Genomic DNA, 576,716 nt, shown 5'->3' on the forward strand with positions numbered 1-576,716 from the left:
GTTGTGTTAGGTTATCTATTTTAAATAGAGCAGTGTGTACATGTCAATCCCAAACTCCCAATTTATCCCTCCCCCTCCCCTTCTACCCTGGTAAGCATAAGTTCATTCTCTAAGTCAGTGAGTCTGTTTCTATTTTGTAAATAAGTTTATTTGTATCATTTTTTTTAGATTCCACATATAAATGATATCATATGATATTTGTGTTTCTCTGTCTGACTTAATTACTTAGTATGATAATCTCCAGGTCCATCCATGTTGCAGCAAATGGCATTATTTCATTCTTTTAAATGTCTGAGTAATATTCCATTGTATATATGTACCACATCTTCTTTATCCATTCCTCTGTCGATAGCCATTTAGCTTGTTTCCATGTCTTGGCTATTGGAAACAGCGCTGCAATGAACACTGGGGTGCACGTATCTTTTTGAATTATGGTTTTCTCAGGGTATATGCCCAGGAGTGGAATTACTGTATCGTATGGTATCTCTATTTTTCATTTTTTAAGGAACCTCCATAGTAGTAATATCAATTTACATTACCACCAACAGTGAAGGAGGGTTCCCTTTTCTTCACAGCCTCTCCAGCATTTATTGTTTGTAGACTTTTTGATGATGGCAACTCTGATCATTGTGAGGTGATATCTCATTGTAGTTTTGATATGCATTTCTCTGATAATTAGTGATGTTAAGCATCTTTTCATGTGCCTCCTGGATATCTGTATGTCTTCTTTGGAGGAATGTCTATTTAGGTCTTCTGCCCATTTTTTTGATTGGGTTGTTTGTTTGTTTTGGGATTGAGCTGCATGAACTGTTTGTAAATTTTGGAGATTAATCTCTTGTCAGTTTCATCATTTGCAAACATTTTATCCCATTCTATGGCTTGTCTTTTCGTTTTGTATATGGTTTCCTTTGCTGTGCAAAAGCTTTTGAGTTTAATTAGGTCCCTTTTGTTATTTTTGTCTTTATTGCCGTTACTCTAGGAGGTGGGTCAAAAAAGATCTTGCTGAGATTTATGTCAGAGAGTGTTCTGCCTATGTTTTCCTCTAAGGGTTTTATAGTATCCAGTCTTAAATTTAGGTCTTTGATCCATTTTGAGTTTATTTTTGTGTATGGTGTTAGGGAGTGTTCTGATTTCATTCTTTTACATGTAGCTGTCTAGTTTTCCCAGCACCATTTACTGGAGAGACTATCTTTTCTCCATTGTATGCTCTTGCCTCCTTTGTCATACATTAGGTGACCATAGGTGCGTGAGTTTATCTCTGGACTTTCTACCCTGTTCCATTGATCTGTATTTCTGTTTTTGTGCCAGTACCGTACTTTTTTGATAACTGTAGCTTTGTAGTATAGTCTGAAGTCAGGGACCCTGATCCCTCCAGCTCCATTTTTCTTTCTCAAGAGTGCTTTGGCTATTCAGGGCCTTTTGTGTCTCTATACAAATTAAAAAATTTTTTGTTCTAGTTCTGTGAAAAATGCCATTGGTAATTTGATACGAATTGCATTGAATTTGTAGATTGCCTTGGGTAGTATAGTCATTTTCACAACATTGATTCTTCCAGTCCAAGAACATCGTATATGTTTCCATCTGCCTGTATCATCTTTGATTTCTTTCATCAGCATCTTATAGTTTTCATAGTAGAGATCTTTTGCCTCCTTAAGTAGGTTTATTCCTAGGTATTTTTATTCTTTTTGATGTGATGGTAAATGGGATTGTTTCTTTAATTTCTCTTTCTGATCTTTCATTGTTAGTGTATAGAAATGCAACAGATTTCTGTGTATTAATTTTGTATCCTGCCACTTTACCAAATTCATTGATGAGCTCTAGTAGCATCTTTAGGATTTTCTATGTATAGTATCATGTCATCTGCACTTACAACTTTACTTCTTCTTTTCCAATTTGGATTCCTATTATTTTTTTCCCCCTCTCTAATTTCCATGGCTAGGACTTCCAAAACTATGTTGAATAAAAGTGGTGAGAGTGGACATCCTCATCTTGTTCCTGATCTTAGATGGAATGCTTTCAGTTTTTCACCATTGAGTATGATGTTAGCTGTGAGTTTGTCATAAAAGGCCTTTATTATGTTGAGGTAGGTTCTCTCTATGCCTACTTTCTGGAGAGTTTTTATCATAAATTGTGTTGAGTTTTTTTGAAAGCTTTTTCTGCATCTATTGAGATGATCATAGGTTTTTATTCTTCAATTGATTGATGTGGTGTATCACATTGATTGATTTGCAGATACTGAAAACTCCTTGAAACCCTGGGATAAATCCCACTTGATCATGGTGTTGATCCTTTGAATGTATTGTTGGATTTGGATATTTTGCAGGTATTTGTTGGGGATTTTTGTGTCTATCTTCATCAGTGATACTAGCCTGTAATTTTCTTTTTTTGTGGTATCTTTGTCTATTTTTTTTTTTTATCAAGGTGATGGTAGTCTCATAGGATGAGTTTGGGGGTGTTCCTTCCTCTGCATTTTTTTGGGAATAATTTCAGAAGGATAGGTGTTAACTCTTCTCTAAATGTTTGATAGAATTCACCTGTGAAGCCATCTGGTCTTGGACTTTGTTGCAAATTTTAAAATCACAGGTTCAATTTCAATACTTGTGATTGGTCTGTTCATATTTTCTATTTCTCCTTGGTTTAGTCTTGGGAGACTGTACCTTTCTAAGAATTTGTCTATTTCTTGTAGATTGTCCATTTTATTGAAATATAATTGCTTATACTAGTCTCTTACGATCCTTTGTATTTCTGTGGTGTCCATTGTAATGTCTCCTTTTTCATTTCTAATTTTATTGTTTTGAGACCTCTCCCATTTTTTCTTGATGAGTCTGGCTAAAGGTTTATCAATTTTGTTTATCTTTTCAAAGAACCAGCTTTCAGTTTTATTGATCTTTTCTATTTTTTTCTGTCTCTGTCTCATTTATTTCTGCTCTGATCCTCATGACTTCTTTCCTTCTACTAATTTTGGGTTTTGTTTGTTTTTTCTCTAGTTGCTTTAGGTGTAAGATTAGGTTGTTTATTTGAGATTTTTCTTGTTTCCTGAGGTAAGATTATATTGCTATAAACTTCCATCTTAGAACTGCTTTTGCTGCATCCCATAAATTTTGGTTCATTGTGCTTTCATTTTCATTTTTCTCTAGGTATTTTCTTGATTTCCTCTTTGATTTCTTCAGTGATCCATTGGTTGTTTAGTAGCATATTGTTTAGCCTCCAAGTGTTTGTGTTTTTCACAGTTTTTTTCTTGTAGTTGATTTCTAATCTCATAGTATTGTGGTTGGAAAAGATGCTTGATATGATTTCAGTTTTCTTAAATTTACCAAGTCTCGCTTTATGGCCCAGCAGGTGATCAGTCCTGGAGAATGTTCCATGTGCACTTGAGAAGAATGTGTATTCTGCTGCTTTTGGATGGAATGCTCTATAAATATCAATTAAGTCCATCTGGTCTCATGTATCATTTAAGGCCTGTGTTTCCTTTTTGATTTTCTGTCTGGATGGTCTGTCCATTGATGAAAGTGGGGTGTTAAAGTCCCCCACTATTATTGTGTTACTTTCAATTTCTCCTTTTATGGTTGTTAGCTTTTGCCTTATATATTGAGGTGCTCCTATGTTGGGTGCATATATATTTACAGTTGTTGTATCTTCTTCTTGGATTGATCCCTTGATCATAATGTAGTGTCCTTCTTTGTCTCTTGTAACAGTCTTTATTTTAAAGTCTATTTTGTCTGATATGAATATTGCTAGTCCAGCTGTCTTTTCATTTCCATTAACATGGAATACCTTTTTCCATCCCCTTACTTTCAGTCTGTATGTGTCCCTAGATCTGAAGTGGATCTCTTCTAGGCAGCATATATACGCATCTGGTTTTTGTGTTCTTTCAGCCAGTCTATGTCTTTTGGGTGGAGCATTTAATCCATTCACATTTAAGGTAATTGTCGATATTTATGTTCTTACTGCCATTTCCTTAATTGTTTTGGATTTTGTTTGAAGATCTTTTGTATTCCCTTCTTCTTTTGTTTTCTTTTATTGTGATTTTATGACTATCTTTAGTGTTGTTTTTGGATTGCTTTTTCTGTTTTGTGTGTGTTTCTATTGTAGATTTTTGGTTTGCAGTTCCCATGAGGTTTTGATATGGCAGTTTATATATAAACAAAATTGTTTAAGTTGCTGGTCTTTTAATTTCAAATGGATTTCCAACATCCTGCATTTGTACTCACCTGTTCTCATGATTGCTGGTTTTGATATCATATTTATGTGTGGATGATTTCCTATCTTACTGTATTTTTGCCTTTACTGGTGAACTTTCCCATTCCTAATTTTCTTGTTTCTAGTTGTGGCCTTTTCTTTTCCACCTAGAGAAGTTCCTTAAGCGTTTGTTGTAAAGCTGGTTTTGTGGTGCTGAATTCTCTTAGCTTTTGCTTATCTGTAAAGCTTTGGATTTCTCCATTGAATCTGAATCAGAGACTTGCTGGGTAGAGTGTTCTTGGTTGTAGGTTTTCCCCTTTCATCACTTTAAATATGTTGTGCCACTCCCTTCTGCCCATCAGAGTTTCTGGTGAGAAATCAGCTGATAACATTATGGGTGTTCCCTTGTATGTTATTTGTTGCTTTTCTCTCGTTGCTTTTAATATTTTTTCTTTGTCTTTAATTTTTATTAATTTGATTATTATGTGTCTTGGTGTGTTCCTCCTTGGGTTTATCCTGCCTGGGACTCTCTGCGCTTCCTGGTCTTGGATGACTATTTCCTTTCCCATGTTAGGGAAGTTTTCGGTTACTACCTCTTCAAATATTTTCTCAGGTCCTTTCTCTCTCTCTTCTCCTTCTGGGACCCCTATAATGCAAATGTTGGTGTGTTTAATATTGTCCCAGAGGTCTCTGAGACTTTCTTCATTTCTTTTCTTTCTATTTTCTTTATTCTGTTCTGTGGCAGTGATTTCCACCATTCTGTCTTCCAGCTCACTCATCCGTTTTTCTGCCTTACTTATTCTGCTATTGATTCCTTCTAGTGAATTTAAAAATTTTAATTATTGTATTGTTCATCTCTGTTTGTTTGTTCTTTAGTTCTTCTAAGTCTTCGTTAAACATCTCTTGTATCTTCTCGATCCGTGCCACCATTTTTTACCAAGATCTTGGATCATCTTTACTATCATTACTTTGAATTTTTTTTCAGGTAGATTGCCTATCTCCACTTCATTTAGTTTTCCTTGTGAGTTTTTATCTTGTTCCTTTGTCTGGGACATATTCCTCTGCCATGTCATATTGTCTAACTTTCTGTGTTTTAGTCTCCGTTCTGTAGGCTGCATGATAGTAGCTCCTCCTTCTGGTGTCTGCCTCCTGGTGGGTGAGGTTGTTCCAGAGGCTTGTGCAGGCTTCCTGGTGGGAGGGACTGGTGTCTGCCCTCTGGTGGGTGGTGCTGGGTCTTGCTCTCTGCTGGGCATGGCCGTGTTAAGGTTTGTGTTTAGAGGTGGTTGTTGGCTCAGTATGGCTTTAGGCAGCCTGTCTGCTGATGAGCGGGGCTGTGTTCCTATCCTGCTGGTTGTTTCGCCTGAGGCGTTCCAGCACTAGAGCCTGTAGGCTGTTGGGTATGGCCAGGTCTTGATGCCAAAATGGCAACTTCCAGGAGAGTTCACACTGATCAATATTCTCTGGGGCCTCTGCCACCAGTGTCCTTGCCTCCTCAGTGAGCCACAGCTGACTCCTGCCTCCACAGGAGACCCTCCAAGACTCGTAGGTAGGCCCAGCCCAGGGTCCTATGGAGCTACTGCTTTATGCTGGGTCCCAGTGTACTTGAAACCTTGTGTATGTCTTCCAAGCGTGGAGTATCTGTTTCCCCTTGTCCTGTAGCGCTCCTGCACTCCAGCCCTGCTGGCCTTCAAGGGCAAATGCACTGGGGACTCCTCCTGATGCCAGACCCTCAGGCTGGGTAGCATGACGTGGGGCTCAGGAACCTCACTCTTGTTGGAGAACCTCTCTGATATAGTTATGTTCCAGTTTGTGTTTTGTCCCCCACCCCAGTGGGTATAAGATTTGATTATATCATGAAAGCACCCCTTCTATCATCTCGTTGTGGCTTTTTTGTCTTTGAATGTAAAATATATATATTTTTGGTAGGTTCCAGTCTTTTTTGTCAATGGTTGGTTGTTCAGCAGTTGGTTGTGAGTTTGGTGTTTTTGTGAGAGAAGGTGAACTCAAGTCCTTCTACTCCATCTTTTCTGGAATTGAGGGGCTGCTTTTAGTTTGGATGCTTGCTGTCTCTTTCCTCAGCATGTGCTGGCCCTTGTCCCCTTTATATTAGGTGTGCAGGTCAGTGGCCCTTGCACGCCCCTTGGATGGTGGGGGCAGGGCTTGATGCCTGCTTGCAGGTCTCGTATAGGTGACTGCTGTCCGTGCACTCCTGGGGCAGTGGGAGCAGTGCTTGTGACCTGTCCACGGGTCTCATAGTGGTGGCCCGTGCCCACCTCTGGAGCCCACAATGGTGGCGGCTACTTGCATCCACCCCTGGAGTTTCTGTAGGCAGTGTCCTGTTTTCTGGGAGCACTCATAGGGAAAGGAACACTTACGGTGGTCCCACCTCTCTCCTTGTGTGCCCCCCAACAAAGGTGCTTGCCTCTCTGGTGGGCCCAGGCTTGTTCTGAATGCACCCTCAGTTGCCACAGTCCAACCTCCTCAGGCTGTGTCTGTGCAGCCAACCCCAGTCTTCTCCCTGGGTCTGACCTCTGAAGCCTGTGCTTCAGCACCCAGCCCCCACCCACACTGACAGACAAGAGTCTCAGTCTGGGGAGCACAGGGCGGTGGTGCTGACCTTCTGTGCACATTACTGTCCATTTTGCCTTCTGCACACCAGTTGCTGTGCTCTCCTCCAAAGCTCTGAAACTCCCCCTCCATCCAGGCTGATCTCCACGACAGTGAGGAGACTTCCCAGGGTGTGAGAACCTTTCCTTCTTCACAGCTCTCTCCCTGGGGCACAGGCCCCATCTTAATTCCTTTTTTTTTTCTTTTTTCCTTTTGTCCTACCTGGTTACATGGGTGTTCTTGCCCTTTCGGGAGTCTGAGGTCTTCTGCCAGTGTTCAGTAGATGTTCTGTGTGAATTGTTCCACTTGTAGATGTATTTTAATGTTTTTGTGGGAGAAGGTGAGCTCCCCATCCTACTCTTTTGCCATCTCGATCCTGTCCTCACTGTTAATTGTTTAAACGATTTGGAAGGGGAAATGGGGAGAGTCCCTCCACTCAGCCCCAGGGCTGTTCTAATGTCAGGGCTTCACTGGTCACTTGGGGCTCGTCCACCTCCTCCTTGGTGTCCTGCCCTCAGCTGACCTGGAAGCAGATGTCTATATTTAAAAATTGAAGTATAGTTAATTTACAATGTTGTGTTAATTTTTGAATCACAGGAAAGTGATTCAGTTATACATATATATTCTTTTTCATATTCTTTTTCATTATGGTTTATTATAGGATATTGAATATAGTTCCCTATTGTTTATCCGGTCTATGTATAACAGTTTGCATCTGCTAATCCCAAACTCCCAATCCATCCCTCCCCTGCCTCCCCACCCCTTGGCAATCACAAGTCTGTTCTCTATGTTAATGACTGTATTTTTATACTAAGTCTTGTTATTTGATAGGGCAAGTCTCCTCAGCTTTTTCTTGTTTCTTAGCTATTTGTGGCCTTTCAAACTTCTATAAGTTTTAGAATTAGCTTGCCAAAATCACCTCTTGAATTTATGATTGAGATTGTTATTATTTTGTAAATCAGTTTGGGGAAAATTAACATCATTATATTATTAAATCTTCCAATCCATCAACATGGTATGGTTAAAGACATTGTCCTTTTAATGTCTTTAATGTATACACTTAGAGTTCTCTTCAGAGACAACTTATATACCTTTGCTGATTTTATTCCTCAGTACTCTTTTAATGTTATTGTAAATGGTATCTTTCAAAAGAATAAATTTTATTTTTATTGTTTGTGCTAGTATATAGAAATAGAATTGATTTTGTCATACTATTTTTTAAATCCAGTAAACTTACTCAACTCTCATTAATTTTAACAATGTATCTTGTATGTTCATTTTAATTTTCTACCTACACAATCATATAATCTTGTTTTTTTTTTTTTGTTTCAATCCCTTATACTTTTTGTTTCAATTTCTTGGTTTATTGATCTGGCTAGGACCACAGTGCACAGGGCTGAATTGAAGTGGCAATAAGTGGGATCTTTGTCTTGTTCCCTATCTGAAAAGGAGCACTTACAATATTTTACCGTAAAGAATGTTTGTTGTAGATTTTCATCTCTAATAATCAAGAAAGTTTTCTTCTATTTCTACTTTGCAAAGAGGACACCATGAAAGTGAATGAATCTAGAATTTTTTTTCAATGCTTTTTCTACATCTTCCCTGTGTTTTTCCTCCTTTAATCTGACAATGTTGTAAATACATCAATTATTATTTCCTGATGTTAAATCAAGTTTGCTTTTCTGGGATTAAATCAACTTGGTCATAATGCATTATCCTTTTTCTAAGTTGCTGGATTCAGTTTGCTGATATTTTATTTAGGATTTTGGTGTCTATTTTATGAGTAAAATAGGCTTGTAAGTTTTTCTGTCTTGAATTGATCTTGTTGGGTTTTGTTATAAAAGAGTTATTCTAATATCACAAAATAAATTGGGAATTTTAGTGCTTTCATTCTTTTCTCTGGAAGAGTTTGTGTAAAATTGTTATATCTTGCTTAATTGGCTGATAGAATTCATTGGTGACACTGTCTGGCCTGGAGGCTTTAAATTAAAAAAAATTTGAGATAATTGTAGATTCACATACAGTTGTGAGAAACAATACAGAGAGGTCCTATGTACCCTTTACCCAGTTTTCTCCAAAGGTAATATCTTGCAAAACCATAGTATTATCTCACAAACAGGATCTTGACATTGATACAATCAAGACAAAGAACATTTCCATAACCACAGGGATTTCCCATGTTGTCTTTCATAGCTACACGCAGTTTCCTCTCACTCTTGTACCATTTCTTAATCCCTGACAACCACTAATGTGTTCTCCATTTCTGTAATTCTGCCATTTCAGGAATGTAATATAAATGGAATCATGTATTCAGTATGCAGCCTTTTGTAATATGCCTTTTCAGTCAGCATAATTCTCTGGAGGTTCATTCAAGGCTGTTTCGTGTGTCAATAGTTTGCTCCTCTTTTTTCTCTGAGTAGTGTTTCATGGTGTGGATGTGCCACAGTTTTGTGTAATTATTCACCCACTGAATGAAGAACATCTCAGTTATTTCCAGTTTGGGGCTGTTATGAATAAACCTGTTATGAATATTTGTATGCTGTTTTTTTTTGTGTGTGTGTGAAGATAAATCTTCATTTCTGTGGGATAAATGCCCAGGAATGTAATTATTGGGTCATATAGGAGTTGAATGTTGATTTTTTTTTTTTTTAAACCTGCTCAACCGTCTTCCATTTTACATGCCCATCTGCAATGTATGAGTGATCCAGTTTTTCTTCATCTTCAGCAGCATTTGGTGTTGTCACTATTTTTTATTTTAGCTGAGTAATATTTAAGCAGTTCTGATAGTGATAACATCGTGATATTTCACTGTGGTTTCAATTTGCATGTCCCTAATGGCTAATGATGTTGAACATCTTTATTTTATTATATTTTATCTTAATTAATTAATTTTAATTGACATATAGTTGATTTACAATGTTGTGTTAGTTTCACGTGTACAGTAAAGTGATTCAGTTACACATGTATATGTGTGTGTGTGTGTATATATATATATATATATATATATATATACACACAAACACACACACACACACATTCTTTTTCAGATTCTTTTCCATTATAGATTATTACAAGATATTGAATATAGTTCCCTGTGCCATACAATAGGTCCTTGTTGTTTATCTATTTTATATATAGTAGTGTGTATCTTTTAATCCCAAACTCCTAATTTATCCCTCCCCCTCTTTACCCTTTGGTAACCATAAGTTTTTGAACATCTTTCCATGTGCTTATTTACTATCTATATAACCTCTTTGGTGAAATGTAGCCTTTAGAATTTTATAATTCATGTCCTTTGCCCATTTTCTAATTGGATTGCTTGCTATTTTAATGTTGATTTTGAGTGTTCTTTGTAATATGCAAAGTTACTAGTCCTTTGTTGGATAGGTGGTTTGCAAATATTTTATCCCAGTCTATAGCTTATGTTTTCATTCTTTTAACAGGATTTTCACAGAGTAAACATTTAAAATTTTGGTGAACTCTGATTTATCAGATTTCTCTTTATGGATCATGCTTTGGTGTCAAGCCTAAGAACTCTTTGCCTAGCTGTAGGTCCTGAGTATTTTCTACTATTTTTTTCTTCTTGAAGTTTTACAGTTTCATCTTTTACACTTAAGTTCATGATCTATTTTGAGTTAACTGTTTGATAAGATGCGTCATATAGGCTGAGGTTCTTTAGTTTTTTGCCTATGGATGTCTAACTGCTCCAGCAGCATTTTTTGAAAAGGCTCTTTCCTCCATTGAAATGCTTTTGCATCTTTGTCAAAAATCAGTGATGAGTGTGTTCCCAATTATATCAGTCAGAGTCCAATCAGGAGACCAAATCTATACCAATTTGAAGAATAGAAATTTATATAAAGAATTCTTAACTAGTAACAGGTGGTTAACTACTAAAAGAGATTTAAGGAGATTCTATGGTGTCCAAAAGTATGAAGTACCAAAAAGTTGCTTATATCCCTAGAAGACTGGACAATGAAAGAACTAGGACTTAGGAGGGAGGGCACATCCCATCCCTCCATGAAGGCTGAGATTCAAACCACATCAAAAAGGGCAATGGTACTATAGGAACACACAGACTGCTAGTGCTGAAAAAAATTGCTAGAGATAGTGAGCCACAGTTGGTTTGGCAGATGGGAAGATAGTTGCCTGAGGGTGTGGCTGGAGCTGTAGCAGAAGTGACTGCTAGGCTGTGATAGTGTGGTCTGAGGGCTCTGGCCAGACCGTCACAAAAGTGTATTCCAGGTGAGGAGAACATGGCTTGTGGCGGCCCTGAAAGTGCAGCTGGGCTCATGTGTCAGGGCTGCTGAGTTGAATACCAACAAGTTTTCCATACTAGTCCTCTGGCTCCTCAGCTTAATGGAAAGGAAGGAGAAATGGATTCCAAAAGTAAAGTACCTACTGATTCAGTGTCTCCCAGAGCCCTCTATAGAAAAGCAGAACACTGAGCCAGGTGGCACAGAGGAAATGTGTACAGAGTTCACAACGCAGGGGAAAGAAGAGTAGGTTGTTTGAAGTTGAGAAGTCATCAGTTGATAACTGGCATACCAACCTTGAGGCAAGGTGTATTAGGGTTCTCCAGAGAAACAGAACTAATGGAATGTACGTATGGATGTGGGTAGGTGTCTGTCTGTCTGTCTATCTGAAGGAATTGGCTCACGTGATTGTGGAGGCTTGGCAAGTCCAAAATCTGCAAGGTAGTTGTCAGCTGGAGACCCAGGGAAGGGTTTATGCTACCGTTTGGGTCCAAAGGCACTTTGCTAGCAGAATTCCTCTCCTTCCAGGGAGGTCAGTCTTTTTGTATTAAGGCCTTCAACTGATGGGATGAGGCTCACCCACACTATGGAGGGTAATCTGCTTTACTTAAAGTTTACTGATTTAAATGTTAATCTCACCAAAAACACCTTCATAGAAACATCTAGAATAATGTTTGACCAAATATTTGGGTACTGTGGCCTAAGCAAGTTGACACATAAAATTAATCATTACAAAAAGCATTCAGTCTTTCACCATTAAAGATGATGTTAGCTGTAAGTTTTTTGTAGGTGCCCTTTATCAGGTTGAGGAAGCTTCTTTCTGTTCCTGCTTTGCTGAGAGTTTTTTTTTTTTAATTATGATTAGGTAGGGATATTATCATATTATTTTTCTGCTTCTCTTAACATGATCACATGATTTCTCTATTTTCACTCTGTTTTTACAGTAAATTACATTGATTTTCAAATGTTAAGCAAATCTTGCATTTTGGGATAAATTCTACTTGGTCATGATGTATTATTTTATTTATATATTATTGGATTGGAATCATTTAAATGTTGTTAAGGAAATTTATATCTATGTTCTTGTTCTTGAGAGATGGTCTATTTTTTTTCTTTTGCCTCAAAGGATGAGTTGGGAAGTGTTCCCTCCTCTTGTGTTTTTCTGGGAAAATTTTTGTAGAATTGGTACTATTTCTTTCTTAAATATTTGGCAGAATGAACCAATGAAACCATCTGGCCTAAAGTTTTCTTTGCGGGAAGGTTTCCATTTATGAATTAATTTTCTTCAATAGATGTAGAGCTATGCAGATTATCTGTTTCTTCTTGAGTGAGCCTTAGTAATTTGTTCTTTTGGAATTTGAGTGACAGTTTGATTAGTGGAGACATAAATACAAATTTATATTGATATTTCCAATCCATATTTAATTGTAGGGCTTTTAATAAACTTTTCTTGAGTTTATGCTTGCATCTCTTTTCTTGTGTGATGACATAAATTTTCTGTAGTCTTTAATGTTGATTATTGATACTCTGTTTTCAGCTCTGCAGGGGCATGTAAAATTCTGAACTTCCTGGTCCTCTTGTGGTTGGATTTGCGCACATGACATAATTCTGGCCAATGAATTGTGAGGAGAAATAGAATTTTTGCACTTCCAAGCTAGAGAACTTAATTGCTCATTCTGGCTTCAATTCTCTTTTGCCCAGCCTCAGCAATTGTGGAAATGTGTTAAGAAGGAGTTTTTATCAGCCTGGGTCCTTGAGAAACTATAATGCACAGAGCATCCTGACAGCCTCTATTGGATATATGGCATGTGCAAGAAATAAATCTTTGTTGTTTCAGGCCACTGAGCTCTGAAGTTGATTATTATTACAGCAAAATCTCCTATCCAGATTGATATCATTTCTTATTTCCTTTACCCTGCTAAATAAGAAGATAGCTTAAAAAATAACAACACAAATAATATTAATCATAAAATATCATAGTATATACAGTATATGTACTATAATAATATTATTAGTGATAAGACTACTGAGTGAAGTTTAATATTTCTTTGGCAGTTTGTTTAGCTCTTAATATGACCTACTAAGGATGAGCAAACTACTATGTTCCAAAGTCTCTTGAAATTATTATTTTCTTTCTGTGATTGTGTTACCTAATTTTATATATTGCTGAGTCATCTTTAAACTAAATTTGAGGCTTAAGGTTTTTTGAATGTGGGTGATTTAGTTTGGTCTGCAGATGTGATTACAGCCCCAAAGGGACTTTCCCCCCCATCTCCTCAGCACTAAGGCAACTTTCCTTGATGTTCCCTGGGGCTGGGGTGGGGATGAGCTAATCAACTTCTAGTTCAACCTTAGCCTGAGAATATAGCCCTTTGAGGCCCCAGCTTTCTATGGGATATGGTGTCCTAGCAGACTCCCACCTCGAGTGGGTCCTGCTCATTTCCCTGTGAGGCTGTTGGAATGAAAGCCTGTTTACCTGGATAGACAAGTGCTCTCAGGAAAATAGCCTCACGGCCCTGCTTCTCTTTCTGGGTTCACATTTATTTTCTCATGCTCTTCTCGCCTCCTTGGTGTTTAAGAAGATGTTCTTCTTTAAGAATTTTTTATCCAGTATTGTTAATGGTAGAATTGTCTGAGTGATCGAATCTGCCATATGCTCAGGGAGGGAAGTCTGACTATTGGTTCTGAGGTAGAAATTAATGAGGTATTTATATGGTGGTGGCTGGACCATAGGAATGATTCCACTGTCTTTCCATTAACCCTCATCTGTTTTGTTTTTCTTCCTTCAGTTGCATGGGAAGGATAAGGCAGGTTCAGCTCTGTTGTCGTTGCTTCTACCTGGGAGATGATCATCTCCCCTCACAGTGCCCCCACGCATCAAAGATAGGAGTCCTTCTTGCCCTTGCCTGCCCCAAAGGGAGCAAGAGTAGATGGGAAAGTACTGCTCCCTGCCTTGCACCTGTGCGGCTCATGAGTGGGTGTCAATGTTAGATTTCTCTTCTTAGTACAAAAGTGGTACACATAGCTCCTTGTAGAAATTTTAGAAAATACAAATAAACATATAGAAGAAGGTTAAATCTGCTTATAATCCCAGAATTCAGTGATAAACATTTGGGCCCATTTGCCCCCTAGTATTCTTTTATCAAAATGAGAATATACAGCATGAGTTTTCTTATATCCTGAAGCAACAGTAGTGTGGTTACCTAGCAGTACATCAGGAAGTGCTGATTCAGACTGTCCTTGGATTTTCAGAACGCCTGATTAGTGTGAGCACAGGGCCATGGCTCCTTTTAGGGTTTCCTTGGGATATCTATGAGTCACATTCTCTTTCTTATCTCCCAGGGTTGTTGAAAGTCTCCCTGTTGTTGGTCTGTCTGGGGGTGCATTCTGCCCATTGTACACTGAGTGGGCCCTGTTGGTTGTCACTTGCCATCCTTTCTTCCTGGGCTGCTCACGACACTGCCTAGCAGTTCTTCTGGCCACTGCTGACCAATATCTCTTGTCTGGTAACTGGATTTCACGTCGGCAGGAAACTCTGTCTTGAAGGGATGAACTCCGATGGCCAGTGGACTTAGAGAAGTGGGAGCTAAGAAAACAAACTAATTCTCTGTGGACGTATAAAAATGGTACCTTTGTACACATAAAGGTGATACCCGTCTAGACTTGAATATGATATAATGTACTATTTATTGCATCCAATTTAGTTTTAAAAACTTTGATATTAATTTAATTTTTAAAATTGAAGTATAGTTGATTTACAGTGTTTCAGGTGTACAGCAAAATGATTCAGTTATATATATATATATACACACACGCATATATATGTATTCTTTTTCAGATTCTTTTCCATTATAGGTTATTACAAGATATTGAATATAGTTCCCTGTGCTATACAGTAGGTCCTCGTTTATCTATTTTATATACAGTAGTATGTATCTGTTAATCCCCAAACTCCTAATTTATCTCTCCCCCTCTTTCCCCTTTGGTAACCATAAGTTTGTTTTCTATGTCTGTGAGTCTGTTTCTGTTTTGTAAATAAGTTGATTTGTATTATATTTTTAGATTCCACATATAAGTGATATCATATGATATTTGTCTTTGTCTGATTTACTTCACTTAGTATAACGATCTCTAGGTCCATCCATGTTGCTGCAAAAGGCATTATTTCATTCATTTATTTCATATATATACCACGTCTTCTTAATCTTTTCATCTGTTGATGAACACGTTTAGGTTGCTTCCATGTCTTGCCTACTGTAAATAGTGCTGTTATGAACATTGGGGTTGAAATTAATTTTAATTCAGGCGTAGCCAGCCCTGGTTAATAGAGAATTATGGCTCTGGGACAGTCTTCTAGCCACCATCCAATCTTCATTTATGGCCCACTGGCCCCCTGCATATTGGGATATTTAGACCCTAGGCCTGTTAGTCTTCTCTTCTCACCCCCCACTCCCAGGGCCTGCATAACCCCTACTTCTTAGTTCTCTCTTTCCTATATTCTTCTCCCTCTCATATCTCATCTGGATATGCCCCCACCCCTCCCTGTGCAGCCCAAGCTTGTTTGGACACCCCTTGCCTACCTGGCTCCTGCCCCTGTAGCCCCTAATAGAACTCCTCTCTAGGCCTCAGAGTCCCAGGGTTCTGTGCTCATAGGAAAGGATCTGTGCAGGGCCATCTGTCAGCTTCTGCCTGCCTCCCCCAGGGGCATCTGCTTTCACTGTCTTTTCTCTGTCAGCCCTTTCTCACTCCCTGAAGACAAACCCCTCTTGAACAGAGTGATCCCAGGCTCTGGGCAGCTGGGTGCCCGAGCTGTGAGGAATCTGGGTCCTGGGTACAGGACAGTAGTCAGAGTTGCTGCTCTTTGCAGCACCTCTCTTTCTTCCACTTAGCCTGGACACTCTGTGCCCCCAGTGCCTGGCTGGGAAGATGCTCACCAGAGCCCAAAGGATGCTCTCTATCTTCACAACACCATGGCACCCCACCATGCAGCCATCAGCCTTGCTGTGTACAATGACCTCCCCTCACAAAGCTGGTGTGCCTGCGGTGCCATTGTTCTCCACTTCTCTCTTGTGTCAGCCCTTTGCCTTTGCTGTTCTTGTCTGCAGGTAGGCTCTCACCCCTGCTGTTCTTCACTCGGGCCTTCCTGTGACTTCCACAACACCTCTTCTAGAGAACCTTTCCTCACCAAGCCCCCCTGCAGGTCTCTTGGTGATCCTGTGTGCCACTGGTTCCTCTTGGGTCCATTTGACTCCTGCAGACTGTGGGCACCATGTGGGCAGGACCTGGGTACAGAGATGGTTTTTGGAAAATGATGGTTGAACAAGAGAGTAGATACATTGTGAAGGCTGTGAAGGTGGTCTAGCTGTGGGCAGGGCCCGTGAGTCTGTCCTCCTCCTCCATCTCCCAGACCTTTGCATGCAGGAGCCAGACCCGAGCACTTTGCCTCTCCCTGAGTGGCCTCCTTTCAGCCTGGTTAGAAGGGAATGGGTGGAACACCAAATAGGATAGAAGCTTCTGTCACCTGTTGGGGGCAGGTCTGGTGGTAGGCTGCAGCTTTGCTGCCCCACCCTACCCCAGTCTCGACACCTGACATCCTGGGGCTTGTGAGCCTAAAGGAAGAATCCAGGGCGTGTGCGGTGATGAGCCCAGCCTGTGTGGGCAGTGAGCAAACTGACTAGTGCTGTCTGCTTTCAACCAAAAGTTTTTGACTTCTAATCAGAAGCATTTCTTCTTGCCTAGGGGGATTGGCCAGACCCCACAACTTCAGGGCTAGTCTGGGCAGTTAACTTTCTTGAGCCCCTAGCATGTGTGGCCTGTGCCACCTGAGGTCTGCAAGGAGGTGAGGCTGGTGCAACTGGGATTCTGTGTTTTATCAAGGTGGGTACTGCAGGGAGCAGGTTTAGTGGTTAAGGGCATGTGTTTTGGCCCTTGTAGACTTGCATTTGAATCCTGGCTCCGTTGTTCTGAGCCTCACTCAGTTTCTTTTTCTATAAAGTGGAGATAATAACAATACCTCCTGCCTTGTTGGGGTAAGGTTTAAAACAAATGCTTATTAAGCGCTTATCACAGGGCCTGGCACAAAGCACTCTACTCCCCCAGGAGAGGAGGAGCAACATCTTGTTTGTGTCATCATGATAGTTAATTTTGTGTCAACATGGCCAGGCCATGGTACCCACACAGATAGTTGGTCACACACTATTCTAGATGTTTCTGTGGAAGTATTTTTTGTTAGTGAGATTAACTTTTATTTTTATTTATTTATTAAAAAAATTTTTATTTTATGTAGGAGTATAGTTGATTAACAATGTTGTTTTAGTTTCTGCTGTACAACAAAGTGAATCAGTTATACATATACATATATCTACTCTTTTAAAAATTCTTGTCTCATATAGGTCATTACAGAGTATTGAGAAGAGTTCCCTGTGCTTTACAGTAGGTCCTTATTAGTTATCTATTTTATATATAGTGTGTATATGTCAATCCCAATTTCCCAATTTATCCCTTCCCCCTCTTTCCCCCCCGGTAACCATAAGTTTGATTTCTACATCTGTGACTCTATTTCTGTTTTGTAAATAAGTTCATTTGTACCATTTTTTAAGATTCCACATATAAGCAATATCATATGATATTTGTTTTTCTCTGTCTGAATTACTTCACTCAGTGTGACAATCTTTAGCTCCATCCATGTTGCTGCAAATGGCATTGTTTTGTTCTCTCTTTTTTTTTTTAATTTTTATTTATTTATATTTATTTTTGGCCGTGTTGGGTCTTCGTTTCTGTGTGAGGGCTTTCTCTAGTTGAGGCAAGCGGGGGTCACTCTTCATCGTGGTGTGCGGGCCTCTCTTGTTGTGGAGCACAAACTCCAGATGCGCAGGCTCAGTAGTTGTGGCTCACGGGCCTAGTTGCTCCGCGGCATGTGGGATCTTCCCAGACCAGGGCTCGAACCCGTGTCCCTTGCATTGGCAGGCAGACTCAACCACTGCGCCACCAGGGAAGCCCCTGTTTTGTTCTTTTTTATGGCTCAGTAATACTCCATTGTATATATGTACCACTTCTTCTTTATCCATTCCTGTGCCAACGGACATTTAGGTTGCTTCCATGTCTTGGCTATTGTAAATAGTGGTGCAATGAACATTAGGGTGCATAAATCTTTTCAAATTATGGTTTTCTCCAGGTATATGCCCAGGAGTGGGATTACAGGACCATATGGTAGCTCTATTTGTAGTTTTTTAAGGAACCTCCATACTGTTCTCTATAGTGGCTGCACCAATTTACATTCCCACCAACAGTGTAGGAAGGTTACCTTTTCTCCACACCCTCTCCAGCATTTATTGTTTGTAGATTTTTTTTTTTTAAACATCTTTATTGAAGTATAATTGCTTTACAATGGTGTATTAGCTTCTGCTTTATAACAAAGTGAATCAGTTATACATATACATATGTTCCCATATCTCTTCCCTCTTGCATCTCCCTCCCTCCCACCCTCCCTATCCCAACCCTCTAGGTGGTCACAAAGCACCAAGCTGATCTCCCTGTGCTATGCGGCTGCTTCCCACTAGCTATCTATTTTACATTTGGTAGTGTATATATGTCCATGACACTCTCTCACCCTGTCACATCTCACCCCTTCCCCTCCCCATATCCTCAAGTCCATTCTCTAGTAGGTCTGTGTCTTTATTCCCATCTTGCCACTAGGTTCTTCATGACCTTTTTTTTCCCCCTTAGATTCCATATATATGTGTTAGCATACTGTATTTCTTTTTCTCTTTCTGACTTACTTCACTCTGTATGACAGACTCTAACTCCATCCACCTCATTACAAACACCTCCATTTCATTTCTTTTTAGGGCTGAGTAATATTCCATTGTCTATATGTGCCACATCTTCTTTATCCATTCATCCGATGATGGACACCTAGGTTGCTTCCATGTCCTGGCTATTGTAAACAGAGCTGCAATGGATATTTTGGTACATGACTCTTTCTGAATTATGGTTTTCTCAGGGTATATGCCCAGTAGTGGGATTGCTGGGTCGTATGGTAGTTCTATTTGTAGTTTTTTAAGGAACCTCCATACTGTTCTCCATAGTGGCTGTATCAATTTACATTCCCACCAACAGTGCAAGAGTGTTCCCTTTTCTCCACACCCTCTCCAGCATTTATTGTTTCTAGATTTTTTGATGATGGCCATTCTGACCGGTGTGAGATGATACCTCATTGTAGTTTTGATTTGCATTTCTCTAATGATTAATGATGTTGAGCATTCTTTCATGTGTCTGTTGGCAATCTGTATATCTTCTTTGGAGAAATGTCTATTTAGGTCTTCTGCCCATTTTTGGATTGGGTTGTTTGTTTTTTTGTTATTGAGCTGCATGAGCTGCTTGTAAATCTTGGAGATTAATCCTTTGTCAGTTGCTTCATTTGCAAATATTTTCTCCCATTCTGAGGGTTGTCTTTTGGTCTTGTTTATGGTTTCCTTTGCTGTGCAAAAGCTTTGAAGTTTCATTAGGTCCCATTTGTTTATTTGTGTTTTTATTTCCATTTCTCTAGGAGCTGGGTCAAAAAGGATCTTGCTGTGATTTATGTCATAGAGTGTTCTGCCTATGTTTTCCTCTAAGAGTTTGATAGTGTCTGGCCTTACACTTAGGTCTTTAATCCATTTTGAGTTTATTTTTGTGTATGGTGTCAGGGAGTGTTCTAATTTCATACTTTTACATGTACCTGTCCAATTTTCCCAGTACCACTTATTGAAGAGGCTGTCTTTTCTCCACTGTATATGCTTGCCTCCTTTATCAAAGATAAGGTGACCATATGTGCGTGGGCTTATCTCTGGGCTTTCTATCCTGTTCCATTGATCTATATTTCTGTTTTTGTGCCAGTACCAAACTGTCTTGATTACTGTAGCTTTGTAATATAGTCTGAAGTCAGGGAGCCTGATTCCTCCAGCTCCATTTTTCGTTCTCAAGATTGCTTTGGCTATTCGGGGTCTTTTGTGTTTCCATACAAATTGTGAAATTTTTTGTTCTAGTTCTGTGAAAAATGCCAGTGGTAGTTTGATAGGGATTGCATTGAATCTGTAGATTGCTTTGGGTAGCAGAGTCATTTTCACAATGTTCATTCTTCCAATCCAAGAACATGGTATATCTCTCCATCTATTTGTATCATCTTTAATTTCTTTCATCAGTGTCCTATAATTTTCTGCATACAGGTCTTTTGTCTCCTTAGGTAGGTTTATTCCTAGATATTTTATTCTTTTTGTTGCAATGGTAAACAGGAGTGTTTTCTTAATTTCACTTTCAGATTTTTCATCATTAGTATACAGGAATGCAAGAGATTTCTGTGCATTAATTTTGTATACTGCTACTTTACCAAATTCATTGATTAGCTCTAGTAGTTTTCTGGTAGCATCTTTTGGATTCTCTATGTATAGTATCATGTCATCTGCAAACAGTGACAACTTTACTTCTTCTTTTCCGATTTGGATTCCTTTTATTTCTTTTTCTTCTCTGATTGCTGTGGCTAACACTTCCAAAACTGTGTTGAATAATAGTGGTGAGAGTGGGCAACCTTGTCATGTTCCTGATCTTAGTGGAAATGGTTTCAGTTTTTCACCATTGAGGACAATGTTGGCTGTGGGTTTGTCATATACGGCCTTTATTATGTTGAGGAAAGTTCCCTCTATGCCTACTTTCTGCAGGGCTTTTATCATAAATGGGTTTTGAATTTTGTCGAAAGCTTTCTCTGCATCTATTGAGATGATCATATGGTTTTTCTCCTTCAATTTGTTAATATGATGTATCACGTTGATTGATTTGCGTATATTGAAGAATCCTTGCATTCCTGGAATAAACCCCACTTGATCATGGTGTATAATCCTTTTAATGTGCTGTTGGATTCTGTTTGCTAGTATTTTGTTGAGGCTTTTTGCATCTATGTTCATCAGTGATATTGGCCTGTAGTTTTCTTTCTTTGTGACATCTTTGTCTGGTTTTGGTATCAGGGTGATGGTGGCCTCGTAGAATGAGTTTGGGAGTGTTCCTCCCTCTGCAATATTTTGGAAGAGTTTGAGAAGGATAGGTGTTAGCTCTTCTCTAAATGTTTGATAGAATTCGCCTGTGAAGCCATCTGGTCCTGGGCTTTTGTGTGTTGGAAGATTTTTAATCACAGTTTCAATTTCAGTGCTTGTAATTTGTCTGTTCATATTTTCTATTTCTTCCTGGTTCACTCTTGGCAGGTTGTGCATTTCTAAGAATCTGTCCATTTCTTCCAGGTTGTCCATTTTATTGGCATAGAGTTGCTTGTAGTAATCTCTCATGATCGTTTGTATTTCTGCAGTGTCAGTGGTTACTTCTCCTTTTTCATTTCTAATTCTATTAATTTGAGTCTTCTCCCTTTTTCTCTTGATGAGTCTGGCTAATGGTTTATCAATTTTGTTTATCTTCTCAAAGAACCAGCTTTTAGTTTCATTGATTTTTGCTATTGTTTCCTTCATTTCTTTTTCATTTATTTCTGATCTGATCTTTATGATTTCTTTCCTTCTGCTAGCTTTGGGGTTTTTTTGTTCTTTCTCTAATTGCTTTAGGTGCAAGGTTAGGTTGTTTATTCGAGATGTTTCCTGTTTCTTGATGTAGGCTTGTATTGCTATAAACTTCCCTCTGAGAACTGCTTTTGCTGCATCCCATAGGTTTTGGATCGTCGTGTCTCCATTGTCATTTGTTTCTAGGTATTTTTTGATTTCCCCTTTGATTTCTTCAGTGATCACTTCGTTATTAAGTAGTGTATTGTTTAGCCTCCATGTGTTTGTATTTTTTACAGATCTTTTCCTGTAATTGATATCTAGTCTCATAGCGTTGTGGTCGGAAAAGATACTTGATACGATTTCAATTTTTTAAAATTTACCAAGGCTTGATTTGTGACCCAAGATATGATCTATCCTGGAGAATGTTCCATGAGCACTTGAGAAAAATGTGTATTCTGTTGTTTTTGGGTGGAATGTCCTATAAATATCAATTAAGTCCATCTTGTTTAATGTATCATTTAAAGCTTGTGTTTCCTTATTTATTTTCATTTTGGATGATCTGTCCATTGGTGAAAGTGGGGTGTTAAAGTCCCCTACTATGATTGTGTTGCTGTCGATTTCCCCTTTTATGGCTGTTAGTGTTTGCCTTATGTATTGAGGTGCTCCTATGTTGGGTGCATAAATATTTACAATTGTTATACCTTCCTCTTGGATCGATCCCTTGATCATTATATAGTGTCCTTCTTTGTCTCTTGTAATAGTCTTTATTTTAAAGTCTATTTTGTCTGATATGAGAATTGCTACTCCAGCTTTCTTTTGATTTGCATTTGCATGGAATATCTTTTTCCATCCCCTCACTTTCAGTCTGTATGTGTCTCTAGGTCTGAAGTGGGTCTCTTGCAGACAGCATATATATGGGTCTTGTTTTTGTATCCATTCAGCCAGTCTGTGTCTTTTGGTGGGAGCATTTAATCCATTTACATTTAAGGTAATTATCGATATGTATGTTCCTATTCCCATTTTCTTAAATGTTTTGGGTTTGTTATTGTAGGTGTGTTCCTTCTCTTGTGTTTCTTGCCTAGAGAAGTTCCTTTAGCATTTGTTGTAAAGCTGGTTTGGTGGTGCTGAACTCTCTCAGCTTTTGCTTGTCTGTAAAGGTTTTAATTTCTCCATCAAATCTGAATGAGATCCTTGCTGGGTAGAGTAATCTTGGTTGTAGGTTTTTCTCCTTCATCACTTTAAGTATATCCTGCCCCTCCTTTCTGGCTTGCAGAGTTTCTGCTGAAAGATCAGCTGTTAACCTTATGGGGATGCCCTTGTGTGTTATTTGTTGTTTTTCCCTTGCTGCTTTTAATATGTTTTCTTTATATTTAATTTTTGATAGTTTGATTAATATGTGTCTTGGTGTGTTTCTCCTTGGATTTATCCTGTATGGGACTCTCTGTGCTTCCAGGACTTGATTAACTATTTCCTTTCCCATATTAGGGAAGTTTTCAACTATAATCTCTTCAAATATTTTCTCAGTCCCTTTCTTTTTCTCTTCTTCTTCTGGGACCCCTATAATTCGAATGTTGGTGCGTTTAATGTTGTCCCAGAGGTCTCTGAGACTGTCCTCAGTTCTTTTCATTCTTTTTTCTTTATCCTGCTCTGCAGTAGTTATTTCCACCATTTTATCTTCCAGGTCACTTATCCGTTCTTCTGCCTCAGTTATTCTGCTATTGATCCCATCTAGAGTATTTTTAATTTCATTTATTGTGCTTTTCATCATTGCTTGGTTCCTCTTTAGTTCTTCTACGTCCTTGTTCAATGTTTCTTGCATTTTGTCTATTCTATTTCCAAGATTTTGGATCATCCTTACTATCATTATTCTGAATTCTTTTTCAGGTAGACTACCTATTTCCTCTTCATTTGTTAGGTCTGGTGTGTTTTGACCCTGTTCCTTCATCTGCTGTGTGTTTTTCTGTCATCTCATTTTGCTTATCTTACTGTGTTTGGGGTCTCCTTTTCACAGGCTGCAGGTTCGTAGTTCCCGTTGTTTTTGGTATCTGTCCCCAGTGGCTAAGGTTGGTTCAGTGGGTTGTGTAGGTTTCCTGGTGGAGGGAACTAGTGCCTGTGTTCTGGTGGATGAGGCTGGATCTTGTCTTTCTGGTGGCCCCGTCCACGTCTGGTGGTGTGTTTTGGGGTGTCTGTGGCCTTATTATGATTTTAGGCAGCCTCTCTGTTAATGGATGGGGTTGTGTTCCTGTCTTGCTAGTTGTTTGGCATAGGGTGTCCAGCCCTGTAGCTTGCTGGTCGTTGAGTGAAGCTGGGTCTTGATGTTGAGATGGAGATCTCTGAGAGATTTTCGCCGTTTGGTATTACGTGGAGCTGGGAGGTCTCTTGTGGACCAGTGTCCTGAAGTTGGCTCTCCCACCTCAGAGGCACAGCCCTGATGCCTGGCTGGAGCACCAAGAGCGTTTCATCCACATGGCTCAGAGTAAAAGGGAGAAAAAATAGAAAGAAAGAAAGAAAGAGGATAAAATATAGTGAAGTAAAATAAAGCTATTATAAAGCAAAGCTATACAGACAAAATCTCACCAGAAGCATATACATATACACTCACAAAAAAAGGAAAAGGGGAAAAATTAATATATCCTGCTCCCAAAGTCCACCTCCTGAATTTGGGATGATTCGTTGTCTCTTCAGGTACTCAACAGATGCAGGCACATCAAGTTGTTTGTGGAGTTTTAATCCGCTGCTTCTGAGGCTGCTGGGAGAGATTTCCCTTTCTCTTCTTTGTTCGCACAGCTCCCGGGGTTCAGCTTTGGATTTGGACCCGCCTCTGCGTGTAGGTCGCCTGAGGGCATCTGTTCCCCGCCCAGACAGAACGGGGTTAAAGGAGCAGCTGTTTCGGGGTCTCTGGCTCACTCAGGCTGGGGGGAGGGAGGGATACGGATGCGGGGTGAGCGTGCGGCGGCAGAGGCCGGCGTGACGTTGCACCAGCCCGAGGTGCGCCGTGCATTCTCCCGGGGAAGTTGTCCCCGGATCACGGGAGCCTGGCCGTGGCGGGCTGCACCGGCTTCCGGGAGGGGCGGTGTGGAGAGTGACCTGTGCTCGCACACAGGCTTTTTGGTGGCGGCAGCAGCAGCCTTAGCGTCTCATGCCCGTCTCTGGGGTCCGCGCTGATCGCCGCGGCTCGCTCCCGTCTCTGGAGTTCGTTTAGGCGGCCCTCTGAATCCCCTCTCCTTGCGCGCCACGAAACAAAGAGGCAAGAAAAAGTACCTTGCCTCTTCGGCAGCTGCAGACTTTTTCCCGGACTCCCTCCCGGCTAGCTGTGGTGCGCTAACCCCTTCCGGCTGTGTTCACGCCGCCAACCCCAGTTCTCTCCCTGCGATCCGACCGAAGCCCGAGCCTCAGCTCCCAGCCGCCGCCCGCCCCAGCGGGTGAGCAGACAAGCCTCTCGGGCTGGTGAGTGCTGCTCGGCGCCGAGCCTCTGTGCGGGAGTCTCTCCGCTTTGGCCTCCGCACGCCTGTGGCTGCGCTCTCCTCCGTGGCTCCGAAGCTTCCCCCCTCTGCCACCCGCAGTGTCTGCCCGCGAAGGGGCTTCCTAGTGCGTGGAAACCTTTCCTCCTTCACGGCTCCCTCCCACTGGTGCAGGTCCCGTCCCTATTCTTTTGTCTCTGTTATTTCTTTTTTCTTTTGCCCTACCCAAGTACGTGGGGAGTTTCTTGCCTTTTGGGAGGTCTGACGTTTTCTGCCAGCGTTCAGTGGGTGTTCTGTAGGAGCAGTTCCACGTGTAGATGTATTTCTGATGTATCTGTGGGAAGGAAGGTGATCTCCGCGTCTTACTCTTCCGCCACCTTCTTCTCTCTCGAGGACCTTATTTATTTTCATTTTGGAGGATCTGTCCATTGGTGTAAGTGAGGTGTTAAAGTGCCCCACTTTTATTGTGTTACTGTCGATTTCCTCTTTTATAGCTGTTAGCAGTTGCCTTATGTATTGAGGTGCTCCTGTGTTGGGTGCATATGTATTTATAATTGTTATATCTTCTTCTTGGATTGATCCTTTGATCATTATGGAGTGTCCTTCCTTGTCTCTTGTAACATTCTTTATTTTAAAGTCTATTTTATGTGATATGAGTATTGCTACTCCAGCTTTCTTTCGATTTCCATTTGCATGGAATATCTTTTTCCATCCCCTCACACTCAGTCTGAATGTGTCCCTAGGTCTGAAGTGGGTCTCTTGTAGACAGCACATATATGGGTCTTGTTTTTGTATCCATTCAGCAAGCCTGTGTCTTTTGGTTGGAGCATTTAATCCTTTCACGTTTAAGGTAATTATCAATATGTATGTTCCTATGACCATTTTCTTAATTGTTTTGGGTTTGTTTTTGTAGGTCGTTTTCTTCTCTTGTGTTTCCCACTTAGAGAAGTTCCTTTAGCATTTGTTGTAGAGCTGGTTTGGTGGTGCTGAATTCTCTTAGCTTTTGCTTGTCTGTAAAGCTTTTGATTTCTCCATCAAATCTGAATGAGATGCTTGCTGGGTAGAGTAATCTTGGTTGTAGGTTCTTCCCTTTCATCACTTTAAGTATATCATGCCAGTCCCTTCTGGCTTGTAGAGTTTCTGCTGAGAAATCAGCTGTTAACCTTATGGGAGTTCCCTTGTATGTTAGTTTTCATTTTTCCCTTGCTGCTTTCAATAATTTTTTTTTGTCTTTAATTTTTGCCCATTTGATTACTATGTGTCTTGGTGTGTTTCTCCTTGGGTTATCCTGTATGGGACTCACTGCGCTTCCTGGACTTGTGTGGCTATTTCCTTTCCCATGTTAGGGAGATTTTCTACTATAATCTCTTCAAATATTTTCTCTGGTCCTTTCTCTCTCTCTCTTCTTCTTGGGGACCCCTATAATGTGAATGTTGTTGTGTTTAAAGTTGTCCCAGAGTTCTCTTAGGCTGTCTTCATTTCTTTTCATTATTTTTTCTTTATTCTGTTCTGTGGCAGTGAATTCCACCATTCTGTCTTCCAGGTCACTTATCCGTTTTTCTGCCTCAGTTATTCTGCTGTTGATTCCTTCTAGTGTAGTTTTCATTTCAGTTATTGTATTGTTCATCTGTGTTTTTTTGTTCTTTAATTCTTCTAGGTCTTTGTTAAACATTTCTTGCATCTTCTCGATCTTTGCCTCCATTCTTTTTCCGTGGTCCTGGATCATCTTCACTATCATTTTCTGAATTCTTTTTCTGGAAGATTGCCTATCTCCACTTCATTTAGTTGTTTTTCTGGGGTTTGATCTTGTTCCTTCATCTGGTACATAGCCCTCTACCTTTTCATCTTGTCTGTCTTTCTGTGTATGTGGTTTTTGTTCCACAGGCTGCAGTATTGTAGTTCTTCTTGCTTCTGCTGTCTGCCCTCTGGTGGATGAGGCTATATAAGAGGCTTGTGTAAGTTTCCTGATTGGAGGGACTGGTGGTGGGTAGAGCTGACTGTTGTTCTGGTGGGCAGAGCTCAATAAAACTTTAATCCACTTGACTTTTGATGGGTGGGGCTGGGTTCCCTCCCTGTTGGTTGTTTGGCCTGAGGCAACCCAATACTGGAGCCTACCTGGGCTCTTTGGTGGGGCCAATGACAGACTCTGGGAGGGCTCATGCAAGGAGCACCCCCCAGAACCTCCGCTGCCAGTGTCCTCGTCTCCTCGTTGAGCCACAGCCACCCCCCGCCTCCACAGGAGACCCTCCAACACTAGCAGGTAGGTCTGGCTCAGTCTCACCTGGGGTCACTGCTCCTTCCCCTGGGTCCTGATGCACACACTACTTTGTGTGTGCCCTCCAAGAGTGGAGCCTGTTTCCCCCAGTCCTGTCGAAGTTCTGGAATCAAATCCCACTAGGCTTCAAAGTCTGATTCTCTAGGAATTCCTCCTCCCGTTGCCAGACACCCAGGTTGGGAAGCCTCACATGGGGCTCAGAACCTTCACTCCAGTCAGTGGACTTCTGTGGTATAAGTGTTCTCCAGTCTGTGTGTCACCCACCCAGCAGTTATGGGATTTGATTTTACTGTGATTGCACCCCTCCTACCGTCTCATTGTGGCTTCTCCTTTGTCTTTGGTTGTGGGGTACCCTTTCTGGTGAGCTCCAGTGTCCTCATGTCGATGATTGTCCAGCAGCTAGCCGTGACTCTGGCGTTCTCACAAGAGGGAGTGAGAGCACCTCCTTCTACTCCACCATCTTGTTTCCTTCTCGATCATATCTTTTTTATTTTTCAGTTTGTTAATGTGGTGTATCCCATTGGCTAATTTGCATATATTGAAGAATCCTTGGAATTCTCTCCTTCTACTAACTTTGGGTTTTGTTTGTTCTTCTTTCTCTTGCATACCTGGGATAAATCCCACTTGATTATGGTGTATGATCCTTTGAATGTGTTGGTTTTGGTTTGCTAGTATTTTGTTGAGGATTTTTGGGTCTATGTTCATCAGTGCTATTGGCCTGTAATTTTCTTTTTTTGAGTTGTCTTTGTCTGGTTTTGGTATCAGGGTGATGGTGATCTCATAGAATGAGCTTGGGAGTGTTTCTTCCTTGAAATTTTTTGGAAGAGTTTGAGAAGGATAGGTGTTAACTCTTCTCTAAATGTTTGATAGAATTCACCTGTGAAGCCATCTGGTCCTGGACTTTTGTTTGTTGGAAGTTTTAAAATCACAGTTTCAATTTTAGTAGTTATGATTGGTTTGTTCATATTTTCTACAATATTTCTTCTTGGTTTAGTCTTGGAAGGTTGTACCTTTCTAAGAATACATCCATTTCTTCTAGGTTGTCCATTTTATTGGCATAGAGTTGCTTGTAGTAGTCTCTTAGGATGGTTTGTATTTCTGCGGTGTCTGTTGTAACTTCTCCTTTTTCATTTCTAATTTTATTGATTTGAGTCCTCTCCCTTTTTTTCTTGATGAGTCTGGCTAAAGGTTTATCAATTTTATTTATCTTCTCAAAGAGCCAGCTTTTAGTTTCATTGATCTTTTCTATTGTTCTCTTTGTCTCTATATCATTTATTACTGCTCTGATTTTTATTTCTTTCCTTCTACTAACTTTGGGTTTTGTTTGTTCTTCTTTCTCTAGGTGCTTTAGGTGTACGGTTAGGTTGTTTATTTGAAATCTTTCTTATTTCCTGAGGTAAGATTGTGTTGCTATAAACTTCCCTCTTAGAACTGCTTTTGCTCTGTCTCATAGGTTTTGGATTGTCGTGTTTTCATTGTCATTTGTCTCTAGGTATTTTTTTATTTCACCTTTAATTTCTTCAGTGATCCATTAGTAGTTTAGTAATATATTGTTTAGCTTCCATGTGTTTGTGGTTTTCTTTTTTTACAGTTTTTCCTTGTAGTTGATTTCTAATCTCATAGCATTGTGGTTGGAAAATATGCTTGATAGGATTTTAATTTTCTGAAACTTACTGAGGCTTGATTTGTGACCCAAGATGTGATTTATCCTGGAGAATGTTCTCTGTGCACTTGAGAAGATAGTGTATTCTGCTGCTTTCAGATTGGATGTCCTACAGATATCAGTTATGTCTATCTGGCCTAATGTGTCATTTAAGGCTTGTGTTTTCTTTTTTCTTTTTTTAACATCTTTATTGGAGTATAATTGCCTTACAGTGTTGTGTTAGTGTTCTGCCTATGTTTTCCTCTGTTGTGTTAGTTTCTGTTTTATAACAAAGTGAATCAGCTATACGTATACATATATCCCCATATCCCCTCCCTTTTGCGCCTCCCTCCCACCCTCCCTATCCGACCGCTCTAGGTGGTCACAGAGCACTAAGCTGACCTCCCTGTGCTATGCAGCTGCTTCCCACTAGGTATCTATTTTACATTTGGTAGTGTATATATGTCAATGCTACTCTCTCACTTTGTCCCAGCTTACCCTTGCCCCTCTCTGTGTCCTCATGTCCATTCTCTACGTCTGTGTCTTTATTCCTGTCCTGCCCATAGGTTCATCAGCACCTTTTTTTTTTAGATTCCATATATATGTGTTAGCATATGGTATTTTTTTTCCTCTTTCTGACTTACTTCACTCTGTATGACAGACTCTAGGTTCATCCATCTCACTGCAAATAACTCAGTTTAATTTCTTCTTATGGCTGAGTAATATTCCATTGTATATATGTGCCACATCTTCTTTATCCATTCCTCTGTCAATGGACACTTAGATTGCTTCCATGTCCTGGCTATTGTAAATAGAGTTGCAATGAACATTGTGGTACATGACTTTTTTGTTTTTAATGTTTTTTATTTTTGTTTTTATTATATTTTAAATTCACTTATTTCATTTATTTATTTTTGGCTGTGTTGGGTCTTCATTACTGTGCATGGGCTTTCTCTAGTTGCTGCGAGTGAGGGCTACTATTCATTGCGGTGTGCGGGCTTCTCATTGCGGTGGCTTCTCTTGTTGAGGAGCAAAGGATCTAGGTGCGTGGGCTTCAGTAGTTGTGGCACACAGGCTCAGTAGTTGTGGCCTGCGGGCTCTAGAATGCAGGCTCAGTAGCCGTGGTGCATGGGCTTTGTTGCTCTGCGGCATATGAGATCTTCCCGGACCAGGGCTCGATCCCATGTCACCTGCATTGGCAGGCGGATTCTTAACCACTGCGCCACACTGCTCAGGGTATATGCCCAGTAGTGGGATTGCTTGGTCATATGGTAGTTCTATTTTTAGTTTTTAAAGGAACTTCCATACTGATCTCCATGGTGGCTTTATCAATTTACATTCCCACCAACAGTTCAGGAGGGTTCCCTTTTCTCCACACCCTCTCCAGCATTTATTGTTTGTAGATTTTTTGATGATGGCCATTCTGACTGGTGTGAGGTGATACCTCATTGTAGTTTTGATTTGCATTTCTCTAATGATTAGTGATGTTGAGCATCCTTTCATGTGTTTGTTGACTATCTGTATGTCTTCTTTGGAGAAATGTCTATTTAGGAATTCCACCCATTTTTGGATTAAGTTGTTTGTTTTTTTGATATTGAACTGATTAGCTGCTTGTATATTTTGGAGATTAATCCTTTGTCAGTTGCTTCATTTGAAAATATTTTCTCCCATTCTGAGGGTTGTCTTTTTGTCTTGTTTATGGTTTCCTTTGTTGTGCAAAAGCTTTGAAGTTTCATTAGGTCCCATTTGTTTATTTTTGTTTCTATTTCCATTTCTCTCAGAGGTGGGTCAAAAAGGACCTTGCTGTGATTTATGTCATAGAGTATCCTCCCTATGTTTTTCTCTAAGAGTTGTTTTAGTATCTGGCCTTACATTTAGGTCTTTAATGCATTTTGAGTTTATTTTTGTGTATGGTGTTAGGAAGTGTTCTAATTTCATTCTTTTACATGTAGCTGTCCAGTTTTTCCAGCACCAGTTATTGAAGAGGCTGTCCTTTCTCCATTGTATATTCTTGCATCCTTTATCAAAGGTAAGTTGACCATATGTGTGTGGGTTGATTTCTGGGCTTTCTATCCTGTTCCATTGATCTATATTTCTGTTTTTGTGCCAGTTCCATAGTTTCTTGATTACTGTAGTTTTGTAGTATAGTCTGAAGTCAGGGAGCCTGATTCCTCCAGCCCTGTTTTTCTTTCTCACCATTGCTTTGGCTATTCGGGGTCTTTTGTGTTTCTACACAAATTGTAAAATTTTTTGTTCTAGTTCTGTGAAAAATGCCATTGTTAGTTCGATAGGGAATGCATTGAATCTGTAGATTGATTTGGGTAGTACAGTCATTTTCACAGTGTTGATACTTCTAATCCAAGAACATGGTATATCTCTCCATCTGTTTGTATTGTCTTCAATTTCTTTCATCAGTGTCATATTGTTTTCTGCATACAGGTCTTTTGTTTCCTTAGGTTGGTTTATTCCTAGGTATTTTTTTCTATTTGTTGCCATGGTAAATGGGAGTGTTTCCTTAATTTGTTTTTCAGATTTTTTGTCATTAGTGTATAGGTATGCAAGAGATTTCTGTGCATAATTTTGTATCCTGCTACTTTACCAAATTCACTGATTAGCTCTAGTAGTTTTCTGGTAGCATCTTTAGGATTTTCTATGCATTGTATCATGTCGCCTGCAAACAGTGGCAGTTTTACTACTTCTTTTCTGATTTGTATCCCTTTTATTTCTTTTTCTTCTATGATTGCCATGGCTAAAACTTCCAAAACTATGTTGATTAATAGTGGTGTGAGTGGGCAACCTTGTCTTGTTCCTGATCTTAGAGGAAATGGTTTCAGTTTTTCACCACTGAGAACGATGTTGGCTGTGGTTTGTCATATATGGCCTTTATTATGTTGAGGTAGGTTTCCTCTATGCCTAGTTTCTGGAGAGTTTTTATCATAAATGGTGTTGAATTTTGTCAAAAGCTTTTTCTGTATCTTTTGAGATGATCATGTGGTTTTTAGTCTTTAATTTGTTGATGTGGTGTATCACACTAATATGTGGATATTGAAAAAGCCTGGCATCCCTGTGATAAAACCCACTTGATCATGGTATATGATCTTTTTAATGTATTGTTGCATTCAGATTGCTAGTATTTTGTTGAGGATTTTTGTGTCTATGTTGATCAGAGATATTGGCCTGTGATTTTCTTTTTTTGGTATCTTTGGTTTTGGTAACAGGGTTATGGTGGCCTCATAGAAGGAGTTTGGGAGTGTTCCTTCCTCTGCAATTTTTTGGAATAATTTCAGAAAATAAGTGTTAACTCTTCTCTAAATGTTTGATAGATTTCGCCTGTGAAACCATCTGGTCCTGGACTTTTGTTTGTTGGGAGTTTTTTAATCACAGTTTCAATTTCAGTACGTGTGATTGGTCTGTTCATATTTTCTATTTCTTCCTGGTTCAGTCTTGGGAGATTGTACCTTTCTAAGAATTTGTTCATTTCTTCCTTAATATTTCTGTGGTGTCCACAGTAGCTTCTCCCTTTTCATTTCTAATTTTATTGATTTGAGCCCTCTCCCTGTTTTTCTTGATGAGTCTGGCTAAAGGTTTACCAGTGTGGTTTATCTTTTCAAAGAACCAGCTTTTAGTTTCATTGATCTTTTCTATTGTTTTCTTTGCCTTTGTTTCATTTATTTCTACCATGAGCTTTATGATTTTTTTTTCCTTCTACTAACTTTGGGTTTTGTTTGTTGTTCTTTCTCTAGTTGCTTTAGGTGTAAGGTTAGGTTGTTTATTTGGGATTTTTCTTGTTTCCTGTGGTAAGATTGCATTGCTATAAACTTCAGTCTTAGAACTGCTTTTGCTGCAACCCATAGGGTTTGGATCATTGTGCTTTCATTTTCATTTGTCTCTAGGTATTTTTTAGTTTCCTCTTTGATTTCTTCAGTGATCCATTGGTTGGTTAGTAACATTGTTTAGCTTCCACGTGTTTGTGTCTCTTAATTTTTTTTTTCTTATAGTTGATTTCTAATTTCATACCTGTGGTTGGAATAGATGCTTGATATAATTTCAGTTTTCTTAAATTTAGTGAGGCTTGCTTTGTGGCCAAGCATGTGATCAATCCTGGAGAATGTTCCCTGTGCTCTTCAAAAGAATGTGTATTGTGCTGCTTTTGGATGGAATGCTCTGTAAAACTCAATTAAGTCCATCTGTTCTAATGTGTCATTTAAGGCCTGTGTTTCCTCATTGATCTTCTGTCTGGATGATCTGTCCATTGATGAAAGTGGGGTGTTAAAGTCCCCCACTATTATTGTGTTACTGTCAATTTCTTCTTTTATGACTGTTAGTATTTGCCTTATATATTGGGGTGCTCCTTGTTGGCTACATATATATTTACAATTGTTGTATATCCTTCTTGAATTGATCTCGCGATCATTATGTAGTGTCCTTCTTTGTCTCTTGTAACAGTCTTTATTTTAAAATCCATTTTGTCTGATATGAGTATTGGTACTTCAGCTTTCTTTTGATTTCCATTTGCATGGAATACGTTTTTCCATCCCCTCACTTTCAGTTTGTACGTGTCCCTAGATCTGAAGTGGGTCTCTCATAGATAGCAATATATACGGGCCTTGTTTTTGTATCCATTTAACCTGTCTTTGTCTTTTGGTTGGAGCATTTAATCCATTTACATTTAAGGAAATTATTGATATATATGCTCTTAGAGCCATTTTGTTAATTGTTTTGGATTTCTTTTTTTTTAAGTTTTTTAAAAATTAATTAATTAATTAATTTTTTTGGGGGGTCTGTTGGGTCCTCGTTGCTGCACACGGGCTTTCTCTAGTTGCGGCAAGCGGGGGCTACTCTTCATTGTGGTGCATGGGCTTCTCATTGCGGTGGCTTCTCTTGTTGAGGAGCACAGGCTCTAGGTGTGTGATCTTTAGTAGTTGTGGCATGCAGGCTCTAGAGAACAGGCTCAGTAATTGTGGCACCCGGGCTTAGTTGCTCTGCGTCATGTGGGATCTTCCCAGACCAGGCCTTGAACCCATGTCCCCTGCAATGGCAGGCAGATTCTTAACCACTGCACCACCAGGGAAGTCCCCTGGATTTCTTTTTGAAGGACTTTTTATTCCCTTCCTCTTTTGTTCTCTTCTGTTTTGATTCGAAGACTATCTTTAGTGTTGTGTTTGGACTGCTTTTTCTTCTTTTTTGTATGTATCTATTGTAGATTTTTGGTCTGTGGTTCCCATAAGGTTTTGTTGTAGCAGTCTGTATATGTACAAGATTGTTTTAAGTTGCCAGTCTCTTAATTTCAAATGCAATTCCTATATCCTGCATTTGTACTTTCCTCATGGCTACTGGTTTTGATATCATATTTGTGTGTGGGCGATTTACTACATTTACTGTATTTTTGCCTTTACCAGTGAGCTTTCCCATTTGTGATTTTCTTGTTTCTAGTTGTGGCGTCTTTTTTTTTTCTTCTCCTGCCTAGAGAAGTTTCTTTAGGATTTGTTGTAAAGCTGGTTTGGTGGTGCTGAATTCTCTTAGCTTTTCCGTGTCTGTAAAGTTTTTAATTTCTATGTTGAATCTGAATGAGAGCTTTGTTGGTTAGATTATTCTTGGCTGTAGGTTTTTCCCTTTCATCACTTTAAATATATCATGCCACTCCCTTCTGGCCTGTAGAGTTTCTGCTGAAAAATCAGCTGATAACCTTATGGGGAGTCCCTTGTATATTATTTGTTGCTTTTCCCTTGTTGTTTTAATATATTTTCTTTGTCTTTAATTTTTGTCAGTTTGATTAATATGTTTCTCGATGTGTTGCTCCTGGGTTTATCCTGTATAGGACTCTCTGTAGTTCCTGGACTTGGGTGACTATTTCTTTCCCATGTTAGGGAAGTTTTTGACTAAAATCTCTTCAAATATTTCCTCAGGCCCTTTCTCTTTCTCTTCTTCTTCTTGGACCCCTATAATGTGAATGTTGGTGCATTTAATGGTGCCCCAGTAGCCTCTGAGACTGTCCTCATTTCTTTCTATCCTTTTTTTCCCTTTATTCTGTTCTGTGGCAGTGATTTCCACCACTCTGTCTTCCAGCTCACTTATTCGTTTTTCTGCCTCAGTTGTACTAGTATCAATTCTTTCTAGTGTATTTTTCATTTCAGTTATTGTGTTGTTCATCTGTGTTTGTTTGTTCTTTAAATCTTCTAACTCTTTGTTAAGCATTTCTTGTATCTTCTCGGTCTGTGCCTCCATCCTTTTTCCAAGATCTTGGATCATCCTTACTCTCATTACTCTAAATTGTTTTTCAGGTAGATTGCCTATCTCCTATTCATTTAGTTGTTCTTGTAGGTTTTTATCTTACTTCTTTGTCTGCAACATATTTCTCTGTCATCTCATTTTGTCTAACTTACTGTGTTTGTGGTATCCTTTCCACATGCTGCAGAATCGTAGTTCCTCTTGCTTTTGGTGTGTGCCCCCTAGTGGGTGAGTTTGGTCCAGGGCCTTTTGCAGGCTTCCTCATTGGGGGGACTGGTGCCTGCCCTCTGGTGGGTGGATTTGGGTCTTGTCCCTCTGGTGGGCAGGGCTGTGTCAATTGGTGTGTTTTGTTGTGTCTGTGAGCTTAGTATGACTTTAGGCAGCCTGTCTGCTGATGGGTACAGCTGTGTTCCTGTCTTGCTGGTTGTTTGGCCTGAGGCATTTCAGCACTGGAGCCTGCAGGCTGTTGGGTGGGGTTGAGTCTTGCCGCTGAAATGGGGACCTCCTGTAGAGCTCATGCTGATTAATATTCCCTGGGGCCTCTGCTACCAGTGCTGTTGCCTCCACAGTGAACTACAGCCAAGCGCTGCTTCCCCAGGAGACCCTCCAAGACCCCTGGGTAGGTCTAGCCCAGGTTCCTATGGAGTTACTGCTTTGTGCTGGGTCCAAGTGCTCGTGGTACCTTGTGTGCACCCTCCAAGAGTGGAGTCTCTCTTTCCCCCAGCCCTGTGGGGCTCCTGCCCTCAAGACCCACTGGCCTTCAAGGCTAAACGCTCTGGGGGTTCTTCCTCCAGATGCCAGACACTCAGACTGTCTTGGAGGGTTATTTTTATGTGGGAATGTCCCTGTGTAGCCTGCATGGGTTTGAATTTTTTTTTTTTTTTGGTTGCAATGTTTGTTTTCAGTATGGATGTCTGCCACCTCTTTCTTCAGTGTATGTTAGCTGTTATCCCCCTGATAGGGTATTTGACTGGTGTTTTGGTGACCAAGGCCTGCCCTGGGTATTGAGTGGAGCCTCCCCTTTGCTCTGTGGTTGTCACTGCTCTGTCAGGGGTGGGGTCTGCTCCCTAGGTATTGGAGTAGAGGCCCCCAGATCTGTTTCTTAGCTGTGTTTCTGATCTGCAGTGCAAGGGAGGTGGTATTGGAGCAGTCCCAATAAGAGAGAAGCCACTGAGTATTCCTCCTCTGGCGCTATTCACCTATGAGCATGCTCTGTTGTGTCACCTTTTACCCATTGTTTGAACTCACAAGTTACTCTATTGTCGGCACTGCTCTCAGCCCCACCTTAACCATTGGTAGGCCGGCAATTGGCCTTGGTGTCTCTCAGGCATTGTTTTCACCAGGCCACTAGTGCAGATCCACTGATGTCAGGTCCCAGGAGATTGCAGTAATCATGGATCTGGACCTGCTGTGGGTACTATGGGGGTGGCTCAGACTCTGGCCTGGCCCATCCCCCACATGTATATGCTCACAAAGTCCACAGCTGCTAAAGCTAGACCCGTCTCAGCTGCAGGAGCATTTGTTGACTGTTGAGATGTTCTTCAGGTGCTGAGTTTACAAAGCCAATTGTGGGGGTATAATTCTGCCATTTGCGCAGCTGTGAGGAGAGATTTCAGCTCTTCTTTCATAGTTGCACAGTCCCTGGGGCTCAGCTGTGGTTTCAGCTCCACCTCTGTGTGTGGGCCACCCACAGGCATCTACTCCCAAGGCTGCCCTGGAGCACAAGAGCCCAGCCCTGTGGGGATGGGTCACACGACAGAGCCAGAGGCCGTGGGTGCAAGAAAGCTGGCTCTGGAGAGGACAGGGTGCGTGGGGGAGCGAGCCAGTGGCCATAGGTGTGAGAGAGTCAGCCCTGGCGGGAGCCCTTCCTAATGCTCATGGAGGCAGGGGCTGGTGCATGGGCAGAGAGGCTTCAATGGCGACCCCGCCCTTTGTGTGTCCCTCAACAATGGCGCTTTGCTTCTATGGCGATCCCGGCTTCTTCCAGGAGGATTCCTGGTTGAGGAGCTCCTCTCTCCCATCCCTTCAGGCTGTCTCCTCGCAGAGAACAGCAGTTCTCTCCCTGGGTCTGCTCTCTAAACCCCACGTTCCAGCACCCAGCCCCTGGGCACGTGTCTCAGTCTGGGATATGCAGGGCTGCGGCTTGGACCCTCTGTGTAGGTCTCACTCTGCCCTGCCTGCCACAGACCGGTTGCTGCACTCTCCTCTGAGCCCCCAAAGCTCCCCTTCTGTCCCAGATGATCTCCTGTCAGTGGGGGGCCTTCCCCGGATGTGGGAACCTGTCCTCACTTTCAGCTCCCCCCAGGGGCGTAGGTCCCATCCTGCTTCCTCTCCTCTTCCTTTTTCCTTCTTTCTTTCATCCTACCCAGTTATGCGAGAATCTTTCTTGTGCTTTTAGGTGTCCGAGGTCCTCTGCTAGTGTTCGGTAGGTGCTCTGTGAGAATTTTTCCATTTATAGATGTATTCTTGATGCATTTGTGGGGAGAGATGAACTTCACATTCTCCTACTCCTCCGCCATCTTGACTCCTCTCTAACAAATCAGTGGACTTTGAGTAAAGCAGATTACCCACCATAGTGTGGGTGGGCCTCATCCAATCAGTTGAAGGCCTTAAAATCAAAATACTGAGCTCCCCTGAAGAAGAGGGAATTCAGCCAACAAACTGCCTTAGGAGTTGAACTGCAACTCTTCTCTGGGTCTCCAGCTGCCCACCTGCCCTACAGATTTGGACTTTCCAGCCTCCACAACTGCATGAGCCAATTCCTTAAACTATATCTCCCTTTCCCTACACACACATACACACACACACACACACACGCACGCACACACACGCACACACATACACACACAGAGTGTGTGCGTTTCTTTGTAGAACCTGCACTACTGGTCATGGCACAGTGGACTTGAAACTCACTAAGGGCAGGGACTGTGTCTCCTTTGTGCGGCCCTGGGTCCCCCTCCCTAGTGCCATGCTGGCACATAGCAGGTGCTCCATCCACATGGCAGCTTGGTGATTACCAAGCACTTTATACATTCTGCATCCTAGCTGGAAAGTCTGCCCCAGTAAGAATCAAGAGTGACTGGAGTCAAGAAATGGGTAAGAGTCTGGGGGCTGGGGTGGATTTTAAGGGCCTGCTGGGCAGGGCAGATGACGAGAAGTTTTGAGCCAGATGTTAGTTGTGCATTTTGGGACCTGAAACTTCAACATGGGGAAGAGAGACTTCTGGGGTCAGATGCCTGCCTTTGTCCAGGCTCTCTTTGGACTGGGCCAGAGCAGGGTCCATTTTGCTTTGACCATGATGGACCTATAATGGCGATGGAGAAGGGGGAGAAGGCCCCCGAGTAATCCTGCCTTAAACAGTTCTCACTTTAGCAAGTGCATACAGACTGGCACCAAAAAAGGTAACTTTTGTCACGTTTTATTGTAAAGTCCTCAGAAAAAGAGCATTTACAATGACAATACTTTATGATAATCTGTGAATCGTCTTTATATCAAGTGGTACTGCAAATACATGGTGTGTCCAATACTGTGCAATACATCAAAGTAAACACAAACTTATCTCCAATGCCACATACAGTTGCTGTGTTGGTACAAACTTCTACTAAAGTTGATGTATTAAAAATAATTTATATATATTTTATAAATAAGGAAAAATTCACATGTATAGTAATTACAGGTGGCCTTTTGAGAAATACCAGTGATTAAAGAAAATATATTTTGGAGTCTACACAACTGCTCAAAATAATGTAATCTGCCTCGACATAAGAGATCTGGAAGTTTTCTGAGGTGGGGGAGGATGAGAATCCTAACGGGACAAATTGTGTGTGTGTGACTGCATATCTCGAGGGTCGTTCACTACACTATAGCATGAACACAGCGTGTGTGACTACAGCAGCAAAACTCCATGCCTAGTCTGCTTTTAGATCATCTCACACGGCCTTCAGGAAGCATGAGCAGCGGGGGAGGGGGAGATGGGGTGTGAAGGGGCAGGGCCAGGAACGGAGAGGGGGCTGGCCAGCCGCCGGAGCCGGGCAGTCAGGGCGTGGGTCGGGGGCACCACAGAAGGCTGCGTTGTGGGTCTGGGGTGGGGGACTTGCAGACCACTGTCCCTCACCTCTCTGAAGCAGCTGAAGTAGCAAGGGACAAACAATTCTTAAAGCTATGGCCGATGTCACGCTGGGCAGTGCATGAAGGTTTAGGTTTAGGAAATTTTCTCATTTGAGAGCTCTTGGGCCCCATATCCAGCCAATAATGGTTGCCATTCCTCAGAAATGATCTTGAAGACAGTGCCCCCACTGGGCAGCATTGTCTGATCCCGCCTTGGTGACGTGTGGAGAGCTGCGTGTCACTGGACTGGGGGTAGGGTTGAGTCGACAGTTATTGCTTTGTGGCATGCAGATTGAGCCCTCTACAGCCCTCCAGGGCATGGCCTGCTCCCTGGGGCCACGGCAGAAAGGGATGGTCCCATGCGAGTCAAGGTGAGCTTGGAAAGAGGATGTGAATTGCGGTTTGTCCAAAAACCACGCACATGCCCAACACTCTTGTGCTGGCTAAAGAAGCCTTGCTGTGAATTTTGGAGGTCAGTTCCTGCTCTCCCCCTATCTTCCATAATTTCACACATTGTGTTTGGTTTAATTCCCAATGCTGCTCACAGGTCCAAAGGATGGGTGAAACTGTGCTTGCTGGGCTCCAGGTGTCGGCTGGGTGGCTGGTGCCTAAACCCTGAAGGCCCAGATAAGATGCTCAAATCCTCAAGTGGCTTGGCAGGTAACCTGGTGTAGACAAAAGCAAGAAGTGGGTTGCATTCCACCAGGTATTTGGGGTCTTGCAGTCACACCTTGAGTGTAAGCACTGTATATATCCCCCTTGAACTTTTTTAAGCCCCTCTGTTCTATGATCTCTTGATTTTGGAGAGAAATCAAGGCAGTTAGTGACTTTCTTGAACAAAACTGCTTTACCTATGTGCCAATCTGGGAGCAAATAGTAACATCTGGCCCTATGAGTGACTTTTCACTTGTACCCAAAGCAAGGAAGCAGCATGCAAAGGCCACTGGGGGCTGGTGTGGTGGTCAGGTGAGTTGCCCCTTGAATTGTAGTAGTGGCTCATGAGCAGGAGGCCCCAGGCGTAGGAAGGGAGCGGGAAAGGCAGAGAACAAAGTGAGGATGGAGGGAGGTGTAGCTCAGTCCTCTAAGGGCTTGGCTGAGATGTTATGGTCTCTATTCCCGTCTGACAGTTTCTGTCTGATAATAGCCAACTTCCCTGACAGTTCTGAGTTCTCGCTTGTCTTGGTCACCTAACTCCAAAGGGCTGTGAGCTAGGGTTTGGGGGGTGTGATTCTGGGTAGCAAGCGGCTGTATCCCAGTGGGTTCTGATAGCACTTGCAGTGGGATCTGGAGTCCTGGGTGGGGGAGGATGGCAAAGAACTTTGCCATCGATGTCGGCATCGTTGTCATCCTACATCACCTGTCTGGCCTCCTGGCTCAGAGGTGCCAGGTGCAAGGAGGAGGTGCCGGGTGCAAGAAGGAGGATGTGAGGTAGATTGGTGGATGTGTAGGAGGGCGTTGGGAGCAGTATCATTGCTCCTGGAGGCTGGCTTCTGAAGAGGAGGATGGGAGAGCAAGCTGTGGGATTTGGTAATGAAACGGTGCAGTGTCCGTGGTATCTGAATGAAACACATTGTGAAAAATGAATGGATTACTATTTAAGCCCCTTGTAGAAAAATATATCCATCATGAAGCTGTTTCACATCTCAGTTCTGAAATCTCCTTTAGTTCACAGGTTATTTGGTCAGCAGAAAATAAGTGGGGGCCCCACGAAGCCAACTCCAGGCTGCTTTCCTCAATGAAGACTCAGCAGTTACAATTCCCTAGGGCAGCAGGTAGTTCTTGGCTTTATTTGGGCTGGAGTGCTGTCCTCCAGGGCACTTACCTGGATCTGGGAGGCTGAGATGGGGTGGGGGGGGGATTGCAGGGACTGAGCTTCTGTCTCCTGTGATGCTATCTCTAGGTCACAGAATATGAAGCTTGGTATGAGTGTGGCCCCAGCCTAGACTTTACAGGGCTCTTCCAGCTACTTCCGGGGGCTTGGGGAAAGTAGCAGGACCCTCAAATGACTTGGAGCCTTAAAAAAGGAGCCTGGGCCAGCCCCAGGCAGGGTTCGCTGGCTAAGTGTTACTGGGGCTGCGATGATGGCATTTGCCTCACTGTGTGTGGTTCACAGCCAAGCTTACTTGCGCAGAAAGTCCATGCAGGCGTCTAGAAGCAGACAAATCTCTCTTCCCACTATCAATCCGTGGGTGGCTGCGTGGGCTTTTGGACCGAGAACCTCCATGTGGGGTCTTGCTCACTTGGGCAGAAGGAGAATGAAGGCTTCCATTTCAAATCTTTAATGTCACCGTAGGTGTTGATTACTTCCGTTTGTTAGTCTGAAAAAAAATCTACGTTGAATTTTTGTGAAATGAATTTTATTTCAAAATCCAGTAATTTTGAAATAGTTCATCACGTAAGTGGCTTTGGGGGTGATTCTTTTGGTAAAATGAATACTCCTTTAATGTGAAATATTAGTAGATAGCTGATGATTTGTGTTCATCAGAAGGATCGCTGGCTGTTGTGATGACTTCGTACCCCAGTGGCTTTCAAACTGTGTTCCATGAGCCTCTGCTGGGGCTAATGTGTGGGAGAAAGGGGCAGCTGGAGTCCTGGCCAGCCCTTCAGTCGGTTGCACTGCTGAAAAAACATTGACTTTCCTGCCTTTGTGAATTTGCAAATTTCACAGTTTTCAGGGCTGTGATTCCCCGCTCCTATTTAATTGTGTCTGAAATGCTGGCAGCAAGACCTAAACTGGCCATCTCCAGCTTTGCAACTTCACAGTTACGACGAGAGGCAGAGAAGCTTTCCAGACACACTTAGAAGCGGAAGGAATTGTGGAAAAGGAACAGGTGCCGCTGAAGTCACTCCCAGTTGAAAAGGCCAGTTGGGACTGGATTGGTCTTTTACTCAGCAATCCTGCAGTCCAGAGGGGCCAGTGTTCTGGCCTGGCAGTTGGTGGGCTCTTCCTCATGTAGGCTCAGAGACTTTCTTTTTCTTCCAGGGGCTGCCACAATTCAGAAGATGTTTTCCAAAGGAAGAAGCTCACGAAAGTTGGAGAATTTCAGGGATAGAAGTGGGACTTTGGAAGAAAATGTGTCAAGACATTGAGGCAGGAATAAAAAAAGGTGAGATGTGTTTTCCATCCATCCCAGTTATTGTGAAACTAAATATTAGGCTTTTGAGGTCAGTTTCTTCAACCTGTATCTACATATTGTATCTTAAAAAAAAAATCTATGAATGTATTTGTCTAGGCACACCCTGGGAGTTGTTGGGGACAAGAGGAGTTTGGTGGACTGAGATGCATGAAACACACTAGAGGATTGGCCAATGTCAGGAACTCTGTGGCGGGCAGATGGGTTGGGCAGTTAGGTGGGAGTGAGAAGCTCTGTTTCCAGTGAGGCAAGGCCTATCTCTTCTTTTCTCTGAAAGGGGCCATTCCTCAGCAGCCCAGGAAACTCATGGCCATGTTGGCAGGTGAAGGCATCTAACCTAATGTGTCTGTGATGGGACCACCTCTTCCAACTTCAGGTGGCTTGAAAAATGACCATTCAAGCCAGAAAGCATACAAGTGCAATTTGGCCACTGATGTGCATGAGAAGGAAAGGGGTGTTTTGAGAGCCCAAGGGGGCCTCTTCCTCGCCGAGATTCTCTGATACGGGCTGTCTTCATGGGGCTGTTGTGTTGTACTTCTTTGATGCCCACTGGAGAGACTACCACAGCCTGAGACATTTGGGAATAATGCAGCAGTGCCAGCCCGTATCCTTGTGTATTATTGGGGAGAGAGGGACCCATGTGTAAGAAACACTTACTGAAATGTGCTGTCTGTGCTATGATGATGCAGGGACTGGGGTGCCAGAGCTGAGTGCGAGGGCCACAGGGAGAAGAGAAATGGGGTTTTAAAAGGGATAGCCTAAGGAACCCGCCTGAACCCCACTTGTATCCTTCGGGTTTCTGCATTGAGCCTGGAGGCCGCTGTTCTGCAGGCCTCACACACCTTTCCAGGCAAGCCTGGTCTGCCCTGAATCTGGGGTACTGGGCTGGCTAATAAATGTCCCCCTTCAGTAGTGAAAAGCAGGCACGCAGGGTTTGTCTTGGTCTCTTGGGGTCCCAACCCAGAACGGAGCCTTTACCAATGTGGTGGCCTGATCTGCACTTGGGGGTGTCCCTGGTGCAGAGGACCATGATCGCTTGATGGCCATTGTCTTCTTTCTGGATGTGGGGTGGTGACTCTCAGAGCCATGGCCTAAGGCAGGGAGGGATACAGCTGAACCTCGGCGAGCGTCTTTCTGCTTACTAGCATTTGAGATTATAAAAAATTATTTTTTAATCAAAAATTCCAAAATAAAGTGAGTGATTTCCCCATCCCCCAAGATGCAATAAGTCTTGTTGGCTCTCCCTCAGGCTTACAACAAGTCAAATGGAAAGAAAAGCAAGAAGCAACTGCGAAGGAGAAAATGAGGTCCAGAGCGAGGGTGATGTGGCTCTCACACCAGGAGGGAGAGCCCTGCCCCGGGGAGCCTGTGTCATCAGGCCACACCATCAGGGTGAAGTCTGGCCGGACCCTGGAGAATGACTAGGCGAAGGCAACCGACGGAAGCATCCGCCTGGAAGGCAGGAGCTCCTGGTTCCATGGCGGCCCAGGTAACGTGGCGTGTAGCCGGGCGCAGAAATGATTCCTTTACACGGCAGCATATTCTCATCGTAGCTCAAGGCAGAAATCATACGTCCTAACGAAAAACCCCCATCTCGTTAGCAGTGCATACCTTATACTAGGAAACTTGCAAGGAGACCAGTGTTGAACCACAAAGCGAATACAGGTTTTTGCTTTTGTCTGTAAAAATGTACAGGGTGCCTGCTTGGGGCTGCGGTGTCAGTACCAGGCGGCGCTTGTGGCTGCTTCATACCTCGCCCACCCACACCACTGTGGTCCCCCCCTTTACTCCCGCCACCTCACACCGCGGCGCGTTTTGTCTCGCGTTGATGAGAAACAGTGACTCTCGGGCCGGCGTGAGGAGGTACTGCCCGAACAGCCCGCTGTCCCTCACGATCCTGCGGGGCCCGGCCCAGGCTCGGGCTGGCCCCGTGGGCACGGGCGGCTCCTTCAAGCCCTTCAGCACGCCCGTCTTCCCCGTGGACAGCTCCAGGAAGAGCAGGTCCGGCTCTGTCTCCAGCGTGGCGTAGACGTAGTACTGGTCGCCCTGGGTGAAGGAGGGCTGGAAGGCCACGTCTGAGACGCCCTGGCTCACTTTCAGGTCATAGAGGGTCTGGATCTCCCCCTGCAGCGTGATCTCCTGCACGTGAAGCTGGGGGCTGCTGGAGGCAGCGCTGACTAGGAAGCGCCCATCGGGGGACGTGTGTGGGGTGCCGGTAACGTGGCCGTTGGGGCCGACCACGGCGTCCGTGACACTGTCGAGCAGCAGCTGCGGGGCGGCTGGAGAGGAGCTGTGCTGTCGGCACTGGATGAAGAAGTAGCCGCCCAGGTGGGTGTGGGCCATGGCCTGCGGCAGGCAGCCGTGGCTCTGCAGCCCGATGGTCTTGAGGAGCATCAGTGTTTCCAGGTCGACTTTGTGGACTGCAGGGTCAGACTTGTTGAAGATGAAGCCGAACCTGGGAGGAGACGCAAACTGAGGTCAGAGGTCAGGAGGACTTTTTGGGTAGGGGATAGGTCATTAGTCTCAAACGATGGCATCCTTTCTCTTTTCCTTTATCATAACCCTTTGGTGATCTACCAGCCTATTAATAAGATCTACCATTCTGCAGGAGATGGCTTCATAAGCGATGCATCTATGATCTCAAACCAAATGCAGTTGAGTTACAAAATGTTCCTGGATTTATGCTCTCGTAATATGTACGCATCTTTAGAAATGGTAAAGGAAGAGCATGGTTGTGCCTCAGCAGCTTCTCCCTCGGGGATGCCTTTGATTCAGCTTCCCAGAGGCCTTGTGGCATCTGGGAAGTGGCGGGCCCGTGGCTGGAGGGAAGGGACAAGAGGTGTCTGTCCTGACTCTGCCTGCTAGGAGGACAGGATAGGTGAGTCTATATCTGAGGTGGTTTTTGGACTACCGGCTGGGTCAGAACTTGGGGATGCAGATGCAAGAGAACAAGGACAGATGTCCTATCCATGCTCCCTTACCCTTGGAGAGGAACGTGGGTAAGGGTTGAGGGCAGCCTCTTCCCTGGCCACGTTGATGATGCTGGTCACAGGAAGCCCCTTTGGGCTGGGGCTAAGGACAGCTTTTACCTTTACAGCCAGGTGGCCTGGCGCTGCTGCGGTGCCCTGCTAGCTGCAGAGCCTGGGGCAAGTTGCTTGCCTCTTCAAGCCCCTGCAAATATAAAGAGGGTAGTTCCTTCCAAGGGCTGTTGGGAGGATTAAATCTAAGAGGGAGCTTTAGTGGAAGAGGTCAGTAGGTGGAAGCTGCCACATCTGGACTTTGTGAAATTCCTCTTTGGAGGCTGGTTGTGAGCTGCAAAAGGGCCTGATTCCAGGCAGGACTTCCCTCTGATTGTGAGAGCCTCTGCCTAAACCCCTCACTTGCAGAGGCCTTTGGGTGCTGTGTACACCTACAGGAGTAGAGAAAAATCTCTTCCACAGTTTTCTCTTGAATAACAAGCTGTGCCTCAGAGTTGGGAAAATGCCCACTTTACAGCATCTTTAAAGCATCCTTAAAGAGCTAGAGCATGGAAAGAGCAGGAAAGAAAAGCCCATGCTTATAAGAAACTGTAAAGTAAAAGTCACACACAGGCTCTGCAGAGCCTGAGTTTGCATGACTCCTGGCTGAATTCAGCTTCTTTGAGGGGGTTTACCATTTACAACCATTTTAGAGGCTCTGCCCCAGGTATTCTCTGCAGTGAGGTAGGGAGGTCATAAAGTGGTTATTTTCTCCCTTGGGCAAGGATGAATGGGAGAGCCCTATTTTTACAAGTCCAGCTTCAGCTTGCAAAAATGAGTCATTTCTTCCTGGAAAAAGGTGCTGGATGTCAGAGTAAAGGAAGGCATAAACACTGCCACAAGACATTTGGGTCTTGGTGACTTTATAAAAGGGCATGCTCAGTCTTCTGGCAGTGGTGCCTTGACAGAAAATGTCAGGGGTTCTCTGAAATGAATAGGGAAGGGGAGTGGCCAGGCTGGGATGAGGCTTGCAGTCGAGGCCATGGCTGTTATTATTAAGCTGTTCTTTTGGATGGTGGCAAACCAGGCACCCCGGAGGCCTTGTTTCCTTGCAGGCCCCTGCATGGCTGCTCTGGGGACTCCTAGAGGAGCCACAGGTGTGGCTAGCAGAGAATGAGGCCAAATGGGGCACTGAAAGGAGACCCAGCTTTGCATTTAGTCTGACTCTGCCAGTTCCTGGCTGTGTGACTTTGGCCAGTGTCTTAACTTCTCTGGGCCTAAGTTTCCTCATCTATAAAACAGATTCGAGACCGCCTCTACTAGTTTCTTGCGTCTAGCAAGGAGAGGGTACTCAATTAACCACGGTTGTTTCCCTCTTTCCTCTGCTGTCCTCACCCAAGGATGAGACTTCCTGACCTCACTGGGCCCCTGAGGGCATTAGGAGCTGGGTGCCTTCCTTAACTTTAACAATTAAGCACTGGGGATGGGGCCATTTCTCCGTCCGTTCCTGATGGGGTCCAAGGCCAGCCCAGGAGGAGTAGGGGAGAAAGAGAAAGGAGCAGGGCCACCTCGGGCGAAGCTGCCCCGTGCAGGGCTGAGCTGGGGCACGGAGTAGGTTAGGGCATTGTGGGCCGGTCTCACCTGATGTGGTTGATGATGAGGTTTGTTGGAGGAATGAAGAAATCGTCCACTCCTGCAAAGGGTGTGCGGATCAGGTGCTGGCCCTGACTGGTGCTGGCCTCTGTGATCACCTGCAACACAGAGCGGAGGTCCTTGTGAGGGCCCATCCCAGCGGGGCTTGGAAACCTGCAGACACATGCATGCTCGGGTGGAGACCCCAGCAGACAGGCTGCTTGAGAGAGAGATGATGGGCAAGTCACCGTCTCGGGGGGGGGCCAGGAGCAGAGCGGGAGCTGCTTGGGAATGGCGTAGGCAGGGACCCATCCTTCCAGGGAGGGGAAGTGGGGAGACAGGAGTGAACGCCTGGATCGCTCCCTCCTGCTCGGTCAGGCCTGCCCCTGACTGACTGTGGTGCATGTTGTCAGCCGCCGTGATGTGACAGCGGAGTGAGGACTTGGAGGGACTGTGTTGGGGCTTCTGAGGGAGGGTCCTCGGAACCTAAGCATCCCTGCTCAGAGACAGCCTCCCCCACGACAGGGAGTCCCACCTTCTCAACACCTAGGCCACCCTGGGAAAGGCGGCGAGGTTTTAAATAACGAAAATGCTAAACGCTGGAATCGTTGACTGGCTCCGTATTTTCCCTTGATGCCAGGCACCTGGGCTGGTTTGTTGAGAGTCTCTGTCATATGCGCCTCACAGAGGCGCTATCTGAGAACTGTGACTCCGTAATTTATTAGAGAAAGCAGGCATCCTGGCAGAGGTGCTGGCCGTGTCATTTATTTTATTTTTTATTTTTATTTTTATTTATTTATTTACTTATTTATTTTAACATCTTTATTGGAGTATAATTGCTTTACAATGGTGTGTTAGTTTCTGCTTTATAACAAAGTGAATCAGTTATACATATACATATACCCCCATATCTCCTCCCTCTTGCGTCTCCCTCCCACCCCCCCATCCCACCCCTCTAGGTGGTCACAAAGCACTGAGCTGATCTCCCTGTGCTATGCGGCTGCTTCCCACTAGCTATTTTACATTTGGTAGTGTATATATGTCCATGCCACTCTCTCACTTTATCACATCTTACCCTTCCCCCTCCCCATATCCTCAAGTCCATTCTCTAGTAGGTCTGTGTCTTTATTCCCGTCCTGCCCCTAGGTTCTTCATGAACTTTTTTTTTTCTTAGATTCCATATATATGTGTTAGCATACAGTATTTGTTTTTCTCTTTCTGACTTACTTCACTCTGTATGACAAACTCTAGGTCCATCCACCTCACTACAAATAACTCCATTTCGTTTCTTTTATGGCTGAGTAATATTCCATTGTATATATGTGCCACATCTTCTTTATCCATTCATCTGTCAGTGGACACTTAGGTTGCTTCCATGTCCTGGCTATTGTAAATAGAGCTGCAATGAACATTGTGGTACATGACTCTTTTTGAATTATGGTTTTCTCAGGGTATATGCCCAGAAGTAGGATGGCTGGGTCGTATGGTAGTTCTAGTTTTAGTATTTTAAGGAACCTCCATACTATTCTCCATAGTGGCTGTATCAATTTACATTCCCACCAACAGTGCAGGAGGGTTCCCTTTTCTCCACACCCTCTCCAGCATTTATTGTTTGTAGATATTTTGATGATGGCCATTCTGACTGGTGTGAGATACCTCATTGTAGTTTTGATTTGCATTTCTCTAATGATTAGTGATGTTGAGCATCCTTTCATGTGTTTGTTGGCAATCTGTATATCTTCTTTGGAGAAATGCCTATTTAGGTCTTCTGCCCATTTTTGGATTGGGATGTTTGTTTTTTTGATATTGAGCTGCATGAGTTGCTTGTAAATTTTGGAGATTGATCCTTTGTCAGTTGCTTCATTTGCAAATATTTCCTCCCATTCTGAGGGTTGTCTTTACATCTTGTTTATAGTTTCCTTTGTTGTGCAAAAGCTTTTGCGTTTCATTAGCTCCCATTTGTTTATTTTTGCTTTTCTTTCCCTTTCTCTAGGAGGTGGGTCAAAAAGGATCTTGCTGTGATTTATGTCATAGAGTGTTCTGCCTATGTTTTCCTCTAAGAGTTTGATAGTGTCTTGGCCATGTCATTTAGATGCCTGTGATTAGGATGCCGGGGAGGGTTCCAGTTTCACAAAGGGGACTTGCTGTGAGAAGTGAAGAATTAGGCCCTGTGTTTTGTACAAATTGGTAGTGACAGAGCATGCTGCCTCTGTTCCCCTGGAGGTACCACTTTCTCCCCTGCGTACTTGGCAGGAAGCGACTTGAGCCGTTCCTTGGTGTGTGTCCCTGCTGTGTCTGTATCAGGGAAGGGCACGGTGGCAGCACAGAACAGAGCCAAGTGATGTCTGGGGTTAGACAGGATGAGAGCATGGTTTGGAGGCCCTGCCAGAAAGCCCCCTGTGGTCAGGCTGGGCTTTTGTCCATCAGCTACTGAGGCCTTGGGCACAGGCAGGCTGGAGACACTGAGCCAGCCTGCCTGTGTCCTCTTGCCTTCTCTGCATGTGCTCTTCAGCCTCCAAGTTCTAGGTGATTGCCCAGAAAGTTGGCAGACCTGCAGCCAGATGAGGGGCTTGGCCAGCTTGTGGGCAATTTTGGCTGGAGGACCCCAAGGACAAGCTCAGACCCTCTTAGCAGGACAGGAGGCAGATGCTAGACTCTGACCAGGGAGGGGAGACACTTTTCCTGATCTTCATGTTGTGGCCATTTATACAGAAGGAAGGATTCAGATTTTTGCAGCCTGAGGCTGAGGACAGTTTGTGATGGGGCTTTGTGACTCACATGGCTTAGAGCTCTGGATGCTTTTACCTTTTAAGAGTGGGGCTGCCTTCTGCCTCTTACTTTAATCACAAGACAAACAGCACCTGCCCTGCTTCCTCAGGCAGGTTTGAGGCTTGAGTTTTTTGGATCATGCTTCCCTTGAGGGGTCAGCAGGCAGAATGCCGGATTAGAATGATGAGAGCTGTGATTTTCAGTCTTGTGCAGCTCTAAAGTTAGGTTATTTTCCTGTGATTTAAAAAAAAAAAGGCCAAATGACACTTCCATGGCAAGTCCATGGGAAAAGCTTAGAACTAGGCATTAAGAAAATATCAATATTAGGAAACTGGATCTTAGAGAGTCCAGGTGAAAATGCCAGAGAATTCCAAGAAGCCATGCAATCGTTGCTTGATATAAGGTCTGTCATTTTACCTTATAATAGAGATGGAAAATTACAGGCTGTCAGCAGTCAGTGTCATTCATGCTTCACCACCCTGACACCCTATATTCAGAGGTTACTTCATCAAAACCCGGTGTCATGGGCCACTGAACTGACATGGGCTAGTCAGCCTCATTTCTCCAATGAGTCATGAGTTCCTTCTTGGCCTGCATCCCAGCGCATGGCTGGGCACATTTGTGACCAAAAGATAATTGTTGAGCTTCTCAAATTTGCTGGCTCTAGGGGCTTGGTTCAGGAGATGCACATAGTTGGCTGGGTATCAGGAGATGTAAGTTAGTAATGAGTGTGGGGTAGGGAAGTCTGAGCATCTGCTTCAGAGGAGTGGACAAAGCCAGGTGAGAGGTGACAGCTGGGGAAGGACAGGGTGCAAGATATCGAGTGGGATGGGCGGAGAGGCAGCTGAAAGCTGGGAGTGGGTAGGCGAGAGCATGATGGGCAGGATTCGAGATGGTGCCAAAGGTTCAAACACTGGCTCCTGGGGCAGGGCCTTGGTGGAATAAGCCTCATTTATAGAACCACCTTCATTTAGTCATAGCAAAGTTTGTTTAACCAATTCCTTAGTGTTGGATATTTAGAAACATTAAGATGGTATTTTCAATGTTTTGCAAATATAAACATTGCAGTAACACATAATGTTGTAGCTAAATCTTTGTGCCCATCCCTGATCCTGGTCTTTGGATAAGTTCTGAGAGGTCAAGTTGCTGGATTGAAAGCAATGTTCTGAGGCTTTTGGTTCACATTTCCAAATTGCTCACCACAAAGGCTCTGCCCACTGACATTTCCAGGAGCAGTTTTTGCAAGCAGTGGTTTCCTGAACCCTAGTCCACAGAGATGAAGGTAGGTTTATTCAATTTATTTCATTTTCTTGTCATAGTGCATTTCTAAGACTTTCCAATTATGGTGATGGTGGGCATAATGGTCTAATTCCTGCTATTAATTAAAATGCTTTTAGTGTTTTGTCATTTAGGCAAAATTTCCTCTTGGTTTCTGGGAAATAGTCTTCATTATGTTTATGTCTTCTATTCCTCTTTTTAGTTTTTTAAAAAAAATTAAGAATGTCTGCGTATTTAGTTAAATGCCTTTCCAGCATTTATTGAAAATATTATAGCTTTTTTTCTGTTTTGTGTTATGAGTAATGTTGACTGATTTCCTGAGAGTGAACCATTACTGCATCCCGGGAATTTGTTCCCTGCTCGAGCAGTTAGATGCATTGTTGGACTCTATTTTTAATACCATGTTTAGAATTTTGCTTTTGTATTCATAAGTGAGATTAGTTGATAGTTTTATTTTTTAATTTTTTTTTGAATTTTTAAATTTTATTTTGTTTTTATACAGCAGGTTCTTATTAGTTATCCTTTTTATACATATTAATGTATATATGTCAATCCCAATCTCCCAATTCATCCCACCACCACCACCCCGCACGCACTTTCCCCCCTTGGTGTCCATACGTTTGCTCTCTACATCTATGTCTCTATTTCTGCCCTGCAAACCAGTTCATCTGTACCATTTTTCTAGGTTCCACATATATGCGTTAATATACGATATTTGTTTTTCTCTTTCTGACTTACTTCACTCTGTATGACTGTCTCTAGGTCCATCCACGTCTCTACAAATGACCCAATTTCGTTCCTTTTCATGGCTGAGTAATAGTCCATCGTATATATGTACCACATCTTCTTTATCCATTTGTCTGTTGATGGGCATTTAGATTGTTTCCATGACCTGGCTATTGTGAATAGTGCTGCAATGAACATTGGGGTGCATGTGTCTTTTTGAATTATGGTTTTCTCTGGGTATATGCCCAGTAGTGGGATTGCTGGGTCATATGGTAATTCTATTTTTAGTTTTTTGAGGAACCTCCATACTGTTCTCGATAGTGGCTGTATCAATTTACATGCTCACCAACAGTGCAAGAGGGTTCCCTTTTCTCCACACCCTCTCCAGCATTTGTTGTTTGTAGATTTTCTGATGATGCCCATTCTAACTGGTGATAGTTTTATTTTTTAATACTAAGGAGTTGCACATTTTTTTCCATACGGTCTGGGATAGTTCAAATGATATTAATATTATCTACATTTGAAAGGTTTGATAAAACTTGGCTGTACATTTTTCTATGGTAGATCTTTGATCTTTAAAAAAACCTCTTCTCTGGTAATTGTTCTATTTCAAGTTTTCCTTTTCTTAGGTCAGTTTTTTTTTCCTCCTTCTTAATTTTTTTTTTATTGAAGTATAGTTGATTTACAATGTGTTAATTTCTGCTGTACAGCAAAGTGACTCAGTTATACATATATATTTTAAAATTTATATAAATATTACATAACTATTATATTTATATCTTTTCCATTATGGTTCATCCCAGGACATTGAATATACTTCCATGTGCTATAGAGTGGGACCTTGTTGTCCATCCATTCTATATGTAATAGTTTGCATCTACTAACCCCAAACTCCCCATCCATCCCTCCCCCACACCCTTCCCCCTTGGCAACCACAAGTCTGTTCTCTATGTCTGTGAGTCTGTTTCTGCTTGGTAGATAGATTCATTTGTGTCATATTTTAGATTTCATATATAAGTGATATCATATGGTACTTGTCTTTCTCTTTCTGACTAGGTCAGTTTGTTTTTTTCTTCTGCATTTTGCAAACAATCATCCATTTCTTCTAGGTCTTAAAATTTGCCACCCCAGAGTTGCAGTGTAGTATTAGTTTATAATTATTTTCATCTTCCTTTATCTGCAGTAATATGTCTTTCCTCATTTCTCATTTTGTTTATATTCTTTTTTCTTTGTCAGGTTTGTGAAGGATTTACTGGTTTTTGTTTGTCCTTTTTTAATTTCTACTAATTTTAGTCTTTTAAATAATTCCTTCCTGCCAGTTACTTTGTTCTTTTTCTTAATACAAATACATTCTCTGCAGGCTTTTAAGACACAAATATTCCTCATGTACAGCTTTCTCTGTATCCTGTAGGTTTTGATGAGAAGTAGTCTCTTTTTCATTGCTTTTGAGACAGTTTGTAATTTCTCCTTTTAATTTCCTCTTTGATGCAGTAGTGATCTAGGAGTGTTTCTTTATTAGGTAGGTCACATTTTAATTGTTTCTAATTATCAGATAATGTAGCCTGTAACACTGACTTTTACAAAATTTGCTAAATTTTTATTTGTGATTACTGACACATATATGTGGACATGTGAAAAATTTCTATTTGGCAGAGGAAAGGTTTTCTATATATTTATTAAACCAAGTTCCTTATTCATATTATTCATTTTCCCCATGTCATTATTTTGTCTCTTTGGAATGTACAATTTAAGTGCATTGTAAATCAAGTTCTTGTATTTTTAATCACTCTTGTATTATGTATTTAGTTATGTTGTTTGCTATCTGTTGGCTGTTTGTCTTCACATAATGCTTCTCCTATGCTGTTTAGTGCTTTTAACCTTAAATTTGACCTTGTCTGATATTAATATTACACTCATACATCTTTTTGTCCACCTACCATCACTATTTCCACCCCTTTCAATTCAACCTTTTATTATCACTTTATGGGTTTCTTGTAAACAAGTTACAGCTAGTTTTCTCTCCCTCCCTTCCAAACCCAATCTCATCATCTCTGCTTTTAATAGGAGAAATCAGTTTGTCACATTTGGAATAATTAGACAGTTAACTATCTCAACTATTAATTTCAAAGAACATTCTCTATATCCTCTCTTATCCCTGTAAGATGACATTTTTGAGTATTTTTACTCTCTTTCCTCCACTCCCTACCCTTACTTTTACAGAAATAATTTATCATCTTTAGTTAGAGCCTGGTATCAGAATTTCTCTTTCAGTGCATTGCTCCTAATTCAAATGCCCTTATTTAGCACTTATTAATACATTTCCAGGTAGTTTCTCTTCATCCATCTTATTTTATTTTTGGACCTTCCTCTCTAGGTTTCTTACTTAGGGCTGTTGTTTCCTCTTTATCTTTCGCCATCTCGATGTCTCTGATCTGGTTCACCTACTGTTTTCCTGTTATATTTCATGATCTGCTCTCTGAATTCTTGCATATCCTTAGGTCTTTCTTTTGTCCTGACAGGTATATGATACCTTGGATATCAGCCCTTTTATCTTAATAGCATGTAGATGTGATGCCATGGTCTTCCAGCAGCTGTTGCAGGTGAGAAGTCCAGTGCCAACCTAATTGTTCTTTTACAGGTGACTTTTCTTTCTGCCTTGTAGCTTGTAATATTTTTCCTTTATTCTTGGAAGTCCAGAGTTTTACCAAGAGCAGAGATGTGTTATTTCTCATCAAGTTAGCCTGGAACTTACAGATCCCTTTTAATCTACATGATTTACTTTTTCAACTTGGAAATTTTCTTCCAAATTTATTTAATGTTTGACTCCATTCCAACTATTACCTTTTCTCTTTCTAAACTTCTTTTGACTTTGAAACATCTTTTGAGATTTCATATCTTAATCTTTTCTTATATTCTGTGATTTGAGGATTTTTCTTGTTCTTTATCTTTCAGGCTACTATTTTGAGTCTCAGTAGAAATCATGCATTTTCAGCTCATCTATCTACTGCAGTTTTAAATTAGAAAATCATTTTTTGTTAAATTTTAGTTTTAGAAAAATATTTTTTGGTGGCCCCTCCCCTTGAATTTCCTTACATGCTTTCTTAGAGCTGCCAGAGGAACCAATTTTCTGGGCTTATACTCTGTTTTGAGTGACCTTTATTCTGGCTCCCAGGTCCTCTAATGAGTTGTTATTATTTGTCATCAGCTCACTGGGGCCCAGGATGTGTTGATGGTGTTCACTGAGGGACAATAGTCTTGTTTTGTAGGAGGTGAAGTAGTGTCCTTCACCTGGCCCAGCAGCACAGAGGTAGGTAAGGCAGGTGGCCAGTCCCCAGGAGGAAGCTTCTGTAGACTGGGTATCCCTGGCCTCTTACCAGTCTTGGGAACAGTGTGAACTTGGCTCCATCTGCAGCCCTTCTCAGCTGGGGTTCTGAGAGAGAATAAAACCCTAATATCCCGAGGAATCCACTGTATGCAGTGAATTCTCTTCTGTGCATCTAGAATGGTTCTATGCACCATCATTGGGAGAATCGAGGGAACAGGCATTCAAATCACCTTTTGTAGGGCTTAATCCTCTCATGTACCCCTAATGAGAAAGGCTGAGCCAGACACACTCAACACAGGGTTGGTGTTGACCTTCCCTCACTGGTGGAGGAAGGGATCCCACAGATGTCCTGGGTGGGGCCCAAGAGCCACATTCTGGTTGTCATGACATTAGAATCTTATTCATCATCAGTGTTATTGTCTTTAATAGCAGGCCTGGCAGAAGATACCCTGTTCATTGCCTATAAGGGGCATTATCCTGAGGATGTTTCCTACTGTCTCCATAGCCTTCATGGACATACTTTGGCTAAATGTGATTAGCCACCTAGGGAAGCAGGAGACATTTATTAGCTAGGGAGAGAGCCCTTTCCTGCAGGTGGGTGTTGTCTTCCATGTACTCAACATACCTGGAGGCTTGGTTGGGACTTATGCACGTTCCCCCAGCTCAGGACCCACACTTGGTCATGTGATTTGTCATAGGCCAACTTAGCCGGCAGAGGGTCGACACCTATGGACTTGAAAAAAAATAGCGACAAGTTGGTCATTGTTGTTGTTGTAAAAGCTGATTCATTTCTAGGCCATTCTTGGGTGAGTGGAAAGCCAGCCTAGCAGCCTTGACAATGAGCCAGTTTGGGAACCCAGGGTAGAAACATCCCTTCTGGGTTTGTCTTCAGAGGCATAAAATTGGTTATCAGTAATGTTCTTCCTTTTAAAAATTTCTTGCAGGGACTTCCCTGGTGGTGCAGTGGTTAAGAATCTGCCTGCCAGTGCCAGGGACATGGGTTCGAGCCCTGGTCCGGGAAGATCCCACATGCTGTAGAGCAACTAAGCCCATGTGCCACAACTACTGAGCCCATGCTCTGCAACAAGAGAAGCCACTGCAATGAGAAGCCTGCACACTGCAATGAAGAGTAGGCCCCGCTTGCCGCAACTAGAGAGAGCCTGCGTGCAGCAACGAAGACCCAACACAGCCCAAAATTAAATAAATAAATTTATTAAAAAAAAAATTCTTGCATGTCTTACTTAAAGAAGGGTACCCAGACCATCTTGGCAAAAGCCTAAACACAGAGGTTTTTTTTTTTTTTTTCAGTTTTCCACTCAAGAATCAGCTTCAGGACCCTCCCATCACTTCTCCTGTAAGCCTTTGGGGCCTCTTGAACCCTCAGCATCCTTCTCTAGCTCTTCTTCCTGGGTCATCTGAGACTGACTTTGAACTCACTCACTCATCCATTATCAATCAATCAATCAATCACCTGTCTGTCTCTTAACTTTGTGCAGACTCTATCTGGTACATCATTCACCTGGAGCCTCTGGGACTCAGACTGTAGCATCAGGCAGAGTCTTTTTCTACTGCTGTAACTGAAACTCTGCTATTTTCTGAGGACAGAGTTTCCCCAGTGGCCCTGTCAAATGGTGACTTTTCTACTTCTCAGAATGTAGTTTTATAAGTTCCAAAACTCTGTTTTGTTATGCCACTATGACCCCTGCTCTTCTTGGCATTGGCCAAAGTTCTAGTCACTCCCTTTGTTCACTAAAGATGCTCTGTTTTCTCTGTCACTCCCTGAGTGAGTCCCCAACTTTGGTGCCTTCATTCAAAGCCCTGCTTTCTCAGTTCCTTCTTGGTTTCAGTGATCTTTTCCTCTTCCCCACTGCAGCCACCATAACTTAAACCTTGTCAACAAATTTCTGAAATTTCAGTCCACCATATTCTAGCCTTTCTGATCTTGGGGGAAAACCATCTTTGTCCCCACTGGTTAAAACGTCTCTAAAGAAATGTCTGTCTACGGAGTCCCTGAAACCACTTCCTCTTAACTGTTTGTCTTCACCACTCCACTGAACTGCTCTAGAGCTTCATGTCAAATTCAGAGAGCACTATGTGATCCTCCTCTAACTTGACATTTCAGCAAGATTCCACATGGTTAACCATTCCATTCTGTAAACATTTTCTTCACTCAGCTTCCCACCTCCCTGGCTTCTCTTCCTCATCCTGACTTCTAAATGGTGGCATGTCCCCCGTCTTCATCTTTGACCTTGTTTCTGTCTATATCCTTTCCCTGGGTGAGCTCATTCAATACATGGCTTCAAGTAACCCATTATACTCTGATGACTTTAGAATTCATTCCTCTGTTGATGACCACAACTTTATACAAATCTGAACTCTTGATTTTGCCTATCCCTGCTGAAATATATTTCTTCTCCAGTTATCACCATCTTTGAAGTCTCCTTGTACTTTCTTGCTCTAATTAAAACTTCCTCTGCCCTGAAGCCTCAAGTAGAGGCTGTTTCTATTTTCCTACACTTCACATACCCCAGGTCCTTTGTTCATGCCTCCAGCTACTCTTCCTTGATCTTCTCTTCCTGGCTGCTTCATTTACCAAAGGCTTTAGGATCTGGCACTGTCTTCCTCTACCCAGAGCTTCTTTTCTCACCAGTAATGATACCATCCTGACACTATCTCTAGTTTCTTGTATTTTCTCTCTCACTCTTTTAAAAACCCTCTTGATTACACATTCTCCTCCAGCTATCCCATTTGTCTGCCCTCTTCACAAACTTCCCCAAAGTTTAGACTGCAGGCATTATCTCTCCTTTCTGCTTAACTTTCTCTAATCATTTTTCATATTCTCATTCTGACTGAGGTGGTATGGAGTAGGAGACTGAAAACCTAAACCAAAAATCTCTTACATTCAGAACAGAGCTTTCCACAGTCTCAATATGCTAAGGAGCAAAGACATGGAAGGGAAAAGGTCCTGAAGAACACACCAGACTCTCAGTTTAAAGACCTGAAGGGCTACCTACTAGGAGTGAATCAGAGACTGACTAAGCCTTATGAAAGCTGCAACTCAGCCTTGATTCAACTTAGTACTTGATTAAAGTGATTCATTCGCTACTGTCTTTCTTCCTAGCAGAGAAAAGGGTAAACCCTCTTCAGTGGATGACAGCCATTTAAAGTCTCTACAATGTAATATGGAATGTTTGACATTCAGAAAAAATTACTAGGCACTCCAAGATACAGCTTATGTAACTGAAAACAACATAAAAAAGACAATAGAAACAGACTCACGGGTGATCCATTAAAAAATAATTTAAAAATTGTACATATAAAAGGAATTAAGCAGAAATTCTAAAAGTGAAAAAATGCAACACCTGAAATTAAGATCTCAATAAATAGGTTTTGTTATATATACCTCAGACACAGTGGAAGATACGATTATTGAACTGAAAGACAAGTTGATAGCATACGCCCAAACTGAACCACAAAGAGACAAAAAGGATGGAAAATAGAGTGAAAGAGATGTGTGGGACACAATAGAAAGGTCTAACTTTTTTTCTCTCAGAGTTCCCAAGGAAGAGGTGAGAGAGAATGAGGCAGCAGAATATTTGAAGAAATAATGGTTGAGAATTTTCCAGTCTGATTAAAGATATTAATCCACACATTTAAGAACCTCTGAAAACCCCAAATCAGAATAAATACAAAGAACACCATACCTGGGCATGTACAACTGCTAAAGACCAAAGAGAAAATCTAGAAAGTAGCCAGAGAGAAGAAACGAGATACATTATCTTCAAAAGAGAGACAATAAGACTGACAGTTGATCTATTAACAAAAACAATGAAAGATAATGAAACGGCATCTTAAAATGCAGAAAGAATTTAACTGCCTATGTAGCACTCTATATCCAGTGCAAATATCCTTTACAAATAAAGGGCAAATTTTCAAACAAACAAAAACTATGAGAATCTGTTACCAGCAGACCTGCACTAAAAGAACTATTAAAGAAACTTGTTCAGTCAGAATGAAAATGATACCAGACAGAACTATGTACTTCAGGAAAGAATAAAGAGCAATGGAAAAGGTAAATATGTGGGTGAAGGTAAATGACTATCAACTGTACAAAATAATAATAATAGTCATGTCTTGTGGGGTTAAATTACATGTAGAATTAAAATTCATTCCCACAATAGTGCCAAAGGCAGGAGGAAGGTTAAAGGAGTTAAAGTGTTCTAAGCTTCTATCATTATTGGGCAAGTGAAGCAATAATTTGTATGAGACTGTATTGAGGCAAGGATGCATGTTGTAATCTCTATGGTGGTAATAATAACAACAATGATAAAAGTATGCACGGACAACAAACTAATAGAGGGAGAAATAGAAGAACAAAAATGTTTGACTAATCCAAAAGAAAGCTAAAAGAAGAAAAAAGCAACATAAAGAGGTAGGTCAAATGAAAAAACAGTAAGATGGTAGACATAACCATATAATTACATCAAAAATACATGGATCAAATAATCCAAGTAAAAGATCAAGATTATTAAACTAGATAAAAGCCAAAATCCAAATACATGTGGCTTTATAAGAGATCACTTTTTAAATATATGAGAAAGATTGAAAGTGAAAGAATGGAAAAATTATACCATGGTAACACTAATCAAAATAAATCTGATTTAGCTATATTAATATTAGACAGAATGGACTTTCAGGCAAGAAGCTTTGCCAGAGATAAAGAGGGATATTTTGTAAGAAGAAAGAAGTCTTCCCCCCAGGAAGATACTATAATTTTAAAGCAAAAATGGATGGAACTTGATAAATCTACAATCACAGTGGGAGACTTCAACATGCCTCTCAGCAGCTGGTAGACTAAGTGGACAAAAAAATCACTTAGAATATCTGAACAATGCAATAAACCAACTTGACATAATTGACATGTATGTAAAATCTACCTAAAACATTAGAATTCACATTCTTCTAAAGTGCACATAGAACATTTATGAAAGTTGATAAGCTGAGTTATAAAGCAAGCTTCAATAAATTTCAAAGGATTGAAATTATTCAGAGTACTTTCTCTGGCCAGGGAAATCAATAACAGAAAGATAGCTGGAAAGTCTCCTATCATATTTTTCAGGAGAAACCACAACCACAACCCTGGTTTTTATACAACTTTCTCCCAACAATGATCCTGCAACTGGGCAGCCGTGCATTCCTGGGAAAAAAGATACAACCCTCCTCACTGGTCTGACTTTACATTTTCACCCCTTATCCTTAAGTGGGCCTTCACTATTGCCCTGCAGTCCTATCACATTTCCCTGGTCAGTTCAATCTCACATCCAACTTTTACCTCTTTCCTTAGACCTCAAGCCTTGGTGATAATTTTCCTTCTCATTTCACTGAGAAAATAAAGGCAACCAGAAGAGAAGGTCATCCAGCTATCACCAATTGTATCACCTATTTGCACCTGTGCCTGAATACTTTCTATTTCTTCCTGTTATGATGAAAGAATGTGCTTTTATCTTAGGCTAGCATATCTACTTGTATGTCCTGGATTCCACTGACTACTGCCTACTTCGATGATACAAAAGAAAGGGAACAACTGTGGGAGAAGTTTTTCCCATTAGCATACAAATGCTGTAATATCACCTATTCTAAAAGTTTCTTCAGCATCCTCTTCCAGCTACTGCCTCATTTGTCTACTTTTTCTCATATTTATAGCAAAACCCCTCAAAATAGTTGTCTATATTCACCATCTCTACTCCCTCTGATTCTAAATTGAATCCACCCCCTCAGGCTTGCATTCTGCCATTATAGTCCTACCTGTTCTTGCCAAGGTGATCCATGTGGTACCAAATCCAATGGTTAGTTCTCAGTCTTCATAACATACAAATGCTTTCAGCAACCTTTGACACCACTGGCCACTAACTCTCCCTTAAAAAGCTCTTTTCTTGGCTTGTGGAACACCACCCTCTCCTCATTTTCTTCCCACCTTTCAGGCTACTCCTTCTTGGTCTCCTTTGTTGGCTTCCTCTCTCATTCCTGATCTTTAAGTGTTGGAATACTTCAAGGCTCCAACCTTGACCTCTTTTCTATCTGTACTTCCCTCCATGATTTCCTCCAGTTAACTGGATTTAACACAGTTCACATGGGGATGATGCCCACATTCATATCTCCAGCCTAGACCTCTCCTTTGACTCCAGACCTATTTATCCAATTGCATATATATATATATATGTATATATTTAAAATGGCAGCTCAAGCTTAACAAATCTAAAGCTGAATTACTAATTTCCCCCTGTATCTGCTTCATGACCTGTATCCCCTGCCTTGCTCAAAGCCTCTATCAGAGTGTATTAGTTTCCTAATGCTGCAGTAACATTGCCACAAACTTGGTGGCTTAAAACAACACAAACTTATTCTCTTACAGTTCTGAAGGACAGAAGTCCAAAATTAATCTCACTGGCAGAATAAATATGTATGCAAGGTAGTTCTCCCTCTAGAGGCTCTAAGGGAGAATGCATTTCCTTGCTTTTTCCAGCCTCTAGAGCTGCATTCCTTGGCTTATGGGCTCTCCCTCCAATCTTCAAAGCCAGCAGTGTAGCAAACCTGCTTTAGTCCTTAAACTGCCTCCTCCTTCTATGTTGTCACATTTTTTCCTGCCTCCCTCTTATGAGGATACTTGTGCTTGCAGTTAGGGCTCGCCCAGATAATCCAGGATAACTCCCCATTTAAAAATCCTTAATTTGAACAAAAATGTTTACAATTTGCATGGAAACTCAAAAGACCCCAAATAGGCAAAGCAATCTTGAGAAAGAAAAACGGAGCTGGAAGAATCAGACTCCCTGACTTCAGACCATACTACAAAGCTACAGTCATCAAAACAGTATGGTATTGGCACAAAACTAGAAATATAGATCAATGGAACAGGATAGAAAGTCCAGAGATAAACCCACACACCTATGGCCACCTAATCTATGACAAAGGAGGCAAGAATATACAATGGAGAAAAGACAGTCTCTTCAAAAGTGGTGCTGGGAAAACAGGACAGCTACATGTAAAAGAATGAAATTAGAACATTCTCTAACACCATACACAACAGTGAACTCAAAATGTATTAAAGACCTAAATGTAAGGCCAGAGACTAAAACTGTCAGAGGAAAACACAGGCAGAACGCTTTTTGACATAAACCACAGCAAGATCTTTTTTGATCCACCTCCGAGAGTAATGAAAATAAAAACAAAAATAAACAAATGGGACCTAATGAAACTCTAAAGCTTTTGCACAGCAAAGGAAACCATAAACAAAACAAAAAGACAACCCACAGAATGGGAGAAAATATTTGCAAACGAAGCGACTGACAAGGGATCAATCTCCAAAGTATACAAACAGCTCATGCAGCTCAATATCAGACAAACAAACAACCCAATCAAAAACGGGGCAGAAGACCTGAATAGACATTTCTCCAAAGAAGACATACAGATGGCCAAAAAGCACGTGAAAAGCTGCTCAACATCACTAATTATTAGAGAAGTGCAAATCAAAACTACAATGAGGTATCACCTCACACCGGTCAGAATGGCCATCATCAAAAAGTCTACCAACAATATATGCTGGAGAGGGTGTGGCGAAAAGGGAGCCCTCCTACACTGTTGGTAGGAATGTAAATTGGTACAGCCATTATGGAGAACAGTATGGAGTTTCCTTAAAAAACTAAAAACAGAGTTACCATATGATCCAGCAATCCCACTCCTAAGCATATATCTGGAGAAAACCATAATCTGAAAAGATCCATGCACCCTAATGTTCATTGTAACATTATTTACTATAGCCAAGACATGGAAGCAGCCTAAATGTCCATCAAAAGAGGAGTGGATAAAGAAGATGTGATACATACACACACACACACACACACACACATACATATGCAATGGAATATTACTCAGCCATAAAAAAGAATGAAATAATGCCATTTGCAGCAACATGAATGGACCTAGAGATTCTCATACTGAGTGAAGTAAGTCAGACAAAGACAAATATCATATGATATCACTTACATGTGGAATCTAAAAAAATGATACAAATGAACTTATTACAAAATAGAAATAGAGTCACAGATGTAGAAAACAAACTTACAATTAACCAGGGGGAAAGAGCGGGGGAGGGATAAATTGGGAGATTGGGAATGACATATACACATTACTATATATAAAATAGACAACTAATACGGACCTATTGTACAGGACAGGGAACTCTACTCAGTATTCTGTAATGACCTATATGGGAAAAGAATCTAAGAAAAAAAGTGGATATATGTATATGTATAACTGATTCACTTTGCTGTACAGCAGAAACGAACACAACATTGTAAATCAACTATACGCCAATAAAAAAAAGTAAAAAAAATCTTAATCATACCTGCAAAGTCCCTTTTGCCATATAAGGTGACTGACATTCATAGGTTCTGGGGATTAGGATGTGGACATCTTGGGGGCCATTATTCATCCCACCACACATAGTAAATGGCATCACCATTCTACAGTTGCTTAAATTATTATTATTATTAAAATTATTATTATTCCTTTCTCTCAAACCTTACATTTAATCGAGCAGAAAATCTTTTGGGGTCTACATTTAAAATGTAGCAAGACTTTGATAGCTTCTTACCACCTCCACTGCTGTCATCATCTTGCCCAGATTATTTCAGTGACCAATATCTCTGTTCTATCTTCCAGTCTGCTCTTAACTGAGTGGCAGATTGACTCTTTAAAAATGTCAGATTATGTCACTCCCCTGATTAAAACACCTGAATGTCTGGCTATCTCACTGGCCTTTGTTTACCCCTGACTTCGCCACATCCTACTCTCCCCTTCCTGGCTGTGCTCCAGTCCCACTGGCCTTCCCTCTGCTCCCAGAGCGGATGTCCCACCGGGCATTCAGATCTCAGATTCTGTTCACTTCCAGAGTGAGGCCCACTTAAAAATAGTCTTCCAGTTCCTCTGTCCCTTTCAACCTGTAAATAGCTCTTACCATCTATAGCTTCCTAAAATTCTGATTTATGGTCTGTCTCCCCAGCTAGAATATAATTTCTAGGACTTGTTCATTCATGGCTGTTTTCCAAGCACCTAGACCAAAGTTTGGCACATAGTAGGCGATAAATACTTGATGAAAAATGCACATGAATCTTCTTTGCTCCCTCCCACTTCTGACCACCTCTCCTAGGAGCTGGGGAGTGTGCGGAAAACAAAGAAGGATGTGGCCGGCTGTGCCCCAGAACTGGAAGCTCCCCCCTCCCTCAGAGAGATGTACCTGGAGGACTTTCTGGGCCTGCACGTCGACCACGAGGACTCTGCTCAGCGCGGGCTGGGCCACGTAGATGTAGCGGTCCCTGACATTCACTGCTGACGCCCACTGGCAGGGCTGGGTGGCGCCTCCTTCCCTTTGAGGACAGATTTCTTCCTGTAAAGGAGACAGGTTGCCATATGTCTTCTTAATTTCCTGTTCCCCCATCATCGCTGGGTTCCCTCTCCCCGACCCTGCTCTGTCCCTTTCTTCCTCTCCCAGAATTCTTCACATCCAAAGAGCACGGCACGTGCGCCCTCCTGCATCCACGTTCCGTTCATCTTTCACCTCCTCCTGCTCCTACTGAGGCTGTCACTCCCTTTGCCGGCCTCTCAGCAGCTGCGTGGTCCGTGTTCTTCCACTCTTGTGAGCTACCTTCTCCCTTTCCTCATCCCTATCCATCGTATAAACAACTTCTGTCAATGACCAGACTCCTGAAGGAGTTACCTGCGCACTCTCGGCTTCCTCACCTCTCACAAGCTCCTTAATCCTCTGGCTCTAGTCCTCAGCACAGAGCTGGTGGTGTTCTCACCGAGCTCCAGGCTGACTTCTCAGTTATTACATTCAAGCTCTTCCATCATCTTATTTGAACTTGGGGCATCATCTGACAGCGTCTTGACTACTTGGTTCTTTTCCCTCCATCCTCCCCAGTGGCTGATCCTTCTCCGTTGCTCAGTCCTACTCTGTTTGCTGATCTCTAGACGCCGGGATGCTCAGAGGTCGCTCCTGGACGACTTCTCTAAAATCCACTCCCTTTGCTAATCTTTGTTAATCCACGCCTATGACTTTAGACACAATCTACGTGCTTACAACTCCCAAATTCATATCTTTAGCTCAGTCCTCTTCTCGGAACTCCAGACTTAGCCACTTCCTAGGTCTACTTGGTTATTTAATTTACACCTCAAATGTAAAAATCCAAAATCAACTCTCAATTTTGCCTCCCAATCCTGCTCATTCCACTCAAATAAATGGCAGCTCCCTTGTTTTAATTCCTTAGACCAAACCTTTCCGGTCATCTTTGACTGCTTTCTCTCCCCATGCCCTCAGCCTTCATCCAATGCATCAAAAATCATTTCAGTTTTACCTTCAAGAATATATTCAGAATTAAACTTTCCGACCACTTCCACCTCTGTCACCTTGGCTCAAGCCACATCTGTCCCTTGAGTAACTGCTACAGCATTCAGACTGTGCTCCTTGATTCCACCCTGGCCTCCTGCTAGCTGTTCCTGACACAGAAACCACAGGGATCACTGTGAAATACAAGTCAGCTCAACTCCCTCCACCACAGTAACATTCTTTCTTGCTCAGAGCAGGGTCCAAGTCTTCCCTGAAGCCAACGAGGCCCTGAACACTCTGGCTCCTCTGCCCATCTCTGCCTTTTTTCTCCTTTTCCCATCCATCCTGGCACACGGCATGCTTACTCTTCTGTACTCACGCCGCCCTCCTGCACCAGGGCCTGTGCAGCTGGCTGTTCGTCAGATGTCTACCTGGTTTATTTCCTCATGTCCTTTGGGTGTCAGCTTACGTGTCGTCTTCTTGAGACACCCTCTCTGGTCTCACCTAGCTTAGTGCCCCGGCATCCTCACTGCCTCACCTTGCCGCATTTCTCATCTACCACTTGACCTTCTGCGTTTGTTTGTCTACCTATGTTTAGTCTTTCTTTTTTCACTAGATAGTAAGCGCCTTGAGAGCAGGCTCTTTGTTGGGCTCACTGCCATACTCGTAGCACCTAGTAAAGTGCCTGACACAGAATTGGTGCCTAAAATATATTTGTTGAATGAATAAATGAGAGAAAGGGGGACGTTCTTTTCCCTTAGTCTTCCATGATACACATTCTCATGTTTCTCCTCATGACTCTTGTCCAACACTGTCTCAACCTTTGTGGTTCCTCTTGGTGCATCTGCCCCTTAACTGCTGATGCCCCCCAGGGTTCTGTGCTAGGCACCCGACTCAAATCACTCACATGCACCCTTGGCGATCGGGTCTCCCATCCGGACTTTCGTCAGTACTCTCATGCTGATGGCTCCCAGATCTCTGTCTTTAGCTCAGAACCACCTTCCCCAGTTCCCAAGTGGTTCCCCTACAGTCACCTCATACACAACCATCCACATCTGAACCGGTCCTCGCCTCCATCCCTTCTCTTCCTCTGGGTCCTCATCAGCATCTGGTCAGCCAAGTCCAAAGCAGGAACAGCATCTTTGATTCTTCCTTCTCCCACACAAGTCACTGTGAATTAGTCATCGAGGACTACAGAGATTGCCTCCTAAATCTTGGAGTTCTTCTACTTTCCATCTCCAGCCCCGTTTCTTTCCTAAATGGCTGCAATAGCTTTGAAACAGGTCTTTCTCCTTTTACACTTGCCACTCTCTGTCATCACATTTAACCCTCACAATAACCCCAATTTGCCTGTGAGAAAACGGAGGCTTAGAGGGGTTAAGTAACTTTTCTAAAGCCACTTAGCCTGCTGAGTGACAAAGGTGGGACCTGAACCCACCTGTACAGATCCTGTTCTAAAGCCTGTGCCCTTACCTATTAATCCTGCCACTTCCTTCTGGGCAAAGTGAACATCTCATCCAGCAGAGGGGCCGGAGATGAGATGCCAACCTCCTACTCACTCAGCACTTGAGAAAGAGGGTCAGCTCATTGTAACCCTCCTGTGAGGTTCTAGGCATTTTTTAGATGAGGAAAATGTTATTTGGGACTGTTCCATAGCTCACGGAGGTCTTGTGTTGCCTGAAACGCTTACAAGACCTCTCTTACTGTGTCTTGTTCTAGTTTCTTCGGAAAACGGAGCCCTGGTTAGGATTTGAGAGATGTCCCCTACAAGCTACAGGTTAGGTTATTGCAAATATATGAGAAATTAGTGCCAGTGTGATGGGTTACAATTATTCAAACTTAACTGCTGGAAATTAACTAGGACCACTCTTTCTCGATGGTTTTGTGGCTATCACGTGGAGGGAAGACTTATCAGAGGTAATACTTTAAAACATGATTAATTCAAATGAAATAGCCTGGAAAACAGGTTCTCCCAAGCTGCAAATGTGAGAAATGCGACGCTCTGAGGTACAGCACCAGTCAGGACAGCAATGCAACACACTCGGTTCCGGAACTTGTCTGGGCCAGGCCCACTTGCTCCATTAGCTCCAAGCCCGTTACTGTGCCCCAGTTTATCCACTGTCTGCCTTCAAGGAGAGGGCACGTGGGGGCTTTTAGATGACTCTTGGATTAATGCCATACTTCTACCCTCAAGTCGCTAGGGATTAGTAGAAGAGGTCAGACCTCGAGCAAGAAACCACCAACACAACACCACGTGGGATACCAGTGGGAGGGGCAGAGCCGTGGGGTGGGGAAGCACAGCTCTGGAGGACGCCTCCTGAGAGTTGGGTCTTGAGGGCTGGAAGGGTTTTTCTGGACCTGCTACCCGCAATCATCTCTTTTGCCTCTGCCCACTGCATGTCACGTTGCCACTTTCTACCTGGCCTCTTATTTGTTCACAGCAGCTCTGATGCGTGGGCCATTCACACATTTCAAGCTCTCTCCCCTGTTCCCTGGAGGCCACTGAGGACCTCCAAGCTCTAAAATCTACTCAGTGCTTCCCATTCCCACCACCACTGGCTTAACCCAGGTCACCACCCTCACCTGGGTGATCACAACAGCCTCTTCACCCCCTTCTGTGTTTCTAGTGCAACCCTTCTGATCATTACCCGCCGTGAGGCCCTGCACAGGTCCCAAAGCACCCTGATCGTGGCCATCCTTCACTTGAAGTTCTTCAGTGCTTCCCATGAGAACTCCTCAGCTTTGACCCTTACCTACTGTCATCCTAAATCTGAGGCCCTTCCCACATCCACTCGTCCCTCCAGGCATATTTGCGGTTCCCTGAATGTGACCTGATGTTTTATGCCTCTGTGCTCCATATTCATGACGTTTCCTCTCGAAACCCATCACCAATTCCCACCTGTTCTTCACAGCTGAGCCCCGGCATCACCTGCCCCAGGAGCCTTCTCTGACTTTGTCCCCCAAGGTCTGGAGAGGCCTCTCTCCTCAATGTTCCAGTGCACCTTACACATCCTTCTAGCAGCACTTGTTTGGAAGCTGTCTGTTCACACTTCTGTTTCCGTCATTTGACTGTGAACTCGCAGAGGCCAGGAACCCATCTGTCCGCCCTGGGCCTCCCCTCAGGCTCAGTGCATGGAAGTGGCCGCTGGAGGAAGGAATGTGAGTTTAAGCCTCACGTGCTCCTTCCTTAGACTTGAACCACACCTGGAGCCACACCACATGTAGCAAATGGAATTTAAGAAATCAAGTGGCACACGTGACAGGCTGCCTCTCAGGATGCTGTGCGTGAGATGGACGGGCCCCAGGCACAGACACTTACGTAGCTCATGAAGATCTTCTCCGTGGGTTTGAGGTGCCTCTGGATCTCACAGTCCACTGGGTGCAGGACGATTATGCCATCGTCGGAGAAGATGTAGAACATGTTTCCCACACTGAGGCCTGCGAGGAGCAAGCACAGCCATACTTAGGCCCTTCCTAGCAGTTGGTCCCCAGGCAGGGTCACATGCCACATCAGGCACAGATGAAACCTACAGTTTGGCTGCGTCTGCTACAGGCACAGAGTGCAAGGCCTGGTCGAGGTGGGGTGAGGAGAGACGAGCAGGCGGTGTGTGGGGAGCGAGTGCCCGAGGGCTGCGAATCAATATGTACACCAAGGGCTCTGCAATCCCCAGGCTGTCCTCCCAGACACGCATACCTGCGCCAGGTCATCCAGGGCTGGCCGCCAACCCAAGTTTCCAAGTAAGTGATAGCCTTGGCTTTGACATACATTTGACCTTTCCTATTTTGAAAGGCAAAGTCTCCCGTGGTCCTTGTCAACCAGTCAAATCAGAATGGATCAGGTGATGCCAAAAAAGCAAAGGCTTTTATTTTTTTTAAACACATTTATGTACAGTGCTGCTACCTGGGATGTGAGGGCCTAAGAAAGCTGTGGCTGATATTCCTTTGTCCAAACCGGGCCTGTCTGTGCACGTGAGCCCTTCCTTCAAGACAGTTTGCTCCAACATCTGCCCTACCAGTTTCCCTACAGCAGCCCCATGCCAGGCGACAGAGCCCACAGCCTGGTTAGGCCACCTGCCTGCACCCCCATCCCAGCCCAGGGCTGTCTGGGGAGAAATCTCCTTAGACCAGCAGAGAAGGGGCCTTGGGGACCAGTTAGTTCAGCCTCCTTATTTTAAAGACAAAGAACCTGAGGTCCAAGATGGGGAGGGGCTTGGTTGAGGCCATGTGCCTTCATGCCCAAGTGGGGGTTAGACCCCGAGCCCCAGCCCTGGGCTCTGTCCCCTCACCCTGCTCTCCATAAAAGGTCAACATGGCACAAGGGTGGGTAAGGTCTAGAGTTCTCCCTCTTTCTCCACTCCCCTTCCTCCCACCCTTCATTTCGTTTGAAGGTAAAACATTGAAAAGATTGCTATGAATTCTAAGAGAATTAGCTATGTGGAAAATTCTCTCTTTCCAGTCATGCTGAGAAAACCAGTGTACTGAATTAACTGACTAGCTGGGTAAGTTTTTAGTGAGTTAGAAAACAATAAAACAGTCAAATAGGAATCACCGTTCCACTTGCTTTCAGGGGCTCTGCAGGTCATTTTCACCAGTGCCTATGGCTTCTAATGTGGACAGAGGTCCCTGACTGTGTGACACAGCCTCATCTGCCTCTGGTTCTGTGCTGAGAGGGGCTTCGGGCAGGAGGGCTCCTGCCACTAAAGACAGCTAGACGCCAGCCTCTCAGAAGCTGGGAGCACCTAGGAGCACTGCATAGGTCCCAGTGGGAATCCTGGGGTGCTGGGAAGCCTGTCCTGAGAGCCAGATGAAGCAGGCCAGCGCCTCCTACATGGCGGCCCAGTGTTTGGAGCGGGCTAGGTAGCACACATTTGCTCTGACCCCAATCTATCCTGCCTCCAGGAGGACTTTCTCTTCTGTACACTCTCACCTGGCACGCTTCTCTCACTCAAACCTGTAGGGGCCAGAGGGGGTCAAAGTCCCTGCAAGACCACAGACCCCGCAGTAGCCTCCCAAGGTTTTTGGAAAATCAGTAGCTGGAAGAACCCACATGAGATGGAAAGCTTAGTAGAGCCCACGTGGGCTTTGCAGCTGTGGCTACACTGCAGGCTGAGCTCCGGGCCTTGCCACAGTCGACAGTGCAATGTGAGGCTCAACAAGGCCTTGCTCCACAAATAACTGACTTCACAGGAGAGCTGGCCTCACGAGCCAGCCCCTGGAAGGTTCTGCCTGTGATTAGCTTGACCAAGGGGGCACACAGGAGCTTTCCCTGCTTCTGCGCGCCCATCATTTCACTGCTCCTATTGAGAACTGAGAGCGCCCTGGGGCCCTGCCGGCTTCTTTGCTTTTGCTTCTGTATTTCCCTATCTCCAGGCCTGGAGTTTGAGCAGGGAGGGGTGTGAGCAGCTAGCTGTCCAGGCGTGATGGAGTTTGTTCGCTGCTGGGTTGTCCAATATTAGCGCAGCACCAGCCAGCCTAAAGGCCCGAGGCAGCTGTGGGTCTTAAGTTGGCCTTTGGGCCTCCAGAGCTGCATTTAACACTTTCCAGGGCCTCCTGCATTCTCTGCAGGTCTCCACTTTTGAAATTTGGAAACACCCCTTAGAAACCACCTTTTAAAGACACAGAGCCAAAGCTCTCTGTGTGCACTGTGGCCTAGGGACTAAGTTCAGGCGGCGTCAAGGGACCACCGTCCATGATTAGCGACTGCTGTTCTGACTTTCCTTCTGAGGATTCCTAAAGCCCATTGGCAGCAATCCCTCATTTTCCGGGCTCTGCCTTTGTTTTGCTCCCAGACTTACTGTGTGAGCATTAGTGCCTGACATTCAGGAAATTACTCTGAGTGTGTGTATGTGTGCACATGTTAGACTGTAGGTAACATGGAAATTCTTAAGGAAAAAATATGAGGAAACATGACGGTTTTTAAAGGAGGAAATTGAGTGCTTAGCCCCAAAATTGCATGGTGCTCTCTGCTGCTTCTCATACTGTCCCTCTGTCCACCTAGCTGGAGAATAAGTTACCTCAGGGGATTTGGACTCTCTGGTGCAGGGGTTCATAGGTAGGGTTGGGGTCCACGAATGCACGTACACCCCACAGAGTGACTCAGGCTCTTTAACCCATCGCCCACATGTGCCCGCTATTTTTGGAGCCATGTTATTAGACCATTTCTGATATACAAAAATGGCAATTTTGTATGGCCCAACCTAATATCTACAGATTGTTAGATAGATACAAATTTTAAAAACCCATTCATTTAGAAATATACATGTAAACATACATTTACAGAAATCATGGTAGCTTTTTTGTTCAGCATTTCCTCAAAGTATACACTAAACCCCAACACCAGTATCAGTTACTGGAAGAAAAGTTTAAGGCCCAGCTCTGACCAGGACCCCTGCCAAGAAGCTGGCTTCAGTGGAGGTTTCAAAATTGCTTTAAATGGAAACTTTCATTTTAAAAATTCTAATCATCTAATGTCCGTTAAAGACGCTAGTAAGTTTAAATCTGCCTCAAGTGTGCCACTTGATTTTGACATGGACTTCCCCTTTCCCATCTGATTTGGCCCGTGGACCCCACTTGTGGGGACTGCTTGATGTCTGGAAAAGCTGTTGGTGGCTTATGGAAAGATGGCCTGTTATGGAACCATGAACACACGTGATCACAGGCACGACACAGAACAAGAAAGCTTGGTACCTTCTTCTCGCCATAGAATGTTTGCAACTGCAGCATCAGAGAATGGTGAAAGCAGGAACGTGATGGAGGGAAGGAAAAAAAAGAAGAAAGCAACTTCAGAACCTTCCTTGTAGTGATTCAGTTCATGAACATACTGGTATCTAGTCCATCATGTATAGAACCTGCACCACTCATGGCCCCAGCAATACTGAGGGGGACGCTGGACGTGGACAAATGCTTCCAGGGCTCAGGACCCTTTTGGTTCCTAATGAATCAGGTTCCAGGATCACAGAAGCGAATGGGACTCTCCTCTTCTGTGGATGATAAAGAGCAAGCAACGTCTCTCCCAGACCTCCTGGACTACTTCCAGGAGCAAGCTGGTTTTCTGCTAGGCTTCGCCTTAGGAAGACCATCTGCAATACTTCTGAGTTTCTCCCTTGATGATAAAGACTCAGCTTAGAGCCTTTGATCAAGGGAAAGAGACCATGTCCAACACCCATATCCATGAAATCAACCTTGCAGGGTCTCTTGGGGAGCAGGAGCTACGAGGGAGAGCCTGCTTAGCACCCCCAGTGGGCAACAATCCCTGGAGTAAAGGCAGGCGTGTGCGCGTGCACAGGCCAGTTCCTGGGCTGTGGATGGGCAGCAACCGCTGGTGCGTGGTTAGCATGAGCACTTCTGTGGATGAGGGACAGAGCAAGTAGGAGGCAGAACTGGGGATATGATATGAGAGCTTCCTTGTGGTCCTGGGTTCTGTCTTCTGTCCAGAGAGTTTCCCTGTCTATGCCTCCAGAGTTGTCTAGGTTTACAGGGAAGGTCTACCCACCTCTGGCCACCCCCTGTCCCCAGCTTTGAGCACAGAAGGATATGAGGTTTACCCCTGTCTCCAGGGGCTCATGATTGGTGGCTGTGGCCCTTGCCACCCAACATCCCCCAACCAGCTCAGTGAGGAGCTCAAAGGCAAGCGTGGACTCACGGGTCTTTCTAGCCGAGTCTTCGATGAAGAGGGAGGAAATATCTTCATCCACGCCCACTTCATTTTTGGCAATGCAGGTATACGCCCCTGTGTCTTCATACCGAACACTGCCGATGTGGAGTTCGCTCCCATTGGCTGTAGAAGGGACAGTGCTCAGGGTGGCCTGTTCAGCTGGGACCTCCATCCTTCCTCCCTTCTCCCTTCCATTGAGAGTGTTGAGGTTAAAAGCACAGCCCCTCGGCAGGGCTGAGGGCATCCAGTACCCTGATATACGCCCAGGAAGGGCTGGAACAGCAGAAATGAACTGCAGGTGACCTGGGACCTGATTGACAGCATCTCATCATTGTGCTCAGAAAGATCTGTGTGAGTCCAGAGGGCAGGGAAACTGGGGGAGATATCTGTTTGTTCCCCAAACGTCTGACTTAGAAACAAATCACTCCTCTCATTTCCATTCCTGGGGAGAGCGTCAGCTTGAACTTGATGGGAATAATGGCACAGAGACACCGAGCGGAGCTCTTACCTAAAAGGGAAAGCTGTTTCGACATCTGGGTTGAGACATCCATGCCATTTTTTAGCCAAGTGATTCTGGGCATAGGAATGCCCTCTGCGTGACATCTCAGGCTAGCTGCCACTCCGGGTTCCTGTGCCTGGGTCTCTGGATAGACACGGATGACGGGTGGCACTGTGGGTGAGAGTTAGTGCTGGTGAGAAAAGGCCTTCACCTGACTCAGGCCTGTGGTCCAACTCTGAGACCCTGCCCAGAGGGCTGAACCAAGAGGCAACGCTGGAGTTCTCTTTGTAACCAGCTTGCAGTCATCCTGCAGCAACTCAAGCCCTAAAAGAAAGGGCTATAAAATGGATTGCCGACAATAAACATGTCAGGCTTTGTACGCTGTAATTCATGGCATTCATCATTATTCTAAATATGATCAGAGAGACATCCAAATATTTAAGGCTGCTCAGCTGCTACACGTAAAGAGCAACAACTGCCAAAATTTATTTCTGAATGAATAAAATTCAGATATATAATTTCTCTTATCGGAAAGCCATTGGACAGGGGCTTAATTTCTTGCAGGAAGTGCTTCACAAAGTACTTATGGGCATTGACTGGCAGGGCTCCTAATTACATCACTGCTCTAGGGAAGACCATTGGTTTTCCAGTGGGTCATTTTTATTTTTCCACTTCTCACCCCCTGGAACATGGGTGAAAGGCAAGTGTGCCCTCCTTGGCTCCTGACTCACCCATGGGTCCTGGCAGTCAAGTTCAGGGCTGGGGATGTGACCAGGTCCACTCATCAGATGAGCAGGGGTAGGCAAGGCATCAGTACCCTCTACCCTCTGGCCTTTCCTACATGGGCTGTCTGTGGGGCAGGAAGGAGTGAGGACTGTCTGGAGGATCTTCCCTCTTACCCCTAGCTCTGGGCCCAGGAAATAAAATAATTATCATTTTCAGTGGAATTGGGGGCTCTTACTTATTCATGCATTTTTCTCTACATACTTCCAAAAAGGGTTTATGAGAGCTTATGTAAAGGCACCTGGATATTAAACTAAACAACAACAATAACAAAAACCACATCATACACCTTTTGGAAAGTTGGGAGATGCATTCTTTGTCTTGAAGCCGACAACTACATTTTCCCAGAGTTATCTGGACACTCCTATTGTCCAATAAAAGAAAGTGACCCAGGGTAACTTCCCTGGTGGTCCAGTGGGTAAAACTCGGCGCTCCCAATGCAGGGGGTCTGGGTTCGATCCCTGGTCGGGGAACTAGATTCCGCACGCATGCTGCAACTAAGAGTTTGCATGCCGCAACTAATAAGTCCACATGCCGCAACTGAGTCCGCGTGCTGCAACTGAAAGATCCCGCATGCCACGACGCAGATCCCGCGTGCTGCAGTGAAGACCCAGCACAGCCTAAATAAATAAATATTTTAAAAAAATAACTTAAAAAAAAAAAAAGAAAGTGACCCAGTATGTTAGGAGAGAGATTTTTCTTGGGACTAGAGGTGGAACAAATTGACGCATATATAGAAGGAAGTGATAATGTTGATCCTAGAATGTGAAGATTTCTAGTGATCTGTGCTTGGGTAGGCTGAGGACAAAAGAAAAATTCTATTACCTTATTGTGAGAAACAGATGCTGTAGGTCCTGTCAAAACCCAGGAGGCTGGTAATAATCTGATCAACTTAGCCTGAGTTTCAAGTCTTTCCTCTGGTTGACCTATGGGGCAAAGTAGGGGGCCGAGGACAAAGCCAAATGGATAGCTGGCAAAGGGCACAAACCCACCTTCAGAGTGGCCAGAGCTGTTTCCATAACATGAGCTCAGAGGCACCCATGACTAACCACACACAGACCAAACAATAATAAAATCTGAGTCATTTCCTTGGTTTCTCTTTGTTTGCAGTTCTGGGGGACAGTCCCAGGGTGTGGGAGAAGGTCCTTGTCACGGGTCTGGCCACTTGGGATGGATGAAGTAAAAGGGGCTCTAGCTAGGGTGTATCTGCAGGACTGCTTAGAACACAGAAGTGGATCTCTCTTCTCTGATTCCCCTTGGTTCAAAGAGGGAAGAAATAGTAATTTATCTAGGAAAACTTCCTGTACCCTGGATTTGGTAAAGAGAGGAATGGGGTTCAAGTTGAAGAGACAGCAGAGTTTTGTTCAAGAGGCTATGATTCAAAAGCACAGAGATAGAGCTGGGGGGCCTAGGAACACTGGACTGGTGGGGAGTTGGAGAAGGAGGTAGAGCAGCCTGGGTTCTAGAATGTGGGAGGCCAGGACCTGGGAGTGAATAACCTTGGGCTCCTGCTAGATCACCATTTATTTATATAAGCCTGCCAAGCAACCACATAGTAAACTTAAAGAAGGTGAGGGAAGAATCAATAGAGATAGAAGCAGAAAGGAATGAATCAATTTGCCAAAAAAGAGTGGAACTGATAAATCTGAGACCTGGATGTTCGTGAAAATGAATAAAACAGCCAAATTTCTGGCAAGTTTGTTTAGTGAAAAAAATAAAGAACACAGAGGAGATTAAAAAATATGGAAATACTTTGTTCAATTATAGGTAATAAACATGAAACTTTCAATGAAATGAATCACTTAAAAGGAAACTTAAAGTATTGACATGGAATCAAGAAGAGAGCATTTAAAACATTTTAAAGCACTACTTTTCAGTTATGCAGTGAATAAGTTCTAGAGATCTGTTATACAATATAGGGCCTATAATCAGCAATATTATGTTGTGCACTTAAACATCTATTAAGAGAGTAGATCTCATGTTAAGTGTTCTCACCACAAAAATGAACAAAAAAGAAAAACAAAGGGACACAAGGAAATTTGTGGAGGTGATGGGTATGTCTGTTACCTTGATTGTGGTGGTGGTATCCTAGGCGTATACATGTACAAATTCATCAAATTGTATAGATTAAATATGTGCAGTTTTTTTGTATATAAATTATACCTCTATAAAGCTGTTTTCTTTTTCTGCTGTCTCAATTATCTTTTATTTGTCGTTTACCTTGAATTACTCTGGTAACCTATTCAGGTTTTTTTTTTTTCTTCAATTCACGGTGTCTCGGCACACCTACGTCACCGGCTCCTTTACAAAGAAAGTCCATGAAGCTGTTTTTAAAAAGGCACTACTAACCCCCAAAGAACCCTGATTAGTTTCATAGGGAAGTTCTTTTGTACATTTCAGGAACAGATAATTCCTAGAGCATACAGCAGAGATGTCCCAAATTTTATCATGAAGCTGTATAACCCGGACACGGAAACCTGCCAAAGAAAGCACAAAATAGATGATTACAGACCTAACTCACTCAGCACTAGATATACCGAAATCCTAAGTAAAATATTAGCAAATCAGGATTCTGGACAAGATGGTGGAGTAGAAGGACTTATGCTCACCTCCTCTCACAAAAACACCAAAATCACAACTAACTGTTGAACATCCATCGACAAAAAAGACTGGAACCTACCAAAAAAGATATTTTACATCCAAAGACAAAGAAGAAGCCACAAAGAGACAGTAGGAAGGGAGCTTTTGTGATATAATCAAATCCCATACCTGCCGGTGGGTGACACACAAACTGGAAAATAATTATATCACAGAGGTTCCCCCACAGGAGTGAGAGTTCTGAGCCCCATGTTAGGCTCCCCATCCTGAGGGTCTGGCATCGGGAGGAGGAACCCCCAGAGCATTTGACTTTGAAGGCCAGTAGGGCTTGAGTGCAGGAGCTCCACAGGACTGGGGGAAACAAAGACTCCACTCTTGGAGGATGCACACAAGATTTCACATGCACTGGGACCCAGCACAAAGCAGTGACTCCATAGGAGCCTGGGCTAGACCTACCTGAGGGTCTTGGAGGGTCCCATGGGGAGGCAGGGGTTGGCTATGGCTCACTGTGGGGGAAAGGACACTGGTGGTGGAGGGCTCAGAATACTGATCAGTGTGAGCTCTCCATTTTGGCAATGAGACCTGGCCCCATCCCACAGCCTACAGACTCCACTGTGGGATGCTTCTGGCCAAACAACCGGCAGGGTGGGAATACAGCCCCACCCATCAGCAGACAGGCTTCCTAAAGTTGTACTGAGCTTACAGCTGCCTCTAAACACAACACTTGACACGGCCCTGCCCAAGAGAGGGAAAAAACCCAGCTCCATCCACCAGAGGGCAGGCAACAGTCCTTCCCACCAGGAAGCCTGCACAAGCAGCAGGACCAAGCTCACCTACCAGGGGGCAGACATCAGAAGCAAGAAGAACTATGATCCTGCAGCCTGTGGAAAGGAGACCACAAACATAGAAATTTAGACAAAATGAGATGGCAGAGGAATATGTCCCAGACAAAGGAACAAGATAAAAACCCAGAAGAACAACTAAGTGAAGTGGAGATAGGCAATCTACCTGAAAAAAAGAATTCAGAGTAATAACAGTAAAGATGATCTAAGATCTCAGAAAAAGAATGGAGGCACAGACTGAGAAGATACAAGAAATGTTTAACAAAGACCTAGAAGAACTAAAGAACAAACAAACAGAGATGAACAATACAATAACTGAAATGAAAAATACACTAGAAGGAATCAATAGCAGAGTAAATAAGGCAGAAGAACGGTAAGTGAGCAGGAAGACAGAATGGTGGAAATCATTACTGTGGGACAGAATAAAGAAAAAAGAATGAAAAGAAATGAGGACAATCTAAGAGACCTCTGGGACAACATTAAATGCACCAACATTCACATTATAGAGGTCCCAGAAGGAGAAGAGAGAGAGAAAGGACCTGAGAAAATATTTGAAGAGATAATAGCTGAAAACATCCCTAACATGGGAAAGGAAACAGTCATCCAAGTCCAGGAAGTGCAGAGAGTCCCAGGCAGGATAAAACCAAGGAATAACACACCAAGACACATAGTAATAAAATTGACAAAAATTAAAGACAAAGAAAAAATATTAAAATCAACGAGGAAAAAGCAACAAATAACATACAAGGGAATTCCCACAAGGTTATCAGCTGATTTTTCAGCAGAAACTCTGCAGGCCAGAAGGGAGTGGCATGATATATTTAAAATGATGAAAGGGAAAAACTTATAGCCAAGAATACTCTACCCAGAAAGGCTCTCATTCAAATTCGACAGAGAAATGAAAACCTATACAAATAAGCAATAGCTAAGAGAATTCAGCACCACCAGCCCAGCTTTGCAACAAATGCTAAAGGAACTTCTGTAGGCTGAAAAGAAAAGGACACACTAGAAACAAGAAATGAGAAAGCTCACCAGTAAAGGCAAACATATAGTAAAGGAAGGAAATCATCTGCACACTAATATGATATCAAAACCAGCAATTGTGAGAAAAGGAGAGTACAAATGCAAGATATTGCAAATGCATTGGAAATTAAGAGACCAACAACTTAAAATAATCTTGTATATGTATAGACTGCTATATCAAAACCTTATGGGAACCACAAACCAAAAATCTACATTAGGTACGTACGAAAAAAAACAAAAAGTAGTCCAAACACAACACTAAAGATAGTCGTCAAATCCCAAGAGAAGAGAACAAAGAGGAAGGGAAGAAAAAAGTCCTTCAAAAAGAAATCCAAAACAATTAACAAAATGGCTCTAAGAACATATATATCGATGATCACCTTAAACATAAATGGATTAAATGCTCTAACCAAAAGACACAGACTGGTTAAATGGATACAAAAACAAGGCCCGTATATATTGCTGCCTACAAAAGACCCACTTCAGATTTAGGGACACATACAAACTGAAAGTGAGGGGATGGAAAAACGTATTCCATGTAAATGGAAAGCAAAAGAAAGCTGGAGTAGCAATACTCATATCAGACAAAATAGACTTTAAAATAAAGACTGTTACAAGAGACAAAGAAGGACACTACATAATGATCGCAAGATCAATTCAAGAAGAATATATAACAATTGTAAATATATATGTACCCAAGAAGGAGCACCCCAATATATAAGGCAAATACTAACAGCCATAAAAGAAGAAATTGACAGTAACACAATAGTAGTGGGGGACTTTAACACCCCACTTTCATCAATGGACAGATCATCCAGACAGAAGATCAATGAGGAAACACAGGCCTTAAATGACACATTAGAACAGATGGACTTAATTGATTTTTACAGAGCATTCCATCCAAAAGCAGCAGAATACACGTTCTTCTCAAGTGCACATGGAACATTCTCCAGGATTGATCACATGCTGGGCCAAGAAGCAAGCCTCAGTAAATTTAAGAAAATTGAAATTATATCAAGCGTCTTTTCCGACCACAATGCTATGAAATTAGAAATCAACTATAAGAAAAAAAACAAAACAAAACAAAGAAACATAAACATGTGGAAGCTAAACAATATGTTACTAAACAATAAACAACCAATGGATCACTGAAGAAATCAAAGAGGAAATAAAAAAATACCTAGAGGCAAATGAAAATGAAAGCACGATGATCCAAAACCTATGGGACATGGCAAAAGCAGTTCCAAGACTGAAGTTTATAGCAATGCAATCTTACCTCAGGAAACAAGAAAAATCCCAATAAACAACCTAACCTTACACCTAAAGCAACTAGAGAAAGAAGAACAAACAAAACCCAAAGTTAGTAGAAGGAAAAAAGTCATAAACATCACAGTAGAAATAAATGAAACAGAGGCAAGGAAAACAATAGAAAAGATCAATGAAACTAAAAGCTGGTTCTTTGAAAAGATAAACAAAACTGATAAACCTTTAGCCAGACTCATCAAGAAAAACAGGGAGAGGGCTCAAATCAATAAAATTAGAAATGAAAAAGGAGAAGTTACAATGGACACAACAGAAATACTAAGGAAGAAATGGACAAATTCTTAGAAAGGTACAATCTCCCAAGACTGAACCAGGAAGAAATAGAAAATATGAACAGACCAATCACAAGTACTGAAATTGAAACTGTGATTAAAAAACTCCCAACAAACAAATGTCCAGGACCAGATGGTTTCACAGGCGAATTCTATCAAACTCTTTAGAGAAGAGTTAACACTTATCTTTCTGAAACTATTCCAAAAAATCACAGAGGAAGGAACACTCCCAAACTCATTCTATGAGGTCACCATCACCCTGTTACCAAAACCAGACAAAGACACCAGAAAACAAAAATTACGGGCCAATATCACTGATCAACATAGACACAAAAATCCTCAACAGAATACTAGCAATCCAAATCCAACAATACATTAAAAGGATCATATACCATGATCAAGTGGGTTTTATCACAGGGATGCAAGGATTTTTCAATGTCCACAAATCAGTATGATACACCACATCAACAAATTAAAGAATAAAAACCACATGATTGTCTCAAGAGATGCAGAAAAAGCTTTTGACAAAATTCAACACCCATTTATGATAAAAACTCTCCATAAAGTGTGCATAGAGGGAGCACACTTCAGCATAATAAAGGCCATATATGACAAACCCACAGCTAACATCATTCTCATCAGTGAAAAGCTAAAAGCATTTCCTCTAAGACCAGGAACATGGGCTTCCCTGGTGGTGCAGTGGTTGAGAATCCGCCTGCCAATGCAGGGGACACGTGTTCGAGCCCTGGTCTGGGAAGATCCCACATGCTGTGGAGCAACTGGGCCCGTGAGCCACAACTACTGAACCTGCGGGTCTGGAGTCTGTGCTCCGCAACAAGAGAGGCTGCGATAGTGAGAGGCCCGCGCACCATGATGAAGTGGCCCCCGTTCGCCGCAACTAGAGAAAGCCCTCGCACAGAAACGAAGGCCCAACACAGCCAAAAATAAATAAATAAATAAATTTATTAAAAAAAAAAAAAGATCAGGAACAGACAAGGATGTCCACTGTCACCACTTTTATTCAACATAGGTGTTGAAGTCCTGGCACGGCAATCAGAGAAGAAAAAGAAATAAAAGGAATTCAAATTAGAAAAGAAGAAGTAAAACTCTCACTGCAGGGACTTCCCTGGTGGTGCAGTGGTTAAGAATCTGCCTGCCAATGCAGGGGACACGGGTTCGAGCCCTGGTCTGGGAAGATCCCACATGCCGCAGAGCAACTAAGCCCGTGCACCACAGCTACTGAGCCTGCGCTCTAGAGCCTGCGAGCCACAACCACTGAAGCCCATGTGCCTAGAGGCCGTGCTCTGCAGCAAGAGAAGCCACCGCAATGAGAAGCCCGCACACCGCAACTAGAGAAAGCCTGCGCGCAGCAACAAAAACCCAACCTAACCAAAAATAAATAAATAAAAACCAGGTCTCTTCTGTCCTGGTTCAGCATTAAAAAAAAAAAAAAAAAAAAAAACTCTCACTGCAGATGACATGATACGATACATACAAAATCCTAAGGATGCTACCAGAAAACTACTAGAGCTCATCAATGAATTTGATAAAGTTGCAGGATGCAAAATTAATACAAAGAAATCTCTTGCATTCCTATAAACGAACAATGAAAGATCAGAAAGAGAAATTAAAGAAACAATCCCATTTACCATTGCATCAAAAAGAATAAAATACCTAGGAATAAACCTACCTAAGGTGACAAAAGACCTGTACTCTGAAAACTATAAGATGCTGATGAAAGAAATCGAAGATGACACAAACAGGTGGAGAGATATACCATGTTCTTGGATTAGAAGAGTCAGTATTGTCAAAATGACTATACTAACCAAGGCAATCTACAGATTCAATGCAATCCCTATCAAATAACCAATGGCATTTTTCACAGAATTAGAACAAAAAAATCTTAAAATTAGTATGGAGACACTAAAGATCCCGAATAGCCAAAGCAATCTTGAGAAAGAAAAATGGAGCTGGAGGAATAAGGCTCCTTGACTTCAGACTACACTACAAAGTTACAGTCATCAAAATAATATGGTACTGGCACAAAAACAGAAGTACAGATCAATGGAACAGGACAGAAAGCCCAGAAATAAACCCATGCACCTATGGTCAATTAGTCTATGACAAAGAAGGAAATACTCTACAATGGAGGAAAGACTGTCTCTTCAATAAATGGTGCTGGGAAAACTAGATAGCTACATATAAAAAGATGAAATTAGAACATTCTTTAACACCATACACAAAAATAAACTCAAAATGGATTAAAGACCTAAATGTAAGACCGGACACTATAAAACTCCTAGAGAAAACATAGGCAGAACACTCTTTGACATAAATTGCAGCCATATCGTTTTCAAGCTGTCTCCTGGAGTAATGGAAATAAAAACAGAAATAAACAAGTGGGACCTAATTAAACTCAAAAGCTTTTGCACAGCAAAGGAAACTATAAACAAAATGAAAAGACAACCCACAGAATGGGAGAAAATATTTGCAAATGACATGATTAACAAGGGATTAATATCCGAAAGTTGCAAACAGCTCATGCAGCTCAATATAAAAAAAACAAACGACCCAATCAAAAATTGGGCAGAAAACCTAAAGACATTTCTCCAAAGAAAAGATACAGATGGCCAAGAGGCACATGAAAAGATGTTCAACATTGTTAATTATTAGAGAAATGCAAACCAAAACTACAATGATATATCACCTCACACCAGTCAGAATGGCCATCATAACAAAGTCTACAAACAATAAATGCTAGAGAGGGTGTGGAGAAAAGGGAACCCTCCTCTACACTGTTGGTGGGAATGTAAATTGGTACAACCACTATAGATAACAGTATGGAGGTTCCTTAAAAAACTAAAAATAGAGCTACCATATGATCCAGCCATCTCACTCCTGGGCATATACCCAGAGAAAAACATGATTTGGAAGGATATGTGCACCCTGATGTTCACTGCAGTGCTGTTTACAATAGCCAAGACATGTAAGCAATGTAAATGTCCATTGACAGATGAATGGTTAAAGAAGATGTGGTACATTTATATAATGGAATATTACTCAGCCATTAAAAAGAATGAAATAATGCCATTTGCAGCAACATGAATGGACCTGGAGATTATCATACTAAGTGAAGCAAGTGAGACAGAGAAAGACAAATATCATATAATATCACTTAAATGAGGAATCTATAAAAATGATACAAATGAACTTATTTACAAAATAGAAACAGTCTCACAGACTTAGAAAACAAATTTATGGTTACCAAAGGGTAAAGGTTGGGGGGAGGGATAAATTGGGAGTCTGGGATTGACATATACGCACTACTATGTATAAAACAGATAATCAACAAGGACCTACTGTATAGCACAGGGAACTCTACACAATTTTCTGTAATAACCTAAATGGGAAAATAATTTGAAAAAGAATAGATACATGTATATGTATAACTGAATCACTTTGCTGTACACCTGAAACTAACACAACACTGTTAATCAAGTATACTCCAATATAAGATAAAAATTAAGAAAAAATTGATGGACCTAGAGATCATCATGCTAAGCGAATAAGTCAGACAGAGAAAGACAAATATCATATGATATCACTTATATGTGGAATCTAAAAAAAAGATACAGATGAACTTATTTGCAAAACAGAAACAGACTCACAGACTTCGAAATGTGGAATCCAAAAGAAAATGATACAAATGAACTTATTTGCAAAACAGAAACAGACTCACAGACTTTGAAAGCAGACCTGTGGTTGCCGGCAGGAGGAAATGTGGGGGGGGGGGAGGAATAAATTAGGAGTTTGGGATTAACATGTACACACTACTATATGTAAAATAGATAATCAACAGGGACCTACTGTATAGCAAGCACAGGGAACTCTACTCCATTTCTGTAATAACCTATATGGGAAAAGAATCTGAAAAAGAATGGATATATGTATATGTGTAACTGAATCACTTAGCTGTACAGCTGAAACTAACACAACATTGTAAATCAACTATACTCCAATATAAAATAAAAATTAAATTAAAAAAACACAAAAAACAAATACCCACATAAAAATATTAGCAAATCAAACCTAGCATGGTATTATTGGGTTGGCCCAAAAGGTTGTTCAGGTTTTTCCATAATATGTTAAAACTGACCGAACTTTTTGGCCAACCCAATAAAAATAAAAAAAACACACAAAAAACAAATACACACATAAAAATATTAGCAAATCAAACCTAGCATGGTATTATTGGGTAAGATGTATTACTTTCCATAAGATGTTACAGAAAAACCTCACGACCTTTTTGGCCAACCCAATAAAAGAACATACTGTGACCAAGTATAATACGTTTCAATGACTAACTATTAGGAAATCTATAATTAATCATATGCAAGTCAAAGGCAGTCAAAAAAGAAAACCCATTTGATTCTCTTGCTAGACACTAAAAGGCCTTTGAAAAAAATTCAAAATCCATTTCTTGAGGGAAAAACCTCAATAAAATAGGAACAGAATAATATTTTCTTTCTACAATGAAGAATATCTCTATAAAAAGTGGGACCAGCACCATTCTTTTCAGAATGGTGAAACATCAAGTGGAGATAAAACAAAAAGGAAAGAGGAAAGGAGGCAATATCAGACTCTCAACATTTTGCTGGATGTTACTGTCAATAGAAGGCAAGAAATGAGAGGGATAAATATTAAAGAGGTGGAGAAAAATGATACTTTACCTGGATATGCTCCAGATAACGAACCAAAAGTGTAAGGTTTAATAAGCGAGTACCATAAGGGGCCAGTACGCAGACAGACAAAATTAATAGCTCACTTATGTACCAGTAGCGACCAGATAGAAAACACAGTGGACCGAAATGAATGAAACTATAACATCTGAAGACGTATAAAAAGACTAGAAAAATTAGAGAGAGATGATCTTGGATAGGAAGACTTACTGTTGTAAAGAAACAAGATTCTCCAAATTATGCCAAACATTTAATCTCATTTCAGTTAAAATCAATTGGTGGGGTCTTGACAAAATAATTCTCAAATTTAGCTAGAAGAAAGAATGTGAAAGAACAGCAGAAGAAATTTTGAAAAACAAGAGTGATGACTGTCATTTTTCCATACCAGATATTACGAAGTATTTCAAGTATTACAATAGCAAATAGGGGGAGGGGGAGAGGCAGGGGGAGAGGGAAAGGCAGTGTGGGGAGGAGAGGGGAGGGCTGAGGCACTTCCCATCTTTGAGTCCAGCAGCACATTAATGGTCTTTATTGAGTTTACAAAGTTCTGTCAACTCAATACTGTGCAGTCAACATTTATTACATCCCAACCAAGTGTCAGGCATTACACACAGAGCAGTGAATAAGATCGACCCAGTCCCTGGCCTCATGAAGCTTTCTGTCAGGGGGAAGATGAGTAACATAACTGCAAGTGTGGTGAGGATTACCAGAAGGGAGCTTTGGGGACATAGGGACACGGGTCTGGGAAGACTTATCAGAATAGAGCGCTTGGATCCACTCCCTCCACCTCACAAAGGAAATACCGACCTTCCTTATGCCTGTGGGGCCTGCCCCTTTATTGATAGTAGGTTTGCCCAGTGAACTGGTGGTTTGGGCACCGGTCTCCTCAGTGAGGTGCCCAGTGGCCAGCACCAGCCTTGAAGACTGGCCTTTGCCTCTGCCCTGCCCTTTGATGGGAATCTGTGGACCCAGGAACCTGTCACACTTGAGTGTGTATCTGCATCCCCTGGCTGGAGCGGGGGCTCTTGTTAAAACAATGCTGGGCCCACCCCACAGTGTCTGATTCCGGAGGTCTTGGTTGGGGCTGGGGGATTTGCTTCTACCTGTCAGGTTCCAGGTGAGATCCTGGGTCAGCCCTGACTTGGAAGCTCTTGCAGACCGATTGAACTGAAATAGGTGGCACTGTTCTACAACAAGACGAAAGCTGACTGAAAGTCAAGGGAGTGGAACCATCCATTCACTTAAAAACAAAGGACTATCTGCTGGGCAAAGACACCTGGGCCTCCAGTGGCAGGGGTTAGAAGACAGCTCACGTATGCTGAGAGAGAGGAAACCCTGGCTGGCCTGGAGGTCTCCAGGAGCCGAAGTCATCCTGGGGGCTACAACCACTCCTCCTCGGACCCCCATCCCTCCATCAGCAGGACTAAAGATGGGCCTCAGAACCCCGCGTCCTCCACCTCCCAGTGGCCCCTGTCCCCAGTCTCCTCGTCTCCAACTGAGGACCATCAGGACCCTTTCGCTCATGCCCTTGATTTGGGATCCTGTCAGTCTTCACAAGAGCCTAAGCCGCTGGGGCATCCATCATCCCCAAAACCTTCTGTTGTGCCTTCTAGAACTCATGTTCTGCCATCAGCAAAATGTCCTCTATCCTTAAACTCCTCTGTGAGTGTTCCTCACCTTCTTGCTCACATGGAAACCTGGTGACACTCCTTCTCTTGCAGCCTTTTAAGTGCATGTGGCTCTCTCTCCCCACACTCCTCCCCCCGCCCCGTCCCCTACCCCACAGGCTGGGAGGTGGGGCAGGTGTTGTCACCGCCAGACCATCCTCCTTCCATTCTCCAGAAAAGGACCCAGTTTTGAGTTTCCTGTCCCGCGAGCCTCATTCCTAGATTCCATCCCCTCACGTCCTGTCCAGGACGTCGCTCTAGCACTTCTCTGTCCCTCCTGCATCAGTCTTCCCCTTTCTACTGGATCTTTCCTATTAGTCCATAAAACGCTTTTAATTTCCATCTTGGAAAAAAAACCCCAAACCTCTTTACCCCAGCTTCTCTCCCCAACTCTGCCCCTTTTTCTTCTTGGAAACACCCTGGAGAGTTGTCCATACTTGGTGGCTCTCACATCTCCTCCCCATCCCCCCGGAGCCAGCTCCACGCAGACCTTTCCCCACCACGTGTGGAAATGGCTCTGCTCTGGACCACAGTGCCCCGCCCCCCCTACACTGACCCTGACCCAATGGCCAGTTTTCTTTCCTCACCTTCCCTGACCTGCCGGTGGCATTCACCACAGCTGATCACTCCTCCTCCTTGGCCCCAGACACCACTTGGCCCCAGACACCATACTCCTAGTTTTCCTGTCTCTGTGGCTTCTTCTCTGCCTTCCTTGCTGCTTTTTCTCATCCCCCAGGCTCTCAGTGCTGTCGTGCTCGGCTGCTGGACATTCTCTATCTGCACTCTTTCAGCATCTACCCTGGTCTATTGACTTTAAATACCAGCCACCCTGTGAGGCATTGGAAATTTATACCTCCAGTCAAACCTCTTCCTTCAACTCCAGACTTAGATACCCCATGGGCTGCACGACATCACACGTTTGTCATGTCCCCACGAGCTCCTGATCTTTCTTCTCCCAGCCTGCTCCTCCACGATCTTCTCCTCTCAGTGAATGGCCTCTACTTTTCCAGGTGCTCAGACCAAGATCCTTTGGAGGCATATTTGACTTTCCCACCAAGTGGACACAAATGTCATCTTTTCAGTACGGCCTTTACTTGCCATCATACCTAAAGCTTCCACCTTTTATCTGAGTCTCCTTATCCCCTCCTGTTTTAAAATTTTCCTCTTTAGTATTTTCCACCCTTTGAATTGCTCCATGAGGACGGGGATTTTGGTCTGTCCACTGCTATGTTTTCAGTGCTCAGCCTGGTGAGTGGCACGGAGAGAACCTCAGTAAATGCTTATTGAATGAATGATGACGACAGTGAAGGATGAGGTGGTGTTGGCAGCAAGGCAGGGCAGAGCGGGGAGAGGGGGTTGGGAGGGAGGATTCTTAGCCAAGGGAACAATCAGTGCAGGGCAGTGGAGTCAAGAAGGCAGGGCGGGCACGGCAGAGGGAGAGAAGTTCACCGGGCAGGGGCATGTGGGAGGGGTGGGGCAGGGCCTGGGTCCCGGTGTGTGTGCGTGTGTGCGTCTGTGAGCGTGCACGGTGGACTCCTGGGCATGGAAGCTGCCGCTGCCCCTCTGTGAACCAGTGGCTTGGGCCTCCCCTCCTATGGTTCCTGGCCAGTCAAGAGATGTCTGCCCTCTGGCCTCTGGGCGTGGAGGAGGCCAAAGAAGCACAGCCCAGTCAGCAGCAATGGGAGGGGGCCCTGCAGACAGGCCCAGATCCCTGGCTAGATCGGGGCCAGTAGCCTCCTGGATCTTCCCAGCTCCATGCCTGGCACGAGCGGGCCTGTGACATGGAAGGCAAACCCCGGAGTACCAAGGAGCTCCACCGAGAAGCCCATTTTGCCCTGACCTGATCTTTGCTAAGTTGAAAACTGGCAATAGGATGTTAGAGGGAAAAAATAACCATCCCATCATTTGGGTAGAAGCTCAGCCACTGCCTCCAGGACCCAACTGTCCTCCTCGCGTGTGATGAGGCATCGCTAAGACTGCAGCTGGTGTGGAACAGGCCCCGGGCTCTGAGAGAGCACTGCAGCCAGAGCCCTGATCCAGCCTCCTGCCAGGACAGGGAGGGCCTAAGGAGAACCCTGGGCAGGGAGGCATCAAAGACCTTAGTACCCTTGGCCCCTGCTTGGTCAGGGTCCTGTCAGAAAAAGTCCTGCACTTTCTTTGTGAGAAACTACCCTTCCCAGGGTAGGGATCAGGTGGAGACACAGCTTTCTGCCAGCAGCAAGGCAAAGGCCCAACTGCTTTCCTTTGGCCCTGATCTCCCCTCTTCCTTTGTGTTAATTCACACACTAAAAAGCATTCGAATTAATGTATCTGGGATAAACACATTCGTTTTCTTTTAAATTTGCAAAACCTTCCCATGAAAATATTTGAATACATAACACAAAGGTACATTTTCTTTGGGAAACATCAATCATTTCCAAGGTGAAAGGCAGCATAAATATGTCTTAAGTAAGAGGCACATTCACAAAAGTACCAAGCTGGAGTAATAAACAGATTTGGGAGATTCCTGTTGTGTTTTGGGAATGAAGCGTTTCTTGTCTGAACTGTGGGGAGGTTGAGGGTGTTTTTAATTTAATGGATTAATCATTTATTTCTGAAGTTTTTGTTCCTCCTATGGAAGCAATGTGGGAAGTTTGCATGAAGTTATAAATCATGTCAGTGTTTGGGCCTCATCTCCGGGAGGTCTGGTCTATGGGGAAGTTATACTAATAATTTGAGAAAGGAAATAGTTGCCTGGAAGGGTTTCCTTTAGCAAACCAGGTCAAGGCAGAGTCCTGGATGGAGAAGAAGCTCCAGAAGATGGTGACCCAGCCTGTATATGGAGCCCTGCCCCTGCCACCAGGGAGTGAGGCAGCTCCAGGGAGAAGTCTATATTTTATTCCTGGCTTGGCAACTTTCTCTGGGTCTTGATTTTCCCATCTGTATAATGAGTTGGAAGGTCTCTGAGGGGCTACCAGCTCAGACCATCTGTGTCCACCAACTACAGTTAAATATGGCTTGAGACAAAACAAAATCTCCCCCATATCTGTCCCATCTTGGACTTTGAATTATATCTGGCCAGGCATTTCCCAAGCATTTGACACATATCCTATCTCATCAGGCCTATAAGGGAGGAGGCACTATTGTTATTCCCATTTTACAGGTGAGTTTACTCACCAAAGATGTATGTCAAGGAAGTACCAGCACTTGGATAGGTACTAGGCTTGAATCCAGGTCTCTCTGGCTCAGAGTTCATGTCTTGACCCCATGACAGAGGTGTCTCCAGCTCGGGTCTGCGCCGTGCCTTGGGTGGAACAGCGCCACCCAGCTCCTGTTCGTGTGAGCGGTATCCCTGTCTCTTGGGCCCACTGGCCACACATTGCCTCCCCAGCACACCTGCCATTTACATGGAGTCTCCTGAGCCCTCAGAGAGGCAGGGAGCTGGCAGGGCCTCCTCTCCCCACTTCATCTTCCTCCCCTTCTTGTCCTCCCTCTGACTGAGGAGAAGCAAGGAGAAGGAACCGACAGACCATTGTTCCCTGTCTGTGTGTCCTGGGCACCGCCTCGGCTCAGTAAGCCACAGGCCATCTGCCAGGCCAAGAGAGGACCAAATCCCACCACCCACAGCACAGCTGGGCGACCCCACCAATTCTACTCAAGCTGCTCTGGGACATCTTTCATGCTTTTGACTCACGCTTGGGATGACTGACGAAAAGGAACAAATCCCGCAGATGAATCTGTTATAGCTTTCTCACATCTTCTCCACGAGATGCCTCAGCAAAGCAGTGCTCCTTCTGTCCTGAGCACAGACGGTGCCTTCTCACCTTCCCAGTCCTCCTGCCCGGAAGGCCCCCGTGCCCACCGCCTCGGTGAGCCTTCCGCAGCAGCCCAGCCCTCCTGGGCCTCCCCCTGGGAACCTGAGCAGCATCGGGCATCGGCACAGTGATCTGCCAAGCCCACCTGGAGCTGGACGACCAAGCCGTGCAGGTCATCAACTTCAGTCCTGCTGCGGGCAGGGGCTGCCCTTATATCTACGCTGTGGGTCCTTTGTTGGATGCTCGCTAAGCCAGCTGTTTCTGACTAGCGTGAGCTCAGCACCAGGGGCAGGGATAAACGAGGCAGGGTTCCTATCCCCGGATCCCTCACAGTGTGCCCCCCGACAGCAGATCAACACCGACCTGCTGAACGACCACGTCTGGATTCGCCAACAGCAACAGTGCAATGTCCCAAAGGGGAGGATGGGGCAGAGAAGGCATCAAGAGTCTAGGCTTTGGTGTCAAGATCCATTTTGCAGTTATATACTAATTGTAGGGCTGGGGTTCCTAGGAAAATCACTTAATCTCTCTGAGCCCTAGTTTCCTCATCTGTGAAACAGAGATGGTGCCCAGTAATTATTCAGTAAATGTTCCTACTGTAATTGTGTCTTTCGTACCATTTTACTTTCAACGACATCTTCCCACCTTCACACACAGATAGGGAGGTTTCCCTCTCAGTCAACACAGCACGCTTCATTTCTGGAATACTCTGAAAACCTCGTGTCTTGTTCCCTGGTCAGCAGGCAACGGACTCATGTCCTTGGAAGGCAACACCAGATCTACCTTAGTACGGTGCTCCCATGAGGGAGCTGCTTAATGGACCCAAATGCCGCCCCCAAGTGCCTGGGGGTCAGCCCAGCCCAGGGACCTTGTGGGCTCCTGGAGTGAGGCCCACCTAATGGCCCAGCCCAGCCGTCATGGAACTGAGTGAAGTGAGCCATGGAATGAGGTGGAAAGCCCACCGCAAAATACAGAGGTCCCAGCATGCTGCCGCTGACTCTAGTACTTCGGCTGGAAGAGAAGCCTTAAATCTCTCAGCAGTTAGGAAATGGATCTCAGGTGGCCTCTCTCTGGATCTCAGTGGGGAGGTTTTGCTATTTAGACTCCCCTAGGTCCCAAGCAGCCTCTTTAGCAATTGCTGGGGTGGTGGGTGGGTGGGAGTGGAGTGGCTGGGGAGGCTCGAACAGAACTCTCCAGTGTCAGCTGCAGAGTCCACTCCCCACTCGGGTAGCAACAGGAAGCAGCCTAGTCTCTACTTTCAGCCCGGCAACACATGGTGTCCGTGTGCCTGGGCCTTGCTCCCGGATTCAGCACCAGGAGGGAGGAAATGGTTCATTCCCATCATGAGCTCTGTCTCAGAATTCTGGGGGAACAGGAGGCAGAAGGGCCCTCCCAGCACCGTGGACCTGCCATTCATGTATTAAAGGTGTTTAAGACCACAGAGTCTCCTGCAGGCGCCTGTACACCCCGATTCAAGCCAACAAACACAGCCACAAAGCCCCAAAGGATTAAATATGTCCCAGCTCAAGGGAAATACTAATAAAATATGGCTTTGGCACATATGAACATAAAAATCCCTAAAACATCCTATAGGACAAATGTAGAGGCAAGCTGAGCTCACTCTGTTGTCCTTAAATGGCTTGTCACCCAGGATCCCAGAGGTAAGTGACATTGAACCTCATGATGTAATTATTCTCAACACCACGTACACTTTATCTCAGAGCGGAAGCCCTGGACACAGCTGGCACAAAGGATCTGGGGCTGACTTGGAGCTTTCACATTATTCTCTGGTGCACAGACGCCCTGCTCAGGCCTGCTTGGTGAAAGCAGTGATGTCCAGCTGGGCGTGGCCGGACACGTCTAATTTCCCTGGAGTGCTGATCTGCCACGGCACTGTGATAGCTTGTTTGTTGTGATGGCTGGAGTGGCCAGCAGTGTGACAGAGGGCAGAGCACAAGCCCTGGGTCTAGAATGACACCTACCAGTGGTGTGACCCCAGGAAAGTGACCTTACCTAGAAACTCATCCATAAAGTGGGTTAAAATATACTGACTGGGAGAGTCCATGTGAATGTGTTAGCCTAGGGACTGGCCAGAGAAAGTCTCAGAAAACACTGGCTATTGTAATTGCTGATGTGGTCATCAGCAGGGGTTAATTCTTCTCAGTTTCTGGGAGTCCTGGCAACACAGGGGCCTGTGAGAAGCAAAGAAAACCTGCCGAGCCTGCTGAGGTTCTGCTTGGCTGGGCCCAAGCTGAGGCTCGTGAAGCCTCTGGGGGAGGGAGGTGGGAACCAGCCCCTTTTGCAGAAAGTAAGGCCTCCCAACTGGATAAGTGATTTGGGTCCACAGTACCTGGAGGAGGAGTGGCGTGTTCTAGACAGTGTCTGCTTCTCACTGGATCAAGACCACAATAGCTTGCCATCTCCATGTCACTGTAGCCGAGCAGGACCCTATGGGGCCTTCCCGGGACAGACTCCCTCCCCAACCCCCATGTCCTCCACCTGCCTCTTGTCTATAGAAAACCTTTAGACTCCCAGGCCTGCCCTGAGTGCCAAAGAATAAATTTAATCAGACAAGTGAGAAAATGCAGAAAGGAAAACAGTCAAGCAAGACAAAATAATAATAGTTTAGCCATTAAACAAAGTCAAGGACCTTTAGTTCCTCCTCAAGGGCTATAGATAATATTCGGAGCCATGCCCTTTGAGCTGTTTTGCAGATGCTGAAACCCCCACCAGGTGGAAGAAGTTAACTCTATGCTGGCCACAAGTACGTAGAACCCAGACCGGTTGGAACCAGAAGGTTGACGGTATTGACTCCCGATTACCCCACCACCAACCAATCAAAAGAATGTCCGCGAGCTGATCACGTGCCCCACAGCACCCTCCCCCCCAAACCCCCCGTCTTTAAAACCTCTCCCTGAAAGCCTTCGGGAGTTGGGTCCTTTTGAGCACTAGCTGCCTGGACTCCTTGCTTGGCACCCTCCAACAAACACTGTGCTTTCCTTCACCACAACCCAGTGTCAGTAGACTGGCTTTACCTTGAGCAGGCGGGTGGACCCAAGTTCGGTTTGGTAACATCACCTACAGGGCACACTCCACATTCTACAGGGGCGTACTGGAGATGCTGGGTGTGACCTGCCTAAGTGACTCACCCCCTCCCACCTTAACTCACTTCATCAGAGGAGGCTTTGGGGAAAGCCAGACCAGGAAATGAGTTGGCAGACTCTGCCCCTGCCTGCCCGCCCCCCTCCCCAGCCCCTCTTTACTTACAGGAAAGATGGGACATTTTGGGGTCACGTATTTCTTTAAGAAGACAGAATGCAGGAGGGGAGGAGGGTTGTTCTGAGCAGCGTTTGGGAACACTCTGGGGGGACAACATGCATGGAGCCATTTACTAACCATTCACCTGCAGGACGTGGGTCTGGAACAGCTGCTCGTAGCCAGAGGCATGGCAGGTGTAATTGCCCATGTGGATGGTGGTCACCTTGGTGATGTAGAGGGAGTCGTCCTCTCCAAAGTCCTGCTTGGGCAAGGAAGACAACAAGATTGGCTTCTCTGTTGAGTAGCCTGGGAAGGATAGCCAGGTCTCCGGTTTTGCAGGAAAATAGAAACCCTGTAGCTGCGAGAGACTTCCTTTCTGCCTGGCCCCCTTACTCAGCCAGAGCTCCCTGCAGGGCTGGGCAGCAGGACCTCCATGTCTCTTCTGTGTTGCTTGCCCAGACCCTGTACATCCTTTTAAGATCTTGTTCACCTTCTCTGTGAGGTCTGGCTTGAACACCTTCCCCAGCACCCTCCCTCACCTGCCCTTCCTGTGCTGCTGCTTGGCTGGTTTCCTGGGCTCTTGTCCACCTGTTGAGAAGCTCTGGAGGGCGGCCTCCTTTAGGGTCAGCCATCTTTTTCTTAAAGGGCCAGATAGCAAACGTTTTTGGCTTTCTGGGCCATAGGGTTTCTGTCAACTACTCAGCCCTGCCTTGTAGCATGAAAATAGCCATACCAATGCCTAAATTAATGAGTATCACTATGTTCCAATGAAATTTTATTTAAAAAAAAATGTGGTGGGCTGCCTTTGGCCCATGGGCTATAGTTTGCCTACCACTGGTTTAGATCTCACCTCCATCTCCAAATAATTTCAGGCAGCTTACAGAGATCTGGGTAACCTAAGAGAAGGGAAATTGAACTCTGAGGAAAATGAGGGCAAACAAAAAACAAGGGCAGGGATGTACTAGAGAGCAAAAGGGTCTGATGCCAGGGGTTCCATGAGAAATGGCTCAGTAAGCCTTGTCCCTGTGACCTCTGCAGCCTCACAGAGTGGGATCCTATTTGGCCAGCACGTGGGGAGGGATGGGCAGGAGGGGGCTTTGAGCTGGTCAGAGTCCCCTGGTGAGCGCTGGGCATGCTGCACTCCCCCAGGGCCTTTCCAGTCAGCTGCCTTGTCTCCTGCAGAACAATGCACAATGCTGGCCCTGTCCAGGCACCAACCACAGACATGCTGGGGAATGGAATTACCGGTGTTTCAGGGAGACCTTTCATCAGGTTTGGCTTTAGCTACCAAACATCTCCGAGGTGTGGTGCTCAGAGCTGATGGGACAGAGGAGGTCCTGGCTCCCTGATGAGCAACAGGGCTGGGCAGTACTAGCTGTGAGGAGTGATGGGGGAAGCCCAGTGCTGGCACTCAAGATACTCAGGTTTTAGCTTGAACTCTGGCACTGATCAATGTTCCCTCATCCCTCTGGGCACTGGCTTCCCCACCTGTAAGTTGTGGACAATTTATATGCCCTATCTGCCTCCTGGGGTGATGGGGAGATCTGGCAAGAGAATGCCCACGAGTACATTTTCCAATGTGGGAAGTGTGACATACATGGGGGCTGCTACTTTTCTTATTATTAACAGAAGATGCAAAACTCCTCTTGACCCCCTGGAGACAACACCAAACCATCCCTCCCGTCATTCTCCCTGTCCTTCCTGAGCTTCCTTTTTCCACAGAAGCAATCTCGTGGCAGGGACGGAAGGCCACCAGTCAGTGTGGCACAAGGATTGTCCAAGGGCCCGGCCACAGCCATCATGAGTCCTTTAAAGATGCTTTCTGGCTAATTAACCCAATGAAGGGTGCAGGCCCAAGAGAGGTTTGGGTTAAGGCACAGGTTGGAAGGTGGAGAGTGGATGCATGCAGCCTGCTTTCAGTATCAAGGAAAAAAATACTCAGAAGTGCTCCCAGTGGAGTGAAATATTGGAGAAGGCTGCTGTAAGAAACCCTTAGAGTTTTCTCTGAAACATTGCTCTGCTGTAAAAAGCCCCATTCCTATCATGCAGTGGAAGCTTCCCTAATAAAAATAAAACACCAGATAGCTTATTTGTCCTGTGGCAATAACAGAGTCATAAAGGGTTCATACCTGAGTTGCTTATGAAAAGTTAATGGTTAGTCAGTTCTGGGGTTGACATATTTCTAATCTAAGCTGTTTCCTGTGTCAAAACCTAAGTCTGCAGGAAAATACATTTTGCTTGGAGTCTCAGTGGTGGAATGGCATCTCGAAAGAGGGCTGGGGAGCTGGGTGCGGCCCCACCTTGGGGAACCTCAGTACCTCACTTGGTTGGTTCCTGGACAGACTCCATCCCAAAGGGCAACACCAGAGCTGTTTGTAAGGGGTTTGGTGCTGGGGATCCCCCGGCATTTCCCTCTGTGCTGCCTTCTTGAGCCTTCATACCCACAGCCCTGCCTCACAGGAGGGCCCTTGTAGTCAGTCTCAGGTTCTGGCACCCCCTGCTCTTCTTGCCACCTCATTGGGGTTGGGTGGTCATGGGACCACAGGCTGAGAAGAGCCCCCAGGCTGAGGTTCCCACAGATCAACTGCAGAGTGGTGCCCAGTAATAACACCAGCTCACAGTCTCCACGAGCTAACCGTGTGCTGGGAATCTTGACATACGTCGCTTTGTTTAAGCCTCAGAAAAAACCCTGAAAACCATGAAGCAAAACAAATGCCCAGTCCCCATGGGGTGAGAAAGTAGAGCTCTCCTGCGCAATATATTCAGAGTCTGACCTTCTCTCACCACCTCCACTGCTACTGCCGTGGGCCAGACGAACGGCCCTCCGCCGCTGCCCCTCTGCGCCGCATCCAGACCACGCCCCCCTCACTCAGAGTCCCAGCCCTAGAGGGTCTGCAGGGATGACCTGCCGTCCCCTCTCCACCCCATCTCCTTCCACGCTCCCTTGCCCATTCCTCTCCAGCACTGTGGCCCCTTGCTGTTGCTCCAACATGCCTGGCATCCTGCCCCCTCAGGAACTTTCTCCTTCTTGTCCCACTGCCCCAGGACTATCAGTCTGGCTTGCTCTACCTCCTTCAAGTCCGCTCATATGTTATCTGCCGGCCCTATCTGTAACCCCCACGGAGCACCTGGCACGCACTTACTCCCATTTAGCATACTGTTTGCCACGTGTCTCCCCAGCTAGAATGTGAGCTCCACCCTCGTGCCTGCTGCTCTCTGCTGTGTCCCCAGTGCCTAGCGGGGCCCGACACAGAGTGAGCCCTCAGTGGATATTCGCTGAGCAGACTGTACAAGGCGCTGAGCTAGGCTCTCTGCAGGGGCTGTGCCCTGGTTCCGGTTCTTTGGGTTCGACAATGGAGGCGCCCACCTCCTGCCTTCCTGTGCCCTCAAATGTTACCAATCACACGGGGTCCAAAGCAAGTGGCTGGTGGGGAGGCAGAGAGCTGGTCTCAAGTCTTGTCCCTGCTTTCCCACCCTGCCCCCTTCTCCACGCTGCATCCTCAGGCCTGGGCACACTGGGAGGGCTCAACTCAGTGCAGCAGGCAGAGCCCATGCGTGTAGTCCCAGACTGGGCTGATGGCTTCTGGGAGCCCCTAACAGAGTTGCTTAACCTCTCCGTCTGTTTTCCCTCACTGCTCCTGGGAGCAGAGGCATATCCCTTGGGTGATCGCTCAGGTGTGGAGGTGTGTGGGTTGCCGGATGTGTTATGGCTCTACTTCGAGCACCTAACTCATTACCAGCCTGTGAGTTAGGCTCTGGGGAGAACCTGACTCTGTACTAAATAAAATAATGGCTCTGGGCTGAAACAATAGGCATCACATAATTACAGGAAAAAAGTGCATATTATTTTCTGGAGCATGAATACTGGCTACAGAAATCAAATTTACCTCATTGGATGTAAGGAAATTACTTTAAAAATTGATTTATAAGAAGTTACATAAAACTAAACCTGCAATCCTTCTCCTCCTGAAGGTTTTCTGAGGTGTGTCTGAATGCTGCTATCAGTGCTTGATTGCATCTCTGTAACTGTCTTTTTATGGATGGCTTTTTTTTCTTTTGCTCTGATGCATAGAAATGTATTAGCAAACTCAAGGTTCCTTCCAGAAATAAACAGATGCCAGATTAGACCATTCTTTGTATTGATGCACACCTGTCTTTGGAAAAGAGACAGTTTTACTTAAAGGTACGTATTTTTTGCCTTTTAAAAAGCTATTTTCTAAGTATCTGCCCTTAATAAAGTAATTAAATGAAACTTCAGTATTAAACAATATTTAAGCAGAGGCAAGATGGGGGATGTTGTCATAGTGATACATGTGAGTCAGGTCTAAGTAATATGAAAATGAGCCATCAGTGCTGATTATTTAGTGACTAAACGTTAGACACAAGGACTCCAGAGTGATTTCAGAGGTTAGGTTAATGGTACTGTCAGTGCTACAAAGTTTAGAAACATTTATTCAGAGCTTTTCTAGCTCTGCCCTTCTCAGGAGCACTCTTGGCTCTCTTTGGAGAGGATGGAGTAAAGGAGAGGGTCTTTTCCCCCAGGCTGGTTTGACTCTGGCCCCCAGAATTTCACTAACCCTAGCATCCCACCTGCACAAATGCACCCAAACACTGAGCGATGCAGCGCCTTGGTGATAGCCGGTCCTCAGAGATGTCTGCACTCACATGAACACACACGTCCATTATCCAGACCCAGCAAAGACCAGATGCATCATTGGTGGGCACAGACAAACATCTTTGTGAACACATGCAGTAAACATGAGCATGTGTGTACACACATGTTCCAAACCACTGCTCTCTCTACACAGCTGACCCCTCGGACTCACACTGGGGTTCCCGTGTTGGTCACCTCCTTCTAGCCCCTCAGAGGGCAGATCTGTCACTCTGCGAGGGTCTGCAGAAGCAGTCCTATCAAAGTCCTCTTAAAAGAGAAGTCCCTGCAACTTGAAGCAATGCCTAAGTGGCCACTGAGCCCCCAGGGGAAGGCTGCTGTGGACAGTCACGTTCGGTGTGAGCAGCCTGGAGTGGGTCTGTCCTCCTGCCCACTCCCAGGCCTGGCCCAGGACAGGGAGCCACAGGTGTGGGAGAAGGCTCTGTGGGCAGGCTCCGGGCTTCCCCAGGACTGTGGGGAGTGTGCAGTCACTTGCTGCCTGGGGTTTATGTGGTCAGTGCCAAAGGGGAGGCACCTCATCTCTCTGTGCACCCCTGTCCTGTGCCCATGTGTGGCATGGTGCCTGGTGCATAACGGGAGCTCATTTAGTGTTTGCTGAATGAATGGAGGTGTGTCAGCCTAGAGTGCTGGCTCGTGGGGAGCCATAGGAAGTGAAGTGAAGAAGTAACGTTATCCAGAGAGAAGTCTGGCCTTTGCCCTCAGCTCTTGGGAGGTGAACTCTAGGCCTTGGGATGTGCCTTTGTTTGCTTGAGCAAACCAGAGCATCTAACAATGTGATTTATGATGGGAGCCCTGCACCACATGGTACCAGCTCTGCCTCCTGTCTCCTGGCTGGATACTAGGGGTCAGCCATGCAGGCAGTATGGGATCGAGTGCTAGTGAAGGCTCTGGACACAGACTTGGGTGAGCTTCCCTGGTAGGTATGTTGTTAGACGTCTATGCTGGGAACCATGACCGCGCCAGGAGACAATGGAAGCTCTGCACTTGGACCCTCCTGGACTCTGTCCTGTGGGCTTCTTCTCCTGGCTGATTTTAATCGGTACTCCTTCCTGATGATAAACCATAACTGTGAGTATAACAGCTCTCAGTGAGCTCTGTGAGTCCTTCTAGTTAAATTATTAAACCTAAAGGTAGCTTGGGGAACTCCCCAAACTTGAAATTGATGTCAGAGTGAGGCCATTCTTGTATGAACTGCTGTCTCTAACTTTGTAATTGGTTCCAGAACTCAAATGGGGGAGATTCTGACCCAGTTGTGTGGATGCTAAGCATTTGCCCTGGGGACAACCTTGAGTGTCTGAGTGCACACAGGGGCCTGGGTACCTGTACGAGAAGGCTCATGCCAGAGACATTGCTTTGAGTACCAGCTCGTCCATCCCCAGAGGCCAGAGGGCAGACACCTCTTGACTGGCCAGGACTCCAGAGTATATCACGTGGATGAGTGGCAGCTCCTGGGGTCTTCCGGGGAGTTGCAGGCCTGAGCCCCTGAATGGGGCTTCGGATCCTTAACTGATCAGCCCTGTGTGCCCAGCCTGGGTGGGAAGGGACTCAGGCGCTAGACTGCACTGCAGGGTCAACTGAAGTTCCACACCATCTCGAACCTGCTGCCTTCATCTGGGAACCCTGCAACCCTCCCCCCAGGGTCACTTGCATCACGAGTCCCCAGGCCTAGAGGGCCTTACCAGCTCCTCTAACCTGGATCACACTCCCAGCCAAGACAGCTGATAGGCATTCTTGCTGTTCCGGAAACACCCCAGGGAGGATTTGATTAAATTTCCTTCCATGGCTCATTTCAGGGACCAACAAGGCTTGCAATCAGGAATTTTCTCCTGCTATGGTGTTTAAAAATCTTATACACCATTTGAGGGAGTATAAACTGGTGCAACCTTTTTGGAGGGAGATTTGGCAATATCCATCAAAACTGAAAACATGTCCACTCTTGGATACAGTTATTCCACTTCTAAGAACTTATCTTACAGGGCTGCTTACACAAATGTGCAAAGAGGTATGTATAAGGATGTTCACCACAGTATCGTTTTCATTAGATAAAGCCTGAAAACAGCCTGAATGTGAGCCCCCCTGCGTAGGGCTTGGGCTCTGCATTCAGGGTCCAGAAGCTGGATCAGAACCTTCCTGAGGGACTCTGTACCTTTGAGACGGGGCCAGAAGAAGTCTCTGAGCACAAGTAAAGCCTTGAAGCTAGTACTATTGAGACAGGTTGGGACCTGGGCCCCCTTGCTGCAGTGCTGCAGTGCTTGCACCTGGACACACCTCTCCTCGAGCAACAGAATACAAAGACACTGTATGGGACTAAAAATAACTGCGTGCATGCGCAGTTGGGGCAAATTCCGGACGAAAGATACAAAGAGACCAAAAAACCCAACCGCCACTTTTGAAGAGCCTGGAGCAAAACCAAGGGGTCGGGAGCAAAAGCAGGGTACTGCGCATGCCCCCTGCACACAACACCACCGAAGGGGTGGGCAAACCACCGTAAGCTGGCCCTCCAGCCCGACCCCCCTGGACACACCCCTACTCTCACCGCATATAAAGAACAAGCTCGCCGGTTCCACCCCGCTCAGCTAGTGAGCCAGCAAGGGATCGTGTTGTTTGTTCTCGCTCCCCGCTGCTGCAGCAGGGGCCCCAGTAAAGCCTTGCCTGAATTTCTTGTCTGGCCTCTGATCAATTTCTGTTGATTAAAGAGGCCAAGAACCCTGGTCGGTAACACTATGGGGAAAGAGGGGTGATCCTGAGGAGGCCACTGAGAAAGCCAAGGCCAGTGGAGGTATTTGGGAGGGCAGAGAACCCCGTGAGTTCCACAGGCTGATGTACCATGGACCCGGGCCCTGTCTCTTGGAGAGCTCTGGCCAATTCTCCTTGTGGTTTGAGCTCATCCAAAGCTCAAAAGAACCGGTTGTTCATCTGTAACCAGGGTTTTTGACACGAGCTGGCCAAAGGCTTTGAGTGCTTCAAGTATACTGTTTTCCAAGATTTTAAAACAAAATGTACCCAAGCATTTAATGAGATTATTTTAATGCAGAACCTACAACCACTGTCTAGCATGTTGCAAACAGCTCTCCATGCTAATCAAACGCCTCTCATCTTTTTACAATAGATTCATGACTGGTTCATACAAAGACAATAAAAATTAAATGAGTCATGAGCTCTTAAATCATTCTCAAATTTTGGTCTTTTTAATAACTCACTTCCAAAGAAGAGCTGGGCTGAGAGCATATGCTTCATTAGAGTTACTTGTTCATGGTTTTACACCATATAGGCATGGGGAAAAAGTGAATCTTTTAACACATCCTTCAAACACTGCCACAAATAATTTCTTTTAATGGGTTTTGTTTTTCTGCTTTTGTCACTATACTCTGCCTGCCGACATCTGAAAGCCCCCAATAGGGAGATTTGGTGAAAGAAAAAAAACAGCAAAAAAGAGTGGCTTTTTCAAGTCATCTGCAATATATGGCGTTTGTTATAAGCCTTTTTTTTTTTTAAAGAAGAATACAATAGAAAAATGTATCCTCTCCCTGAGAATATCTCGGCCAAACAATTCCACGTGCTGGTCTCAGAGCCTTCTGCCTTCTCTTTGCTGTGGCAGAGGCTGGTGGCTAACGAGACCTGGAGCACCAGACACACGGGCTGCACCAGGAGGGGACACATCCACTGGGGCTCGGACACTGCAGCGGTTACTGTTGAAGCAGGAGGCAGGCCCAGCTGCCCCAGGGCGAGGCCTTGGCAATGCTTGGTGCTAGGTGCTGTGTCCTAAGAGCAAGGAACCTGGGGAGCTCTGGCTGGGGTGTGCAGGCTGGCTGCAGGCCCTGGCAAGTTCCTGGACCCTCTGACTAACAGAACCCCACTTGCCTCACAGGGCTGCGATGAGGATTAAATGCTTGTGAGCGGACTAGCATGGAAACTGGCTCCTGGACACAGCAGTGGCTTAGTACCGATGGTAGAAACACCAGCATTAACGCTAGCAAGGATTCAGGAGTCAGCTATTTTCTGGGACTTTGGGGATGTCTTCTCCCTGCTTCTCCTCCCCTGATGGGCAGCCCCTGTCCTTGGGGATATAAGGGACAGTGAGGAAGACAGTTACGAGGGGAGGGCAGGTGACATTGTGGGGGCAGGGCGTGAAGACTGGGTTTGGGGATGGTCACTTTACTTCCTGAGTAGCTACTGTGTGGTCTGGGCAGGGCGCTGCAGCCAGGGATGGGTTCCACTTCTGCAGAAAGTGAGGCAGCCTCCCCCTCACCTCAAGGACACCTAGTGTGGAGGCCAGGGTAGGGCGAGAAGTGTATGGATCTGCCTCAGAGATGGGCCCCCACCCCAGCCCCGATGCCTGTCTCAGGGGACAGGCCTCGGGAGACAGGAAAGATGGAGGCTCTGTGGTCCAGGTGAAAAAGCAAGGTTCCTGGCTCCTGTGCAGGGCTCTCATGTCCCACACGTCCCTGCTTCCCACACAATTTCCTTATCACAGCACTGTATGACCCCAGAGTCCAGAGAGCCCTCAGGGGGCACCTGGCTGGTCCCCTTTCCGCTTGGGTACTGGTGGTGAGAGGCATCTCCCTGCCTCCTAAGGCAGAGTCCTTCCTAAGGGTAAACTTCCCCCACGGACTCTGGTTGTGGCCCTCCAGCGTGACGGGCTGCCCTCCCCCACGTGGCACAGGGCTGTCTGAGCAGAGCAGGGCCCTAGGCTGGGCATGCTGACCACAGGCGCACAGTGCATGGCCTGCGGGGTGCGGGCTCGCGCAGGCACGCCGGCATGGGTGCTCTCCTGGCCGGCAGCCTGGCCTAAGATCAGGGCAGGTGGTGCTCAGGGAGCTGCTGTGCCTGTGCCTGTCCCCTGCCCTCGGCTTCTGAGCTGGAGCAGTGGCCGTGGGTCCTTGAGGGCTGAGGTGGGGGCCACAGGGCCAGGTCTGAAGCCACCAGACCCACCACTGCTTCTGTAAAGAGCCCAGCAGCTGGCCAGGAAGTCAACAAATTACAGGCCGCCCTTTGTGAGCTCTGGGGAACGTGCATGAGCAGAAACTATTGATTTCTTATCACGCAAACAGAAGGAGGTATCATAATCCAGGGACCTGCTGCCGGGAGGTGAGGCAGAATCCCGCCCCTCCTGGGGACCACCTGTCTTGGGGGCCTTTGCACTCCTGGTACCTAGTGCTGCCCTCTGCTTGGGGGGTTTGTTTTCCCGGGTGGGGCTGAGGCAGGGCCCCTCATGGTCTGTGCTGCAGTGAGGCTGAGGCATCCTGCAGAGGGGGGCTCAGGCATCCCGGGGGCGGGGCACAACAGGTCTGTGCTACCTTGCCCCCTCGAGGCTGGGGAGAATGTCTTTGCTCTACGCTCTGGCACAGGGCTTGCCACTCGCAGGCACTTATTAAGTGAATCCAGAGGATGGCTCCCCACGTAGGCCATCTGGACGGCCGTGTACACATTGGTGACTCCTGACTGCTCCTGACAGCGACATTGCTCACTGGGGAATCCAAGTGGCTCCTTCTTGCTTGGCTCCGGGCTAGAAGGGTACATTTACTTTCTGATCAAATATTATTCTGATGCTTGAGGCATCCTTGATGTTTGCAAGTCAGAAAAGTTTAATTACATGTGTCATTAGCATGGCATTCTGTAATAGCTCTGTGACTGAATTCATTAACAGAATTCTTAACAGATAAGACAAGACAAATTAATATTTTGTTGCCCATGAAAGCCTCTCATTAAGAGAGTAGTGAAAAAGTGATTAATATTTTGTTGCCAGTCAAGATGTCTCATACAAATGACAAAGAAAGGAGGCCCACACCTCTCGGTGCTCTCTAATCTGCCCGCCTTGGGTTTTGTAAGCTGATCAGCTTCCCCTGTTTGTGGAGCATTTGGGAGCCAGTCACTCATTACAAGGCCCGTGATCATGTTTCATCTCTGACTGTGGCAGGTGGGGGAGGGCGCTGAGATGCCACAGGCTGGGGGGCTCTACGAACCCCTCGATCCCCGATCTTTGCTCGACCAGGGTAGCCCCCCCGGGCTTTTCTCCTCTGACCAATCTTGCTTCAGAAATGCCCTGTGACTCCTGATGACCCAGCTCCACCTATCTCCAGCCTGATGTCCTCCTGGGGCTGCTCTTCTCACCGTCCTCGGACACGCTCAGCCTGAAAATGCCCACGCGAGGAGGAGAGCCTCATCCCCGTTTCCCCGCAGGCTCAGAGAAGGTGGCGGCCCTGGACTTGTCGGAGGTGGCTGGTCAGTGTCGCCCTCCGGATGAATCAAGGCTGACCTGAATCGAGGCGACTATAGGCAGCAGGGGCACCCCAGGGTCACACCTGCCTGACGGGGAGCCTCACCAGACTGCGCTGGCTGCTGTTTGGGGACTCAGGCTGCAAGGGGTTGAGAGTGTTGTCTGGTGGGAGCAGTAATAATAATAATAATAATAATAATTAGTAATATTATGAAAATGAGAGTGATAATAGTTAGCATGGAACATTATATGCTAAGAATTTCATGTGTCTCTTAATCCTCATTATAACCCTATGAGGCAGGATCTATTATTTATCCCTTTTCCACAGAGGAGGAAACTGAGGCCTAGAGAAGTCAAGTGCCATTTCCAAGGTCACTCAGCTAGTAAGTGGCAGAGCTGAGACTTAAAGCCAGGTCCTTTTGACCCCAGAGCCTGGCCCTTCATGAGTAGGCTGTGCTGCGTCCCTCCCCTCTTAAAGGCAGGTGCGTGTGTGTGTTTGTGTGTGCACGCGCGTGTTGTGTGTGTTGTGTTGTGTTGTGTGTGTGTGTGCTTGCATGCATCAGGCAAGTACCCCTGCGGGGCTGGCGCTGCCCTGCACCCTCAGGCGGGGGTTTCTGAGAAGCACAGGCCCCTGCCTGCTTGTGGGCTGCTGACTTGCCCAGAGCAGCAAGTGTTTCCTGGGAGGTAACAAGAGGCCATTAATCTCCAGTTGCACCCACAATTACCCAAATTGCTAACCTCACTGTGAAAAGTAGAAATTCAATTGAGCTGGTGCTGGAGGCATGTTCGAGGGAGGGGAAAGACACTCAGAGTAATTTAATTAACCATTGGCAAGTGCATTAAGAGGAGTTCTGCCTCTGCCTTTATTTCTAATGTCTTTAAATAGAGCATCAAGCAATGCACATGGATGTTCAGACAGACACAGGAGGACCTGACCTAGTTCTGAATTAATCACTACTGGCCAAACATAGTTAAAAGCTGACAACCCACCTTGAGAGATATGCACACACAAATGTGCACCCCAGCACACACATGTGCATATGCACACATACACATACACCCTAGTCTTTACAAACACGCCAGTGCCTTCCCTTGCTAAGATCGCAGACAAGCCCTGGGCACCTTAGGCTCAGAAGATGAAGAACTCTGCCCACCCAGCATCTGACCATCAAGCAGCCACCAGGCTTGTGCTGGTACTGACATTCAGAGATGGGTGGGATATAGGCTATGCTCACTATAGTGGGGAAATTGCAAGGAAACCATCCTGCCTGGTGTGACAAAGGTGGGGGAAGGGCACTTCTGCCCAGCTCTGCCCAGGGTGGGACTCTAGAGTGACCCCCTCTTCCCATCTGCTTCCCCCATGTTCTCCAGGGCACATCCAAAGGGGCCTAGAGAGTAGCAGAGTTCCAACTTTGTGGTTCCTGCAGGATTAAACGCTGGACCTCTCTCCCCACAAAGCAGTCTCAGAGTTGGAAGGGATCTTCAAGGTCATGGGGTTTAGCTGCCCTCTTGTGGCTAGCAGCATTGTTTACCATGATCCTGCTTGAGCTTGTATGCCTCTAGGGATGGGGAGCTCACTGCCTCCTGTGATGCTCACTCCATTGTGGGGCAGGGCTGATGGCTGGAATGGTGTTGCATCTAAGCAAACCAATTGGTCTCTTTTTGGTCCCTTGCCCTTTGTGCTAGTCCAACTCATGGGTCACACAGCCCAGGCCAGCTCCCTCTGCCCCAGCACCTCCCTCACCACCTCACAGCGGCTACAGGAACTGACCACTCATCCCACAGGTCTTCCTTCTTGGGGCCAAGCAGCCCATTCTGGGTTGGCCTGTCCTGAGCCAAGGAGACCAGGGCTGCCCCTTTTCTGCCTGAAACTTGTATTCCTGTCACAGTAGCTCAAGACCTGTCAGCCATCCTGGCAGCGCCCTATGTGGGTGGCATCACTCCATCTTCTCACATGAACTCCCAGGAAGCCACCTCATCCTGTGCCAAACCAGGGCCAGTGCATATTCTTGACTCAATCCCTTTATTCCTCAAGTCCAGTAGAAGGCAGGCACCGATAATGTTGCTCTTCTAATAGATTAATTCACTGAGGATCAGTTTAAGAAATTGTCCAGTCCTAAAGGCAGAGTGGGGTGATGCTGGGACCCCAGTGCGGGGTGCCTGGGCCCTCGGAACCCAGGAGACCCCCGTTGCTCATGTTAGGCTGTGAGAGCTCTGGAGCTCTCTTCTTCTGCTCAACTCATCACATCCATACTCCCTCTCCCAGCAAACAAGGCCCCTGGGCAGGCCCCTCTGGCCTGATCTTGTTTCCTTTCACCACCCCGCTGCCCCTGCCCTCCAGCCGACCCAGCCCAGAGGCTCACCTCTGCCCTCCACAGGGAATACCCCCTCCTCGGCATCCAGCTGTCTGTATCCTCCCCAGCTTCAGGGTCCAGAGTCTCTCCTGGGGGGCACCCAGCCAGATGCTCTCCCCTGCCCAGGAACCTCCTGCCCTGCCCACCGTGCCTCCCCTGTTCACCTTATTCTGGGGCTGGCTAGCAGCTTGCAGCCACCATCCATCCTATTCTCTGCACGAGGTGGGACTGATACCTCCAGACACCAGACAACAGGCTGAATGGCACCAACGTGGGATGTGAAAAGAAAGCCCTCTGGCCCTGCAGCTACCACATGGCATCTCGGCATCTTGCACAGTTGGCTTCCCCGGGAGGTGCGTCTGAGCTCAGAGTCAGAGCCAGGTGACTTACATTGATGTCTTCCAAATCCAGGAAGTTCAGGGCCAGCCCGTTGCGCTTCCAGACGATGGGTGGCCGCAGGTCTCCGTGGACAGCGCAGGTCAGCACTGTGCTCAGGCCCACGGTCACTGTGGCCACACTGACCCTCTCCTCAGGGGCGAGGCTGAGCTGTACCACCTCTGCAGGGAAAGGAGAAGCCGTCAGCTGGAGGCCCAGGGGATGGAGCCTATACCTGAAGGGATACAGCCACAGGGGTCTACTGCAGGTCACGGGCCTCGGGCAAATTCCGGGAGCAGGAACACTGTCCACGATGTGCTGACTAGATGTACAGATGGACACACCTCCTGGGAGAGGGGCCACAACTTATGTTAAATGCTCAAAGGGCTGTTTGAGGCAAATCAGGTCAGGAACCACAGCTAGCGTAGGGGAAGCATCTGGGCTGTGGATCTGTGAGTCAAGCTAAGAGTGTGGGCTGCCCCTCCGAAACCAGGGAGCCAGGTGTGCTGGCCCTGCCCTGTGCCCTCCAGGCCCCCTGGAGTCGGGGCCTTGCCAAGTGCTGTCAAGGTCTGCTGGCTGGGCCGACAGGTTTCTCATCCACCTGGGGGCAAATTAAAGGTTGCACTGTCTGAAGCCTGGGGAATGAACTGGCTGACCTTTGAAGGTTTGTTTCTGTCTAAGGATTCTCTGAACTTGGATTTGGATTTCTGCTCAGCCACCGTGCACTGTAGCCTTTAATTTTTTGAAGTGTACTTTGGGCTGTACAAATGATTAATCCTTGCCATTTTATACTCGATAACTGGCATTAAGACTGATCATCCGTCAGGCAAAGAGGAAGGGTCTAAAATATCTCCCTGCAATCACAGGCCTTTTGAAATTCTCAGGATTAAAGAAAAGAATCAAACTCAGGGTATTCAAATGCCAAAATGGGATGAGGCTCGGAAGGGGCGTCACTAGCTCACTGACTGGACTGCGCCTCCACTGTTCTGCCCCCAAATCTACTTGGGGAGCTTGGGGAGGAGACATGAGTGGAGGGAGGGGGCTGGCTCTGGGGGCCTGTGTTATTCTGGGATGCCAGCAAAGACGCTGGGACCTGGGGGCCTGACAGGTGTGGAGCAAGGCACAGAGTTGGGACCTGAGCTCTGTGACTCAGCGGGACACTTTTGAGCTGCGACCAGGCAGCACACCTGTGCTCACACCCTCTTGCCAGTGTGTGTGGGAAAGGCGGAGGGGAAGGGGAGCAAAAACAGCTGTAGGTGCCGTGCACCGCAAAGCAGGTGTGGTGAAAGCAGGTGCACTAAGGTCTGATCCTGAGCCCCAAAGCCCTTTCCCTTCTGCAAACATTCAGTGGCCTGGCCCTGGGCCCACAAAGAGGAACAAGATATACACTAGGTGCTTAATCAGTGCTTGTTGGATGGATGGGTGAAAAATGGAGAAAATGGAAATAAAGAAGGAAAAAAAAGCCAACAGGCCAGTGGAGAGGGGACAATCACACACAGGAAAAATGTGACTCCCGCTGAAGGAGCCACACGAGGAAAGATGAGCACTGAGTGACTGATGCAGACGCAACCGGCGTAATATTTCACAAACATTAAAGTGATGCATTTCAAGTTCCCTCTTAAATCATGTTCTGCTTGCTGCCCTCCCACCTCTGAGTCATGAGGCTTATTGCTCAGGGCAGAGAAGCCACTAACCCTCTGTAGCAAGACCCAGGCTCTGGAGATTCAGAGGGGTAGAGAGAGGGAGAGAAGAATTTGCTAAAATAGTTTAGCGCCCACTGTGCCCAAGTGCAGAGGAGACAACTCTTCCTCCTCAGAAGAGCCACAAGGCTCCGTGCTCTGTGGAAGTGGGAGGGGGTGTGGAAGGCCCCCCTCGTCCCGGGCTTGTGGGAATAAGGAGGGAGACAGCGGGAAGGGCAGAGAGCATGCCTGTTGGTGTGTGGGTGAGGGGAACCACGGGGGGCTCCAGGAGGAGGCTGAACCCTCCCTCAAGCGGCCTGCACCCCACCACCTCGGGCGACCACAAAGATGCGGCAGAGAGCCAGGGCCTGCGCTCGTCTGCCGGAGCCCCCTCGGTCCCTCGCGGCATGGAGGGGCCCAGAGGTTCCTGGCTGGGTCAGGGTGTGCTCTGGGCCTCTGTACCTGAGGACTGCATTGGACTCTCAGACCTGGGCCTGACGGAACGGCCTCCAGACCTCGAGGGCGCATCATGCCAGTGGGGACTCTGGACTCCACTAGGTTGAGAGTGTCCAGACCAAGAGCACAGCAGGGCTGACCTCTGCTGTGGGTGCCCGTGGACAGCGCGACCAGGGGTCCTCACGGTGGGGACCAGAGGTGGCAGTGGACAGCTGCATGCTTCCCTCTACACTCAGAAACCAGCTTGGGGAGCTGGGAATTGGAGACACAAAGCATTTTTATCAGCTAGGGCATTACTTACGTGGACCGTTAAAATGATCAGCTAGGACTAAGCTTTACAATGGACTGAACATTTAGGGACATTTTTCTCCCAGTGGCTGGTGGGTGGGGTGTGTGAAGAGGTCAGTTATGTTTCAAAAGGAACCTATGTTTTCTTTGCACGTATGAGCACCAGTGAGAGTAAAAGTAAAAGGCCAAATGGGAAGTCAGGGAGGGGCCCTCAGAGGAAGCAGGACCTCCCCTGGGCTCCAGAACTCTGCTTCTCCAGGTACGGTCCCTCCCGCCACCTGCATCTCATCTCTGGGGCAACTGATCAAAACGCAGACTCCTGCCCCTCAAGCCCAGGCTGGTACAGACTGTCTGGCGGCAGGATGGGCATCAGGTTTTAACAAGCACCCAGGGGCTTCTGTGGTACCTGAGGCCTGAGAGCCACTGCCTTAAAAGATTGGGGTGTGGCGGGAATGGGGAGATGGAAAGGGAGAATGTGGGTGCGGGTGGGGAGGAGAGGCAGTGTGGTCGGTGGGGTCCCGGGGGCCTTAATTACCAGTCTAGGAGCATGGGAATGTAAGATTACGTGCAATGTAGGAGCCCCTTCCTCCATGTGGCCCCAAAGTCTTGCATTTTAAACAGTTGTAGAAAAAATGGCTGGAGGAGCCTATAGCACAGGGCTAAAAACAAACAAACAAACAAACCCGAGTGGTAAGCCTGTGTGGCTCGCCATCCGCCGCTGGGATAGCTGGTTCCCGCATCTTTCCTGAGCGCACCCTCGAGCATTTGTATGTCTGAAGATGTGTGATTTTCATGGGAAAGACGCATGCAAAATTAGAATGCACGAATACTGACAAAACCATCATAATTCTGCTCCTGTCAGCTACACAAATATTAACCAAACAGCAAATATTTGGGTCATTTAAAGTTTAATTAAATGAATGTTTTATTAGATTTAGTCCATGTCAATATTCCCCAGATCCTTTTAAAATTCTGGAGATATTTATGGCAAATGAGCTGCTCCTCACTCGCGGTTGTTTATTGTTCAACGCGTCTTCCCCGGCAGGCCCCGTCTCCCAGGGTGATTTCCCAGTGAGGGAAAAACGAGGCAGCATCACGGCCTGGGGCTCGAGCGAACTGGGCAGATGCCTGGCTATGGCTCTGGACACCTGGCCGCCAGGCCTGGCTCTGCTGGTGACACCCGAGTGGCCTCGGGCAGGTCCCCTCCTGTCCCTGGGCCTCAGTTTAGACATCCATATAATGAGGGATTGGGCTAGGAGGGCTCTGGGGGCCCGGCTGGCTTTCAGGCTCTAGGACTCGGAGCGCACGGTTCTGAGCAGACGTCCCTGCTCACTCTCCCCGGTCCTGCCGGGAGCTGCCCGGCTGCTGGTCCCTCAACGCCACCTGCCTCTGTTCCGTGCCCACTTGCCGTGATGGCACAAGTGATGCCTCGAGTGGCAGCATGAACAGTTGCCAAGCCCACAGGGGCTCCCCTCCTCATATCCCCTGAACCCTCCCCTCCCTCTCCAGCCAGGTCCTCAACAGCCTCCTGTGTGGTCACCCCTCCAGTTTGCCCCTTCTGCCCGTGAGTGTCCTGGTCACCACCTGGAGTACAAGATGTATCACAGCCCTGCTCAAAAGCTACTAGTGGCTCCCCATCACCCACAGGTTCACCGTGAATTGAGAACAGTCCCTGACCTTGCCCCACATTCTCCTCCCAGGTGACTCAACATGGTACCCACTGGTCCCCACCCCATTGTGGTTTGGGGCCTAAGCTTGTGCCTACTTGGCACCTTCTACTTGTCTATTCTGAGACTCTCACACTCTTGGTCCCCATCTCCAGGATGACCTCATGGGATGCTTCTGGGACTCTGAAGTCTTCACATAAGGAGACACTTGGACAGACATTGGGTGAAAATTGAAAGAAATCATCCTGATGAACTTATCATGATCTTTTCAGGCTTAAGTAACAGAAACTCTCAGAAATGCTCAACTAGCCTAGGAAAAAAAAAAAGAAAAAACAAGAACGGGATGATCTTAATGCCTGTAATTGGGAAATCTAAGGGGGTGGAGGAGGCTGCAAGCATCCAGGGCCCTCAACTGCGTGGCTGCAAGATGTCCAGGGGTGGCCCCACCCTCACATTGTTCCTGTACATGGGATCCAGGAGAAAGGGCCCAAATCCTTCCTGAGAGCCCTGCAAAAAAGCACGGGGGGGAATCTAATTGCCCAGACTCATCTCCTGCGTTCTTCCCTGAAGCAATCAACCAGGCCAGGTGGATGGAGTACTCTGCAGTCGCAGTACTGACTGACCCACAGGCCTGGGCCATGTGGTCACCTCTGGGCCGGGTGCTGGGTGGTTGGGGGTGGGGTCAGATGTCACGACAGAAAGGGTGTGCTGGGCAGATCAACACCCTATGACCCCCACAGAGACACAGAGAGGGCCCCTTCGGTCCCCTCCATTCCTTCACAGCCCCGTCTGGAAGCCTCTACATGGTGCAAGATGATGATGGGAAGGTGGCTGGAGCCATGTTGTGAAGACAACGAGAGTCATCAGAAGGAAACCTGATTTCAGTTACCACCGTCTGCCCCCCACCTGCCCCCTCTTTGGAGAGTGATCTGGAAGGGCTTTGTGGTGGTGGTGTGGCAGAGCTGAGGGGACCCCACAGTCCTCTCGAGCCTCCCATGGTGACGGGGGCAGGAGGAGGGCCAGGCAGCCTGGGATTTGCGTAGATGGCCCTCTTATGTGTTCAGTGAACACACTGACTGAACTTCTACTGTGGGCTGAACCCCACCCCTGCCCAGGCACGTCTGTAGAGCAGGGGACTCAGATATGTCTGCGCCTGGACTCTGCTCTGGTGGGGCCCAGTGTCACGGGAGAGGGAGGTGGAGAAGCCACACTGTAGCCCTCCAGGGAGCAGCCTGCGGAAGGGCCGACAAGGGATCCTTCCAGCTCTTGGCTGGGGCTCTGCTTCTCCCATGGTGCTGACCATCTGTGGTCCCATAGGCCACTCTGTGGGAAGCGGCCCTAGGTTTCTGGGGGACCAAGCAACAAGATATGCCTTGTGCCCAGAGGATGGTGGGGGAGGTGACAGAGGGCTGGGCTGGGGGCTCCTGTCAGGTCTGGGGTGACAATGCATCTGTAGGAAGAGGCTGGTGTCCCTGGAAAGGGAGGGCCAGGGTGGGGAGCTTGTCTGGCACTGCTAGGCAGAGATGGACACAAAGAGACGATGTCCTCACTATAAGAACCAGTACTGGAAGGCTGCCTGGTGTGTAGGCAATTCAAGGAGGGCAAGGGAGATGGGGGTTCCTCACAGCTGGGGACATCTGTCTCCCTATGGGCCAGGCCTTCAGACATCAGTCAGCTTTTCTTTATTCCTCCTGGGATGAAGAGGCTCAGGTAGCGTTGCCACGATTGTCAAAGTCAGAGTGGGTTGCTCAGCACAAGAGAGACCTTCCTGCTTCACTTGAGGCAGGAGATAGATGGGCCCCAGGCTGAGCAGCTGGAATCCATCCCCTGTGGACAGATACTCCAAGATAAAGATAATGGCAGGAGCAAGGAGGAGCTGAGTCCTGCTTGGATGAAAAATAAGCAGACTACATATTTCTCATTCTTGAGGTCAAGGAGATTGCCCAAACTACACATGCACAGAAAGGTTCCTCAGAGATCAGAGGAGGGAGGGGGCGCCAGACCATAATATGTTCTGTCAACTTCTCAGAAACCCTTGCGCTGGAATCCATCTTGGCTAAGAGATGCACACGCACACAGGGGAGGGCCCTGAGTCAGACCAAATATGGACTCAGAGCCAGGCAAAGCAAGATGATTGGCCAGAGGAAACCCAGAAGAACTGTCCCCATATAAGTGATTTAAACTACCCCAAAGGTGCAACTCTTTCTCTGAGCCCACCTGTGTGAGTCTATCCACACATACTTTTTTCCTCCTAATAAACACTTTACTTGTTTCACTACTTTCCATCTCTTTGTTGAAATTCCTTTCTCCAAAGCTGACCTTGTCACTAACCACTGGCCCTGGTGGTCTAGTGGCTAGGATTTGGTGCTCTCGCTGCCGCGGCCTGGCTTCAGTCTCTAGTCGGGGAACTGAGATCCTGCTTTGAGCCGCTGCAGGCCAAGGCCACCTGAGATCACACTCACCAGGCTGCATGTCGGCAGGGGGTCCCAGCAGGGCTGTTTGGCCCTCCTGTATCTAGTACAGTGCCTGGCACACGGCAGGTGGGCTTCAGGCCCAGTCCAGGGAGACACCTCCCTGGCTCTCTAGGCCCTTCAAACCACAGTGGGAACACCCTTGGTTTTCCAGACACAGCCCTCACTCTCCTCCCCACACATGCGCTCTCCCTGCTCCTTGGAGCTTGGAGAGAAGGGGCAGCATGGGGGATTAATGGGCCCACCATGAGCAAGCGAACAAGCACCCTGCCTAGAAGCAGGAGGCCATAAAACTTGAATTGTGGGAGAACTGGGTTTTAGTTCCTATTACAGCTTTCCCTTAATCTCAGGCGCTATTTCGCACACTGACTTGAACTTGATGAGACACTCATAAACCCATCAACACCCTCTCAAGCAGGCTTCTGGTGCTTCACAGCAATAGAAATTAAATTCCTTAAATTCCTGTCAAGTTGGCATTAGTTTTCTTATGCTAGAAATGCACTAATGGAACACATTCCTACCTGGACATTTGCGGTTTTTCAAATGATGCTCTTGGTGGAAAGACTCTGTTCAAACCTCAGTCTACGGGCCCCCACATCCCTGTGTTGACTGAGCTAGGCTCAGGGCAAACCTGGGCTCAGGGGCCGGCTGGAAATGAGGGAGACCTGGAGAGACACCGCAGGCCAGGCGCTTAGAGAGCTCTCTGCGGTGGTGGCCTCTTTTCCCACTGTTCTCCTCCTGCAGTAATGTGCTTCCCCCGTGCCCTGGGGAACACCCCCTCCCCGGGTGGCCTGGGAGTTGCGGAAGGGGGTGTGGCCCTGTGTGACAGACTCTATTCATCTGGTCTTGTTCCTGTGACCAGGGCCACACTGTGAAATCGGTGAGTGGAACAGAAACCAGGGTAGAGTGTGCATGCCTAAGGTCACCTGACCACGTAGGGGACAGGCAACATCTAACATCCCCTGGGCCTGATGGCTTCCCCTGGCATTTACAGGGTGGGGCTGCTTTGGCTCGCCCCATGAGGAGGTGATGGGGGTGCTTCATGCCTCCCCTGTTCCCCTCTACCAGAGCCTGCCTCTCTGGGCTCCCTTCAAATGTCTGCCGAGACTGTGTGGGTGGGAGGCTGGGAACAGGTGGTCTTGGGGCCTTTCATCTTGACACGCATGTTTTGAACACTGAGGTGTGTCCAGCCTGGGCAGGTGGCTCTGGACCAGCCAGACTTGCACTCATCCAAAATTTCCTGTTTCTTTATGCATAATCAGATTTAATTTTTGTGCCACTGTCATATTCCCTCTTGCTTGCTTCATTTTGGGGATGGTAATAAACGTACTAGTTAATTACCTCCAGGGAATTCCTTGGAGGTCCAGTGGTTAGGACTCCATGCTTTCACTGCCAAGGACCCAGGTTTGATCCCTGGTTGGGGAACTAGGATCCCACAAGCCGAGTGGTGTGGCAAAAAAGAAGAAAAAAAAAAAAATTACCTCCAGATCTGGGGGTAATTTCCTTTCTCAGTTGACTTATGTTGTTTGGGGTTGCTTCAGCCATTTTTGCAGTTCAGTTATTAAGTTCTACTCTCTGAGGTAAACAGACACCCTTATAAGCTACATGAAGACAGAGACCATATGTCTTTTATTTCTTTTGTATCCCAGCACCTAATACAATTCCTAGCACACAAAAAGGCTTAATAAGTAGTTTTAAGCAAGTGAGTGATTAGGGCAGTGTTCATTCAACAATTATATACTGAGCACTTGCCAGGATACAGTGGGTATATGCTAGCAAGCAGAACAGGCCCAGAGCCTGCTAACCTGCGACTCCTGGCTCAGCAGGCGGACAAGTGCCATTTGGAGGGAGAGCAGGCCCCTGAGCCTGTCCACAGACCCTGGTGCAGAGCCCTTGGCTCCTGCAGAGCCTGACTGCCCTCTTTTGGTAGAGCTCCCTGTTTGCCCAGTGGTGGGCCCTGCAGGGGTGGATGCAGAAGGTAGACCCATGTTCTGCTCCCAAAGAGCCCCGGTCTGGTGTAGCCTTCTCTATGTTTGCAGGAGAGGCCTGTGCGGGGCCACGTCAGCCGGGCATCCTCTGAGTTCTAGGGCTCTGTTTTGCCTCCTCTGGCCAATGAACCCTTTCGGCTGTGGGAAAACTAAACCACACTGTGACTACTGTGGGCAGATGAGGGGAGGTTAGAGGTGAGCTCAGCACCCAGAGACTGCGACACCACTGTCTCAGGGTGCCCTGGGGTGCCACGGGTGTGGCAGGCAGCAGACGCATCAGTGGAAGCATGGGGTCAGCGCCAAGGTTCAAAGCCCAGGGCCTCCTGGTCAGCAGGGTGCGTGGCCTCCATGGTGCCTCCCTAGCTGGTCTTTGTGGCCTGGGGGAGCCTCGGCCAGGCCAGCCAGTCTATGTATTTCCCACACCCTGCCAAGTCGGCTCCCAAAGGGGATGGAAGCACCTCTGCTCAAGATATTTGCAAAAGGAAAGTATTTTTACCTAAGTTGTCTTTTGGTGACTGTAGGGAAAAGAATGTATTGTCTTAGGTAATTGTATACTAGTTACGCGGAATTTGCAAAAATTCATACAGATGTCAAAGACTGGATCTAGAATCTCCTGGACAAGCTGTTGGTGGAGATGAGCAGACAGCTTTTATCTAACCAGCACGAGGGTGCCATGCTATGTGTTCCCAGATGCTGGTTCATTTTCCAATCTCTGAGCACTCACTAAGACTATTTCCCAGCCCCTCTTAGAGCCAGGATGCAGTGAGATGACTGGTTCTGACCAAAAGAATCTGAACATGCCTGGCTACATAAGCAGTCATTATGATGGTTAATTTTATATATCAACTTAACTAGGCCATGGGGTGCACAGAGAGTTGGTTAAACATTATTCTGGTGTATCTATGAGACTGTTTCTGGATGAGATGAACATTTGAATCAGTAGACTGAGTAAAGCAGATTGCCCTCCCTAATGTCCATGGGCCTCATCCAGTCAACTGAAGACCTGAATAAGACAAAAAGTCTGAGTAAGAGAGAGTTTCTTTTCCCTGACTGCCTTCAAGAGGGGACATAGGTCTTTTCTTCTCTTCAGACTTGAACCAAGACAACATCTCTTCCTGGGTCTTGAGGTTGCTGGCTTTCAGACTGGAACTTACACCACTGGCTCTCCTAGGCCTCCTGCTTACTGACTGCAGATCTTGGGACTTCTCAGCCTCTATAATCATGTGAGCCAATTCCTAAAAATAAATCACTCTCCATCCAGCCATCCATCCATCCAACCATCCATCAATCCATCCATCCACCCTACTGGTTCTGGTACTCTGGAGAACCCTAACTTATGCAGTTATCATCCACACTCTCGTTTCCTTCCATGGAGACTGTATGGCGAAGCATTTTGTGAGAGCAAAGAACAAAGTAGTCTCCTAGTTGCTGCTTGAGGAGAGCTGCCTGACCCTATCAGACCTGATGAGGGTGAGAAGTCAGTCTTTACTGCATTATGCCGCTGAGATTTTAGGGTTTCTATAGCACCTGGTGTTGATTACCTAATACATAACACCGCCCCTCCCCCCACCCCCCACTAAGAGGAAGAAATATAAGTTAATTTACTTCCACTGAAGAAATTGTAATGAGATGTGGAAGGGACCGTTGGGAGGGCAAGGCATTCAGGTCAGGAAGCCTCTGAGAATCCTCTGACAAGAGGAGATCTAACTTCTGTTCCAATCCCCAGAACATCTGTCCAGGGATCTCAGTCCCTTATCCCATAGCTATTACTACTGCTTTCACTATTAGTGTTCAAACTCTGTGCCCAAGGGAGGGGGCATCTAAGGGTGGTGGGATGGGAGAGAATGTGTAAATAAATTACACAGTATAATATGCTCTACAGGTAGAAGGAACAAGATGCCAGGAGAGAATATCAGGGGAGCCCTATCAAGATGCAAGTGGAGACATTCAGGATCAAGATGGTGGAGTAGTAGGACATGAAGCTCAACTTCTCCCACAAATACATAAAAAAATACATGTACATTTGGAACGATTCTCACAGAATATCTACTGAACGCCGGCAGAAGACCTCAGACTGTTGAAAGGGCAAAAAAATGTCCATGTAACTGGTAGGAAAAGAGAGAGAAAAAAAAAAAGAAAGCGAGAAAGGAATAGGGATGGGACCTGCATCCCTGGGAGGGAGCTGTGGAAGAGGAAAGGTTCCTGCACCCTGGGAAGCCCCCTCATCCAGCAGGGAGATTGGCTGGGACAGAAGGGGAGCTTCAGAGCCTCAGAGGAGAACTCAGCAGCCAGTCGGTGGCAGCCAGAGCAGAGGGAGAACTACACAGATGGTCAGTGCCGCTGCCCTGCACTCTCCAGCCTAAGAGATGCAACCGCCCATGCGGGCAGGGGCTGGAGGCTGGAACTCGGGCTTCAGAGATCAGAACCAGGGAGAGGACTGAGGTTGGCTGTGTGGAAACAGCCTGGGGTGGCTGGAATACTATGTGACCTCAGCTGAGGGTGTACGCAGAGGAAGTCTGGGCTGCCTTAGAGGCCAGTCGCCATTGTTTGGGGGGTGCCCAAGGGGAGAGGTGGGACCCAGATTGTAGCCCTTTTCCCTTTGTGCACACTTGCAGAGAGCAAGACACTGCCTGCACAGGCTTCAGGGGCAGTTGTGAACCATCATTGCTGCTCATCCAAACACCAGGAGGGGTCATGAGCCTCTGCCACTGCCCTCGCAGACTCCAGGAGTGGTTAGGAGCCACATCCACTTCCATCATGTGCTCTGGGGATGCGCCTGAGCCGCCACTGCTGTTGAGAACCCCAGGACTGGGAACCAGATGCCACATCTGTACACTCCCTATCAAGGGGATAATGACCAGCACTCCTTGAGGAAAGAGGCGACAGGCATCCATACTAAAAACAGCCCTCGCACCAAATATATTAAACCCACACAAGCTACACAGGGGCACCCTCACATATAAATAGTCCTCCAAGACCACAGTAGACAATTGTTTCTCCTAAACTCACAGATAAGACAAATATAAATAAAATGAAGAAGCAGAGGAACCACTCCCAGTTAAAAGACAAAGAGAATTTCTCTGAAGGAACAAATAATGAAACAGACTTCTTCAGTCTAATAGACACTGATTTCAAAAAGGAGATAATGAAAATATTAAAGGAATTAAGAAAAGCTATTGACAGAAATGCAGAGTACTGTAAAAAGGAACTAGAAACTATAAAGAGGAATCAAGAAAAATTAGAAAACTCATTTTCAGAGATGAAAGCTGAGCTAATGGCAATGAATAGTAGAATGAATAATGCAGAAGAACAAATAAGTGACCTGGAAGACAGAATAACAGAAACCACCCAATCAGGCCTGCAGACAGAAAGCCAAACAAACAAACAAAAAAGAAAGCAATATGAGACCTATGGGATAATATAAAGCATGCCAATCTACACATAATAGGGTTTCCAGAAGGGGGAGGAAGAGAAAAGGGTATAAAAAATCTATTTGAAGAAATTATGGCTGAAAACTTCCCAAACCTAAAGAAGGAAACAGATATGCAGGTATAGGAAGCACAGAGGGTCCCAAATAAGATATACACAAACAGACCTACACCAAGACATATTATAATAAAAAATAGCAAAAGTTAAAGATAAAGAGAGGATTATAAAGGCAGCAAGAGAAAAACAAAGAGTTAATTACAAGGAACCCCCATAAAGCTATCAGCTGATTTCTCTACAGAAACGCTGCAGGCCAGAAGGGAGTGGCAAAATATTCAAAGCCCTGAAAGGGAAAAATCTGCAACCTAGGATACTCTACCCAGTAAGATTATCATTTAGAATAGAAGGAGAGATAAAGAATTTCTCAGAGAAGCAAAAACTAAAAGAATACAGCAATATTAAACTTATCCTAAAGGAAATATTGAAAGGTCTTCTCTAAATAGAAAAGAAGAATCTATAGGAAAGAGAAAATCACAGTTGGAAAGTAAATCACTTAAATAAGCCAGTACACAGATTAAGAAAAAAATAAAAAAATTTCTGTGAAAGTGAAAATAACCACAATTAACAGCAAAAGGATGAACATGAAGATGTAAAAGAGGCCATCAAAATCATAAAATGTGGGGGAGCAAGAAAATGTAGATTTTTTTTTTCCCCTAGAATGTGTTTGAGCCTATATGACCACCAGTCTAAGTCAAGTAGATAAAGGAAGGGGTTAACATACTTGAAAAACAGGGTAACCGCATATCAAAAACATACAGCAGATTCACAAAAACCAAAAAGAAGAGAGCGTAATTATAATACAAAAGAAAATCATCAAACCACAAAAGGAAAAACAAAAAGGACAAAGAAGAAATATAAAATCAATGGGAAAACAAGGTTTAAAATGGCAATAAATACATATCTATCAATAATTACCTTAAATGTCAATGGACTAAATGCTCCAATCAAAACACACAGAGTGGCAGATTGTACAAAAAAACAAGAGCTTACCATATGCTGCCTACAAGAGACCCACTTTAGGGTAAAGGACACACATAGATTGAAAGTGAGGGAATGGAAAAAGATATTTCACACAAACAGAAATGACAAGAAAGCAGGGGTTGCAATACTCATATCGGACAAAATAACTTTAAAACAAAGCCTATAAGGAAAGATAAAGAAGGACACTATATAATGATGAAAGGATCAATACAAGAAGATGATTTTACACTCATCAACATATATGCACCTAATACAGGAGCACCCAAATACATAAAACAAATACTAACAGACATAAAGGAAGAAATTGACAGGAATACAATAATAGTTGGAGACTTTAACACCCCACTCACATCAATGGACAGATCTAGACAGAGAATCAATAAGGCAACAGAGGTCGTAAGTGAAACAATAGAACAGTTAGACTTATTGATATTTTCAGGACATTACATCCAAAAAAAGGAGAATACACATTCTGCTTTTGCACACGTGCACATGGAACATGCACATGGAACATTCTCTAGGATTGACCACATACTATGGCACCAAACAAGCCTCAACAAATTTAAGAGTATAGAAATTATCTCAGGCATCTTTTTTGACCACAACAACATGAAACTGGAAATCATCCACAGAAAAAGAAACAAGAAAAAACAATTACACGGAGATAAATAACATGCTACTAAAAAACCAATGGGTCAACGATGAAATCAAAGAAGAAATTTAAAAATATCTTGAGACAAATGACAATGAAAACACAACCATACAAAATATATGGGATCCAGCAAAAGCAGTTCTTAGAGCGAAGTTCATAGCGATACAGACCTTATTTAAGAAACAAGAAAAATCTCACATAAACAACCTAACCCACCACCTAAAAGAATTAGAAAAAGAAGAACAAATAAAACCTAAAGTCAGCAGAAGGAAGGAGATAATAAAGGTCAGAGAGGAAATAAAGTAGAGATTAAAAAACAAGCAAAAAAAAAAATCAATAAAACCAAGAGCTGGTTCTTTGAAAGGATAAACAAGATTGACAAACCTCTGGCCAGGCTCACCAAGAAGAAAAGTGAGAGAACCCAAATAAACAAAATAAGAAATGAAAAAGGAGACATAGCAACTGATACTGCAGAGATACAAAAAAAACATAAGGAAATACCATGGAAAATTATTTGCCAACAAATTTGACAACCTAGAAGAAATGGACAAGTTTCTAGAAACATACAGCTCACCAAAACTGAATCAAAAAGAAATAGATAATTTGAACAGACTGCTCACTAGAAGTGAAACAGAATCTGTAATTAAAAAACTCCCTATGAACAAAAGTCCAGGACCAGATGGCTTCACAGGTAAATTCTACCAAACATACAAAGAAGAACATATACTGATCCTTTTCAAGCTCTTATACAAAATTGAAGAGGAGGGAACACTCTCAAAAACATTCTATGAAGCCACATGACCCTGATACTAAAACCAGACAAAGATACTACCGAAAAAGAAAATTATAGGACAATATCTTTGATGAATATAGATGCAAAAATTCTCAACAGATATTAGCAAACGGAATCCAACAACACATAAAAAAGATCATACACCATGACCAAGTGGGATTCTTCCCAAGGTCACAAGGATGGTTCAACATATCCAGACCAATTAAAGTGATACACCACACAAACAAAAGAAAAGACAAAAACCACATGATCATCTCAATAGATGCAGAAAAACCATTTGACAAAATTCAACATCCATTCATGATAAAAACTCTTACAAAAGTGGGTATAGAGAGAATGTATCTCAATAAAATAAAAACTATTTATGACAAACCTACAGTCAATATAATACTCAATGATGAAAAGCTGAAAGCCTTCCCGCTAAAAGCTGGAACAAGTCAAGGATGCTCACTGTCACCTCTTCATTCAACACAGTATTGGAAGTCCTAGCCACAGCAATCAGATAAGAAAAGAAGTAAAATGTATCCAAATTGGAAGGGAAGAAGTAAAATTGTCATCATAGCAGATGATATGATACTATATACAGAAAACCTTAAAGACTCCACACAAAAACTACTAGAACTGATAAACAAATTCAGCAGGGTAGCACGATACAAGATTAACATACAGAAATCTGTTGCATTTCTTTATACCAGCAATGAAATATCAGAAAAAGAATGTTGAAAAACAATACCTTTAAAATAGCACCCCGCAAAATAAAATACTTAGGAATAAACCTGACCAAGGAGGTGAAAGACTTATACACTGAGAACTATAAAATATTAATAAGGAAATTGAAGATGATTCAAAGAAATGGAAAGATGTCCCATGCTCTTGGATTGGAAGAATTAATAATGTTAAAATGGCCATACTACCCAAAGCAACTACAAATTTAATGTGATCCCTACCAAATTATCCATGACATTTTTCACAGAAGTAGAATAAATAATCCTAAAATTTATATGGAACCATAAAAGACACAGAATGAATTGCCAAAGCAATCCTGAAGAAAAAGAACAAAGCAGGATGCATAACCCTCCCAGACTTCAGACAATACTACAAAGCTACAGTAATCAAAACAGCGACATATGGATCAATGGAACAGAATGGAGAGCCCAGAAATAAACCCACACACCTATGGTCAGTTAATCTTCGACGAAGGAGGCAAGAAAATACAATGGGAAAATGACAGGCTCTTCAGCAAGTGGTGTTGGGAAAGTTGGACAGCCGCATGTAAATCAATGGAGTTAGAAAACACCCTCTCACCGTACACAAAAATAAACTCAAAATGTCTTAAAGACTTAGAAGACATGACGCCATAAAACTCCTAGAAGAGAACACAGGCAAAACATTCTCTGACATAAATCATACCAATGTTTTCTTAGGTCAGTTTCCCAAGGCAATAGTAATAAAAACAAAAGTAAACAAATGGGACCTAGTCAAACTTATAAGCTTTTGCACAGCAAAGGAAACCATAAACAAAATGAAAAAATAACCTACAGAATGGGAGAAAATATTTGCAAATGATGCAACTGAGAAGAGCTTAATATACAAGCAGCTTATACAACTCAATAACAAAAAACCAAACAACCCAAACGAAAAATGGGCAGAAGACCTAAATAGACATTTCTCCAAAGAAGAAATACAAACAGCCAATAGGCACATAAAAAGATGCTCAACGTCACTAATTATTAGACAAATGCAAATCAAAACTACAATGAGGTACCACCTTATACCGGTCAGAACGGCCATTATTAAAAAAGTCTACGAATAACAAATGCTGGAGAGGATGTGGAGAAAAGGGAACCCTCCTACACTGTTGGTAGGAACATAAGTTGGTGCAACCACTGTGGAAAACAATACGGTGGTTCCCTAGAAAACTAAAAATAGAATTACCCTATGATCCAGCAATCCCATTCCTGGGCATATAACCAGAAAAAACTACAATTCAAAAAGGTACATGCACCCCAGTGTTCACAGCAGCGCTATTCACAACAGCCAAGACATGGAAACAACCTAAATGTCCATTGACGGATGAATGGTTAAAGAAGATGTGGTACATATATACAATGGAATACTGCTCAGCCATAAAAAAGAATGAAATAATGCCATTTGCAGTAACATGGATGCAACTAGAGATTATCATACTAAGTAAGTCAGAAAGAGAAAGACAAATACCATATGATATCACTTATATATGGAATCTAAAATACGACACAAATGAACCTATCTATGAAACAGAAACAGAATCATGGACATAAAGAACAGACTGGTGGTTGCCAAGGGGGAGGGGGGTGGGGGAGGGATGGAGTGGGAGGTTAGGGTTAGCAGATGTAAACTTTTATATATAGAATGGATAAACAACATGGTCCTGCTGTATAGCACAGAGAATTATATTCAATATCCTATGATAAACCATAACTGAAAAGAATATAAAAAAGTATATATATATGTATAACTGAATCAATTTGCTGTACAGCAGAAATTAACACAACATTGTAAATCAACTATATTTCAATTAAAAATGTATATATATTGATTAAAAAAAGATGCAAGTGGCGAGCAGTGGTGGAAGACTTCTGAGTAGGAGATATTTAAGTAGAGATCTGTAAGAAGAGAAGAAACTAGCCAGGCCAAGAATGGGTTGAAAGACATTCTAGTCAGAGAAACAGCTCGTGCAAAGGCCCTGAGGTAGGATGGGGCTTAGAGTGCTCTGGGAACTGAAGAAGGCCAGTGTGGCTGAAGCACAGGGAATAGTGCAGGTGTGTGTGGCACAGATGTAGTCAGAGAGGCGAAATGCAGCCAGGTGGAACAGGCAGAGCCATGGTTCCTTAAAGGGAAGACGTAACAGTTTTAATTTAAGGCAATGGAAAGTGATGGGAAGGATTTTAAGTCAAGAAGGGCTGTGATCTGATTTGCATGCTAAAAGGATCACTTTGGCTATTGTGGGAATAATGGACCATTAGGGGAGAGGAGAGGATGTGGGGAGACCATCCAGGAGGCTTGAGGCAGTGGTTCAGGGGAGACAGGTGGTGACTGTGGAGATGGGGAGAAGAGGAAGGTTTGGAAATAATGTGGATGAGGGGGCAAGGGAAAGGGGTTTCAGGATGACTCCCTCCTGCATTTCTGGCTTGATCCTCTTGCATAATACAGTGGCATTCCCTAAGGTGAGGCAAGCTGGGAGTGGAGGTCCAGAGACCCACACACAGCCTTGAGGTGCCACCTCTGTCTTGACTGATAGCCGCTAAACCTTCCCAAGGCGTGTGATCTGAAATGTAGATTACAAGCACATCCTTGTTCTCTTTAGTGAATAAGAGGTGAAGAGGATTTCTAAACTGTGGCACTCTTGTTACTACACAGCCTCAGCTGAGGAAGAGGAACAAACACAATCCTCTATTGTCCAGGGGCTGGGGTGTGACCAAGCAGCAGAAGCCAGACAGGGAGCCTGTCCCTGATGCGTCCCCTCAACTCCACCTCTGCCCTGCAGCACGGGCTGGGCCCTCTCTGAGCAGAGGCCATGCTTCATGCATGCAAAGGGGAGAAGCCATCGGGCCTTGAAAGAACATGAATAATATAGCTTGTTTTCTGTTTAATTATCCAGTCTCCTGAGGACGCTAAGTCACGGCTGCATTTTGTGAACAGGCATCAGCAGGCCATTTTGGAAACAGCTTACATCAGTGTATTTGTTTTTGTCTTAATTCCAACTTCCGGAGTGCACCACAGCTCCGATGAACTCCTGATGAGGGGTTCCTGAGCCTGGCGGTGGGCTCTGCTTCTCCCAGGGCCCATGGAGCTCCTGCCAACTTCTGTCTTAAAGGAAACATTGCTCATGGCCTCCGTCCTTTCCAACATGGCCCCCAAGGACCTTGGCCCACCACCTCCAGGTCCAGGGTGAGCCATGTTCAGACTGCGTCCTCCCACTGTGCCCCCCCTCTGCTCCCATAACTTTGGTCACTGAGTATTTATCAACGGGGCAGGGAGCTCAGCTGAGTCCAACTGTTGGAAGGAGAGGAGGTCAGTGTGGGGCGTTGGCCCTGACAGCCTGGTTTGGGTCTTGGCAGAGGGGGTTCAGGGTTGAATTTGGAGGAGCCTTTCCCTCACCAGAGTGTGATGCTATGAGCACAAGCAGGGAAAGGGCAGCACGGAGTTAGGGAGGAGGCCTCCGGGGGCAGTGGTCAGAGGTGAGGCTGGAGATGTGGTCAAGAGCTGAGCTGGAGGGGCCCCATGACGACGGTGAGGAGTTTGGGTTTTATTCCACGAGAAGCCAATGGAGGATTTTAAGCAGGAGAGTAAAATGGTCTGATTTACACTTTTAAAGACCTTGTGCATCGGTTGAGACTTTTTCAGCTGCACTAACAGAAAACCCCGACTGGGAATGGCGCTGCCTAGTAAGGAAAAGCTATTATCGACATAGCGAGAAGGCCCTGGTAGGTTCATCCTGTGGTCCCAAGATGGCTCGCAGGCCCTCCGCTTCCTGCCCTGCAGCCCTCAGAGCGCGGCTGTGCGGCACAGCTTTAGGCGTTGCACCGGAGGGTGAGAGGAGGGACTCTCCCTTGAGCGTGAACTGTGGGGACAAGGAAGCCTCTCCCAGAGGCCCTCACGCCCCGACTTCCCCTCAGGTTTCCTTGGCCAGATTTGTGTCATGGGCTCACCCCAAAGCAACCACTGGAGAGAACCACCATGACTGGCTTGGGAGGCATGCAAATGTGGGAGGAGGTGGGCTGACCAAGGCTCTGTCTGAAAGAGGTGCACGGTGATGGGGCGGCCTGCTGGGGGTTGCGTGGTGGGTGGACAGAGCGGGCAACAGAGGAGGGAGACCTGTTAGGTGCCAGACTGTTCTGGGACAACTGTTAGAGGCAGGGCCAACAGATGTGTTGATTGACTGAATGGCGGGATTGAGAGAAAGGAAAGGATCAAGCACGAATATTAGAACTTTGGCCAGAAAAATTGCGTGGGGTTTGGTTCCATTTACTGAAAGGATAAGGAAGAAAGAGCAGATATTTTGGGTGAAATCCACATTCTGTTTTTCCCACAGTAGGTGGATTGAGGGGTAGGCAGTTGGCTATTTGGGTCTGGGGCTCAGGAGCGTGGTCCATGCCAGGGATACTGCTTTAGAATTCATCAATGCTAAGTGATATTTAAAACCATGGGACCCAATGAGATCACCAGGGAGTGTGTGAAGAGAGGGGAGACATCTGAGAACTAAGTACTGGTCCCCACTGAGGTTTAGAGGTGGCAGGATGAGGAGAAGTCACAATGAGCCTGGGCAGGAGCGTGAGGGAGGGCGGGGGTCACCTGTGTCCAGTGCTGCCAACAGCTCCAGTCATGCCGGGACTGAGATCATGGGCTTGGTAGCATGGAAGGTACTCAGGAACTAAATGTTTGGAACCTCTAGTGTTTCATTAGAGCACTGGGGAGTGAAGTCATCTTTGGAATAGGCTGAGAGAGGACAGGAGGTGCAGAGGAGGAGTTCATTAGAAGAGTTTTGTCAGGAAGGGGAGCGGAGAAATGCGATGGTGGGTGGAAGGCCAAGGAAAGCCTGGCTTGCAAACACAACAGCTTAAAAAACAAACCTGTGGGAACGATCGAATAGAGAGGGTGAACTTCATGATGCAAAAAAGAGAAGAGGTGATTCTAGAAGAAAAGCTTCCGAGTGGGTGAAGGTGGAGGGCTCCCAGAGAATAAGTGGAGGCCTAGCCAGGGTTGAGACTCTGTGCTTCATGACAGAGCGTGGGCAGAGCCTGGGTGCAGGTGGAGATGTGGTAAAGTGCACCCAATGGTGAGAGACGGGGAAAGGCCTGTTTGGTGTATATTAGTGCTTCACAACCTGGGGTGATTCTGCCCCCCAGGAGACATTTGGTAATTTCTGGAGATGGCTTTAGTTGTCACATCTTGGGGAGGGAGTGTTTTCCTACTGGCATCTAGTGGGTGCAGGTCAGGGATGCTGCTAAACATACTACAAAGCACTTAAGAGTCCCCACAACAAAGAATGATCTAGTCCCAAATGTCAGCAGTGGCACCACGGAGAACCGTGGTTTACATTAATAACCACAATTAACAGTAATAATGTGACTTGTACAGCCCTCAAAGAAATACTGATCCTTAATCCTTGAAAGTAAAAGCCCTCTCTCTCACAAAATTTAAGAAAATTCAAGCATCTTTTCTGACCACAGTGCTATGAGATTAGAAATCAATTACAGGGAAAAAGGCTGTAAAAAACACAAACACATGGAGGCTAAGCAATATGTTACTAAAGAACCAATGGATTGCTGAAGAAATCAGAGGAAATAAAAAAATACCTAGAGACAAATGACAATGAAGACACAACAATCCAAAACCTATGGGATACAGCAAAAGCAGTTTCAAGAGGGAAGGTTATAACAAGACAATCTTACCTCAGGAAACAAGAAAAATCTCCAGTAAACAACCTAACCTTACACCTAAAGAAACTAGAGAAAGAAGAATAAACAAAACCTAAAGTTAGAAGAAACAGCCATAAAAAGGGAAATCGACAGTAACACAATAATAGTGGGGGACTTTAACACTCCACTTACACCAACGGATAGATCATCCAGACAGAAAGTTAATGAGGAAACACAAGCCTAAATGACACATTAGACTAGATAGACTTAACTGATATTTATAGGACATTCCATCTGAAAGCAGCAGAATACACATTCTTCTCAAGTGCACATGGAACACTCTCCAGGATAGATCACATCTTGGGTCACAAATCAAGCCTCGGTAAATTTAAGAAAACTGAAATCATATCAAGCACTTTTCTGACCACAACACTATGAGATTAGATATCAATTATTGGAAAACATCTGTAAAGAACACAAACACATGGCAGCTAAACAATATGCTACTAAACAACCAAGAGATCATTGAAGAAATCAAAGAGGAAATTAAAAAATACCTAGAGACAAATGACAACGAAAACATGATGACCCAAAACCTATGGGATGTAGCAAAAGCAGTTCTAAGAGGGAAGTTTATAGCAACACAATCCTATCTCAAAAAACAAGAAAAACCTCAAATAAACAACCTAACCTTACACCTAAAGCAACTAGAGAAAGAAGAACAAAAACCCCCAAAGTTAGTAGAAGGAAAGAAATCATAAAGATCAGAACAGAAATAAATGAAATAGAAATGGAAAAAAATAGCAAAGATCAATGAAACTAAAAGTTGGTTCTTTGAGAAGATAAACAAAATTGATAAACCTGTAGCCAGACTCATCAAGAAAAAAAGGGAGAGGACTCAAATCAATAAAATTAGAAATGGGGCTTCCCTGGTGGTGCAGTGGTTAAGAATCTGCCTGTCAATGCAAGGGACACGGGTTCGAGCCCTGGTCCAGGAAGACCCCACATGCCACGGAGCAACTAAGCCCGTGCGCCACAACTACTGAGCCTGAGCTCTAGAGCCCACAAGCCACAACTACTGAGCCCATGTGCCACAACTACTGAAGCCTGCATGCCTACAGCCCGTGCTCCACAACAAGAGAAGCCATGACAATGAGAAGCCCACAAACCACAACAAAGGGTAGCCCCAGCTCACCGCAACTAGAGAAAGCCTGCGCACAGCAACAAAGACCCAACACAGCGAAAAATAAATAAATAAATAAATAAATAATAAAATAAGATAAACTTAGAAATGATAAAGGAGAAGTTACAACTGATACCACAGAAATACAAAGGATCATAAGAGACTACTACAAGCAATTACACGCCAATAAAATGGACAACCTAGAAGAAATGAACAAATTCTTAGAAAGGTACAATCTTCCGAGACTGGACCAGGTAGAAATAGAAAATATGAAGAGACCAATCACCAGTACTGAAATTGGAACTGTGACTGAAAAACTTCCAACAAACAGAAGTCCAGGACCAGATGGCTTCACAGGTGAATTCTACCAAACATTTAGAGAAGAGCTAACACCTATCCTTCTCAAACTATTCCAAAAATTTGCAGAGGAAGGAACACTCCCAAGCTCATTCTACAAGGCCACCATCACCCTGATACCAAAACCAGACAGACGTCACAAAAAAAGAAAATTATAGGCCAATATCACTGATCAACATAGATGCAAAAATCCTCAACAAAATACTAGCAAATTGAATCCAACAATACGTTACAAGGATCATACACCATGATCAAGTGGAATTTATCCCAGGGATGCAAGGAGTCTTCAGTATACATAAATCAATCAATGTGATATACCACATTACCAAACTGAAGAATAAAACCATATGATCATCTCAGTAGATGCAGAAAAACTTTTGACAAAACTCAACATCCATTTATGATAAAAACTCTCCAGGAAGTGGGCATAGAAAACATACCCCAACATCATAAAGGCCATATACAACAAACCCCCAGCAAACATTATTCTCAAGGGTGAAAAACTGAAAGCATTTCCTCTAAGATGAGGAACAAGATAAGGATGTCCAGTCTCACCATTTTTTTTCAACATAGTTTTGGAAGTCTTAGTCACAGCAATCTGAGAAGAAAAAGAAATAAAAGGAATCCAAATTGGAAAACAAGAAGTAAAACTGTCACTGTTTTCAGATGATAATATATGTACAGAGAAAATCCTAAAAGATGCTACCAGAACACTACTAGAGCTCATCAATGAATCTGGTAAAGTTGCAGGTTATGAAATTAATACACAGAAATCTGTTGCATTTCTATACACTAACAATGAAAGATCAGAAAGAGAAATCAAAGAAACAATCCCATTTACCATCGTATCAAAAAGAGTAAAATACCTTGGAATAAACCTACTTAAGGAGACAAAAGACCTGTCCTCTGAAAACTATAAGATACTGATGAAAGAAATAAAAGATGACACAAACAGATGGAGAGATATACCATGTTCCTGGATTGGAAGAATCAATATTGTGAAAATGACTATACTACCTAAAGCAATCTACAGATTCAATGCAATCCCTATCAAATTACCAAGAGCATTTTTTTCACAGAATTAGAACAAAAAATTTTACGATTTGTATGGAAACACAAAAGAGCCTGAATAGCCAAAGCAATCTTGAAGGGGGAAAAAACCCAAAAAACAAAACAAACAAAAAAAAAGGGAGCTGGAGGAATCAGGCTCCTGACTTCAGACTAAACTACGAAGCTACAGTCATCAAAACAGTATGGTACTAGCAAAAAAACAGAAATATAGATCAATGGAACAGGATAGAAAGCCCAGAAATAAACCCATGTATCTATGGTCAATTAATCTACAACAAAGGAGGCAAGACTATACAATGGAGGAAATACAGTCTCTTCAATAAGTGGTGCCGGGAAAACTGGACAGCTACATGTAAAAAAATGAAATTAGAACATTCCCTAACACCATACACAAAAATAAACTCAAAATGGATTAAAGACCTAATGTAAGGCCAGACACTATAAAACCCTTAGAGGAAAACATAGGCAGAACACTCTCTGACACAAATTGCAGCTAGATCTTTTTCAAGTGGTCTCCTAGAGTAATGGAAATAAAGACAAAAATAAACAAATGGGACCTAATTAAACTCAAAACCTTTTGCACAGCAAAGGAAACCATGAACAAAATGAAAAGACAACTCACAGAATGGGAGAAAATATTTGCAAACGATGTGACCGACACAGGATTAATCTCCAAAATATACAAACAGCTCATGCAGCTCCATATAAAAAAAAACAAAAACAAACCAAACAACCCAATCAAAAACTGGGTGGAAGATCTAAGTAGACATTTCTCCAAAGAAGACATACAGATGGCCAAGAGGCACATGAAAAGATGTTTAACGTAGCTAATTATTAGAAAAATGCAAATCAAAACTACAATGAGATATCACCTCACACCAGTCAGAATGGCCATCATCAACATCTACAAGCAATAAATGCTGGAGAGGGTGTGGAAAAAAGGGAACCCTCCTACACTGTTGGTGGGAATGTAAATTGGTGCAGCCACTATGGAAAACAGTATGGAGGTTCCTTAAGAAACTAAAAATAGAGCTACCATATGATCCAGCAATCCCACTCCTGGGCATGTATATAGAGAAAACCATGGTTCGAAAGGATACATCCACCCCAATGTTCACTGCAGCACTATTTACAATAGCCAAGACATGGAAGCAACCAAAATGTCTATGGACAGATGAATGGATCAAGAAGATGTGGTACATATATGCAATGGAATATTACTCAGCCATAAAAAGAACGAAATAATGCCATTTGAAGCGACATGGATGGAACTAGAGATTGTCAGACCGAGTGAAGTTAAGTCAGACAGAGAAAGACAAATATCATATGATATCATTTATATGTAGAATCTAAAAAAATGGTACAAATGAACCTATTTACAAAAAAGAAATAGAGTCACAGATGTAGAAAATGAACTTATGGTTACCAAGGAGGAAAGTGGGGGAGAGGGATAAATTGGGGGATTGGGACTGACATATACACACTACTATGTATAAAATAGATAACTAATAAGGACCTACTGTACAGCACAAGGAACTCTACTCAGTACTCTGTAATGACCTATATGGGAAAAGAATCTAAAAAAGAGTGGATATAGGTGTATGTATAACTGATTCACTTTGCTGCACAGCAGAAACTAACACAACATTGTAAATCAACTATACTCCAATAAAAATTAATTAAAAAAGAAAAAAGACTATAAATAGCACTACAAAAAAGAAGAGTCCCCACAACAAAAATGATCTGGTCCCAAATGTCAGTAGTGGCACCATGGAGAACTGCCGTTTACATTAATAACCACAAATAACAGTAATAATGTGACTTGTAGAGCGCTCTAAGAAACACTTATCCTTAACCCTTGAAAGTGAAGGTCCTTTCTCTCACTGCCCTTCCCTAGGCAGGGCCGGCTTGCACATGTGGACAAAGCCCCGTGTAGACCAACCTAGGTCCTGGCAGTTACACTGTGGGGGCTAGAGAAGGCCCTTCGTTCCTCCCCGCGGCTGGACAAGGCCAATCCTTACTCCGGGGCTCGGCCATCATGCTTTGATTGATGGACCCCCTGTTGCTCCTGGGGTGGCAGGGTCTCCATGCAGGGAGGTGACTGGGGAGGGGGGACCTCAGAAGATTGGGTGTTATGATCATCGTAGTTGTGACATTACAAACCAACTCAGTTGCCTTTGCTGAAACCTTCCTTGTGTTGGGCAAGACACATGGCACCAAAATATTGGGATGTGAGAAATCTCTTTTCCCTCTATGGGATATTCCTCTCTCTCTTTTGTCTTGGGTAGGTTCTTTAAATTATCTCTCGGAGAGAACGCTATAATGTATGCTTTGTCCAAAGACAGATCTTGGTAAGAAAAATGCCTCCCGTTTCCTCTCCAAAGACTCCACTGCCATCTGTCAGTCTGGAAATCTCCACATCTTGACCCACAGCAAGTTGCTTCTGGCTGCATCTGACAACGTAGTTCCTGCCCTGCGAGGCACACGCAGAGGCTGTAGGCTGGCTGAGTGAATGGTCCATTTTAGGGATGAATGAGCCAAAAATCTCACCTACCTCTCCCCATCTTTACAACTATAGCCAAACTGCCCTTGCGCCCCTCTGAGTTCACCCCTTTCTCTTCATCTCCTCCAAGGTTGCTCCGGTCAGGACCTCATTACTGGCCGGAACAGCAGCCTCTTCTCTGGGAATGTCGCCACCAACAGGCAGCTTGCCTCCAGGCCACCTCCCTGTTCACTGTCTCTGGAGGGAGCCCAACTCCTCTGCCTGGTGTTTAAGGCCCGCGAGCACCTATTTCCAGCTGCATCCCCACAGCTCCTGCTTAGCCTGAGCCGAACTGAACACACTCTCCACATGTGTCTTGCCCCGGACCCAGAGAGAGTACTCAGGGCATACATGCTCAAAAACAGAGAAATTCCAATGATCACAAGAGTAGAGGTGAAACTAAAACATCCTCTACAACTTGACACGTGCAGCATTTAGTGGGTTGAATTTTGGAGAACTGACCTCCAGACCAAATGCAGGGGAGTCATCCCCTTACCAGGGACTCACAGGCTGGCAGGAGGTGCCCGACAGGCAGGCCGCCCAGCATCCCTGTTGGGCTGGCCATCCGGGGTCTCATGCAATTGACAGGCCTGTCCCCACGTGGAGGAACGGGAAAAGCGAGGCACAGAGAGTTACAGTGGCAGGACCAACACCCTGCAGTTCCGAACACTGCTGTGTACTTCTTAGCACCCCATTTCAATAGGGTCAGAGGGAGAGGGGGCAATGATAAATTCCAGAAGAGAATCTGGGTCTCAACCTCAAGAGAGGAAGGTAACTGAAGAGTTAAACACAGTGCCTCCGCACCCTCCCTCACAGTCTCTCTGCCAGGCTGGGGGAGGGGGCAGGGGAAGCCTAAGGATGCAGCAATGGCACCCTGTCCCTGGCAATGGGGACCAATTTATCTTGATCTCATGTGTTTTGCTTATGGTTGTGGCACTGAATGACTTTACAGCTGTCTAACTGAAAAGTCTCATAGAGGCCGGGCCACCGCAGGGGTCCCAGTGCCCCGGGTGGAAGGGGACACACGCATAGCCTGAGCAGAGGTCAGCGTGTGACAAATGGCTCTCTCATGGGGAGGCCTGCACATGGTGTGTGGGGACGTGTTTGGGCCTCACCTGGGATGCAGCCCATTTCAGGAAGCTGTGCTGGGCCCAGGCCCAGTTTCTCTTTGGCTCATTGTACAAACAGGCTCAGGTTCAAGTTCAAAGGCATCAGAATTCTTTGGAATAAAACAATCATCTGGGTTCTATAAACACCCCGCATATAAACAAATTGCACAGATACCCCAGGACCCTGTCCTGACTTCTCCATCCATGGAGACCCCAGTTTCATACCTCCCACCTGCTTGCTTTATACTGACATCTGGCTGTCTGGAGCAGCCTCGGGAGGCCATCCTTCCTGCCCACTGTAACCCCATCTGTGCCAAGATGACCCTTCCCAGCCTCACCTCTGTCTCCACTCTGGCCCATCAGGAAGGAAAGGGTTCTGAGAAACTAGTTCCTGCTGAGGAGCCGACAACAGCCAAATGTGTGACCCTCCTAGGTCCTGGCCGGGTTGCTTCTGATCTCACCTCACCTCTCCACACCTGAGCCCTCATCTGCAGGCATCTTGGAAAGGCTGGGGTTGGAGAAATGACCCTGATACCAGGAGGCCTGCCACCTGCCCTCAGCTCCATGGACGCCACACACCATGGTCCCCCGACAGACCATGGGCCGGCCCAGCAGTCCTCGGGGAGAACTGGGAGTCACTGGCCACAGCCTCCTTCTGTTAAACCCACGGTGCTTCAGGAGAGTGGAGTTAAGGTCTTGGAACTCAGCCGAGCCTCCCTCCTTAAGCCAGTGTGGCATGGTTGGAAGCGATCACCAACATGAAAATCCATCTGTCCGTTCACAGTCACTCACACCACACCCCATGGGCCGAGTGCCTGCGGGAGCCAGGCCCTGTGTGCCCGGAGCTATCAGACTCCTGGCACTCCTGGCTGGGCCGCCCTGAGCTCTTGTGGAACTGGTGCTCTGACATCCACAGGACCTCTACCCTAGGCAGCCTGGCCTTCTCCTCCCCTCGTCTTCCCCGGCCCGTCCCCCTTCCCGGGCCCTGCCCCGCCGTCCTTTCTCATTCCTTCCGCCTCTCGCCCCCACGGTCCCAGGACTGGTCCCCTCCTCCTTCCCGAGCCTTTCAGCTCGGCCTGTCCTCCACTTCCATAACCACAGGCCAGAGCCTCCTGCCTCCTGCCCCACGTCCTGGACAGCCACCCTGATGCCTGGGGAAAGCCTGGAGCCTCGTGAGAGCTGGTGCAGCCCGTCATTTCCTGTTCCACCCACTGCACCCTCCTGAGGCTTCCAGCCCAGGCTGCCCTGCGGCCACATCTGCCTCTTGCACTTAATGTCGGAAGCACGGCCTTCTCAGGGTGCCCTATATCACGTTTGGTGAGCGGTAGGCAGGGTTAGGGGCGGCAGGAACTCTCTGCCTGGTTTTCAGCTGCCCCCTCAGCACCTTGCACGGGACCTGGCACTCAGCCGATACTAATAAACGCCAACTGAATCAAGGAAAAATAAGCTTACCGATTGAAGAGGGAGCAAACAGGCAGCCGAGGCACCGAGGGACAGAAGGGCGGGAGCAGCCAGGAACTGGAAGTGCCTGGGCAGTGGAAGGAGGTAGGGAACGGCGGGGCGAGGATCATGGCAGCCCTGGTTTCCAAGCCCGCTGTGCGCAGGCGCCACGGGAGTTACTCCACACCACGGCCACCTGGCTGGGTGGTGCCTTATCCCTGCGGCTCAGAGAGGAGAAGGGATGGCGCAGGGCTGCACAGCTGAGAAGCCTTGAGGCTGAAGCTGAGCTCAGGTTTAGCCACTGAGTGAGCATGCTGCGCCCAGCAGTGAGGCTGGGATACACAGCGAGGGCCTTATTTTGCCTCCCATCCTTCCCCTTCACGCCCACCACGTGATAGGGATTGATTGATTGATGGCTCCAACCAGAAGGTACTCTCTCTGAAGGCAGGCAGTAGCCCTGTGAGTCCCAGTCATGTTGCCCCCGCACCCCAGGCCCACAATGGGGCGCTCGGTAAGGGTGAGGGCACAGTGACTACCCAGCAGGGTGGCCCCGGGGCTGCCAAGTTCAAGGGCCCCACTACCGGTGACCACAGCGCTCCCGTCAGCTCCTGGCTGGGTGTCGTGAGCCCAGCAAGTACTGGCCAGGATGCTGAGCATGTACCCAGCATAGGGGCCTCTGTGTGCAAACATGGGGTACACAGACCACAGCACGTGCAGCCAATGTGGCGGCTGAATGCCGTTTCCCCGGCACTGACCTTGGGAGCTGAAATGAGTTTCCTTTCTCCTGGCGGCTCTACAGACAGGCCAGCAAGTCGTGGGCAGAAAGGCTTCCTGCTGACCTGAAACAACGCTGCTTTAATGAGCTCCTGCAGACGTGGGGCAATCGCCAGTGAAAGGTGTCCATTGAAATGTATGTGGCTCAGGAGGCCTGGCCCTCTCCCGGCTGAGGAGCAGCTGAGGGTAGGCGCCTGGTGAGCCGTGCGCCTGCCTAGCTTGGACAGGGTCCGCTTAGCAGCCCCAGCCTCACCATCCGCCCCCAGAGACACCCTCCACACTGGCTCCTGACCTTGGAGAGAAGATGGTGAGCCAAGAATGGCGTGGAACAAATGACTGGGTGTGAGCGGAGCCTGGGAAATGCGGGAGGGCCAGGGCTTCCGGGTTTCTCTGTCCTTCCACGAGAAGGGAGTGGGGCAGCTGCCTGCCTCTGCCCACTCCTTCACTGACTAAGACGCTGGGGGTCCTTGGCAGCAGAGAGCAAAGGATACCATCCACCCCTGCCTCCTGGGAGCTGGGCATGTCCCCTTGTGGAGTAGGTGTGGTCGGCCTGCAGCAGCTGCAGCCGTGGGCGTCGCCGGCCCAGAGCAGTGAGCAGGCTTCCCCTTTGGTCCTGGGTCCCCCTGGGCGTCCTCAGCCTTTAGAACGGTTATGACCCTGTTCACGCCCATAGGCACCAGAGAGGGGCAAGCATGCCCCTATCTCCCCCCATGCCCTCGGAGAGCACCGAAGTCCCCACAAGTCACAAAGGTGGAGGGTCTGGCCTTCTGGCTGGGCAGGATGGACCCCGTCTTTGCATTTCCTCTCCCCCTGGAGTCTCTGTGACCCCATTTCTCAGGACCACTCTCCTGGGAGGTGGAAAAGTAGCAGTAGGAAAAAGCTGGGTGATTTTGATGTGATAGGTCCTGTTGGGGAGGGGGAGGGAAGGAGTGAAAGACAAGAGACCAGGGGAGGGGGAGGAGCACAGAGCTGGCTCAGGCACCCTACAGTCTAACAAGATTCTGGGGGCCGGGTTCGGAGGTGGCCACGGGGCAAGCACGGAATCGGAATCGACAGGTGCCGAAGGAGGTGGGTGTTAACTGTCAGAAGGTTGCAGACCCACCGCCTGTCAAAGACCAGCATGTCTGCAGTGGCTGCGAGGGCCTCTCCCTGAGCCCAGGCCCAAGAGGCCCACAGGGTGGGTGAGAGGGCATCCTGGGGCTGCGGTTAACCGGGCAGTGGCAGAAAGGACACCACTTCATCACAAAACACTTGTACATCCAGGGTCACATCACCCCGTGGGGAGGCCCGGGAGGGGAGCATTTGCCCATCTCACAGATGAGGACGCCGCGGGCAAATGAGGCGAAGCAACAGGCCCAGGGTCTCGGTGGGGGGGGGGTCCTCTCCCTGACACCCTGGATGGTCAGAGCGTGTGTCCTTTGGAGGAAGACACTGAGGGCACAGTGAGGCCTCAGTGCCTGGGGTGGGGAAGGACTCAGTGTTGCCCTCCTGCCAATGGATACATGGGTCCATCACTGAAGGGTCATTTTGCAGTTGAAACTCACCTGGAAAAACAGTGCCTATCACAGCTATTAGTCATTAACACTGAGGAGACAGCTAGATCTTTCCAGCTGTGGGGGAATTTGGTTTGCTAGGGGCAAAGGAGGGGTCCAGAGATCAGAATGGGAGCTTCCAGGAATAAGGTCATTAGACACAGGAGGCAAACTTCCCCAAGCTCCACATTTCAGTGGCCTGGCTGGGGTGTGAAGGGCCAAGGGCTCCTTCTGGCAAGCAGCTTCCCTTTCCACTCCTGAAGGATGCTTTCCCGGGGAGTACAGCTAAAACCCACACTTCAACTCACGTGCACCTCAGTGCTGTGTGCTAAGGATTCCCAGGCTGTGTCACCCCACACTTGGCTCCAAACAGTATCAGAGCTGCTGTTTGGCTTCCTAGATTGCATCACAGGCTCTGGAAGCTTCACCTGTATTTTCAAAAGCCATTTTTGTTTTCCAACTATCTGTAAACCAACAGGTTAAATGCTAGCATTCAATCAAATGATGCTCTAACCCTCCAGGTAACACTTGCATCCCTCCTTTGTGCTTGTCTCAGGATCCAGGAGCTCTCATGACAGATGAAAGGTCACGGTGCCAGGTCCTTCTAACTCACTGATTGGCCCACCCGCTCCCTCGGCGGCCGCCTGCCCCCATGCACTGCTCCCAAGCTGATGAGGACTGACATGGCTGAGAAGCCAGGCGTGTGCAGCACGAAAGCAGGCTGGCTGGGAGGGGAGAGACCCTCCCCTGCACCAGCCAAACCAGCGGAGGGAGATGTCAGGCCCAACCCGGGTGGGGTGATGCTGTGAGGGCCCAGTGCCAGCGCCTGCACAGAGCTGCGAAGTCCACCTGGCATCCAGATGTTTTCCTCCAGATGTGGCACCAGATCAAACTCCGGTCCGAGAGCCAGTGCTGTCCTGTGGAAGACGTCTTCTCTGGAGGGCGGTGAGGAGTGAGTGTGTGAGTGAGTGAGTGAGTGTGTGTGTGTGTGTGTGTGTGTGTGTGTGTGATGTTCTTGCTGTTACTATGAGGCTGCCAGTAGCCCTTCCTTTAGTCTGAAATTATTTCCTTTCTGACTTACACCCTTTTTTTATGATGCTGTGGTAATTGTAGAAGCTACGAGTCATTACTTGGCCAAATGAAAATTTGGCAGCCCTAAATTAGTCCTCTAAGTTTTTGTTTTTAATTAAAAAATTAAATTAAATGTAAAAAAACTTTAAAAAATTAAACAAAGTAAGTGTGTGTAATCTGGGCACCACAGGTGTTGGTGTGACGTTGGGACACCAGCTTTCACCTCTCACTTCTTGGTCAGCCTCTTGTGCCTGTGGCAGCAGGGGTGGTGGGTGGTTCAGTGTCTGCACCAGATCTAATTGGTCGCGTTGAGAAGGAGTCTGGGCTACATCCAGGCTCAGCAGGAAAGAACAATATCATTGATGTGCCGTGTCTGCCAGCAACTTGGGGAGGAATTTGCTTTCACTAGCACCAGCCCTTGGGTTGAAAGTGAGCAATTTCGCATTTAAAGAAAAAAAGGCAAAACCAGTTCAATGGGCTTAAATAAAATTGTAGCCAATATGCAGTAATTTCTGAAAAGTCCAGATAATCATAACTCAAGCTTTAAAGAGGGCTTCACTTTGGAAACCTAGATGTCAGAGACATCTGGGTTGGTAATCAGAACATAAGGATAACTCAGGATAAATCCACTCAACAGGCCTTAGAAGGAGCACTGCTCACCAAGAACAGAGGCTGGATTCACTCCTCCTCGGAGCTTCATCTGCTGTGGTCTGAGCTCTGAGGTCACCAGGCTACAGTGCAGAAGACTTTGGGTTTTTAAACACAGATCTGGTCAAAGTTGTGCTTTTCACTGGTGGATAGTTTCATGGCAACACCCAGAGCTCCATCTACCCCACTTTCTGTGCTGTTGCTTTTTGGGGGGCAGGAGTCTGTAAGCCACCACTGCCTGCCACGGGAGTTGGCTTGAGAAGCTGGGCTGATGCATATGAGTTCCTGGATGACTGAAGAGACCCAGGGACTTCTGAGGCCTCTGTAGGTCAATCTGGAGGCGGTGGAGGCATGGTTTATTTATCTTTGTAGCCCAGCTTCTCAGGAGCAAATTCTAAGTGCAAATCCCAGTTGCCTCCCTCCTCATTCCAAGATAGGGAGGAGAGAGTGGGCTGTTTAGTCTTTTCCTAACTTTGGAAACCATAAGATACAGAGACGAGAGCCTGTCACTTTTGGAGGAGCTGGCAGGCATCTGCAAAGTCAGGTCCCTCCAGAAGCCTCTGTGAATTTATTTGATGGTGTATTTATGTGCAAAGATGTCTTTGACCAGTGATGCTGATTGCAGTATTGTTTGTGATAATGAAAAACTAAGAACAACCTGATGCCCATCACCAGGGGATTGGCTAAATACACTGTTTCCGCCCCAAATAGAATATTATACAGCTATTGGAAGGATCCGGGTACTGTTTGTACTGACTTGATGTGGTTTTAAGTGAGAAAAGCAAGTTGTAAAACAATGTGTAGATTCTGATCCTAGGTCACAAAAATACCTCTGCGGGTGTTTGTACATGCAGGAAGGAAAGCCTGGATGGGTCCCACCAATTTGTCAATGGAGGTTGTCCCTAAAGCACAGAACTGGGGGTCAGTGGGTTTGGGGAGGGGTTATCCTTCAACTTAATATGCAATTGTGTAAAGTTAGCATATACTACTTTGAAACAAAAAAGACATTGCAAAAAGAAAATGAAAGAAAGCCCTTGGGAGCATCACTGTTCCAGGGTCTCACGATGACTGGACGGGAGGAGTTGGATTTGAGGGATGAGTTCTTAGGAATTCATGCTGTGGGAGTTTTCAATCAGCCTGATGCTCTGGTCCAAGCTCTCACCAGAGGTGAGGCCTTTGCTCTGCTCCATCTAAGATTTTCTGGACCTGTTAATGTGTTTGCCATTGAGCTGACTTTGGGATCTACAGATTTCTACAAGGCACGGTAATGTGTCCTCTCTCATCTTGTTGGGTTATGGGCCACAGAGTTGACTGCTGCTTGAACTTTTATGATAATTGGTTTGGTGAACACCATGCTTGTAAAGCTGATGAAGAGAGGAGGCTGCATTTGATGCCATCAGTCCCTCATTACCAATTTCTGGCTGGAAACCTAAATGCCCACATACCTGGCTGTCTTCTCTCTCTCCATCCCTCTCCAAGTCTTGAATTCAGGTCAGACTTCCCTGGTAGCCCCTAACTCAATAGAGTGTGGGTGCCTAACATGGCCCTTCCTGTAGGGTTCCCCTTCATTATCTCCCTAATCCAACATGGAGACGGGGAAGATGAGCACAGCCACTCTCTGAGTGATTTAACAGGATGCTTTCATGATGTACTGAAAATGAACATTGACCCCAGGTAAGAGGGGCTAAACTGATACTTTCAAAGCATACCATCCATTTCGCTCTGATGGACTCTCCTCCTTAAATCACTGTGTTGTCACTTTTACGATGCCAATCTAGCTATTGAGGCTACAGGACTGTGAAATGTCATATAAAAAAGCCAATAAGAAAAAAATAAAATTAAGTTGCGGGGAGCATGCATTAGCATTTCAAAAATGTTCTGTTGCAGTATGCTATTATTCTCTCTCTGTCAAGGGGCACCGGGATCCCGTCCTCCCCATAAAGAGACTATGCCACAGAATGTATTAGCGCTCCATTCCAGAAACGACGTGGCAGCTGAAGGGCATAGTTACGATAATGGTGAAATACATTTTGAACTAAACTTGATAGGACACTGGGGCCGTCTGCCTCCTCTGATGACAAAGTCTTGATTGCTTTTCTCCTTGTTGGCTCAAGCCTGTGGCTTTCAGAGTTTTGACAAATTAGTGTTTTTGGCATTTCAGCCCTGGAGAAAAGTAAGGAGTGACATCTGCTGAGGTGAGGGTCTGACTCTGTGCTGCAGGTGACAACATAGGGGCTGGGATTCCATGAGGCACAGGCCACCGCCACCCTGCACTTCCCTGCCTGGCAGCACGTAAAATACCCCAAATTACCCAAAGCCCAGTCCGCTTGAATTGCTGGATCTAGGGTTGAGTAGGCATGGTCCATCTGGAAAGGGCAAGTTTAATAATCCATAGTGGGCCTGGGCCAGCAGGACCGGTCACCTCAGGGAAAATTTACTCCCGTCCTTGGAGTTCAACCCCTTGGCTCTCTGAGGGGCGTCTTACATTCTAAATGGAGTAGCAAGTGCTTCTTCATGTGCTGGGCTTCCAGGCCTGAGCTGGGCCAGAGGGAGGGACAGTGTCTGCAGAGGGGAGGAGAGCCTGCCAACCCCTGCCTTGAGGAGCCTCTGGTCTCCCTGTTAATTACGGGAATGTGATTCCTTCCTATGGCTCTGAATTTGGGGAAAGATAAATTGGGGAAGGTGAATCCAGCGCTCTTGGTAGTCAATTACACTAAACCACTGAGACAACTGCAATGCTTTATCTGGAACCTTCAGAAAGCTGACTTGTTCCTTAGGAGCCATCGGCTTAATGGAATTCCACTGTATTATTTTCCAATGTGATGTGCTGCAAAACTGGGTGGGTCAGCACTTTGGTTTGGGAAATATATTTTCATTTGAGAAGATGCCTCTGCTGGGCTTCTTGCAGCATTGGTTTAGGAAGCACGAGGCTCTTAGCTCCGCTGAAGGAAGGGGTCCTGGGGAGGCCATCATGGCAGTGCAGGGAAGGGGGGAGCACAGACCTGCCAGCAGTGGCTGGGGCTATTTTTATTTTTTAAAAATATATTCAGCATCACGTCCAGCGTGTGAGGTTCTCCGCTGAATTGAATGTTACTCTTAATGAGACACCATGTCCCTTCTGTTTTCTGTAACAGAGACCTTGAGAGCTTTTATTAGCGAGCGAAACCACTTTTCACTGTTTTCATGTTTCCTAATAACAGCCTGAGTCGTAACCTGAATTTTTATGCAACTAATTATGAGCGCGACTTGGGCATGAAAGATTTATACAATCAGATATTACCTGTGTTATCTCTGGGCAGGTGGGGGATGAGCCAAGAAAGGAAGTTAATCAGTTTTCTAGGTCACACAAAAGGCACCTGTGAGGTGCTGGCTGAGAGGTGGGGTGGATGCAGGGAGGCGGGAGATGCCCTCCTGGGACACGCCCCACCCGGGAGCTGCTTGCTTCTCCTCCACCCCAGGCCAGCCAGCATTGGCCATGGAGCCCTGGGAATCAGCACTTTTTCCTAGTGTGACATTTCCACCCTCTGCTTCCTAAGACCAACATAGCCAACTAACAGTCCTGAGGAAATGACCTCAAGCACATGGAGGTGACAGGGTTAACGGGAAACAGAGACATCTCAGAAAGGGTCAATTCCCAGGAACAGAATAGAAGCCAGAATTCTAATAAATTTTGCCACTTTAAGTTTCATTTTAGGGACTTCCCTGGTGGTACAGCGGTTAAGAATCCGCCTGCCAGTGCAGGGGACACGGGTTCGAGCCCTGGTCCGGGAAGATCCCACGTGCCTTGGAGCAACTAAGCCCGTGTGCCACATCTACTGAAGCCCACGCGCCTAGAGCCCGTGCTCTGCAACAAGAGAAGCCACCCAATGAGAAGCCCGCAAACCGCAATGAAGAGTAGCCCCCGCTCGCCGCAACTAGAGAAAAGCCCGCACGCGGCAACAAAGACCCAAGGCAGCCAAAAATAAAAATAAATAAATAAATTTTAAAAATTTATTATAAAAAAAAAAAGTTTCATTTTAGTTAAAAACAAAGACAGAAAATGAACTACGTGGCCGTTCCTCGAAGCCCGCAACTGAAGGAATGCGTGTCTGCCAAGACGCAATAGCTCTTGCCGCCAATCACACTCACTAAATGACTAGCGTATTGTTTATCTGTGGAAAAAGCTTGCCCAGGGTGGCGGTAAGGAGTGCGTGATGGAGAGCTGGCCTGGAGAGCGTGGGTACTCATGCGTGTTGAGAGCCGTAATGAGATTTAGTTACACGGCCATTTGCTGAGGCCCACAACTGATTAATATACACAGGCTTGTTCATTTACTCAGCATTATGTTTAATCATTTAATTTCACAAGAGTTTTCAGATCTTTTAATCATCCTAATATTCTTATTGCAACATATTACTAAGCTGTTAGTTCAATTCAATTAAAAAGTGTCATCTAAAAGTAATTTATTCCATGTGCGTCGTTAAGTGGATACCCCAGATATGCTTGCATTTTAAAGGAATAATAACTCTTCCAATTTATTAGTCTGCAAACGACTGCACTGCGTTAGCACTAAAGACGATACCACGAGTGGTGAACGTCTGTGGGCACTAATGTGGCAGCAGATCTGTGACTGTTTCTCCAGGTTTTGCTCTAAGACTCAGAAGAGAATATGAAAACTTGGACCACCTGTTAGTACTCAGGTGGCCCCTGAAAACCTAGTGTGACTTTCTGGCCCTGATCATATTTGTAATAGCACAGCCTCTGGTTTCCCCCTTTGGGGACCTCTTGGCCAGAGTTCCCACCAGCACGTCCTCACTTCAGGAGCAGGTGCAGGAGGCCTTCGAGGGCCAGGGTTCGGGAAATTGCCTGCTGTGGGTCTGTTGGGGAGACATCTTCCCTTGTCAGAATTCTGACCTTCCTGGTTGACTTTTTAGATATTTCCCCTGTCCTCTCTAGAGCAGTGCTGTCTAGTGGGAATGTAATGCAATGCAAACCACCTAGCAGATTTAAATGTTCTAGCAGCCACATAAAGTAAAAAGAAACAGGGGCTACTAATTCCGCTAATATACCTTATTTAACTCAATATATCTAAAATATCATTTCAACATGTAATCAATACAAAAGTCAGATAGGAGAATGTAATGAGATATTTTACTTTCTCTTCCCATATAAAGCTTCAAACTCTGGTGTGCACATCTCACTCTGGACAAGCCTCATTTCAGGGGCTTGGTGTCCACATGGAGCTAGTGGCTACCATACTGGACAGCACAGCTCCAGAGTCCTCAGGCAGGGGGCCCTGTGCAGCCCAGCTGTGGCTTCCCTGTGCCTGTGGCTCCCCCGGATTGAGGTGGTGAGACAGGCTGGAACCTGGGACCCTTTGCTGCAGTGTTGCAAGGGAACCTGTTGTTTGTTCTCGCTCCCCCACTGCTGCAGCAGGGGCCCCGGTAAAGCCTTGTTTGAATTTCTTGTGTGGCCTCTAGTCAATTTCTATTGATTGGGGAAGGCCAAGAACCCTGCTCGGTATCAGTGGGGGCTGCTCGGGGCCCTGGAGGATCTGCCTGCAGGAATTGGTGACACTCCCACAGGTGTACAGAACAGGGCACGCTGGCCACTGATGACCCCTGAGGCTCGTCTGACCCTGAGGTTGCAGGAATCCAGCAGGCCTGGGAAGGGATGGCTTGTTGGAAAAAACAGCTGCAAAGATGCCCCTCGCTGTCTTTCCTTGTCCCTACGCCTTTGGGGAGCCAAAGGGAAACCCAGGTTTCAGGTGGTGGAAGGAGGAAAACCACTCCAGTGCTAACAGGGGACACCGATGGGAGGGTCCGCATCCGCTCCTCAGTCCCATTCCTGCCCCGTCAAGCATGACGCTGGGCATATATGGGATGTGCCAACTGATGAACAGGTCTCTTTTGCCTCTCCACCAGGAGACTAGCCCCGAGGCCTGATTATCAATCTCAGGGAGTAAACTTAGTCCTTAGCCTGCTGTGTCTTCCAAGGAAAGATTGACTTTCCTTGGGGAACAAAGTCCTCCATGATGAGGGCACGTGGAATATTAATGCCTGCACTTTGAGGCCTAAGTGTTCCTTTTCCTTTGGCAGACCAAAGGTCAGTGGCCAGGGCCTGATGGAGGGTTGTTGCAGAGATGTGCTCTGGGCAGGCAGGGATGTTACTTGAGTCTGGTGACAGCAGCTAAGTGCCATTTCAACATCCTAGAACTTGGAACACTTAGTCCCCTGGGTCTGTCCCCTATCTGGGCCAGCTGAGAGCCTCAAGAAATCAGGGACAAAGAGAGAAATCTTCATGCCCTTTCCTGGTCTTGCAGAATGCCCTGATTATTAATATCTCGCTCTAGGAAAGGGCTATTTGTGCTGTTTTTTAGGAGGACAGCAATAAAAAAGGGAAATTAAATTAGCAACTCTGTGTGAGCTTCTAATCCATTAGAGTGTCTTCAACTCCATAACCTGCTATCTTAAACTCTGGTCACCTACTTAAGAGGTTTCAAGAAAATAGCAGTATTCCGCCTGGCCCCATTTTGTACCAGTTACAATAAAAGTGATTGAATGTCAGCAGAGTCTGGTGGTCTGGTCCTGAGTGAGAGGGCTCTGGACAGGTCACTGTGCTCAGCCTGCCCTTGTGATCACAGATGCTAACCCCTCCGTCAAGAGACCCATGTCCTCGCCCCAGAGCACACACCCAACTCCGAGAATTAGTCAAATACAATTACCCACATGAGGTGGCCTCTCCAACCGCTACTAAATAACGGGAAGATAAAACTGTCTTCAGAGGAAAACATCACAAAGGAATTGCATTTAATAACAAGAACAGGGTGCCAGCAAGAGCAGCTAACTATTACTGAGTGCCAACGGCGTGCCTGGCTCTGTGCTGTGCAGAGAACTGGCTACATAATTTGTGGGGCCCAGTACAAAATGAAAATGCAGGGCCTTTGTTCAAAAAAGTAACAAGAATTTCAAGATGGAGATGGCAGAGCATTGAACCAAGCGCGGGGCCTTCTGAGAACGGAGGCCTGTGTGGCTGCAGAGGTCGCCCGCCCATGGCCAGCCTGGCTCTGTGCTGTAGATGCATCAACTGGCTTAATTCTCACAACAAATCCTATTACTGTCTCCATTGTACAGATGAGCAAACAGAGGCTCAGAGAGGTCCAGAGACTGCTGGGATGAAGGTTTTGAAGTGGTCTGAATGGAGAAAAGTGGTGGGAGGGCTGAGTCATCCCCCAGCATACGGTGAAGTTGCAGAAAACCTCACAGAACTGCAGCAGCCTGCCCCAGAATCATGCTGCGAGCGCTGATTTAGTTTCAGGAAAACAATATCATTTGTTCCATTAAATTAATGTTGTTAATTTGAAGTTTATTGGTTTTGCAGTTTGTTTTTATTTCATTTATAAATTTGTTTTAGTTTTATGGTTGTAAAAGAGCTCTTACTCATAAGGAATGTGTACCTAGTTTTATGTTTGTACATATTTGACTAACGTTATACTAAACATAATTCAAGTCAACAGAGAGAAACCACTTTAAGTGGGGTCTGCATATTACTCCAGGAGGGAAATGCATCTCTTGTCCCCCAAGGTGGGAGCCACAGGGGGTGCTTGCAGTCCCGCCCCTTGGCTGGCTGCCAGCAGGGGCCATGCTGGCTGGATGCTGGACCCCGATGGAGGGGAGGGGAGAGGAGGGGAGGAAGTGAGGGGGAGGGAAGGGAGGGAGAGGGAAGGGAAGGCAGGTGGCTCCTCTGGGCAGGTGGCTGTCTAAAGAATCCCTGAAGGTCTGTCTGGCCCTGGCTCCTCTCCTGGCTGCTGCTTCACATCCCTTTGCCTTGGCCCAGGGAGCCCTCAGTCTATGATCCAGATTCCTGGAGAGTGGCCCAGGCCCAAAGGCAGGGAGTGGCCTGCAGGAACACCCAGGGGCTCAAGACTGTGGCGGGGGAGCAGTTATGACCTCTCAAGGGCATGTCACTAGCTGACCCTGAACAGGTGCCTTTGCAGAATGCCCTGATTATTAATATCTCGCTCTAGGAAAGGGCTATTTGTGCTGTTTTTTAGGAGAAAAAAAAGGAGAACAGGCTAAAGGCCATTCCCCACCTCCCCACCATGGTCTAAGTCCCCAGTCTCACAATAGGAGCATGTTTAAAACCAGCAGACAATACCTTGTTACTCCTGACTGGCAATGGCACTGCCAAGATATATTTCCCACAGAAATGCATGTCAAAGACTTGCACAAGAATGTTCATAGGAACATAATTTATAATTGCCCCCAAACAGAAACAAGCCAGGTACATCAACTGTGTTATAATCTTACAATGGAATATTATATACCAATGAAAAGGAACAAACTTCTGCTACAGATGAAATTCAATAGATGAGTCTCACAAACACAGTTTTGAGGAAGCAGCCAGACACAAAAGGGTCATATTATAGGATTCCACTGATATAAAGTGCAAAAACAGGCAAAATGACTCTATGGTATTAGAAAGGCAGGATAATAGTTACACTTGGGAGGAGGGTGGGCATCTGGGTGCTGGACCACGGGGCCCTCAAACAGGAGGAAGGCATGCCTACTTCAGAGATGGGACAGCTCTTCCCAGGAACCTTAAGAGGTTTGCATGGGCATCTCCAGGGTTGCCCCCAGCATATCCGTGGGGACCTGGTCTCATGGCCTATGCAAAGCGTCGCTGGGCTGATGCAATAGTGCAGTGATGTTCAGAAGCACTGAGAGGTTTCACAACTGCGAGCTAAAAAGTGCCAGTTCATGGGAGGCCCAGGTGCCCACACCCTGTCCAAAAGCCTGCCTCCCCTGCAGCTCCTGGGTCTGATATGGCACGTGTGTTTGGAGCAAAAGGGATCTTGAAAGACCTTGCGTAACTCTTGCAGAGGCTCCTGCCCTCCTTGGCTCACCACGACTTCTGCCATGCCTCGGCTGCAGTCTTGACTCTTAGCCCCACACCTCACCTGCCTGCCGGCCACATGGACAGCCTTTCTGTTCTCAAGCATTCCAGGAGGGCTCTGCCTCTGCTGGATCTTTCTTTCCCACATTCCCTCAAGGCTAACACCAGCTTACGCTTTCTGTTCTGTCATGACTCAGATGGGGTTCAATGATGACTTTCCCCCGCCACAGTCTAAGGGAGCCAGGGTCCGTTCCCCTGCCTGCCCTGGGAGGCCATCCCAGAAGAGGTGCCTCGGGAACCCCTTGGGGAACATCAGAGGTGGGAGGAAGTTCACAGCAGAAGACTGGGCACCAGGTGCTGGGCTCAGAGGGACATGCTGGAGGTGGGTAGCCCTCTCTGGAAGGGGCTTGTGACAGGCCTGCACATCACTCTCACCTCAAAGATTCCAGCCACTCCCAGACAGCTGGGCAGGGGCATGCCTGTGCTTCCCGCTCAGGACATCACGGAGGGAAGGGCCCTTGAAGACCATCTGGTTCCCCGCTCCTCCTGTGGACAAGTAAACCAAGGGAGCCTCGGGTACACAGGGCGCTGATGGCCTTGCTGGGTCTGAAACTCAGGCCCCCGGACTCCCAGACCAGGGTGGGGGTGACGGGTATCATCTCCGGAAGACGCAGCTGCACACCTGTCAAACCCTCATGCAGAGGGAGGTCCCAGCCTCTCCCCAGTCTTGGCCAACCTGCTCATCCTGTGTGGCTGTAATTCAAGTGTGGCTATGATGCTGGGGGTTTGTGTAGAAGAAGGTCAGTTTCTGTAGAGAAGTTCTTTAGAGCTGATTGTGTGTTCTCTGGACTTCCAGTGGCCTAGACTGTAGCCAAACTTGGGTTCCAGGAGTCTGGGAGGAGGTGCAGGCTGAGCCTGGGCTGGCCAGTGCACATGTATCCTGGAAAGTTCAGGGGTTCCTTGAGTGGACCCAAGGGAATGTAAGAACATGGTGACAACGGGAGTCACAGAGCATAGAGTGGCTGGGACGTGGAGGTGCCACAGGGCAAGCACCTGTGAGGGCCAAGACAGCACACAGCAGGCACCCCACGCCAACTCCCTGCCAGGCCCACCTCCTTATGGGCTATAGTGGGTTGAACAGTGTCCCCCTCAAATTCAGGTCCATCAGAACCTCGGAATATAACCTTATCTAAAGGTAGGATCTTTGCAGATGTAATTATTTAGAGGTCTCAGGATAAAATCATCCTAGTTGTAGGGTGGGCTCTAAATCCAATGACTTAGAAGAAAAGACAGAGAGAAAGAAGAGAAGGCCGCGTGAAGATGAAGGCAGAGACAGGAGCTGTGCTGCTATCAGCCATGGATCGCCGGGAGCCACCAGAAGTTGGAAGAGGCCAGGAAGCATCCTGTCCTAGAACCTTTAGAGGGAGCATGGCCCGGCCAACACCTTGATTTCAGACTTCTGGCCTCCTGAGCTATGAGAGAATAACTTTACATTGTTTCGAGCCACCTTGCTGCACTTTGCTATGGCCGTCCAAGGAAATGTACACAGGGGACTCCCTTGAGTTCAGGAGGTCGAATCAACCTGCAGCACCTTCTAGGCCTACATTTGGCTACCCGCTCTGACCCTGGCCAACCATTTCAGTGCCCTCTGGCTTCCGGAAGCCACATTGCTTAAGCTGGCTCCGGTGGAAAGTGGCAGGAGGAAGGGCTTGAAGTCTCAAGCCATAGGCTCAGTCCCGCCCACTCACCCAGCTGCAGTTAGCTCAGAGCTCTCTACCTTGAGCCCAGGCATGAATATTCATGAGCCAAGTTACTGCAAGTATCTCAAACTCCCAGCCAAGGTCCATGCCACGAGGGAGGTGGACTGGGCCAGGTGGGTGAAAATGAGGCATAAAACTCATCCCCTACCTGCTCTGAAAATTCCTCCTGAAACGTGGCTGCACCAAGGCCCCAGCACCGAAGGACTCCAAGACACTTCCTATCAGGCGGGGGCTCCCCAGGGGCAGGGACCGAGACTGCCTGGCCTCACAGGGCCCAGCGCAGAGCCTGGCACCCCATGCCCCCAAACCAAGTCCTACCCAGGGCCACAGAGATCTTTAATAAGCAGCTCTCCACCGCACACTGTGTAAAATCCACCCTCCTTCCTTTTGAGAGCTGCCCGCTGACAGCTTCCCTGCACCACTACATCCCAGCCATGCAGCCTGCCTCCTGTTCCTGGGACACAGTGAGCCTATTCCGCTCCAGGTCTTCGCATAGGCTGTGTCCTTGGCCTGGACTTCAGCTGGCTCCTTCTCATCCTTTAGGTCTCTTCCTTTACTGTATCTCTCTGTGGGGCACCTCACCCTGTAACTACCCTATCTAGAGGGAGTAGCCACTGTTTTTCTGCCTCTCTCCCCAAAGACTATAAGCTCTCCGAGAGCAGGAACCACATCTAGTTTTGCTCACCACTGAATCCCAGTGGCCTGCCCAGTGCCTGGCATGTGCAACACAGGTAAACATTTGGTAGCGGGCAGAGAGGCCCGCACACTGTTTCCCTGGGTCTGGGACACACTGGGATGCTCTGATTTGGGGGGGGGTGTCCACCTGATTCCTGCCTCTTCCACCAGCCACGCCTCCAGAGCCCTAAGCCAGCTAGCTCTCCTATTTGCCTGGTGTTTGTGATCTGCATTAATGGCCCTGAGGGCCACTTGAAGGTCATGAATTCAGAGTCCCCAAAAGACCCCTGCTGGCTGTTGCCTGGAACCTTCTTTCTAGGAAATGCTCCCAAATAGATTGGATTTAGGAGGCCAATAATAGTGATAATAAAAATAATGAGCATCCCTGCCTTGCACTTGGCTGAGTCCTATAAACAATACTCACTGAACCCTCAGAACAACCCTATGAAACAGGTACTCTTTTGACTCCCATTGTACAGATGAGAAAACTGAGACTCAGAGAAGTGAAGCAACTCAGCTCTTCAGGACTCCCCACCTGAGCTCCCTAAAGGCTGCCGCAGTCCTGGTCCAGGTCTCTCCTGAGATTTGAGCTGAATAACTGGAACGAGAGACTAAAAGTGGAAGAGTGTGATGGGACTGGAGACTGAGGAAAGTGGCCAGGGAGTTTTCTCTTTTCATGAGTTACCAGTTCAGGGTCAGCACTGGGCAGGCCCCCCGCCCTGGTATTTGGTTTTTCAGGAATGGGTTGGGTCTCAAGGGAGCCAGTCAGAGGCAGGTGTGGCCGTAGGGTTTTATCAGGACTTCTGGCCCCAACAGTGGCCAGGATTTCACTACATGAGTGGCTGGCAAACCTGGGTCTGGGGTTAGGTTTCGTGGCTCTAAGACTGCAGGTCAGGCCAAGGCCTGGCCTTTCAGGTGCTGGAGCTGGTTGGGAAGGTCAGTGCCTATTTTTTCCCTGCAGCCTGAATTCATGGAGCACCCACTACATGCCAGGCCCCGCATGGCTTGGGGAATGGGAGATGAGTAAGTCCAGGAGAGGGAGCTGAGGACAGACTTGGGCGGTGAGGAAAGGCTTGGGGGGCATCTGTTCTGTGTCCTTGGAGGTCACCCTGAGCAGGGGACACTTAAGCTGAGCCTCGAAGGAGTTTAACCTTCGACGGGGAAGGGTGGACGGGGAAGGGTGGGACCTAGGAAGGGGGTTCCAAGCAGAGGAAACAGCATGTGCAAAGGCACGTACTGCTATGGGGACAGATGAGCAGTGGCAGGAGCACCAGGCCACGTGCTGAGGGCTGAGAGCACGGCGGACATTCCTTAAACGTTTGGGGCCCGGAGGAGTCCTGGTGCATCCTTGTGTGCTCTGGGGTGGGGAACCTGTGGCTATCTGGGGGAGAAGCTGTCAGTTCTGGTTTCCTGCCAGCTCACAGTTGCACTGTTCCAGTTAACATTCACAGAGTAACTGAAATATGCGATTGGAAAACTCAAAATGTATTTTAATCCCATTGGCAGTAGGATTGTTTTCTCCCCATAGGACTCCCCTTGTGAGAGGAGATGAAGGCACAGCAGTGGCTCCTGGGGGCGGAGTCGAGGCCTTCTGTCCCAGAAGATGTCCCTTCTTCACGCCCCAGGCTAGGGCTGCCCCCGGGGTTCTCTGAGCAGACGCCTGGGTCACTTTGGCCGTGGGTGCAGCCAGCTGATTCTGCCTGGTCAGCAGGACCTGCCATGAACCTTGACCTGGGCTCAGCTCCATCGAACCAGGGGTTTGTCACATTCACTCTAGTCCTCTGAGCCCCGGGACTCTGCTCTGGAAGGGTCTGTACTGATCTTTTCCCACAAGGAACAAACAGCCCCTTTAACCGGGAAGGCTGTTTTCTCTAAACAAACACCACAGTCTCACAAGGCTCATCTGACATTTACCTCTTTGCCAAGACACAGCTGTTGACACTCATCAAGTTCTGAGAAATAATTTGGGAGCAGAGGGGCACGAAATGCCTGTTAGCATAAGGTGAGGGACCCAGGCAGGAGGAGGTGCCCCCATCCCAGCAGACATGCCATGGTTTTGTCACCAGGTCACAGAGGAACCTGCTGCCTGCCTCTGAGGACTGGTCACCAGTGACAGAGTTTGGTGGAGGGATTAAGGGCCCCTAACCATTTTCCCCCTAAAGGTGTGTTCCAGGAGCCCTTCCTGGGGCCTTTGGGCCCTGAGCCCAGCGTGTGGTGTCTTCAAGGCTGTAATGGGGCCAGGCCGTGCCTTGAGGACCCAGCTCTGGGGCTGGCCCTTGGCTGTCCAGATGGTAGACAGTGACTCGGGCCCTGTCTTAGAAAGCTGTGTCCATTGGGAAATGAGAAATAAAGCCAAACAAGGCAAGTCACCAAGGCACAACTTGTGAGCACTCTGTTGGAGGTCCAGATCCAGGGGGGCAGCCTACCCTCTTGCTCAAACCAATCATGTCAGACACCCCAGCTTTCCTCCCCACGGAGACCCCAGGTGGCAGATCACCAGGCGAGCAAATTCTGGGAGCTGCTGGGGGGGAATTGAGAACAGGCCCTGAAGATGTTTGGCCTGCGGGTGAAGAGGGAGCTGGCGGATTCTCACGGAAACCGTGCTGGCGACTGTGAGCAGGAGACCCACGTGCGAGGTGAAGTCTGATCTGCACAGAGGTAGGCGGGGGTCCTACCCTGACCCGGCCGCACCCTGGGAGAGACCATTTGCACATCTGGAACTCCGAGCACATCATAAGGAGCAAACCTCACAAGTCTGTGCCCCCAGGTCAGACTGCTGCTAATCAAAGTGTTGTTTTCTTGACTTAGAACTGGGTCATGTCATTAAAAACACCATCTTTCTATTGTTGAAGTGTGACATTCTTTCTTGATCCTAAGACATGTGTCGCTTGGGGCAGAAACTGGGGGAAGGATGTCAACATCTTTGGTATTCGCAGCTGAGGCCCCTGCAGATGTGAGCAGTCGCCCGCCAGTTAAGCGCCCCCTTCTAGGTACCCCCTCCCCCCGAATCCCCCCCATTGTGCTCTTCCTTCTCCTCCCCCTCCCCCCCCCCCCAACTGTGCAGACATAGTACCTGGCACAGCTCTGCCCAGCGCATGTGGCTCTATAGCCGCTCTGGGCCCTGACTCTGCTTTGGGCACTTGATCTTTCTCTTAAGTCCCTAGCCAACCCTGTTGGAGAAGACTCAGGCATCCAAGACCTGGATAAAGCCCCCATCTGCCAACCTCCTTCCCACTTCCTGCTTCAAAATGGTTAGTAAACTAACACTCTAAAATCTGAGAGGATGTCCAGTGTCAGATGCTGGAGAGACAGGTGAATCAGACATAGTCCCTGCCCTCCTTGAACAAATGACCTTTTTTTGGGGGTGGGGTGGGAGGGGAAGTGCTGGGGAAATGCAAATAGACCCAGGGAAGAGTCAGGCTGGGTAGGGCATAGGGGCACTGTGAACGGGGTTGGCTGGGGCATGAGTCCTAGGGAGCAGGCAGAGGTGTTGAGACTCAGTGAGGCAGGAAATAGGAAGCCATCGAAGGCTCTGGAACAGGTGAGTACAAGGTGATGGGTGATCTTTGGGAGCCCTGCCAGGCAGCCTTGCGAGTGGTCAGAGCACGGCACTGAGTCAGCCTTGGCACTCTTGATGCTGCCCCCACTACGCCTGGCTAGTTCATGGGGGACAGGGAGGTCGGCACACGTTCCTGTGCCCTTTTACTGTAAATAGGCAGAGCTCTGACTGAGAGAAGACAGAGAAGGAAAGAAATATTTATGAACAATGAAAAGAGAAATGAAAAGACAGAGGGAAATCATGATGGAGAGGGAATTGCTAAAACCCTGTAACAGGAATGATATTTTGGTTTTGCACAGTGCCTCGGCAAAATGAGGGGAACAGATAAAGTTCCAGTAAGGTCCAGCCAGGTGCCAGCCCGGCTGGGATCCCAGCCTTTTCTCCGCAGGCTGCCTCTGGCACCAAAGGCTCTCTCAGACCTGCAGCAGGGACCTGCCCACTCCCTTGGTCCTGACACCTCACCCTTAAAGGCACCATGGAGTAGGATCTGAACTCTCGCATTTTCGTCTCCACAGTTCCGAAGGAATCATCTCCCAGTGTCCTTCAAGTTCCAAGGGTTCAAACACTGCCACCCCAGGGAGCCTCCCTGAACCTCCAGCTCACCTCATCTTTCTCCCCAGAAGAGGCCTTCGAGGCCCTGGCCAGATGGAGTTAGGCACCACCAGACACAGCTTGGGGCTGGGATGTTCCAGCAGCAGCGGAAGCAGGCGTTGGCATCTAGCTTTCTGCAGACCCCAGGATAGGCCCTCGGGCTCGACCACAGCCAGGCACAGACTCTGTCAAGACCTGCCTTGTGGGTTCTCAGCACCCTCAGGGTCGACCACAGTCCTGGGCACGGGGTCCTAGGAAGGGAGCGGGTCAGTGGCCCCATCACCAGGGCATCAATAGCTCATCTCTGCACCAAGCCCTGTTTTGGGTGCCAGAGCACAGCAGAATCTGCCCCGGCCTGCCTTCATGGAGCTTGCAGCCGGGGTGCGTGTGTGACACGGTCATAACATGGGGCCAGATTGCTGAGTGTCTCGGAGTATGAGGTCAAGCAGTGCTTGGGAGCCTCGGTTCTAATCCCAGCTCTACCGGTTACTGACTGTGCCACTTGGGCAAATTCCTTTACCTCTCTGGGCCTTGCTTTCCTCTTCTATAGCATGGTAATCATTATAGGGTGTGCCTCCCAGACTTTCCATGAGGATTTAATATGTGAAAAATATTTAGCATTGTGCCAGCTCATGGTAAGTATCTGTCCACTTGTATTACCACCAGAGAGGAACACCAGACTCCAGGGCTTTGGGAGACCTGCCCAGACCTCCAAACTCATGTACCTAAAAACACTTGGACCCAGTTTTTTCCCAAAGAGCTCTTGTTTCTATGGAGCACATTTTAGATACACATCCACCCACTACAAATTAATCATCTCTTTAGTCTTGACAAAAACTTTTCTCGCCCACAAGCCACGGTTCAAAAGAGCTTTTTAGCTTTTAAATATTTTAAAAAACATCACCTCAGAGAAGCTGTTGTGTGAGGAGGGAGAAGCACAGCCTGGGGAGGGGTGGGGGCCTGACCAGTCACTGGAGACCCTGCCCCAGCTCACAGACACATCCCGGCATCAGGGACCCTCCCCACACATCCCAAGCAAGCAAGGGCCAGAGAGAAGGGGCCCGGGGACAGTTTCCTGGCAGAAGGGACATTTGAACTGGTCAATAATGACTGGAAAGATCCTGACAAGCCAGCGGGCCTTCCTAGCTGCTTTGTGGAAATGATTTTGGTGGTCTTTGTTTTTACTCAAAGCGTGTGTGAGCGTCTGGAAGTTATGAGACACACTAATCACCTCGATGCTGCCCCCAGACATATGCCTCCTCTGGGCTTGAGTGAAGCGTTTTTAATTCCATAAAAGGAAAACCTAATTCAAGAAGTATTGATTTTAAATTTCTTTCCATCTCTTTCACTTAAAAACAAACCCTCAACTGCGGGCGGGTTGTGTGGACTGGTGATCTCACCTTTACATGCACAGGCCAAATGCCAGTGCTTCTCAGCCAGAAAGCCTCAGCTCTAAACGCATCAAAGCTTTACAGAGTCACTATTTTGCAGAGGAATGGAGCACAGCTGCTGGGAGTTTATGAGTCACAGTCTTTGTTAAGTCAGCGTTGGTTTGGGGATGCTACCTAGGCTCAGGCTTGTGACAGAGGCAGCAGTTGGGTCATTTCCTTTTGTAAGATGCAGGCATGGGAGTCCCACCCAGTTCAGCCCTGGCCCTGCCTCTCCTCTGCCCAGAGCTTTGGATGGCTGTCCCTGGCCTGGCCTTGGAGGCCTGTGTGTTCTGGGTGACCTCACCACTCTGGTTCCCACTGTCCTCTACTGCCTGCACCCCGTGCTCTGGGATACAGCAGTGCCCTCTTTGCTGAATGTATTCTGTGCCCTCCAGTTTCCACGTCTTTCCTCACACTGTTCTTCCTGCCATTTGGTTCAATCACACATATTCTTCTGGATGCCATTCAAATGCCAAGTGCCACCTCCTCCAAGGAGCCTTCCGTGACCGCCATACCACAAGCACCCTGCATCCTTCTCTTACCCTCCCTTTCTTCTGGGAAGCAGAATAGTGCATTGGACAAGCTGTGGGTTTAGGAGTTGGACTTGCCTGCGTTTAATCCCAGCTCTGCTCTTGCCTGACCTCAGTCACCTTATCTGTAAAAGGGGGTTAATAATAGTACCTGCGGACTGAAAACATAAAATATATAAACTAGTTAGCAGAGTACCTGGCACAGAGTAACGGCTCAGTAAAGAATAGTTATTGCCCTTTTAACAAAAGTCATTGACTTTTTAAGTATCCCAGCTCTACCTCTCACTGGGTGGGTAGCCCTGAGAGCAACTGACTTATCTCCCTGAGGCTGCGGTCTTGTGGAGTCCGTGGACCTTAGATGAGGGTCTTGGGGATGGGCCAGGCTGGGGGGAGCCGCTGCCCGCCCCTCCCAGCCTCCATCCGGCGCACGCACTGTGCAGAGCTGTCTGCGGCGGGGCTGCTGCTCACGTGGAAACAGCGTCACCTTCAGTACTCACGACATGGAGCACAGGACCTGCCCAGCCATGAGCGGCTTCAAGCATGGCGCAGTCACAGTGCTCAGAGCCCTGCAGGGAGAAACTCACCAAAACAAAGCACCAAACTTTTAACAAGCCCCGACCCCGTCCCTCTTAGCCCTGGACGCTGGGACAGGACCTTCTTAGGGGGGGCCCTTTGTTCTGGAATCGCTGAGCTGCACCCAAGGCCTGGGGGTACCTGTGAAAGGCTGTGGTCCAGCTCTATTGACCTACCCAAGTGGCAGCCCTGTCAGGACAGCTGGACAGCACTGAAGGCGGCACCTGGGGACGAAGGGGTACCCCGTCTCTCTGAGTCTCATGCCACCTCGCTAATTGTTCCTGGGTCACAGGAACAACTTCTTGCCCTCCCTCCAAAGACAAGTGTCAGAGTCCATCAGTGGCTGCTCTCCACACCCCAGAGGTGGCGCTGTGCCCTCCCCTCCTGTCCCTGCAGCCTGGGCTCAGGGAAGCACAGCCCTGTAAGAGGGCCTTTGGGCAAGGGAGCTCCAGGAACAGCCCCTCTCTGATGGGGCACTCACCAGGAGCAAGACAGCTCAGTGACACTGGCTTCCCAGCTGCTCTGTCAACATTTCAATGGTGCCAGAAATCCCAGGGGAACCCAGGCGTGGGACACCCAGGTCCCTCCCTGCCCATGGGGTGAGCACAACCCCTACTACCCTGGAGGCTGGGATAACAGTGAGGACCTCGGAGGCTGCCAGGTCTGGAGCCCCAGGGCCAAGCAGGACAGAGCTGGAGGTCACATGTCTCAGCATGGCCTGGAGGCTCAGTTGCGACTGTCCCACCACTGATCTGTCCAACTTCAGTCCTCCAGTCATGCAGACTAGGAATACAGCAGGTACTTAACCAGTGTTGGATGAAGGTAAATTCTTGAACCTTCTCTCCTAATCCCTCCTCTGAACCTTTGTCTCACCACAAGGTAGAGCCCTTTCCTTTTTTCTCTGTCTATCCATGTCTACCCCATCCCCATTCTTCAAGCCCATCTCAAGTCCATCTTCTTCCAGGAAAGCTGCTGACCTTCACCATAGTTCCACAGCACCTAGCACACAGCCCCTGTGGTTTAGTATTCCATATTCACGCACTGCCTTCTGCCCATGGGCCTCATTTCCCTAGATGGGTCGGGAGCTACAGAGTGCACAGCCTGGGCCACCACTTCCTCCCCCTCCCCAGTGAATGAATGGGCATGTCTTTCTTCCCCAGAATCTTTGCTGATAAAGAAGCCTTCTAAGACAGTGTTTCAGACCCCAGGAATGAGTGAGGGACCACAGCGTGGCGGGACAGGTGTCTTGCAGTTGGGGTCACCTGTCTCCTGGCTCATCTGACTCCTGGGTGGTCCAGCAGCCAGTCCTGGCACAAAACTAGCCCCAAGCCTGCCGTTCTGCCTCCAGAGCTGCCCGAAGCCAGGTATCAGCCCTTGGCTGGTAAAGTAATCTGAGAGCTCCACGTGGCAGTAAGAGGTGGGGGATTTAGTTCACCTGACACAGCCAGGCACACAGTTGTTTATTTCCACTCTCCTTGGCCATCAGTTCACTTGATGAGAACCAGAAGTGGAGCAATGGCTTCGGAAACAAAAAGAATTTTGTCTCAATTGCATTTGCATCCAAATGGGCAAAATAAATTCCAGCGCCTTCCTGAGTGTGCCAAGAGCATGGTCTGGGTACCAGGGGGTTGCTGACAGCTTTCCACCCCTGAGGGAGAGAGACAAGGATGAAAAAGAAGGCCACAGAGCAAAGCTTCGCAGTCAATCTGTTAGCGGTGGCGCAGGCGCAGCACCAGGAGGTGTGTCCTCCAGGCGGGGTGTGCCTCTCGCCCCTCCCAAAGGAAGCTCGGTGATTAATTATCGCCTAGGTGGCGCGGGAGCAGCAATAATTATCGCCTAGGTGGCCCAGGACGGCAAGGAGGAGAGTGAATGAGTAAGATGGAATTTTATCTCTGCATGCGCTGGTTGGGAAGCATGTGAGACTGTTTGCTTCTCTAAATGAACAGAAGGTTTAGAGCCGCAACAATCAGCAGGCACATTCGGCATCCGCACCCGCCGCTTAACCCCTCCGCGCCAGCGCCAGACCCTCAACCCTCAACCCACAACCGAGCTGGGGGGCAGGGCCCCTGCAAGACCATGGCGAAGCCTGCCAGCTTCCTCCACGTGGAGACAAGATATAGCCCGAACCTGAGTCTTCCCTCTCGGTCCAGAGCCCTGCTTCCTGGCATGTCAGCAGCCCTCGGGGAGGTGGTCCCACGAGGGCAACAGGGGGACCCTCATGGAGTTATACTTTCTGCAGGGTCTGTGGATCTTGACATGGATGTCTGAAGCCCCTGAATTTTAGCTGCCCTTCACCTGTGGTCTCTTGCCTGCACCTGGCAAATCCATCCACAGACTCCTTTTCTTTCAACATAACTCTGTGGGGCCCTGTTGGAATGCCAAGACGCTGGTTTGTTGGCCAGCCAGCCCGTCGGCAGGCAGCGACCCAGGCCCAGCAAGCCCTCAAGGGCGGCTTCCTACTCTGGTGCTGCAGTCTCTCCACGGGGCCCTCAGAGACCCAACCACTCGCTTGGAGGCACTTAGCAATCTGATTACAGATGAAGTACCTTGAAGGGAAGAGGTGAAAGTACATTGGTGAGATAGGAGATGCAGAGGACAGCGGGGCTTGGGGGAGGATGGGGAGTACGGTCACCTTAGTGTGTGGAGCCCACAGTGATGACCGAGGGGACACCAGGGGGCTGGTGAAGACCTGCAGCTGGAAACTTGGTGTCTGGAGGTGTGGGTGGGGCAAGACCCCCCTGAGGAGAGAAGCTTGCCTAAGTGTCTCAGGAAGGCCCTCTGCCTGCTGTTGTAAATAGAGTTTTCCTGGAACGCAGCCGCACTCATTGGTCTTATGGCTGCTTTTGTGTCACGATGTCAGAGTACTTGCCACCTGGCCATCTATGGAAAAAGTTTAAGAGGCTGGCAAAGGAGAGGAGCTCACTCACAAAGGAGGTGGAGAAGAGGTGGAAGGCAAATGGGCGTCTCAAGGAGAGGGATCAGTAGGGCCTGCAGAGGTCAAATCCGCTAGAGGCTGAGGTGTGTCCGTGGATATGCCAACTGTAGGTCCCCAGTGACCTCTGTGGGCCTCAGTTTCCTCATCTGTACGAGGGTGTGGTGGAGATGGCTGCAGAGGGAAGAGCCAGGAGTGAGGGGTAGGGTCACGGCGTCCAGGCGCACAGATGAGCCCTTGGTAGGATGCTTGGCTGTTTCAGCGAGGAGCGGGGGCTGCAGGTATTAGGGTGTAAAGGGCAACCGGCAAACCCTTCTATATCAGATGCAAGCCTTGAAAATATTTCTGAAATATCTGAGTCTGCTTTCCTACCTTGGTTACAATTGTCCAGTCAGTTTCACAGACTCGGCCTTGTCAGGCCTCGAGTCTCCACAGGGGTCTGCGGAAATGGGAGCTGGAGTGTAGAGAGGGGAGCCGCAGACCCAGGGCCAAACCTCGTGGGTCATGTTACCCTGGTGCTGGCCCTTGTCGGGGTCAACTCACCAGTTCTTTCCCATCTCTTACCCTCTTTCCACACCAGAGCCCAGAAAATGTCTACTTAGTCTGCTGAGTTGAGGCTTTGCCATGCAGGCTCCATCCCTTCCTCCTGGAGCTGCACTGGCCCCTGGGTTCTCTGTGTGACCCGAGAAAGAGCTCAGCCTGCCAGGCCTGGCCCCAGTTCTCCTGCCTCTAAGTGCTCCTCCCAAGACTGTACCTCCCTGCACCATGGAGGTGGGCTTTGGGGTCTCCGTCCCACCTTGCACAGCCCCGACCCAGTGGCCCACTCCAGGAGGGGTCTGGGCAGCCCCCCCGCCCCACCCTGGCCTCCTAGAGCATGTTGTCTTGATTCCTCCCAGTGGTGCCACAGCTAGACCTGCAGGCCAGCCCTTGAATCCAAAAAAAAAAAAGTGTGAAGTTAGGTAGCAAACTCATCATTTGAAAATCTCACATTTCCTGAAATGACTCCCATTAACAAAACACCTTCATTTTCAGAAAATCCATGTTCACAGCTTGCTCTGTAGAGCCTGCCCCCACAAGTTATGATTTATATTTTATTACAAGGTGAAAAGAGACAAAAAAAAAAGAAAGCCTCACAAGGAAAAAAACACAAAAGCCCACTGACTCTTTATAGCAACTCTCAGGGCATTTGATTTAAAGGGACATTGTCATCTTTAATGTTTTCATCCAGAGGAATTAGAGAGCGCCACCACGATAATTTAGAAGCCCCTGATTTAAGGGGCAGCCTCCGTGGTCTGGCTTCACTGTATTTCCCTTTTTATGGTTCCAGAGAGTATTTTCTGAGCAATAATAATGTTGGGTGATATTTCTCCTTTGTCATGTGGAGGCCCAAGAAGAAAATTAAAATAGGTCCTTTCTTCCTCCCTCTCTGATGGCCAGGCTGTGGATTGAGGAGGACTGTCATGGGCCATCTGCAGCCGCTTCATTTTCCCAAGGCCTGAGCCTGTCTCTTGGTGCTCCCACTGCAGAGATGGGGAGGTGGGCGGCCATCTTGGCCCCACGGGAAGCAACTCCTGCCCCAGCCACTGATCGCAAGGGCCTCTCAATATCATCTCTTTCTGTGGCCCTTTCTGCTCCCACTCCTGCCTCCATGTTCAGGTCTCCATCACCTCCCGAGTTCTCCAGCCCGTCATCTCCCCTGTGGTTATCTCCGGGTCAGTCCTTCGCAAGCTGGCTTTGATCATGTCTCTTCCTGCTTCCCTGGTCTCCCTGACTTCCTTGATAAGCCCAAACCCCGTGGCCTGATCTGGGGGCCTACGGCAGAGACTGCCATGTGTTCATCTAACCTGCTTCCTTTCCCTCCTGTGGACACAGCTGGACTACATTTCCCAGCTGCCCCTGCAGTCAGGCGTGGCCATATGACTGACTTCTGGCCAATGGAGTATGTCAGGAGGGATGCACATAAGTCCTAGCTGGGCTCCCCCCAAATCTCCTGCAAGATCTTCTACTCTCTCTTTCCCTCTCCATATACTGGCCAGGTGCAGGGCATCTGGTAAAGGAATCTGAGGCCCTATGAGATGGTAGAGCCACAAAAATGAAGATGCATGGGTCCCTGTGTCATCATGTGGCCGTGAACTGAACCACAGCATTGAACTGTTACATGAGGGAGAAATAAATCTGTATTGTGTTAAGTCTCTGAGACTTGGGGGTATTTGTGCCTGCGTTTAGCCTCCTGACTAACACAAGCCCTTGCCGCTCTGGTTCTAATCTTTCCCTCCAGCATCACCTTCTGCTTCTCTCTTACTTATCCATGACACAAGGGATACACTGGCCATGCAGGATGGTCCTGGGCCTTCCCACATCTGGACTTTTGCTTGGGCTGTTCCCTCTGACTGGGATGCCTTTCCCTACTCCCATATTTGCCTATGAAATGCCAGCCATCCTTCTCTGAAGACTTCTGGCATCTCTTTGATTGGAGGTGTTACACCCTCCTCAGTTTCCAGGGCATTCTGTAGGCAACCATCTCACAGCCTTTTTGCCTTATCTCTGCACATGTACTGACGTCCCACAGGAGAGTGAACTCCTTGGGGAACCTCGTAGCCTTTGGCTGACCATAGTCTCTCTGATGCTCCTCCTGTGTTTACATCCACTGGGTGATATAAACATCCAAGTGGATTACCCTGCCAACCCTCCACTTTACAGCCCTCACTCCCATGACTGTATCCCGGAGCCTAGAGATCATCATTATAAATAATGGCAGCCTGAAAAGGCTTATCTTCAGGCATCCTCCTCTCTGATCACTGCCCTCCCACCCCCCATCTCTTCTGGTTTATTCCCTCTGGTATCCAGACTCCGAAAACTCTTCAGCTCCACTGGGACCCACGATCTACTGACCTACCATCTAATTTTCCATCAACCCCTTTATGATGTCACTTCCTTCTCCCCCAGCTTCAGCTCCATGGAATTTAAGTCACTGGAATCATACATTGCACACGCCCTCAATTCTCTGCCCTTCTCGGCCCTACTCCAGCCCTGGTTAACCCTGTCTGTGTGCTCTGTGCTTACATCTGAGTAGCTGAACATGGCTGGGGACGGCACACCACCCTGCTGACTGGGGTCCCTGTGAGTCCATGACTCTGCGCTTCAAATGAGCCCTTCATGCTGCCTGGTGACCATGTCACCTCCTCTCCATCTGGCCACCCTCCCGCTCTCCTGGACGATCGTTCCAGACCTTCTCTCTCCTCAAGCCTCCGCATTTCCTTCCCCATCCTCATTCTCAGCCATGACCTTGCTTCCTGACTCACTGAGAAAACAGACATCTACACATGCTCCCACCACACCTTTCCACCTACCTGCGCCTGTGCTCACACCGCGGGCTTCTCTCCTGTTGCTATGGATCTACCAGCCTCGCCCTGGGGCAGCCCCTCCACCCCGGCACTGGATTCCAACTGCCCTCACCTGCTCAAAGAAGTCACTCCAGGTGTGTCACTGCTTCCTACCACAGCATCAAGTTTCCCCTGTCACTTGATGATTTCCATCACCATGCAGACATGCTCTTACTACCCCTCCCGACTGTCCCTCCAGCTACTGCCCCATTCCTCTACTCCTCACAACAGAACTCCTCAGAAGAGCTCTGTATACCTCGTTCCTCCAGTTCCTCTCTTGCCACTCGCTTTTGCCCCCGCTCCCCTGCCATCCCGTGGAAACTGCTCTTCGAGGTCACTAAAGACCCTGCAACTCACAAGCCAGTGCTCTTTTCTCTGTCTTCATTTTAACTGACTTCTCAGTTGCATTTGCAGAACTCACCACTTCTGGCACATTCTTCTCTTGGCTTCTGGGACATCGCGCTTGCCTGGTTTCCCTCCCACCTCTTTGGCATCTTCTTGCTCTCTTTTGCTACCTCCGCCCACCCCGATCTCCTGATCTCTTCACGTCGGACACTCGTTGGACTCAGTCTTGGTTACTGACTGAGAGTCTCCATCTACTCTCACCCTCTCAGTGATCTCATCCAACCTCATTGCTTCACACACTGTCAATATGCTAAGGACTGGCACATTCCATCTCCAGGCTGGACCTTGCCCTAACTCAGTCTCGTATACCCAGCTGCCTGTTCTGCATTGCCACTTGGATGTCTGATAGGCACCTCAAACTCAATATGCCCCCAAAGTAACAGCGATCTTCCCTCCCAAACCTACTCCACCCACAGTCTTCTCCATCGCAGTAAAGGGCAGCTCCGTCCTTCCAGTCCTCATGCGGAAAACCTCAGAGTCATTCTGGACCCATCTCTTCTCTCATAACCACACCCAACCCATCGGCAAATCTCCTTGGTGCTACCCTTCAAACTAAACCCATAACTGACCACTTCTCACCACAGTCATGCCTGTCACTTTGGTCTTTGCCACCATTATCTCTCACGCGGATTATTGTAAATGCCTCCTGACTTGTCTGCTTGCTTCCACCCTTGGCCTGCAACAGTCTATTCTCACAACAGAAGCTAGAGTGATTCCTTTAGAATATAAAGTCAGATCATGTCACTCCTCAACTCAAAACCCTCTGAAGACTTGCCGTTTCACTCAATGTAAAAACAAGTCCTCATGCTGGCATCCAGGGCCTTGCAGGACCTCTGACCTCACCCCCTCCTTCCCACGCCAATCCAGCCACTGGATGGACCTATTCTCACCTGAGGGCCTGGGATGTGTCTTCCCCAGGTGACCTTGTGGCTAGTGCCCCTCGCCCACCCCAACACCCGGCTCAGACAGCCCCTGCTTGGTGAGGCCTTCCCTGGAGTTCGGTGTTTAAATTCTGCCACCCACCGGCCGCTGCCTGTCCCCTGCCCTGCCCGCCCTCGTCCTCTGGGTTGTTCTCAGAATCACTTCTTGTCTTCTAATCTATGTTTCTCTTGTTGTTTATCTCTGTCTCCTCACTGGAATGCAAGTTCCATGAGACTGAGAATCTGTGTCTGTTTTGAAACCTGCTGAATGCCACTGCCTAGGACAGTGCTGCCAGGAGGTGTTTGTTGTGTGAGTGACTGCACCCTGCTTCCAAGGTGAAGACCAACCTCGGGGGGCTGGGGGCTGGTGGGAGCCTCGTGGAGGCTCGGGTGTAGGTTCTGCAAGGGCACCTCTGAGGCCACGCGGGCAGGACGCACCGGCCTATCTCAACTGCATCAGGAGGCCCTCCAGAATCAGTAATTGCACCCTTTGATGCAAAACATTTTGAAAAAAGGCCAGAAGCCAAGAGGACCATTTTTCATACCAAATAGCATCACCCAAAACTGTTTTGCACTAATGTGTCCTGTCTCACGTGCGAGATCTCAAAGCATTTTGCAAACGTGTATTAATTGATTTTTACAACATCCCTGCCAGACAGAGGAGGAATCAGTCCCCCAATTAAAGAAAATTCAGTTTCATGATTGAATCAGGCACAACGATGGAGTGTGGGGAGCCCCAGTGTGCCAGGGGCGGAGGAGAAACTCCTATCTGCCCTCAAGCCAAGGCTTAAATGTGGTCACAAGTGGCCTCATCACAGATGTGCTGGAGGGTGCAGCAGCCACAGTGCCTGGGTTCAAATCCTCTGTCTTCTGGGTCCAAGCTGGATGACCGTGGGCAAATTACTTAATCTTTCAGTGCCTCGATTTCCTCAACTCTAAAATGAGGATAAACGATATCCTTTTCATAAGGATTGTTGTTACTAGATAAGATAATGCAAAACTGGCTAACACTCAACAAATGTGATTAGTGGTAACAAATGCCACAGTCCCTGCTGCCCGTCTCCTCCATCTGAGTACTTGTGTGCCTGACTGGCCCCAGCTCCCTGTCACTCACAGCCCACAGAAGCCCCAGGCTGGACACAGGAGCCTCTGGAAGTGCTTGCCAGATCGGTCCTGGCCAACTGGGAGGAGGGCCCCTGCAGCGGTCCTTCACAGGCCTGTGGGTAGGACAGACTCTAGAAGCAGGGGTGCTTCCGGTGCAGCGGCCTTTGTGGGCCAGGATGCAGGGGGTGGGAGTGGGTGGGACTGGGCCAGCTGTGCCCCCTCCTCTGGATACACTCCGTCCCCACCAGCCACCGACATCCATGAGGCTAACACCTGACAAACTTGAGGTACCACAGGGGCCCTGCTGAAACACTCTGGGCATCACAGCATCTAGAATTCCTTGAGTGGCAGTATAGCCTAGCTTGGCCTCTGAAGCCAGACTTCTGGGTTCAAATCCTGACCTGCAACTCCAGCTCTGAGACGCAGCAAGTTACTCTAGTGCTTGGTGCTTCTGGGCTTTTTCTGCAGAAAGGGGCTAATGACCGTCCCTCCCTCACAGACTGTCGCAAGGACTAATGGATTCACTTAGAACAGTGCCAAGGCACGTGCTAAGCACTCAGTAAGCATCGGCTCTTAACGCTGTTATCATTCCCCAAGATTCATTATATGTCTTCAGAAGCAAGCTCTGCAACGCATCACGGGCCCTGTAGCTGCTCTGCCCCAGAGCCCTGGGGCCTCTGCACCGTGTGTTGGGTGCTGGGTCAGCTCACACAGGAAATACCCCATCATGGGAGGGCTTCCCTGTGTGGGCCCCAAACCATTTCCTCAGCAAGCAACTTGTAGACAGGGTGACAGGGCCAGGCCTGCTGTGGTCACCACTATGTTCCCAGGGCCCAGGCTGGCACTTGCTAAGCATGAATGCAAACCGGAGAGCAAATATTTACCTGTTGCTTCCATTTGGAAGCGTTTCCTTAAACTTGTGTTTACTCAGAGCTTCCTAACCTGATGGTTTTGTGACTTCATAGACCATGGCTGTCACATGGAAACCTCCTCCAGTAAACTAAGCCATGGTGCTGAGCCATCTGACACTTGCCGGGGGTGTCTTGGTCTCTCTGGAAGCTTGCTGTCCTCTGCAGAGACCGCAGGGGCAGCTGCTGGTCAGGCCACTCACCCTGGAAGCAACCATACATCACAGTGTCCCCATCTGAGGGTTAGGAACAGGGATTAGGGTCGGGAGGCCATCCCTGTACATTTGGGGAGACCCTCTGGCTGTGTCATTATAAGGACCATCTGCACTCCTGTGATGAAGGCCACCTCCCACACCCTGGGCATCTTGGCAGATGTTCTGTTTGCAGGTGTTACAGAGCCTGCAGGGCCTCAGCCTTCTGAGCCACGGCTCTTCAAAGAAGCAGGCTTGGTCTAGTCCAACACAGGCATTCTAAAGTTGAGCTGCCTAGACTCTGGGCCTGTGAATATTTCATCTACCCAGCTGCCCAGCTAGGGCTGCTCACAGAGGGGCTGTGGCCTGCAGCCTCGTGGCCACGGATCACGGGCTTGGGCTGGGTATGTGCCCTTCACTCCAAGCAAGATCAATAACCTCTCCTGAGGCTCAGGTGGGGCCCACATGGACAGATAACCCCAGTTCTTCCTCCTGTGTCCATTTAACCCTGGTTCTGCCCTCCTCTCCAAAACCACTGCTGCCCAGAGACATTAATCAGCAGCCCATCTAGCTGCTTAGAGTTTTCCCTCCTCCTGTCTCTGCTTCCCCTTCACAAGAGCTGCTTTCAAACTCTAATGAGGCAGTAGCTGGTAGGCAGGGAGGCAGGGAGGCAAGGAGGCAGGGAGGCTGGGAGGCTTGGGAGAATCTGGGCATGAATAATCCAAAGTGAACAATCAGCCTCTGAATGATGGAGGGCTGACTCTAGGGGACCGGGAGCCCTGCTCAGCCCATGTTAATTTAGAGAATGCAAGGAAAACATTCAAAGTGGAAGCACACTGGCATTCCTCTTTGATTAGATGCAGCTACCGACTGCTTCTCCATCCAGCACACGCCACTGCTCCCTTAGAAGCTACAGAAGCAGCACTTAGAAGGTCTCCCACCACCTCCCCTCCTGTCTGGTAAGGGGTGTGTGTGTCCCTGGCTGGAAGCAAGGGGGGCGGTGAGGTGCTCTGTAATGATGGGGCTGCGGACAGTGAGACCCCAGGAAAAACTAGTAGAACTTCTAACTGTGTGGGGCACAGTCAGTTAGAGAATCCATGGGGCAGACTGGACCTTTGCGTTTAGGGTAAGATATGCCAGGTTGCCTCCAAGCCTCCCTGTAGGTGTGACACCTGCTACTCTCTTTCCAAATCCCCTGCTTTCCTCACAGCCAACGCCTTGCCTGTGAACATTCCACATTTTCTGTTTCTTCCCAAACCTGAAGCCCTGAGCTTCATCAGGAAGTGCTTCATTGACTGCTCACCAGTTCACAGGATGGTAATTCTGTACGTGATCTAACCCTCAGGCCACCAGGGTCCCCAGGGAGGACAGGGCTGCACCACTGGTCATGACATAGCAGGACCCCCGATTCAGTCCTCACTTTGCACCTACCCCGTGCCTCCAGGACGGGGGATGTGGTCCAGGAGACATGACCACCACTGTCTCCACGGAAAGAGAGAGCCTGAGTGTCACTTGTCCACTCAGCACCCCCAGGTGTCAGGGCTGGCTGGGCCCTGGGCAGCCTCAAGAGCTTTGTCGATGCTCTTATTTGCCCTCTAGTCCTTTTCAACCCAGCTCCCAGCCCACCGTCTGTCCTGTCTGAGCCAGCCATGGGTGGCCTCCACTGACCCTTAGATCCCGCACCGTGCCCTGTGCCCTGGGTGCTGGGCGATGGCAGCCCCACAGGTGGTCGGATGCAGCTGCCGCCTGGACAGCACTAGGCCTGGTGAGCTCCTCCTTGGCTGTCAGCCTGCACCGAGGTGTCAGCAGGGGGACCTCAGGGGAAGGGTGGTCTGAACACCCATGAACAGCAGTGTTGTTCCCAAGCCGTCCTGCTGTCAAGCACCAGCACTTTTCTAAGTACCGCTGCACAGAGGTGGGCTTTTGAAGACTGGGACCAACACCAGGGCTGGACAGGCCCAGGAAGAGGAGTCTCTGGATGTGCTTTCACCTGTGGGAGCTGAGGAGCGGTTGCTATTTGACGGGTTCTGGGTCTGAGAGGAGAGCATCTCTTCATGGGGGACCTGATCCCTCAGGGAGCATGGGGACGCCTGTTCTGAGTGACAGGTCTGCTCCCTGGGACCCCACCTTCCCCTGGGCTGAAGCCCTCCGGTGCTAAGGGGCTCTTTCCATGGTGTCATGGGAAGGGGACCTGGTAAACGTGTCTGAAAGCACGTGCAGCACACGGACGTCGGGACCCAGAAAGAGCACACAGTGAGGGGCGCTGTTCTGCAGCAGCATGTGGTGAACGGCCCTCAGCGAGGATTTGGCCTCACTGACCCCTCCCTCTGCCCCATCCCAGAGTCACAGATCGTGGGGATCTTTTCGGATCTCGGCCTCTGGGGGAAGAACTGGAAACTCCAAAGGGTCCCGTCTAGAGCAGGGTGTGTAGCCAGTGCCTAAGTGCGCAGGTGTGACTCTGCAGACCTGGCTTTGTGTTGGCGTCTGTATTAGCAGCTGTGGGCACCTCACAGGCCCCCAGCCTCCCCGGCCTCAGTTTCCTTATCCTCAGAACTCAGGGTCGGGAGGAAGGCCCTGCCAGGCGTGGGGGTAGCGTCTGGCACGCGGCGTTGTGTGCTCTGGAGAGCCGTCAGCGCCGCGCCAGTGGGGCTGCGTCTGGGGAGGCTCAAGAGCATTTGGGAAGATGAGTGAACCGGAGGAGGCCCTCAGAGGGGCCGCCCGCCCATCTCACTGCCCCTCCTGCCACCTGTGGAAGGCAGAGTCCTTTGGGCCCCATTTCTACTCCCACCTGGATTCGATCTGCAGTCCTGACAAGTGTACCAACAGTTGTGCCTGAAGCGCCTGAAGACAAACGCCCATGCCGTCTAGAGCAGAACGGCTCTCCAAGGCTCAGCTCACGGGTGCCTGGGGCGGCTCACGCACAGCCTCCCTCCCACCTCACCTGGGCAGACCGTACTGTGGAGGATCCAGGAACGGGACCGCGCCAGGGGACTTGGAATCCTGGCCAAAGCCCCAAATGGAAAACCACTGCCAAGTAGCCCCATGTTTAAAGAGCACCAGAAGGCCACTTAGTGCTGGTGGCGCAGCCGGTCAGGGGTCCTCAGCTCATCCTGCCCCTCAGCTCACAGGCAGGAGGAGCCTCAGGATTCACTGGAAAGTCTGCACAGAGGAGAATGAAACTGCTTTCCTGCCTGGACCTCTGCTGAGTCCTCCCGCAGTTCAACAGACGGGTAATGCACATTGTTTGTCCTAGGCTCAGCCTGGATCCCACGGGTCCAAGAACAACAGCAGAGTCCAGAAGTGGAGGCAAAGGTCTGAGGCCCTCAGAACCCCACCAAATCCTGTGTGAGCTGAGGCAGGAACTCAGGGCTTGGAGCACACGGCCGTGAGTAGCTTGCCTCCTACCCAGAATCGGAACATGTTCTCCTCCGTCAGTGGGGACACCTCCCAAGTCCCCATTTTACTGCGAAGGGCATTTGAATCCCAGTTCCCTCCCTGGCCTGGGGCCTCCTCCTTACAGCGTCCAGCCTGGAGCATCCAGGCGGCATTTGGTAAGGACTTGTCAGATGCCGTAGTTATAAGGGGATCTACAGGTGGCTTTGCACTCTCCCTCAGAGGGCCAGCTTTTGGGGAAAAACAAGTCCCACCAGGAGAGGGGTGAGTGAAGTACAGCAGGGGTGGGAGCTGTCTCGGCAGAGGGCACCTCTCTGCCAACCCAGTGATCCAGATAACCTGACATCCCTGAGGAACAACAGTGGGCAGCTGACCCCGGCCAGTGCCACGCGTGGGCAGTAGGATGACCTCCACCACCAGAGAACCACCTGACTATTCTGCATTCTCTCTGGGAATCGCTACAACTTCCTTGAACCTTTTTGCTTTGCTGCGATTTAGAAAAATCCATCGTGGTCGTTAATCCTTTCAACAAGTGTTTTTCAAGCACCTACTATATACCAGGCTGAATAGCCACCTTGTGGAAAGCTCTAGGCTTCTGTCTCTCTCTCCTGCTCCCTTGTCCTCCAGCTGGAACAAAATGCTTCAGGCAATAACAACCTTGCCTGCTCTCAGACGCAGTCCCTACCTTCCTTCGCCCTCTTGCCTCCTGGGTTCGCTTCTGCTTCGTCCCTTCTGCTGCTTCCTGTGTTCAGGTACTCTTGGTCACGTGGGCTCCGCCCATACATCCACCACCTACCATCTTCCCTCCCCTCAGTCCCAGGCCCAGCAGGAGGGCCTGGGCCCTGGGCCAGTGGGAGGCACCCTCAGCCTTTGGGGCTGGAGAGTTGCTGAGTACTAGTCATGATAAGGTGAGGACCTGTGAGCCAGCAAGTGTGGCCGGTGCAGAGGACACCTGGATGGGTCACCAGGGTCTCCGACCAGCCCCTCATGTGCCGCCCGAATGCCTGTTTCAGGCAGGCAGCAGCAGCTTGGGCATTCCTTGCCCTTCCCTTCTCCTCTCCCAGGAGAAGACAACTCCCTCCACCTATCCAGGTCCGGTCTGCGCCCAGAGCCCGGCTCTCCAGCCACTCCTACTGGGGGCCACCCTGGTGCTGGGGCTTGCGAGTGCCCCCAGCCCCAAGAGTGGCCCATATGCTGCCCACCCTGTTGGTTGCTGTGCCCATGTAAGCAGAGCCCTCACCCCGTCGCTCCCCAGCACTCTGTTCCTTGCCCGGCCCACAAGCTGGGCCTGCAGAGTGGTAATGGCCGGGGAGGTCTTGCGGGGTGCTGTCACAGAGCCTGAAAGGAGGTGGCTAGAGATGAAGGAAAGACCACAAGGCACAGGACAGTGATTTATGCTCCAAGTATCCTCCCCAGGGACGCACAGCCCTGGGAGGGCTCACCTCTCAGGCACATACCAGGCAGGCCTTCTCCACACCTCAGACCACGGGGGTCTCAGGTGCCACACAGCCCACACCACCCCCAAGCCACATCCACACTGACACGCGGGTGTTGCCGGTAGGACAAGGAGGCAGCCAGCTGGGGGGCACCCTGCCTTGCTTTCTGGGCTCTCGCCTGGAGCCTGAGAGGCAGCCTCGGCATCTGAGGAGCCCCTTGGAGATCTGGGCTCTGGACAGCTCACCCATTCACATCCCAAGCCTTCCCAGCACCTTAAACCCAGGGAGCAAGCTTGGAAATCAGTAATGTGACCTTCAGTGCTTAACTGCACGTTTAGGTCCTTGAAGTCCTCACAGAAGTTTTGCAAAAACAGTGAAATTGAGGAGGGAGGGGCAAGATGGCGGAAGAGTAAGACGCGGAGATCACCTTCCTTCCCACAGATACATCAGAAATACATCTACACGTGGAACTGCTCCTACAGAACACCCACTGAACGCTGGCAGAAGACGTCAGACCTCCCAAAAGGCAAGAAAATCCCCATGTACTTGGGTAGGGCAAAAGAAAAGAGAAATAACAGAGACAAAAGAATAGGGACGGGACCTGCACCGGTGGGAGGGAGCTGTGAAGGAGGAAAGGTTTCCACACACTAGGAAGCCCCTTCGTGGGCAGAGACTGCGGGTGGCAGAGGGGGGAAGCTTCGGAGTCACGGAGGAGAGCGCAGCCACAGTGGTGCGGAGGGCAAAGCGGAGAGATTCCCGCACAGAGGAGCGGTGCCAACCAGCACTCACCAGCCCGAGAGGCTTGTCTACTCAGCCGCCGGGGCGGGCGGGGGCTGGGAGCTGAGGCTCGGGCTTCGCTGCTAGCCGGGAGGGAGTCCGGGAAAAAGACTGCAGCTGCCGAAGAGGCAAGAGACTTTTTCTTGCCTCTTTGTTTCGCGGCGCGCAAGGAGAGGGGATTCAGAGCGCCGCCTAAACGAGCTCCAGAGATGGGCGCGAGCCGCGGCTATCAGCGCGGATCCCACAGCAACAGGGACGCAGAGGGAAAAACGGAGAGATTCCCGCACAGAGGCTCGGCGCCGAGCAGCACTCACCAGCCCGAGAGGCTTGTCTGCTCCCCCGCCGGGGCGGGCGGGGGCTGGGAGCTGAGGCGCGGGCTTCGGTCGGATCCCAGGGAGAGGACTGGGGTTGGCTGCGTGAACACAGCCTGAAGGGGCTAGCGCACCACAGCTAGCCGGGAGGGAGCCCGAGAAAAAGTCTGCAGCTGCTGAAGAGGCAAGAGACTTTTTCTTGCCTCTTTGTTTCGCGGCGTGCAAGGAGAGGGGATTCAGAGCGCCGCTTAAACGAACTCCAGAGACGGGCGCGAGCCGCGGTTATCAGCGCGGACCCCGGAGACGGGCGTGGGATGCTAGGGCTGCTGCTGCCGCCACCAGGGGGCCTGTGGGCGAGCACAGGTCATTCTCCACACCGCCCCTCCCGGGAGCCTGTGCAGCCCGCCACGGCCAGGCTCCCGTAATCCGGGGACAACTTCCCCGGGAGAGCGCACGGCGCGCCTCAGGCTGCTGCAACGTCACGCCGGCTTCTGCCGCCGCAGGCTCGCCCCGCCTCCTCCGTACCGCTCCCTCCCCCCCGGCCTGACTGAGCCAGAGCCCCCAAATCAGCTGCTCCTTTAACCCCGTTCTGTCTGGGCGGGGAACAGACGCCCTCAGGCGACCTACATGCAGAGGCGGGTCCAAATCCAAAGCTGAAGCCCGGGAGCTGTACGAACAAAGAAGAGAAAGGGAAATCTCTCCCAGCAGCCTCAGAAGCAGCGGATTAAAGCTCCACAAACAACTTGATGTGCCTGCATCTGGTGAATACCTGAATAGACAACGAATCATCCCAAATTTAGGAGGTGGACTTTGGGAGCAGGACATATTAACTTTTCCCCTTTTCCTTTTTTTGTGAGTGTATATGTGTATGCTTCTGGGTGAGATTTTGTCTGTATAGCTTTGCTCTCACCGTTAGTCCTAGGGTTAGGTCCGTCCGTTTTTTGTTTTTTTTACTTAAAAAAAATTTTTTTCCCTAATAAATGTTTTCTTAATAATTTTTTCCTTATTTTCTATTTTTAAAAAATTTTAAAAACACATTTTTTAAAATAAGTTTTTTCATATTTTTTATTAAAAAATTTTTTTCTTAATAAATTTTTTCTTAATAATTTTTTTCTTATTTTTAGTATAAAAAATTAATAAATCTATTTTTAAAAAATTAAAAAAAATTTTTTTCTTAATAAATCTATTCTTAATAATTTTTTTCTTATTTTTTATTATAATTGCTTTATTTTTTTTTTATTTTATTTTATTTTATTTTTTCTTATGTAATCATGTAATCTTATACATTGAGTCATATTTACAGTATTCTATGTATCAGAAGCAAGTCACCGGTTTTGACCATATTCAAGGGGATTGTGATTAATATCAGGATGTAGAGATCATGGGGGGCACATTAAGATTATGTCCACCATAGTTGATTTAACACCTGAAAAATCAATTAATGTAATACCCCATACTAATAGATTAATATACCCAGATCAGTTGTATTCCTATATCCTTCAATGAACAATCCAAAATTAAAATTAAGCAGAAAATTCCATCCATTATAGTGTCAAAGAGAAAAAAAATTCTTAAAAATAAATTTAACAAATATAAGTACAAGGCATGTACGCTGTAAACTACAAAATATTGTTGATGGAAATTAAAGATCCAATTAAACGAAGAAGCATTCCATTTTTATGGATTGGAGAACTAAATATTGTTAAGATGGCAATTTTTCTCAAATTAATTTTTAGATTCTGAGAAACAAATTTGAAAAACAGTACCTGAAATAAATATCCTCTTTCTTTCTTTCTTTCCATTTTTTCTCCCTTTTATTCTGAGCCGTGTGGATGAAAGGCTCTTGGTGCTCCAGCCAGGCATCAGGGCTGTGCCTCTGAGGTGGGAGAGCCAACTTCAGGACACTGGTCCACAAGAGACCTCCCAGCTCCACATAACACCAAACGGCGAAAATCTCTCAGAGATCTTCATCTCAACATCAAGACCCAGCTTCACTCAACGACCAGCAAGCTACAGGGCTGGACACCCTATGCCAAACAACTAGCAAGACAGGAACACAACCCCATCCATTAACAGAGAGGCTGCCTAAAATCATAATAAGGCCACAGACACCCCAAAACACACCACCAGACGTGGACGGGGCCACCAGAAAGACAAGATCCAGCCTCATCCACCAGAACACAGGCACTAGTTCCCTCCACCAGGAAACCTACACAACCCACTGAACCAACCTTAGCCACTGGGGACAGATACCAAAAACAACGGGAACTACGAACCTGCAGCCTGTGAAAAGGAGACCCCAAACACAGTAAGATAAGCAAAATGAGATGACAGAAAAACACACAGCAGATGAAGGAACAGGGTCAAAACACACCAGACCTAACAAATGAAGAGGAAATAGGTAGTCTACCTGAAAAAGAATTCAGAATAATGATAGTAAGGATGATCCAAAATCTTGGAAATAGAATAGACAAAATGCAAGAAACATTGAACAAGGACGTAGAAGAACTAAAGAGGAACCAAGCAATGATGAAAAGCACAATAAATGAAATTAAAAATACTCTAGATGGGATCAATAGCAGAATAACTGAGGCAGAAGAACGGATAAGTGACCTGGAAGATAAAATGGTGGAAATAACTACTGCAGAGCAGGATAAAGAAAAAAGAATGAAAAGAACTGAGGACAGTCTCAGAGACCTCTGGGACAACATTAAACGCACCAACATTCGAATTATAGGGGTCCCAGAAGAAGAAGAGAAAAAGAAAGGGACTGAGAAAATATTTGAAGAGATTATAGTTGAAAACTTCCCTAATATGGGAAAGGAAATAGTTAATCAAGTCCTGGAAGCACAGAGAGTCCCATACAGGATAAATCCAAGGAGAAACACACCAAGACACATATTAATCAAACTATCAAAAATTAAATATAAAGAAAACATATTAAAAGCAGCAAGGGAAAAACAACAAATAACACACAAGGGCATCCCCATAAGGTTAACAGCTGATCTTTCAGCAGAAACTCTGCAAGCCAGAAAGGAGGGGCAGGATATACTTAAAGTGATGAAGGAGAAAAACCTACAACCAAGATTACTCTACCCAGCAAGGATCTCATTCAGATTTGATGGAGAAATTAAAACCTTTACAGACAAGCAAAAGCTGAGAGAGTTCAGCACCACCAAACCAGCTTTACAACAAATGCTAAAGGAACTTCTCTAGGCAAGAAACACAAGAGAAGGAACACACCTACAATAACAAACCCAAAACATTTAAGAAAATGGGAATAGGAACATACATATCGATAATTACCTTAAATGTAAATGGATTAAATGCTCCCACCAAAAGACACAGACTGGCTGAATGGATACAAAAACAAGACCCATATATATGCTGTCTGCAAGAGACCCACTTCAGACCTAGAGACACATACAGACTGAAAGTGAGGGGATGGAAAAAGATATTCCATGCAAATGCAAATCAAAAGAAAGCTGGAGTAGCAATTCTCATATCAGACAAAATAGACTTTAAAATAAAGACTATTACAAGAGACAAAGAAGGACACTATATAATGATCAAGGGATCGATCCAAGAGGAAGGTATAACAATTGTAAATATTTATGCACCCAACATAGGAGCACCTCAATACATAAGGCAAACACTAACAGCCATAAAAGGGGAAATCGACAGCAACACAATCATAGTAGGGGACTTTAACACCCCACTTTCACCAATGGACAGATCATCCAAAATGAAAATAAATAAGGAAACACAAGCTTTAAATGATACATTAAACAAGATGGACTTAATTGATATTTATAGGACATTCCACCCAAAAACAACAGAATACACATTTTTCTCAAGTGCTCATGGAACATTCTCCAGGATAGATCATATCTTGGGTCACAAATCAAGCCTTGGTAAATTTAAAAAAATTGAAATCGTATCAAGTATCTTTTCCGACCACAACGCTATGAGACTAGATATCAATTACAGGAAAAGATCTGTAAAAAATACAAACACATGGAGGCTAAACAATACACTACTTAATAACCAAGTGATCACTGAAGAAATCAAAGGGGAAATCAAAAAATACCTAGAAACAAATGACAATGGAGACACGACGATCCAAAACCTATGGGATGCAGCAAAAGCAGTTCTCAGAGGGAAGTTTATAGCAATACAAGCCTACATTAAGAAACAGGAAACATCTCGAATAAACAACCTAACCTTGCACCTAAAGCAATTAGAGAAAGAACAAAAAAACCCCAAAGCTAGCAGAAGGAAAGAAATCATAAAGATCAGATCAGAAATAAATGAAAAAGAAATGAAGGAAACAATAGCAAAAATCAATGAAACTAAAAGCTGGTTCTTTGAGAAGATAAACAAAATTGATAAACCATTAGCCAGACTCATCAAGAGAAAAAGGGAGAAGACTCAAATTAATAGAATTAGAAATGAAAAAGGAGAAGTAACCACTGACACTGCAGAAATACAAAGGATCATGAGAGATTACTACAAGCAACTCTATGCCAATAAAATGGACAACCTGGAAGAAATGGACAGATTCTTAGAAGTGCACAACCTGCCAAGACTGAACCAGGAAGAAATAGAAAATATGAACAGACCAATCACAAGCACTGAAATTGAAACTGTGATTAAAAATCTTCCAACACACAAAAGCCCAGGACCACATGGCTTCACAGGCGAATTCTACCAAACATTTAGAGAAGAGCTAACACCTATCCTTCTCAAACTCTTCCAAAATATTGCAGAGGGAGGAATACTCCCCAACTCATTCTACGAGGCCACCATCACCCTGATACCAAAACCAGACAAAGATGTCACAAAGAAAGAAAACTACAGGCCAATATCACTGATGAACATAGATGCAAAAAGCCTCAACAAAATACTAGCAAACAGAATCCAACAGCACATTAAAAGGATTATACACCATGATCAAGTGGGGTTTATTCCAGGAATGCAAGGATTCTTCAATATACGCAAATCAATCAACGTGATACATCATATTAACAAATTGAAGGAGAAAAACCATATGATCATCTCAATAGATGCAGAGAAAGCTTTCAACAAAATTCAACACCCATTTATGATAAAAGCCCTGCAGAAAGTAGGCATAGAGGGAACTTTCCTCAACATAATAAAGGCCGTGTATGACAAACCCACAGCCAACATTGTCCTCAATGGTGAAAAACTGAAACCATTTCCACTAAGATCAGGAACAAGACAAGGTTCCCCACTCTCACCACTATTATTCAACATAGTTTTGGAAGTGTTAGCCACAGCAATCAGAGAAGAAAAAGAAATAAAAGGAATCCAAATCGGAAAAGAAGAAGTAAAGCTGTCACTGTTTGCAGATGACATGATACTATACATAGAGAATCCAAAAGATGCTACCAGAAAACTACTAGAGCTAATCAATGAATTTGGTAAAGTAGCAGGATACAAAATTAATGCACAGAAATCTCTTGCATTCCTGTATACTAATGATGAAAAATCTGAAAGTGAAATTAAGAAAACACTCCCATTTACCATTGCAACAAAAAGAATAAAATATCTAGGAATAAACCTACCTAAGGAGACAAAAGACCTGTATGCAGAAAATTATAGGACACTGATGAAAGAAATTAAAGATGATACAAATAGATGGAGAGATATACCATGTTCTTGGATTGGAAGAATCAACATTGTGAAAATGACTCTGCTACCCAAAGCAATCTACAGATTCAATGCAATCCCTATCAAACTACCACTGGCATTTTTCACAGAACTAGAACAAAAAATTTCACAATTTGTATGGAAACACAAAAGACCCCGAATAGCCAAAGCAATCTTGAGAACGAAAAATGGAGCTGGAGGAATCAGGCTCCCTGACTTCAGACTATATTACAAAGCTACAGTAATCAAGACAGTTTGGTACTGGCACAAAAACAGAAATATAGGTCAATGGAACAGGATAGAAAGCCCAGAGATAAGCCCACGCACATATGGTCACCTTATCTTTGATAAAGGAGGCAAGCATATACAGTGGAGAAAAGACAGCCTCTTCAATAAGTGGTGCTGGGAAAATTGGACAGGTACATGTAAAAGTATGAAATTAGAACACTCCCTGACACCATACACAAAAATAAACTCAAAATGGATTAAAGACCTAAGTGTAAGGCCAGACACTATCAAACTCTTAGAGGAAAACATAGGCAGAACACTCTATGACATAAATCACAGCAAGATTCTTTTTGACCCAGCTCCTAGAGAAATGGAAATAAAAACACAAATAAACAAATGGGACGTAATGAAACTTAAAAGCTTTTGCACAGCAAAGGAAACCATAAACAAGACCAAAAGACAACCCTCAGAATGGGAGAAAATATTTGCAAATGAAGCAACTGACAAAGGATTAATCTCCAAGATTTACAAGCAGCTCATGCAGCTCAATAACAAAAAAACGAACAACCCAATCCAAAAATGGGCAGAAGACCTAAATAGACATTTCTCCAAAGAAGATATACAGATTGCCAACAGACACATGAAAGAATGCTCAACATTATTAATCATTAGAGAAATGCAAATCAAAACTACAATGAGGTATCATCTCACACCGGTCAGAATGGCCATCATCAAAAAATCTAGAAACAATAAATGCTGGAGAGGGTGTGGAGAAAAGGGAACACTCTTGCACTGTTGGTGGGAATGTAAATTGATACAGCCACTATGGAGAACAGTATGGAGGTTCCTTAAAAAACTACAAATAGAACTACCATACGACCCAGCAATCCCACTACTGGGCATATACCCTGAGAAAACCATAATTCAGAAAGAGTCATGTACCAAAATATTCATTGCAGCTCTGTTTACAATAGCCAGGACATGGAAGCAACCTAGGTGTCCATCATCGGATGAATGGATAAAGAAGATGTGGCACATATATACAATGGAATATTACTCAGCCATAAAAAGAAATGAAATGGAGGTATTTGTAATGAGGTGGATGGAGTTAGAGTCTGTCATACAGAGTGAAGTAAGTCAGAAAGAGAAAAACAAATACAGTATGCTAACACATATATATGGAATCTAAGGGAAAAAAAAGGTCATGAAGAACCTAGTGGCAAGATGGGAATAAAGACACAGACCTACTAGAGAATGGACTTGAGGATATGGGGAGGGGGAGGGGTGAGATGTGACAGGGTGAGAGAGTGTCATGGACATATATACACTACCAAATGTAAAATAGATAGCTAGTGGGAAGCAGCCGCATAGCACAGGGAGATCAGCTCGGTGCTTTGTGACCACCTAGAGGGGTGGGATAGGGAGGGTGGGAGGGAGGGAGATGCAAGAGGGAAGAGATATGGGAACATATGTATATGTATAACTGATTCACTTTGTTATAAAGCAGAAGCTAACACACCATTGTAAAGCAATTATACTTCAATAAAGATGTTTAAAAAAAAAACAGTGAAATTTATGAGGACAATAAGGTACTATCCTGGTAAAAAGTTGACATTTAAATTGTTCTCATTTTATATCTTTGTAATGAAATTTTTTGTTTCCTCTGCAGCCATTTCTGAGTATTTACTAACATTTCTGTTCTATGCGAAACTTCAAGTCAGGCTGGCTGGGTGGCACATGAGCATAAGATCCACAGCCTGGCCTGGAGTCCCACCGGGAGTTCTTACCTCTGAACAGGGAGAAACAAGGTATCCAGCCACCCTGCCCCTGCCTCTCCCTCGAAGAGGAGGGTTTTTAAAAAAAAAATCACCAAAGCATCATATTTTAATGAGTTTTCTTTGCAATTTGTATATAATAGATTTTCAGTAACAACCTGTAACAAGTTCATTTTCTACTATTCAATTGCTCTGCACTGAGGCCATTGACAGCCTCCAGCTGGGATCTTTAAAAATGGAAAGTGCTTGAAAACTCAGCTCCAGACAATGCTAGAAAGTGGGACCAAGAGTGCAGCTGTTAGCAGCAAACCACTGGAGATGAGAAAGAGGCCGTCTGGGTTTGAAAATTCCAAGGAGAAACTAGCAGAGGGCAAGGTGGCTGGTGAGTAGCAGTTCTGGCTCAGAACTGACCCTTCCATGGTGTGATGCCGGGCGACACTGTTTCACCCCAGAGCCCTGATACATGCATGGGGGGCCCCATTTTACCACCCTGGCTCCCCATGGGGGTAAGGCACTCATTGAACACTGCCCCTCCTCCCCACCCCATCACGGGCTGCCAATGGCCTTTCCTGCCCAGCTGGGGCTGTTGGAGGGGCGAGCACGCCCTCGGCTGCGTTTCCACTTTCACAGAGAAGGGAGAGCCTGGAAAGACAGAGTTCAGGCACTGGAGCATCAGTTCCTTGGGACCTTAGACAACAGCCCTGCTCACTTTATCATCCTGACAGTCATCACTGGAGATCTGAAGCTAACAGGGCTTCCAAGGCGAAGTCTGGCTTTCCAGGTGATGCTCAGTGCTCTCTCCAGCACCTTATGGGGTATGGGGTATGGGGGGGGTGCGGGGGGAGGCAGGATGCGCACCCGCAGTGAAGGGGCCTCACCACTCCCCAGCAGCTCCTGCCAGGCCCGCCGGCCGGCTGGGGTAGGCCCCCGCAGAGCCAAGCGAAGTCGGCCTTCTCCTGGCCCGGCCCCTCTGTCCGAGATCTGCCCTCTAGGGCCCCACTGGTCAGCCATCGCTCTTCGTGACAGCCTCCTGACTCACTCCAAGTCCTTTGCCCCTTTGGGACCACACCCTCCCCGCATCTGTTCAGGACCCTTTCTCCTCCCCCTTTGCCTGATTATCCCCAGTTCTGTGTGCAGGCCTCCCTGCCAAGCCTGCACCCAGTTATTCTCTGTCCCAGCTCCTACTGTATTTGGTGGTTGCTCTGTTTCCCAACTACTACAAGCTCCCTGCAGGCAGGGCTTGGGGGTCTTGCTCATGCTGTGTCCCCTGCCTGGTGCTTGGGCTCTGGGAGTGTTGGCTGACCTAATGTTTTCCTCCTTCTAAGCTTCCTCATCGGTGTCTGCACCTTTCCTCATGCGTGCTCTCCCTGCCCTGGCCAGGCTCCCCTAAATTGTTCTGGTCGCCTGCCCGGCCCCTCAGTGGACCCTGCACTCCACGTGTACCTGTGTGGAGAGAATGGGCCAGAGGCTCCCTCCTTTCAGAGCCTGGCCCACACCAGCACCAGGGCAGATGCGCCCAGTCTTCCTACGGTGCTCCAGTAACAGTGCTGCTGCCTTTTCTGGTGCTGGCCTGAGTCAGGGAGCTGGAGTCTCTGTGCTCAGTGGTTGTGATCCAGAGGCTGGTCCTCCCAGCCTGCCAGGGCCCAGCTTGCGGGTCTCAAGCTGCCAGGGGCTCCAGTTTCCAGCAGGGCATGCTGTGTCCTCCTCTGTGGGTGCTGGCTTTGTGATGTGGCCTTAGGTGGGAGGGAGATGGCCGTGGGGCCCGGCAGGGGCCTGTGCCAGAGTCTAGGAGGAAGTGCAAACCCACATTCCATGCTAGTGAATTATTTTCCAAGGTGCACAGATTTGCACCAAGATGGCAAAGCTGACCTCCTGGTGTGGGAGCAGGGCAGGAGCCGTGGGGCTGAGCCTGGACCGCTCATAGCCAGGGTCTGCTGCCTCTACTGGGCATGTGGCTATGGGCTGAGGAGCGGCTCTGAGCATGATCCCTTGTCTGCACACATAGTTGTCGGGAGTGGGGATAATTAAGCAGCGGGCAGGTGACCTAACAGGCTAACAGAACACGTGTCCTGAGGAGGCTGAACGGTCGGTCAGCGGCCCTGGGAGCAGGACGAGAGCTTTATGGGACAAGCAGCTTCTGTCTTCATTAAGGGAGCATTAGGCCCATGTGGGCATCAGGGGCTCACCTCACACCCCAGTCACTCATCCAGCAGATCAGTGGTGTCTGCGGAGGTGCCCTCTGGCCTGGTCTGGCCTGGCTGGTGCTCCCCCACCAGTGATCCCACCTGTGAGGCCCCAGCAAGCTGCTTCCTCTGCCCCCCCAGAGACATGCTAAGGCCCTCCGTGACCCTTGGTGACACTGTGCTTGGATGCCTCTGCTTGCCATGAGCACATGGTGAGCAAAACAGCCCCTGGCCTCATGGAGCCTATGGACTAATACGGGCCAGATGACAATAGTGTGGCACAGAGTGACAGGGGCTGGGAGGGAGGGGCTGGGAACACACAGAAATCTTCATCATCACCATCATCACCTCCATCATTGACCTACCTGGCTAATGATTACTTAGCACTTGTCATATACAAGGTATCATTCTAATCACTTTACATGTATTATCATTTAGTGCTGAGTAACACTATGTGGTGGTTAGTATACCCATTTTATAGTTAAGGCGCTTGAAGCTCAGCTTAACCTCTGGTAAAGACCTGTCCAAGGTCACACAGCTAGTAAGTGGAAGAACAAGGATTTGAACAAGGTCTGACTCAGTCCACACTCAACCACCAGGCCACAGTCTTATTACTGTGTAGAGATGAACCCAGGGCTATTGGCACACAGAGGAAAGCGTGTGGGGCTTGGTAGAGGAGAGAAATTAAGGAAGACTTCCTGGAGGACGAGACCATTGAGCTGGGACTTGAAATTCAGGGAAACCCACGGTGGGGACAGTGAGATTCTCCTTAATGGAGAATGCTGATGAGTTGCAACCTGTGTTTAAATGCATGAAATGTTTCTGGAACCAGGCATTTGGGTTCTTCTACCTGCTGGCTGTGTGACTTTGGGTTAGCTACTTAACTTCTCTGAGTTTCAGTTTTTTCATCTGTAGAATTGGGACACAATCATAGTGCTGACACATGATAAATGTTAGGTATCATTTTATATGACTCAAGTAGTAAGAGCTCATTACTAACTAAAGCAATATTAACAAGCAAAAAAGCATTCAGATGGCACACCGACATCGGCTTCAGGGGCACTGAAGCTCACATGGAAACTTCTTTGGAGCCCCTCTCTCTACTGGAGGTGAGGAGAAAGTCCTTGGCAGGGGGTGGTGAGACTCATAGCACCTTCTGATACCAGTTTCCAGTTCCTCCAGTGAGCACTCCAATTTAGCTGTTTTATGCCCTTGAGCAAATGAGGGACCAAGGGCAGTAAATCCATTTTTTTGCCCCTTGATTTGCAAGTCCTGCATGAGGCATCACACATGTTGGGGTTGGGGAGTCATCACACTAATGGTCTTAGCATCCGCCAACACCGACACCAGCGCGCAGGTTACTCCTGCTCTCCAAACTCAAGAGCCAAATAGACTCAGATAAAATTTTTGATAAACCCCATGCTATCTGAAATTTTGCTATTCACTATCCCAAACTAAGGAAATGAACAGAGTAGGATAAAGCGGTATTCTTACCAGCTGAATTTCCTGTCTGAACTCATGCTACATGGATAAAGAGCCGGATAGACTTGGGGGAGGGATGCTTGCCATTGTTTTACCATCACAGGGTGGCTGTGAGGGCTGACTAAGATAACGTGTCTGGCACGGCGTCTGGCCTGGGCGGGCATTATTCATTCCAGAGGATAACGACGTGCGAGGTGAAGCCGTAACCATCCTTTCATTATGCAGAAACAATGGCAGAAAAACAGCTGGAAATTCGCCAAGTGACCACCTCCTCTGTTTCACAGAGTTGCCCTGGATACAGAGGTATTGCAATAATCAGATTAAATCACTGTTTTCCTTCCTGCTTGCCTGGAGCTGAGGGAGGGCACCTGACTCTCACACAATCAGCTCCCTGCGGTCCCCCTGACACGGGTACTTCTCCTGGACACTGTGCACCTGTGAGCCCGGGACGTTAACACAGGAAGCCCTTGATCCTGCACCGCGAGCTGCGCAAACCCTTCCTTTGCATGCAGTGCGTTGCTCTCATAGGATTAATGAAAAGGACAAGTATCTTTCTAAAAAGCAGAAGGAACTTGTAATGAATTCAAAGTGAGAGAAAAATCCTCGTTTAAAGCAACACGTTTTGCCCATGATCCCAACCCAAGCATTCAGAAAAGTGCAAAAACATGCATTATGAGAAAGATTTTTAAGCGAGCAACTTTTAGATTTCTTTATCGAGATGAACAGACAGGCTGGCATGCACCACGCTTACCAGCAACCCTGGGGCCTGGGTCTCTGCCTCATAGCAGGGACGGGAGGTTCTGGGGCTTGTTAGGGACGGGGAGGGAGGAGTGGGGAGGAAGGGTGGGGGACACGTGCTGAGGGGACACTGTGTCTTTAGTTCCGAGATCAGCCTGTGATTTGGAAAGCCAAAAGCAACCTGCAGAGAATGTTTGGGTGATAAATAGAGGAAGAGAGGGAGGCCACCCTCCTATTTCACTGCCATCACCGTACAGAGGCCGGTGATTTGCAGCCTTCCCACCTTCTGACAGAAAGAGGCTGACCTGACTTCCACGGCTAAGGGATCTGTCCTCTGCCCTCCTCAGGGGGAGGGTCACCTGTTCTGCAAAGCCAGGAGGAAGGTGCAGCCCCATCACGAACCAGCTCAACTGAGCGCGGCAGCCACCAGCCCTAGGATTCCTGGCATTGCCCTCAGCCATCCATAGACAATGGCAAACACCGGCCCAGCCTGGGCTACGCCAGCTGCATGAGAAGACGAGATTTAGGAGATCCACCCGCAACACCAAAAACTCATGAATACAACCCACTTCTCCAGGGAAAAGTCCCCTAGACCCATCCTTTAATAGAGCGGCCGAGTCGGTGCCAGGAGTCACCCCACAGACCCTGCCCTGCCTGGTACCCAAGGATCCTGGCAAAATAGAGACTAAAAAATACAATTTTAAAGCCTCAACTTTTGCCAGCCTGTCAGCTGCAGTTTTGAAAATTAAACCCAAGATGTTGTTGCTGAAATGTTTCAGATATTACTTTCTGAGTTTTAGGGAGATTTCTTTAATGCCCATTGATTTCTGGTTAATAAGTTGTACCTATATGTCTCATTTCAATTTCCTATTTAACATTCACTGAACCATAAATCCATCCCCAGAGCAATGGGAATTTAGAGTTCTTGTGACTTTGAAAGACCACTGATCCTGTGTGCTCCGAGTGGCCGAGTGAGGGGCGTCTATGGCAGGGTTAACTCATGCTGCAGCTTCCTTAACGGCTGCAAGTTTACGTTTTATTGCATATCTATTATTTGGGTTGGGCTGTGATGAATGGTTTAGCTGCCAGGTTCAAAACAAGTCCAAGGTGACAGCAGAATCTAATTTGCTTTAAAAACGGTGATTATAAAGCTTTTCAAATAATAATCCAGGAATGAGGGAGACAGCACATTGCTGTGCATGGGACATACGGGTGGAGGTGAAGCAAGGACTTCCCTCCTTTTCCACGGGCAGCCCCTGCTCATAATGACCTTCACTAGGGAGGCCAGGGAGGGCTTCTCTTTCATCAGGGGTAACAGGGATGCTGCCATTTCCTTGAAAGTAGAGCCATTAGCTCCTATTTGGTCCCAGACCAATTCCCACGGAGCCGGCTCATGCGCTAGAGGCTTCTGTGGCACCAGGTACCAGGACAGTACCTAAGCAGTGCCATTCTGTGCCTAATGATGCCATCGTGGGACATCTGAGTGCGATGCTCAGTGTATCCCCCGAGTCCTTGAAGTCCAGCCTTGGCCCCCAGCTCTTAAAAGGCACTGATCTTTTTCGTTACAGTTCCTTTTTCAGAGGGGCTTGTGCGCACAAAGCACTGTCTCAGAACTGCCCCCAGAGAGCATGCCGCTGCTTCCCTGATGTGGAGGGCGGCTCACCCTGTCATCTGCCCCGACATCTACTCTCTTTTTGTTCACGTCCTGCGGGAATAGCATCATCAAGAGGGCTCCGTTTGGGGAAGCTGGATGGAGAGGAGCTTGCGGGAGGTGATGCTGAGGACAGGAGAGGAGGGAGGGTCTCGTCCAGCGTGTGCAGGTCAGTGCCTAACAATGAGCTCTCCAGAGGGAGAAGAGCGCCCTCGCCCTTTTGTAGCATTTGTGTAGTGTAGATTTCTGTGTTGTAAACACTCCTACTATGGCTGATTTAAAGCTACCAACCATTTCACTGTTTGCCTTGCAAAAGTCCTGAAAATCTAAGAATCGTCTCATGAGCTAGGTCTCTGGAGTTGCTGATACTTCCATACATTCTAAAATTTAGAGATTTATTTCATGGAATAAACTCCTCAGTCCACAAAGCAAATCCCTCCCACAGCAGATTGAGCCTGTAGTCATTCACACCGTATTATGAACCACCAGACGTAGATATGGGTTTTAACCGTGGGCAGGAAGGAGGAGGCTGGGGAGCCACACCTAGGCACCGTATATCAAGCAGAGCCCGGGAACTGGGGGTTGGACTTCGGGCCTTGGTAACAGGGACGTCGTGGACTGGAAAGGCACGGCCTGCAACAAGCTCATGGACATTTCCCACAGGGAAGAATCACACTCATTTTTCTCCTCTTAGGTCACATGAGTACCTCTTCTATCTGCCACAAGAGCTCTTCTTGCCAACAAATCACAAGGATTCTCAGGCCTTGTGAATGTTCGGAATAACAACAGCACGCAGAGATGTCGACACGAAGCAGGAATACCTTCCTGGAAAATGGAATTCCAGGTACAGGCTGGGGCCGGGGCCGAGGATGCCAGGACCTGTGGCTCAGAGTACTCAGGGCACCCTGGGGATCTCATCCCTGCTTCCCCAGTTCTAGGGCCTGCAGTTAGGAGCTGTGAGCTTGCAGGTCACGTCCAAGGGCGCCTCGCACAGGGCACACACATTACCTGCTTTAAGCAGAGCCTGAATGCTGTCTGTCATAAAGGGGCTTCACCTCTTTGGGGCCAAGAATGTCCCCTCTTGTCTCGAGTTAGGGCCCCCGTATCACCCTTCCCTCTCCTCTCCTAGTGAGCTTGTCTGGAATTACCTGGGGCTCCTTCCTGCATGTCGCATCTCTTGGAAGCCCTGTTCCAGCCCCAGCTATGGTTGGCGTGAGGTCATGTCTTGGGGCAGCACCTCAGGGAGAAGACCTGCGTCCTTCAGCTGCCCTACCCACTCGCCGTATGTACCAGCGACCGCACAGAGGGTCCATTCCGGGCACCTCTGCTGTTTTCAGGTAGAGCACCCCCTGTCTCCTCTTCTCCAGGGATTCCCCTGCCTCTCATTAGCCAGGACCCTTGCTCTTCATCATCCTTCACAGTGACTGCTCCCTCTCCTGCCTGGCCAAGCCTCCAGCACCCTCCTGCAGGATTTACCCCCAGGTAGGGTTCCCTGACGGGGCCAGGCCACCGCCTGGGGAGAACCCTAACATCTGCTCCTGCCACGTGCAGTCACAGAATCCCCTAGCGATGTGAGGCAGTGCCCTCCTACCCGTGCTCACGTCGCAGTCCCGGGTCCCTCCAACAATAGCAACAGCGCGAAGAAACTTTATCCAAAAGGAGCAGAGCGAGTCCCCCCCAACCCCTACCCTCCTTACTCTTCCCTTGAAGCTCAGGCTTGTTGCAAAACAAATTCAACTGCTTTCACCTATAGGAGAAGCCAATCTTGGAAACAACCAAGGACAGACTCCAGGCCCCTGACACCATCTTGGTGCAGGAATGTCTGTCTGCCCACTGCGAGCCCCGACTGGGGCCTGACTTACGGAAGGCTGTGTAGAACTCATGGAGGGTCAGGAAGCCGTCACTGTTGTAGTCATCAAATCGGAGGAGGTCGCCTGGTGAGCACCCCAGGAAGTCCTCTTCCAGGGCCTGCTCCTTCAGCACGTGCTGCAGGTGAGAAAGGGGGCGAGGCTAGAACCGGGAGTGAGTTCAGAGCTGTGGGCACTGCTGGAAAATGGCTCAGGCCAAGTGCGTGGGGCTGTGCTCACCGGCCTGGGTGGGTGGGTGGGTGTGTGTGTGTGTGTGTGTGTGTTCGTGTGGGGACTCCAGCGACAGCTCGGTGGGCCATGAGGATCTTTGGTATTGTCTTGTTTGATCGTCTCATTTTATACATGAGAAAACTGAGGCTCAGAGAGGGAAGGGACTTGCCCAAGGTCACACAGTGATTGGGGCCGACTCAGGATTAGCATTCAGGTCTGTCTTCTCCCTGCCTGGGCAAACAGACCCCAGACAGTCTGAGGTGGGAAGGATCCTGTGGTCACCTGATCTACCCCTTCATGTTGTAGATGGGGAAACAGGGAAGAGAAGGGGCCTGATCAGATAAGCCCAGCAAACAGTGGCCGAACTCAGTGGCTCCCAGCTCTACATAGCTCTACATAGAAGGTCACTGCTCCATCAGTGTTCCCCTCCCTGCCTCCACCAGCCCACTCCAATCTCAGGGCAGCACGTCCTAGCCACAGCACTCCCCCCGGGAAGGGGAAACTGCCATTCTACTGACCTAGGCTTGGGCCCCCGTCTCTGCCTGTCCTGTCCTGCCAGGAACACAAACCACTACCCTTAGGATTCTGTCGCGGGGACGACGGGGTGGGGGGGGGGCCCTGTGAACTCCTCTCTGGATGTGACCTGGGCCACAGGGCAGAGGTCTCCCCAGCATGACCAGTCACCTTTTGGCATGTGTGTCTGGAACTAGAGTCTTGCAAGGAAAATGCTCAGAAGGAAATCTCAGAAGAAAGAAAATGATTTTATTTTTGCGGGGAGAGGGGAACAGAGGCATTTCCTCTTTATTTAACAGTCTCAGCTGGGCCTGCTATGTTAAAGGCAATTTAATGTGATAACGTTAAAAAAATGACCCTTCACCCAGCAAGTAAGAGTGTTCGATAAAAGGGTGATCAACCGTCACGCCCGAAATCAATCTTCCAAAGATGGAAATTTCCCTTTGCCTATTTCTGTATTGGAAATTGATTAACTTTTCATAGGACTGACAAGTTTTTCCCTGACGCCTCTGATTCAGTGTCAAGGAAAGGCCCATTTTAGCTGGCCCCTGCTCGGCAGATTTATGAAATGGACTTTAAACACATTAAATTTTAAAGAGGAAATCATAGTCCAATTACCATGCTTGTTAATGGCTTCAGGTGCCTCGGGGCATGTCTCTGCCAGGTTAGAGCAATGCGCCCAGGAAGGTTCTGTTTACCTGGCAGCTACCGGGAGCCACGTCGGCCTGGGGCACCAAGAGCCCACAGCTGCCTCTGTTAAATAAGGAGAAAACGCCTGCCCTCCGGGCTCCCCGCACAGCCTGTGTTGCGGGGAATCGAATCGCCAGATGGCTCTTCTCACAGGTAACCGTAACTAACAGGACCTGGGCTCTCCCCAGAGCGGCGTGGGTCACCTGTGGGTCCCTGGCCCTGCCCCTTGGGCTCTTAGCCATAGCTGGGGGCTGAGTGTTGCTGGAAGTGGTGACATGCAGGCTGGCATGTGCCTGGGAGGCCTCCCGGGGTGCGGGCCGTGGATGGACTTGCGCATGCTGCCAGGTATGGGTGAGCGGGGCGGGATCTGCAAACGCCTTAGGATCTGTGTTTCCCAACACACTCCCCGGAAGCAGGCTCTGGACTGGCTGGACTTGAGAAGGGGACCCTGCGTGGGGAAGCGTCTGGATAACTGCTCTGTACTCAGATTTTATGGGCACCCGTCATCCCCACAGACTTGGAGAGGATCAGGTGGAGCCTGTGGTGGAAGCCCTCCTCCCAGGGAGCCCCCTGTACCGTGAGGAGAGCAGGTCCACTCACCTCCCCCCCCCCCACCCCCGGCCCCCGGGTTTCGTCTTAGTTTACCATGTTCTAGGTAGTACACACTCTGCAGGCAAGTCTTTTAATTTCTTGGAGCTGCTTCCTCATCTAAAAATACTTGGGAAGTGAGGATAACACTAGCACCTACCACACAGCAAAGGGTGGCTGAAAGGTTTAAGGAGGAAATAATAACAACAATAAAGGTGATGATGACGAAGTGATGCTGACGGCTGTCACTTACTGAGAATGTGCCGTGTGCTGGGCACTAGGCTGAGAACTTCACATGTCTTAGCTCATCTAACCCTCCTGATGACCCTGCAACAGTCACAGACGAGAAACGAGGCACGGAGAGGGGAAGTTGTCTGCCTAGACCCACTAGGTCCCTGTAAATGCTGGAGCTGTACCTGAACTCAGGCAGTCTGACCGTGAAGTCTGCGTTCGTAGCTATTCTACCTCCGAGTGAGGAACACATCTGTATTAGGTACATCACAAGTAAAGGGCCTTGCTTAGTGCCGAGCCCACAGTGGGTGTTCCGTAAATGTCAGGACCCTCCCTAGCCTGGTCCTTCCTGGTGACCTGGTCACAGCTTTGATGAGGTCATTGCTGTGCCTTGTGAAGGATTTCTTTAAAGAAGCATCAAAGGTGGGGACTCATCCTATCACCTGTCCTCTGGTGGGGGGCCCTCTGTGGTCTCTGGGGCAGAGCTGCTAGGCCCTCCCACCCTTCCTGACCTCATCCTCCCTCCATATCTTTGCCCCTGGTGTGGCTCCAGGGCCCCAGGCCCTCAGAGGCAAACCAGCAGAGTAGGAGCAGGCACTCAGGCCCTCGGGCCCACCCAGCCTGCCTTTCTGCCACCAGCACCCAACAGGCCCACCCTGCAGCTGGCCTGCCTGGTGCCCTAGGTTGCTCCTTCCTCGCTTCTTTTTGCTGCAGATGCTCCAGGCCCTTGTACCACCTTGTAGCTGGACAAAGGGACACGTGTGCTGTGTCTGGGAGGGAGGCCCCGTCCGAGTGTTTTCTCAAAGGGAAGAGCAGTGTTTGCGGGTGGCCACAGGGCTTCCTGCAAGCCAGCAGGCTGGGGTGCGGGCTACTGATTCCTGGATACTGCAAAGGGCGAGGTCCTAGTGGAGAGGACGTGGGGACACCCAGGTTACAGCTCCAAAAGTGTCTGGGGGGAACCAAACCTGCTTCCTTTGAACCTTCCTGCTGAGGAAAGCAAAGGACTCAGGAAGAAAAGACTTATTTCCTAATGAAAACCTCAGAGCCCAGCCGGTGTGCAGTGTGTGTTTCGCCAGCTAGCTGAGAGGGCCTCAGAGCTTGTTTGTAAATATTGGCTGAAGGTGGTTGGTGGGAAGGAGACACTGACATCGTTCTGTTTGTCAGATATTCTCAAGAGGTGTTAAACACAAGCTCTCCGACTCCCAGGAGATGGCTTTCTCTTGCAGGAGCAAGGCCTCCTCGGCATCCCATTACAGAGACGGTTACAAATGACTCTCCCCACGTGGATCTCCCGGTTCTCTTCCTTCACACGCGGAATGGAAAACTGGATTCCTCCGTAATGCAATTTCACCAAATGCCATACCCACCTGGGTCAGTTCAGAGCGGCTGAGGTGGCCATCCCCGTCTACATCCAAGTCCTTAAACAGAGATTCCACCAGGAGCCGCTTCTGGGAAACAGGGTCTTGTCTGCTGTCCCCTTCAAGTTGTGGCTGCAGGCGGGTCTGCAGCGCCAGAAGGGCCTTCTTCAGGCGGGCGTAGTCGGCCATGGTGCATGGGTTACCTGGAAGAGAAGACGGGGTTATTGCAGCCAGACTCCTCCCCCGGTCTCGAGAAGACCCCCATCCACCCCACCCATCGGCAGTTACTGGGCATTCACTATGTGCAGTGCAGGGTGTTACCGGAGTACATGAGACCTATTCGTCCGTCTGTCCACCAGTCCATCCCATAAATATTTATTGAGCACTGGATACATGCTACACATGATGCAAACGCTGGAAGGAGCCTGTTTGTTCATCTCGCAAATGTTTATTGAGCACCTACTACAGCCAGACACAGAGTGACTGCCAGACGGAATGGGGAGATTCGTCCAGGGGAAGTCCCAGCACAGCCCCACAGCGGCTTTAGGAAAGCCGCCCCGATTCCATTTTGTAATAGCTCATCTTTGCCTTAATCCTATCTTAAAGGCTGCTTTGGAATCCTTGGCCTTATAGATAAGCGAGTTCCAGTTAACAGGACTAATACGCCCTGCTTAAGTTAATTAGGTACACTCCCAGAGCTGGATTACTTCAAAATGAACATGAGTACACAGGTCTACGACCAAGAAACAAAAGGCAGCTTTTACAAAATTAAAACCAAAGCGCACAGCCCATTGCTCTTAGGCCTTTTATCATGGCCATGCTTGGTCCACAGCATCCGAACCACACGGTGTTTTGGCAAATGAGGCCTGTGATGCACTGTGACATGACATAGTTTATCTCGCTGGCAACAGGCCATGAGGATGCTCCCCGCACAGGGCTGCACCGTGAGTGGAGGCTGCTGGGCTGTTAGCGAGCGGGAGAGCCTCTCTGGCCCCACTTCCCCACCTCCCGGGATGGAATATGTACTCCAGCACCTGGCTCTGCTGAGCCCTGGAACATGGGTGTGCGTTCCTCCTCATCCAGTCCAGGTTGAAGCCAGTGCCCTGCTGGGAAGGGAGTGTCTGGGGCCTGGGGCTCTTCCCCTTAATCCCAAGGCCAGTTTAGGGCACCAGGTCCTAGCTCAGGGCTGCTGGAGAGCACTGGATCTGGAGTCCACCGGGTTTGAGTCCCAGCTCTGTGGCTGCCTGAGTGTGTACCTTGCACAAGGTGCCTCAGTGATTTCATCTGTGAAGTGGGGAGAGCAGTGCCTCCCACATAGGGCTGTTAGCAGGGTTAAATAAGATACGCACATAAAAGGCACAGCAGTGGCTTGGCACCAAGTAAGGGCTCATAAAATGATAGCTACTCTCCCCCTTGTCATTACTGGAACCGCATTCGCTGAAGAGCAACAAACAGGGGAAGGGCTTGGTGGGGAGAGTGCTGGTGGGGAAGTCTGTCTGTTTCTCTCCCTGCCTCCCTAGACAAGCCTGGACGGTCCAATCACTTTCTCTTGTGCTTGTTTGTGTTTCTAGATTTTCTTCCAATTTGGGGTCAATTGATTCTTGCCAGAAACAGACGCCTGTTACCATCTCCTCCTGCATGTTTATTTAGAAAAAAATCAATTGCTGTGTTCAATATAATCAAATCTATTTGCTCTCTGGGAGTTTCTATGCTCTGACAAGAACAGCTTACCCACCCCTCTTTGGCCTTGTAGGGTATCCATTCCTGGGAGCTCGTAGGGCCCCTGGTTGGCAAACCCGATTCTCAAGTCTGTACGGCGTTGCAAATTGTGGCCGTGTCCCATGACCACACACTCCCGCCCAGGGGAAGACGTGGCGGCCTGCTGGGCTCTGCTTCCTGAGCCTGGACAAAGGTCAGTCTGGGGAAAGTAGAGGAAGAGCTTTGCCCAAATCCTGGCCTCCAGCCTCCAGGAGGGTGAAACTAGTCCTGGCAAATGGATGGAAGCTGGATGCGGTATCTGAGTGGAGAGAGAAGCTTTGGTGGAGATGGCAGTGGAAGTCTCTGTGGGGGGATCTGCAGGAACCTGCACCGGAGGGCCTGTCAGGCTTTCCTGTGGACAGGCATTCATGCCCAGATGCTGGGAAGCTAGTGTACACAGCAGATGGATATGGGGTTGATAGGAGGCTCGACTCAGAAATGCTAGCGTACAGTTAGTCTCCTAAAAAAACACACTACAGCAGGGCCACCTGAAGGATGGGCCAGGCCAGGTCAGATGGGCAGAGATGTCTCATCCTTGCAGGTCCTCCCAACCCTCCAATCTTCCTCACAGACCCTGGTGGGGCACAGATCTCCTCTGAGCTGCCTGCTGCCCTAGGCCAGGGGTCCGAAGCTAGACAGCACCTCCCACTCTGGCCGGCCAGGGAAACCTTCAAGGTGGGTTCTGTCAGGTGGGCTGCAGCAACCTCCCCAGGCTCTTACCCTCTTATCACATCCCTACGGTTCACTGTGAGTTCACAGTGGCTTCCCCACCCTGGCAGCTGCCCAGCACTTGACTCCTGGTCAGGGAGGTATGTACGTGTCTAGAAATCAACTTGGGGGAAAGAGGTGGTTGCCCCCAGTCTCCAGGGCCAGCTCCCTGAGCTCCTGGTCTGGCCTCCTGCTAGGGCTCATGCCAGCCATGCCCTTCCCATCCTTTTACCAGCATTTACTCACAAACTCTGTGCCCGAAGCTGGGCGGCACTTTGAGGATACGATGGAGCTTCCCATCCTGGGCATCAAGGGTGCCTATGGAGGGAGAGCTAACGAGGCCGGGGTGAAGGAAGTCTCCCTAAGGACGGGACCTGCAGGGTGAGGGATCTGTGGGCAAAGGAGGCAGAGGGAAGGTAATGCCAGGTCACAGGGATTGCAGGTGCAGGAGCTGGCGGCACAGTGTGTCCGGAGCCCAGAGGAAGCTGGTGTGGCTGAGCGGGAGTGAGGCAGGGATGGGGGCACAGACAAGGCTGGAGGGAAGTGTGGAGCTGGCATAGGATGCCAAGCCCTGCAGATTACACTTTGCCAAACTTCCCGTGTCCTTCTTGCCTTTACTGAGGGCCTCATTGTGCCTGGCTGCTGCTGGGCATGGGGGTCCTGAGATAAATTGAGCTGCTCCTGGAAGACGATTTGAAGTCCCAGGAGCAGTTGCACTTTACATGAGTTTCAACCTGGAATAATTCAATCACTGGCCCAATGTTCCTGAGCTCCTCTAATATCCCTATAGCTCTGGGGGACCATGAGCATCAGAGGAAAGACATCCTAATGGTGTCACTTCAGATTCCAAAATTCAACCTCTTTCAAGACTTCTGACGCTTCATCTCCAGCAAGGACTGCCCTCTCAAAAGCCTTCCCTTTTGGTTTCCAGGATGAGTTTACCAAGTCCCAGGTTTATTTCTTTCATTCACAGCCCCCCTGGTCACACTGTGGGGTCAGACGGGACAGCTCACCAAGGTGGAGCGCGGGTGTCTGTGAATCTGCCAGACCTGATCTTTAGCTAAAGGTTCCCACCCTGCTGCCAGCTTTAAACCTTTGTCTTATTGTAAAAGAAACACACGTCCATCAAAACAACAACAACAAAACACTTGGAAAGTGCAGATGAGTATAAAGAAAGAAAATAAGTTACGCATAATCCCCTTCCCAGAGGCTGGCCAGAGGTGAAGCCAGGCCCTCTGCACAGGTGACCCTGACTGTGAGCCAAACTAGTGGAGCCCTGGCTGGCCTTGTGTGTTGCACGGGGCCCGAGGCCCGGCCCACAGAGCCTCTGTTTTCAGATCTTCCTCTTCCCTTACTCAATTTGGGCAAGAGCTTCAATACCCAAGGGTTGGGTCTTTCTCAGTATCATGCGGGTCATCGCTGCCCGCCCACCAGGCAAGTCCACCGGGGACTTGAAGAGGTAGGGGTGTGGAGGGAGAAACAATCTTAATAGCACCTGCCACACGAATGTGCTGCTTGGAGTTGGTGTTTACTGCTCCCTCCAATGTTCTTTTATTTTTCTTTATACAGCAGGTTTTTGTTAGTTATCTATTTTATACACATCAGTGTATACATGTCAATCCCAATCGCCCAATTCATCACACCACCACCCACCCACCCCCCGCCACTTTCCCCCCTTGGTGTCCATACGTTTGTTCTCTACATCTGTGTCTCTATTTCTGCCCTGCAAACCGGTTCATCTGTACCATTTTTCTAGGTTCCACATACATGCGTGAATATACGATATTTGTTTTTCTCTTTCTGACTTACTTCACTCTGTATGAGTCTCTAGGTCCATCCATGTCTCAGAAAATCTACAAACAATAAATGCTGGAGAGGGTGTGGAGAAAAGGGAACCCTCCTGCACTGTTGGTGGGAATGTTAATTGACACAGCCACTACGGAGAACAGTACGGAGTTTCCTTAAAAAATGAAATATAGAATTACCATATGACCCAGCAATCCCACTACTGGGCATATACCCTGAGAAAACTATAATTCCAAAAGACACATGCACCCCAATGTTCATTGCAGTACTATTTACAATAGCCAGGTCATGGAAGCAACCTAAGTGCCCATTGACAGACGAATGGATAAAGAAGATGTGGTACATACATACAATGGGATATTCCTCCAATGTTCTTTACCCAAACCTCTGCCCGGCTTACTCTTCACTGTATATTGGCCACTGCAGAAACATCACCCAATCTAAAGTAGCACCCCCAGCTTCGTAATTCTCTGTGCCCCTCATGTCTGGGGTGGGCCTGGGTCCCAGGGACAGACCCTGCCCCTTTGGAGGGAAGGTCCCTGGAGGGGATACAGCAGAGGCTTGGGGACCACAAAACCCCTCCCTGGTGCCCCCGCGGGGGCTGACCGTGATGATGGTGAGAATGGCCATGCCCAGCCTGTCCTGGGAACCCTGAGCCTGGGCCTCTGTGGCCTAGCCTGCAGTACGGTCAACTTCCTCACTATTGATCCAGGGAGGGTGGGACTTCCAGAGAGGACTCTGGAGAGGAGGATGTTTGTATATGATGTTGAGGTCTGTGCCTTGAATGAGCTCACCTGGAGCTGCCCAGCTGGGACCTTAGGGGACCTGCTTCATGAGTAGGCAGACTAACATAATTTGTACATGCTTGGAAAGTCATTTAAGTGTTTCCTCTGTGTCTTGGTGTTTTCAAGGAAAAGAAAAATTTGTGTCATTATAATACGGGGATTTTGGGGTCTCTTTGGTGACTTAGGCTAGGTCAAAGCCTTTTAGTGAGGCTTGGAGAGTCCCAGGGAAGACCCCTCCAGACCCATAAGCTCACTGTGCCTGATCGCAGCCGATGTTGGCCTACTGGGTGCCTTCTTGCGTGCTTTCTCCTCTCCTCTCCATTTCTCTGCATGAAATGGGCTCAATGCCCTATGTGAGCTGGGGCCTGGTGCATTTGTCTTTGTCCCCTTCACTGATGCCCAGCGCCTGGCACAGGTGGCCACAAAATCAGTGAAGATTTCTTCCCTCCCTTCCCCTCCCCATGAACATTTCTGCTCTAGGGCCTTTCAGGGAGGGAGGCTTGTGTCCCGGCCAGCCTGGCAGTGATGAGAATCCCCAACAGGCCCTTGGAAGGGCCCAGCCATCCTCCGCTGGCTGGGGTGCCCCCTGTGCCACAGCGCTGGCCCCTCTCAGCCAGCCCCCAGCACTGGCCTCGGGCTTCCTGCCAGCATGTGTGCGCGGGGCCCCTCCTGCTCACAGATCGGGCCTGTTTTGGCAGATAAAATATTGATCAGCCTGCTGAGGAGCCCAGAGTGTGATCCTATTTTCATGTCAGAACTTGGTAATGAAGTACATTTATCAAGCCCGTTCTCCACGAGAAAGGTCAGCCGCAGATCTGGCTAAGTTGTTATGACACCTCATTAATCTAGTTCCCTCAATAATTGTCCCTCTTGGAAGATTCTAATGTTCTCCCATTCCAGTCACAGTCCTTCCACTCCGAGGGCGATTATTATAGCAGGAGCACAGGCACGTCCGCATTTAATGTTTTGAGCAAAGAGAGATAGGAAGCAGGTAGCAGCTTCTGGAATTAAACGTCTATCAAAGGCACGCTTTCTATTGCAAAACAAAGGGAAGCAAGGGAGACACTGAGAATATTGTATCGGCCACATGCGCCCCTGCCAGCCTGGGCCTCAAAGGGGCGGTCTTCACTCTGCGGTAGGCAAAGCTTCCGGTCCCCAGTGTGGGAGGGGCTGGTGGCTCCCGAGATGAGGAAGGGGGGCTGCACAGGGTGGGCGAGGTGGGAGGCAACAGCCAGGCGGCAGGACGCTCTGATTCTAACCGAGAAGGAGACAGGCCACGTGGGCGAGGCCCCAGACAGGCCCAGGTCCCAGATGCCGGGGTGGCCTGGAGCAGGAGACGGGGTGGGCTGGAGACCCGTGGCACCAGGAAGGGAGGTGGTGCGGGAGACTGGAGAGGGGCCGTTTCTGCCTGCCACCCTCTCCGACATCAGCCCCGCCCCCCGTCTGCTCTGTCGTTGCCCTTTCCCCAGGCTTCACTCTCTGTTATTCATACACTGTTGGTGTCAGGCTGCCCCGGCAGATGGGAGCCCCTGGAGGCCAGGGCCCTGCCTTGTTGCAGGTGTGACGCCAGCACCTGGCCCACGCGCCTGCCTGCAGAAGGTGCTCATTAAATGCCTGCTGACTGGGCGAAGGTGGAATCTTGGTGGAGAGCCGCTACAGCCCTGCCCTGAGGAGGGCACGATCCCGGCCACCCTGAGCCAGAGTGACTGAGGTCTGCAACTCCGGAGAGGGCTGGGGGCCATGTCATCACCCATCATATCCGTTCCTGGTTGGAGGGGGGCGTGAGATGCACTTGTGGTACGTGTAGCTGTGCTCACTGCCGGGGGCATGGGCCCTACCTCGCTAGTAGGGGCACCCCAAAACGTGTGACAGGGCCCCACAGAGTTGAGCATGGCCGGGCTGGGAGTGGTGGTGGTGAGCCACAGAGGGGATGCTGCCCTGCTGGACACTGGGTCACATGGAAGATGTCTCCTCTGAGCCCCTGTGGGGACACACATGGCTCTTTGGGACCTGCCTCTGGAGAGAAGGAGGATGAGAGGGTCTGTCCTCTGGTTCTGCCACCGCTGGTCAGGACACCCTGGGCAGCCCTGTGAAAAGGCCAGGCGGGGAGGAGGGGGCTAGGCTTGGAGCAGCAACCCAGGTGGGGAGGCCTGAGGGTGAATTTGGCCACCGCACAACTTCAGGAAAGGCCTGGTCTCATACCAGGGCTCTAATCAGTAACTGTGCACAAAGCTGACCCTGGGGACCCTCCGAGCTCCCAGGGAGAGCTTTATACACAGGCAGAATTGGGGGGTCGGGGTGAGGGGGATCCTGAGGTCCCTGTGAAGACCCCAGCCCCCAGCGGCCTCCAGGGTGCTGGCTCTTCTCTCACCAGGGCAGCCCTGCACTTCAGAAGTCCCCTGCAAACCCCAAATTTATGAGAGAGGGAACTGCAGGACAGAGGTTACTTGATATCATGAAGAACTCCTCTGCCGTTAGCAGAAGCCATCCCATTTGGGCATGGGTGTGAGCTAAGGAGCAGGAGGATGGGAGGGAAGGAAGCGCTGGGTGGGGGCCGGTGGCTCGTGCTCTGAGATGCCCACTTGTAGGGGGAGGGCAGCTCCCTTCCCGAGCCGCACACAGGCCATCCCTCCAGAAGCCACACAGCAGCCAGCCATGCCCTCGAGCCACACCCTCTGAACTCCAGTCGTCCTCGACCTGGCAGGGTGGCCCAGCCCCTAGGCTCAGATCCAGAGACCCTCACCTGGGCGAACCCCCAGAAGGGTCCAGGGGAGAGACTGGATGTGGCCACAACCTCTTGGCGGCTGTTGGGTCCGCTCATGGGTAGGCTCTGCCCCGAGCCCCACCCAAACACCAGCAGGTTCTCACATTGTCCCCAGATGGCCTGATAAGTAATGTCACTGCTGCAGGCAAAGCTGGGATCTTCACCACCAAAGCAAAAACTCAGCTTAATCGTCTGGCACCAACATCACAGCTGAACATGGTTGTGTTACATGGGCCTCCGTTGCAATGTGTCATTCGGAAGTCTATTTTGAAACCGCTAAGCTGTGCAAAGAGCAAGAAGCATTTTACTTCCTGGTCTAATTTATGAGCCGCCATAACTTTACTGGAGTTTAGTTTAAGAGGAACAGATGTTTAACTTGATGTAAATGCATGAACGTTAACAATCTTTCTGCTGCCATTTCTGGGACAATTCAATTAACAATAAATGTCAAAACCAATGGGTTTATCTTTAGGATATGTTTTCACTAATACGATGTACTTTTACTGATGGTGTTGACCAAGCCACAAAAGTCTGAAAATTGCTGGAGCTTGTTAAGCACACACGATACGGCCTCCTCACAATCCCCAAACAGACACAAACAGTTGTACTCAAAGTCACTCCACCTGGTGACTCCCTGCTGGCTGTCCCCTGGGGCCCGTAACTTCTGCGCAGATGGGTCACTACTGCCACACTCAGGCCCCCTGTGGAGGTGTTTGCGCCGTGGCCTGAGCTGCGATTCCTGGCTACGCCCACTACCTGCCAGAAAGCGGCCTGCAGATTTGCTTCCAGGTGCCCCTTCCTGGAAGGCCCTCTCTTCAGATCTGACTTTTCTCCCAAGGCCCGGCTCTAAGGAGATGCTCTGTCTGCTCCAAGCCACACACTCTCTTCCTGTCTTCGTCTCTGCCCGTCTCCTCCGAGACTGTGCTCCAACACCTTTGCATCTCCTGCGTGAGTGTCTTCAGTCTCTTAGAGAACCGGCCGTGGCGACTGCAGTGGACGCTGTCACGGGCCACGAGGGCGCCGGCGAGTTGCTGCCTGCCCTTGGTTCGGGGTGCTCGGCCAGCCTCCCACCATACCATCACTCTGGGCTCCAGCTGGCTCCCCTCCTCACGCACTAGTCTCAACCCCAGAACCAACGGCAGGCCCACCACTCATTCATTAGCAGCCCCTCATCGGCCCAGACCCCAAAGAGGGCCTAGCCTCAGGCTGGCCAACTGCCCTTCCTCAGCATCCTCTGCTTTTTTCCCTGGACTGTGCTATTTGTCACCCCAGCTTCTTTGGAATGTTCTGGGTAGAAGGTACAGGACCCACTTTGGGCCCACAACAGGACCTGCACATCTAAGGCTCCACGTGGCCTCCTGCCCTGCTTGGCCCAACACACATGCCACGCAGACCACGCACCTTCTTCCCCAGCTGCTGCACCAGAGCTGGTCAAGGCTGCTCGGATGCTGGGTGGAAGTAAACACCTCCACTGGCACCTGAGTTTGCGGACAAAACCTCATCTCAGTTTTCGCCCCAGTATCAGGTAATTTAAATTAACAAAACCACCCAGAGCTTTGCTGGACAAATGGTACATTTGCTCATCAGTGCCTGGTTCAATTGATGTTCCCATACAATCTGCTCTTTGACATTTACAGTCCTCTCTTCTATTCCTATTAGAGAAAGCAAAATTTGTTGGATTCCTAGGAGAGGGAGCCACATACACTTTTTATGGTTGATTGACACGTCTATCAGGTGGGCCCAGAGTGAAAGAGTAATGTTTGAAAACATGAATAAATGCTAAAGCCCTCCTGGCATTAAGAACTTTAGTTTTTACTCTTGTGTTCGTGGGAACCTCACACAACTAGGTTCCCTACCAAGTGAGTCATTCTTTCTAGAAGGAGGGCACTGACTCCTTACAGACTCCACTCCCCCACTTTCCAGCCTGGAAGCTCAGGCCCCTGCCTGATCCCAACCTGCCCTCACCCACATCAAGAGGAGAAGCAGTAGTGCCGGACCAGAGGACGGCCAGCAGTGGGGAAGCTGGAGTGCGTGACGGGGAAGAGAGCGGGCATCAGCCCACTTACTGTGATTCCATCAATTTTGTTCCTGAGAATTGCTGGGAGGCTTCCCAAACACCTAACCAAAGGGCAGGGTCCTGCTACTGAGGCTGCAAAAGTTTAGTTCCTCAGGGGTCAGATTGTCCAGAAAATGTTACTGCTTTGAGCTTACGGCCGCCGTGTTTTTTTAAATTTTTTTTTAACATTTTTATTGGAGTATAATTGCTTTACAATGGTGTGTTAGTTTCTGCTTTATAACAAAGCAGTTATACATATACATATATCCCCATATCTCTTCCCTCTTGCGTCTCCCTCCCTCCCACCCTCCCTATCCCACCCCTCTAGGTGGTCACAAAGCACCAAGTTGATCTCCCTGTGCTATGCGGCTGCTTCCCACTAGCTATCAATTTTACATTTGGTAGTGTATATATGTCCATATATACACTACCACTCTCTCACTTTGTCCCAGCTTACCCTTCCCACTCCCCGTGTCCTCAAGTCCATTCTCTAGTAGGTCTGTGTCTTTATTCCCGTCTTGCCCCTAGGTTCTTCATGACCATTTTTTTTTTTTTTTTAGATTCCGTATATACGTGTTAGCATACGGTATTTGTTTTTCTCTTTCTGACTTACTTCACTCTGTATGACAGACTCTAGGTCCATCCACCTCACTACACATAACTCAATTTCGTTTCTTTTTATGGCTGAGTAATATTCCACTGTATATATGTGCCACATCTTCTTTATCCATTCATCTGTTGATGGACACTTAGGTTGCTTCCATGTCCTGGCTATATTGTAAATAGAGCTGCAATGAACATTGTGGTACATGACTCTTTTTGAATTATGGTTTTCTCAGGGTATATGCCCAGTAGTGGGATTGCTGGGTCATATGGTAGTTCTATTTTTAGTTTTTTAAGGAACCTCCATACTGTTCTCCATAGTGGCTGTATCAATTTACATTCCCACCTACAGCGTAGGAGGGTTCCCTTTTCGCCACATCCTCTCCAGCATTTATTGTTTGTAGATTTTAATGATGGCCATTCTGACTGGGGTGAGATGATATCGCATTGTAGTTTTGATCTGCATTTCTCTATGCCGTGGTCTCTGAGTGGCCACTGAGCTGAGGGGGACCTCGCCCAGAGACGTGGTAGGGTCTGAGGCTGCCGTGGGCTCAGTGAGTGGCGGGGACAAGGGCTCCTGGTGCCAGAGTGAGGCTTACATCCAGGCAAAGTGCACACTTTGCTCCGTGTGGAGTCACAACACGGGAGAGGCACTCTATACACGATCTCAAGAAGGGCAGTGCTGTTCCCAGGATGCATTTTGGAATTCCATGTGGGTGTTTCTGGTTATCACGATGATTGGTGGGGGCCCTAGTAGCACTTAATGGGGGGGCAGGGACCTTAGGGATCCTGCTCTCTGTAGCACAGTCCTGCCCAACAAACATTTGCTGGGCTGGCATCTTGTACAATTTTTCAAATGTCACAGTGGACAGTCATGGAGTGAAAGATCCAGTTACTATTCTCCGATTACTAGTACCTAACACCTAACATGGTGTTACACAAAAAGTATTCCCCCCCGCCAGGGTTTGGCAAGGATTTTCCAAGGAGGCACCTATGCTGTACATTGTAAATTTGGTTTACAACTTTATCACAGATTGTCCACTATTTTGGAGAATCACCCCTCTACACACAATGTCACTTGAGTACTCAAACTGTCAACCTAACACGCCCGTCACAGGCTCCATCTGCAGCCGTGGTGTTCGCAGGAGCCACGTGCCAGGGCTGATGTCTGACCACTGTGAGTTGGTGTGTGTAGCTGGTGTCCAGTTACATACTGAAAGGCATGTTGTATGCCCACGACTTTTCTTGTATTTCTCCTTTATATCCCAGGTTTGGTTAAGACACACATTCATTCAAGATAATACAGGGATGTTACAGAATACTTGCTGTGAAAAGGTGGCTTTGGGTCTGACAGGGTTAAAGGCAAGTCATCTATGTGAACACCTAAAATCTGATTTTTTCCCCCAACTTTTTTATTGTGGTAAGACACACATAGTATAAAATTTACCATTTTAACCATTTTTAAGTGTACAGCTCGGTGATATTCAGAATATTGTGCGACTCTCACCACCACCCATCCCCAAAACTCTTTCTATATGTAAAACTGAAACTTTGTTCCCATTAAACAACAGTCTCCCATTCCTCCTCCCTCAGCCCCTGCAACCACCATTCTTTTTTCTGTCTCTATGACTTCGACTCCTCTGAGTATCTCAAATAAGTGGAATCATACAGTACTTGTCTTTTTGTGACTGGCTTCTTTCACTTCACGTAATGTCCTCAAGATTCATCCATGTTGTAGCATGTGTCAGAATTTCCTTCCTTTTAAGGCTGAATATATTCCATTGTACGTATACACCACATTTTGCTTATCCATTCATTGGTTGATGGACACTGACTTGCTTCCCGGTTTTAGCTACTGCGAATAATGCTGCTATGAACATGGGTGTATAAATGTCTCTTCAAGACCCTGCTTTCAATTCTTTTGCATAAACACTCAGAAGTGGAATTTGGATATGATTCCAGAAGTAGAATTGCTGGATCATATGGTAGTTGTATTTTAAATTTTTTGAGGGACCTCCATACTGTTTTCCACAGCAGCTGCACCATTTGACATTCCCACTACCAGTTCCCAAGGGTTCTAATTTCTCCACATCCTTGCGAACATTTATTATTTTCTGTTTTACTGTTAGTAGCCATCCTAATGGCTGTGAGGTAGTGGCCTTACTTCTTTTGACACTCCTTGGTTCTGGGATTTTAAAGGACAGTGGGAACAGTGCAGGAGTGTACCTGAGTGTGTGCGTGCAGCCCCATGGCTATGCCGTGTACACGTGTACCTGTGTGCAAGCCCAGCCTGCAAAGGCCAAGCACAGGGAGGCAGAGGGTGCAGGGCCACACCTTGGGCTGTGGAGCTGTCTGGCCCTAGGAAGGAGGCTAGCAGCAGCCCCCAAGGACCGGGCTTCATCTCTGTGCCCACCCCGCCGGGGACGAGGGGCCCCGCATGGGCACCACCAGGGGGCAGGGACCTGCCTCCCTCCCCCTTTCTCCAGAACTGGGCTCTTTCCTGGCTCTTTTCTTCTGGGACGCCCCCTGGGCAGGGACTGTGCACTCTGGGCCCACAGGTGAAGAGACCGGGATGGGGAGTATTCTGAGCCCATGTCTCACACGCCTGGCGTGGCCCGTGGTGTTTTTCTCTCCTCCGTGTTGTCTGGGGGTGTTTGCTCAGATGCAGTAATCCTCAGCTTCTGAGTAAGCCAGAGAGCCACTGGCTTTTAAGACAGCAAGCAGAGACGCTCCTTCTCTGGCATGCGGGGTGCGTGGACTCAAATCAATGCCATTGAACTAGGGTCTCCAGGAAAGAACTGCCCAGACGGGATGGGGTCCCCCTTTCCCCCAGCAGAAGCTTAGCTGGGCTCGTGGGGACATTTACTTTAGAAGGAAAAGTATTAGAGGAAAACTGCCTGAGAATGTTCTCAGAAGCCAGGGTCTGCTCTAAGCTGGGGATTCATGTCTTTATGTGCCCTTGGCAGGAAATGGCATTTCAGACAGAATTACCTGAACAGAGGTTTTTAGACCCGAGATGACTTGGAGAAGTTTCTTGAGGTTTGAAGATTTATCTGAACCTCTCTGACTTGTATGATGGACAGTAAATCCCAGGTCAAAACAAAGGAAAACAAAACTCCATAACAACTCTGAGAGAGAACAACAGCTTTTCGGGGATAGCTTTGGAGTATTTCCCGTGCTTGAGCTGCCGGAGAAGAAATAGAAGTCTCTCCCTCTATGCATCTACACCTCTGTTCTGGGGATTATCCACACTGGAAACCTAACAAAATGCAGGCAGCCTGCGGAGAGAGCCCCAGAAACTCTTGTCTCCGTGAAAGTCAGCTCCAGGCCGGATGTGTCTGAGCTGACGGGCTGGCCACAGCGGTCCTGGCTCCGTGTCCAGACCCAGAGCCTGGCAACAAGGAGCGGGGGGCTGACAGTGAAGGAGGGGGGCAGTGGGACTGAAGAGGAGGTCGGGGTACGGCTCCTCTGCTGCTCAGAAAGCCCCTCCCCTCCAGCAAATTGAGTTATTCCAGACACAGCTCAGCCGCATCACCGTCTGCTCTGTTCGCTTCCCAAACACCGCTGTGGGATTTGCCGATGCGCTGACTCTCATTAGATTCACACGCTGGGAAATTGCTTGGCCTGTCCCTCGCTCTCCTTAATCATAAGGTCTCCCGTCCCAAGAATGGCCTCCTCGTTGCCTTATCTGGGACGAAAATGGATTCAGGAGTTTTAAGAGGGCTCAGCACCCACAGGAGATGGGCGTGACAGGGCCCCTCCAGGATTCTCCCAAGGACGGTGTATACAGCCCGGCGCACACCTGGGGGTGGACCAAGGGGGGGCCAGTGCCCCACAGCTCAATGCTCTTCACACCTGAGGTTGTGGCAGGTGCCCTGTGTGCATCCCTGCGGATGGGGTGCAGCCTGCATGTGACACAGGACTAGCGCGCTGTGCCTCAGCCTCAGGGGATGCTCACCTGCCTTCTTTTGAGTTGGGCTTTGAAAAAGGTGGGTAAAAATTTCACAAAGAACTTTCCATGGAGAAGGGCAAATCTGAGAAACCACCTGCTGAGGCTCAAAACCCACCACTTAATGATGCTAATGGCCCCTAGTAAAAATGGGAGCCATCGATCAAATAAGCTTATCCTACTCTTGCCTTGATTTGTGTTTTTCCCGCTAATGGTGCTGTTTAATGAGTATAGTGTCCTGGTGAGATTTTCAAGAGCGTGGGGATGAGACGCTCTTTCATTTTTTTGTAGGCCCTCAGCATGCCACCCAGGGCCAGGTGCACAGAGGACACTGGATAAAAAGTCCTTATACGTGTAGACAGACACACATGCACACACACAGCTGCAGATTCAGGGGCGCAGCCCACTGACACTGATCCTGTACCAGCGACTCAGCCCCAGCCTCGTCCCCCAGCCCTGTTCGCCTTTTAGAGACCCCTACGCAGGCTGCCCAGCACAAATCATAGGCCGCAGATCCTAAGAGCAGAGGGTAAAGGCCTTGGCATGACGTAGTCCAGACTCCTCATTGTATTGACATGGAAACAGAGGCCAAGGAACACTAAGGGGTCTGTCTTGGGGCCCAGGGTGTTGGTGATGGAGCTGGGCTATTGCCTGCCTGGCATTTTGTGCCCACACCCTTGGGAGCCTTTCCTGCCCCAGCCTGACCTCCCTTCTCTTCTAACTTCAGCCTTCTGGCTCTTGCAAAGAAACCCCACGAGACATAAATAAACCTGTGGGGAAGGATGAAGGAGACTGTGATGGAGAGAGAATGGGATTTTCTGTAGCATGAGGAGGATGTAGAAACCTTGCCCAGACGTGAGGGCCTCTTCCTGGGCAAATCTTATTATCACCAACACACTGGCAGGTCTGGCCTTTTTCTGCCAGCAGCCTTGGCTCAGAGCTGCTCTTGGGAAGGGTGGAGTGAACTGGACCCGGCCTGACCTGGGAGGGGCCTTCAATGCCCTGTGTCGGACCTCTGGGTCATTAGAAGGTCCAGGCCCCACCCAGGTCCCAGGGCATCAGCAGTGGCAGGAAGAGCCAACAGATCTCTATTTTCTACTCCACTAAGACTTTTTACTGCTTCCCTTCAATAGTCTCTCCTCCTTTGGGTGTAGAGCCTGGAAAGGGCCCGAGTTTGGAATTGATATTGTAACCCATACTAGTAAATTCCTAGGCCATTGTTTTGTGTTCTAAGTGCAATGACACGTCACAGTCGGCCTGCGCCTGCCAAACTCACTGGATCACTTTCTTCCACACTCCCATGAAGCTTTTCTTAACCCTCTGGCCTGTGATTTCTTTCTCGGTATACCCTCTCTTCCTGGGACCTCCTCTAAGTGACAGTGTTGGCTTTTGTCCCTGATCTGGTTTGTCATCTTTTCGTCTTTCAAAAGGCAACCTGAATAGGGTGACACTTGGACGGGGACTTGAATGGAGCATAGTGGGGCACTTCCGGGTGCTGGTCAGGAGATGTGTTCTTTGTGAAAATTCATTGAGCTGTACACTTCTGATTTATTCATTTTCTGTATGTGTTATACTGCAATATGCTTATTTAAAAGAGGCAACCTGATGGTTCTCAACATCAGTTGCCTTGGGTAGGGTCTTTGTCCTTGGTCAGGCACTGGCCTGGGTACGCAGACCGGAGGCGGGGCTTCACAGGAGGGGGTCTGTGATGTGGAGTAGCAGCCGCCTGCCTGGTCCCTCAGGCTCTGTCTGCGGGCATGGCTCCGGCCCACACACCAGCCTGAGCGCCGGGATGCCCACCTTCCCTGGAGGTGTTCCCTGTTAGGGTCTCAGGCCTGGGTCTCTGCGGAGGGGGTGGGAGAGGGGTGGGGTTTGCAGAGGAGCCTTAGGAGAAGGAATGGAGGAGGCCGAGGTCAGGATCCCCACTGTCTGGGGCGTCCCGGCCTCACCCCCGCACTCTGTTCCAACCTCAGCCCAGCAGCTGGACAACCCCTCATGGGCTCTGTGGGCAAGGCTCCGAGGCACCCTCCTGTGGAGCTCTGGCTCACGTCACGGGCCCGGCTGGCAGTGGGCGGCTCTTGACTCAGAGGTATTGCTTCGGAGTCGGGCTATTCTCAGTGAGCGCCCTGAGCGCACAGGGCTTGGGGAAGGCCTGGGAAACCTCTCACAGAACTGGCTCCCGTGTTGGTGAGGACTGAAATGAGGACTCAGGCCCAGCTAGGACTGACCTCCACGGCCCTGCTGTTTGGCTCATGCGGCCCAGAAATGGGCATCAAGGGTCCCCTGCTCAGAGGGGATGGAGATGGACCCTTCTGCAACCTCACCTCATGGTCCAATTGTGCCCGACTCGCTTTCCATGACGATGGCACAGCGGGCCCAGCTGCACCCTCCTCTTCCTACGCTCCTCCCGCCAAGGCCCTGGCCTGCCCTGCTGGGCACAGCTCAAGTCTCCTCCTGGAAAGCTGTCCCTGGCCAGCTCCCCTCCCCTTTTCTGTGGCAACCAAGGTCCAGACCCTGCACCTGACTTCCAGCATTCACTCGTTTTCCAGTGGATGGTGCACGTCTGCCAAGCAGATGGCCTGATGTGCCACAGTGGCAGCCACAGGGGTGGGAAGGGTGTGAGCCCTCTCTGCACTTCTGGCACCCACCACGCCCATGCGGGATGCTCCATCCCTGGGGACGGACTAATTGGTCCTAAGCAACATGACGTTCAGATAATTTACACCAGGGGATCGGAGGGCAGTTCACTCCACAGTGGGAGATAGTTTACAACCATTCTGGACATCTGGCTTGGCAGGTGGGCAACCTCGTCACTCACCCCCGATCTGAATTCACGAGCACATGTATTACCGCCGGGCTTACCATAACTCTACATCTCAGCACGAATGTAGGCCAAAGGGGCACTGGGTGAAGAGCTCTGAATCCAAAAACCCAGGTGGCAGCCCATCCTCCCCAGTGAAGCTGTCTAGCTGGGGAGGAGGGAGGGGTGTGGGTGTGGGGAAAGAGCACAGCCAGCCCTGAACAGCTCTTAGGTTCTGTCCGCATGCATTCAATAGACATGCACTGACTCCTTGCTGCACTTGGGGTGTAGGTGTGCCAGCGCTGGGCCAGGCAGTGGAGCAGAGAGGGGACAAGGCACAGGCCCTGCTCTCCAGGAGGCCAAGCCCTAGGACGTGGAAAGCTGAGCAGCACGACTGTGCTGCATCCTTCCGTCCTGCGCTGGGGCAGGTCTCACTCAGGGCGGCGGGGTGAGGGGCTGCAGGCCTGGTGCTCAACTCCGGGCAGCGTCCTCCCGGCAAGGCCCAGAGCCTCCCGCCTGCCCTTCCAGGAGCGCAGCGCTGGGATGGGCACGCCCAGCCCCACCTCCGGACGAGCTGCACCAGCTCAGCACACAAGCCGCCCACCCAGGGAAATCATGCTTGCATTCTGGGTGGGCACTTCTCTCCCTGTGACCCAAATGACAGAGCCAAAGGTACATTTTCCAACTAAGAAGAGAGCTGTAAAGAATCCTGTGCAACCAATTTGTGCACACATTTTACCTGTCTTTAAAACGAGATGAGGGGAGGAGCCTCAAGATGGTGGAAGAGTAAGACGCGGAGATCACCTTCCTCCCCACAAATACATCAGAAATACATCTACATGGGGAACAACTCCTACAGAACACCTACTGAATGCTGGCAGAAGACCTCAGACCTCCCAAAAGGCAAGAAGCTCCCCACGTACCTGGGTAGGGCAAAAGAAAAAAGAAAAAAACAGAGACAAAAGAATAGGGACGGGACCTGCACCAGTGGGAGGGAGCTGTGAAGGAGGAAAGGTTTCCACACACTAGGAAGCCCCTTCGTGCGCGGAGACTGCGGGTGGCGGAGGGGGGAGCTTCGGAGCCACGGAGGAAAGCGCAGCCACAGGGGTGCGGAGGGCAAAGCGGAGAGATTCCCGCACAGAGGATCAGTGCCGACCAGCACTCACCAGCCCGAGAGGCTTGTCTGCTCACCCGCCGGGGTGGGCGGGGGCTGGGAGCTGAGGCTCGGGCTTTGGTCGGATCGCAGGGAGAGGACTGGGGTTGGCTACGTGAACACAGCCTGAAGGGGGCTAGTGTGCCACAGCTAGCCGGGAGGGAGTCCGGGAAAAAGTCTGGAGCTGCCGAAGAGACAAGAGACTTTTTCTTCCCTCTTTGTTTCCTGGTGCGCGAGGAGGGGATTCAGAGCGCAGCCTAAACGAGCTCCAGAGACGGGCGCGAGCCGCGGCTATCAGCGCGGACCCCAGAGACGGGCATGAGACGCTAAGGCTGCTGCTGCCGCCACCAAGAAGCCTGTGTGCAAGCACAGGTCACTCTCCACACCTCCCCTCCCAGGAGCCTGTGCAGCCCGCCACTGCCAGAGTCCCGTGATCCAGGGACAACTTCCCTGGGAGAACGCACGGCGCGCCTCAGGCTGTTGCAATGCGATGTTGGCCTCTGCCACCGAAGGCTCGCCCCGCATCCGTACCCTTCCCTCCCCCGTCCCCCCGCCTGAGTGAGCCAGAGCCCCCGAAGCAGCTGCTCCTTTAACCCCGTCCTGTCTGAGCGAAGAACAGATGCCCTCAGGCAACCTACACACAGAGGCGGGGCCCAATCCAAAGCTGAACCCCAGGACCTGTGCGAACAGAGAAGAGAAAAGGAAATTTCTCCCAGCAGCCTCAGGAGCAGCGGATTAAAGCTCCACAATCAACTTGATGTACCTGCATCTGTGGAATACCTGAATAGACAACGAATCATCCCAAATTCAGGAAGTGGACTTTGGGAGCAACGATATATATATATATATTTTTCCCTTTTTCTCCTTTTGTGAGTGTGTATGTGTACGCTTCTGTGTGTGATTTTGTCTGTATAGCTTTGCTTTTACCATTTGTCCTAGGGTTCTGTCTGTCGGTTTTTGTTTTTTTTTTTTTTTTTAGTATAGTTTTTAGCACTTGTTATCATTGGTGGATTTGTTTTTTGGTTTGGTTGCTCTCTTCTCTCTTTCTTTCTTTTTTTAAAATTACTTAAAAATTTTTAAAAATAATAATTATTTTTTATTTTAATAACTTTATTTTATTTTATTTTACCTTATTTCTTTCTTTCTTTTTTTTCCTCCCTTTTATTCTGAGTCGTGTGGTTGACAGGCTCTTGGTGCTCCAGCCAGACATCAGAGCTGTGCCTCTGAGGTGGGAGAGCCAAGTTCAGGACACTGGTCCACAAGAGACCTCCCAGCTCCATGTAATATCAAATGGCGAAAATCTCCCAGAGATCTCCATCTCAACGCCAAGACCCAGCTCCACTCAATGACCAGCAAGCTACAGTGCTGGACACCCTATGCCAAACAACTAGCAAGACAGGAACACAACCCCATCCATTAACAGAGAGGCTGCCTAAAATCATAATAAGGCCACAGACACCCCAAAACACACCACCAGACGTGGACCTGCCCACCAGAAAGACAAGATCCAGCCTCATTCACCAGAACACAGGCACTAGTCCCCTCCACCAGGAAGCCTACACAACCCACTGAATCAACCTTAGCCACTGGGGACAGACACCAAAAACAATGGGAAATATGAACCTGCAGCCTGCGAAAAGGAGACCCCAAACACAGTAAGTTAAGCAAAATGAGAAGACAGAGAAACACACAGCAGATGAAGGAGCAAGGCAAAAACCCACCAGACCTAATAAATGAAGAGGAAATAGGCAGTCTACCTGAAAAAGAATTCAGAATAATGATAGTAAAGATGATCCAAAATCTTGGAAATAGAATGGAGAAAATACAAGAAACGTTTAACAAGGACCTAGAAGAACTAAAGAGCAAACAAACAGTGATGAACAATATGATAAATGAAATTAAAAATTCTCTAGAAGGGATCAAAAGCAGAATAACTGAGGCAGAAGAAAGGATAAGTGACCTGGAAGATAAAATAGTGGAAATAACTCTTGCAGAGCAGAATGAAGAAAAAAGAATGAAAAGAATTGAGGACAGTCTCAGAGACCTCTGGGACAACATTAAATGCACCAACATTCGAATTATAGGGGTCCCAGAAGAAGAAGAGAAAAAGAAAGGGACTGAGAAAATATTTGAAGAGATTATAGTTGAAAACTGCCCTAATATGGGAAAGGAAATAGTTAATCAAGTCCTGGAAGCACAGAGAGTCCTATAAAGGATAAATCCAAGGAGAAACATGCCAAGACACATATTAATCAAACTGTCAAAAATAAATACAAAGAAAAAATATTAAAAGTAGCAAGGGAAAAACAACAAGTAACACACAAGGGAACCCCCATAAGGTTAACAGCTGATCTTTCAGCAGCAACTCTGCAAGCCAGAAGGGAGTGGCAGGAAATATTTAAAATGATGAAGGACAAAAACCTACAACCAAGATTACTCTACCCAGCAAGGATCTCATTCAGATTTGGCGGAGAAATTAAAACCTTTACAGACAAGCAAAAGCTAAGAGAATTCAGCACCACCAAACCAGCTTTACAACAAATGCTAAAGGAACTTCTCTAGGCAGGAAACACAAGAGAAGGAAAAGACCTAAAATAACAAACCCAAAACAATTAAGAAAATGGTAATAGGAACATACATATCGATAATTACCTTAAATGTAAATGGATTAAATGCTCCCACCAAAAGACACAGACTGGCTGAATGGATACAAAAACAAGACCCATATATATGCTGTCTACAAGAGACCCACTTCAGACCTAGGGACACATACAGACTGAAAGTGAGGGGATGGAAAAAGATATTCCATGCAAATGGAAATCAAAAGAAAGCTGGAGTAGCAATTCTCATATCAGACAAAATTGACTTTAAAACAAAGACTATTACAAGAGACAAAGAAGGACACTACATAATGATCAACGGATGAATCCAAGAAGAAGATATAACAATTATACAAATTTGCACCCAACATAGGAGCACCTCAATACATAAAGCAAATACTAACAACCATAAAAGGGGAAATCGACAGTAACACAATCATAGTAGGGGACGTTAACACCCCATTTTCACCAATGGACAGATCATCCAAAATGAAAATAAATAAGGAAACACAAGCTTTAAATGATACATTAAACAAGGTGGACTTAATTGATATTTAAGGGACATTCCATCCAAAAACAACAGAATACACATTCTTCTCAAGTGCTCATAGAACATTCTCCAGGATGGATCATATCTTGGGTCACAAATCAAGCCTTGGTAAATTTAAGAAAATTGAAATCGTATCAAGTATCTTTTCCGACCACAACGCTATGAGACTAGATATCAATTACAGGAAAAAATCTGTAAAAATTACAAACACATGGAGGCTAAACAATACACTACTTAATAACCAAGAGATCACTGAAGAAATCAAAGAGGAAATCAAAAAATACCTAGAAACAAATAACAATGAAAACACGATGACCCAAAACCTATGGGATGCAGCAAAAGCGGTTCTAAGAGGGAAGTTTATAGCAATACAATCCTACCTTAAGAAACAAGAAACATCTCAAATAAACAACCTAACTTTACACCTAAAGCAATTAGAGAAAGAAGAACAAAAAACCCCCAAAGTTAGGTGAAGGAAAGAAATCATAAAGATCAGATCAGAAATAAATGAAAAAGAAATGAAGGAAACGATAGCAAAGATCAATAAAACTAAAAGCTGGTTCTTTGGTAAGATAAACAAAATTGATAAACCATTAGCCAGACTCATCAAGAAAAAAACGGAGAAGACTCAAATCAATAGAATTAGAAATGAAAAAGGAGAAGTAACAACTGACACTGCAGAAATACAAAGGATCATGAGAGATTAGTATAAGCAACTCTATGCCAATAAAATGGACAACCTGGAAGAAATGGACAGATTCTTAGAAATGCACAACCTGCCGAGACTGAACCAGGAAGAAATAGAAAATATGAACAGACCAATCACAAGCACTGAAATTGAAACTGTGATTAAAAATCTTCCAACAAACAAAAGCCCAGGACCAGATGGCTTCACAGGCGAATTCTATCAAACATTTAGAGAAGAGCTAACACCTATCCTTCTCAAACTCTTCCAAAATATTGCAGAGGGAGGAACACTCCCAAACTCATTCTACGAGGCCACCATCACCCTGATACCAAAACCAGACAAAGATGTCACAAAGAAAGAAAACTACAGGCCAATATCACTGATGAACATAGATGCAAAAATCCTCAACAAAATACTAGCAAACAGAATCCAACAGCACATTAAAAAAATCATACACCATGATCAAGTGGGGTTTATTCCAGGAATGCAAGGATTCTTCAATATACGCCAATCAATCAACGTGATACACCATATTAACAAATTGAAGGAGAAAAACCATATGATCATCTCAGTAGATGCAGAGAAAGCTTTCGACAAAATTCAACACCCATTTATGATAAAAACCTTCCAGAAAGTAGGTGTAGAGGGAACTTTCCTCAACATAATAAAGGCCATATATGACAAACCCACAGCCAACATCGTCCTCAATGGTGAAAAACTGAAACCATTTCCACTAAGATCAGGAACAAGACAAGGCTGCCCACTCTCACCACTATTATTTAACATAGTTTTGGAAGTTTTAGCCACAGCAATCAGAGAAGAAAAAGAAATAAAAGGAATCCAAATCGGAAAAGAAGAAGTAAAGCTGTCACTGTTTGCAGATGACATGATACTATACATAGAGAATCCTAAAGATGCTACCAGAAAACTACTAGAGCTAATCAATGAATGTGGTAAAGTAGCAGAATATAAAATTAATGCACAGAAATCTCTTGCATTCCTATACACTAATGATGAAAAATCTGAAAGTGAAATTAAGAAAACACTCCCATTTACCATTGCAACAAAAAGAATAAAATATCTAGAAATAAACCTACCTAAGGAGACAAAAGACCTGTATGTAGAAAATTATAAGACACTGATGAAAGAAACTAAAGATGATACAAATAGATGGAGAGATATACCATGTTCTTGGATTGGAAGAATCAACACTGTGAAAATGACTCTACTACTCAAAGCAATCTACAGATTAAATGCAATCCCTATCAAACTACCACTGGCATTTTTCGCAGAACTAGAACAAAGAATTTCACAATTTGTATGGAAACACAAAAGACCCCAAATAGCCAAAGCAATCTTGAGAAAGAAAAACAGAGCCGGGGGAATCAGGCTCCCTGACTTCAGACTATACTACAAAGCTACAGTAATCAAGACAGTATGGTACTGGCACAAAAACAGGAATATTGATCAATGGAACAGGATAGAAAGCCCAGAGATAAACCCACGCACATATGGTCACCTTATCTTTGATAAAGGAGGCAAGAATATACAGTGGAGAAAAGACAGCCTCTTCAATAAGTGGTGCTGGGAAAACTGGAGAGCTACATGTAAAAGAATGAAATTAGAACACTCCCTAACACCATACACAAAAATAAACTCAAAATGGATTAAAGACCTAAATGTAAGGCCAGACACTATCAAACTTTTAGAGGAAAACATAGGCCGAACACTCTGTGACCTAAATCACAGCAAGATCCTTTTTGACCCACCTCCTAGAGAAAGGGAAATAAAAACAAAAACAAACAAATGGGACCTAACGAAACTTAAAAGCTTTTGCACAGCAAAGGAAACCATAAACAAGACCAAAAGACAACCCTCAGAATGGGAGAAAATATTTGCAAATGAAGCGACTGACAAAGGATTAATCTCCAAAATTTACAAGTAGCTCATGCAGCTCAATATCAAAAAAAGAAACAACCCAATCCAAAAATGGGCAGAAGGCCTAAATAGACATTTCTCCAAAGACGATATACAGATTGCCAACAAACACATGAAAGGATGCTCAACATCACTAATCATTAGAGAAATGCAAATCAAAACTACAATGAGATATCATCTCACACCAGTCAGATTGGCCATTATCAAAAAATCTACAAACAAAAAATGCTGGAGAGGGTGTGGAGAAAAGGGAACGCTCTTGCAGTCTTGGTGGGAATGTAAATTGATACAGTCACTATGGAGAACAGTATGGAGGTTCCTTAAAAAACTAAAAATAGAACTACCATATGACCCAGCAATCCCACTACTGGGCATATACCCTGAGAAAACCATAATTCAAAAAGAGTCATGTAACACAATGTTCATTGCAGCTCTGCTTACAATAGCCAGGACATGGAAGCAACCTAAGTGTCCATCAACAGATGAATGGACAAAGAAGAGATGGCATATATATACAATGGAATATTACTCAGCCATAAAAAGAAATGAAACTGAGTTATTTGTAGTGAGGTGGAAAGACCTAGAGTCTGTCATACAGAGTGAAGTAAGTCAGAAAGAGAAAAACAAATACCGTATGCTAACACATATATATGGACTCTAAAAAAAAATGTTCTGAAGAACCTAGGGGCAGGACAGGAATAAAGACGCAGACGTAGAGAATGGACTTGAGGACACGGGGAGGGGGAAGGGTAAGCTGGGACGAAGTGAGAGAGTGGCATGGACATATATACACTACCAAACGAAAGATAGATAGCTAGTGGGAAGCAGTCGCATAGCACAGGGAGATCAGCTCGGTGCTTTGTGACCACCTAGAGGGGTGGGATAGGGAGGGTGGGAGGGAGGGAGACGCAAGAGGGAAGAGATATGGGGACATACGTATATGTATAACTGATTCACTTTGTTATAAAGCAGAAACTAACACACCATTGTAAAGCAATTATACTCCAATAAAGATGTTAAAAAAAAAAAAAAGGAGATGAGGTAAACTGGCGGTGGCCGGCTCTGCCTGCTAATTTGGGGTGCTTTAGTGCGGAACTGGAGCCTAGGGCATCTTCAAGGAGGAGATCTGGATCCCCTTATCTGGATCACATCCACCTGAGCAAATGGCCATGACCCTAGCTTTTAAATGACTTAGTAGAACTAATGGATCACAGGAAAGAGTGTGGGACTAAAAGTAAATATGAAAGGAGGAGTCTGTCGGCTTGAAAGCTGGGGCTGCGGCGTCGGAACACCAGCGATAATTACATTTAAAATGCCGCCCCTGTCTTGGGAGATTCTTCTCCCGGCTCATGTCTCCAAGTTTCAGGCTGCATGTTAGAGCTGTACCCCTCTCAGAGCTTTAAAGATGCACCAGGGTGTGAAGGATCATCATCCTATTCATCAGAAAGCAAACCTAAGAGCTGGAGAAGCATTCTTCCCAAGGTCAGCTAGCTCAGTGGAGTTGATTTAGCTTTTAAGTGATATGTAGTGAGCATCCTTGGGGACACTGCTTGCAGAAATGGAGATTTAGTATTGAAAACAGTCATGCCTCTCGCCCATAAGTTACTTGTACCTGTGTGGCTCCAGATGACGGTGTTGCGATGGTTCGTATGTGTGTGGAGGGCACCTGGCAGTGGACTGCTGGGAGTGTTGTGTATCACAGGTATGTACAAGTGTGAGGCTGGGTCTCTGTGTGTATTTCTCTCCTGGCTCACCCAGGAGGTGAGCTTGGGAGAGGGGGCTGGATGCAGCCGGTCACCTCCTTGGGCAGGTCATGAGCGAGTACTGGTTGAGTCATGTCTCTGGAGGGGCCTGGTTTATCCTTACTACCTCTGCTCTGGCCCAGACCACCCTGTGCGTGCTGGAAGCCGCTATCTGCACAGGGATGGGGCAGCTTGGGCCATTCACTGGCCCTGCCCACATCACACTCGGCTCTTGGAGGCCCCAGTGGGGTGTGCTGACCTGCCCATGCCAGTGCCCCTCTCTGGACCAGCTCCTCTGAGCAGGGCGTGAGCGTGGCCCCCGGGTCTGGCCTCTCTCCATGCTCCATCTTCCCGCCCTGGTCTCTGCAGGCCCTTCCACACCTGATCATCGCTGGGGTATTTTGACTGTTTCTCCTGCTCCAGTGCCTTCCAGGTTTCCAGAAGCTTTGGTTCTTCGGGGACTGGAGTGACATGAGCTGGGGGGAGCCTCTGGCTGCTCCCCAGTAGACGCTCAGTCTCTTTGATCAAGGGCTGGAGCTGGGGAAGGCTGGAGAGGTCTCCACTCACTGTCCTGCCCAGACCCTCTCCTGAGCTCCAGACCTCACACCCCACTGCTGGCCTGACATCTCTCCATGTTGTCCCGCAGGCTCCTGCCTCATCACGGCCCAAAGTGAACTTGCCATCGAGACTGCTCCTTCTTTTACCTTCTAACCCCAGCCAGTGGCCCCTCCACCAAAGCCCTCAGCTGCCCAACCACACGCCTGAGGTTGCCCTCGACACCCCGCCATCCCCAGCCCATCAGTCCTGGCTCAGGCCACTCCTGCCTCCTAAGAGCTTCTTCACGGTGCCAGTTTTCCCCACTCTTAAAGCCTCCACTCTAGTTCAAGGAAACCACTAACATGACTTGGATGACCCCTCCGCCCTGGTTAGCCCATGGCTCCAATCTCGCTCCCACTGACCCCATCCACTCAGCGGCTGGAGGAATCTGTGGGGGGCACCCCACCGTCCTCAGGGTAGAGCCAAGCTGCTCCCCTTGGCCTGAAACACCTTCTCCAGCTGGCCTGGCCCCTTCTCCAGGCTCACCTCTTCCCACTGTGCACACTCACCCCAGGGAACCTGAGCCGCCTCCAGTACCGCAGACCAGCCTGGCGTCACCCGTGGGCCATGGCACCATCGCCACACTGTGCCCGTCTTAGCAGACCCCTCACCATCTCTGGGTCTTAGCTGGCACACAGCTTCCCCTGCGTATCACTGCCCTGAGCGCCCTGGCTGGGTTCACACTCCCCCTGTGTGTCCTCAGAGTGCCCTGGGCACCCCCTTCAGAGCATTTATTCTCTCTGCTTCCTCGGCTTGTCCATCACGCCCCTCCCGTCATGGCCTGAGAGCCAGTGGGGGTCCTGGCACGTGATTAGTGTTCAGCAAGCACATGCCAAAGAAACGAAGGAGTGACCAAATGAACAGGCAAATGACTTCTGTCCAGAGTCCCTTCTACTGAGACGCACACGGCCTCTAAGTTTCCTTCTGACTCAGGATGCCATAGAAGAGCCGTTGGGTTAGCTAAACATGGATATTCCATGCCCACAGGCCTTCCTTCCACCTCCACCTGGAACCTTCCTCTAGTCAAACCACCTCCTTCACATGAGTCAGGGCAGGAGAAGAGGAACGGTGGCAAGTAGGCCCGAGTGAGCATGAGGTGCTCTGGCCGCAAGCCCTGCCTGTGTCCAGGAGCTGGCCTGGGCCATCTGGGGTCTGCTGTCCCTTTCACTGATGGCAGAGGGAGCTCTGCTCACTGCATGAACATACGGGGACTGGGGTCAGAGTGTCTTGACAGTCCTTCCTTCCAGCTCTCTCTTTTACTTTATTTTCCCTCACGTGTATTCACAGGACAGGCTGGAGGGCTGGGTGTGCCCTCATCTCTGTGTGCTCCTTCTCTGGGTATGTGTGTGAGCCGAGCAGCGCCTGCTTGCTAGAAACTTAGATCTTCTCTCCCTGAGCCGTGTTTCCTCTTGTGCACGAGGGGGCTGACCACCTGTGTCCCCCGGGGCTGTCTGAGTCAGTGCCCTGGACGACCCCTCGCCTGGAACAGAGGAAGAGGACTCTGGATGGCCGGGAAATCCTTTCTGCATTTAGTGGGTCAGATTGCCAAGACCTCTGGGTTTGGGGGGAGTGTGGGCTCTAGGGAAGTTACTGGGAGTTCAATCTCTTTCCAGAGGAAACACCTCCAGGGCCTTGATCCCAGGGAGGCCCCAGGGCCCAGGATGGACACCCCTCTCTCTGGTGGTACTGGTAGTCGAGGGGGGAGGGCACCCAAGAAATGACTGTAATGGAAATACAAATTATCCTACTTCAAAGCAGGCACTTGACTATTTCGTAATGACCATTATAAACCTGTTCTCTGCACACTGCTAATAAATATCTCAGCCCCACACCACATTTTCAGGTATCTCTAAGGACACAAGGAGAAGGCAGGGGAGCCATAAAAGAAACATAAAAATACAGTTGCAGATGAGCTAAAAACTCATTTTGTTGAAGCTTAATTGATGGGGCCAGTTCTTTCTGGCCCCAGAGAACTTAAAGGTCCATCATGCAGATATTTGATTAAGCATCCCCATAGCATAGACCACACTAAACTGGAAATCATTATGCAGTAATTGCAGATACATTAATAAAATGATGATGTGGGCTTGTTCGGGACATAAAACAGGAATAAAATAATTCATTCAGATAACTCAACGAAAATGTACAGAATGCCCCTGAGCAAGGGTTGTTTGGGTCTCAGTCTTACCAGCCCTCTTGGGATGTAGCCCAGGCCTCTGTTTTCAAAAGCTCTTGGGGTAGATGGAAGCATGGCCAGGCTTCAGAACCACTGACTGAGTCCAGGTATGTGACCCCCAAAGGTCCTCTGAAGTTTCTGTCCAGGGAACCACCAGCCCACTTACATTCCTTCCACCCAGCCAGGGAGAGACAGCCCTGCTCTGATGACAGCGTCTTTAACTATCATCTCTCTCCTAAACCACTAAAGAGGAACATAGAAAATATGTGCAGGAACTCAATCACATTTGCATTAACCACCTAAGATCTCAGCCAAGGCCAGGATGACTATCCCTAACCATAAGCTGGCTTCCTACTGGACATTAGGCAGGCTCTGCCACTGACTCCTGGACCCCAGAACACAGCCAAAGAAAGTTCACCAGCCTCTTCTGGTGGTCCCAGGACTCTCTGCCAAGCTGCTATGTGTAAGTGTGTGCATGTGTGTGTGTAGGAGAAGGGAGGGGGTAAGAGAAGTGTCATGAAGTCCTTTCAGGGAGGAAAACTTCTTCCTTTCTTCCCTGTTCTCATCTACCAATGGAGCACATCCAGCCACCAACACCTTTGTACAAACTTCAGACCCTGTCACTCTGTACCACTGCCCCCATGCCCTGCTCATATCCCATCTGCCTTTCCAGGCCCATCCTGAAGCAGTCTTCCTCTAGGAAACCCTAGGTATGGACACTGGATATGCCACTTACAAGCTATGTGACCTCAGGTAAGTCACTTCACCTCTCTAAATCCTATTCACAAAGCAAGAACTGTATGAGTACCTACCTTATTGACATGTATGAGGCCACCACTACATTGTCGTCTACGCCCCCCGCCCCCAGGCCCACAAGAGTGTGGGTATCTGCCCCAGGTGCGTGAGAGTGCCTGGTACCTGCTCTAGCACTGCCTCTCAGGCGCCCACGGCTTCCTCAGGGCCCGAGTCACCTCACCTCTGGCTCTGGCAGCTCACATAGTGCTCTCACAGAGGGGGCTTGTCAGAGAGCTGGGACCAGATGATAAGTGGATAGGAAGGAGAGCTGGGAAGGACCGGCCCAGGGGAAGGTGGGGCTGGAGAGCCTGAGGCAGCATCACTCGAAGCTCAGGCAATGGCAGGTGTGGGACCAGAAGGGGAAAAGGTGTTGGACCCTCAGGTGGCCAGAGAGGGGCAGGAGGAGGCGTGTGAGGAGAGGCCGTGAGGGTCAGGGGGGATGCACAGGGGAGGGGCAGGAGCAAAGACAGCTCAGAACCAGAGAAAACAAAACCGTGTCTTCGTTAGAGCAAGGTACACTGGCAAGATGAAAGTGGAAACCTTGTGTAATTCATCCCTGAACGAGTAGCATTGTTCGTCTTCCACTTACCCATACTTTAGTGAGGAGGCAAGCTGTTGACTTGCTCATTTGCTACATTTTTACCCCAAATGGCAGAGGAAGGACCAACATTTGGAGATGGTTTCTGTCTATTGGCTCTGGCAGGGGCCATGCATCTCAGTGGGTCCAGGTGCACAGGAAATGCACGGATCTTTAGTGAGGGCTGCTCTGGACGCCTGGGTGAGCCGCGGGCACACGGGGCGGGGCCTCTGCACTTCCACAACACGTGCATGCGCACACGCCCAGGATGAGAGGATGCAGTGATACAGAGATGACATGTGTGCACCCTGGTCAGGCGGGGTGGGGAGAGGATGGGTGTTTTTCCGGCAGCCTCGACACTAGGAGGAGGTGGACAAATGGGACGTTAGGCAGGGCTGCTCTGGGGCAGGGACTGGGGCAGCTGATGGGGCCCCAAGGCTGCCTAGACTTGTTACTTTATGGGTACCCACCTGAGTAGATCTTTGGAGACTTGCATGTGTGTCTGATTTCAGCCCCCTCCTGAACTGAAGGTATCCCTGGGAGAGCTCCATCTCTGACACAGAAAAGTGTTCTTTTCTCTGAGCCTGGATCTTTTGGTAGTCGGGGTGTTCTCCCCTCGCTGACAACAGGAGAGAGAAGGAGGGGGGTGAGACCCAGGCAGTGTGGCTGAGTCTCAAGCCTACACCCTCATCCCTATGCTGTACTGTGGCTCACTTGTTCGTAAAATTATGAAGAGCCCAAGGCACTGGGCAAACTTCTGTTCAATGCAAATAACTAAGTGGTAGCCCTACAAGTTCCCCTTTCAAGGGGATTATGAGAAAATTTTGAAAAAGGAAAAAATAAGCGCCAGTGATTCTTGAACCTCTAACAGCAAGGCCACCTCTATTTCTGCATGGTCCCTTTTGCTGTTTGCCTTCATGCTGCAGATGTTTGCATTATGGCAATGACAACACTCGTGGCACCCAGAGTTCTGCCTTTGTAACCATCTCTGGGAAGACTCTTGTTTCCACTTGCTCACGGATCTTTTCACTGCAAGGGGAGCCACTTCCTGCCATCCCTGGAACACCCCAGTGCTTATCAAAGTGACTGTAGGCCCTGGGGCATTCCTTTCCTTCTGAGGAGAAGCAGGCCTAGGAGCACCCCTGCTAGCTCATCAGGATGAAAGATGCTCCTGTCATGTGTGTTATTATTATGCATTATAATGAGGACCCACCTGCCCTGGACAAATCCATTTTATTTTAATTAGCAAGAAGTAAAGCAGGACATAGATTTCCTTAGCAGCTCTGGAAAAAGGTTTCTGGACCCATCCTCTGAGCCCTCCGCGAGGAGGACAGAGAGAGGGCCGAGGCTGGCTCTGATATGGAAGTTCTCCCGTGGGCCGCCGGCTGTGTCAACAGAGGCCTGGATGCTCAGCACAGACCCAGAGACAGCCCACAGCCAGCCGCATCTGGGCTCCCTGGGAGGTCGGCCCAGGGCTACCTCTCTGTCCTGGAAACATCTGAGCAGCCCTGGAGCTTCACAAGGGAATACAGGGAACTTTTCAAAACACTGTGTCATCCTTCTGAACCCTGGGATTTGAGAATCTCAGATCTAAAATCACACGAGTCAAAAATACACTTTTTGCTCAAGTTGCTTAGCACATCTGAAAGAGGACTCTGACCCTACACTTGTGACATAAAGTTTTCATGACTAGGGGCTGCATTTGCTGATATTTGCTTTGTTGTGTTCAAAGCACTAGGAGACATTTTTATTAACAGCACAGTTCCCATCACTGGGTTTCTATTTACTCTGCGAGACCTAATTCTGTATCGTCATTCCTAGAGCAGCGCCACTGGAATCCAATCACTAGATTGTAAATTTCCTCAAGCAGCTTCTATTTAGTCAAGGCCAGGATCTCAGTGCGTCGTAATAAATACCGAAGTACAGGATGGTTGAGGAAGCAAAGTAAAAAGCCCAAATCAAATATGATTATTGATCAACACTGAACTGCCTTAATCAACTCTATGCTAATCCCAGATATATACATACATAGTGGTGCTTTCATTGCGTAACTACACTGACATTTTTAGCTGAGAAAATATATTGAGCAATTCAAAATGGCAGTCTTTGGAGAACAGCAAATAAATAAAAATACAGTAAAAGGCATAGAATAGAAAATGCAGGGAACTCTTATAAGCATGAGATAGCCTGTGACAATGAGTTGGGTAGAAGCTCTTCAAATATTCAATATGGTGACACTTTTTAAAACATTTTGAAAGGGAAATACGCACACCATAAAAACAAAACCCTAAACTTTAACACATTAAGATCAGTTAGGCAGTCTTTCTTGCCCCTTACCTTGTTACACTCTGTAACTGTATGTAATAAGTGCCAGTTTCTATTCATTGAAGCTAAAAGTGAAAATGAATAAAGAGCATTACGAACATTCTGGTCCATCATCCTCAGCAGAAAGACACGGTGACCCTCCCTTCGGGGAAGGAGGTGGCAGCTCCACTGACTCACCTGTGCTGTTTCAGGCCTCAGTCAAATAGTTCTGTTTCTTCACCTTCCTTCAGTTACTCAAATATGTGACATATTTGAGTTTGCTTAATATGGGACCATGTGTTTCTTGTTCAGTAATTTGTTTTTCCCAGAATTTTTAACTGCCTTAAAAAGGTATTACAAGATTTCTTTCTTTCTTTATCACTGAGGTTTAGAGCTTCTTAATCTTATTTTTGTGAAATGGAATCTGCTTTGTTCTTGAGGACTTTCTTCTCAGAACCTTCTGACTTCCTCTTCTAACCTGACTGGATCATCTCCCAGGTTCCCAGGTGGTCCCACCTGTCATGCTGGGATCCCCTTCATTACATGCCTGGGTTAGTTCTGCTGTTTCTTGGACCAGCTCTTCTTATTAAATACCTTTCCTGCTTTACTGGATTATACCACCCTTCCCACCCACCCCCACCCTTTTTTTTTAAATTAAGAAAGAAGGTAATTTTCTGTGTCCTTGCATGTCTGAAAATGTCTTTATTTGGTATAGGATTCTAGGTAAAAATTGTTTTCCCTCAGACATTTGAAGGTAACCGCTCCACTGCTTTCCAGTGGTGATAACTCCTATCTGATAACAATGATCTCCTGACTCTTTGTTGAGGACACGTCTTTTCTCTCTGCAAGCTTTTACAATCTTCTCTTTGTCCTTGGTGTTCTGAAATCTCAAAGGGATATGCAGCTGTGGATCTTTTTCATTTCCCCCTTCTCAGTTCTAATCTGGTCTTTCCACCTGAAGGTCTGTATCTTAGTTCAGCTCTGAGGAGTGTTCTTCTGTTCCTCTCTTGATAATTTCCTCCTCTCAGATTTCTTGGTTGTAAGTCAACTCATCTGAGTAGACGGATGTTCGTTCCCCTAGATTGATCGCCCATATCTCTCAGTTTTTCTCTCACCTTTTCCATCTCTTCAGTTTTTAATCTATATTATAGGATAATTCCTTAACTCTTTCTTTGACTCCTACTGAATAACTTTAGCAACTATATTTTTAATTTCCAAGAAATATTTCTTGCTCTACTCTTCTTTCTCATAACAGCGCTTTCTGATTATATGAAAACATATTCTCAAGTCTCTCTAAGGGTTTTTATTAGATTAAAAAAATTTCTTTTGTTTCATAGCCTCCAGGGTTAGTTGTGGGTTTTTCTGTTGTTGTTCATCTTGAATCTTCTCTTTTATGCTGTTGATTTTCTTCAAATGTCTCATGACTCCTGTTTGTCCAATCTATCTGTATGTTTAGTGCACTCAGCTGACACTAGTTTCCTCTGTGGCTGTATAGGTGTCTTGCCCTGGGAGGGCTGGCTGTGAATTCTGTGCACAATGGGGTGCGTGTGTGTGTGTGTGTGTGTGTGTGTGTGTGTGTGTGGGAGAGAGAGAGAGAGAGAGAGAGAGAGAGAGAGGAGAGAGGCACCCAGCGGCTCACTTCAGGACGCACAGACAAGCTACCCTGCCCAATCCTCCAGGACTTCCAAATCCTTAAGGTCAGATCTGCCCCATGTAGTTTCCTCTTCTTAGCCCTCAAGAAGACTTTGAACAAGACAATTATTAACTAATAAAAACAAAAACAAACAAAAAAGTTCTTACTGTTCATTAAGGGCCTACTCTGAGCCAGGTGTTTTATAGCTGCTTTATATCCATTTATCTTATTTAATTCCCCAAACCACCCTATTTTTCCATTTTGGAGGCGAGGAAAAAGACTCAAGGAGTGTAGGACACCTGCTCAAGTTCACACACGTGGGAAGTGGCCGAGCCAGAAGAGCAAGGTTCTCAGTGACCCCAGAGCCTTGCTCTTTCCAGCACTGCTTCCACATTTGTTTGAGGCCAACAGACCAACCATTATAACTTCCAGAAATCTACGGTCACTACAAATGGCCCTCACCTTGTCACCTCCATGTTGTGTGCTTTATAAATTCATGGTGTAGGGAATTATATTCAATATAATCTCCAGGTCTGAGCTTGAGCAGATGTGCAGTCATGTAACAAAGCCTCCATTATAACACGGCCAGGGAGGTAGGTGTTCTGGTTAGTAAAGCGCTCCCAGGAAAGACTTATTAGAAAGTACTGAGACCCCTCCCGTGAGCCACTCATAAACAGGACTCCAGCTTCAGAGTCGGGCCTTATCTACCCCATGGGGACTTCTGGTTCTCCAAACGCAAGAGGGCAAAAATACACACTGCACAGTAAACACAGCTGGGCTTGCTCTGATGACCCAGGTCAGAGCTTTCACTAAAGTCGGCAGCAGCACTGTCACCAGCAGTCGTCCTGGCTCAGAGAGGCTGGTCTCAGGTGGGCTGCGCACCAGCCTCCTAGAGCACCAAGCCTGATTCGGCCCTTTGCTCAAAGGCCCTGGAGCTCCTGGAGAAAACCAGCCATCAAGAGGCCAAAACACATCCAGAGCAGTCATTCCCAACTCTCCTAGGGACAAACCCTGTAGACCCCATCTCTGTTGTGAAACTTCCGAGCCACAGTTCCAGGGACTTCCTGCCCAGCAACAAGCAGCAAGTTGTGGACCTAAGAGTTAATGCAGGAAACAAAAGAGGGCTTGGAGGGCTTTATCATGGACTTGGAGCTATTGAAAATAACCCCTGTCGTCATGTGAATACCGTAAAATCAGTTCATGCATTGACATACTGAGAATCACAGCAGCCTTGGGAGGCAAGCAGAGCGTGGGGCATTACCCCCATCTTACAGATAGGCAAACTGAGGCTTGGCAGAGTATATTAGTCAAATTCCTCTAAGGGCATAAAAGAATAGCTTAGGCAATTAATTTTCTCCACTAATTCAAATTTAATTTAAGTTAATTTTTAAATTAAAATTACACTTTGATCCAGAACGTTGCCCTATGTGCCCCCAGAAGTGTAATGGTTGTTTGACAGAGAAAACCTTGTTCCAGAAGGATCTAAGGTGGCTTCAACTCCCTCAAAGCGTGCTGGGGCTTGAGTTGAGCCTGGTCAAGCTTCAAGCTTGCCAGTTCCTCTTTGCTGGTCTCAAATCTTCCCTATCCCTCCTCAGGGGCTGAGGAGGCCCAACTCCAGCTGCACCAGCATTCCGGGCCTCTTCCCAACATGTCCTGCTCACAGGACCTGGAACCCTTCAGAAGACCTGTCCCCTACCAGGCCTGGAAACAGAGGACACACCAAGACAGGCAGAGGAGGGCAGAAGTGCAGACCCGCGTTCAGCTGCAAAGCTCGCTTTGCTTTCAAATCTCTGCAAACTGGGGCAAAAGCCCTGCAGGGTCTGAGGATTTCCCCAGGAGAAAGCAGACAAGGGCAGCCCCTGGTGCTAGGCAGTGGGAGCTGATGGGAAGTGCCCCATAATTGAATCCCCACTCAGCAGTGTGGCACCTGTGGTTCTCCTGCCCAGTGGCACTCTCCCCATGCCCACCCCACTGTCCCGTCCCCTCCCCTTCACCCTGCTTCCCACACTTACTCCACAGTCCACTCTATTTTATGAATGCGTGGAATGTGAAATCACCCAGTCGGAAGATGGAAGATGGAATGTGTTAGCTGCAGCCAGAGACAGCAATGAATTTTACAAATAGCTTTCTAGAAGCCCTCATTGAAGTTCACAAATCAGGCCCATAACAACCCCAATTCTACATCCCTGCAGATGGAGATGGCCAGCTTCTCATTTCTGGCGAGACCATTTGTCTTGGGCCTAATCTTGTTCATGCAGTGTGGAAGGCTCAGACTGATCCTGAATTTCCCCAATTGCCTCAAATTGCAGAGGAGAGAGACCTTTCCTCGCCCATGTCCATTTTGAATGGGTCCCAGCTATCCTGCTGGAATGCAGGAATCATGGGTCGTCACAGCCAGTAAGGATGGAGAGAGAGCAAGTTCAACTCCTCCCTCAAAAGACAAGGAACCCAAGGCTGGGTGTTACCCAAAGCCAAAGTCAGGGGAGCAGGACAGTCTTTCAAAATGATAGCTGGTGGTTTTTCATTTTCAGCAAATTATTTTTTCTCCTACGTCCTTTCACCATTAAAACTAGACCCAAGGCTAAGCATTATGGCCTCAGGGGAGGGTATGGTGCACAGAACACAAAGGTGTCAAATTCTTGGCTCTTGAAACTCATAGCAGAGACGATTTTCTGGAAACATGGCTTTCAATTTGCAGAAGACAGGGTTTTTGAAAAATAATTTATTTCTTAAGCTCTAAAAGCTTGGCTTTTAATATCAAGAACTAAAGCGATGGAGTCCATAAAATGCAGAGCATACGCAGCTGAGTTGGGGAGAATGTGTGGGAATTTAAGAGCTTGTTTTCTCTCCCAGTAGGAGATCAAGTTACTGGGCTGGGAGAGGAGGGGAGAGGGGCTGGGCGATGAGATCAGTAAAGGTCATCCCTGGTGTCCCTCTTCTAGAGGGGGGCTTTATGGCCCCTTTCCTTGGAGGAGATGATCAAAATTCCATAAAAGCTGGTGGGGGTCCCAGGAGAGAGGAGGCCTGTGCCGTGAGGGCCTGTGAGCCTGCCAGATTAGACAGGCCCGGAGTCTAGCCAGGCGTGGGAGCTGGAGGGCAGAAGGGCTGCGGGTTGTCCCTCAGGCTGAGTCCCTGGGCAGGAGCAGGACCCTCTCAGCTGGTTGTCCCTACCTCGCCTCCCATGACTTTCAAGTCCAACAGACCTGAACTCACCCGTGGTCTGCGTCCTCCACCTCCTTATGGAGGGGCTAGTAGCTGGTCAGTGTCCTCATCGGAAAAGTGGGGACAGTAACGGGGCTGACCTCACTGGGGAGTCGTGAGGATTGAGATGATGCATGCAAAGTCCCTAGCACGGAGCCTGCCGCAGAGAAAGTACCCGCAAAACGCGGCTCTTATTATCATGGCTAACAACGACATGCTAGCTTTGAAATCAGCTCACTTAAACAAGCAGAACCAGGGAACTCCCGCAAGCAGGCTAATTAAAACATCTAAGTCATCATCATCTCTTCAATAACTGCCAGTAAGAGTCAGGCCGCAAGGGCTTCTGGGGTCTGTAATCACATTCAGTGGAAACTCAGAATAGTTCTCTCAAGTTCACAGGCCAAAAATGAAACACATCTTGTGACAACTTCACTCCTCTTTGCAGAAGAGAGGCTGGGGTGTAGACCCTGCCTCTGTGTGAGAATCATGAACCCAGAGAGGAGCACTGGGCGGTCCCGAGGGGAAAAGAAACAGTGCTCTCTTCTAATTGCTAGAAAACTGAGCGCTCCTCCTCTTGGAAGCCAACGTGCACGTGTATGTGCACGTGTGTGTGCGTGTGGGTGTGTGCGCGCACACGTGCACATGGGTTTCCCTGTGTGTCCTCCTCCTCCCTGTGGCCCCGGCTCTCTGAGGAGCTCCAAATAGTACAGAAACCACTGACCGACAGGACCCAACCCCACTGCACCAAAGAATCTAAGAGCCCAGCCAGCACAGCTCAGCACTTGGAAATTTGTTAAGTCTGCGATGCCAGCTGTGAGTGGGCATACCATAAAGGACCCACTTTATGGGGTGGGCTGTAGTTTTGTTCATCCTTGGAGAAAGTGTCGTACATCTCCCAAGGGTGACAGTTATTGGAAGCACTGAAGTAGGACCCTTGGGGGCCAGCACAGCTGTGCGGGAGCTATAGTCAGCCTCTCTTGGCCTCCTGCCCGGTGAGGACTCGCTGTTGCAGGAAGGGCCCATGCTCTGTGAACACAGGAGGGTCTTCCCTCCAGGCCCAGGCTCTCAGGCTTGACCACCTCCCTTGGTTTCCCCCGCACCTCTCCTTCTCAAGGTTTATCCCAAGGTTTGGGTCCCTGTTTTAGTTTCTGCTGTCAAAAGCTTTTCAGCATCAGTTAAGATTAAATTTGCTACAGCGGAAATTAACACAACATTGTAAATCAATTATACTTCAATAACATTTTTTAAAAAAGATTAAATTTGCTGTAACGGGAATCCCCAAAGGGTGACTTAAACATGTTATAAGTTTGTCATCTTTTTCATGTAAATAAAAGAATCCAGAGGCAGGAAATTCAGAGCTGGGGTGGTGTATCCACTAGCTTGTCATAGACCTGGAGTCATCCCAGTTCACCCTCCTCTATCCTTTTGGTGTGGCCCTTGGCTTCATGGTCCCAGATCGAGCTAGAGCCTCAGCCAGAATTCCTCCTTCCCGGCAGCAATATGGGGGAAGGGAAGGGGAGGGCATGCCCCCTCTACTGTAAAGCAACTTTCTGGAAATCTCACATAGCACTTTTGCTTCATCCCATTGGGCAGAACTTATTTGCAAGGTCAACTGAGTGATGAGGAAGGCTAGGAACATAGTCTTTTGTCTGAATGGAAATGTGTCCAGGTAACTTTGAGATTTTATTACTGAAGAGGGAGGTGAGGAGAGGATATTGGAAGGCAACTAGCAGTACCTGCCCTATATAAATTTTTTATTTTGACGAGCAAAGGGAACTGGGCGCAGATCTCCCCACTGCCTCCACACTGCATTTCCACTCCCTATCTCCGAGGCCACCTTGCCGTTCCTAGTATTACTTCATTGTGTTCTAGCACCTATTGTTGTTGTCTTCTGCCAGTCTAAGCATTTCCCCTTTGTAGGTAATACATTTTTTTTTTATCTCTGGTTGCTCTTAAACTTTTCTCATTGTCTCTGGTGATCTACAATTTTACCATTATTTGTTTAATTTTGGATCTGCTTTTATTATCTTGTCCGGAACTTGCTGTACTTTCTCAATCTGAAGATTAAAGTATTTCTTCAATCCTGGAAAATTCCCAGCCATTATCTTCAAACATTGCTTCTCTTTCATTCTCGTTATTTTCACCTTCTATAACTCTTACTAGATGTGTGTTGGACCTTCTTATTCTGTCATCCATATTTTAGCCGCTGTTTTCTATTTCCCTTCTCTTTATCTCTCAATGTTGCATTCTGGGTTATTTCTTCAGCTGTCTTCCAAATCATTAATTCTCTCTTCAGCTGTCTAAACTATATTTTAAATCCTTAGTCATAACGGTAATTAAAAGATTTTTCCTACAAGTTCCATTTGGCTCTTTTTTTAGAGTATTTAGTTCTCTCAGGATGATCTAATCTTTCTGATATCTTAAAAAATTAATATACTTTAAAAAGTTATATTTTAAACATGTTACATAAGCCCATAATTTAAAGAGCCCAATAGTTACTTAAGGCTTTTTATGAAAAACAGCAAGCCTTTGTCCCTTCCTTCCATTTCCCTTTCCTAAAGGCAATCCCTTTCAGCATTTTTACTTGGTTATTTTAGAATTAACCTAAACAACACTCAACTTCTTTTTTTTTTTTTTTTTTTTTTTTAGTGTTAGGCATTATCCATTAACTTCCCAGTATGGAAGATGAGAATTTAGCTACCTGTTGCATAATTCTTCTCCCCATCCCCACTAGAAACAGGCACCCTCCTGTCTACCCTTCCTCCCAGTAGAAATATGCTCTATTTCAGTTAGCTCAATGTTTGGTGTTTATGTTACTAGGCTTTATAATGGCTATTCACAGCCGAGCCGTGAAGTGCACTATGATGGCACCCTGATCTATGGGAGGAGGTACTGGGAACTTTTCTTGAGCTTTTTTTTACTCTGGAGATAATTTTTGGTGACAAACAAACAACCCCTCTGCAGAGGAGGAAACAAAGGTCTGCAGGTGGGCTGGAACCAGACTGCGCCCCCAGGCAGAAGGGTGCACGAGGGGTCCCTTCCACACCCCCGAAGAGGTAAGGGTGTGCTCCGGCCTCCCTGGGGTTTGGTGGGAGGGTGTGTGGGGCGTCCTTTCTCAGATGGCAACAGTGTGGAGGGAGAATGGGAGTGCTGCACAGATACCTTCAGGGGTCAATAGCTGATGGGGGGTGGGGCGGGGGCAGCGGGAGCCACGAAACCACAGGTTAACACTTTCTGAAAGGCTTTCTTTAGAAAGCTGCTTCCTGACAGTGTTACAGCGGAGACTGTGAGGACCCGTATGCGTGTACACGCACCCCTGAAATAACAACTTCAGAAGCAGGAAGGAAGCATGCTGCCTGCCAGGACTTTGTTGGCCTCAGGTGTACACCACATTCCTAGAGTTCGGTTCTTTCCAGTGGCAGCAGTAACCCCAAACACGCTGGGCAGTGCAGGGGGCACTGTCCCCCTTGTCACCTCCCCTGCTGAGGATGAGTCAGGGCCAGAGCTATGACCAACAGGGGCAAAGGAACAAGGCGGGGGCGGGGGGGCTTTAGAAAACAGGTGGCCCCGCCGCTCTGCACTGTGTGCGGGCTCAGGGGGCTGGTCTGGTCTGGACTTTGCTCCTGCTGGGTGGCCTCAGGCAGCTCCTGCAAAATCACCCCAGTTATGCAGGACTCTCCTAAGGATTGAGAGAAATGATATCGGCAAAACAAAGCAAAGCAAAGCATGGAAAGTTTGTAATGCCACGCTGGAGTGATGGGCAGCTCTTACCAGGGTGGAAAGAGAGAAGGAGCTAGAACAACGCACGATAAGCCGGCCCCAACTGGCCTTGGAACAAAGGAGGGCAACATCCCTGCTGTTGAAACGGGAACGCGATCAGAGGTTCCTGAAAAGGGTCCCCGTGAATGTGTTTGGAGCGGGATGGAGATTGTGGAGTAGCTGTGGGGGTCTCCCAGCTCAGCCCTCCTGGCTGAGTGAGCGTGGAAGCTGTGAGATGGAGAGGACGTCATGGAGCGCCTTGGTGACCCAGGCCCAGGTCTCTCTGCCTTCTGCTCCCAGCAGCCCTGTGGTCACCCAGCCTCTGGCCATGCCCATTACCACTGGGTATGGATTCACTGTTACCTTCGCAGTGAGACCACATAAACTCCTTGTGCACAGAGACTGGACTCATCCCTGCTATGGCCTAAGATGGAGCTGCAGAGAGTGGTACAGCTAACGGCTGGGCACTGGGCAGGTAATCAATGAGACCACCCACAGCTATTAGTATAACTAAGTGGGCATGGCACCAGCCCTCTAGTTGATGGCTTTGTCACAATCTTATAATCCAAAGGTCGTGTCTGTGCCCATGCAGATCTCATGTGCCTTACATCAAACCTACAGCCCCAGGAACACTATTTTTTCCACCAAATGAACAGACTGATGGCAGCAATGGGTGTGCGTGCACAGGTGTGGGAAAATGTCACTGCCCACGCTGGTGTGAGCTTCATGCCTGCTCCGTGCCTGCTGGCTCCTGTCACACGGGCGTGGACTCTGTCCTCTGCTAATTGAATTTAGGAAGCCCCACTGTTAGCAGCAGTCAGGCTCCAGCTGTGGTATAGACTTCACTGGTCCTGAGCAGCTGTTAGTAAGTAGTTTGCATGTGAAAAGACAGGAAATACAGAATACTAGTCACAGGTGGCAGCAGCCTGTGCTAGACGTTTAACCAGAATAGTTGAGGGAACAGTGTTCTAGATGCCTGAGCAGTCTAGTTCACAGTTATTCCCAGATGGCTCATCAAGTTTCGAAGAGAGAAAACAGATAAGCAATACGTAGCGTGGAATTAAACTGAATCTGACTGAATCTTTCTTCGGGCTCAGGAGACATGCCAAGCTCTAGTGGAAACTGAGAACCAGCATTAACAATGCCAAACTCAGTAGTAAAAGAAGATCAAAATCAAATTCTTCAGCTATTTTAGGTTTTAATGGCCAAGAAGCGGTTTCTAATCCTTTATTTCAGACTCAGCATTCCCTTTCTAGTGCTGGTCTGAGATCCCCTTTGCACTCCTGGGGACTTGAAGCCAACACCAGTGGCTGCAGCCTGGTCTGTGGGAGGAGGCATCGGCTGATGCTCAGTGAGGGCGGGTGTCTAGGCCTCCTGAGCAGCCCAGTCGGTGGTGTTGTATCTTCTAAGAGGCAGACTCTCAAGGCCTTTCACAGAGGCATGGGGCTTGGGTCCCGAGGGGCCCTCAGGGATATGGAGGCCAGGTATGACTCACTACCCAAATCCTCTCTCCAGCCGAGAGCCGAGGGGGTCCTGCTATAAGAACTCTTTTTTTTTTTTTGAACATTCTTTTTTTAAAAAATTAATTAATTAATTAATTTTTGGCTGTGTTGGGTCTTCGTTTCTGTGTGAGGGCTTTCTCTAGTTGTGGCAAGCGGGGGCCACTCTTCATCGCGGTGCGCGGGCCTCTCACTATCGCGGCCTCTCTTGCTGCGGAGCACGGGCTCCAGACGCGCAGGCTCAGTAATTGTGGCTCACGGGCCCAGTTGCTCCGTGGCATGTGGGATCCTCCCAGACCAGGGCTCGAACCCGTGTCCCCTGCATTGGCAGGCAGACTCTCAACCACTGCGCCACCAGGGAAGCCAAGAACTCTTCATGATTAAAAGACAGTCTTTTATCCTCCTCCTCCCACAAAGCAGAAACATTGGGGTGCATTATTTACATTGCAAAGTAATTCTTATTTACCAAAGATGCAATCACAAACACGTACTTCGTGTCTATTTTGTGCTAGACCCCAGGGACACAGCTGGGGCACCGCCAGCCTCGGCCCCTCTGGGCACTTTGGGTATTCCCAGGTGGGGGCTGAACCTGGTTTTGGGGATGGGGTCTGGAGGGCCATGTGGAGGAGGTACCTGGAGGGTGCACTGAGAGAAAGAAGCATGTCACGGCAAGCCTGGGTGGCCAAGGCCAGGCCCCTGACCCGAGGTCTGGCCACGTCCAGTGGGGAGGCGGCAGGCCAGAGAGGACAGGTTGGAGGCCCCTCAGCAAATTTCAGGGGACTCTCCAACCTTCTCCAGGTGGGAACAGGTGCCAGAGTGGCCAATAGGGCATCTGCTGGTGGGTAAATGGTGGCAACTGGGCAGCAGGAGACCAGAAACCACTTTGAGGGTGGCAATTGCAGGGGACGCCGTGAGACTAGAAACTTAAACCGAAAAAGGAGTGAAGAGCCCACCGTCTTGGTTCCAGGCATGGCTGCCCTAGGTCTGCCTTCTGGCCTGCCTTGCAGGGAACCTCGGGCCTATGCAGTCTTTTCAAAAACGGGCCTCCTGAAGCTTCCTCTGGGACTTTAATGAGGATACTGGGCATGCACGTGAGACCCTCTAGGCCACATCACACAGCCTCTGGTCTGGAACAGTTCGTCCCAAAGTGCACTTACTCACAGCTGAGTGAATAAAGGGGCACTTCCCCCTGCCCGTTTTAAATTTGAGGTAAGTTTTATGATCCAGGGCCAGAAGGGGTGCAGAGCCCAGTTAAAGCTGCATCAGCCCTGGAGTCCGAGAGCCCGGGGGGCCCGAGTGTGGAGCTGGGGCACATGGAGACCAGTAGGCACCCTTCGGGCAGGAGCTGGCATGCTGCTGGTCAGCAGGGCCAGATCAGACCGCTGGCAGGTAGTGGAGGAAAGAGAGCATTTGAGATGGCCACTGTAGCCTCAGACCAGGGCTAAGAAGAGCACGTGTGATGGTTTGGGTAGTTTTTCACTTCCTTCCTGTCTGTGCTCTCCTGGATCCCCGCCCCTCCCCTGTCAGAAATCCCTGTCTCCTCCAGACTGGGCTCTCTCCCCTCTCTCCTGGCTGGATCCTCAGTGCCCGCTCCCAGGATATGCCAGTGAGTAATCATACAAATAACCAACTGGCAGGAAGTAAAAAAGGCACGTGGACCGGGTTGGAAGCCAGGGAACCAATTTCTAGCTGGATTTGGGCTTTCGCCATTTTATAGAATGCAGTTTAGAAGGTGCTGATTTCAGCGAAGCCTTCAGGCTCTGTCTGACATCATCCCTTGTTAAGCAAAAGTGAATTCTTCCTTTGGACGCTGCCTCCCCACATGACCTAACCATAAGAAGTGCACCGCTGCACCCCAAGCTACAGTGCCCTCTCGCTGCCTCATTGCTTCCTCCAGGCTTCACAGACTCAGCTGCCTTCACAGGGTTTCCTGCCCGAAGATTTGCCTCCTTCAGGCTCACTCTCTATAATCCCCTTCCCCAGAATGAGGCAGGAGCAGGTGACTTGGGCTCTGAGACACGCACACTGAGGCCCCCAAAGGAAAAGTGTGCTGGGGCCAACCTCGCCCCAGGCCCTTCCCGAGAATGCTCCCACCTTGTCTTCTCCGGCCCTCCCCACTGCTGGCTGCGTGCGGTGGAGCAGCCCAGGCGGGGCCAGCTCCGCTCAGGATGACCAGTCAGCGGTCATGGTGCCAGCTCAGCGTGGCGAAGTGTGCAGCTGGCCTGTACCCACCTGCATCTGCAGGGCCTGCCCGCACCTCCCCTGGTGCACGGCCTCACCCACTGCTCTCCCTTGGTCCTTCTCTCTCAGGGCAACTGTTGGCCTGGAGTCATCTCCTGTGGCTGCCTGGACAGACTGCCACGGACTTAGTGACTTAAACCAACACAGATTTGTTATCGTATAGATCTGGAGGTTGGAAATCCAAAATGGGTCTCAGTGGGCTAAAATTAAGGTGTCGGCACTTCCGCCTTCCTCTTTTGTTTGCAAGGACCCTTGTGATGACTTTGGGCTTACCTGGAGAGCCTCCCCATCTCAAAGGCCTTAATTTAATCCCACCTGCAAAGTTCCCTTTGCCATGTGAGGAACAGAGTCACAGACTTCGGGATTAGGGTGTGGGTACCTTTGGGAACGGGCATCACTCTGCCTACCACACTGCCCAACTCAACCCGTCAGCTCCAACACTAACCAATAAAATTGCATTACAGAAATTAGGCTTCACATGTCTCTTTCCCAAAGGATCAAACAGCAGGGCCTGGACTCTGACAGCAGAGGAGGCCCGCCAATGGAGGGGCACTGTGGGGATGATGAGGGGGCCCAGGCCCTCCCCCGATGACCCCTGAGGCCGTGCCCGGACACCCTGGGTTCACTTGGGCGACGGTGCCTGTCCAGCTGGGGTTTCGTCCCTTCTCAGGATTTGGTCTGACCTGGCTCCTCTTCTCTGAGGACAAACTTGCAGCAGGTGATGGATTTGCAAATGCTTTCAAGGGCCTTTTTTTCATAAAAAAAGAATTTTCCTGGGATCATTCTTTTTAATGAAATATTACAAAATAACACACATTCCCTCAAGACAAGTTGGAATGTAAAGAAAGGCACCAAAAAGGAAATAAGTCTCCTGTGCTCCCAACACCCGGAATGAGCGTCTAGGTACAGTTACATATAAGGAAATTCTTACGGGGGGGGGAGCAACCATACACGCTGTTCTGTAACCTTTTTGCTCTTAACCTGTTGTCAACATTTTCTGGTGTCACTGGATGTTCTCTGAGCTAGAACATGATCTGTGACAACACAGTCGGACTCTGCCCTTCCCTCTACCAGAGAATACTTAGTCCCTGGTGGCCATTCTGTAAGCTTTCCTCACTATTGTAAGCAGTGCTGCCATCTAAGCCTTTTGCACTGTTCTGATGGTTTGGGAAACACCCCTGGCCATGGAAAAGCTGGATCCGAAGGTGCAGAGTAAACTCTAAGAACTCTGGTACCATGACTATCTTTTCCATGGTGTGTCCACAGTGTGAAATCTATGGATATTTAATGACTGACTGCGGCACTGATGAATAAATGTGATGAATCTCAAAACTATTCAACTGAGCAAAAGAAGCCGGACGCCAGAGAGTACATACTATATGATTACTCTTAGTAGACATTTTAGAACAGGCAAAATTAATCTATAATGATAGAAATCAGGCAATTGCCCTGGTGGGTGAGGCGACAGACTGAGAAAGGACCACGAGGGAAATTTTTGGGGTGATGGTAACGTTCTATATCTTCATTGGCTTAGTAGTTATGCAGGTGTGATGCGTTTGTCAAAATTCCTGAGTTTAGCCCCTTATTAAGAGTAATATTAGTGTTTTGTTCTTATAGATTTAGAGTGTGTTTTAATTAACTAATGTCCACCCTCTCTTCTGTTTTTAACAGCATTTCTTTAGTATTCTTTGGCTTGATGGAAACTCTTATCCGGAACCCTCTCTCTCTGTTCCTCTGCTGACTGTGGCCTCAGAATCCCTCATGGGAGCATTCCGGAAGAACCAGAGAGGGTGGGGCAGGTGTAGAAGCACTCTCCCTGACCCTCTGCACTGCTGGGTCTTAGATTCAAAACCGCCCTGACAGAGCAGAGCCAGGTGTCCAGAGCTCCAGCCTGCCTGCAGGCTCCTATGCCTTCTACTTTCTAAACCCCACAAGGTGGGTTCCAAGCAGAGCAGAGTTGCTACAGTGCTCCTGGGAAACAACAGTCCCAACGGGGGCTCGGGGCTTCCTCCTCTACCACGTGCAGGCGCTTGGGGGCAACACACCCCCACTCCTCTCCACCGCCAATCATTTAGCTGCATTACACAGTCCAAGTACAATTTTCTCCTAAATTTTTTTTCAAACTGTGAAGGAGGACTTTGGGTGACTTCCCCCCTACATGCACCTAGCTGTTCTCTGACCCTTTAAAACCTCTTTTATGGTGAGAAAGGAAGAACCCATTGTTTAATGCAAAGCTGGCTCCATGATCTGACCTTAACGCATGGAAATGTGTTGTGGTCCAATGATCATTTTGTAGAATCTAAATCTGAAAATATTCTCACTTCCAATCTGAAGTTAAAAAACATAAACATTAGTGTCTCTTAGAGTTTGTTTTTCAGGTAATGAAAACTTTTTGCAATAAACCAGCTTTCATTCTTCGTGAACAATCTTTAAACTCACTAAGTTTGATAGGCTGGAAAAGGAAACTAGACAAGGCAACAAAATCCCCACAGGAAAGTTCCTATTGATGTGATTACAGCTTGAGGGAAATAAGAGATGACACACTTAAAAAGGAAACTTCTCTTCACATCATCCAATTATGCTCAGGAAAAATAAAAATACGCTCAAAGAAGAGGCTATGTTTTCAAAATTCAGGCAGTTAAGAGCAGCAATGCATTTACCCTTCAAAAATAATAAATAAAGTTCCAGAGTAATTGCAAAGACTCTTCATCACTTCTGAGATGGCATGTCCCATTTTCTGTCATGTTTCCCAGTTATCACTGTAATACTCCCTCACACAGGGAGTTTAATTGCCATCTTACCATGTGTAGCATTTATTTTTTTTTCCTAAAGCAAAATTTAGGGAATTAAATCTTTGAGAATAAAATGGTTCAATCACAATAACTCAACTGTGTATTAACTTTCTCTTCTCCTTGGAGTTTATAAACCTCAAAATTCTGCTCTGAGCAAGAAGCCAATTTTAGAAGTGAGTTATATGACCCAGAGCAAGAAGAATATCCGATTACCTTTTTTTCTGGGCCCTTCCAGCTGAGACTGAGTCTGAAACACGACTCCTGACTTCTTCTTGCTCTAATAAATTTTCCAAGGAGGGGTTCACATTCCAACTGTGCAGTGTTGGCTTCTTTCCAGAGCTTTCTAATAACTAGATGAAAAGCATTGTGTCTAGATGAACACCATGCCAGGAATGGGAGCCCCTTACCTCTGACTCTTTATCTGTTATCTTGAGATGCTATAGTCAATTACAATAATTCTTTTTTTTTTTCTTTTACAATAATTCTTTATATATACTTACTACTCTAATTGAGAAGCATCCTCTCTTCCGTCAGCTGCTGTTCCTTCGACAACAAGCAGCAGGCTCTCTAGTGGGTCCTTCGGCCCTGCTTGAGCTCACACCTCTCCTTTTCTCCAGCAGTTGTCTTCTGTCTCCATGAGACCCATTTCACTGTTCCCTGCCTGAGAATCTACAGAGCTCCCCACAGCATCACACTCATTCACCTTGGCCAAAGCTCAAAGGCCTCTCTTGCAGGGTTTCCTGCTCTTATTCCTAAATATCTTCTTTTGCAAAAAAAAAAAGTTCCTTGCCATTTCTGAGGCTTGGAATGTGTACCCAGATAGCCATGAGGAGGTCCAAGGGGCTGTCAAATGCTTTTTTTTTCTTCTAATTTTTAAATTTTTATTGGAGTATAGTTCACTTACAATGCTGTGTTAGTTTCAGGTATACGGCAAAGTGAATCAATTACACATATACATATATCCACTCTTTTTTAAGATTCTTTTCCCATATAGGCCATTACAGCGTATTGAGTCCCCTGTGCTATACAGTAGGTTCTTATTAGTTATCTATTTTATATATAGTAGTGTGTATATGTCAATCCCAATCTCCCAATCTACAGATTCAATGCAATCCCTATCAAATTACCGATGGCACTTTTCACAGAACTAGAACAAAAAATTTTACAATTTGTTTGTAAACACAAAAGACCCCGAATAGCCAAAGCAATCTTGAGGAAGAAAAACGGAGCTGGAGGAGTCAGGCCCCCTGACTTCAGACTATACTACAAAGATACAGTCATCAAAACAGTATGGTACTGGCACAAAAACAGAACTAGAGATCAGTGGAACAGGATAGATAGTCCAAAGATAAACACACCCACTTATGGTCAATTAATCTATGACAAAGGAGGCAAGAATATACAATGGAGAAAAGACAGTCTCTTCAATAAGTGGTGCTGGGAAAACTGGACAGCTACATGTAAAAGAATGAAATTAGAATACTCCCTAACACTATACACAAGAATAAACTCAAAATGGATTAAAGACCTAAATGTAAGGCCAGACACTATAAAACTCTTAGAGAAAAACAGAGTCAGAACACTGTTTGACATAAATTGCAGCAAGATCTTTTTTGATCCACCTCCTAGAGTAGTGAAAATAAAACAAAAATAAACAAATGGGACCTAGTTAAACTTAAAAGCTTTTGCACAGCAAAGGAAACCATAAACAAAACAAAAAGCAACCCTCAGAATGGGAGAAAATATTTGCAAACGAAGCAACCAACAAGGGATTAATCTTCAGAATATACAAACAACTCATGCAGCTCAATATCAAAACACCAAACAACCCAATCAAAAAACGGGCGGAAGATCAAATGCTTTCTTGATCAGCCATGTTTCCCCCTCTAAGACGCTCGTTCTAAGTCAGGCAGAACTGCCTCCCAGCAGCTTTTCTGGATATCACTGGAGCATTTTGGACTGTTACAATGACTGGGGGTGTGGTTGGTGGGGGAGGGTTGCTGTTAGTATCGAATGGAAAAGGACCAGGGATGCCAGCCATCCTGCATTGCACAGGATTATTCTTCACAACAATGAATTGTCACATGTCCCCATTTTGGGGGAATGTCTCATTGGGTATTCGTGTAGGTGAAAACAATGATTTAAGCCTAAAACCTAACTCTGATTATACATAAACACAAGGTATCTTGTGCATGGTTTTAATATATTTGGAATTTTCCTGGGATACAACTGCTATGAAAACCAAGGGAAGAGCATACATTGTTTTGTTCAGAACTTTATCAAATGCTCTTCACTATGACCTCATTGCCTATGAAAATGCATTGTTCGTGGTATGAGCTGCCAACTCCATACACCTGAATCAGCTGCATTTATGCAGGTTGCTTTCATGCCAACATCTGGCTTCCTCATTAGGAATTCTGTTGTGCTCTCACATGAGCACCCACATATTGAAATACATAGTATTTCACTACAAATTACCTTCTTTGTATTTTTCATTTATATTTCAATCAGGGCATCCTCCTTTGAAATTACATGTGTAAGTACATTATATTATCTATATTTTTCATTTTGGGGTAATAAAGAAGGCATTACAAATAATTTGTTATAAAAAGCGGGTACTAGGTCTGATAGAGTTGAGAACCAGGACTTGAAGATTTAGCTGTGGAACCCAGCCGCCCCTCCCCAGAGAGGGCAGGGGAAGCCTTTTTTTGCGCATTTGCTTGTGTATTGGTTTCTTAGTTCTCACTCCCCAGCCTTCTAGGGGGCCATGAGGGGCTTGCTACCTGCACACTCAGGGTTTCTCTGATGGGTCCAGGCCCTGAGGCCTCTGGGCCTGCTTGTGTGTAAAGGAAGGACAGCCCTCTCCCACTCAAACTGAAAAATGCTGTCCCTCTGGCCTGGGAAGAAAGGACGAGGGCTGGGGGCTGTGAGCAGGAGGTGTCAGGGTTGCGCCAGCTCTGGGACCTTCCCCTCAGGCTCACCTGCCTGGACACCTCCCGCCGCCTCTGCTTCTCTTTTGCTCGGCAGCTATTTCCTCACCCTAGTTACCTTATATATATATATATATATATATATTTTTTTTTAATTAATTTATTTATTTTTGGCTGCATTGGGTCTTCACTGTTGCACGCAGGCTTTCTCTAGTTGTGGCGAGCAGGGGCTACTCTTTGTTGTGGTGCACAGGCTTCTCATTGCGGTGGCTTCTCTTGTTGAGGAGCATGGGCTCTAGGCGCACGGGCTTCAGTAGCTGTGGCACATAGGCTCAGTAGCTGTGGGTCATGGGCTCCAGAGCTCAGGCTCAGTAGTTGTGGCGCACAGGCTCCATTGTTCTCCGGCATGTGGGATCTTCCCGGACCAGGGCTTGAACCCATGTCCCCTGCATTGGCAGGCGGATTCTTAACCACTGCACCACCAGGGAAGCCCTACCTTTTATTTTAACACTCTACTTCCTACTTTTATTTGATCTTCACTTAATTCCTATGTTTTTAACCTATCTCCTTTTTAATACTTAATTTCAAAATTCATTCTGTTTTTTTATAACTTTCTTTTCTATTTTATCTCAAGGTTAATATCTGGGATTTCAATTCTAGTCTTCTAATTCCTTTTCTCCTGTCTCGTGTAGCTGTCAGCTTTCCAAACCTCTTGTTTTAAACTTCATCTGTTTTATTGATTCTCCTCTCTTCTAACTTATGCCTGGTTTATTTCCATTTTGGGGTTTTATGTCTGCTCTATCATCCTTGAAGAAAAAAATAACCTCTTTTTATTTTTTTCTCTTTGCAAATAATCTGGATGATCCACAGAGGGAAAAACCAGGTGTAGAGATAAACTCATGGTGCAGTGCTGGTGGGGACACAGCTGGCAGTGACAGCCAGGCGCCAGTCTCTCACAGGAGGAGGTCTCCTGTGCTTCCATGGGTGGGGTGTCATACAGGGTGGGGGTGTGCTGGGAGGTCCCTGACCTCCAGCTCCAGCCCTGCAGTGGGGATCATCTACTGCAGCCCCCATCAACCCTTGCTTTTCCCCAGGAATCCTGGAAATTCCCACCCAAGATGACTTCCCTTTTTCTTCCTATCTGCAACCTTGCCTTCCCCAGAGCTCAGCCCCCAGGGGAAGTCCTCTCTGACCGCTGAAGCCTGCAGGAACCTGGCAGCTCTGAATGCCTATCACCAGCCACAACTCAAGTCTTTAACTCTATCAGCTACCTTTTCATTTTGCCTCCTTTGCTCTTTCTTTTAAAAACAACAGCATGTAGCCTCGATGTAGGAGGCCAAGCAAGGTTGTTCTTGAACCTACAGGCAGTACACTTGGTGCTATAGGATGATACTTGGGCTGTAGGGTGAGGGGCATCTCAGAGCTGGGAGGCTGGAGACCCGAGGAACCAGATCCCACTCACTCGCTTGATCTGCTGCAATTCCCCACACCAAGGGTTGCGTAAAATGAAGGCTGCCCACACCCTGCTCCATGTCCTGTCCTTCCGTCAGTGTTAAAGCTGTGTGCAGGCCTCTCGGCACTGAGAACACCTCACACTGAGCTAACGATGGTTTTCTGTGGCTGGGTTAATTCAGAGGTGGTGGTACAGAGGGCATTAAATTATGAACACTTGCCACTTTGCAATAACCCACCAGCCTTCTTGCTGATTACAGCCCACCTCTGGGCCTTAAATGTGCTGCCAGGAACAGATCTTTAAATAACCCCTTCCTACTGAACACACTGGCTAAGGCGGCACATACTGAATTCCAGCATCAGCAGGCAGATTGACAGCTCAGAAACACAGGACCAAGTGTGCCCGTGGGGTGGACGGTTCCAATCATTGCCCAGCAGGGACATGTTCAAAGCACATCTTGAGCTAGGCTCTATTTCTGAGAGACTCCAGACCACTCTCAAGCTCTAAAGCCGGGTTCTGTCACAGGGGGCGAGGGTGGGCCTGCTGTCCCCAGGCCTGTGTCTCCAGAGAAAGCGCCATAATGCTTCCAGGGGACCAGGAGCCTTCGGCCCCAGGAGGCAGGGGGGCTGTGAAGGGGAAAATCAGCGGGCTTGCCTTGTGCCAGGTGCCTCCTGCTTCTGTTGAGTCCTGATTTAAGGCCCCATAACCAAGACGCCTTGGCCCTCCTGCACAAGCCATCCCTCCCAACGCACATTAGCAAACAGCATTTGGGAAATTGTGCAGTTATGAGGCAGGCGCCGAAATGAATCCTGAAGGAGATGGTACATTTTTTTAGTCACTTAATTGAATCTGTGGCAGTAAATCTTTTAGTCTTCTCTTAGCATTTAGAATTTCAATTTACTCCATGGATTTCTGTGCTCAACCCCCAGTGAAAATGAGCATTTGTGCCGAAAAGCTTTTAATCAACTGTTCTGAAAATGTCAGTCCCCCTTATCTCCAAAGCCCACTGAAATCTTTGTGCCTTTGGTTTAAAAATATATTCTGTGTATCCTGTTTCTCCCTTTCAGTTTCTAGCATCCTTTATCGTGGTTTAATCAGAGTCATTTTTGATGTTCATCCCTCTGTTAATCTTCTTAGATTTCTTTTTAAGGTGAGCTTTCCACTTCAATCCGGCTTCGCCGATCTATTAAGATTCTCTGCAGCTGCTGCCTCATAGATGAAGACACGCTTCTGTGGAAAGCCCTCACAAAGCCCTCTGTTTTAGTACGCAGAAGGTTAATTGCCCAGTCTTTAATTAAATCAGTCATTTTTCTTGAACGTTGTTTGTGGAACTCCATAATAAATGAAGCCATAAACCTATACTCATTTTATGAGGAGTCTGAGTTTTGACTGTTCTTGCTCATTCTTTTTCCAAAGGCTGTTCATGGCAAAAGCTAATTTCTAAAAAACCTTAGTAGAAAAAAAAATTTACAACTTTAGGGATTTTAATGGCAAGTGTTTTATTTAGCCATGGTTTAGGGAAAGGTGTTTTTTTAATACTTCTGTGGTAAAACAGAAAAGGCTAAACCACTGGCCTGGCAGGACCCCTAGACAGGGCCTCTCCCCTCAGGCAGGACCTGGACCTGGACCAGGCTCCCCTGGGCCCTCCAGCTCACCTCCAGACGCTGCTGTTATTTGAGCAGCCACCAGGGGGCAGCATGCACACCATCTGCTGATCTGCTAACCAGCACTGTGCTGCCCCGACTCCCTGCATGGGGCAGCGATGTTCTCCCATCGATTTCTCCCTGGCCCTCTGATTTCCAACGAGCCTAATCAGCTGTGCAGCTCAGTCCTTGCTCCTTGATTTGTCAGGAGAATGAGTTATTTGAGCAGACACTCTCTGTGATTTGTAGGTTGGAGGACTCAGCTGTACTGCTATGACCTTTTTAATATTCTGTTATTAGATGGGCTGGCCATTTCAACTTCCTCCTGAACAAAGTGTCTTCCATGTGTGCTGAAGTGGGAGGATGGCCAGTTAATCAGAACACCCAATGCTGAAAAGGTCGGACCAGGACCAAGGGTATTAACACTCACCATCTGCATTAGCATCCCGCAGCCTGCAAATCTCACATCCCAAGGTCTCTGGTGGGACCAGACAAAGGGATGAGGTTCAGCCTGCAGATCCTCTCCTAACTCTAGCAGACAGATCTACAAGGCTCCCTCTGCCTGGGTTTCTGGCTCCTTCCCTGACCTTGTCTCCTACCAGCCTTCACTTCACTTTTGATGCTCCAGCCACAGTGACCTTTCTGTGCCTTGAGCAGCCCTAGCTCCCTCCAGCCTCAGGGCCTTTGCATGGGCTGAGCCTCAGCTTGGATCTCTCTTTTCCCAGATTTTTGCATGGCAGCCTCCTCCTGAACATTCAGCTCTCAACTCAAGTGTCACCTCACACAGGTCTTCCTGACAGAGACCCTAGCTATGAAACTCCCCATTGAAACATCACCCTATTTACTTCTTTTCAGAGTCATTTATCACACTCATCTGTTCATGTGTTTATTCTCTGTCTCACTCTACTTGAATGTAGGCAGCTCAAGGGCAAGGATGCTGTCTGTCATGGTCACCACCATATCCCCAGTGCTTGGCATAATCACAAGGATACAGCAGGTCCTCAATAAATGATTACTGACTGTTATGGACTGAATGTTTGTGTCCCCCCACATTTCATATGTTGAAATCCTAACCCCCCTAATGTGACAGTATCTAGAAGTGGGGGTCTTTGGGAGATAATTAGGTTATGAGGGTGGAGCCCTTGTGAATGAGATTAGTGCCTTTACAAGCAGAGTCAGGAGATAGTGCTTCTCCCTCTGCTCTCCACCACGTGAGGACACAATGAGAAGGCAGTCATCTATAAACCAGGAAGCAGGCCTTCACCAGACACCAGATCTGCTGACACCTTGATCTCGGACTTCCCAGACACTAGAACTGTGAGAAATAAATGTTTGTTGTTTAAGCCACCTAATCTATGGTAATTTGTTATAGCAGCCTAAAGGAAGACAGAATGAAAGCAACAGTAGTTTACTAAAACAGAATCCCGTAATTCAGACTCCACAATGGCCACTGAAAGCTTTCTTCCACCTGCTTCCCTGTGCCCCTTTCTCACCCCTTCTTGGGAGGTTCCAAAGCACATGTTCCCGTGACACCGAGGCCAGGTGAAACCCAGTACCCAGGATTTTAACTCACTGCAGTTACTCGCTCAAAAAATCAGCAAGTGATAGATCTAAAATAGAAGTTTCTTATACAAGCACAAAGCAGCAGTATCATTTGCATCATTTGCAGCAATGAAACCATTTTCAAAATCGAAGGTTTGAAATTAGGCCTACTTAAAGCACTCACCCTAGCTTGAGAAGGCAAAAAAAAAGAAAAACCTTTTGCTTAATTTTTTGGTGCAGGGCACTTTAATGCTGACCAATGATCCATCTAAACTTGGATTTGTATTGAATGTTGAAGCTAAACAGTATCCACTCTGTGAGATGATAGGGATCCACTCCTGTGATTCAACGCCCTCCCCTTGAAGGTCTGTCCTGAGAGTGACTCTGTTATAGCATCTTTGGAGCAGATGTAGGTGGAGGACAGCAGTCCTTCTTTCCTGGGAGAGCTCAGCTCAGGGCTGGTGAGGGATGAGCAGACCTGACTGCATACCTGCTTAAGGCAGCACAGAGGGGTGGATACTAAGACACCCAGTATCACTTGCCCTACAGTGAGTGAAGCCTCCATTCAGCCAGCAATGCCAATTCCTAAGGCCTGAGATATGTGTTTCACATCGCCACAAAGTGGGGGCCACTATTTTTAGCATGATCTAAAAATGTGTGGGGTTGGAAATATTGTCTCTGAAACAATGTGGAAGATTCTGGCCCAGAATGTCTCCCTTCAGCCCTAAGGTAAACAAAGAAGCAGCCATATGGCATACTTGATTCTTAGAAGTTTTTTAGGAATCCAACCAAGGCATCACAGAAAGGCCTGTGCTGCTTTAATTCCATTCGAGGCAGCCCCCAGGGGTTTAGGATCATGATGCGAAGAGGCCTCAGCGCCATGGCATGGGCATTTTTCTGTGAGCACTTTCACACCAGATGCCTGTCCACGGAACAGCCTTGGCTTAGCCACGCTTCCTCCCCTCAGCCCTTCCTCACCTTGAGGATGAAAGACGTTCAGAAGTGCAAGGAAGCAGGTTTGCCTGCCACTGTGGGGTTTTCTGCAGTAGGCCACACCAGGAGTTTGGATTCAAAGATCAGGAGAGTAGAAAATTAAAGCTAATGGTTTTAAAGGGTCTGCCAGCTATGATCTTTGGGGGAGAACAAATCAAACGCAATTCCACAGGTAATATGGGATGTACCTGAACAGAAATCTAACAGTTTCTCATTGCATTTGGCTGGTTGGCTGGAACTTTGTTCTCCATGCTCTGCTGTTGATAAACCCAGGCCCAAGAGGCAGGATCAAGACCCCAGAGCCTGAGACCTTGAAGAAGCCAGGAGACCAGGCTCTTATCTGACCCCTTCATTGTGTGCGGATGGAAACTGCAGTGAAGGATTAACCTTGTCCAGGGAGAGTCTGGCCTCTGCCCCCTGGCTCCTGGGAGGTGATCGCTAAGCCCTTGGAATGTCTGGCCTGATAGATGTCTTTGTTGACCTGTGAGCTTTGGGCTGCATCAGACAGTCTATGCTATCTACCTATCTATCTACTTATTTATTTATGCAGCATTGGGTCTTTGTTGCTGCTTTCTCTAAGTTGCAGCGGGCGGGTGGGGGCTACTCTTCGTTGTGGTGCACGGGCTTCTCATTGCGGTGGCTTCTCTTGCTGCGGAGCACGGGCTCTAGGTGCGCAGGCTTCAGTAGTTGCAGCACGCGGGCTCACTAGTTGTGGCATGTGGTCCCTAAAGTGTACGGGCTTCAGTAGTTGCGGTGCGTGGGCATGGTAGTTGTGGCTCGTGGGCTCTAGAGCACAGGCTCGGTATTTGCGGCTCATGGGCTTATTTGCTGCGCGGCATGTGGGATCTTCCTGCACCAGGGCTCAAACCCGTGTCCCCCGCATTGGCAGGCGGATTCCCAACCACTGCACCACCAAGGAAGTCCCAACAATGCAATTTATGATGGGGGCCAAGGTCCACATGGTGTCAGCTCCACCTCTGCAAGGGTTGGAGACTAATCGGCCACGTGGGCAGTCAGCCATCTCTATGGGACTGAGTCCCAATGAAATCTTTGGACACCAAGGCTCAGGTGAGTGTCCTCTGTTGGCGTTACTCCGTGTGTTGTCACACGTCATTGCTGGGAGAAACAAGCATGTATGCACAACTGCTGGGGGAGGACCATTGGGAGCTCTGTACTTGGAGCCTCCTGGACCCTGCCCTACGTGGCTCTTCTTTCTGCTGTTTTTAATCTGTATCCTTTTACTGTAATAAACCGTAACAACTAGTATACTGGCTTTTCTGAGTTCTGTGAGCCCTTGTAGCAAATTATCAAACATGAGGGTGGTGTTGGGGACTCCTAAACTTGCAGTTGGTATATGAAATTAGGGAGGTCTTGGGGCCTATCCAACTCTGTAGAGATTGAGGTCCAGAGAGGAGGAGGGAGACCCAGAAGAGAACTCAGGCCTCCTGATGGCCAGTACAGATCCCTAGCACCACAGGGGAATGGCACGCAGATGTCCTGAGCTAGGAAACAGACATGTGCTAGAACAGAACTATACGCGGGGACCCTGCAATCTGGTCCCACAGGCACCTGTGCTCTTGGCCTTGCTGTCAGATGCACCTGGATCCTTCAAGCCAAAGTCTACTAGGTCCTTTCCTGGTGCCCTAACTGTGGACACGTTGCTGGCTTGTCATCTGGCCCAACTAATCACCAAATGAAGATCAGCTAGCAGGCCAGGATTTTTCTCCTAATGCCAACTGGCTTTTCCTGCAAAAGATTTTCTGGCCAACAGCACTTCAGTGGGAAAAGCCAGTCTTGAGCCAAATATAGGTGACCCTCCCAATAGGCAGAGAAGCCTTCCCAGTAGATGGAAAAGCAGCAGACGCCAGCTTCCAGGTCTACTTGGGATCCACACGGGGTCTGTCAGGCACGCCTGCATGGGGCCTGCTGAAAGCCACCAGCCTCCAAGCCACCCAAGTCTGCCTTTTCCTTGATAATGTTAATCTCTTTATATCTTTCAAAGCTCAGTGCCCATCTGGCACTTGAGAATTGGTTGAAGAGAATCATGCCTCTTAAAACAAGAAGCCAATTATGCAAGTTGTTGCATTTGACAATTGGCATCTAGCTAATGCACGGCAAGCGCCGTCCCTCCGTCAGTCGCCTCCCTGGGGCTCCTCGCTCCTGTGGGTCCTCAGCAGGACCTGGGCTGAGCCCCCCACTGAGACATGTAACACAGCTCACGGAGGAGTCATGGAATATCATGGCGGGAAGGTGAGAGAGAATCAGACCAACCCCTCATTGTACAGAAGCAGAAAGTGAGGCCACCTGCCAGGAGGCAGGGCGGGGACCAGGTTTGTTCAAAGTCACGACCCCAGGAGGTTGAAATGCCAGGCCAGCCCAGCACACCCCAGCCTAGCGTGGGTCTTGTTCCCTCCACCCTGGTGCCTGCTTTCTCATTCTACGCAAAAGCTCAGCTTAGGCAGGCCCCATTCTGACAGGTGGGTGTCTCCTACGTGGTGACACTCTGGAGACTCCAACTGGCATGTAGAGCCTGAAATAACATTGTTAAATGGCACTCGTGTCATTTTATTTCCTGGGTGGACTCCTAGTCACCCGGTCACCTGTCATCAGCAGGACCCCATGAACTCACTCGACTCCCCTCCCCCCTTCCAAAGCCCCAGAGCCTCAGAGCTGAGGGCAGAGCCCTGGGTGGCAAGGACACAGGACAGAGGTGGACGAGTGGCACTTGTCTGCCAGGTGACAGTGAGGGCCTGCTGGTCAGTGCCCTTTGCTGAGGCTGCTCCCTCTCTGACCCAAGACCATCGTGCTGGATTCCAATCCCACCTCCTCCAGGAAGGTCCCCCAGTTCCCCCAGTGCTCACGGGTCCCTCTCCTCTGAAGTCTTGCCATGTGTGTGTGAGTGCCCCATACCGTCTCCTGGCGAGCATCCTCTTGAATCATGTCCTAATTATTTTCAGTCTGTCCTTATGCGACTCTGAGCTCTCCAGGGCAGAGGAGAGAACTGGTTGCCTCCAAGAGTGCTCAGCTCATGGTCAAGGGAATGACAAGGTGACTTGGATACTGCAGCCATGGTTGGCAGGCTGGGCAGTGGGCAGCCAGACAGGGGCTGAGACAGACTGCCCCAGCCCTGCTTCTTTGCCAGAGATGGTTCCATCATTGGCATCTGACCCTGAGGGCAATCCCACTAGCGTGAATCATCTCAATCATTTAAGGAGTCTATCCTTGGGGCAGTTTTAATTTTTAAAAACATTAGCCATGGGCCCTGCAGGAAGCCTAGCAGAGGATACCTAAAGGAAGAGATGGAGGGCCTGTCCCAGCCCGGAAGAGAGACATGACTGGGATGTGTCCAGGGCAAGCCAGGGTGGTGAGGGACCTGAGGACGGGTTGGGGAGAGAGCCGCATGGGCCTAGGAAGCCTGGTATACAGGGGGCATCAGGGTTTGGACTCCATAGTTTCACCCGCTCGAGGTGAAGGATGGGAGATGAAGCGGTGCTGGGGGAGAGAGGAAAGAAGGCCAGAGAGTTCAGAGGGGGACCCGTCCAAGTCCGAGGTGACTGGCTCCATGGAGTGACAGGGGCAGGTCAGTGGTGGCTGAGGGGAGGCTGGGTGCTGAGTCGACCTGGGGTTAAGAGGCCACTCTGTCTCAGAGGAGATGACTGGGTGCAACCTGGGCCCCAGCACAGCCGTGGGCTTATACATCAGGCCTGCAATTAGAGAGACTTCGGCTGCTTCCCCTCCCAGCTCCAGGCCTGGCTCTTGGGCAGTCTCAGGTAACGTTGGCAAGATGGGCCCATGGAGGAAGGGGCACAGCGGCCCGAGTGCCCCAAGGCACTGAGAAGGGGGCCGCTCCCAGGCCATCAGTAGAAGACAGCCTTGGGGGACTGAGTGAGATGAGCCTCCCAGCCTGCACCTCGGCTTCCACGGACTGGGTAAGCTCTGCCCGCATTTTGGGGTTGCCCGGAAGCCGGCTCTGCTCTCTCACACCCCACAGCAGGTGACGTTCCTGACGCTGAACACACCTGCTCCTGAAGCCTTTCTCCAATGTGGGTCTCATGGAATTTCAAGCTGGAGCTGGTCAGTGTCCCCAAGGCCCCCGTGAGTGAAAAAGCAGCATGACTGAAGAGGTCTGGGGAGAGCGTGGGATGCCTGGTGGCAGGCTGAGGCCTGTCTGGGGGGCGAGAAGCTGCCTCGGTGTCCCTAAGGCAGGGCTGCCACTTGCCTGTTCAACCCAAGAATTCTCGGAGTGGGGAGAAGCCTCCTCTCCGTTTGAAGAGCCTGCAGAATAATACAGAAAGTGGCAGCTGATTCATGTGCATAAACATCCACTGGAAGACAAGGAAGTGTCATCTTCTCCTTTGTTCCCAGACCCCTTTGAAGTGCGATGGAAAAAGATGGTCACACTGATCATTGCGCGCTGTTTGTTATGGGAGCATCATTTAAATAAACTGATTTGGGCTTGAAAAATACTGCTAAGGTCCAGCAGTGTCTACTGGAGTGGACACCTCCGGGCTTGAGGGCCCTCTGGGTGACCGTCCCTCCCAGGGCAGGAAGTTCTCCCTCTCTTCCACCAGCTTCCACTGCTGCATCCCAGGATGGGAGGCCCCATATTCTGTTGCACATAAAAAGCCCCAGCTGTTGGAAGGCTCACCATGTTATGGTAGAGGCTGCTTCCAGAGGGGAGGAGATGAGATTCACGATACTGACAAGCAGACTTTGAAATCTGCCTCCTACCCACAGGCCCAACGTCCACCTGCCATGGGGCCCAAACAACCCACATCAAACTCCCAGGTGAAGGCCCTTCACACTTGGAGAGAGTCCTCTTGTTTCTCTTACTAGGGAGACAGTGCTTTAGGCTGAGATTTTGGGGACAGTTGGGGAAAACCTACAGTGCTGTTTTTACTGTCCTGTGGGATGAAATGTCTAGACTGAGTGCTACTGAGTCTTCCCTCCTTGGAGGCCACCTACTTGTCAGAATCCCCTTCAACACGCAAAGCCAAGGAGAGAACATGCAACACAGCCTGGTCCAGCCAGGGCTCAGTGGGGTATCCTTTCCCCGCCTCGAGGTCCCTGTGAGGACTGGGTCATTGCTCAGGCCTCCTGGTCGCCGTCCAGCCAGAGAGTCCAACAACCACTCCTGGAGCCAGCAGGAACCCCACCTCCAGGCTTCCATGGAGGGACTTATAAGGTGGGAAAAAGCCAATGAGGGCAATTAGAGATGCTGCTTCACTTTGGACCAGTTCCAAGTGACACTTGCAGTGAGAATAATAAGACAGAATGAAAGTCAGGTGTTGTAGTATAAACACCACGTACCTGGGGCAGATGGGGACACTCTCTCTAGACCTCTGGAGGGTGCCAGGAATCTGCATTTCAAATGTGGCATGTTATGGTGGAAACTGGGCTTCCAGGGGGAGAAGTAGAAATTCATGACACTGACCAGGAGGGCACTGCCTCTAATTGTGCCCAGAGGAAGGGCAGCTCCTTGTGCCAGGCTCTCCTACCAGCTGCCCCCTGGTGGGAACTGTGTGGCCAACCTTCCACACTGAGGAAGAGGCTGGGGCTCTGAGGCCAGCAACCTCCCTGTTGCATTTATGGGGACCCTGTAGGGGGCTGTCTGCACCTTAAATCCCAGGCCTCGAGAAGTGTTGGGGATTGGGAGGGTTTGTTCCAGTGTGTAACTCCTCCTTGAAACACATCTCAAGAGTGATAATGTGAAATCCACGGGCAACAGCACGGGAGGGCTGTGTAACGAGGTGTCTACAGAAGAAGAGATGCACTGTGTGCACGTGAGAGGGAACCGGTGTCAACACGCAGCAGCACCAGCGTGAGAACGTGTGAGCTGGAATATTCTGCTTCTGGGGCCAAAAGCCAGTCTACTCAGTAACAGCCCACTGGACTGGCTTCCCCGCTGGTCTCCACAGAGGCGGCTGAGTGTTACGGGGGGACAAATATCCCCTGGCCTTAACGACTTGGCACAGTCCTTAAGCAGGTTGGCTGTGAGTCTGGGATGCTGGCCCCGCGCTGAGTGACCATCTGGGGCAGATCCCACAACTCCCACACTCTCTGCATGGGAAGCCCCGACCGCAACCTAGGCCATGCAGTCTGGGATGGGGCCACAGTGCCCCTTGGTCCCCCTGGGTGGGGTACTGACGTGAGTGGCTGTGGATAGTCCTCTAAATTTCAGCATGAAGCATCATCTGGCATGCAGTGTGACGCTCTTCTCCATGCTGGCTTAAATGGCGCTTCACAGTTATCCACCCCCCACCCTTTGGGAAGCGCAGGAAGTTTCTCCCCTAAAGCTCTACCTCCCTCCTGATCAGCACAGGTAGAAGAGCCAAGTCACTTGCCTCCGCCGGACCTGAAATGGAGGCCGTCGGGTAAGGGAGCCCTGAGCCCACCCCAGGTGGTAATTCACGGTGATTTCACAGGCTCTGGGGAGGTCCTCCTGCCCACCGCTACCCCACTTGCCCCACACTCAGGCTTACTGCCCTGGGCACAAGGGAGTTTATTTTATAATTAAAGGCAGTTGTACAAATTTCTCCTATCCAGTCACTATGGAGACAAGTTTGTTCACACTAAGGTCCTTTCAGGGGAGGGTTCATGTCAGTGGCAGAGCTGAAGGGAGAAGGGCAGGGTCTCAGCAAGGGGCCTGAGCCCAGGGCACACAGACACTTCACCAGAGACAAGCTCTGAAACACCGTCTCTTCTCTGTACAAGTAAGTTGTGCAGATGGAACGACCTTGTAACATTTCCCTTCTAGATGGAAATAGGGACGGCACTACATGCTGGTTAAATACGGACTCTTCCAATCATGTTCTTGGTGAAAAGCCAGACAAAACATCGTCATGGCAACCATTCAGCCCTGTGACAGGGAGACCTTGCAATCTCAACATTTTGGAGTTGGAAGGAACCTAAAGGTCGTGAGAATTGTAAGTTAACCATCTAAAAATGAGTGGGCTGAGCACCATGAGTGAGCTGACACATAACCTAACCAAGTACATGATTTTAAAAATGTTTATATGATGCAGAACTGCAGGGGCTGTTTCAATTTGGACACTTCTGCCTCTCCTGAAGGAATTCTCTGCCCACTTAACCTGCAATGCATCTCTGCATCCCCACCACCTGCCCTGCCTGGGTTGGAGGCCCTTCTCCCAAGAGAGTGATGGCTCGACTTACAATAACACTTAAAGTGTTATTTTGGGAAAAAAAAAGGTGTGCACATGGGTGCATATACACACATAAAGAAAAAAATTCTAAAGTTATATGCCAAAATATTATCCACGGTTCTCTCTGATGGCAAATACATTTTATTTTTCTCTTTTGTGCTTTCCTGTACTTCCTAAATTTTCTGCAAATAATACATAATACCTTTGTAATCAGAAAAACAACAATAAAAAGAAAGCAACAGTGGTTACTTTAAAAAACCCCAATCAAGGTTTTGCTGCCTTGATTGAAGTAGCAGAGCCTCACGCTAGTTCCCCATTGTCAGAAAATGGCTGGAATGTTGGTGAAAGCATGAAAGGAAACAAACTGGTTAGTTAAAAGTTGTGGAGGAGCTTCAAAGTAGGTGCTACTTTGAAATGTACTTTCCTCTATTCTTGCTCCCATTGGGTATAGTTGATCCATTAGAGGCAGCTCCCTAAATATCTACCTGTCTGGAAATCTGGCTTTCTGTCACATCTGGATCAGTAATAAACTCTAAGGTTAATTTGTTTCTCTCCCACTGACACAATTTAAAGTGAGATCAACCCTTGTGACAAAGCAGTGGAGACAGGAGAAAATGTTACAAGTCACTGAAAGATCCATGGCCTGGAGAGCAAACATACTACTTGTATCAGTTGATATTCAGACCTAAACAAATGGAGGGATATGGTACGTTTGGGGATTAAAAGATACAGTTGTCTAAATATGTCAAATCTCCCGAACTGACCCAGAGATTCAATTCAATACAAATTAAATTTCCAACAGGGTATGTGCACACACGCATGTGTGCATGTGTACATGGGTGCGTGCACTGAACAAGCTTCTTCTACAATTTATTGATAGGTATAAAGGACCAAGGACAGCTGCAGTGCTCCCAAAGAAGAACAACAAGGGCCTGCCCTATGAGATATCAAAACTTATTATAAAACTCTACTAATTGAGACAGTGTGGTATTGGTGTAGGAATAGATCAAATGAATAGAAGAAAGGGTTCCACAATAGGCCCCTGAAAATATAAGCATTTGCTATAGGACAGAGATCTTATTGTAGATCTCCAGGGGAACAGATGGACCTCTTAAGAAATGATGCAAGCACAATGTGGGAAAAATGGCTTCTGTTTAACACTATTCGTAAAAAATTACTTCCATGTGGAAGAAAAAATAAATATGAGATTCTACTTCTGGAATGATGGCATAAGGAGCTCTGGAGACATGCTTCCCAGAGAAACAACCATAACTGGTAAAATGATTTTTAAAACCATTTTTTAAAGTGTCTGGAAATTGTCTTAAGGGCATACGACACATGAAGAAACTTTTTAAAAAAGAAAACCCAATAACTCTCAGTAAGAACAGTGAGAGTCTTACTTGAGCCATGACCTGCTTACTTTCCCCTCTGTACTCTGGATGGGAGTGGCCCAGGAGATAGAGCTCCTTCTCTTCCAGCTCTCAGTCAAGGCCTATAGTACCTTCCTGGGAGGGCAGGACACCAGCATTTCTCATCCTTCCTTCCTCCATTTTGCACAAGCTAAATTCAAGTCAAGTGCAGCTGAGGGATATGGGGTTCGCTTCTTATATCCAGCCCTGACTCATAGGATGGAAATTCTACTGCTGGCAAGGCAGGCCAAGGGTACTGAGGCCCCAACTGCTCTCACCCCAGCTCACTCACAGGACACAGGTCCCATGATGGGAGAGGCAAGCCGAGAAGACCAGAGGCTACAATCGCCACCTAGCTAGCACCTCAAACCTAAACCAGGGGTGTCACTCTGAGAGAATCGGGCCACTACCCCTGCCTCAAGCTCTGGAGCACTGGCTTGGAGATTTTGCCCAAGGGGAGAGGCAGGCCACAAAAAAATGGAGAGCTGTGACTAAGAGGAAGTGACTTTATTTGGAACAGAGTATGGAGAAGTTCAAGCCTAAGAGTGTTCTTATAACAAGGAGATTTTGGTGGTAAGCAATTAAGAGGAGGCTGTTAGCTCTACAAACTAGACTATAGGCTGGCCAATTTACCAGGGAAGGAAATAAACAAAACAAAAATGAACAAAGCTTCAAAGACATATGGCATACCATTAAGCACACCAACATATGTATAATGGGAGTACCAGAAGGAGGGGAGAGAGAAGAAGATGCAGAAAAAATATTTAAAGGACTAATGGCTGAAAACTTCCCAAATTAGAGGAAAAACATTAATCTATACATCCAAGAAACTCAACAAATTCCAAGTAGGAGAAACACAAAAAGATCCACACTCGGCCATATAGTAAAGATGTTGAAAGACAAAGAGAAAAATTTGAAAGCAGCAGGCAAAACAAACAACCAAAAAAACAACTCATCAGGTACAAAGGAACCTTCAGTATAGTTAACAACTGACTTCTTATCAGAAACAATGGAGGCCAGAAGGCAGTGGGATGCTAAAAGAAAAAATAAACTGACAGCAATGAATGTTATTGCCAACAAAACTGCTTTTCAAAAATGCAGGGAAAATAAGGACATTCCCAGGCAAACAAAAACTTAGATAATTTGTTGCTAGCATATCCACCTTACAAGAAATACTAAGGAAGCTCTTCAGGCTGAAAGCAAGTGACCCCAGATGGTAATTCAAACCCACACACACAAAAAAACAAAGAACACTGGTGAAAGTAATTATTCAAGACAATATAAATATATTTTTCGTCTTCTTTCTTGTCTTAGCTAATTTAAAAAGCAACTGTATAAAACAATATGTAAATAATTGTATTGTTGTACCTATAACATATAGAAATGTAATATATTTGAGAATAACAGCACAAGGGGGGCGAGTGGATGCAAAATTGTATTGGAGTAAGGAAATGATACCAAATGGCAACTTGAATCCCCAGAAACACTGAAGAGAACCAGAAATAGTAAATAAGGTTAATATAACAAATTCTATAAATTTATACTTGCTCTCCTTTTTCCTCTCATCTTCTTTAAATGACATAAAATTACATAAAGTAATAATTATAACAATGTATTGTTGGGTTTGTAACATATATAGATGTAATATGTATAACCATAATAGCAGAAAAACGGGAAGAGGAAATACAGGTATATAGGAGTAACATTTCTATATCTCACTGGAATTTGGTATGAATCTGAAGGAGATTCTGATAAATTAAGATGTATATGATTAGGCTTAGAGCAATCACTAAGAAAACAACTACAAAAATATAGTGAAATTGCCTTAAAAGACTTAAAATATTACACTAGAAAACATTCATCTAATGCAAAAGAAACCAATAAAGGAAGAATAGAGGAACAAAGTGATGTAAGACATATAGAAAACAAAGTAAAATATCAAATGTGAAAACAACTATGTCAGTAATAATATTCAATGTAAAAGGATTAAGCAATCTAACCAAAAGACAGTGATTGTCTGGATGTATAAAAAAACAAGATCCAGATATATGCTGTCTATAGGAGATATACTTCAGAATTAAAGATGTAAACAGGTTAAAAGAAAAAGGATGGAAAAAGGAACTATAGAAAGCTAAAGTGATTATACTAATATCAGACAAAATAAACTTTAAAACAAAAAAATGTTACTAGAGATAGAGAGGAATATTTTATAATGATAAAAGGATCAATTCATCTGAAATATTTAACAATTATAAACACATATGCAACTAACAACAGAACCCAAAAATACATGAAACAAAAACATGATAGAATTTAAGGGAGAAATAGACAATTCAATAATAATGGTTGGAGGATTCAATACCCACTTTTAATACTGGAGAAAGCAACTAGGCAGAAGATAAACAAGGAAATAGAAGACCTGGACAACACCATAAACCAACTAGACCTAATAGACCTTTATAGAATTCTCCATCCAACAAGAGTAGAATACACATTTTTCTCAAGTGTACACGGAACATTCTCTAGGATAGACCATATTCTATACCATAAAACAAGGCTTAATACACTTAAAAGGACTGAAATAATATAAAATATGTTCTCCTACCACAATAGAATGAAATTAGAAATCAATATCAAAAATAAAATTTGGGAAGTTCACAGATATGTGGAAATTAAACAACATACTCCTAAATAACCACTCAATCACAGAAGAAATAACAAGGCAAATTAGAAAATGTTTTGAGATGGATGAAAATGAAGATGCAATATAACAAAACTTAAGGTATGCAGCTAAAGGAGTGCTTAGAGGGGAATGAATTTATAGCTGTAAATTCCTCGTTAAAAGAAAAACAAATCTCAAATCAATAACCTAACCGTCTACCTTAACACACTAGAAAAGTAGAGCAACCTAAACCTAAAGTAAGTAGGGGATAGAAATAGTAAAGATTAGAGTAGAAATTAGTGAAATAAAGAAAAGAAAAATAAAATCAACAGAACCAAAAGTTGTCTCCTTAAAAAAAACAAAAAACAAAACTGACAAAATTTTAGCTAGACTGAAAAAAAAAAAAATACAGAAGGCTCAAATTCCTAAAAACAGGAATGAAAGAGGGTATATTACTACTGATTTTACAGAATAAAAAGGATAAGGTAGTAACATGAACTACTGTATACCAACAAACTAGATAACTTTGATGAACTGGATAAATTTGTAGAAACACACAAACTACTGAAATTGACTCAAGAAGAAACAGAAAATCTATACAAGTAAAGATATTTAATTAACTATTTAAAAATTTACCACAAAGAAGTGCAGGACCAGATGGATTTATTGGTGAAGTCTACCAAACATTTAAAAAGATTTAATACCAATTCTTCATAAAGTCATCCATAAAATAGAAGGGATGGGAACACTTCTCAACTCATTCTATGAGGCCAGTATCACACTGATACTAAAGCTAGACAAGGCATTACAGGGAAAATAAAACTACTGACCAACATCTTTTATGATTATAGGTACAAAAAAAAATCCTCCTCAACAAAATACTAACAAACCAAATCCAGCAACACATAAAAAGGATTATATACCATGGCCAAATGGGATTTATCCAAGTAATGTAAGGTTGGCTTAGCATATGAAATCAATCTATGTAATATACAATATAAATAGAAAAAAGAACAAAACCACATGATCATCTCAAGGGTTGCAGAAAAAAAATGATAAAGTATAAAATTCCTTTTTTGATTAAAAAAACACTCAACAAAGTAGGAATAGAAGGGAGCTTCTCAACGTGATAATGAACATCTATGGAAAACCCACAGTTAATATCATACTTAATAGCGAAAGACTGAATGCTTTCCTCTAAGATCAGGAACAAGACAAAGATGTCTGCTTTTGCCACTCCTATTCAGCACTGCACTGGGGGTTCTACCTATGGCAATTAGGCAAGAAAATGAAATATAAGGCACCCAGATTAGAAAGGAAGAAGTAAAACTATATTTATGCTCACATTATCTTATATATAGATAATTCTAAGTCATACCAAAAAAAGCCTATTAAAACTACTAAATGAATTTGGCAAGTTTACAGGGTACAAGACCAATACACAAAAAATCAGTTGTATTTCTATATATGAACAATAAGCACTCCGAAAATGAAAATATGAAAACAATTCTATTTACAGCAGATTCAAACAGAATAAAATACTTAGGAATAAATTTAACAAAAGAAGTGTAAAAGTTTTACTACAGAACTGCAAAAAAATGTTGAAAGAAACAAAAGAAGACCAAAATAAATGGAAAGACATCCCGTGGTCATGGATCAGAAGCCTTAATACTGTTAAGACAGCAACACTTCCCAAACTGATTGACTCATTCAATACAACACCTATTAGAATCTCAGCTGACTTTGCAGAAATTAACAAGCTGATCCAAAAATTCATGTGGAAATGCAAAGGACCCAGAATAGCCAAAATGATCTTACAAAAGAATAACGAAGTCAGAGGATTCACATTTCCTGATTTCAAAACTTACTACAAGGCTGCAGTAATCAAGACAATGTGGTACCAGCCTAAGGATAGACATACAGATCAATGGAATGGACTTAAGAGTCTAGAAATAAACTGTTACAATTACGGTTAACTGATTTTCAATAAGAGTCCCAAGACAATTCAAAGGGAAAGAGTACTCTTTAAAACAAATGGTGCTGGGACAACTGGATATCCACATGTAAAAATGTGACACTGGACCCTTGTATCACAATGTATGCAAAAATTAACTCAAAATGGACTTAAGGCCTTAATATAAGATCTAAATGTAAATGCTAAAATGTAAGATGTAAATGTTACAACTGTAAGACTCAGAAAAAAAAACTATAGTAAATCTTTGTAATCTTGGGTTAGGCAAAGCTATCTTAAATATGACACCAAAAGTACAACTGACAAGATAATAAATAGGTAAATTGAACTTCATCAAAATTAATAACTTTCATTCTTCAAAGGATAACATAAAGAAAGTGAAAAGAAGAATCTATAGAATAAGAGAATATTTGCAAAGCATATATACTATTAGAGACATGTATCAGGAATACATAAAGAACTCTTGTAACTCGATAAGAAAAAGACAAATTGTCCAATTAAAAATGGGTAAAGCATTGCAACAAAAAGAATAAAATATCTAGGAATAAACCTACCTAAGGAGACAAAAGACCTGTATGCAGAAAATTATAGGACACTGATGAAAGAAATTAAAGATGATACAAATAGATGGAGAGATATACCATGTTCTTGGATTGGAAGAATCAACATTGTGAAAATGACTCTGCTACCCAAAGCAATCTACAGATTCAATGCAATCCCTATCAAACTACCACTGGCATTTTTCACAGAACTAGAACAAAAAATTTCACAATTTGTATGGAAACACAAAAGACCCCGAATAGCCAAAGCAATCTTGAGAATGAAAAATGGAGCTGGAGGAATCAGGCTCCCTGACTTCAGACTATATTACAAAGCTACAGTAATCAAGACAGTTTGGTACTGGCACAAAAACAGAAATATAGATCAATGGAACAGGATAGAAAGCCCAGAGATAAGCCCACGCACATATGGTCACCTTATCTTTGATAAAGGAGGCAAGCATATACAGTGGAGAAAAGACAGCCTCTTCAATAAGTGGTGCTGGGAAAATTGGACAGGTACATGTAAAAGTATGAAATTAGAACACTCCCTGACACCATACACAAAAATAAACTCAAAACGGATTAAAGACCTAAGTGTAAGGCCAGACACTATCAAACTCTTAGAGAAAAACATAGGCAGAACACTCTATGACATAAATCACAGCAAGATCCTTTCTGACCCAGCTCCTAGAGAAATGGAAATAAAAACACAAATAAACAAATGGGACCTAATGAAACTTCAAAGCTTTTGCACAGCAAAGGAAACCATAAACAAGACCAAAAGACAACCCTCAGAATGGGAGAAAATATTTGCAAATGAAGCAACTGACAAAGGATTAATCTCCAAGATTTACAAGCAGCTCATGCAGCTCAATAACAAAAAAACAAACAACCCAATCCAAAAATGGGCAGAAGACCTAAATAGACATTTCTCCAAAGAAGATATACAGATTGCCAACAGACACATGAAAGAATGCTCAACATCATTAATCATTAGAGAAATGCAAATCAAAACTACAATGAGGTATCATCTCACACCGGTCAGAATGGCCATCATCAAAAAATCTAGAAACAATAAATGCTGGAGAGGGTGTGGAGAAAAGGGAACACTCTTGCACTGTTGGTGGGAATGTAAATTGATACAGCCACTATGGAGAACAGTATGGAGGTTCCTTAAAAAACTAAAAATAGAACTACCATACGACCCAGCAATCCCACTACTGGGCATATACCCTGAGAAAACCATAATTCAGAAAGAGTCATGTACCAAAATATTCATTGCAGCTCTGTTTACAATAGCCAGGACATGGAAGCAACCTAGGTGTCCATCATCGGATGAATGGATAAAGAAGATGTGGCACATATATACAATGGAATATTACTCAGCCATAAAAAGAAATGAAATGGAGGTATTTGTAATGAGGTGGATGGAGTTAGAGTCTGTCATACAGAGTGAAGTAAGTCAGAAAGAGAAAAACAAATACAGTATGCTAACACATATATATGGAATCTAAGGGAAAAAAAAAAAAAGGTCATGAAGAACCTAGTGGCAAGACGGGAATAAAGACACAGACCTACTAGAGAATGGACTTGAGGATATGGGGAGGGGGAGGGGTGAGATGTGACAGGGTGAGAGAGTGTCATGGACATATATACACTACCAAATGTAAAATAGATAGCTAGTGGGAAGCAGCCGCATAGCACAGGGAGATCAGTTCGGTGCTTTGTGACCACCTAGAGGGGTGGGATAGGGAGGGTGGGAGGGAGGGAGATGCAAGAGGGAAGAGATATGGGAACATAGGTATATGTATAACTGATTCACTTTGTTATAAAGCAGAAACTAACACACCATTGTAAAGCAATTATACTTCAATAAAGATGTTTAAAAAAAATGGGTAAAGGATATAAATAGACAGTTTTCCAAAGAAGATATACAGATAACCAATAATCACATGAAAAGATGCTCAAAATCATTACCCATCAAGGAAATGCAAATCAAAACACATGAGATACCACTTCACACCTGCTTGGAAGACTGTAATTAAAAAGACAGATAATAACAAGCATTGGCAAAGATATGGAGAAATTGGAACCCTCATGCACTGCTGTTGGGAATGTAACATGGTGCAGTCACTTTGGAAAACATTTTGGCAGTTCCTCAAAAGGTTGAACACAGAATTCAGATATGACCCAGCAACTCTACTCCTATGTAAATACCCAATAGAAATGATAACATATATATATCCACACAAAAACTTGTACACAAATCTTTATAGCAGCATATTTATAAGAGCCCCAAAGGGGAAATGACCCAAATGTTTCTCAACTGATAAATGAATAAAATTTAGTGTATCCATGCAATGGAATTTTATTTGGCAATAAAAAGGAATGAGGTACTTATATATGCTACAACGTAGGTGAATCTTGAAAACACGATACTAAGTGAAAGAAGCCAATCATGAAAGACCATATATTCCCTCAAATGTCTAGAATAGGCAAGTATGTAGAGGCGGAAGGTAGATTACCATGTTTGCTTGGGCTGGGAGGGTTACAGGTGGGATGGGAGAAATGAGGACTGACTGCTAGTGGTTCAGGGTTTCTTTTTGGAGGGGAGGAAGATGTTTTAAAATTGTTTATAGTGATGTTTGCATAACTCTTGGGATATTTTAAAAATTATTGAATTGTATACTTTATATAAGTGAATTGAATGGTATGTGAATTATATCTCAATAAAACTATTATATTAAAAAAACTAAATGTAAAAAGCAACACTATAATAATGATATAGAATAATGTAGGGGGGCAGGGAAGGATTTATTTAAAAAAGCATAAAATCCACTAACCATGATGGAAAAGTTTTTTTTTTAATTGAGATATAATTGACATATAACATCGTATATGTTTAAATGGTACATGTTGACTTGATACATTTATATATTGCAATATGAAGGAAAAGTTTCATAAATTCAACTATATTAACATGAAGAACTTCCATTCTTAAAAAGAAAACAAGACAGAGTGAAAAGTCAAGCCACCACTGGAAGAATATGTTTGTAATAAACATAATCAACAAAGAATAAGTATCCAGAGTATAGGAAGAACTCTTACAAATCAATTAAAAAAAAAGACAAACAACTGAATGGAAAAATGAACAGAAAACTTGGGCAGGTCCTTGAGAGAAGAGGAAATCAAAATGGATAATAAACAAATGAAATGATGCTTAGTCTTATTGGTGATTAGAAAAAAGTCTCAGTTAAAATCACAATGAGATAGCATTTCATACCCCCCAGACTAGCAAAATTTAAACATGTTTAGCTGTCACAAGTGTCAGTGGGAAGGGCAGGAGCTCTCATACCCTGCTGTTTTCAGGGTAAACTGGTCAACAATTTTGGAAGACAGTATGACAATATCTAGTAAGGCTAAAGAAGCATACTGCCCAGGGATATACACTAGAGAAGCTCTTGCATGTGCACAGTGGAAGACATTTATGAGAATGATTCCAGTGGCATTGCCTAGAATAGCCCCGAGTGGGAACTGATGCTGGCTGTCAGCAGTAGGACGGATAAATGGTGATACGTTCATATAAGGGGTTTTCAGCAACACAAACAAACAAGCTACAGCTGTACTCAACATGGATGAGTCTTACAGATAACGATGTCATGTGAGGGCAGCAAATCAAAACAGAACATCTACAACGCAGTTCCGTTTATATGAGGTTCAAAACTGGGAAAAAGCAAACCATGTCTCAACACATATTTAGGTGAGACAACTATAAAGAAAAGCCAGAACATGATGATCACAGAAGGCAGAGAGGATAGCACACACCTCTAGGGCAGGGAGGAAGATGTGAGTTTGGTGGGGGGCAGGAGAGAGGGGGTGTTTCTAAAGCACAGCCTAATTCCTAAAACATGGCTCTTCTCAAGGTTTTTTAAAATTGCAAATATACATTTTGTATCCTCTTCTGTCTGCATGTCATATTTCATCATAAAAAATGAAGAAAACCATTCCGTTTTCAACAAGTGGCTTCCCTTCCACTCCTTTGAATGTGCCGGCAGATCAGCACTGCACATGGGCACATCTACGTGCAGGGGATCGCCAAGGCTCATGGAGCCCGACCCTGGAGGAAGAGGTGTGCCTGTGGGAGTGGGCATGGCCTTGGAACACTTCTCTGGCCTGAGCACATCCTGCTGTAGGTGACACTGCCATGTGAGTAACAGACTGAGTGCTGGTCATTGAGGTTTCCTCTGTCCTTCTCAGCTTTGCAATCATCAACTGTTTGCTGTTCTACTGACCAAGGTGAAAACCAGTCTTGCTTCCGTCCAGTCCCTCCCCTGCTTTCCCTCCCTCTCCTGAGCATGTGTTTATGGCATGCTTAGTCCATGCCAGGTGTCCAGGATACAGCACTGAGCAAGGCGCATCTGGTCTCTACAGTTCAGCGGAGGGATGATGTTACCTATTATCTCCTAATTAATTGATCACTATCGTGCCAAGGGCTAAAGAGGAACATTTAGGCTTCATACACTCACGCTTGTTAAACCAGGCCCAGGGCAGAAACCCTGGAAGACATTGTGAAGTCTTTTAGTCCTGTCCCTAAAATGTTAATTTTGTGGATATTCTTAAACACTTGAAGGTTTCAGGGATGTAAAATTTGGTCACTAGGAAGCAATTTGTGTATGATTAATGTAATTGCTTTTGTTATGCTAAAAGTTTCAAACTGCTCTGACACGAAACGTAAAAGAACAGCTTCTTTTCGTGGCTTCATCATTTCTGTTTGCGTATGTAGGATACCTGGTGGGCAAAAGTGAAACCTAGATATAATAACCGGGAGGTACTGAAATGACGTGTAAGGAGATTGTTTCCTTCCGAAGCTACGGAGAGATGAATTTTAGCCTTACACCCATTAGCCCTTATGTTCTGTTTTCAGGATTTACAGCCACCATTGGATTTTCCCTAGTAGTAGAGTGGGACCGAGACGTGAAGGGGAACGCTGTTTAATTTTCTCCAACGCACTCCCATCTGCGAACGCGTTCTCATGGAAGGATACATGTCCGCTTGTAGATGTGGTCTCACACACGATTTCAACTGACCTGTGAGTGAGAGGACTCCAGAGAACAGCCCAGCCAGAGTTGTGCTCACTCACCATACCCCCTTCCCCATCAGCGATGATGGGGGCGCCGGTGCTGCGGGGGGTCCGTGTGACTTGCTGTGCTGACTGGCTGTGGGGTGCGGTGCGAAGTACACCTCGGAGCCTTGGTCTCCGCTTCACAAGCGGGAATAATTCCCACCCACCAGCCTGACTGTTAGTTCCCATCATCCCCTCCTCCTCCCTCTTTAAACTGGAGGCAAGAACCCTGAGAAATTACTCACTCGATTGTTGAGTTAGTCACTTATTTATAATCTAGACTGTGATGGAAAAGCTGGAGAGAAGGATTCCTCTAACAAAAGACAACCTTGCTGGCTCATATGGAGTCGCCGCTATTCACACACCAGGAGAATCAGACGGAAGGGGTCCCATCCCCTACCCCACGCTGGGTGATGATGTCCAGGGGAGGGTGGACAATTCCGTATTTCAACTGTGTCTAAACGCCAGTGAAACTGCTTAAGTCATTACAACTACTGGTGACACCCAGTTCACTGAGAAACAGGTAATTTTCCAGCTGCTTGTTTTAGGTATGTGTGGGCACACTCAAGCCAGACTTCCTGGGGAGAGGGGCGGAGAGGGAAAGCAGAAAGGGGGAGGTGAGAAGATGGGGGAGGGGGCAGTGGGGAGGAGAGAGAGAAGGGGGGACTGCGCCTGCCTGGGGGATGTGCAGTCAGCTTCCCCCCCCCCCCCTTAACTGGCCTCCGACTTCAGCTGGCGGGGGCCCGTGTGCCCACGGGGCCGTTACTGAAATCTACTCCTCGGCCCACTCGGGAGTCAGCCTCTCCCTCAGCATGACCAACTCCTCCCCATCAGAGCGAGCCTAGCCCACCCTGACTTTGCCCCCCCCTGAGCTTCCAACGTCCTGCGTCCCAGCCTCTCCCGTGGCCCACATCCTGCACCCCTTCCTGGTCATCCCGGGATCCCAGACCCCAGTGGGGTCCTGGCAGGGGCTCTCCAGACTCGGCCTGGACAGGGGAGGAGAGCTACCCTCTCACGGACCACGGACCAGGTGCACCGGGCACCTCTACTGCAAAATTCTCCTGGCTTCCCAGATTCGCAGCCTTGCTCTCTGGCTCTGTGATCCCCTGGTGAGAAACCCAACCACACAGTCTCCATGGTGGTGGGTGGTAGGGATGGGGAGCCTATCTGAAGGACATGTCTTGTTCCAGGTCAGGCAAAGATACTTGTCAAAAACAAACTTCGGTCCCGATAAGTGACAAGCCAGTGCTCACTTCCCTGGAAGGAGTTTTTCTCCAATTAACTTAAGTCATGTACCTGCCTGTCTGACTGACTGGCCCCCAGGGGGCTCTGGGAGAAGAAAAGGCATCCCATCACTCGGCAGGGACACCTCAAACATTTGCTCTGTTAATTGGTCACTGTCTTATTAAGAGGCGGGTCTCCTGCTGCCGCCTTCATATCCAGGAGGTACTGCACCTCCCTGTTCTCCCCGCAACGCTACCGTCAACCAAGGCAGCTGATTAAATACTTTGATTCCTGTTTCTCTGAACCTGGCAGCTTGCTGGCTGAGGTGTGCGGTTCCAGACAAAGGTATCCTTGGAATGGAGCCACGTTAGGATTTAATCAGCAGCCTTTGTGCCCTGCCACCATCTCCCGCCACGTGTACATCTTCCTTGTGTTCCGAGAAATTTGACACCTTTGTTCCCCTTTGATTTTTCTCCTCTCAAGTTTGTATCTTATATCATTTGAGTGTTTAAGTATAATTTCAGACAGCTATTGTTTAAACTATCAAGCTTGTGGGAGAGAAGAACTTTACTAGGAAAACAGCCATTGGCAGAAAGCACCTCTAAGGTTGGTGGGTGCAGGAGGGTGGGGTCTTCTGGGGTGAGTGCCACACCCCCCTTCGGTGGATCTCCTGGGTGCTGGGTGGGGGTGAGGGCTGGGCTGCAATTCAGGGGAAGCAGGTGCAATGACCCCGAGAGTGAACACTCCATCTGCAGCCCAGGGTCAGGGACTGAGCCCCAGGGTGGGGGAAGCACACCTCTCATTGGACATCTAAGCAGTGCCTCCTTCCTGACTCACGTCCTGCTCTCTAGATGGAGTGGCAATGGGGTGCGCCCCTGACAAAGGGCCAGCATGTCCGCATGGCTGTTCAGGGCCTGGTCCAGATGGGATGCTTCGTTCCTGTGGATCGAAGAACCTCATGCAGACCTACCCAGCGATGGCCTATACTTACAGTTAGACGAGGACTGGCTAAGGTCTGACGAAGGCAGTTAGAACAACCCTGGGGTGAGTAGATAGTGCTTAGTTTTATGTGTCAACTTGGCTGGGCAACAGCACCCTGATAGGTGATCAAACATTATTCTGGGTATTTCTGTAAGGGTGTTCTGGATGTGATTAAAATTTAAACCAGTGAACTGAGCAAAGCAGATGGCCTTCCACAATGTGGGTGGGCCTCATCCAATCAGTTGAAGGCCTGAATAGAACAAAAGACCAACTCTCCCTCAAGTAAGACAGAATTCTCCAGCAGATGACCTTCAGATTCGCAATGGAACGCTGGCTCCTTCTGGGTTTCCAGCCTGCTGGCCCATCCTGCAGATTTGGGACTTCTCAGCCTCCATAACCACATGAGCTAAGTCCGTATAAAAAATCTCTTTCTCTCTCTAAACACATCCTACTGGTTCTGTGTCTCTGGAGAGCCCTGACTAATGCAGTAAGGGTAGGAGGCAGGGCTGACTCTGCCATCCCCAAAATGTTTGAAAGCTTCTTTAGGAAGGAATGGCTGAAGTCTAGAGGGCAGACTTTTATAGAAACTGAGTCCCTCTTCCCCCAGCCTTCCTGCAGGGCCTTAGACTCCCCACATCCACAGCAGACGGGGTGAGTTTACCACTCACAAAGCTTCCGCTCCTGTGTCCCCATCCTGGTGGAAAAGGCATGCGCTCCATCCAGGCCACGAGCCTCAACGTCGCTCCCACCTCCTTCTCCCAGGGTGTTCAACCAGTCCCTGGTCCTGACAAACTGATTTTTCCTGAAGAGTTCCCCAGTCTGTCCACTCCCTTAACTCAGGCTCCCACATCTCTCTGCTGCATGCGTCAAATGCCTCCTCGCTGGGCTCTGCCCCAAGCTGCTCCCCATGGCAATGCTGGGTGATCTTTCTAAACACCAGCCAGACTGTTTAAAACCCCCAAATCCTGCCTGCAAAAGAAAGCCCCCATCCCCTTAACCTGAAGTTCAAGGTCTAGCCCAGAATTGGCCAAAGCCCCTCCCCAGATTCAGCTCTTGCCACTTTCTCCCACCTTGAACTTCATATTTGGAGAAACAGCAGGTGGCTTGTGGCTCCCCATACTGGCTTCACACCCCAACCCTTGGCCTAAAAGGCCCTTTCCCTTCCTCTTTGACTAACCTACTTCTACCCATCGTTCAGTACTCAGCCCAGATGGCACCTCCTCCAGGAGGCCTCCCGGTTCCTTCCATAAGAGGCTGGAGGTGCTCCACCATGGTGCTCCCCACCCTGGTTTACATGCATCTCCACTAGGAGCTCCCCACAGGCAGGGGCCACTTCACACTCCTCCTGAGTCCCCAGCCCCTAAACTGGGCCTGGCCCACAGTGCTTGTGAAATAAATGAAACGCTGAGTTGTTGAGACCTGCCAAGTCATGAATGGCCAGATATAAGAACCACAGATTTTTTTTAAACACTCCTGAAGCCTAAGAGTGAACCTTGGTCCACGTAATGTTGAAAACAGGCCACTGCTTTACTTGCCCCAGGAACGAGAGCAAACAGGTGGAATGAAGTCAGGGCACACCTTGGTGCTGCTTGTAAATCCTGTGTGATGCTGCGCTTTCCCTGATCACACCCGCTCTGATCCCCTTCTCCATGGACACCATCTCGGGCCATCCCACAGGTTCCTGGTCCTCCCAGGACCCCGCCTGGGGCCGCAGTGGGAGGCCGAGTCAGCAGGCCTGGTCGGCAGCTTGGCCCCAAGCCCACTCTGTCCACTGGCACCTCCGAGGAGAACACATGCGGTTCCCAGCTCATCCTGACCCACGGTTAGACTGGGTGGGGCTCATGGCAAAGTCTCTGTCCTTTTTTATTTATAAAAATCAGCACATATGCAGAAGGCATAGGAGAAGGAGCAAAGACTACAAAGGAAGAAACGTTTAAAAAAAAAATCACCATTTCTTTGTTGAGACAAGAGTGGCTAACAGCAAGGTGCCCGTCAGCTGCATGTGTGAAAAATCCCTCCTTCAGAACAGAACGTGGACACAGGCACCATCTGCCATGATGGTGAGCAACAGTCACTGAGTGCTTTAAAAGTCCAATGATTTCCGGAGCTTATTTCCTTTTGTTAATTGTAAAAATCACTATAGGTATAAGAGATGCAGTACAGCAGTAGGTGCTAAGACAATATGTAACATTTAAAATCAAAAAGTCAGAGACGTGACTCTGAAGTGCAGCTCTCCCCCTCACCAGCTGGCTGGTCTTGGGCAAGTCACTAAACCTCTCTGAGCCTCGGTTTCCTCATCTGCCGAGTAGGAATACTAATAGTCCGTATCCGGGAGGGCCGTGTGGGGTTGATGAGAAAGAGTGAATAAAGTACCCAGCCTTGGGCCCGGCACACTGCATGAGCTTCTTGCATTAGCTATTACCCTGCCTTCCATTCCAAGCCAAATCTCTGATCTCTTCAAAAGGGTGAGAAGCGTAAAATCACAATAATTTGCTGCAAATTTTGATGATTGTAATCGCAGCCAACTGAGTCCCTGTGGAGCTGCACCCAAAGGAAGGCCGGCGGAGCCTTCACTTCGAGTTACTTCTTCCCCAGCCTTCTAGACAGGCACGTTCAAGGGTGCATCTTGTTTCCCACCAACTGTTTCTCTAAATGAGTACATGGGCTCCTGTCGGCGTTTCTCACGGGAGAGAAACCACATTTCCCAGCAGCGGACTCTGCCTTCTTTCTCTACAGATGCCCGTTCTCATTAGGTCTTCCTGATACCCACAACTGTTTGCCTTGAGAGCCACAAAACTTTTTAAAATGCAAAGTTTGTTCCTTTAAAACCGTGAGCAGACAGACACAGAAAACAAATTTATGGTTAACCAAAGTGGAGAGGGGGGAGGAATATATTGGGAGTGTGGGATTAATAGATGCACACTTCCATATATAAAATAGATAAACTATGATTTACTGAGTTACTGTATAGCACAGGGAACTATCTTCAGTATCTTGTAATAACCTATAATGGAAAAGAACTAAAAACAGAACACACACACTTACATATATATCTGAATCACTTTGCTGTACACCTGAAACTAACACAACATCGTAAATCAACTATACTTCAATTAAAGAAAAACAAACCTGTGAGTAGAGTGTTTCCTGAGAGAAGCCTGGCATGTAAACAAGACCTTCACGCTGCTATAGTTTGGCAGGGGTGGGGTGTGGTGGGGGTGAGCAGGCGCACAGGTGAGGGGGAGATGCGGGGAGGCACGGGAGACACGAGCGTCCCCTTCTCCTGTTGAGCAGAGCCCGCGGTGGCTCCGTGGCAGGGAGCGGGATTTCCTTTCTGTGCAGCGTGCTCACCTCACTGGTCATGGCACACATCCACGTGGAGACAGACGTGGGTGTAAAACAGAGTGTGTGTGAATGTGCCAACCTCTCTTTCACGTTCAAACAGGTCTGTGCAGGCTTCACTGCCGTTGACTCGCATCCCGGCCCTGGCGAGATGGTCCAGACTGTGGAATTACGGCTACCTGCATGTCACTGCCACTAAATACCACTGAAGGGTTGAAACTTCACTGTAACCAACACTTGTGGCCACACAGTTGAGAGACACCCTTGAAAATCTGGTTTTGTTCATGGGGGGAAAGGAGAACTCACAAGCTCACTCTCTAAATAATTGGGACGATGCGTCACTGACCCTTCCTGCCACCACCTCCACTGCTATCCTGGTGTCCCTGGGTGTCCCACTTTGAAATGCCTTCCTCACTCTGGGGTTTTCTTCCTTCTGCAGCTTGGCAAAGAGCTCATCCTCAGTCCCTCTTTCCTGCCCATTACCCCCTCCCAGGAAAAGCTTCTGCTATCAGACCCATCAACCTCTGGGTTCCTGAAATCACTGGACAGGCTCAGGTGGGGGAGAAATTTACAACCTCAGCTACGAGGGCCCATGCAGAGCTGGGTGTGCACAAGCTCCACCTGACTGGGTGAAGTGAAGGTCTCTGCAAAGCCCATAAAAAAGACCTTGAACTTGCTATATTTTAATGGAAACAGGAATGATTAAGTGAGCTACACACACAAGAGACAGGGAGAGAGAGAGGTATGGGTAGAGGATCAGAGAACTCAGCCAGGCACAATGAAAGGGGCATGTGGGGCTCACAGAGGCATTTGCTGGTCCACCGGAGACAGGCCTGTGGGCCACACCTCAGCTGACCAAAGTGGGCAGGAGAGGACTAAGGGACAGACAGTGGAACACAATTCCCTAAGGAAGACAAGTAAACACACATGTCTGCCAGGTCACTGGATGAGCTCTTTCCTCCCGCTGCAGAGAGAAACACACAACACACACACCCTGCTTATAACAAGTGGACAGAGTTCACTGCATCTGGTGATTTTAATTACCTGCAAGCAGAGTGATTCTACTACTTTCATTTAGGGGAGCTTTCTGAGTGTAGATTCACTCTGCTTACCTTCATTAATGAGGGATCGGAACACATCAAAGCAGAAGTGAGCACAAGAAGAATCAAGGCAGAGGGCAGGGCTCGCGGGGACCAGGTGCCCAAGTCTGGGAGTCACTGTGAAGCTCTGCTCTCATTAGCTTCAAGAACACCCCATGTTCTGGGCCCTGCTCTTCCATGGCATGTGGCACAGGGCCAGGCACAAGTCCACCCACAATAGGAAAACGGGTGGTTCCTGAGCCCCAGGATGCTGCAGAGGGCTGGGCCCCAGCGTTCTGTAGCTCTGCCCCTTGGCTGTCCCAGGTGGGGACTCACCTCCACAGGCTGAGAGTTGCATCTCCTTATTCATGCATTTGATGAGCCTGCTCTGCTGGGGGAGATTAGCCATCACCTACCTCTCCCTGGGTCACTCTGTGGGTCTGTTCCACCTCCAAACTTCCCTGCTTTATTTCAGTTAATTTGGCACAGTGATAAGTGTACCTCCCTCTCCTTGCAGAAAAAGATGGCCCAAACTGGTACATTGCTTCCCTGTCCAGAAAAGCAGGCAGAGAGTCTGGGCACCCATGCCAGCCACAAGGGGTGCAGGTGAGTCAGGGGGTTGAGAACCAAGAACTGCAGGCTGACCTGCAGGCCTTGCTGGACTCATGTACCCACTGTCTTCCCAGCCACTGGCCCCTTTAACACCTTATGTCATCAGGGAACAGAAGAACCTGAAAGGGACTCCCAGTGCACAGAAGAGCGAGAAAGCCCTTGCCTTCAGCCTGTCAGTAAGCAGGAAACGCTTTCAGGCAGGGACCCAGAGTCAACATATTTGAGTTGTGGCTGGCCTGACAGCTGCTGAGTTTGTCACACAGATAATTAAATAAACTGCTTGAGCACAGAGATTCAATATGTGGTGTCATTTAGCGGCTGCTACACGGGGGCCTTGATCTTAATTGAAGGTGCAATAGGGGAGAACCTTAAAGAAGTCCCAAATCAACTTCTTGCTCTAGTAACTAAACATTTGACTCCTGATCATCATCCAAAGCCTCCCAAGTTTTGGCGTTAGTTCCATTAAATGGTGCTAAGCAGCCTGAACCAAGGGTCTCCCTCCTCTCCACGCAGGGCCTTCCTTGAGCAGCCTCCTGCAGGGAAGCTTGGGGGGCAGAAGGCTCCATGTCACCCCCTCACCCCACCTCCTTCTCCTTCCCTCCTTCCTCATGCTCCCTCAACACCCACAGATGTGCTCCCCCCACTCCCCCTTTGAGCAGGGTCCTACTTATGAATCTATCACCTCCTTTGCTGGGACCCTGTGATTTGTGTTGCATGGTGGGCCTCCAGCTAGGGCTTCCCATCCTCTCATGTGGGGCCCTCTATGGGACTATGTGAGCCCTATAACACATAATCATCAATTTGTGCATTCATCTAAGAAATGAATGGAACATCTCCAATAAGCAAAGAATAGAAAGACAAATCACATTTCCCCACTCATAAGGACATCCAAGATAGTGGGAGGACACGCAAGCTAACAAGAAGTTGTAACAGAGGGAGGACGCTGCTCTTGCTAGAAGTTCTGATGGCACCTTGGGCAGCTTGGGGCTTATGCAGGAAATCCCCTGGGCCCTATAGGTTTATCTCAGTTAAAGCGTGAACCTAGAAATCCTTGGTTATGAGCTTCTGGACAAGTCGTCTTTTCCAGCCCACAGCACACCCCTCAAGCTTTCTGGGGTGGTGATGAAGAGGGAGGTCCCCTCAAGGCCATCCCTGGGTGAGGGTGGTGGAAATTAGAAAGAAAACATAGCACAGTGGCTAAGAGTTTGGGCTTTCAGTGCTGACAAGGCCCTACCTGGATGATCTGTCCCTTCACCTCTTGGATGTCTCTCCCTTTCTGCACTCTGCCCCAGCAACCCTGGTCCCCTTTTTGATCTCCAAAAGTGCCAGGAGACTTCTCACACCAGGGTCTTTGCATCTGCTATTTCTTCCGCTGGGATGCTCTTGCCCCGGATATTCAAATGCCTCCCTCCCTGACCTCCCAGCCTCCTTCAGGCCTTTGCTCAAAAGTCACTTCTCATGTTAGATGTTCTCACTAACTTCTTTCCCTGTCTTCCTCTTCTCTGGCACTTGTCACCACCTAAGACACCTCATCTCCTGTTTACTGTCTCCCCCATAAGACTGTATGCTCCACGAGGGCAGGAACCCTGTCTGTTTGTGCACTGCTGTATCCCCAGTGCCCAGAGTAGACCCGACTCATAGGAAGTGTATGTTCTTTGGATGAATGGATGAAAGGGTTCAAGCAGGAGAGCACATGGTCAGAGTTACCTCTTGGAGGGTTCACTCTTAAAGCCACATGGAAGGTGGGTTTGAAGAAATATCTGACCAGGAGCTGGGAGAACAACTAGGGGGCCTGGGAAGAGTCAGAGGGGCAGGGGCTGGACCAGGAAGACTGATGGACACCCATGTAGGATGGATGTAGTAAGACCAGACCTGGAAAGTGCCACCTGGACTTGGCATTTACAAGGATACGGTGTTCTTAATGGGGACAAGAGCCAGGCGCAGACCTTGGTGGGCAGAGCGCCAGGGAGCTGGGAAAGCGGAGGCGGCCAGCGCAGGCAAGGCTTCAGGTGCCTGGGAGAGAAGGAGGGGAGAGGTGAAATGGTGCCTTGAGGGATGCTGGGATGAAGCTGGCTCTTTAGGCTGTAGGGTGAAAGAGTGTGAGCCTGTCAGTGGACACAGAGAAGGAGGGGCTGGAATAAGAGGGAGTGGGTGCTGGGAAAGAACAGGGAACATTGTGGGGGGCCTCGGAGACTGCAACCTGTTTCCATAAGTGAAATCAGTGCAGTGCGAGACTTTCTCAGCTCAATAACTTATTAGCAATTTTTAATTACTGGAATGTATTTAAAGTGTGGTGGTTCTGTGAAGCACACCACACGTGCTGAACTGACAGCATTCTTGCATACTTGCAGGGTGCTCATGTCAGGACATTGTCTTGCATAAAACCTAGAGGAAATATCCAGAGGGGACACATGTTTAAGTCATGTTTCTTGATCCTGGAAGCAGATACTATAAATGGGATGACTGCGACCCGAGGGCCACTGTGCTGGAAGGCTGTTGGTGATGCACTGATGCCGGCAGAACCTACGGAGGAGGCTGCAAGAAGGAGACGGTCCATGAAGACTCCCGTTGGTCCTTGAGATCTTGGGGTGTCTCTGGCTAGAGCAGCCCCACACAGTGGCCCAGAGAGTGGGGGTGCTGGGGACTAGACCCCGACCTGTTTTTGGCTGTTAATTCCATGATGTCAGGCCTGGCATCCTGATCATACTGGTACCCTCAGGTCCTGCACAGCCTTGGCACCCAGTGGACATTCAACAATGTCTCTATCTCTTCAGCAAGTGGTGTTGGGAAAGCTGGACAGCTGCATGTAAATCAATGAAGCTAGAACACACCCTCACATCATACATAAAAATAAACTCAAAATGGCTTAAAGACTGAAATACAAGACATGACACCATAAAGCTCCCAGAAGAGAACACAGGCAAAACATTCTCTGACATAAATTGCACCAATGTTTTCTTTGGTCAGTCTCCCAAGGCAATAGAAATAAAAACAAAAATAAACAAATGGGACCTAATCAAACTTATAAGCTTTTGCACAGCAAAGGAAACCATAAACAAAATGAAAAGACAACCTATGGACTGGGAGGAAATATTTGCAAATGATGTGACTGACAAGGGTTTAATTTCCAAAATATACAAACAGCTCCTACAATTCAATAACGAAAAAACAAACAACCCAATCAAAAAATGGGCAGAAGACCTAAATAGACATTTCTCCAAAGACGTTCAATAGGCACATGAAACGATGCTCATCATCTCTAATTATTAGAGAAATGCAGATCAAAACAACAATGAGGTGCCACCTCACACAAGTCAGAATGGCCATCATTAAAAAGTCTACAAATAATAAATGCTGGAGGGGGTGTGGAGAAAAGGGAACCCTCCTACACTGTTGGTGGGAATGTAAATTGGTGTAGCCACTATGGAGAACAGTATGGAGATTCCTAAAAAACTGAAAATAGAATTGCCATATGATCCAGCAATCCCATTCCTGGGCATGTATCCAGGCAAAACTATAATTCAAAAAGATACATGTACCCCTATGTTCATAGCAGCACTATTTACAATAGCCAAGACATGGAAACAGCCTAAATGTCCATTGACAGATGAATGGATAAAGAAGATGTGGTACATATATACAATGGAATACTACTCAGCCATAAAAAAGAATGAAATAATGCCATTTGCAGCAACATGGATGCAACTAGAGATTATCATACTAAGTGAAGTAAGTCAGAAAGAGAAAGACAAATACCATATATCACTTTTATGTGGAATCTAAAATATTACACAAATGAATATCTATGAAACAAAAACAGACCCACAAATATAGAGAACAGACTTGTGGTTGCCAAGGGGGAGGGGGAGGGGGGTGGGGGAGGGAAGGACTGGGAGTTTGGGATGAGCAGATGCAAACTAGTATATACAGGATGGATGAACAACAAGGTCCTACTGTATAGCACAGGGAACTATATTAAATATCCTGTGATAAACCATAATGGAAAAGAATATGAAAAAGAATATACAGATGTATAACTGAGTCACTTTGCTGTACACATAACATTGTAAATCAACTAAACTTCAATAAAATAAAAAAAAAAATACCAATATCTCTAAAGCGAGACAGCTTGGTGGCAAATGGCCACATCCCTCTGTGTGGAGCTCAAAGTGAAGGACAGGAAGGGTACAGAGAGATTCCTTTGCAAGGGCTGGGGAAGCAGCAGCTGCCTCTGGACAGAATGCAGGTGGGGCCCGGAGTGGAAGGACAATTGGAAGAAACTGGAAACAGGTGGGGGGCTGGAGAGAAAGTAGAGGCCAGTGCCCAGAGGCCAGAGCAAGCTAACAGTGGGCATGCCCCAGAGGCTCTGCAGCTTCGTCTCCAGGCTCCTCTGGCAGCTCTGGGAGATGCTGAGTTTCCCACTCCTTCCTTAGGGGAGAGGAAGTGGTCTGGTGCTCTGGTGTGCAGAGGCCCTGTGGGTTCGGGATGACTGAGCCAGCTCTCCTGGAGAACCTCCCAGCTGGGCCTCTTGCTGACCTGCACAGCACGGAGGCCCGGCCCAGCAGCAGAGGCCTTTCCCACTGACCATGGCTCCTGAGTCCTCCCTCCACAAAGTCTCCTGGGGGAAAAGGATAAAGCAGTCGCATCTGCTGTGAACATGCCTTGCTGGGACCAAATTAAAAAGAGCCCCGAAGTTGGGGGTGATTATGAAGGGTGGGCTGTAGCGGCAGAGCCTGTGGAACTTGGGGCAGGTACTTGCCCTCTCCGGGCCTCCGGGTTCCCATCTGGGAAACGGGAAAGCTGGACTATCTTATCTGACACTCAGCCAGCTTGAGTTCAAATTACCTAGGTTGGCACACAGGCCTCACTCTTACCCACTTGTCTGCATTCACCCGTAGTCTCCGTCACCATCCCCCCCCACCGCCCCCGCCCCCAGGACTTGCATCTGAATCACCTGCTCTGTCCCGTCTGCACCCTAGGATGCCCTTACTCACCTTTCAAGATTCACCTCAAATGTCTCTTCTCCAGCTCCCTCCCCAGACATTCCCCTTCTCATCCTCTGGTGGACCAATCCCTCCCTCAGGCTCAACTGACAGTTCCTGAGAGCCCTCCATGCATTCCAGAAACTTCCTCTAGGCCTGGAATCAGCTCCTGGAATCAGGAGCTCTTGGTTCTTCTCTTCCATCTCTAATAGCTCACGGGGTGAACTTGGATGACTCACTGCATCTCTTTTCAAAAAGCAAGGCCGACTTATAGGGCAGGAATAGAGACGCAGATGTAGAGAACAGGTATGTGGACACAGGGTGGGAAGGGGAGGGTGGGATGAACTGGGAGATTAGGTTTGACATAAATACACTACCATGTGTAAAATAGATTACTAGTGCGAACCTGCTGTATAGCTCAGGGAGCTCAGCTCGGTGCTCTGGGATGACCTAGATGGCGGCGGGGGGGGGGGGGAAGCGGGGGAGGGAGGTTGAAGAGGGAGGGGATGTAGGTATGCATATAGCTGGTTTACCTCATTGTACAGCAGAAAGTAACACAACACTGTAAAGCAATTTTACTCTAATTAAAAAAAAAAAAAAGACAGTTGGAGAAGGTGATAGAAGTTTGATCATTTGGAGGTCAAATCCAGTCCTTAGTTAAATACACATGGAGGACAGATGTTCTTCTCTCCCCTTGTTCACAGAACATCCACACCCCTGACCTCTAAGCCCATATCCAGCGTGGTCACATGTGGGCAGGGTTCTTACAGCCTCCTGTGTCTGCCTCTCGACTGTGCCCTGATGTTTGCAATGACAACACCATCCTCTGGAGTGCTGCTGACACTGCTTAGAGAAGAGCGCTCACGATGTGACTGGCACTGCTCATTTTATGCTCGCGACACCATGAGGTAGGCGCTATCATCATTCCCATCTTACAGACGCAGTAAGTGAGACAGAGCTTATGTGCCTTCTCCAAGGCGGTGTGGAATGGCCCCAAGGCTGACCTAAGGCCGGTGCCTTTGGTCCTGTGCCACCTGCTCCCTCAGCATGGGCCTCTCCGCAGGCCCCAGCACCTCCCTGCTGTAGGGACTGCTCCAGCAGGGTGAAGCCAAATCCCCTAGGATGCCTGCCACCACCAACACGGCCCTGCGCCCGCTGCTCCCACACCGTGGGATGCCGAGTCTCTCTGGGGCTGGGCCGATACAGCTGGGAATGTGAGTAGCTCTCCCTGGCAGGGCAGAGGAGACTTGTTGAAGTGTGGAAATGCCCTGGAGGCATGGGACTCAATTTATGTTTCTGAAGCAGTAAGATGCGAAGTAACAACAACAACTAAATAAATACCCAAAAGAAGAAAAGAAGTCTTTGGCAGCAAGATCTATCTGCTCTGCTAACTTGTAACAGAAGTTTGGGTTTTTATTCCTGTGTTTAGTAACACTTAAGAAAAAAAGGTTTATTAGTGAGCCTATAGTATGTTTAATTTTTAAAATAAAAAGTGGCAATTATTTCCTCTGATTTCATAAGCCTGGGAATTCCCCTCTGAAGCACCAAAGCGTACCTACAAATTCCATGCAGGATGAGGAAGCTTAATGGTCTGTTTAGAACTGAAACCCTAACAAGCTTCTTTCTTCCATAATTTCATGGTTTGTTTGGAAAACTGCCCAACTACGACACTATCATCTGGGATAATACAAGCCAGACGTGGTGAGTGATAGCTGAGTGGCAAGCTTGTCTTTTCCAACAGTGTAGGAAATAAAGCGTGAATTCAGAACTGAGTCAGAAAAATCATTTAAAAAGTGCCAGCTAGTACACAAATAGGAATGCCATGTCACAAGATAACTTTTAAGACACAAACTCTAGAAGAAGTTAAAGGTACAGAGAAATCCGCCTACTATCTTGGTGTTCATTGGTAATATTTGGTACCGAGGACAAATGTGACTCTAATTTTGCCCCAAGGAGAAGGAGAGACCGTATCCCACCTCCCTTGTCCCCCTGACTTTCAGCAAGTGAGACCCTGCTTGGGACGTCAGGACTGCTGGTATGGAAGCTGCCAACACCCGCTGAAGCAAGGCTGCTGAGTTTAGTTTTGATTTTCTCACCGGCTAATGATCCCTAAATGATGTTGTATTTCATTCTGTATTCACAGTATCCCATTGCCATAGCAAAAGGAATGTGATACCACAAGTTTTCTTGCACATGGGCTTCGAATGCTGCCTCTCCTCCCTGGCAGAGGGGTTAGTGTCATGTCCCGAGGCGGTACCCCTGAGAACCCCCTCCGCACCCCAGTGAGGGCTCAGGGGCTCTGGTGGCAGAGCGAGTGCTCTGAACTGCGGTGGCCTCGCCTAGGAACCCACCACCACGTCCCCGTCCCCCTCGCTCTACGTGCTCCAACCCCATAAGGACAGTCCTAATATAGTGACTTCTGGGGGCAGAGAAAGCCCCAGAGAGTGAAGTCATAACTTCTCTTTGTAAAGCTGGTAGGAAAAGACAGTGAAACATTATGATTTTAGAATTTTTGTTTGCATGGGAAAAAGGTGTTTTTAAGTTTCCTGGATCAACAACTCCCTGGAAATTTGGGATGAAAGACAAATCGTCATCAATGGAGCTCAAGATGGCATTAAATACTCTGCTGCCATCTTGGGGTGAGGACTGAAGGAAGCTGTCCTTATACCCACCAGCCTTTTTCCTAAGAATCCCATCCTGCTTGCCCCCCAGCCCTCTGTCAATCCATTACTGCCCGCTCCTCGCTGGAGCCATGGTTCTGGCGAAGATGGAGAAGTGCGCTCCCAAAGCACCCTCCTAGGCCTGGCTGCCTCCGCGCCCTCCAAGGCCCTGGGACCAGTGAACAGGTCTCTACTGCTTGCTGGGCATTCCCTATGGAAACGCTAGAGAAGGAGAGGCTGGCTGGCCTGCCTAGGAACTGGAGCTGATACTGAACCAGAGGCAGTGAAGGCTTCTCTGTGGGGTCCAGTCGGGGCCAGGGTTTGCAGACGGGGGAGCCATAGCCCCTGGTGGGCATCTCCAGGATAGCCTGAGGGCCTGACTCTCAGCACCTTCCTCTCCCACTCTCCATCTACCTGCAAGCCATCCGGGCCCAAGACCTGCTGGTCAGAACCCTTGTTCCTGCCTCTGCATTCCCCTCACAGCTTGTGCACCTCTCTGCTCCAGGCCTGAGGCCACACTGAATTAGATAAATGATGACAACAGGTGTCATTAATACCCAACACGTGTAACATACCCGGCCCACGCTAAGTGGTCTCTGTGCTGCATCTCCTTTATTTTTCTCCACGGAGCAGGTGGGAACTGCCAATAGCCCCTTTTACAGCTGAGGAAAAGGCCCAGAGAGGCGGAGTCATGAACCCAAGGTCACAGAGCTGGGCTGCAAACCCAGGTCCCTCTGGGACTTTGCAGGTACCCCTTTCCACCGAAAAGGGATCTTTTGCAGAGCGGCTCTGTCTGCCACTCAAGTGGGTGGGAATTCACAAAATCGGTGAAAAACCCAACGAATCAGAAGGACTTAGTGGATAAATTCAATCAGCACGAAGCAGAACCAAGACCTAATCTGCCTGCCCCTCCCGCACGCTCTCCAGCTCTCCCCCGGCACCCTTCACCGCGGCAGGTTTTGTGGTGGGTGATTTTCCCTCACGTGATGTAAGAAATGCTGTTTGAATAACCGATGGTGAGGGAGGCCGTGCACACTCTGATGCAGAAATAAAAACCTTTAGAAAGATGCAAGTTGGGGGATACTGGAAACCGGACAATGGAACGTCAGTCTATAAAATTCAACATGGCCAATAAGGCTGGAGCAAGTGGTCAAGTGTTTTAGTGCTCACGGCTGCTGAGGCATCGGCAGGCCTGGGCTGGGCAGGGCTTCCAGGCCTCGGACATTTTTCCTGGGCTCATTTTGTCTTGATTCCACATTGGGCCTCATGACTTCTAAAGCACGTCAGCATTCGTGTCATAAGCATGGCCATGAAAGGTTCCAAGACTCTTCCCATCACAAGATAAACTCAACTTTCTGGAGACCCGCCTGCTCCAGGACCCCGCTGCCAGGGCCCGTGGATGAGGTGGGAAAGCTGCCCTTTCTCGGGGTGCAGAAGGCCCACAGACCTGGACTCCTCCACCGTGAATCCTCCTGCCACATGGTCCTGGCGCCGGTGCAAGTGAGACCAGAGCTCTGCCCTTCCCTCTGGGCGCCCAGGCTCCCAGCTGTGACCACACAGAAGACCTTTTCTGTCAGTGTCACCAGCACTCTGCAGCGGGGCTCCATCCAGGCTTTCTCCTCCCCTCCCGGCCCTGCCCCACAGCAGGTCTCAGACCTCATGCAGCCCCACGTGGGCTCCCCACCTCCAGCATCCCCCGGCTCGGGCCAGTGGGCCTGTTCCCACCTGCCCAAGTGCTGCTTCTGCCATCTCACATCGTCTAATTTATTCACGTGTGGCCATTTGGGTTCAGCATCACAAATATTTCTACAGGCTGTGGCATGCACTATTCATCGGGGCCGCATGGACATGGGAATTTGTGGTCTAGCTCTCATATTCTTGAGCATCTGTGAGTTGTTGACGTCTTGGTGCAAGGCCCTGAGCCACGTGCTGAGACTATATTCGTGCACCAAGAGCCACGGGCTCTGCCCTTGAGACTCTTACCATCCACTGGGAGCTGGCACTGGCCCTCTCACTCAAGCCCAGCAGAGGGTATGAACCCTTTGGCCCCAACTCCACGGACACGTTCTGAAGTCCTTGCAGGGCCTTCCTCATCTCGCTCAGAGGTGTTCTGGACAGGCCAGGTGACCGCTCTAGGCCAGAGCTGGAGTGCCCACCATACTGGGAACCACTGGACTGCGGGGTCCATCTGGCCACATTCTACACACAGCATGGTCTCCTGATTCACGAGACACTGTCCAGAGGGGCCAATGTGCTCTCTACGCACAGCATGGTCTCCTGATTCACGAGACACTGTCCAGAGGGGCCAACGTGCTCTCTGCCGCCACCTGGCAGGGCCCACCCTGCGCAAGAGACCTGGGCAGTGCCTTTCAGCCTGGTTCCTACTGGACACATGCTCTGCACCAGCCCAGGGCTTCGTGGGCCTCCCTGGCTTCTGCTCTCCCAGGGCCTTCCTCTAAGGGCAGGGGCCTCTGGAGGTGGACACAAACGAACACGCATCACTGAAACGCTGCTGCTGCTATGCTGTTAAGGCTCTTTCCTCTTTCTCTTTTTTTAAAAACACATTTAACCTGTAAGACGCAGCACCCAGGTCATTTGTCAGAAGGGCATTAGAAAATCCATGACAAAACCCACGAGCATAGAGGCAGGGAGCCGTCTTCCTACCTTTAAGGAAACAGTCCTTGCTGCGAACGATGACAATCTTCTTCCCCAGCAGGCAAGCAGCACGGTGGAGCTCACAGTGGTTTTCGTAAACCCTCCCGTCGGAGCCACACACGGGCACGTAGCTGGGACTGCAGGCCTCCAGGCACCGGCACTCGGGCTCCCCCGTCTCCCTGCTGAGCGTGCACCTGCTCCCGCGGCTGCAGAACTTCTTCCTGCAGGAGGCCGGCAGCCCACGGTGGCCGGAAAGCCCTGCCAGGCACACAAACACAGAAGGTCAGCCGTGAGCACTCAGGGGTGTGTGGCACGGGCCACCTGTGTAGCTCTTTCAGGTTGTGGTGAGCAGAGGCTGTGAAGCTGAGGCCCGGGGGCTCGGGCGCCCCATGGAGCCCCTGCCCCTCTGGCGGGGGTGCTGTGAGCAGTGCCCTGCCGTGTAGAGCCCAGGTTTTTTGTCTGGCTCTCGCCAAACATCTCAGACACAACCCCTGCCCATCCTGGAAGGGAGGAGTAAACAGAGGGCCACACGGAGCTGGCAAAGTACCAATGGACCCTGCTGACTGAGTGGAGGAGGGCTTTCCAAGGGACAGAGGGCTTGAGCCAAGGCTCCCATAACCACAGCACAGGGAGCATTTGCCTGTCTCTGGGAGGAGACGGTGTGGGTTGGGGGAATATGGGTTGGGGGGATAAGGGTAGCAAGGCGTGGTTCTGCCTTATAGACTCAGACAGCCAAGCAGAGGCATTTTGGTCTGATATGTTAGGCACTGGGGAGCCGTGGTGGGGTCTAGGGAGTAAGTGTGGAGTAAGGAGAAAATGGTACTCTGAAGTGTTCAGGATCGGGGGGCAGCCAAGGCAGGGAGGCCAGAAGTTGACCTATTCCTCTGAGGAGAATACAGTTCTCTAGGACACAACAGCAGTGGTGGCACCAGCAGCCTTTGTCCACTGCTTAGTCCTTTCTAGCACAATACTGCAGCCTGCAGCCGTGGGCAAGAAGGCTGAGACCATGGAAACAGCAGTTGCTCTGTTCCTTTGGGTCTCACACTTGCCATGTTGTTGTGTGTCTCCTGCACCCAACACATGCCCATAAGGATCTCAGGCAGTGGTGTCCAGAGCTCACACACCAAAGCAGCAGGACAGCTGGTAGAGTGGCTTATTGCCGAAAAGGTACACTTACATGGAGGGCCAAAAAAGCATCTACCACCAACGTGACACTCCTCCAAAGAGTCCAGAAAACTGGATGATTGCCACGTGGCATTAATGGCAACAGATAGGAAATTGAGAATTATAAAGGGATATCAAAACGCAAATAATTAAAACATGAATGCAGACTTTATGGCCACAGAAGTCTTTGCTTTTAAGTTTTAATTAAATCTTCTTCAAAATATTGGCAAGACAGAATGGCCTGGGCCGTCAAGACTGAACTTTCAGCCTCAACTCCTACCCCATGGGATTAAAATGCCTAAGGAAAAAAAAACTTGTTTTTGGTTGAGTCTGTTTTTCATCATTATAGATTTGAAAAGAAAAAGAAAAGTCAGTTATCGGTAGATTAACTACTTGATTCAATAACTCATTTAAATTCCTCCAGCCTTGGCAAGCTGAGAAATATTGACTTTTTCTTGAATCATAATAAACTAGAAGGTCAAAATATCTCTGAGCAGTATAAAAGTGCAGATTGTAAGTGGGCGTGGGAATCTCCTTTATCCACTTTGCTAACTGTTGGCGTGTCACGGAGAAGGCTAGGTGGCATTCACTGGCCCCAGCATGCACCCTCCTGTCAAGGCTGACAGGCGGTGGGGAGCCAAGGCACTCGGCAGTGGGAGGCTCTGGGCTGGAGGCCCTTCACCCACAGTGTTTACGGCTGCTTTGCCACGGAGTGTGTTTGATTAGTATGATTCTCCTGGGTTATTGGAAAATGGGTTATCCTGGAAAGCACCGGAGGCTACTGGAAGAAACTAACCAGCTCTAAAAATATCAGCCTTTGTTTCTTTCCCAAGTCAATGCCAGGACACAAAGTGATGCCATTGTATCACTATTTTAATAAACTTCCCTGTGGGATGAGAATGATACCCACTAGCCACCCCATTTTGAAGAAACAAAGCCCAACTTTCCGAGCCTCTGGTCTTTCAGTTCCTGCTTTGGTGCTTTTGCCCCGGCTGTGCTACCTGCCCAGACTGGGCTCTCTCTGGGAACATCAGCTCCAATGCACCCATGGGGTCCACTTCCTCCACAGGTGCCTGCTGCCACCTCCAGTCCGAGGGCCCCTCTCTGAACCCCCTGACCCTGAGAGGGTCTGCTCCACTCTCTGGCCTCAGGACGCCCCACGGGTACAGGGCCTTTGTCTTCTTGAGCCTGCCCCTCACTCAGGATTTAAGAAACACAATAGTTTTCAAAGCTGTTCTCCCAACTCTGTTTCAGTGCTTAATCCCCAGGCTAGAAGCTGGGATGGGAAGGTGGAAAGGGCCCCGCACGCAGTGACTGTTCAGGGGTGTACCTCCCTTGCCACCTCCACGTGGGGAGCTGGAGGGATGGAGGCATGAGGGGAGGCAACTGTCCGTAGAGGTGGGCCTTCTCTGGGGTAAAGGGGCCTAGAACCAGGAGTGGCAGTGCAGCGAGGCCCTTCAGAGACCACCTAATCCAGTGCAGGCCTCAAAGGAAGGCCAGTGAGCTGTGGACGGGGGTGGGGAGAATCCTCTCTACCTGATCCTATCCCCTCTGCGACGCCCACATGCCCAGGCTGCACCCAACACCTCTGAGGACCAGCGCTGCACGTGGCGCTTCCGACGCCCAGGTTTGATCATGCTGCAGGTGTGGCTCTGAGGGCCTCCCCCAGGCTGTGCTCCGAGGGGTCAGTGTTGAGAAAACAGTTGTGCCAACCCCGTGCTCATCCAAGTGGCCCTGAGCACTCAGGCTCTCACTGACATGGAAATGGGCTGTTGGCAAATATTTGATTCCTAATTATTGGCAATTAAGACAAAAGTAGCTTGAAAGCCCTGCACCTGCCCTTCCCAGTCTGTGGCCAGTGGGCCCCCGGACAAGTGGGGAATGCCGTGCATGGGGGCGGCCTGGGGTCCCGACCCCGGCCTCCGAGACGCCGGCCAAGCGTGGTTTCATTAAATGAGCCCCTTGTCACCACTTCCTCCTTGTTATGAAAACAGAATGAATTCCCCCCTCCTACCAGGACGATGATAAAACGGTAATGGGAAAGGTAACCAAGTGAGACTGCCAGCAACTGCCTACAGTATTTATGAGGACGACCATGATGCCTGAAAAAGATATAATGTGCTTAATTTATAGTCATAAAGAAAGTCATTTACCCAGGTTAGAAACTGATCATCTCACCAAATAAGCTGCTTTTCAACACTAATTAAATGTACCGAACATGGTCAGACATGGGAATTGTTACATGAAAGTGATGGTGGCAGAAGAAACAAGTCCATTTGTACCAGTCGGTGCTAAAGCCTCCCTCTGCAATTCAAATAAGGATTCTCGATTTGACCGCCACAGACCAGGGATCTGCAGGTGGTGGAGGTTCGCCGCGGTCGAGTCAGGCCCGCCCGACCCCGGGGGAGGGATCAGAGGGAGAGAGCCTTCCTCCTTCCTTGGTTTCTCACCTCTGACCACAGCACAGAGCACAGACAGTTCAGCTGTTTTGCCCCCAAACTCTGACTCAGTCTCTGAAACTGGTTCTTCACACAGAGTAAACCAGTGAGCTCTCCCCTCTCAGGGATCGTGCCCTGAATGGCACACAAGGGGAAACCCCTTTGAGTTCCACTTTGGGATGCTAATTCCACTTCGGGCATGTTTGCCCAGTGCAGCATTTCACCTGAGAACTTGCCCTTGGCTTGCCTACTAGGGGAGCCCCTCCCTTTTCCCGGCCTGCGGAGGTCATTCTAGGTCTCTGTGGGCGGTGCTGCCTAGGCCCCCTCCAGTCGGCCTCAGTGTCCCAGCAAAGGGCTGGGGCTGAAACGCCCACTACCTCGCCCCACCCTTCCACAAAGCCACAGTGAGGCGATGGCTTGACTCTAGGGTGGCTACACACTCTGCAGGGCCCAAGGCCAAGAAGAGTGGGACGTGGACGCGGAAGACGAGAGGCGACAGGTGCAGCCCCAAGTATCGGCCGCCCTGCACGCTGATGGCCTGCCTGCCGTGAACCCCTGTCTGGCACCGTAGCGGTCTCCAGCTTCTGCAGACAGAAGGTATTTGTACAGGAATGAGGGGTCCACCTGTCAGCAGACATAGCCCCTTACACACAGATTACATGCTTTATTTTCTGTGCATTGATATGGATCCACCGGAGAGCTGCAGCCCATATCCTGTGTCATGGTCAGGTTCTTTAAAGACCTAGAGTGAAGAGTGGTGTGTGTACAGAGGTGTAGCTATGTGGGCTGTATCAGCCAGGGGCTGAAGGTGATGGCCCCAGTACGTGTCCCTACCTCACAGCCCCAGACATGCCCAAGGTGGTCTGGAGACAGAGCGTCTGGTAAACTTTGACTCTGTTTAGCAGAGACCATGCAAGTGCCTTGGAAGTGGCTGCAGAATTTGGGTTTGTGCGAGAGCCAGGCAGAGACCCAGGTCTGCAGCCAGTGCAGTTTCTACACACCAGATGGGGTGGGCGGTAACAATGGGGTGCTTCAGGAGTGCCTGCCGGCCACCTCTCCAACCACCTATTCATCCGACAAATACTTACGGAGCACCTCCCATGGGCCAGACCCTATTCTAGGTGCTGGGGACACAAGGCAGACTGGGACATTGTCCTCAGGGCACTGATAGTACAGTGCAGGAAGACACACGAGAGCGTGAACAGGCAAACACACACACAAGACAAATGTGGGCTGGGGAAAAGGCCAGGAAGGAGTTAAAAAGGGCGCTGCAGTGGGCCAGCTTTCATCTGAGTCAGGGAAGCCTTCTTTTTTTTTGGCGGGGGGGGGGGCCTTTCACTTTACTTTATTTATTTATTTATATTTTTTAACATCTTTACTGGAGTATAATTGCTTTACAATGGTGTGTTAGTTTCTGCTTTATAACAAAGTGAATCAGCTATACATACGTATATATCCCCATATCCCCTCCCTCTTGCATATCCCTCCCTCCCACCCTCCCTATCCCACCCCTCTAGGGGGACACAAAGCACAGAGCTGATCTCCCTGTGCTATGTGGCTGCTTCCCACTAGCTATCTATTTTACATTTGGTAGTGTATATATGTCCATGACACTCTCTCACTTTGTCCCAGCTTACCCTTCCTCCTCCCTGTGTCCTCAAGTCCATTCTCTACATATGCATCTTTATTCCTGTCCTGCCCCTAGGTTCTTCAGAACCATTTTTTTTTTTTTTTTTAGATTCTATATATATGTGTTAGCATACGGTATTTGTTTTTCTCTTTCTGACTTACTTCACTCTGTATGACAGTCTCTAGGTCCATCCACCTCACTACAAATAACTCAATTTCATTTCTTTTTATGGCTGAGTAATATTCCATTGTATATATGTGCCACATCTTCTTTATCCATTCATCTGTTGATGGACACTTAGGTTGCTTCCATATCCTGGCTATTGTAAATAGAGCTGCAATGAACATTGTGGTATATGTATCTTTTTGAATTATGGTTTTCTCAGGGTATATGCCCAGTAGTGGGATTGCTGGGTCGTATGGTAGTTCTATTTTTAGTTTTTTAAGGACCCTCCATACTGTTCTCCATAGTGGCTGTATCAATTTACATTCCCACCAACAGTGTAGGAGGGTTTCCTTTTCTCCACACCCTCTCCAGCATTTATTTGTAGATTTTTTGATGATGGCCATTCTGACTGGTGTGAGGTGATACCTCATTGTAGTTTTGATTTGCATTTCTCTAATGGTTAGTGATGTTGAGTATCCTTTCATGTGTTTGTTGGCAATCTGTATATCTTCTTTGGAGAAATGTCTATTTAGGTCTTCTGCCTTGAGAACGTGAGATTTGACCTGAGACCTGAAAGTCAGGGGGCAGAGTCCCGGGCCGGGGAGAGAACAGCAGCCTGGGGGCCCGGAGCCCTGTGTACAGAGCAAGGGGGCGGCACAGGGAGAGGCCTGGATTGCTCCCAGGCAGACCTCACTGGGGCAGAACCAGTCTGTAGAGTCAAATTTGCCGCCTTGCCCAGCTGTACCCCCGTGGAAGTGGGGTGACTCTGGTTCCCTGGAAGCCTGCAGTCAGCTCTTGGGAACTGAGTGTTGGAGGGAGGCCCCATCTCCTGGCGTTCAGCACTCCTAGCTCCACGCCTGGTTGAAAGGGCCCATCCTCAAACACTCCCACAGGCCACAAGGCTCTTAGCACCTCACAGGCTGCTGGTGGGGACGAGAAAAGCTCTCCTGGTCTCTCAGCACTGGCCCCCTTGGTGGCAACCTCCATACTCTCTGGGTGACCTGAGTACTGCGGCTGCCCTGGGTCCACCTCTGCCCTGCAAAGTCTCATTCACACTCAAGGGTTGGAAAGAGAATCTGCAATTCCTCCCAGGGAGATGTGCATTTCCAGTAGTACCCAGCCAGGGGGGCTGTTGCTTAAAGTAACTCCTAGTTACTGAGTAAACGGTAAACTCCTGTTTACTGAGGCGTGCCAATGGCCAGGCACCATGCCTAACACTTACATGAGCTCATCTAATCCTCATTTCATCCTCGTAACAGCCCTGTGAAGTAGACACACAGGCCTCACTCTGAATGTATTTGTGGCATGTGTATGTGCCCATTTTACAGACTGAGAAATACGAGTCAAGCAGTGACATGCCTATGATCAGACAGCAAGTAGGTTGTAGGTGGTTCAGCCTAGATTTGAATGAGTCTCACCCCAAATCCCTCGGACTTAGGATAATGTGCTCAGTCAGGAATACGATCCCTGCCTCAAGGAAGTCAGGCCAGGAGGGTTCAGATGTCCATAGTCTGAGCTTCTCCAACATCAGGACACATACAAATGTCAGTAGCCCTGGCCGGTAGGCTCTCTGCTGCTCACACACCCCAAGAATATGCAGCTAGGAGGCCAATTTAGCAAATTCTCTGAGGGCTGGAGGTTTACAGAGTCACAGGAGGAAGTGCTGCTTGGATCTTCGAACATCGAATCCCAAACCCACTCCTCAAGCATGGCCACCAGGTCCACGACCCCCTCCCTCCATTATGATGTCTCTCAGCTTCAGTGGCCCCCTGCCCCCCTCCTCTGGGCTTTTTCCCTGAAATTGTTCAGGTGACTAGTGGGCAGACGTGATGTTCTCTCAGTGACCACACAGCACAGCCTAAGCCGAGACCACTGTGTGCTTCATGAAAATGGAAGTTTGACCAGCTCGGAAACACGTGATCAATTTTCCAGCTCCCAAAGCTTAACAGAAACATATGGTTACCCATCGCTGGAAGATAACTTAACCTGTTCTGTGTATGGCTCACAGATACTAAATTAAGGTCTGACAAATTGGCTTCAAAACACACCACTAAGTCAAAGCCAGAAATGCCTGGCACACGGAGAGAGGAAGGAGGACCTTTAACCCTCAGTGGGCTCTCAGTTCTGCCTGAGGAATTTGATTCTAACCAATTCTGCATCAAACCAAAGCACAGACTAGGATGCTACACACTGTCCAATGTCCCTGGGCAGGGCTTCTGGAGGCAGTTATTTCCAGTCAGGGATGAAGAACATAATTGCCAAAGTATACTTTCCAAAAACTTGAAAACAGGACTCTGATGAGAATACAAAATGAGCAAGTGTTAAAGATTTATTCAACTCAGTAATGAGGGACCTGCAGGAGGGTGAAGCTGGTTCAAAGAAGAGTTGGAGGAGGTATACAGGCATTGGAGAGGGAAAGTGGGATGAGATAGCCAGGAGAGGCACACCACCAGGTAATGACCTACAGGGCAAGAACACCATACCGTTTGGGGGTTATTTTTTCCACCAGAAAGAAATAGTTTGCATCTTTACTGGAAACAAATCTGTAAGTTAACATGTAACTGCATAGTCTGGGCCTTTAATTCACACAAAATAGTGAGTTGAACAAAGATACAACTCCCTAGCATGGATCAGTATATCATTTTTATACTGCTAAAACATGTTCCCATATGACACGGGGAGAACTTGCCACCCTCCCTTGTCCTTATTCCCAAGCTCTGGATAATTTTCCCAATGCCACAAAGTGCCTACAGATGTCATCTGAGTTGGCTGCCAGGACTTTCACCCTTGCCTCCTACCTGGGGCAGCTCCTTCCTCTGGAGCCCCCAGCCTCACAAAAGACCCCAGAGGGAGGAAATGAGACCCCAAACCACTGAGCTCAGCTCTGCTGAACTCTCACGTGCCGAAAGGCACCTGGTGTGGGAGGGTGAGAACAAGCTGGAGCCGGTCGGGTGCGAGTGAACCCGCCCTAGTGCTCACGTGAACCCTGAACCGCATCTGGGTTTCAAGCAACCCATGGTTAAACCTCACACTGACCCAGCCCTGGGCTCCTGGTCTTGTTAGCCGTGTGATTCCAGGCAAGTTCCCCACCCTCTTTTCCCTCTAATTTAAAAATGAGGATAACAATGGTTTGCCCTTCACAGGATTTTTTTTTTTGAGGATTAAATGAGCTGATTCATGTGAAGGGCTTGGCACATAGTAAGTGCTCAATTCAGACATTTGGAATTACTGACAGGTTGAATAAATACGACTGAAAAATAAGAAGCCATTTGGTTTTACTGATATAAGTGTATACAAGCGTGGGCTAGTTACAGTCTTCAGGAGGCCTGCCTTAATGAAAAGGGGACCATATTTATATTGAAAGTATTGCCTGGTTTTAAAAGGCAGACTCGCAATAGCATGCTTCATAATATCTCGAGGAAATGCTTCCCTTGCAGTTTCCCTTACATTGGGAGTTTGCTTGACCCAAGTGAAGTCTGCCCAGCTTCTGAGGGAGTCTGAAGTCACACATTCTCAGGGCACAGTGACCAGCACTGGCCTGCAGCCCAAACGCAGCAGGCTCCACTCCACACCTCAGGGTCCCTGCCAGCCGAGCCCAGAGCTCAGTTTCAAAGGCAGCCATGGCACGGGCCCTGGTCCTGTGAACACCGCAGGCCCACTTACCTCAGTCAGTCCTGGTGTATCTCTCCCCTCTGGGAGCCCTTTGCACTGTTATGCCATCTCTCCCTCTATATTGTATGATGATAGTAAAGCTACCTGACTCACGATTTCTAAGAGCTTTCTCCCTGGGGCCTCCCACGGGCATACTCCACTTAAAACGGGCTCCCAGAGTGCCGGCCTGGAGCTTTTTCTAGCTGTTTGCCGGCACTCAGCACTTCTCACCCTCTGCTCCTGTGGCTCCCCAGACAGAAGAGCAGGCCCTGGGGCAGGGCCTCCGCAGCCGGACCTCACAGTCACCCAGAGCTCCAGGGCGGGCATGCGGTGGTCCCTGTGGTTTCAGGGCAAAGACCAGGTTCTACTTCTGCTGTTCAGAGCTCGGCACAGGGCCTGGCACAGAGTAGGCTGCGCAAAACGCCAGGTGAAAGACAGAATCTGATTAGGACACTACAGGGACCCAAGATGGCTTGCTAGAGATCTGAGTAATCAGAAATCAATGGTTCCAAAGAAACAGACATGGCGACACCATGAGTAATAGAAGGAGTGGAGACTGTGGACAGCATTTGGGTGGGAGACTAGAGACCTGGGTTCTGTCTGGGTTCTACCAAAGCAAGTCTCTTTCACACCTGAGCCGCAGTTTCCTTATCGGTAACATGAGGCAGTGTCTAGAAATTCCTTGAGACTGAATTTAGGGTGTCTATAAAAGCCTGTGTTCTAACTTGCACATCTTTTGGCTGTAATAAAACTACAATAATCCCTTCTTTTTCTTTTTGCCTCTATTTGCCCTATCAAGTTATTTCAACTGGCCTCTGAAGGGTTATTTCAGAGACGAACTTGGGAAGAAAAGCTGCATAAAAATGTGAAGCACCATAGGATTTTTGCCCTTGGGAGAGTTTCTTTTACAAAATGGTTTTGTTTTAGAGTACTTCCTCTAAATATATTCCTATCCCAAAGTTCCTGTTCCTCTCCAGTTCACATCTGTCTTATTCTCCGTCACCAGGGCCCTCATTTTTCCACCTGGTACCGAGCTCCCCTGTCACTTTCTCTAGCTCCTCGGGGCTCCCCGGTTCTTCCAGCTGAGGCGGCCAGTTGTGGCTGCTCTCAGTGGGTCTTCACTCTCTCCATGATGCCTCATTACGTGGGTTCGTTCCTGCTTCTCCACCAACTAATGATTCAAGGCCATGACACCTCGGACTGCCTCCAATTATTTCAAGGATTATTGTGAAGACACTCAGCGTGAGCCACCAGGATGCTCCCCAACACTTTAGACCTATGACCGCAGAGGGGATGCTAAATCCTTCTAGGGCCCTTTACCTGCTGTACAAGTGCTGCCCCCAGGTCAACACATTATCTTGGTAGATCACTGGTCTTTGATGTATCTTATAAACAGAGAGAATAATATGTACTTCTTGACCATCCTTTTAAAGGAAAAAATGAAGCACAATGAAAATATCTAATATTAGCACAGAAGAATTTAGTACTTTCAATCAGAAGGGTATCAGTTTCACCTCTCAAAGATCTGCCCTTTTCTCTCATTGGGATTAGTAGCCATAAAAATATTTGCTGGGTAATATCAAAATAAAGCTTAGTAATAGTATCAAATAGGCAATTCCATTTCTCCTCTGGTTTGCCTGAACCAAGTGGCTGCTGAGGCCTCTGGCAGGTGGGCCTAAGGGCTCAGGGAGGCTGGCTATCCTGGCTGAATGGGTCTCCCCCCCCCGAGACCAGGAGAGCACATGCTGACCAGAGAGCAGGAGGCTTCTTCCAGGTGTCTCCGCAGGGGCTCGACAACCTGTCTACTCCCACATACAGGCCCTCAGGACCAGCCACCCCCTATCAGGGCCTATCTGGGAGACCACTACTGCATTAGAGTCCTTCCGCGTCTGAACTTGAGCTCCAGCGAGCAGGCAGTGGACAATCACCATGCACACTAGGGGGTCCAGCCTCCAGGGGGAGGAAGAAGAAGCAGAACCAGAGCTGCTGGAGAAGGATAACAACTTCAACAGAGACAGCAAACCATCAAAACTCCAGGAGAAGTGACTACAGCCCAGAGAAGGTTTTCAAGAGAGTTGTGATTTTTGAACCAAAAAGAAAGAGGAATTTAAAAAGAGAATGGTCAGTATTGGGACTCAAATGAGTGGCCTCCAAGATCCAGTAGAGTACATATCTCAAAGCCCAGAGCAAAAATAGAAAAAAAGTTCTAAAATACAGTAGCCATTCTAAATAAAAACTTTAAGGAAAAAAGGGCACAGAGGACAACTTCCAAATACGTCCTTTTAAACGACCAACCACTGTTTCAATTAAAAATCAGGAGCCAGACAGGGATACTTGTCATCACCATTTTTATTCATAAAGGAAGTGTAGTAAGACAAGAAAATGAAATATTAGTAAAAATTTGGAAAAGACAACTAACAATTATCTCTTTTTGCTGATTGTATATCTATATACTCAGAAAACCAAGGGGCTCTAATGCAAAGATATGAAAATTTTAAGAGAATTATTATGAGGTGGTTGGACAGATGATAAATATGCCAAAATTAACCATTCTTTTCTTCACTAGCAATATAATTAGAAATGGGAAAGGGAAAATAGTCCACTCATAATAATGATAAGACTATAAAAGATAAGACTATATTGGCCCCAGATAACCAAGAAAAATAAGAAAAAGAATAATGAAGGGGGATGTGCCTTTCCGGATATCAGAACATCAAACCAGAAAGCTGCTATGATCAAATCAATACGATAACGACTGAGGAATAGACAGATCAATGACTGTAGTTGTGACAATAAAATAGAAGAGGGGATCCAGAAATAAATCCCTGTGTATCTGAAAATTCGATGTATGACAAGAGTGGCTACTGCATGGGGTACATGATAGTCATTTGATAAATGATGTTGGGGTACCTAGCTATCCACCTGGAATAAAATAACATCTGAACCCTATTTCACACCACATAAAAGTCAAATTCAAGTATCTGTAAATGTTTAAGTTATTCTTATTAAATAATGAGTGGATATAAAAGAACGGTTACACACTTTGTGGACAGCATAAGCGTTGCAGCACGATGAACAACTATGTACTCATCGACCCATTTAAAGAAAAAGAACAGTTTGATTAGTTTTGAGTTCCTCCGATACTATACCCTCATTTCCACTCAGAGGTAAACATTATCTGGATTTTTTTGTTTATTATTATTTTGCTTTTCTTTGTAGTTTGATCTCATCTTTGTATTTCTGTGCAATATACGTCCTTTTTTTTTTTTTTTTTACATGTTTCTGAACTTTACAGAAATGAATCACATTGTATTTATTTACTTGAGAAGTTACCTCTTTGCTCTTGCACTGTTTTGTTTCATCCACATCGTTGCATATACCTGTAATTCATTTTCACTTATGTTGCCCATTGTACACACACGTAATTATTCATTTATATAGTCTCTTTAGGTTGTTGATTGCCTTTTCCCATGGTCCTCTTTCTCTCTTTTGTTTCTTTATTTTGGATTGAATACTTCACCTTTCATTCTTTTTCTTCTAGTCATAAAAATTGAACATACTCTTTTTATTCTTCTACTCTTTACTCCATAAATTTAAAAATGTATAAATTAACCCAAGTCTAAAGTTAACCAATAACTTTACCCTCCACATGAAGAAGAGCATATGAACTACAATCATTCCTTTCCTGACCTAAATATATGATAATAGTATATATTAATTCTATCTTTATTCCTCAAATTTTCTTAGTTGTGTTTGTCTAAAATATCCATTTTATCCTTGTTTTAAAGAGTCATTTATGCTGCGCAATTAATTCTATGTTCACAGATTTTTCCTCTCAACTCAGTAAACATTTTATTCCCCTGCTCCTTGGCTTCCACTGTTGTTGAGATGTCAGCTGACGGCCTTTTCATTCTTTTGTAGGTAATCCATCTTTTCTCTTTGGATCATTTTAAGATCTTCCCTTTGGTTTTCTGCAGTTTCTCTATGATGTAAGTATGCATATTTCTTTGCTTTTGTTCTGCCTATAATTCATTGGGTTTCCTGGAAGTGAGGATTCATGTCTTTCATCAATTCGTGGAACTCACAGCCATCTTCCTTTAGATACTGTCTCTGCTCCATTATTTCTCTCCTTTTTCAGGCATTCTGATTAGACACGTGTTACAAGTTCTCATTCTTTCTCAATATCTCTTATCTCTTTCACATTTCCCATATTTGGTTTCTCTGTGCTGCATTCTGTGTAATTTTTTCAAATTCATCTTCTAGCTCCTGAATTCCCTCTTCTGCTTTTTCTAGTCTACTCTTACATTCTCCCATTGAGTGTTTAACTTTGAATTTTTATTTCTAGAAGTTCTATTTAGTTCTTCATGAAGATGAATGGTCATCTGTAGAAGCTCTTGATTTTCAACCACATTCCAATCTTCAAAAAATATTAAACATACATATTTTATTTTCTGTGTCACTTTGCTATTTATGCTGGTTGTTACATGGTGCTTCCCCCCATGGTGTTTTAAGATTTTTTTTTTAAAAGAATGAGCTCACATTTCCTGGAAGTTGATCTGTGAAAATTCAGGATGCACAGTTTGAAGATGGGCTCATCTTGATTGTGCCATGCATTCAAGGACTCCATCATTCTGGGTTAAACTCAATTTTATGTTTGAGATTTTACAGACTACCTAGATAGTTTGCATCTGAGCTACAATTTCTTGTGGCGATCAGCATATGGTTATATGTTATCATGGGACGTTTTCCCTCTCTGCTCTTTAATTTTGTGCCAAGATTTGAGACAAGCACATTTTCTTGCACTTGCTTGGGACAGGGTGTGTTTCTTTCTTGTTTAACCCTCCACTGTGGATGTAACCCTTTGGAGTTTCAGATTTATAATGGGAAGGGGGAAATTTTTCCAAATATGTCCACCTTGGAAGGACCCTGGGATTTGTCCTTGCTGCCCTGAATTATGCTGGGTGTGCAAACCAAAGCTATGGTTCACCCAGTTTGGCAAAAGCCCTCCAGGTAAAGCCAGCTTCATAGCTACATTACCTCTCTAGGTTTCTGATTTCACTCGCTTTTTTAACATCTAAGTATTCCTTACATTCTTACCAGCACATCAAAGCTTAAAAGAATTTAAAAATATATTTCTCTGCCCATTGCCAGAGGCAGAAGTTAGATGATGACTTTAAAAAATTTTACATAACAATTTAAAAAACTGAGGTAAATACAGGGGTATGACATTCAACACAGCACTAGTTAGCTCTTTGGAAAGTGGCTGAGAACTGTTCCAGCCACAGAAGAGACTCAGGAAAGGCTGGGTCATTGCCAGATAGCCTACTGTAATTTTCCTGAGTCCACCTGCATGTTTAAAGCAAATTTAAGCCCTTCCATCACCAGAAAGTTAAAAATTAAAGAGAAGTCTATGAATGGGGTGCAGTGGAAAAAAAAAGACACAGTTGTCCCCAATAACCTATGTCCCTATCTGCCACCTCGAAGCCCAGAGCAGGTCCTCTCAGGAGCAGTATTTTTCTCAGTATACAGATGTGGCTGGTGACAAATACAAGGAGAGTGACTGGCCGCTTTTGGACCACTTGTGATAAAAGAAATAAAAAGATTGAGTTGAGTTTGAAGTATCTTCTGAACAAACAATGCCTTTAGGCACCGTGTGGGTCTCCGACCTTTAATGTCCTCTGATCTCTAGTTTATATTGACCAAAGCAAACCTGCTTTCGATTGGTGCTGCTCTCCGGAGGCAGCAGCATCAGAGTGAGGGCTTGACTCTCATTGACATATTTCTACCTAAAGCCTGGGCAGAAGTCACTCCATAATAGGTGTTGGCTCAACCTTATTTATAGTGGCAAAATGGAACAATATTAAAAATCAAAATATCCTTCTAAGCAGGTCTTATTAGCCAAAACAAAATTATTTTTGATTTGTGACAACGAGCATACTTATCATCTCAACTCTAAACATGTCAGAATGACTTTTGCTTTTTTAACTGAAGGAGAGAAAATTCTAATGATATTTTAACTTCAAAAATTCATAGTTAAGAGGTAGGCAGCAGAGCATAGTGGTGGCCCGGTGGGGGGGTGGGGCACCACAAGGAAGGGGACCAAAGGATGATGGCCAAGTTGGTTCTGGTAGGCAGCTGCACTGGGCAGTGGCAAGGTGGGATAAGGACCCACAGAGGCAGGTGGGGTCAGGACATTATTTTATATACAGAGGGACGTAGTAATGGATGAATACCTTGAGGATAATGGGAGCCAGGTTTCTCATTGAAGAAGAGAGTTATAAATATGAAAAGAGGGAAGCTAGCAGGAACCCTATAGAATGAACCCTGTATATATATGTGTGTGTGTGTGTGTATGTGTGTATTTCCTGTATCTCTTTTCTGAGAGGGTCCAGGAGCAGCAAAACTCCAGTGGCAAGGAGCACATTTTACTCTCATGTCTTGGTTTCTAAATGCAATTCACCACTAATGGGAATCAAAGCTCTTTGAAGAAATGGCTTATTCCAGAGAAGGGGCAGGGAAAGTATAAGAAGAGCCCAGAATAGCTTGTTGTGCCAGAAAGTAAGGAAAAACTTTCTTACATATCAAAAGACGGGACATATCAAAAGACACAGAAACCAGTTTGAAGAAGCTCCCACTGGCCAAATCTGGGATATTTTGGGCATGAAAATAAATAATGATAGCAGCAGATAATGTCCCATTGAATAAACAGAAATCTACAAATCCACACTGATTTTTAAAAAGTGAGCAAATAAATGGGGAAACACAGAAAATTCTTCCTTACAGTAGAATTTCAATTAATAAAAGTAGAAGAAATCAAGGAATTAGAAAATTTTCATTTGGCAATGATAGTACTAATTATTTCAGGCCAAAAAAAAATCAATAAATGCTAAAACTAGTGGGTGAAAGAGGAATAACAGGATATTTACATAGTTTCAAAATAGCTCATCAGAAAACATTTATTAGTTTTAAAGGAAAACTGAGCAACTTTACAGTGGAGAAAGCTGGCAGATATCACCTTATTCAAGTGATCAAAGTTAACATCACCAGTGATGGGCGAAGTTGACATCAATTCTTAATTGCTGGGATGCAGGGGAAGAGCTCATCATAACTTCACTTATATCCTTGCCAAAAATTCATAACCTCAATGTAGTCACAAGGAAACATCAGAAAAACCCAAATTGAGAGACACTATTAAAATAACTGGCCTATAATTTTAAAAAATGTTAAGGATATGAAGGTCAAGGAACGATTGAAGAACTGTTCTGAATTGAAGCAGGCTGAAGATAGATGACAGCTAAATGTAATGGGTGATCTGGTGTGAATTCTCTTACTAAAAAGGATGTTGTTAGGACAGTCGGCAAAAGTTGAATGGGGTCTTTTGTGAAGTATATATGAGAGTTCTTTGTACTGTTCTTACAATTTTCCAGTAATATGGAAAATATTTTTAAAAATAGGGCATCTTAAATTTCAGACAGAATTATACTTCTGTATAGGACAGAGAAATTTCCAAAAGACTGTTGTCCCCATTATAACAACAAAAAAACCCAGAAGGACTAAAATTCATATCTTTCTTAAAGTCATATGACAGTAATGATGGAATATATGTCTAAGTGAACCAAATTCAGAGAAGAACAAGCCTTTAATAGAACTGAATATACAATATATGAAATAAAGGATTTACTAACTGGACTTTAATAAGAATAAGCTGACTGGACACAGCAGATAATGAGATCAGCAAATTCCTAGATAAGTCAGTAATAAAAATGACTGAAGCACAGAGAAGAAAAATAGTGAAAAAAAATTGAACAGATCACCAGAGAGCTGGGGGATAATCTGAATAGGACTAACATACATGTAACTGGAGTTTTAGGAGAGGAGAGAGAGAATAGGGCAAAAGGAATATTTCAAAAGATATTGAATAAAATTTTAAAAACTGACTCAATCCATGACACGGGAGGTAAGACTATTCAAGGGAGAAAAGACAGTCTCTTCAATAAGTGGTGCTGGGAAAACTGGACAGCTACATGTAAAAGAATGAAATTAGAACACTCCCTAACACCATACACAAAAATAAACTCAAAATGGATTAAAGATCTAAATGTAAGGCCGGATACTATATAACTCTTGGAGGAAAACATAGGCAGAACACTCTCTGACATAAATCGAAGCAAGATCTTTTATGATCCACCTCCTAGAGTGATGAAAACAAAAACAAAAATAAACAAATGGGACCTAATTAAGCTTAAAAGCTTTTGCACAGCAAAGGAAACCATAAACAAAATGAAAAGACAACTCACAGAATGGGAGAAGATATTTGCAAATGAAGGGACTGACAAGGGATTAATCTCCAAAATATACAAAGAGCTCATGCAGCTCAATATCAAAAAAAAACCCACAAACAACCCAATCAAAAAATGGGCAGAAGATCTAAATAGACATTTCTCCAAAGAAGACAGACAGATGGCCAAAAGCACATGAAAAGATGCTCAATATCACTAATTATTAGAGAAATGCAAATAAAAACTATGGTGAGGTACCACCTCACACTGGTCAGAATGGCCATCATCAAAAAATCTACAAAAAATAAATGTTGGAGAGGGTGTGGAGAAAAGGGAACCCTTCTACACTGTTGGTGGGAATGTAAACTGGTACAACCATTATGGAGAACAGTATGGAGGTTCCTTAAAAAACTGAAAATAGAGCTACCATATGATCCAGCAATTCCACTCCTGGGCATAGGAGAAAACCATAATTCAAAAAGATACAGGCACCTCAATGTTCATTGCAGCACTATTTACAATAGTCAGGACATGGAAGCAACTTAAATGTCCATCGACAGAAGAATGGATAAAGAAGATGTGGTACATATATATAATGGAATATTACTCAGCCATAAGAAAGAATGAAATAATGCCATTTGCAGCAACATGGATGGACCTAGAGATTGTCATACTGAGTGAAGTAAGTCAGACAGAGAAGGGCAAATATTGTATGATATCGCTTATATGTGGAATCTAAAAAAACCGGCACAAATGAACTTATCTACAAAACAGAAATAGTCACAGATGTAGAAAACAATCTTATGGTTACCGGGAGGAAAAGGGGGAAGGATATATTGGGAGATTGGGATTGACATATACATCCTACTGTATATAAAACAGATAACTAATAAGGACCTACCGTGTAACACAGGGAACTCTACTCAATACTCTGTAATGACCTATATGGGAAAAGAATCTAAAAAAAGAGTTGATATATGTATTCAATATAACTGATTCACTTTGCTGTACAGCAGAAAGTAACACAACATTGTAAATCAACTGTACTCCAATAAAAATTAAAACAAACACAAAAAACAAAACAAACAAATGAAAAACCTGAAAGACATCAACCAAATATCCAAGCAGGTACGTGAACCAAAGCAAAAGGAACTCCAGCAAAGAAAACCACAATGAAAACCATCATCAAACTACTGAAAACCAAATATAACAAGAAAATGTAAAAAGCGGCCAGAAGAAAAAATGTATACCACCTTCAAGAGAATAAGAAGACTGATGGTGGGACTTCCCTGGTGGCGCAGTGGTTAAGAATCTGCCTGCCAATGCAGGGGACACAGGTTCAAGCCCTGGTCTGGGAAGACCCCACATGCTGCAGAGCAACTAAACCTGTGTGCCACAACTACTGAAGTCCGCACGCCTAGAGCCTGTCTCCACAACAAGAGAAGCCACTGCAAAGAGAAGCCCACGCACCGCAACGAAGAGTAGCCCCTGCTCTCCGCAACTAGAGAAAGCCCACGCGCAGCAACGAAGACCCAGTGCGGCCAAAAACAAATAAATTAATTAATTTAAAAAAAAAAAAGAAGAACTATGTTTCATTTCTCATCAGAAACAATGGAAGTCAAAAGACAATGAACAAAGCTTCCACTACAAGAAGAAGGAAAAAGAAGAAAGAATACCGAAAGGAAGTAGAAGGAAGAAAAATAAAGGTAATAAAATAAAGAATGGAATAAAGAAAAAGAAATCACCAAAATAGAAAACATTCCCACCAGCAGTATATGAGTGTTCTGGTTCTCCCATATGCTTGCCAACACTTGCTATGGTCAGTCTTTCAAACTTTAGAAATTCTAATAATATCCTTGTAGTTTTAATCTGTATTTCCTAATGACTGATGATGTTGAGCATCTTTTTATGTGTTTGTGTGCCATCCATAAGTATTTATCCAAGAGAAATGAAAGCCTATGTCCACAAAGGACATGTACAAAAATATTCATAGGAGCTTTATTTATAATAGTCCCCAAACGGAAACAAACCTAATGTGCTTCAATAGGAATGACTAAGCAAACTGTGATGTGGTCATTCAATGAAATACTATTTAGCAATACAAAGGAACGAACTGATTTACCAACAACATGGAGAAAACTCAAGAACGTGATGCTGAGTGAAAGAAGCCAGACACCAAAGATTCCCTACTGTATAGCTCCACCTAATGAAGTTCAAGAATAGCTAAGCTAATCTATGGTGACCAGAACTGGAATAGTGGTTGCCTCTGCATGTGGGAGGGTTGACTGGAAAGGGACGTGAGATCACTTTCCAGGGTGATAGAAATGTTTAAAGTTTTGATTTGAGTAATGGTATATACATTTGTCACAAATTATTGACAAAGACCTATGCATTTCATTGCACATAAATTATACGTCAGTTAAGAGAGAATCCACATTCAGGTTTTACTTTTTTCAAGATAACACTTAAGATTAAATGATCACAAATGGAAATTTAAGAAATCTTTTCTATTGCTCCCAAATCTTACGCAGCAATGCCGGGAGCCAGCAGGGCCGTGCTGGAGCCTTGACTGCAACCCAAGTGTGACGACAAGCCGCTGGGGGATTTGAGCAGGAGGGTGATTCGATATGATTAATGCTTTTAAAATGGATTCTCTCTGTGGGGGAGGGGGAGGGTTGACTGAAATGGTGGCCGAAAGAGAAGCAGAGGGACCAGTTTAGGAGGCTGCTGGAGTTGCCAGAGCATCAGATGCCGTGGCCTGGACTAGGGGGTGGGACTGGGGGAGGAGCGGAGGGGCTTCTGTGCTGTTTTAGGCAGGGCTTGCTGATACAGCAGGTGATGCTGTGAGTGAAGGAGAGCATCAGGCTTCTTGCCAGATAACCAGGTGAATGCTGCTTACTATCCACTGAGATGGGGAGAATGGGGGATGATCAGGTTTGGTCATAACATCAAGAGATTTGTTCCAATTGCACTAAGACTGAGGTGTCTATTAAATGTCCCAGCACAGAAAAATCAAGGGGCAGTTGGCTTTGTGAGCCTGGAGTCCAGGAAATAAGTGTGAGTGGAGACAGAGATTTGGAAGATTTTAAAATCATGGGACTAGATGACATCACCCAGGGAAACAGTGTAGATAAAGAAGAAAAGAGGGTTAGCCTGAAAAAGTTATTCTTAGACAATTCTCAAGTGTGGAAATTTGTGAAATTTAACAATTCCACCTCTGCGTTAGGAAATTTGTGTTTAATTTGAAAACGATGTGTTTAATTAGGTTATTCAGGCTACCTTAAAAGAAACTCTTGCCAAAATTATTTTATTTTTCCTTTACGGGTACAAGTTGTTCCAGCTTAGAAACAACACCGGAGGTCCTCGGGACTTGGTTATTGTTCTAACGACCGAGGCTCCTGGTCTGGTGCTCTGAGAGCCTGAGGCCAAATGAACAGCGAACAGACTGGAGCTGCATGGCCCCCCGGCAGCCGAGCTCCAGGTGTGGCATTTCCTGTGCACAGTTTCTGTACGAGGACCATAAAGGTGAAAGATCCCCTGGTATTTCTGAAACATGTTGGAGCCGGCGCACTGGCTTCGTCCTCGGACTGCACACAGTAACTTGTTTCTCGGCCGGTGTCTCTGACTCCCGTTTGACTATGCAGCACTGCTCACCTTGATGGAGGCGGCGCCCGGACATGCATTCGTTTACATCAGCAGAAGCTTCAGTCCTCAGCCCATTCAGGCGGCACCCCAGCTGTCCCATTTGCACTTTAGGAGCTGGAGTGCGCACATCTTCCTCCCTGGGGGAGGCCCCCGCCTTGCTCCCTCACGTAGCCCAGTGCCCCTGCCGAGGGACTGCACACCAGGGCTCCCCGCAGAGGAGATGCTCCACACATCTGTCCCAAACCTGAGGCCGGGGTGCTGCCTGATTCTGCTACAACACAAGGAAATAATGCCCTGCCACATGCAAATAGGAGCTTCCAAACAGCTGTGTGCTGGGGAGGGGGTGGCGATGGTGGGGAGACAGAGAGGTGGAAGGAGACTCCGAATGGGGACCAGAGTGGGGACATGGGGTGGGTGGGGGCAGTGACAGCGCTGAAGGTGAGGGTGGCTGAGTAGCGGTGGGATGACTGTGGAGATGAAGGGGTGGTGGTCCACAGTGGTGAGGGAGAGGACGGTGGTGATGATGATAAAGGGGGTGAGAAACACAGACCATTTTCTTCCCCTCTGAGAATGAGTCCCCTAAATGACGCATGAGAGAGGCCAGGGGACCTGCACAGGGCAGGAAAAAGACGGATACGATCGAGTATGAACCTTTTCACAAGAGAACACGCGATAGGTCCACGAAGGCTGGGGGCCCACAGGCTAGGACGAGAGGCTCCCCGCGCACACGGCCCACGTGCTGAGGCCGAGCGGGGAGGTGGGGGACAGCGCTGCGGTTCCAGCGGGTGACCAACCCACCCCACGTCACCGCTTGCTCCAGGGCCAAGGGCACTCGCAGATAAGCAAGGCCACGCCTGCCTCTGTGAAACCAGGATGGGCTGCCCACCAGAAAGGGCATTCTGTGTGACACCACTAGAAGGAGTGCCTGTACCTGGGTTTCAGGGACCCCAGGACCTGAGGCAGCCAGCCATTCCTGGGCACGGGGTGCCCCTGAACTTTCTAGCAGTTCAAAAAAGTCAGTGCAGAAGGATTCCACTCACTGGTTACTAGTGGAGACCTGTGGGCAGTGCAGGAGGCTATGTCCAGAAAACCTATGAAATAATCATATCAGAATGATGAAAACATTCTCCTGGGACCAGCTGACAACACAGGAAGTTCACAGAAAATTTGAGAAATATACAACCTGACGGAAATGTTTTCAAGATGGGGAATAAAAGATATTTTTATTCAACACATTAGAGACAAGGAAATAGCATATTTTGAAGCACTCTGAGTTTGCAGCCACTCAGTTTTGATATTTAGACCGTCCGGGGCACCTGGGTCCCCTCGGTTTGCTGGCCCACACTGCCTCCCTGTTGGTGATGCTGCAATACTGACAGGTTAGATGACAGTGCCCTCTGAAAGGCACCACTGCCCATCCCAGGCCAAAGGAAGGCTGGACTGGACAGGGAAGGTGGCAGTGCCCTGACCATGTGGTCACATGGGCCATTTTGGCGGAGTTCACTATGGACAGTTCCCATTTCTGGGCTCATTTCTAAACACTAGAGAAGGGAAAGAATGCTGGCTTTGGGGTCCAACAATCTTGAGCTCCTCATCTGGAAAACGGGAGAACAAACCTTACCCGGAGGTCAGCAGAGAAGAATACAATGAACATAAAACACCTGGCCCAACTGCCAGCATGCCCCAGAAACATGCTAGATCTTTCTCCGTTCCCAATAAAAAGAGATTCCATTGAAAGGAAACATATAAAAACAAATCTATAGATCCTTTACATGAAATTTCTCATCTATATCAGATTGTGCTGAAATTTTAGCCTGTGAATTAACCTATTTCAAGTGAACACTGATAGAAAAGATTGATGGGCTCACATTTATTGAGCATTTACTATGCTCCAGACACTAGAAGTGCTTGATATAGATTTTCTTCATAGGTGATCGTGTTACCAATTTTTAAAAACACTTTACTACAAAGGTTTTAGTTTGTGCATCTTCTTAATATTAAAATTTCGTTCAAGTGACAAAAATGAATGAGCTTTAGCTAAAGCCCAAGATTTGTTCCAGAAGCTGTTCTCAAGCTATTCAGATGGCCTGTCCCAACTGGTCTTGCCCTTTATCAGGAGACCCAGAGCAAGGCATCTTGACTGGCACACATAAGACAAGGCCCATCCCAGTCGGCAAAGCTGTTAAACTGCCAGGCCTGAGGTTTAACAACTGTCCATAGCAGGAGCTGTGTTGAGATATTAAGAAAGAGACATAAGGGAAAACTATTTTGAATGTGAGTTTAGATTGTTCAGAAGAAAACCTGGCAAAGTAATTAGCAGACTCCTGTGAGGAAAGATTTAAGGCCCAACTGACTCCTAAGACTTCCATGACATCTGAATCTCCACTGCTGGAGATTCATTTCTTGGAATAGCCCTTCTGGGTTCCTCTCTGAAAGTATCAATTTGAACTTTAAGTTAAAGCATTCATTCATTCATTCATTCATTCACTTATTGAATAATTTTGTGTTCCTACATGGGCTAGGCACTACGTCCTGGGAATACAGCAGAGAACAGGACACACATGGACCCTGCCCTCAAAGCTTATGGCTACCACATACAGCTATGCAGTTTGTGCAATGCACAATACGTCCAGTGGGGGATGAAATCTAGTCTAGTTCATAGTCTATGTTTCCTGGCATTGGGTTGAATTTGTCTGGATGAAGGGACACTATTTTCTCTGCACAGAGATGTCCTCTACTTGCCAAGCCAAGAACTGACAGCGCTCTGTTTGCCCACTGGGGGCACTTTTATTCTGATGTATGCAAAGGCTGTGGAGGAGACGGTCCTGAACACATGGTCACAGGGCCGTGACGGTCTCACGGATGTCTCCACAGCCTGTTGGTCTGGGCAGAGGTCTCCCCCTGGCCCACAGCCAGGCCTCAATGGGAGGACAGAGACATGAAAAAGAGAGTCTGTGTTTGAAGTTGGGGTGAGGGGAAGGGAAGCAGGACCACTTGGGTGGGCTCCAGTCCTCCTGTCCAGTGTTGTGGACCTCACTGGGCAAGACCCTCCTCTCCCTGGCCTCGGCCCCCTGCTCTTCGGTTTAGGGGTAGGTGGAACTGGACTATTTGTAACTTCCCTTGCAGTTCTCATCTGCCCTTATTGGCCCACCGTCCCTGAGGGTAGGCCTCTGATCTCAAAAGAAACCATCCCTCCCAGGTAGGAATTCTTAAAACACAGAACGTGCTAACGGAATACTGAGTGTAGCCCTTTATGCCTGACCACAGGGAGGTCTTCCCCACCAAGGGAGTGAGCACAGAGCAGCTGGGAGCCTGAGGATGCAAGGAGGAGACCGGCCTCCCGCCCCTCTGTGGGGCTGTGCTGACTGACAGGACCAGTGGACTTGGGGCTCCAGTATAACAAGCCACTGTCACTGCGTGGTGGCTCTGGGCAGATGGGCTGCGCTGCCCTGCTGGCTTGGAAGCTCCCTAATTGGAGAACAACCCGAAGGTGGTCTCCTGACAGAGATCATTAGGGGAGAGACTAACAATTCTGATTACTCATAACACAGCTCCCACGGCCAATTAACAGCAGAGGAGGCTGAACTGTATCATGGGCTGGGGGGATGATCTCTACGGCTTTGTGCCTTCTGACGGGGTAAGACAGTGGGCAGCTGCAGAGCAGAGGAAGTGGTGGCAGAAGGGGTGGCGGAGGCAGGGCTGGGGGAGGAATAATCTGGGAGCATCTGTCCTGCTGCGCCCCAACCTGCAGGCGGACAACCTGCCAATCCCTGATTGAATGACACATGGATAGAACCTCCAAGTCCCTTCGTCAGCTTAACAAACTCCACTGCCACCACAAGGTGAGAACCCAAACCCCGGATAAAATGTCTCTTCCTTCCAAGAGTCAGCATGGGTTTTGGAAGGAGCAAGCCAGCGTTTCAGGATCTAAAACCAGCTCAGTCTCAGCATGTCTTGTCACATTCTTGGCATTTGACTTCTGAGCTCAAAGGCTCAGGGGACATTTGGTTTTATTGAATCAGAAAATACACCAATGTTCCTTCTTATAGGCTGGCTCACATCGTCTCCTCCAGAAGGTCCCAGCAGTGTCACCAGAAGAGAGTCAGCCAGCCCTGGTTTACAACCTGCTTCTGCTTTTACCAGCTGCGTGGCCTTGGACCAGTCACACCTCTCTGGGCCTCAGTTTCTACAGCTGAAGAGCTAACAACCAGTACCTCGCCTAAGGGTAAGAGAGGCCTCACTCACAGCACTCAGGACAACATGGGGCCGCTAGAAGGTTCTCAGTACTTGGAAGGGCTCCTTGTTCTATCAGTTTCTTCAGCCAAACCCTATTCTAAAGGAATGAACCCAGAAGCCTGAGAAGACGGAGCCCCCCCCGGGAGAAGCTGTAACTGTCCAGCTCAGGGGCTTGCCTTTCCCCACTGGCAGGGCTGCCGCCTTCTCTAGGGCTCCCCAAGCCCTGAGACATGGACTCCTTTTGGTGGCAGGGTGGGAGGGGGAGGGCTATACAGGAACACTCCTCACCAGTGCTTCCTGCCAGGAGTGCACATAACTGGGGGGGTCAGTGATGGGGGGGTGTTCAAGGTGAAAATGCAGATTCCTAGACTCCATGTGTGGAGATTCTGATTCAGCAGTTCTGGGGCTGGGGCAGGTCCTGGGAGTGTGTGCCTTTTTAACAAGTGCCCTGGCTGAAGTTAGGTCGCAAAGCTGTGGACCACGCGCAGAGAAGCCCCGCAGGGCTCCAGTTCCTGCAGTCGGGACACACAAGGCTTTGAGTTCCAGTGGGTCCCGGCCTCTCCCCTGACCTGGGCGGCGGCCCTGCTTGGGCCGAGGGCAACACACCGGCTCAGAGGTTTCACCTGGCCACACGGCACCAGAGAAGTGTGGGCCTCTGGGTCTCTCAGGGGAGGTGCAGAGGACATCTGCTTTCCATTATGGATCTTTCTGGAAAGTCAGGTGTACACAGAGGGTAAGAGAGAGAGAGCTGGGAAGGTGGTTATTTCAAGGACTCTGCTGAGGCCCCTAATGGGAGAAGAATCACCCTCTAAAACCAGATGTCACCTTCCGTTAGTTGCAAGGTTGCAAGTAATGTGTGACTAACAATGCCTGAGGTGTGCCAAATTGGGAATGAGTTAGTTTTCAGAGAATGAATTTTGAGTGGATTTAAATTTACCCTGACAAAACTCTCATTCTCACACACTTGTGCTCTGAAAAACTGTGGCGTATGTATGAGGAACTGCAGCCAACGTGTGTGGCATCGGGCAGGGCTTCTGGTCTTTGGTACCTGGGTATGCGAGACAGATGATGTAACCCGTCACACATGTCACGGCGGGAGACAGACCTGCTGCGCCACCTGGGCTGTGATCTATGGCTCTTGTCTTGCCCCAGGGCCCCTGAGCCTGCGCCTTGCTGGCCTCACCCTGCTGCCACCTCTGACTGGAACTGTGAGGGCCTCTGGAGAGGCCTGTGGGGATGCCCTGCCCGGAGCCGACCAAACGGGAGAGACAGAGGGCGAGGGTGGAGGGGAGGGCTGGGGCAGGCCCGTTGCAGGTTCCAGCGGGTGGTCCACAGGGAAGCCCAGACATTCCTCCCATCAGAGACGCGCGAATGGCAGATGCTGTGCCGGTGCTCAGCTTGGCAGCAGTCGCCCGGCCCTGAGCACCGGGCAGCCCCATGCAAACAGGAAGCGACCGCCCAGGTGCCGGCGTGCCACGGGCAGGGGTGCTCGTCACCACGCGCTGCAGACCAGCCCCGCCCGTGACTGCAAACACGCACGCGGGCACTCCAACTCGGGATGCCCCTTTCTCTTTGGCCATTAACCTTAATGCGACTCCTTAAAAGGATTTTTTCTGGGGACTTTCCACAGTGCCCAGCCCAGGGCCGGCACACAGTGAGCTATGCCCTGCCCGCCGACTGGCTTCACTGTTAAGGGAGTAACTGTGATACATGAGCAGCGCTAGCTCTGTTACCACGTTAAATGCAAACATCATCATTCTAAGTTGCCTCCTTAAGTCCCAGCGGCATTTTTCAGAAATGAGTGAGGGCCTCCTTGTCCACAGGCAGGGATTTTAGTTTTCTCTTTCCTGCCTTAGAGATGGGCTCCTAAGGATACCACAAATGGGAAGAAATCAAACACTAAAGATTCCATAAAGAGTAATCTTGTGGAAATCTGGTCTCTGGAGTGGCCTGACGTGGGTCCTGGGCGTAAACTGGTTTACCCCTTGGTGTCCCACGTCAGTGGAGACGGGCTCTCAGGAAGCGCATCGCCCATAGAGTCACCAATGCTGAGGAGCTGCCCCCTTAATCCTCAACTCAGACAGTGGTGAGGATGACGACGGTGATAGCGCCGCTGGGCTGGGCTCTTACTGCGCACCAGGCTCCGTGCCAACTGCCCTGCGGGCATGACCTCATTTTATCCTCACAACTACCTCCTGAGGGGGGTTCTGGTATTCCCATGTTACAGGCGAGAAGACAGGCAGAGGGAGGATCCTATGCCGGGACTGCCTGGGACCAGATCTTGTGCTCAGACCACCATCCAGGGAAATGGGAAGAAATAGGGTAGTGGTGACAGCAGTCACGCTGACAGAGGATGTCCAGGATGAGGGCTAAGTCCAAGCTCTTTCTCCTTCCAGAACCTGCCTTGCTCAATATTAGGCCTGTCCTCTGAGGGTGGATCTCGAGGCTCCTAGGCTTGAAGACAGTTTAGGCCATCGGGGTTCACTGTGTTATGGGTGTCTGTATGCCCCAGGTTGCCCACAGGAAACAGGACGGAGCAGGATAAACTTAGGACCCACTCCCTGTGAGGCATCGACTCTCAGTCTGTGGTCATGGTCCCTCAGTGACCTCCCAGAATCCACTGGCCCACACCACACCAAGATATAACTCAATTAGAGGATAAGGTCCCTCCCCTCCTTTTTCAGGTTAATTGGGTCTGTACCATAGGTCACAGATTCTTGCTTTCGGATCTCTGATTATTGATTAACGGCAGGTCACTGGTCACAGACACACTGCATAACGTCAGCCTCTGAGATGTGAGCTGTAAATAAATGCACATAATTAGTGCTTGAGAAAGATTGGGTGGCCCCAAGATGCACAAAGCACTTGGGAAATGTGAGGTGCAATTTTTCCCTGTCCAGGCAATTTCCAAACTCTAGATATAAAGCTGTCTGGGTGTGGAATGTAAGTTGGAAGTAAGATTTTTCACACTAGGGGAAAACTTTACAAGAGAAGAATTGGAGAAAAACCAATTGAGTTAATTGTCTTTGTTTCACCTGCTGTTCCTAGGTAGGTGGAGCTAGACGTGCTTCTTCTGAAGCCTAGTCTTGCTCCAGCCACGGTGGCCCTGTGGGGTGGGTCTCTTTGCTGTTTCTGCAAACACTCTGCTATCTCCTAGAGGTTGGGCTTAATGGGAAAGCGGCATTTGCAAAGGTTTCGGGGAGTGGCCCTGGGACGGTGATGTTTGTTGCCATAGAAATGAATATAAAGTTTCCAGTTCATCACTGTCATCTCAGCAGGACCTGGGAGAGGAATGGACAAGTCAGAGCCCTTATATGTTTGCTTACAGATGCAGTCATGAACTCACAAAAGAAGTGGAGGAATAACTGTTCAGGCATGCCTTAGCTCACTGAGTGTGTTGTTTTAGCCAAACTCATATCAAACTCTTACTCTGCAGAACAAAAGAGTGAAATATGACTTTCCAAAATAATAAGCTTCCTCCCTCCCTCCCTCCCTCCCACAAATTCCTGAACAAATTCCTGATATGTATTTCAATAGGAGTCTACTTGGTAGAATTAGAAGTAACACAATCATTTGTGTTTTTCACCATTTCTTGAAGGACACACCCACAACTAGATGTAGAGATGCCTGGCTGACCTTGTTTAACTGACTGGGTAAAACTACAGAGAGTGGTCAAAGGTCTTAGAAAGCTTGTCCAGGAATGCATAGACAAAGCTTAGAGAAAAAGGGCACCTGATAAAGAAACGAATCCCCAGCACAGATCTAAGGCCCCACCATTCCTGCAAAGTGGTGGTGAACAATCAAATTTGCTACAAAGCTCTATGGTAGATAATAGTTAAATACAATCAGAATAAAACGTTGATGGGAAGAAAATAGGGTAACGCAGAGAGGGTGGGGTACACACTTTGAGGGAGAAAGTACTAAGTCAGGGATGGCAAATATGGGGCACTCACGCCCCAACCGTAAAGGCAGACAATGGGAATCACCCCACTCTTGCCCAGTGCACCCATGCGAGGCCTTCTCCTTTCTCTCTCACATCACTCCAGGCAGACACTACCAAGAGATCAGAGTTACCACCTGTGGTAGATTAAAGAAGGCAGCAAATTTTCTGATGCCTCTCAGAGGCAAAGTCTAATTTCCCTCCTCCCGAATCTGGTCTGTCCCTAGTGACTTGCTTGACCAATAGAATGTGACAGACATAACTGGGACTTCTGAGGCTAAGAAGCCTCGCATGTTCCACAAGCGTGTCTTGGAACACTCACTCTTGGAGCCCTGGGCCACCATGTAAGAGATCTGACTATCTTGCAGGACAGACCTGTGGAAATGCTCTAAAACTATGTGGGAGGAGAAGAGGGGTCCATCTGACCCTGCCAAGGTGCCAGACATGTGAGTGATACTGGCTGGGACCCTCAATTACAGCCCAGCTGGCCTCTGAATACCACTGAGTAGCCCTATCAAAGCCACCTGAAGCAGACAAAAGACTCACTCAGCTGAACCTTTTCCAAATTCCTTACATAATCATGAGATATAATACAAAGGTTGTTGCTTTTAAGCTGCTAAGTTTGGGGGTAATTTGTTACACCACTATAAATAACATGCATATCACACAAAGTGAAACTCATTGACCTTCCTGGGTATAGATAAAAATTGTGTTCAGCGCCCAGCAAGAGTCTTTAGAGGCTTTTCCAGTAACACAATAGTAATAGTAGTACTTATTGAATGCTTACTATGTGCAAGACACCTGGAAACATTTTATATGGAATAGCTCATTTATACGCCAAATCTCCCCAAGTACCCATGGATAGATACCAAACCCCCATGAACTGGGCCAAATACTGATGGACCAACCTCACTGAGAGTTAACTCAACCTAGCAGAGGGTTTGACAGGTATCCAATCATGTCTTTTCTCTCATTGCTGCCTCACTATAGCCCATATAAGCTGGGCAAGGCTAGTTTCATTTTATACATACACACACACACACACACACACACACACACACACACACACACACACGTATTTTAACATATGAGGAAACTGGGGCTCAGAGACGTTGTGATTTGTCCAAGTTCATACCGGTTTGCAAAGGAAATGGAATTTGAACCCAGATATGACAATTCCCTGGCCAGTGGTTTTTCTGTACAATCACCCTGCCTCTCTAAACATGTTAGCTAGTAGAGGGAGGTTCTCCTCACCATAAGCATCCCCACCACCATTCCTGCTTCTCCCACAGTAGCTACTCAACACAATGAAGATCAGATAGGATAGGGTCCTTACAAAGGAAATCAGCTCTAACTTTCAGAGACTTGTGCTGCATGAGAGATTTGTAGCACCTAATGTCTTAGGTTCTCCTCTGCAAAACCCACCTGTGGGGGTGGTGTGAGGACTAAGAGTTCAAGTTGCTATGAGAATTGAGCCAGGCAAGGCACACAGGGAGTGCTCAGTAAGTGGGGCCAAATGTCATCACTCATTTATTTTATTTTTTTAATAGTTTTTAAAAAAATTAATTAATTTATTTATTTTTGGCTGTTGTGGGTCTTCATTGCGGTGCGCGGGTTTCTCATTGCAGTGGCTTCTCTTGTTGCAGAGCATGGGCTCTAGGCGTGCGGCTTCAGTAGTTGTGTCTCTTGGGCTCTAGAGCGCAGGCTCAATAGCTGTGGTGCACGGGCTTAGTTGCTCCGCGGCATGTGGGAGCTTCCTGGACCAGGGCTCGACCCGTGTCCCCTGCATTGGCAGGCAGATTCTTAATCACTGTGCCACCATGGAAGTCCCATCACTCATTTATTAACTCATTTGACATTAATTATTATCTGCTAGGTGCATGTGATGTTCTAGGCACAAGGGATTCAGCAGGGAACAAAATAGGCAGAAATCTGCCTCTTAGAGATCTTATACTCCACTGTTGAGTAGAAGCCTCTATGGCAAGGGGTGCTGGATGGCTGGCTAGGCCCACTCACTAGCTCAGCGATCTTTTTCCACACAGCAGCCTTAGATCACATTTGATTCAAATTTATTCCACAGCAACATGACAAATTAGTGTCCTGTGGGGACTTTTACAGTATAGTTAAGACCACAAACACTAAATCCGGCAACTTTTCAAATTTTCATGCTCTAGTGCCTTGCAGTGTGAGGTCATGACCCAGTTCTTGTCAGTAGTCCTAAGGAATGGCTTACAAAAAGGGGAGAATGCTCCTTGGGTCCTATCTCATTAAAGGGCAGCTCCACTAAGTTCTCTACCTCCGACTTCTCAGGCTGTCACACTGGGAAAGAGAAATTACTGGAGTTGTGAGGCAAACAAATAACTAAGCTGCTCTCTCTTTCAGTGAGCTGAAAGCCAGAGGTGAAATCTTGCATAATTAAGACTGGAGCTCATTGGAATTCACCAAAACCTGGACGAGTTCCCCAGAGACCTGCAAAAGCCTAATAGGGTTATTTGTTTCTGAAGCAAGGGACACTGCAAATCCATTCCACCTGCCCACCCACATTAATGTCATTTTCTGGTCTGGGAGGTTAGTGAGGGGAGGGATTTCCCACTCTCTGGCAATAGTGCATCTACACGAGGGCGGGATACCCCTCCAACCTGCAGATTTTCCAGAGTAGTTTTTTTTGAAGATTGTTGGTCAAGTAGCCTGTCATGATTTAACTTTTCCAGTACTGATGAAACATTTTTGGGTTCATTTTCTAGTTCACGCATTCAGCTAGCATTTATTGCCTGCTAAGGCAGGGTTCTAAGTGAATATAGCAGGCTGTGATGGAGGTTGTATTCTAGTGGCGGACGTTTAGACAATACACAAAGAAATAGACACATAAGAAAAAAATCAGACCGTAATGAATGCTATGCAGAAAATTAAAATACACTGATTTGATCAGGAGGCCTCTCAGAGGAGGTTGCATATAAACTGAGCTGACAGGAAGGAATCGACTACGCAAAGGGCGGGGGTAAGCATCCCAGGCAGAGGGAGAGCTAGAGCCAGGCCAAGGTTGGGCACATGAGGGAGAGACCGCAGCACAGTGGGAGGACAGAGCTGCTTGAGATGAGGTCAGACAGGCTGGCCAGGATCTCTGGGGGCCTCTGGACCCTGCCAAAGGAAAGAGCTTTGGATTTTACTCGAGGTGTGATGGGAAAACACTCAAGGGTTTTAAGCAGGAGGTAATGCGGTCTGATTTACATTGGAAACAGATTGCTCTAGCTATCGCATGGAGATTGGCCTATAACAGGGCAAAGGGGGAGGGAGGGAGACCAGTGAGAGGCTGCTGTGTTTGTCACGGTGAAAGATGATGGTGGCTCTGACCAGGCAGGGCACAGTGCTGGGGATGGACAAAGTTGGCAAGATGCAGGGTATACTTTGGAAGTAGAGTTGATAAAACTTGGTTAATGGATTACATGTGGAGATGTGGGGGATGGTTATAAAATAAATGGAATGTTTTTCAGACAGAATAACTCAACATTTTAGTATACTTCACCCTAGTATTTTCCAGTTACATAAACATACATATGCATTTTTATAAAATTGGAATCTGGATGTAGTTTTATATCATGCTTTTCAACTTAATGTTCTTTTTGTGAATATTTCTATAAGTCATAATTTTTAATGACTGCATAATATCTCATCATGTAAGGCATACCATAATTGCTTTAACCAATCACTGCTTGACATTTGGGCTGCTTCCAATATTTCTGCTGTTATAAACAAGGCTATGGTAAACATCCCTGTACATAAATCTTTAGGCAATCTCTGATTTTTTTTCCTTGCGATAAATTGCCTGAAGTGGAATTACTGAATCAAAGGCATTTTGAAAAAGAGACTTGATAAATGGGTACTACCAAATTATTGGCAAGAGAGGTGGTATCGTTTCATATTCCCATTGGCTGTACTTGATAGTACCTATTTCACTTTACCTTGCTGAAACTGAATTTTATCATTAAAAGTGGCCAATCTAATAGCCAAAATAATGTATTATGCTGTTTTAATTTGCCTTATTTTGATTACGAGTGAGGTTAAGCATCTTTCCAATATTTAACCATCATGCATATTTGGTAGATGGAAGTGAACGTGAGTGTGTGTCTATGTACTTTCCATTCCTGCTCTTCATCAACTTTGCTATTTGGATGGTAATCTTTTTTTTTTTTAATTGATTACTAAGAACTCTTTATATAGTAAAGTTACTCCTAACTCCAACTACTTTTTTTTCCTTCAGTTTTTCATTGGCTTTATGATATTCAGAAGCCTAAAGATTTTATGTCATCAAATATATCAACTGTTTGCCTAATTGTGCCTTCCCTTTTTGTTTGGGTTAGGAGATACTCATTCGCCTGGATAAAAGCATATAAATATCTGTGTATATTTATTTGAGGTCTTTTATGATTTTGTTTACTTCTTAAGCTACCATTTCCCAAGTGGTTTCTGCAGAACATGAAATATCAGTCTCATGAAATGTTCTGTGGCCAAGAAACTCTGGGAATAGTATGTATAATTTCTCTTGAAATTATCTAGTTCACAGTAGCAATAAAGATTTTTGAAAAGTTTGCAATAAAGAAATCTGCTTACCTTGGCTTAACATAATGTTTCCCAGAATTATTTGACTATGGAACCCTTTTCCTATTATGATTATTAATGTCCTGTAAGAGTGTTTTGGGACAAGCTTTAGAAGAGCCATTTTATCTAACTGGAATCATGGAGCAATCCCACTTTCTAAAAACAAACACGTCTGTCCCAGCACCATCTGAAAATATCCTATCCCTTTCTCACAGTTCTGAAATACTGTCTTTATATTAGTGTTCTGTGTCCTAAGGTTTGTTCCTGGCCCTTACATTCAATTCTACTGGTATGTCAAGGCCTCATGCTACAGCTCTTATTTTTCCTTCTGTTTCTAACAGTAACGGCTGATGTTATTTGGTACATAAAGCTCCTTGACCACTGCATCTTCTTTATGGATTTTATCACCATAAAACCACCTCCTTTTTTCTCATTTAACGTTTTTACCTTGAATTCTACTTTGTCTATGAAATTGTTATCTTTCCTATCTTTTGTGTTTCTGACTAATAGATATTTGCCCACTCTTTTTCCTTTAACCTCCTTGTGCCATTTGATTTTAATTGTATGTCTTTTCATTCTCTCATCCATCAAAAATGTGTTGAGTACTTCCTATGTGCCAAGTGTTAGGCATTAAGGAATACAATGGTGATCATAAAACAGATATGAAGCTTACCCTCACAGAAATTAAAGTGCAGTATGAAAAATAGACATTAACCCATCGATAATTTCCTAAGTATATGTAAATTTACAATGGTGGTATATGTTTTGTGGCATAGAGCATTATGAGCTACTAAGTGCTACAAAAGTTTATAATGGAATCACTTCTTTTAGCTTGGGGGACTGCTCAGGAAAGGCTTTCCTGAGGAAGAGACATTTAGGCTCAGCTCTAAAGGATGTTTTGTTAACCAGATTGGGTGGGGGGCACTGGGAGCATACCGGACACATGGTGACCTTGTGGCAGGAAAGAACTTGTTGCCAGCAAGTGGGGCCAGAAGCAGTGGACCAGGAGAATACAGTACGAGTTGAGGTTAGAAAGGTCAGTGTGGTCTGACTATGAAGAACCTTTTAGGTCCTGCTGAGGATTTGAGCCTTCATTCTAGAAGCAATGAAAAGTCATTCAAGGGTTTTAAGCAGAGGGTTTACAGGCAGTGATGTGCTGCAGATTTCTGCACACAAGAGCAGAACTGGGCATATCTCTTCCCAACTCTGTGTTCAGTGACAGTACTGAACTGGTCACTTGAAATCACCCATGGTAGTAGTATTCATACCATGGATATTGGCAAATGTTACATATCAGGGCTTTCCCCCCCTCCGCCCCCCGGAGATCCAGTTGTTAAACATTTATCTGCATATAACTGATTGACATAATCATCAATTGCATTTTGAAAAGAAATCGCTCTGGTATCTGGGTAGAAAATAGATTCCAGGAGAGCAAGAGGGGATATAAGGAGATTGGTTAGGATGTGATTATGAGAGCCTGGTGAAGAAATAACTGTACTTTGAATTAGAGATGGGGAGAAGTGAATGGGTTTGAGACACATATAGGATGTAGAGCCAAACAGATTCAGTGATGGATTGGATTGGATTGGGTAGCTACAGGAGGAAGAAGTATGGAGATGGCTCCCAGATCTCTGGCTTCTGTAAATGTATGGATGGTGGTATCATTTACTGAGATATAAATGCTGGTTGAGTAGTGTTTTGTTTTTGTTTTGGCAGGAGGGTTGGTGATGGGCAAAGACCACGAGTTTAAATTTGAACATTATGAGTATGAGTTGCCTGTGAGACACTCAAGTGCAGGTGCCCAGTTGGAAGATGGAATTATGGGCCTGGATATCAGAGCAGAGGTCTGAGTAGGAGCTATAAAGGTAAGTCACAGCACTTTGGTGGTACTTGAAACTTTGAGCATGGATGAGGTGACTTGAGAATATAGAATCAGAAGAGAAGATCATCTAAGACTAAATCTATAAGATTAGAGATTGAGGAAAGAACACTTATTAGCCAACATTTAATGCAAATAGAATATAGTCAGGTTATGGGGTGGGAGTTTTGAGTCGATGTAGGGGTCTTTGCCTTTTCATTGGGAAGTTGTTCTTTAAAAATTTTTTTCATTATTTCTGTTATTAATGTTTCCTTGCTTTGTCCTTTTCCTTGGATCATTATTTTTCCATTTTTCAGCTCCACAGGCCAAGTTTTCCTCTTTAATTTCTTTCCTTCTTTCTTTCCTTCTGTGTCTTCTCTTCCTCCTTCCCCCTTCCTTTCCTTCTCTCTTTCTCCTTCTTATTATTAATGAATTTTAATATATTACTCTAATTATATATACTTAATTCTGTTATTAACTCATTTGGAATCTCATGGCCCATTCTTTTATGACACAATTTCTCTTTCTGGATATTTATTTTGATGCATTTATCAATGCGGTGGAGTATGACTTAAAGTAATTTTTTTAAACAGGAAAAAGCAGGAAGATGTCATATGCTTCTGAACACTTACGTAACTGAGAATGTCTTTCTCTTACCTTCACACGTGAACAACACTTAGGCAGGGTACGAAATTCTTGGATCATCATCATTTGTCCTCAAAACTCTCTAACTACTGCTCCGGGATCTTCTGGCATTCAGTATTTACAGACAAGAACTCATGAGCTGATTGGATTTTTCTTCCACAATGTTAGTAGAATTTTTGTGTGTGTATATTTCAAAACATTTTCCAGGATATGTCTTTGGGTTGGGCAGTATCTATCAGGAGGAGAATATATGGTATTGGTGGAACGAAATATACTAGGGACTATAAATGAAAAAGAAACTGTGAAGTCCCTGCAGTCAGGGACACATATACAGGTCATTAAGACGATGTGGAGAAATAGACACAGGGGGTGGGGGAAAGAGGTAGATGTGGGGGAAAGTGCAGAATCTTTGCCTTCACAGGATCGTAAATGCGGGATGAGTGAGGAACTCAGAGGGAGTTTGACTAAGGAAAGTTTTCAGTGAAGCAGACCTGCAAATTCGCTGTCCTGACAATGGGACTCACACCTCATGAGAATGACATAATAATGAGGAAAAACCACATGCAAATTAACTACCTTAGATGCAGAGGATGAACAGAACTGGTCTAGTTAGCTCCACCTTTGGGGAAGATCTGAAGAGGCATTAGGAGAGTATGTGGGCTGCAGGCAAAGAATGCGGTTTACGAGAAACGATTTGTATTATATGTAAAAGGGCCAGATGAGTTTGGATGCTCAAGAGCTGCTGGAATCCCACACACTTTTAAAATTTCTGCCCACTCTTGTGGAAGTCAGTATAGATAAAAAGTCATGAACCTGTGAGGTCACAATGTCTCTCTTATTCCACTGATTGGCAACACTGCCTAGAAGGAAACCTGGACAGGGAAATGGCAAAGAGCATTCCCTGGTGGCCTGGAATTGGAGGCCTGGGAGCAAAGTGATGCCACTGATGGGGCTCTTCTCCCAGCCTCGGCTGATGTCTGGGAGATTTGCGCCCCCTAGGGGTGGGGTGGGGGTAGCTGATGGGAGTAGAACAAGAGTGTCTAGAAGACGTTTTTGTTTTTGTTTTTCCTTTTTCTAGAACTCTCTGAGCCCTTCAATCTGTCGCCTCTCGAATTTAAACAAGACATTCTTTTTAGAAGACTTTTGACGTGACCAGGCCCAGATCTGCCAATATTTGGTTACTCTTGGGGCCATGAGTTTCTACCTTAAATCAGTACAAGTTATTTCAGGGCTCTGGGTGAGACGGAGGACTGATATCACAGGTTAACATTTTCATCCTGTTGTCAGGTGGGAGGTTGACTGTCCTCTCCACTGCTAAAAATAAATAGCTTAGGATTATCAGGAGTTGAAAGCGGAAGCAGAGCATCTTGCCTCCTCCTCTCCTGCATCAGGAATCTTCAGGTGTTGACTCATGGGACACCTAGGGAAACTCCCTTTCCTTGTGGGGCTGTATCTTCCTTGTCTCTGAAGCAAGGTCTAGAATGAGAGGTGTTCCAGCTCTGGCACTGGTATCTATGACTGCAGAGATGGCGTCACTGTCCAAAGACTGCCTGTGCCTGGTGGGTGTGGCAGCCAGGGTGCACATGGGCAGAGCAGGCACCATGTGGAAGGCTTTGCTGAAGGGGGCAAGCTCAAGTGTATTCATGTGCTTGGCCCACCTCTACCCACGCCCCAGCCCGGCACCATCAGTGGTGGAAATCCCTTCATTAGGAATTCACTCCCTCATTTGTAGGAATTAGGGCTCAGACCCCTGGGAGGAGATAGATGTTGATCTATCCATTCTAAGCAAGATGACTTGTTCAGTCACTCTAAGGACGACGGTCCTTGGAGAGCAGAGCTTCTCGGGTAGGAGGACAGATGGGGTGGGAGGAGGGAAAGAAAAGCAAGCTTGCAGTGAGGCCCTGGCCCTGGAAGAATGGCGGGTCCAGCCTAGCAGGTGGCACAGGAGAAGCTCTGGACACTGGGGCGCTTCCATTCACTGAATAGCTCCTGGGTGCTGGCGAGGGGCAAGGGCCCTGGGGGAGTGGTGTGGGCACAGAAACAAGCTCTGTCCACCTTGGCAGCTGTGGGCTAAGGACACCTATATGTCGGCACCAGGGGGTAATAAGATCCCAGCTATCTTCCTCCCTCTACTTGGTTACAAGAAGATGCAACAAGACTGCAAATTGAGAGCACAGGCATCCTGTCCAGCTCCCAATCATTTCTCTTTGTTGCTAATTGTATAACTGCAATGTCTTGCCATTAAGTCACTAGAATAAAAGATGCTGAATAGTCTAGGCTAGCATGGAGTCAGATCCATTTTTATTGAACATCCTCTTCTGCAGCTTTTCTTGAGAGACGTGATGTTGATGCTTTTTATCTACCTCTATTTATCAAGATAAAGGAAAAAAATCCTCATCTGTTTTTGACCAGAGTCAATAAAAGCATATCTGGTAAAACCAATACAATACAGCACGGGTGTCATTCTCTGATTTATTTTTTAAAAAGCTCCCATGAGATGGTGTATCATCTTGAACTCTGGTGGAAGTAAGAAGAAAAAACACAGAGGCATCTGTGCAATGATCCTCAGTCAAAGGACCCCAAAATTCATGTCCTTCTTTCTTCTGAGTCGGATAGGCTCAATCGGGCTTTCACAGTCACCGAGAGAAAACCGCTCACTGATGAAGTCGCATTATACCATTGAGCCAATACCACCAATATCTCCAAGCTTCATACACATTGTACCTTTTTGCCATGTATAATTGCACACCCTGTACCTTCTTTAAAGCAACAACAGGTACCTTGCCTATCTTATTAAATGTGAACAAAGCACATTAAGTCAAATATAATGAAAAAAGTTCCATTTCCTTCTAACTTTGCAGGACCCAATCGAGACAGTTCACTCTGGGCTCCTCGGCCTGTGCCATGGAGTTACCACGTGTGGGCCACGATGGCGGGGTCATGGCAGAGGGAGGCGGAGGGGCAGCCCTGGCCACATACCAGGAGGACTTGGGCACTAGGCACGTGACAAGCCTCACCTATGGGGTCAGCATCATTACCAGCCCAAGTTAGTTAGGGAAACTGAGGCACAGAGCAAGGAAAGGACTTGCCCAAGGCCATGTGGGGCCACCCAGAGCCCAAGTTCACCCCTAAGCCACAGCGCTATTCTCTCTTTTCTCAAGGCGAACTTTTACTTGACAGATGAAAGCAGGACAAAATGCATCTCCCGGAAATTTCCAAACCTTGAGCTTGAGAGAAGCACTCTGGCTGGCACAGGGGAAAAGACAATACACCTGGCGGGGTCAAGGGTCAGATCCCGGAAACTCAAACTGGATAGAGTTCACAGAAACACACAAAGAGCAACAATGTACACAGGGTTATTATTTTTTAAATACCATTTTACTGCAAGCTACATGTTCCCACCATTCTGGTGGAAACTTCCTAATCTTTCAACAGAACTTTCTTTTTTTTTTCTTGGAACAGATGGCAAGATTTTTATCTCAAGTATCTTCAACAAGGAAATTGTTATTTCTATCCTGTGTTTGCATGTGCGAGTACACCACGTTTCATATATTTGCATGAAAGTAGCTGTGTTTAGTCTTTGCTCACACTTGAGACGCTGCGAAGACACTTAATTAAGCACTCTCAGCGAACAGCGATCATAAAGTAGCAGGAAGACAACACTGCACGAACGTGCCCCTGATGAAGCCATATGCCGCGCTCCACCCTGGGGCTGCCCTTCTGATAGCTTCTGTCTACTCTGTAACAGAGTCATGGCTTCCAAACTTCTCTCTCCACCCTCTGTCTTCCGCAGGCTGGGCAACCTTCCTCAGTGACATGGGAGCGCACCAGGCCAGCACCCACCCATCTGAAGGGGAGAAGCACCCAGGGCCATATGCTAGGCACTTAGCTTCCAGCTCCACAACCTGGGGCACGTGTGTGTAGAAGGCCTCTGCCGGCCTGTCCCCTTGGGTGTCACTCTGTCTACAGCACCACGGTGCTCACGCCCCTGAGTGCACGCGCTCACAGCACACATAGTGAGTGTCAGGTGCTCCCCTGCTCCTGGGGCTGACAGTGGGGTCACACCCAAGACGAGGGCCTCCCTGCCACCACTGCTCTCCCACAAATGCTGGCATTTCTCAGTCTCCTCCCAATGGCACTTTTGGGGGCACATTAACACCCACACCTTAGAGACAGAGGCTGAGGCTGAGAGAGATTGCCGACAACTCCCAAGGTCAGACGTTCTTCAGCATTTCTCAAAGGGCGGCCCTGACCTCTTGCAGCATTTGTTTAGAAAAATGTCCTACTGATTCAGTATCCCAGGATATGGGCGCTGAATGTCCTGAGCTCTGAATGAACACTTTTTGTGTCAAGGTGCACAAAACAGCTTGACACCCTCTAAAGGGGATAAGACAGGGATTTAAATTCAGGTCCCCATTGCCAGTGCTCCTTTTAAACCACAGCTGTCACCAATGTTTCAGGTAATCGACTAATTCACACCCAGATGTTTAATGGCCAATTGACTAATTCCTACTGGGGAGGTAATTCTGACAATGGTATGAACAGGTCTTCCCTCCCAAAGACTATTCCCTTTTCGTGGTGGCGGAACGGGGGCATGCCCAAGCCCCCACTCCTTGGATTCCCTTGGAGCGTGCACTCTACAGCAAGCTCACTGGACCACTGCTGCACCTCACTGACGCTTGCGGCAGTCCCACAGGGCAGGGTGGCTGTGCCTTTGGTCTACTCTGAGCTACCTCCGTGCTTCACCCTAGACCGGCCTCCCTCAGGAGCTGGGGGCCCCATCGGGACTGCGCCCTCATGGCCGCCCTCATGGCCAGTGGGTGGGGAGGCTCTGGGCTCCAGCCCTGCCACTTCCACGTAGCCATCTGCACACAGCCTGAGCAAGGGTTCCTGCACACTCACAGCTCATGGAGCCCAGGGGAGCCCTGAGAACCATCACCAGTCTTGTCTGTCTTTCATAATTCAGGAGAATCAGGGTTAAAAAAAGTGCATGAGCAATCGACGTAATTTATATGCTGCAAGTGGACGAGCTGGCATCCTCTCGCATCATAAAGTTTAAATAATGGTGGTTTAACACCAGATGTAAGTGCAGCTGTCCTGAGTGGAATGCCATTAGCTCCATTACGATGGGAGATGGTGCTTTTCCCAGTTTAGCATCCCCAGGAAAACACTGCACCTGTCATCTCGGTGCCACTAGCAGCTGACTTGATGCAGGCATCTACTGGTGCCTCTTCAGATCGTATCCATCAAGGATCTGGGGCATTCAGAGAGGAGGGGAGGGTCGGCTGCAGACCAACCGGGAGAGAGGCCGACCATGTCCGCATTTAGTGCACTCTGGACAAGACCTGGACTCCAGGTGTTCCCAGGTGGCCTAGCCCTTCTCACTGTGGGAGCAGGGGGGCGGGGTCGTGGCTGAATGGAGGGAAAGTGTGGGAGAAGAGGAGAGGGAGAGATAAGGGGTAGGAGGGAAGGAGAGAGGGACAGAGGGGGGGAGAGGGACAGAAGGACAGATGGAAAGAGAGGGAGACAGAGAGAGAGAGGGAGGAATGGTGGAAGACGAAGGGAGGAGAGAGGGAGGGGCAGAGGATGGAGGGAGGAGGAGGAAAGGGAGGGAGGGAAACATGGAAGGGGAGAGTGGGCACTGGGCCTGGGCAACTTGGAGGAAGAGGCCTTCCCCTTGGCCCCTGTTTTGGCAAAGCCCCTCGAGGGCAGGTTGAGTTGACCTGGGCAGGCAGGGACTGTACCCATTGACTAGTTCCACCTGCCTTGGCTAATGGTCAAGGTTTCCATTCCAGTCAAGAAATCTCTTGAGGGCCTTCTACATACAAAGGGGAAACTTGAGAATGTCAACAGCAGTGCAGTGGGGACAGGGCTCAAACACACCTGTGGGCAGAGCCACTGGCTGAGCTCTGTGGAGCACCGTGCTGGGCAGAGAGCACTCCTCTTACAGACAAAAAATGCAGACCTAAAAGGGAAGGGATTTCTCCGATGCCCCGGGAACAATTCAGAAGGCAACAGAATTGTCAGAGTCAGGCAGAAGAACTGGACTTTTTCTATTTCTTGGGCAATGAAATCGCTGTGACTCTTCACCGTGGAAAGAGAGCACTGGGGTCACCGTGAGCTAGGAGCACCAAGGCGCCCACAGCCACAGACAGAGGACCGTCTGTCCTGCTGCCTGCCTGCCCCGTCACTTGCCCCGCGTCAGGAGGCACTGCAGGTGCAGACATAGAAGACACAGTCCCTCCTCCTCCAGGAGCCCACACCTGACTGGGAGGCGGACCTGCGGAGCACCTGGGGCTTCCATGGGTTCCATGCATTGGCTGCGGGAACACAGAGGACGGAGCCCCTGACCTTGCAGAGGAGTGAGTGCTGGTGGTGCAGGTCAAAGGTGGCCCCTGACAACATATCCCAGGGTTCCAGGTTCCAGGCCAGTCTCACATCCGCCCACCTGGAAGCCCCAGCACACACTGGGGGACCACGGTCTGGGCGCAGCCTGTGAATGTGCAAACCCACTGGGGCTGAGAGCCGTGGCCAGGTAGGTTATGACCCTCGCAGACCAAGGCTGCTGGGAGACAAGATGTCAGCAGTCGGTAGGGTTAGCTGCTTGGCCCAGTGTCCCTCATAAAAACTCCGGCTGCACTGCGGAGTGTCACTCTGGCCTGTCTGATTACCTGGGAAGAAGCATGTCTAAGAAGACACAGACTGTTTGGTTTCCATCATCCTTTGCTCATATCTCTCAAGTACCAAACCAAAGAATCGGATTTTTAAAAGATGACAAAGGTATTTGTGTTGCACCAAACAACAAGAGGGCAAACAACACAGGAATACTTAGTGCGATCTGCAGCTGGGAAAATTTTCCTGAGCTAAGAGATTTCTGTGCAGGCTCTGTAGACAGTTCTCATTTAAATGGAAATTCCCCCTGAAACACTAACAGTGGCTAACACATCCATTGCTTTACTAATCCAGTGCCAGGCACTGTTCTGAGAGGTTTATGTGCATTAACTTACTTAATCCTCACAACTACCTTGTGAGGTACATACTCTTATTACATGTACTTTACAGATGAGGGAATTCAGGCTCAGAGAGGTTAAGCAATTAGGCCAAGATTACTCAGCTTATAAAAAGCAGAGCCAGGATTTGAACCTAGGCACAGTCTGGGTCCAGAATCCATCATCTTAACCATGAATGTGCCAGGAATGATAAATGATCTATAGCGAAAGCATTAAATTAACTTTCACAACAAAGGCTCACATTTCCAATGACCTCTGCAGCTAGTTTGGAGGGATTTATTTAGTTAGTTTTAGTAGACTTTGACATAATTAATTTTGGGAGTCCATCTCAGAAAAATTTCAGAGAGGGACTTTTCCAACAGGGAAGAATGGAAATGCTTTGCCATTCTGAGCTTCTGAGTCCTTCTTACACAGAAAAAAAGGGGTTAGTGGTCTTCCACTGGGAAAGCAGGGCCCCAGGGGGCTGAGTGAGGTGCGCTGGCTCTATTCCCACCCAGAGAGACCACACATGACACAGCTCTGCTGACCTCATCTAGAAACCCCACACATGATGGTAATGACTTTCTCCTCCACTGCAGGCTCACTCCGCACTGTGTCACACTGAGTCACTGAATGTTCCCAACAACCCTGGGAGGCAGCCGAGATGCAGAGGGGAAGTGGCTCGGTGGGATGATACAAACAACGCCTTGTGAACTTGGATATATGTCAGTGTCCACAGCAGTGTCCGGAGCACATACACGCTCCAAAGTGAATGAATGGATGGATGAACAAATGAAGGGAGGAATGAATGAACAAATTACTCCAGATCCAATGACAACAAAGGCAGCGAGAAGGCCGAAAGGACATACAATTCTTCTCTCTCCTGCAAGGAGGTCTCATTCATGGGAGGGAAGGGCTAGAGGTGAGGTGAGCCCAGCAGTTGACACTCACTAAAGACTTAACTGATGCCACACTCTCCTGAAGTCTGTAGTCTGTCGTTGTCATCGTCATCATCATCATCATCCCACGGCCTCATTAAGACAATATTCTGAGTGTACAGTATAGCTTTCCAAGTTCATGTACTGAGACTAGATGAACTCTTGAATGCATGCTTCCTCCCCCGGGCAGGGGTACCTGTCCCTGGGAGCAGCTCCTTGCTGCACCTGGCGTAGGGGCCTCACACAGGGGACTGTGCTCTGACTCCTCTGGGCTGTCTCAGGGGATCAAAACCTGAGCCAGGTCAGACCCTGGGCTGGCCCTGACCCTTGCCCAGCCCAGGCTGCCAACTTGGGGAAGAAGATGGGAGAGAAGGAACCAGCCACCTTCTCCAAGGTCTCCCAGCCCGAGTCCATGGCTGGGAGCCACAGCACACAGCCAGGCGAGGGTGTGTGGTCCCCTCAGGGGTCCACCATATGGAGCACTTGGTTAGTGCCTAGTAGAGGCCCTCATGACTAATTAGGGAGGGGGCGGGGTTGAGGGGCTGGAGGGGAGGCCACCAGCCTCAGAGGCAGCATTCTCACAGTTCTGAAAGCCACTGCAGCATTTTTATCTTCCACAAGAAGTGGAAACAACTAAGTTGGGCAGAGATGAGGCATACTGGCAACACAGCAGCTGTCAGAAGAGAAGCATAAACCGTTCTCAGCAAGAGCAATATCACATTTCTTCCTCAATCAGCGAGTTTTAATTTATTTATCTAGGCGAGCCATGATGGATACAGTCTGCCCAAATATATTACATGGGGATAATGCAATCTCTTATCCAGAAAACCACCATATTATAGATACTATCAAGCTACTTCCTCAAAAGTGTTTGGTACCCTAGCAACCAAAAAAAAAAAATAACACTAAGACATAAAACTTACATTGCATCTGCAATACTTTGTTGAAATTGGTTTTGCAATAGAGCATGCATTGTAAAAACAAAACAAAGGTTTAATGATATATCAGTTTGGTGAAAATCTGATTATAAAGCAAAAACACATACATCTAAGTAAAGTTGCAGAGCTTTTAAAAATGAAGCTTGGCAAGGAAGTCCTGGGTAAGCTCTATCTGAAAGGGTGCTGGGTTTGGTTTCTCCCTAATGTGGGTCTGCACCAATGAAGTCCCTTCTACCACATCCAATTCCACGATGCCAGCCTCAATCCTGAATTTGACCTTGCAGCAGCAACTACTGGAGTTGGTACACTTAGACAGAGGGCGGAGGGTTGCGTGGACATATGAAACATTTGCCTACACAGTAAGCTCCCTCTGCCCTCAAAGGTGGCATTGCACAGAGCCTGGGAACACTGGGAGGTCCCAGCAAGATGGCTGCCACACCCTGTTATGAGCAGCTGTCCCAGTACTGCTGACTGGGATCTGGTTGTTATGGATGCCACACAGTCTGCCAGTCACTGGCTGGGGTGTGGACGCTTTTGTTTAGTGTCCTCAGTCCCTCGGCCCCTGGACTGAGCCTGCGATCGCTGAGAAACCCCAAGATGTGTGGGCTCCAAAGTACTCTGTCCTTTGGGCTCTCGTTGTGGCCTTCCGTTCTCTAATGTTCTCTGTTGCCAAACTCCTCCACAGACTGGAGCACCTTGGGCAAGGACCACGTCTTATCTGACTCAGCGTCCCACCCCAGCACAGAGCTTGGCACACAGTAGGCCTCACTCAATGTGGGTTGTTAAATGCCCGCATGGCAGCCTCCATACCAAGTGAGGAGGGCACAGAGGTGAGCAAGAGATGCCCTGCTTGGAGAAACTTCCAGCGCAGCTGGGGAAGGGGAGAGAGAAAGGTGCCTGTGGCATGTCCAGCAGTCTCCCTGTTTGGCCCTCCTTCCTCTTAGTTCTTTCACCTTCCTGGGCTCCTCACCTGGGTACTTCCTTGTTTTTCTGCCACAGAGAAAGAATAAACTCATCATATTAAAATGCCAGGCATAGTGTCTTGAGAAGTGTTTTTATTTCCTAAGAAAATAATAGGCTGGATGTCCCTGGTGGCGCAGTGATTAAGAATCCGCCTGCCAATGCAGGGGACACGGGTTCGAGCCCTGGTCCTGGAAGATCCCACATGCCTTGGAGCAACTAAGCCCGTGTGCCACAATTACGGAGCCTGCGCTCTAGAGCCCGCGAGCCACAACTATTGAGCCCATGTGCCGCAACTACTGAAGCTCGCGCTCCTAGAGCCCGTGCTCCACAACAAGAGAAGCCACTGCAATGAGAAGCCCGTGCACCTCAACGAAGAGTAGCCCCTGCTCGCCGCAACTAGAGAAAGCCCACACGTGGCAACGAAGACCAAACACAGCTAAAAATAAAAAATAGTAATAATAATAATAAAAATTAAAATTAAAAAATTGAATTAAAAAAATTTTTTAAGAAGTAATTGAGATTGATCTTTAAAAAAAAAAAGATAGGCAGGGAATGTTTAACCTAAAAGAACGAACAGGAGCATGGCAGGCATGATACCCTCTGGGTGGAGGTAATGCCCTGCAGCTGCTGCTGCTAACACAGCAAAAGATGAAAGACATTTGTTTTTTAAACATGTATGTACATGTACCTTACTGATTATATTTCTTAACCTATATGGATTGCCTTTTCAAATAAATTCGCTCTTTTAGAAAGGGTCAGGCATGCAGACTTCACCAGCAGAGGCTGAGGGCAGAGGGTCTTTGAAGGAGGCCTGCAAGAGAAAAACGTCTAGAGGGAGAGAACGGAGGAAAATCTCAGGGGCGGCTTATGCCAGGTAGAGACCAGACCCGAGGAGGCTTCCACAGCACTAGATAACACTGAAGGTCTTGGGAGAGACATGAAAAGGCAAAGGCAGAGAGTTGGTGACGGGATCTACGGACCAGGCTCTTAGTCTGGTACCCATTCTACCTCCTGGCCTGCAGACAGGGGCTCCTAGGCAGGCAGGCCGTGCTCAGTGAAAAGCTATGCTGGCCCCCATCCCCTGGGCAGGATGGGAGAGCCTCAAGACTGGGCAGCGTCCAAAGTCTGTGGTCCCCCTGAACGTGCAGGGAAGCCCTTGGAGGGCCTGGTTGGACAGCCCTTCTTCTCAGGCCCCGGGCCTCCTGGCGTCTTGCCATCAGCAAGCCCTGCAAGTTCCACTGGTGTGGTAGGGGCCGCTCTTCTGGGAACAGTGACATTAGCAGCTTGGGTATTTCCTGCAAAGAGCTTGAGGCTTTTTATTGAGTGGATCAGGCTTTCAGAGGTAATTTCTGGATTCCATTGTGAACCCCAGGGGCTCCTCAAGGCCTGTAGCTTTGACTTCTGCATCACATCTGGAGGACACACCACACACACCCACACCCACACCCACACACACACCCACACACACACACCAGAGACCAAACATCCCAGTGGGGAGAAATGAAGCTCATCGGCTGTGAATTCAAGTCCAGCTTACAAATGTGGAGGACCAGCTGATGCCTTTCCTCTGGACCACACTGCCTGAGACCCAGAGATGGGCTTCCCCTGCCCAGGCCGAAGGTCCTTGGTGGTCACTGACATTTTGGTTAGTACCCAAGAGTAGGAAGCTTTTTTTCTTTTTTCTCTAGAAAGGCTTGTCAATGGTCAAGACACAGCATCACACAAAGTTCTGCTTTAAGGAAACAACCCTTCAGCACAAGTAACAAGGCATAGACGCCTGAGATCTTCTTTACCAGCTCTGGCCCAGCACAGGGACAAGGCCCTGTTGTACCCAACTCATGATACTATAGGTTCTAAGTGCAGATGCGCCCAAAGTACACACACCCGGCCTGCTCCTCTGCCCACCTCTGGCTCCATTTCCATCCTGGTGACTTCCTGTTTTTGCTCTTCAGATGTCTGCACAGTGCAGAACTCACTGACAGGCCCCATGAAATAGGCCTGGGGAGATGCCATTTCACAGACCCTTGGCAAGGATGGGGCTAAATGCACTGGTTGGAATTTACAACCTACAATTTTCTGTAACACTGTTCCCAGGGTGGGGAGGTAGAGAAGGAACAAAAAGAAAAAAGAAAAAAAAGAAAGCTAAGAGAAGGAAATATAATTTCAAATTCATTTATGATTTACCTGTTCCCTCCCTGTGGCTGCAGAGGAATTTTAACTCTGCTGCAGGATGGCCTGGCTGTTGGATGTTGCATGCCATGGAGCCGCAAACAACTTGGGCAGTGTTAACCCCTCCTTTGCTGGCTGCCTCCCGCCCTCACTCTGCTGCTACACAGCCTGGCATTTCGTTGATATCAGCCACTGGGCAGGACATCACAGGCCTACTGAGGCACACAGGTGGGTGCACTCAGAAAGAGTCTTTCTCCCCAGAAAGACTCACTCCAGTCCCCACACAAACGAAATTCTCTGGAGCCAAAGTGAAACAGAACAGGTTTGAAATCTGTGTCTTTTCCACTTCTGCTCCTTTCTCCTTCATCCAATGCCTTCCCTTTGAAAGGCTGTAAAGCCCTGAAGGGAGGTGAGACAGCAGCGCGAAGGAGACTTTCAGAAATGTCAGTTTCCATGTCAGCGAGCTGAGGCAGTGGGGCCAATCAAATGCTCCGGGGCCGCCTGTGTTGCTTGCACCAACGGGCTCTATCTACTAAGGCATCAACAGCACCTCAAGTCTGCGTTGTCCCACAGTTTGTAAAAGCCCTTCCTCATACTTTTCCCCATTCAACCTGCTTCTGCCATTTAATCAAGGATCCTTTAACTTCTAGAAGGAAGGGCACAGAGACCTTGGAAGGAGTGGACAAGGCCATTAAACAGTGGTCTCCGCATGCAAGTGAAGGGAGGCCAGTTTGTACAGCTGAGCATCAGATGCCAGTTCGCGCACAAGACGTGTCCCAGGATGAAGGAGTTAATGCCAATGTCCCCGGGCAAAAGCAACATGGGGAAAATTCATTCCCACAGTCTGGCCTTCGACAAGCATCCGTCTATCTATACGTTCAGCTGAGCTTCCCCATTCCATTCTGCACGGCGAACAGTCATTGTTTAAAGATGTCACAATAATAATCAGCTTTTGCGGCAAAGATATGAAAAATGTATTGCAAGATCAAAAGGATGATATTGCCTTCCAGCAGATTACACATTCCACCCAGAGAAAGGCTAATCTGATGTCCTCAGAGAGGAAATAGGTAAACATTTTCAACATTATCTCCATCTGTGTTTCATTTCTTTGGGCCTGCTCAAGAAAAATTTATTTATGTATAAATAAAGAATGATTTTTGTCCTTAAGAAAATAGTAATGGAAGCCTTGAAATATCTGTTTTGGGTTTTACAATCTCAGCCAGTATATCTGAGAGGAAACATGGATGCCGTCACGCAACCTTCCTGGGGAAGAGATAGCCATACTCCTCCCATTTCCACTCCGTGTGCACCTCAGCTTGAAGTTAGTCTTGGAATTGGCCAAGGTAGTGTCCCACCCCACACTGTTCACATGGGGAGAACAGACTCTCCTGATGGTAACTCCAGAGACGTGCCCTGGGGCTAGAATCCCCGCCTCTCCACATCCGGCAAGACTTTTGTCCTGAGTCTGACCCCAGCTGTGAAATGGGGGTGACCCGGCCTCAGCAGGATGATGGGTAACTGCTAGCCACTTACGAGGCCCTCACAGACAGGAGGGGATGGCATGACTGTCCTTACTGGCAAGAGTACTGTCATTAAACACAGGATGGGGTGAGGGAAGGAAGAGCACTTTGAAACCTGCATCTTTTTAGATGATTTCAGCAAGTGTTTCCTGAATGACCTACTGCGTGCTTAGGCCTTGGCCAGCCTTCTGGGAAGGACATGAAACGTCCCGATGGAGCACTGGGCCAGCAGGGGAGGGAGGACAGGTACACACACCGCCACATTCTAGCAGGGGCGGGCAGGGAGAGCTTCTCTCACCTTGAAAGTTTTCAAGTGGGCTGGTGCTGATAGACAGCTCAGATCTCAGCGTCTCTAGGGGACGGGGCATTGTCATCTCTCCTTCCCCCAACAGACCCATGGGCTGAACCTTCCAGGGGAACTTTCAGCCAGCAGGCTTCCGGAAACTGAGGGGATTTCACCGTTTTCTCCTGTTTCCTTGGGCCTGAGAGGCTAACGCAAAGGGCACACATGTTAATTCTGAAGCTGAGAACATGGAGCAAGGCAAACCCACCAAGTGTTCCCCAGTGCTTTCCGACCACCCTGGATCCAGGGAGGGGGTGGGGAGGGAGACCGCCCATCAGCAACCACCCTGCCAAGAGCCTACACCTGGAATTAATACCATAGCAAGAGCCACTCAATACTTGGGACAGTCAAGTGAAATTAGGATTAAATCTTTGAATTTTAGATTTTAAAGAAACACTTGTCTAGAATTTCAAGTATAAATTTAAAATTGTGTTATTTTAAAAACAGTTTTGCTCTCAGAAATCTATAAACTTGAGTAAATTCAATCAATAGATATTATCAAACATCTGCTGAGGGAACCGCAGAGAACTAAAAACAAAACAAAATAGTCCTTGTCCTGAAGCAGCGTAGTCTGAGGCAACGGGTCAGACAGAAGAGGAAAGAGACACATGAGTTCCCAGTGCCCGAGGCTGCCTCTCGACAGAGGGCACGGTGAGGCCATGGGGGGCCATGCCAGCCTAGGCTCTGTGATGGGAGGTACTTCGGTGTTTATTTCTTGCTTCACCCTTGATGGGCTCTGGGCCATGCACACTTGACGAGCGAACTATGTTTTTGGATGACTACCTCTCCTTTCCTTCATCAAGGACTCTCCCCCTCCCCATCATGGAGAGGGTCCTCTGTGCCACAGTACTCTGGCCAACCAGGGCAGCGACAAAGCTGCAGGGGGTGACAGCGCCCCCTGGCGTGGAGCTCTGCCTGCCGCAGGCAGGCTCTCAGAGGCGCAGCCCGGCTCCTCCACAGTCTCAGTTCCTGCACTCCTGCTATTTCCAGCTCCTTTACTTCCACCTTGTTGTTCTTTCTCACAGGAACACACATTTCTTCTCTCTTCATCCTGTCTGTGAGCTCCACGTCTATACTCCTAGAGAAGTCTAACAGTAGTCCTAGGCCCCAACTTTATTTAAAAAAGAAGGAACAGGACATATTTTATAGTGAAACTGGGGAAAATAGACATCCAATGGGGCCCAACACAACCCGGAAGACTGTGAATGTATTTGATAGTCTCTTTGGAAACTTCCCAAAGGCCTTATTCTCCGGGTCAGGGGGGGGCCTGGGTTCTTGTCTCACTGGCTGTGTGACCTCCAGCCAAATACCGCACCTCTCTGAACCTCAGTTTCCTCATTTGACAAACGAGGGCTTGAACTCAACTATCACTCAAACCCTTTCCACGCTGGCACGCTATGTGGTTAGCTTCTCACCTTCCTTCACGTTACATCAATCAAGGAAAAAAAAAAACCAATTTTCTCTTCGATGTTTCTGTTTTACTTATAACACTGGGGCCCCTAATATTAACCACATATATATGGTATTTTTGGCTACATTAAGGGTTAAATAAAGTTTTGGAGACTTGTCTAGAAATCAACCTCCATTCTGGGGAATATGTCTGTGGAAAAAATGCGTTTTAGTTTCCAAAGGTCCAAACAATGGCCTCACGACAGACGCCAGATGCTGGGAACAAAACCCTCTTGTGAATTGTGGACTGCTTGCAAAATCACTTACTCAAATTCCATCTGTCGACACTGCTCCACTATTAAAATTTCCAATCTAAAGGGAAAATGCCATAACTAGTGTGGGTTTCAATCCCGTGTCTCAATATTGGGACCTGCCATCCATCCTTCCGTGTCATAACAGACTGATTGCCTTCAGAAGTGGTTTTCAAGAACAACGGGTGATTCTCACATTCTCAGCAGTTTGGTCTCAGCAGTTTGGTCTCTTAATTCAATTCCTAAGTAGTTTACTGGGGCGTTTACAAACTTCCTGTCCCATATCCCAACTTCCCAGTGTAATCCCCCAGTTTTAGCTCACCAACGTTTGCTGCTGCAAATCTGTCCTTGAAACATCTTGGGATGAATGCAGATTTGATTTTTTCCCCCAAACCAAAAAAATGTCCAAGTTTTCAGAGAAATTCTACTGCAGTTGTAGGCTGCAGACCCTGCGGGTGACTGATGAGACACATCTGGGGGTTCACACATGTCTCACTAGTGCCCTTGGAGATGGGCAGGCGTTCAACCCTGTTCACTGGTATGCTATTCATATCTAAGCATTTTATACCATTTAGATGATTTATTATGCTATTTGATCAGCCTGGGTAATGAATCTCATATATTTTCTTCATTTGAGAGCTCCACCCCTACCTCCAACACATTTACAAAGAAAAGACCCAATGACCTAGGATGTTCAAATAAGAAAATAATTACACATTCTCACAACCATGCCTCGGAACCTTTCAGCTCTCAGAAAGAATGAGGAAAGCTCTAGGCCTATGCAGGTTTAGAGGAAGAGTACTGCCAAGCACATAACCCCTGGTCCAGCCACTGTACGGGAAGTAGACGATGGTCTCAGGCAATAAGAGGGGCATCTACTTTCACAAAACCATCTGGCCTCATTCTGAGTCATTCACAGGCGTCATCCAAGAAGGGGGCGGTGGGCACGGAGAAACGCAGACATAGCTCCTCACAGCCACATCCTCACTGGGGCCGACAGCCAGTGACATCTGTCCCTACAACGTCCCCTCCTGTCCCTGAGGCTCTGATGGCAGATGCAACCGTCTCAGAGTGAAAGCCGGCCAGGTAAGGGGCTGACCAGGTGCTCACGCACAGGCCTGCTGCACACAGCCCTGAGGGGCAAGGCCCGGGGCCTCTGCATTTGCTTCTCCCCGACCCTCTGGAGGGTCCCTGCAAACAACTGCCAAGCTCTGACCCCTTTAAGCCAGGGCTCTCTTTCCCCTCTCACTCACTCCTTACTTAGCTCCTAGCCTATTAACACTCCACTCTGCGCTCAGAATTCCATTCACTTCAGGTGGACTCCATGTAGCACATGTGAGGATGGATGGTTGACTCTCTAACTTCCTTTTCACTCCAAATGATTCAAGACACCCCTGAAATCCCATTTCCATGCCAATGATTGGCTCAGAAAGGGGCATATATCCCACCCCAGCCAATGAAGTGGGAGGGGCACTCTTCTGGGCACTGAAGAAGGATTAAGAGACAATCTTTTCTTCTAGTGGATGTTGTAATGTCGAAGTGTGACTCCTGCAGGGACCAGACAGATGGCAAAGCCGGCCCCTGGGGGATGGAGGGTGAAGGAGCCTGGTCCTTGATGATATCACTGATGGTTGGAGCCTGGGACCTGCCCTACCCACGGATAGGTGTGAAAATAATCTTTGCTTGAGCCACTTTGAGTGGGGCTGTCTGTAACCTGAGAGAGCATGGTCTCAGAGATGGGAGACATGCTCCAGGGATTCCTTGCTCTCCTGGAGTTCACAAGCAAACAGGGTCTGGCCTTGACTTCTTTCCAGAGCCTGGCTGAGGAAGCCAAGTGAGGCCCCTTCTAGATCTCAGGAATTAAAACCATCTTTACTACGCATGGGGCACCTACAAGAACTCACAACAGCCAGTGGCCACTCTGGTATCCTTAGTAACAGTGTGCTAGACCTCACAGGTCAGTCTCCACCCTGTGAACACCTGGTGACAAAGACTTGACAAAATTTCAGTCAGGCTCCTTTGAATCCTCTTCTCCACTAGACCCTGACCTTGGCTTGCTGAGCCTAGTTTTAGGAAAGAATCCTACTAAGCCAGTTTATCCAGAATCCCCCAACTCTTGATATTCTTTCAAGCTCCTGTCCCTCCACACCCTTGATACCTAATCAAGATCCTCTTAGTAATTTTCCATCCCCTCCCTTACTCTTCCTGCTGGTTATAAATCCCTACTTGTCCCTGTTGACTTGGAGTTGAGGTGAATCTCTCTCTCCTCTACTGCAATAGTCTTTTTTAAAAAGTTTTTTTAAAATTTTTATACATTTTCTTTTTTTTTCTGTTCTTTGCTCTCCTTTTATTTTTATTTTTTTAAATTGAAGTATAGTTGATGTACAGTATTATATAAAAGTTACAGGTGTACAATATAGTGATTCACAATTTTTTAAAGTTATACTCCATTTATAGTCATTATAAAATATTAGCCTTTTTCTGTGTTATACAATATATCCTTGTAGCTTATTTTATATGTAATAGTTTGTACCTCTTAATCCCCTACCCCTATATTGCCCTCTCCCTGCTTCTCTCTCCCCACTGATAACCACTAGTTTGTTCACTGTATCTGTGAGTCTGTTTCTTTTTTGTTATATTCACTAGTTTGTTGTATTTTTTTAGACTCCACATCTAAGTGATATCATACAGTCTTTGTCTTTCTCTGTCTGACTTATTTCACTTAGCCTAATACCCTCCACCTCCATCCATGTTGTTGCAAGTGGCAAAATTTCATTCTTTTTTTATGGCTGAGTAGTATTCCTGTGTGTGTGTGTGTGTGTGTGTGTGTGTGTGTGATCAGTAGTCTTGAATAAAACCTTCCTTGCTGTTTTTAGCAAGTGTTAGAATAATTTCTCCTGAACACTACCCATCATCCCCCCTCAGCATTCCATGCTTTGCTTTCCGATGGTTCAGGCCCAGGCAACAACGTACAGGAAAAGACCTGTTACCCAAAGCACCATCTCCTCTCTCATTTCGTCCTGGCCTCTCAACCTCCTGGTACAAAATCTTTACATAAATAGGGGACAGAGCTTTCCATACCACAATGAGAATTAAGGTTTAAAGCACAAATACCCTGTGTCAAGGAGTTTGACTTAACACACACTGAGGTTGTAATTGGTGATACCTTTTCCTGAGAGCAGACGATAAGAGAATGAATACAAATGGCTGCCCACGAGACTAAATTAATAAATTAAGGTGTTGAGCACCTGAAGGCAGGTAAGAGGACAGAAAGGACCAAAAAGGTAGGTGGAGGTTGACGAGGCAAGGACCGAATCCTTTACCTGCGTTACCAACTTGCTGCAGGGCAGCCTCCATCCTTCCTGCACCAAACAGTTCCACCACGTCTGTTCTGAGTCATCGTTCTAAATTCAGTTCCACTTACCTCCTCATGGGACAGACACTGAATGAGTGTGTGCTCGCTGACATGTCATAACCGCCTCCCATCTCTAGGGTCTCCGCAGATGTCCTCCCCAGAAACTCTGCTCCTGGCAGCGGACGCTCGCGTCAGGGATGTTAACGAGCCTCCCCTCCCCCATCCGCACAGCACAGGCACTGCCCAGAGCCTGCCGCGGCCACGTCTGGGCACGAGCCTACCGGGCTGGCTGCGGCAGCCCAGGAACAGCCCAAGTTACCGGCTTCAGGGCTGCTGCATTTCCCCAGTGACAAACCATTCTTCTATAGGTGGACTCTACATGCAGGTTTTTCTGGTTAAATGGTGAGAAAGATAGTCCCACCCCTACCACCAAATACCCTAAAAAAGAAATCATAACTGGACTTTAAATGTTCAAGGGGTCCAAAGGAAAAATCTCTTTCTTTCACAAAAGAAAATCATTGACTAGTTTTACAGTGAAGCATTGCCAGCCTGCTGGGCAAGTTCCTTGGACTGCTGAGGCAGAAGCACCAGGGACCCTCCCTGCCCCTCTCTGCCCAGCAGGCCCCTCCCCACAGCAGGACTGCGTCTCAGCCCCTAAAGACGGAGAGCAGCTGCAGTACAGGAAGTCGGGGTCTGGGACTTCAGGGCGGGGAGCCAGGGGAAAGGTCACTGCAGGGTTTGATGGGGGAAATTCTCAAAGGTGACCTGAGAGAAGAGGCCATTTTCTTATGTTTTATGCTTTTCCTATGAAACATCACTGAGTGAACTAGTGAGTTAAATCAGACCTTCCCAAGGATAAGCTGGGATGAAGTGAGAGAGTGGCATGGACATATATACACCACCAAATGTAAAATAGCTAGCTAGTGGGAAGCAGCCACTTAGCACAGGGAGATCAGCTCGGTGCTTTGTGACCACCTAGAGGGGTGGGATAGGGAGGGTGGGAGGGAGATGCAAGAGGGAGGAGATATGGGGATGTATGTATACGTATAGCTGATTCACTTTGTTATAAAGCAGAAACTAACACACCATTGTAAAGCAATTATACTACAATAAAGATGTTTAAAAAAAAAATCAGACCTTTCCAGGGCCCGCGTTCATCTGGATAGTCTGTGTAGTAAAACGCACCTGTAGGCATTTCCCCTGCCCTGGGTGAAAGGATCATTTGTCCACAGGGCAGTCGGGTCTCTCACTGCCAGTCCCTGACAGGTGCCACTGTGCTGTCCTCCCTGGCCTCTGCCGTACCCGTTCCCTCCTATGCCCATCATTACCCCCAGCCGGAGCACCCACTCCACTACCCATCCACCTGCCAAAGTTGGGCTCCAGTTCTGGCTGCCTCTCAAAGCCCTGCCTATGTGGCTCAGCCCACATTCGTCTGCTCTGAGCGCCTCGAGGTCACAGGACTGCTCCACATGAACGTGGAAGACACCCCATGTTGTCTGGTATTACTCCCCGTTACCTCCTGTGTGACGTGTTCTCTCCAATATGGAGTGACCTTCCTGAGGGCAGCCCCATGGCAAGTGTCCTGTGAGACCCCCAGACGGTGCTGAGCGCAGGGTGGGGGCTTGAGCATGGGGAGCAGTGGGGAGTTTGGGGGAGGGGCAAACTAGCAGGGGCAGAGATCCCGAGTTCCCAGGCGCATGCAACCCAGAGCCAGTCTGTCCCTACTCTGGGAAGGGGGCAGCGAGATCACACCCTCTGGGAGCCCAGGCGGTGGCCCAGCAGTGGAGGGGAAGGTGCCATTGCTGCTCCAGGGAGCATGTCATCTCCAGCTGGGCCTCAGCGTGGGGCCTGAGACACAGGCTCGGCTGTGTGACAGCCCAGTGTGAACTGAATGAATGACAATGCCTCTGCCGAAGGGGGGAAGAAAGAAGCTTTAGGGATGCGTCTGATGAAGTGGCACACAGACAAGCATGACTGAAATACATTCTACCCGGGACATGGAATTTCCAAGTAATTACATCGATGGTCAAAGATGCAAGGTAGCTTTGAAGATGTAGGATCAGGATGTGTTTCTGAAAAGGCAGGAGAAGTAGATCAGAGAGGAGGCGAAGGCTGCTGAATCCATGGATGGGTTTCCAAGAGGCCAAGTCTGGAGCCTGAGAGAGGGAAGAGGATGTATGTGACTCAAGTTTCTGCCATTTAAAATTCTTCTCCAACTACCACTGGCATCTCTCAGGCATGAGTCTAAACCTTCCCTTGCATATGAATGTCCAGGGGTGCTAGTTTAAAATACCCACCCCAGATTCCCCCACCCCAGACACTGATTCAGCAGGACTCGGGTGGGGCCCCAGAAGCTGATTTTTAAGAAACCCTCCCAGTGACTGTAGTGCAGATGGTCTGTGCCCTGGATTTAAGAGCCCTGTGAGTCCTGAGAACAGGACAGACCTTCTAGCTGCATCCTCCTCTATTTTTCCAACACATCATCAAGGAGAACTTTAGGTGGATGGGTGTTTCTGTGTTTCAGGATCTTCCTGTAGGGACACAGGAGGGGGTGGCTGGCTTGTCCGCCAGACCAGACCTCCATCCCTACACCAAGCAGGCTCCAGTGCTTAAGGGAGAGATTCAGTGGGGGGTTACTCAGTTTTTAGCCGTGGAGCAGGGAGATAAGGCTAATTTGTGAACCTCACTTGGTTCAGAGTGGAAGGAAGTAGGATACAGCCTCTGTCATCAAACTGCCGACCCACTCTTTGAACAAATGTCTCACCACGTCCTGCTCCCCCCACAGGAAAGGGTGTTGCCCAGTGGAGAGCAGAGTCCCCAGTTGAATCAACCCATCTCTCTCTCTTCCCCTGGGGTAGTTTCTGATTTTGAGTCAGGTTGAGGTGGAGGAACTTCTTGGGACGAGAGCATTTACCAATCCTCAGGGCTACTCATGAATCCACTGTCCATCCATCCACCCATCTATCCATCCAACATGTGTTGAATTCTCTCTGAGTAATAGATCTCTTGCCACATGCCAGGAGCAGAAAGCGAAGAAGGTAAGGCCCCTGCTCTCTCAGCTGCACACAAACTGGTGAGAACAACAGAGAGATCAATGGAGGCAACACAGCATAAACATGAGTAAAGTCCCAGGCCCAGCACAGCACAAAGGAGGAAGTACCTAACTCCTCCTGCCACGTTAGAAAAGCTTCACAAGGCAAGGATGCCAGGCCTGAAGGCTGAGGAATGGGGAACGGTTTAGGGCCAGAGTACGTGCGTGCGTGTGCAAGCATCGCATCCCTCTTGGGACAGAGGAAGAACAGAACGAAGCACGGAGCAAAAGCAGGATGAACCAAGATGATTGTCAAGGTCAGCAGGCAGGCTGGGCCTGCAGGTGGAGGCTGGACCTCCAGCTCGCCGGTGCTAAGCGTTCTCTGGTGGCCTATAGGAAGCCACAAAGCTGTTCAGAAGTGGGGGATTAGGATCTGATTAATGTTACTTGTGTTTCAGGCAGCCCCCATGGTGGCCGTGAGTAGGGCAGCTGGGAGGAAGACAGGGAGCTCAGGTGGTGGCTACTCTAGCCATCCTGACAGCAAAGGGTGGGCCTGGGCCCAGGCAGTGATGGGAGGGGATGGGCAAGAGGACACAGCATCCGCGGACCTTGCGGGGGCAGGGGCAGGACTCCGGGATGGCTCCCAGGCCTCCGCAGGACCCTGAGTACACTCAGACACAGCCAGCAGTGGAGAGTCTCCCGGCCCCACCCCAATGTGGCTCGCTGCTCACCCACAAAGGTCCCAACCTCCTCAGCACCCCGCCCTTAGGCCTCCCAGGTGCCTGTCTGCTCAGACACCGCTGGCTGTGAACTAAATGCTCCTGAAATGTTTCTTATACATTGCAGACGTTTTTCTGCCCTGAAACACTCGGGTGGTTTAATTTGTTTTCTGAAATAAGAAAAGCAATTAGACTAATTGCCTTCAGAATGGGGAACTCATAGGGAACAGCCTCCATGCTGCAGAGGCTACGCCTGGTAGACTGCTTCCAGGCCCATCACTTATGGAGCAATCTGCCTGTCCTGTCACAGGCCAGTGTCTCAGCAAGAGGAAGGTGTGCCAGGTGCTGGGCACCGCACTTCGCAGCCCCTTGGTGACTCCTCTTGCTGGAAGTTGAAAATAAGAGGTTACTTCCCGCCCGCATGAGCCAGGGGTGGTACTCACCCACCTAGCTCACTACCTCTGGCACCACCAGGGCACCAGGGCCCTCCTCAGCGCCACGTGGGTGTTACTGCTCCAGTGTGTCACCCATGGATTGCAGACGACGCCATCCTGCTGAGCTAGCTCAGACTCCGGGACCACTGTCAGGGCAGCTGGGAATGATGCCTGGACTCAGTTCACGGCCGTCTGCATTTTGGTTTATTCCTGAGGCAGCTAACGAGCAGTACAAGGGATGGCTATGAATTAGGATGTAAGGGGGTGAATGTGGCTCTGTCACTACCTCTGTTTTCTCATGGAGGCGCATTGGAAGCTTCTTGGAGAATCTTACTAAAGCTGCCTGCTAAGGCATGGGGCACAGAGCTGTGAAACTGGTGCCTCTTAGAGTTCTAGCCACACTGGCTTGCTAAGAGCAATGCCTCCACTCAGGCACCAGGTTAGCTATTGAGTAAGCCCCACTCCCAGGCCTAACATCCAGGTTCCAGATCTTTGTGCACCAGCACCAGGCAAACTCCCCTCTGATCTTACAGCTCAGTGGGGGAGACACACCTACCCAACCAATGACCAAGTGCACGGCAGGATGACCTGTGAGCTATAACAAGATGCAGGAAAGGGTTGAGAGAGTCCTTACAAGAGCAGGGATTCAGGAGTCCTTCTCAGAGGAGGTAGCATTTAATCCAGGCTCTATTATGCTCTATGGGAAGAATTATGCTCTATGGGCAGAATTGAAAGAGGTCTGAAAGAGAGGGCATCTCAAGCTGAACGAAGGCACAGATATGTGTCTGAGGGTAGCTGGTAGTGTCACCAGGTCAGGAGGGCAGAAGGCAGAGGAGAGTAGAGGGGGGTAAGGTTGGGAAATCAGCTCAGGACCAGATTGTGGAAAGGTGGGACAACCAGCCAGGGGACTGAATTCTCCTTTGTGTACTGGGAGGGGTAATGTCTACAGTTCTGAAAACCATGAGCTGCATTGGCCAGGGGTGCAACGGAGTCAGGGGATCTGCCAGAAAGATCAGCCCAAGGAGAAGACAACAGCCCAGGGGCCCATAACCCAAATGCTGCGTTGAGACCCATGCATGCTGAGCATGTCCTCCCTTCCTCCCTCACCCGCCCATCAAAATTTTGCTGAGCACAACTGCCCCGGGCACCATGCAGGCTGAGTACACACTGGAGGAGAGAACCAGCATGATTCCTGTCTTCTGGGTACTTGGGATCCAGCGCACCACCTATCAATAAACTAGTAAATAAAACATGATGATATAAACCATTTGTATGTAAATATGAATTGGGATAAGGGCCGTGAAGAAAATGAATAGGTACAGGGACAAGAAAATAATGATTGGGAGAAACCTACTTAGAGGGAGTAGACCCTGAGCGGTGCCTAAGGATGAGACAGGGGGTGCCGTGTGGAGGGCTGGGGGCTGGGTGAGCACTGCTCCTTGGAGGAGGCCAGAGTGGCTGAAGCCAGAGGCAGACGAGATGGGGAATACGCTGAGGTTTGGGATGTGGGAAGGAGTTAGTTCTTGCAAGCAGGCCCGGTGGGGAACTGGATGCTACTGAAAGGGCGATAGGAGCAACGAGACGGAATTACCTTTTAGGTCGATCGCTCTGCCACAGGAAGAATGGGCAGTGGGGTAAGAATGGAAGAGTGTGGAGGGGATTAGAGTCTTGGCTTGTCTAGGTGGTGGCACTGGGGGTGGAGATATGGACAGATTTGAGATACAAACACAGAAGGCAGAGCCAAATGAACTTGATGCTGGAGATGGGAAAGGGAGGAATGACAGAAAGATGACTCAGTTTTCCATTTAACAAGTGGGTGGATTTTAGTGCTGTTCCCTGAGGTTGGTAAGACCAGAGGAGAAGCAGAGACTTCTCAGGGATGGCAGAGGGGATATAACAGCTCTGCTTTGGGCATGTTACACGTGAGATGCCAAGTGCTAATACCAGAAGGCCAGATCTTCCATAGGTTAGAACAAAAGAGGAGGGTTCAAAATGACAGGGTAGGCACACACATCCTCCTGAGACTCAATTAAAATGACCTTAAAAGAATAAATCACAGAAATGAAGAGAACGAGAGAGGTACACTCAGTGAGCAAGGGATTTAAAGACAGGTCTTGAAGAACATTCACTGGCGAGCAGGGCAGAGGGCACCTCAGCCCACAGCCTAGAACATGCACTGAAGGGGCAACAGCTGCACGACCCCTCCCCCAGAGGCAGGGCTGAGATGCTCAGTGTACGGGAAACTCCCTCACCCAGAAAATACCCAGAGGGTTCTTCTCTAAACAAATGGAATTAACTGCCTGAGGAGAGCCATGGCAGTTAATGTGGGTGTTGGCGCCCTCCTCACTCTGGCACCTGGGCCACCCAGTATGATGTCTGGCTCACACCAGGCTCATTCTCAAGTGGAACCTCCAGCTGACAAGCCCTGACCATCAGCATTTGTACCTTCTTCATTATTACACCTGGAAGGTCAACCAAGAATCGCCAGACCCACAACCCAAAACAGAGCAACCTGAAAACAGATCAACAAAAAAAGGGCAATTAAAGAAAACCACACACAAAGATAATCTACATGACAGAAGAAAACTAAAAGTAAAAGCAGAATTCAAACAGAAAACCAAAAGTTACTAACTAGTATCCTCAAATACTTTCAAGGTGTCACTTGTAGAAATCAGAGAATGAGAAAGTGTGCTTGGAAATTAAAAGCACAATTCTTGAAATAAGAAGTTTAATTCTCAGTTTGGATGATAAAACCAAGGGAATTTTCCAGAATACAGAATAAGATATATGGAAACAGAAACTTTGAGAGAAAAGGTGTGACAGCAAATATTGACCCAGGAGGTTACATATTCAATTAAGATTTCCAGAAAGACAAGAGAGAAAACCAAGAAGAGGGAATTATTGAAAAAAAATTATAATTCCTTTCATCTGAGGAAGGATATATATCTTCAGATTGAAGAGCCCACAAAAGGGGCCACAGAGCCAGACACATCATTGCAAAAGTTCATAACACCAAGAATATTAATTATTATTTTAACATCATGGATTTTTTGGGTAATAATTTTTATTTTGTAAAATATTGTATTAAATATTTATCTTGGTTATTGAGTTTTTGTGCTGAAAGTGAGGGCCTTAGTCACCTCACCCTACTCCCAGCCCCATTACATACCAGGCAGAGATACTGGAGATAAACTAGTGAAACAAAGTCCCTACTCTCATGGATCTTAAAGGAGACAAAGAGATTATCCTACTAGCTTCCAGATAGATTAAAATGGGTCACCCACAGGGAACAAAAATCAGTCTAGCATTGGACTTGTTATCAAAGACTGCTTGCTTGAAGATGATGCCTTTAAAAGTATGAAGGTGTGGTTTTCTCTACAAGCCTATATTAACTATGCTTCCGATTCCCCTTGCATCTAGATGGTGCCATGTGATTACTTCTCACAGAGAAAGTGTGATAGAATGATATGTCACCTCTAGGCTGGGTCAGTTAAGAGCTGGCGGGCCTTTTCCATACTCCCATATCCTTGTCTACAGTGGCCTTGGAGACTACAATATAGAAGGAGTCTATCTAGGTCCCTGAATTACTGTATGGATCAGAGAACACCCCAATATTATGGAGCAATGAGCAGGCTGTGATGGGACTGCATAATAAACTCTGTTATGCCACTGGTATTCGAGTTATCCTACCTTGACTACTAGAAGGAAAATTTTCAACTTGTAACTCTACATCCAATCTGCCAAGTACAAAAACAGAATAAAAGCATTTTCAGACATTTGAGGAGTAGAAAGTTGAACTCCTGTACACGCTTTCTTAGGAAGTTACACAAGGGTGTATGCCAGCAAAAGGAAAATGTAAGCTAACAAAGGAAGAGTCAGGACATCCTAGGAAGAGTGGTGCAACTGAAAAAAAAAAAAAATTCTAGATTGGAGCAAGAAAATGAGGCTCCAGAAGAGAGGACTTGAGGCAAAAGAGACAACTGATGATAAGTGAGAGCATATGAATGCATGTAAGGATATGTGAAAGGCAACTGAGGGAGGGTGAAAAAGGAGACGCTATCTGAACCTGATGTCAGAAAAAAAGCCTTCACTGAGTGACCCAAGGGGTCAGTATGCTGGCACACAGAGAATGAAATGAAAAACTAGGACATGATTTGACTCTCCAGGGAACAATATTTCATAGTTATAATAATAGAAATGTAATTTATTTGTCCTCAACTTTTAGAATCAGCTTATAGAAAAATGATTGGAGGCCATTCAAATGCTGGCAAGATAGGGACAGATCTTGGTCATTGAATTCAACCGCAGCCTTTGAAGATGAATAAACCAGAATTGGAATAGTGATGTGAGTTTCCCAAGGTCCCTCAGAGTGTAGCAGGGACTGGAGGAAAGTGGCCTTGGCTGTTGCCCTCATTATGACCTGTCTCGTGCCCTGCTCACCTGCCTGGATTCACTACCAACAAGCTAGGCAGAGGAAGCTTGTGCCTCTGACTTTGCCTTCTCAGCAAAGCCTGTTCTGACTTCTGCAGAGTTTATCATCCAGTTCCAGTTCTGAGAAGCCTTCCCGGTCCTGTTCCTTTAGACACTTTTCCTCCCAATAGGGACAGCTATTGATTGCCTCTCTAGAGAAGATAACCTTGCCTGTCCAACATGTGCTAATCTAGTGCTCTGTTCCTTCAGTTTGGGCATGCTATTGGAAAGGCTCCAATTTGAAAAGAAAAAAAAAATTCAATGGTGTGCTTTGTAGAGGTGACACATCAAAGCACATCAGCCACTCGGCAGTTGGCCAGGAAGCAGCACCACAGCCCCCGGTCTGCAGAGCACCAGGGATGGAGTGCACTGCGTAGCCTGCCAGTCATCTGGACAACATGGCTCCTAGTCATGTGCAGTGTGTCCCTCCCGGGGCCTCTATGAGTCTGCGATCAGGAGTGACCAGCCTGCCACCTTCGGCAGCCTGGCGTGATGGCTGACCAAGTGGTTATGGGGTCAAGAAGTCAGCTAGGCCCATCCTCTGCCTCCAGACCAGTGCCACTACCTTGATATGCTTCCATAGAATATCTTCTGCACTTAGGAATTTAGGGAGAACAAATAACCGAGACAGAATTTCCAGAGAAATCTAACTCCAGGGGTGGCATAATCTATCCCACAGTAAGAAAATGGATTTCAGGTCTCACCTCAACTCTTCCTGCTGAACTTTCTTCCCATTCTAGGTTCAGTGGGGCTACATTGGAGCTGGTCCCCATCTTCAGTGCTACCTATGTCACCTCTGGAAACTGAGATATCTAGAGTGGTGGCTTGTGCACAGCTGGTGCCTAATAACCAGGGAATGAGACACACACACACACACAGAATCTCTCTATGCCCCAGCTTTCGGCCCCTGCATCCTGCTCCCTGGCCAAGCCCAGCAATTCCAGTCATACTGCCTGAGGAGGCAGGACAAAGAGGAGAAGGAGCCAAGGACCTGCTGAGAAGTACCAAGTGCTCAGGACCCAGCTAGAGGACATGACACCTCTGTACCGGGTTGCGGGTGAGAGGGGCTCAGACTCTCCCAGGGTCAGGCCCTTTCCACTCCAGCCCACGTGGGGAGTGCACAGGCTGGAGGGCATGCCAGGACTTGCTTATCTGTGTTAGTCGCCCTATCCTGCAGCTGTCACCAAGGGCATTCGGTGCTCAGGGATGGGCAAACCTCCATGCATGACTTACTTAAGGTAATGCATGATTTACCGGCAGGCATTGCAATATTGAACAACTATTTGCGAAGAAGGGCCTTCGTTATCTGCTCCCCTACCCTGGCATTAATAAGGAAAGCATGCCTAATTGCCAAGAGTGGTTGATGTAAGGAGAGAAAACTCTGAGCTCCAGGGTCAGTGGAAAGCGCTGGTGCACAGATTACTCTGAAATCATCTTTCCTCTGTCTTAGCAGTTTCCTTTAAGGCAATAAACAAACAGCAATTTCTTCGTAGTTTTGACTGATAGTTGGCCGTTGAACTAGTTCTGTGATTTTAACTGATGGTTCTCACTCACCCCCACTACCCCATGGGAGGGAATCAGCCTCCCAGGGTCCTTGGGCAGCCTAAGTCATCCCATGGTCCCGAATCGTCCCAATACTTGGTTCCCACAGCCTGGCCTCAATGGGAGGAGACTGAAAGAGAATGCATGCTTGTCTCAAGGGGGCCGTGAGCCTCACATCCAGCCCAGGCTGGGCCCAGGACGCGGCCTTGACAGACATTTAAGTAGGGGAGCATTCTTAGCTATGAACTGAAACTCAGCTCCAGGCTTAACTTTCCAAGAAGTTTGCTCTGTCCAGAAACCTGCATCAATTTTCCCAGTTAACTACCAACAGGTGGGCGAGAAGGGCACACAACAAAATGTCATTTATAATTTAAAATTCATTACTGAAAAGGGTTCTGCAGTAATAGTCCGACTTCAGTCATTTCAAAGATGCCTTCACGAAGGAGGTGGTGCGGGTTTCTAGGGCTACTTTCCTCGCCCCCCTTACTGGGCCGAACCCCTCCCCTCCCCAACCCTCCCGTTAGAAAGCTATTTTATCTCTGGAGAAGTTTTATGCCAGAGATATATGACCAGAATACATGAAGGTCTTTTAAATTTATTTTCAATAGCCCTGCTACTCTCTTCTCTATGAAATGTTTAGCATTTAACTCATTATTTCTGCGGTGCGCAAAGTCTCAGGTGCAGGTGGCTTTGTAGAGATGGCAGGATGTCACAGCAAGGTAATTGTTTCTCTTTATTTCCTCTAGATAAAGCGTAAGTAACAGGCAAGTGTGAATCATTGGGCAGTGCTTCCATCACAGGCTCCAGCGATAACATAAACCAGGAGACTGAATTTGGAGTGGTCTGCATACTCAGCTCCCCACCCCCCAACTCCAAAAATCTGCCTGAGAAGCAGCCTGCATTCACGAGCCACTTCTGCTCCCCCACTGTCCCATGTGTGTGATAGTCCCTGCTTTCTAGAGACTCTGAGTGGCAGAACTGCCTTTTAATATCCACCCTCAAGAGTTGTCTGGGCAGGCGGGACCGGCCTCCTGGGGCCCTGTGAGAAGGCGGCAGGAGGGTGCCGCGGGGAGGACGAGTAAGAGGAACCGAGGCACAGAAGGGCGCTGGAGGGCAGAGGAAGGTGCGAGAAGGTAGGTGCACGGAGCAAAAGCAGAGATCACAGCACCAGACCAGAGTCCTGATGAGTATCTGAACCAAATGGAATCAATCTGCAAACCTTCTGAAGCTTCGTCACTTAGCTTCAAGTAAATTATGTTAAGTTCGATTACAAAAAGATGAAGGAAGCAGAGACCGATATATCTCGTGTTTATGTGCACAGCCCCACATCCTTACCTCCTGTATACCTTATTACAATTCGCTGTTAATACAGAGCAGGCTTCAGCTTTAAATGAATATTGGTCTAAGCACTTGGTTCAGCAGTACCCAGTTACTACCGTATACCCATGCTTTTATACCTCAGAAAAATTGGAGACTGAGAACAAAGTTTGTTTTCTTCCCCCTCCAAGCATTTTAAGCAGACAAGGCATAAAAATTCATGAGTGATAGGAAAGCTAGCTAGAGAGCAGTTGTGGTGGAGAAAATGGTTCTGTGAAGTTTTTATAGCCCAGCCACTTACCTCCATGGTAAACTTTTACTCAGAAAAAAGTGCATCAGATATCAAATTTACTATTATCACCAATGAATGTTCATTCTCTGAGGAAAGAGAAGTGTCTGTCCCATGAATGTTTCCACCATGTTCTCCTGAGCCCTCGCTTCCCCACCCTACCACTCTTCCTTTGTTCAGGAGGCAGAGGTAGGGAGAGCTGTCTATGGAGAGCAAACCTCTCTGACCCCATGTCAGTGGGATACACACTGATTGGTCTTCAGATTTACATACATACATTATAACCATAATTGGAGGACTAATTTCTAAGTTCCTTCTAATGTCATTGTGTAAACCCCAGGGGATGGCTGGATGAGGGACCAAGCTAAGCCTGGCTCAGGGATACTCAGTCTTTGGGGCTGGGATCATAGGATCCTTCAGGTGGACCAGCAACTGACCCATCTGAAGGTTATACCCATAACCTGGCCTCTTTGGCAAACACCTGGGGCTGTGCCTGGCACATAGTATGTGCTTAGTGAATCATTTTATTATTGAAGACTTGTGTGTTCTGCCATTATCATTCTGCTCAAGGAGCCAACAGACTAATATCACTGATATGCAAATGTTTACCATCTATGTTTAAAGTTTGGTTTAAAATAACTGCTCAAGTGACTCATTAACTGTCAGTGAGAAAAAAAAATCTAGGAAGGAAGGAATGGAGTGAGGGAGGGAAGTAGAGAGGGAGGGAAAGGGTTAAATATTGATACATTCCTCAAATCTGCTAATAGCTTAGTTGGTGTATAAGAATATTGCTCTGATTTCTCAAAGGAGAAAGTCAAATTTCTCATAAATGATCAATAGTTCTGCCATTTTTGCTCTGCTATTCTAACAAATTCCACTCTTTCCACTCCTTCCGGTAGATTACCATCATGTTGGGCATTAACTTTATGCTACTTACTTCACTCAATAATTTTCACACTTCTCACTGGATCCTCCCAGCAAATCTGTGGAGATAGGGCTTATGATGTTCCACCTTCCACATGAGGAAACTGAGGCTGGAGAGCATGTGTGGCTTGACCAAGGCCACAGAACTTGTTAGTACCAGTACTGTTTCCTGTTATTCCCAGATCTCCGCTCTTAACCAATTCCCAGTATTTCTCTTTTTAGGAAGATACAGAGCGACAGATGTGACCCTTTAATGTTTTGTCTGCTTCTCTTCTGAGAGAACAACCTGCTGAAATTTTAATTGGCTTGGGCGACAACTTTTCTAAAAGCATCTTTTTCAAACTTTATCTTCAAAACTCTGCAAAATCCTTCTTTTTTCCCCTGAGAAGTGCCAGTTTTCCAGAGAATTCAGACAGAAATTTGCCCAGGTAATTGATAACTCTTTTCTTGGGTACTGAAGCACACCTCTCACTGGGGACATTTCATATTACTTTATGCTTCAATTACTAAAAAGTTCTCATTGTCTGGCCTGTGTGACTTCAACAGCGATGACATCTGAGGCAGATGCCAATCCATTAACGCCAGTGGAACAATTTTCTCTTTCTGAATCTCACGCTGGTACATATCATTGTATGAGCCAGGTTCATTAGGAAGGAAATTATATTCTTCCACTGAAGGTCCCCAATGAACCAAAAATCACTTTTGATGTGCCTCCAATACTTTACTAATGAAAAACATGTGGGAATGAACCACATAACCAATTCCATGATTTTTTTCTCAATAAAATTTATGCCGTACAAAGCCAGCATTGTGGACCCAATTGGATTTAGACTCACGTAGCTACCTTCATCCTCACGATTTATGATGCAACTGTACACACAAATATTCTAAAAATATCTCGACTGCTCATCTGAAATTCTAACTTTACTGGTGAGCTGCAAGTCGTCTGTCTCTGGTCTGCTTCTATAACTGACTGGGATCCAAACCACGGGAAGGAGCATCTGTAACAGTGGTAACAGGCAGGGGATAAATAATGCATTTTCAGGCGAGAGCCTTATTTTGCTGCAGTTTTAGAATGCATTCCCAATATTACAGACTTGCAAATTTAATCTTAATTTCTTCTGTGATTTTCTCTTTAAGGTTCTCCATTGATCCCCTGAGTCAAGAAAATGTGTAGTTTATCATCTGCCTGATCAACAATGGCTGAGTTCACTTAAGTTGCCTCATCTATTTCCTTCCATCAGATCAGGACAAGATTTTAATTTTTCATGAACAGCAAAACTGTAGCTTTCTACACGGCCAGATAACTGGGGTAATTTGCTCACACACACTAATGCAGCTTCAGCTGAAGGCTCCTGAGGCCTCTGAGCTGCCCCCAATTGTGGAATGGAAAGGATGCTGCCTTGTCAGGTGGGGGTGGGTGGCATGGGGGAGAGAACCTGGTGTGTACTGATCCCACAAAGTGTGCAGAGAAGCCACACGCACCCACAAGGCAGTCCATGGGTGTGTCCCCGAGGTATACAGAGAGAAATGATTTTCTCTGTTGTAAATCTTTGAATATTTTCCAGGCAAGGTGAAATTATTTGGGAAATTCTTTAAGTAAAATAGAAATTTCAAATGCTGGGGGAAAAAATCTAGAGAAGTTTAAAATAAAAATGCTAAAAAAATTCTGAACTCCTCATTACATTTTCTCACATTACCTTATGCTATTTCCTTCATAGCACTTATCACTACCTAACACTCAAAATTTTAAGTTTGTTTACTTGCTAATTGTCTCCCTCCACAAGAGTGAGAGTCTCACGGAGGCAGGGACCTTCTGTGTCTTGCTCACTGCAGAGCTCCCAGGGCTGAGTCCCGTGCCAGGAACACAGAAGGAGCTAAATAAGTGTTTGCTTGGATCAGTGAATGAGCCAGGAGGCACCAGCCTGCGTCTCCCTGACTCCACTGATCACGTAGCTATAACAAGGGCGAAAGCTGAGACTCAAGTTTCTTTTTCTATCAAAGAGGATGATACAGTAGCCAAAAAGTGGAAAAAACCCAGACCTTCCTTAACTGGTGGATGGATGAACCAAATGTGGAACATAGGACTGTATATAATTCAGTAATTAAAGGGAAGGAAGCCCCCTCTGTCCTAAACAGTGTTTTCTGCTGTTTTCCCTAGAGATGCCTCTCGGCAGTCCCCTTAGAATCCCACATCTAATCCTTAAAGCCTCTGCTTTCGAATGACCTTCCACATGACCCCGAAGAAATGCTTCACTAGATGGTGGGTCTCTGTTTTCCCAGGAAGAGAAACTCGATTTTAAAATGGGGTTTCTCTCCCGAAGCCTTTGCCTGCCTTTCAGCAACACTTCCAAGAAAAGGGCAGCTTCTGACTGAGCACATCGCATTTGAGGCCTAGGGGGCAAGGGGTGGCAACGGGCCAGCCCATGACACAGATGCAGCCCTGGCAATCTCAGACACCTCCGGGGTCCAGGCTAGAGGGACAGGGGCTGTTGGTCTCATAAGCAAGCCCGCCAGGGGCTGGGGACCGTGCTGTTGCTGAGGACGTCCTGAGAGTGGGCACAGGGCTGGTGCCTCCACAAACTTGCAGGTGTGTGGTCCAGGTCTCTCTGGCCTTGAGATGTTTAACCCCTGCTTGGGGGCTGGGTCGTAGATTTTCCTTTTTATCCTAATCACTCATGAGCTACCAGGCATTACCGTGGGAGGAACTCAGCGCAGGTGGTCAGCTGCTCAGCTCAAAAGACACTTTATTCGCACACTCATTCAACAAATGTTTGCTGAGTGCCCACTGCGGGCAGGACTCTGTGCCACTGTCTGTGTTCACAAGGGTGAGAGGTCAGCACAGTCCCTGACTGCAGGGAGTGATCCAGAATTGACCCACCACCAAGGGGGAAAGTCCTGCCCCCAGAGATGGCAGCCTGATGCAGGAATAACATGGGGGTTGTAAACTTGGGCTCCTCTTGTTGGCATCTAAGAGAGCACCCCTACGGTGCCAAACCCAGGGGATCAGGCAGAGAGAAGGGGATCCTGTCTCTTGGGATTGATTTGTCTTGAGAAGGGTGGGTGGTGGTGGTAGGGGGGGAGGCAGCTGACACCAGGTGGGAAAGAAAACCATCTGAGAATGATGAGCAGGACCACAGTCAGGCCATGTCTGCCTGCAGACGCAGAGCAGGGGCAGGGTGAGGAGGTGACGCTGGTGTGCCAGAGAGCGGGGGACCCAAGGCCTCCTTTGGAGGGGAGAGGTTCAGGGATCCTCCCTTAGCCAGTGCAAGGGTCAGCTGCAATTTCACAAGAGGAGGGAGGCTCAGAGCGGGCCCACTGGCGGCTCTGTGTCTCTGGGAGTGATGACCCCTGACCCCATGCAGACAATCCATAGGGGCCACACGGGAGTGCTGTACAGAGCCTGCAGGCTCTCACGGACCAGAGCCATCCGCAGAGACAGCATACGCACCCAGCAAAGGGCGTGTGGCCGACTGCGGGCCCCTGCTCAGCGGCTGTGTGTACACATGCCCCCGCGCGTGTGCGCACTGCTGTGAGCCCATGCCCAGCGCCCATCCCAGCAAAAGGGCTAGGATATGCTGGCTGGAGCTATGACTGGAATCTCTCCAAAGCCTGACCTTCTAAGGCCATTCAAATACCCTGTGGCTGGGCGAGCCATCACCTGTTCTTTGACCATAGACCACCCCCCGACCTGGCATCAGACTGGCCTCACTATTCAGCCTGGAGGCCAAGGCAAATTCACCAGGCAACCTTTTCCTTTTGGTGTCACTGTTTCGCAGAGCTTCTACCAGTTTTTGTGGCTTGGCAAGGTTCACGTGCCTCATGGTAGTGGGAGGAACCAACAGGTCCCCAGGGCAGGTGGGAGCCTCTGGGCAGGGGCGGGGGCGGGCTCAGCAGGAGATGAATCCTTCCCTGCTGTAGTCCTGCTGCACGGCCCACCACCTGCCTCCCTGGCCCTCACCCGGGCAAGTCTCCCCAGAGTCTCTACTAGAGGTGCTGGCTGCAAAGTTCCCACCACCTCCGGCTCCTCCTGCAGCTTGCCAGGCCTCCCAGCAAGAATGTCCACTCGCATTTTCTTTCTCTGGACCTTTCTCCCCATCCCCCTACTCCAAATCGCCAGCATCCATCACTCTCCATGCCCAGGCTCCAGCCACGTGCCTGCCTTTCAGTGCCCCCAACTGGCCCTGTCCACTCTCTCCCACATGTGTCTCTGCCCAGGTGGCGGGTTCACAAAGGCTCTCTGTCCCCTGGGTGTGGCACCTTCTCTGCTACACGGCAAACCGGTCAATTTCTTCATCTCCCAGGCACGGCCCCTTGAAGTGAATGGAAGGCAACAGCGGTGCTATCACCACCTTTGAGCCCCCTCTTTGCAGAAAATTGAAATGTAGGAAGAAAAAAGCTTTTTGAGAAGGATGGTTCACTTAAAGGCCTCTCACACAGAACTCTGATGATGACACTGGAAGAGAGGCCACTTAAACAAATAGGATGTAATATTTTTTTAATAAAAAGAGTAAAAATCCCGCTTTCTTAACTAGCCAAGAAGGAAAAGAAGATGATACTAACTTATATGCAAGAAGAACTATATTCTCCTGCTTTGTAAGAATCATCATGTGTCAAAGAAAAACATGTTTCGTATAAGGTTTAAAACAGCCCATCTGAGACTCATCCTGCTTTTGCCTGACTGTAAAGAGAACTTCCACTTTCTAGGCCCCCATTGTTTTATGTGCACTTGGCGGTTGCACTTTTTACACACTGCTCAGCAATGGTGTCTACTGTCTCTTAAGTGACAAAATAACACAGTGACAAGAGCCTGGTGCCAGCATTCAGGACACTTCAAATCTAGCCCCACTTTTACAACTGATGTCAGCATGAGGGCCTCAAAGTCCCTTTCTGTGAAATGGGGATGCCTTCCTTTAAGGATAAATTGAGATCATGAATGTGACAGCTTAGAGCTCTCTAAATGCAAGCACCTTGTATTTATTCACTCAGCAACAATTCTTACTACTGCTGCAAGAAAGATGCAATTTAGGCTGTCTCAATTCAAGCTTGATTTGATGGGTAACTTCACCCAAAGAACTTTCCTAGCTCTTCTCTTGTTTTTACCTCTTTGTCAAGGATCTCAATACATTTATATTACCCTTGACAGTAGCTGTGAATTTTGGCTTAAAAATGAAATGTGACTGCCCCGGGTAGTGCCATTCCTCAGCCCAGAAAAAAAAAAAAATTTATGAGACATTCTAGAGCAACAGGAGTTTCTCCCGATGGCCCTGAGAGGACCCTGCAGCAGCCCACGCTGTAGGCACACGCGTTCTCTTAGCATGAGCTTTAGAACAAGTACAGGGGCAGAGTTCACAGTCCCAGCTGGCTCTTAGGAGCAGATGTTAAAGAAATATCTGTCTGGAGATTCGTGGAGGAAGCAGGAGGGAGCCCTTTATGGGCAGGTAATGGCACTGCTTCCCATGTAGGTAAACCTCGCCACTTCAGGCTAATTGGGAGGATGGCCAGCCTGTGTTAGCAGTGGCTGAGCTTGGGAACATTGAAAGTGAAATCTAATTTAATTTCAGTTTTGCAGCAACACAAAGTAGAAAGAATGGCCAGGACTTGCTGCTCTGCAGAGGTCCTTTAAACCCACTTTATAAGAGGTAAAGAATTTATAATCAGCACATTCCAAGCCAATATGCAAATGGGAGCAGCCCAAGCAGCTGCAAACAAGCTGTTGTCTTGAGTGGGTTGGCCGGGCAGGCTGCAGGCTCTGCTGCAGGCTCTGCCCAGCTCCTTAGCAAACACTCTGTCCCTAGAAAACTCAGCCAGTTTCTGGCTATCAGATACTGTGTAGGAGACTGAGCTGCTGAGGTCCAGTGTACATGGGCACAAGTTGGTCCTGAACTACGGTTATCTGAGGGAGTGCATCCTTACAACCCCAAACAATTAGCTGTGACAATGCACTTATTGCAGAAGACAAACTCTCCTTTAAGTGGCAAATTACTATTTCCTCCAATCCCAGACCAGGCTTACTGTCTTTTTGTTGGTAAATGGACATATTCCCAAGCTGAGGAGGGACTGCTTGCCACTGGGAAAAGATCAGTCACAGGAGGATTAGCTCACACGCATGAACATATTACCTTCTTGTAGGCATCAGCAAGACACGGGCTTATGCTTGAGAGAGAGCACAGTGTGTGTGAGAGAGACGGGGGAGAAGGGCTGGCTGAGAGATACAGACGGGGACAGGGAGAGACAGCAAGAGAGGAAGGGAGGGAGGGGCAGAAAGACAGGAGAGAGAGAGATGGGGAGAAAGACTGAGGGCAAGAGACTGACAGAGAGAGACACGGATCAAGAAAGCCAGTGAGGGAGAGAGACTGAGAGTATAAGAGAGAGACCTAAAGAGAAGAGAGGGAAGAAAGGGGGTACAGGGAGGGAAGAAAAGACCAAGACAGGCAAGAAGACAGACCTTGAGAAAACCTTGAGACAGAGACAGAGAGAGACTGAAGGAAAGACTGAAAGAGGCTGAGGGAAAGAGACATTCCTCTAAGGAATAAGAGAAAGGGACAGAACTCCAGCAAGCATTCCCACCCCTGTTCTGTCCTTCACTTTCTTTAAAACTAGCTCAATCATCAACCAAGTCTGAAAATGCTTTTGAGGAGTTAAGTTGAAGAAAAATGTTTCCCTGTGAAAAATCCGTCATCAAACACAAGTTATTCTCACTGGCTTGCACTAAGGAAGCAAAAACAACCCAGGTGACCCTTCACAGCTGATGGACATGTTACTGGAAGAGCCTAGAGACCCCCACCCCCCAGCTCCCTGTCCGTAGAGCGAGGCTGAGGCCACATCCAGGAGTCAGGTTTACAGAGGCCAGTGAGCCTGAAAGCTGGAGCTGGGGGTGAGGGGAGCTTTGTACCACACTGGCTTCGGCGCTGCATACATAGTGAAACTCCACAAAATTACGCAAAGCAATATTATTGCCGTTTGCCTGATAAGCAAACGGACGCTCAGGCAGGATAATGAGCTTGAAGTTGTGCAGCGGTAGGAGGAGAATCTTGGGCTCCCCCATGACTCCTGTTGGAGGCCCTGACGCCTGCCTTCTGAGGAAAGAACTGTGTTTGTCAAAGATTTTGATACATTTACACTGTCCTTGATAGTATCTGTGGGGGGATGGGGGGAACTGGGTCTTACCCTATACTATACCCAATACTATACCAGCGAAACACAGAGAAGAACTGGCAGAGGCTATGCAAAGCAGGCGGACAGCAAGCATGTCCTTGACGTCTTTTAAAAGCACCCCATAAGCCCGAGAGGACGCTCTACTGTGGGCATTCCACCCTGTGAGCACTGGGGGGGCCTGACACTTGGTCTCACCACCCACATCAAGTGCATACATCTCCCTGCACTCGGCACCCAGGGGTGCCGGAGCTCAGGATGAACACACGCAAAGGGCAGGCACCCACGATTTATCTGCTGCCTGTTTGGTATTCTCCTCCTCCCGCAGCCTGAGCTGTCACCATCTTTCCTTGCAGATGATGGAGGATGAGCCACTCCGAGGTTAAGCATCACTCACCGGGGCCCCTGGATACATGACGGCAGGGTCCTTGTCTTGGTGAACTGTTCTGCTGCTGGCCTATCTCTGTGACCTTGGATAAGCGATGGCCTCTGAGCCTCAGGTTTTCACTATTAAATGTAAAATTCCTACCTCACCGGGTGGTGGGGAGTGTGTACGGAGCTGTGATATGAACATATTAGCACAGTGCTTGGGAGACGGCAAGTCCTCACTCAGTGAAGGAGAGTCAGCCGTGGGAGAAGGCTGTTGCCCCCTGCAGGTCTCCAACATGCAGCAGGATCCCCACTCACCTTCCCTCACCATCATCTCCCACTGTGCTAACCAGCCCCAACACTTGGTTTGGCTGAGCACTCCGCAGAACCACAGCAAAGGACTAGCACCTCAGGCCATCTCTAATCTCCAGAAGATTCTGGGAGACCTGGGTCTCCAACCTCCAACCTTGTTGCTGTGGGCCTGGGGTTCTCCATCCTTAGGACCAAGCATACAGGTGAGGTCCGAAAGCAATAGTCCTGTCCAGCACTATCGTCTCACACAGGGGAAATTGGATGCTCCAAGAGGGAAGGGGTCATGCTTCATGCAAAGATAGTTAAGGAACTAGAATTCAGACCGCTTCCTACACAAGTGTGTATATATTTTCTATTATTAACCAGTGTTTATTAATTTTGATTTTGTTGATATAATTATCTTATGCTATTGAGGATTTTTAAAAAGCCCAGGAGAAATGAAACGATCATTGTGGTGAGAAACCTATACAGATCAATGATGGAGCATTTCCCACCATCTACTCAGCCTAGGGCACTGTGGAAGCCTGGCTCCTGTTCAGAAACTCTCATTGCACTAGGTGTTGAGAAGGGCCAGGTGTGATGTGGAGTGAAGGAGAAACCTAATCAACCTGATCATGTAATAATTGTATACACATGGCTGTCGGTGTCAGGGGCTGTCACTGTGACAACCTCAGGTGGCAGGGCCTCCATTTTCCAAGGGAGGAAACCTCAAGTGCCTTTGAGGTCCCGTCCAGATGCTCTATCATCTCAGATGTTGTCCATGACCCTCAGGAGAGCCTTAGGCTGAGACTACTGAAACGTTCTCAGAAGACGTGCATAAGCTCAGGGACCAGTGTTTGTTCTGGGGAGAAAACTTCCCTTTTAGAGCACACACAGCACACAGTGTCTGCGCAATGACTATATCTATATATATATATGTCACCCTCTAAATAACCCCCACTTCCTCAGCTCCATTTAGTCCCAGGGGACTCCTGACTCTGCCTGCATGGCTCTGAGGCCCTCCCTGGGGGCTGACAATGGACGAGCAGCCACTCATCACTGACATCTGAATAGACACGGGCGTACATAAGCCAGGTCATAGGCTTACCTCTGCCCTGAAAGCAAGACTCTAGCCTGAATACTGCAACCACTGACATCATCTCCTATAGCTCATCCCTTTTGCCAGGAAATGCCCATTTCCACACTAACCTTGAATGCCAGGAACCAGCATCTCATTTCACGTTCTTAGTATAAGACATTTTCTTCTTTGCCAAATTTGTTTCTTCCATTTTTACGTTTTATTATACCTGCCCTAGTAATTATGTATATCTTGTCATAAGTTACCTCCCATCTTTTTTGCCTTAGTTATGGTTTTGTTTTGTTGCTTTTTTAAAACAAATTTACATTTGTCATAAAGAATGGAGTGTCCTGCAATGGCAGTGTTTCTCTCAGGTCTTACGGAGCACCAGTAGCTGTGTGGTGAAATAGCACACTTACTTGCCTCTTAGGTTGTTTTGGCCTTTAAGTGAATTAAATGTAAGGTACATGGAAGTCTCTGGCACATGAGCATGATTATCACCAGTCTTGCTAGAGCTTAATGTATTTTATTCATTTTTTTCAGGAGGCCAGATCTTGGCTTCATTGATCATCACAACTGTTTCTTTGTTTTCTATTAATTTCTGCTCTTATCCTTATTATTTTCAAAGTTCTTGAGTTGACTCCTTTGGCTCTTTGATTTGCAACTTTTCTAATTTCCTAACATTGCATTGAAGGCTAAAAATTTCCCTTCAAGTATCACTTTAGCAGCATCCTATATATTTTGATATATAATGAACTCATTATTATTTAGTTCTAAACATTCAATAATTTTTATCATGACCACTTCTCTGACCCTTGAGTTATTTAGAAGTGTGTGTATACACACACACACACACACACACACACATATATATACACACTGTATTTATAGTTTTAAATTGAGGTAACATTGTTTTACAACATTATATAAGTTTCATGTGTACAACATTATATTTTAGAAATATATATATATATATTTTTAAATCTTTATTGAAGTATAATTGCTTTACAATGGTGTGTTAGTTTCTGCTTTATAACAAAGTGAATCAGTTATACATATACATATGTTCCCATATCTCTTCCCTCTTGCATCTCCCTCCCTCCCACCCTCCCCATCCCACCCCTCTAGGTGGTCACAAAGCACAGAGCTGATCTCCCTGTGCTATGTGGCTGCTTCCCACTAGCTATCTATTGTACATCTGGTAGTGTATATATGTCCATGACACTCTCTCACCCTGTCACATCTCACCCTTCCCCCTCCCCATATCCTCAAGTCCATTCTCTAGTAGGTCTGTGTCTTTATTCCCATCTTGCCACTAGGTTCTTCATGGCCTTTTTTTTTTTTTTTTTTTTTCCCTTAGATTCCATATATATGTGTTAGCATACTGTATTTGTTTTTCTCTTTCTGACTTACTTCACTCTGTATGACAGACTCTAACTCCATCCACCTCATTACAAATACCTCCATTTCATTTCTTTTTATGGCTGAGCAATATTCCATTGTATATATGTGCCACATCTTCTTTATCCATTCATCCGATGATGGACACTTAGGTTGCTTCCAGGTCCTGGCTATTGTAAATAGAGCTGCAATGAACATTTTGGTACATGACTCTTTTTGAACTATGGTTTTCTCAGGGTATATGCCCAGTAGTGGGATTGCTGGGTCGTATGGTAGTTCTATTTGTAGTTTTTAAGGAACCTCCATACTGTTCTCCATAGTGGCTGTATCAATTTACATTCCCACCAACAGTGCAAAAGTGTTCCCTTTTCTCCACATCCTCTCCAGCATTTATTGTTTCTAGATTTTTTGATGATGGCCAATCTGACCGGTGTGAGATGATATCTCATTGTAGTTTTGATTTGCATTTCTCTAATGATTAATGATGTTGAGCATTCTTTCATGTGTCTGTTGGCAATCTGTATATCTTCTTTGGAGAAATGTCTATTTAGGTCTTCTGCCCATTTTTGGATTGGGTTGTTCGTTTTTTTGTTATTGAGCTGCATGAGCTGCTTGTAAATCTTGGAGATTAATCCTTTGTCAGTTGCTTCATTTGCAAATATTTTCTCCCATTCTGAGGGTTGTCTTTTGGTCTTGTTTATGGTTTCCTTTGTGTGCAAAAGCTTTTAAGTTTCATTAGGTCCCATTTGTTTATTTGTGTTTTTATTTCCATTTCTCTAGGAGCTGGGTCAAAAAGAATCTTGCTGTGATTTATGTCATAGAGTGTTCTGCCTATGTTTTCCTCTAAGAGTTTGATAGTGTCTGGCCTTACACTTAGGTCTTTAATCCATTTCAAGTTTATTTTTGTGTATGGTGTCAGGGAGTGTTCTAATTTCATACTTTTACATGTATCTGTCCAATTTTCCCAGCACCACTTATTGAAGAGGCTATCTTTTCTCCACTGTATATGCTTGCCTCCTTTATCAAAGATAAGGTGACCATATGTGCGTGGGTTTATCTCTGGTCTTTCTATCCTGTTCCATTGATCTATATTTCTGTTTTTGTGCCAGTACCAAACTGTCTTGATTACTGTAGCTTTGTAATATAGTCTGAAGTCAGGGAGCCTGATTCCTCCAGCTCCATTTTTCGTTCTCAAGATTGCTTTGGCTATTCGGGGTCTTTTGTGTTTCCATACAAATTGTGAAATTTTTTATTCTAGTTCTGTGAAAAATGCCAGTGGTAGTTTGATAGGGATTGCATTGAATCTGTAGATTGCTTTGGGTAGTAGAGTCATAGAAATATATTTTTAAGTTTCTAAATGTATGAGCTTGTAGTGGACTTTTTGTTATTGGGTTATAAATTTATTGCATATTGGTCAAAGACTATGGTCTATCAACTACTTGGTATTTGTTGAAGCTTTTTTCTGGCCTAGAATGTGGTTAATTTTTGTAACTGTATATGCAAAAGATGTATACTAGGTACACAGTTTTACATATAGTAATTGGAGTAAGTTTATTAATTATAATTTTCAAATATCTGTTTTTTATGAATTTTGGTTTGCTTGGCTTATCTTATGAAATATATGCTAAAATATCCCATCATAATGGTGGATTTGTCAATTTTCTCCTGTAAGTTTCTAGGTTTTGCTTTATGTTTATTTAGCACCTATGTTAAGTACTTATAGGTTCATAATTGTTACGTCTTCTCAGTGAATTCTTTCTTTTGTCAGTGTGCAGTAAACCCAACAGTGTGTCTGGGTCTTAAAGTACACTTTGATATTTATGCTACTACAAAGCATGTTTTTTCTTTTAGTATGTATACCCTTATAGTATACCTTTCCCCATAGATTTCATTTCAAATTTTGTGTCATTATATTTAGACATGACTCTTTTAAGTAGCACATCTCTAGATTTTAAAAATTCAATCTGAGAATTGCTATTGACTAACAGATGAGTCTAATTCGTTAATAATTATTACTGATATTCAGACTTATTTTTGCCATCTTGTTTTGTACATTTATGTATTACTATTTTTATTATTATATATTATTACTACATTATTATGCTTTTACTTTGCTTCATTTTGTCTACTTTCTTGCCTTCTGTAGAATTGGTTGAGTGTTATTTAACAAAACCCCTTTTCCACTCTTCTGTGTTAGAAGTTATATCCCATTTATATTCTTCTACAGGTTACCCTTAAATTTTTAATATGCATTTTGACTTAAAAATCTAAAGTTTTTTAAGGGCTATTATCTCCTCAAATAACACAAAAATTATAAAATGCTTTAGTATTGATCATCATCACCTCCCATCTCATATTTAAACACCCCGAATGAGTCATCTTATAATTGCTGTTTTTCTAGTCAATGCTTACTTATATTTACCTTTATGTTTGCCTATTAGCCTTTCTTGCCAGTGATTTTTGTATTCCATTATTATCTTCTGGGTTCAATCACCTTCCTCCTAAAGTATATCTTTTAGTACTTCTTCCAGAGAGAGTTTATGAATGGTAACCTCTCAAATCTTTGTCATGAAGTATCTTTGTCCTCACTATTGCATATAATTTTAAGTTGACTATTTTCCTTCATAATGTGGAAGATATTATTCAATTGCCTTCTGGCCTCCACTGTTGCTGATGAAAAGTTTGCAATCAGTAGTTTTTCCTTAGCAGTTAATCTTTTTTTTCTCTTTGTTTTTTATTTTTGTATTCTGCAGTTCACTGTGATATAACCTGTACTCATCCCATTCAGGACTTGGTGTGCTTCTTCAGTCTAGAAATTTATATCTTCCTTCAATTATAGGAAATTCTTAATCATTATCACTTCCAATATTTCCTCTCCCCAACTCCCTTCATACTTTCCTTATGGAACTCCTTATTCTCTCTCCCCAAGTATTAATATCTTTTAACAATATCTCTTAACAATATCTCAAGGTCTTAACATTCTCTCAATATATATTTTATGTTTTTTCAACTTTATGTCTCTCAGTTCTTTTCTGGATAATTTTCCAAGATCTATCTTCCAGTTCAGTAATTCTCCTTTTAGCTATGTCTAATATGCTTTTTAACCCATCCACTGAGTTATCAATTTTAATAACTTTAATTTCTAGAAATTCTACTTTTCCAAATTTACCTGTGTTTTTTCTCTACAATTCTTTCTTTATAATTCTCCTCTCCTCTTTTTAATTCTCTTCTCCTTTACTATTCTAATCATTTCAAACACAAATTTTTAGATAGTTACTTTTACATTGTTTTATTATCTGAACATTCTGGAGGGGCTAACCCTCTGGTGTGCTGAGTCTGCTAACTCTTCCTCAATGCAAATTACTTCCTTATGATCAGCAATTTTATATTTTCAGGTTTTCTTTCTCCCAGGGGAATCCCATATGTTCTGGTGTGGAGGTACTCATTTAAAATGCATTTATGGGGCTTCCCTGGTGGTGCAGTGGTTGAGAATCTGCCTGCCAATGTAGGGGACACGGGTTCGAGCCCTGGTCTGGGAAGATCCCACATGCCGCGGAGCAACTAGGCCCATGAGCCACAATTACTGAGCCTGTGCATCTGGAGCCTGTGCTCCGCAACAAGAGAGGCCGCGATAATGAGAGGCCCGCGCACCGCGATGAAGACTGGCCCCCACTTGCCGCAACTAGAGAAAGCCCTCACACAGAAACGAAGACCCAACATAGCCATAAATAAATAAATAAATAAAAATTAAAAATAAAAAAAATAAAATGCATTTACATGCGTTTCTTCTAGTATCCCTAGTAGTTTTACTGATCTGGGACCTACCTGCATGTTAATTTCTAGGTTTAGAATTTCAGAACCACATATAATAAACAGTGTAAATGTAGATCCTCACACTAATGTGTGGAGAAAACCTCAGCAGATCACAAGTTACTTTCCACCTTCCTGGCCCAGCAGGTAAAATTTTCATAGTCCCTGGAAGTTCCCTTGGTTTTGGCCTTTTGTAGGGGCCTTTTTCTACTGTGCAGGCAGACCACACCTGCTGTCCTGGCATGGATGTTAAAAGCCCTGCTCCCAACCCTCATGGCTTATGTCTGGATTTGACACTACCCCTTGAAACTGCAGGGTGCCATCACAGTGGCATCCTCGCTAATCACTGCCTTTGAGAGTTCTTGTTCATTTCGGCACCTAGGAATTTTCTTTACCTTCATGTTCAACCATGTATTTAGAAAACCAACCAACCAACCATCCTTTTTTCCTAGTAATATTTTATCCAGTATTTATACATGTTTGGAGTGGGGACAGTGGATGGGTCTGGTGTCAAGCCAGATCACTTCTGTCAGAAGGTGAGCCTTCCAGCCTCTCGCTTGAGTATTCGTTTTCTTCTGAGGTAAAAACCAGTCCCCAGCCAATTGTTGCTTCAAACTACAGAAAATTAAAAGAAAGAAAACTCCAACAGTGAAGCACGGAGCTCTAGAATGTGTAATAACAATAGCAGACCCACTATCTGCCAGACACTTTCGGAGCACTTTAGCCATACTGAGACGTGTGATCTCCACGATAGCCCTATGATATTACCATCCATTTTATCGTTAAAGAAACTGAGGAACAGAGAGGCTAAATACACACAGCAGCTATTTGTTTAACAACATCTAAACAACAGCAGAAAGAAGAAAAGGAAGACATTTCCACTTCTCTAGAATTGGGATGATGGAGGATTTCATATGTGACAGTCTCACAACTACTATCTGCCACTGAGGGCTTAATGCTGGGTTATCATGCCTAAGATGATACTTGTGGTGCAGTCTTTTTAAAAATTGTGCTGTACAAATGTGTAATTTAATTTCCTTGAAAGCTTCCCAAGCCCAGCATCTCACAGGAGTAAGTTCACTGAATCACTGATGTTGTTACTAATGCACAGAAGACATAAGCACATATGGACTCTCACTCTTGAAATACACTTGCAGACGTTTTGGATACACTGCCAGCATAAAATACACCGAGAAGTAGTACTTTTTGGAGGTAAAATGGTCAACAATTGAGTCCTTAGACCTTATGGAATTCTGAGCATAGATTTTGATCAAATCGGAATTCCATGGTACTAAACTGTATCTGAAAACTGTGAAATCCTGATGTCCCTTTGAAGAGCATGGTCTGGCTTATGCACACATTTATTTCCGTTACATTTAAAAGAAGGTGGCCTGCAGCCTGAGAAAACCCACTGGTGGGACTTTGGCGTGAACACAATGTCCCAGCACAGAGAGGCAGCGGACTTGCGTGCCAAGGCATCTGGTGCAAATGCTTTGATCAGCCTGGAAAGTGAACTGTGTTTTTCTCCTACTCTCAGTCCTGGAACTGCAGGTTACATTTAGCAAATATTTTGACTGGTGAGGCTGCAAACAACTGTTTGCAGAAAACCAAACATACCCGTGTTGAACAAACAAAGAGGAGGGATGATTCCTGCCTTGGCCTGCAACATCCCCAGAAATCAGTCTGGGGAACAAACACTGCAATCACTTATGAGAAGGATCAACACAAATGCTTACAAACCAGCAGGGACTGAGGGATCGCAGCTGATAGGAGATGTGGAGACACGTGCTGTTAATGAGCGAGGCTGGGACCTGCCCAGGCCCCTGTGGGGAAGGGCAAGTGTGGGGGTAGTTCCCAGATCTCAGAGAAACTCTGCAGCTAATTTCCAGGGCTTCCACACATCTATGGGTGAAAGAGCAAGTGTCTCAGATGTAGCAGTCACACCTAGAAGGCAGTTTCCCTATCACTGAGGAGAACAAAACAAAACTGAACATCAATCCCAGCAAGTAAGTGCTACACGTCACCCCCTAAAGCTGGCATATTTGAGGATATCTCTAAGCAGATGAGCAAATAATCCAAATAACTGAGCTTCAGACCTTTGCATGGTAAAACTTGTTTTATTCTAAGTGTGATCATTTTGGATGAGTCCCTTCTCTGGGGCATTACCCACATCCAGACATTTTACAAAGAGAGAACTGAATAGCTCCCAGGGCTTTATGCAGAAGTCAGATCATCCTAGTGAGCAGCAATGATTAGCCCATGCTCTGCTCCCAGGGCCTAATGAGGTGTAGGAGGGAGGTTTGGGCCAAATCTGAGTAAACTGGTGACCTTCTGTCTACTCCTGCAGTTTGCTTTTGGGCTGCCATCTGTCCCCTGCACTGTGGCCAAAATCTGCTGCCTCTGGCATCTCCTTTCCTGCATCTAATTGCTCATGGGCTGGGAAACCACATCATCGAGGTGGTTAGAATTATGTTTAAAGCAGGAGTCACCGGGATCTGAGTGCTGAGAGAGGTTTCTCCTCTCACGTAGTCATGAGCATTTGCACAGGCTGTGGCCTCAGGATGAGCAGCTCAGGGGTCTTCTGGGTACCTCTGGGTTCTAAGATGTTCAGAGGGCGGAGGAGGGGCAGATGTGCTGTGCAGCAGCTCCACTGCTGGGATCAGAAGGACCAATTCCACCTATAGCACATAACTGGGATTCCACCCCCCCCGACCACTCACGGTGTCTACAGCTATGCCCTGAAATCCAAACCTGTCTATACTTAATTTCTTTAAATAGAATGTATTTCTGTGACGTAAGGCTGGTGGGTATAGTGTACTTTCTGCAAGTGTGCAAACATTTAAACAAACAAAGGCAACTTGTAGATTAAAATACAGACTGCTTTTTAAGATGCTAACATGGGAAGGGAGAACACAGTGCCCAGTCCCATGGTCTGGCACTCAGTGCTCTCTCATACTAACCCCTCCACAGCCCGGGTCTGCAGAGGTCTAAGGTCTAAGAGGAAAAGCCACTATTGACTTAGTTTCTCCTCCATACCTGGCTACATGGCCCTCCCACCAAAGGAATCTTAGAGCCCTAAGCCCTGTGTCCTAGGCAAAGACCTACCTTTGCTGCATGAGATTCTGAATCAACCCAGGACCCAGGAGATAGGCCTCCTTACCATCTCTCACGTAGGATGGAAGTGATGGTGAGGCCTCGACAGGAAATGCACAGGCAAGGATGAGGAACAAGGAAATCCTGAACCCCCTCTGCCTCAGCTTGCCTATCAGATCAGAGCTGTCCCAGAGGAAGAGAGGGCCCCAGGGAGACTAAACCATTGTGACTGGGCTCCTCCCTGCCAGTCTCTCCCCCTCCCAGCCAGCGCATGGCACTGCTCCCCCCTGCCCTGCTCAGGCCTAGCCTTGCTCTGGTCCACCACCTTTGGGACCACCCAGGACCACCGCCTTCCCCAGCACCCCCTCCCAGAGGGAGCTCTTGGTGCCAGCAGCCCTGACTCTGCCTCGCTGCCTCTCATATACCCTCCTTCTGCCCACCTTCTGGTCTTGGAGGCCCCCAACCTAGTCCCCTCCCCTCAGGACCCAGCTGCCTCCTCTTCCTCCAGGGGCCGGCCCTGCTCATCTCAGCCCCAGGGTCTCCTGCCCGCCATGGTACATCTCCCTTCCGGGCTGCATTCCCTGAGCTGTGTTGATTCCCCAGAGCGGAGGCGTGAGGTCAGGGGCTGTATCTGCTCTTACTCCTGGCTCTGGTCCTGCCAGAGCAGCTCAGACCAGACAACGCAGCAGGCGCTCAATAAAAAGCAGGTGAATGGGTGTGGATTGAGCAGGCAGGGAGGGGAGAATGACGGTCATTTTTTATGAAATCTGAAAAACGCTCCAGAAAGTTGGAAAGGGCCTTAACGATATGATATATCATTTGTAAAAGGACAACTTTGATGTACAGAGACTATAATGATAAAATCCCAGTTCTTATCAATCTCTGTGTTGCAATTCTTATTAAGCAAGGCCACGAATAGTGAGCTCTGGGGAGAGAAAACTTTCTCAAACATTACTTTACTGAAGGAGATGAGAGGATGTAGGATAAACACCATTGGCACTTCTGGAAGCTGTTAGGAGGACAGCTGGGGGTGTCAGTCATCCTGGGGGGGGCACCTGAGGATTTACCCTGCAGTCTCATTTGCCCAGCACACTCACTGCTCTGATCAAAGTGTGCCTCTTTGAGGGAGGTGCTGAAAAATATTATGGGAGAGCTGCAGCTTCCCTCGCCAGACCCCCTTGGTGCCACCAGCGTGTAGGCTGGGGCCATGCCTGCAGACAGACCCCACAAGTCACAGACAAGCCCAGTGCACAGACCACTTAGTGTGGGTTCAGAAGAAATACCTTCTGGGTAAATTCTTTCCTGCAAATCTCCTTCCTCTAAACCTTTCTCTAAATCCTGGCTTTCTTGGGAGCATCCCCTACTTGAAAAATAAAATAAAATTGTACAACCACATTTTATTCTTCCTTCCATTTAAAGAGCAAGGAAAAAAAATTAGTGGGCAGAATGGACAGACCCAGGGACTCATGAGAGCAGCAAGTTCATGTTTCGGGGTCTGAATCATGTTCCAGGCTCATCAGAGATGCCGGATGTCAGTGCACTGTGGGCTCCAGCCCCGGTGCCAGGTCAGATGCCTTCAGCTCCAGCACCCTTCCTGCTGCCTTCTTGTGTGTGTGACACTACAGATTCTGGATCTGATAGGGACGCAGCCTGCCCTTTCCTTGGATCAAGGGCACTATGTCCCCCACAACCGGATGTCAGGGGAAGAGACCTGATGAATGGGGATAAGGAACCAGCCTCGGGGCTGCCTGGGCTCAGCCTGAGCAGGAAGCTGAGGCTTCTCTCCTGCCCCTCAGACAAACAACAACAATAATCATATCAGCAGCCCTCGCTACCATTTACTGAGCAGGTACTATGAGTTAAGCAGTGTTCCAAGGGCTTTACATTACTCATTCTGATTTCCGTACTTCCTCTGTGAAGTAGGCTTTAGTATATCCATCCTATCAGAGAGACTCAAGGAAAGTGACCATCTCAAGATCACACAGCTACGTAAGTGGCGGAACCAGGACTGGAACTTACATGGGCCTGAGTCCAGAATGCTAAGCCCTGCTCCATCCTGGGAAAACTCCTCCTCAGTGGGGAAGGGAAGGTCTTAGATAATTCTGTGGAGAACCAATTATCTCAGAGCTGGGCTCAGTGGCCCTACCTGTGAGGGCTGAGTCCAGGGGAGATGATTTCCATTTTTTTTGTCAAAATGCATCTTCCTTGTTTAGAGGAAATGCATATACAATCAACACGTGGATGCCTGACAGGGAATACAGGAACTCCTCAGATCCCCTAAACTAAGCATGTTCTCACCATCAACAAATCACACACACACACACAAACACACACACACACACACAGTGTGCTTGAACACACTACTTTTACCCACTGGTTATTTTCCAAATGTTAAACAACTGGTGTGGCATGAGCAGTGACCATTCAGAATGGACCACAGCCATAAATGCTTAGTTTAGACAAATGGTTGCAGTCTGGCTAAACTTCAGCCCTTGTTCACAGCCATGTTCAAAAATCCACACACAGGAGAGCTGCTAAGTAGTTCTTATTCTACCCCTGTCTAACCTGGTCCTGAGATGGCTGGTTTAAAGCTAGAAAAATAGCTCCAAGATTAACCAAGTTACCAAATCTTTGCTGAACTCTCTGGAGGGATCTGACCATTTCAACAGAGGCTTCTCTTGGTTATACGCGCCACTGGGTCTTGAGGGGGCCAGGGAGGCGTGGTACGATTCCCCTAGTTACGCAGGTGGGGGGCTCACTTTGTTGTGGGTGGAAGCAAAAGTGAGACTTCTTTGATCAGGGCTATAGCGCTGGGGTTTCCAGGAGAGACTTGCACAAATTGTGACTGCCAACTGCTTCTCCAGGTTCAAACCCAGGAATAAAACAACCTCTCAGGGTTTCAGTTCAGCTTAAAATTTGCTGTTCATAACAGTGACAATGTAGCTTTGCTTCAGTGAAGCACATTCTTATATGATTTTCAGTTCCTTCTGTGACTGAGCGCGGGCTCAACGGATCCATCCCGTGCTGGGGATGCAGGGCTGCTGCTGGGACCATGCCACCCCACACCTCTCTCCCATCCCTTTGAAGTCCTCAGGGCAGCAATGATCTCTACCCAGCCCCACCTCCCGTGGCACACAGTTTAGCTTGATAATGGGATCCTGGAAAGGCAGGACCCCAATTCTGCTTTCTCATATTTTGCTTGACATTCATATATTCAATCAACCAATATGTATTTAGAGCCCACTCTGCACAAGTCTTATCTTTACAACGAGACCAGAGGGGCTGCAAAGCATGCTGCATGCTTCCTTCTTATCCCCTCTCGTGGGCCAGCAGAAGGCTGGGGATGTAGAGGGTGCTTTGTAAACACTTGGAGCATTGAATAAATATCTATTTCGTGCTACAGGAGTAGAGAGGGAGTTCTAAAGAGCCCACCTTGGGCCCCATTTTAAGTTGAAGTGTCTTTTATCTCATGAGTCTGGCTCTCCATCCTCCTCTTCCCCGTCAACATCCCACGTTCATATCTGTGAACTCATGTGACCCTCCCAATGTCCCTGCAAGAGAAGCTGAGCCCTCACTCTGCAGAGGAAGAGACAACGTTCGTGGTGGGTTCGACAACTTGTCCTGGTTTCATACACCAACGAGGCTCAAAGCGGACACTGTGGTTACACTGACTGAGCCCCGGTCTTCGGCTCATCACACTGCATGATGCTGCCAGTGAGCAAGGTTAAGGAGACTAAGGTTGTGGGTTCAACTCCCTCCTCAGAAGAAGCCCTTCCTCATGCTGTCTTCACAGAATGACCTGCAACGCAAAGCTTTGAGCCCAAAGGGTCCAGGTCGGAGCACACGTGCCTGGAACTTTGCCTCAGCAGCAAGAAAGCCCAGGCTCCAGACTCTGGGGGTGTCGTGTCATCTTGGGGTGCAAGGGTCAGTGTCCAGAAACACAAAATAACAACAGTGTTAATTTTCCAAGCTCACACCCTGAGGCTATTTTACAAATTAGCCATGTTAAAAAAAAAAAACTGATTAACATGTTAACCTTTGAAGATATAAAAGCTGATAAAATAACCAAGCCCATTTCCAAAAAGGATTTCCTAAATGACTAATTCTCCTCTCTAACCTTTCTGGATGGAGTAGATGATCATATGATAACGTAGCATAATTAAATTCTCCAAAGGACATTGCCCAGAAGAGAACAAACTGGACACACAGTGGGAAGCCATTCAGCTCTCAACGTTCCTGTGAAACACCGACACTGGCAAGATTCCTGTTTGCTTCACAAAACGTGTGCTTTAACTTTTGAATCTGCTCGACATCTAGAGCAGGGGGAGATAAAGGAAGACTCTAAGTGCCATGTAGTTTCAGCCATCACGCACAGTGGGAGATGTGCTTCTGGGGAAGATGAAAAGAGAGGGCAGGCCGAAAACAGGTGGGCATGGAGATGACTCCAGCCCACACAGATGCACTTCCAGTGGGCGGCAGAGTGCGGTGCAGAGGGCGCCAGGGAAAGGAAGACGTCCTCAGACCACAACCATACGGGGGTAAATGGGGAGCAATTTGTTACACGCTCCGCAATCTTAAGAAAAAAATAAAAAGCAAGAGCAAGCTTCCCCTCGCTGATGAGTAGAGCACAAAATTGGTCATGTTTGAAGGCTGAAGTTCTTTCTCATCACTGTGTCTTGTACCAACCACCTTAATCAGCGTGGGTGGTCAATTTCTACTGAGCCTGCCCCAAGAAAGAGAGCAGTATGGTCCATGAGACAGTCCTGTTTGGAAGGCAGACAATACACTCAAAACTGGAGGAGGGAAGAAAAGGTGTAAACTGAGGTCATCCAAGGAGGAGCCCTGGGGGCATGGAATCTATTTTTAGGTAAGGTAGCAAATGGGACAATTCCTCAAAGGGCATCTTTGGAGACTGAGGTGGGTAGATTTCTAAGAGTGTACCCACCCCCAGAGTCTAGGCCCTAACTCCTAGAAGCTGCCAATACGATGAGATCCCATTTCCGTGATTATCTTATATGTTCCATGGCACTGTTATAGGTTGAGTTGTGCCCCTCAAAAAGATTTGTTAAGGTGTGGTACATATATACAATGGAATATTACTCAGCCATTAAAAAGAATGAAATAATGCCATCTGCAGCAACATGGATAGACCTGGAGATTATCATACTAAGCGAAGTAAGTCAGACAGAGAAAGACAAACATCATATGATATCCCTTATATGTGGAATCTAAAAAGATGATACAAATGAACTTATTTACAAAACAGAAACAGACTCACAGACTTTGAAAACAAACTTATGGTTACCAAAGGGGAAACGTGGGCGGGAGGGATAAATTAGGAGGTTGGGATTAACATATACACACGACTATATATAAAATTGATAATCAGCAAGGACCTACTGTATAGCACAGGGAACTCTAATCAATATTCTGTAATAAACTATATGGAAAAAGAATCTGAAAAAGAATGGATATATGTATATGTATAACTGAACCACTTTGCTGTACACCTGAAGCTAATTGTAAATCAACTATACCCCAATATAAAATAATAATTAAAAAAAAAAAGATTTTTCAAAGTCCTAACCCCTGGTACCTGTGAATGTGACTATTTGGAAACAGGGTCTTTGCAGGTGTAATCAAGTTAAGATGATGTCATTAGGGTGGACTCTAATCCAACCTGACTGGTGTCCTTATGAGAAGTGGGTAATGTGAACATGGACACACACGCAGAGGAGAACACAGACACAGAAGGAAGATGGTCACGGGAAGTCGGAGTCAGATATCAGAGTTGTGTTGCCACAAGCCAAGGAATGCCTGGGGCTACCAGCAGCTGGAAGACGCAAGGGAAGATCCTCTCCTAGAGGCTTTGGAGGGAGAAAGGCCCTGCTGACGCCTTGATTTTGGACTTCTAGCCTCCAGAACTATGAGAATAACTTTCCAATGTCTTAAGCTACCCAGTTGCTGGTACTCTGTTATGGCAGCCCTAGGAAACCAAGACAGGAGCAGTTAACCTTAAGATGGGTGGATTATCTGGGTGGGACTGATCTAATGGCACAAGCCCTTAAAGGCCGAGAGCTGTCTATGGCTGGTGGCAGAAGGTCAGAGGTTCCAAGTATGGGAAGGACTTGATGTTCTGCTGCTGACCTGAGGATGGAGGGGCCACAGGGGAAGGAATGCAAGTGACCTCTAGGAGCAGAGTGGCCCCAAGCTGACAGCCAGCAAGAAGTCAGGGGTCTCAGTCCCATGTTCAGAAGGAACCGAATTCTGCCAACGACATGAAGGAGCTTGGAAGTGGGTTTTTTCTCCAGAGCCTCCAGACAACAGCCCAGCCTGGCCAACCCCTTGTCTTGGGCCTTGTGAGACCCTACGCAGAGAAGCCAGCTGGACCATGGTGGACCCTGACCTAGAGAAACCTTGAGATAATAGGTTCGTGTTGTTTCAGGTTGCTAAGTGTGTGATTTGTTGTGGCTGCAACAGAGAACTGATACAGAGACTGAGGAAGTTCACTATTTCAACATGCCACTTGCTTACTCCCTCTTTAGCAGAAGGGGCTGGTAATTTAGAACAGAATCAGAGACTTTCAGAGAAATAGCAAAGCCATCACAGATACTCTCCTTCTCAGATCCCAATGGAAATAACCCACAAAATACCATTAGAAACAAAGTTGGTTATAAACAGTGGTGTGCTGGTAAATATTTAACAACCAGCTCTCCAGGAAGGGGAAGGGAAAAAAAAAAAGGCCCTAATTTGTAGCATTTGCCAGTTTCCATGGTGAGAGTGTTCCTATGATGGCCAATTTTAAACAACTGACTCACAGAATTCCTGAAAATCTAATACAAGCTCTCCTGAAGCAAAAGAGCTGGCTTCAGTACTCCACTTGGAGTACTGATTCACAAAGCAGAACGGACAGAAGTTATCTTGAAGGAACGCACACAGTCTTGGCCTAAAGGAGCTGAAGAGGCCCAGCCCAGTGCATCCACCCTCCTACAGATGAACTCAAAGGCTCTGGTCCTCCAGGCCCTGTCCTAGGCCTTCTTCTCTGCAGACTCTACCCTCAGGCCCCAGACATTTTCAGCCAGTCATGACTTCTTTTGCCACCCACATGCTGATGACCCCTAAATCTTTATGTTCAGCCCAGGGCCCTCTGTTGCATTCCAGCCCTACCTGGCCAATAGCCTGTGTGCTGTCTCCTCTCCCACAGGTACATCCAGCTTGGCATGTCTAAACCAGAGTCCATTATCTACCCCCCAAATCCTAGTCTTCCCCCAGGGTTCCCCGTGTCAGCATCCAGTGCCTCTACCCAGTTGCAAAAGGCAGTAATGCATGAAGCACCCTTGTTGCTTCTCTCTTTCTTGCTTTCCATATCTAAGTAGTCACCATATCTGATTAATGTACTCCTCAAAGGAAAAAACAGGTAGGCTCCACCCACTTCTCCCATCTCTGCTATCACTCTACTCCAAAGCACTGGCATTGCTCTTCTAGATTACTGTAGTAGCCTCCTAACTCAACTTCTCACAGCTACCCCAGAGTCCCCACTCTTTGCTACAGAATAATCCTTTAAAACTGTAAATCTTATCAAGTCCCATACCTGATTAAATGCCATGATGGCTCACCACAGCTCTTAGGATAAACCCAACATCCTTAACTGGGGCTCTGAGTGATCTGGTCCATTCCTGCCTCTCCTGTGACATTCTGGGCCACCTACTCCCTCACTCTCTCAGCCACTCCGGCTGCTCTCAGCTCCCCCAGAGCTCTTGTCTCCCTCCCACTCTCCCCCGGGCTCTTTGCTTTGACAACAATGCTTGCTCAGCTGTCAGCTCTGAGCCTTCATGCCACTTCTTCGGGGAAGCCTTCCTGATACCCAGACTAGGTCAGGTGCCCACAGTCTCCTGTCCTTCTCCTTCATTGCTCTTATCACAGTTGTAATCAAATGATTATTGGGGCAATTCTTTGTTTAATGTCCTCTCCTCTCAGATGAGTACTCAATAAGGGCTGGTCCGGTGGGCCCAGTCACTGCTGTATGCTCACAACACCACAATGACTTCTTCGTGAATAGATGCAGAATATGTATTTTTAAATAGCAACAAATGAAAACTGTAGTGTTAAGTGAAAAGAATCAGGTTACAGAATAGAATGTACAGGAAGATCCCAGTTTTGTGGAAACAACATAAATGCTTTAAGAGAGAACAGGCTGGATATAAATCAGAATGACAAAGATGATGTCTGGGTGGTGGGATTACAAGAAAGTTTTGCCTCCCTGTCTACATATATATTCATTTTAAAAAATAAAGGACATGTTCTATTATTATAATCGGGAAAGAAAGCTATGAAGGGTGTTTTTAAATGTAAGAACACAGCAGAAGGGGCATTGTGTCTGAAGTTAAAGAACGACGGAAGGTCCTGCCCTTCTCCTCTGTCTCTGGTGCCCAGCAGGTCTCTGAACCAGTGAGCATCCCCACAGCATACCCTGGGCAGCAGCCAGTTCTCACAGGCCAACCTCTGTGTACTAGAAGGTCCCAGCCCCATTGAGAACCCAAGACAAAATTTTCTTCCTGAAGTCTGACTAGCCCAGAAGACAAACAGTCAGAGAAGAAATGCCCATCTTTGCAGTTCCTTCTTAATCAAGCCCAGGTGAGATTCCTGGCCATTAAGCAGGATTTTTATTTCCATTGGGATGAAGATGTTTTAGAATAAATTCTCTCTTATTCCTTAGAATGAATTTTTAAAAGAGGGGATGCATTCCTTTTAGCTGTCGGGTTTTTGTTTTTTTTTTCTTAATGAGTGGATGAGAAACTTTGACTCTAACATCTATGTGATAAATTAAGGTTCCTAGTAGCAGATGAAGCAATGGAAGGTTGTTTATAACTTTAATACTCCCGAGGCCTGAAATCATGGCATCAAGGCTGCATATCAACGTCTGGCAGAAACAAATCAGTTGCAAGATAAAATCCAATAAACTACATCTCTTCTCAACCCCCATCAAAAATACCCATCGCACTTGCTTGGGAATATATTCTTCAAGTAGGTTTATTTCAGGCAAGACAACTGCAAAATCCCAGAGAGTGGGCAAGGGGCTACCTGCCAATCCCAGCAAGGTGGGGTCTCTTTGGAGGTGGGGAAGGACCTTTAACTTCAGGGAGTCCTCATTGCATGCAGTATCATTAAAGCTGTCACCCAAACCCAGCTCTTAGAGAAAAGGCTGACAATTAGTTCATAAAAAATAAAGGCTGTGTCAATTCATTTGGTTTCCCAGGGATCTGTGACATGGCAGAAGTATGCTCTTACCTAGTTATAAAGGTTTAGTCCAGGTGTACCCCCGACTCTAGCTAACAGACAGTCTGCCGAGCCAAAGGTGAGAGGTGTGTGTGACAAGTTGCCAACCTTGTGGCAGGTAAAGCAAGTGCACAGAGGGTAACAGTGAGTCACTATTCCTACCCACTAGCACAGAGAAGCTGACTCCATCAACTTGTCACCATGAAAAGTCAAAAGCTCAACCCTGAAGGAATGAGGGAAGGGACAGGTAAGAGCTGATGAGCAGGAAGGGAAAGAAGAAAGACCGGAAACTCAACTGGGCAGAATGAAAATTCTGGCTTTTGATTCACCACTGACTTTGGTAGTTCACACAACCACTGATCACGCTCAGTCTGTTTTCTCACCTGCGTGACAGGGGTATCATCCACCCAGCGTTGTTGTGAGAGCAGATGTGACAGAAATATTCCATGGATTTGAGGGCCAAGGCAGGACACAAACAAAGGTGAGAATCAGGTTGAAAGCAGAGCGGTTTAAATGTCTACCTCTGTTCTAGGGCCCAGAACAGTGCCTGGCACAAATGGGGTCATTCAATAAATATTTGTTGGAGGAACGGCTAGCTGAATAAACAAAAAATAGCAAGTAGTTTTGCAAGATTCATCTGAAATAAATTAGATCGGGACTTTAAAAAAGTAGGTAAAAAAAAAAACCTCTTAATACAAATGCAGCATGCTGTACCAGTTCTTTACAGTTTCCCCAATTGGGCTGCAAAAAGCTTGGGCCCAGTGTGTCATTTCTGCAGGTCGATCAGAAGGCTGCTTTGGAACTAGCTCAGAAACTGCCTTCACCATCTCAATGATCTAATGCTCTCTTTTGAAAATACCTACAACATATGAAAACAAATCTGGCAGTGATTTTCAAAATGTAGGCATCTCCCCGCCACCCTATTACATGGCCATCCCCATGTGGAAGCCTCGTTCAGACCATGGGAGAGCTGCCCCCTGCAGTGGTGGGGGACCCTTCCTCCCATGGTTATGCCATGGCCGCAGGGATGCTGCACCGCCTCTCCACCCGCCCCCCCCGCCCCCCCGCAAGCCTCCCCTCCCCTGGGCTTCCAGGCTCTTCTGGGACAGGGCCCTCCCCTCCTTTTCACACACAGCAAAGACCTGGCCAACCTATTCTGTGTCTCATTTCCATGTTCCGTTTAGATTTCTCTTTTCCTGATTTTCTCTCCTCTGATTCTTTATCATAGGGGAGCCGTCACCGTCCCTGTGCCTGCCCCCTCCTCACTCATTACCGCACCCTGGATACCCTCACAGAGACGCACAGCAGTTGGCAAGCACCAATTCATCCCAAGAAAACCTTTTAAGGGGCTGGACCACTGAGTGCTCTCTCTCGCTATTCAAACGGTTATGCTCTCAGCCTAGGAATATGGCTGTGGGAGCTTTCCCTTGTTTTCTTCTGGCAATGATTCATTTCGTAACAACAGAGTCCTTCAGTGCAGGACGGCAATAGCATCTGGGTTGCTAAACACTGAGTGTTTCATTATGGATAATGGGCCTAATACGATAACGTATGTAAGCAACAGGAAAAGAGAAAAGACACCAAGCCGGCTGTGAAACTGTGCAGTGTGCCAGCCCTGCCTCTCCTGCTGCCCTGGGCAGCGCCCACTGGCCGAGGGCCTTGACTTTGCAGCACCTGCACTGAACGTGGGCAAGGACCTCAGAGGTCGTGTACATGTCAAATGCCTACGAGGCTCCGGGGACAAATGTCTGGCACAAGTCCCAGATGCTAGAGTTCATACACAGAGAGGTGGCAAAAGATCTGGCCCACTCACTCATACTTAATAATTGTAGCTAAGGTTTGAGGGCCCACTGCATGCCAGGCCCTGTGCCAAAGTATTTACACATGTTACCTCCTTTAATCCTGACAACAACCCTATGAGACATGCGTGAGTATTATCCCCATTTTACAGTTGGGGGAACTGAGTTCACTGTGGTTAACCAACTGGTCGGAGGCCACCGAGTCAAATGGCACAGCCGGGCTATGCAGCCTCGTTCGCCAGACCCCTAATGCTGAACTCCTACCAACAGGCTGCGGCTGTTAATTATTATATGGGACAAAAGTTAAATTGTGTCCTTTGTCCAGAGACAACAAAGCCTGCCACTAGAACAAGCAGTGATTACATTGAATTCATTTTGACAAAGTGCATGAGAGCAGAGATCCTAGCAGCAGTACACTCTATGAATATAGTTTGTCCTGCACCTATCCATATGTCCAGCATGTCAGAGGAGCAGCCAGGGGGACTAAAAGATACACTTGGTTAAACATTCATCATGAGCTGAATTCCTCCTATGACCTGCGGATGGGACTGGATTCTAGTGAACCTGTGTTCAGCAGCCCACATAGATAGACAAGGACAAGAGCATCTAAACACCCTGTCTACTGGCAAACAAGGAATGGGAATGGAATGTCATTTCGCTGAGTAAAGGATTTAAGTTCTTTACTTAAATCCTTAGGGCAAAGGAACGGGGATGAGTGTCGGGACGGAATCTTAACATCAAGAGAATATCTCCCTGAAGAGTCATATCAGAAAATGGTCAATTTTAGGATTCAGAAGAAAATTTAAGAAAACTCTCCACCTCAGGAGAATTCAAGAAGTCATGGTTTCTGAGAGAGAAGGAGAGATTCATAGAGAAGAGGAACACATAAAAAGACAAGAGAATGAATCAACTCAATAGAAAAGGATGGAGGGACAACATGAGGAAATCTCATGTGAGGTAGCTTAGAAAAAGGGAGATTTTAAGAGGCAGAAAATGAATTTGCATAATTAACATCCATATAGGAGCCAGTAAAAAGCAGAACTGAAATGGTACAAAACTAAATCAGTGATGCAGCAGATGAACTTCAGAAGCTTTCCCACAGCAAAGAGAGAGGACAGAGGGGTAGGGCAGGCAATAGAGATCTATTATACTCAGATAGCTCAGAAGACAAACCAGAATGAATAATTAAGACATAGTTGAGGAAAATTTTCCTAAAGATCAAAGCCCAGATTAAAAATGCTCATCATGTTCTAGAAGAAAAAAAATGATAATATATAACTATACTTACCTAAACAAAACATGTGAGTAACAAAAATAAAATACAAGTGGTTCTAGCACTGTAATAAGAAAATAAAAGAACAATGATGAACAGATTTTCTGCAAGAAAACAAAATCAGGCCTCCCTTAGATTTTTATTTTGGAACACACAATACTGGAAGATGATGGAGCAATGTCTATGTAGTTGTAAGGGAAAATAATTTTATTTTATTTAAGAAGTATAGCCAGGGAAGTTGTCTTTCATGCATAATAGTATTATATTCTTGGATACACAACATTTCAGACAATAGAATACTCATGCACTCTTCCTACAAAAGCACTGCTTGAAAATATAGTATTAATACAACTAATCCAGGAGAAGAAAGTTAATATCTCCTGAAACTATAAAAGAACCCTCAATAAGCCATGCAACTAAATAAACAATAGATATATTGAAATAAATGCTATTATGCTGGTTGATAAGCTGAAAAAAACTGTCAACATATTTTTTACTGAAGTATAGTTAATTTACACTATTATATTAGTTTCAGGTGTACAACATAGTGATTCAATATTTTTATAGATTATACTCCATTTAAAGTTATTATAAAACATTGGCTATATTCCCTTTGCTGAACATTACATCCTTGTATCTTAATTATTTTATACCTAGTAGTTTGTACCGCTTAATCCCCTCCCCTATCATGCCCCGCCCCCTCCCCCTCTCCACACTGTTAACCACTAATTTGTTTCTCCTTATCTGTGAGTCTGTTTCAGTTTTGTTACATTCATTCATTTTATTTTTTAGATTTTACATATAAGTGAAAACATACAGTATTTGTGTTTCTCTAACTTATTTCACTAAGCATAATACCACCCCCAGGTCCATCCATGTTGTTGCAAATGGCAAAATTTCATTCTTTTTTGATGGCTGAGTAATATTTCATTGTATGTACGTATGCATGTGTACACACACACAAACACACACTACATCTTCTTTATCCATTAATCTATTGGTGGACATTTAGGTTGCTTCTATATCTTGATCTTGTAAATAATGCTGCTATGAACATTGGGATGCATATATCTTTTCAAATTAGTGTTTTCATTTTCTTTGGATATATACCCAGGAGTGGAATTGCTGGATCATATGGTAGATCTATTTTTAATTTTGGGGGAAACTTCATATTGTTTTCCATAGTGACTGTACCAATTTATATTCTCATCAAGAGTATACTAGGGTTTCCTGTTCTCCACATCTGTGCCAACGTTTATTATTTATTGTCTTTTGGATGATAGCCATTTTGACAGCTGTGAGGTGGTATCTCATTGTGGTTTGGATTTGCATTTCCCTGATGATGAATGATGTTGAGCATCTTTTCATGTGTCTGTTGGCCATCTTTATGTCTTCTTTGGAGAAATGCCTATTCAGGTCTTCTACCCATTTTTTGATCAGGTTGTTTGTTTTTTTCATATTGGGTTGTATGAGTTCTTTCTATATTTTGAATATTAACCCCTTATCTGACATATCATTTGCAAGTATCTTCTCCCATTCAGTAGGTTGTCTTTTTGTTTATTGATAGTTTCCTTCCCCGTGCAAAAGCCTTCAATTTTGATTAGGTCCCATTTATTTATTTTTGCCTTTGTTTCCCTTGCATGAGGAGACAGATCCAAAAAAATATTGCTAAGACCTATGCCAAAGAGTGCACTGCCTATGCTGTAGAAGTTTTATGATTTCTGGTCTTACATTTAGATTTAGATCTTTAATCCACTTTGAGTTTATTTTTGTATATGGTATGAGAAAATGTTCTAATTTCATTCTTTTACATGCAGCTGTTCAGTTTTCCCAACACCATTTATTGAAGAAACTGTCTTTTTCCTATTGTATATTCTTGTCTCCTTGTCATAGATTAACCATATGTGTGTGGGTTTATTTCTGGGCTCTGTATTATTTCACTGATCTCTGTGACTGTTTTTGTGCCAGTACCATACTGTTTTGATTACTGTAGCTTTGTAGTATAGCCTGAAGTCAGGGACCACGGTCCTTTTGACTTTGTTCCTTTTCCTCAAGACTGTTCTGGCTTTTCAGGGTCTTTTGGGGTTCCATATAAATTTTAGGATTATGTGTTCTAGTTCTGTGAAAAATGTCATGGGTATTTTGATAGAGATTACATTAAATCTATAGACTGCTTTGGGTAGTATAGACATTTTAACAATATTAATTATTCCAATTCACAAACACAGGATATCTTTCCATTTATTTGTGTCATCCTCAATTTCCTACATCAATGTCAACATTATTTTTTTTAAAGAAAAGACTCCAAACATTTTAAAAATTGATTTGGCTCCAAATCTCTAATAATAATAGAAACTAAAAAGTGGTAGACAGGTAAGGAAAGAAATTGGAAACAGAAAAGAAGGTAAAAATTTATTAAAATGAGTTAATATTGAAATTCAAAAGACATTGTTTCAATGGACTCAAGAGTTAGAGAAAGATCGACTTAGAGTGCTTCAAAAAATTTAAATGTGGGAGACTTAAGAACAGGGAACAAACTGGTGACAGTGTGGAGAAAAGGGAATCTTTGTGCACTGTTGGTGGCAATGTAAACTGATGCAGCCACTATGGAAAACAGTATGTAGGTGCCTCAAAAAAATTAAAAATAGAAGTACCATATGATCTAGCAATCCCACTTGTGAGTATATATCCAAAGGAATAAAAATCAGGATCTCATAGAGATATCTATACTCCCATGTTCACTGCAGCATTATTCACAGTAGCTAAGTTATGGAAATAATCTATGTGTCTGTCAATGGATGAATGGATAATGAAGATGTGGTGTAGGCAATGATATACACAATGGAATATTATTCAGCCATGAGAAAGAAGGAAATCCTGCTGTTTTCAACAACTTGGATGAATCCTGAGGACATTATGCTAAGTGAAAGAAGTCAGACAAAGAAAGACAAATGCTGTATAATATCACTTGTATGTGTAATCTAAAAAAGCTGAACTCAGAAAAACAACGATCATAGTGGTGGTTACCAGGGATGGGGAGTGGCAGTAGGGGAAATGGGTAGATATTCATCAAAGGGCACAAACTTTCAGTTGTACGATTAACAAGTTTTGGGGATCTAATGTACAGCATGGTGATTATAGCTAATAATACTGTAATATACTTGAAAGCTGCTTAAAGAGTAGATCTTAAATGTTCTCACCACAAAAAAGAAATGCTATTTATGTGATGTGATAGAGTTGTTAGTTAATATTATGCTGGTAACCATTTTGCAATATATAAATGTACCAAATCAACATGTTGTACACTTTAAACTTACTAATGTTATATGTCAATTATATCACAATAAAGCTGGAGAAAAAAGTTACATTGTGGAAGAACACAGAAAAATGTTCAACCCTTACTGGTAATTGGGAATAAAAACTTACCCCCCAAAATGCAAAATAAAACACTAAAACATGATAATGAAATAATGATAGTTCATTGAATAAAATATAGAAAACAAAGACAAAAGAAGCATAAATTCAGAAAACAAAACAAGCTGAAAGAAGTAATTCCAGTCATAACACATATAATAAAATAAGTAGATTAAATACTCTCATTTTAAAATAAAAGACTTGATTGGCTCAACAAAATAACACCTGGTATCTTTTTTAAATAAGAAAAGCATAGAAAACACAAATTAAAGGATGGACAAATAAAAATCTATGCTTAGCACATAGTATGTGCTCAATAAATATCTGCTGGAAAATGAATATCAGAAAAACCAATTTACAAAAAAGCAGGGTTGGTAATAGTATCATCAGACATAGAGTAGATATGGTGGCAAATAGTATTTAACAGTCCAGTATATTGGGAAAAAAAAGGAATTTCCCAGTTCTTTACAAAGTGAGTGATCACTAACACAAACATGAGAAATGAAACATAAAAACTGAAAACTACAGCTCCATATCATGAAAATTTATGCAAAGGAAAAACCCTAAGTAACACATCATGACCAAGGAGCACTAATTCTAAAAATTTGGTGATTATTTGGGGGAAATGAATTTCATACATGGCAATAATAGCAGTAACAGCTATTAGCCAATATTTACTGAGGAATTATTATTATCCTGATTTAAAGGTGAGGATACCAAGACACAGAAAGATTAAGTATTTTGTCCAAAACCCCACATCTAGTAAATAGGGATGCCAGAACCTGTACCCAGAACCTTAGATCTAGAACCCACACTCTTAACCTCTTTGCCAACATATTGACAGTCCAAAGGTGAGAAACCACTTCACAGATGTAGAAAAGGCAGCTGATGAAGTTTCAAAGTCATTCCTCATGTAAAGCTCCTACTGAAAAGTACGAATATGATGCTTGCTCTATATGATAAATACTGTCAACCTCAAAATAACAACTATCATTTTCAACCATGATTTACTTAGGGGCATTCACTTTACTTCTGGAATTAAGACAAAGACACTTGCATACAATATATATGACTTTGTTTCCGGCAAGGTCTAGTCATTGCAGTTAGACAAGAAAATAGCAGTTGAAAAACTTAGAAAGGAGAGAAAAATAATCCTCTTTTCTTAAAAAAATCTGCAATTTGCAAAATTATTATTAGAATTTATTAAGAAGTAATAAAGTAAAAGTAATAAAATAAAAATATTAAGAAGTAAGGCAACTGTTTACAATGTAAATTGACAGAAAAACATAATGGCCAAAAAAATCCAGTTTACAATAGCAATCAGAAATAGAAAATGACTATAGAATGTGCGAAACACATATGAAGAAAATCACAAGAGTTTACTGAGAAAAATGAGAGACAACTAAATGGAATTTTGTAAAAATTTTAATTTTCTCTACATTAACCTATATTAATACAATTCCAATAAATCTCCAACAGGGTTTCTTTTTGGAACAAAGATTATTCAAATGCATGTGGAAAATATTTCCAAAATAGTATTTGGACAAGGCAGTAGAGAGTGTACGTATCCAACGATAAACTGCATTGTAAAACTAAGGAAACTGAAACAGTGGCATATGGGAGTAGGAACAGACAGATCACAATAACAGACTTAGAAATCCAGGAAGAAAAAATTATAAATGATAAGGGTGCCATTTCAAAGTAAAGAAGAAGGGATATGCCATTCAATTTATGGTGTTGGGACTACTAGTTAACCACGTGGGAGATAATTAATTCTCTGCCTCACAGCAAATATTAAATTCCTGACAGACTAAAAAAAAATGTAAAAACAGATATCATAATACTATGAGAAGAAAGTATAACTTAACATTTATATCATCCTTGGTTTGGAAAGGACTTTCTAGCATATAAGCAAATGCAGATACTATGAAGAATAAAAAAGAAAATTTTGACTAAATAAACATTTAAAAAAACCTTTTGTATGTCAAACCTATCATAAACAAAATTAAAAGCCAAATAACAAATTGGGGAAATATTTGCAAAATATATGCTGAAAAGTTAATGTCTTTTATATATTAAAATGTTATTTTACAAATCAGTAAGAAAAAGATAAAATACGTGAGAGAAAAAAAGGCAAAGGAACAGTCAAGCTGCAGAGAAATCCATACAAGTGCCTGATAAACAGACGAAGACAGGTTCATCATCACCAATAATCAAAAACAGGCACATTAAACCAGGACATACCACTTTATACTATCAAATGAGTAAAGATTTTAAAAAATATCAACACTCAGCTAAGGACAGGTAAGGGGAAAACAAACAGCATTCTGTTTAATTTCTGGTGATGTGAATTAAAATACCCTTTCAAAATGGCAAATTGACACTATGTTTCTAAAGATCTCAAACTCTGCATATATGCTGCTCCAAATTCCAGCAATTTCACTACTAAAACTCCATGTTAAGGGAAAAATTAGGAATACATAGATGAGGATGTAAGTACAAAGATACAAAATGCTTGTTACTCTTAACCCATGCATGGGAAAACAAGCCTGATGGGACATACATACAAACAGTAATGGTGTTTAATGTCCATATGGTAGTTTAAAAATATTTTTTGTGTGCTTTGTTGTGTTTTCCAAATTGACTACAATACAGATATATCACTTTGGAAACAGAAAACAAACAAAAAGCTCTCTTAAAACTCAATTACAGGGGCTTCCCTGGTGGCGCAGTGGTTAAGAATCTGCCTGCCAATGCAAAGGACACGGGTTCGGGCCCTGGTCTGGGAAGATCCCACATGCTGCGGAGCAACTGAGCCTGTGCGCCACAGCTACTGAGCCTGCGCGTGTAGAGCCTGTGCTCCACGACAAGAGAAGCCACGACAATGAGAAGCCCACGCACCGCGATGAAGAGTAGCCCCCGCTCGCCGCAACTGGAGAAAGCCCTCGCACAGAAACGAAGACCCAACACAGCCAAAAATAAATAAATAAATAAATAAATTTATTAAAAAAAAAAAAAAAAACTCAATTACAAAGGATATTATTCCCTGACCACCAGAGCATGCAACAAAATTAGCAATAATCTTTGTATATGGTTAGTCCTTTTTTGAGTCTTTCATCAAACCAGAGAGAGAAGAAAGACTATTATGAGCACCACTTTACACATAAAAGTACTGAGACCTAAAGAGAAGAAAACATTTTCATAAACCCAGGCTCTGGGTTCCAAGGCTCACTTGTCAGGTGGGGACAAAGGTCCCCCAAGCAAGGATGAGGTCCCCCCTCACACCTCTGCCCCTAAAGTTCCATTGCTTGTCCTTACTGTTTAATGTCATGTATGGCACTTTCCAAAGGCTACCATTTGTTCAGATTGTCATAGAAACCAACAACACATATCCACTCCAGAGCACGCCTTCTATGAGCCAGAATGTGCCCACTGCCCCCTGGACACACAGTTACTAAGTGGGCAGTAACAACTACCCTACAGCTGGCTCCCTCCCAGACCAGCACCCCTTTCTGCTCCTACCCCAGCACCTGGCACCAGTGAGGAGATTAGCTGGCCTCGGGAAGCCTGTGCTGGTAGTGCCTTGGGGCCGTTATGTCACCAGTCACAAGGGGCATGCCTCTTGTAGTCTGCTCCCTCCAAAGTTGCAAGGCAAAGGAGAGCCCCGATGGCCACAGGCATTTTGAGGCAGCTGGGTGGCCACACGCCTTTCAAAGAGGGGCAATGGCAGTAACAACGGTGCCTGAGCCACTCTGGCGTTTTTCATGCAATAACTAGCTGTACTTTTCCAACCAGATATTATCCTTCCTTCCCCAGCAAGCTGACTTTTATAGAGAATTTTGTTGTTTAGCAAGAATCACTTCTGCTCTAAGAGGTGCGGTCAGGAACGAGAATTCAAAATAAGTCATCTCTAAGATCTTCTAATCAGAGGGAGGGGACTCAGGGCCCACGACCCCACAAGTCACATGCGTTCATTCTCGGTCTAATTACGATACGTAGGCAGTAGATGTAGGTGTTAGCCCTGGCAAGGGGAGCTCCAGAAGATAGAGAGTAAATTTTCTACAGAAAAAAAATTACATAAAATTACTCGGGATAGACAAGCAGCTAAATTAGACAGTGGGCACCACTGTGTTAAAAAAGTAGCAACATAAACCAGATGTACATGAAAAAACCCTGGAAGGAAAACGTCAAAGAGGCAAAAGGAACCGGCTTTCCATATTTCTTCTCTAACTTTTCCTTCTCCTTTCTTTTACTCTTCTCCCTTTCTCTTCCTTTCCCCCCTCCCTCCCTTCCTCATTTTCTGTTTGCAATCTGGTTGTATTACTCACGTACTTAAAAATACATACAGGTTTGACGGGAAGACAGTGCAAAGGCAGATGGGCAGGGAGCTTCTCGGACAGTGTCACTAGACCTCAAAGCAAAGAGTCCTGGGCAGTGGAGCAGGTCTGGGACCTGCATCCTTCCCCTCCGCCCTGCAGACCTCTGTGCAGCCTCAAGGAAGCATTCCAGTCAACCAGCCCACACTGAGCACAGACTCCACACTGCAGAGTGCTGGGCATGGCACCAGGAAGAGAAGCCCAGCGCTGCCCCTTGGCATGCCCAGTGTCGGGGGGTAGGGGTGGTGGCGGGCAGACTCCGAGGCAGCATGTGACAGGCAGAGCTGTCAGGACACAAACAAGGTGCGAGGCGAGCACAGTACTCTAGGGGGAGAAAACGTCCCCCCACCCTCGGCATCCAGCACACATCCACGGGCATCTACTGTGTGTCCAGTGTGGTGCTAAGTGCCAAGACCAGGGAGCTGCTTGGTCCCTGCTGTTAGACAGTGTAATGCTGAGCTCAGGCACTGGTCAGAAGGACGGGAGGGGGGAAAGTGTTCAATAAAGGGATTTTTAAAAACAGCATTGCTTTTATGAAAAGTCATACATATGTGTATGTATAATAATATATGTATATTTTTATTATATGTAATAATTTAGAATTATGCATCATTTTGGAAAACAAAGAGCTAGGCGCTGGAGAACGAGACACAAGATCAGTTCTGCTGGGTGAAAGGGCAAGAGTGTGTGAAGCGTCTAGAGGTGTTGATGTGGAAGAAGACTGTTCTTGCAGAGAGGACCAGGGAAATACTGCAAGCCGCTTCCTAAAGGAGCACAGTGCAGGGAAAGCTCTGGGTTCAACATCCAGCTCGGCTCGGTCCTGCAACCCTGAGTGGATCATTTAAACTTTCTGCAGTTTGGCTCCTCCTCTGGTGTAGTGAGAAGTAACTGCTTCCCCCCGTGCCACACACACGCACATACACCATCAAGCACCCACTATTCCTTCTTAGGATGAGAGTACCTGGAACCTGCTTTAGAGTAACCACCCCAGCCCCATTCTTTGGGTGACGCTGTCCTCATCCCCAGGGGGAAAACCTGGTCTCCACCTGACCATAGGTGCAACCTTTCCTTCTCTCTATAATAGGTGTTGGAGGATGGGCCCAAGATGCAAGGTGGTCCAGCGAGAGGAGACCTCGGGCTTTGGCTTAAGCAGCTGGGGAGGAGCTGTCTCTTGCTTCCCTACTGAGCTCTGAATGCAGCCATGCCTGGAGCCAGTTATCACTGGCCTCTCCAGTTACACATCCCTTTCCTCTTGCTAAAGACAGTTTTGGTAGCATTTCTGTCGCTTGCAATTGTAAATCCTAATTGATGAGGAATCGCAAGCTCCCTGAAGACAGGAACTCTGCATGTTTGCCGCCCTCTCTTCAGCACCTGTGGGTGCCTGGCATCTAGTTGGCTCTTAAAAGCCTTTGTGGAATCACTGAAAGGATGACACAAGTGGGACAATAGCATCTCCTTTGTAAACCTGCTGTATTTTAAAAGAAAAATGATTTTCAATAAACAGTATTTCCTTTTCCATTTTGTTTCCCACTATCTTATAAACGCTTTCTAAATTAACTCCCAGAGAGGGACCCTATTAACTCTTTGTGGCCATTAACGTCTTAGTGGGAATTTTTATTAAATTCCTTTTCATGGAGAGGCAGAGTGGGCAACCATGATATCACACCGATTGTTAAGTTATAAGAAAGAACATCTCTGGATGTTTTGGCCACAAAGAGGCTTCACAGTTATCTGGTTTAATCTCCTGCCTTCAGGTAGCTGGATACCTAAACTGCAGGGTTGTCCCGAGAGCACAGTGATGCAATTGAGTAGGGATGCCAAGAGGCACAACTAGATGATGTAAAGCTCCCTTTATGACAGAAATGCGGACATTTCAGTAGGCACTGCGCAAAGCGAGACAGAGGTACCGGTCCCAGGCCCCCAGAGGCCCCGTAGGGACATAGGGCTGTGGGGGAAATTGTTAGTGAGTACTGAGATTTCCACCAGGCGAGAGAGGCTTGAGTTTACTTGCATAGTAACCAATCAAGACAAAGGGCCATCAGGACAGGACCGCCGGTAGCGCAATTCTCTTGCTGGTCTAATGCAGCATTTAATCACAGTAAAAATCGAAATGATCACTTCTTTGCCTCCTCTACCTTTCTTTTGCTGGACTTGAGCTCATAACTCCTATGAAATTTTCCAAGAAAATGTTAAACAGCTGGCCAGCATTCTTCCTTAAACCACCCTAGAAGACAGTATATTACCCGTTTGCCATAATCTCTTGGGCACGGGGATTTAAAAAATAAAAAACCACAATATTTCCAACTTCTGGACTTCATGTACAAAATGTCCCTCAAGCCTCTGTATGCCCTTGGAGTGTTTATTCTCTGATATTTATCCTTTTCAATTCTACGTGAATTTATTTCACTGGAAAATACACTAGAGTTCATATTCCAGTTGTCCCCTTTAGTTCTGTCTGTTTTAGCATTTTTAAGAATACCCTTGGCTACAACGAGAGACATAACAGATTGTTTTCTTTTTATTTCTACAATTAAATTTGTAAAGCGTTGGGAGAACATATATAATGGGGTTAGATGAGAAGGCAATCTTATTTGTCTGACTGCTGTTTACAAACAGTTCTAAATACAGTGACTTTCCTACAAAAAAATAAAAAGAAAAAAGGAAAAGAAAAAAACACAGCTCTTTTCGCTTTCCCTCACAGCATCATTTTCTGTCCCTTAATTCACCATTGTTGTTCATTTTTGGACCCCTTCTAGCTTTTTCACATTCTGCCTAAATTTTGGAGGTCAAAGCTGATGGCATAATGCTGATGCAGACATCTCTCTGATGTGACCTGCAGCCTAAACAATTTTCAGTTACATTGTTCACATTTAATATTTCAGTGGCTGCCACTGAAACCATACGCCATGAAACTCAAAAGTTTCGCACAGCAAAGGAAACCGTAAACAAGACGAAAAGACAACCCTCAGAATGGGAGAAAATATTCTCCCATTCGAAGCAACTGACAAAGGATAAATCTCCAAAATAAATAAGCAGCTCATGCACCTCAATATCAAAAAAACAAACAACCCATTCCAAAAATGGGCAGAAGACCTAAATAGACATTTCTCCAAAGAAGATATACAGATTGCCAACAAACACATGAAAGAATGCTCAACATCACTAATCATCAGAGAAATGCAAATGAAAACTACAATGAAGTATCACCTCATACCAGTCAGAACAGCCATCATCAAAAAATCTACAAACAATAAATGCTGGAGAGGGTGTGGAGAAAAGGGAACCCTCTTGCACTGTTGGTGGGAATGTAAATTGATACAGCCACTATGGAGAACAGTATGGAGATTCCTTAACAAACTAAAAATAGAACTACCATATGATCCAACAATCCCACTACTGGGCATATACCCTGAGAAAACCATAATTCAAAATGAGACATGTACCACTATGTTCACTGCAGCTCTATTTACAATAGCCAGGACATGGAAGCAACCTAAGTGTCCATCGACAGATGAATGGATAAAGAAGATGTGGCACATATATACAATGGAATATTACTCAGCCATAAAAAGAAAGGAAATTGAGTTATCTGTAGTGAGGTGGATGGACCTAGAGTCTGTCATACAGAGTGAATTAAGTCAGAAAGAGAAAAACAAATACCATATGCTAACACATATATATGGAATCTAAAAAAAAAAAAAAAGTTCTGATGAACCTAGGGGCAGGACAGGAATAAAGACACAGACATAGAGAATGGACTGGAGACTTGAGGACATGGGAGGGGGAAGGGTAAGCTGGGACGAGGTGAGAGAGTGTCATGGACATATATACACTACCAAATGTAAAATAAATAGCTAGTGGGAAGCAGCCACATAGCACAGGGAGATCAGCTCGGTACTTTGTGACCACCTAGAGGGGTGGGATAGGGAGGGTGGGAGGGAGACGCAAGAGGGAGGGGATATGGGGATATATGTATATGTATAGCTGATTCACTTTGTTATACAGCAGAAACTAACACAACATTGTAAAGCAATTATACTCCAATAAAGATGTTAAAAAAAAAAATTGAGCCTGACAATTTTCATAAAAAAATAAATAAATAAAAGTAATGGACAGTGGAGGGAAGAGGGGTCTCCCTGAGATGAGAAAGTCAGCAATGGCCTTTCCGGGGAGTTACCGTCTGAGGGGACACCACACGGTGAGAGGGTGGCAGTGTGAAGGATCTGAGGAAGACTTTCAAGGCACAGGGAACAGCAAGTGCAAAGGCCAGGGTGGAATCAAGGCTGTTCTACTTGAGGGGCAGAAAGAAAGCAAATCACTGTGTCTGGAGTATGGGGAACAGGAGAGAGAGAGGGAGGAGATGAGTGGTGAGAGGCAGGCAGAGGTGAGATCATACAGGGCCTTGCAGGCTCTGGGAAGAAATTGGATTTTATCCTAAGCATAATGGAAGGCCACTGGAGGGTTTAAGAAGATAAATCATTATCATTACTCTGGGTTTTCCAAAGTCTGACAATACATAGGGAAAAGGCTTTATGATGACTGAAGGGTAAAAAACCAGAGTCACAGCCTCTGGCAGTGTAAGAGGGAAGGGTCAGAGTGGTGTCAGCCCCAAGGAGTTTATGAGGAACACATACCATATGTCACCTCACCTTGTCACAGATTGCTGTAACTTGGGAAACAGAGGTCAAGAGCCGCCTGTTATAGATGAGCCTGCTGCAGACAGAGCACCAGAGACACGTGCTTTCTCCACACGCCATTGCTTTGGACTAGCACTGCCACAGAGCCTGGCATACAGAGGACCCTCCAGAAACGCTCCCCAAGGTGGCTCACATGATACTGCAGCGACTCAAATGTGCAGAGTGGATCTCAGGAAGGTCACAACCAACACACAGCATCCCACCTGCGCTGCCCATCTCCTGAAGGATGCCACCTACCTGGACACCAACTGGGACTTGCAGGTGAACATTGGATGTCAGGACTGAATTTGACCTCACTGTACCCAGTCCCCTTTAAAGCCCTTTAGAACCACCTGATCTTGCTAATTTGCATGTATAAGCTTTAGATGAGGAATCCTTGAACAGACCCAGTAGCACTAACATCTTGGATCAAACAGGCCTCTGAAATTTCACCTTTTAAACCCTGTTATGCGGAGTCTTCCCAGAAGACTGGTGCTCCAACCTTTCTCCTGTTCTGGCACAACAGCCTGAGGGATGGTTAAGTTCAAGTCCACTTGACGTCCGGAGGATTTCTATTAATTATGAATCCCTTTGGTTAAAAATGCAAATGATCCTTGGCAGCCATTTAGACCTCCGTGCGAATTAGCTTATCACACACATTCTAACCCCAAGCCAAGCTGGCCAAGTGTGATATTTGATGAGGGCCGGATCCGGGGAGCTGGACCCCTTCTCCCTGCATCGCCTATGTCCATATCAGGTTAGATGGTCCTGGCTTCCTCGTGAGGAAATGCCGAGGTCCCACTCAAAGGCAGCTCCTTTATTTCGCAATGTGAATGAAGAGATGCTTCGGGGAGGATGAGAGCTAGCTAAATTAGGAGCATTAAAACATCCTGCCCACTAATGTGCCCCAGGTCTGAATCCATAGCTTTCTCATTTGATGCTGGAGTGGGGAGAATTTTTATTCATCTTAAGCAATCTCCTCATGGTCTCTGCTCTCCTGAGACTGGAACACAGTCATCAGTAACCATACCGGCCTTGGCAATGATGCCATCCTCACTAACAAGCTATGTATCAGCTGTGTAATTGCCAGTTAAAGAGCACCGCATCCTAATTAACCTCTTTAGGGAATGAAAATAAAAGCATTAAGAATTTCAGAGTTCGCAGGACCTGAGCACAAACCCTTGTCATACACATAAGGAAATTATGGATGAGGATGATTAGGGCCCAAGGTCCCACGGCCAACTAGCAGAGCGCCAACACCAGAATCTGGATCTCTAGACTGACAACCAAAGCACCGGGTCACTCCACCAGCCAGTGTGAGCTGTCCGTATTCCCTTCCTCTTTATCCCGTCAAACATGTCGATCAAAGATGTATTAGTTGAGCATGTATTATGTGCTCTGTACCGTGCTGGGCTCTAGGGTCATGGGGAAGACATAACGGCTTGTTCATTCTTTTAATAACTATCTACTGAGCACCTATTATATGCTACACACAGTAAGGGTGCTGGTTAAAAGCATTGCTTTTACAGGTAAACACCTTTGATTCCTGGTAGTGGGATTTGCTAACTAAAATGATACACTGATACTAACTACACAGAGTTATGAGCATATTAAGTGCAGTGATATTTAAGAGGGGCTTGGCATAATCTTTGGCCCATAGTAAGTGATCAGTGTGTCCGTAGCTGTCTTTATTCTCCTCACCACATAGCTGGGGAGATGAGGTAATCCATGAGACCAAGCCGGTAGCCTCATTATCAAGCACTGGACAATAAGGGGTGGGTTTTGGGTGGTGAGGAAAAAGCAGATGAACAGAGAGAAAGTGAGACAAGACCTTAGCTGGATGTTGCAGGAAATAGAAAATTTGTTCACAAATAAAGAAGCCCAAATATACAGCCAGAAGAAAGGAAGCATGCTAGAGCAGGGTGGGTGGCACTTGTCATTGGAGAGGAAGATGAGGAGTGATCAAGGATGGCCTCAGAATTTGGTCAGAAGAGCAGGGACGATGCCCAGCGATCTCCAGCTCAGCCATTTAGACCTCCATGTGAATGAGCTTACGGCACACACTCCACTCCCAAACCCAGCTGGCCAAGAGTGAGGAGATACCATGGACCGTTAGTGGAGTGGTGCTGGGCAGACTGGGGCCAGAGACGCCTTTGCAGGGAACCAGGGATGAAGACAAAAGGGTCAAGGAGGGTTGGATCTGAAAGAGGAGGAGAAGGAGCAGAACTTGTTGCCAACCTGGATGCGGCTGACGCGGGACCAAGGGGGACTTGTGAGCGGGTTGAGGTTGTGCATTTGGGAGGATGGAGTTGCCAGTTGACTCCCTCCATCTTTAAAGGGACCTGAGGAGGAGGTTTCCCAGTCCTCCTGCTTCCCACCAGCAGAGGGGCAGGCAGCACGTCGCCCTGTGAATGCCCACAGAAGCACGAGTGATGTGGGCACGAGGACTCCTGAGCACACCCTCTGTCCAGAGAGCCTCACCGTACCCAGCACTCTCCCCAAAGGACGGCTAATGTGCAGCTTCTCAGTCACCGCATGCTCCCTCTGCCTCTCACGTTGTTTCTATGCTGCTGGAAAACGAGAGGTTTCCGTGGAAGATGAAAGATTATCCTTTATTTTTATTCTGTGTCTGAATACCTTCCACTTCTCTGTAAATTGAAGGGTATATTTTGATACTTCGTCTAATGCTTGGCCAACAGAACCAGAGAATCAAGAATCAGTCAAGGTTCCAGGAAGACTGATGCAGCTTGACGCCGCATGGAGACACATCACTCTCACCAAAAACTGCTCTGACTCCTCATGAAAACCGGGGTTCACTGCATAACTGGGGGGGAGTTGCTGTGCCCATTCCCCCCTCCTCTCAGTTGTAATCTCCCCATGTCCCCCTCACACACACACATGTGTGCATGAGTGTGCTCACTGCAATACTGATGGGTGTTATAAGCATTCCAGACACATAATGCTGTTAAACAACCAAGAATCATCTCAGAAAATACAGGCCAGCACTGATCCTGTAAGAGCTGTAAACTGAAGAGCTGAGGGAACTCAGAGTACTAAGAATCATTCACATTTTATTGATTTCCCCCTTATTTTTTCTCCTTATTTCAAAACATCAAGGTGCAAGAGAGACACAAGCATGCACAGACTGAGGGGACTGTGGAGTGATGACCAGCAGGGTTTGTGGCTCAGCCAGGTATGTGCAGCTCTGGGCCCAGGCAGGAGGGTCCTAGGGAGCCTCCGATGGCCTGGGGTCAGCCACACCGAAGTGCAGCCTTGGCCTCGCTTGGCTTCCATCTCCCAGCCCCAAGGAGTACTGTGCGCTCACCTGCAAGTCTGCAAAGGCACAAATCTCATTCACTTAGCCCCCCGCACTCAGACAGCCCATGCTGGGAATGAGGATGACCCCTGGTCATCAGGCTCCATGCAAGAACCACGACATAACCTTGGTGGGTGTCTGCCACTTCACCTCAGGGGTGGTTAGATGTGTCCATCATGGACAGGTGGACAGTGGTCCTAGAGCCATGGTTGCAGGTAAAATACCATATGCTTTCATGCCGCTTCAGTATAATTCCTAGGACACACCATTGTGGCTCCAGAAAATAAGTCACCTTTAATAAAGGGGCACTTCCCACAGGAAGATGAGCTCCCCGGTAGGCTTGACTATAGCCCGTGGAGCTCTGCACCGCCCGCCAACCCCTTGGTTTCTTGGCTTCCCCTCCCCCACCCAAGGTCTTGCTGTGTTGCGTTTCAGTTCCTTCCCCAGACTGTGCTCCCACTTCCTCAGGACCTTGCTCCTGGGATCCCTCTGTTCCAGACACCCTCCCTCCACCTGGCCCTGCCTGCCCTGCCCCTGCTGAGCTAGCAGCTCTGTTCTCTGGTAGACATCCCATTCTGGGGAAGGACACCTTGACCTTGTCCAGATCAGATGCCACACGTATGCTTTCACAGTGCGCGTCGCACTGTATTGCGACTCTAATTCACATCTGTCCTCGTCATGTGACCACTGTGTCCCCGGCACCCAGGGCAAGGCCTGGCACACACAACTCTGTGACCACTTCTTGACTGGTTTGGTCAGGGGACAACATAGGAGTGATGCCGAAATGCCGGTTAAACTGCTCCCTTGCTCTCCTGCAAGCTTAGGTCACCGCGCCCTGGTTCACATGGCTATTTTCAGCTCAAGTGACTTGACACCCAACAACACATGTGAGTCAGCATGGTAGGGGGCACCACCCCCCCCACTTTAGAAAGGAGCAAACTGAGATGTCTCGTAAAATCTGTTCTTCTATGGACACAGAGTGGAATGATTTCTCCCAGCCGCTCTTGCTATTAGTTGTGACCATGTGACAAGTCCTCCTGCTCAGAGTGTGCAGGGTAGTGAGAGTGACCCTCCAGGTCTGGCCGTGAGACCCTCCCGCAGGCATGCCTTCACCTCTTTCCCGGGCTGGCTCGGGTGCTAACTTGGAAGCTGCTGTCAGCCTGGGTCCCTGGATGCCCATGTGGAGGACGGCTGCCTTGACAATCTGAACACCTGCCCGGAACTGTTCCTAGGGCAAGAAATAAACTTCTACTGTGTTGAGGCACTGAAACTGCGGGGCCTACTTGTTACTGTAACCTAGCATACCCCAATACATACCCTGAGGCTCAGAAAAGATAAACAATTCCCCCAAAATACTAACAACGAATGCCAGCTCCAGAATCCACATTTTAATTGAGGATCTTCCCACAATTCCCTGCTGAACTACATTCACCACAGCGTATTTCATTCAGCTGTCTCCTTCTCTGTCTTCTCTGATGCCACTAAACATCAGCTACCAGGAGCCCACCTAGCACCAAACCCAGTACACAGGAGGCTCTCAATATTTTATTTTGCACACACTTACATAATGTTTCCTGTGTGCCAGGCTCGGTTCAAAGGTTTTTATAAACCTTCATTTAATTCTCTAAACTTCATGAGGGACATATTATCGTCATCTCCACTAGGAATGAGGAAACTGATGAAGAAACTGAGGTACCACTATCTCCCTAGTGACTAATCAAGCAGCTGGAAACCTCCCAACCCAGTCAGAGCATTTCTAGTCCTGAACCCACTCCCGAGCCCACGGGGCTCAGCAAACAGTGACGTTCTGCTTCACTAAAGACTCGCTGCTTCAGAGTTGCTGGTTCAGATCTCTGTTGAATGATTTTTTGTACAACACTATTCATCTATAATAACATTTATTTTCTACAGAGAATGAAACGCAAGCAGTAAAATGGCTTTTTAAAAAAAATCCTCTTTGGCTGCATTTGTGCAGCAGCCCCCAAACACTGATCCAAACCACTATGAAAAGACAATGGCTTTGTGTAACCATTTCTCTTTTCTAAGGCAGCGATTCCAACCTTTTGGAGTGTGACACTCAATTTGCTTGTTTTGCGGCATGTTTCTTTCTCCCCTCCTCCAAACTCAGCTGAAACTGCTGTATTCTGCATATTCTGCAAAAGCAAATGGTTTTGAGCATCCTGTGCCAGCCCTTGAGACAGCTGGAGACACCCTGGGGTGCTGTAACACTGAGGGTGGGAACCACTGATCTGACAGAGGAAAAAGGGTGCAGGGAAAACTAGCGTATCAGCATCTTTCACAGCTGCAGCACGATCCAGAGGATGCAGCAGCCCAAGCGCAGCCACTGCTCACACTCACTTTCAAGGTTAGAGCAGGTGAAAACCACCTTTCAGGGCTCCCAGCTGCCTCTCTGCTCCGCACCCTTCGCTGGCTGTTCCAAGACAGCTCACACAGCAGTTTTCAAGGGCCCCTGTAATCCTGAGTCACGTGACCTGTAGTTTTGTACTCAGCACTAGCCTAGGCACTGTCGAAGCACAAGGTAAGCAAAAGCATCATCCCTGCCTTCAAGGGCACGTTAGCCTAGGCAGGAAGGCGAGACACACACGTAATACGCTCTCCTGTGTCACGGATAAGATCTAAGTGTTCACAGAAACAGAACCTCATTTTCTCCTCTTAGAAATCGCTGTGTATCTGGGCTGCTGTTAGGTGGACCTACAGTTAGGGACCTGCCCCGACCCCACAAAGTCTCCAAATACAGAAGACACTTTGGCAAAAGAGAGCCAAGTAGCCTCTTGCGAACAGCTAGACCCAGGCCCCACGCCCCAGTGCAGAGATCTGGCAAACAGAGCTGGGCCCGAGATTCAGACTGAAGCAGGTCCTAAGTGGGGTCTATGTGTTCCAAATACCTGCATCCACAAACTCAGGTCTGGATCTTGCCACACTTACTTGATCTGCAACAGCAAAGACACAAGAGAAGGATTTGCCCCAATGCCCAATATATGGACCACAGCAAGCAGTGCCCAGACCTGACACGGGGCCAGATTCCAACACCCTGGGGATGAGCCTGGAGACGAGGCTGGGCCCAGGTGGAGCCAACAGTCTTCTTTGCCAGGAGAACTAATGCAAAAAAGGATGGGCCCCAGCCATCTTGACTGACCCTTTCCTAGTGTCTCTCTGGGACCACTGATGTGACTTTGTCTTCATACTGGTTTTTTTCAACATCTCTCCATCGAAATCTTAACAACCTTCTGGGTGACATATTCCCCTACATAATTGTTACAAGGTACCACTTTTGGAGAAAGTGCTTCCCTCCACTGCTAAGAGTGAGAGGCATGAAAGGGGAGTGGAGTGAGGTGGCTGGAGCCCAGACCATAGTGGTCATCTTGCCAGGGAGAGACCCACACGGTGAGTTTCAGAATTATTCTTACTAGGGAGTCAGGAGGCCTTGAGCATCCTGCTTCTGCTGTTAAAGATCAGCTGAGAAGAACTAGGTCTTGAGCTGCATATGGTGTGGCTCTCCCTACACAACAGAAATCGAGCCCCTCCAGGCTGAACTAGTTACCTAAAGGAATATTGTTCCAAGGAGGTCTCTCATCTCAGGGGAATGAACAGTGACAGAATAAGCAACAAATCATCTTATTTGCTAAGACTATGAGCTACAACCTGAAATAAATCAGTGTGAAATGAGAAAATAGAAAGGGAAAGATGACCCTTTTCAAATTGCCAGTCAAGTTTCAGTTTACAAAATCACAGGTTAGTGATAGGAATGGCAATCATCAGACGTCTTGGTCACAATCCTAGTCTCAACAGAATGATATTAAAAAGTATTCTAGTGAGCTCATTGCTGGCATCCATCACTGCAACACATAACACTTCAATAAACTGCGTCCTTTGATCCTGGGAAGAGAAACCAAGAACAGCGCTCCAGGGCAGGGAGCTAAGCAGGAAGTAGTCCCTAAACCAGCTCTGCGGTAGCAGAATACTGCTCTCAAAGGTGCCCATGCCTAATTCCTAGAACCTGTGAACACGTTGCCCTACATGGCAAAAGGGACTTTGCAGATGTGATTAAGTTAAAGGTGTTGGGGGGTGATTATCCTGCACCATCCCTGTGAGGCCAATATAATCACAGGGTCCTTCTCAAAGGGAGGCAGAAGGAACAGAGAAGGAGATGTGACAACAGAAGCAGAAGTCAGAGTGATGTGGGGCCGTGAGTGAAGAAGGCAGGTAACCTCAAGAAGCTAAAAAATATACGGAAACAGATTCTCCCCTAGAGTCTCTAGAAGGAAGCACTGCCTTGTGCTTGTCTGAGGCCACACGCACCAAGCAATCTTTATAACTTCCAGAAATCTACAGTCACTACAAACTGCCCTCACCTTATCACCTCCGTGCTGTGTGCTTTATAAATTCATGGTGTAGGGAATTATATTCAATATAATCTCCAGGTCTGAGCTTGAGCAGATGTGCAGTCATGTAACAAAGCCTCCATTATAACACGGCCAGGGAGGTAGGTGTTCTGGTTAGTAAAGCGCTCCCAGGAAAGACTTATTAGAAAGTACTGAGACCCCTCCCGTAAGCCACTCATAAACAGGACTCCAGCTTCAGAGTCGGGCCTTATCTACCCCATGGGGACTTCTGGTTCTCCAAATGCAAGAGGGCAAAAATACACACTGCACAGTAAACACAGCTGGGCTTGCTCTGATGACCCAGGTCAGAGCTTTCACTAAAGTCGGCAGCAGCACTGGCACCGGCAGTCGTCCTGGCTCAGAGAGGCTGGTCTCAGGTGGGCTGCGCACCAGCCTCCTAGAGCACCAAGCCTGATGCGGCCCTTTGCTCAAAGGCCCTGGAGCTCCTGGAGAAAACCAGCCATCAAGCAACAAGCAGCACCTTGTGGACCAAAGAGCTAACACAGGAAATGAAAGAGGGCCTAGAGGGCTTTATCATGCACTCGGAGCCGCCAGAAATAACCCCTGCAGTCATGATGTAGCTTGACACTTTGATGTTAACCCAATGAAACTGATTCTGGATTTCTGACTTGCAGAAGCTGAATTTTGGATTTCTGACTTGCAGAGAATAAATGTGTGTTGTTCTAAGCCACCCAGTTGGTGGCAATTTGTCACAGCAGGGACAGGAAACACATGAGTTCTCCAGGAGCACAATCACCTCCACCCCGCTTTGGGTAGGACGGACTTCCAGCAAAGCCAGCTGAGGAGAATGGACCCTTGTGATCAGCTTCACCTCACGTTCGAGATGAGTCACCCTGCGCGCACACCTCAGAGCAGACTGATTTAGTTCCCCACCGAGGAAGGGGGACGGCCATTCAGCCCCTGAGGCATCTCCTTCCAGCCTCACTGCCCTTTCCTGCCTCCTGACTTCTCTCTCCAGCAGCCCACAGCTGGAGCTCCCCCCAGCTCTCTCCTCCCGTGGCAGAGAGATGAAAGAGGGCCTCTGAGGTAATAGAGCTACGGCCTCTCACCCACACCTCCACAGCCAAACCTCAGGCCAGAGCAAGTCACTTTAGAAGATAAACTGGTTGTATTTTAAAAAGAAAAAAATAAGAAAAAAATATTTAAAATTAAAACCTCCTATGAAGGGCTTCCCTGGTGGCGCAGTGGTTAAGAATCCGCCTGCCAGTGCAGGGGACACGGGTTCAATCCCTGGTCCGGGAAGATCCCACATGCCGCGGAGCAACTAAGCCCGTGTGCCACAACTACTGAGCCTGTGCTCTACAGCCTGTGAGCCACAACTACTGAGCCCACGTGCCACAACTACTGAAGCCCACGCCCTAGAGCCCGTGCTCCACAACAAGAGAAGCCACCGCAATGAGAAGCCCATGCACCGCAACGAAGAGCAGCCCCCGCTCGCCGCAACTAGAGAAAGCCCACGTACAGCAACAAAGACCCAACGCAACCATAAATTAATTAATTAATTAATTTATTTATTTTTAAACCCCCAAAAACCTCCTATGAAATAAGAGTTTGCATGTTCAAGTTCACAAATCATCCTAAGCTACTGGATGCAAATTATTTTTATATCACTTGAGTTTCAGAAAAGGTCAGTCAGTCAGTAAGGCCTCTGCCACTTCCCAGCCAGCCAAGGTCTGCTCTGCCTCCCGCAATCTGGTCCAAATGCAGACAAGCTCAGGCACGGGGAAGAAACAAGCCCCAGGGTAAGCTGCAAGGAAAATTTATTGTTGATTTTGTCTAATACACTTAACTACAGTAATGAGTTCCTTATATGCTGATGTATTTCTTCTCACTACCCATTTTACTTTTATTCCTGGTGATAAAAGTCTTGGGTAACTCCATCCTTTGTGTAGTCATTACTATACTATTCTTGTGTGACCATTAAACCCAGATCCATAAGGTCCAGTCCTGAAAGAATAATGTGGTTGAAGGAACATAGCCCCAAGTTCAAAAATCGTTTTAACAAATAACACAATTCCTTTACTTGCTTTTTTTCTAAAACAGCTACTGGGACATACATACATAAATTATGGTAACATCTTTTTTTCTCCTTGCCTCTTTTCCTTCGCACCCGCAGCTGTCCCAGGCATCTCTCCCCACTATTGCTATAACCTCTTCATTCCCAGCAGCCCTGGCTTTTCCTCCATGCAACCACTTCTTTATCCTTTTAATACATGGACCAAACTGCCTCTTAATGAGCAAGGAAGGAGAACTGAGGGGGTAGGAACTGGGTTGGAAATCATGGGACTTTCTTTGGTTGATGGAAAGAAGTGAAGAAGTAGCATTCACTTTAGTATTAATGAGAGTGTTATATAGTGTCATCATACTACATATGACACTGTATTATTTATACAGAGACTGAACTCCTCCAGGGCAGGGACCATGCCTTACTTATCTTTCTTTTCCTAGTGCCAAGCAGAGGGCCTCACACACACAACAGATACTAAGTGGTTGATGGAGGAGCAAGCAAGTGAACGAATGAGCTGAGTACATGGTGGAATATGTTCTCACCCACCCACCTCTGTTTAGCAGCAGATTTTACCCCCTTACACACGTTTATTCTGGGAAAATATTAGAAAATAGTCATGAAGAAAAAAAATTATTCAAGTTGACTATTTAGAAATAAGCCTCTTGATTTTTTGTTCTATATACTTCTACATTTATCTCATTTATTATTTTTTTTTTACAAAATAGAATCCAATAGTGCATATCTTTTTATAACTTACTTTTTTCCTCCTTAACAGCATATTGTGAACAACTTTCCATTTCAACAAATGTCACTGTACAACACTGTTTTAAATAGCTGCTTAGTATGCTATGGCATGGATCTACCGTAATTATTTTACTCAGTTGGTTTTTCTTAGTTTAAAATAATTTATTATTATAATTGATGCTGTGAAAAACATTTTAAACTTATTTAAAATTTAAAATTAACTTTTGAACAGAAACAAAGTATTTATAAAATATATGTACAAGATCGTGTAAAATAACAATGATTGAGTAAATTAGTTGTAAAACTAATATTAGTTATTAGATGTATATTAGATGTTTTTAATGTAAAGACATCCTTTTGTAATTTGTTTCTTTTGTTCAATATTTTGTTCTTAGGATATTATATCAATGTTATTACATGTAGATGTAATGCATTGATTTTCACTGGTTATAGTATTCTATTTCTTTCTATTTATCTTCTATATATCACTAGATAATAAATCACTATGTTATCACTGTAGACTATATCACAGTTTACTTATACATTCTTCTGTTGCTACACCTTTAAGTTGTAGTTTTAAACTATTATAAATGCTAGAACTTTCTTGCTCATGTTTCCCAGCATAAAATATGCAAGAAATTCTGAGAGTATATACCAGGAGTGGAATGTCTGGTTCCTATGGTATAAGTACTATCAGCTACACTAAATAAGAACAAACTTTTCCAAGAGTCATACAGTTTATATGCTCACCAGTGGTGTATATATTAGAGTCCCCTGATGTGTGCTGTTTCTTCAGGATGACCATCACTATTTCTGGTCCTTTGGTTTCCATATAAATTTTAGAACCAGATTGTCAAATTACATACACACATTAACATATACCTGATAGAAAGTTAATATACTGATCATTTTAGGGGAGAATAAACTTCTTTGCAATATTGAACTTTCTTATCCATTAATTTACGTGCTTCAATAAGTTGTCATAACCCTTTTTCCATGAATATCTTACATATTTCAATTATATTAATTCTTAGAAACTTTATATTTTTGATGTCAGTGATTTGGGTATCATTTTAAATTATATTTTCTCTGTCTTGCTGTGGTATAGAAATGCAATTAGACTTTGTATATTAATTTTATATTTAACAACCTTATTAAAATATATTGGTTAATCCTAATAATTTATTCACAGTCATTTGGATTTTCTATAGAACCGTATCAGTGTGAATAATCAGTTTCATCTCTTCCTTTCCAATTTTTATGCTGTTAATTTCTTTTTCTTGCCTTATTGAACTAGATATGCCATCCAGTGCAATGTTCAATAAAAGAGACATAGCAGGAACACTTAGTTTGCTCATGATCTTAAAGGGAATGCTTTCAATGTCTATTAAAAACAGCATTTGCTGTAGGTTTGTCACTTTTTATTTTGATACAATTTCAAACTTACAGAAAATAGCAAGAATAGTGTAAGAAAAATTTTTTTATCAGATTCACCTTTTTGCCCTATTTGCTTGTCATTTATCTCTCTCTCACTAGAGATAGATATACATACACATGTATATATATGTGTATATATACACACACATGCACACTTTTGTGTGTGTGTGTACACACACACACACACACACACACACGCTTTTGGGGGAAACATTTGTGAACAAGTTAAAGGCATAATGTGCCTTTAAGCCTAAGCATATATTTCCTAAGATCAAAACATCCTTCTACACTACAATTGTAAAATTCAGCATTGCTACAATACTATTATCTAATCCACCGTCCATATTCAAATTTTGTCAAATGTTCCAGTAGTGTTCTCTATAGCTGTTTTTCTTTCCTACTACATGATTCACAAGGATCATAGATTTAGTTATGTTTCTTTAGCGTCCTTTTATCTGGAACAGTTCCTCAGCTTTTCTATGTGTTTCTTGATCTTGATATTTTTGAAGAGTACAGGCAAGTTATTTTCTAGAATATCCCTCAACCTGGATTTGTCTGATGTTTCCTCATGACAAGATTCCAAGTTATAAAAATTTCACAAGAATACTACAAAACTGACATTTTGTCCTCAGTACATCATATCAAGAGGCATACATTTTAGCTTGTCCTGGTACCAGTGATGTTAGCTTCAAGAACTTGGTTAAGGTGGTATCCACCAGTGTCTCCAAAGTAGAGGTAGTAATTTCCCTTTGTAATCAAAAAATTATTGGTGAATAAGTACTTTCAGAATATGTAATATTCTCTGTTCCTCATCAAAGTTTGGCTATTGGTTGTCAGTATCCACTGATGATTTTTTAAACTCCATCATTCTTTTTATATTTCTTATCTGGCATTCTACCAGAAGGAAGAGCTTTCCTTTATCCCCATTCATTTATTCATCCATTTATATAAGAATGGACTCACGGATTCCTATTTTAGTCATTGTGTTATAATCCTGTTCCAGTTATCTTTTGTTATATAACCAATCATTCAAAAATCTTGTGGCTTGAAGCAACACCACCTATTTCATTATCTCTCACAGTTTCTGTGGGTTAGGAACCTGGGCAGGACTGATTCTGGCTCAGGTCCCTCATGTGGTTGAGGTCAGACAACATCTGGAACTGGAGCAGTGGGGGACCAGCCAGTTGTTGGGGGCTTGTCGAGCATCTCTCTCTCTTCATGTAGTCTCAGAGTCTCCTCATGAGGTCTTCCCACATTGGCTCATTTGGGTCCCCTCAGAGGATGGTGAGTTTAGAGTAATCAGACTGTTTACACGACAGCTCAGGGCTGTAGTGTGAGTGATCCAACCAGCAAGGCAGAAGATTTGTTACCTTTTATGATCAAGCCTTAGAAGTCATGTAGCATAATTTCTATCACAGTCACAAGCCCCACCCAAATTCAAGGAGTGGGAAATAGATCCCATCTCTTGATAGGAGAAAGGGCAAAGAACACTGTGAGAAGATATGTGATGGGAGATACTGTTGCAGACATCTTTGGAAAATACTGTCTGCCATGTTCCACCCTCTGACCACAACAATTCACATACCTCCCACATGTATGCATGCCATCCTCTCCTTAATATCACCAAGTCTATTAGTGCAATAACACAAAGTCCAGGATATTGTTATCTGAATCAGGTTCAGGTTCAGATAAAAGATATTGCTGTGATTTATGTCAAAGAGTGTTCTGTCTATGTTTTCCTCTAAGAGTTTTATAGTGTCCAGCCTTACATTTAGGTCTTTAATCCATTTTGAGTTTATTTTTGTGTATGGTGTTAGGGAGTGTTCTAATTTCATTCTTTTATATGTAGCTGTTCAGTTTTCCCAGCACCACTTATTGAAGAGACTGTCTTTTCTCCATTGTATATTCTTGCCTCCTTTGTCTTCCCACATTGGCTCATTTGGGTCCCCTCAGAGGACCCAAATGTCATAGATTAGGTGACCATAGGAGCATGGGTTTATCTCTGGACTTTCTATCCTGTTCCATTGATCTATATTTCTGTTTTTGTACCAGTACCATACTGTTTTGATGACTGTAGCTTTGTAGTATAGTCTGAAGTCAGGGAGCCTGATTCCTCCAGCTCCATTTTTCTTCCTCAAGATTGCTTTGGCTATTCATGGTCTTTTGTGTTTCCATACAAATTGTAAAGTTTTTTGTTCTAATTCTGTGAAAAACGCCATTGGTACTTTGATAGGGATTGTGTTGAATCTGTAGATTGCTTCAAGTAGTATAGTCATTTTCACAATACTGATTCTTCCAATGCAAGAACATGGTATATCTCTCCATCTGTTTGTGTCATCTTTTATTTCTTTCATCAGTATCTTATAGCTTTCCTCATACAGATCTAAATAGACATTTCTCCAAAGAAGACATACAGATGGCCAAAAAGCACATGAAAAGATCTTCAACATCACTAATTATTAGAGAAATGCAAATCAAAACTACAATGAGGTATCACCTCACACCAGTCAGGATGGCCATCATCAAAAAATCTACAAACAATAAATGCTGGAGAGGGTGTGGAGAAAAGGGAACCCTCCTACACTGTTGGTGGGAATGTAAACTGGTACAGAAGTAGAGTTACAGATGTAGAAAACAAACTTATCATTACCAGGGGCTAAGGTGGGGAGAGATAAATTGGGAGACTGGGATTGACATACACACACTACTATATATAAAACAGATAACTAATAAGGACCTACTATATAGCACAGGGAACTCTACTCAATACTCTGTAATGGCCTATATGGGAAAAAAATCTAAAAGAAAAGAGTGGATATATGTATATATATAACTGATTCACTTTGCCGTACACCTGAAGCTAACACAACACTGTAAATCAACTATACTCCAATAAAAAAAATTTTTTAAAAAAGGCATACCCTTAAGATCTTTAGAAGACCTTTTCTTTCTTCTTTCTTCTTCCTTTTCTTTTTCTTTTCTTTTCCTTTCTTTCTTTTTCTTTTCCTTCCTTCCTTCCTTTCTTTCTTCTTTCTTCCTTCTTTCCTTCCTTCCTTCCTTTCCTTTCCTTTCCTTTTTTCTTTCTTTCTTTCTTTCTTTCTTTCTTTCTTTCTTTCGTTCTTTCTTTCGTTCTTTCTTGTTGGAAGAGTCTAAGATACCTTAAATTTTTTGGAAGTTTTAAAAATGAATTTTACAAACCTTCCATGGATTTGATCTTTGCCTTGAAATCTTTTCTTAATTTGACCAGTTTTTTGCTGCCATCTTTGAGAGGTTGAGAATGAGAAAGTTTTATTTTCAAATTCAGTGAGTCCTGGCCCCTTACATCCTTAGCTCACCTTTCTCCTCTTATGTTTTATCACAGGCAAGCAGTAGCCAGGGAGTCCTTTTGATATTCTGCCTGATTATCTGTTTAGCTGGATCATTGAGTTCATTTGGTAAATTTCCTATTATTGTATTACCACAGGTGACAATATTACCAAACCATCCTCTTTCATCCAACTTTTAATAACGTTTTCCTTTCTTGCCTTTAAGCTCTCACTGAGGGCCTCCTCAAGGCTCTTCAGGTTTCTACTAACATTCTCACAAAGCCCTTTAAGCTCTCACCAGCAATCTCTTTAAGGCACTTCCTGCTTCCTCCCCCCATCCAGTCCCAAAACCAATGTTATATGCCTTGATTTTTTGCCGTGGCACCATTTCATATCCCCGTCCCAAATCTACGACAATTATCTATTGCTATGCAGCGAATCACCACAAAACTTAGCGACTTATAACAACAACAAGCTTTTTATTACTTCTCAGTATTTCTGTAGGTCAGAAATTTGGGATGGGTGCAGCTGAGTGGTTTTGACTCAAGCTCTGATGTAGTTGTAGTCAGATGGTGGCTGAAGCTACAACAGTGGGGAGCCGAAGCTGCTGGGGGCTGAGGCAGCATTATTCTTTCTTCATGAAGTCCCAGGGTCCCTCCATGTAGTTCCTCCTCATGGACTAGTTTGGGCTTCCTTATAGCATAGTGACCTCAGGATAGTTAGACAATTTATATGGTAGCTCAGGGCTCCAGCATGAGTACTCTAGCCAGCAAGGTAGAAGCTTTCATGTCTCTTATGATCTAGCCTCGAAAGTCACATATTATCACTTCCACCATATCACAAGCCCGCACAGAGTCAAGGAGAAGGAGCATAGACTACACCCCTCAGTGTGAGGGGTTTCAAAGGCACATCGTAAAAAAAAAGTACAAAATGGGAAATACTGCTGTGGCTGTCTTTGGAAAATCTGTCACAAATATATTACTATCCTTTCTTTTCTTGTTGAAGTCTAAATTGTCCAGATGTGTCCAGTGTGAGCCCTTTCAAGTTGGCAACTGTATCCTTTTGACAAGTTCCCATGATTTTTTGAGCACTGTCATACTTTCTGGAACAAAACAGTGTTTCAGATTCACTGTGTACTTTTTCTGCTCCACTGGTGCAATCAGCCATTTTTCCAAGAAGTCTTGGCTCCCTAGAGGAGAATCTGGGCACTAAGGGCTTTCACTGCTACTGGGTATCATGCATCTGGCCCATCTGAGCAAACAAAGCTAGGAAATGTTACACACACACAGACGTACACACATACACAGACACACTTTGAATTCTTACTGATACTTGCAACTCTAATTCAACCACAAAGGGTACATTCTAGACGTGCCTCTTTCTATATTTGTAACCCCCTTTCCTAACAGTGAGAAATCTGGTTCTCATTATACTCAATATATTTACTCATTTGTCTTCTGTTGAGTTCTTTAAATTATGCTTTATTAAGTTAGATAAGTTCCCTTCTATTCTAGTCCTCCTTTTCTAATGATTTTTTTTCTGAAATAATGTTAGGTATTTCAAATGCTTTTCCTACATCTAGTGAGATCATCATATGACTTTTCTACTTAAATTTGTTGCTGTGGAGAAATACATCAGGACATTTCTAGTGGCAACCTAAATATAAATTTAGGGGATAAACCCAAAGTATTATGTTTCATTATTTTTTATTAATACACTACTAAATTTAGTTTGCTAATTTTTGCTTAGGACTTTCACAGTTATGTTTAAAACCCACCTTTCCTTTTAAAATACCATTCTTGGCAGATATGAGTATCAAGTTCATTCTAGCCTCATAAGTATACACACTTTTTCTGCATTCTAGAATGGTTTGTGTGAATTGAAATTTTTATTCCTTGAATGTTTATTAATTTATTAGTACTTGTATCTGGGTCTGATAATCATCTTCGTGGGAAGATTTCTAAATAGAAGTCTGATTCTATTTCTTTAATGATCATAAAACTGATAGGGTTTTTTATTTCTACTTAAGTTTTGTAAAGTTTTATTTTACTTTTTTCTTTTTTAGGAATTTGACCATTAGAGCTTTCAAATTTATTGGCAAAATAAGATTCTGTTACTGTTTTAATTTCTGCAGCTTCAATAATTACATCTCCTTTTATTCCTCCTATTACATATTTATTCTCTCCCCCTCGTCTCCTCCTTCCCTCTGTCTCTCCTTTATTCCCTCGCAGATTTCTGTCCGTTTTATTAGTTCTTTCAAAGAATCTGCATTTGGCTTTGTTTATCCTTTCTGTTGATTTGTTGTTTCAACTTTTATCATTTCTTTGTAATGTTCTTTGTTATTCACTTCCTTCTCCTTTATTTGGGTTTCCTCTGCTAGTCTTTACCCACCTTTGTGAGTTGGATGTTTAATTCATTGACTTTGGGCCTTCTTCTACTTTAATGGAATTACTTAAGATGATGGGTTTCCCTCCAATTTCTACTTTAACTGCATACCACAAATTTCAGTATGTAATGGTTGTTATTGTTTAGTTAGATATTCTCATTTTTTCTTTGACTCTTGTATTATTTAGAAAAGTATTTCATCTTCAAACATATGGGAGTATTTCTAGTCATCTTTTTTAAATTTCTTACTTTACTGCATAGAAATTTTATGAGAACTGCTCTTTGGTTTAACTTGTGTCAAGATTCTTAAGCTTTCTGTGTACACATGAGGAACACATGCCTTCACCACTTGTGTGTACTCTGGGTTACGATTTTGGACCTTCCTTTTAGTTCTCTTTAATTACGTCTAATTTGCTCTTAAATCTATCTATTGATTTTTAAGATTTCAATTACATTTTTCATTTCTAGACATTATACTTGGTTGTTTTTCAAAAATCAAGATCATGTATTATAGCCTCACTCTTTGTTTATATTTTCAGCTTTTTTTAATATCTTTATAAGATATTCTACTTTTTTTTTTTTTTATGCTGTACCTGTTAATTCCAATATCTGAACTTCTGTTTTTACTGGTTTTCACTTTGGTGTCTTTTTTATTGTTTTTATGTTTTTTGGTTTTTGACTGTGAGCTCACATTCCTTGGATGGTAACCTGTTAAAATCATCTGAGGCCTCTGATGAAGACGGATTCTTCTAGACAGGATTTTCATTTCCTTTACCATGTGCCTGGGAGTACTACCGACAGGACAGCTTTGCACTAAATTCTTGGCTTGAGGTATTCTCAGACCAGTCTGCTATATGAATTCCACTGAAAACCTGGCTCGTGGCTCTAGTTCTCAGAGGAGATATTTTAACCCTTCACTTGGCACCAAGGCTGGGGGCAGGCAGTTTTCTTCACTCATCCCTGAGGGGAGACAGGTGCGTTTGTCTTCCACCCTCACACGACACATGTAGCCTCTTGGGGCCTCAGCTTTAGGTGGACCGGGTTTCCTGACAGACTGATATGTCCTGGGCTGGGTTCCTGTCCCCCGTATATATATTTTTTAATTAAATAATTAATTAATTAATTAATTCTATTTTTGGCTATGTTGGGTCTTCCTTGCTGCGCGCAGGCTTTTCTCTAGTTGTGGCGAGTGGGGGCTTCTCTTGTTGCGGAGCACAGGCTCTAGGCACGCAGGCTTCAGTAGTTCTGGCACACAGGCTCTAGAATGCAAGCTCAGTAGTTGTGGCACATGGGCTTAGTTGCTCCATGGCATGTGGGATCTTCCCAGACCAGGGCTCGAACCACTGTCCCCTGCATTGGCAGGCGGATTCTTAACCACTGCACCACCAGGAAAGTCCCTGTCCCCCCATATATCTTGACGTCATAAAAATTCAAAGCTCAAGGTCACCTGCATTGGGCAAACACCCTCAAAGCAAAAAGCAGCTTCAGAGCCCTGATTTTCAACTTTCACTGAGCTTGTGGCCTCTTAGGAAATCTCCACTTTCCTGCCTTCTCACTGATGTCACTAACAGATTATTTAAATGTTTTATCCATCATTTTAAATTATCTCAAGTGGGAGAGTCAGTTAAGGATTCTAGCCACACAGCTAGAAACAAAAGCCTGCACAAATAGTTCTAAACTTTTTACCTTATTATTGCCCACTCTTCCTGAAATAGAGGGTAAATGTGATTACTTAGGTTTAATGAAAGTAAATAACGTGGACCACTAAACCCAAGGCTTTCTAACCCAATTCATTTCAGCAAGTACTCACTGCAGATGTCCTAGTTTCCTATAGGTCCACTTAGAATTACAAGACACAACCCAGCCAAGCCCAGCCCTGGCGTGAGTGAGTAACTAACTGTGTTGGCAAACAAGGGGCCTGCACAGAAGGTGGGCCAGTGCTGTGCTAAGCTTTTTTAAATATGCATTTAATCCATACAAGTGTCATATGAGATAGAATTAATACTACCATTTTAGAGATGAGTAAACCAAGGCACAGCAGATTAAGCAACTTGCCCAAAGTAATATAGCTAGTAAGTTGGATCATCCTCAGAACGTCTGGCTACGTTAAGTTCGAAAAACCACACAGAAAAATTAGAGAATACAATGGTACATGATGTGCGATTATATGAAGAATAAGACTAGGAGAAAGTCCCCAGATAATGGTGGTTGGAAATGTTGCAGAGGAGCCAGCTGATAAGCAGACAGACTTTGGGCTGCTTTGCACTGTGCAGGAATGGCTTTCTTGCCCTTTGCTATAGTGTTCCACGTGATGTGGTCACTGCACACTTATGCCTGTCCCTAACTAGATGGGCACATCTTGCTCCTCTCCTCCCACATTCTGCCCTCTGTTAGTTATGGTGCTTTTCTAGTAAATCTCCTTGGCTTCATATAAGTCCTTTCACAGCACAGCAGCCAACAAATTGGGAATCACTGTTCCTAAAGACAAGGCGTGAGCCACGAGAAGCTGCTTGTAGCTCCAGCTCTGTTAGAGGTGAGCGATGTTTGCCTGCTTCTTGCCTCTGCTAATAACATTTGGGGGAGAAACAACTGTGGGAGGGAGGACAAATCACAAGATAGTTTTTATAAAATGACTATTATAGAAATAATGAGAATCCAATAACTACCAACTACAGAGGCAAGAAAAATAATAAAGCAGAAAATGTACCAAGCAAACAATTAAGACTATTTTATTAAAACAGTGCTTGCTACTCAGCAAGCATTAATTCTCACCACACAAGCGCAGTAACTGTATATCATCGGAATTTTGCACATTAAGAAAATCACACAGAGGAAGTTAATATGCTCCTCCAAGCTCTAGGATACTTCGCAGCTCAGATTAAAAGTTAGCCATGCTCACTATTAGGCTGAGATGTCATCTCTCATTAAACTCTAAATCAGCTCAGAGGACACACCATGTTTATTACTTTTCTAACACCATGTGACTGATTCTGGGGGAGCCAAGAGAATCTTTGGGATAAATGCATTGATTAAAAGATACTTTAAATTTGTCTTTTTTTTAGCCCAATGAACCAAAATACATAAATCAGAACTATTCTGCTCTGAGTACTGTAAATGTATATTTAGATGTAACAAAATATCAGTGGGAAATACCTTTGGAGAGTAATTACAGTATATGTGGAATGTTTTGTAAATGCTTAAAACAACTGATCCATTTTAAAGACCTAACTTACATAGAGAGGACACAAATATTAGTTACCAAGCTGGAAACTCACTTGCAAACTTATAGCCTGGAGTTAATGTTTACAGATCAAGGCATAACTATCAGAAAATAAAATAGTTTAATGGAAGACTTAGCTGCCTAAACTGAGGACCCACTTGTAGACACCAGCTTCACCAGAGATGCTCAAGGAGGGCTGAGTAGATAAGAGTTACTCCATCCTTTACACTAAATTTCTCCCTGCTTCCCGCTCTCTTTCCCACCCCCACCCTTGCTGACATCTGGTTCTCCTGTGCTGTTATTAACAAGTTCTGTACCTGAGTACAAACAGGAACTGAAAACTCAAATACCGACACAGGCCACTCAGGTAACTTAATGATTACGGTTATGCTGGCATTTCAACTTGTTCCTATTTATTTTTCAAAACTGCACCTGACACTCTGTGTCAGTATCAAGGAGGCACTAGGGAGCAGGGCAGACTGTGGCAAAATAGGAAAGGGTGCATACTCTCTGAGGACAGGGCTACTCACTCCAGCCTGTTGCTGCCATGAAGTCACACAGCCAGAGTTAACAAAGCGTTTCACTTTCCAAGATAATCAGCCTATCTGAATCTGTAAGTAGAATTTTCATGTTTTTAAATGTTGACAACTTACTCAAATTAAAATAAAAACACAAACAAGCCCCTGTAGGCCAACACTGTGTAAGTCAAACAACATGATCACTGGCTGATTCTGGTCCACAGAACACCAGTTTGAGACCTCTCACACAGAACAAATATGGAACAGACTTTGGGCCCAGGGATCTTAGGAAAAGCTTGTGTTTGGTTTTCTTATACAAATAGGCAGACAGGCGTAGTGAGTTGCCCAGGTAGGGTATGACATGGCTCGTTAGAAGTTCTGGGACTCGTTCAGGACCCAAAATGACTTTGGGGTGTTCACGAGGAAAGAAGGGATTGAAGCAGAATGGTGGGTTTAGGTACTAGCCAGCAGGCAGGGGAAGCATGTGTGTGCAAAAGTCCTTCCTGGCCCCTGGAATATAGGAGCAGAGCCACAGAATTCCCAGCATCCACTGGGTGCAGGGTGAGGCGGCCTCCAGGCAAAGTCTCCTGCTCCCACCGTGCCCTGCGCTCCCACCCCAGTAGCCTTTTGGTCTCTGCCATCCAATATCCTGGCCCGCAAAACGGAGCTCTCCCTCTAGCCTCCTGGGGGCATGGGGGAGGGAGAGCCTGGTGGCAGCTCACTGTCTATATCAAGAGGGCGGGAGCCCAGGTTCATCCAAGATCAACAGACTGGGCCAGCATCCCACTCCGAGCCTCACAGTGTCTGGCCTCCGACATTCCCTTTCTCTGTTTCCATCAGTCCTCCACACTGCTCTCTCTTCCATCAAGGGCAGCCATGGAGATGCCTGCTCTTCTTAAGCTTTTCAAGGGCTGACCATTTAGAAATGGCTTTGGGGAGGTACCTGAGAGCTGAGAGTCCTCGGGACAAGGGTTCTAGGGAGGCTACAAGAGCAAAACACAGGGACGCGGTATCACAGAGGACTCTGAATGTTCTGTTACAATGAGCGTTAATATAAGGGCGGTCTACTAACTGAAGCACCCAGTCAGCCACATCACTAACCCTTCCAAAGCCCGTGTTCCCTCAGCCATAAAACAGCAGGTCACACTAGTGGGCCACACTGGACTGCTGAGTGTGGAAACAAGTTAACTTGGCAAAGCTTACAGTGGGGGCTTTAATAATGACAGTTGTCACCATGTGTTCCATCCCCCATGGTCCCCTTCCCTCAAGAGAAAAACAAAATATTTAGAAACATTTTAAACAAAAGTCAAAGCAGAAAATTTAACTAGAAATCTCAACCAAGATGCCCATCCCTAGGAAATGGTGGTTGAGGATCTAGGTTATGTTGGACACTGTGCCACCTCTTGAGAGAAAGGAAAACCTGGCCCCAAGGGTAGGAAGAAAGGGAAGAAAAGGAAGAAAATCAACCACAGAGAGCCCGGAGGTCTATGCACACTGGCTCAGGTCCTCACGTCCTTCCTCTGTTACTCACTAGCCATGGGACCTCAGGTCTGTCACTTCCCCTGTTCAGGTGTGTGTCTCCACCTTTGAAAATAAGGGTTGACCCTGCAGGGATTTTCTGGACGTGGGATTGGATCATGGGATGATTCCATGAATGGCAGCACCAGAAAGAGAGCTAGACTTCCCAAGGAGGGCATGACCACTGCCACGCAGAGCATTCAGGCAGGCTGCTTGGTGGAGGGGGTACAGCCACAAAGACTGGCTGTAGAACTGGTCTTGGAGACAAAGAGTGAGGTGGGGGAACAGGGCGCGCCTGGACCAGACAGCTAGGCGCATCCAGCATGTTCTCAGGTCATCTAAATGGGGCTCGGCCAGCACTGGCATATCTCTCACTATGTTCCAAGTATCTCTGATCTGTGGACACTGGCATCCTAATGGATCTTGCCGTCAGCGATGGATAAGCATTGAGCTAATAGATGTCAAACAGCATTTGCATTTCTGAGATGGCTTCATCTGCTCCCTCTCCCAGGACTCTCCAAAGTGAAATTTGAAATTTGGATAGACAGGTCCACTCCGAACGGCTCCTCTTCCAGAAATCCCATGGGAAAGAAACAATTATTTAATTATTTCCTACACAGACAAACGGCTGAGCTTCCTAAATAGCAACCACAACTACAACCACTACAGGAGGCTGCTTCTCAACCTTCTCATCTTGGGAAGGCATGCAATTCCCCAAGAGACACATGGAAATGTTTATCACCCCTTGTAGTTTAAATAGCTTTCATTCATTCATTCAAAGCACACATCACAGTGAATTGTCTCGTTCATTAGAAATTCTGCAGAAAGCCAGTGAGAGGTTTGGGTTGGGAGAGCATCAGGGAGGTGAGCATCTGGAATATGATCCAAGAAACAAACCACGAGGCTAGATTCACCCATGCTCCCTCTGGATGATGACAGCAGGGTCAGAATGGAGTTCTCCATTTGGGTTTCAGTTCCAGGGACATCTGCAGCAATCTGAACAGGCTGCAGAATCGTCTGTGTGGGGAGCATCTGTATTTGGGGGTTACTCTAAAGCAGTGCCCGACACACAGTAATGAATGGATTTTCTGGCTCTCCCTGGCTCTATTTTAAACTGTCATCATTTTAAACCACGAAATATGTCAAGTGGTAATTAAACCTCACCACAGACAGATACTGTGAAAATGATTAACTTTTACCATTTCCCCCCCACACATTTTGAATATTCTGAATCCCCAAGGTATGGGATCATTACACTGACAGATAAGAAAAGTTGTCTTCACAGTAATTTATTTTTAAAAGAACCAAAACAGGCCTGAAAATTCTGTGCTTTCGCATTGGGTTCTAATTTGAAAACTTCTGCTGTAAATGCACACTCCTCGAGGAAGCCTGGTGGGAGGAGTACAGAGCTGACATCACGGCTCCAGCCCCACCTCCATTAGCTGCATGACCCGGGACAAGTCCCTTGCCACCTCTGAGCATCAAGTTTCCCCACCCATCAGTTAACAATGATAATATCCTCACTCCCCCCAACGCGCAAGTTTTCTTAAATGTAGTAAATGAGATGACAAATGAGAAAGCTCTCTGAGAGCATAAAGCAGCCTGGTAACACTATCCAAGTATAAGATGTACATTCTGTATAAAGGGGGTAAGTGATATGCTAGCACAGCTTTACAGACCTGCTGTCTTTAGAAAAAAAAAGAAAGAAAAAAAACAACCTCAACTCATTTTATTTTCAGTTGACGTTTCTGAGCATGAGATTAGATCTGACCCTGTCAGATAAACGTCTCCTCTTAGCCACAGGACTCCCATTTTGGGCCCAAATATGCAGTGATTCACATAAATGATAAAAATTTAAATGAAGCAGCCAAGCAGCTGGTTGGGAATGCTGCTTCCAGCAAAAAGAGAGCACAAATAACTGGTAAAATTAGTAAAACAAACAGATTTGAAATGTATTTTCCCTCCCATGACTCTTTTTCTGGACCTGTGATTTTCTCCTTTAAGCCCCATTTCTTCTGAACGCGGAGGTCTCTGGTACTCTCTGGCAGCGGCAGCCCTGCAGGGTCCCATCACCCTAACCCTGTGGGCACTTCAACTGCAGAATGATGAGTTCACGTCTGCGAATGTGAACATTTCAATCAGAATTGTACAAACATTGCTGAATTTCCATCAAGAATGTGCTTTCCTGGATGACCTCAGTTAAGCCCATTTTAATTCTTTTATCAATTTCCTATAGCGTTCAAAGGGTCCCCCGTTTTTCTTTATTTACAAAACAAAATTGCAATGTCTGTGTCAGAGGGTGTTTATGAGGATTAAATAAGAGACTGAGTGTGAAAATTGTTTCCATTAAGAACCCTTGCAATCTAGGGAATTTATATTAAAGCAGTGAAGTAAGCCTTCACTCCTAAATGAATGTACAGACAAACGAGAAAGCACTTACTTTAAAAGCGGCTCGTGATCAAGAGCGCTGGTTTTCTGTAAGGCCCAGGTCACCCCACCACATCTGTGCCCCTGCCTGCCACATAATGCCCATTTGTAAGCAGCAGTGCAGAGAGGCCCCGCCGTCCCCTTTCCAAGAAAGAAGGGGGATCTCTTATGAAGAATGGAAAATAAAGCTTCTGGAAGCCTCATGGAGGTGAGTACTGAAGTCACCAAGGGGTGGGACTGGGGGGATTTGCACATTAGCTTTTGACCTTTATGTCCTTCGGCTGAAGGGCTAAAGAAAGGAGAATGTGTTGGGGGTCCAAACAAAGAGTAACACCCCCATAGTCGGGCCAGGGAATGCTCACTGCACCTCACCAGGTCACTGTGTCTATCACAGGGGAAGAGGCTGAAGGAGCAGGAGATCCTGTCCCTGGAGGCAGCCATGATTAAAAAAACCAAACGTGCTTGTATTTGTCATCAGGGATCTGGGTTCCAAGTTATAAGCTCCTGTGATCTTGGGTCATCAATGTTGTCTCTTAGCCTCGGTTTCCTTCTCGGACGATGGAAGAGATGCCCTCCTCTGAAACGTTAGGTAAATGCTTGCTGAATCTTCGCCTGCCTTTGAGGCACTGAACACTCCTTGGGGGTGGAGGATGTGATAGACACCAGATGTGAAATAATTAAGTAACTGATAATATGCACCTTCCTGCGTTGTGTTCCCTACCTGGGCGGAGCCCTAGTTGTCTTCTGGTGATCGACCTCCCTCTCACTCTCAGGGGTACAGCTTGTGACTCTGCTAAACCCAGCAGCACGTAGCATCCCCCTGGCCTGTCACTGATTCAGGAGGGGGCATGTGACCCAAGCCCATCCAATCTGAGTAGATTTTAGCACTTTTGGGGGAAATAGCAGACCAGAAGCTCTCCCTCTTCACGGGACTTGGAGGTGGAAGGAGGGGCGACTGGCACTCCCCATGAGGGGGAATCAGCTGCGAGAGGGAATATGAGTGAAACCAGGTCCTGGTACTCTACGTTAGGTTTGCCTGAAGCCGGCATCCCTCACGCCTCCATCCCCTGCCCAGCTGTCCGGTTACCTAAGCCAACAAGATCCTCTGTTTGGGCTAGCTGGACTGTGTTTTGCTATTTCCAACAACAAAAATATCCCCACTAATTGAGTGTGCCCAATAGGAGACCCTCTGCCAACAGAACCGTCCTTTGGGGACTTCGCTGGTGGTCCAGTGGGTAAGACTCCATGCTCCCAATGCGGGGGGCCTGGGTTCGATCCCTGGTTGAGGAACTAGATCCCGCATGCATGCCGCAACTAAGAGCCCACATGCCGCAACTAAGACTCGGCGCAGCCTGCATAAACAAACAAACAAACAAATAAATAACCATCCTTTGGAGAGAAGATCCTGAGAAGTCACGTCCACCAGGCCATTCAGAGAGCTGTTCCCCTAGGCCCCCGTGTCGGTCTACACTGAGCAAATACTCTCCCACTTTGGGGTCGGCCCCCTTGCAAGGTGCCTAGCCATGGTGCAGGGCAGCCAGGTGCCTTTCTATCTACAGGACACTCGCGCATCTCCCTGCTGACACATTAGTGGATGCAAGTGCTCTGTAAAGGCAGGGACCACTCCTTGTCATCACCGCACACCCAGCAGACTGCAATCCACCTGAGGAAACTTTCATTAGCACCTAATAAACCTTCACGAAACCCTAAGAATGGTGTTTACCTTTCCACCAGAGCGATTTCTCTTTTAGAAGTAATCATGATCAAAATACGTTCCCAGACATTGCTTTAAAAGCACTTCAGGGGTGAGGGGGCAACTGAGGGCCTGAGAACTCCCCGCAGAGGCCTCCAGAGAGTGGGTTGGTGGGCAACGACCAGCCTAGGTACCCAGGTGAACTAGCGCCATGCACCATCCAGCAACACTGACGGTACTCACATTCCGGCCCAGACTGCCCCCTGCTGACTTCACCCACATCCCAGAGGCTGCATGCAGGTCAGTGTCCACATCCCACAGAGCCAGTGGCTAGTCAGTGCCTGCTCATTTCTGGGGCCCATGTTTCCCGACTTCCTGAGAACATAAGGCAAGCTAATCTTACCTCATGCAAAATTCAACATTTTGAAAAAAGTTTTCTACATGCAGACCCTGAAGCATTTTCTTGGAACCCAATGACAGCCCCAGCCAAAAAGCATAACCAAAAACTGAGTGTGCAGAGAACCACTGGGTGGGCTGTAATGCCCAGGGTCTCCCGCCCTCCTTGCCTGACCTGCAAGGGCCCTCCAGGGGCACGTGGCTTGTTCACCACATGCTTGTGCACCAGAGGGCACACCGTGAAGCCCTCACCACAGCCACAGGGAGAAACAGGCCAATGGCTCAGCAGCAGTGAGCACCCAGAAGTGAGTGGGGCTGATCAGGAGAGAAAGCAGTGCACGCCTCACTCCTTCAGATGAGATGCATCACCTTGCAGATTACTCCCCATTTGGGCTCTGTGACTGCTGAAGCTGCGAGATTAAAGATTTGTTGTAAAGAGACAACACAATCTGAAAGTAAGGTGATGGGAGGGTTTTGTGGGTTTTTTTTTTTTTTAAGAATTTTTAACAGATGAAGTAATTCTGAGGACAAGAAAGGAATTACATCATAACGGTCAGTTGGATTCTGTACCTTGTTCCCAAGAAAGAAAGGTTGCTGAGCAGCAAAAAAATAAAAGAGACAGAAACAAATGATTTTTAAGTCACAGATAATTAACCCCAGAGGCTCGCTGATGGCACATTAATATTGCTGGGGCAAATGGCTTAACAAGTTTGAAAAGGACTTCAGTGTTTATATGCAGCAGATCATTTCAAGTGTTCCTGAAAAGCAGAGAAACTCCTTCTGGCTTGGGGGCCAGGCAAGGGGCGAAGATGACAAACGTCAGCCTTCACTGCTGGGATCTCAGGGAAGAGAGGCGACCCCCCTGGGCAGGATGGGACCTCAGCAGGTCCAGCAGGAGTGTTGCACCTCACTTTCCAGGCCTTGACAGGCCAGCTTGGTGTGATTCAGAGTGATGCTGTCTTATGAAGGGCTTGACGTACTGTCCTTATGAATCTGCAGTGTTTCGTATCTTTTAGAGGTTATGACTTCTTAGATAACATGACTCTTTCCCCACCAATTCCAGACAGGGAGCTACGCGCACATTTTGCGATGGCAACCCCAGGGAGACTCCTCGCTGACACAGCTCACTGTACAGGGCTTCCTGACCCCGCTCAGATCTACTGAGGCCCTTCATAACCACAGAGATTTAGCTGATTCGCATGAGCACCTTTTAAGGACTTTCTATCAGAGGGACCCACAAGTTGTCAGAAAGAGCAGAGCAGCTCCCTGAGGATGGTCATTAAGGAGAGGGAGCCCTTCCAAGAGCAGTAGTAGGAAAAGTAAGCACAGCAGATGGGACAGGGGTGCCCAGGAACTGTGGGGTCCACAGCCAAACAACCTGGCAGCACCTATACCTGTGATTTTACTCTATGAGAAGTGGAGGTGTGACAAAGAGCTGGGTCAGCCCTAGGACGTGCCAGGATCTAGCACTTTTTCAGTGCTTGCTGTGTGCACAGGGTGGGAGACCCCAGCAGGAAGAGCCTTGATCCTTGCTCTCCCAGGGCTCATCCTACACAGCAGCATGAGACCTGCCATTGGAGCACAGGCCACAGCCACCAGTGCTGTGTGCCACGGCGCTGAGGCACCAGGTGAGGCATCACACACATTCAAACAGCAGCACGAGGGACTCCCTGAGGTGTATGCAGCAAGGTCCTGCTTCTTCCAAATCACTGGAGAAAATGACATCAGCCAGGTGATAGGAGGAAAAAGCCACTCACCAACAGCCTGGAAGACCTTTGATTAAGGGAGAACATGTAAGGGGCAGTAGAGAGAACTCAGGCTCACTCGGGCTTAGTCCACGGCTGGTCTTTCCAGGTCCAGGCACTTAGAATTGTTTTCGGGAAGCTTGGGGAACAGAAGCTTGGGGTTACTCACAACCCGAGAATCCTCTGGCTAAGGCTGTGCTCGGTCCTTAGGAAGGCCATTGTCTGCACTCCCTGAGCTTTATTATGATGAAGTAATTGAAAGGAAATATTAAGGGTCTAGTAATTGTGATGCTCAAGACAGTTTCTGACCCCAGTGCCCAGGAAACCCTTAATCTGGGGAGACAAATTTTATGTGTGTTTGTCCGTACGTTCTTAAAGACAGAATCAAGAAGAGAGCTGTTTGGTTCTTCTGATTGCAGAATACGAGAATCTGAGCAGAAAGTTAAAGACTCTGACAGAGGGGACAGATGGGAATGGCTAAATTTCAGAAAATCCTTCTCAGGAAAAGTCAACAGGCTACAATATGCAAAGTCACCTTAAGTCTGCTTGGAGACAGAGGAATGGGCTTGGTGACTGAGACATTCCTCATTGTATGTCTGAGGCCAAATCTACAAGATACAGTATGAGAATAGCCATAATGAAGACTACCAACCTCACTGGGCACTGACGCCACTGCCCACACTGTGCCAAGGGCCCTCCATGCCAAATCCCTCCCCATATTATGTCCAGGAGGCTGTGAGGGGCATCAATTGCATGCTGCCCAGCATCCTTCCTCTGTGGACCAAACCTACACCCACTCCCTGGCATTTGAGTAAGGGTGATTCTGCAAACCCCAAGGGGAGAATATGTGATCTCGCCTGGCCAATCACAGTATTCCAGTCCCTCCATGCCACAGTGATTGGTTTAGGGCTCGAGTCATGATATTATACAAGGCCAGCAAATCAGAATCCTCACCGAGACTTTTCTCCTGTCACTCTGGAGGAAAGCAGTTTCACCCTCTGAGATGGTGAGCAGTCAGGACCCTGTGAGCTGCAGCTGCTAGGAGTCATCCTGCAAAGCTGTGTGGAAGAGACCAACACACCAAGAGAAGGAAGGAGAAGGGGTGTCAGAACCCCTGTGTAAGCTGTTTTGAAGCCAGATCCACCCTCCCTTAGATTCTGCAGTTTCACAAGGCTTTTAGGCTTTAGCCAGTGCAAGTTGGGTTTCAACAACCCAGAGTTGGGACTAATGGTCTATACTATTACTATCCTCATTTTTTTTCAGAGAAGATTGAGTAACTTCCCCAAAGTCACACTGTAATTGGAGAGGTGGGATTCTACTGTCTGCCAACTGGTCATGACTAAACTGGGTACCAAAACGTTGTATGCAACCAGAACACATCAGCCAGCTGTGTCATCCACTCCCCACTTAACCTGGGGCAACTAGGTACGATACAATTTTGCAGCAGCTAAAGAGTGGCAGCACTATACAGAAAGAGTCCACTGCTGTGGGGCTAGAAACTGAAGGAGTCAGATGCCACCTCCACCTTTTTGGAGCCCAATGACTGCAGGAGAGAACCAACAAGCTCCGCTGTATAGAGTGGGGGTAGGATGGGGAAGGAAACCCCATTTCTTTCCCCAGATGGCAGTCTTGATTGGAAAAGGACCCACTATCCCAGGCACTGTCAATCTGGATGGCTCCCTTTTAAATTCCCTACATCTGCAGCCATTCAAGAAGTTATCTCAAAAGAAGCTAGGAGTTTATTAATCTGTTTCATCGAAGACAGTCAGCCACTGTACATTACACCAAGATAGATTATGCAGGCAGCTGAGAGATCCAGAAAACATCTGCTAAACAAAATCAAAATTAATGGTAAACAGAATGCAATTCTTGATAGCTGAAGTTCACCCAGATGCAAAGAACTATAAAGGGGCTATTAGAGGCAGCTGCCAATTAAGGGGATAATTCCAAGGGTTTTCACAAAGTGAGGCTCTAGTTACATATTCAGGACTGGCAGGTCATGTTTACGTAGGAGATTTGCATTGCTAAGGAGCCGGAGCCAGAGCCAGCCTGGCTGTGTGACTGTCACTCTCCTCTCTTTTTCCGTGAAGACAGCAGCATCCCTCCTCTCAGGTTTCCCTCACAGCCCTGCTGGAAGCCACACCAGGCTGGTCTAGACTGGAATGTGTGAGTGAACCATCGTTGGGAGGGTGGGTAATGCAACGTGACATTGGTGCCCACCCCAAAACCCACAGCCTCTAATCACAGCACAATCACAGACATCTGGAATAGCTTACGGATCACCCCATGCTCTAAGAGATGGCTGACAAGGGCTGAATTATCCCAGTTGCTTGCTCAGCTTACTCAAGTATTCTCTCATGGCTGTAATTCAATGTGATGGGATCAGTTAGAGAAAAGCACTGGTTTGAGTAGATGAATTCTGGCAGTCATAATCAGCATCAGCCCTCAGAGTGGACATGGGAGTGTCTTGGAGAGATGAGGTTGGCAACTTTTGCTGAAGCTTCAGAAAAAGTTAAAATTAAATTGTAGGTGTCTAGAGGGAGGTGTAAAAACACCTGCATTAGAAAGCAGATAAAGAAGCAGCCATCTTTCCTTCCCCGCGCAGCTGGCACAGGTGGGTTCCAGGGCAGGAGGATAATATAGGACTGCCCTGAAGGTGGAAGTAGGTCCAGCTGGGGTAGGCATGTACCCTTCCTAAGAGACGTCCTCCCAGTGTTGCTGTCCTGCCACAACCTCTGATACTCTATCTCCCGAGAGCCCTTACCACAAATCTAAATTGGAAACAAAGCTCCCTTCGGAAGTTTTCTTCCAAGATTCCCTCTCAGCTTTCTGGGCTTGGCAGTGATCATGTATGTTTAGAAATCCTTGGATGATGAAGCGAGATCAAGTCATTTAAGTCACCCCACCCCGCCCATTAGAGAGGTTCACTGCATCAGAGGGACACTGGTCCAGAGGGACACTGACCCAGAGGACTCTTTGTTCCTACCAAAATTAGCATGGAAAGGAAGGAGTCTCATGCAAGGTGCTATCTGCTCTGTTCATACCATGGGTTACTGAGAGTCAAGGGAGGTAAAGAACATGAAAGCTCTCTGAAAACTTCAGAACAACTGAGACATAGTTATCACTATAACTAGCTCACCATTCTCTCCATGCACCACCCTTGGAAGACAGTCACTGGTGCTGGGGCATGTCCTGGGCTCTGATGAAGCACTCCCTCTTCATGGACTCTCTAGAGCAGGGCTTCAAAGGGTACTGCATGGAATGTCAGCACAGATATGATTAAAAGCAACAAATCAAGATGCCATGGGAAACTAAGTTTGGGAAATGCTGCATATTACACCTCCTTTTGAAAGTCCTATTTAGCATCTTAAAGACCTGAGAGGTTCTGCAGTAAAAATAACAACTACTAGCTCAATATTGAGTCCAGCATTTACCAAGTGTATTATTTTCCTATGGCTGCTGTAACAAAGTTCCATAACCTGGGTGGAACAAGAGAAATCTGTTTTCTCCCAGTTCTGGAGACTGGAAGTCAGAAATCAAGGTGTTGACATGGCCACACTCCCTCTGAAGGCTCTAGGGGAGGATTCTTTGTCGCTTCTTCCTAGCTTCTGGTGATTGTCAGCAATCCTTGGTGTTCCTTGGCTTACAGACTCATCACTCCAATCTGTGCCTCCATCAAAGCATGCTGTTCTCCCTGTGTGTCTGTGTCCATATTTCTCTCTTCTCAAAAGGATCTCACTCATTGGATTAGGGCCCACCCTATTCCAGTATGATCTCATCTTAACTTAATTACACATCTGCCAAGACCATATCTCCAAGTAAGGTCACATTCACATGTTCTGGGTTAGGACTTCAACATATCTTTTTGGGACACACAATTCAACCCATAGTACCAAGCTTATGTGAACATGGAGCACTTTCATCAATGCACCAGCTGGTAATATCTAGATATCCACAGAACACTCCCTAAAAGTGCCTTTGTAGAACCAAATGACTCAGTGCCTCTCTTGCTTAGCACTAGGACAGAATCAGAGTGAAAAGTATATATAAAAAGCAATTTTTAAAATTTTCACTTTATTCAAGAAATGATTGTTGAGCAACTATAGGCCCTGGGCTAAGGCCTTGAGGACTTTGGGAGTGAATGAGGGGAGGGTCTCAGCTCTCAGGAAATGAATGACCTAATAGGAGCCCTTAACTCTCAGGTAAAGTAAGGTAAGCAAAACTCTTCAGAAAGAGAGTTGGAAGGGGTGAGGGAGAGGTGGAATTTCACAAAAGATGAGGGACAAAGAACATGCAGGCTACAGGAACAGTGAAGGCCAGAGGTAAGAAAGCTGGGCTACAATCTTGGAACCGTGACATCACTGGATGGGAGGACCACAGGGGGAAATAAAGCAAAGAGTGGGTCTGAGGCACACAGTGCATTCATGTCACCCTAATGATCTCCAACCCAACTGTGACTTAGCCCAGACTCCATTTCCACTGCTAATATTAGCCCCCTCATTTCTCACTCCACAGACTTATTCAAGAGTTTGCAAAAGTCACATAGCGTAAAGTTGCAATTGGTCATCCATTTGTTGCAATGAACTCTGGTTGGAGGTGATATCTTGAGTCAGATGTAGTATTAAAAAAAAAACAACAAACAAACAACAAAAAAGGAAAACATCTTGGGTTTTGTGGTCCAGAGGCTACCTCTCTAGACCTTTCCAGAATCTCCTGGGCTTGGTAAACCGGGCAGAAAAATTCAGAGTGTTAATTATTTGCTCCCCTTTCAGTGCCAGATCAAGATAAGTGTATGTTGCTACACAACAATATCTTACTTGTGTTTGTAGGAATAATAGTTTATTGAAATATTCACAGTGCTTCTACTATTTTTATACCCATACACTGTTCTGGAGAAGATTAATAACCCTACTCTCATGCTCCCGTATAAGTCCAGCAACGAAGATTCTCGAGTTCCTCTTGCCTTGTCATGGGGACTCAGGAGTTGACCAAGGAAAACTATTTGGCCCCCTGAGGAATGGCACTGTCAGTGTCTGTCCTGGATGGAGCCTAGTCAGGAAGCAGTCTGAAAGTATACAGTTGTGGTCACCTCATGAAGATGCCTGGCAGGTGGCTCTCAGGAAAAATACTAAGTCTGGATCATCCACGTGGCAGCTTTGCATGGGGAGATGGTGGCTCCAAACTGGAACCGAACTGCCTTCCACACACTTGACCAAAGCAATGAGAGTGGCCAGTATGTGTGGTGTGAATGGCAGGTTTAAAGAGGAGGAAATGTTTTCTGCTTTCCTTTGTCCTTGGACTGCTCAAGCTGAACAGTAGGTGACCACTGTTTTAAAGGAACCAGTCCCACCTGGTTGGTTTGGATCAGAGCTCCATTTCATCCCTAGCCTTGAGTTGCTTTTGGTCTGGAAAGGTGGCTTGTCTCATGATATCCACAGCTAGAACAGTCTCTGTAATTATGAATTGTTTTACATTAACTAAAAGAGAATGTCTTTGATCACTAGAGTTTGTCAGTGTTGGATTATTTCCATTGTGACATTCTTAAATTTTTTCTTTCAAAATATTAAAGTAACTCATGTTAGAGACCCTTTCAACATGAAAGGCTTGTCGTTGAGACATTACATATATTTTACTGTTTATAACAAAAAGTCATCTATACAAAAAAAAAAAGATTAACAACCCTACTACCCAAGCCTGTGAATCTCAGACTTGAAAATACTCGGAACCCACTCTTCCTTCCTTCCTGCTGGGTTATAAGCACTGACATTAAGGCACTGGGCTATTTAAGGAATTTTCAAACACTCAACTTTGACAGAAACAAGCAAGAAACACATCAGTTCACAATAGGAAGAAAAAAGTTTATGTTATGTCAAGACAAATTTACCAGTACAAACCCAAGGCATATGCTCCCAGTAAGCCAGTTGTGAAAGATGTTGCTTCTAGAGAGAAGGGGATTATGGATGATTAGAGCACAGCCTGATCATGCTTTTGCTCATCCTCAGACACTCAGTCTTCTAGGAATTGGGAGTCTCGGGTACAGTAAGGCCTTTTATGCCTTTGAGCAAAAATACATGTGGTTCTCTCATACACTAGCCTTACTATTTAAAGACATTTCTAACACAAGGACAGTAATATTCCAAAACAGTTAAGTTTATATGTGATTCCATAACGCAAATTAATTCTAAACAGTCACACTCAGGGGTAGTGAATGAATAGTATTCTAAACCAAAGTTCATGCCAACCTCTCTCCTAATGGCTATTTCTCTCCAGTATACATGTCATTGCACCCATTGTGAACACAACTTTGAATAAGAAACATGCCTTCCCTGCCCCACCCACCTTCATCCAATTTCATTTGATTTTGATATCCAAACAATGCAGTTTACGCTATGGATGCAGTTCAGAGGACACGGAGTCCAAAACCAGAGATGATGGCAAATGAGAATGAAAGCCAGAAAATTCATCCTATAGCTAGATAATCCAGATCCTTTGTATCCAGGATTCCAGTACCACGGACAGCAGCAAACAACCAGTTCTATTAACCCATCGGTACAGATAGTATGGAAAGTTGAGGTCTAGGAACACACTTTGGTAACATGGCCATTCTGTGTCTTTCACTGTGCTGCATAAAATAAGAACTAAACCAGCGGGGAGGTTTTTAGATTTGAAAGTCAATATGGTATTTGCTCACTTTTAAAGATTGGCGTTCTTTTTGGAGACAATACCACAGAGAAGGAGACGTGATTAGGGCTAAAGCCAAAGGCCAGACTCTAGACCAAGAATTCACTTTGGTTTCTGACTTCATCCTCCCATCCCTGCAATAAAGGGCTGATTGGTGGTGATTTCCGTAAATCATACAAAAGACACCCTCTCATGAGAGACTAGGTATTACTGAAAGCAAGTAAACTTCAATTTCCACTAAAAGATTTCAGAAGTTACCACCCATATATATATATTTACCTCAGTGATCAGAAAACGAATGTGCTAGAAGAACTCTGGCAGGGAAAATAAAACACCATTGCATTGTTTTCGGAAGGGAAATAAATTGCCTATATCTATTTCAGCTTAACTAAAGTTGTAAAAATCTAAGAAATATTTTTCACAGTGGCACATTTTCCCAGATATTGAAATACCTCAAACCATAAACCATTTTTTATTGTTGGGGTGGTTTTCACTGGGTGGAACTAAATTATTACTTCAAACTTCACTCAGAAGATGAGGCCTCTCTGGAGAGACTGTAAACATTACCATGAATAAGCCAGTTCGCCAGACCCCATCTCTGATACTAGAAGGTAGAAGACACAATTCTCACAAGCAAACCTGGACTTTAGTTCCTGCAGTCCCTAGAGGCAAGTGCCAAATAGTCAGCACCCAGAAAAGGCCACACGAAATTTCAAAGAACAGGCTGAAGTTCGTCTTAACTTCAACAAACTACATCCAAATGTCAACAATGAGAATGAAATGAGTATGAATGCATCTTCCCTACCTTCTCTTCTTGTGACTTCAAGGCTTCTGGATTCCTGCAAGAAAAGAAAGACTTGGTGTTTTTGAAGAATAATTCATATGTAGAGATACTTGAAAATATCTCACCTGTTGTTAGACATTTATTCACAGAAAGGTGAACAATCTCATAAGAACAAGACATTCAGCAATGTGGGGTTTATTAAACTCTCATACATACACACATCTGTAAATGTAAACTACTTGTTGCTTTGTTGGCTGAAGCAAAAAATACTGTTCATCATGCAGTTTTTAATGAGAGCCAACTCTCACGGTCTTCCTTATATGGAAACTGGGCTGGTACCAATTGTTAGGAAAGACCTTGTTCCAAGTTGAATTCCCACCCTCCACCTAGACTGCAGGTGCTTGTAGGGCCTGGGGGAAAACATAAGAAGACAGGGGCCAGAATTATATGAGCAGCAGCAGGTTCTGATTCGTGGTGCCACGGTGAAGACTACCATTGCTCCTGGGCAGGTCACTGGCATGATCTGGTGATTGATTATGCTCATCAATAGTTTCCAAAGGGTGGGATATTATGGACAATTTGGATAGCCAGTCCACGCCACTGGACTGAATTAAGCCCTTGGCTTTTCTAAATTTAATCTCATCTTCATGCACTGTGCAAAGCAATAAGCAAAGTGTTTCAGAAATTACATAGGTAAAACAGTGTCCCTGCATTGAAGACATGCACAGTTGAATAGAAGGGTACAAAACAAAGACAAATTACTGAGAAATAAAGGGGTGATTTTGCCTTGATAAATACCAATATATTCACATTCAACTGAAAACATAAGAAAAAGTGTGTTTTTTTTTTTTAAGCACTTTGTAAATAGCACTGAAGAATGGGAAGGCTTTCAGACAGCAATAAGGGAAGGAGGGTGCACCAGGAAGAGAGAATGGCTTGAGAAAAGACAGGGTGGCAGAAAAGTACAGGGCATGGTCAGGAAGCAGTAAAAGACCTAGTGGGAGGAAGTAATGGGGGGAAAGGCTGAAACATATTGCAGTTTCATAACTAATAAAAAGTATCTACAATCCATTATAAATGACCAGTTTAGGATAAAAAGCCTAATTTTGAGAATAAGCTGAAAATCCATTCTAGCAATTGAAGAAAAGAAGATCAAACACCGAACTTGGGACAACTCAAAATCACAACCAAAAAGACCACTCAGCACCATCACTTTTAAAACAAATGATATTGTCTTTCATACCTTAGCATTCTTGTCTAGCATTCTTATGGAGCCAGGAAGGGGAGGCAATATTAGAAAGGAAACTGAGGAGGCACTGAAAAGACTGTCCTGCCCAAATTGCACTTTCTGACTGCCATCTCCGTAATGAGTCAAAAGCCCAAGTGGAGACCAATTGAAGATACATGTTATAGGGCAGCAGCACATCAGCACAGCACAATTAACCAAACAAGCATCCAACGTGCTGGTTCCTCAGCAGCTCAGGGTTCAAAAGAGGGAGCTTGGACAGTAGTAACTGTAATGAGAGATACGAAAGCCATGAAGCACATCATGCACTAAGTAAACCCAGCTCCTTCCACACTGCTCCTCAGCTCTCTGCTCTAGGGGCTGGCACCTCCATCCTTGGAAATAACTAGTATTTGTGGAATAGAGACTGGTACAGCTCCAGAAAAAAACTTTATGGAAATTTTATTGCAATTGCATAAAATTTAAAAATTAACTTAGGGTAAGTTGACATCTGTATAATGTTGTATCCCCTTATCTAACATGGTATTTTAAATAATTTGCTCAAGTCTATTTTTATTTCTTTCAAGAGCATAATTTTCCTGTATATATGTTGAAAATTTATTTACTACATACATTTTGTTATCATAAATGGAATTTATCTTTCATTATATCTTATAACTGGTTCTTGTTTGTATATGTGATAGCAATTGATTCTTATATATTGATATAACCAACCACTTTACTAAATTTCTTATCGTTTGTAATAGGTTTCCCAATGATTCTTTTGGGCTCTCCATTTATATATTTATACAATCTGCAAATAGCAGTGATTTTCTTTCTTCCTCCCAGTTTCTACGTCTACAGTTGCTTTCTCTAGTCTTATTCTTTTTTTTTTAACATCTTTATTGAAGTATAATTGCTTTACAATGGTGTGTTAGTTTCTACTGTATAACAAAGTGAATCAGCTATATGTATACATATATCCCCATATCCCCTCCCTCTTGCGTCTCCCTCCCACCCTCCCTATCCCACGCCTCTAGGTGGTCACAAAGCACTGAGCTAATCTCCCTGTGCTATGCAGCTGCTTCCCACGAGCTATCGATTTTACATTTGGACGTGTATATATGTCAATGCTACTCTCTCACTTCGTCCCAGCTTACCCTTCCCCCTCCCCGTGTCCTCAACTTCATTCTCTACGTCTGTGTCTATTCCTGTCCTGCCCGTAGGTTCTTCAGAACCATTTTCTTTTTTTATAGCTTCTATATATATGTGTTAGCATACGGTATTTGTTTTTCTCTTTCTGACTTACTTCACTCTGTATGACAGACTCTAGGTGCATCCACCTCACTGCAAATAACTCAATTTCGTTTCCTTTTATGGCTGAGTAATATTCCATTGTATATATGTGCCACATCTTCTTCATCCATTCATCTGTCGACGGACACTTAGGTTGCTTCCATGTCCTGGCTATTGTAAACTGTGCTGCAATGAACATTGTGGTACATGACTCTTTTTGAATTATGGTTTTCTCAGGGTATATGCCCAGTAGTGGGATTGATGGGTCATATGGTAGTTGTATTTTTAGTTTTTAAGGAACCTCCATACTGTTCTCCATAGTAGCTGTATCAATTTACATTCCCACCAACAGTGCAAGAGGGTTCCCTTTTCTCCACACCCTCTCCAGCATTTATTGTTTGTAGATTTTTTGATGATGGCCATTCTGACCGGTGTGAGGTGATAGCTCACTGTAGTTTTGATTTGCATTTCTCTAATGATTACTGATATTGAGCATCCTTGCATGTGTTTGTTGGCAATCTGTATATCTTCTTTGGAGAAATATCTGTTTAGGTCTTCTGCCCGTTTTTGGATTGTTTGTTTTTTTGATATTGAGCTGCATGAGCTGCTTGTATATTTTGGAGATTAATCCTTTGTCAGTTGCTTCATTTGCAAATATTTTCTACCATTCTGAGGGTTGTCTTTTCGACTTGTTTATAGTTTCCTTTGATGTGCAAAAGCTTTTAAGTTTCATTAGGTCCCATTTGTTTATTTTTGTTTTTATTTCCATTTCTCTAGGAGGTGGGTCAAAAAGGATCTTGCCATGATTTATGTCATAGAGTGTTCTGCCGAGGTTTTCCTCTAAGAGTTTTCTAGTGTCCAGCCTTACATTCAGCTCTTTAATCCATTTTGACGTTATTTTTGTGTATGGTGTTAGGGAGTGTTCTAATTTCATTCTTTTACATGTAACTGTCCAGTTTTCCCAGCACCACTTATTGAAGAGGCTGTCTTTTGTCCACTGTATATGCTTGCCTCCTTTATCAAAGATAAGGTGACCATATGTGCGTGGGTTTATCTCTGAGCTTTCTATCCTGTTCCATTGATCTATATTTCCGTTTTTGTGCCAGTACCATACTGTCTTGATTATTGTAGCTTTGTAATATAGCCTGAAGTCAGGGAGCCTGATTCCTCCAGCTCCGTTTTTCTCTCTCAAGATTGCTTTGGCTATTCGGGGTCTTTTGTGTTTCCATACAAATTGTGAAATTTTTTGTTCTAGTTCTGTGAAAAATGCCATTGGTAGTTTGATAGGGATGGCATTGAAATTGTAGATTGCTTTGGGTAGTACAGTCATTTTCACAATGTTGATTCTTCCAACCCAAGAACATGGTATATCTCTCCATCTCTTTGAATCATCTTTAATTTCTTTTAACAGCGTCTCATAGTTTTCTGCATACAGGTCTTTTGTCTCCTTAGGTAGGTTTACTCCTAGGTATTTTATTCTTTTTGTTGCAATGGTAAATGGGAGTGTTTCCTTAATTTTTCTTTCAGATTTTTCATCATTAGTGTATAGGAATACAAGAGATTTCTGTGCATTAATTTTGTATCCTGCTACTCTACCAAATTCATTGATTAGCTCTAGTAGTTTTCTGGTAGCATCTTTAGGATTCTCTATGTATAGTATCATGTCATCTGCAACCAGTGACAGCTTTACTTCTTCTTTTCTGATTTGGATTCCTTTTATTTCTTTTTCTTCTCTGACTGTTGTGGCTAAAACTTCCAAAACTATGTTGAATAATAGTGGTGAGAGTGGATAACCTTGTCTTGTTCCTGATCTTAGAGGAAATGGTTTCAGTTTTTCACCATTGAGAACGATGTTGGCTGTGGGTTTGTCATATATGGCCTTTATTATGTTGAGGTAAGTTCCCTCTACACCTACTTTCTGGAGGCTTTTATCCTAAATGGGTGTCGAATTCTGTTGAAAGCTTTTTCTGCATCTATTGAGATGATCATATGGTTTTTCTCCTTCAATTTGTTAATATGGTATATCACATTGATTGATTTGTGTATATTGAAGAATCTTTGCATTCCTGGGATAAACCCCACTTGATCATGGTGTATGATCCTTTTAATGTGCTGTTGGATTCTGTTAGCTAGTATTTTGTTGAGGATTTTTGCATCTATGTTCATCAGTGATATTGGCCTGTAGTTTTATTTCCTTGTGACATCTTTGTCTAGTTTTGGTATCAGGGTGATGGTGGCCTTGTAGAATGAGTTGGGGAGTGTTCCTCCCTCTGCAGTATTTTGGAAGAGTTTGAGAAGGATAGGTGTTAGCTCTTCTCTAAATGTTTGATAGAATTCACCTGTGAAGCCATCTGGTCCTGGGCTTTTGTTTGTTGGAAGATTTTTAATCACAGTCTCAATTTCAGTGCTTGTGATTGGTCTGTTTGCATTTTCTATTTCTTCCTGCTTCAGTCTTGGAAGGTTGTGCTTTTCTAAGAATTTGTCCATTTCTTCCAGGTTGTCCATTTTATTGGCATAAAGTTGCTTGTAGTAATCTCTCATGATCCTTCATATTTCTGCAGTGTTAGTTGTTACTTCTCCTTTTTCATTTCTAATTTTATTGATTTGAGTCTTCTCCTTTTTTTTCTTGATGAGTCTGGCTAATGGTTTAACAATTTTGTTTATCTTCTCAAAGAACCAGCTTTTAGTTTTATTGATCTTCATTATTGTTTCCTTCATTTCTTTTTCATTTATTTCTGACCTGATCTTTATTTCTTTCCTTCTGCTAACTTTGGGGGTTTTTTTGTTCTTCTTTCTCTAATTGCTTTAGGTTTAACATTAGGTTGTTTGAGATTTTTCTTGCTTCTTGAGGTAGGATTGTATTGCTATAAACTTCCCTCTTAGAACTGTTTTTACTGCATCCCACAGGTTTTGGGTCGTCATGTTTTCATTGTCATTTGTTTCTAGGTATTTTTTGATTTCCTGTTTGATTTCTTCAGTGATCTCTTGGTTATTTAGTAGTGTATTGTTTAGACTCCATATGTTTGTATTTTTTACAGATTTTTTCCAGTAACTGATATCTAGTGTCATAGCGTTGCTGTTGGAAAAGATACTTGATACGATTTCAATTTTCTTAAATTTACCAAGGCTTGATTTGTGACCCAAGATATGATCTATCCTGGAGAATGTTCCATGAGTACTTGAGAAGAAAGTGTATTCTGTTGTTTTTGGATGGAATGTCCTATAAATATCAATTAAGTCCATCTTGTTTAATGTATCATTTAAAGCTTGTGTTTCCTTATTTATTTTCATTTTGGATGATCTGTCCATTGGTGAAAGTGGGGTGTTAAAGTCCCCTACTATGATTGTGTTACTGTCGATTTCCCCTTTTATGGCTGTTAGTATTTGCCTTATGTATTGAGGTGCTCCTATGTTGGGTGCATAAATATTTACAATTGTTATATCTTCTTCTTGGATTGATCCCTTGATCATTATGTAGTGTCCTTCTTTGTCTCTTGTAATAGTTTTTATTTTAAAGTCTATTTTGTCTGATAGGAGAATTGCTACACCAGCTTTCTTTTGATTTCCATTTGCATGGAATATCTTTTTCCATCCCCTCACTTTCAGTGTGTATGTGTCCTTAGCTCTGAAGTGGGTCTCTTGTAGACAGCATATTTATGGGTCTTGTTTTTGTATCCATTCAGCCAGTCTGTGTCTTTTGGTTGAAGCATTTAATCCATTTACATTTAAGGTAGTTATCGATATGTATGTTCCTATTACCATTTTCTTAATTGTATTGGCTGTGTTATTGTAGGTCTTCTCCTTCTCTTGTGTTTCCTGTCTAGAAAAGTTCCTTTAGCATTTGTTGTAAAGCTGGTTTCATGTTGTTGAATTCTCTTAGCTTTTGCTTGTGTGTATAGGTTTTACTTTCTCCACTGAGTCTGAATGAGATCCTTGCCTGGTAGAGTAATCTTGGTTTTAGGTTTTTCCCTTTCATCACTTTAAGATGTCCTGCCACTCCCCTCTGGCTTGCAGAGTTTCTGCTGAAAGATCAGCTGTTAACCTTATGGGGATTCCCTTGTATGTTATTTATTGCTTTTCCCTTGCTGCTTTAATATTTTTCTTTGTATTTAATTTTTGATAGTTTGATTAATATGTGTCTTGGTGTATTTCTCCTTGGATTTATCCTGTATGGGACTCTCTGTGCTTCCTGGAGTTGATTGACTATTTCCTTCCCCATATTAGGGAAGTTTTCAACTATAATCTCTTCAAATATTTTCTCAGTCCCTTTCTTTTCCTCTTCTTCTTCTGGGACCCCTATAATTCGAATGTTGGTGCATTTAATTTTGTCCCAGAGGTCTCTGAGACTGTCCTCAATTCTTTTCATTCTTTTTTCTTTACTCTGCTCTGCGGTAGTTATTTCCACTATTTTATCTTCCAGCTCACTTATCCATTCTTCTGCCTCAGTTATTCTGCTATTGATCCCTTCTAGAGAATTTTTCATTTCATTTATTGTGTTGTTCATCACTGTTTGTTTGCTCTTTAGTTCTTCTAGGTCCTTTTTAAACGTTTCTTGTATTTTCTCCATTCTATTTCCAAGATCATCTTTACTATCATTACTCTGAATTCTTTTTCAGGTAGGCTGCCTATTTCCTCTTCATTTGTTTGGTCTGGTGGGTTTTTACCTTGCTTCTTCATCTGCTGTGTGTTTCTCTTCTCATTTTGCTTAACTTACTGTGTTTGGGGTCTCCTTTTCACAGGCTGAAGGTTCATAGTTCCTGTTGTTTTTGGTATCTGCCCCCAGTGGGTAAGGTTGGTTCAATGGGTTGTGTAGGCTTCCTGGTGGAGGGGACTGGTGCCTGTGTTCTGGCGGTTGGGGCTGGATCTTGTCTTTCTGGTGGGCAGGACCACGTCCGGTGGTGCGTTTTGGGGTGTTTGTGAACTTACCCTGATTTTAGGCCACCTCTCTGCTAATGGGTGGGGTTGTGTTCCTGTCTTGCTAGTTGTTTGGCACAGGGTGTCCAGCACTGTAGCTTGCTGGTTGTTGAGTGGAGCTGGGTGTTAGTGTTGAGATGGAGATCTCTGTGAGAGCTTTTGCCATTTGATATTATGTAGGGCAGTCTCTGGTGGACCAATGTCCTGAACTCGGCTCTCCCACCTCAGAGGCTCAGACCTCACACCTGGCTGGAGAACCAAGACCCTGTCAGCCACTCAGCTCAGAAGAAGAGAGAGAAAGAAAGGAAAGAAAGAACGGAAAAATTAAATTAAATTAAAAAGTTATTAAAACAAATAATAAAAATAAATATTATTAAAAATAAAAAAGTAATAAAAAAAAAAGAAAGAAAGAAGAGGACAACCAAACCAAAAACCAAATCCACCAATGATAACCAGCGCTAAAAAGTATACAAAGAAAAAAAAAAAACGGACAGACAGAATGCTAGGACAAATGGTAAAAGTAAAGCGATACAGACAAAATCACACAAAGAAGCATACACATACACAGTCACAAAAAGAGAAAAAGGAAAACATATATATTTCTTTTTTAAAGAAAGGAAGAGAGCAACCAAATCAATAAACAAATCTACCAATGATAATAAGCTCTAAATACTAAACTAAAATAAACATAAAACCAGAAACAAATTAGGTGCAGAAAGCAAACCCCAAGTCTACAGTTGTTCCCAAAGTCCACCACTTCAATTTTGGGATGATTCGTTGTCTATTCAGGTATTGCACAGATGCAGGGTACATCAAGGTGATTGTGGAGATTTAATCCTCTGCTCCTGAGGCTGCTGGGAGAGATTTACCTTTCTCTTCTTTGTTCGCACAGCTCCTGGTGTTCAGCTTTGGATTTGGCCCTGTCTCTGCGTGTAGGTCGCCTGAGGGCATCTGTTCCTGGCCCAGATAGGACGGGGTTAAAGGAACAGCTGATTAGGGGGCTCTGGCTCACTCAGGCCAGGGGAGGGAGGGGTACAGAATGCGGGGTGAGCATGCGGCAGCAGAGGCCAGTGTGACATTGCAACAGCCTGAGGCGCGCCGTGTGTTCTCCCGGGGAAGTTGTGCCTGGATCACGGGACCCTGGCAATGGTGGGCTGCACAGGCTCCCAGGAGGGGAGGGGTGGGTAGTGACCTGTGCTTGCACACAGGTTTCTTGGTGGCTACAGAAGCAGTCTTAGCATTTCATGCCCGTCTTTGGTGTCCGCGCTGATAGCCGCAGCTTGCACCCATCTCTGGAGCTCATTTAGGCAGTGCTCTGAATCCCCTCTCCTTGCACACCCTGAAACAATGGTCCCTTGCCTCTTAGGCAGTTCCAGACTTTTTTCCGGACTCTCTCCTGGCTAGCTGTGGCGCAGTAGCCCCCTTCAGGCTGTGTTCACGCAGCCAACCCCAGTCCTCTCCCTGGGATCTGACCTCCGAAACCCGAGCCTCAGCTCCCAGCTCCCACCCGCCCCGGCAGGTGAGCAGACAAGCCTCTCAGGCTGGTGAGTGCTGGTCGGCACCGATCCTCTGTGCGGGAATCTCTCCGCTTTGCCCTCTGCACCCCTGTTGCTGTGCTCTCCTCCGTGGCTCCGAAGCTTCCCCCCGCCAGTGAAGGGGCTTCCTAGTGTGTGGAAACTTTTCCTCCTTCACAGCTCTCTCCAGAGGTGCAGGTCCTGTCCCTATTCTTTTGTCTCTGTTTTTGCTTTTCTCTTTTGCCCTACCCAGGTACATGGGGAGTTTCTTGCCTTTTGGGAAGTCTGAGGTCCTCTGCCAGCGTTCAGTAGGTGTTCTGTAGGAGTTGCTCCACATGTAGATGTATTTCTGATGTTATTGTGGGAAGGAAGGTGATCTCCATGTCTTACTCCTCTGTCATCTTGAAGGTCCCTTGGTCTAGTCTTATTCTTTTAGCTAATTCCTCCACCTAATGTTAAGTGTTGTAAACATAGTGGGTACCCTAGTCTTCTTTCTGATTTTAAGAAGAAAACCTGTAGTGTTTCCCAATTAAGTAAAATGCTGGCTCTTGGCCCAAAGGATGTTTATTATATTAGTGAAATCTATGCATATTTTATAGAGTTTTAAAAATAAATGTATGTTCTAGCTTGTCCTCTGACTTGTTTGTTTATTGGCTGTTTCCTTCCACTGGAATGTGAGCTGGGATGGTGCCAGTATCTTTTTCACGCTGGCATCCTCAGTGTTATTTATAATAGGGCAGATGCTCAATACATATTTGTTGAATGAAAATAAAATAAATGTGTGTTGAATTTTATCAAATACTTTTTCTGCATTTATGGAGGTGATCCTATGATGTTTTTCTCCTCAGCTATATTAACTTGATGGCTTATCTAGTAGATTTCATAGTATTCAATTATCCCTGTATTTCTGGAATAGCTTTTGTTAATCATGATGCGTTTTTAAAAATATGCTGCTGGATTCTATTTGCTATGATTTTAAATACATTTTTGCATTAATATTCATAAATGATATTGGTCTATAATTTTTAGGTGTCCTTTTTCTCAGTTTTAGGAATTTAAATTATACCAGCTTCATATAATGGATTTGGAAGTTTTCCTCGTATTATGCACTGAAATAGTTTAAATAAAAGTCCGATTATCTGATTTTAGTTGAAAATGAAGTTTCTGCAACTTCATTTCCCAGATATTTATTAAAATAGGAAGAAGTAGAGGGTCAGAGAGGTTAAAATTTGTCTAAGTTCTCACATTTTGGTCAGTGGCCAGCTGGGATTTAAATTCTAAAGTCTAATCCCAAAGCTTATGCACATAACAACATGCTATGTATTTAATTCATAAAGGTAGTGTAAAAATTAGATGAGATAGACTTCTGCTTCAGGCTGTGAAAGATTAGCTTGTATTAGACCAATCCTTCTGTTAAGAATAACTATAAAAGTTGGATAAATAACCCCCCAAAGTTTTTGTAGGCATGTGAGAGCAACAAAGGCAGACAGAACTTAGCCAATATTTGGAGAGGAGAGGAGGCTTTTGAGGTGAGCCCCATATTTACTGCCAGATTTTCCCTTTGGGGCATTTACGGTTTTACATAGAAGCCAAACAAAAGTAATGTTCTGGAGCTTAAAGTAGCCTTACTGAGTTGGGAGATACCTGAGTTGGGGCTACAAAAGCAACCAGAACTTGAGGGTCTACAATCCTAGAAAAGGGAATCAGAAAGAAGTGAGCCCAATATTCTGCACACAGCTTCCTCTTGAGTTAAATTATTATGTTTGAGCTGTACATATAAAGAGCAAGAGGTTGAGAAGCAAAAAATTAGCCTCAAACAAGCTAAGAAACTAAGCACAGATTTTGACAGCATCATGGTGCTAGGAAGACAAAAAGTAAGCTTTCAAAGGAAGAGTGGTCCTGGTAAATGCAGCTGACTTTCAGTTAAGATCAGATATTCTCAAAGAATTTCTATTCCTGAGTAGATCAAGATGATCTGCCAGTATTCTATATCTAACAAATAAAAGTAAATCTTTGCTGAAAGACAATAAAGTAGTCTATAGAGTTTACAATCTTTCATATTTTTTACCTAAAAAAAATAAATTGTTAGTTATTTCTCCAGAAAAAAAAAATGGGGGGGGTAGTTATTCAGGATCAGCAGATAAGTGAAATTCAGGGTCTACAACCACGATGAGCCATCTGCAAGTCCCCACATGACAAAGGAAGGAAATCTCTTTTATAGAGGGGAAAAGAAAAATGGGAGGGCTATAGTAAACACAGAGTTCGTGGCTTTTCATTAGCTGAGTTGTTGCCAGGAAATAAAAGGAGTCTCTTCTTTCTTTTGGGTTCTGCAACTGTCACAGGGTGTCAGAGCTCCCCATTCTGATGTCCCAGCTCTATTTAATTGAGGTTTCTGTTTATTCTTTTTTTTTTTTTTTTTTTTACAATATATAATGTCCAGCATCCAATCCAAAATTACTAGGCAGGGTGGGAAACAGGATCAAATGACTAAAATCCAACAAAACAGACAGCATAAACTGATCCACAGGTTATCCAGATTTTGGAATTATCAGACACAAGCTGTAGAATAATTATGACTAATATGTTCAGGAAAATAGAAGATGCTGAATTTCACCATAAAATTGGAATTAAAATAAGAATCAAATGGAAATTCTAGAACTGAAAATTAAATAACTGCAAGATTCAATAGATGAATATAATAGAAGATTAAAGACAACTAAAGAGAGGATTAATAAGATGGAGCTTAGGTCAGTAGAAAATAACCAGACTGAAGATCTTAAAGGAAAAAATAAAGAATAAAAAACACAGTAGAGGGGGCTTCCCTGGTGGCGCAGTGGTTGAGAATCTGCCTGCCAATGCAGGAGACACGGGTTTGAGCCCTAGTCTGGGAAGATCCCACATGCCGTGGAGCAACTAGGCCCGTAAGCCACAACTACTGAGCCTGCACGTCTGGAGCCTGTGCTCCGCAACAAGAAAGGCCGCAGTAGTGAGAGGCCCGCGCACCTCGATGAAGAGTGGTCCCCGCTTGCCGCAACTGGAGAAAGCCCTCGCACAGAAACAAAGACCCAACACAGCCAAAAATAAATAAGTAAAAAAAAAAAAAAAGAATTAAAAAAAAAACACACGGTAGAGTATGAGAGACATTATGGGGTATGGTGAAAAGTTCTAACAAGCATGTAATTGAAGTTTCAGAGAGAGGAAACTAGGCAGAATCAATATTTGAAGAGATACTGCTTGAAAAATTTCAAAATCGATGAAAGGCATCAAGCCAGAGATTTAGGAATGTCTACAAACCCTAAGCAAGATAAATACAATGAAAACCATGACTAGGTACTCATGGAAATATAGTTGAATATTCAAAGAGAAAAAGAAAAATCTTTAAAACAGCCAGAGCGTGGGTGGTGGAGGTGGAAAGGACATATTACCTACAAAGGAGTAACAATAAGATTTGATAGCCAACTTTTCAGGAGAAAATAATGGAACCAGAAGACAATGGAATGACATCTTTAAATTCTGAAAAAACTTAGAATTCTATATCCAGTGAAAATATGGATATTTATACGGTAAAATAAAGCTATATCTAGACAGACAAAAACTGAGTGAATACATTGCTAGCAGATTAATGCTAAGAGCAATACAAGGCAACACTCTCAACAAAAGGGAAGTTTTTCAGATGAATGCATAGTTATGCAAGAAGGAATAAAGAGCACCAGAAAGTGTTAAAAATGAATAAATCTAATTTTGGCTGCTTAACACAACAACAATAACGCCCTCTAAGGTAATACTATTTGTAGAACAAAAATGCATGACAATATGATCACAAAAGGTCAGGAGGTCAGATGGAATTTAAGTATTACAATCTTATTACTATCCAAAATATGGTAAAAGTAGTGCTATAAGGTCAAAGGACTGGGATCACAAAAAACTAATCCAAAAAAAAAAAAAAAAGACAAGAAAGAGTAGGGGAAAAAAGAATAGAGAAAAATATGTTAGATTTATAGTGATAAAAGGACAATTTAACAGGAATAAATAGCAATTCTAAACTTGTACATGCCTAACTACATAGCCTAAACACATATAAAATCAAAACTAAAAGAACTAAAAGAAGAAATCCACAGTGACAAATTCACAATAATGATTAGAGAATTTAAGAAACCTGTTACTAAATGATAGAATAAGTAGAGGAAAAATCAGTAAGAATGTAGAATATTTGACCCTCATGATTAACAAACTTCACCTAGTTGATGTACATCAAACGCTGTACCGAGGGAGGGGCAAGATGGCGGAAGAGTAAGACGCGGAGATCACCTTCCTCCCCACAGATACATGAGAAATACATCTACACGTGGAACTGCTCCTACAGAACACCCACTGAACGCTGGCAGAAGACGTCAGACCTCCCAAAAGGCAAGAAAATCCCCACGTACTTGGGTAGGGCAAAAGAAAAAAGAAATAACAGAGACAAAAGAATAGGGACGGGACCTGCACCAGTGGGAGGGAGCTGTGAAGGAGGAAAGGTTTCCACACACTAGGAAGCCCCTTCGTGGGCAGAGACTGCGGGTAGCAGAGGGGGGAAGCTTCGGAGCCACGGAGGAGAGCGCAGCCACAGTGGTGCGGAGGGCAAAGCGGAGATTCCCGCACAGAGGAGCGGTGCCGACCAGCACTCACCAGCCCGAGAGGCTTGTCTGCTCAGCCGCTGGGGCGGGCGGGGCCTGGGAGCTGGGGTTCGGGCTTCGGTGCTAGCTGGGAGGGAGTCCGAGAAAAAGACTGCAGCTGCCAAAGAGGCAAGAGAATTTTTCTTGCCTCTTTGTTTCCCGGCGCGCAAGGAGAGGGGATTCAGAGCGCCGCCTAAACGAGCTCCAGAGACGGGCGCGAGCCGCGGCTATCAGCGCGGATCCCACAGCAACAGGGACGCAGAGGGAAAAACGGAGAGATTCCCGCACAGAGGCTCGGCGCCGAGCAGCACTCACCAGCCCGAGAGGCTTGTCTGCTCACCCGCCGGGGCGGGCGGGGGCTGGGAGCTGAGGCGCGGGCTTCGGTCGGATCCCAGGGAGAGGACTGGGGTTGGCTGCGTGAACACAGCCTGAAGGGTCTAGCGCACCACAACTAGCCGGGAGGGTGCACGAGAAAAAGTCTGCAGCTGCCGAAGAGGCAGGAGACTTTTTCTTGCCTCTTTGTTTCGCGGCGCGCAAGGAGAGGGGATTCAGAGCGCCACTTAAACGAACTCCAGAGACGGGCGCGAGCCGCGGCTATCAGCGCGGACCCCAGAGACGGGCATGAGACGCTAAGGCTGCTGCTGCCGCCACCAAACAGCCTGTGGGCGAGCACAGGTCATTCTCCACACCGCCCCTCCCGGGAGCCTGTGCAGCCCGCCACGGCCAGGCTCCCGTAATCCGGGGACAACTTCCCCGGGAGAGCGCACGGTGCGCCTCAGGCTGCTGCAACGTCACGCCGGCTTCTGCCGCCGCAGGCTCGCCCCGCCTCCTCCGTACCGCTCCTTCCCCCCGGCCTGACTGAGCCAGAGCCCCCGAATCAGCTGCTCCTTTAACCCCGGTCTGTCTGGGCGGGGAACAGACGCCCTCAGGGGACCTACATGCAGAGGCGGGTCCAAATCCAAAGCTGAACCCCGGGAGCTGTACGAACAAAGAAGAGAAAGGGAAATCTCTCCCAGCAGCCTCAGAAGCAGCGGATTAAAGCTCCACAAACAACTTGATGTGCCTGCATCTGTTGAATACCTGAATAGACAACGAATCATCCCAAATTTAGGAGGTGGACTTTGGGAGCAGGATATATTAACTTTTCCCCTTTTCCTTTTTTTTGTGAGTGTAGATGTGTATGCTTCTGGGTGAGATTTTGTCTGTATAGCTTTGCTCTCACCCTTAGTCCTAGGGTTAGGTCTGTCCGTTTTTTTTTTTTTTTGGCTTAAAAAAATTTTTTTTCCCTAATAAATGTTTTCTTAATAATTTTTTCCTTATTTTCTATTTTTAAAAAAATTTTTAATAAGTTTTTTCATATTTTTTATTTTAAAAAATTAAAAAATTTTTTTTTCTTAATAAATTTTTTCTAAATAATTTTTTTCTTATTTTTAGTATAAAAAATTAATAAATCTATTTTTAAAAATTAAAAAAAAATTTTTTTCTTAATAAATTTACTCTTAATAATTTTTTTTTCTTATTTTTTATTATAATTGCTTTATTTTATTTTATTTTATCCTCTTTTTTTTCTTTCTTTCCATTTTTTCTCCCTTTTATTCTGAGCCGTGTGGATGAAAGGCTCTTGGTGCTCCAGCCAGGCATCAGGGCTGTGCCTCTGAGGTGGGAGAGCCAACTTCAGGACACTGGTCCACAAGAGACCTCCCAGCTCCACGTAATACCAAACGGCGAAAATCTCTCACAGATCTCCATCTCAACATCAAGACCCAGCTTCACTCAACGACCAGCAAGCTACAGTGCTGGACACCCTATGCCAAACAACTAGCAAGAGAGGAACACAGCCCCATCCATTAACAGAGAGGCTGCCTAAAATCATAATAAGGCCACAGACACCCCAAAACACACCACCAGACGTGGACAAACCCACCAGAAAGACAACATCCAGCCTCATCCACCAGAACACAGGCACTAGTTCCCTCCACCAGGAAACCTACACAACCCACTGAACCAACCTTAGCCACTGGGGACAGATACCAAAAACAACGGGAACTACGAACCTGCAGCCTGTGAAAAGGAGACCCCAAACACAGTAAGATAAGCAAAATGAGAAGACAGAAAAACACACAGCAGATGAAGGAGCAGGGTCAAAACACACCAGACCTAACAAATGAAGAGGAAATAGGTAGTCTACCTGAAAAAGAATTCAGAATAATGATAGTAAGGATGATCCAAAGTCTTGGAAATAGAATAGACAAAATGCAAGAAACATTTAACAAGGACGTAGAAGAACTAAAGAGGAACCAAGAAACGATGACAAGCACAATAAATGAAATTAAAAATACTCTAGATGGGATCAATAGCAGAATAACTGAGGCAGAAGAACGGATAAGTGACCTGGAAGATAAAATGGTGGAAATAACTACTGCAGACCAGAATAAAGAAAAAAGAATGAAAAGAACTGAGGACAGTCTCAGAGACCTCTGGGACAACATTAAACGCACCAACATTCGAATTATAGGGGTCCCAGAAGAAGAAGAGAAAAAGAAAGGGACTGAGAAAATATTTGAAGAGATTATAGTTGAAAACTTCCCAAATATGGGAAAGGAAATAGTTAATCAAGTCCTGGAAGCACAGAGAGTCCCATACAGGATAAATCCAAGGAGAAACACACCAAGACACATATTAATCAAACTATCAAAAATTAAATATAAAGAAAACATATTAAAAGCAGCAAGGGAAAAACAACAGATAACACACAAGGGCATCCCCATAAGGTTAACAGCTGATCTTTCAGCAGAAACGCTGCAAGCCAGAAGGGAGTGGCAGGATATACTTAAAGTGATGAAGGAGAAAAACCTACAACCAAGATTACTCTACCCAGCAAGGATCTCATTCAGATTTGATGGAGAAATTAAAACCTTTACAGACAAGCAAAAGCTGAGAGAGTTCAGCACCACCAAACCAGCTTTACAACAAATGCTAAAGGAACTTCTCTAGGCAAGAAACACAAGAGAAGGAAAACACCTACAATAACAAACCCAAAACATTTAAGAAAATGGGAATAGGAACACACATATCGATAATTACCTTAAATGTAAATGGATTAAATGCTCCCACCAAAAGACACAGATTGGCTGAATGGATACAAAAACAAGACCCATATATATGCTGTCTACAAGAGACCCACTTCAGACCTAGAGACACATACAGACTGAAAGTGAGGGGATGGAAAAAGATATTCCATGCAAATGGAAATCAAAAGAAAGCTGGAGTAGCAATTCTCATATCAGACAAAATAGACTTTAAAATAAAGACAATTACAAGAGACAAAGACGGACACTATATAATGATCAAGGGATCGATCCAAGAGGAAGGTATAACAATTGTAAATATTTATGCACCCAACATAGGAGCACCTCAATACATAAGGCAAATACTAACAGCCATAAAAGGGGAAATCGACAGTAACACAATCATAGTAGGGGACTTTAACACCCCACTTTCACCAATGGACAGATCATCCAAAATGAAAATAAATAAGGAAACACAAGCTTTAAATGATACATTAAACAAGATGGACTTAATTGATATTTATAGGACATTCCACCCAAAAACAACAGAATACACATTTTTCTCAAGTGCTCATGGAACATTCTCCAGGATAGATCATATCTTGGGTCACAAATCAAGCCTTGGTAAATTTTAAAAAATTGAAATCGTATCAAGTATCTTTTCCGACCACAACGCTATGAGACTAGATATCAATTACAGGAAAAGATCTGTAAAAAATACAAACACATGGAGGCTACACAATACACTACTTAATAACGAAGTGATCACTGAAGAAATCAAAGGGGAAATCAAAAAATACCTAGAAACAAATGACAATGGAGACACGACGATCCAAAACCTATGGGATGCAGCAAAAGCAGTTCTAAGAGGGAAGTTTATAGCAATACAAGCCTACATCAAGAAACAGGAAACATCTCGAATAAACAACCTAACCTTGCACATGAAGCAATTAGAGAAAGAAGAACAAAAAAACCCCAAAGCTAGCAGAAGGAAAGAAATCATAAAGATCAGATCAGAAATAAATGAAAAAGAAATGAAGGAAACAATAGCAAAAATCAATGAAACTAAAAGCTGGTTCTTTGAGAAGATAAACAAAAGTGATAAACCATTAGCCAGACTCATCAAGAGAAAAAAGGAGAAGACTCAAATTAATAGAATTAGAAATGAAAAAGGAGAAGTAACCACTGACACGGCAGAAATACAAACGATCATAAGAGATTACTACAAGCAACTCTATGCTAATAAAATGGACAACCTGGAAGACATGGACAGATTCTTAGAAATGCACAACCTGCCGAGACTGAACCAGGAAGAAATAGAAAATATGAACAGACCAATCACAAGCACTGAAATTGAAACTGTGATTAAAAATCTTCCAACACACAAAAGCCCAGGACCAGATGGCTTCACAGGCGAATTCTATCAAACATTTAGAGAAGAGCTAACACCTATCCTTCTCAAACTCTTCCAAAATATTGCAGAGGGAGGAACACTCCCCAACTCATTCTACGAGGCCACCATCACCCTGATACCAAAACCAGGCAAAGATGGCACAAAGAAAGAAAACTACAGGCCAATATCACTGATGAACATAGATGCAAAAATCCTCAACAAAATACTAGCAAACAGAATCCAACAGCACATTAAAAGGATCATACACCATGATCAAGTGGGGTTTATTCCAGGAATGCAAGGATTCTTCAATATACGCAAATCAATCAACGTGATACATCATATTAACAAATTGAAGGAGAAAAACCATATGATCATCTCAATAGATGCAGAGAAAGCTTTCGACAAAATTCAACACCCATTTATGATAAAAGTCCTGCAGAAAGTAGGCATAGAGGGAACTTTCCTCAACATAATAAAGGCCGTATATGACAAACCCACAGCCAATATTGTCCTCAATGGTGAAAAACTGAAACCATTTCCACTAAGATCAGGAACAAGACAAGGTTGCCCACTCTCACCACTATTATTCAACATAGTTTTGGAAGTGTTAGCCACAGCAATCAGAGACGAAAAAGAAATAAAAGGAATCCAAATCGGAAAAGAAGAAGTAAAGCTGTCACTGTTTGCAGATGACATGATACTATACATAGAGAATCCAAAAGATGCTACCAGAAAACTACTAGAGCTAATCAATGAATTTGGTAAAGTAGCAGGATACAAAATTAATGCACAGAAATCTCTTGCATTCCTGTATACTAATGATGAAAAATCTGAAAGTGAAATTAAGAAAACACTCCCGTTTACCATTGCAACAAAAAGAATAAAATACCTAGGAATAAACCTACCTAAGGAGACAAAAGACCTGTATGCAGAAAATTATAGGACACTGATGAAAGAAATTAAAGATGATACAAATAGATGGAGAGATATACCATGTTCTTGGATTGGAAGAATAAACATTGTGAAAATGACTCTGCTACCCAAAGCAATCTACAGATTCAATGCAATCCCTATCAAACTACCACTGGCATTTTTCACAGAACTAGAACAAAAAATTTCACAATTTGTATGGAAACACAAAAGACCCCGAATAGCCAAAGCAATCTTGAGAACGAAAAATGGAGCTGGAGAAATCAGGCTCCCTGACTTCAGACTATATTACAAAGCTACAGTAATCAAGACAGTTTGGTACTGGCACAAAAACAGAAATATAGATCAATGGAACAGGATAGAAAGCCCAGAGATAAGCCCACGCACATATGGTCACCTTATCTTTGATAAAGGAGGCAAGCATATACAGTGGACAAAAGACAGCCTCTTCAATAAGTGGTGCTGGGAAAACTGGACAGGTACATGTAAAAGTATGAAATTAGAACACTCCCTGACACCATACACAAAAATAAACTCAAAATGGATTAAAAACCTAAATGTAAGGCCAGACACTATCAAACTCTTAGAGGAAAACATAGGCAGAACACTCTATGACATATATCACAGCAAGATCCTTTTTGACCCAGCTCCTAGAGAAATGGAAATAAAAACACAAATAAACAAATGGGACGTAATGAAACTTAAAAGCTTTTGCACAGCAAAGGAAACCATAAACAAGACCAAAAGACAACCCTCAGAATGGGAGAAAATATTTGCAAATGAAGCAACTGACAAAGGATTAATCTCCAAAATTTACAAGCAGCTCATGCAGCTCAATAACAAAAAAACAAACAACCCAATCCAAAAATGGGCAGAAGACCTAAATAGACATTTCTCCAAAGAAGATATACAGATTGCCAACAAACACATGAAAGAATGCTCAACATCATTCATCATTAGAGAAATGCAAATCAAAACTACAATGAGATATCATCTCACACCGGTCAGAATGGCCATCATCAAAAAATCTAGACACAATAAATGCTGGAGAGGGTGTGGAGAAAAGGGAACACTCTTGCACTGTTGGTGGGAATGTAAATTGATACAGCCACTATGGAGAACAGTATGGAGGTTCCTTAAAAAACTAAAAATAGAACTACCATACGACCCAGCAATCCCAGGCATATACCCTGAGAAAACCATAATTCAAAAAGAGTCATGTACCAAAATGTTCCTTGCAACTCTATTTACAATAGCCAGGACATGGAAGCAACCTAAATGTGCATCATCGGATGAATGGATAAAGAAGATGTGGCACATATATACAATGGAATGTTACTCAGCCATAAAAAGAAACGAAATGGAGTTATTTGTAGTGAGGTGGATGGAGTTAGAGTCTGTCATACGGAGTGAAGTAAGTCAGAAAGAGAAAAACAAATACAGTATGCTAACACATATATATGGAATCTAAGGGGAAAAAAAAAAAGGTCATGAAGAACCTAGTGGCAAGACGGGAATAAAGACACAGACCTACTACTAGAGAATGGACTTGAGGATATGGGAAGGGGGAAGGGTAAGATGGGACAAAGTGAGAGAGTGGCATGGACACATATACACTACCAAACGTAAAATAGATAGCTAGTGGGAAGCAACCGCATAGCACAGGGAGATCAGCTCTGTGCTTTGTGACCACCTAGAGGGGTGGGATAGGGAGGGTGGGAGGGAGGGAGATGCAAGAGGGAAGAGATATGGGAACATATGTATATGTATAACTGATTCACTTTGTTATAAAGCAGAAACTAACACACCATTGTAAAGCAATTATACTCCAATAAAGATGTTAATATATATATATATATATAATAGGACAAAGTACCCGTAGTACACAACAGAAACTTGTTGAAGAAAGGGAATAATCATACTCCCTAATTTACAGATGAGAAAGTTTCTACAGAGGGAAAGGCTACAGCTTGCTGACTCATCACAGGGTAGCAAGTGGCCAAGTCAAGGCTAGACTCAAGTCTTGGAAATCCTACCACTATGCTCTGCTGCCTCAAAGCAAATACTCAGTGAATGTTCAGGAGACACATGACAGATATTAAAAAATGGAACTCTGAAGTCGGATGGATCTGGGCTGGATCCTGGTTTATTCCTGACAGCCAGGGCCCTGCCACCTTTGGTTAATTATCTCACCTTTCTAAGCCTCAGTTTGTTCATCTGTGAAATAAGGGGCAGGAATGGTACCTTCTTTGTAGAGTTGTTGGGATGACTAAGTGAAATAATAAGCCTGTGCTACACTTAGCATGGTGGTTGTCATACAGTAGTCCTTAAATGGTGGCCGCCATCATCATCTTTATTGCCATTAATGAAGATAACTAAGGGAGAGAAATAGTAAGATCACTTGGGGAGGGAAATGAGTTCAATGTCTCCGTCAATTATTGTGGCTAAATAAGAATATCTTTTCAGTACTTGAAAAAGTATGCCCCAAAAAGCTGTAGCAGAACTGCACAGAACAGAATTCACTTATAGAAGTGACACCAAGGCCCCAGATGCTTTGTCTAAGGAAGAAATTATGTGCTGCAGAAGCTTCAAACCAGATGGTTAGAAATGAGAGTTAGCACATGGGCATTACTTAATGACTAAATTTCTTTAACTAAAAATCTAATTTTATTATGGTATAAATCACATTTTCTTGAAGTAGGGAATTTTAGATTTTTCATTTACTGTACACAACCTTTCCACGAATTTGACAGCCAAATCATTTAAAATGTCATTTAACCAATACAACAGCTTTATTCCTCATTGTGCCCTTCCTGAATCCATTATCTTCTACTATAATGTAGAAGAACTTAAGTAAAAAATTACCATTCCATAAAGCTGTATTTTATTGTGCAGTTGAACTGCATAATCTTTAGTTTTGAATCAATATAATATGAGTGCTGAGTAATATTTTTCATAATCCAAAAATCTATTACGGATTCTCAGCTACCAAAAAACCGTTTGTGAGCTGCTGAAAGCGGAAAAATGAAGATCCTCAGATTCCATGCCTGGATCCTTTTCATCCATCTTAGGTGGTGCTCAGGACATTAGGCTGTATGTGAGGCTCAGGAAAAGGGTGGTGGAGCTTGGCCACAGATCAAATTCATCCCCCTTGGCCATGTGTCCAGTCATCCTTGGTTAGAGAGTAAGTCTCAGTGTGTCACTTGAAATGTTATGGGATTCAGTGGCTTCTGGGAGAATGTTGGTTCTGTGAGTTAGCAAAGTGGGAATCAAAAGCACCCACTACTCAGAAGAGAAGGCCATGGAAACGCAAGTTGAATGGAGCTTGACGTGGCCAGGTCTTTGTAGACAAAGCAGAGGTGAGTCTGGTGCAGATGGGGCATGGCCTGCCGAGGTGGGCAGCTGCAGGACCTCTGCCCCTGCCAGTGTCCTGGTGGTGAGCCCATGCCCGGCAGCACCCCAGTCCAGCATGAGACGGGCTGAGGAAGCCCCTGCTGCAGAGTTCCTCAGGCTCCCACTGCCTGAAGAAGCTACGAGAGGAAGCCCAAGTGCTCAATTTATAAACCACTTGGTACGGTTGGTATGGAAGCTTTGCTAACAGCACTCATCACTACTGAAATTCTGACAACTAAATTCTAAGGTTTTCATATCTGAGATGCTCTTAAAACGAATGCTTCTTTAACAACCTTTCTTACAATTTTCATTTGTTCATTTGAATTTTAAAAGCTTGACTCTTAATGACTTTGATTTTTGCTAGCAGGACACCATTCTGCAATTAAAGCCTTCACTTGGATGAATAGAACACGGCTAAATAAAGCGATGCCTTATGTATTCCATCACTGTCTCCCATTTACTGAGCACACAGTAAGTGTTTGGTACACTTTATCTCATTTATATGGCTCAGGTAAAGGCAGAAGGAAAACCACTGCGTTGTTAGATGTGCCAGCACACCACGTCAGGGCCTTCAAAGCCAGATGAAGAGAGGGTTAGGGGATTAACCCTAAACTCAAGAGCTAGCTTGAGAGCCAAGGTGAATAATCCAGCCAACAACAGGATTTCCTGGGGGGTCAGGGGGGGAGTCTGAACATCAGCTTTCCCTCTGGTCATGTGGAGCCCACGGCAAGCGCTTAAGGAAAATACTGACGAGGAGGTGCCCGCTCCTGAGGAATGCCACCTCACCTAGTCAAGGGGTCAGAGCCCATTCCCCACCTCCCTGAGAATAGCACCTCATGCCAGGAGTCCTCTGGGTAGAGCAGTGTATGTCCTCTCAGGTAGACAGCCTTACAGGCGGGAGAGGCACAGCCAGCCGCCCTGCACCTCAGGATGCTTAGGGAGCAGAGGATGCTGGCACAGGCATGGGTGTTCCCCTCTCAGCCCACAAGCTGCCCGATGCAGTGAGGCCTCCCTGGCCTCTATCAGGAAAATGAGAACGGAAGTGGTGGGGAGCATGACCACACAGGCAACGAAAGGGACCTTCTCCAAGACTTCGGGGCTGAAACATGGACCATACAGCGAGCACGTTCTGTGTCCATTCTATTTCCTGCCCAACGATAAATGGATCAGTGTAAGCGAACTGGTGTTTACACAGGACCCAAGCATTTAATGGAGGTTTATCAAGACAAATGGAAAAGATCATGTATGGATAATTTTGAAAAAATATCACAGAAATCTCTTTATGATTAAGGTACAGTCATCCTTTTTTTTTTTTTTTGAGTCATTAATATGAAATCACCAATAGCCTCCCTGTGGCACATTTGTGGGGAACATCAATTTCATTATGTTCACAAGGGAAACTGAAACAAGGTCCTCATAGCCTCTAGGAGGCCTGAATAGCCTGATTTTATTAGTAAGCGCTCCACCAGCCGCAGCCCAGACACCTCCCACTCCAGGTTCCCCATCTGTGAATGGGCAGACCAGACAGCCTAGCCAGGATAAATTAAGTAGTGACTCAGAAACATGGGCAGAATCCACAGGCAGTTCTGCTCAGCGCTTTCTGATGGGGAACACAGGGGGTCACATTGGAGAAAAGCTGTGATACGCTAAAGAGAAAAGATATTGATGGTGATTACAAGAACACCAGAGTAAAAAGAAAGAATGAGGATATTTGCCAGGCCTTCAGAAATTAAGATGACTTGGAAGTTAATTTTCTTGTTTTTAAAAGTAAAGAATGAATAGAATATTATATGAGGATTATAGGGATCTTAAATTCTTGGTAATATTTCAAGCTATATATTAAAGGTTATTAATTTACAATTAAAAAGAAAAGTTGGCTTTGGATTTAAGGTTGTCTTTTGTAGCGAATCTACTGATATGACAGTACAAGTAAACATTAAATTACATTTGACGGAATAAATGTCAATGACTAATTGATCTCTCCACCTTGTTAAGCCTGCACACAGCCAGATGAAGAGACCAAGAAGGAGAGAGGGGCACTTTCCAGCTTCATCTCTCTGACAACCCAACAAATGAAAAACTAATTAAGTTTTTGATTTGGGGAAAGTAATGCACATTTCTGCTTGAGAACAAGTAATCACTGCAGGCAGGACTAGCCTAAGAGTTAGCAGCATGGGGCTCTAACTTGGCACCCCAGGGACCACCCCATTAACAGTCGACCTCTCCGGGGACACCAGGCAGGCCCGACAAAGCCCAGCTCACCACACAGAGCTGATTACAATGGACCACGGTCATGCAGGACTGTCATTACTAGGACAGCATCTGTCTCCCCCATGGCCCACACCTCACTCCTCTCTCACCCCAGTACAGGTCCTGGCCTACCATAGGCCCTAAACAGACTGACTGCAAGAACGAAATCAGTTTATTTCATGATCTCCTGAGGAGAATACGGGGTGAGTGAGGGTCTCCTCCAGGCTTGTGGAACACACTGACTGTCACTGAAGTCTGACTTTCTATATTTTCCATTTTTAGCTAAGTTTCCACAGGATCAGGACACCCTAGGATGCCTTTCTCATTCTGCGAAGCTTCATGTCCACCCGTTGTCCCGTCCTGTGCTCCAGCCGTCCACGGACGACAAGACAAATAAAACCATCTTGTCGGTGTTCGGGGGAGGACAGATGGCCTCTGGGAGGGAAAGGGACAGTAGTTTACATTTTAATTATTCATTATCCCCTCCAGGTACCATCCAATAGATAACGTAACTTAGCATCAACCTGTTTAATGTGATATTCAAACCTGCCACTTTTTTTCTTCTGCCAGCTATAAGCCACAATGAGGTTTAGAATAACCTGTGTCTAGAAAATTAAAAGACAAAAGAGGAAAAGAGGCTGCCCTCCAGCACTGTTGTCATGTCTGAGTCTGTTTTTCATTCTTGTTTTTACACATGGAGTGGGGTTGGGTCACAGATATAGATTATCTGACTTAAAGATGCAAAAAGTTATAGAGCCATGGTGGGGCTCCTTTTTCCCCCCAAACCACACAATATTTATTGAATAATAAATGTGTGGCAACAATCCAGCTGTATTCTTTTTTCCATTCATTTTTCATTGGGCAACTTCCATCACATTAGCTGAGTAACCAGTAAGTTGTTTGTTGTCTCTTTTCTAAAAGGCTCTTACACCACTATCTGCGTCACTCACAGTCTTACAGTTTCAGAAGCTGAGTTTAGAGAGTAGCTACAGTTTGCCTGGCAGACTAAACTGAGATTGGTAATTGGCTGCCTGTCCACACCCCCTGCATTTGAGCCTGAGTCTCCAGCCCAGACACACCCCTTTATGGGCACAAGTAGGGAACAGAAAAAGGCTGGAGTGGGTGTGAAGGTGAGCACACTAAGGACAGGCACACTCACTTCCCCCAAAAGAAACAGCAAAAACCCCTTGGTCTAAGCGTCACAACCAGAATCTCTCAGCTTGCCCAGAAACAGGCCCCTCCCTTCTGGTGCTCCTGCTTGGCCAGTGGCCCCTCTGCCCACCCTCAGCATCACCGTCACTTCCTCATTCATCACTTCCTGCTTCTGTGGGCTCGCCTTTGCAGAAACATTTTTGTCAGGCCTTATCCTGCTATTCCCCTCCACCCTGGTTCTCCCTGAGATGCTCAGCCCCTCACCCAGGGCTCCCAACAGAGCTCCTGTAAGTCTCTTGATCATTCATTTATTCTTACCTTCATCTATCCATGTATTTGCTCATTCAATAAATACTGACTGTCCTGCGGATACAGCAATGCCAAGACGGCCACAGCCCTTATCCCCACGAAGCTTATGATCTCACGCAGAGAGACAGCAATAAACAAGCAAATGAAATGTATGGAACATGTCAGAGTAAGAAGTGCCATGGTCAAACACAAAGCAGGGAAAGGAGACAGAATGACAGAGGGGAAAGGGTTTTCTACTTTAGATAAGGTGATCAGGGGGGCCCCTCCAGGGGCTGTTACTTGAGTACAGACCTGTCCCCTGCTCCCTGCTGTGCAGAGCAGGACCTTCCCCTGCTCAGGACTGTTCAGTCATTCCTTTGAGCCACCACACAAGCCCCCGTCTCCATCACCATCTCCCTGTCAACAGCTGTGGCACCAGCAGTGAGAACTAGCAGTGGAAGCAGTTGTGGCCCCAGAAATGGCAGCGAGTATCACAATGGCCACTTCTGTTTGCTGAGCCCTCTCCACACCCACCCCCTTCAATCTTCATAACCCCCGGAGGAACCCCCAATGCCACCCCACGAGCCTCCACCACCATGCCTCCCACTCAGGACATGGCGATTTTTGATTGTTGTCTGAATTAATAACTGGCCTGTGTTCCCATGGGTATCTGTTTCTATACAAGGAGATAAATCCACAAACACACTTTGATTAGAAAGCACTTTCATTGTACCACTATAAACTTGTATTAAAAATGGAACCTAAGGGGCTTCCCTGGTGGCGCAATGGTTGAGCATCTGCCTGCCAATGCAGGAGACACGGGTTCGAGCCCTGGTCTGGGAAGATCCCACATGTTGCAGAGCAACTAGGCCCGTGAGCCACAACTACTGAGCCTGCGCGTCTGGAGCTTGTGCTCCGCAACAAGAGAGGCCACGATAGTGAGAGGCCCGCGCACCACGATGAAGAGTGGCCCCCACTTGCCGCAACTGGAGAAAGCCCTCGCACAGAAACGAAGACCCAACACAGCCATAAATATAAAAATAAATAAATAAATAAAAATTAAAAAAAAAAAGGAACCTAAAGTAGTTTAAATTAAATGAATTATATATAATTAAAAAGTCTTTAAGGCACAATAAGGCTCTTTTTCTTCTTTTATAACAGAGTCAAAAAGGAAGAAAGGCACCCAATGGACAGCATAGCTGGACTGCTGTTCACTTGGTAGCTGGCCCTTCTGAGAGTCCCAGGTAAAACCGACAGTTTTTTCCCTGTCCTTCCCCTGCTGCACTTAAGTAGGATGCTCCAGGAGCTAGAGCCTGCTCAGCTAGGAGATGACATTCAGGGTGGTGCCTAGAAGGTGGTCCTGAGAATAGAGTGAGACCTGTGCAGAGAACACTGAGCACCACTCCACGGCTGGAGAGATGCCTGCCCTCCACCTGCCGGTCAGGAGCCAGGCCAGCCTTAGTCACCCACACCTCCCAGAGGGCCTTGTACTTGGGGCAGAGGCATGTGGGGGCTTTGTCTCCAACACCCGGAATCATCTCTCCCCCTGAAGAGCATTTGCTGAGAAGAACAATGATGAGAGAAGTGGGCGTTCTATCTGCACTTCTTCCACAAGCTAACCCAGTGGTTCTTGAACAGGGATGTTTTCAACAATCCAGAGCTCAGGCCACACCCCAGACCAATTAAATCACAACCTCTAGGGCTGGGACACACGAATCAGCATTTTCATAAAGCTGGTTCCAATGTATGCACACGATTGGGAACCACTGGGCTAACCAAGTATCTTACAAACTCTCTCCCCCAGAATGGGGTTCTCACTCTGCTTGCTGTTGCTCCTCATCGCAGTGCCGGGCAGCCTCTGATGGACCACCACAGCTTCCACAGGTGCCAGCCAGACTCTCCCAGGCACAGACACAGTAGCGCCGATTTCTCTTTCCCAGCAAGATTTATTGAAGCAGGTGGATGACTGGGTAGGCCTGAGGTCTCTTTCCATGGGGAGCAATGCCACCTCAGCATCTAGGTCTCAGCAGATCTCAGCAACCACTGGGTGCAGTTGGGAAGGGCAGGCTTAGCACCCAGAAGTGGGAGCCGCCCCAGTGATGGGGAGAACAGGGTGACTGGCCTGGAGCACACAAGCTGGCTTTGGCTGGTCGTGAAAGTGCTCATCTGGGCCCCAGCACCTTGGGTCTCTGGCTCCAAGGTGGTAACGTCGAGCTAGTTTCCTCGGCCGTAAAGTGGGATACAGGGTAGTGCCTGTGAGGCTGCTGGGAGACCTGACAGAGGAAGGTTGCTTGGTGGCTGCTGTAGCTTACCAGCTCCCAACCACAGCCAGCATCTGGGGGACCATCGGGTGTCACGCTGCCCGCAGTCTGGAGCGTAGGGCCCACTACGCTCCATCGGAGGCTGCCCGGCACCGTGATGAGCAGAACAAAAGAGGTGCTCATCAGTGTTTCGGGGCCTCTGGAGTGGGGAGGGGCCAACAGTTCTGCTGCCCCAGTGGGCAATGATGCGCAGAGACAGGGTGGGGGGATGGCGCCATCAGGTGGTACAGTGTCAATCGTGAACCATCAACACCTGGCCAGAGCTGACCCTCACCTGTCTTCTTACACCCACCCCAGGCTGCCTTCCCTGACTTTCTCTGACCCTCTGGGGCTGCCCATTGGCTGACTGGCTCCAGCACACTTAAATGCCAGGATTCCTTCCCCTCAGTGTTCCGCAGTGGGCCCTCTGTATGCCCCTGCCCTTCCCTCCTCGTCCATGGGGCAGGGGCTGAAACTTCCTCGTGTGCTCGCCCACCTGGAGGAGGCAGGCATACTTCTGAAGGGGCCAGCGCCTGCTCCCACAGCTGGGCCAACCTTAGTGCCCTGTGTACCTGGGGCTGCCCTACCACTCCCACCTCTGGGGAAGACAGGACCGCCCTCCATGACAGCCTCCCCCCAGCAGCAGGAACACAGGGAGCCTGCCTCTGGCTGTAACACAGCACTGACCCCTTTGCTCTCTTCCAGTGGCTGGTGGAAGAGTCAGCAAATACCAACAGTTTCCAGCTGGGATTCCTGACCCTCCAGAAACCTGTATCTGACAGTGGCCACCTTGGTCACCGATGCTGGGACTCCTGCCTCTTCCCTAAAGTCAATGTCCCAGAGTCCAGCTTCTGAAAGGGAGACAGTTCTCATCAACCCTTAGGCACTCCCCAAGGTCAATTCTTAGAAGCAGAAACAGAGAGCACCACACACCATCATGCTTAGGTCTCCATCCAGAGCCCAGACACCCACCTTTCCATGTGCACAGTTACAGCAGTGGGCCTGGCCAGGCCCTGCCCTACATGAGGGCAGATGCTCAGGGACCCACAGGGCAGTGACTGCAAAGTCCCCACCAGACTCCCTTGAAGAACAGAAGAAAACAGCCTAAGAGATGTTCATTCTCGTGGATTCCACGGCTGCCCCGTGGGCCCCTTCCCATGGTGGGAGAAGATAAGAGAAAGGTGTGCATGTTGGGGAACCAGGGGATGAATAGGGACAGGACATGCTCTGCCACTCCCCACGGGGAGGGTCAGGAGGCCCTCAAGCTTTGCTGCCCTCTGGGAGGTGGGGATACCTTATCTGATGTGACAGGGTCTGCTTTGGCCTTCAAAGCTCATCATCATCACATGTCCTTTTCTTGGTCTCAAAAACATGTAAAGGGGGAGGGCTGGGTAAAAGCACAGCTGGATCTCGTGAGGAGCATAGCAGGACAGTCAGAATGCCGGGTGCAAAGCCCAGCTCTACCACTTAACACACAGGAGACCTCAGACAACTCACCCATCATCTTGAAGCCTCCGTTTCCACATGTGTAATATAAGCAACTTAATGGTACCTCACAGAATCTTTTTGAGAAGTCAATGAAGTAATGTACTTAAAGCTTTGACAAAATGATAGCTGTTTATTAATGTTATCAACATTAATAACTATGGAATTCAAAGGTGTCCCTATCAGGAATCTCCTCCTTATTCCTGTAGAAGAATGGTGAGAAGTGTCATTCAGACGCCCAGCTCTGAGCTCCAGAGGCCACCCTGCCCTGACATGCCCACCCTGGAGGTGTCCCCAGTTTCCTAACACTCCGTAATTCTTAGTTATCCAGAAATAGACATGATAGCAAAACCCAAGTTCCTAATGCAACAAGACTCTGCCACCTGGCTGGGAACAAAGCTCAGCCCCAGAACAGGGGGAGCATCCATCGCATCTCGTCTTCCACGGTGACTGGCCTAATTATCCCACGGCAGCTCGACTGTGATGATACTCACTGGATTCCACAGGGTGGTGGACCCTCTAAGAAGAGGCATCTGGTAAAGCCACAACTCCCCTCCCATGTAGCCCCATCTTTCTTCCCAAGAACAGTTCCAGCTAAACCTTAAAGCAGCTGCACTAAGGAGCTCCCTGCCCTACAAGATGTGTGAACTCTGGAGTCACAGGGCCACCTCCAAGCCCCAAAGCCTGCTGCCCTTTAGTCAATTTGATGGGGACAGGGCGTGAACACAGGCACAGGGAGCACAGGCACCAGGAGGGCTGAGAGGGTCAGGGTGAGGACTGGCGAGATGCGAGTCAGCCCATGCAAGTCTGGCAGCCTTCACAGCCTGTCTACTGGGATAAACCAGGGAGGGTAAGTTGGGCTTCCAAGCTGCCCAGCCACAGACAGGCCAGGTTGGTGTGGTGAGGGTAACAGTGAGACAGGTAGAGGAAGCTGCGCACACGAAGCAGAAGGGCAAAGATTTAAGACCACGTAGGCAGGCCCTCCTACCCCCAATTCCAGCTCTGAAGATGGGAAAGCTCAACTTGATGAAACGCCCGCACTTCTGAAAACTCAGCACACGTTACTCTGAGCCCTGAGAGGTTGGAGGTTGGCGCCTTAGCCTCGCCAGCCCCGTCCACCCACAGTGACCTGCTCTCTTGCCTCTTCACTGGAGCCTCCCAGGCCGCCACCTGCAGCCTCTGCTCAGAGGCCCTGAATGGGACTTCACCTCTGGGGACCTGTCCCCTGGCCACAGATGATAGGACCAGCACAGACGCTTGGCCAAGTCGAGCCAACCAGGTTCTCAGAGACTAGACATCGACTGGGTAGTCTAGGGCCCTGGAGCCGGAGGTTCGTATGGTGGCCGGGCCATGTTACAATGTAAAGGCTATGAGACGGGATTTGCAGGTTTGCAGAAAGGCCAGTCTCCAGAGAGAACAGGCAAAGGAGAGAGAGGCGGAGGTTGGAGATGGTGCAGCTGGGAAGGGCGGTGAGGGGGGACAGGCTTCCTGATGACTCTACACCCTGCACCCCCCAGGCAGCCTGCTGGGCTCCAGAAGGTCTCTGGGGCCTCAAGATAACCCTTCTTTGTACACAGACACATTGGAAGGTGATTCTGCTCGTGGCCACCAAGGGTCCCCCATGCGTCACTTTGTCAGCAGGCCTGGGTATCCACACCCATCAGTCCCTCTTCTTCTCCCTTCCCACCAGACACAGTCCTGTTCCAGCCCACACCTACACTTGGAGGGCGCCTCCTCCTTAAATACTTAAATGTTCTCCCCACCCGCATCTCTGCCAGCCTCTCCAAGGCCCTCCGCTTTCAAGAGGCCCTTCCCAAGCCCGCCTCCCACCCAGTGCCTCTCTGCTCTCAACTCTCCCATCACCCACGATTGGGCCCCCACTGCTAACGTTCTGTACCACATTAACTGCTCACCGTGTGCACGTGTATAGGTGATTTCTTAGAGCTGTTTGTGATTATTCCCTTTCCTTTCTCATAATCTCACGGTGAGACATCAGCCCACCACACACAGGAATTTCCTAGAGAATGCAGCTCAGGACCATCCTCTCTTGCAACATAAGAACAGTCATTTTGAATGACATAAGGTTTAAAGTTTATTATACATTTTCATCTAGAATGTATAATGAATCAGATAATTTTGTCCTAGTCAGCATAGCCACAGAAGTGTTTTCTTCCTGTAAATTACCAAACTAATTGGTACAACAATTGGTACAAGGAGGGACACCTAGCTCAAGATGGGACTCAAAAGCAAGAGCTAAGACTTCCAGGTATGATGGTTTGGGCACCGGGGTGGTAGTGTCACATGCTACCGCACCCCCAGAGAGACGAGACATAGCAACAATGAGCAGTCATCCCCTCCCCACGGCCAGACAAAGTCCTCTGAGCCAACAAGAAGGACAGGGCCGTATCGGGTAGAACCACCTTAGGAGAGGGCCCAGAGGGGTGCAGACCCTGCTCTGGTGGACAAGTTCTAGAAGGGCCGGGGGGCTCTGGTTGAAATTCTGAGCCCTGGACACCACCAGCTACTATAGTCACCACTGTGTCCAGCCTGTGGGGGTGACACCCTGAGATGCCAGCTTCTTCCAGCCCCCAACCAACCCTCTGAGGGCTCCAGAGTAGCTGAGTCATGGGCCATGGATGAACCTGTGATACTAGATTTGCCATTAGTCACAACCCCTCTGGAGAGGAGAAAGTCTGGACTGTGAGAACAAGCATCCTGCTCTGGGACCAGGGGTGGACCAGTGAAACCAGGGAAGGCGGGAGTTACTTCCTCCTTTATTACTCAAGAAAGATACCTAATTTCCTTTAGGCTAAAGTTGACATAGGGTTAAATTCCTTCTGCTAACTCATATTCTGTTCAGCAATAGCCAAGGGCTCCATCACCCTCCCAATTCCCCACTCCACTCTCACGCCCCACTGGTCCTCAAACCCCAAGAAGAGAATCACCAATCCCATTTCTCTTCATCCAGTTGGGCCTAGAACCGGGCCAAGCACACAGAGGGGTGCTCAGTGGATACCTACTGATGACTAAGATTTAAGATCACCCGATATCCCGGTTGGCCTAGATATCCCAGGGTCGAGAGACCCACACAAGGTAGGTGCATAGCATCCTGAGAAGGTCAAGTGGGAAGTTCTGCTTTGGGACACAAAGACACTGCCAGGGGATGAACACCCAGGCACGAGGCAGAGAAGCCCATTCTTCACAGCCAAATGCTAAAGTGAAAACAACAGCATATGTAACAACCAAACAGAAGAGAGTGGAGGAGGAAGAGGAGGCCCAGTGGGGCGCATTTTAGAAGCACTCCAATTAGAGCATCGCCTGGCAGGCCTCTCCCATTTGACATCTCCTAGTGTCTCCACGTGAAAGTCTAACTTTCCTGGAATGAATGCACAAAATGTGACATCAGCAAAACCACAGAAACCTGAGGCACATGCTTATAGAGGAAGTTTTCCAGCATGTTTTAAATGCAAGGTTAGAAAGGCAAATAAATGGGAAGAGTTCTGTTTTCTTTATTTAGAGAGCAAGCTTTAAATGATAGAACAGCTTAAGCAAGCTTTTACTCCAACTGACCTAAGACTTAGCGTCAAGAAAAGCCATCAGGAGTCTAACAGCTATTTAACAAAATCCCCAAAGACAACTTCCATTCTCACTGCCCTCAATCCCTTCCTCCTTTTGTAGGGACAGTTGGCAGCCACCCTCCCTGGAGCCACAGACTATTTCTGCTGACCCTGAAAATTTGAAGCATAAACAGAACGCCCTGCATGTGAGTTTACATTGCACTCTAAGGTTTCCACCTTGGGTGAGGGTCTGGTGTGCTTGCCTGGTGTGTTGGCCTCTTCGCAGAAGGGACCGTCAGGGTCAGGCAGGCCCTCAGACCACTCGAAGAAGGAGACAGCAAATGAGTCAGGGATTCCACCCCTGTCCCCCATACACAACACATAGGACGCTCTTAAGCTTCTACTGATTCAGTAAGGATGATGGAAAGATTTGAAACTGTGACAGGATTCTGCTACAAGTGGAAACCAAAGAACAGCCTGGTCTCTCCTGGGATTTCTTCTGTAAGGAGTCCTAGAAACTCAAGTCACCTTGTCTAAATCCTTACGTGATGCCAAAACATAATAAAAGATCGCTGACTCATTCACTTACTTGACAAGTATCTGAACATCCTGCTGTGTACCAAGCTCCCCTGGACACTGGGGACCCAGGGGGCCCAGACCCCAGGATACTGACCATTCCACCAGAAGGAGGACCCTCCCACCCCAAGAGCTACCTTGCTAAACACTGAGTGACAAGCACTGCAGCTGGCGGTGACACGTCAGCCCTCGGCGCAAGAGAAGTGCACGGTCTTCTTGATGGGTACTTAGTGGGGTTCTGAGATCACGGACACAAACCACAGCTCTGACTGCCATGTTCTGAGCAGGTGTCCATGACGGGTATTACATGCACCATCCTAGTCCTCATGACAACTCGGAAACCGGGGCTTTTATCGCCTGCATCTTACTCAATGCTAACCTGAAGGTCAGAGAGTAAGGAACTTCTCTCAGCCACACAGCTGGAAGGGGAGAAGCAGATCTGAACCACTGGGCCCTCCGACCTGAGGGGCCCCTGAGTCAAAGGCAGAACCGGAGATCCCTTAGGAAGCAGCGCAGACAGGCAGAGCAGCAAGTGAGTGATTTGGCCCCAGGTGGAAAAAGCAGCTATGGGGTTTGAAAGCAACAACAAACATTGTGGAGGAGAAAGAGGAAATGTAGAACGTGCAGGGTTCAGTTAGGACATGGCAGGGACAGCTGTCTGCATCAGGCTGTCTATGCCAGGAGCTTGCCTACCACCAGCCGACAAGCCACGAAGAGCACAGAGAGCTCTCAGCCTGAGCAGGGAGAGATGTGCGGGCAGAAAAGCAGGCTATGCTCCAGAGGCTGGGGCCGAAACCTGGGTGGTGACGTTGGCACCTGCCACCTCCCTCAGAGCTTGTTAGGTGGTCAGCAAACGTGGTTCTTTAATCCACTTCCTACTATGTTAAGGGCTCGCTGGTCACCAGTGGTATTCTCTGGAAAGGACTTTTCTGAGAAATACAGGGACGACTTCTCAACTCTTCAAAAAATACACACATACACTTTCTACCCCAATACAGACCCTCAGTGATTAAAGTATTTTAACAAATTAACAGTGGCAGCTCTCCTTTCCAACTAAGCCCTCAGAAGGGTTTCAGTTCGAACTCAAGACCCTCTTGGAACACTGGGGAGGGGGGAAAAGCAGGGCTCAGCCTCCAGGTGAAGCATCAAGCAATCACTCAGGTGTCTTTCTAGAAGCTCCTGCAACTGGAAGGAAGCCAAGGGTGGTTCCCTGCAGGCCAACCCCAGCCTCTCATCAGCACCAGCTTCTCCACTCCTACCCTGCACAGAGTCAGGCTGAAATGCACCCTTTGGCCAAGGGAAGACCCAGGTCCCACAGGTCACTCACCCTCCATTCTTCACTCCAGCCAAGAGCAAGCGCTGAGGTTTCTTATTCCTGACTAGGAGTAAAACGAGAATGCCTTTTACTAGGAGGAAGAAGTTGTCCACCAAATAGCAGTGGTGTGTCAGTTTTCATGAGCAGATTAAAGAGATGGCAAGAAATTTTCAAAACCATGAACAAGAAATCCTGCACCCCAGTCTCCCTTTAAACCCAGCCACGCCTGTCACCTCCACATAGACTTGTGTGGAATGGACAGTGGAAACCTATCTGCAGGGGGACCCCCCTGCCACCTACACAGAGGGCCCAGGGGCCTCTTTCTGGGATGAGCATTCATCCTACCTATCTTGGAGCTAGGTCTTTCCAGCCATGAAATTAGGACAGGCACTGCAGAGAACAACACTGGACCTAGGTCTGGGACGTGGTGTCTCCACAGGGCTTAGACTCCAGCTCACCAGGAAATTCAAGGCCAGGCCACCAAATGCTTCAGTGTGTCTCAGTTCCCTATGATCTAGATCAATGTTCCTGTGATTCACAATTAGATTGTGAATGTAACTGTGACTGGTCCTCAGACAACACACCTACACAGGCTATTAATATAGAGCATGCCTGTGGAAGGCTTTTGTGGGATGGACTTCACGATGTTCTGCAAGTCTGGCCTTTATTCTTTTTTATAAATAAGAAAGTATAAATAATGAAATAAATAAAGAGGTGATCGGGATTCCAGGAGGTAGTTGAGTTTCTTCTTTAAAAAGTTTTCATTTTTCTGCTCTTGAAGTCAAACAGTCTAGGAACCCCTTCTCTGAGCACGGTTTCCAGCACACAGCAGATATTTAGCCGTTGTTAGACACTGAATAAGACAATCAAATCCAGTTCCTTTCCGGCTCAGTATGCTAAGGACTTCTCTCCCTGACACCAGCAGGTCGCTGATGGTTGTGGCATCAGCACTTAACCCAGGGGGCCTTCTTTGAACCCGGGTCTGTATGAAGGTCGGGGGAGTGTTTCTGGTCAAACAGAGCCCATATGGTTCCACCCCACATGGTCTCCATGAACTCCTCACCTGCTATCCCTTCCCAGAGGAGTACACCCAAGGAGACTTCAGGCAAGGCAAGGCGGGCCACGCCTTCAGGCCTCACACCCGTTGCCTGGCCATACGGGATTAAGAAGGAGAGGTAGGATTACAACCGAAAGGACACTGAGCTTTCTGCTCACGTTGTAAAGGGGCCCAGTCTGCAGCGATAGAACTTAGATGTGAAAACAACACAAAAGAGACCTCAGTTGGCATCCTGACCACCCTTCACTCTACACATGAGGAAACTGAAGCCCAGAGAAGAGAAGGGAGCAGCTCAAGTCCACGGAACTAGCTGTGCCAGGCTAGACCTGGAACGCAATGCCCAAATGGGGTCCTGTGTTCTCACCCTGAGACGTGCAGCCTCGTGGCAGACTGTGCTTCTGAGCTAGAAGGCTGCTACGGTGCTTGAGGGGCTCTGCTTGGTTCTGCCTCAGTGGGTCATTTCTCAAATCTTGGGAGTGGGTCAAAGGGCTGACGGGCTTTACCATGGACCGCAGAGACAAGGCCAAGCCGTAAGACACAGGCGGACCGCCGGCCTCTGGCACATACCCTGTGTCATCCCCAGCTCGACAGCCAGAGCCAGCCACTTCTACTCACTGACCCAACGATCACACTTCACAGCCCTCTCCCTCCACCCTCTCACTCCTACCCCCCACTTCCGTCCATCCTCACTACACTCAGACTCTTCCCCTGGGGACTATTTTCTCCAAAACCTAATTGTATGCCACCAGCCCTTGGAGAAGAAGCAGCAGCACCAGGCAAACCACTAGCTGCCCAACCCCTCCCCACCCCCTTCCCTACAGAATTCCATCCTCTCCACCCTGCAGGGGTCCATTCAGGGCTGGATTCTGTGTCACCGCTCCCTACCAAGCCCATAAGGGCTGTCAGGGAGACATTTTAAAATTAAGCTGAAGCGAAATTAATTTTATTTTCTGAATTTCACTATAGTCCCTGAAATACCCGAGCGAAGCATGGGGCTAGGTCCCCAGGGTAAGCTGGAGGCCCCACTCACACGAAGGAGTAAGTGAAGATACCCAGGTTTTATTTTTTGAAAGAAAGAAACCCCAAGGTATTAGAACCAGCGTCCCATGAGGAAAGAGGCTGGGTTTCTCTGCATCCATGCCTTCCTGCCTCAGGGAATGCCTAGGGCCAAGATGCAAGTGTGTGGCCACAACAAGGGAGGCCCAATGGACGGAGGGCTTCTCTAAGCCCTGAGGGGCTCAGCTCGGCTGCTTCCTCCACCCAACAGCATGCACCTGGCCCTGCTGCAGTTTTCTCAGGTATGGGACCCTCCTCTCATCCTATGCCCTCCATCTCCGGAGCCAGTACCCTCCCCTTCCCAGGGGGCTCAGAGCAGAAGCCACAGCAGTGGAGACAGAAGGACAATGGCCCTGGATTGCAGGACAGGGAAGTGGAGGCCACGCACAGGGGGCCTGCTAGAGTCTGACAGCAACACGGCATTCACTTCTCTCTGAATGGGAAACAAGAGAGACAACCCACAAGGGACAAGTCACAGAGAACAAATCAAGCAGATGACTGGGGCCTGACAGAGCTGATGCTGCCAAGTGCCCGGACAACGGAAATCAGAGCCCCATTGACAACACATGGCCTGATGTCCTGCTTACAATCGTGGGAAGTTTCCTAGAGAGGCAGAGATTATTTAGCAGCAGAGACATACAGAAAATAGTTAGATGAGTAAAGGCTAAATTAAGAGGAAGAATAATGGTTTTCTGTGAACTCATAAATGCTTATTTTCCTGGGTCACAGAACTTTTCAGAGACAATTAAAACTCTGTCAACTATGATCTCAAAATACTAAAGGGGCATACAATGCACTAACTGGTACAGAGTAGAAGCCTTGCTGGGAGCGACGAGAGAGGAGAATATCCAACACAAAGAACAAAGACGGTGGCTTCCCCTGTCCATGGATAAAAATGAAAACAAGACCCCCGAACACAGCACCAACCCGGCAGTTGTGGTCCCCAAGGCAGCCTGGCTGGATGCTGGAGACAGAAACTGGGCAGGACACCAGGATGGCTGGCACAGAGGCGGTGATGGTGAGAGCATGGGAGTGTGGGCCGACCCTCTAGATTTAAATCACCTGTAGGTAAGCCAGGGCGGAACTCTGGGTTCAGAGATCTAAGTTTTCTTATCTGCCTGCTTGCTTGAAAATAGGTGAAAATGACTCTCAAACCCAGGCTGTTTCAATTCACCTCTCCCCGCACCTACCTGCCCCTGCCTCCCCTCTCCCGAAGCCAATTTCATGGTAAGCTATTTCCCAGCATGACTGTAGCCTTTGTGTTTCTCTCCTTTTTCTGACTGCAGTCAGCGTCATCACGTTAGCAAGAAGCTAAAAAAGGCCAGGGTTCATCACCAACTGGATTCTCCTTCTTGGATGTGTGCAGAGGGGGTGGTGGTAGGGGACACTTCTAGAGCTTTTCTGCCCACTGTCCTCCAAGACTGGAAGTATCAGGGCCTGTTCACAAGCACATTGAAGCTCAAGAGACACTGGACAGGAGTAGGTACAGCCCACACTAACTCTGAAGGTGGAAATCAGCTCATCCTCCCCTGGGGCTTGGAGGATCTGCCACCACCCTTCACCTTGGAAATTATGGATTTACTCACATCTGCAGGTGGGAGATTGTGCTCTCCCAATTTTACCTAAGAAACTAACATCCATACCCTCTGACACACAGTAATAGACAGCCATGGCCGAGAGTTGGAGGAGCAGAGAAGAGGCCTCGCCCTGCCCGAACCAGCCCTGCAGCAGAAGTCCCGGATTCATATAAGGGGTGCCATCTGCATCCCAGTGAGCCACGCCCAGTGAAAGGCCCCACTCGCGCCTCCTGCTGTGACGCTTCACCCAGAGTCTCGTCTTCTCTGAAAGCTGCAGTTGGTACTAGGGAGTGTTTAGGAAGGGTGATTCTGCAGAAAACAGACATAAAAGCTGCATGCAGGCCTGTACTGTAGATGAGGCTTGGAAAACGCTGAGTATCCAGCCTGGACCCTGTCTGTTCACAGGGAGGAGGGAGTTGGTTTTCTCCACTCTCACAGAGTGAGGGGCCAGAGTGATCAACTCTTCTTCCCCGGCAATCAATCAAAAGGAAGTCAGGGGCATGGGGTGGGAGCTGTGGGGGGAGAACATCACTAGAAAGGGCAGGGGAGCATTGTCTTAACTGCAATCAAATGTGCAAGAACAAGGACACTTATTAAGGAAGAAAAATATTTTTTAAATTAATGCTCAGTCTTAGCAGCCTGAGTCCTCCTGAATGCCCAACCAGTGCAGAAAGAAGCCAGAGCATTTAAGTTCTCTGCAATTTGAAGGTGTCCTCACAGGGACAGGAGTGCAGTCAGCGTCAGGGGCCAACACTTGCAGAAGGGGAACGGGCTGGTCAACCAGGGCAGGATCCTGCTCTCTTAGGCTGACCCCTGGAGTTAGGGAAGACAGGAAGCATCCTGACTACTGACACCACTCCTACTACATATTTTTTTTCCTCAAAGACTGTTATGAGACTTCACACACACTGAAAACAAATGGTGTCTGACATCAAAGCATATCTCGGGTCTATAAGCACCAAGGCATACAAAGCTAACAATTTTAAATGGAACCAATATTAATATTTACAGATATTTAGTGCATGACTAGAAACCATGGGTAAGAGCAATTTAGGAAAAGTTCAGTAAGATCAAGAAGGATGCATAAGACTGTGTAACGGCCACCATCCAATCCCAGAGCCCAGCGGGTGATGGCAACACAGTATCCAGGTCTCAAAGGGGAGGGGACCTGCCCACAAATGTCTGCCCCTCAAGAGGGACATCCCTAGGGACTGTTATCACATCCCTTCTCACTTTCCTGGTCTCCCCAGTATAAAATTCTACCAATATTTATTTTACTACTGTATCTATCTTGGCCAGAGTGTTGGGGAAAGGGGGAAAATAAAATATAACTCTATTTCAGAATTTTGATAAGTTGTATCTCTCAGAATTGTTTCCTCTGAATTCAGAATCGCATTAGTATTCTAGATCATGTCCTGCCACTCAGCTCTTTATTAAAGAGGCACTCCACCCAGCTACATTTCTTTTTATCTATATTTGTAAAAGGGTAAACTCCTTGAAACTATTTCAACTGCAGTCTTTGTACATAAAACAATAATTTAACACAATTCACAATTGTTACAATTGCTTTAAAAATGTGCAAGCACACACACATTGGTCATTTAATCCTTATTTACCCTTAGGACACTCAAGTAATTGGTATAATAACTTGAAAGGCAAATCAAATCTTATTAATGCTTTCCAAGTACTTAAAAAAACTTAAGTCAATGAATGTTTTGGAAAGTACTACGATCAGGAAGAAAACACACACTGAAACATTTTACCATTTAGTTCCTGGAAAGGTTTTTTTTCATTTATTTATTGAGTCTCAGGAAACTGTTGGTTTTGATTCTTTTAGAAAATAAGACTGTCTGAGGAAACAGCTAGAGGAGTTTAATATGGTTTAGGCAGTGCGTTCTGGATATATTAAGAGCTACAATTCAAAGAAGAAACTACCCAGAACCTGTAACACACAGGACTATCTTGGATGTTGACAAGGTACAAGCTTGGCTTGGCCCACAAACTGCTAACAGATTTGCTGGGGGGACCATTCATGTCCACACCAGAAATGAGCCTGCTGTGCAGGGAGGTATAAAAAACTCATTTAAATACATGATAGTCTAATGTGAAGTTTGAAAGCACCAAGGCGACGTCATGACTAGTACTAAATGTTGAATAAATATCAATTGACTCAAAAACTCAATGAGCCTCTATTTTCCTCTTAAAATTATTAGACGCTGTAAGGAAGAGAAAGATAAAGAAGATGGCTTCATCCATATGCTAAAGCACAAATACAAGAGTTAAGAAAAAGATAGGAAAGACTAAGACTAGGAGTTCAGAGAAAGAGATCAAATGTAACCAAGAGTGGTCAAAGAAGACTCTAGAGAAAAGGTAAGAACCAGAGCTGGGCCTTGGAAGAGGGGCTGATTCAGACTTGCAAAAAGAGGGGACGTCACTGGGGCAGGAGGACACTAGTGAATGAGGGCACAGAGGGGCCGTGCATCAAGTGTCATCAAGGTCAGCAAACTAACCAGTTATGCTACATGTCCTGCCCACTCTCTCTAAACATTCACGGAGGCTGTCCTATGTCCTGGGCCCATTCACATTGTCATCATCTCATTTAACAGTTGACAGAAGCAGACTCAATGAGCAGAAGTTACAACACTTCACAAAAACTCAGTCTACGGCAAAGAGAACTGGATGGGTAGGGCGGTTGTACCGGCCTTTGGGAGTCCACAGAGGCATTACTTCCTTTTCCCAAAGCAGTGAAATTCCCGAACCTGGGAGACAATGGCATCTCCGGGGCTCTATCCTAATGGGGTGAAGGGGGGAACACAACAACACCCCCAAACAAAAAAAAGCCTCACTTCTTCAGGATGAGCATCATGTACTCTTTGTTGTTGATACACAAAGAATTAGGGTGGTAACAACTAAAATAAAGAGACCCTAGGTTGATATCAACTTACCTTCAATTTACCTCCAGCTAAATCCCACTGTAATAGGCTTGACTCTTTTAACTGAAATAAGTGATTTAAAACAGTGGGCCAATGAGCCCCAAAAGTAAGAAGACTAAATACACATAGCTGTGTGTTTGCCTGTTTGCTTTGCCGTTAAATATTCAACAATATATTTATAGGATTTAAGTGATCATTTTCCCTCTGTATGGATATGAGTATAACAGTTAAATGATTCCCATTGGGAAATGCTGGGCTCGCTAGCAAATCAGCCTTCAGACTCTTTCACAAGAACATGAAGTTGCATCCTTCATGGATTTAGATGGGAGAGATAGTGTTTCTGTCTAATCATCTGCTCACCACAAAGGGAAGCCATGCTAACTTCAGCAGGAAAAGAGTGCGCATTAAATTACCTCTGTAGCTCCCTGCAGATTAAGGCTTGTAGCTTTGGGATTGCATTACAATTAGGTAATAATGAAAGAGAAATCGTGTCTTTTGATCAAATAACGCATTAATCCTACCATATAGTGTGTATCGTTATTCACTCTCCGGGTAACGTTGACTTTTGGGGGTGATTTTTCTTCCTCATTCCACAGGATGGGAAGCACGCACAGAGAAAAGGAGAAGGGGAGGCATCACGGAAGACAGTGGCAGTTAAGATGCCCTGGAAAGCTCTCAGGTAAGAATTAGTATTCATCACGTCATCAAGAAAATCCTAGGTGGTTTTATTGAAAGGGTGTAGTCATTTCTCAAGGTTCAGCACGTCAAACCATTTTCTGCAGAAAAATCTACATCCCTCATGAGACCCAAATTCATGAGGCCTACTACCTGAGCAGGGCTGGCTGCAGTTTATGACTCCTCTTCACTACTTCAGACCAGAGTTCACTAAGCAATTAGCAGGATAGCAAGACTCTCCCGGGAGGTATTTGAGAACAAGTTTTTCAAGCACTTTAGAAGCATTTATATATACCTAACATGCCATTAATCATTCTTATCTGTTCATTAAGGCCGTCTCCCTTAGGACCTCTACCCTCCAGTTCTTACTCAGCCTGGTTCTTCTTATCTATATAGCTGAAAAGAAGTCTATTTCCTTTATAACATATTTTTTAATTAAAAGACTTCATTAATTCACATGGGTGTGCTCCACCAATGAGTCAGCACTTTCAGAGTGCTATTAAATATACACAAAGGCCGTTCTCTGGTGGGTCTGTGTGGAAGACAAAACATGCAGCCACAGCTTTATCTGGGGATACATTTTTGGCACTGGAGAGATTTTAGACAATTACTTAACAGCATGATATAAACCTCCTGTCCTTATCAACATGCGTGGCTTCCTTCTGTCCCCTACCAAAAAGGGGGCAGGATTTTAATTTTCACTGCAATCTACTTGATAAAAACTAAAAGTGGAAAGGAAATTAGATACTCTAACATTGAAAAGCAATGAGTTTTAAATGTCATGTCAGCCATGACGTGACTATACCTCTTCCCGGGACTCTCCCACACCCATGTTCAATCCTCTGCTGGTTCCTGGGTTCATCCACCCCAGCGCAGCAGGCAGGGAGGCTCCAAGCAGTGTGAGATGCAGCCAAAAGCATCCTGGTTTCATTTTGTTGAGCCTGTTGAGAAAATGACAAACACTCAAAACTAAGCACTGCAAAGTGTAAACAAGTCAAGGCATAGTTAGTTAGTGAGTACCTGTGCTCCAGAATCAGATAAATCTGAGTTTAAATTCTGGCACCAACCGTTCTGTTTTCCTGTGGAGAAGTTATATTACTTCAGAGCCTTAGTTTATTCACCTCTAAAATGGGGTCAGAATATGTACCCAATAGCGCTGCTGTAAGGACTGAAGCAGGCAGGGTCGGCACATAGTAAGAACTCTAGAAATGCTAACTGGTATGTAGAAACCCACTGGAAATGCACCTGCCACTACAACTGCAAGAACAAATGAGGGTGAGAAGGCTGAGGCACCTCTGTTAGGTTACCCTATGTCCATGCTTCTGTTTCCTCAGAAAGCATTTGCAGCTGGGCACACTAGTGCTCAATAAATGCTGATGAGGAATCATGTTAAATCTGTAGCACCCCTGTTTGTAGCTGATGCCTCAGTTAACAAGATAGTGAACTTCAAAACAGCATTAAAGGGTCTACTATTTTTATTTTTGTTTCAAGACCAGTCCTTGTAGTAGAATCCCAGCATCCAATGGATAATAGGATTTCAGTAGCATTTAAGATATTTCCTGAGACTCACTTGATAAATTGTCTAAGAAATGGACAATTGAAAGTAATCAAAGAATCACATGGATGAAAAAAACTAAGGATCAGCTATAATAAAAATTCAACTCCCTAACATATGCTGGGCATTGTGTTAAGAGGACAAAGACGCAGACTGGTACATTTGTCCAATTAGCTGTACTTTTTAAGGCTTCCACCGTGAACATATTCCAACCTTAATTTCAGTATCTCTAAGAAACATATCCAGATAGAACTCATCATGCAGTATTTAGAACTCTTACTCAAGGAAACTTTAAGGGTTATTGATTTCTGTGAGCACCATACAATTTAGTGCTTAATTGCATGTGGTCCACACTGCATCCTGCTCATGGCTGGGGAGATGAAAACACACAGAGCTCCTTGGAGGCCAGCACCCCCGTGACTTGGCTTAGGGCTGGTCATGAGCAGGTGTCCGAGTCAGAGATGATTAGCTGCTTGAGAGACCTTACAGCCTGTTTGAGGGGTCCACCCGTGCTCACCCCCAGAGCCAACAGCTTTGAAGGATCCCTGCTCTACACAAGGGGAGGTATCAAATGATCACTAGCGCTGATGCCAGGGCTGCCAAACAAATACACTCCTGCCACATGCCAGGTTTCCTTTGGCTGCCTTCCATACCCAAATAAAGCTGCTGCTCCAGATTTGCTTTATGTCCCCAACTTGAGACAGAAATGCCCACAGGAAAGAGAAGTCAAACTAAAAATTGTGGGCATATAACCCTGGCCTACGAAAGGCAAGGTTATAAGTTATGACTGTCTTTTAAGAGAAGACATCTCTTTTTTTCTTTTTCTTTCTCTTTTTCTTTTTTTTTTTAAGAGTCCACAGGCTCCTGCTCCTACCTCTGTTTCTTCAGCCGTTCATCTTTGACATCTGTAGGGAAAGCTACAGATACTGGGGAAACGGTCTGAGTGGCTAGTAAATACAATCTGAAGGTCATGGTCTCAGCACAGTCAGCACCAGCTCCTCCCTCTGAAGAAGGCGGAGTGGAGCAGACCGCTGCAGCTCCCGCAGCCACCTGGGAGAGGGCTGCAGCGTTATCAGCGGCCCCCCAGCGCTACGCTCCCTATCCGGGGCTCGAGCTAGGGTGTGTGTTCTTACAGGGATGAGGAGTGAAAAATCACAGTTGGGAGTAAAAGAGAATAAAAATGACTTCCCTAACTGCAACCAGTTTTTCTAAAAATAAATAGGGCAACTCCCTACTCCCCATAAATTATTCTCTTCTGAACACAGAGCCATCCATGTTCCAGAGACTGCAGAAAGCAGTTGCTGGATTTTTGGAATTTTTTTTAAACCAGCAAGAGTAACTCAAGCTAGAACTAGAAAGACACTGCTTCCTACTCTACTTTTATTAATTCTTCCCTACTTATCCACCATCAAACAGTGCTCATGGAGTGAGCATATATATAAAAGGTCTTCTTCTCTCCCTTTTCATGCCTTCAAGCCCAAATAAACTAAAAACAGCAAGATAATCACAACTTACTCTAGATAACGTACAGATGTCAATCCCTGGAGTTATGAAATATGTGAGCCACAGTATCTAGTATTTAGTTTTCAGTTTGCCTAGTAATCCAAGACCAATTATTTTGGATGTTTTATTATTAATGGATAATATCAGAATAAATTCTGTTCATTTCAATTGTTTCGGGAAGCGCCAAATCACTTCATTTAAGAGGGTGTGCCCAGAACTCTGGCATTAAACCAGCTGTTCTGAGATGTGTTTCAGGAAGCTGAACTGCAGCCCTACTGCACCTGGAGTCATCTCTGGTTTTGTCTGGTTTGTGTTGAGATTCCCGTAGGATTTTATTGGATGACAGGGAAACACACGAGCCAGGCCAACTACTGAAATATTCCTAGGCAGCCTCTCTGTAAAGTTTATTTCAGCTTGGCCACCACTAGATCAAACTTCATTTGCACGGCAGATGAGTCTGAGATGTCATTTTATACTCATGGTGATTGACAATTCATTCCGTCTACAGCAACAACAGTCTTAAAATTTACAACCCAAGTTTTATGACAGTTCGGTTCATAAAAAAAGAATATTGCGTCTAAATCAATTTTGATGATCTGTCTAATAACCAAATAGAGACTATCTATTTGGTTAACACATATAGCAATTACTATGTGTCAGGCACTGTTCTAAATGCTTCATAGGTATTAACTCATAATCCTCATTTCTACTCCATGAGGAGGGCAATGATTATCCTCTAGTCAGATGACAGAGGAAATGGGTCGCAGAGAGGGTTAAGTACCTTGCCAAGGCCGCGTGGCAAATAAATGGCAGAGCTGGGACTCCGAGCCAGCCAGGTGGACTTGGCGTCTATACTCTTAAACCCCATCCCCTGCTGCCTCTTGATACTTAGAAATATTTTATTTGGATGAATGGTTGGTTTTAGATGGGGGAACATCTATGTACAGCAAGATCAGAGGCCATGAGCCCCAAGTCTCTCCTCTGACAGATGCCAAGAGCTGTGTTCCTCCAGCTTTCATGGCTCCGAGCAAGGCCACAGGAGCAGAGTGAGGGGGAAGCCAAGCTGCCCCCCTCCTACACTTCACCCAGGATGCGGCCACTCGGCCCGCTCTCCTCGGCCTTCATTGATGCTGTCTTCATTGGCCAAGAAAGAATGTGGTTGAAATAACGAAACCATGAGGAGATACAAAGGATGCCAGGCATCGAGAGTACCCTTTTGCTCATGGGCAACACCAACCAGCCTGGTAGGCAGTCACTTTGGGTGAAGAGGACCTGTTGGAAGATTACTCATCAAATTCAAATAGCCCTACTGGCCCTCAGGCGGAAGAAAATACAACAAGAATCTCCCTGTCATAGAAATGGGAAGGTACCACTAATAAGGTCACAAACCCTCTTTTTCAACCTAGAGCTCCTTTTGAAATCAATTTACATTTATAAGCTTCATTCAATCCATGCTAGAGTCCCAAGATTGGTTATACATCTACCTGAGATTGTTCTCATAAAAGACCTGGGACTACCTTTCCTTTCAAACAACTCATAAGACACAATCACTTGATATTTAAGACATCTCGTTTCCAAGAGAAGTACTTCACTGCTTCCTCTGAGGTTTCCCACCTGAGCCTCATGTTTCCCCATGCTCAGGAGAATCAGGTGCCAGACTGGCCACTGCACAGACAGGACACCAAAGGTCTGGAAGGTGGAGGAATTCACCCAATGTATGAAGCCAACTCAGTGGCCAAACCTAGACTAAAACTCAAGCATCCTGACCCCTAGGCAATTGTTTTGTTTCTAACATAATCACAAACTTACGTACGGAATATGTATGCATTTTCTGTTTAGACAGACTGATTTTGCTTTTTTTAGTTCAGGATGGGCCCCATTAGATCATCTACCCCCCTTGCTGTGAAAACCACAGGATTTTCTGGTGTTATAATATAAGCTGATATCGTGCTATTATTTATTTGTATTTAAAATTATAGAGGTACAACAAATCTGTAGAATGTAACATTCCAAATACTGACTTGTTTTTTGAAGGAAGTTGAAAAACTGTGACCTAAGAACGCAAATGATCAGGGAGAAATAGGTATGAATATGTAAACTCCAAATCCACCCCACCAGAGAACATACAGCAGCATGTAAGCTGTCTTTATTGAACAGGGTCAGAAGCCAAAGAGAAGCACAGGCATTAAGTACAAACTTCTCTTTCCTCCTTCAGGAACCAGCCCTGTCTGGGAAGAATGGGAATTCTGACCCTTGGAGCTTTTGGGAAAGTCATTCACTGGTTCGTTCTCTCTCATCCTCTCTCTCAGAATATGGTGACACTACCAGACCAGACACTATGGAATAGTCACACGGAAATGGCTTCTCTTTGTAACAGACAGGATCAGAAATTATGAAGATGATTTGGCAGAACTAAGCAACACCACCCAGCCTTGAAGAGAATGGTAAGGTCTGTGACTTTGAGGCACCTGAATTTCTAACCTGATTGAAAAGTGTATGCTCTAGCCAATTACTTTTAGGTGCATTGCATTTTACACATGTGATGTTGGCAATCAACAAATAGAAACCAATTGGGGACCACTAAAATCCTACAGTTCTCTTCTGTATGCCTGCCCAATGTTCAAAGAAAAAAAAAGGCATATCAACTCCAACCTAAAACCAGGAAGCTGTATGCTAATTTCTTTTGCAAGGTTTAGGACCCCAGTTTTGATTTGTGAGTGTTTTAGGAAAAAAGAAAAGGGTTCAAACTTCCTAAAATAATCCCTAAAATACCAATCCAGGGCAATTAGGCATGGAAACATATGAAGCCAACCCTGAAGCAATCCATAATGAAGTTATATTGCATTTCCTATTAATTATCTACTCGGTATCTTTGGTTAATTGTTCCAACATTTGATAAATTTGATATCTAAATTAGTCTATGTGCAATGTGTAAATCTATGACATTCCTATTTACTATGAAGTTAACGCACAGAACCCTCACCCTTCCAACATTCAGATTATACCTCCTAAGTACCATGTTCGCTCCACTGTAGTTCTATTTTACTTGAAGTTGCATGCCTTGTGTTATGCACCAAGATAGAAAATGTAAGGAAAGATGTGCTCTTGAAATAACTGCCTAATTTGATTAATTAGTAAGCACAGAGCAACACAAGAAAGTTGAGTTTGCAAAGAAATACCAAAAAAGGCAAAGTAGCAATTAAGGAGATTTTTAGGAAATCCTGACTACTCAATGACAATTTCTGAAACGTAATGTTGTCAAACAGAAGCTCACATCATGAAGATCACTAAAAAAAAAAAAGAAAGAAAGAAAAGCCTGCAGCCCTTAGAAGGAGAAGAATCCTGAGTGACTGGCAGGTCAAGGTGGAAAAATCCAACCTACCCCTCCAGGACACAGCCAAAGTGATAAAAGTTCTCGCCATACCCAGAACAAGCTGGCCCCTCTCTGGAACAAAAAGCCTTCCTGGAACTGACAACAATTGAGGGTGGGCAAAAAATTTGGAGAGAGAAAAATCCATTGGAACAACTTTTATTAAGCAATTTTAATTCATTACATCAAAGACTATTTTCTTGCACAACCTTTGGCTCTGTCTGAAGTCTTTGGAGAGACGGGCTGTCTTTTTCCCTAGCAGGGGAAGAAAGTGAACATTCACCTCAGTGTGTTTAAACAGAAATAAACTAGTAATGCTGCAGTGTCTTCTCACAAAACGAAGATGGAAAGCAGACATGCGCCCTGTGGAGCATCGGCTCAGGTCTTCCATTAGAGTTACTGCCTCAGGGCTGCTGAGCCTCTGGGGTCAGAGAAGCCGTATCCCTCACTCCCTTGACCATTTGCTTCCCAGGTAAGCCCTCCACCTGACCACTGCCCAGACCCAGAGCCTGTCTGGGCCATTCCAGGATTAAAAGGACACTGTTAAAAGTCATCTCTGGCTTTCCCCTAACCTGATGGTAGGAAAATAACTCGGGACTTTTGAGAAAAGACCGAATTTCTTCCCGATCCCTTTTCTCCCCTCTCGGATTGTGTGATAATCAAAATGTGCACCAAAAATGGGCTTAAGTTACCGCGCCCCTTCTATTGAAATTCTGTTTCTGTTTTGCTCAGAGAATGTGGACGGATGTTTGCGTCTCAGGAGCCCATCTAGTACAATTCCTGGTGCACAGGCTTGCAACAAATTCACTAAGGGAACAGACCAAAGCTACCGGCTCCGCTCGCCGGAAACCTCGGCGGAAGCGACACCTAGAGGGGAGCGGAGAAGAGGCTGCGGAAGCGCTATTCATCAATGTCGGCGACAGTTAGCAGGAGAGAGGTCGGCTGGACAGCGCATGTGGGACCAACTCTCTGGGCTAGACGCAGACCTAGAAGGCCCAACTCTGCAGGTCCCCAGGAACTCACATAGACGGACACGCTGCACGGGATGCTCGCCACGTTCTGGGCATGGTGAGAAACCCTACTGCTCCAGCAGGTTTCTGTTCCTGCAAGAGGGGCGGGCGCCGAAGTCCTCAGGTGGCAGGCCTCAAGCGAACGCGCTCGGGGCACCGCTTTGTAAGCTGAAGGGAGCCCCGAAGGGTCGCGCCAAGCTCTCCCCCAAACTCGAGGCCACACTCGCACCCAAAGCAGAGAGCTCTGCCTGCTTCGCCTAGGTCCCCCCGAAACTTGGAACAGGTCTTTTGCTGGCGCCAAGAGGGGTGGAGATCACCCACATTACAAGCTCTTAGGACCAAGCCCCCTGCCTGAACATCCCCCAAACAAACTGCTCACTAGTGATTTCCCAGCAAATAACACCGGCCGCTTGCTTGGTACAACGACCGGCCCGGCCGAGCAGAAGGAGAGCGGCGGGCTGCCGGAGCCTAGTGGGGTCCCGGGTCCTTCCCGCGCCTCCTCCGAGAAGCCCAAGCGCTCAGCCCCGGACGCGGCGGCCCTCGGGGTTGTGAGGGCCAGGCCGGGCGCCGCGGGCCCTTCGGGCTGCGGCGAGCAGACGCCAAGTTTCCCCGCAAAGCTGGAGGAAAGAGGTAGTGAGGACGCCCGCCTCGCGCCCCAGCCCGGGGCCAAGGGCACGAGTCCGAGCCCAGGTGCAACCGCTCTCCCGTCTCGCCGAGGCCGCTCGGGGTCCAGAACCCAAGAACATCACCTGAAGGGTCTCGGAGCCCGGCGCCCGCTTCGGGCTCGGCCCAAGTGGTTCTGCGCGGTGCTCTGCGCGCAAGCCCGGTCACTCCGGTCCCCACTGCAGACCCAGGCCACACGCCTCGGCTCCCCAGCCTTTACCCCGAGTCCTGGCTCCGGCCGGGGTAGCCCTGCCCAGCCCGGGTCCTGGGGTCCCGTGCCCGCCTCCCGGCAGGCGGGCAAACTTGGCTCACCAGGCGCGGCGGTGAGGACTAGCAAGCGCCCGGCCGGGCCCTGCAGGGAAACGCGGGCCCGCGGGCGCCAGTACCCCAGCGGGGCGCAGCGGGACCGGTTTGCGGCGGCGGGGGCGGCGGCTTGGCACCCTCCCCACGGCTGCTCCGAAGCTGCGCCCGCGTACCTGAGGCGGCCGGGGCCGAGGGGAAGACCAGGTGGCCGGACTCGGAGGGCGAGAGGGAGCGCCCCGTGGTGGCAGCGGCGACCCGGTCCCGCGTCCTTCGGTCGGTCTCTCCGGCTGTCGGCGGGTCCTGGGCGCGCTGGAGGCTGTCGCGGCTCCAGCTCTCTAAGCCGCCGCGGCCCGCTGCTGTGGCACCACCTCCGCGGCTGCCCTATTTCTGCCGCCGGGACCGGAGCCCGTGACGTCACCCTCCGGGCCCCGCCTGCCCAATCGCCGCCACCTGTGCGCGCGGCCCGCCCGCCCGCGGCTCAGACCCGCGCGGGGCCAGCGGCAGGTGCGCGGAGAAGCCCGGCGCGTACTCGGGGCTGGAGGACTCCCGGCGCTCCAGGGCGATCTCTGCAGCCGCAGGGGCACGGGGTGCGCTCCCGGCCCTGGCTCTGTGGAGCCCGGCGGCCGACGAGCTCTCCCACCCCCCAACACACTCCTCCTCTCCTCTGGCTCTTTTCCGGGCAGGGTTCCCCAAGTCTGTGCTCTCAAGATGCGCTGCTGGTCTTAATCAGCAGCTGTAGCTTGTGGAGCTGAGGCGGGCCAGTACACCGCACCAAGAGAGCTGTTCCTGGACGCAAAGTCAAAGGACACTCCCCCTCGCTGAGAGCCAACAACCTGCGAAAGAGCGAAGTTTTTATTTCTCTCTTCTGAATCTGCCTTCTCTCATTGCAGAATCTCACTAAATCCTGGGCATACAGAGGCAGTCCCAGTTGACATTTGCCTAGCCTGGCCAAGCTGTGACCAGAGAGTCCCTTCTTCTGCCTTAGAACCAGACATGAGGCCTGGACCTCATCCCCAAGCCTGCGGCTCCCAAAGCTTTCTGGATCCCTCTTCAACATCCACAACTTTTGGAGACCACAGCCCAGTGATCATTTTGTTTCCATTAATTGGCCTAAAGATCAGTCTTGGTGCCCAAATAAACTGGAAACAACTTTGTAACTACTAGGGCCCCCCAAATGGTCATACTGTAGCTCCAATCAGGCATCAAACTTAAGAGTAGACTCTAGCCAGTCTAGGCTGTGGTAACTGATGGGCAGGAGACTTTCTGGGAGAAAGCCTCCTGCTCTGGCTGTGTGGGCACCAGGTGACTTCCTGGCTTAGGGGAACAGTGTCTTGTTCATGCCCCTGTGACCTTTCCTGGCCTGGAGGAGGGGCAGGAGGAGGGGCAGAGGGGCTCTTCTGAGGTTAAGGTTAGTTAAATATCAGGAGAAGGGGAAGAAAAATAGAAAGCTGACATGGAGGAGGAGGTGTTATATTTGTTCTTTCCTTCAACAGATATTTACTGGGCCCTCCTGTCTACCAGGCACTGTACTAGGTACTGGGAGACAGCAGTGGATGGGCCAGAGTGGTCCCTGCCCTCTCATAGGTTTTGTTCTGGGATGCAGCCCACCCTCTACTACCGCTCAGCTTGTAACCCAGAGCCAGTCATATTTCTGCTATTGGTATGTTTCCCCATCAGTAAAATGAGGACTTGGAGGAAACCTGGGTGACTTCCAGGGCTCACTCTGCTGTGATTTCCTCCATGGATACCATGAGTTGTGCTCAAAAGGATAAAGGCTACTCCATGCTCTGTGCCCCTGGCCTTGGCAGGCATGATATTCTCTCAGAATTGACCATGAATCTTTGCCAAGGCCACCCATGACTGAACCTCCAAGGCTGTCTTGAGACCAGATTATCTGCAGCTGGATCAGGAAAGGGGTGGCACTTTCCATCTTGGGAAAAAGAATATTAAGACTGAGCATGAAAGGCAGCAGGGAAGTTTGGAAACATGCTGAGCCTCCCCCTGAAATTTAATTCTAAGTCAGTGGTCAAGATGGAGCCCCACAGCCTGGAGGCTGGGTTCACCTCCCTTCACAGACTTTGAGGTGTTTGGAAAAGCCAGTTTCTGTTCTCAGCTCTGAGCACAAAGTCCCCGAGTCAGCCGAGTGGCCCTATTACATAACCAAGGCAGGCCTTGGGGTGTGTGTTTTTAATAATTTCAGGGTCATATGTAAGTCAGGATCTGTAAATCGACCAAGATCAGAAATAGCTCTGTTTAATGCAGGGACTGGACTTCCACAAACTTCCTCTGCTTCCCAAAGAAGGGGGGAATGTAGCTGCTGCAAATCAGATGCATGGAATATCCCTTAGAGATAATGCTAACAACTGAAGTGAGCTAGTGTGACTACTGTGCATAAAATAAGACTGGAATCCAAAGTCACCTTGGGGGCTTCCCTGGTGGCACAGTGGTTAGGAATCCGCCTGCCAATGCAGGGGACACGGGTTCGAGCCCTGGTCCGGGAAGATCCCACATGCCGCGGAGCAACTAAGCCTGTGTGCCACAACTACTGAGCCCGCGACCCACAACTACTGAAGCCTGCGCCTAGAGCCCCTGCTCCACAACAAGAGAAGCCACCGCAATGAGAAGCCCACGCATCGCAACAGAGTAGCCCCCGCTCGCTGCAGGTAGAGAAAGCCCGAGCACAGCAACGAAGACCCAGTGCAGCCAAAAATAAATAAAATAAATAAATAACTTTTTTTTTAAAAAGTCACCTTTGAATAAAAAAGGTGAAGTGTGAATGACAAAACAAACCTTCAGGGAAGCAGCATCAGATGCCAGCAGACCTTGACACCTCTTTGGATTGCTCTGTGCTTTCACTTCTCAGGGCAATTCTTGGTTTAATAAGAGTCCCCAACTTGGAAAATAGGCTAGATTTTACACAGAGAATTTCAGAATTTGCCTGAAACCCTGTTTCAGAACTTGCAAACATACTGATGATTCTCAGTAGCCAACTATGATGCTTAAATTTTGAAATCATACAATTCAGTAAATTTGAAAGGAAGAAGTTAAAAGGCAACATAAATTCAGATTACTGCCCCAGGCAGACTCAGAGACACACAAAAGAAAGTTATCAGTGTATTTTTACAAGATCAAGAAGTTTAAAAATCCCCAATATATATTAGGGATTTTATTTTACCAGTTTTAAAACTTTTTTCTATTTCTAATCTTACCAAAAACACAACCACATGACCAAAAACTGCTGCCAAATAATGTGTCTCCTACAGGTATTTCAGATTGCAGCTGCACATCAGGATACCCAGAGATGACACATAGCTGTGGGGGTCAGAAGGAAGCAGGACACCTCCTCCAGATTCTACCAAAAGTTACCCTGTCACTAGCAATGGGTCAGGTCTACGCTGGGCTGATCAAACAGTCCCAGAAATACCCATTTGAAGCCAGTCCGGGAGGTCACATGAGAAGGTGGGAATAGGCAGGGAACTGTCTTCCTTGTCTTGCATGATTTAACATTCTGCTGCCTGTCCAAAAATGTCTTAGTAAATCTTCAAACCAAACTATGCAGTTGATTGAAGAAGCAGTCTGGATCTTAGGAGAGCCCTGGACAGAGAGGCAAAAGGACTGGGTCCCTAGCCTGCCTCAGCCCCTCTCTGGCTTTGTGAGTCTGGAGGAGTCCCACCTTTTCTGGTTTGTTTCCTCATCTCTCAAGAAGGGGTTGGGAGAGGAGTGGGAAGTGGTCACACTCAATGAACTTCTGAGGCCATTTTCAGTTCTGCAAGTCGATGCCTATATTTTGCTAGAAGTTATGGCTACTCTGATCTAGAGCTATGATGTTAAAGGTTTCCCTTAAGTCTAATATTAATGCTGATTTCTTAAATGATGATTCATTATCATCTAGAAATTAAGGCAATGGAGGCAACAAATTCAAAAACCTAGACCTAAAATCACACTCAGAAATAATTACTTAAAACTCTGATTTAGGGAGAAAAGGAGCCAGCATGGAGATAAGGTATTCATTCAAGAGATAACTGATTTGGGAAATTTTTCAAGGCAATGAAGAAGTGGTATAGGGTCAGAATTTTAATTAAGAAGGCAGGATGAATGAGAAGATGCAGTGATAGAGAGGAAATTGTGAATGGGGAACGTGGAGGGAGGTGAACAACAAAACCCTTCATCATAGTACTGTTCCAGAGACAAAAGTCCCATCTAACTCCCAGGGCCTAGAGTGATGGTACAAGGGGCCTAAGAAAGGCACTGAGAACCAGAGGAAATGAAACTCAGCTACTCTCAGAATTCCATGTGCACAGGGAGAATCTGGGATGAGAAGGCCAGGCCTCCAAGCCACAAAGCAGCACACGTACTGGGAGTGGGAAGAGGCATGAAAGAGGCAGCACAGTAGAAGGCGAGCCAAGGGAGGGGCCAACCTCCTTTATTCACAAGGGATATTTTTGTCATGCTTCCGTTTTCCAACTCATTAGTAGAGAGTGGTAAATAGCATGACAATCTGAAAAAGAGATCTTTCAAAAAGATGAGCTCCTGCTTATGGAGGTTCCATCCTGGTGAATATCTGCTCCATTCGAATGAATGTATAGTATTATGGCAGGTCATCTTCAGTGTTATGAAGAGAACTATGCAAGACGAGGATGTAGCAGATGGTGCTGGACTTAGTTTATATACCACTCAAATCTGAGCAGCCACGCTGACCTCTCCGCCCCCATTCCCCACCAGGGCTTTGGCTACTTGCCTTGCTTCCTGACCAGAGTGACCCTATCAACTCTTCCATGCTATTTGCACAGTCTTAGAGCCAGGTACCTCTGCTGTTATTGCCAGCAGCTCAGATCAAGAAGCCCTGCGTGTGGCAACAACTGACAAGAAAACACTGGCCTCCACGCCTATGCATTGGTCAGACTGGACCCCTGAGGCTCTGGCTTTTCCAGAGGCTGCCTGGGGGGGCTACTCACTACATCATAGAGGTGGGGGGGGGAATTCCTGCTTCAGGGGTGGATTGACCAGTGGGAGAAAGGGTACAGAAGGGAGCCAGCAGATCAGTTCTCTCTTCCTTCCCTGGATAGTCTGTACAGAGAGGCAGAGCTCCCTATGCCCCGTCTCAAGACATCCCTGGAGACTAAGCCCTCAGCTACACTGATTACAATGCTGGAGCCCTTTCAGGTATTTGCTCTTTCTTTTTCCTTGTTCCTGCTTCCCTGGGACTGTATTCCTCCTCAATCAAGTGTCAGCACATGAGCTTTTGCCTCAGGTTGTTTTCTAGACAATCCAGACTAAGAGAAAGAGTAAGTGGGAGTGAGTGTGGTGAGTGTTTTTAAGAGGGCAGATGACAAACTTTTCTCTGAGGAGGTGCTTAGAGCACAAACATGAATAAATGAGGGGAGAAGATATGAGATGATCTAGTGGGGAGACTGTTCAGGCTGAAGGCCCAACAGGCATGAAAACTGTGATGTGGGAACTGGCTTGATGCGATTCAGGCCAACGTAGCAAAGCAGAGGGATCTGGGTGGAGTTGTTGAAGAAGGCAGAGTGCTGAGCAAGGGCCAGACCACATAGGCCCTGTAGGCTGTGATGAATAAGGACTTCAGATCTGATTTTAGGTGCAATGGGAGCCAGGAGAGGGTTTTGAGCAGGAGAATGATCTGATCTACCATATGGTTTTTTTTTTTTGGAGTATAGTTGCTTTACAATATTGTGTTAGTTTATATTGTACAACAAAGTGAGTCAGCTATATGTATACATTTATCCCCTCTTTTTTGGATTTCCTTCTCATTTAGGTCACCAGAGAGCACTGAATAGAGTTCCCTGTACTATACAGTAGGTTCTCATTAGTTACCTATTTTATACATAGTATCAATAGTGTATCTATGTCAATCGCAATCTCCCAATTCATCGCACCCCCCCTTTCCCCCTTGGTATCCATATGTTTGCTCTCTACGTCTGTGTCTCTATTTCTGTTTTGTAAATAAGATTGTCTATACCAATTTTTTCATATTCTACATATATGCGTTAATATACGATATTTGTTTTTCTCTTTCTGACTTACTTCACTCTGTATGACAGTCTCTAGGTCCATCCATGTCTCAAAAAATCTACAAACAATAAATGCTGGGGAGGGTGTGGAGAAAAGGGAACCCTCATGCATTGTTGGTGGGAGTGTCGATTGATACAGCCACTATGGAGAACAGTATGGAGGTTCCTTAAAAAACTAAAAATAGAATTACCATATGACCCAGCAATCCCACTACTGGGCATATACCCAGAGAAAACCATAATTCAAAAAGATACATGCACCCCAATGTTCATTGCAGCACTAACTACAATAGCCAGGACATGGAAACAACCTAAATGTCCATCAGCAGAGGAATGGATGAAGAAGACGTGGTACATATATACAATGGAATATTACTCCGTCATAAAAAGGAACGAAATTGGGTCATTTGTAGAGACATGGATCTACTATATGTTTTTAACAGGTCACTCTGGTTGCTGTATATAGAGTAGATGGGTAGAGGGCATAGTGGCTGCTGGAAAGAGTAAAAGCAGGGAAAACAGCTATTCAGCTGTTGAGAGGTGCAAGGTCATGTCAGCTCATTATTACCATCACTGCATCATATCAGCATCGCACATTCATTGATTGCTAACTATGCACTGGGCACTAGGCCTACCCGTTCATATGTATTGTTTTACCTAATCCTCACAACAAGTCCATTAGGTCCCCATTTTATAAGTTAAACTTAGAGAAGTTACACAACTAATCTCAGGCAGTTTGTCTGGCAAATGGCAGAGCTAGGATGTGACTCGGAGTCTGCCCTCACAATCACGATGCAATTCTACATTGATTGCACAGAATGTCTATGTATGTGGCAGCTAATCCTGATGTCAGAAGTCATGTTGTACAAATCAGTGCCTGGAAAACCTTTTGTTCTGAACCTGTAGGTATATTTACTTAATTGTCCTGTGAACCCTTGTCATACCAAAACCAAACATGAAGTCTTTTTCTCTTCTTCTCTGCCTGTAGAATGTCAATTCCGTTCAGCATGGTCTAAGCCAGTCATGGAGCTCCCATTCTCCCTGCCGGAAACTGGCCAGGGGGTGAGCAGGGGCCCAGTGCTGGCCAAGGAGGGGTGAGAGAAAGTCAGCTGTGGAGATAAAAAGATGCACCAGAGGAGATGGTACCTCTTTCCTCTCTTGATACCCTCATCAACTACAGGGTCCCCTAGACCCAAGGTCATCCTCTTGTGACCCTGAGAGCAGCTGAGTTGACCCATGAATGGTAGCAGAACAGGGAAAGGAACCTAGGACCTTTGTGAAGTGGTGAAATGAGCTGCTAAAATAACCAACTCTGAAGCTGTCCTACCTCGGGATTTCTATTTTCCTCAGGACTTAAACCAATTGAGTTGGGGTTTTCTGTTACTCAGAGTAGAAAACATACCAAATGAGAAAGAAGCTAAAATGTAAATAAAATGCTGATTTGACTGGCTTTAGACACTCACCATGGGAGATAGGTGTCTATTAATATTGTCATCATCCCACTTAATTTGTCTAAGAAGCCCAAGCTAGTGAAAGGCTGAAGTCTCTTGACCCCAATCCAGTGCTCAGACATATAGTAATTTTCAGTTATGGAGAACATGTCACTAACCAGGACTCTCATTTCCTAATTGTCCTAGATAAGTGCCAGTGGGCACTTAACAGCTGATTTGTACAGGATGCTTTAAAGCTGACAAATACATGCATACCCACCGCACAGCCCAGCCGTATGTGACTTGCAAACACCTTTCACTACAACCCTCTCCAAAAAATTTTAAACTGATTTTGCCATTTTTCTGTGGTATGTGACAAAGATGTGATTTGAACTTTCAAACAAACTATTTAAGAGTATCATATTAAGTATAGTATACTACAGTTTGTTTTGATGCATTCATTAATAATATTCATAATATACAGTCATTACAGACAAATTTCCACTTTGTATCATTTAACAACAAATGCACGTTTAACTCTTCTTAACTTATACAAGAGAAAGCATAATTTTCTAAATTATACTAAATAAATATACTAAAAAATATGTCAAATCTGATTTGGAAACTGTATGTATACTAAAAATACTTTGGGATTTAACTCCCTGATACAGCACCAGTACAAGCAAAAGCTGTTTTCCAAGAATCTATGTCTGAAATTATGGAATTTTATGTTAAAAACACTACAGGTTTATTTTTATAATTTCTATGTTTTGTTTATAAATGACAAGAGGGGACAGATTTCAGGCCACTATTTGCAAGCACTCTGCAAATAGCACGTTGTGGCTGTGGACCCTTTATTCTCAATAAATGAAAAGCCAAATTAGATATAATTGTCACTCCATTTTCTCTTCTTAACACTGTTTTTGAAGTACCAAAGACATCTTGATGTTCTATATAATGATTTTTTTTTTATCAGATGAATGCCATTTACAGATTGGGAAAGGTAATTTTGAAGTAGGATTATAATCTGACCATTTTTGCTCTTAATTATCTTGTATTTCATCATCGGGTTCCTTATGTTTCTAGTCTTTAAACATGATCTAGTATGGGCACAAATCAAACATATTTGACTAAGAAGAAAAACAATTTAAAATGCAGCAGTCTCAACCATCCCAGCAGTCAGTGCTATTCAGCCAAGTGATGAACTGAGTGATGGAATCATGAGCGTCCTCATCTGACCTCCCCCTAATGGCTACGTGTGCTCACTTGTTACACACTGTCAGGCTTGCAGTCTTATAAATGGAAAAAATTAAATAATGTAGCACTTATTGGTTTTTTAATTAAACCTTTTATTTTTAAATAATTGGAGATTCACATAGAGTTGTAAGAAATAATACACAGCAATCGTGTGTACCCTTTACCCCATTTCCCCCAATGATAACATCTTGCAAAACTATCATACAATATCACAACCAGAATATTGATGTTGTTGCTGTCAAGATACAGAACATTTCCATCACCATCCTTTTATAGCCACACCTCCCTCCCTTCCCTCTCCCCCTCCCTCTTCATCTCTAACCCCTGGCAACCACTAATCCGTCTTCATTTCTATAATTTTGTCACTTCAAGAATGTTACATAAAGAGAAGAATACAATAGGTAACCTTTGGAATTGGCTTTTTTCACTCAGCATAATTACCTCAAGAGTCATTCAAATTGTTTTACATATCAATAATTGTTCCTCTGTATAGTAGTATTCCATGGTATGGAAGTACCACATTTGTTTAACCACCTGGGTTGTTTCCATTTTGGGCTATTATAAATAAAGTTGCTATTAACATTTGTATGCAGGTTTTATATGAACATAAATTTTCATTTGTCTGAGATAAATGCCCATGAGTGCAATTGCTGGTTTGTCTGATAGTTGCATGTTAAGCTTTTTAAGAAATGACCAAACTGTGTTCCAGAGTGGCTATAGCATGTTCCAACAACGCATGAATGATTCTGTTTCTCTGCCTGCATTTGCTGGTGTCACTATTTTTTATTTTAATCATTCTGATAGGTGTGTAGTGATACCTCATTGTGGTTTTATTTTACATTTCCCTAGTGGCTAGTGATCTTTTCATGTGCTTAGTTGTCATCTGTATATTCTCCTTGTTGAAATGTCTTTGGGCCATTTTCTAATTGGATTACTTGAGGTTTTTTTGTCTGTTTGTTTTTACTGTTGAATATTAAGAGTTCTTTATACATTCTAGATATTAGTCCTTTGTGGATATGTGGTTTACAAATATATCCTTCCAGTCTCTAGCTTGTGTTTTCATCCTCTTTGCAGAGAATTTTGCAGAGGAAACATTTTTAGTGTTGATGCAGTGAGGTTTATCACCTTTTCCTTTTTATAGATCTGCCTTTTGATGTCAAGTCTAAATCCAAGATGCCAAAGATTTTCCTATTTTTAAAATAAAAGTTTAATAGTTTTACATTTTACATTTAAGTCTGTCACCATTTTGAGTTAATTTTCATTCAAGGTCTGAGACTTAGACTGAGATTCTTTTTTTCCCCCTAAGAATGTCAAATTGCCACACATCATTTGTTGAAAAAGCTTTTGTCCTCCATCGACTTGCTTTGCACCATTGCCAAAAATCAGTTGGGCAAGAATTGCAAGGGTCCCTAAAAAGCCAAAACAATCTTGAAAAAGAAGATTGGAGGAAAAACAAAGTTGGAGGATCCATAATTCACAATATCGAAACTTACTACAAAACTACGGTAATCAAAACAGTATGGTACTGACAAAAGGATAGACATCTGGACCTATAGAGTAGAACTGAGAGTCCAGAACTATATATCTATGGCCAATTGATTTAAATCAAGGGAACCAAGACTATTCAGTGAGGTAAAGAACAGTCTCTTCAACAAGTGGCACTGGGACAACCGGATAGCCACATGTAAAAGAACGAATTTGGACCCCTATCTAACACCATATATAAAAATTAACTCAAAATTGATCAATGACCTAAATATACAAGCTAAAGCCACAAACTTTAAGAAGAAAACATAGGGGTAGATTTTCATGACCTTGGATTTGGCAATGGATTCTTAGATATGACACCAAAAGCATGAACAACAAAAGAAAAAAAAGAGAAATTGGATTTTATCAAAATTAAAAACTTTTGTGCATCAAAGAACATTATCAAGAAAGTGAAAAGACAACCAGTAGAATGGGAAAAATATTTTTAAACCACATATCTGATAAGAGAATAATATAAAAAAATACAAATAACCCTTACAACTCAACAACAGAAAGACAAACAACTCAATTAATAATGTGCTAAGAACTTGAATAGACATTTCGCTAGAGAAGATGTATAAATATCCAAAAAGCACATGAAAAAATGCTCAACATTCTTAGCCATTAGGGAAATGCAATTCAAAATCAAAATTAGATACTATATAATAATTTTTTTAAGTAAAATAACAAGTATTGGCAAGGACATGGATAACTGGAAACCTTGTACGTTGCTGGTAGAAATGTAAAGTGGTTCAATTGCTATGGAAAACAGTGTGGTGGCTCCTCAAAAAGTTAAACATAGAATGACTATATGACCTAGCAATTCTGCTCCTACATATATACCCAAAGAATTGAAAACAGGCTCTCAAACAAAGGCTTGTACATGAATGTTCATAGCAGCACTACTTACAATAGCCAAAACTTAGAAACAACACAAATGTCTATCAACAGATAAATGGACAAATTGTGGTAAGTGCATACAATGGAATATTATTCAGCCATAAGAAGGAATGAAGTACTGATACATGCTACAATATGAATGAATCTCAAAAACAATGCATTAAGTGAAAGAAGCCAGACACAAAATGTCACAGATTGTTTGATTCCATTTACATGAAATATCCAGAATAAGTAAATTCTGGATAGAATAAAAAGCAAATTGGTGGTTGGAGGGAAGAATGAGAAGTAACTACTTAATGGGCATGGGGTTTTATTTTGGAATGATGAAAGAGTTTTGGAACTAGATAGAGGTGGTGGTTGCAGAATATTATAAATGTACTAAATGCTACTGTTTGGTTTCATTTTAAAGTGGCTAATTTTATGTTATATGAATTTCATCTCAATAAAAATAAAATAATCAGGCATATTTTGCAGGTCTATTTCTGGGTTCTCTATTGTGTATCATTGACAGATGTGTCTATTCCTCCACCAATATTGCACAGTCTTGATTACTGTAAATACAATAAGTGTTGAAATTGGGTAGAGTGTTTCCTCTATTTTAATCCTTAATGGTATGTTTGTCTTTTATTTCCTTTTCTTGCCTTATTACATTGGCTAAAAGTTCCAGAACTGTATTGAATAAGAGTAGTGAGAGCAGACATCCTTGTCTTCTTCCTGATCTTAGGGAGAAAGTGTTCACTCTTTCAGAATTATGTATAAGGCTAGTTGTAGAATTTTTGTGGATGCTCTTTGTCAAGTAGAGGAAGTTCCTCTGCATTCTGGTTTTTCTGAGATTTTTTATAATGAATGGAGTTTTGTCAAATGCTTTTCTGCCTCAGTTGATATGATCATATGATTTTCTTTAGCCTGTTAATATGGTGGATTACACTGATTTTTCAATATTGAACTAGCTTTGCATCCCTATAATAAACCCCTCTTAGTCATGGTATATAATTATTTTTATATCTTGCTGAATACTCTGTTAATATTTTCCTGAGCATTTTTGTGCCTATATTCATGAGGGATGTGGGTCTTTAGTTTTCTTTTTTGTAGTGTTTTTATATGGTTTTGGTACCAGGGTAATACTAAATATATCAAATTAATTGGGACATATTCCCTCCTCTTCAATTTTCTGGAAGAAATTGTGTATAATTAGTGTTCAGTCTTTAAATATTTGGTAAAATTCTCCAGCAAAACCATCTGGGCCTGGAGACTTCCTGTTGGGGAAATTTTTGGATATTAAATCAAGTTCCTTAATGATTTAGAACTACTCAAATTATCTATTTAATTTTTGACAAGTTGTAGAAGTTTGTGTTTTTTGAAGAATTGATCCATTTCATCTAAGTTATCAAATTTAGGCATGTAGAGTGGTTTGCAGTATTACGTTATTCTCCATTTGATGTCTGCATGGTCTATAGTGATATTCCTTATTTCGTTCCTGATATTGATGATTTATGTCCTCTCCCTTTTTTCTTTTGTCAGTATTGATACAGGTTTGTCAATGATAACAATCTTTTCAAAGAAGCATCACTTTGTTTCATTGATTTTTCTCTGATGGTTTTTAAATTTTTTTCTTTTCAGTGTCATCATTTCTATTGTTGCCTTTATTATTTCCTTCCTTCTACTTGGTTTGAGTTTTTTTAGTTCTTTTTTTCTAAGATCTTTAGGTGTGAACTCAGATTATTTGAGAATTTTTCTTTTTTCTAATGTATGCATTTAGTGTTAAAATTTTTCTTCTCAGTACTACTTTCTGTTCCACAAATTTTGATGCGCTGTATTTTAATTTTCATTCAGTTTAAGATATGTTTATCTCCCTTAAGACTACCTGTTTGATGCATGGATTATTTAGAAGTGTGTTGTTTTAAGCAGAAATAGAGACACAGACGTAGAGAACAGACGTATGGATACCAGCGGTGGAAGGGGAGGTAGGATGAATTGGGAGATTGGGATTGACATACATACACTACTATGTATAAAATAGATAACTAATGAGAACCCACTGTATAGCACAGGGAACTCTACCCAATGCTCTGTAGTGACCTAAATGGGAAGGGAATCCAAAAAAGAGAGCATATATGTAAACGTATAGCTGATTCACTTTGCTGTACAGCAGAAACTAACACAGCATTGTAAAGCAACTATACTCCAATAAAAATAAATTAAAAAAAAGAAGTGTGTTGTTTTGTTTCCAAGTGTTTAGAAATTTCCTGTTATCTTTCGGTTATGGATTTCTAGTTTGAGTCCATTGTGGTTAGAGAGCACATCCTGTATGATTTAAATTCCTTCAAATTTGTTGAGTTTTATTTTTTGGCCCAGGAAATGGTCTATCTTAGTATATGTTCTGTACATACTTGAAAACAATGTGTATTCTGCTGTTGTTGGGTAGAGTTTCCTATAAAAGTTGATTAGATAATGTTGGTTTATGATGTTGAGTTTCCAATATCCTTGCTGATTTTCTGTTGTTTTATCAATTGTTGAGAGAGGGCTGTTTAAGTCTCCAACTCAAATTGTGGATTTGTCTGTTTTTCCTATCAGTTTCTGCTTCACATATTTTGCAACTCTGTTGTTTAGGGCATACACATTTAGGATTGTTACGTCTTCTTTGTGGACTGACCCTTTTATCATCATATGATGTCTCTCTATGTCTCTAGTATTTTCTTTGCTCTGAAGTCTACATTATCTGCTATTAATATAGCTACTCTGGCTTTCTTTTGATTAATGTTTGCATTCTTTTACATTCAACTTTTCTATATCATTATATTTGAAGTGAGTTTCTTATAAACAGCACATAATAGGGTCATGTTTTTCACTCCACTCTGAAAATCTATTTTTAATTGGTGTATTTAGACCATTTACACTTAATTGACATGTTAATGATTAAGTTTGTCATTTTGTTTTTTGTTGTCTGTTTGTTCTCTCAGTTTTCCATTTCTGTTTTCTTTTTCCTGCCTTCCTGTGAGTTATTCACACATAGTTTAGAACTCCATCTTGATTTATCTGTAGCATTTTTTAGTGTACCTATATAGATTTTTAGTGGCTGCTCTAAGTATTACATCATTTCTAGGTAACATTATAGTCTACTGGCTTCATTATTTTACCAGTTCAAGTATAGGAGCCTTACCTTCCTTTACATCCCTTTGTCCTCCCATTTATATTGTCTTAAATCTTTTCTCCACACAAATTTAGAACCACATCAGAGAGTGTTACAATTTTTTCTTCAAACATCAAACATGACTTATAAAACTCAAGAGGAGAAGGAAAATCTGTTGTATTTACCCATATTTTTGCTTACCACAGTCTTCCTTCCTGATATTCCAAGGTTCCTTTTTTATTTTCTTTCTTTTTTGAAAACTTCCTTTAGACACTGTTTTAGAGCAGTTCTTCTGCAGACAAAGTCTTTCAGTTTTCCTTTCCCTGAGAATGTCTTGGTTATTCCTTCATTCCTTAAAGATATTTTCTCTGGATATAAGACTTGGGGATGACAGGTATTTTTTTCATTAGTTCAAAAATGTTGTGCCACTCCCTTCTAACCTTCATAATCTCTGATGGAAAATTCTCTGTAATTCAAATTGTTTTTGCCATATAGATAAAGTGTCATTTCTCTCTTGCTACTTTCAAGATTTTTTATGTCTTTAGTTTTCAGGAGTTTGACTATGATGTGTCTTGGTGTGGATTCATTTGGATTTATCCTAATTACAGTTGCTAACCTCCTTGAATCTGTAAATAAAGTCTTTTGCCCAATTTGACTTTCTACCATCATTTCCTGGAGCACTTTTTTAGTCTTGCCCTCATTCTTCTCTCCTTCTAGGACTCATAACACAAATGTTAGAGCTGTTGTATAGTCCCATGGGTTCCTGATACTCTACTAATTTCAGCCTATTTTTCTCTATGTTGTTCACAGTGGAAAATCTATTGTTCTATTATGAAGTTTACTAATTATTTCTTCTGTCCCCTCCATTCAACTATTGAGCCCAGCCATTAAATTTATTTCAGTTACTGTATTTTTCAGCTTTAAAATTTTCATTTGGTACTTTTTTATATCTTCTATTTCTTTGTTGATTTTTTTTTTTTTTTTTTTTGGCTGCACTGCACAGCTTGTGGTATCTTAGTTCCCCAACCAGGGATTGAACCCATGCCCTAGGCAGTGAAAGCACAGAGTCCTAACCACTGGACCACCAGGGAATTCCCATCTATTTCTTTGTTGAGACTTTCTATTTTTTCATTTGTTTCAAGTGTGTTCATAATTGCTAACTGAAGCATTGTTATGATGGTTGCTTTAAAATCTTATCAGATAATTCTAACATTTCATTTATCTCAGTGTTAGCATCTGTGGTTTTTTTTCATTGTTTGAGATCTTCCTGATTTTTTGTATGATGAATGATTTTTGAATGAATCCTGGACATCTTGGATATTATGTTTTAAGACTCTCGGTGTTATTTATTTGTTTTTCAGCCTTATTGAGGTATAATTGACAAATAAAATGAAATAGTGTGTTTTTAAAGTGTACTATGTAATGATTTGACATATGTATACTCTGTGAAATGATTACCACAATCAAGTTAATTAACACACCTGGATCTTTTTTTTTAACATCTTATTGGAGTATAATTGCTTTACAATGGTGTGTTAGTTTCTGCTGTATAATATAGTGAATCAGCTATACGTATACATATATCCCTGTATCCCCTCCTTCTTGCACCTCCCTCCCACCCTCCCAATCCTACCCCTCTAGGTGGTCACAAAGCACCGAGATGATCTCCCTGTGCTATGCTGCTCCTTCCCACTAGCTATCTATTTTACATTTGGTAGTGTGTGTATGTCAATGCTACTCTCTCACTTCGTCCCAGCTTCCCCTTCCCCGTGTCCTCAAGTGCATTCTCTACATCTGCGTCTTTATTCCTGTCCTGCCCCTAGGTTCATCAGAACTTTTTTTTAAGATTCCATATATATGCGTTAGCATACGGTATTTGTTTTTCTCTTTCTGACTTACTTCACTCTGTATGACAGACTCTAGGTCCATCCACCTCACTACAAATAACTCAATTTCGTTTCTTTTTATGGCTGAGTAATATTGCATTGTATATATGTGCCACATCTTCTTTATCCATTCATCTGTTGATGGACACTTAGGTTGCTTCCATGTCCTGGCTATTGTAAATAGAACACACCTGGATCTTACTGAAATCTGTTTTAGCTGGATTCCTCTGACATTGCTCCAGGTTCCCTACTCAGCTTCCACTGACACCTAAGGGGAGGGGGACTCCTTGTTACTGCTGGGCAGGGGTTGCAGTTCCATCTCCCTCCTAGGCTTTCACTGTTACCTCCCTGGCAGAGGAAGATAGGAGTACCTCATTACTACTCCCTATATGGCCTCCACTGACACCATGGGGTGGGAGAAAGTGGAGGGAGAGTGGCCTTGTTACCAAGAGAGAGGCAGTGGTGAAAGTCCTGACTCCATAAGGCCTCCTCTGACACCATTTCAGCAAGAAAAAGGAGGGGTTCCTTGTTCCTGCTGGGCAGGGGTGGAAGTCTAGCTCCTTACTCAACCTTCTCTAACACCTTTGAGTCTTCTAATGTTTGTAATGTCTAGGGCTTCTAGTTGTAGTTATTGGGAAGAATAGGGGAAAATCTGTCTGCTCCAGCTTTCTGAAAGTAGAAGTCCATTCATTGATTTTTAAAAGTAGCAATATGAATCCTCTGGAACACCACAGTTGGGAGGTGCTGACACTAATGACATCAGCTGAGATTTGCGATATGTTAGATATGTTACCACTGAGAAAAGAACTGTACAGAGGGGTCCTTGTGCCCTGTTCCTCTATCATCCTCTATCATTCTTTGGCTTTCTCTAGAGAGCATCCTCATATTCCACAGCAAGTGGCATGAAAACAAACTTCCCCCAGGAAATGGAGAGCAATGCCTTGTTTACCCAGAGCTTAGTTTTATATATATAAACTTACATATATATGTAAAAACAAGAGACTCCAGACTTTGGGATCTCTGATTTATTGCATCACTGGTAGAGGGTAAAGGGATAAATAGTTCCTTTACTTGGCACTTTACTGATCTCTTGTCTATTTTATTCATTTTTTAAAAACATAGGAAGGAGTCCATAGACATCATACTGCCATCCCATCTGTTCTTTACATCTAATTTGGAATGGAAAGCAGTCACCTGCTATTTTACATATAAAGGCAGTTAGGAAGTGAGGATTCATTGGTTTTAGGAGGCTTCAATAATGAGTCATGTGCTGATGTACTCTGAGGAGGGGAGTAAATGATGAAAGCACAACAGGACTCTTAGGACCAGAGGAGATAATGTAGCCTCCAGAGAAGACTGTGTTTATACGTTTGATAACAATGGTCTTGATGTGAAGTAAGCCAATTGCCCCAACAATTAAACAGGAAAAGACTGAAAGACATATTGCCATTGTTTGTATATGGGAAGGTGTGTAGACTAGAACACTATCACCTCCTTAAAACTCCCCTGGTTCGTCCTTCCTGAGTTCGCAGAAACAGTGAAAATATCTCCACTCCTTCCTCCCCCAGCAAAATCCAAGCGAGTCCATCTTAAGTCAAACGGTAAGAGGAGAAGCCCTGTTGTGGGCACGACTGACGCCAAGTGAAGGAAGGAGGCAGCCACCCCCACAGCATGATGCCACGTCACAGTGTATGGCACCACGTGGGCAGGGACTCTGTCTTGTCCATTGCTGAATCCCCAAGGCCCAGGTCAGCCCCTGGCCCATAATAGTCCCTCAATAAGTAAGTGTCGAACGAATGAATAAACAACCTTGAGAGGCTGTTAGGACAATGGCCATTTCACAGAAGATATTATACTGAGTCCTGGTGATATGCAAGACAAGACCAATGTTCCAAGACTCAGGGGTCCCAGAACAGAAGCCCAACCTCAAGGAGCTTGCAGGCTTATAGGTCAGGGAAACTCTCAGCAGCCTTCACATTTCATGAGTGGGACAGGAAGTAAGGGCTACAGGAATTCAACAGATGTGCCTTGGCCCTAAGTGGTCAGGAAGGCCATGCTGTGGGCTCCTTGAGGACACAGGCAGTATCTTCGGCATTTCTAAATCCCCAGTGTCCGGCACAGGGCCTGGCTTACAGTCAACACTTGATAAATATTTACTGAATAGAGGATGAATGAAACAACCTGGCTCTTCTACCTGAGAGCTGTGCAACCTGAGACAAGGCACCTAACCACTCTGCGCCTTGATTTCCTTTTCTATAAAATGGGAACCATAACACAACCTACCATTCAGGGCTGCTCTGAGAATTAAACGAGTTCATATGTACAAAGTACTCATTTAGTAAGTAGTAAGTGCTGTGTAAATATTTGCTCTTATTATTATTATAACTATGCATAAATGAATAGACAGTCTTGAATAGGATCTTGGAGAGGACTTTAACAGATGGACTATGGGGGGTGGAATTAGCACAAGCAAATGTGCAAAAACGGGAATAAGAATTATTGTTCAAAAAAAAAAAAATTATTGTTATTTATTGAATATCAACTGAACACTAGCACTTAATTCCCTTAACAGCCCCATGAGGCAAATATAGTAATTATCCCTATTATACAGATGAGGAAACTGAGGCTCAGAGAGGTTAAGTGACTTGCTGATAGTTACACAGTTCATAAGGAGGCTGGGATCTACATTGTTTGGCTGGAATAGAAAGGTGTTAGAGAGAGAGCAAAAAGCAAGGATGGAAAGATGGATGGCAGCTGGATTGTGTCAGGGGAGTTTGGACTTTATTCTGTTGGGATGCTGCAAGGACAAGGTGAACGCCAGGCTCTTGGATGATGACACCATCAATGATGTGACAAGACAGACTGGACTCAGCATCATACTTTCTCCAGCTAGAAGCTCACTTGTCTGTTCTCCGTCCTGTGCCTGCACTTTCTGCCCCTCGGAGCCCACCCCAAATAAGCCTTAATTCTCATCACACCACAAAACGGCTCTTGTAAGGTCACCCATGACCTCCACACTGTTACATCCAATGGCAAATTCTCAGTCCTATTTGACTTACTTATTCACTCAACAAATTATTTGTTGAGCATCTGCTATGTGCCAGATCCCAGTTTAGTGGCTAGACATCAAGCATAGAATAATACAGGAAAAGATGTCTGTGCTCATGAACGTGCAGTCCAGGATTAGCAGAACTGGACACAGCCAATCACCTGCTCACCTTAGTAACACTCCCTCCACTCCATTTCCAGGATGTCACTCTCTCTGCATTTCTTTCTCCCTCCCTGGCCATTCCTGCTCGGGCTGCTATGCTGGTTCCTACTTGCATCTCCTCCCTCTAAACGTTGAGGTGCTCTGGGTCCTAGTCCTGGGACCTCTGCTCTTCAGGATCTTTACTCACTGTGTTCAGGAGCTCTTCCAGTGCATGGCTTTCATTACCTGTGCAAGATGCCAACTCTGAAACTCGTGTCTTTAGCCTGGACCACCCTGCTGAACTCCAGGCTCCTGTATCAACTGCCCTGAGCACCTCCCCTTGAATAACTAATGGGCATCTCAGATTTAATGGGCTCAAGTCTGATTCCTGACTTTTCTTTCTCCAAAGCTGCTCCACTCAGCCTTCCTCAGATTCGATCATGGCAGCTCCATCCTTTCAGTTGTTCAGTCCAAAACCTTAGAGTCACCCATGGCTCTTCTGTTTCTCTCACATCCCAGTCCAATCCATCAGCAAATGGTTTCAGTTTCACTTTCCAACAGATCCAAAATCGGACAGCGTGTCACTGCCTTTATAGCAGCCCAGCACTGTCGCAGGCCACAACCAGCTCCTAGCTGCATTGTGAGCACCGGCTTCCCCTCCCACCAACCCGGCCCGGCCAGGGACTATTCTCGAAACAGGAGCCAGAGCTTCCTCTTAACTATCAGGTAGACCATATCTCTCCTTTTCTTGACCCCCTCCCCCAGTGACTGCACTCCAAGGAAAACCCCAAGTCCTCATGAGGGCCTATAAGGCCCTACACGATCAGCCCATCATCCTTCTGACGTGTGTCTCCCTTCTGTCCTCCTTGTTCACTCAGCTGCAGCCGCCCTAGCCTGTGGAATACTCCAGGCGCACGCCTGCCTGAGGCTGCCTTCCCAGATGCCCACCAGACTCCCTTCCTCCTCCAGAGCCTCTGCTTCTCCACGAGACCTTTCCGGGCCAGCCTACTTAACACTTCAACTCCTCCCCATCCTAGCATGGCCTGTCCCCTTCCTCTGCTTTATTTTTCTCCCATAGCACTTGCTTTCGTTCAACATACTCTCTCTTTTGCTTTTAACTCTCTCTCCCCACTGAAATGTAAGCTCCCCGAGGGCTGAATGTTTATCCATTTGGTTCATTACTATATCCTCAGTCCCTAGACCAGTGTGGCAATAGATCTATCAATATTTGTTGATTGGATGATTTAGTACATGAATGGGGATCCTGAGAGTCAGAGAGGCGAGGGTCTGTGACCAGCCCATCAGCTTTTCCCCAACCCCAGGTCAACAGAGATGTGTGAGTCTCCTAGGGTGATGCTGGAGAGGGGTTAGATTTCCCAGGCAGGTTTCCTAACAGCCTCAGCTCCTTCCCTGAGAGAGGCCCTCACCCTATCCTCAGAGCTTTCTTTGCTTCCAAAGCAAACCCAGAGCTCTAAGTCAAGTCAGGACGTTCCAGGTAGGGCAGAATCCCTGGGGTAGGAAGGGGAGGGCCGCTTTCCCTGGGGCCATCTGAGGAAGCCCCACTGAGGGTAGAGAAGGGCAGTGGGCAGGGAGGAGCCCGCATGGACTATAGCCTCCAACCCCACCTCCTCAGGGGGATGTCTTCCCCCTCTACTGCATTATCTCTGACCGCCCAGGTTCAAGGGGTCGCACAACAAGGGGAAGAAACAAGCTTTTATCTACCACCTTGTGCACTAAAAGCCCAGGGCTGAGCCTGAAGAGGAGACAAATGTGGTCACCGCACCCATGGTAATCTTTCTCACAGGCTCTGAAGGGTCAGCACCCAAGACAGGGACATTTTCCAGTCCCCATCTCTTTGTCCAGCCTCTCAGTGACCCAGGAAAGAGAGTCAGAACTGACTTTTTAGAACAAGAAGAAAGAATCTGCTCTGGTTCTGATTAACAGTAAGAGGCAGGCCCCATTCACATCCACCACAGGTAAGTTAAGCAAACAAAAAAGTGACAACAGGCACGGTGCAGTGACAGAGGAGCCTACTGTTATCACGGTGACAAGGTGCGCCTGGCCCACATGCCATTCATTAAGGCTTCTCGTTCTGCTGAGGCATGAAATTATCCACTCTGACGGAGCTGCACCTACATTCATGCCAACTAGCAACATGGCATCCTCTCATTATCCCCTTGGTTACAAATCCACCTGGAGGGGTGTGATGAATGAGAATCTCATAAAACCTGGGGGAATGGGCCATCCCTGGTGCCCTGTAAGAGTGAAATTGCCACTCACAGCCACATAAATCACCACGTGTTAATCCCCGCTTCCTCGCTGTCACACCTTGGTGAGCCACCCCACGGCCTCCAAGATGTGACACGTTTTCTAGGACAGCAGAATCTGCTGCTCTTGGGGACACCTTGTACCTGACTCCAAAGCAAGGTCAGAGTTTAGCTCTAATTATCCCAGCACACTTCTGGCTCTGAGACCTCCTAACGGGGCAAAGAAAGAAGCAGTGTGTTTACATCAGGGGAAATACTAAATGTGGAGCAATGGCCTGATTCATTTCACAGCTGTAGTCTTTTTTGATTTTTTTGTAACTTTCTACACTACTACTTCCAATTTGATACTGTCTGGGCCTAGGATGACAATAAGAATGGGATAACAGATGATGAGCTCAAAATACTGAACACTGTCAGAGTCACCCTGCATGTATGTACAATCAGCATGTCACTTGGAAGAAGAAACCACTGGCCGCTGCGCAGAGTGGGGAATGTAAAATATCACAGAATTCAAGATGCATTTCTTATGTACTTAGGAACTGTCACCATAGCTTCCTCACTGCTCAGGAAAGGAAATGGACTTAATGTTTCATAATCAGTTGCCTTAGACAAATGAATTAAAAGTTCAAAAGAAGTATGGGAAGGGATTCCAAGTGACTCCTTTGCTTTGCTTGGCAGGGGTGCTATGTACTGTTGTGCAGGTTATCTACTGCACAACTCCAGGGGGGCACAATTTCCATAGACTACATTGTGAAATAGCACCTCCTGGAGTCAGGAAGTCATTTCCGTACAACCATACGCAGCAGCCCTGTGGGTGACTGAGCAACTTGGAGTTAATACTCCTAAGGGCTCACAGAGTGTCACAAAAATGGATCACAAAGACCCAAGCACACAGTATCCACATTGATAGCCTGAAAAATCCATGTATAGACTCACAGATTACTAGTACAGTGAATTTTCTGTTATCAGGCTCCGTAGGGCAAGGGGCCGTTCCATTTATTCTAGATATTCTGGTTAATAAAGCTATCATGTAGAAACATGCATTGTTAATAATTAATTTTTAAATTATTTGATTATTATTAAAGCTCTCTAAACTTGACAACTCCTTTAAACATGACCTATATTTGTTGAGAGGCACTTCAACAAGCTTTTAGGAAGACAATGTTATGATACATATCAAAATATAAGATTTTAAATATCCTGTGACCAGCACTTCTACTCCTCAGAATTAATCCTACAAAAATAAGTTAAAATATACCAATATATTTGCACTTCTGTGCATATATGTGTGTATACATACACATATACAAATATGATTTTTAACAGCAAAAATAAAGGAAATCATTTGAATATATGTTAATAAGGAATTTGCTAAATGAATTATATGCATAAAATGCAATACTATGCATACGTTAAAATAATCTGCTATAGCTATGTGTACTTGTAGAGGACTCCTCCTCCCCCTCCCCCTCCCCCTCCCCCTCCTCCCCCTTCCCCTCCTCCTTCCTTTCCTCCTCCTCCTCCTCCTCCTTTTCTGCAGTCCCAGCAAATTTTGAACATCTTTTAATGTTTGGAAAATCAGCTGTCTTATGATACCTTCTCCCCACAGCAGAAGCCAGAAATCCCACTTCCCAGCCTCCTCTGCAGCTAGGACACAGGGATGTAACCTGGCTCTACCAAAGAGACACACCACACAAGTTTTCAAAAAGAAAGTGAGGAAACAGGCTCAGAGAGGGGCAGCGTTTTGCTGGTGAGGAGACTGCCTGAGACATCCTGCTTTAGGACTTGCAAGGCTGAGTTTCTGATACAGAAGTCCTATCAGTGCTAGTGGCAGGGTTATTTTCAGCAAAGTTGAGTTCCCAGCATAGCCAGCTGTAGTACCAAGAGCTTCCTGGTAGCGTTTTTCCATCAGGACAGCTCTGTATCATGGGCTTGGCCATTGCTCCTCAAAGCAGAGCTCTGGACCTAGTGCTCTGGCCCCCAGCACCTCTCTGAGCTACCCAATCTTTTTCAGTAAGTTCATTTTCTTCTTAAGGAGCTAAGTCAGCTTCCACTGCCCTCAAAGACATCCACAATACAGGTATCCTTGATTTTATAATTTCAACTTTTGAATAACCCACACTTAAGCACAACACACGTGGAGACCCTCTAAGCCATCACTCAGGTACCAGCTTTAGACCTTCAGAATTCACCAAAAGGATGCATATTCGAGATCTGCAGGGTGGTGCTGTCCGCCAGCCCCCAATCCAGTTTAAGGAGCATGGCCAGGCAGGTTTGTACAATTATCCTTGTATATTTTATTGCATCATGCCCCTTTGTTTTATTAAAATGAATAAGAAGGAGAGAAATTAAAATGTTGATATTTACAACAAGAAGACAAGGTCTCATATGCCTAATAAAATTGAAACAAAGAAATTACTGGGCACTGCAAGGAGAAAGTCTTCAGCCTTGATTTGCTGCTCATGGACTTAAGCTTGTGGACTTGTGTTCAACGGCAAAGTATAAGAACAAATTCTAAGAATGTGAAGGGGATGCCAGAATAATTTAGATTTCTGAGATTGCAATTACCTTAGAAAATGTATGTTGATTTTTTACTTTTGCATATTTAACTTCTGAACATCTTTTCAGAAATGCATTATGTGTGAAAGTAGGACTGCCCATACCTTCTAAAGTAAAATAAAGTAGGATAAAGTGTACAAAGGTTTGACCCCCGCTTTAAAACAATGACACGAACATTAAAAAAATCTGGAACTATACCTGCAAGCTCCGAAAATGTGTTAATTCTGTAGGTTGAGATGGTAAAGGAATTTCACTGGCTATTTCACACAGACTTGAACTGCTTCAAATGCTGCAATGAGCAAGTTTTACTTACTACTAGAATCACCAAAAACCTTAAAGGTATTTCCATTGTGAAGAATGAGTATGATGGCTCTTCAGAGCTTTCTAAGACCTGGGGCCATTGTATAGGGGTGAGTCCAAGACCCTGGGCCTTGGCAGACCCTCCTGCAGCCTGATGTGTGGCCTCATGCCTGTCATGCCACCCCTCTGGGCCTTATGTCTTGATCCCTAAAATTAGGGAGTAGGCACGTACTCCCATGGTGGACCTCTGGAGTTTTGCACAATGAACAGAGCATTCTACCACCATCAAGGGCAGAGCAGGTCACCCACCAGACAGGTGCCCTTCCCATAAAACTGTCAATAGACACAAGAACTTAAGAGAAACTGCCCGACAATGTTGTTCAGAGTAAATAAAACTAATTGACTGTTCTGTTTAATAAAGTGCAAGACTGCCCCAAAGCAGCATGGGCCACGGAGCTCACAAGGATCAGAGAGAAAAGAGAGTGAAGCTGGCGTTCCCCCCCACCTTACAAGGAGGGAAAGGAGAGCCTGGCAGCAACTCAGGAAGAAATGAAACAGCATGCAAAGAAGACCCAAGGACAGAACAAAGCTATTCTTATCTTACTGCCTTGCAGGGAGGCAGCTTATCCTTTCTACCATTTCTAATAGTTCTGTTATTCTTCCAATAAATTAAAAAAAAAAAGATTTCCTAAATTCAAGCATCTATCAAAATAAAATGGTGAGAAAAGGGTAAAGGTGTTCAGCTTTGTAAAATGTGTCCTTCCCAGGGCCACAGGGATGTGCTTTGTTAGGAGAAAAGAGGGTTCACTCCGCCTGGATGCCTGGATGTCCAAGAGAGATGTGGAATCTGCCTTCAGCTGGAACAGCCCTTCTGGTTGCTAGAGTTCAAGTTTGCAGCTGTGCTGAGAAGGACCACTCCGGTTCTCATCCTTTCCTTGGTTCCAGCTTGCAAGTCAGAAGTTAAAGTTCTCTTTTTCTTTCTAACCCTGTGGTGGGCAGGGACAGATCTGTGAACCCCACAGTAGAATTAAAGATCCTGCTGTAAAGATCCTCTCCCTGCCTGCTGTAAAGTCTTGCTGGGCTTTAGCCCCTGCTCTCCACAAGCATCTTCACCCTCCAGAGCCTCTTGCAAATGTGGCTCAGTAGCTGGGCTCTTCCTGTCCCCAACCCTCAGTGTCACAACTGTTGGAACAACTGAGGTAGTCTCTCTGCTTACAGGGAGGGTGGTGATGGTGGGGGAGGATCATGGAGGAGGGAGGGAAGTTTCTTACTTGTTGTTCCCTTGTTTAGACCAAGTGACAGCCCCTTCCACCTCCTGCCTCTCTGATCCTTTAAATGGAGTCATTGCCGGTAATCTGCCCTGCTGGTAATTTTCCATTTGTGTCTCCTCCAGACCTTTGCCCTGTCTGCTTCCTGACTCTGTGCCCCAGGGGCTGAGGGCTATGGACTATGGGCAGCACCTAGAAGCCCCCTTTCTTCTGGTTCTGGTTCAGTTCTGCCCACTGAGAACAGCAGTAGATCAGAGGATGGAAAGAGAGACAGGTTATATATTTCTCTCCCTACTCCCTCCCTGCTTTGACACCGTCTCTCTCTATGACTATATCTCCTGCCAGGCAGCTCCATAGCTTAACTCTGACGGGGCTCTGTTAGCATTATTTCCTCTCCCTGTCCCCGTGGTCCTAAGGGTGGTGAGTCCTTCCCACTGCGGACCTCACCATCCCTTGTTTGTTCCCTTTCCCCTTCCCACACTAATTTAAGTAGTCTTCTCACTAAAGCCTCTTCACTTGACCCATCTGAGTGGATACTGTTTCCTTTCAAGATCTTAGATGATACATCTGCCATCCTTTTGCTTTTGGGAGTCTGCTTTTTCTTCCCTCGTGGGTGATGCAGACAGTCTCTGAACAAAGAGAAGCCCTAAGAGATAGCCATGGTGGATGATGGGTGAAGCACACACCTCAGGTATACAGGCAAGTGTTAACGCAGGAAGCCCAGCACCCACTTGGAAAAGACACCCGAAGGCAAATATTTCTAATCAAAGGTGAGGGTCACTGCAGCAAGCTGCTTGGTTTCTATGATCACAGCAGCCCTGGTTGATTCATTCATTCACTCAACAAGTGTTTTTGAGCACCTAATGGGTACCAGGACCTTCATTAGCTACAGTGGGCTGACTAGTGGCCCCCAAAATATGTCCACGTCCTAATCCCCAGAACCTGTGGATATGACCTTATATGGCAAAAGATGTGACCAAGGATTTTGAGAGGAGAAGTTTATCCTGAATGATCTGGGTGGGCCCTAAATCCAGTGATAACTGTCCTTATATGAGTGAGGGAGAAGGACATTTGACAGAAGAGGATGAAGCAGTGTGAACACGGAGAAAGAGACTGGAGTGGTGCAGCCACAAGCCAAGGGACACTGGGATCCACCGGAAGCTGGAAGAGACAAGGAAGGATCTTCCCTTAGAGGCTTTGGAGGGAGCACGGCCCTGCCAACACCTTGATTTGGAACTTCTGACCTCCAGAACTGTGTGAGAATAAATTTCTCTTGTTTTAAGCCACCCAGTTTGTGGTACTTTATAATAGCAACTCTAGGAAACTAATACACTAGGTTCTGAGGATAGATTACTGATCAAAACATACATGGTCCCTACCCACTAGAATATACAGTCTAGGGGAGCAAACACACAATGAACAAGTGAAAAAAGATGAGTAATTACAAACTATGATGAGTACAACAATGTCCTTAGATAGAGAAGAGTGCAGAGCAGTGCTTTATTTAGATTGGAGGTCAGGGCCAACATCTTTGAGGAGGTGACCTTTGAGCTTAGACTTGAAAGATGGAAGGGAACCAGCCATAGGAAGCTCTCAGGAAAGAGTGTCCAGGCAGAGGAGACAACAAGCCAAAGGCCATGAGATAGGAAACAGACTTACATGTTCTAGAAACACAAAGAAGCCCAGTATAGGTGGAATGAGGTCAGAGAGGTGGGGAGGGCCAGGACACACAGGGCTTATGGGCCAGGGTAAGGTCTCAGTATTTTATTCTGTGATGAAAAGGCATCTGATGGTTGAGAGCACCAGAATACCTTGGGCTAATTTAAGGTTTTATGTCAATTCCTCTGGTTACTGATGGGAAACAGCTTGGAGGGGGATCAAGGGAGAGCACAAAGACCAGTTAGTACACTCTTAAAGTCTTCTACTCAAGCACTGAAAATGGACTATGTGATCCCTTAGAGATGGAGAGAAGGAGATGGTTTGAAGACATATTTTGGAGATGGAACTGTCAAGAATGGGTGGATATTGGGTATAAGAGAAAGACATGAGTTAAGGATGAAAACAAGATTTAGGCTTGAGTAATTGGATGGATGTGGTGCCATTCATTAAGATGAGAGGAAGAGGGGGACGAGGAGGACAACAGGAGAGGAATGAAACTGGGAAAGGTCCTCCCACTCCTGTTACAGTGTCAATAAAGTCTTCTGAGATACAGAAAGCTATCCCAGTTTCTGGTGTTTTGGGGACCCAAGGAAAAGTATCCTGGCTCCTGCAGAAGGGGTACTAGGACCATTGGTCACCTAGATCTAGTCCCCTAATACCATCCACAACACACAATGCACAGAGAAAACCAGCAGAAGCAGGAAGCAGGGTCTTCTAAAGGAGATACCTCTCCTGTCTCCCATGCTGCATCCAGAGTCCGCTGTAATTAAGGGTTCCAGTGATTGGGATCTAATTTAATAACACCTACACTTTATCCAATTGACTCTTTCAACCACTCACCATGATCTTGACCCTGTTGGAGGCACCATGAGAAGATATGGGAGAAACAGTGGTTGAAAGTTATATCCTGAATACCTGAACAAACCACTACTTACCAAACACTCCACTAAAATATTTTATGTTTTAGGTCAATGTCCCCACAGGATATTGAGTTCTAAAAAATGACTACCCCTCCCAATCTTCCCTCCAAACATATATTATGAGAAACTTTCCCTATAAAAGGATAGCATGTACACATTGTCTAAACCTTCTTCAACTACTCACCTGCCTTCCAGGGAACAGAGACAAGGAAACCTACAGTGACGGAGCCTGCTCAGGGCCTGCCATACAGCTGAAGTCTTGTATTAAAATCATAGATGGTACTCTTTTTGGAGAAGGTATCTGAAGAATCACCTCCCAAATCTGCATATAGGTCATTCTTTTCATTCCTCTCTAACATACAGCATACCACTAAGATCCAGGAAGAAGGCAAAATACACATAGGGCCTCATACCACTAGCCAAAGGTTTAGGCATATTTCTCATCAGAAATCATAAATCCATTCACTCTAGTTTCACTCTGCCCTCCTTAACATTTATTTAATATCTTATTTTAAGGCTATGCCCGATACTAACATTCTTGATGATCTGATTTCCCAACTCACAAGAAGCTAGCAACAATAACTATGAAAAGAAGAGAGGTGATTCTAGAATGAGGTATATGCCAATGAATGACAGCTAAAAGCATGAGAACAAAGGAAGTGAGAGAAATTAAAAAGTAGAAATAAGAATGGGAAAAGTTTGGGGCCAAATAGTACCAGGGCAAACAATCCCATTCATTTCAGTAACCCTAGGGGGCAGCACTGAATTGCTGTGTGGTTTAATAATTAGTGGTGCCAGTATAGCTACTGGGCAAAGAGGGTCTCCTCTGACTAAAGTTGTCAGGACCAACCTTTTCCAGGATGAACTTTCTGTTTCTAGGCTGACCCCCCAAAAGGGCTGTCACATACCAACGCAATAAAGTAGGCATTTATCATGCATGCACCTGTGGTGTACCCAGCACAGTTCCAAGCCTGGAAGAATCCAAGCACAGCTGTCTGCTGAGTCATGGGGTGTTCATCAGCCTCAGTTCTCCTGGCCTCAAAGGGTCTGCTGGGCACTGACACTGCAGGCCAGACCAAGGGACTCGGTGCTGACTTTTTAAAATTAGAAACAAGGATCCGTACCTGTTTTGATGAACATGGATATCCCGACAATATTCCAATAGATGTATTAAGTAAACATAAATGTGACAATGACAAGTTAGGAGAGGTGCCCACAGTTATCATGGTGACAGTGGGTACCTTGCCTACATCCCATCTATTAGGTGTTTCATTTTGATTATAAAATTGCCCACAGTGCATGCCAGGAGGGGGTTCATATACCCAGAAGTTACCCTGTACATACATGCTGATTCCCTGTGTCAGGTAATGCTGCCTTAGGCCTCAGACAAAACAAGTCACACACCACACACGCATGTTCATAGCCCAGAGCACACGCGTGTTGAGTCAAGGTGCAAGTTTTTAGTGCAAGAAAGGCTTTTAGGAATGAAATGGCTCAGCCTCCTCCATCTGTGAGTGGGAAACTCAGGTGAAGGGAAGGGAAAGGAGTCCGAAAATCCCTTCCAGGTCGAACACCATCATCCTGACTCACAGACTTACGTAGTTCACACAGCATTTTGTCCCTGAGGCCTTGTCTCCTCAGCAGACAAACTTGCCGAGGTGAAGCTCACCCCACTAGGCACCCGAGTCAAGTCGTTGAAGGCCTCTACAGAACCCCAAACTCTTTGGGTCACAAGGAGACAGCCCTGTTTGAACACTGGCTCTGGAAATCTCTTCCTCAGGAAAGTATCCCTCCCTGCTCCAATGCTGAATCTTCTTTCCTGCTGAGGATTCACTATGCTGCATCTTGGGCAGGAAATGAGTTCTTTGCTGTTTATTGTGGTCAAATCCTAAAATGAAGTCAATCTAACAGTGAAGGCTGGATAAGTTGATGTCTCTTTATTAATTCATGAGGCACTCTGCAGGCCACCACTGTCCATGCTGAGACGGATGGAAGCCGAAAAAAGTGCATGTGAAATTATATCTTGATAACTTCTGCTTAACTGGTCTGTCAGGGACAAAGAAGATTAAACACCTGTGATTTATTCCTATGTTAACTCAACACACACATGCACACACGCTCACACACCACACACACCACAAACACACATACCAGCTAATGAGAGACTGCACCAGACTGCATCTCAAACTCGACTCCACCAATTTGTAGTGTGAAATCAGAGAAAGGTCAGTGCTGAAAGGCCATAACAGAAGGTTCATTATTCCTTTGTTTATTCCTTATTCCTTCATTCATTTGTTCATTCAACCTTTCCTCATCAGCTCTGGACTTGTTAAAAAGGGTCTTGCGGTTAGGCAGAAAGAAAATTCCTGGGGGGCTAAATTTGCTAATTTCTAAGGCAAACAGTCTGGCAGTAATTAATCTGAGTGTGTGTTTGAAGAAATTTCTAACATCTCCAGCTCTGCCTCTCACAGGTCAAGGGGTCTTATGCAAACCTGTTCCCTTTCTCTAGCCTGGAGTGCTTGAAATCATCGCAGCCACCATGTACTGAGACTTATTATGGGCACTTAGACTGGGTTCTTTGCCCGAATGACCTTATTTAATCCTCACCACAACCCTCTGAAGTGAATACAATTAGTTTGCTCTTTTACACAGTAGAAGTCTGAGGCTCAGAGCAGTTACACAACCTGCCCAAGCTGCCAAGCTACAGAACAGGGATGCGGAGGCCAAACAGTCAGACTTCAGAGCCCAAGTTCCTCCCCACCCGCCAAACCCTGGGGCCAGCCTTCACTTCACAGACTGCCCTGGGTCACAAGCGGTCACTGCCTGCACTCCCCGTTGCCACCATCAGTTCATTGGTGCCTCCGCGTTAAGTCTTCTTGCTGTCTTTCTTTCTAGACCTCTGCTGATGGTACGGATCACGTGGAAGGGACTTCTCCTGACCTGGCCTCAGTCCTCCCAGGGCTGGGTGCAGCGCCACAGGGATACCAGGTAAGGGAAAGGAAGGAGGAGAAGAAAGGCAAACATCCTTGATGGAGAGCTGCTGGGACAAGTGCCAAGGAATCCGCAGGGATGTAGGGGTCCAGGCCCTTTCCATGGGAACACAGCCCTCAGGGCCTCCCTGGCCCGTCTAGATCTTCTGAGGGCCCTCTGGTATTGCTTGGGATTCTCTTCGGACAGAAGTTGGTGATCACATTCCCCTCCATTGCTTCAACCTTCTCCAGGAAACAACATATCCACAAATTTTTGTCTTCAAGCCTTACCTCGGTTCTAAGCTGCAGACCAGTATATCTAACGGGGCACCAACATCTGTCTGCTCCAGATCACCTCTATTTTTCACACCCAACACAGTTCAAACTAGATTTACCATCTTTTACCTATGCCTGTTTCCTCCTGTGTTTCTTATCCCTTTCTGTCTAGTCTGGAACCAGGTTCCAGACCTTGGAATCTCTCCCTGTTCTCCCTCACCCACCAGGCCCTCCTCTTCTTCCCCACAATTGCTCCCTGTGTCCAGGACCTCCACCTGCCTCATCTCTTCACCTCCCATCTGCCTGAGGCTAAGCTGGAGCCTCCCACAGAACCCCCGCCTCCAGCCTCTAGTGACCGCAGTTCACCCTCACCTACCACCAGAGCGAACTCCTGGAAGCACGGCACTGCATCAAGTCACTTCCCTGCCCCAAAGCCAGCAATGCCCGACCCTCCCCCAATGCACACAGCGCTTTCAGCGGCAGTAGTGGGAGGTACACAGTGGGGGAACTCTTCAAGGGCCTTTAAAGGAAGGTGTTGACTAAGAGTCATTTACTAAACAAATGTGCCTGAGTATCACCTGTGAGCCAGGTCCCAGGCCAGGAGCTTGGCGTGCAGTGGGGAGCTACACAGTGAGTCCATGTGCTTGGGGACCAAGGATCTTATTGAGGGAGACAGAAAGCAATGAATAAGCAAACAAGATAAACTATAATATCAGCTAGTAATATGTTGCCACGGGGATTAAATGCATTAATAAACATGGCGCACTTGGAACATAGCCTGGTGTGTAGTAAGCATTCAATAACTGTTACCTTGTGAATCCTGAATACCCCAATGAAAATAGCTCTTGGCTTCATTACTATTATTACTTCTCATTTCACAGCTGAGAAAATTAAGCACGAGAGCCCAAGTCCACAAAGTGAGTGAGCAGCGGGGCCAGGCTTTTCCCCCAGTAACTTGACCCCAGAATCCACTCTCCTAACCATTGTGCTGTGCCACTTCTCCAGGAGGTGATGTTTCAGTTGAGACTTGTTGGGGTTGGCAGTGTCTTAGTTTGAGTTCTCTCAGAAGCAGAACTGAGACAAAGATTCACGGGCAGGCAGTTTATTTAAGAAGTGACCCCAGGAAACCCTGGCAGAGGAGTGGGAAAGTGAAAGAGAGACGGGATGGCAGCCTCTAAAGGGTATGTCATCAAGCCAGATACCAGTGTGGGCAGATGGAGCCTAAACCCACGGGAGGACCTCTGGGATCCAGTGTAAAACATATGCCTCTAAATCTCCTTCCCACCCAAAGGGCTGAGGGAGCTGGGATATTGATACACCAACTCCCATCTCATTGGTGGAGGGCCGCTTTCAGGAGCATGACTTCTCTGGCCCTTCTGACTGGCCATTTACAGAGGCAGATGAGGCTCTCACCAGCAAAAATACCCAGACAAGGAGAAGCAGCTGCTGGCAGGTGGAATTCTGGCTGTGTGCACAGAGATGTGGAGGCCCAAGAGGATATGGTCAAGGTGCCAGCAGCAGCTGCTAGAGCATTCCAGGCAGAGGGGACACCATGTGAAAAGGCCCATAGGTGAGAGCAGCGTTGGTGCACTCAAGCAGCAAAGAGAAGGCTGTGGCTGGTTGAGTGACTGAGGTGGTGGGAATTGCATCTGGAGAGGGCACTAGAGGCTAGACCATGTAGGGACTCAGAGATCATGGTAAGAAATTGGCATTTTAATTAAAGTATGATGGGGATGCCATGGAAAGTTTTAGAGTAAGAGAGTGACTTTATTTACGTCTTTAAAAGGTCACTGTGGTTGCTGGGTGAAGGATGGACAGTAGAGGACAAGAAAGAAGAAGGAATATCATTTAGGAGGCTATGACAGTTCAGGTGACAGATCTGTAGGCTTGGACTAGGGTGGCATTTAAATTGTGGTTGGATTCAGGCTATAGTTTAAATTTACAGTGTATCAGAATTAACGATGGAATGGTCATGGAGTATGAAAGAGTCATTTATTAAGTTGGAGAGATTAGAGGGAGACACCAATTCGGAGCAGTGGGTGGGGAAATCCAGAAGTGTTTTGGACATTTAATAAGTTTGAGATGTCTGTTAGTAGACTGTTGGATACACGAGTCTGGAGCTCAAAGAAGAGTTCGTTAAATTTGCTATGCTGTGCTGTGACCATCCCCACCTACCCTTGCCTCTCCATTGCTCTAAACCTTCCGGAGAGCCCTCCTGGGACAGTACCTAGCCTGGGATGCAGAGTGCTCACATAGCTTGGAAGAGGGACAGTGGATTCAAAAACACAGTGGAGAGCTGGAATGTAGCAAGACTAGCAGCTCTGAGCACAAGATAGCCAGGAGAAAACTTAGCCCCAGGAGACAGTGGCGTGCACCCAGGTTACCTCACTACATGAGCTAGATGGGAGCTTTTTAGCTGAATGGCTCATGTTGCTCAATTCGATGCAAAGTCTTCACTGGTCCGCACAGGGCTTGTCTCTGGTTTTGTATTTTATTATTTCCCCTAGCCCCCTGTTTCCACATCTGTTCTTCCCTGCCCATAGGAAGCCTCTCTAACACATTTATCAATGCCACTAGATATCTGGGTATCCATGAAAAATATGTATTGTTTTATATATGTTTGTTTTTATAATTCAAAAATTATAAATTTCATTCTTTTTTACTCAATTCTATATTAAGATCTATTTACATTACTATATGTAAATCTAGTTTATTTTGACCAGGTGTTGTGTAGTGGTTTTTTGGGGTTTTGTTTTTTAAAAACAGGTGTATAGACTACATTTTCTTATCCATTCTCCTAAAGGGGGACACTTGGGCTGCCTCAAACTCCTCCTTTATAAATGATGCTGTAAGAAATCACATTTTAAAAAATTAATTTTTAGTAGATAGACTTCGTTAAGATTGGAAAATTTCCTTTTATTCTGGTTTTCTCAGAGTACTTTTTTAATGATAAATAGATGATGAACTTTATCGAATGCATCATTTGTGTATACTGAAGCAATCATGAGATTTTCCCCTTTATTTCATTAATATATTGAACGACAATGATAGATATTTTTAATTTTTAAACTTTCTTAAATTCCTTGGATAAATTCAATATGACTGTATGTATTTTAAAAAATAAACCATTCGATTTTATAAACTAATATCATATTTAGGATTTTCACATCTATGTTCATAGAGAAATTGGGCTCTAATTTTCTTTTCCTGAATTGTTTACATCCAGTTTTGGAATCAAGTTTACACTAACCTGATAAAATAATGTGAACAATTTTCTCTCTATTTCTATTTTTCTACAGCAACTTTATAAGGTTGGGATTATCTCTTCCTTGAAAGCATTATAGAATTTAGCTGTAAAACTATCTGGAGCTGGGGCTTTCTTTGAAAGGGTGATGATGATTCCATTTCAGTTTCTTTAAGGGTTATAGTTTTACAATCTTGGGTCACTTTTAGCATTTTTACATTTTTTTCAGAACTTTATCTAGTTCACCTAAGTATCCAGTTTATTAGTGTGTAGTTATACATATATTCTCTCACTCATATTTTGTTTATTCACATTTCCTCCCATCTTTCCCTCTCCTATGAGTCTTGCCAGAGGCTCATCTATTTTGTTAGTCTTTTTAAAGAACATGTTCAGTTCTGTTAAGTTCCTATTTGTTTTTGTTATCCACATTTACTGATTTCTGCCCATATTCTTATTTATGCCCTTCCTTCTTGTTTATTTGGGTTTACTCTATTTGTCTCTTTGAACTTTGTAAGTGGAAAGCTTAACTCTCTTGTTTGCATTCTTCTTAATTTCTGCCATATTTAAAGCTATAAATTTAGCTCTGAGTACTGCTTTGAATATGATCCACAAAATTTGGCATGTGGTACTTTCATTGCTGTTCCCCTGTAAGTATTTAATAGTTTAGCTTTGATTTCTTTTATAGCCAAATGATATATGGTAGTATTTTTAAAATTTCTAGACACAGGATTTTAAATTTAATTTAATTGCATCATGGTCAGGAACACTGTGTTGTATATATGACGCTGACTCCTAAATTTACTAAAGTTTCTTTTGTAGCCTAGCACATGAAAAGAAAATATTTTGTTTCTTGGGGAAAGATAGGGACAGATTATATCAGTATAGTCTTCTACATCTTTGCTTATTTTCATATGCTTCAACTACTAGTTTTTGAGAGGGTATATTAAAATCGTCAACTATGATTTTTGGTGTATTATTTCTATCCTAGATCTATCAGTTGTTGCTTTATGTATTTTGATGTCATATTGTCAGAGGCATACATGTTCATGATTATTATATTTCTTGATGTACTATTTGTTTTACTAATATATAACATCTTCAGTTTCCTCTTTTAATATTTCATGCCTTAAATTAATATTTCTTTCATATTGCAATTTCTGTCTTGACTTATTTTTGATAAATCTTTTCCTATCTATCTTTTCTGTACCTTTTTGTTTTTAATATGTATCTTGTAGGCAATATATCGCTTGATTTTATCTTTTTAATTCAATTAGAGAGTCTTTATATTTTGAAGCATTTTAACTATTTACATTTATTGAATTCCTCTTATATCAATATTTATTTCTGCCCTTTTTTATGTTCCAAATTTTCCATGCTTCCTTTTTTATCCTTTCCTTTTTTCCCTATATTCTGTTGAATAGATGGAATTTTCTTCTCCTGATGTAAAAGTTATACATTTTATTTTTATTCTTCAAATAGTTGTCCCTAAGTTATTAAGAACAATGCCTTTTTCCCCTATCAATTTTTTACGCTATCAGTATGTATTTGTTCCTCCAGAAAAAGAATTTCAGAGAAATAGACATTCAAAACCAAACCAAAGTAACAGAAAAAAGATAAAAGGAGGAAAGTAAATGAGGGAGCAAGAGGTCAGCAAGAAACAGAGAAAAAGGGAAAAAAACCATAAATCAACAAAAAGAGTTACGGTCTGAGGGAATAAAGTCAGGAGTGCTGCACACCCAGCATGATCAAATTCAGACAGTGAGAAAAAATCTAGGCTTCATTCATTCTTTTCATGTAATGTCTCCAGATCATTTCTTTCTTCCCTTGCTTGGGAAAGCATTACAAATTATTTCATAACTATTTACTAAGCAGCCACTGTGTTCTAGGCCCTCTGTCCAGCCTGGGGACAAAGCAGTGAACAAGTAGACCTTCTCCTTGCCCTCCTAGGGCTCACAGTCAAATAAATCACTTTAAAAAGCAATTACAGGAAGTATCAATATTGTTAAAATGGCCATACTACCCAAAGCAATCTACAGATTTAATGTAATCCCTATCAAATTACCTGTGACATTTTTCACAGAACTAGAACAAATAACTCTAAAATGTATATGGAACCATAAAAGACCCAGAATTGCCAAAGCAATCCTGAAGAAAAAGAACAAAGCAGGAGGCATAACCCTCCCAGGCTTCAGACAATACTCCAAAGCTACAGTAATCGAAACAGCCTGATATTGGCACAAAAACAGCTATATAGATCAATGGAACAGAATAGAGAGCCCAGAAACAAACCCACACACCTATGGTCAATTAATCTTTGACAAAGGAGGCAAGAATATACAATGGGGAAAAGACTGTCTCTTGAGCAAGTGGTGTTGGGAAAGTTGGACAGATGCATGCAAAGCAATGAAGTTAGAACACACCCTCACACCATATACTAAAATAAACTCAAAATGGCTTAAAGACTTAAATATAAGACGTGACACCAAAAAACTCCTAGAGGGGAACAGAGGCAAAACATTCTCTGACATAAATCGTACTAATGTTTTCTTAGGTTAGTCTCCCAAGGCAATAGAAATAAAAACAAAAATAAACAAATGGACCTAATCACACTTATAAGCTTTTGTGCAGCAAAGCAAACCATACACACACAAAAAAAGACAACCTACAGACTGGGAGAAAATATTTGCAAATGATGCAACCAACAAGAGCTTAATTTCCAAAATATACAAAAAGCTCATACAACTCAATAACAAGAAAACAAACAACCCAATCCAAAAATGGCCAGAAGACATAAATAGACATTTCTCCGAAGAAGAAATACAGATGGCCAAGAGGCACATGAAAAGATGCTAATCACCACTAATTATTAGAGAAATGCAAATCAAAACTACAATGAGGTACCACCTCACGCTGGTCAAAAGAGACATCTTTAAAAATTCTATAGGGTGGAGTCAAGATGGAGGACTAGGAGGATGCAGAATTCACATCTCCACACAACTAGGGCACCTACAAGGCACCAGTGGGGGACCACAGACACCTAAGGGGATGAGAGGATCCCCCAGTGACCAGGTAGGACGTGGGATGTGGGGAGAGTGAAAGGGGAGGAAAAGTGGAGGTGGGATAGGACTGGTGTCCCTGAGGGGAAGCTGGGGGATGGGAAGGGATCCCACGCCAGAAGGGGGAAGTTAAGGGACCACTGGGAGGGCAGAGGATCAAAAGGGAACATGGCCAGGGTTCCCCTGCCCACTTGGGCTCCCAGGAGTCTGCTGAGATCCCGGGCCTGATCCTCTGCTCACCGAGGTCCCCCCCAGCCTCACGGGTCCTGAGAGAATGGGAGCGGGGGAAGGGGGAGCAAAATTAAAGGCTGGACCTCCAGGACCTGCACACCTGAGGGATGGCTGGGGGAGCGGAGGAGTTCCTACACCCAGCAGTACCCACCCATGGTTAGGGGTCCAGTGGGGACAGGGGAGACCTTGGGGGAGATGGTGGGGGCGGGGCACGGAGGAATGGAAGGGAACGTGGCCAGCACTTTCTCTGTCCACTTAGGCACCGGGGAGCCTATTGGGCTCCTGGGCCTAATCCTCTGCCCTCAGAGCCTCCCTCCTGCCGCACAAAACCCAAGGCCCACTCCTACACCCCCACCCAGGGCCCTACCTCTACACTTGGAGACCCCCTCTAATGCACTGGGCCTAAACCCCACCCACACACCCTCACCCAGGGCCTTACCTCCAAACTCCAGAACTCCACACTCCAGAGGCCCTCCTTTGGACCTGCTGCCTCTCCCCTTCCACGCAGGTCCTAAGCAGAGGCCCTGCCCCATACTTGAATGTCAGCCTCCCACCCACTTAGGTCCTGCCCCACCCTAAACCCCACCCCAGCTGAAGTTCCACCCCCACCTAAACTCTGTTCCCATAGCCAAGGCTGTTTTTGGGGTTTTTTCCCCTTCTTTTTTCCTCTTTTAGATTGGGGTTCTGTTTTACCTTGTTGATTCATTGTTGCTTATTCATTTATATTTTTATTTTTCCTAATAAATCTTTTATTTCTCTAATTTTATTTTATTCTTTATCTTTTGTTATTGTTCTCTCCTTTTGGCTTCTTCACCCCCACGCTTTTGTTTTTCTTTTTTCTGTTGTGGTTTTATTTTACCTTGTTGCAGTTGTTTCAATTATATTTTAATTTTTCCTAATATATTTTTTATCTTTCTAATATTATTTTGTTTCTTATTCTTTGATATTGTACTGCTCCTTTTAATCTTTCTTTCTTTTTTTTTTTTTTTTTGCCATGTCATGCAGCTTGCGGGATCTTGGTTCCCAGGCCAGAGGTCGGGCTCAAACTCCTATGGTGGGAGCTCCAAGTCCAAACCACTGGACTAACAAAGAACCTCAAACCCCAGGGAATATTAATCAGAGTGAACCTCCCGGAGGTCCTCATCTCAGCACAAAGGCCCAGCTCTATCCAACTGCCTGCAAACTCCAGTGCTGGACGCCTCAGGCCAAACAACCAGTAAGACAGGAATACAGCTGCACCATCAAAAAAAGAAAGAAAGAAATGACAAAAAAATATGTTACAGACGAAGGGGCAAGGTAAAAACCTACAAGATCAAACAAATGAAGATGAAATAGGAAACCTACCTGAAAAACAATTCAGAGTAATGATAGTAAAGATGAGCCAAAATCTCAGAAACAGAATGGAGGAAATACAAGAAACATTTAAAAAGGATCTAGAAGAACTAAAGAGCAAATAAACAGTGATGAACAACACAATATTGAACTTAAAAATACGCTAGAAGGAATCCATAGCAGGATAACTGAAGCAGAAGAACGGATAAGTAAGCTGAAAGATAAAATGGTGGAAATAACTGCCAGGGAGCAGAATAAAGAAAAAAGAATGAAAATAATTGAGAACAGTCTCAGAGACATCTGGGAAAACATTAAATGCATCAACATTAGAATTATAGGGGTCCCAGAAGAAGAACAGAAAAAGAAAGGGTCTGAGAAAATATTTGAAGAGATCATAGTCAAAAACTTACCTAACATGGTAGAGGAAATAGTCAACCAAGTCCAGGAAGCACAGAGAGTTCCATACAGGATAAACCCAAAGACAAACATGCCAAGACACATACTAATCAAACTAACAGAAATTAAATACAAAGAAAAAATATTAAAAGCAGCAAGGGAAAAGCAACAAATAACATACAAGGGAATCCCCATAAGGTTAACAACTGATCTTTCAGCAAAAACTCTGCAAGCCAGGAGGGAGTGGCAGGACATATTTAAAGTGATGAAAGGGAAAAACCTAAAACCAAGATTACTCTACCAGACAAGGATCCATTCAGATTCGATGGAGAAATTAAAACTTTTAAAGACAAGCAAAAATTAAGAGAATTCAGCACTACCAAACTAGCTTTACAACAAATGCTAAAGGAACTTCTCTAGGCAGGAAACACAAGAGAAGGAAAAGACCTACAAAAACAAACCCAAACAATTAAAAAAATGGTAATAGGAACATACATATCGATAATTACCTTAAAAGTAAATGGATTAACTGCTCCAACCAAAAGACATAGATTGGCTGAATGGACACAAAAACAAGACCCATATATATGCTGTCTACAAGAGACCCACTTCAGAGCTAAGGACACATACAGACTGAAAGTGAAGGGATGGAAAAAGATATTCCATGTAAATGGAAACCAAAAGAAAGCTGGTGTAGCAATTCTCATATCAGACAAGAGAGACTTTAAAATAAAGTCTATTAGAAGAGACAAAGAAGGACACTACATAATGATCAAGGGATCCATCCAAGAAGAGGATATAACAATTGTAAATATTTATGCACCCAACATAGGAGCACCTCAATACATAAGGCAAATGCTAACGGCCATAAAGGGGAAAATTGACAGTAACACAATAATAGTAGGGGACTTTAACACCCCACTTTCTTGAATGGACAGATCATCCAAAATGAAAATAAATAAGGAAACACAAGCTTTAAATGACACATTAAACAAGATGGACTTAATTGATACTTATAGGACATTCCATCCAAAAACAACAGAATACATTTTCTTCTCAAGTGCTCATGGAACATTCTCCAGGATAGACCATATCTTGGGTCACAAATCAAGCTTTGGTAAATTTAAGAAAATTGAAATCTTATCAAGTATCTATTCCAACCACAACACTATGAGACTATATATCAGTTACAGGGAAAAAACTGTAAAATATACAAACACAAGGAGGCTAAACAATACGCTACTAAATAACCAAGAGATCACTGAAGAAATCAAAGAGGAAATCAAAAAATACCTAGAAACAAATGACAATGAAAACACGATGACCCAAAACCTATGGGATGCAGTAAAAACAGTTCTAAGAGGGAAGTTTATAGCAATACAATCCTACATCAAGAAACAAGAAACATCTCAAATAAACAACCTAACCTTACACCTAAAGCAATTAGAGAAAGAAGAACAAAAACACCCTAAAGTTAACAGAAGGAAAGAAATCATAAAGATCAGATCAGATCAGAAATAAATGAAAATGAAATGAAGGAAAAAATAGCAAAGATCAATAAAACTAAAATCTGGTTCTTTGAGAAGATAAAGAAAATTGAAAAACCACTAGTCAGACTCATCAAGAAAAAAAGGGAGAAGACTCAAATCAATAGAATTAGAAATGAAAAAGGAGAAGTAACAATTGACACTGCAGAAATACAAAGGATCATGAGAGATTACTACAAGCAACTCTATGCCAGTAAAATGGACAACCTGGAATAAATGGACAAATTATTAGAAAAGCACAACCTTCCAAGACTGAACCAGGAAGGAATAGAAAATATAAACAGACCAATAACAAGCACTGAAATTGAAACTGTGATTTAAACTCTTCCAACAAACAAAAGTCCAGGACCAGATGGCTTCACAGGCGAATTCTATCAAACATTTAGAAAAGAGTTAACACCTATCCTTCTCAAACTCTTCCAAAATATAGCAGAAAGAGGAACACTCCCAAACTCATTCTACGAGGCCACCATCACCGTGATACCAAAACCAGGCAAAGATGCCACAGAAAAAGAAAACTACAGGCCAATATCACTGATGAACATAGATGCAAAAATCCTCAACAAAATACTAGCAAACAGAATCCAACAGCACATTAAAAGGATCATACACCATGATCAAGTGGGGTTTATCCCAGGAATGCAAGGATTCTTCAATATATGCAAATCAATCAATGTGATACACCATATTAACAAGCTGAAGGAGAAAAACCATATGATCATCTCAATAGATGCAGAAAAATCTTTTGACAAAATTCAACAACGATTTATGATAAAAACTTCAGAAAGTGGGCATAGAGAGAACCTACCTCAACATAATAAAGGCCCTATAGGACAAACCCACAGCCAACATCATTCTCAGTGGTAAAAAACTGAAACCATTTCCTCTGAGAGCAGTAACAAGACAATGTTGCCCACTCTAACCACTGTTATTCAACATAGTTTTGGAAGTTTTAGCCACAGCAATCAGAGAAGAAAAAGAAATAAAAGGAATCCAAATCAGAAAAGAAGAAGTAAAACAGTCACTGTTTGCAGATGACATGATACTATACATAGAGAATCCTAAAGATGCTACCAGAAAACTACTAGAGCTAATCAATGAATTTGGTAGAGTAGCAGGATACAAAATTAATGCACAGGAATCTCTTGCATTCCTATACACTAATGATGAAAAATCTGAAAGAGAAATTAAGGAAATACTCCCATTTACCATTGAAACAAAAAGAATAAAATACCTAGGAATAAACCCACCTAAGGAGACAAAAGACCTGCATGCAGAAAACTATAAGACACTGATGAAAGAAATTAAAGATGATACAAACAGATGGAGAGGTATACCACGTTCTTGGATTGGAAAGATCAACATTGTGAAAATGACTATACTATCCTAAGCAATCTACAGATTCAGAGCAATCCCTGACAAACTACTAATGGCATTTTTCACAGAATTGAACAAAAAATTTCACAATTTGTATGGAAACACAAAAGACCCCGAATAGCCAAAGCAATCTTGAGAAAGAAAAACAGAGCTGGAGGAATCAGGCGCCCTGACTTCAGACTATACTACAAAGCTACAGTCATCAAGACAGTATGGTATGGGCACAAAAACAGAAATATAGATCAATGGAACAGGTCAGAAATCCCAGAGATAAACCCACACACATATGGTCACCTTATTTTTGATAAAGGAGGCAAGAATATACAATGGAGAAAAGACAGCCTCTTCAATAAGTGGTGCTGGGAAAACTGGACAGCTACATGTAAAAGAATGAAGTTAGAACGCTCCCTAATACCATAAATGAAAATAAACTCAAAATGGATTAAAGACCTAAATGTAAAGCTGGACAGTATAAAACTCTTCAAGGAAACACAGGCAGAACACTCTATGACATAAATCACAACAAGATCCTTTTTGACCCACCTCCTAGAGAAATGGAAATAAAATAAAAAATAAACAAATGGAATCTAATGAAACTCAAAAGCTTTTGCACAGCAAAGGAATCCATAAACAAGACAAAAAGACAACCCTCAGAATGGGAGAAAATATTTGCAAACAAAGCAACTGACAAAGGATTAATCTCCAAGATACACAAGCAGCTCATGCAGCTCGATATCAAAAAAACAAACAACCCAATCCAAAAATAGGCAGAAGACCTAAATAGACATTTTTCCAAAGAAGGTATACTGATTGCCAACAAACACATGACAGGATGTTCAGCATCACTAATCATTAGAGAAATACATATCAAAACTACAGTGAGGTAGCACCTCACACCAGTCAGTTGGCCATCATCAAAAAATCTACAAACAGTAAATGCTGGAGAGGGTGTGGAGAAAAGGGAACCCTCTTGCACTGTTGGTGGGAATGTAAATTGATACAGCCACTATGGAGAACAGTATGGAGGTTCCTTAAAAAACTAAAAATAGAACTACCATACTACCCAGCAATCCCACTACTGGGCATATACCCTGAGAAAACCATAATTCAAAAAGAGTCTTGTACAACAATGTTCATTGCAGCATTATTTACAATAGCCAGGACATGGAAGCAACCTAAGTGTCCATCAACAGATGAATGGATAAAGAAGATGTGGCACATATATACAATGGAATATTATTCAGCCATAAAAAGAAACAAAATTGAGTTATTTGTAGTGAGGTGGATGGACCTAGGGTCTGTCATACAGAGTGAAGTAAGTCAGAAAGAGAAAAACAAATACTGTATGCTAACACATATATATGGAATCTAAAAAAAAAAATGTTCTGAAGAACCTAGGGGCAGGACAGAAATAAGACACAGACGTAGAAAATGGACTTGAGGACACGGGGAGGGGGAAGGGTAAGCTGGGATGAAGTGAGAGACTAGCACTGACCTATATACACTACCAAATATAAAATAAATAGCTAGTGGTAAGCAGCTGCATAGCACAGGGAGATCAGCTCGGTGCTTTGTGACCACCTAGAAGGGTGGGATAGGGATGGTGGGAGGGAGACGCAAGAGAGAGGGAATATGGGGATATATGTATGCATATAGCTGTTTCACTTTGTTATACAGCAGAAACTAACACAACATTGTAAAGCAATTATACTCCAATAAAGATGTTTAAAAAGAGAGAGGGAGTGAGAACACAGCATCTTGAACTCAGCCTAACCTGACTGTTATCATTACTCTCAATCCTGATATGTCCGTTTACTTGTTCAGTTGTACCCATCCCCCCTAGCTAGAAACCTCAAGATAATACTAGACACCAAGAACAAACTACGGGGGAAAATCATTTTTTGGACTTTTAAGAACTAAGCTTTTTCTCCTCCAGGATCTTCAAAAGAGCTTTTCCTCTCACTCACACATAGAAAGAAGTAGGTGATCTTAAGATCCAGTGATGCCATTTCTCTGAATCTACTCTAGGGATACACTCACACAGCTACATAAGGAAGCATCTATGAGCATGTCCTTTGTAAGCGAGAAAAAGTGGAAACAGCCTAAATGTCAACTAATACAACACGGGCTAAATAAACCCTGGTATAGTCACAACACAGAATACCATGCAACAGCCAAAATGAATGAAGTAGTTCTATAAGTATCAATACAGAAAGCACTCCAAGACTGATTGTTTAGTGAGAAAGGCAACTTGAAGAATGATCGATAATGTATCATAGTATTGGTGTAAATAAAATAACCAACAACAAATCAACAACCTAAAACAGTAAATTGTTTCCTATGGCTACATACATATGCATTAAATGCATAGAAAATGGTCTGGGAGAATGCACACAAAACTGGTAACAGTGGTTACCTCTGGGAAGGTAGGAAGGGAACCAGGGCTGGGAATGATGGTCAAAAAATTTAGTGTTACCTGTATTTAAATTTTTTCACAAGTGTAATAATGCATTCATGTGTACGTAAATTAATTAAAGAATTTAAGGTAAGAAAATCATTTTAAAAATTCTATAAATAAAATTCTATAAATAACAAATGTTGGAGATGGTATGGAGAAAAGGGAACTACACTGTTGGTGGGAATGTAAATTTGTGCAGCCACTATGGAGGTTCCTCAAAAAACTAAACATAGAGGTGCCATATGATCCAGTAATCCCATTCCTGGGCATGTACCCAGACAAAACAATAATTCAAAAAACACATGCACACTTATGTTCATAGCAGCACTCTTTACAATGCCAAGACATGAAAACAACCTAAATGTCCATCAACAGATGAATAAATAAAGAAGAATGTGTGTGTGTGTATAATGAAATATTACTCAGCCATAAAAAAGAATGAAATAATGCCATTTGCAGCAACATGGATGGACCTAGAGATTATCATACTAAGCAAAGTAAGTCAGAAAGAGACAAATATCCTCTGATATCACTTATATGTGGAATCTAAAATATGACACAAATGAACGTACTATGAAACAGAAACAGACTCACAGATATAGAGAACAGACTCCTAGTTGCCAAGGGGGAGAGGGAGGGGGATGGGGATGGAAGGATTGGGAGTTTGGGATGAGCAGATGCAAATTATTATTTATAAGATGGATAAACAACAAGGTCTTACTGTATAGCACAGGGAAGTATATTTGATATCCTGTAATAAACCATAATGGAAAATAATATGAAAAAGAATATATGTATAACTGAATCACTTTGCTATACAGCAAAAATTAACACATTGTAAATCAACTGTACTTCAAAAAAATTTTTTAATAAAAGCATTTCAACAGAGTAGGGGAGGTACAAGCACCTTGGAAGCATCCAGCCTGTGGGAATCAGGGAAATCCTCCCATATGTAGTGATACCTAAGCTGAAGTTGGAAAGACATCACTCCTCCACCAGTGGGTGCCAAGGGCAGAGGCTGGCCTAAACTGCTGCCCTGCTGCTGGCCACTTGTCTTCTGCATCCTATGGGGCTGTGGGGAGGACATACCCATGTGGTCAAGGCCATGGTACTTATACTCATCATGAAGCCATGTATCTATAAACAGCTCAGGTCCTCTCAGTACACATGCTCAGAATTCACAAGGTCCCTACCCTGTCCCATTTCCCCAGGCTGTGTCAATGTGTAAGGTGTCAATGTGACCACTTGGTTCCTGAGGCCCACCATGTCTCTCTGTAGCTTGTCTACATATTTGCTCCATGCCTTAATTTTCTTTTATGCATAATCAGACTTACTAATTTAGATGGATCAAGGAAGGAGCCTGAGTTAGGAAATAATTGAAGGCAAAAGGCAATAAGGAGCTATGGTAAGTTCGGTGAGGCCCATTTCAAATGCCATCCACACTGGCTTTAGGAATAGAAAGAGACAAGAGTATGGAAAAGAGTAGAAGAGATTATGAGCTCCCACTTTGGAGATAATTACCTGGGTTCAAACCCTGATTTTACAGCTATCGTCACTGTGATCTTGGGAACATGGCTGAAGGGCTCTGAGCCTCAGTTAACTCATTTGTAAAGACACTGGTTATAGATTCACAAGGTGGTGAAGATTAATCAGCACCATGCTTGTGACACACTTAGCACAGAGCCTGGTGTTTAACAAGGGCTCAGAAAGGGAGTTGCTTAGTGTTAGTGTTGCCATTAGCATTAGCATGCAAACTACGATATTACAGCCTAACCTGGGAGTACTAATGAAGGACATTGTATCGTTATTTTCTATGGCGAGAAAATATGGAAAGTGGTTTCTGGTGGATGCATGATACCTAATCTATAACATTTACTAATCAGTTCCTAGAGTTGGTTTAAACAAAATACAAAGCTCTCGTTCATAAAAATAACTTTTTAATTAAGCAAAGGGATTCAGATAGATTCTTTATGGATTTTTGTGTTGTCCTGAAGTTTGCATTATTTGCTCATTTAAGAATCCAAGGTATCTGGTCACACCCTTATTAAATTGTCCTTGTTCATTCATTCATTCATTCATCATTTATTCAACAAATATTTGTTGGATACCTATCAGAGAGACATTTGCACAATGTAGGCACCTGTCAATGTTTGTTGAATTTAAAAGATAATTGTATTACCAGAATCCAACCACATATATATGCATATTTAATTACATTCATAAAATTCTTGAGTTTTACTTTGCTTGACCTCTGAAACAAGTTAGCTAATCTATATCCAATAAATTTTTACTTTTTGAGGACTGCATTAGAAATTTTTCATTCCATTAAACCTTCCAGATTTCTCAAAGGTGGGAGAAAAAACCCAAATTCCTTGTTTAGTGCAATGTTGTACATATTTATATATGTACATTATCATTTTCATTCCTAAAACATGAGCAGCTCTCTTTTCCATCTAAACCTCAATTTTTACACACTTTACTTTTTCATTTACAGTTGACATACTCAGCAACAATATTACTATTTGCCAAATCACTGTGGATATTTTCACTCTCTGGCTAATCACTTTCGAGTTTAACAAAGTCAGATTGGAATCTAAATTTGTACAACTTTTCTCCAGATCAGACAGTCATAGAGTACACACACCCTTTGAAGGCATATACCATGGAGGGAGTTAGCAATATGAGAACCATCATCCCTGCTAGAATACATCTCTGAAAAAAACCTATAGGTTGACAAGTTTCATTACCCTTGATTTTTATGCCCACCATTTGAAAATGCTAAAATCTTTAGGCAGTGAAAAATGTTGGTGTTTTAAAGCACAGAGATAGTTAGAAGAGGAAGGCAAAAACTCGAATCCATCCCATTCATAGTTCCAGAGCCCCGGGGAACTCCGCAAAGATACGCTGCACCAGGAGAGCCTCCCTGCGGTCACCCAGCTCATGCTACCAAAGCTCCATGTACTGGCCATGGTGGCATGAGTCACTGTATGCGTTGCGGAGGCCTTGTCACATCGTCCAAGATAAAAAATATAAAATGTAATGATTTAGGATCATGAGTACATGTAAGCAGAAGGTACCCATGGGCATTGTGCAGAGTGGAAAAAGCCAGTCTCAAAGACTTACATACTGTGCAATTCCACTGATACAGCATTCTCAAAGTGACCAAAGCATAGTGATAGAAAGCAGATCAGAGGTTGCCAAGGCTGGGGGGAAGGATATGATTACTAGGGGGTAACTTGACAGAGTCACACCTTGAGGCAGCACAGCAGCCAGGGCAGACGTAGACAGCCAGGCTTTCACCAGGGCCTTTGACAACTGAAGCAAGCCAGGGAGGCCACCTAGGAGGTGAGGGGTCTGAAAGCCACGTTGTGCTTCTGAATCAAGCTGGGATGCTCAACCTGGAGAGAAGGTGTGGAGCCATGTGTATATGTCAGGAGGTATGGCCTGGCTGCTGTAAGCAAATATCTACAGGGCTGTTGTGTGGGAGATAGAGTAGATTTGCCCTATATTAACTCTGAGGTCAGGTCTTCTATCTGCAAGTAGAAGCTAGATGAAAGCAGGTTTCAACTCAATATAAAGAACTGTCCAACAGACCTTCTTTGACAGGTAATAAGTTTCCAGACACTGGAAATATTTGAACATAGATCAAATGACCACCTGTTGAGGATGCTATAGTGGTCCCCATCAAGGGCCTCCATCCCATTCTAAGAAGATGATACCAACAATGAAGACACTGGAGGTAGGGGACCCTGATCTGAAGACAAGATCCAGTACAGCTCTTCCCTTTTAATTTTTTCAAACTCCATTACTGTGTATCTGCTTTCCTGAACACATTAACTCTTTGGTGGTTCATCATATCCCAAAATAAATCTCACCTCCCCAGCAGATCTCCAGGCCTCTTGTTAAGAGAGACACTGCCTGCACTGCTCCTTCCTCCCCCACAGAGCCTGGCATGAGGTGGGTGCAGAAGGGAAGCTCTGTAAACATGTGAAGCCAGGTGAATGATAGCTTTGGCATGCCCAAGGCAAGAAGCCAGCCTGGCTGCCCGCTGAAGTCCTCTTGCACTGAGAGACCACTGCCTGCACTGCTCCTTCCTCCCCCACAGAGCCTGGCATGAGGTGGGTGCAGAAGGGAAGCTCTGTAAACATGTGAAGCCAGGTGAATGATAGCTTTGGCATGCCCAAGGCAAGAAGCCAGCCTGGCTGCCCACTGAAGTCCTCTTGCACTGAGAGTCCATATATTTTATGACCTCAGAGTGCTTCCTGGCACAGACTCCCCCCAATGGTGATTCATTTCTCCTTTGCAGCTTTGTCAGTATTTGGGTTTTCTACTTAGTTCTCAGTGAACTAGCTATCACAGTTATAGCTCCCTAGGAAATGCCATACAGTAACTCTGTCAGGGTTTTTATTTGCTTGGACAAATCGTTTTATTTCAGCAAGGTGTTTTATTAGCTTAGAGAGTCACGAATCATTTCAAAGGTAGATGAAAGATGACCCAATACACAGAATTTTATATGAGATGTTGTTCTTTCTACTGAAGATCATGTCTCCTTGAGTAGGATTGAGATCACTTTAACTTCATGCAAATTATGAAAAGTGAACGACATCGGCATACCTGTGCACCCACCTGGCCAGAGCTAAGAGGTTGACTCCAGCACCCATCTGGTTACCATCACTTGGGAAATCTGTCATCAACATGCAGGGTAATCATGGTCCCAAACAAAGCAGTTTGAAGCTCCTTCTCTGAAACATATGTCCTCCTGGGCCCAAACCACACCAGTGATGAAGACTCCATGAAGTATGAGAGTGGCTATGAGAAAAGAGTTGTATTAGTTAGCGTAGGCTCTGCTATGATGCAGTAACACCTAAACCCTTAAATGGCTTAACCCAACAAACATATATTTTGCATTCTCATCAGATTTCCAGTGAGGTCTGGTCAGGCCTCATTTCAGGATGACTCAGGAATCAATCCTGTCCTCTTCCATCTTGTTACTGCAGGAAGAGAGGAGGGAATAAAGAACTCCACCCACTTCCCTCCTTTCCTCTCTTCCTCCCTTCCTTCCTTCTTTCCTTCCCTCTTTCCTTCCTTTCTTTCATGTTAAGATTTTATTTTTTAAAGCAATTTTAGGTTCACAGCAAAATTGAGGGGAAGGTATAGTGACTTCCCATATACTCCCTACCCACACACATGCAGAGCCTCCCCCATTATCAACATCTCCCACCAGAGTGGTACCTTAGTTACAATTGATGAACCTACATTGACACATCATAATCACTCAAAGTCCATAGTTAACATTCTGGTTCACTCTTGATATTGGATATTCTATGGGTTTGGACCATTGCATAATGACGTGTATCCATTGTTATAGTATCATACATAGTATTTTCACTGCCCTAAAAATCCTATGTACTCTACCTATTCATCTCTCCTCCCCAATCACTGGCAAACACTGATATTTTTCTTTCTCCGTAGTGTTGCCTTTTCCAGAACGTCATATAGTTGAGACCATACAATAGGTACCCTTTTCAGATTTTAGTAATATGCATTTAAAGCTCCTCCATGTCTTTTCATGGCTTGATACCTCATTTCTTTTTAGCACTGATTAATATTCCATTGTCTGCATGTCCCATAGTTATCCATTCACCCACAGAAGGACATCTTGGTTGCTTCCAACTTTTCGCAATTATGGATAAAGTTTCTGTAAACACATGTGTGCAGATTTTTGTATAGACATAAGTTTTCAAATCCTTTGGGTAAATATCAAGGAGCGTGATTGCTGGATAGTATGGTATGTGTATGTTTAGTTTTGTAAGAAACTGCCTAACTGTCTTCCAAAGTGGCTAAACCATTTTGCATTCCCACCAGCAATGAATGAGAACTCAGCATTTGGCGCTATCAGTGTCCCAAATTTTGGCCATTCTAATAGATGTGTAGTAGTATCTCATTACGTATTGTCTTAATCTCCTTGATGACATTCGCCCACTTTTAAATGCCTGGGCCTGGAAGTGACACTCATTGCTTTCATTCACAGCCCACTGGCCAGAACTAGACATAGCCCAGCACCTGACAGCAAGGTCTGAGAAACACAAGGGAGCACCTGAGCACTGAGAAAGAACAAATGCCTTTGCCACAGGGCTTAACCCCCTGAGAATGGCTTTCTCAGCGCCTCCATCCCAACTTGATCTGTCACCATGGGGTCCAGGTTTGTTCTGGTGTGCAAGTTGGACTGGGAAAGCAGCCTCACTTCTGTGAGTGAAAAAGAACTGGGACTTATAGCCCAGAAAGCCTCTTCTGGAAGCAAAGTCAGGAGTTAGATGTACTGGACCCCGGAACATCTGGCTGACCTGGGGCACATAGCAGAGGGGGCTGCAAGGGTCTCTTCCTCCTCCTCTGTATTCAAATCTGAAAACACCCAGCCAGCAAAGAAATGCAGAGCAAGTGAGCACAGCCATGCCTCTGCACAGCCCTTTGCTCCCTGTGCCCAGGGAGGCAACTCGACTGGACACCTGCAGAGCTGGGCTGCGACAGAATCCAATGGCACCACACACCTGGCCACTCAGGACCATGGCCGCTCAGGTGTGGTATTTTCTCTAGACCCTGACCTCACTGGCTTTTTAGCGGCCAAAGTCCCCAGTAGGAAAGTCGGGCATGGGAGTGTCCTACATATCATATCTCTTGTGCCAATTACAAAAAAAAAAAAGATAATCACTAAAGAAATAGCTTGTAAGATGCAGCAGCATCTCATCTGCAAGTGAACCAGCCAAGCTGCTGAGATATTATATTATACTATTATGGAATTCATGTTAGCATCTTCAACGTAAAGAATCATTTCAGTGAACAAAGTCCTTTTTTTTCTTCCAATTCCTGTTTTAATTAGAAAATTGATGGAAAATCTAGAACTAGCTCCCTATAGCTAGTTTTGAAAGATCTATTTGGAAACCTTGAAAATATTGGTAAATTATAAAAGAAATTGAACTCTGATACTTTTCTCCTATTTTATTGTTCCCTATTCTCTGAAAAGCCTCCAACATTGTATTTCTATAGCTCAGAATAAGGATGTATTTTCCCCTTAGAACCTGTAGGTATTCTAATTATATGTAAATCAGTTCACAGAAATAAATATCCATGGTTAAAGGACATTTAAAATGTTAAAAGCTTTTTCTCAACTGTTCACTGTTTAAAAAAAAAAAAAAAAGTCTATTTTCAGAACCCTGGTAGCTTTAGCCCTCTTTCATGACCTCACAGAAGCACCGTCTCATACGATGCCATTTTTCCTGGGCTGTTCTCTTCCCTGAAACACCTCAAGCGGGGATCACAGTTTGAATCTGATTTTGAGGCAATTCTATGTTGTTTTTTTTTAAACATCTTTATTGGAGTATAATTGCTTTACAATGGTGTGTTAGTTTCTGTTTATATCAAAGTGAATCAGCTATACATATACATACATCCCCGTATCTCCTCCCTCTTGCGTCTCGCTCCCACCCTCCCTATCCCACCCCTCTAGGTGGTCACAAAGCACTGAGCTGATCTCCCTGTACTATGTGGCTGCTTCCCACCAGCTATCTATTTTACACTTGATAGTATATATAAGTCCATGCCACTCTCTCACTTCATCCCAGCTTGCCCTTCCCCCTCCCCGTGTCCTCAAGTCCATTCTCTATGTCTGCGTCTTTATTCCTGTCCAAGGCAATTCTATGTTAATCACCTTTTTTTAACAGTGAAAACTTTTTTCCCTTTTATTCAGAATCAAAACAGACGATTGGACAAAGAAACTGAATAGAAATTAAGAAAGTTGTTCCCATATTGAAAAGGGTATCTTAAGTAAGGTCCTTTATGTGCTGAAAACACTGCTACAGATGTATGTTTAAAGTATCATGATTTCCCCAATATCTGAATTCTATTCCGCTCTAGTCTCCTGGCCATAAACACCAACAAAATATTGATGATTCCCTTTTCTGTCTCCACCCCGTGTCCTCAGCTCACGTGGCTAAATGCCTATTTAATATCTGCACTTGGTTTCTCACAGGCATTGCAAGCTGAGCGTGTCCAGAACCTAATCCCCGATCTTCTGCAAACCTGCTCCTCTCCCACTTTTTCCTTCTCAGCAAAGGGCGGCGCTGTGTGCTGGTTTCTCAGGGCAAAAGCCTAGCAGTTATCCTTCCTTCTGCTTTTTCTCTCACAGTCCGCTTCCAATCCATCAGCTAAGTTCTACTGGCCCCATCTTCAAAATTTGTCCAGAATGTGACCATGTGTTATCACCTCCACCATCATTATTACTCTGGTCCAAGCCACCATTGTGGCTTGCCTACATTTTTTGCACCGATCTTCTCCCTGAATCTGATCTTGCCCTTCTATAGTCTAATTGGAACACCACAGCTAGAATGATCTTTTGAAAAGATAAAGAGAGTCATGCCACTTCAATGCTCTAAACTCTCCATGACCTCCCGGTGTCAAAGCAAAGTCTTATTTATACAGATGGCCAACAGGCACATGAAAAGATGCTCAACATCCCTAATTATTAGAGAAATGCAAATCAAAACTACAATGAGGTATCACCTCACACTGATCAGAATGGCCATGATTTAACATCTACAAATAATTAACGTTGGAGAGGGTGTGGAGAAAAGGGAACCCTCCTACACTGTTGGTGGGAATGTAAATTGCTGAAGCCACTATGGAAAAGAGTATGGAGGTTCCTCAAAAAACTAAAAACAGAGTTGCCATATGATCCAGCAGTTCCACTCCTGGGCATATACCCAGACAAAACTATAATTCAAAAAGATTCATAGCAGCACTATTCACAATAGCCAAGACATGGAAAAAACCTAAATGTCTATCAACAGAAGAATGGATAAAGAAGATGAGATATATATATATATATATATACAATGGAATACTACTCAGCCATAAAAAGAATGAAATAATGCCATTTGCAGCAACATGGATGGACCTAGAGATTATCATACTAAATGAAGTAAGTCAGAAAGAGAAAGACAAAGACCATATGATATCACTTATATGTGGAATCTAAAATACAACACAGATTATCTATGAAACAAATTCACAGATCTAGAGAACAGACTTGTGGTTGCCAAGGGGGAGGGGGTGCGGGAGGGATGGATTGGGAGTTTGGGATGAGCAGATGCAAACGTTTATATAGAGAATAGATAAACAACAAGGTCCTACTGTACAGCACAGGGAACTATGTTCAATATCCTGTGATAAACCATAATAGAAAATGATATGGAAAAGAAGGTATATATGTATAACTGAATCACTTCGCTGTGAATAAAATACTTGAATAAAATTAAAGTTTTTTAAAAAGCAAAGTCCTGTTAAAACGGCCCATAAAACTCCCTTTGACCTCATCTCCTACAACTCTCCCCTGACTCCCTCAGCTCCAGCTGAGGGCATTTGTTTCTCAAACTCACCAGGCCTGTTTCCACCCCAGGACCTTTGTGCTGACTGTTCCTTTGCCGGGGATGTTCTTGCCCAGATATCTGCAAGGTTCTTGCTCCAGCATCATCCCGACAACTGCAGCCGTAGCATCCTCACTCCTAGCCTGCCCTCCCTTCCCTGCTGCAGCTTCCTTCACATTTCTTGTCATCTAACATACTTTATATTGTACTTTATCTTTTCCTTCTTCTAGAATATAAACTCCACAAGGGCAGAGATTTTTAACTGTTTTGTTCACTGCTACGTCTCTTCGCTTAGGAACATTACCTGGCACACAGTAGACACTTAACAAATATTTGTTGAATGAATAAATGAGATTCAGTAGTGACTCAATACATTTGGTTAAACTAGGGACTCATCCTCACATTTCATGCCTGCTAACACTTCTCACTCGCACATTTGTGGCTCGTGAACCCATGACCGGTCGAGGGGCTCCTTGTGACAGGACCAGCAGGTGCTAAGCTTGTAACTGAAACTTAGGTGTATGATTTTCAACATCTGAATGTACTCGTAGGCCACCCACTGGATCTTACTTCTGAGCTGGGCTCGCTGTGCAAGGTCATTCACTGCAGGCATCTTGGTGGGCTGGGGTGGGGTTCTGTACAAGTCTATCGCACCAGGGACTGAGGTAGCCCCAGACCACTCATCTTACAAGAAGACAGAGCTGCAGGGGTCAGAGAGTAGGGGAGATTCTGAAGAGAGCCACATGGATATGAGTAAATGAGACTGTCTCTATACCTTTTCGGTCAGGGGAGGGTTATAAGTAAAAATGTAGATTTGTTTCACTAAGTGCTAGTATGCCTGCAGACAGGTATTTGAAGAAGTGAGAAGCGACTTCTCCCCTCCACCACAGATGCCATGCAGCTCTGTCTCCTGCAGGCTCAGGGAGCTGCAGGCACGAACTACTCTGTGAGCCCAAGAGATACTCCAGGAGACCTTCCAAAACATTCAGGAAGGGCCAAGGGCCCAAGCAGCTGGGGATGCATAAGACCTTTGGACATTCGGGTTATGCTGCTAACATGACCTCATCAGTAGCCAAAGACTGGCCGGGTCTGGGGATACTTGGACCCCACTTGGGTGACATTACCAGCTCTGCCAAGTCCTGGATGCTCTGCCTTCTGGCCTTATCAACCTGGAGGTGAGGCTTGGGGTTGGGGTCACTTGTCACTAAAATAAATCAGCAGGGCCCATTGGGAGTGCCGCTTTTAACAAGTCCCGAAAAATTCCAAGATGTGATGAAATGTAACTAAATATGTCACAAGCAGAAAGGGCAAGAAATGTTTCCAAGTTTCATTCACTCTTATGAAGTGACATCTAGTAAGAAAATGAATCCGATGAAGAGGAAAAGGTGAATTATGATATTAAAAATTCATTTCCATTTAACAAATTTTCTATTAGCATCACAATTCAGGATACTTTAATAATTAGAGCCTCACATAGGTGGCATAATTGGCTGCCTCACTGATAGGATTTAAGGGGCACCAGAAAAGTCCCTGCTCCCAAATCGCTTCTTCAACCACCTGAGGTCACCTACCAGGGCTGGACAGAGCTGACTCTTCCTGGGTTCCTCCTCTGAATACACATTCCCAGGGGTGGGGGTCAGCCACTCAGGCCCACCCTCCCCGGAGAGTGGGCGGAGCAGATGAGAGTCCCAAAGCAAAGACTGAGCGTGGGAAGTGAGGTTCTAGGCGGCCACCCCACACACCAGGAGGCTTGTCCGCCTTGAGTCCATCTTCACAGTCTGACCTGTTCCTGCTGAAGACAAAGGTGCTTGGGAGGACAATGCTTTCTGGGAATTCACAGGAGAGACAGCAGGAATTGTGCAGTGGGACATCCTTCAGCCAGGGAACAGTCCTGTCATGGTCTGGGGTCAGGAAGGGCAGGGGTGTGCCCTGCTCTCTGAGCAGCTCCACCTGACAGCACCAGTCAGAATGTGTCTGAGGACCCACAAGGTCCCCCTGCCTCCCTTCAGCCAGGTTTCTACTGAGCCTCTGGAAAAGAAAAGGATCCTGGTATGACGTATCCCAGATATCCACCCTCATGCTTTGATAACCAGGCAAGTCCAGAGGAGATAAGCCCCAGATCAAGCAATAATGCTGAGGGTCTCAGTGCCTCTGCTTTCAACCGTGACTCTCACTCAGGGAAGGTGAGCTTATTCCCGGCACTACAGCCCCACCTACTCCCTGCCCTATGCGAATCTCCCCAAAGCAACCAGAGGGACTTCTGAAGTGCTAGACTGAGCTGCTCTGATTTCTCAGTTTAAAAGTCAGAAATACCTCCCCAGTAAGCTCAAGAAAAAGGCCCACATCCTGGCCTGGTATATCTAGTTGCACAAGATCTGGGTCCTGCCCCTTCTCAGGCCTCCTCTCACCACCTTCCCACATGACCCCTGTGTCCAGCTACAAGCACAGCTCCCAAGATGCCCACACTACTGAGGACCTATATGCTCTCCTCCGACAACCACAGCCTTCTCCATCTCAGGCTCCCAGGCATTTGAGCTGCAGCCTAAGTCCTGCTCCCAAAGGATGGGATGTCAAAAGGGGGCGGGGATAGAGTAAGTTAAAACACAAGAAAGCTTGCTTTACCGAGATTCAGCTGTTTTTCCTTAATAAATATTCCTCACATTGTTGCAAGACTTTGGTTAATTTCCAGAGTTCTGAAAAAGTTCATCTTGACAGTTTTCTACCAGCATTCTCACTGCTTTTAGGAAGGAGTAGGTTTTCAAAGGTCCTCACTCAGCCAGTCCAGAAGTGTTCTTGCCCGTGAATTGATTTCTGACATAGGTGCAAAGGCAATTCACTGGGTAGAGGATAGTCTTTCTGAAAATGGGCTGAACAATTAAATATTCACATGCAATCAATCAATACATAAAAATGAAAGAACTTTGATCCATACCATGCACCCTACAAAAAAAAAAAAATCCTAAAGGATCACAGATCCGAATGTAAAACCTAAAGCTACAAAATTTCTAGAAGAAAACATAGCAGAAAATCTCCATGACCTTGGATATGCAAAGATCTTAGATACAGTGGTAAATATATGATCCTGAAAAGAACAAATCACCTTTTTTTTAATATTTATTTATTTATTTATTTATTTATGGTTGTGTTGGGTCTTCGTTTCTGTGCGAGGGCTTTCTCTAGTTGCGGCAAGTGGGGGCCACTCTTCATCGCGGTGCGCGGGCCTCTCACTATCGCGGCCTCTCTTGTTGCGGAGCACAGGCTCCAGACGCGCAGGCTCAGTAGTTATGGCTCACGGGCGCAGGTGCTCCGTGGCATGTGGGATCTTCCCAGACCAGGGCTCAAACCCGTGTCCCCTGCATTGGCAGGCAGATTCTCAACCACTGCGCCACCAAGGAAGCCCCAGAACAAATCACCTCTGTGACCTTAACCAGTTTCCTTAAAATCACTGAACCTCAGTTCTATTTTGAAGGTGGGAAGAAAGTGCTTTCTCTCAATACACTATTTCTCCCCATCCTATCTCTGACTGTGATTTTTTCAAGGTAATGACACATCATTGATGTGCTATGAGAGGTTATTAATACAGTACTAGAGAGTTTCATTTATATTGTTGGTGAGCCAGTCTAAAGAAGTGAGGATCCAGGTTAAGACTGACTGGCAGACTGAAACAGGTGGTAGTGACAAGATGTGTAGGGACCCTGGAGGACAAAGATCTTAAATGCAATGATAAACATATGATCCTTAAAAGAACAAAGTGAACTTCATCAAAATAAGAGCTTCTGAGCTGCTAAATCATTGTTAAAAGAATAAAAAGACAAGCAGCAGACTAGGAGAAAATATTTGGAAATCATATATCTGATAGAGGACTTGTACCCACAATATAGAAAGTATTCTCAGTACAAACTCTCAAACAATTCAATTTTTAAATGGCCAAAATATTTGACCAGACATATATGAAAGAAGATACATGGTTGGTAATTAAGCACTTGAAAAAATATTCGACATCTTCAGTCATTAGGGAAATGCAAATCGAAACCACGATGAGATACCACATCACACCAATAAAATGGCTAAAATTAAAAAGACTGTTATATACCAACTGTTGGTGAGGATGTGGAGCCACTGGAACTCTTAGGCTGCTGGTAGGAATATAAAACTGTACAGCTATTTTGGGAAATAGTGTGGCAGTTTCTTAGAAAGTTAAATATATACCTATCGTATGCCCCAGTCACTCCATTCCTAGGTATTTAACTGGGAGAAATGAAAGCAAGTGTCCACTCACAGACTTGTACTTGAGTAGTCATTGCAGCTTTCTGTGTAATAGCCACAAACTGAAAACAACCAAAATATTTATTAAGAGGTGAATGGGTAAACAAATTTTACTATATCCATATAATGAAATACTGCTCACCAAAAAAGAGGAATAAAGTATTGATAAATGCAGCAATATGGATGATTTCAAGATAAGTATGCTAAGTAAGAGAACCTAAACAAAAAGTAGTACATACTGTATCATTCCATTTATCTAAAATTCTAGGAAATGTAACTATATTCCATTTGTTCAATACAAAGTAACCTATAGAGACACAGAGCAGAAGGTGTTTGCACAGGATGGAGCAGGGGCTAGCATGGGTGGGAGGGAAGAAACACAAAGGGTCCCAAAAATGTTTTTGGACATGATGGATATGTTCCTCATCTTGAGTGTGGTGATGGTGTCACAGGTATATACGTATGTCAAAACTTAGATTTCAAATATGTGCATTTTATTGTATGTCAACTATTCCCCATAAAGCTGTTAAAAATAATGAAGCCTGGGACCATCAATCAAATCAGTGTGTAGCTATAAGATCTTTTGTTAAGACATGTAAAAGAATTAATGCACTGTCCGGTAGAACTTCCCAGATGAACAAATGGGCTTTAGGAAGCTTAAGGGCAAGATCCCACAGAAGCCTAATCTCAGCATAGCAGTAAGTGTAGAGAGAGGTGCACATTGAAATAATGGTGAAATGGGAGCGGCTTTTTAAGCATGAAGTGGGCAATCACAACATATACAGAAACTCCACAATGTTGTTAACGTGAGTTGTACTAATAAAAGTGCTGTCAGTCTGGGCTAAAAGGAACCAAGACCATCCAAACTGCAAAAAGTTCTCTGATCCTTAACTTTCTATGGCCAGGAAGCAGGCTGAGAAAACTACTGAGCCACCAATATAGACCATTTCTTTAGAAGTAGACACAGAGTGTGATGGAAAAGGAAGCTCATCTCAGAGGGCAGAGCCAAGAACCTAGATGGTAGAGTCGAGAGCTGGAGAAAATAAGGAACTGGAGCATCATTTCTAGGGAGCAGAACTGTGGTCTAATCGAGGAACACTCCCCATCCCAGAGTGGCAATCCCAGGCAACATTTCTGCCCAGCAGGATTTCAGAATTATTATAGACAATAATGTTATATTACAGATAACAGACTAGGTGGCTAGTCTGTTTGGAAAGGGAATATTTATTGCTATGATGCTATCCTATTATGCTATCCTTGTTTCACCACAGTATGCTGGGTGTGTGGGAAGCAGATCACCTGTCTTTTTTGTTCATTAGGTCTCCAGATCAAGAAGTGCTACATGTGGATTTTATGTAGAATACATGATCCTGGATTTTGAAAATTATGCCATGATTGGACAAGACTTTGGGGGGATCTTCAAAGGGGTAGAGTATATTTTGCATGGAGAAGGAAAGTGAGTCATTCTGACAGAGGACAGACTATGGAAGATCTGTGAAAGGAAAATCAAAATAGAGTTGATATCGCTAAGAGAGCTCTCTAAAACGGAGCCAGCAACATTGCTAACTATTATAGAAATGCAAATCAAAACTGCAATGAGGTACCACCTCACACCGGTCAGAATGGCCATCGTTAAAACGTCTACAAATAACAAATGCTGGAGGGGGTGTGGAGAAAAGGGAACCCTCCTACACTGTTGGTGGGAATGTAAATTGGTGCAGCCACTATAGAAAACAGTATGGAGGCTCCTCAAAAAACTAAAACTAGAGTTACCATATGATCCTGCAATCCCATTCCTGGGCATGTATCCAGGCAAAATTATAATTCAAAAAGATACATGCACCTCAGTGTTCATAGCAGCACTATTTACAATAGCCAAGACATGGAAACAACCTAAATGTCCATTGACAGATGAATGGATAAAGAAGATGTGGTCCATATATACAATGGAATACAACTCAGCCATAAAAAAGAACGAAATAATGCCATTTGCAGCAACATGGAAGGACCTAGAGATTATCATATGAAATGAAGTAAGTCAGAACGAGAAAGACAAATACCATATGATATCACTTATAGAGTATGTGGAATCTAAAATATGACACAAATGAACTTATCTATGAAACAGAAACAGACTTTCAGATATAGAGAACAGACTTGTGGTTGCCAAGGGGGAGAGGGGGTGGGGGCATGAAGGACTAGGAGTTTGGGATTAGCAGACACATACTATTATATAGAGAAGGGATAAACAATAAGGTCCTACTGTATAGCACAGGGAACTATATTCAATATCCTGTGATAAACCATAATGGAAAAGAATATGAAAAAGAATGTATATATATAACTGAATCACTTTACTGTACAGCAGAAATGAACACAACATTGTAAATCAACTATACTTCAATAAAATAAATCTTAAAAAAAAATAATAAAATGGAGCCAGGAAGCCGTTAAGGAAGTATGACTTATGCACATCCCAGCCTGGATGGAATCTAACCTACTGACCTGATGAAGTCATCCACAACACCTGCCAGATACTTATTGGACCCCTGCCCTAAAACAACTTGTGATTCCTTAAGGACAAATGTTCTCTGACTTGTATAAAAGTCAATCATAATTCTTACCAGGCAACAGCCTTGTGACTTTTTGTCTTTATAAGTTTCTGACTCTTTCTCTTCCTTGGAACACTCTTTTGAGATTACCTGTATCAGTGTCTCCCAAACTGCAATTCCTAAGACCCCAAATAAACTCTTTTCTTTTGCAGCCTCCTGCATTGTCTTTTTTATTTTTCCAGTTAAGTTTTTGTTTTTTTTAACATCTTTACTGGAGTATAATTGCTTTACAATGTTGTGTTAGTTTCTGCTGTAAAACAAAGTGAATCAGCTATATGTATACTTATATCCCCATATCTCCTCCCTCTTGAGTCTCCCTCCCACCTGTCGTCCCCACCCCTCTAGGTGGTCACAAAACACTGAGCTGATCTCTCTGTGCTATGCAGCTGCTTCCCACTAGCTATCTATTTTACATTTGGTAGTGTATATATGTCCATGCCACTCTCTCACTTCGTCCCAGCTGACCCTTCCCCCTCCCCGCACCCTCAAGTCCATTCTCTACATCTGCGTCTTTATTCCTGTCCTGCCCCTAGGTTCTTCAGAACATTTTTTTTTAGAGTCCATATATATGTGTTAGCATACTGTATTTCTTTTTCTCTTTCTGACTTACTTCACTCTGTATGACAGACTCTAGGTCCATCCACCTCACTACAAATAACTCGATTTTGTTTCTTTTTATGGCTGAGTAATATTCCATTGTATATATGTGCCACATCTTCTTTATCCATTCATCTGTTGATGGACACTTAGGTTGCTTCCATGTCCTGGCTATTGTAAATAATGCTGCAATGAACATTGTGGTACAAGACTCTTTTTGAATTATGGTTTTCTCAGGGTATATGCCCAGTAGTGGGATTGCTGGGTCATATGGTAGTTCCATTTTTAGTTTTTTAAGGAACCTCCATACTGTTCTCCATAGTGGCTGTGTCAATTTACATTTCCACCAACAGTGCAGGAGGGTTCCCTTTTCTCCACACCCAGCATTTTCTGGGTTCCCTTTTCTCCACACTCCAGCATTTATTGTTTGTAGGTTTTTTGATGACCATTCTGACTGGCGTGAGGTGATACCTCATTGTAGTTTTGATTCTGCATTGTCTTTTTTTAGTTAATGGGTCAATTGCACAAATGACCCAATTCTGAGTCCATAGACTCTCCAGTATGGCTTGGCCTCTCCACCCCTCAAGATGTGGAATCTGTCTCCAGACCCTCTGACTCTAGGGTGACTCGGGAACATTCTTTGGCTGATGGGATGCAGAAGAATTGATGGTGTGCCAGTTCCAAGCCCAGGCTTCAAGGCTCCTTCTATTCTCCAGCTGTCTTCCTTGGTTGCCTGCCTGCAATATGAGAATAAGCCTGGGCAAGCCTGCTACAGGGTGCAGAGCCTGGGAAAGTCAGCTGACGACCTGACTGCCTCCAGAAGCAGAGCTGCCTTGATGACCTATAGCTGATCACACATGGTGATCAGGTGCAGCTAAGACCAGAAAAACTATCCAGATGAGCTCCACCTAAATTGTCAAACTGCACACAGTGAGCTTGCTGTTGAAGTCACTGAAATTTGTTACACGGCATGGATGACCTATAGCTGATCACACATAGTGATTGAGTGCAGCTAAGACCAGAAAAACTGTCCAGATGAACCCCATCTAGATTGTCAAACCACACACAGTGAGCTTACCATTGAAGTCACGGTAATTTGTTACACAGCACTAGATAACTGATACACATGCATCATCTCTTGTAATTCTCACAACAACCAGAGAGATAGGGGCCATTGCCCCTGTTTTACAGGTAAACCTGAGGCTTAGAGCAAGTCTCAAAACTATCTCGGGTCATACAGCTAGCAAATGGCCTTGTAGTCATCTGAGCTGTGTGCCAATATTCTTGCTCTCCTTCCAGGCACTTGGTGAGACTGAAGTTGAACAGAGTTTCGGGATTTGTTTTGGACAAAAACTTAAGTGGAAGCAATGTGGATCACTTCTGGGAGAACGACTCTAAAGGAAATGCATGATTTGTCACGTTCCCTTCCTCTTGTTGCCATACCAGTGATGTACCAAGTGGTGACTGTCCCTTCGGTCCAGGTCTCTTAATATGATTTGGAGGACAGCTCCCAGCCAACCCACAATGGACATCACACATAATAGTGAAATAAATCTTTTTGGGTTTAAGCCACTGAGATTTGGGATTATCACTATAGCTGAGCCTAGCCCATCCTGACTGATACAGCAGCTGAGCGAGGATTAAACCTCATATCTGTGTCATTCCAAAGCCCATGCTCTTATTCACAAGTGAATGGGTGAATAAGTGACTTTTGTCCAAAGGACGAGCCAGACCAACAGTGCTAACTGAAATGGGATTTAAAAAAGAAAAAAAGAGGAAAGACAACAAATCAATGCAATTGAGACAGCAGAGGTCAGAAGAACAAATTTTCTGCCCAGAGTTCAAAGAGAAGGCAAAGCAAGTATGGAGGGAGTATGGGAATGAGGTCCCTCCCGTCACAGCCCTTCAGAGCTGCACCACGGGGCTGAGAAGAGGGCTGGCTTCTGCCTCCCATCGGAAGGTCTCTGAAGAAGCAACTCAAAGCAGGCACGACCTGGTAGCCATGAACATGGGTGAGGCGACTCCAGCCCTTCTCCTTGTGGGTTAGGAGCCTCAGCAGTGATCCTGCCCAGGGGCAGCCCCCGACTGGGCCATCAGGGTCCCTGCCATAGAAGGGGCGTCTCCTCCCAGCTCGACTGCCCTGGCTGCTGCTCACTGCGGGATCTTCCTCCTCTCAATCAGGATGGCTTCTCAGCACTCCTGTCACTCAGACCTCTTCAACAAAAATAACCAAGATCATCTGATTAATCAACTCACGTCCTGAATCTGACATCTCACGTTGCCCACCAGCAACTGTGGATTCAAATTCAACTCATCTGCCTCCACTTTGAACTCTCCAATTTAGGCGACTTTTCCAGATACCAAACTTTAATTCTATGCAAATCAACAAATGCTTATCTGGGGCCTACTATGTGCACAGAGCTATGGCCAGGAAATAAATAAAACATCCTCTCTCCCTACAGGGATTCACAGTCTAGTAAGGGAGAAAGATGTAAGTAAAAGGGACCTTCATTCAAGGCCAAGTATGATAAGGGCTGTATTAGAAGGACAAAGGTAACCAGAAAACAGGGCAAGCAAGATTCAAGCTCTCCATGTTCCTCTCAGCGCCAGGACCTACTTGTCTGTGTGTTTTTATTATAATTTTCTACAATGCAATTCTCATTGGTTTTGCCTCAATAATGAGCAGTCTTGGAAACATAATTAAATGTTTGTAATCACTATAACAATAATTACAGTGTAAGGCAGGGATACAGCAACAACAGAGGTCCCCATTGTAGGAACGGTGGTGACCTGCGGAGGCTCCAGGTGGCTAGATCGTGTGAGGGGACCTCTGTCTCCCTCTGTGAGCAAAGTGTTCACACACTGATGTCCGTGGACCACTGCTTCTAGCCTGCTCACTTCTATCACACACAGTGGTCTCCATACTTAGGGCTGTCTGCCTTTCCACTAAGTAAAATGCATCAGCTGGATGACAACAACATGCCCGTCCATGAGATATTTTCCCCTACCCACTTTGAAGCTTTCAGCTGTCTTCTTAATGGTGGAGGTCAATGCAATTCTGGCCTGCAGGGACACGGGGGCTGGGCTATTATCATTTCTAACACTACTGGTCACCCTGAGGATCCACCCTTCCCACGAAGTAACCAGAGAGGAAAAGGTTCTCTGCACACTGTAATAAATAAGGGAAGCAAAACTTATTGATTCAGATCCCATTAAGACAAAAGAAACCCAACAAATCGCTGAGAATGAAGCAGGAAAGACCAAGGAGGCGTCCATACATGTGTGTATGTGAGTTAATAGAAGCCGTGTGGATATGAACTAGCAGAGACTTTTCTTGTTCTGCTGACTGGAGATCACAGATGGTGTACGTCAGAACGCCATGCCTGGCATGCAGTAGGTGCTCAATAAGTGCAAAGTGAATACAATTAGAGGAATTCCATGAGCTGTGTGGGTAAAGAAAAGAGAACCTGCTCATAGGCATCAGGGTAGAAAATTAAATATTATTCTCAACATAAGCTGGCAGATTTCTGATTATAATCACATATTCATTAATTTGGCCAAGAAATCTATTCACTACACATTTACTGAGCTCGTGCTATGTCTCAGGCACTAGTCTAGGTACTGGGCTCACTGCAGGGAACAAGTCCGCCTGGAGACTGCATTCTAGTGATGACGCAGACAATGAATCAGCAAACTTAAAAATCAGGTTGTGATTTGCTCTATAAAGAAAATGAAACAGTGATGTGATAGTGCCTGGGGGAGTGGGTTAGACTTGGGGCGGGAGCCGGTCCAAGAAGGCCTCTCAGAGGAATGACATTTAAGCAGAGACCAGAAATATCAGTAGTTTCTTTCAATGAGTTCTAAAGGAAAAGCATTAGCGCAGAAGGAACAGCTTGCACAAGGGATCTAATGTGAGAAAGAGCTTGGAATGGAAATGGGAACATGGAATAATTTAAATTGTGGGAAGAATGTTTTTAAATTGACAGTTTAAAAAAAAATGATATTTGTTGCCAGTGATATTTGTCTCCCAATCTCAACATGATGCAGTGAGCAGAAGTCACTGATTCTGAAACCACCCATTCATTGCAAGCCAGGTGGCGGTGGGAGGGTATGGGGCAGCCAGGCCTCCTGCTCACTGTGGGCCTCGGGCAAGCCACTCACCGCTCTGCCCCGTTTCCACCTAAAAAGGCCAACGCCACTGACCCACAGGAGGGTTTCTGAGGATCAGGTGAGATGATGTACTGTATCAACATTAGGGCTTGGTGCTGTCAGTGCCTCACACTGTACAGAGCCTGTTGGCAGGAAGGAGAGGGTCGCGAACACCTACTGGAACGGACCGAGCAAAGGTCCTTGGCCAGGTCTGGACTCAAGACTTGAGATTTAACCCTTAGAGGCTGGTTTTTAAAATAAGCCCATCACCATCACCCTAAACTGGCTGGGGTTGAGAATATACAAAAATGAGGAATACACAAAAATTCAAGGAGTCACTGAGCACAGCTCCTTCATCTCACTTGGGTGGATCTCTGTGAACATGTCAGTGAGGGGCAGGAAGGAGCTGCCCTTGTTCCTGACAGTATCAGCGGTGGGAAGCCCTGTTGTCTGGCCTCCAGGCCCGGACTCTCCCCCAGGACTGCAGAGTCAGTCCCGGGGGACAGACCCTGGGACCAGCTGGGGTGCTCCCGAGCCCCGCCCTTGGTGACTTCCCTATCTGGAAAACCCCTCCTCACCCCAGTCTCCTTGGCCAGACCCCAGGGGACTGGGGGACCCTCAAATGAATAAATGAATTAAACAGAACGTTTAATTTCTATTGAACTAGAGGATGCAGAGGCATTTCAGAGACCACAGAAAAATATAATAGTGGGTGAGGGGATAAGTACCTGCTCATCATATCTGTTTTCTAAGAAATACCTTATCCTAAGGATTTCTTTAAAAAACATTGTAACACTAACATTAGTTTGAAGAAATGAGGTTTACTTTTTTTGCTATCTTGCAACCCCAGGGGCTAACACTACTCCTGGGATTTTTCTGGTTACTCTTCAACTACTTTCAGATGAAAAAATTTGTAACAATACCTTTTGTTAAGAACACTTTAAATTCCATGTATTCTTAGTTCTCTGAAAGTAATTCTGCTTTTAACAAGACTTTTTATTAATTAGTTTCTTCTTTCAAGATTCCAGTCCTTCAAAAATGCTTTGAAATGTAACTGTTCTCCCTGCATTTTTCTTTTGCTTAGAAAAGCCTTTTCCTCAGGCTTAGAAAGAGTTGGATAATAACCAGTTTGGAGTTTAACAGCAAAACACATTAGTGTTAATATTGCCAATTTTCTATCACATGAAGATGCATGAACACCATGAGGTTTTGCTTTTGACTAAATCTACAGGCTCAGATGTTTAAAAAGTAGATTGTTCTTCTGGGCTTCTTAGGATAAAATTTAGTCAAGTTTGTGTCAGTCTGAAAACTAAATTGTGAATATTGTCATAATGGAAATTTCTCACATTTGCAAGCCAGTCCCTTATCAGAAAGTGGAAGGGAGAAAAGTGTGTATCCCTGTACTTCTCTCATCTAATTCTGTATTCTGTTTAGTCTTTTGATGTTAATAGTTTAAATTACTCTGAGTACTTTTCCACCACAAGGGCTTTAGCTCTGCTTTCAAACATCTATACATATAATGATGTGCTTCCCCAAATGCCATGAGGAGTTTTATGAACTCTTTTAGAACCCTTCCCCAGAGAAGTTGCATTTAATAGAGGAAAATGTCATGTTTCATTATTATATTCATGCTCACACAAATTTAGTCTTTGGAAAAGACAGTGCTTATAAAACTGAAACCAAAATTGACAAATTGTGCCTCTGTTTAAAAGCTGAAATCCTCAAATAGAGAATCATTCTCACATACATCAGCATGAATCTAAAACATTTACTTTCCCCTCGAATAAAAATTCTTCTGCTAAGACTCTTTTCCTAGGATGCCATCTAGAGACCCATGTCCTGAGTCGGGGAGGTCATTCAGCTGAATTCCATGGGATCTGGGCAGCTTTATCTACGATTTGTCCCCTGCATGGGCACGGATATGAAATCAGGAACACCTGTTAGCTTCACTGCCCAGAGACTGTACATTAATGACATCTGAGGTCTCTACCCCATTTTGACTTCAGAGGGAGGGGCCCGGTTAGAAACCAGAATATTCTAGTGTGGAGAGACCATCAGTTAAGGAGCAGAGTGGATCATATCCACTGGAGACACTGACCGAAGGCTTGGGAATAAAGCAGTCTCATAAATAGAGATTTACATCCTTCATTTCTGATCCTAGGAAAATATTCTCTTCAGGCCTGAGCAGCCTAGGAAGTTGACACACATATGGGAGAGTCTAGCACAGCATTAAGATCTACAACTTGGGACTCAAAAGAGAATTCTAATCCCACATCTGCCACTTAATAGCTAATGACTTTAGTCAAGTTGCTTAATCACTCTGAGTTTTCATGTCCTCAAACAAAGGGTTATTGTGAGGATTAAACAAGTTGTTGTGTTTATTGATTTATTTCTTCAACAGATAACCACCAAAAACCAGGGACTATTCTAGATGCTGAGAAGACAAGCAGTGAACACACCAATAAAGTCCTGACTCTCATGAAGCTTATATTTTAACACAAGGAGACAGATAAACAAATGAACAAAGATTATGTTGGGTTGTGATAAGTACTATGAAGAAACATTTTAAAAGGATCACCCTGGCTACTGTTTTGAGAACAACCTCAAGGGAGGTGGAAGACATGTTAATAAATAATCCCAACAGGGCCCAAATAAACAAAATTAGAAATGAAAGAGAAATATCACAGAAACACAAACATAAGAGAATACTACAAACAAATATGCCAACAAATTTGACAACCTAGAAGGAATGGATAAATTCCTAGAAACATAGAATCTTCCAAGATTGAATCAGGAAGAAATAGAAAACATGACTAGTACTGAAACTGACTAGTATTGAAATTGAATCAGTCATCAAAAAACTCCCAACAAACAAAAGTCCAGGACTGGATGACTTCACAGGGGAATTCTACCAAACATTTAAAGAGGAGTTAATGCCTATCCTTCTCAAACCATTCCAAAAAATGGAAGAGAATGGAATACTTCCAAACTCATTCTATGAGGCCAGCATTACCTTGATACCAAAACCAGACAAAGACACCACAAAAAAGAAAATTACAAGCTAATATTCCTGATGAACATAGATGCAAATATCCTCAATAAAATATTAGCAAACCAAATGCAATGATACATTAAAAGGATCATACAACATGATCAAGTGGGATTTATTCCAGGGGTGCAAAGATGGTTAAATATCTGCAAATCCATCAATGTGATACACCACATTAACAAAATGAAGGGTAGAAATCGCTTGATCTCAATAGATGCAGAAAAATCATTTTACAAAATTTAACATCCGTATATGATAAAAATTCTCAACAAAGTTGGTATAGAGGGAACATGCTTCAACATAACAAAGGCCATTTATGACAAACCCATAGCTAACATCACAGTCAACAGTGAAAAACTGAAAGTTTGTCCTCCAAGATCAGGAACAAGATGAGGATGCCTCTTCTATTTAACATAGTATTGGAAGTCCTAGCCACAGCAATCACACAAGAAAAAGAAATAGAAGGCTTCCAAATTAGAAAAGAAGAAGTAAAACTGCCACTATTTGCAAATGATATGATACTATATATAGAAAAATTTAAAGACACCACCAAAAAGACTACTAGAACTGATAAATGAATTCAGTAAAGTTGCAGGATACAAGATTAACATACTAAAATCTGTTGCATTTCTATACAATAATAATGAACTATCAGAAAGAAAAATCAAGAAAATAATCCCATTTACAGTTAAAACAAAAAGAATAAAATACCTAGGAATAAATTTAACCAAGGAAGTGAAAGACCTGTACTCTGAAAACTATAAGACGTTGAAGAAGGAACCTGAAGATGACACACATAAAAGGAAAGATATCCCATGCTCATAGACTGCAAGAATTAACATTGTTAAAATGTCCATACTACCCAAAGCAATCTACAGATTTAATGCAATCCCTATCAAAATACCCAGGATATTTTTCACAGAACTAGAACAAGTAATCCTTAAATTTGTATAGAACCACAAAAGAACCCAAATAGCCTAAGTAATTTTGAGGAAAAGGAACAAAGCTGGAGACATCATACTCCCTGACTTCAGACAATACTACAAAGCTACAGTAATCAAAACAGTATGGTACTGGCACAAAAACAGACACATAGATCAATGGAACAAATAGAGAGCTCAGAAATAAACCCATGTGTATATGATCAATTAATCTACGACAAAGGAGGCAAGAATATACAATGGAGAAAAGACAGTCTCTTCAAAAAATGGTGTTGGGAAAACTGTGCAGGTATACGTAAAAGAATAAAATTAGAACATTTTCTCACACTATATATAAAAATAAAGTCAAAATGGATTAAAGACCTAAATGTAAGACCTGAAACCATAAAACTCCTAGAAGAAAACATAGTCAGTATGTTCTTTGGCATTAGGCCTAGCAAAATTTTTTTGGATCTGTCTCCTCAGGCAAAGGAAACAAAAGCAAAAATAAACTAATGGGACCAAATCAAACTAAAAAGCTTTTGCACAGTGAAGGAAACTATCAATGAAATGAAAAGAAAACCTACTGAGTGGTGGAAGATATTTGCAAATCATATGACCAATAAGAGGTTAATATCTAAAATATAGAAAGAACTCCTATAACTCAATATCAAAAAAAGGCAAAAACCAATCAAACAAACAAAAAACAACCCACTGTAAATTGCAGTCAGTGGAAAAGCGTATGAAGTTTCCTCAAAAAATTAAGCATAAAACTACCATATAATCCAGCAATTCCGCTCCTAAGTATATATCCAAAGAAAATGAAAACACTAATTTGAAAAGATATAGGCACCCCAATGGTCAGAGCAGCATTATTTACAATAGCCAAGATAGGGAAGCAACCTATGTGTCCAATGACAGATGAATGGATAAAGAAGATGTGGTACATATCTACAATGGAATATTACTCAGCCAAAAAAGGAACAAAATTTCACCATTTGCAATAAGATGGATGGACCTTGAGGGTATTATGATAAATGAAATAAGTTAGACAAAGAAAGACAAATACTGTATGATATCAGTTATATGTGGAATCTAAAAAATAAAACAAATGAACAAATATAACAAAACAAAAACATTCAGAGATATATAGAACACACTGGTGGTTGCCAGAGGGGAGAGGGGTGTGGAAGGGACAAAATGGATGAGGGGGATTAAGAGGTACAGACCACTAAGTATAAAATAGATAAGTTAAAAAGATGTCATGTACACCACAGAGAATATAGCCAATTATTTTATAGTAACTTTATATGGAGTATAATCCATAAAAATATCAAATTACTATGTTGTACACCTGAAACTAATATAATATTGTAAGTCAACTATACTTCATTTTAAAAAGAAGAAAATCAATCAATCAAACAAACAAACGATAATGATGGCTTTGGGGGTTGACAGGAGAACACCAAGAACTAGTCAGATTTTAGATTTATTTTGAAAGTGAAGATGATAACGTTTGCTGAGAGCTTGGAGGTGGAGTACAAGAAAATAAAGAAAGCAAGGATAATCCCAATACTATAGATCTGAGCATCAACCATATAAGTGTCAGGGGGAAGCTGACACTTATAAGTTGACATGGGGAAGCCTGGGGGAGGGGTAGATCTGTGTATGAGTATGTGGGGGGAGTGTGTGTGTCCAGAGGAGGAAATCAAGAGTTCAGTTTTGAACATGTTCATTTTGAGATGCCTATTTGGTATACAAGTTGAGCTATTGAGTAGATGGTTGGATATATGAGCATGGATTTCAAGGGGAGATGTCAGGGCTGGCGATATAAATTTGGGAATCATCATTGTATAGAAGGTATGTAAAGCCCTGGGACTAGATGAGATCACCTGGGGAGGGATTGTAGGTGCAGAAGAAAATAGAATCAAGGATGAAGTCCTGGATAAGTCAATATTTAGAGGCTGGTAAAAGAGAAGGAGCCAGCAAAGGAGGCTGAGAAGAAGTGACAGGGTGGGTAGGAGCGGTGGAGACAGAGAGTGGAAAACCAAGAGGTATGGCATCAGTTATGACCACACCCAGAAAGGCTTGGATTTGATTTACAGGATTCAGTGTATGCTCTGGATCAGCAACCAACACATGGTACTATTTTCCCCACAGCCAGATCACATGGGTCTGGAATCAAGGGGTGGAGATGGGAGTGGCTCCTCTCATTACAGCTAATAACACACTCACAGAATTTTTCTTTCCATTCTTTCAACTTTGGTCTCTGCTGGTTCAGAGGTCTTGGAACTCAAGAGAAGAAGGTCCACCAGGAGGCACAAAAACGATGCCACTGAATTGGAAGCTGAGACAGCTCCCTGGCCAACTAACAGAGGACTACTGTCCTGAGATTATTGATCCTGCTTGCCCAAATCAGGTTGCAGCTGCACAGAAAGGGCAGGAAGGACTGTCTAGAATCCAGAGGATTCTCTGCAGCAGCTCTTGGTACTTCCATGTCCACCCCAAGTTAATGGAAAACTCCTGCCACCAAAAAAGACAAGACCACTGCAGATGAAGACCTTCAGGCATGAAAGTTTGGAATACCGCACCAGTAAAGAACCCCAACACGGAAAGGGCAGCGAGAGAAAAGAATTGTATCAATTACAGCCTTGTGACCAGTTTTAGAAACACAGACCTTTGTAGCTTTGCCTGTTTTCTTTCCTGCCTGTTTATATGTAACTGTAATAACTAATTTCATCTTTCCTTGCTCTTCTTTCCCACATTTGCTGTGAGGAATTATTGGTGGTGATTAACTTCAAAATTTAGTCTTTACGTTACAGACAGTTGTGTGGAACCATAAGTGAATTGAAAGAATAGTTAGCCTCACCAGGTATGGATACAGTGACTGCTGAGCTGTCGTGCCTCCCCTTTGTAGGGAGAGAGCACATTTGTTTGTACAAAGGATACTTGCACCTTGTTAGGAAAACACACACAAGTTGTATGAAAGTTCATAGATGTGCATGGCAGGGTGTGTGTGGAGGCTGAACAATTCAACGGGTAGACTGTGCCAGTGAATAAGCTATTGGCTCTCAGCCCCTAACTCTCTATCTACATTCTGCTCTGTGATGCCAGCGCCAGGACTTGAAACTAGTTTTCCTTGGCCACCTGGATTCCCTCTAGGTTCTCCCTGTAGCGGTACTAGAGGTACGTCACCCTTGGCAGTGACAGTAGATTCCAGCTCCCCTTGAGCAGTGCCCCTGTTCAGATGTCTGAGTCTTAACTCCATGGGCCCCTCCTCTGAGCTTCTAGCTTCTGACACTCTAAACCCCTTCCATCTGTTCCCCAGCCATGGGGTAGTACTGCAGTGACGATCAATAAACGCCAGAGAAGCACAATACCTGGTATGCTTTCTGCTTTCCCAACTGGATCCTGACTGGACTGTGATGGAAGGAAGCGGTGATTCACTTTATCAAATGCCACTCAGGTTGCAGAAGATGAGACCGGAGAATTGACTCTTAGCTTTTGCAGTTTGGAGGAAAAGAGCTTGGCTCAGGGCTGTCCACAGAGAAGTGCTCAATAAATGGGAGCAGCTACTATTGCTGTCATTATTATTATGACTTTCTTCATGAGACAAATTTTGTCTGGCCTCACTTCCTGCCACCATCTAACTGGCCTTCGGCAATCAGACCCAGTCAAGCACATGGGCAGTGATGACGTGCGTGGCCAGGTGAAGGAACGAGGGTACCGAGATAGGTGTGGGGCAGGCTCCTTGTCCTTAGGTGCTCACAGCCTGGGAGAAGGAGAAGCTGGTGATGGGGGGTCTGGCGGAGGTCCTCAAGAGCCCTCTCCATTCAGAGTCACTAGAACAAACAGCATAGAGCTGTGCTCAGAGCTAAGGGTCATTACAGTTAGATGGTATATAGGGATATAAAATGGCATATAAGGATATACTGCTGGGTCATAAGGGGAAAAGACACAGGCAGGGTCTGGAGGAACCCGTGTACAGGAGTTGTTATGCTCTTTCCCTCCCATGAGGGATCACACAGAGCTCACTCTTCCCTCAGCAAGGAAAACACAGAATCATGTGGGCAATGTTTCTCCCAGGCAGTCTCATTAAGGCCAAGGTTTTTATCTGGGCTGGTCACACAGACACCCTCTGCCTAGCACATACCAAAATTCCTGACTCCCAGGAGGAAAGCAGGTGTTCAGCATAAACCATATTGTACAAACAGTCTCTGGGCACAGTGAGCCACCTTTATCATTCAGGGAAAGTTTCAGATCAGTGTAGGGAACTACTGACCAGCCAGGTTCCCAGATGCCAGCCAAGTGCAATCGTGCAGGTGGAGCTTTCTAAGGCCAGCAGCCTAGGAAGAATGTTAACTCCTTCCTGAGTCGTGGGAACTGTGCTCCCTCAAGCATCTGAGGACGAAATGCTGGTCTTGAGGTGTTTCTCGGCAACCTAGGTACCCAAACTCTTGAAAAGCCCCAGAAGATGAGCCCATCACTTGGGCAGCCAAGAGGTGACCTCCTAGACAAAGGCTCAGAGAGCTGGAAAGTTGGTTGGATTAATTCCAGGCCTCAGGTGCAACTTCCTGAAAGTAAACTCCCTGGGAGTGTCTGCAAAACGGCCACATCGGTCACGTATTAGCTAAGCAGGCATCTGCTCAGGTCCTGCGTGGATGGGAGATGCCCTTCTCTGCAGAAGCTCTCGGCTCGTAGCCCCTCATCTGCCCTTTCGCTTCATTAACCCGCTCTGGTCCCAGGCCCACTAGCTCTTAGCTCCCACTTCCGTGGACTATGGAGACAGCCTGGGTACTAGCTTTCCTCTCCCTCCAGCCAGGTAGTTTCCTGTCTCCACATTCCCAGGCAGTCTGCCCCAGGGTGACCCCAGTAGGTAAGATACCTGTACAGTCAGGTATAAGACTCTAATAGAACTCAGCAAAGTCAAGATGATGAGATGAGCTGGGATGCCGGAGTGGCAGGTAGATGTCTTCTTTGGTTTTGATTCCATAAATCATAAGTCTGATCATTTCCCAAAACCTTTGCTGGTACCCCAAAGTCTACATAATAAATCCCAGATTGTGTTCCACAAAATGGCACAATTTTTCATGCCTTCTCATTCACTCATTCACTCACATCTTCATTCATTTCTTCAACATTACTGAGACCTACTATGAGGCCTTGTGCTGGATTCTAGAGATACAAAAACAGCACACCATCCTCTCCTCACCCCAGCCCCACCCCGAGAAGCATGTGGCTGAGGGAGAAGGCACGCCTGAGAACTGAGGCTTTCCACCAGATGTGCAATGCCTGGGCTTGGGGGCCATAAACACATCTACAAACACAGGATCCTCCCTAAAGAGATGGCCCTCTTCCTTCCAGCCATGCCTCATGCCACCTCCTCCAGGCAGACTTCTGTGGGCTCCAGTCAACCTAAAGCAAGCACTCCCTGTCCAGGGTTCCCATAGCACGGGGCCCACTTCTTAGAGGATTACCATCTCACTCTCTGGTTGCCTCTTCTCCACCAGGATGTCACTAAGGACAAGAAACAACCCATGATTACAGGCAACCTTGATTCCCAGTGAGTCCTCAGTGCACAACCGTCAATGAAAACCTCTTATCAGCCCACAGGACAAAGCCCCTCCTTACAGGCACCCCACCCCACCTCTGGCAGAGAGAAAAAGTGGACACAAAGTAATGCGGTAATCTGGTTATAGCAGAATAAATATAGACATCACAACAGCCACCATTTGCAAAGATTTACAGCTTTCCAGGTCCTGTGCTGATAAAATCACACGTGTGACCTCCTGTTACCCTCAAATAGACACCGTTCATCACCCCTCTTTTACAGGTGAGGAAACTAAAGCTCAATGAGGGCAGTGACTTGCTCAAGGTGATGCAGCTGGTCACGGGCAGAGTCAGAACTGAACCTAGGGCTTCCCTGGTGGCGCAGTGGTTAAGAATCTGCCTGCCAGTGCAGGAGACACGGGTTCGAGCCCTGGTCCGGGAAGATCCCATATGCCGCGGAGCAACTAAGCCCGTGCGCCACAACTACTGAGCCTGCACTCTAGAGCCCGCGAGCCACAACTACTGAGCCCGTGTGCCACAACTACTGAGCCTGCGCACCTAGAGCCTGTGCTCCCAACAAGAGAAGCCACCGCAATGAGAAGCCTGCGCACCACAACGAAGAGTAGCCCCCGCTCGCCACAACTAGAGAAGGCCCGCGCGCAGCAACGAAGACCCAATGCAGCCAAAAAGAAGATAAAATAAAATAAATAAATTTATTAAAAAAAAAAAAAAAAAACTGAGCCTAGATCTTCGGGAGTCTAGAGCCAGAGTCCTTCCCGTTGGGTGCTGTGGCCTCTCTGCTGAGGCCAGATGTCTGCACGAAGCAGGAGCACCCAGGGCAGGCAGAGGGGAGCGTGGCACAGGCATGCCTGAATGGGTGTGATGGGCTCTCTCCCTACGATGATTCCTGTGTTCTGATGATTTGCACTTCATGGTACAGCAAGAGCCACCCGGAGCAGGGCAAATGTGGGAGGAGAGATGGCAGGCGGGTGGGATGGCACCACCCTAACCTCATCCTCTTTCTGGCTTTGTTTCCAGCTGTCCAGTTGTCCAAGGAAGGCAGACCCCGGGTAGACCATGGCAAGGGGTCGTCCCACCCTCTGCTTTCCTGAGCTGCCCCCAAATGATGTGAGGTTCGGGCCAGGAGTAGTGAGTAAAGCAGCGCAAACCTCCACCCCACAGGCATATGTTCTCCAACCTCAGGGAAATAAAAGGTGATTATTACAGCCCTTCCTGACTCCAACAGCCCTGAGTCAGAGGCTTCCCATCTGGAGCCACCAGAAGGACTCAGCTGCAGCCCCATTGAGTCTGTGATCCGTTCCTGGATATGTTAAGATATTCTAAAGCCAAATGTAAGAGTGACATACTCTTTAAAAATCAAAGGGGAGACCGTCTGATCATCCTGTTACTGAGGGAAAAGAAAAAAAACCTTGACATGACAATTGTCATTGGTAATGTGATGTACTTGACCTGCGTGTGCCTGGGGCTGATTATTAAAAATTGTGATTTTAGAAAGGCTGCTAATCAGATGGAGGAATCGGGAGTTTCCTTGGGAGAGGAGCAAGGACAGAGGAAATTCCAGCTGCTGTTTTGCCCCCAGCAGGATGGACCTAGTCTTTGAAGGATGCAGCATTCCCAACTCAGACTTGGGTCCCTCCTGTATAGAAGTGATTGCTGGGAGCAGCCCCTTGGCCCCAACAGAGGCCACGGCCAAGACTGCCCTTGGAATTGCCTTGTAATCACACCCAGAAGATGAGACCAGCTAGCCACACTCAGGAAATGAACTCCCGGCATGGAGAACGTGGCCTCTTGCTAATGGATTCATGGTGGATGAGCCCGTGGAAGAAAGGCTTCAGCCCTGCTTTCAGAGAGGATACAGGGCAAGTGAAGCTCTATATCTCATGGTGCAGTGAACGGACCTCACCCCTAGGTGGCATAGTTCCTCCTGGCCCAACCATCATCCTGACACCATGAGAGCCCCGCCCAGAACACTGCCAGGGATATGGCACATCAACCCCTATAGAGAGCTGACAACCATCAGAGTTGGGACTCTGATGCAGTGAAAGGGACTCTTGATGCAGTGAAAACTCTTCAGGGGCAAAAGTGTAAGTTCAGCCACCCAATCAGCTGACAGCATCCCAAATAGACGCAGGAGTCCTCCCCGTTCTTGCTCTCAACTCCCTTGGTCTGGCCCTGATCACGGCGCCCATCACACTGCATTGTCTTTGCCTGTTTTGCTCCTTGAGGGTAGGGACTGACTCAAACTAATGGCTAAAAATGACATAAACCTCATGTACAACCCAGTGGGTGCAGAGTATTTACATGTTAATACCAGTGCTGGCAACAAGTATAGACGTCTACCCGAAGAAAGCCTTTATAGTAAATAGGCTGCCTGTTCTAGGCACCTGGGTGATGACAAACAGCATCTGGCTGCCCTGGGGTAGAGCTTCTGAGAACAACACACCTGGAGTGTTTTTGTCATTGCAGCCATGTGACTGGAGCCCTGAGTTGTGTATGTCCTGAGAAGCACTGTGTCCTGACAGGCTATGACCACCCTTCAGCCTGCAATCCTCAACACATACAGTCCAACCCAGGAAAGGTGGGCTTCTGGGGTGGCCTCCTGTAGAGAGAGAACAGGTGATGCAAAATTCTAAGTTTAACCAGAGGTCCTGGTGCTCAGATGAAGAGACTGGGTGACAGCCCCCCTTCCTTATGATCCAGGTATTGATATTGAAGGCACCAACTCCTCCACCCAAGTGGCTAATGTCAAGATATCCTTTGAAGAAATGTTTGTTAAGCCTTTGGGATATAGTTGAAGCCTTTGCACATCACAGAGAAGCAGAAAAAAGAGATTTGACACGGTCCATATTTTCCCAAGTATTTTCTAGGCATGTCTGCTGAGGGTGGAAGCACAAGGTACAGAAAGATAGCCAAGGTTTGCATATCTTGAGAGCAGGCACAGGAAAACCCTAATGAGAAAAGATGAATGTTATGTTTGTTATGCAGGAGGGCACCAGCGGACAGTTACATCTGCCATCCCCTAAATTAGAGCTATTTGTTCTCATAGAATTAATTGCAGAAATAAATAAAATTAATCTTCAATATTTGGCATGTGATCTTAGAAATTAGAATTCATGAGCTCACATTTTCGATAACTCACATATAAATACAGACAAACGGATGTTTTAATGCAAATTTAATATACAGTAGTTAATGATTTTTCTCAGTTTGTTTTTAATTGGGGGATAAAACCTCCCAACCACACCATATAAATCAAACTTGCCCAGCGTGTTTGCGTGATAGAGCAGTCGGCACCTTCACGGCCATGTATCAAGATCCTATTTGCTTAAAATAAATGATTCCTGCTTCCAGCTCCAAATGTGGCATCATGTTAATGCATATTCATAACTGGCCATTTCTTTCCTTTTTTTCTCTTTTGTGTTTTATATTTTCTGGATTGAAAACATAACCAAGGACATTTGTTCCCAGGGGCCACCTGGGTCAGGAATGCTGTATTCAATTGGATTAAAGACGTGATGAAGCATCTTTCACTGCCCTAAAAGCAGACAGGAAAGGAAAAGCACCTACTTCAGAACTGGACTTGGGCCTCGGGATTGCAGGGTGGGAGCCCTCCCTGCTGGGGCTGAGGCGGTGGGTACACGAGCAAGGAGATGGTGAAGGACGGGACCCGGGATGCGGGCTCTGCTAATTGCTCCCACTCATAGCTCATCTCGCCTCATCCGCGGTGATTGCCTCTTGATTTCATGCTGGATGGCTATACTGCTACCAGGAGCCTCTTGGTGAGTTTGTGGACCATATGAAAAAGGCATTTTTATCACCGGTTTAATGCCCCATGGCTGACAGGGAACAGGCCCGAGAGCGAAGCGATGCTACAGCTAGGGCATTAAAGGGATCATTAAGCTCTGCGTTAAGGAAAGGTCTTGTTTTCAGTTACATGCCGAGCACAGAGCTGAAAGTGATGGGTAAGCAAAAGGCAGGAGGAGATGCTCACCTTGCCTGGCCAGACACTGCTGTGCACCTCCACCTCCTCTGTCCTCCCCACCGACCATCCCGGTCAGCTTGGGGTGGTTACAGAGGGAGAGCATCCACCAGGAGCAGGGGCTTGCACCCCAACTCTACTAATTGGTTGCACACCTCTGGGAGGTGATGCAACCCCACTGCCCTTCCCTCACTTGCTGCTTCTCAGCCATCCTGAGCTTCCCCAGCTCAGAGAGGCAGCCGCTGGCATTGACCCCCTCCTTCATCCCAGGCAACTGCTGCTCCCCAAGTACCCACTGAAGGCTTTCTTTGATGCCCGGCAGAGAAAGGCACGCACTCTCTCTGTCAAGCCTAATCCCTGGTCTTACTCTTTGCCTCCAAGTATCCAGGGACTCATGATTGAGATACAGAGTTTGTGGAACAAAATCATTCAACCAGGGGACTCGAAGCATTTCAAGAAATGGGAAACTGCCCTCATGGTGCAATTAGCTGGTGCATAGATATCACCCACAGTGATGGCAGTCTGGAGAGACAGCTCCATGGAAAGAAGAAATCAAGTGTAATTGAGGGCTGCATAATTTATGGATGACCTGGGGCAGCTATAAATAATGAACATCCCCAAATTATTATTCATTGTTTTATAAGGCATCCTGCTTCTTCCCAAAAAGAAGCTCCAGGGATTGAGATATATTTGTGACAACATTTAAATGGCAACCACGTTGCTTTAGTCTATACCCAGAGGACCTGTTCCAAAGAGCCTATAAATTCTTCTCTAACAAAGAGTTAAATGCCAGCATTGAACTCTTGACCAAGTGCACAGGGTCTGTCCAGCCCTAGCAAGGTCAACCAACCAGTGGCAACAGAAACACACAGTCCCAATTTTCAAAGGGCAATGGCCACAGCTCCTCTGGTGTCAGGAACTCGCCCCCAGGACTCAGCAACTCTCCTGAGATTAGGCCATCTCTCTCCCAGATAGTACGTTGTTTCCTCTGCTAGAAATCCAGCTTGGAGGTGACAAACCCTACCCCCTCCCCATTCAATTCAAAGTTTGTGGGCTTTCAATATGGCACCTCAGAAGGAACACAGAAGCTTACACTGGGGCAAGGTCCTTGGTTGGCTGAGTTGGGAAGGGGAAGCTGAAATGGCCCAAAGAATAAAATTTCTGACTAATGGCAGTGGTCACCAAGGGCCCAGTATATGCTGTGTTTACACAAAGAAAAAAAAAAAAAAACAACAGAAGTACAGAATGTGGCAGATTAAACAAGAGATGTGCATGTACTCAGAAATAGTGAAATGCTGTGTTAATATAAGGGACAGTTACTCCTTGTTGCTGTGACTATATGACAAAGTTGTAACACTCCTGCTGTTTTCTGGTGCTTCCACAAGCCTTGCCTAAGATAGAACTACCTCAGCCCTCTTCTTCTTTCACCCACAGACCTTCAGTGGAATTATCCAGGCCCTATAAGGCATCCAGCCTGTGCCAGTCATAATAGTAATGGAAGTCTGGCATAACTAGCCAGATATGAGCCAGAGGATGTGGGCTCACGACCAGCACTGGCAAGAGGCAGGCTGGCCACAATTCCTGGTGATGGATATATGTGAAACCCATCCCAATCGCTCTGCCAGCGACTGCTTTTAAAAAGCCCGTCCTCACTGTGTTCCAGCCATGTCCCCGAGGCTTATCAGCTCTGACATACTCCCAACTCATTTGTTTTTCTTATTCTCCCCACCATCACTTCTAGAGGGGCATAATTTCCCTGGCAAATGGCACAGTTGTCAGATCACCTGATTAAGAGGTCTGCATTTATTACTGTGAAATTACCAGCTCTCTGTCTGAAGGGAGCCCACCAGACAGACTCTGTTTGGGGGTTTCTATTTTCTCCTCTGATGCCAAATAAAAATCACAATTATGACCATCCCACACATTTGCCATGACAGAGCCACCAGCCCTCTGGCCCTTGCTAACTTTGGAAAGATAGTCAGTGCAAAGGGGGACAGCCCGGATTGCAGAGCCCGACTGCCTGCCTTCAGACCTCAGTTCCTCTACTCACTAACTCTGCCCTCAAGCAGTGTTTTCAACCTCTCAGTTCCCCCATCTGTAAAATGGGGATAAGAGGGGTACCCGTTTCAGAGAGTGGCAGATAGGATTAAATGTGATAATGCTGTATAATGTTTAACCAGTGTCTGGCACACAGTAAGTGCTTTATTAAGTGTTTGTACAAATAAATGAGCCCTATCCTCTGGGCAGTTCAGTTGGTTCAGTGTCAGAGTTGACCATATTTGTTGGATGTGCCTCAGAAGCCACCCCAGTATCACGCCTTGGAGAAGAGATGTGTATATCCATACCAGGCAGTAGGGGACATTTATCCATGTACGTTCCCACCATACCTGTGAAGTCCAGATGAGATGGGCAGAGGACTATTATTACCCCCATTTCATACACAAAGGGACTGAGGCCAGAAGGATAAGAGAAATGACTTATGCAGGGTTACAAGGACAGGACAAAACCCAAGTCGCTTGACTCATTTGTTACTTTCATTGATGTCTTCTCTGATCTGGGGGCCAGGAATTAAGACGTACGTAACCTGGGCTCTGCCTTCGTGCAGCCATGGTGACAGGTGGGCAAACTCCAGAGAACTGACTTCAATGGAAGGAAATTTTGCAATGGAAGGGTGATTGGGGCAGCAGGGCAGGGAGGGCCAGCTCTGTAGGACGTGGTGGGTGGGAAGAGGTCAGCCAGTAAGGGCTGAGTCTTAGAGGATGAGAAGCTCATCAGGTAAAGGGGTTGGGAATGGCATTGCAAATAGAGGCAGCAAACCCAGCATGGCATGGATGTAGGCAATGGCACCATGACTTGGGGGCTGCAAGATGTACCAAGGACTGAGCCCATGCCCCAGGAGAAACTGGGAGCCCATGTGTTGTAACTCAAGGAGTATAGACGCTATCCTGCAGGGAGCTGATGACAGGCTGGGGCGAGGGGTGGGCTGGGTGGTAAGATGTGCATGGTAGCAAGATGAAGAAAATGACTGTGTAGACTAGACTAGGGTAAGAGAGCAGTGAGCCCAGAAGCCAGGAGACAGTTTGAGCTCTACATATGCTAATCCAGTCAGCATGGGTGGAGCACCTATTATCTGCAAGGTAATCTTTGTAATGTGGGGATACGCAGTGAACCAAAAATCCCTATTATCTTGGAGTTTACATTTCATCCCAGTAAGAGATGATGAACTTCTCAGCCAGGTGATAATTGGAATGAATTTGGAGAATAACCAAGGGGGGCTTCCCATCACAGTGAGTTTTCAAAACTCATTGTCAACTGGCAGGTCTTTAGGAATGCCCCAAGGCAGCAAATCCAAACATTTTTGAGTTGCCAAAACCTTAAAGTGGTTTGTTTATACACCTTCCTTATTCTCCAACTATACATATTCGACTTTTGAGTGAAAGAATTATAAATGAGGATCTAGATGGAACTGCTGTGAAGAGAGATGCAAAATAACAGTAGCTTCAATAAGAGAGATATCTATTTCTCTCATGCATGGCAATTTGGGCATAATCAGTCCAGGCTGGCATGGTGACTCCAGGGTGCCGGGAGGTCAGACCCCTTCTGTCTAATCATTCCACCAACCCCAAGGGGGCTGCCCTGTCCTCAGGGTTCTGGCCAGCTCACCCTACCACTTCTGCATCCAGACAAAATGGGAAGGAAAACGGGGAAATCAAGGCACATGGTTTAAGGGCACATCTGGGAAGTGGCTCACATCACTGGGCTCACCTCTCATGGGCCAGCACTTAGGAAGTGGCCAGAGCCAGCTGGCAGGAGCGCTGGCAAGTGCAGCCGTGGGCCAGATGAAAAGTGATGGTTCTGGAGAAGAGAGGATGGATGTTGGGGGACAACTCATCTCTCTGGCAAAAAAAAAGCCTTTTGTGCTTTGCCATTGACTTGAAAATGCTTTCCATCTTAGCCTCCAAACAGCTGCTGCTCTCCACTTCTCTTGTCCTAGTCATTCTGAGGACAGAACAAAGATTCTGTAGACAGAGCTCACACAAGAGCCAGACAACTGGATTTAACCTTCAAGGGGAATAAACAGGCCTGACTTGGGACTCATTTTTTTCTGAATTCAATTACTCTGACTTCCTTGGTAAACATGTGACTTTGATGGAAAACATTAAGGGCCCACGGTTTTGATGGTCTGCAGGGTAGAAACCGGTGCTTAGCTGCTGACTTCCCTTGACTTTCTGTTTTGTCCCCCATGAAGCCACTCATGCCATCAGCTGTAGCCCCAGGCTGGGCCCCCAGTACTCTGCTGAGGTGGGTAAGGGGAAATAGAATTTCATAGCCTAGAAAACAAAGCCCTGCAGGCCTCTCATACTGCTTGGTCCTTTAGCTCCAGGCGTGGGTGGCAGTCACCCACTCGGGGTGATAGGAGCGATGCCGTTCAGGAAGAGAAGCAGCACCGGTGTCCTTGCTTGTCTCCCTGAGCAGAGGCCTGCAGCCAGTGTCCTGGCCACCTGCCCCTCCCTACGGTCCTTTGGGTTTTCCCCTGCTCTACACCCCACCTTCCTAGCCCCTTGCACCCCATTCTCTCCCTAGTGCCCTTACTGGCCAGCCAGTGTGCCCTCTCTCACCTCTCCAACCTGCCCTTGACTCAGCTCCACAACCACGTCCTCAGAGCCCATCTTGGACCAGCTCCCACGCTGACTCTACCTGGGGCAGGGGTGCCCTTCCTCTAAGGCAGGAGGTTCTCCTCCTAACAGCAAAATGAACTCCTAAACCTGAGAGTAATTATCTAAGTCTGGAAAACATTGCTCCAGACAATCCGCAGTGCCAAACAGCTGCTTGAAATTCAGCCAGTCTTTTCAATAAAATTGCATTCTTTTCACACCAGCCTCAATGTATGCAGGTACAGTTGTGGGTACCTATGTAAGAATAATTATTTCTTCCAGCTACAGACGGTGCTGTGCTGGGCATGAAGAAGGACCGCCTGCACAAACGCTGACTCCTCATTGGGAACCTCAGTCCCCTGAATAAAGGGAAGACTTTTCTTTAAGGGTTCAGGTCCCTGTCCAGCCAGCCCCACCCTACACAGTTGCTTGTTCCCCCAAATTGCTTAACGTTGCTTGTTCCCCAAAATTCAACCCACAGTCACAGTCAAGTTAGTGGTCTCAGTGCTCTAACTTCCCCACCCACACTCCCTTTCCCCCATCAACTCATCCTCCCCTTCATTCGTCTACCCTGCTGTGAACATGCCCATCTTCTTTCCCTAACATAAGGGGACCCCCTCCTCCCACTCACTATCTTAAATTCCATTCATAAGGTCAGATGTGGGTCTAGTTCTCCTCCTCCAAGAAGCCTTCCTGGCTGCCCAGCATTCTCTGGTCCCTATCATACACCCAGGAAAGACCTCATGGACAGAACAAAAGAGAGCACCAAGGATGAAGTGTGCCATACTTATTGATTCTGTCTCTCAAACAAGATGCCACTTTCCTTACATAAAGGACATGACTTATCTCTCATACCCTGCATATGCCTAGCATAAGAGGTTAATAAATATATGATGCTTGATTACAGTTATTGAAAACCTGATGGCTGATTATAGTTATTACAAAAAGAATAAATCACTTTCAATTCCTGCTTGTGTGCATACAGCTGGCCCCATACAAGGAATATCAGGCATCTGGGTGGATGATCAATTCTAATGATAATCCAGATGTTTCCAAGTATAAAGATGCAGGGCAAACACTGACCCTGAATTTTTGATTTTTTGTATGAACTGAATTTTTAACTTTTCATATGAATGATCTGGGGCCATGCATGGACAGCTTAAAATCCTTTTTGCAAACGTTTGCCCATAGAGAAAGTAATTTGCACATCCTCTTCTCCAGCAATTTCCAAACTCTAAAGCTCATATCTGCTTCTTCTAATAATTTTCCTCTGAACACCTGCCTGCTGCTCCATTACCATGGGGTGACTCAGAAAGAACAAGCCATCCTTTGCTGTCACATTTCCTCTACTCTGGCAGGGGCATCTCAGGATTGATGCCATCTCCCAGAGAGCTCTGTGAAAGATGAGCTAGCCAGCTAGGAGTGCACTGGGTTTCAGAGAAGCTCTGAGCCCAGGGTATCCCGAGCTCACCAATAATAGCCATGCTGTGCTTTGGATCAGAGGCCTCTGATTTAGACCTTTCTTCCCCTTAACCACATTGGTTTTCACGGTTTCTCCGAAAAATCAATTTGGAAAGGCATTTTTGGGGAAAAGCAAATAAAATTTCATTACTGAATTTTATTTAGAGAAAAATGTAGTACTTTCCATAAAAAGGCAATCTGATTATATTACAATTGCACTCCTAATCTGTATTTCCTATGTCAAAGCATTCTTTAATGGATCAGAAATAGATAATTGCCAGCCATATACTCTGTTGCAGCCTCCAGAAACAATGTGTCTCTAATGTCTTCTCCCAGAGGCCTGCGTGGCTAGCAACACTCAGGGCAGACTCCTGCCAGCTGGATGGCCTGCCCAGCTGGCTTGTCTTGCCATCGAGTCGGCTGTGATCCGACTAAGCTGCCCAGAACTGAGAACTTGAGGGAATGGACCCGTCACATCATTTCCCTACTCATTCCTGAATTCCTCCCTTCTGTCCCAGAAAGGATTTGAGGCAGAGCTACTGTTGAACTCCCCATAAGTCCAAGTCTCCCACTGAAACCTGCTCCCACCCATCCCCGAGCAGCTGAACCCTCGAGGCTGGGGTAAATGCAGGGAGGGCTGTCTGTCCCCTAGACCGACTCCTCCACAAGCAGAGAAATGGTGCCCAAGGGATGCTCCACAGTCGATGTCAACAAGAAGCCAGAGCCCGTGAAGGGATAAGGGGCTGTGGTGAACATCCCAGTGAGAGGGAAGAAGCAGGACACAGCCAGCGGGCTGTAACTTCACCATTCACTCATTTGCTGAGCACACACTGTGTGCCAGTACTCTAGAGACCCTGAAGACACACTGTGTTGTGAATAAGACAGACGTGTGCTTGGTGTCAGAAGGGGCAAGCCAATACTAAACAAGCATCTGGAGCAAAGTGGAGAGGAGGACTAGATCCAGGAGCCGGAAAGGGGTTGCAGCAGGAGTCACGGGAGGCCTCCCAGAAGAGGTGACTTTTAAGCTCAGAAGTGAAGGATGGGAAGAAATCTGCCAGGTGGATAAGGGTTGGGGCAAGAAGAGTGAATGGCATGTGCAAAGACCCTGAGGAGAGGGAGAGCTGGGCACATCTATCAGCCTTAGACAAGTCGGGCGTCTGGAGTGTGTAGAACAGGGCCTGAGCGTGGATTCCATACATTGATGACATCAAACTATTGAAGGGCTTGAGCAGGGTGTGATGTGATCAGATCAGTCCTACATGAAGACCCCTCTGGCTTTGAGGGATGGTGAGGAGGGCTGTTGTCAATCCAGGTGGGCTATGGCAAGAGATGGTCGTGGCCTGGACTTGTGTAGCACAGCTGGATTCGGTCTCCAGAGCTGTGGCTGTGTGCAAAGCGGACACGCTGAACAAGAAGAAACCCTTCTGGAGAACGTTGATGAAAGAAGCTGATGGGACCTCTGACCTCTCCAGCAGGGACACGCGCTCCAGGTGGTGCAGGATGAGATCTTTGCTGCTCTGGCCACGGGAGGGAGGGGGGAAGAACTGGTGTCTCCCCCAGTGTAAGAAGAGAACAGGTCAGACTCTCTCCCACCTCGTGCTGCTCCCTTAGCTTAGAGTGCTCCCCCCAACCCTTTACCCAGTTAACTCCCACTTATCCTTCAAGCCCAACGCAAAGGTCACTTCCTCAGGGGCCCTCTCTGGCTTCCCTGATTAGGTCAGGCCCACCATCATCTGCTGTGGCTGGTTAGTGTTTGTTTAATGGATGTGAAATAAAGTCAGCCACATACTTTGTCTCAGGTGATAACATTTCTGGCAGATGTGGAAAGATTTCCATTTGCGAGAAAGGTCTCTCTCTCCTGGCCATCATCCTGGGAGATGGGGCCAGGAACTGGACGGGACCATTGCCTCTGCTCTGCTCAGAAGATGTGGACCCACTGAAAAGCATATAGCCAGAAGAATCCAAACTCAATAACTCAATACTGACTCTCATTTAAAAAAAAAAAAAAATTAAAAAAAAAAAGCTTTTAAAGATGGACCATTCTGGAGCCCAGGAAACATCCTTTCATAATTAGAAGATTAGGGAGCCTTTTACGAGAACAGAACTATCATCATCACACTCTATGACAATAAACTTATATACAAATTATACAATTATAAAAAAATGGGTTGCATCTTCCCAAATTACAACAACCTATGTATCTCCCAAGGAAAATTGCATTTCTAGTCCCACCTAGAGGGAAGCGGGGGGTTCTGATTTGGAATTTGAGGAGGATCAGCATGGGTTAATGTCAGCAACCAAGTTTTACTGATAAATTGATTGACTCAGTTGCCCTGGCTCTGTCCTCCCAAGGGCTCTGCCAGCCACCTTACTACGGACAAACACTTCCTGTGCCACGAGCCCTACCCAAGTTCTGTGTGGAGGTCCAAAGACTCCAAATCCCAGACCAGTGCCCCCTCTGGTCCCCTGCAAAGCCACAAACACCATCCAGTGTTGCATCATGTGACTGGGATGGGGGAGAACCTGGGAGAGGAGAGGGAGGCCCTGCCCTCCAAAGGTGTCCCATCTGTGTCACTCCGTCCCCGGGCCCAGGGTGGGCCTCATCTGTGAGTGCTACTAAGGCCCATGTCCACCTAGAGCGTAAGGCTGCCCTTGCCTCGATGATCCACAATTTTCTCTGCACGCCATGGAAATTCCCTGGTCACATCCACTCACTCAACAACATTCATTCACCAGATATTAACTGAGAGTGTACTGTGTGCAGGCACTTTGGGGATGCAGGGGACACAATGGGGAGAAAAATTAACCTGGTTCTTGCCCTCTTGGAGTTCAGTCCAGCAGGGGCAACAGGCAGTGCTCAGCATTCTCCCAAGTACATACATGGCCATGGGCCCCACAAAGGGCCGTCCTAGCGCTCCGTGCCCAGCTTCTCTCCCACATCTGTTACCATCCGTCTTGTTTTGAGTCATCCTTGTTGTGGCACCAGATGACATCTAGGACCGCCAGGTTTTCCCATCAGCCATGGGGATGAACACAACAGCCCTGCCAGGACTGCCATGATGTTGCACTTGACCGTAGCCCTCTTTATTCTACCTCTTCTTCTTCATGAGGATTGCCGGTAACGTCCTGGAGGCTACCAGCTCCTGAGCACCTACCAGCAAAGTCGCTTTGCTAGCACATTCTCATCTTCCCCTCTGCTTCCAAACTGTTACGCCATGGTGCATATCAGGTTCTGGTTCACGGCGGTGGTCTGCGACCCTGGCACCCAGCACAACCCCTAGCACCCCAACCCTGCACAGCAAGGTCAGAGGGCAGGGAGGCACAGCCCTGCTGCCACGTGGCAGAGGAAAAGGCAGGCTTCCCAAATGTCAAAGCAGTCAAGGCTTTTATTTTCCTTAAATCACCACTTTTTTCGAGGGATTTGTACATAAACATAGCTCCCTCCAAGCAGTCATTTCCCCTAAGACCAAAGAGACCAGAGGCTTAGAGGCCCCATGGCAATGACCCAGGATTTACAGGGCAGTGGCCACAGTAGGGAGGGTGCTGGGGGGCCACCAAACTCAAGTCCAGCGCCTGCCTCAGCCACACCCTCTAAACCTGACATCAGCAGGAGCCTGGCACAGCTCAGAGCCGGTGCTGACCTCAGAGGCCCCAGCCAGAGCCAGGAGAGCCTGAGACCAAAGGTGTCCCCTGCCTGCAAAACCAGGAGGGAGCAGAGAATGTGGGCAGCGGTGGAGGGACAGGGTGGGAGTCAAGACTGCGAGCAGCCTCCACGGAGGGCAGCCTGGGGCAGGCTTCTCCTGCCCACAAAATAAAGCCCGGATCCCAGTGTTTGTTTCGGATGGCTCCATGCATGATCAAGCCCAGACCCACCTCCCTCTCCCATCTCTTTTCCTCGGAAAGAAAGCCACACCTCAACTGAAACTCCATCTCCATTGCAATCTGTTGGCAGAGTCTGTGCCTGAGCTCTCTCTATACTATCTAATTTAATCTTCGTGCACACATGGCCCTCATCCTCAGGACACAGAGGTTCAGAAGCTATGAAGCAGGTCCCTGATCACACAGCTAGTTCATAGGGAACGGTCCTCAGGTCCATCTGCCTCCAGAGGCTCCTGACTTCCCCACTGTGCCCCCTCCCCTTCCCACACCCCTGCTCACTCCTGGGTTCAGAGCGGGGCTGGGATAGGGGAGGGATGGCAGGGGAGGCCACATCTTTGGTCTTTGGCTGTCCTGATTCTGTCTGGGGCCTCTGAGAGCAGTACTGGTGCCCAGCTCCCAGCTTTGCCTTAGTGTCCCGATGACATCCTGGTGACTGTCCTTCTGGGGGTCTGCTCCACCCACTGGCCCCTTTGCAGGCCCCCAGAACCCTTCATAAGGCCCTAAACAGACCCAGCCTCACGACACCGTGCCTCTGCTCTTGCTGACCCATCTCGTGATCCCCTTGCCCACCTGGGCTCCTCTGTAGTGTCTCGGAAACCTGGAGCTCCCTCTCCTCTAGGGCCCTGGGTCCTTTGTCTGTGCTCTCCTTTTAGCCCGTGTATTCCTCGTTTCAATTACGCATGTCTACCTCCTCTGTCAAAAGGTCCACTCTGACCAGTTCTGTGTTGTACACTTCTCTGGCACGTGGCCAGGCCTCAAAAAAGTATCTGTTGAGTGGCTACCTGTACACATGGATGGGCAAGCAGATGGACAGATAGATTCCTCCTGTGGCTCTAATTCATCTGGGTGAGGCAAGAAGGGTGGTGGGGAGGAGGAGGAATCCCCAGCTGGCAGCCCCCTTGGGGATAAGTACCTCCCCGACCCGACTGTCTCTGCAGTAGGGGGGTGTGTATGTACATGCATGCATGCATGTGAAGAAGGGGGAGGTCTGAAACTCTGGTGTGAAATGATCAAGGTGTGAGACTGAGAGGCAGCCCACGGGTCGCCCTATGGCCCAGGGCCCCTGAAGCTTAATTGGACCCATGCTTGCCTCAGAGGGCCCTCTGTGGGAGAGGAGACCCAACACCTAGTATGAGATCCTGGGCCAGACAACAGGGCCACCTCAGCTGCAGTGCCTGAAACACAGGACGATTAGGAGGAATTAGTGGAGGGCAGTGATGGGGGCTTGGAAACTGTCATGGCAACTGTGGGCACATCCTCTGTGCAGCTCTCCTTTTTGTCCCTGCCAGTGAATAGCAAAGGCGTTACATAAGCAGCAAATGAGCTCTCTGTTAGGACTGAGCCCTTGGCACTGGCGGGCTGTGGGCCAGGAGGCACCCCACAGGATGCTTTCCCATCCACCGCCGTGAAGGAGGGCCCGGGCAGCCTGATCCAAGGTCCACTGAGGCCACCCTGAGGTGAAACCCACCACCCAATTCAGCACCTGCTGCCCAGAGCAGAGCCTCCACCAGCCACGCTAGGCAGCCAGAGAGGAGAATCAGTGGATACCTCACCCTCAGCCCCAGACCATGCTGACATCTGCCTCTCCCCCCCACTAAAAGACACTTTCTACCTCAAAAGCAATGGAAAAGACAGTCTCCACCCCCTCCCCCATTCACATGAATTTACCAAAAAACTCAAGGCCCATCAACAGCTAATGAGGAGTCAAACTTGAAGCCCCACTTGTCAGAATCTCTTCCTCTTCAAGAGGCTGAATTTACAAACTCAATCTGAAATGGGCCCCCTCTGGCATGACACAGCCATCCTCTCCACAGCACCAGGGTGCTTGGCCCTCAGATACAGGGGAAGTGAAGGCTAGTTGCCTGTAGCCCCAGGGAGGGTCACCACCTTCAGACCAAGCTGGGAGACCACCCACCAGCAGAGCCTTGCAAAGTCACCGAGGCACCAGGACACGCTGAGATTTCTGACGGCTCCTTCCCTGCTCATGAATGTCTGCCTCAGCATACCTTCCCAGCATCTGTTCCTGTCACCAGGGGAAGAAAAGTTTTCAAAAAAAAGACAACTCAGATAGTTGAGGGCTCATCTCCAAGTCTTAATGCTCAGCATACCAGCTTTACTTCCAACGGAGTTCTAGAACTTTGAGTCTGGTCTCTTTTCTTTCCTTTTGACTTAAGTCAATGGGGATTGATCAAGTACTCACTCTGTGCCTGGCTCCATGGAAGAAATCAAAAAGGGGAAGAGTCTCTGAGCCCAGACTGCCAAAGTAAAGCCACACAGAGAAAACAACTTTACAACCTTACTTAAAACTCACACCCGGGGGCTTCCCTGGTGGCGCAGTGGTTGAGAATCTGCCTGCCGATGCAGGGGACGCGGGTTCGAGCCCTGGTCTGGGAAGATCCCACATGCCGCGGAGCAACTGGGCCCGTGCGCCACGACTATTGACCCTGCGCGTCTGGAGCCTGTGCTCTACAACAGGATAGGCCGCAACAGTGAGAGGCCCGCGCACCGCGATGAAGAGTGGCCCCCGCTCGCCGCAACTAGAGAAGGCCCTCGCGCAGAAACGAAGACTCAACACAGCCAAAAATAAATAAATAAATAATTTTTTAAAAAAAACAAAAAAACTCACACCCGCTGGCTTCCAGAAAGTACGCGGACAGTATCAAGGAGAGTCCCGAGGGAAACTGGAGGAGCAATGTTCCAGAGGCCAGAAACTCCCAGAGCAGCAGAAGAGCATCCGTACTGAAGGGCTGGACCTCGTCTGCGAGATTCCAGGGAAAGAAAGAGGGACAGATGCAGCCGGACAGAGACAATCTCTGTGGCAAGGACGAGCACAGCGTGAAGTCACAGACCTGGCTCCAAATCCCAGCTCTGCCACTTATAAGCCAGGTGACCCTGGGCAAGGCTCTCTACTTGCCTTAGCCTCCATTTCCTCTTCTGTAAGACAGCAATAGAAATAGTACCCCGTGATGGAGTTGTGAAAATCCCAGGCGGGCGTGCATGGAGCACACCCAGCACCACACCTGCAGAGCCAGCGCCCAGCACGTGAGAGGTGGCTTCACACCAGGACAGGGAGAAGGTCCCGGGTCTGTTCTAAAAAGCTCCTTGAGAAGCCTGAGCTTTGGATCTGCTCACAGTGATGGCCAAAGTTCTGGAGGGACTAATGGCCAAGAGGTAGAACAAAACCTAGAGAGCCCAGGCAGTAGTTCTGAGACCTGGTGGGTCTCCTCAAAGGAGAGGAACCCACAGCACTCAGGCACAGAGCTTTGCCTTCACTTCAAAGAGAAAGATTTATTCTTGAAGCCAAAGTATCAGCTGCTCTGACATCATCCTTCACAGGATGATGGTGACAAGGTCCATACCTTGTGGAACAGAATCTCAATGAAGCTAGAAGGAAAGGCAGTCAGTGGTGTGGTGTCGTGGAGGTCTGGGACCCAGGCTCCCAAAGCCCAGCCCTCTGATAGCCTTTGACTCTCCGAGGGGAAGGGCATGACATTTACAACAACTAAGAGGAATGAAAATGAATTCACCGTAAGCCTTTGCATGTTGTCACTCAGGCTAAGTAGAGTCCCAGGTGGGGCCTGAGAAAGCCATGCTACATTTTACTTGCTTCAGCCAGCCAGGCCCACTGGGGGCTGGGGAGCCAGGAGGGACAAAGCCTGCTGGAATCAGCCTCTACTCCAAAGTCAGGGAGTCCTCCTCTGCCAACACAGCATTAGCATCAAAATCCACCCTAAGAAAACAAAACAAAACTCTGGGTACTTACTACGAGCCAGGGACTGTGCTTATCTCATCTCAGCCTCCCAATGGCTCTACAAGGCTGGTATTGGTGTTTCTATTTTATCCATAAAGGAATGGAGGCTCCAAAGAGTGAGTGAGTTGCCCAGGGACATTGTGCTAGTCGGTTTCTGCTGCATAGCAAATA

General features: G+C 45.9%; 1 protein-coding gene across 3 annotated transcripts; it reads right to left on the reverse strand.

Annotated features, from left to right (window-relative positions):
- Window positions 1-43,550: 43,550 nt before the first annotated feature.
- Window positions 43,551-483,384, reverse strand: FSTL4 (follistatin like 4). Of its 3 annotated transcripts, none has more exons than XM_061188168.1 (16): window positions 483,200-483,384; window positions 475,428-475,563; window positions 432,032-432,065; window positions 285,520-285,768; window positions 193,080-193,273; window positions 189,475-189,598; window positions 107,557-107,723; window positions 94,062-94,182; window positions 73,634-73,795; window positions 73,114-73,248; window positions 72,159-72,185; window positions 68,791-68,909; window positions 64,383-64,532; window positions 55,716-55,823; window positions 47,002-47,111; window positions 43,551-44,858 (listed from the first exon to the last, which is right to left on the reverse strand). In XM_061188168.1, the coding sequence occupies exons 2-16, from the start codon at window positions 475,551-475,553 to the stop codon at window positions 44,150-44,152; spliced, it is 2,535 nt and encodes an 844-aa protein (XP_061044151.1). In that variant the 5' UTR covers window positions 475,554-475,563; window positions 483,200-483,384; the 3' UTR covers window positions 43,551-44,149. The 3 variants fall into 3 exon arrangements, with proteins under 3 accessions (XP_061044151.1, XP_061044150.1, XP_061044152.1); XM_061188167.1 differs by having other exon boundaries at window positions 94,062-94,185; XM_061188169.1 differs by lacking the exon at window positions 72,159-72,185 and having other exon boundaries at window positions 94,062-94,185.
- Window positions 483,385-576,716: the final 93,332 nt, after the last annotated feature.

Source organism: Eubalaena glacialis, chromosome 4 (assembly GCF_028564815.1).
Source record: "Eubalaena glacialis isolate mEubGla1 chromosome 4, mEubGla1.1.hap2.+ XY, whole genome shotgun sequence".
NCBI lineage: Eukaryota > Metazoa > Chordata > Mammalia > Artiodactyla > Balaenidae > Eubalaena > Eubalaena glacialis.

Excerpts from the sequence above, each read along its gene's own strand:
- FSTL4 (XM_061188167.1), bottom strand. The coding sequence starts at position 475,553 with ATGAAACCAGGATGCTTTTGGCTGCATCTCACACTGCTTGGAGCCTCC. Across the intron at positions 432,066-475,427 it reads TGGGAGAGTCCCGGGAAGAG|GAATCCAGAAGCCTTGAAGT; the intron begins GTATAGTCACGT and ends CTTTTCTTGCAG. Across the intron at positions 285,769-432,031 it reads TGAAGTCACAAGAAGAGAAG|GGCTTTCCGGCCACCGTGGG; the intron begins GTAGGGAAGATG and ends TGTGCCTGGCAG.